Raw genomic sequence first — 487,587 nt, 5'->3', positions numbered from 1 at the left:
ATACGGCAGCCGAGAGAGTTACTTATAAGGCAAGGGGGTGCCCCAAACAATTCCGGAGAGTTTGGTCCAAATGGCGTCATTATCACGGGCTGGATGGGGGGATGTGAGGGGTGTATATGCGGGGTTTAGGCCACCACACAGAGACAACTTTACAATGCTATTACTGATGAGATGACAAGATGAACTCGAAGGGAGACATGGGGCGCTGGACATTTGAGACTCTGAACGGTGAAAGAGTCTACTGGCTTTGCGGGGGGGGGATTTGGAAGTGTAACTGCTGCTATTTCCATGACTGGCTTGTTTATGTTAAGTTCTTTCGCGTATTGTTTAACTGGTTTATTTGGGGGAGGGAAGGGATAAAAAAAAGAAAAGCAGATACTCTGAACGCTCATTGGATGCTCACCCTTGTTTATAAGTTTGTACTTCCAGCGCATCAATGATATTTGCCGCCCGATCGTCGGGTTGTGGGCTAAAAGGCCGTGTGTTGCTCTACTTACTGTACGGTGCACTATTACTGGTGAATCATTGGACTACTGATTGATTATTGGTATCTTTCTGTGTGTCTGCAATAAAAAAAAAAAAAAGATTAGCGATTACATCTCTGCCTCTCGCTGGTGTATGGAAACATGTTCTATGGTACCCTTTGCTGAGAACACCTGCACATCCTTCTCCATGAGATGAAAGTGGTATGAATTCAGTGGACGACTGAGGGGTGTGCGAAATAGAAGGCAGTACCCTTCCCACTGGCCGAGAGAGTGTTGGAAAGCCTGGCCACTTCCTCCTCTGTTACGGGTATCTCTGCAGTGTCAAAAATATCAGAAGTCGCAGATAACACTCTGTGCTGCATCTTGTAGTGCCCTTATCTTCTCTCCCTCCTGTATCTGTGAGTATTCTAGCCGCAGAAGGCAAGGCAGGTGTCGCAGGACAACTTTCAGTGCTCTGGGAAGAGTCAGAGATGGACTTAAATTTCCTAGGAGAAAAACAAGCTGCAAAATCCAGACAACAATATATGGCAGGAGTATGCAGAGCATGTATATCTACAGTCCTACATAATATATATACATATATATATATATATATATATATATAAACTATAAAGAGATATGACTGAAACAAATAATATATAATAGAGGATATAACTTTAAAAAGGAATAAACAAAAATAATATTGTAATAATATAAAAATATATAAAAATCAAACATAAAATAAGGTAGCTAGTTTAGTGTTCTAGTTATAAATGTGTGCATGTATAGAAATAATTATGTAAATAGAAACAGATTTACATACAAAAAATGTATTAAAAGATGTTCAGGGAAGGTTGAAAGGCATGAAAAGATGTTTTGGACAAAATAACGCACTACATAGAAAAATAAAGATATTGTGAGATGTCTTTGAAAAGTGATTTGTGCAAAAGATGTTTTGGAAAGGAAAAGTTCACCCTGTAAGCACTTGTTTGCAGTGAGAAGTGCTGTTGATTAACATGGTTTGCATGTTCCTGCAATGTACTGTTGGGCTGAGGCATTTTTTTTTTTTTAAGAAGCGTTCACTTACTGGATGTTGAGTAACTCCCTCCTTTAGTCCACAATGGCCATGGACACCAACTCCGCCTTAAATAGTTTTTCACTCAGTGGGTAAAGGTTGAAACTGAGATGAAGTGTAGAGTGAGAGTAACTAAACGTGTCCTATGCATTGTTAATTGATTTATACGGAGTAAAAAAAGCATCTGCTAGCTTCAGGGAGGGAGGTAGGTGCATGTGAACCTCTAGCACTACACGCTACGAACTGATGCTTACAGGGTAACATTTTCCGTTCATAGCATGCACATGCTTTACATACACGGTAAAACACTTTCCTCCTAGCGGTGGCTAGTGGTCAGATGATGCAGATGTTTGAAGCAAAGTCCTTAATACAGTTTGGCCAATCATACCTTGTTGACAAGCTAGTAGGTCTGCTCTGCATAGTAATTCTTTGTCAACATGTTGGGCGTTTACTAAATAGCTGCTTTGCCGATATCAGCTAATGGGATGTTGTCTAAGACAGCCATTCTGGCTCACTTTTTAAGTGCAGTGAGCACTGAAGATGCAGGGAGTACACTTTTATCATTGGCGTGTCAAGTTTGAATGCATTGGTGATGCCTGCTTTAGAAATAGTGGTACAAAAAACAATGGTCCTAGAACCTAATTCACAGAGTCGGCTAATCAAATAACATAGTTAATTATAATTCATTAATGTAAATCGGAGCAGTGAGCAGATATATTTGGGACACGCTCCTTAAACCTATGTCAATTGTTTAAGCATCAAATGGACAAAGGGAAAACAAGCAACAAACCAAAAACTGTATTCACCAAGTAATTTAATGTACTTATGTAATTTAATGTACCTAATATTCAAATAATACAGACGGACGAAGGTTGCTCCAAGGGGGAACGTGCATGTAGGAGGGGTGCTCAGTGTGAAAATTCAGTGGCATAGAAGGAAATAGGAATTTCGTATTCTTTTTTAACAATATGAACGGTTGTCAATCACCGTCATGTACGGCCTAGCTACACATATGATACAAATCATTCAAGTTATTTACACAAGTACAGAATTGAATTCCAATTTCGCACGATGAGGAACACATAAGAAAAGTAAGTCTAGGCCTATCCAAGGGCGTCGACGTTTCGATCCGACTTAGGGCACATACCATGGTTAATAGGGTATATTCATCCGATAATTTGATCGGGCACTCAGTATTATTTGAAGTGTAGAAATGGTGAAGAAACACCGTCGAAATCCGTGTGTTAATCACGGTGAAAATGATCGGTGATCTGGAGATAGCAAGAATCAGTCAACCATTCAGTCTCCTTGTACGTGTAGAGTGCGGGCGGCCCCGTCAGTTAATTAAGGGCCCTAAATTATCTGATGATTATACCCTATTAACCATGGTATGACGTATAGAATTTGCTTGGCTCCCCATCATGCAATTCGCGGAGGGTGACTCAGCCACCTTCTCCCAGGTTGCCCTTCAGTTCCCTGTCCTGAAGAAGATCCGCACAGCCGAGCCCTCCAACCTCCTTTGTGCCCTAAGTCGGATCAAAACGTCAACGCCCTTGGATAGGCCTAGACTTACCTTTCTTATGTACTCCTTATCGTGCGAAATTGGAATTCAATTCTGTACTTGTGTAAATAACTTAAATGATTTGCATCATATGTGTAGCTAGGCCGTACATGACAGTGATTGACAACAGTTCACATTGTTAAAAAAGAATACGAAGTTCCCATTTCCTTTTATACCACTGAATTTCCTTCTTTTTCACTTACCAACACTGAGCACCCCTCCTACATGCACGTTCCCCCCTGGAGCAACCTTCATCCGTCTGTATTATTTGAATATTACTTGATCTTTCACCAGAAAATAAGTACATTAAATTACTTGGTGAATACAGTTTTTGGTTTGTTGCTTGTTTTCCCTTTGTCCATTTGATGCTTAAACAATTGACTTACGTTTAAGGAGCTTGTCCCAAATATATCTGCTCACGGCTCAGATGTACATTATCGAATTATAATTAACTATGGTATTTGATTAGCTGACTCTGTGAATTAGGTTCTAGGACCATTGTTTTTTGTACCACTATGTGCCCAGGTCCAGGACTAACCTTGGGTCAACCCCATTTTCTTTTAAATGGCCTGCTTTAGAAATAGGGTAATCTTTGTAGGGTTAGAAAAAGTAACTACATTTTGGTTAACCTTAAGGAAAAGCTTAGTACTATCAATATTGTACGAGTACCGGTTTAACATCTGAAGTGTGAAAGGCTCTTTCCTTTACAGAATCAGGTGGTGAAAAGACTATGGCCAACTCAATAGTCTGGTTAACGTGAAAAGATCAGACAACTAAAAGGTAAATGAATTGGATTTGGAACCAAGGACTACCTTGTCGAATAGTAAGAGTTGTAACTCACTGATCTGCTGGGCAACACTATAGCTACAAGAAAGGCCTCTTTGCAGGAAAGGAATTAGCCAGTTACTTGTCTGCAATTATAGTTTTGCAGCTTGAAACTCTCATCGATTCACATGCTTTGCACAATCCTGACATCTACTGGTTGGTTTTGGAAATTATCATAGTGTTCTCAAAGTTTCTTCAATTCGTGTTTGAGGTCGACATGTCCCTATGACATCGCCCATAATCCCACAATGCCCGTGTATGTGACCACCATTTTAGATTCTTTTTTTAATTCCTCTTTCCACAAAGCTACTGCTAGGGGGAGGCGAGAAGGGTCGCAAGTGAATCTAGAAGAGTTTCAACTGCAAAACCATAATTAAAAGTAAGTTAACTAGTTTCTTTTGCAGCATGAAATCTCTTCCAGATTCATATGCTTTCTGGGGGTTAGCAGGAGTGGAAGCTAAAATAATCCTTAGAACCTCCTGTCTCATCTCGACCTCTTTGCGTGAATGCAAGTCCACGCAGTAATGTTTAGTTAACATATGCTGCAAGGACCAAGTTGGGGCTTTGCATATCCCCTGAATGGAGAGATTTGCTGTAAAGGCCATCGTAGCCCCTTTTTTTCCTAGTTAGTGGTGCCTTTGGTTTGTAAAGTTAAGGTTTGCTTGCTAGCGAATAGCATAGCTGGATAGTTTGTACAATCCATCTTGCAACAGTATTTTTAGAGACCACTGTCCCCAAGAATTGGACTGAATGGCTCACAAAGAACTGTTGTGTTTTCCTGATGCCGTGTGTGGCTTGCAAGCAGTTTATGATTCCTCTCCTAGCATCTAAGGTGGGTAGGCTTCTTTCTGGTGCATTTATAGCTTTTTTGGAAGAAAGCTAGTATAGTGATAGTCTGACATGAGAAAAAGAGAAATAACTTTAGGTAAGAACTTAGTGTGTCCTCATAATCACCCTGTCATTGTGTATGACTAAGTAAAGCTCCTGTAGTGTTAGGGCCTCAATCTCACTTATTCTCCTTTGAGACAATATAGAAACCAAAAATTTTGATTTTTAGCATAGGGTGTCTGAGCGTGGCTTTATGCTTTGGCTCGAAAGGTGCCTTCATCAACCCTGCCAACACAAACACGAGGAGGGGGAACATATATTGCCGGAAAGTCTTTTTACCCCTTACATAAACTTTTTGATCTATTACACTGAAAATATTTTCTGTATGTGTAGGCCCTTTAAGTATTCTGAAATGGCTGAAAAATGTATTCTTATCAAGGCATATAAGAGTTTGCATTTTTTATAGATAAATCAAATACTGGACTTTAACAGTGCCCTAATGGATCATATCTTCCAATTGTTTAGATTTACACCAGGTAACATATCTTTTCCATTTCAGTCACAACACTTCCTGGTAGACAGTCTACAAGCCTTCCTGATAATTCGTAGAGTCCCCTTCGGTAGATGCAGGTGTTCAAAATCTAATTCAAGAACCATGCTGTCAATTGCCTCTCCCCTGGGTTTGGATGGAATACCCTTCCCTGCTACATGGTTAGGGTGTGTTTGTTTATTGGGAGCCCCATTTGCTGTTGTTTCAACAGTTGTTAGTTGTGAGAACCATGGTTGGTGAGGCCAATGCAGTGCTATGAGGATCACTGTCATGTTTGATATATTTTACCTTCTCTAGAATCGCTGGGATCAGTAGTATTGGTGGAAAAGCGCAAGCAAAGATCCTGCATAAACAGGACATTCGCCAGTGGACCTGAATGGTAGTGTGTGGATGCAAAGCACTACAATTTTTTGTTTTCTTCTCTTATGAAGAGCTGTAGGTCTGGTGCTCCCCATACACTGAAAATGTTGCCCACTATAGACTGTTTTACCTCCCATTCGCGAGTGAGGTTGGTCTGATTATGCCTCCTGCTTGAACATTTTCTATTTCGGGGAAATCCTTCGCTAGGAATAATATCTGGTCTGCTACGGCCCATTTTCAAATGTTCTAGGCTAACTAGTAAAGTAGGTGGGATAATCCCACCTCACTTGTTGATTTACAAAATTGCTGTGGTATGATCTTTCAACCAATAAATTACCTTCCACACTGTCCGACATGATGACATCTGAGACAGGAGAATTTGAGCACGAATGGCCTGCACTCTCTCTGCTGTAGGGTAAGCCATTACCAATTGCTTGTTTAGGTCTGCTACCAGGAATGTTTTCTTTGTTTGTGGGTTCATGGACTATTTTTCCCAATTAACTGTAAATACCAGCATGTACAGAAGGGACCTTACCATTGTGACAATCTCCTAGCAAATTTTTAGGGTGTCTGCTTTGACCAGCCAATCGTCTAGATATGGGTAGACATGTATGCCTGTCCTCCGGAAGTGTGCCGCTACCACTGCCACTGTCTTGGTGAAGAGTCTTGGTGCAGAATTTATCCCGAAGGATAGGGCCTTGAATTAGTAATGTTCCCCTTCCAGTACAAGTCTGAGGCATTTTCTGTGTGCTATGTGAATGGGTATATGGAAGTAGGTAGGCATCTTTGGGATCTATAGTTACAAAGTAGTCCTGTTCATTTAGCAGAGGGATTACTCCTGGCAATGTATAATTTGAAATCTTTGTGCTTTATATAGCTATTTTACGAAGCACATAGTGAAGTCTTTCTTTGGTACAGTGAAATAAATTGAGTACAAAACTTTGTTTCTCTCCCTTGTGGTACTTTTTCCAACAGCATTATTTGCTAGGAGCTCCTGGACACCTCTGCGTAGGATTTGAAGCTGTTCCTTTTTGCAATGTTGATAATTTGGTTGCTTTGTTGGTAGTTTCTGTATGTAGTCTATACAATATCCGAAATGAACGATATTTACAACCCACTTGTCTGTGGAAACGGCGTCCCAGTTTTGTTTTAAGGAAGTCCTTTATTTGACCCCTTACAGGTGCAGTGTGACTGGTGGGGAGGGATGATCGAAGCAGAGGCAGAGCTACAGGAGTTTCAAGCCCCTTGATTTCCCTCTGCCTCAAAAGTTCTGCCGGATTGAAGATTGCACCTCAGGCTTATAATTGGAGATGCACAGGCATGCGCGTCTTCTCCCGACTGTCACCATAGCTGGCTGCCATTGAAGGTTGACTTTAGGCATGAATTTGCAATGTTTCCCCCCATAATAATGCTCTACTATAGAATTCTTCATGGGGATGTGACATAAGGTCTTTCATAGCCTCCCAGTATTGGTGAGCATGTATATTTAAAAAGGCACTGGGATTGGCAATTGACCACTGCAGATCTCTCCATCTTCCTTCTTACTGTACCCATTCTTTTACTTTCTTCATCTGGTTGTTGTCCCAAGGTTGCTGGAGACATAGCTCTTTTCCTTGCTATGGAGACAATCAGCAAGTCTGATTCTACAGGTCCCTCTATAAATGTAGGATCTTAAGTTAAAGCTCTGTAGTTTGACTCTCCCTCTATAAAATTTAGGGTCCTGTGTGGAGGCTTTGTATTTTTTCTCTGTGTAACTGGCTTGGATGTTGTTGGTTTCGCGAAAACGTCCTTACCTGGCTGTATAATGCTAAGGAGCATGGGGAAATATTGGTCCCTCTTATAGGTGTGTAAGGGTAGATGTGCCACGAGGAGAAAACATGTCTCCTCCTGTTCTACCCCAAAGGCCTCAGCTGCCTTTTTTTACCACCAGTTAGTATGTAGAGATATCACTGGGACAGAGGGCCCTGAAGAATAAGATTCTACCTCCTCTAAAGGAGAGTGTCTCAACATCTTCCCATTTTGATTTGATTTGGAAATGTATAAATCGCACAATTGCCCTAAAGCGTCTAGGTGATGCGTGGTGAGGTGCCAGAAACAAAATGGAAAAAATTAGTTAGTGAACATGCAAGTTTTTTGTGCTTTTCTGAAGGAAAGCAACGTTGGGCTATTCTTTATATCAGTCGGGAGTCTGTTCCACAATTTCACTGTCCCCAGAACAAAGCTTCTTCCACCCCAATGCCCCTTGTTGAATCTGGGGGTTTGTAGAAGTGTGCTCTGCCATGATCTTAGATTTCTTGCTGGAGAGTACCAGGTAAAGTGCTGTTTCAGGTACTGAGGACCATTTGTGTGCAATGCCTTGAAAGCAAGGCATAAGGATTTAAATTCTATCCTTTTTTCCACTGTCCAGCAGCATTCTGGCAGCTGCGTTCTGCACACGTTGTAGTTTAAGCAGATGCTGTTTTTGCACGCCCATATAAAGGGTATTATCATAATCGAGTCTGACCAGGGCTAAAACTGTCCCAAGAGTTTTTAAACGGACTTTGGTGGAATGAAAGACCAAACTTTTCTAATTGTCTTTAGAATATGAAAGACCGTAGATGAAAGCTTGTTAATCTGAGGTTGAAAAGTCAGGTTATCATCAAAGATGATACCCAGATTCTTCAGCTTCTTGACTGGGACCATAAAATCACCCAGATCGGCTGGCCACCAACTATGCGACCAAAAGGATGTGTCAGAACCCAGCAGGAGTACCTTAGTTTTTCCCCTGTTCAGTTTTAGGCAGTTCGAGCTCATCCACTGATTCACACAGGACATACATCTGTTAAAGCGGTCAGCTGCTTCCTCCAAATTACTAGAGATGGACACCACTAACTGAGAATCGTCCACGTGGGAAATCACGGAGAAGCCAAAATGCCTAATTATATCATCCAAGGGGGTCACGTATATGTTGAATAATGTGGGGCCCAATGAAGAGCCCTGGGGTACCCCACATGGAAGCATTAACTGCTCTGATAAGGATGTTCCAGAGCTGAACATATTGTTCAATTAGGATTTAATCACTTTAAGGGCAGAATCCTTAACCCCTGCCCCTGAAAGCCTTCTGATCAGTATATCATGATTTACGGTGTCAAAAGCTGCAGATAAATCCAATAGGATCAGAGCGGCCTTGGAACCAGTGTCCAGGATTGCTCTGTGCTCTTCTGCTGCCATGAATTAGGCTATTTCCGTGCTATGCCCTTTCCGGAAACCATATTGCGAGGGCTCTAGCACATCCGTTGATTATATGAAGGCTGTTAATTGGATGTTTAGAATTTTTCCAGGACCATAGCAGGGTACAGTATCCTGGAGCTTGGTCTGTAGCTGCTGGTTTCGCTAGGATCCAAATGAGGTTTCTTTAAGAGAGGTAGAATTAAAACTGTCTTTCAAGAATCCGGAAAGATACCAGAGCTGGTGATCTTTTTGAAAATTATACCGAGTTGATCGCTGAGAGGTCAGGTGCCAGCTGAAATATTTTTGGGCGGACAAGGGTCTGAAGGTATTCCGCACCTTGATGTTCTTACCACATGGGATATCTGTAATATGTTTGGTGGATCAAAGGACACCAATAAATTGTCGGATGTAGGGAGTATATCAGCTGATATATTACAAATATAATCGGTGACCTTGTCGGTAAGGGATCTGTACACGGTCTCGTCCTTATCCTTGAAGAACTGTGCTAGTGAGTTACAAAATTCCTCGCTACTGTCCACGTTGGTTATTTCTGGTATTTTAACTAGCCTTTTTGATGTTACAACGAGTACTTTGCTAGAGTTACTAGCCTACAGATTTTTTCTGAGAAATAATCGCTTTTTTTGCAATCATCATTTTCTTGTAGTCTGTCATATAATGTGTTATCTGCTGCTCTGAATGCCTCTTCCACTGTTTCTCTGACTTTCTACAAAGTTGTTTCTGTATTCTCAGTGCGCCACAGAACCATGCTTCAGACTTTTTTTTGCCTGGTTGAGAAGGTTTTTTCTGGAGCTAATGTGTCTGCTACTGCTTTGATCCAGCCAGTAACTCTCCTCAGTTGTTGAATCAGGCTTTGAGTTTCACAAAGCTGATTGCAGTAACTGAGGGCAATGTTCCTCCAATCGCGCCCTTTTAGTGCTCTGTGCGGATTATCGGAACAAGGTAAATGATGTGTGGTGGTTACTGTAAACAATATGGCTTCATGGTCTGACCAAGTGATAGGCAGAACCTCTAGAATTTTCAAACCAGGATTAGATGTAAAAATGTTGTCAAATGTTTGTCCAGCGTCGTGTGTGGAGCGCTTGACAACCTGGCTTAAGGAGAAACTAGCCATCATATCCACTTAAGAGTTGTTGTGTTATGATCCTCTAAATTTTCTAAGTGGTAGTTAAAATCTCCCAAGATTGCCAAGTCCACTGTATCAATACTAGATTCGATAACAGGGCTGATGACTTCTGAAAAACTGTTTTTTGGGCCAGGGGTGTGAAAAGCAATAGTCCTTTGAAAGTATACTTAGGTGAATCTGAAAGATAGCAGTTCACTATCTAGGTTACTTTCTGTGGGGGAACCCTTTATTGTCAAAGTATCTTTGATGATGATGATTTCTAGCCCCCGCCCGTTTGTCTTGTGGAGAAGTGTGGCTCAGGGGTTAGAGGCGGCAGACCCGGAAGCTGAGATCGGCCCTGGACCGGAGTTCAATTCCCCGCCTCGACGGGGCTTGGGCTCAATAATTCCACGGACTCGATAATTCTCGCTCCGGTGCCTACTCGACTCACGGGTTCACACTCTGCGACTCTGGGCAATAGCTTGCTTAATCTCCACAACGGCCCCTCGCGGCGGGATGCCTGGCTTTCACCTTGTGGATACCCTGCCGGGGTTATCTCACAGGGGAATACCAGGACGGGTTCCCTAAGCAAGTGCTTAGATACCTGCGGTGTGGGTGATTTGCGCTATATAAATACATGTACATTTACATTCTTGTCGATCACTTCTGATAATCGTAAAACCTGTAGGAATTGCCAAAGCCAGATTGGAGTCGGAAGTACTATCCGCCCAGGTTAGGTGATGAAAGCCATGTCTGTCTTGTGAGAAATCATAATTTCTGTGAATTCTAGATTATGTTTAATGAGAGGCCTTGCGTTGAGGAGCATACCCAAGAAAGTCTTGGGTGTGGGTGTCTGTCGGGGACTTTCCTGATTGACACTAGTACAGGCTCTTGTTTTTGTAAACCGCAAATTGAATACGCAATGATTGCATGCTTTGGGCTCGCCTGGTAAGTCCAACAGAAGGCACTTGTGGAGCTTGTCTGACCTGTTAAGGCTCATTAGTGTGCTCCATGAGTATGTAGCAGTAGGCCCCTTACTTGGGAAGGAACGACAGGGGTTGTGGCCCTGGGCCCGGTCGGACGGGTGCAGACAGGCTTGCCTTTGGCACACCTTCATGCCATAACATATCCCTCCATCTTTTTATTATCGGGGTCGGCTCCAAAGACTTTCCTCCTCTTCACCTACCTTCATGTCCTGACCCTCTTCTGTGATTTCTTCCTGTTCCTTTGCTAGATTACTGTATGCGTCTCTTACGGCCTGTTGGTCGAGATTGTTTGAAGGGACTTATGGATTCCTCTAATACCCCCTTTTTCCTCATAGGATTCTCTATTTCAGTCTCCAAAGTCCTTTTCTTTTTCTCAACATAAGGAGGATTAGGCTTCTCCTGCGCCTTTCCCTTCGAGGGTGCCTCTCCCTCCTTTCCTTTTGCTGCTTGATTTTCCTTGTAAACCGAGGCACTGCCTTTCAACGTGTTTTGCCTTTCTGGTAGCATGCAAAGTGCTCTAATCTCCTTCGACTGCTACTTTCCTCATGTTGATGGCTTTGCCATACCTAAATGAGGCAGTGCTCAAAGAACCAGGCTGCGGCGTCCTGGGCTTATGTTTGATTGTTTTGTCTTTCGATGGATCAGATTGTTTTGGGTCATGTGGCACGGTGTGCTTGGGGTCTTTACACTAAGTTTTTACCATTTCAAAAATCTTGTGTGGTGCCTTGGTGTTCCACGTGGGCCTCCTGCGCCTCTTACTTGTCATTGGAGAAACCCAGTTCCTCCATCTATGGAGCATTTGCTTTCTTTATTTGAGAGTAGGAAGTCTCATGTTGACCGGGCAGAGGCCCTCCTCCTAGCGTTATGAACCACAAAGGAGACCAAGGAGTCTGGAGAGACTTTCACTTAGAGAAGGTCAAAGGGATAAGCACTACTTTTTCACAAGGGAATGGGACAACTTTGACTGGATATTTAATAGGGTCAGGGTGTACTAGTGCATACCCTTGAGCAGGTGCAAGAACTGCACACTACATTCAATCTTTAAGAGGATCTCCACCAGAAAGTCGTCTTCGTCCTCTTGTACGTGCATGGCGACTTCTTGATGGTGAATTGCTCTGAGTGAAGGCACAGTGTGCCATAACATCGTCTGGCAGGGATGGGTTGGCTACGTAGGGCTCCAGATTCAGGCCTTTGAGGGATGGAGGTGGGGAGGACTCACACAACTCCTCCAAGTCTCTTGCATCAGTGGTGAAGTATGGGGTCTCCCTCCACTTTAGGGCTTGCCTGGGTCCAAAAGAGAAGAGAATGGTGTGGTCTTTCCAGGGGATTCAGGTGAAGGTGATGGCAAGACTGAACCTGGTGGTGGAGAGTATGACTGAGGTGCTGGAGTAGGTGGTGAATGCTTTGGTATAAATGTTTGTGGACGAGGGCTTGTAGCCTTGTCCTAATTTCCCTTAGCCACTGCGTGTTAAGATGCTTGAAACGCAAGCTCCTGTTCAAGGGTGAGCCTCCATTTTTTTTTTATCAAAGCTAATGTGCTGGATGGATTTGGTGAATGTGGTTTAGCCAAAATCATGCCTATTTTGGGATAGATGAAAAGAAACTTCAAGTTCTGCCAGTTTCATGAGGATGGGAGCTTCTGAGGTCAAAGTCGAAGGTGTCCTCAGCATCGACTTGGTGTCCTGTTTCAGAGGCACACTCTACGCCAAATTTAGCTCCAACGGTGGAGGCTTTGTGCCGCTGACCAATGGTGCCTCAGGCTCTGAAGCCTTACCTCAATGCCAGCCGGAGCCAGAAGGCAGTGGTCTACCAGAGGCTGATGCCTTTTCCTGTCTTGCTCGGAGCTCAGTGTCCGGCTGACCGAAGTGGTGCTATGCCTCGTATAAGGTTTTTTAACTGGGCAGGGCTAAGGGGCAAAGAATCTATGATAATGGCTCATGGATATGCTTGTCGTCTCCTCTTTCACACCAAGCAGATCCTACTCACTGATAATGTCTGGGATAACAATCCCACTGCATTTTTCAGATCCAGACGGACCCCAAAACCACCCTCAGAGGCACCCTGATCTACCGACCCCTGGGACCACGCACACAATTCAGCGAGGACATCGCCGACTTCATCAGCCCGCATGCCCTCCCCTGCGCCGACTACATCCTCCTGGGGGACATCAACTTCCACCTGGAGAACAACAACGACCGCAACACCATCACCCTGCTCGACAACCTCGCCAACCTCGGCCTCAAGCAGCTGGTGTCCACCCCCACCCACCTCGCCGGACACACACTCGACGCCGTTTTCTCATCCAGCAAAGACATCACCTTCAGCCACACCACTGGACTCCACTGGACGGACCACAGCTGCGTCCACTTCACCTTCAAAAGAACGACGATCCACCACCACCAGCAACAGGTTGCTCGAAGAAGCTGGAACAAGATCACAGCCGACCAGCTCGCCGCTTCCCTGAGCCAGCACCCTCCCACCAGCTCAGCGAACCCCAGTCAGGCCGCCGACAACCTCACAAAGTGGATCAGCAACTGCGCGGACGAACTCGCCCCACTGAGGACCCCGCCCAGCAGACCCGGCAGCAAAAAGGCCCCATGGTTCACCGACGAACTCATGAGCTCCAAGAAGAACTGCCGAGCCCTCGAGAAAGCCTGCAGAAGGGAACCAACTCCGGACAACATGACCACCCTCAAGCTCGCCACCCGGAAGCACCATCAACTGATCCGCGCCACCAAGAAAACTGCATTCAAGGACCGGCTGGACAACAACGCACACAACTGCAAGGAACTCTTCAACATCGTAAAAGAGCTCTCCAACCCCAACGCCGGAAACAACGACATCACCCCATCGCAAGACCTCTGCAACTCCCTCGCCTCCTACTTCCACAACAAGATCGCGGACATACACAACAGCTTCAGCACTCAACCGACGAACGCCACGACCGACCCACCGCCCCCCACCACCACCCTCCGCACCTGGACTCCGATCAGCACCGAAGACACCGTCCGCATGATGAACTCCATCCACTCCGGATCTCCGACCGACCCCTGCCCTCACCACGTCTTCAACAAGGCCGACGCTGTCATCGCACCCCACCTGCGGGACATCATCAACACCTCCTTCGACACCGCCACCTTCCCGGAGAGCTGGAAGCACGCCGAACTCAGCGCCCTACTCAAGAAACCTACAGCGGACCCCACCGAACTCAAGAACTACCGCCCCATCTCGCTCCTCCCGTTTCCAGCCAAAGTCATCGAGAAGTCCGTCAACAAACAGCTGGCCGCCTTCCTCGAGACGAATGGATCCCTCGACCCCTCACAGTCTGGCTTCCGAGCCAACCACAGCACCGAGACCGCCCTCATCGCTGCCACCGATGACATCCGAACCCTGATGGACAACGGCGAAACAGCGGCCCTCATCCTCCTAGACCTCTCCGCGGCATTCGACACTGTCTGCCACAGCACCCTAGTGCAGCGCCTCAGCAACGTCGGAATCCAGGAGAAGGCACTGGAATGGATCATCTCCTTCATCGACGGAAGAACACAGAGAGTCCGCCTACCACCGTACAAGTCAGAGGCCACCGAAGTCATCTGCGGCGTCCCTCAAGGATCCTCACTGAGCCCCACCCTCTTCAACGTCTACATGAGCCCCCTCGCGGCCATCGCACGCCAGCACAACCTCAACATCATCTCCTACGCTGACGACACCCAGCTGATTCTCTCCCTCACCAACGACCCCGCCACCGCCAGAGCCAACCTTCACGAAGGGATGAAAGACGTAGCCGAGTGGATGACAACCAGCCGCCTGAAACTGAACTCAGACAAGACGGAAGTCCTCATCCTGGGCTCCTCGCCCTCCGCCTGGGACGACTCCTGGTGGCCCCCCGCCCTGGGCACCGCACCCAAACCAACAGACCACGCACGCAACCTGGGCTTCATCCTGGACTCCTCCCTCTCCATGACCAGACAAGTCAAGTCAACGCCGTCTCCGCGTCCTGCTTTAACATCCTGCGCATGCTACGGAAGATCTTCCGGTGGATCCCCACTGAGACCAGGAAGACGGTCACCCAGGCCCTCGTCACCAGCCGACTGGACTACGGCAACGCCCTCTACGCTGGAACCACCGCCAAGCTCCAGAAGAGACTCCAGCGGATCCAGAACGCCTCAGCCAGACTCATCCTCGACATCCCCCGACGCAGCCACATCTCCGGACATCTAAGAGACCTGCACTGGCTCCCCGTCAACAAGAGAATCACCTTCCGTCTCCTCACCCACGCACACAAAGCCCTACACGACCAAGGCCCGAGCTACCTCAACAACAGCCTCAACTTCTACGCTCCCAAACGCCACCTCCGATCGACCAACCACGCCCTCGCCGCCGTCCCCCGCATCCGAAGACAGACAACAGGAGGAAGGTCCTTCTCCTACCTGGCCGCCAAGACCTGGAACTCCCTCCCGTCCGACCTGCGCCTGACCCAAGACCACCTCTCCTTCAGGAAGAAGCTCAAGACCTGGCTGTTCGAGCAGTAGCAGCACCCCCTCCCCCCCCAAGCGCCTTGAGACCCTCCGGGTAAGTAGTGCGCTCTATAAATGTCTGTGATTGATTGATTGATTTTCAGTGTGCCCAGTGCCTTTCCATCTACTGCGTTAATGTCTTCTTGCAATGTACAGTGAGGCATGAGTTACAATTCGGCTCCCCGTCATCAGGGTAGAGGAAGAGACTGCAGACACAGTGATGGCCGACACAGGGATTCTGGTCAATACACGATGGGTAGAATTGGAAAGGTGTGCATTTCATCTGGCAACATTGTCTGAGAAAGTCCTCCGTGGTTGAAGAGGGCAGACACATTGATGGCAGGGTGCCATCAATCCGGTTATCAAGGTGATCAGTCTCAGATAGAAAAAGTGATTAAAATCTCGAGAAACAGGCATGGTGATTGTTCCCGGTTGCCAGAGCCAAAGGGTAATAGCTGGGCCCGAAGTCATCATGAGAAACATGTTGGCCTCTGAGCCATAACTAAACATGTACAAACCCAATAGCCGAAAAAAAACTATCTAAAGGCAGTTGGTGCCTATGTGCATTGTGGACTAAGGGAGGAATCACTCTGCTGTGCAACATGTTTAAAAATATATATAATGTTATTCTGATTGGTAGTCATGAGTGTTTTGGCATACATTAGATTCAAAAGTGTATATGTTAGACAACCTGGGCTGTGTTACAAAGATCAATGAAAACAATTAATAGCACAACTTCACTACAGCGGAAATGCCAATAAAAAATGGTGTACTAAGGTAAAAGTGGAAACAATCTGCACCCTCCAATTCTACACTGCAGTCACTACATCCTTGATGTTTGTTTACATGCACTGCTTCTTCAGCCATATTTGTGAAATTGAAATATTCTGCAGGCTTTTGTGGTTTTGAAGGGTCTGTTAGTTCGTAGTCGTTGAAAAAGTGTGCCAAATTGAGCTGACCCATGGAATCCAAGATTTATTTGAGTTCCGAGCTTCCAAATTCGCCATTATTTCTCTCGTATTAGTAGTCCCTTTTCTCCCATTTTTTCTTTTTTGGGGCGTGGAAATGTAGGTATTTCTGTGCCCAGTGATCTGGCCACTATTTCCTTGCTGTAATACTTCTAAATCTGCTCAATGTAAGAAATTGGGTTTTTAGTTAAGGGGGTGACTACCCACCTTAAGTAACAAACACAGTCCTTTTCGGGGTGAACCAGTGAAGTCACTAAATTATCCTGAGGTTAATCCCCCGGTTGCTACGGCACAGAGAAGACAGGCTTAAGTTAGAGGCAATTTGTAAAGTATTTATGCAGGGCCTAAACAGTAAAAAAATCCCAAACCAATTCAGAAAAATAGAGAATAGTTTTGTAAAGAAAATGCACTGAAACGGCAAAAATACCATAAGGGGAACCATAGATATGATTTGTTAGATTTGTAAGTATAGTTTTGTTATATGAGGGGTGAAGCTCATCGGGTTCACGTAAACTGGGCAGGACCCTAGTTAGTGATCCAAGAGCAGGACAACCTATCAGGGGCTGCACCCCAAAAATGCACCAGACGGAAAGAGATAATTGTGAAAAAGACCGATTGTGCCAAAAGTTTATAGTTGAATTTTCGGCATAAATGTCCAAATATCCAAATGTCATATGTATTTTTCTGTATTTATTGTGACCATCGGAGTTCAGGCCTGATAATTTCACAGCTAACATTTGTTTCACCCATATGGGTGGCATGGCTAGAGATTTTATCACAATAACAATTCCAATCGTCACCCTGTAGTAATTCTTATAAGACTCTGCAAAATAGGGGAAGTGGAAGATAGTCTCTGCGGTCAGACCGGTTCTCCTATTTTGCCGAGTCTTACGAGAAATACCACAGGATGCGGATTGGGATTGTTATTGTGATACTTGCTTTGAAAAATCCTTAGGCATGCTAGCCATATGGGCGAAACATGTGTTTAATGATCCTTTGTTATCAGGCTTGAACTCTGATGATCACAATAAATTCCGAAAAACACATGACTTTTGGATATTTGGACATTTATTCCAAAAATCATACTATAAACTTTTGGCACAACCGGTCTTTTTCACAGTTATATGTTTAAGTAAAAAAAGTGGAGTTCCAAAGTGGGGAATGCAAGCAAGTTGTAGCAGATGAAGGACTAGACAAGTGTTGGAAAGCGGTATGACAAGGTTTTGGTGAAACCGTTGGTTTTTGGAAGGAAAGATTTTAATCTAGCAGCCAGGGAAGGTCCCTCACCGGTTGGATACTTTTTGATGCTTCCCCCCGCCCCCGATCATGATTTCTTCATTGTCACCGTTTTATAGCTCTTATTTCCTGAGTGGGCAGGGCTGAAGATGAAGAGGGCTCCATAAGGCCAGATAAAGTTCCAACTGAATTGGATTTGCTGCTGCAGAAAAGCTCAGACCAGGAAAAATCTGAATTACAAGCCCTGCGGCTTGATAGGTTTTGTCCCAGTCCCCCAGAGGTCTTTGGAGCCAAAAAGTGTCCAAGTCACAGGTTTTTTAGTGGTGCTAGGAAAAGTCCACCCAGACCCAGTCAAGGGTTTCAGCACCTCATGATTAGCACCTAGGAAGTCGGGTCTCACACCAGCAGAGGTCACCAGCAGAGTCCAAGTCGGGTCCAGTTGGAACTGGTCAGCTGGAAATCTTCAGGAATGGACTCCTGTCGCTTGCTGTGTCCTTGTAATATCAAAAAGAGATTAGTCTTATGACCTTTTGAGTTCACTTCTTTGTTACGGGTACAAAAGAGAGAAGGGTCTCTGCTGGATTCTTCTCAGGTCTCAGACAACAGCTTCAGTCCTCTTCTGAACTTCCAGAAGTTCTGTGGTGTTCTAAGAGGGTACTGGGGGTGACCCCATTTATGTCTGGCAGCAGCTTGTGGGTGGGAGAACTCTTGGCCCCTCCCTACTCTTGTGCATAGCCTGTGTGGTGTAATTGTTTAAAAGGTCTGCAAAAGTAACAGAGAGCAGGAGAAGTGTATCATGCCAGCATGTTCCCAAAATAATTTAGGGCACTGTGAAGAATGTTGATGGTTGCTAGCCATGAGCTATATAAAGTTTCTCACTCCTCCCTGTGACTCATTTATCAAGTTACAGCTAGCATTTTGAACATCAAAAAACAAGACTGACTTCTCCAACTTTACCATACTTAATGGGAGTCTGACATTTTGTGGTTTCCTTAAACAGCAAACACAAAATATGGGTTTATGATGGGACATCCCAGATCTAGGGGCCCTTGAGCGACTATCAAAACATTCATGCATAGTGTTTATCATATTGTATATACAAGTATCACCTGAGATGCAGAAACTATCTGGGTACTTGAAATATTGAGTCAAAAAGTGCATCTCATATCTCACGAGTCATGAACAAGAATTAACAAAAAAAATGTTCTTGAAGTTCCATGCAAATGAGATTAATTCATTATTAGTAGATGTTATCTGACTAGATCTAACGAACATTTCATGCCACAGCTTTCCATGCCAGATACTTTGTATCAATGCCAAATAGAGGTGTGCAAGCTAGTGCGGAAACCTGGGACTAATGAATGCATGGACCGCTCTTATTTATTGAGCTTGGCTTCAAAAACCTGTAGGAGTGGCTATTCGCATTGGTTTATCTAGGGTGCTTGGCTTCGAAAGCTGGAGAAGCGGCAATTAATGATTCAAGGAGAACAACATGAAAATGAAAACTCATTTTATTGGTACCGTACATGACTCAAATGGCACAGACTATGCAAATGAAAAAAATCCTTTGAGTAACTCCAATGTTGGCAGAGTCTACAAGGTGATTGGATGGGGGTGGGGTCTACACGTCACCATTTCACACAGAGAAAGAGACCAAGATTATTTAAAAAGAAATATGATTAAAATCGTACCTTCAAATAACAAAAATATATACATGTACATATATATATTGTACAGGCCCAGGGGTTCTCTGAAACACCTGTGTTGCCCAGGAACAATAAAAAAGTGAAAGGTGTCTGACCCTCTTAGAGGCCACAGAGCATTTGGTTGCAACACGTTAAAGTCCCAGTACCGGCTTATCAACATGAAAATGGCACACGTATCTGGTGACCATAGCTGCTCCCCGCCCCATCCACTCCCTGTGCCTTTTTATTTTAAACTTGCATGAGCCCCAGAGGGTGGAAGGGAATAACAATTCTTTCATTTATTTCCCCCAAACATCTAAGGATGCATTGCTTCTAACGATAACACAATAGGACCAGCATGACACACTGCTTCTACCGGGCGTATATTCACAAGCGGGGGGCTACACACCCCAAGAGGAACAGGATTAGGGGGTGTGGGAAGAGAACAAGCACAAAAGCTTACATTTAGGGACAGAAGAGAAAAGTACTTATAAAATGTGTTTCTGTGTCTCGCTTGAAGGATTAAAAAGCAACTTTGCAAAGTCTCTCCTTGGTTTGAAGCTTTCAGATCTGTATAAAACAAGACCCACCCCCCAGAGATACAGAATAAGCCAGTACAAAATCAGGACAGTGACCTCATTTTTTTAACTTACTTTTTTAATAATAATAATAATAATATTTAAAAACAAGAACAATAATGTCAAAGGAGGTACTGGGAAGCTGGGACCGCAACAAACCGAAGGGCCACTGTGAGAAAAGGAGATGGGTATTCCTGCCTTGCAAGGCTATCAATGTGCAGCAGAGAGCAGCTAAAAAGGGGGCGTGCCTGATGGGTGGATGTGTGGAGTGAGGTGGAGAGGGACAAACTTCTAAAAACATGGTACAAAAGAAGTTGGAACACTAAAGATAACTTCACATTAACACGGTTAATCTTGACCAATTCTGTTTTTAAAACGCTTCTTTACAAGAAATTCATACCATTTGGTTCATAAAGTGAAAAAAAGCATTGATACATGTTTTTTCTGGGTGATTTCATAAAATATCCTATGAAATGTTAAGTTGTCGCCAGAAGGCTCCGACCGCTATGGCGTATTTTGTACGGAAACGGATGTGTACATCAAATTAATGTTTCGCTTTAGAGGGAGCGGGGGATTCGGAAAGTTTAGTCCCCAATGATACCCCTGTGTCCCAAGGACTACTAGACAGAAAAACTACACTCCGTTATTTCTGCTGTTACAAATCTAACATACATGGCATATTTAGACATGCATGTACATCAAATTTAGGTCTCAGGAATTTGAAGAGAGGAATTTATACTCGTTTGACACGAAAACAGGACTGTATCGACGGGAATACTATTACCTTTCTCTATTCCTTGAGACAGTGGTAATGTGTCTTCTAACAGGCTCACAGGGATACCACTACAAGATGGTATTTAAGAGGCAGTCCCTCAATGAGCCGCCTCACATCTACTAGTTACTGGACATTTCCAAATAGTGGTCAGTATAAAATAAAATCCACTTACACAGGAATAAACACATGTTTGTAGACAAAGAGACAAACAAAAGAAATGTTTTGTAGGGGAAAGATTTCTTCCTCTCTCTAGCTCTGCTTCAAACACTGGAAACACCGAAATGTAAGGAACGACAAACGGTTCACCGAAAAATAATAATTAAGACAAACTTTATTAGTTTGCAAACATGGACCTGCAGGGCGCTAATCTGGGTAGAGGAGACACTTCTGGAGGGGGCAGTTTTGTGCAAGGATAATCTGGAGGATTCCCAATAGTGCCTCCACTGTGACACTGGTTAACAAGCTCCCGCCACACAAAAATTCGCTCTTTCTCGGTTTCTTTGACAAGCCTTGCAGTTGGCTAAAGACAGCCTAATCTCCAAGCTCACCTGCAGTCCTGAATCCCACAGTACCTCTCACCTTCCTCTATCAGGTTTGCAGTTTTATTTGCAGTTGGTTTGTTTTAATTTACAGGTAGATACGTTACAACTTTTCAGAGTCTCCCCCCCACCCTATTTCTTTCCCCAATCTCAACGACAACTTCTCCTACATGGCCTTATTTTTACTGCGACGCCTGTGAAGTTGGGTTCTCGGACTTGCTCTCTTGGCTTGAGGGTGGTTTGCTGTTCCATGGGCTGTTGGCACCCAGGGCGGGTGAATTGTTGAAGCTGTCTTCGTCGTCAATGCCATTGGCAGCATCAAACTGTGTGTTCTCCAGTCGTGTGATCAGCCTCTCATCTTCATCCCCAAATTCACCTCCCATGAGGGTTGGTTCTCCCACCACCATTACATCCTGAAAGGGAAGAGGTCCCGAAACATAATCAAGGCAAAGGTGTGTCCGTCCTTAACTTCTCACAGTACAGATTACTAGCCCATAAGCCTGTCACTTATTTGCTTTTACAGTATGTGATGTAATCAACATATATATGCATGCAGAGCTGCTGAGTTACTCAACTCTGCCACCAGACCAAGGGCAAATATGGGCCCCAACTTAAAGGGTACAGTCTAGCCAGTGGATTAACCAGCTCACATTAAGTAGGTAAACAGGTAGTTGTAATACTAATCTGCGATTTCTTTTGATACCATCACAATATTACAACTAATCTCAGAACACATTTGTGAAAAAACATTTCTCGACTACACATCTGGCATGTAATAAAATGATTAACTCCAATATTGAAAATGACTTGCTATATGTGTAGCGATGCCTTTGGTCTATTGTGTCTGCAAAGTGCAAACAAGGGCAACAGTAGGTGTATAAAATGCCACAAGCAATTTCATGTAAGACACAAATTCCAAACATGGAGTAAAGGCCTGGAATAAGAACCCTCTTCATTGCTCATATATCAAGTTATATCACAACGGATCAAAGCCTGATTTTTCATGAAATATAACCCAAGGCACAGACTATGAAGGCAGCCATACTTTCTGTAGTCTAGCAGAGCCGGCTTTATAGAATCTACTTTCCTACTTCACCCAAACCAGACATGGCGTATGTTGGGTTAATAAAACCTGCTGCCCACCAATGCAATGCCTGTGCGGATAGTGGCCCGCGTTGGACTACGTTGGAGTAAGGAGCACATTTAATTCATTAGAGCTTAGGAATGTTGGGATCCCCACTGAGGACAATGGAGGGGCTCCAGGATTAAAGTGGGTGGCATAAGCAGAGCGCCAATATTCCAATGTTTATCTTTCTCTTTTTCCCTCTTTAATTTAGAACATTCTACCCTTAGTGGGTGGGACGTTCTAAAAGCATTTTAGCCCTCCTGTCTCAGGCTATACTGGTTGCTAAAGTCCCTCGCCTTGGTTATAGGCCCAAGACACAACACTGGTTCAGGGCTTTTAACAATCAGTACAGCCCTTGGAAGCAGGCTATAATGAATTACCATTTTTCAAATAGCAGTCTGCTCAGACAGGCAACGTTCGGAGAATGTATTAGCTGGTAGTGAGGAGGATCTACAAAGAGGAGGAAGCAGACTTTCCTAGGCCCTATTCCTCGATGTAATAAAAAAAGCTTCAGAACACTGCGGCCAAACAGTCCTCAATGGTGTGTTTTGAAAGAATTATTTTGTTGATATGCATGTCATGTCAGTGATTATACGAGGCAGGAAGTGTGTTCTGAGCCATGGAGCCTTTCAAAGGTGGTCCTTTCAGAAAGTGAGAGGACACGGACTCCAGTTGGACCGACAGTAAGAGGTAGACCCAAGAATGTTCAAGTGGAAGGCGACCAAAGACTGAGAGACCTTACACGACTGGATGCCCGAGGATGTGACACTTGCACATTTTTGGGATGTAGGCTGAGGATACTCAATAGTCCGATGAAATGGCTTCTACGCATGCTTTATGCAGGATGCGAGAGCCAAGAGATAAAGCATCTCCAAAAATTACTCTTGCACAAAGCACTATATTGCCCATTTGGAACTAGGTATAAGAGCAAGGGGTGGTGGCTAAGGCCTATCCCTGAGTTGTCCAGTAAGAAATGGTGATTAAAAAGAAACAAAGACAGGAGTGCGCTCTATAGGTCTCAGAGACACAAGGAAAGAGCTACTCTTAGCAAACTTGCTTGGTTCATCAGAACTGGGATACCAAAGTGTACACTGCAGCAAAGTGTAGGGTCCAACAACCAGAACCCACACACATGGGTTGCAAACAAGCTGCACTGAAAATTAAAAAATAAAGATGTAGCCTTGATTTACAGTATTAAAGCCATGAGAAGCCCTCAAGACAAAAAGGCTCAACAGAAAAGAGAACCAGTGCGAATCATAGTGCAACATCCGTGCAGAAGCATACCAGTAAGGCCAATGATCATGTAATGAGTAGTTTTACAAAATCGCAATGGGGTCGTGCTTAATAGCTTCCACTAATGAGACTGTGTTGCGGCTTAAGCCGTAACTTGAATTTGAAATCATAGCAGTGAATGCAAATTATTCTGTGCCCGGCAGGTCTACATTTTAATATGAATTCAAGGGTAAAAATATCCATAAAGGAAAGTGTACATCAGCCGAAAACTCACATAATTGATGAGTTTCTAGGATACAGACCAGGTCAACAGCCTTTACCACACATGGCCTTTACCACGCAGTTTTTTTTTATCATGCAGGTAAGTAAAGGGTATAGGTTTTGTACCTTTACCAAGCAGACTGAACAGGTAATGGTTGTTAGGGGACTCGTTTGTAGCAATATTGTGTGTTATATTAGCTTAAATACAAAAATTAATTGTTGTCCAACTCAAATGGCCAGCCACCAAATTAAGCCATAAATAATACAAGGTTATTTTAAACACAATAGAGAGGCAGCTTCGGATAAAAACTTGAGTAACGGCAAAATGCTATTAGATCATGAATAGATGAACCAAGAGGTAATTTTCTTTGTTTTTGCGATTCTTTCTTCAAACATCTTCTGGTTGAGGGAAATAATTTCCCGTGCAGCCAACACGTTTCGTCCAGTTAGGATTTTTTGTAAATTTCTTAAATAATGAAATGTGACGTGGAACATCATTTTAACAGCTTGTCTCATATTGCATATATATAGATGAAATGTAAGAAATAGTGTTACAATGAGTAAGTAATGTAAGTTATGTTTGTATATGTTCGCAGCCCTGAAGAAGCCCGTACCTGGGCGAAATGCATTGGCTGTACGGAAATTTTTCTCAACTAGAAGACATTCAAATAAAGAATTGCAAAAACTAAGAAAATTACCTCTCAATTCTTCTATTCGTGGGGAGAAGATAAAGCCTTACGGCTAGAGCGGTCGACCTGGAAGCTGGGGAACCGGGTTCGAGTCTTGGCACTGACGCTCAACATCTTGTGATTCTGGGCAAATCACTCAATCTCCCCGTGTCTAACAAAAATTAATGTGTCCTCATGTAACAAAACTGGTGCTCATGCTCTGATTCCCGATGTCTCGGGTCTAGTTTGCGCTATATCAAACTAAAAAAATAGCATTTTGCCCTTGCTCAAGTTTTTATTCGAAGTGGTCTGTACTGTGTTTCCAAAAAATACCTTCACCAAACATACTTTACCATGTAAGTATTTTTTTTTTATATATATAATTCTAAATTTTGTTTTATTAAACAAGGGGGTAAGGTGCAGATAGAGGTAAAGGGAGGTAAGGGTGATATTCAGTTTTACGGGTGAGTAGTGGTAAAAAGAAGTAAGGGTACGTTTAGGCTTTAGGGATGGAATGGGGTAAAGGAAGGTAAGGGAAATTTTTAGACTTAAGGGGAGGGTAGCGGTAAGGGTAAATGTAGCATTATGGGGTGGGTAGCAGTAAAGGGAGGTGTGGGTAGAGCTACAATTCGGGGGGAAAAGGGAGGTTAGGAGTAAAAAAATAAAGGGGTTTCCCACAAAAATGAAAAACTCAAATATATAAATAATAATATATATATATGTGTATATAAAACCCTAAAAATGTGTGGTAACCTCCCACGATGTAATGCAACCCGTGTAAAAGTGGTAAAGCCATGCGTTGTAATGTCTGCTGTTCCTTTTAAATAGCAATAATCGATTATTATGCAGATTCTGAATCTACATATTAAACGTATTCCGATAGCAGGTGGGATGTCTGGAAGGTAGAGAAAGCCCTCCTAGCCTACGTAAACTTGCGACCATGTGACGTGAGGCACTGGAGTGGAGAATCACAAGTGAAGAGTACGAGTTAAAAATACAAAAAAAGATTCACGGCACCAGTAAGTATGTGGGGAATGCCTTATGGCATACAAAAATGCAGTGAAGTTTGAAAGCGAGTTTCATCGTTTTGATAATGGAAGATGTGGTTTTCAGAAAGATCACAATTTTGCGAACGAGTTACTTCAGATTTGTAAGCTTTTTCAACGTGTGTGCTTGGACTATCCACCAGATGGCGGCAGAAGCAAACCTGTGACCTCTTTGGGAAAACGAATGGCACGGGTTGAGCAGCTGACAAACATGGGACAATCCCATGTTTGAACCACGAGGGGAGTCAAGATTCAGACAGTTAACGTCGGGAACTTAAAAGGGAAATATAGCAGCAGGGGACATAAATAAGAAATGTATTTCTTAAACCTTATACAGCAACAAATGTCATGTGTGTTGCTGCGTTGATCCAACATAGCAAAATTAAAGACGAGGACGGCCAGCAGCGTTTCAATGTATACATTTACAAGAAAGTGAGTAACTATATGCCGGTATCTTGTTTTGGGTTTATTTCAGGAAAAATCAGGCAAGCGTTAGTTACTTCACATGACAGAGAACCGAACAAACCGATGACGTGAGAAAAAAACAAGCAAAATTCCACATACACTCAAAAAAATATTAAATGCTTCAAAAGGCAGTTCTGTGTAAGCTGCAGGATGAGCTGGGGAGTGCTGCTGGGAGAAGAAGTAAAGGTCTCCCCGCCCTAGCTCGGCCTGCCAGCCGGATGCACCAGGCAGAGGCCTCCCTAGTAAAACTATCTGAGGACGCCTCGCCTCCGACGGTGCACCGCTCCTGTCCCGGGTTTCTGTTTCATTGCACAGTGCACTGTGCGAGTTGCAGGCCTGCTTCATTTCCTTGCTTTTCTCTGAACTAACAAACTTGAGTGAAAACAATGATTTGCAAAAGTAAGGACCAGGCCGGGGGCACCACATCCTTGCAGTTCTTAATTTGTAAAATAAATAAAAAAAGTGCCAGGGCCCTAGTCAGGACGCCACTACAGGTTGCACCACCAATTGACCCTGCAAGAGTTGCCAATGACAGTGTCATCATAGCTAACTACCACACTCATACAAGTGTGACAATTCAAACTTTAAATAAACATTAAAAATGACTAATGCATGCCGCCCATGCTATTCTTATAGCTTTGGGTGTGAGGTATTCGTGATTTTAATGTATACTTAATTATTAAACAACTGAACTGTTGTTTTCCTCACAAATTTATACAAAAAGCGCCACCATGTGGAAGACTGTTATGAGAGCCGGTGTGGACTATAAAGCTCCGGTATTCAGCACTGGAAACCACCAGCTCAAATTGAGCAGTGCATTCTTGATTAAATGCCCTCATCTGGTGACCCTGCCCTCTGTGGCCTGCTTTTTGTCTGGATAAGAGTCAGGCAGTACAAACTTGCATATGCTGAGCCCCTGCCTACCTCGCACTATAAGTTTGCATGTGTCGGGACAACGAGGGGGGTGTAAAAAGTATCAAACTTGGATGCTTACAGGTACCTGACTGGAGAGGGCAAAGGTACTGGCGGGGCTTTTCTTCTTGCTGTTGCTGTTGTTGGTGTTCCCCCCTCCAGAGCTCATGGTGCTGCCCCCAGACATCTTCCTTTTCCTGCGTTTGCTGGGCGCCTGTCGTGCCGGCTCCGCTGTGGAGAAGAGAGAAAGATTATGCTCTACCAGCTTAGCAAAATGGAGACACTTTGGCTGTCTCAGCACAACAGCCAAGCACTGAATGGGACCCTGGCACACCCAAGCACCCTCTCACCCCCTAGAGGTGCCTCCAGAGCAGGTTTGAGGCTCCCTGGCAGCGCAGTACTGGGGGGTTTACACTGCCGATCCCCATGTGGTGCTTGATCTGTGGATAAAAGGAGGACTTCAGTTTCCAGGGGTGCCCACCTTACCGGGCGCCATCAGCAGCACCCAACATGCGCAAAAGCATCAACACAAACCTTTGAAGCTAAGTCGCAGAATTTATTATATTAGTCGGTAAGACTGAAAGCCTGAAAATCGCTAACACTCGAAAAAACACACCAAGAAACAGCCCTGTAACCATCTACAAAAGACGACTACTCTCAAATGGCACACTGGTTAGGCAGGCCTTGATTTCTTAGTAAAGACGAGCAACAACTGTTGATAACAAAGTGGTGATTAGATGTGGGGATAACATATAAACAGATAAAGCATCCAAAAGTCAACATACCAATGAATGGTAAAAAGAACACCCGAGTGCAACTCAAGAAAAAAATGTCATAAAAATTGCAGTGAAAGTCTCGAACCTAATCCCAGCTGAAGTGGTGGAGACAAAACCAAATTAACTAATTGAACTATGGTCGAGGCAGAATCAATGGAATTACATTGATAAAGTCAGGGCAAATCTGTAGCAGTTAGGGGCTACAATAGCTGGTCATGTTTTAATATCAGAATGTGATATGCCTAAAAAGCATAATGGTTCTGATCCCAACATGCTTGTTACAATCTTCTGACCCGTCAACAGGAGAAGCGCTGGACACATTTTAAAGTGAATATTTCCAGAAGTAACGCTTTGGAAATCTTAATATACAACAATTATTAGTAAGTAAAAAAAATAAAAAAAAACGAACAATTTTATGCCATCGTTTCACAATTCCGTCCCTTGAGTAATGGAAAAACTAAAACTCACTAGCACGGTTTGCAAGCAGGGGGTGGGGCACAGCAGCCATTTTGGAGTGACGTATCCTACACCATCCATGAAATCGAGGTTACAAAAGGAAGGCGGGGCATAACAGCCTATTAAAAGGCGCAAAATGTTCACCAAGGCCTTCCCACATGTACTGTGTGGGGGATTAGATTGAGTAGAGAGAAGGTAAGAGATGTCCAGCAAACTGAAAGGAGGAATACAGGGGCCACTACAGGGCGCCAGACCTGGAATTCGTACAGGTGACTGGGCGGTTGAATAAAAGCAAAAGTCAGAGTTATTGGGGTCTGCAGGCATGACAATATACAGAAGGCCACTTCCTGTGCATCTTGTCCCCGACCAAAGAAAAAGAGGGATTTCAGAAGATGTCTTTTGGAATAAATGCGAATATATAGATTTATGTTCCCGTTGCTCATCCCACCACAATGATGCGTACATTCCTCACAACATCCTTACAGCCACTAACACAAAGATTTTAACTGGTAAAAAAAAATGAATAAATGCTTCTAAAGGCTGGACATGTACCCACCTGGTGGTGCCACCATTCGCTGCCATTTCTGGAATAAGCATGTCTTCAGGCAGTCACGTGGGCTTAAACTGTAGGTCTTATGCCGGGACATGAGCTCCTGCATGGGTTCTAGGATTACACAGAGCTGAAAAACAAGAGTTGGGAAGAGTAGGAGTGAATAAAAAGATTGACAGCCCAAGTGTTGTAAACTCAGTCCATCTCCCTCCCCAGCGCAACCATTCAAACTGTAGCGCTCGCATCCATGTAGGCAACTGGAATGCAATGACCACTAAATGCCAATGATGCACTGGAAAGGTGTAATTAATTTTGCATATGTGCTTCAATATATACTTGCAGACAATTAAAAATATATATATATATTTGCTATAAAATGTCAAAACAGTTAATGTGTTGACTAGAGAAACTATACTAGAAAGGCTCGCAGGAGCAGAGATCACATTTTTATTAGAGTTAAAAACTCATCACATACTGTATATTGATATTGCACAACCATCTAAGCATACAACTTGGGAATTTTATATGAAGATTAATTTCCATTCACATTTAACATTAGTCGGATGTAGTTTAATTGATTAAGGCCTATCTACACAAGGACAAGGCCTTTCATTCGAACTGCCAGGTTTGTTATGCACAAGTTTCAGGTTGAGAGTATAGTTGTTTTTTAATATATATATTTTTTTAAATATTTTTATTGGAATAACAGGAGAGTGCAGTTGTTAAACTTATTGCCAGCTCTCCTCCCTCTGATCAAGGGCCCTCCATTGCTGATTGACCAAACTGTAAGGCTCATGATCTGCATCGTCTGCTGTGTCGTATATCCGCCTCCACTGGGCCGGCCTGTCCTCATTTCTGTAAACAGTGCAAAGAAAGTCACACTGTGTTATCTTCCAACCTGTCAAATTATCTTTTCTTGGACGATCACCTTACCCTATGTTTGCTCTTTATACAAGATAACACAAAACTTGGTTTCTACTGCCAAAGCTTTAACCTTTTACTTTTCACACGTTTTAGTTGTGCGTATCCAATAAGCACTCTATTGTGTGAGTGAGGAGATCGAAGCCAATCACATCAATCCACCTTTGCAGATCCAGGGATATGCATTTAACTGCAAACACATAAATGTAGAAGTTGATGTGTTCTCTGAAACTGAGCATGGGAGAACAAATAGACAATGAACAGGAAAATTGATAAAGTGGTCTCTTGAGTTGTAAGAACAAAGATCTGATTATCACCGGATCCGGGAGAAGAAAATTCATTCATTAAAGGCTTGAAGAAAAACAGTGGGGTTAGCCTTGCTTAGGTCACCAACAATGCGCCCATCTGAAAGATGAACGTCTGTGGGCCATACACAGTAGCCACCTAATTGATACCACCAAGCAAAGGTCTTGGAGTAGTTATGCAGCTCTCTAGTTTCCATAACTGTCAAAACTAGGACCTCTATGAAACCGATCAAACCCATGATTATGAGCCATAAAAACTCTCTCATCCTGACATTTACGTGTATACTGCTAAACGTTTATACTCTTCGGGTCAGTCTGCAAGTTTATAACTGTTGGACCTGATGCCATCACATGCTCAGCATAAAGAAGGGCAAGCAACTTGAGCACTACACTGGATTAATTTACATTATTGTTGATTACTTTCAATTAGCTGCATTTTCTCTCCTCCTAATATACACAATTTCTTTTATTCAATAATACTAATTCAATTACTATAATCAACTTAGTTAGAACGTGTATTTCAACCAAGTACCTGGAACAATTTTGCCAGACAAGTGATTATTAGCATGACTCCTATACTGCAGACGTAGATTTAATCGGAGTGCCGTCTTGCTAGGAATCTGTGTAAAATGATGCAGCAAAATACCTTGACTATGCCGCTTCCACAGCACCCACAGGCAATGAAAAGACGTCAGCATAATGTGCTAAATGAGATTTCCAGAAAACTGATTGCGGTGCATGCTCACTGGCCCAACAGACGCTCTAGTTAATGTGCTATACCCCCGTGGACCACTTACCCGGAGGTAGTTAAGTGTGGAGTTTGAAAGTCCACATCTTGTGATGTTCTTCGACAACTGATCCAGCATCTGGGGATCCTGGGACTGCAATGGACAAGGAACACAACTTAAATATGAATGTACAATATGTGCTCAAAGATTCAGTTCTGTGACCTGTTGAATGCATTTTTCCTTTTTTATAACCCCATTATGGTGTGGTGATCAAGTGTAATGAACAAGAAGCTGTAAAAAACACATCCTGAAGTGCATCAAGCTGTATATACTTGTATTTATATTACTCAAGCACATAAAGGGCAAAAATCTGGATACAAAAGAATATAATCAGTCACGAAGAAATGGAATTCCAATAAAGAAAAGACTCAGATTAACTCACCATAGAACAAAACCAGAGTCATTTTATATATAACGTCTCTCTGTCTCTCTCTCTAGATCAGAACACTCTCTTTCACGAGAAGCATGACACAATATTAAGCCAAGACAATAAAACCAGATATAGTCAGACATCAGAGCAGGGATTAAACCGGGAGAATTACAAAGCAGACTTCATTAACTATGGGTACAATCACTGAACTGAATCACGAACACCTCACTCTAGAACAGTCAAGATCCCTGGGATTAACCTGCAACCATCTGGAATACAAAGCAAAAGAATCGCAACAGGACCCTACATGTAATCCTCTACAACCCGGTTAGCAACTCCATACAGGATTGCCAAGGAAGTACAACCCATTCGGGCAACAAGATGAACCACTGAGATATATGCCCCTCTTTGCATTTTGACGGATGTATGACATTACAACGCATGCTTTTACATCGCATGCTTTTACATCGCAGGTTTTACAACGCATGCTGTTACAATGCATAGTGTTGAGGGGTGCTGGATAGTGAATAGTTTAATTTACTATTCCAACTCCAGTCCCCGTGGATAGTAGGGAAGGTGTTGGATAGTAAATTAAATCTATTGCCTATCCTAGAGCGCCCCCAGCGCAATGCGTTGTAATGGCATGCGTTGTAAGACTTGCGATGTAAAGGCATGCGTTGTAAAAGTTGCGTTGAAAAGGATGTTGCCCCATTTTGACAACCACCCATATTCAAAACACGATAAGAAGCAAATTAAACGCTTAAGGAAATGTGCCATGCAAAAGCATGTGGTGTCTTACCAGCCAGTACATTTACAGGTCTGATACAATCAAACCAGCGTACCTGGGGAACACACACCAAAATCAAGGCGGTTTCACCTTTACACCTGTAACAATGTGGTCTAATAAACATGTGTATAAAATGTTCACAGGAGGCGATTATGCTTTAGAAAAAAGGGTAATAAACGTCACTGCAGAATAACAAGACCAGATAATCGCAGCTCCAAGGATGCACTTTTTTGGGAACCAACCACATCTTTCGAAATCTAAAAACTGCAATACTCAAAAAGAACTTCATAGAAGAAAGGGAAAGGACAACTTCTGAACATAACTGTATGCAATAGATCCATATACTGAGAGTTGGTCTTAACAGGTACTGCAGCTTTAGGACAAACTCAAATGAAACTTTCACTCTTCCCCTCCTAACGCACAGGTTGCAAAAAACCGGACCCAAACCCCACACTCACATCTGAGCCACTCGCACAACATTAGAGTTACGCCTCCAGACCCTCAAATTTACAAATGCATTGATCCAACAGTAACTAGGTCCACCCAAGCCCGGCCCACCTTCCAGAATTAACAACTTAAAATGCAACAGAACCCAGCTCCTCTGCACGTTAGCATATGTACAACATGCCAGCATGTATACAAATGTGCAGAGTGGAATATTCTATATATTAAGATTGTTGAGTGTTGGGTTCAAGGTTCATGAGGCGCACAGTTTTGAGTGGGTAATAATGGCTCTATCCTCTCTCAAAAATGACACTAATTAGAAAGTTACTCAACAAGGATCTGTATGTATGGTTAATTCCATGCTGCTTCGACATGCATAGCAGTTACAAACAAAGTTCGATCAGAACTTGGACACAAGGGATTTAAAAAAATGAAAAAAGAACACACACAGCTAAACCTCAGGACTATTTGAAGAGCTGTTTTCCTCTGAAGGCCATTGTAACAAGAAACTTGGGACACTCATATCAACTATACCATTCTTTGGTAATACAAGTCAACTTAAACTTTGCACAATAGTAGTAAATGTATGTTTAATTATAAACCTGCTATAGGTATCGTGCTATTGGGTCACCTTTAGATTCACAGGAGCAGCATATATCCATATGAATTCATACATCTTATGTTCCAAAATTATGGCAACATGATATACACGTGCATTATTTCAGCTCATTTCATTACCAGTGACCTTGTATTTAACTATTGTGTACAGGGCGGGATTTCAAATGCATTCAAATTATTTCCGAATTTAGCTAAAACGGCTTCACAAATCATAGCTATACAACCATATCTATATATAGTATGCAGATCTATGTACATGAAGGGGCGGTAAAAACATACATCAACTACCCTGTAAGTATGGTCTACCCATTATAAGTGCTCGTTTCCCTCCTAAGGCTTCTTTTCTTCTAACAATCCTCCACAGATTTAACCTTCCGTGGAGGTGGCGAGGAGGTCGACTGAGGAGGATTAGAGCCCAGCCACAAAAAATTGCCTCTCAGAAAAGCAAGAGGAAGATAGGCTACCTCCAGAACACTCACATGCATAGCAAGGATGCTACGTGGGATGAGCTCTCGATGCTGCCGGATACTGAAGTGCCACGTTTTTATCCTCATCATGTCATCAAACATGAACTCCAGGTAAAGACGGCCTTCCACACACACCTGCAAAAACCACAAGTCCCAATGAAAGAAGAGAATTAGAGAAAAGAACAACTGTGTTGTCTCAAACGGTTTTGCTAGAGTAAACACCATTAAATGGCTGGTCATTGCTTAAAATGAAACATGTTATGCATCTGAAAACCACAGTGTTTATGAATGTGGTATATTTTATAAATGGCATACTTACCCGTTATAATTTTGAACTTTTTCTTGATTCACATGCTGTGCATTATCCCACCATATAGTGGTAGGGATTTGAATAGCTTTGGAATTACTTGAAATTAAACATGTGTGTGTTGATAGTGATTACATGACATTTAACTAAACTGGTCACTGGAGACTCCATACCGCCAACGGTTAGCCATTTCGCTGAGCACATTTATGTACCGCGGATTCTATATCCTTATCTATATAGTCCATTTAAGTCCAGAATTAGATACTCAATTATAGCAACTTGGTAATGAGCACAAAAACAAATTATTTGTGAAAAAAATGATTTTCACAAAATTACCATGCATTCCTTTCCCAGCCATTTCAGCTCTATTACAGGTAACACATGATGCAGTGTTGCGATTTACGTAACAGACGACTTATTAGAAACCATGGATGGAAAAATTGACAAGCAATGCAAATTTACAAAGGAGGCTAAATGCAAAGGAGGCTATTTTCAGTAATATAACCCATATTCAGAAAAATAAAATGAGAAATAATGGATAATCCTTTTAGCAAGCAGGCCAGCAGCACCTCAACAGGACTCCGAGATCAGCGCTCACTTGCGCACTCAAGTTGTTCGGGGGATTCATGCAGATGTACGGAGGAATACAAATAACGTGATGGGTGGAATGCTGGAATTAATCTCAAGGCTGCATCCCAGGTCATCGTTATTTTGCCCACCATGCCACCCCAAACAGGAACAGGCCACATGCAAATCAGCTTTGGTCATACTTCAAAAGCAGCAGTCTGGCCAGAATTGTCAAGGCTAGCAACCTTCTGAACCAGAACGTTGGCTACCCGTGAAAGGTTTGGCCTGTTTAGGCCTCATCCATAAGGTGGTTCCGATGAAGTCAAGTATTCTATCCATCACTTTGTTGTAGTTGATGCCTCAAGGGCAACGGGTATGCACAGAAGTAGGTCTAGTGCTCACTGTGCCGTAGGGATCAAGCTGCACCCCTACTGAACAACAAACCAATCTACGGTTACTTGCATTTGCTTCTGGAAGGGGTAGTACAAGATTGATCGCAACCATGATGACCTAAAGTCAGTACTGATTTACATACGGTGAGCCTCTGTCTAGAGTGACATGGTGGGTGAAACACAATGAAGTGAAATGCTGCCCATGATCTCCAGTGGCTGAGAGTAATTCAAGCATTCCACCCGCCACCTAGTCATGGACTGTCGTTCGTTCAGATACAGACCAGTCTCCAAAACACAAATCACAGCAAGACTTCCTATGATCAGAGATCCAGGCATGGAAGTGGAATTGAACTTCTTACTCAACTGCACGAAGGTTCCATGGACCGTAATGATTTTACTTGAAGATGCTATAAAATAAGATCTTCTGCAGGACAATTAGAGTGCCACATATCCATCAGATTACAAGAAGCATCATACTGGCATATGGCAAGAACCAATCTGAAATAAGGGTTCCTATAATGATGCTTTTATGCAAAAGCTAGATGAACAATGGAAGGCCAATTCAGGGCGAACGTTGATAATTATACTATGATTGGTCCATGTTGCATGCGTTTACATGCCACAATTAACCGAGTTTGGAAGAAAGACACCGCTTTGAGAACCCACATCGAGATGAACCTTCATAGCCTCTAGATTACCACAATCCTTACTTGAGAGGGAATAGCTGGGTATAATGTGATCAAAAGACACGTGGAATTAGTTAGAAACAAGAAGCTATTCCTCCGGGTCTGGCTTCTCGTCCACTTGAACACACTGCATTCTAGAGACTTGCAATTCAGCATCTTAAAATGTCATTAAGTAGTCATCCCTAATTGACAAAGCTGAACGGGCATGTAAAAAGGACAGTCTTGATATCCAAATTAAGGAATCTTTTACACTCCTAGTAAAAACAAACCTTTGGGGTTAAGAAAAAACTGAATATTACTTTTCTTTTTAAATGACAGCCTAAAACTCCACCAAGCAATAAGGTCTGTTGTTAATGTGGCATTAGCTACCACAGGCACAAGATATTCAAAAATAAATGTTTACGCTATAATTAAACTACTTCTGGGAATCCAGTTTCCAGACACACCATAGCAAGGCATTTTCATTCAGAGATATGGTAAGAGCATCATCACGTGGAAGTCCCATCTTCATTCTCCTTTAAAGGTGAAACAGGAATTAAGAAGAAAGAGATTCATCATAAGGAGAGAAACATACCTTCAAACTAATGGAAACTGTATGCGTATGGATGTTCTTCAATGGAATAACCGTATACAAGAACTTGGTATAGAAGGAGCTAGAAAATGGCAAGACCAAAAGACTCAGGAACCTACATGTTTTTGAGGACATGCTTTAATAAAGTACATCAAAAGGAAATGTTCTCCCTCTTTTTCTGAGGAACACAATAGAGAGGGATGAGTAGGGTCAAGCTCAAAATCTTAAAGAATGAAACAAACAGACTGGGCTTCTTTTCATCAAATCTTTGACCTCTGGCTACACACCATATTAGTTATGGGTTGACCAACAATTCCCCTGGGTAGGTTCCAAAGATATGTCTCCGAGCCACAGATTTCATGTTTTTGAGCACAAAACTACAAGACAGTTGATATTAAGGATTTCATGGCACCCTTTAAGATGGATGTCAACTGAGCATATTCTACCTTGAGAACAAACTGTATGGAAAAAGTACCCAAGACAAAGATGGGTGTGAGATATTCAATGTCACAATTCAAAAGTACTACTTTTTTAGTATCATGCATCTAGTTCATACTTGAATCAAAACTCTGATTAAATGTGGCGAAAGCAAGATCATTCCTAGAGTGGTCCTGGACTTTGGAGTTACTGGCACTTTGCCCTGCACTGGCAACCATAAAACCAGGCCAGTAGAGAATATGCCTGCTCACATTAAGAAGTTTGTTTTGCCTAGGAGCACCTAATCTTGGCAAAACTGCTTCTGGTGGCATAGGCCAAGAAAAATGTGGAGGGTGCAAAATGAATTTCTTGCTAGCACTACTTGGAAATAAGTTTCTGGTCTCCTGTTTTCTGGTCACCATCAGTTGAACAACTCTTTTCTAGCAATGGGCCAGATATGAACCTAACTGGAAATAAGGACAAAATGGCATAATCCCAAACGCTGTGTATCTAAAAAGAACAAGAGAATGTTATTTTATTCATCATTGCTTTTTAAAGGACATCAAAATGGAATTCAGTGTGCCAAATTCAGGATGGAGAGAAGTGGCAACCCCAATTCAAAGCACCCATGTGAAGGCTGCATACAAATTTAGTCTTCACCATGGCATATTCCTACTGGTTGACAATTAAGCAGATCTAGGCTAAACTTAGAAAATATGCATGTACATCATTAAAACCATTTAGCAAAGAAATAAGAAGATCAAACCTACCAAACTCACCACAACAAGAGAGAAGTTTTCATCAGCTCTAGAAATTGTATGACTATACACATCTCCTCGCATTAATTTGATCAGAAGTGATGTCAACAAATGGCATGATCATGGTAAATGTCTGGTGAAACAACAAGGTGTTTCCAGGCTCATAAGGGAACCTGCCAGAGTGCAATCAGTACTCCAAGACGCTCAACTCATTAAAGTATGTGACACAGGCTCTGACTCCATACCTACTGCCCCTGACCCTCCTCTGAATGCTCATCTATTTTAGGGGTGCATTATATCCAATACCAGCAGGTTCCAGAGTTTGGCAGGCAGCAGTAAAATAATTGATGCCGAGTCTCAAAGGATAGTGGGGCCCAAGAGGAAATTAAAAACTGAAAGGAGGCTATTCTGGAAGCAAACGTGAGAAAGAACAATTGACTTAAAGGTTTGTCTCATAAAATCTGTCTCCCTCTACCTTTGCCAGCTACAGAATAGGTCAGTAGGCCTCTGATTTTCTAGAGCCATTTTACTGAATGTCTTGGTTTTCTTTGATAATAAAAGGCTAACATAAACCATCGACTTCTGTGAAAAGGCTGCACGCTCTCTGATCAATAAGAGGCAGCTATCCGCGTATCTCTAACAGGAAACTGACGTGTGAAAGATTTTCTGTCAAGGGGAATGGTAACCGTTGCAGAGTCCATGGGAGGCTGTGTTTACACTCTCAAAGTAAGATGGAATTGCTAATGTATCCTGGCATTAAAATACCTGTATCTTGCTGCAAGTTAGTGGTTCCGTTAAGGTTCTGTTTTCAGAGCTGTCCGCACAGAGGTCTCCATAATGAGAATCCAAACGTACGTCATGGAGGTACACTCCACCCCACTATACTGCTTGACAACAAATCTCTCTCCAGCACTTACAATGACTATTTGTGAAGTTTAGCAAATGATACAAATGGAAAGTATTACTTACCCCGTAACCATCTGTTCGTAGCTAATAAATATATTTCAACCAATGGACCTGTAACCGTTTTGCCTGACAAGTGATAATTAGCCTGAATCCTTACCTGCAGACCAAACTTTAAATCCGAGGATCATCTTGCTTGGATTCTGTGTGCTAGACGATGCACCGACATACCTTAACTATGTTGCCAATGTGAGCTCTTGATAGTCACACTACTGTAAGATGGCCTGCCTGTAGAATACCCATATACATCTTAAAGATGCCAATATCACTTGCTTAACAAGACTTCTAGAGAACTAATTAAAGTGCATGCTCATTGGTCCACATCCTCTGCATACTCTTGTAATCTAGTGTTACGCCTGTTTTTTTGCAATTTATTTCCCTTCAAAGAAATTTGAGTCATAAGACCTGCCATAACTCCTCTCTTTTTCCACAAAACATCAGCAAACAGTCGGTACTTCGGATTGTTTTCCACTCAGTGGCCTAGTAGTGTAAGTCAAGTGTTGTGTTGAAGACAGAGTGTGCTGTGAATAATTAAGAAAAAGTAGAAGATGTAAGAAACATATGGGATCATAGCTAGCTTACAGGGTGGCAGGAGGGCACATGTGAATCTTCAGGGCTACACACTACGAATAGATGTTTACAAGTTAACATTCTCCATTCCTAGCATATGTGGCTTTAGATGCACATGCGCTTCGCAGACTCTAAAGCCGTCCCTCCTCAAAGCAGTGGTTAGCTAGCAAATGATGCAGATGTCTGGAAAAAGCGTGTGGTGCTGGCCAAGTAGCAGCCTGCCTTACAGCTATCCATAGGAGGGATATTCAATTAAAAAGGCTAATGGGCTTTCTTTTTTCATGAAGACTGTGCAAACATAGCAGGTCTAAATATATTAAACTAAACACCAAGCAATGCCAGCCTTGAAAATAGCATACCTTTTTTATCGGGGTAGCAAAGGACAGAAACACTACATTGGTCTTTCTGAGTGGTTTAGTTCAGTCAATAAAATACACGAGTGGTCCTTTAATGTTCAGACTATGAATTGTCTTTATAGCTACAGACTCCGGCTGCGTGGGGAAAAAAACACAGGTTGATGTGAAAAGAGGAGACAAGCTTGGGTCGAAATTCTGGATTAATATGAAGAACTACCCAATCTTTATTTTCCCGAATGAATGTTTCTTATACTATATATTGTAAGAGATTGGAGCTCACAGATGCATCCAAGTGATGTGATTGCTCTTAAAAAGGCCACCATCCATGACAAGGATTGTAAAATCACATGAGTTAGAGGTTCAAACCCAAAAGTCATGTGAGGTTCTACACGGGTGCAGGTGTCGTAGGAGGGAATACTTTTTTTTAAATCTTCCATGAAAGATTTAGTTATAAAGATCCTGGAAAAATGGAAGAATTTTGTCTGTTTTGGAGCTAACCTGAAACTCCAAAAGCAGTATCCTTTCTACAAAGTGGGGGACCCACTGATCTGATGTAACACTTTCCTATTGAGGCTGGACGTGCTCAATTTGTCCCCTGACCAGCATGGGGTGATTACTTTTCTCCCAATCACTATTCTGTGGCAGAGGAGCCCCTCGCTGAGCTACCCCTACCTATCACCCACCAGTTTCCTCTGTAGGCCACCCCAGGTTGCTGAGTGTCTTAAAAGGTATTGTTGTTGGATACTGCTGATAAGGAGGCCTCTGTCTCGAGCCACTTGCTTGTTACTTACCCCGGTGCACTGTCTGTGAAAAGCAGACTTTGGAGGCGAAGACTGCAGGGCGCCTACTGACTTCGCAATGCCGATCACCTCCTTGATTTTCTCATGCTTCTGATCATAGGTAATCTCTCCATAAAAAGGTACATTAAAGGGGTACTAATGCAACCCTGGCCTAAACCCGACACCCTAATAAAGGCATGCCTACGAAAAAGGATGCTAGTGGTTCTCTCTCTAGCTATTGTGCCTGCGGCATCAAGGGTATTGCTAACTGTGTTGCCCTCTGTGACCAACTCTTGTCCCCTTTAGCAGTGAGCCTCAGGAAGATGCTTTATGAGCTCCTATATTTCTCTCAGACCTGGAGGAAGGCAAAGAGTCTGCAATTCGCCAGTGTGTGGCGGTCCCAAATACCAATCTTACAGAATTGTTTTTTTTTTTTATTTTATTTAGGAGGGGTGGGTATATCCAGTAAGTCCAATATATATGTGAATATAAGCCAGATCTTGTGGAGGCAGGCTTATATTTTTTTCCATACGGAGCGTCACCAACCTAGTCTTAAGAGGGTCCTTAATTGTTTTCCAGTAGATTTGCGTCCTGCCCTTGAGCATGAGCAGGTAACTAACCAGGTGGAGGGGAGTGTGAGGGCAAAGGAAGGGGTGGGGAGGAGATGTGGTGGGTAGTGGTGGGAAGGATGGAGGGCTAGTAGCCACACATCTGACCCTCCTTTGGAATGTGGAGGGGTCCCGGAGTCTGTAGAGAGGTTGAAGGTCTGGTAGGTGCCTTGCCAATGTCCGGTTGAATAAGGAACTTCTTTTGCTACTCATCCAGAAAATCAGCCAGACTTTCAAATATTGATCCCCTGAGGTGCCTGACCTAAGTGTCCAAATGAGCCTTGGTGCCCTTAGGTGTTGGCTCTTCGGCATCATTCCAGCTCTGAGTGGGGTTCATCGACCGCATTGAATTGGGATAGTGCTGGCTTCAGCTCAGAGTGAGGCTGCAGCTTCAGTACAGAGTGAAGCTTTTAGGTTGTTGGATGACCAACAGACGAAGCAGGATGGGAATCGGTGCTCTTGGGAGGAGCCTTGTTCGAAGTCAAACCGACCTCTGGAGTCTAGGGCGTGCCAGCTGAAGGTGTGGTCCCTGAAGGTTAATATCTTTGTTGGCTGGGCTCTGAACTCGATGCTTGACTCATGCAGGAGCTGTGCCATGCCTATGTCATTCGTTTCTTAAGAGCTTGAGACTAGTCTTGGTGCCCAGCAGATGCACGTGGCATGACCCTATTCTTCGGTCCTGGAAGGGGCTCCGGCTGTTATGCTGGCTCAAGCAATAAGAGTCTTCCTCCTTGTGAAGGCCTTTGATGGGGATTCTTGTGCCTGGCCCAGAGGAATGTAAAAAGGGCCTCAGCTCTGGGTATTTCTCAATACCCCAAAATGTTGGGAGAAGCAGATAACTCTTTGCGTTGATTCTTGTAATGCGCCATCTCTCTCTCTCTCTCTCCTATGATTGAGAGTATTTATGCAACGGACGGCAAGTCAGGCATCTTTGGACAAATCTCTGTGCTCCAGGGAGAGGCAGAGGTATAAGACCTTGGGGTGGGCAGGATATCTAATGCTGTCCTCGGTGCATTTTCAAGGAAAACCTCGATTGATTTTGAAGCAAAGAGTCAAGTCCAAGGAGCAGTGTAGTATTTCTATCTCCAAAGGTCAATACAGAAAACATTTCTTGGTGCAATATCGTGGTTTTCACCACTTGGGTGGAAGAAGTGCTGCATAACACGAAACAGAATTGATAAAGAAATGAATCCAGTCTGTATAATGCTTGGACTTCGTAAAATTGTCCCAAACATCTGTGCCAATGAGCGAAAAAACCCATCTGAGATGGAGCCTGTAAGATGATACCTTCTTGAACAAGGGAGGAGTCTTGTAACCCAAACATTTGTGTTGTAAACTTCCGGGTCGAACACTAGACGGCAGAGGAATGCAGAGCTTGTGTATCTGCAGCCAATGTTTCTTTTAAACAACACATCTGGTATACAAGCTTTTGAGATTTAATGACCGCAGGAGGATCTGTGTATACATAACTCGAGGTTCTGTGTACACAAACGATGTAAAAACATATATGGGGCACAAGGAAAGTAATGTGCCTGTCCCTCGACTCCAGAGTTCCCATTATTAAAATACATAAGAACAAACCACTCCATTCATATTAACAGACATGTGTTTCAAAAATAAAAGCAATCTAAAGTGTCTAAAGGCTTAGCATTTTTTTTCTTTTAAATGAAGCTCAATTTGTTTAATATTTGAAACAAAAAAACACGCAGGAGTTGAGAAATAACTCCTAATGCTTTGAGAGGACATTCCACCAGAAGTACTACTAGGGAGTTCTGTGGCACAGTTCAAAGAGACATTGGGAGAAAATCATATTTAGCAAATAACGTTTATACTCCTATTTAGCAAAAGACAGTACTGTAGAAAAATCAACTACCCAATCTTGCTAGCATATGCACCACACAGTATGAATGGGGTGAACTGGTTTAAAGGTGATCGTATAAAAGAGTATAAAGTTGGTGGCCAAAATACACAATTGAGCAAGCAAGTTTCTTTCATAAATATTTCCGAAGGCAGAAAGACTAATAAAACTGAAAATACTTTCAACCCCGAACAAGGACACAGCCAAAAGCCATGTCCCTGCCACGGAACCTAGACCAGTGAAACACATTCCTCCACAGACATGGAGACTAAAGGCAGTGGAGAACCCGAAGAGGTTTCCAATCAGCACTGTGGCTTACGACTGGCAGCGCCCCTATGCTTGATGGGGAAATGCACCCTGTTCCAAGTGGTGCACTCAGCCAATGAGATCAGATGAGGAGGAGCATGCAGCAGAAAAGTTAAGCAGCAGCAAACTATGGGTTGAGCACAAGAGTCCATGCTGGCGATTGGGAGAGTACAGAAGGGTGGAGTACAGGAAGCACGTCATGTGGACCAATGCACGCTTGGATGGTCGCCAAGCCTCCCCTGCCTGCATGGGGATAATCCAGAAGGAACTGGTTTGGCCAGCTTATTTGTATTAGGACCAGAGAATAAAACAGTAACTGCAGTTTTTTCCTTCGGTTACCAGTCGTATTAAAATGGAGTAGTGCGTTTGAGCACAAAGTGGGGATTCGGGCTACCCGAGGTCACAAGATGTTCCCATTAAGGCAGCAATGGAAGGAGACTATACTAAGGGCTAGGACAACACTTACTAGAATGAGAGACGGTCTACATTATTCTGCCCAGCATAAGCCTCTGCAGTGATGGGGGAGTGTAAAACTGAAGAATCTGTTTTCTTGGAAGAATATCTAAAGTGTAAAATGTGTATTTTCAAAGACCGGCCCTGTTTCTACGTGCTCAATAAATGGTGCGCTTTTTGGTTCATTGCTGGTATGCTTAGTATTGTCACCAACACGTGAGTGGTTTGCCTAACAGAACCGATTTGCAGGAGAAAAAAGCATTTTCAGGTGTGCTTCACTGACATCACAGGAAGCAGGCTAACATCTCAACACTCCATTCAATAACAGCTAAAGCTGGGATAGAACTAATCCCAGCTTGCTGGCATGCTTTTTTACCTTATCATGTGCACAATCTGTACAAAAATTTACAAATACATTGCACTCCAAAAGAGTGCACACCAACAACTGTTTCTAGCAATCCTGTGTAAATATCAATCATGGATTCTGTTCTCTGTTTGGCGTACCTGGGTGAACATGGGTTTGCCGTGCTGTGTGACCATGGTACACTGATCACAGTCTAGTGAGACAAAGTTATTGTGGAATGACTCCTTCGGATGCTTCAAGACATAGTACAGCTCTGTGGCTCCTCCTTCGAAGATACTGCGGAAGTAGCGGGGAATAAGCGTCCGCCCAATTGCTGTGGTGGGAGAAAAATTGCAAACAGTGAAGGCTTTTATAAGTGGCCCTTACGAAATTCTAATCAGTAAACTGCTTTAAAAGGAAACAGAATCAAAAGATACATGCGGAATATACAAAATGTTCCCCCAGGGCAAAGGTTTATTGCGTGCACTTACTGTATCTCTTTGGTCCATCTTCCAGACAAAACGTAATGGTCAGCATAGCATCATCCTCAAAAAACTCTGTAGTAAACGCATCCCACCACAAATTGTCACACTCCTGGAACAGAAAAGGTGTTTGTGTTTTAACAAAAAACTGAATTGCACCAAAACACAGTGAACATTTGATTAGATGGAAAACAGCAAGGTGCAGGAGGAAGAGGTTCTTTAGTGGCTGGGTGGCAGTTTATGGAACTAGGAACCCGGAATATGCTCCAAGCTGCCCCACTTGACCCCACTGTGCCACCTTGGGCAATTCGGGACAAAAGGGGGTGGTGATGGACGGAGCATCTGAATCAATCAAACATTCACACCCAGTCAAAATATCTGGGTTTAATCCATCACCGTTCTTTAACCCACTCTGCCACCCCAGTTCAGACATGGCTATATACAAATCAGTCTGACCCTGTGCCTCATGGGAATAGTCCAGCCCGAACTGCCAAGCCATGTCTTTCCTGGACCGGAAACAAGCTTCCGAGGACCGGTTTCTGGCATTCCAGCCGTCTTCAGATGCTCAGTCCATCACCACCCACTTTTGTACCGCCTTTGGCCGCCATAAGTGTGGCAGAGTATGCTCAGACGTGAGTCCCTTGCTCACTTTGCCACTGGATTAAAGCAAGCCGGGCTGAAGACGGCTTGAACCAACACAAGTCTAAGTTGCTTTTCCCATTTCATTTGAGAAAATTAAACCTCTAGTGGATGATTCCAGATCTTTCACTGTTGCACTCTCTTTAGAAAGTCCTTCAAAAAGTTTCTTCCGTCTGTATTTAGGGCAATGCTCAATGGTTTTCATAAATTTCCAAATGTACATATAAATCTTGAATTCTTAATGCAACCATTAAATGCAATGTTGGATTAAAGACGGACTAAGAAGTCTGACATTATCCAAAACCTGGACATAAATGTACTGGGACAGTAAAAAACATCAAGAGGATTTAAGGAAAGAGCTTCATTGTGCAGTGCATAATGAACAGACATGGTCTCATGGAGCAGACCAGATTCTTTTTTTTTGTTCTTTCGGAGAAAACATTATGTATAATAAGGTGTAGAAACCTAGGCCTGCACTCATTTATAGCAATAGAAGAAGACCAAAGGAAACACCTTGATGTCAAGCAATCTCTGTTCATGGACCGAGAATATTTGTCCTTTCAGAGTATTTAAAATGTCTCAACTGGCTACTTTTACCACTGGTCACTAATCTATCCTTTATTTATAGGGTTTCTATGCTGAAATGTTCTGCCTTTCTTTTCAGTTTCCTCCACCCACGTCGATTTTAATAGGGCACTAACGAACTGCCCAAATTAATGGAAAGGAACCCAGGCATTGACAAGCTAAAAATGAAACATGTTTGCAGAATCAACAATGGGATCTTTGCAGAGATTCCTACTCATAACAATTGGTGCTAGTCAAAATTGCTTAGAGTGGAATAAAACAAAGATCGATGAAAAGTACCAGCTTCAATTTGACAACCATGTGAAGGGCCACTTAACTTGTCCGGTTGTCAACACCTACGAAAACGTACTAAGTTGCCTGTTTAGCAAATAATTGCAAATTAATAAACTGAAAAAAGAATAACAAAATCCATCCATGAGGTGACCGAATGGAGTTTGGGCAATTAAAATGAGTCTCTGATACAAATAAAGCCACAAAGAAGAATGTATCTGGAGAGGTAGGATTGGGCTCACAGCATCGGAAATAACTGAAAGACATGATGTTGCCCAGGTTTCGCCAGAGAGGCGCAGGTTGGTAAACATCTCAATCTCATTTTGAAAGTCTACATTTGGCAAGAACTTGTTTCATTGAGTGCAACTGCAGCAGAGAGAGGACTTTGACCCACATTTATCACTGTACGTTTAGGTTAGGACTTTGAGACATAAAGAAGTTGAAATCTCAGGCATTTGCCAAAAAAAAGGTTTGAGAACTGTAAAATAAAATGAATTTGTCCTTTAGAGTATGTGTCAATTTACTACTGTGTTCATGGATCTGCCAAAATGACTTCTCCGAACCTTTTGTAATTTCCTACACTGATATTAACAAAATGACCAAGACTTGTTCAGAAGGAAAGGTTGAGCCTGGAGTAACCAACTCACTAAACTCAGAGCGCTATTAGGAAGCGTAGACTGCAGGAGCAATCTGTTTATGTGACCAATAATTTGCCAATCCTCCGAGGGATAATGTGGATTGCTTAGGTCACAGCTGAAAGTTTGGAAGGTCCCCAAAGTATATTTCTAGAGTCAAAGTGACAGAAAAACAGAGGCCCAGTGTCAAGCAATAATTATATGCATCCTTAAAACTATGCAAGTGCCATGTAGATAAATAGAATTGGTCTCTAAAGAGAAACTTCTCCAAAGGCAATAAGAAAAAAATCCACAGAAGACCATGCAAATTCCTGATAGTGGTACAACCAATTAGATTGTTGAATTCAAGTGACCTAAACTGCATCCCATGCAGTGCCTTTATTTCGCTGCTGCATACTGCTCTTAATGCTTAGTCATGCAGATATTAAAACCCTTCATACTGGACTATGTAATAAATTATGCAACAGTAGTTGAAAAAAAATGTATGGCAAATATAACCACTTGAACTAAAAATAAAGATGGCAGTGCCCCACTAATAAAAATACAAAGTTTCTTGTAAGCCATACTTCATTCTCGGAGACTCCTTTCTTATACTAATGAACATTGCACAACGTATTGTGCTTGCAAGCAATAGAAGTGTACCCACAGCGTCTCCATGATCGACAGAAGAATGCTACAAATAGTTACCATAAGTGTACAGATCCTATAGGATATAAGGACTATGAAGTAAACCTGTTATGAATAGAATACAATTGTAAAGGTTTTACTTCTAACCAAGTTAACGTGCAACTACTTTAACTTTTCATAATGGATCTGCCAATTTCTTGGTACCACTTTCTTTGATCTGGAGAGCGCAGGGCACGATAATAGAATGGTAGTGACATGAAGCGCGTGATTAGAGAAATGCTCTGCAGAGTCAGTGTTTGCAAGTGCATGTTACACACACACAAAAGGGACAAAGTACGCATGCAAAAAAAATGTTTGACTGATATTCCTGGATATATTTTGAAGAATAAACCCCAAACTCGATAATATGATCTCCACCATTCAACTAATATTAAAAAGTACATTTTACTTTACATTTCAGTGAGAGCATTTATGTTCTTTATTTTTTAAGTATTTCTGACATTTCTGCTGGTAGTGCAAGTAGCACGCAGCAATCTGACCTAAGTGTTAATTCAATACATCTGCAGCACACAATGGATCCTGGAGCCCTCAAATGAAACTGTGCAGACAAATGACCTACCTCTGTCCAGTTCTGCAGACGCTTGTTCAACTCAAATATTCTGTAGTCCGTCTGATTCCCATACGGTGTGTGCCGCCTACAAAGCGAAGAAATATGGACCAAAGATAACTATGCAGAAGACATACACTTGGCCTCTCACTGAAGTGGCAGCACATTTTACAAGGCATTTTTTGTTTTCATTAGATGTATTTATAGCAATTACATAACGCTTCCAATGTAAGTAATTTAAGTATAACATAGTAACATTTATGATAAACCATAACAAAACAATTCTTTATAGCAACAATGCAGATTTAAAATAAAAATTAGACAAGTCATGGATAACATTAGTACCCAGGTGGTTTTAAGCATAAGTTTTTTTCCTCAATCAGAATCGGAGCGGGTGCAGGGAGAACATTAACCAGAGAAGAATTCCAGGGTTTTGGTACAGAGGATGATGCAGAGAGGACGCATGGGTGCGTTATTGACCAGCTAGAAGACCGAAGAGAGATAGTGAGAAGATTGTGAAGTGGCTGTCCGGGAGCAAGTCTAAATAATAAAACTGAAATGTAAAGGAAACACAGCAGATCCGCATGTAGCCTCTAAAGACTATGGTCAATGGCTGAATAACGCCTTTGACCTGTTAGCACCTGTTAAAACTTGCGGCCCAATCGCATAAAACCTTCTGCCCCTTGGTTCTCGAAACCCCTAAGATTAGAAAGACAGAGATGCCGTAATTTAGAGAGACGTTGGCGCACTAAATACGACAACAACGACAGAGACACTTATAAACAAGCTCTGTCAAGTTACAGGAAGCTTATAACTATAGAAAAATGTAAATTCTATAGTAAACAAATAGAGTCATCCCAAAACTGGAGCAAGCAATTGTATCAAGTGGTCTCAAAACTTGCCAATCCACCTGCATTTGTCACTACTGAGACTTCCCAAACCTTCTGTAACAACGTCGCGGACTTCTTTATGGCAAAAGTTAGACATTTTTAACAATTTCTCCAATAAAACGGTCACTGAGCCATCCGGCCTGAATAATGGTGTTATATTCCCCAACTCCACTCTGGAGGAATTTAGTCCACTATCTCAACTCTATATAGGAGAACTCATGAACACTGTCAAATCAGGATCACCTCAGGATCCGTGCCCACCAACAGTTCTTAAATCTGTATCCAACTCGATAGCTCCAGTGCTTACTAACATCTGTAATTCCATGTTTCAAACGGGGGATTATCCTTCAATCTGGAAAAAAGCCATTGTAAAACCTTTATTAAAAAAAAAAAACCTCAATCCATCAGAGCCCAAAAGTTATCGGCCCATTGCCTCTCTCCCGTATCCATCTAAAATATTTGAAAAGGCAATGAACATCCAGCTGGCCAATTACATCGACAAGAATGACATACTGGACAACACCCAGTTTGGGTTCAGGAAAGGCCACGGGACAAAGACTGCTCTGATAAAGGCGGCAGAGGAGGTCAGAATGATCATGGATCAAGGTGGCGCGGCGGTCCTGATATTATTAGACCTGTCTGCAGCTTTCGACATGGTCGATCATACCATCCTGATCGACCGTGTCGCTGCCATAGGCATTCAGGGCAAAGCCAAGGCACTTCTGGCCTCGTTCCTTGCTGACACAGAGCAGTCAGTGAAGATGGGGAGTTTTTACTCGCCTGTTTTCTCTCTGCCTTGTGGAGTCCCCCAGGGATCCTCACTAAATCCAACACTTTTTAAAATCTACGTGTCGGACTTGGCGAGGGTCATTAAATCATATGGAATTGGGTTGACTTCATACGCCGATGACACCCAGTTGGTCCTGGCGATACATAAAAATGGAGGAGCAGTGGCTGCGAATTTCCAGGAGGGTATGAGAGCTATCAGTCTGTGGATGGATCAGAACTGCTTAAAGTTAAATTCGGACAAGACGGAAGTCATGATATTTGGTGAACTGACCCCGTCTTGGTCCCCAGTATGGTGGCCTTCCGATTTGGGCATCCCGCCAACACCAGTTCCCAAGGTTAGAAACTCGGGGGTTCTATTTGACAACAAGTTAGCATTTACCAGTCATGCTAACGCAGTAGTCTCAGCCTCTTTCTACACGCTGAGAATGGTGAAGAAACTGTTACCGTTTCTCCCTTCTACGGCGGGTAAAACCCTTATGTCCGCTTTGGTTTTGTCCAAAGTGGACTATTTTAATGGACTGCGGCTGAACGCCCAAGAGCAAGTTTTTAACAAACTACAGCTGGTTCAAAACGCAGCTGCAAGAATTCTGACCAGTACCCCTAAGTTTTCTTCCATACCACCTGTTATTCATCAACTTCACTGGTTGCCGTGAGAAGTCGCACGAATTTCAAGGCCTTGTGTATGACATACAAAGCTATGAACGACATAGGACCAGAGTTCTTAAAAACGGCCTTGTGTGTATATACGCCAAACCGAACATTACGGTCCTCCTCATCCCAGCTTCTCCAAATTCCACGGACAAAATAAGCTACGTGGGGAGATAGACGTTTTGTAGTTGCAGCGTCCAAATTATGGAACTCACTACCTGATCACATCAAACTCAGCCCTTCCTTGTTAATATTTAGGAAACAGGTGAAAAAGTTGGCTTTTCAATCAGTAACACTGACAAGGATCCTCTCTGCAATTGTAGGTATCAGCGCCGAGACACCAATCGGTATTTGTGCGCTATATAAGTTTTATAAATAAATAAATAAATAAATAAATAAGGAGGATTTAATTGTGAACAATAGAAGGAGTGGTGTGACAGCAATAACCAAGACCAATTGTTTTAGGTACAAGTTGAGGAACGAAAAGAAAGAAGAGCCTAATTGAAACACCAATACATAAGGAGCAGTCGATGAATCAAGATACAACAAGAATCTGAAATAGGAGTTTCACAAAAGGAAAGGGGAGTAGAAATTGAAGGTAATGCGGTACACAGGACCACGCTTATTGGAAAGAAGGGCAAAGGATTAATGGAAATCCTAAACTGGTGCGCCAACAGCATAAAAACCTACAAGAAAGTCAAGTTGCCAGTCTAAAGGAAAGTGGACTAACAAGGATTCAGAAATATTAAAATATAAATGGTAAAGGTTAATGGTGAGCACACTTGAGAAACAGAGATGGCTCAATTTTATGGTTGACACCTGGACTTTTTTTAACCAGAATAACCAGTGTTGTACTATCCAGGACAGTAAAAAAAATTAGGGAAATCACCTAAAGCTGGTGTTTTTCCCTTTATCAATAAGTATGTAAAACAGCCAATGTAAGAATAAGTCACTTTAAAACGTGTTCTAGGAGTGCATAAATGACTATACTATCGACAGATCAAGTCAACCATGACAGAAAATCCTTATTACAAAATTAATTCAGGCTTTATTTAAATAAACAGATAAACAGCATTTTCTGTTAATATGAAGTGCTGATTACCTGGAGCGTTCTACAAAGAATCTATATTTCATGACAGAAACTTAAATAAATCGTAAGACTGTAAAAAGGAATTTTAATAAGTGACCCTTTCTAAAACTTGGGAAATTAGATCTGCGCTGGCTAGCGCAGATAGAAAAGTATGGATGTCAGCATGCCTGGGTAACGCCTATATAGGTGCCCAAATGTCACCTTTGGTGCGGACTAAGCGAGCGATGCCACGAGGATCTGCAGCTAGAAGTGTATCAGATCTTGAGATTGCATGGGGATGAGGATTCCACAATGAACGGAGGAAGAAAAAGTGACCACTTGCAATCCAAAAGGAGATTGCCGAAGGGCAATTTCAGCCCAAATATATGAAAAGTACCCCTAACTAATCTCAACCAAAGAGTACTCAAAATAGTGGTCTGGTGCCGTCTCGGGCAGCCGTTGCTCAAATGTAATGGACATGCCTACTCCCATAGGAGTGCCAGTTTGGGGAGGCAGATGTAGAAATGCATAGGACACGTTGCAGCTAAGTGTCTGATCATCAGTCTACTCCTTGGAACCCAGAAGAGCGATGGCACCCTGGGCAGTGGGCCAGAAATTGGACTGGTTAGCATGCCCTCAAGGAAGGACGCTAAAGAAGTGAGGGGTACAGATACAGAAAGAAGACAAGGGGGGCATACCGGTGGGCAGAGGACAATTAGAAGGCGAACATTTTGCTATGGTGAAGTGTGTATGGAAAATGGAAGTAGAAGAAAGGAGAAAATGCTGATGGAGTGACTGCAAGGGGATAAAAAGCTGATATTTAAAGAGGATATACACTATGATTCAGAATCAAAGGACGAAATACATAAAAGATTAAACTTTCTGGAGAATAGACAATTATCCATACATTTGAGTCCTAGTGGAGGTGCAGATCAGTACCCCTTGAGTTCAATGTCTGACAATTCAGTCACTTGAAAAGCAGTGCAAACATAATTGAACCTTAATCGGTCGGAGTCAGGATAAAGGATAATTCAAGATGTCCATGAAGAGGGTGACAAAATCTGGGGCAAAAACAGTCCCTTTGGAAGTGCCATTCATTTACAGCAGGGGACTTCCGCCTTTTGGGTAATGACAGCTTGTTAAGATCTCTGAAAAACACCATGAGCTACTAATATTATTAGGGTTATAGCCACATTAGACAGGATTATATTGGTGGTAACACTATGCTGGTTTACTGGCAGAGATCACCACAGGGCTTCGGGCAGGATTGCCAACATCAATATAAACAAGGCGTTGTCAATGTAAAATGTCTTTACATGGAAAATGCATCAAAGCCACCAAAGTAAGAATATTAGTAAAACAAAATGTCCCTAGTGCCACAAGATTTATCAATGAAATATCAATTTATATACATTTTTTAAATACAACCATTTTTCTCCAAACATCAGCTGATGAGTTCTGAAAATCTATACAATTTTTCACAAACACACACTTTTCACTCTTAGTATACATACTTTAATCAAGCAAAAGCTTCTAATTTAGCAGGCTGGGCTGCATACACCAGAGCTACTTACGGGTCTCTGAAGAGCTACCTGTAACTCGAGAGCTACTTATTGGACGAGCCAGATTTAGAGAAAGAAGTTATTCTCAAACTTAAAAGATTTTTTTCATTTATGCAAGTTTGAATAATTCAGTACCAAAAGATTTAGGTACCTGTTGAGGTCTGGATTAGGCATTAAAAAAAAGATTGTGCGTAACTGTTAAACCATAAGATTGGGATACATTAGTGTAAAGGAGCTCAATGTGAAATGTAGCGAGCAAGCAGTCCGTCCACATGTGAGAGTGATGTCTTTTCAATCAAAATGATGAAGCGCGTGTTATCACAAATGTAATAAGGATAAACAATGGTCCAGAACCTATTTCTTTCTAATCTGATTCAATCAGTATATGTTCATGCAATTTAAATGTTTATGGGTGTTCCTACAGAATCCGCTCCAACACATATATGGACTCCGTTACTTCACATAAACAAGAAATATCACTACAACAACAGTATATCAAATCAGAGTACAATATTTAATTCATTGTCTCTACTCAAGTAATTGATGATCTACATAATGTTTTCAATGTTTTTTAGAGTAAAAAGGTTGCCCAGAAGAGCGTGCCCAAAAAAGTGATCAAAGTGTGTACAGTGAGTAAAGAAAGAAGGGAAATTCAGGATAATGAATAGACAAAAATATTCACATTTGAATTCTATAATCACGGTCTCACAATTTTCCTTGTCAAAGCAACCTGGCCCACAAAGTAATACTCAATAACAACTGATGTCAGTATAATCTAAACACAGACAGCCATGTCAAATGTGTGCACTTTTTTATATATTGCAAATGTGGATCCAAGGTGGGAAAGATATAGTCGACGTTTCGACTCTACTTATGGTCATCCGGTAAGTTAGACCTGGACCGTGCGAGTCTTCCTCAGGAAAAGTGGTAGGGCAACCAAGGGTTAAGGATGACCCTATGAAGAATAAAAGGGGGGGGGGATTACCCTGGTGTAGTGATATATAGTAAAGCAATTAAAAACCCATAAGGGCAGTGTGCTTACCCAAGGGTGTAAGGCCAAACACAGTGTATCTTCGAATCAGCCGAGTGGGATTAACTCCTGCAAAACATAATAATGCAGAATATGGACCACTAGTACTATTGAGCCATGTGTACCTAACAGTCACATGGGTCTGTCCATTAAATTACCTTTTTACAAGGTGATTCAATCATCCATCAAAGTTTCATCCAGAGTCCTATGTCGAAAGTGCTTCCAAACAGCCGTGTCAAGGACTCAACTTCATTCCCTGTACCACTGGATCAGGAAACTGTTTTCAAAAAAGGAATTTATATAAGGAATTGACCAGTCAGGCATTATTTTTAAAGGCTCAACACTTAGAGGTCACAGTGCTTAGGGCATTTACCTTAAATCGATAAATTAATTCTGAAAACGCTCCTGTCGCACACAGATCAGGAAGCTGTGTAAAAAAACAAGAAATAATGCCTCAGTAAAACCTGGTTCACGTAGTCACCCGCCTACCGACTCACACGATAGCGCCAGCCTTCGAAAAACGAACGGGGTGTCTTACCGTGCTGCCGTAGTTGCAGACTTCCACACTCCCAAGTTCGCTAGAGTTTCCGAAAGTTACCGCGTTTCGGAGGGTGTCACCTGACGCCTATGCTGGGTATCTCTATGGTTTGATGGTGAACATAGACGAAAGACTAGACTGATATTAAATAATTGTCTGACGTCTTGGAGAATTTATAAAAACGGGAGTCAAATAAGGATCATACCCAATTCAAAAAATTTGTCCCCACGAACAAAGACCGTAATTTAATTTTGGCCGCAATACTGGAATCGCGGGCGCCATCTTGAAATGGGACAATCCCGGACATTAAACAAAGGTGCCTGGAAGAACGTAATTGTTCAAAGCAACCTCACACATAGATCCATTTTCATTTAACATTAATTGTCACAATACATTTTTCAAAACCTTGGTTAAGTTGTCATTCTATGGTAATGAAATCGCGGGCGCCATCTTGTAATGGGACAATTCGGGACATTACACAGAGGTGCATAGGAGAACAAGAATGTTAAACGTTAATCCATTTATGTCACAGTACATTTTGGGTGAATTGTCATTCTTTAGTAATGTGATACTGAATTCTTCTATGTTATATATTACATGTCAGAGTGATAATATGCAATAGATAACCATTTGTGCAACCTACAATATAGTAGACTATTTACATATATTCAAAGGAGTAGTTGTAACCATATTACAGTGTCCTAATCAAATTATGAAGGGGGTATCGAACAGCACAATTAAGCCATGGTTGTCAATCCTGTTGTTAAGGGAACAATACAGTTTAGACATTAATACATACATGATTATCAACCAGATTCATTGTGCACTCCGGGACTATGACTGAAAAATGATGTCATACAGCCCAACCAGGTGTTTTAAATCCCCAAGAGTGACACTTGTCCGTTAATTTCCTCTAATTCGTTCAACCCAGTGTTCACTGTATCCAGGCAATATATCCATTTACATTCCCTTCGGTTAAGGATATTGTGGTAGTCTCCCCCTCGTGGGTTTGCCGAAACTTTCTCTACAACCCACCACTTCAAGCTGTTTTCAGAGTGTTCGAACCTAGTGAAATGATCCACCAGAGGTGCTCCTACGGTTCCACAGCGTATACGACTCATATGCTGCAGGATCCGGCATTTGGCCTTCTGTATGGTCTGCCCTATGTACAAATAACCACAGGGGCAAAGGATGGCATATATTGCCACTGAGGTGTTAAAGTTGCTGTGGTCCTTCAAGTTGTATGTACGATCTTTATAGGTAAGCGTGGTACCTTCTGTTGTCAAAGGGCAGGCCTTACAATTGCCACATTTCGTATGACCAACTACTGCCGGGAGGCCCCAAAGGGTTGTCTGATTCACTGACTGCTTCACAGGTAATAGGGATTTTACCACATGCTCCCTGATATTTCTACCCTTGCGGAATGCATGTAGTGGAGGTGCCATCCCCCCTAGTTCTTTACTGATTAAGTGCCAATGTCTATTTATGCACTTCTTTATCGCATTGCTTTGAGTGTTAAATGTTGTAACACATACCAGTCTATTCTCAGTGGTTTTGGGTTTCACATATAACAGGTGTTCTTGATGGTTATGCCAGGCACGCTTGCATGCCTTTTTCAATAGTCTTAGTGGGTAGCCTCGTTCACCTAACCTGGCTATCAGAAGAGAGGACTCTTCAAAATAATCCTCCTTCTTAAAGCAGTTCCTCCGCAACCTCAGGAATTGTCCAAAAGGCAAATTATCCCTGAGATTGCGGGGATGATGACTCGTATATCTCAACAATGTGTTTCTCTCACTACTTTTCCTGTATAGACTAGTGTACAGGAGTCCTGCTTCGGTTTTAATTTGTACATCCAAGAAATTGATTGAGGTGGTGTCAAAGTCTATCATAAATTTTATATCGTTTGAGCAACCATTGAGCCATTCATGGAATTCGTCCGGTCTCATCTCCTTCCCAGATGAGGACGTCATCAATATACCTAGCCCATAGTAAAATGTTATTCCGGTATGGGTTAAGCTGGTTCAGGATATATGTGCTCTCATATTCACTCAAAGATAATTGCTATGTTTGGGGCAAAACTTGCCCCCATAGCCACCCCCTTTGTTTGGATATAATATTTACCCTGAAACATAAAGAAATTCTTTGACATAGCAATTGAGAGCAATTCGACAATAAACTCAGTCGGAACTCTATGTGGGCCAACTCTTCTGTTCAGAACACATTCAATACATTCTAGCGCTGCTTGTTGGGGGATGTTCGTGTACAATGCCGTAATATCCATTGTCGATAATAAACAATTATTACAGTCATATGGCCGTCCTTCGACCAACTGGATGGTGTGCATTGTATCCCTTATGTATGCGGGTCTGGAGATGGCAATGGGTTTTAAAAACACATCCACATACTTGCACAGTGGTTCCAACAGTGACCCGCATCCCGATATAATCGGCCTGCCGGGGGGTGCCTCCAAGTTTTTATGGACCTTTGGGAGGGTATAAATGGTCGGCATTCGCGGATGCTAGTTGTTAAGAAACTGATGTTCAAGTTTCGTAATAACCCATCCTCCAAGGCTTTTTTAGTCAATTCGGAGATGGACTCTCATCTCTTTGGTAGGATCTTTCTTGAGTAGAATGTAATTACCTTCTACTGCCAATTGGGAGAGTATTTCAGTTTTATATTTATCAAGGCTTTGAACCACTATAGCCCCGCCCTTATCTGCGGGCTTTATTACGATGGCATTGTTACTTTTTAAGGAATGTAGGGCACCCTTCTCCTGTCGACTTATATTATAAGGGGCATACTGCCGTCTAGTTAGTACATTTTCCACATCACGTGAGACCACTTGTTCATACGCCATAATTTTATGATCCATCAAATGGGTCGGAGGGCTAAACTTAGAGGGGGGTCTTAGTCCACTACCTGAAAATATAGGATTGTAAGGGTCTTTCAGAAAATAATGTTTCAAACGAATTTTTCTGAAAAACTGCTGTAGTTCAATTGTTAAATTAAAATTGTTAGGTACAGACGTCGGCACAAAAGATAAACTTTTTGCAAGGACATCCTGTTCAGTGGGCGACAGCTGATAATCCGAAATATTAATTACAGGGTTCTCCGGCTCATGCACTACCACCTGTAGTGCTGGCGCCTCGTCTGGATGTCGCCATGGGAGTCCTGCTGGAAGCATGTTTGCTTCTTCCCTCTCCCTGTACCTCTGTTCCACGGCACAGATCGACCCCCCCCCTGGGTCTCCCCCAGGGGCGTCCTCTCCGAGGCGGTCCCCACCATTGCAAACACAAACACAACCAAACACAGTGTATCTTCGAATCAGCCAAGTGGGATTAACTCCTGCAAATCATAATAATGTAGAATATGGACCACTAGTACTATTGAGCCAAGTGTACCTAACAGTCACATGGGTCTGTCCATTAAATTACCTTTTTACAAGGCGATTCAATCATCCATCAAAGTTTCATCCAGAGTCCTATGTCGAATTGTACGAGTGATTCGAAGATACACTGTGTTTGGCCTTACACCCTTGGGTAAGCACACTGCCCTTATGGGTTTTTAATTGCTTTACTATATATCACTCCAACAGGGTAATCCCCCCCCCCCTTTTATTCTTCATAGGGTCATCCTTAACCCTTGGTTGCCCCACCACTTGACTCGCACGGTCCAGGTCTAACTTACCGGATGACCATAAGTCGAGTCGAAACATCGACTATATCTTTCCCACCTTGGATCCACATTTGCAATATATAAAAAAGTGCACACATTTGACATGGCTGTCTGGGTTTAGTTTATACTGACATCAGTTGTTATTGAGTATTACTTTGTGGGCCAGGTTGTTTTGACACGGAAAATTGTGAGACCGTGATTATAGAATTCAAATGTGAATATTTTTGTCTATTCATTATCCTGAATTTCCCTTCTTTCTTTACTCACTGTACACACTTTTGATTACTTCTTTTGTGCACGCTCTTCTTGACAACCTTTTTACTCTAAAAAACATTGAAAACATTATGTAGATCATCAATTACTTGAGTAGAGACAATGAATTAAATAGTGTACTCTGATTTGATATACTGTTGTTGTAGTGATATTTCTTCTTTGTGTGAAGTAACTGAGTCCATATATGTGTTGGAGCGGATTCTGTAGGAACGCCCATGAACATTTAAATTGCATGAACATATACTTATTGAATCAGATTAGAAAGAAATAGGTTCTGGACCATTGTTTATCCTTATTGCATTATACCCATGTCCGTATCCTTCTGGGTTGCCCCATTTCATTAATGGTTACCTTGGTGCAGCATGTCTGCGAGGGTTGTATTTGTGAAAAATTTGTGTGATGTTTACTGTTATTGTAATCATTGTGGAAAAGACCTGTAATGTGTATGTTTGTTGTTTGTTTCAAGTGTCTGATTGTTGGATTTATCGGACTATGTCTGATAAAGGGACTTTGTCATATAGCGACGACTATATAGACAAACTCCTATCGGAGGAAGGAGGTGGTACATTTACTACCAGTAATGCCATGACCAGCGATCTATCTTTAAATGGGAAGATATCCAAGCTAGAGAGACTAGAAAAGAAGCTAATTCGAACACGGCTGCATGGTCATACCCTAGCCAAATACCTCAGTTCAAATGTGATTCCGATTGGGTTGCAGGTGCGTAACAAGCCAGCGATCTTTTTGGAAAACCAAAATTTAAAGAAAACGTCAGTTTCGTGTCCAACACATGTTCAAGACATTGGATGGTGTTGGGCATTGAAACTGCAGTGGAGGAGGTAGAAAGATTAAAAAGAGAGATAGCTGAATTAAGGAAAGAGATCATTGATGACAAGGCCTTGGTGAATGCCAAAGAGGCTTTAGAGAGACTTGAAAAGACTATCAAGGAGTTTGATATATACACTCAAAGTACAGAATTGGCGAAAGTGGCCGAAGACATAAAAACATACGATAAAAAAACAACGTATCCCTACTTACAGGAGGGTTACTCGGCCCAAAACTATCCAAAACAGCAACCTTTTTTAGGCGAGGACCAATGGTGGGGCCCGCCTGGGAGAGGACGCCCCTGGGGGAGACCCGGGGGGTGGGTCGATCTGTGCCGTGGAACAGAGGTACAGGGAGAGGGAAGAAGCAAACACGCTTCCAGCAGGACTCCGATGGCGACATCCAGACGAGGCGCCAGCACTACAGGTGGTAGTGCATGAGCGGGAGAACCCTGTAATTGATATTTCGGATTATCAGCTGTCGCCCACTGAACAGGATGTCCTTACAAAAGGTTTATTTTTTGTACCGACGTCTGTACCTAACAATTTTAATTTAACAATTGAACTACAGCAGTTTTTCAGAAAAATTCGTTTGAAACATTTTCTGAAAGTCCCTTACAATCCTATATTTTCAGGTAGTGGACTAAGACCCCCCTCTAAGTTTAGCCCTCCGACCCATTTGATGCATCATAACATTATGGCGTATGAACAAGTGGTCTCACGTGATTTGGAAAATGTACTAACTAGACGGCAGTATGTCCCTTATAATATAAGTCGACAGGAGAAGGCTGCCCTACATTCCTTAAAAAGTAACAATGCCTTCGTTATAAAGCCCGCCGATAAGGGCGGGGCTATAGTGGTTCAAAGCCTTGATAAATATAAAACTGAAATACTCTCCCAATTGGCAGTAGAAGGTAATTACATTCTGCTCAAAAAAGATCCTACCAAAGAGATGAGAGTCCATCTCAAAATTGACTAAAAAAGCCTTGGAGGATGGGGTAATTACGAAACTTGAACATCAGTTTCTTAACAACAAGCATCCGCGAATGCCGACCATTTATACCCGCCCAAAGGTCCATAAAAACTTGGAGGCACCCACCAGCAGGCCGATTATATCCGGATGCGGGTCACTGTTGGAACCACTATAAAAGTATGTGGATGTGTTTTTAAAACCCATTGCCATCTCCACACCCACATACATAAGGGGTACAATGCACACCATCCAGTTGGTCAAAGGACGGCCATGTGACTGATAATTGTTTATTATCGACAATGGATATTACGGCATTGTACACGAACATCCCCCAACAAGCAGCGCTAGTATAATGTGTTCTGAACAGAAGAGTTGGCCCACAGAGTTCCGACTGAGTTTATTGTCGAATTGCTCTCCATTACTATGTCAAAGAATTTCTTTATGTTTCAGGGTAAATATTACGTCCAAACAAAGGGGGTGGCTATGGGGACAACTTTTGCCCCAAAATTAGCCATTATCTTTATGAGTGAATATGAGAGCACATACATCCTGAACCAGCTTAACCCATACCGGAATAACATCTTACTATGGGCTAGGTATATTGATGACGTCCTTCTCATCTGGGAAGGAGAGGAGACAGGACTCACGGAATTCCATGAATGGCTCAATGGTTGCTCAAACGATATAAAATTTACGATAGACTTTGACACCACCTCAATCAATTTCTTGGATGTGCAAATTAAAACAGAAGCAGGACTCCTGTACACTAGTCTATACAGGAAAAGTAGTGAGAGAAACGCATTGTTGAGATATAAGAGTGATCATTCCCGCAATCTCAGGGATAATTTGCCTTTTGGACAATTCCTGAGGTTGCGGAGGAACTGCTTTAAGAAGGAGGATTATTTTGAAGAGTCCTGTCTTCTGATAGCCAGGTTAGGTGAACGAGGCTACCCACTAAGACTATTGAAAAAGGCACGTAAGCGTGCCTGGCATAACCATTGAGAACACCTGTTAGATGTGAAACCCAAAACAACTGAGAATAGACTGGTATGTGTTACAATATTTTACACTCAAAGCAATGCCATAAAGAAGTGCATAAATAGACATTGGCACTTAATCAGCAAAGAACTAGGGGGGATGGCACCTCCACTACATGCATTCCGCAAGGGTAGAAATATCAGGGAGCATGTGGTAAAATCCACATTACCTGTGAAGCAGTCAGTGAATCAGACAACCCTCTGGGGCCTCCCGGCGGTAGTTGGTCATACAAAATGTGGCAATTGTAAGGCCTGCCCTTTGACAACAGAAGGTACCACGTTTACCTATAAAGATCGTACATACAACTTGAAGGACCACAGCAACTAACACCTCAGGGGCAATATAGGCCATCCTTTGCCCCTGTGGTTATTTATACATAGGGCAGACCATACAGAAGGTCAAATGCCGGATCCTGCAGCATATGAGTCGTATACGCTGTGGAACCGTGGGAGCACCTCTGGTGGATCATTTCACTAGGTTCGAACACTCTGAAAACAGCTTGAAGTGGTGGGTTGTAGAGAAAGTTTCGGCAAACCCACGAGGGGGAGACTTCCACAATATCCTTAACAGAAGGGAATGTAAATGGATATATGCTCTGGATACAGTGAACACTGGGTTGAATGAATTGGAGTAAATTAACAGACAAGTGTCACTCTTGGGGATTTAAAACTCCTGGTTGGGCTGTATGACATCATTTTTCAGTCATAGACCCGGAGTGCACAATGAATCTGGTTGATAATCATGTATGTATTAATGTCTTAACTGTATTGTTCCCTTAGCAGGATTGACAACCATGGCTTAATTGTGCTGTTCGATTCCCCCTTCGTAATTTTATTAGGACACTGTAATATGGTTACAACTACTCCTATGAATATATGTAAACAGTCTACTATATTGTAGGTTGCACAAATGGTTATCTATTGCAGATTATCACTCTGACATGTAATATATAACATAGAAGAATTGAGTATCACATTACTAAAGAATGACAATTCACCCAAAATGTACTGTGACATAAATGGATTAACGTTTAACATTCTTGTTCTCCTATGCACCTCTGTATAATGTCCCGAATTGTCCCAATACAAGATGGCGCCCGCGATTTCATTACCATAGAATGACAACTTAACTAAGGTTTTGAAAAATGCATTGTGACAATTAATGTTAAATGAAAATGGATCTATGTTGGAGGTTGCTTTGAACAATTTCGTTCTTCCAGGCACCTTTGTTTAATTTCCGGGATTGTCCCATTTCAAGATGGCGCCCGCGATTCCAGTATAGCGGCCAAAGTTCTATGGCAGGACCGGAGGCTTCGGATTATGCCTTACTTCCTTCGCTTTATTGCCAACACAGCAGCAAGAAAAAACCACAAACAACTACATTTCCCATGAACATCAGGGAAAGAAAAAGACATAATAGCAGTCCTTTGTCGCTCTCTGCACTCCGGCAACTCCCATCATGCTCCGCAGCTGCTCCCTCCTCCTCTTTCTTCACTGCTCAGCAGCAAGTTAAGTAGTGTTTTTGCTTCTCTCTGATTTCTGGGACTGTGTGGGTAGCGTTTTGGGTTCCAAGGCAAGCGCTGACCTTCTTTCCATTCTCAGAGTCCCTTGACGGTCGCGGGACACTTTTAGCGCTCCTCACGCGATCTGGCCCTAGTGTGGTGTGCGCTTTCCACTGCTAGGGGGCCAGTCCTGTTGTGCTCTGTGTGCCCGTGGGACGTTTGGTGAGCGTTCGGTGTGAGCTCCAGTGCCCCTGCCCCCCGGCTTGACACCCTGCGGGGTTGTAATTTAGGTTTTACCCAGTTTGAACGCCCGAGAAGGGTTGTATTGTTCTGTGTGGTGAACACCCTGCGGGGTCGTAATTGGCGCCAGTGTGCTGGTGCGAGGAACGCTTAGCCGGGTGGGCGCCCTGTGATCTAAAGGGCCGTAGCGTTCCTTGGGCTCTGTCCCGTGAATTGTGCGCCTTGGTGCCACCCTCATTGTCTGGGCTCCCTCCCAGCTTACATTGGGCGGCCGTTAGGGCCCGACTTTATTGGCTCTACTGCTGATCCGCCTTTGCCAGAACTAGATTCGATTATGGAAGGGAATCAAGAACAGTATACGGACGGTGACCCCCTCAGCTACGCACCGTGGGATGACGATTTCTATCAGGCCGTAGATGACTCCATTTATCGGGCGGTGGACCAGGCCATGGTGCCCTTGGAGCAACGTCTCACGGCGCGCCTGGATGAAGCCTACTCTAAGTTGGCGGCTCTGATTCCCGCTCCGGGCTCAGTCCCAGATCCCGCATCCTCTCCCACTCCTCTCCCCCCCCCCCCCCAAGAAGCCCTGCACGGAGGGGGTCAACGCAGAAGCTTTCGCTCGTGTCAAGAACGCTTTGAAAGCGCTCGAAGAGTCCCAACCCGACCCCAGGCCCGCGGAGGTTCCTCACCCCCCGACCTAGGGACGATGACGATTCGCCGGATACGGATGAGGAGGCTTGTTCATCGAGGTCCTGGCTCCAGTCACAGTCTGCTTCCTCGGAGGGACCTTCAGATATGTTGGACCCAGACGACATCGTCCACCCGCAGTCCTCGGACTGGGTCCCGGGTGACAAGGTGGCCAAATACGTGGCCGGTCTCTTGCGCAAGCCTGTGGAGAAGGACGCGCGCAACCGCCTGCGATCGGAATGCCCGAGGCCTACCCTGGAGGGCAAGGTGGCTAGGACGCCCGGTATCGATCCGAAAATGGCGACGTTCCTAGCGAAGTTCGTGCGGGATCCCCGCAAGGGGATCGACAGGTCCTGCCGCACTTGCCAGGACAAGTTGCTGGACGCGTTGGGCCCTCTAACTAAAATACTGGACATGGCAGAGGAGGCCAAGGTCACAAGCGATCAGATTTCCCCGGAGGTCCTGTCCAACTGGGCCCAACGGGCCATCGTCTTCCTGGGGAATGCGAATTGTGCCCTCTCAATGGAGAGGAGGAGGAGGTCCCTGCTAATCAAGATCGACTCTAAGTTGGGTGACCTCGCTTCGTCAGAGGCCGGACCTGTGGCTCAAGGGGGTTTGTTCGGGGACCCTTTCATTAAGGAGCTCGGAAAGTTCATCGCAACCTTCACCTCTTTGAACAGGGCGCAGTCCAATATCAAGAAAGTGTTTGCCCCTCGGGTTTTTGAGGGGGGCGGGACGTGGCAGGGGCCGCTCGTTTGCCCGCGGCAACCCCTCTGATCGGGGTCAAGGCTCCGGCCACTGGCGCGCCCAAGACAATGCCCGTTTTAACAACTTCAACCCCACCCGGGCCAGCAGTTTCGAGGCCGCGGAGGAGGCCAGAGGAGAAAGCAACAGAGTGTTTGTAGAGACGAGTGTACTGCCTTCAGCGAGTTTGCAGGTTGGGGGCGTTTGCCGCAGTTTTTTGCCGAATGGGCATCCCTGACCCGTGACGCTTGGGTACTGCAGACGGTCCAGGGCTTCCAGTTGGAGTTTCATGGCCGTCCTCACCAGCCTCAGCGTCCCCGTCCCATTACCTTTTCGCAGCGCGACGCAGAGTTAGTGCGCGACGAGGTGTCCGCCCTCCTCCAAAAAGGGGCGATTTGTTGCACGCAAGAGCACCCAGGGGGTTTTATCAGCAATCTGTTTTTGGTCAACAAGGTCGATGGGGGCCGTCGCCCAGTCATCAACTTGAAAGAATTCAACGAATGGCTGGTCTACCGCCATTTCAAGATGGAGGGAATCCATCTTCTGAGGGACGTTCAGACCATCAGATTGGATGGTGAGGCTCGACTTGAAAAACGCCTATTTGACGGTGCCCGTTTTTCCTCCTCACCGTCGTTTCCTTCAGTTCGCATGGGCAGGTCAGGTTTACGAGTTTACCACGCTACCTTTCGGGCTCTCCTCTGCGCCGTGGTGCTTCACAAAAGTGTTGCACCCGGTCGTCGAGGCCTTGCGAGCTCGGGGTATTCGGATGATCGTTTATCTGGACGACATGCTCTTCATGGACCAGTGTCCAGAACGCCTCTCGTCCCAGCTTCAGATGTCGGTCAACCTTCTCCAGAGTCTGGGTTTTGTTATCAACGAGAAGAAGTCGCTTCTGGTTCCCACCCAGTGTGCCACCTTTTTGGGGTTCACGGTCAATTCAGTGGACGCCACACTGAGCCTTCCCGCTCGGAAGATGGCGAGGATCAGGCACGAGTTGCGTCAGACGTTGGCGAAGTCTCACACCTCGTTGCGCCATTTGGCGCGGTGGTGGGTCTCCACTCCTCGTCGATTCAAGCCATCTTCCCAGGTCCCCTTCATTATCGGGCTATGCAACGCCTGAAGGCGTATCACCTCCGGAAGGGTGTGACCTACTCACAAATGATTCAGTTGTCGGAGGAAGTGCGGGACGAGATGCGGTGGTGGCTTATGCACATGGAGGCCTGGAATGGCCGTGCGATCTTCGGCTCCGCTCCGGACATAGTTATCGAGTCCGACGCCAGTCGCTCTGGCTGGGGTGCCAGGTGCGGAGAATTTTCCACAGGGGGAGCCTGGTCGGCGCTCGAGCAGTCATTGCATATCAACTGTTTGGAGTTACTAGCAGGCATCTTTTGCGGTCCAGTGCTGGATGAAGGACAGAGTTCTGTCTTGTGTCCTACTTCGGATGGACAACATATCGGCGGTCTGTTATATCAACCACCTGGGAGGCACCAGGTCCAAGTTCCTAGCGGACCTTGCCAAGGATTTTTGGAACTTTTGCCTAGACCGTCAGGTGTCGGTCACAGCGGAATACTTGCCGGGTCGACAGAACGAAGTGGCTGATTGGCACTCCCGGCACCTGCTAGACGCCAGTGTGTGGAAGTTGGATCCTCTGGTGTTCTCTTGGCTAGCGGACAGGTGGGGCCCCTTTTCGGTGGACCTGTTCGCATCGCGACTGGACTACCAGCTTCCAAGGTACTTCAGTTGGCGACCGGACCCTCTGGCAGAGGCGACGGATGCTTTCCTTCAGGATTGGTCGAAGGAGCAGGGGTATGTGTTTCCCCCGTTTTCAATGATAACGCGTGTATCGGCGTTGCTCCGCCGTCAGTTGGCGGAGGTGGTTCTGATCACCCCTTGGTGGAGGTCTCAAGTGTGGTTTCTGGTTCTTCTGGAACTTTCCTGGGATTCTCCAATCCTACTCCCCCACTCTCCACATGTTCTGCTCAGTCCGGAAGGGCTTCCCCACAGGTTAGTACAGGAGGGGTCTCTGCGTCTGATGGCTTGGCGGATCTCCGGCGTCGCTGGACGCTCCCGGGCCTTTCGGGAACGGCAGAAGACTTACTCTCCAAAGCATGGGCCGATAGCAAGACCAGGAGATACCGGTCTGCTTGGCATTGATGGCGTCGCTGGTGTATGCGATGGGGTCTTGATCCCATGGGGGCAGATGTAGTGCAAGTGTTGAACTTTTTGGCGGGATTAGCGGAGGACGGCTTGGCCTACCGGTCAGTGAATACCTTCCGTTCAGCTATCCCGGCCGGTCATGACCTGGTTCAGGGTTCCCCAGTTGAAGAACATCCCTTGGTGTGTCGGCTTTTGAGAGGGATTCGCCTCTCGTTACCTCCGGAGCCACGTTATTCCGTCCTTTGGGAAGTGAACAGGGTTCTGAACCTGTTTTTATCCTGCCAGCCGAATCGGTTTTTGTCTCGTAAAGAGCTCACGGCTAAACTGGCTATGCTTCTGTTTTTGGTATCTTGCAGGCGAGTCTCGGATGTGCGAGCATTAGACATCACTGCTAGAGTTTTCTCCCCTGACGGGGTGTCTTTTACTGTCAGCAGGCGGACCAAATCCCTTTCGAGAGTGATCTCGTACCCGGCCTTTCAGGACTCCCCTAAACTGTGTGTGGTGCAGTGCCTCCGTGCTTATGAGAGCTTGACTGAAGATACTCGTCCTCCGGGCGAGAGACAATTACTTATTGCCCTACGTAAACCGTACAAGGCAGTCTCTTCCCCGACTATCGCCAGGTGGGAGGCGTTGGGAGATGCAGGAGGCGGGGATTGATACCAAACAGTTTGGTGCCCATTCAGCGAGAGGGGCGATGGCCTCTAAAGCATTTGCCCTTGGGGCTCGATTGGAGGATCTGATGAGGGCTGCCGATTGGTCCTCAGATTCCACTTTCAAGAGGTTTTATTTTAAGCCAGTGTTGGATGTTGCCCGGTTGGTGGTCGACAAGCTTTGAACTGGCATAATCCGAAGGCTCCGGTCCTGCCAAAGAATGAGAATTTGCCTAGCCTTGGTGCTGGTAAGTTCCAATTCTATTAAGGACTCGGAGGCGAGGATTATACCCACCAGTGACTTCAGGGAAGTGGACCCTCTCCGTACGGAATGTAAGTAATGCATTTTAAAGTTGTTTTTCGTTATACTGCTTGTACCTGCAAATCTCTTGGCATGTAATTTACACTTGTTAGTGGCTGCTCGATGTCTGATACTACTGTATTTTGCAGGGAATGACAGTAATAAACAAGAATCGTGAGTTGAATGGAGCATGAGCTTCGCGCGAAGAAGGAGGAGGGAGCAGCTGCGGAGCATGATGGGAGTTGCCGGAGTGCGGAGAGCGACAAAGGACTGCCATTATGTCTCTTTTTCTTTCCCTGATGTTCATGGGAAATGTAGTTGTTTGTGGTTTTTTCTTGCTGCTGTATTGGCAATAAAGCGAAGGAAGTAAGGCATAATCCTCGCCTACGAGGCCTTAATAGAATTGGAACTTACCAGCACCAAGGCTAGGCAAATTCTCATTATATTACGGTCTTTGTTCGTGGGGACACATTTTTTGAATTAGGTATGATCCTTATTTGACTCCCGTTTTTATAAATTCACCAACGAGACGTCAGACAATTATTTAATATCAGTCTTATGAATAGTCTTTCGTCTATGTTCACCATCAAACCATAGAGATACCCAGCATAGGCGTCAGGTGACACCCTCCGAAACGCGGTAACTTTTGGAAACTCTAGCGAACTTGGGAGTGTGGAAGTCTGCAACTATGGCAGCATGGTAAGACACCCCGTTCGTTTTTCGAAGGCTGGCGCTATCGTGTGAGCCGGTAGGCCGGTGACTACGTGAACCCAGTTTTAATGAGGCATTATTTCTTGTTTTTTTACACAGCTTCCTGATCTGTGTGCGACAGGAGCGTTTTCAGAATTAATTTATCGATTTAAGGTAAATGCCCTAAGCACTGTGACCTCCAAGTGTTGAGCCTTTAAAAATAATGCCTGACTGGTCAATTCCTTATATAAATTCCTTTTTTGAAAACAGTTTCCTGATCCAGTGGTACAGGGAATGAAGTTGAGTCCTTGACACGGCTGTTTGGAAGCACTTTCGACATAGGGCTCTGGATGAAACTTTGATGGATGATTGAATCACCTTGTAAAAAGGTAATTTAATGGACAGACCCATGTGACTGTTCGGTACACATGGCTGAATAGTACTAGTGGTCCATATTCTGCATTATTATGTTTTGCAGGAGTTAATCCCACTCGGCTGATTCGAAGATACACTGGGTTTGGCCTTACACCCTTGGGCAAGCACACTGCCCTTATGGGTTTTTAAATGCTTTACTATATATCAAACAGGGTAACCCCCCCCCTTTTTATTCTTCATAGCGTCATCCTTAACCCTTGGTTGCCCCACCACTTGTCTTGAGGAAGACTCGCACAGTCTTACCGGATGACCATAAGTCGAGTCGAAACGTCGACGATATCTTTCCCACCTTGGATCCACATTTGCAATATATAAAAAAAGTGCACACATTTGACATGGCTGTCTGTGTTTAGTTTATACTGACATCAGTTGTTATTGAGTATTACTTTGTGGGCCAGGTTGTTTTGACACGGAAAATTGTGAGACCATGATTATAGAATTCAAATGTGAATATTTGTGTCTATTCATTATCCTGAATTTCCCTTCTTTCTTTACTCACTGTACACACTTTTGATCACTTCTTTTGTGCACGCTCTTCTGGGCAACCTTTTTACTCACATTGAAAACATTATGTAGATCATCAATTACTTGAATAGAGACAATGAATTAAATATTGTACTCTGATTTGATATACTGTTGTTGTAGTGATATTTCTTGTTTGTGTGAAGTAACTGAGTCCATAGATGTGTTGGAGCGGATTCTGTAGGAACGCCCATGAACATTTAAATTGCATGAACATATACTGATTGAATCAGATTAGAAAGAAATAGGTTCTGGACCATTGTTTATCCTTATTGCATTATACCCAGGTCCGTATCCTTCTGGGTTGCCCCATTCATTAATGGTTATCACAAATGTAGATTGCCCACAGTTTTCCATCTTCTCAACGGAAAACCTTAAATCATCCACTATCCTGGCTCCCGCTATTCCATTCAGACAACACGTTCAAGTCTGAAAGAGTACATTGATGATATTTTCCTCATTTGGCAAAGGACCCTCCATACACTGACAATATTTCTACAGTGGTTGAACCAAAATTGTAACCGTAAAACAGATTTTTTAAGGGAAGCAGAAAAATTATTACAAAAACTCCTATCACAAGGTTATCACAGATGCTTGCTCGAACACTGGCCTAGGGATACACCGCTCAAGTCACAAAATTACCACCAAATTATTGTGTGTGTGACCGACTACCTTTTCCCCTGTTCTGAATTTGTTTAAAAATATATTAAAAGGCACTGGAAAGTGTTGGTATGATGGGACTTTGCTTTGTACCCACCCATGTTTTCACAATTCGAGAAATCACCTTGTATGGCCTGCGATTTTACCGGATAATACACCATCCAGTGGGACTGAATACGGGGGTATCCCACCAACCATTGGTCATTTTAGGCATGGCCAATGCAATGTGCCTCTTTGCGCCGAGTCCTAAGTATTTGCGCACAGGAACATCAGGGTGCACTAAAAAAAATCTCCAACTGAAGCAACAAGATTATTGGGCTAATTTGATTGGAACTGGCTCCCCAAGGAAATTATGCTTACATCGTTTTTCAAGTGACTGGATTGTCAGACATTGAACACCAGGAGTACTGATCTGCACCTCCGGGAGGACTGAGATTTATGGATAATTGATAATTATTAAGGAAATTGAATGGTTTATGCATTTGATTATTATGTCCTTTGTTGATTCTGACAGGTTTTCCTAATCATGGTATATATCAACTTGGAATATCAGCTTTTGTCCCTTTTGAGTCAATTTATAGGTATTGTCTCCTCTTTTCCTTTACTCTACTTCTCTATAGCAATATGGTCGCTTTCTTACTTTCCTCTGCCCACCAGTAAGTTTCCCTTATCCTCTTTCTATATGCTTCCCTTCCTTCCTCAGGAACACACTAGCATGTCTAATTTCTGGCACACAGCTCAGGGAGTCACCGCTTGCCCAGGTCTCCTAGGCAGACTTCTAATCGGGCATTTAGCTGAAACTTGCTCCATGCATCTCTACATCTGCCTCCCCTACACAGCACTACTCTGGGAATAGGAGTGCTTGTTGTTCGTTGGAACAACCACAGCCCCGAGAGAGCGCTGAACCACTATCTTGAATCCTCCAAGGTTGAGATTAGTTGGAGGTCATATTTTTCCAAGTAGGCTGCAATTTCCCTGCAATTATCTATGTCCTTTTGTATTTGCAATGGCTCACTTTTTTGTATTCCTCTCATTGTGGAGTCTTCATATCTTTGCAATTACAAGTTCACAACTCCGGAGGTGATCCATGCTTACGTCACATTCTATCCTGCCAATTCCCTTTTAACACATATTCCATATACTTTTTTCTTTTTCCGTATCTGGGAGCCTATACCATTTGCAAATATTTCTACGATTTCCTCTCTACCTTGTACTGTTCCTTTACTTTCTACTGAGGACAGGCTCCTCTTGTTTATCTTTGTGGGTTTAGCGCTAGTCTACAGCTCCATGAGTCTCCAGCTCCATAACTCTCCAAGTTCTAATGATGATCCCGGTATCTCCCCAAGGTATTGAAGTGTTGACCTCATTTAAGAACCTTATTTGCACTGTTCATTGAAAATCAATAGGCCATTGTGTTATTGTTTTTGGATACGCACTTTGACCACTATTATCACATAAGTGTTTCAAGAATAATAGAGTGGCGAACACGTTTTGCCACCTGTACCAAGGGCGCCGATGTTTTCCAAGACTACCTTTTGTTACAAGTAAATAACCATTTGGTGTGAAAGTTTGTTGAGATTATATGTATATGACCACTGTTTGATATACAACGATTACCCAAGGTCCCAGACTACTCTCGTGTTCCACAAAGATGCAGAAATGATATCCCTAAAATATGAATTCTGGAGACAATGCTATGAATTTCACAAACACTTGAGTATTGATAACAGTAATAATATGTAAAATGACATGCAGACACAAACCATTCATGTATTAAAACTCATACAGATTTTGCTCCCGGCAGAAACTCTGAGTACTAATTATTCTACAGAGACCTGCATTTTTAGTCTGGAAGTTCCTGCTTTATCGATGACCGTATGCCGTATTTGCTGATGCGCTAACATGCACTGCTGGTTGTGCATGTTGGCGCATCTGCAAATTCCTTCTCTGTTGCAATACATACGACAAGACATCATTGCTACTGGTCGTATATGATGAAATTAGCAACCTCAAACAATTAACAGGCGGTCTCTTCTGCAGTGCTGGAGGGAAAACAACAAACACTGAAACTGGAATGCAGGGCACCAGCGTATAGGGCATTGGTCAATGGGCTGTTAAGGGATATTCATAACCGAGTTAAGTTCTTACCCTATCCCAGGCTCCAGATACGTCGGAGGGTACATTGGAGTGGGTCTGAAGGAAACAAACCAATAAAGTTAATGTCACTAAAGCGCACTGGCATCAAAACAAGTACCACATGCAAAGGGATAACCTGTTGTACGTGGCAAGCCATCAAAAAAATCCATCCTTTGAACAATTTCATGAACTTGCAAAGTAGGAATTTACCTCCCCCGGGTCCCTCCCCCGCAAGGGATGTGTTCCAGACTCTGAGCTGCATTTACGGAAATACTTAATTTGGTCAACCTCGGTTCCATTTTCTGCCATGCAGTGGATCCGGTTGGCACAGACTCTGCGAGTCCAGCCAGCCGGTGACTAAGAGACATTAAGCAATGCAAGTCTGTGCCAACAGGGACATGCGGTTATTATTTAATAAACTTGAGCATGTATTGTGATGACAACCAAAATAACAGTTCAAAGTTACTGAAGTTTTTTATGAGCTTTAACTCCCAGGGCTGCCGGGAAGCTTACTTCTGTGATTTAATGCTGTCTTCCATCAGCAGGAAACCCTCGGGCCCTGAACAGCCTTACAAAGGCCCAATTGTAATGCAGTGTACGGAGGTAAGAACCTCCCACAATGAAGCACACGTGTGCCCAGGTCTTCGACAAAGATGCAGAGCTTCAACCAAGTAAGGTGAAGTTGGCATACTCCCCTCAACTGAGAACCAGGAAGTCTGAAAACAAGCAAGGATGTAGATTTCGGGAATCGGCTTGTGTACAAAAGTGTGACTCCACCATATTTGATCAATCCTATGCAGGACATATGTATATAAAATTATCAGTTGCATTAACTGCATACACACTGCTAGAGGAGGGAGGGATAGCCAAACAGTAATAGATCAAAGGAGGGAGGGACAGCGAGCAGGAGACACAAGAATCTCCCAAAGCTGGCAAAGAATGGTTTAGTTAACACGCTGGGAGCTATAAATCAAGTTGAGAAAAATATAGCATTCAAGGTAATGCCCACTGAAAACAAAACACGGGCCAATGAACTCTGCCAAACTGCGTGAGTGAGGGAGCTGGCTACTGCTTGCATTCTTCAAAGTATGGACACATTTATGCAGCGATTTTAAAAAAAACAAGCACTGGCAAAGCCAATTGGCCTAGTCTTTGGAACCTATTGGCTGTGCTATTGGTTTTTAGTGATATCGTACAGCATCCCACATAAAGTGCAGCATAGCTAAAGAAAAATGAAAAAAAGCCTAGGACACAGGCACTGCTTTTTCTTTTAGTTTACCGATCTTAGTTGGAAAAAAAATATGGGAGAACTTTTTTTTTCATTAAAGTGCGTAAATTGATGCAACAAGTGGGGCACAGGAGGAGCAAGCACCACGCTGGGCACGGGAGGAGCAAGCACCACGCGGGGCACGGGAGGAGCAAGCAACACGCGGGGCACGGGAGGAGCAAGCAACACGCGGGGCACGGGAGGAGCAAGCAACACGCGGGGCACGGGAGGAGCAAGCAACGCGCAAGGGACGGGAGGAGCAAGCAACACGCAAGGGACGGGAGGAGCAAGCAACACGCAAGGGACGGGAGGAGCAAGCAACACGCAAGGGACGGGAGGAGCAAGCAACACGCAAGGGACGGGAGGAGCAAGCAACACGCAAGGGACGGGAGGAGCAAGCAACACGCAAGGGACGGGAGGAGCAAGCAACACGCAAGGGACGTGAGGAGCAAGCAACACGCAAGGGACGTGAGGAGCAAGCAACACGCAAGGGACGTGAGGAGCAAGCAACACTCTGGACCCGGAGGAGCAAGCAATACACGGGGCACCGGAGGAGCAAGCAACACGCGGGGCACCGGAGGAGCAAGCAACACGCGGGGCACCGGAGGAGCAAGCAACACGCGGGGCACAGAAGGAGCAAGCAACACGCGGGGGACAGAAGGAGCAAGCAACACGCAGGGAACCAAAGGAACAAGCAACACGCGGGGAACCAAAGGAGCAAGCAACACGCGGAGAACCAAAGGAGCAAGCAACACGTGGGGCACCGAAGGAGCAAGCAATATGCAGGGCACCGAAGGAGGATTCAACACAGGGAGGCATGGGTGGGCAAAGCAATAAGAAGGCCCAGGAGGAAAACAAAAAAGGGGGAACGAGAGGGCAAAACAAGATGGGGCACAGGAGGGCAAAACAATTAAGGGTTCAGGTGGGGAAGGAAAAAAGTAGTTCCCTAAAAGTGAGCAGTGGAAGGTCCCAAATAAATTGCCAATGCTCCAGGGGAGGAGCAAACACAGCAGGGAGGAGCAAACACAGCATGGAGAAGGCAAGCCCTATAATAAGCAGGCTAATGAGAGCGATAGTAAATCCAACCCAAAGTATGCAGAGGGTGGGCTGCATGCCCCTCTATGTTCATGGTAAGCAAATATGAATTATTTCACAACCAGATGGCCGTGCTTTCTTGGTAGTCCTGACTTTAAAAACATGCGGAATTGGGGCCCCGTGCCTGATATTAACAAGTATTTCATTGCAACACTGCATTTTATTTTTCTGAATTCTATATGTTGTGTGAGAACTGTACACTGTGCTTAGTACCCTTTTAAATAACTTTATGGACCACACAAGTTCTGGTGATTTTAAGGAACTTCAGTCACATTTTTGGAAAAGATTTTATTTCATCTGGTTTAAATCACTCCCCAAACCATTTCCTTATTATTAATGTCATGTCTGCAACCAATCACACAATATTAAATCTTTAATAAGTTCACAGATGGAATTATTTAACTAGTTTGAAGGTGCTAGTTCATTTTCTTTGCTCTGAATCCAGAGCACTAGGAAAACTTTCTGCTTCAACAGCAGTAATGATTTCTAAGGGACAAATTAATAAAATCACATCAGAATTTATAAAAGGAGTATAAACTACTCGAATGCAAAAGGAAAAAGGTAGCAATATATAAATTGGTGAGTGGAAGCAAATGTTATTGAAATGGGGGATTTTGTCCCTTAATAGAAAATAGTTATTAGCAAATAACATACACATCAGCATATAAACAGTGGACTATTAGACAAACAGGGCTGTAGCCAACCAGATTTGATGACTAGGTAGAATGCTGAAGAAAAAAAAAAAGGATATTACATTAGGAACAAAATGAAAAAAAAATGGTCCGCCGGCAAAATTTGAGAGTTATTACCATTGGTATCACTCGCTCGGGTGGCTACCTTGTCTCACCGCAGATTACTTACAACTTTAAAAATCCCCCCAGGTGTCAGTACCTGCTCCCACACGCTAAAAGATGACACCATAGGACTCTGTGGTGGCTTCATCCTACCTTCAGAAGTGACAGCACGTAGCCTTACACAGGCGCCACCCTTGAACATTGACCGTTTACAACAAATCATTCTGCACCCTTAGAAGCTCAGACAGACCGAAAATCGTGACACTGCAGAATCTAGCCTAGAACCTTATCAACAAACACCAGGAAATCCACTACACAGAACGAGGAAGGAGGGCGGCCAGTGAGGAATCTAAAGGTTAAAGTATCCACCAGAAAGAGCGTTACACAAAATGTAAATAACTTGTTCTTAGTTGGATTCTTCTAAACGCAGATTCCTCACCTTTTGAATCGTTAACAAAGAACTACCCTCTCAAAAGGTGGTGCTTCGGAGGTGCACACTTTACACTAATAAGCCCTGCAAGATTGAGTAAGCAAAATGGCCCTCTCTGTGGACACAAGAATTGGTGCAGGAGTCTCTGGTCAAGGTTCTGGATGAATGCTCGAGTATCACCTTGGCATATGTCCAGGACAGGAGCACCTCCAGCTAAGGCTGTAGTTGAAACTTTAGCTTTGGTGGAACAAGGCAAAAGGTCCTCAGGGGCTCCTGTCTGGCAAAGGTGTACCCACATCTTTATAGAGAGAACTATCCACCTGACAAGGTTAGTTTCTGGACAGTTTTTCCCTTCTTTACATGGCGAATCAATCAAAGACTTGGTTGTCCACCAGGCGCTCCCAACTATCTTCTGTGTAGAAAGTAACGACTATCTTGGGGTCCAGCCGAGGAAACCTCTCCTCCTTAGAGGAATACAGCAGAAAAATTAAAGTAGGAAGCATGATGGACTTCCCCATTTGTAAGGGACCCCGCAAATCAGAAGTACCAGCTTGTCTAGGAAAAAAGGTAGTTGTACCGACTGTGCCAGCATTTTCACTGGTGCAGCATCAGATGTGATTGTAATGAGGAAACCAGTTTTAGGGGGTGGGTAACCTCAAAGACCAACTGTGCATACATAGGCTTAAACAATGTGCACATTAGGAAAGTAAAAACTAAATTAAGGTCCCAAACTGCAAAATAAAATGCACAGGAAAAAGCATACGTCAGCCCAGCAACAAATGATGGGCGGAATGCTGAGTAAATCAAACATTCACCCCAGTCAAGAGATCTGGATTAAATCCATCGTTCTTTTGCTCACTACACCACCCCAGTTTCGACCCAGCCACATGCAGATCACCTGCTCCTCATGAGAACAGTCCATCCTGAACTGCCAAGCTCGGTCCTCACTGGGCCACAAACAAGCGTCCTGGGAACGGTTTTGGGGTTTCACCCCTCATTAGCCCAGCTAGCTTGAATCCATAGCACAGCAAGAACAGGGTACACATCTGGACATACCCCTCCCACTTGACTCGGGGTGAATGCTTGATTCATTCAGCATTCTGTCTGTCACTTGTTGCCACAGCACTTTTCACCCCAAGTGGGATGGGCATGCCAAGAAGTGGGTCCCTTGCTCGTTTTCTTTTGCCCCTTTGGCCAGTAATAACTGGCAATCTTTGGCTAGAGTGGAGGCATGTTCTACTGAAGTTTGAGCAAAAACCAAGTCAAATACACTCCAAGATCCATTGGTCTGAGGTAACTGCATGCCAGCTGAGCAGACAAAAGTGTATTCAGCGCCCTACCAACCACATAGGTCTTTGGAGGGGGAAATTGGAGCGTCTTGGCAGCAGTTGCGGCTGCTGAAGAGGAACTGGAGAATTGCCCTTGATGGCGGCCATGGCTTCAACAATCGCCAATTAGCGGAAAAGGGCTATGCAAGCTGATCAACCAGATGAGAGGGCCATCTCTGGTGGTAAGCTAGATGAAGTGCGTAAACTGCTGGTATTCTTGGTGGTACTGAGAAGCTGTTTATTGCAAGCCCAAGCAGCAGGCCATAGCAGAGCTATCTTTGAAATTCTCCAATGCTGTATCTGTATTGACCACAGTCTGGAACCGTTCAATGGCATAGCCATAAGGAGTGCTTGCACGTCTCAGGAAAAGCCAATGGTGTCCATCCAACAATGAGGGAGAATCACTGCACTCATGTAAATGGCATGGCCAGTATAGTCTTTGGTGCCCAGACTAGCCCACAAGACATACCTGTCTGCCTCCAGACCATGGTGGATCATCTGAGCGAAGCTATTTTTTGGGACTCCTTAGGGAGGGTGGGTAAGATCTTAATTGCCATACCCCAGAGGGCACAAGTGTATCTCCCCAACAAGTAAACAACATTCAGAGACCTCAACACCTAACTAGCAGAAAAGAAAACTCTATTAAGTACATGTACTTAAATGATCTGTCTCGCTGGACAGAATTGAAAGCATGCAGGTTCACCTTGCAAAGCTCTCTGGCATGTAGTGCTGTGTCTAAAATGTCAGATCCCACCAGAGCATGTCTAAAGTGCCTGGCAATAGGGTGACTTAATGGCGGTATCAAATATGGTTTAGACCATTCCACCATCAACGCCTCAGTCAGGACTTTATTGAAAGGCAAAAAAGGCTCTGAAGTTGAAGGGTGTGGGTATCAGGTCTCTGTAAGCAAATGGGCTTTGCGTCCCGCAGAAAGCAATTTTAATTCCATCACCTCTGCAGCTCTAAAGACCATCACAGCAAGAGAGTCACTTTTCTGTAGGGGCTCCAACAGGAATCCACTTCCATCACAGGTGAAATATCAAGGCCATTAACGTTAAAGGTATTCTGCGATCTGAATCGCGACCTATGTATTTGTAGTAAAATCGGGGGGAGGCCTATTCTGCAGATCATTTAAGCTCTTAGGTGAAATAGCAGTCGAAAGAGCAGGCACTTACAAACCTACTAACAATGTGGCAGTCACTTGCATGGAGTTTTTACACACTGTACTATTCCATATTTAAGGAATTATAGAAGACCTAAGAAAGCATAGACGCTACATATTGTGGCATTGTTTCATGGAGCCAGGGGCACCAAGTATAATACAAGTGTTAGTCGTCCAAGTAGTTATAGGTGACCGGTACAGATAGGCACTGTAGGTGTATTGTATTATTATAATACAATTTTACCACTGCACAATTTTTCAGGACAAGAGTAAAGTACACTTACTTAAGAAAAAGCAAATTTGATAGAATATATTGTAGCTATTGGAGATCCACATGTCACGAGCAGGAGTTCTGACTCCGTACTAAAAATTCTAGTGGGGAGGACACGTGTCCCAACGCCTCAGGCGTGTGCACTTTACTCTGACCAAGTAGGGAAGCGTTGCTCAAAGGGGAACAACATGAAATAGGATTGTCAAGTGTGCTAGAGAATCCCTCTAAAAGGTGCCTTGGTTGGTGCAGAGGCGTGGACCTGAAGCGCACTCGCCCACCTGGAGCCACTGCACCTGCCGAAGGGATCTTGAGAATCATTCTTTAATCTAAAGGCAGAAACCGGTCTGCAAGCTTTATTTAGTACCTAATGTATACAAAACATAAAAGGCCCAGCAAACCGCTAGAGGCATTGCTGGCCTATTAAAACTTTCGAGTTTACCAGGAATTCAACTTGGAAGTGATATACAAGCTCACACAATGCATGGTGTGCACTTAGCACTGAGCTGACCTGGTTCTCAGAGCGAGTGCGTCTTCACTGCGAACGATGCCCTCATTTGGAGACAGATCGTAAGGGAGCCAGGGTGACATCTCAGTAACGAGATCTGATGGGTGACGGTTCATATCAATTTGTTTGCCACATTTAATTTGTGGATCCTTCTTCCAGCTTGAACGACCAGTGGCGGGGAAAGCGTGGCATATTCAGTCAGAAGACCTACTTACCTTAAAATGAACATGGACATGTGTTTAAAGAAGCACAAAAGAGCTATGAATGGAGGAGGCAGTAGATTACCTGGTTTGCCAATCGACAGAGCCAATCTGAGATGACTTTAGTGTCAGGTTCTTCATAACCGCTGCTTAAAAACTTAAAACAGTTTCAAACTAATTTGTAACCAGCATCCCGGAACAGTTTCCTAAACTGCTTTGGAAATAGTACAAAGAAACATTCTGACATGAAAGATTTTCCTTTTTAGTGGTGATCCCGGATATGCCTTTAGTAAAAAATCTACCCTCCTACAGATGACCCCAGATTGGTCCACTGCTTCTTATGAGCAGCTGGCCCGGCATTGCACTCGCCAATGAGACCTGCTATTTCGCAATGAAAAATGACTCTTCAGTTGTAAAGGAAAGTTAACAGATCAAGAGGCGGGAAAAAGGAGAGGGTTTGGTCAAACCACAGCGAATAGGGAAAACAATTGGTCCGAACATTTAACGGAGACAGTAACATTGCTAATGAAGCAATGATCTAAAAATATATATTTTAATTTTGGTGGGTAAATTTATACTGACACCAAGGATGGTTCTGGGTTCTACAAGTTTCTACAGAATCTAGGTTAACACCGAAATACTGCAGCCATGATAATCAGCCAGGCACGTTTCCTCTATTCCCGGCGAACACTTCTATACATTACATTTTTGAGTTAGCATCTCTTTTCTGATGGCATTGCATCCCAAATATACAACATAAATAATTTTCAGTCGAAATGTACCAAAAGAATCAAGGGACTCCGAACAAAAATAAAAACCACAGAGACTTGTGCATAGTGCACCAAGTATATATGTATGTCTAGGGCGCATAAAAGTAGGAAAGTGCTGTTGTGAAATAACTAATGAATGCAACGTTACTTAGGATTTATTTTAGGGTGGAACGTAATTTAAGTCAAGTTAATACATGGTTAGCTATGGGCACCCTTCTTCATGCCAACTTTCAGAAGTAGAAACAATCTGGGATTCGTTCTTTACAACTGGGTGTTAAAGGGTACGGTATTACTCTATACAAAACAGATGTATTCAGACCACTCCCCAACCTAAATCTTCCTCTACAAATGAAACACTTGTAGACTGCTTGTTATAGAGCAGTCCTTGGCATAGGTTTGGTTGAAACACGTGGTGCCTCTCAACTTGGTCAAAGCCCACCCTCTGACTGAGCACCTCCAAGCAAGCTCTTTCTGGAACACAGTTACCTTTTGGAGAAGGAATTACCCAGCCCTAACTGGCTCTTGAGAGGCAGACCCCGAGGCGTAACCACACACAAACTCATTTAACCATATGTGAAGCTCCACACAGGTGGGCGACCTTAAGCAAAATCAAGTCCCACTTAGGCAATTTATTTACTCTTTGGGGAGCTGTGCGAGTGCCGTAAGGCGCCAAATTCCATTTGTAGGTTGCCTACGAAGTCTTCTGCCCTCTCTTTTACGGAGTCGTCCATTCCTATAAGCACCAATGGACCCTTCAGAAGTGGTTTATCCTCAGCTGTTCCTTAGCCGGGGCTAGAGGCGGGATTGCTCTTGTCCGCTCGGAGCAGCACATATGGGCCATCTTTAAACTTCATCCTCACTGACAAAATAAGATGTTGCTGGCTGACAGGACACAGTAGGTGCAGACTCTTATAATGGGACCTGTAAACCGGGAAATCCTAAATGTGGAGCTCTTGGTTTGGCAGCTCTCCCAGACACTTGACGCTATTCCCTTCCGATCGGACATCCAACACACTAAGGTTTGAGTAGCTACTTGGTGCTAGCATGGCCAGAAGAACTGCCAGCCCAAAAGGCTGCTGGAATATTCCGTATGTGACTCAAGATTTAACAAGGCGCAACAAAGCAACCTAAACTAGATCAAATAAACCCACCCCCGAAGTAACCACTTAATTTTTCCTGTTCCGCAGTAAATCAACAGTATGATCACATGGTTCAGTAAATAACCAACACAATATGAAAATGAACATCTACCAAGCAGTCAGTACAGAGACAGGAAGAGTACAGCTTGGAAATATTAAGATATTAATCCTGAACACACCCATAAAGTACGAACATAAAATGTTAACGATCAGACGTATGCTTTAGGAATTGCACATAAAGTTTTATATACATGCTTTGATATAAAAGCATGGTTATTATCATTCTCAGCAGCAGTCTTAAATAAATGTCATGCACACAGATGGGATATGAATATGAGTGGCAAGTGGAGAAGAAACACTACTTTTCATACAAAGATAGCATTTCTTCTCCAACCAATGCTTCCGACTGTGGAACACCTAAACAGGATCTCCATGGTATCTATGCCATACAGGAGGATTCGGATTTCAATGGTGCAGCGCTCAGGTGACTTCATCCCGCTATAAGCAGGCCTAATCTGGATGTTCAATACTTGAAACAGACAGTAGTGCGGGGAGGGCTACCAGTTACCATCTACTTTGGTTGTCCCTAACACCACTACAGCTCTACTAAAATAGCCACGCATGCTGTCCCCCAGTTAATAAAAAGCAAGACAAGCTTTGCCCCTTGACAGGCATAGTGAAGGGCCATCACCCAGTGCCCCATGCTATCTTGGACTACACTCAAAACACTTTGCACCGTTCAAAAGACTGGCATTGCGTAAAATTAGACAACCTCACAGAGAAAATGTTGATCTTAGGCTTTACCAATATCAACAGGATCCAAACACCATCCACACTGGAAATAAAAGCAAACAAGCATTTCTGACACGCCTGCCCCACACAAGGCCCCAGACTACTGAAAGAACTTCCCATGTGATCGAACTCAACTTCCACTCCTACAATTGAGGGAAAAACTGAAAACTTACTTTGTCCAGAGTTAAACAAGAATCGGACAATCATAAGCAACTGATCGAATCCATGTTTCCTACATCCATTCCTTTTCTGAATGGACTTGGGGCAGAACGCAGAATAAAATAGACACAAGGATGCTTCGAGATGGGACCATGCGAACAGGAGATTGATGTACATTTGGTGAAAGACGAGGGTGCAGGGGAGATAGAAGTAGGTTCTCGACTTAATCTGTAGAGATACTGAAACTTTAGAAGTCAACGGTACTTAAAGCAGTACTTTGAATTTATATAGGGACAACCTATATAAAGTGATTATATGGAGTCAACGTAACCCCTAGAAAGGAGACATGTAAAGAGGCAACCAATTAAAGGATAGATTCATGGTACGTGAAGAGTATATGGTACATAGCTTCAAACTGTGGGGTGCGCCGCTTCCATGCAGGGAGCAGATTAGTTCAAACAAAAGGGATAGGGTCCGGAACTTGTGTGCTATTAGTAGCACATTTAGGAGGTTGCAACATTTCATTTGGACCTGCCTGGCTGTGTAAGCCTTTTACACGCTTGTCGATATATAAGACATAAAATATACATCAAAGCTTACCACAATCTCTGAAAAATGGATTTACATAAAAGAAAAAAAGCTAGTAATTATACCAGAGAAACAAGAGAATAGCCAATATGCTGCATTCAGTCGCCATTCGCCTACTAATATGCATCCTATCATGCACAATAATGTTGCTCTTAATCACCTTATTATAGGACACAATACAAACTCAAGTTGTTTTTTTAACAATAAATAAGATTTTCCAACTCCATGGCATTCAGGTCCTAAACATTAATCCCTCCAAGGAGTCTAGCTTATTCCACACAGATCATACAGTTTACCAGAAGTGCATACCCCCCATATCCCCCTCAACCACTTTTTAGGGACTGGGGTTGGCGGCATACACGTTTAGCAAGGATCGCAGAAATGTATGAATGAAGTTGCAGGAATCGCTTACTAGTATTTGAACCTTTTTTCTGCAGGTGCACGTAGTGCGGTGTGCAATGCACTTTAATATTGTTACTATAGACTTGCAGCTCAGTACCAAGTACAAATGTTTATCTATGCTCTTGTATGTGCACTGTGAGTCAGGCACTCTAAGAGCTGGGCGTTTATTGAAGGGCCTGCATCTAACTACACTGTAGGTCTATAGATTTCTATCATGCTTCTGGCGAGGTCTGGTGTGTACTTCGATACCTCTGTGTTGCTAAAGAGGATAAAAACACTAAGACTTAGGGGTGCTAGACAGAGGAAATCCAGATTTCAGCCACAATATGTAGCGGGTCAGATTCAGTCTTGGACATCCTAAATAAACTGACGACAACCAATGATGGAAGAAAAAGTGCCAATCTTCGGTCATAGTTTATACTCTCATTCCTTAGCAACAGGATGAATATTTCTGCCTACAGATGGGGAGGAGGTGAGCAAGTTCAGTGAAGCGCTTAAGAAAACAGAAGGTTGAGCGAACCAAAAGGCCCTGGACGTTTAAACTTAGAGTAAACCTGTGTAATTCCATGTAGGCTAGGCGGTACATACTCAGTTTCAACCATTCCTTAATTGGAGGCCAGTGGTGTCTCTCCGGGATAGGTGTGAGCGGAATATGGCTTCCCAGAACAACTACTAGTCAGGAGGCATAATAGACTGGGGAGCATTGCTGTTGTGTTTTTGGGAGTGTTAAAGTGAAATAGCCAAAGACATTCCAACGTATAAGCAGAGGCTTACAAAAGCCACAACTGATCACAGACCCACTGCTAAGGCTTGACTTTATGTTTTATGTACAATACAGTATCACTGGTTCAATGTGTGATCTATCAGACGGTGAGCGATGGATGCTACAACGGTAAGATGCTTGGGAATAAGCAGGACTTAGGGGAGTTTGAGCCATTGATCAATTTTTTAAGAAAAAAGAATGCTGCCCTCACTGCGAGGTTCTGAATAAGTTAGAGAAAACCTGGACGTCCAGTAATTACCGCAAAGGCACAGGAAAGGGATAAATGGAGGGGTTGTGTGTCCTTAGTTTCCAAAAACTGTAAAAATCAATTCGGTAAATGTTGAGGGAAAATGGTAATTTTGCACTTCTTAACCTATTAACGCCAAAACTCAGAAAATCTCTGCAGCAACGTTAAACTAAATACCAAATAGATTAATGTTAAAATCGACCACCAAATCAAACTTACCCCACATCTCGATCGAGCATGGTACCCGGGTGGAAGGGGGGGAAGGCGTTGCCGTTGGGGGGCTCCTTTGGAGAGTACAGTTTGAATGACTTGGAGGAACAGCCTGAAGAAAGGAGACAGTAAAAAAGAATGGTTAAAAAATGGATTCCTTTTAATGTAGTCCACTGATAGGTGGGGCAATAAAGTAGGAAGAGATACACCCAAAGCCATCTTCCCACTTACATCAGAGTTGAATACAATTCTACTCCTAGACCTTGGACAAGGGGGGGGGCAGACAATGTATAACAATGCAAAGCCCTCACTTCATACAAGGTGCAAAAAACAGCAAGACCCTTTAATAAAGGAATAAGGGACACCCAGTGTGGGTGACTAGCAGTGCAAATGTGATGCGGAAGACCAGAAATCCATCAAAAAGAGGTGTTGTGCGAACAGATCACAACTGTAAATATTGGCGATTAAAAACAGTTTAAAGCATTACAATGCACATATCACACAAAATAAAGGCAGCCTGTAATGTAAGGCTGATTGGGATTCTTCACCCAGCAGCTAAAAGGGATACTGTTTTCTACCCCATTTCAAAGAGTCACAGGTTTTAAAAATTCAAAAGAAGAAGTGAGTGATAGAATGAACTCGTCAAACCACTCAATTTCTATAATACCACCCACTCAGTGTGCATTGGCCCATTAATCCATCTTCTGGTCCTGTTTGCATAAGGATAATCATCTAATCAAATCAAGGAGTATTTCAACTTGCCGTCGTAGAACCCCTCCAAGAGACTCATCCCTGCATTTAAAGTCATTCAATCCTACTAGATATGGTCCACCCTGTTGTGAATGATTCTTCGTAGCCCACACCACTGGAACTATTGAATTGTACAGTGGGGAGATATTCTGTGCACTTATGTCTCTAAGACATAATACACCATCTGCTGTAAAATTGAATGTCAACAAAAAAAACATTTCAGCTCAAACGGATTAAAAGTCTGTATAAACACTACACAAGTCATGCAGGTCAACTCTAAGCACTTGAGTGACTGCTCACTTTGTGCCTGCTGATTGCTGCATTCAGACCTTCAAGAGAGGATGGTTTCACCAAACAGAATCAGTTTGCCAACTGATTGAATGGATAAAGGTTTTTGTCTACAGCGGTTATCAAAATCCTTACAAATGCAAACGCAGCTCAAGAAGTGTGGAAATGACAATTTTTTCTGTGGCATGGAAATGTTATGCTTATATTGCAGTGTCCTATAGCAACATCTAGTTTAAGGAGGCAGACTCAGTTTAAAAGAATCCCAAGCTTTTCTATCTCTTGTTCAGGTTTGATCTTGTGAACCTTAATGTAAAATCAGCGAGACACGTGCATAGGGTACAGTACTGATCTACAGGGTGGTTTCTTATTACTAAGATGTGGTTCAGGTGCCCTATACTGTGGAACCCTAAACACTCATGAAACGTCGCTCCTAACGAATATAGGTTTTAAAAGGAAACTGGGTTGCCAAGATTAAAAGAGGTTCCACTTTTAATATTAAAAGAATCATGTAGAAAAACAATGAATTCCTGCCAACTGAAATATTTCTATTTTACTCCAACAATTGTGTGCTTCCGTACAAGACAAATTCACTCATTGATTATGAATAACATTTATGTTAAAATGCTAGAAAGGGTAGAGAACAAAGCCAAAGAATATTCAGCATGTTTTGCCTATCATTGCATTATTTCTTCATAACTTGCCTTCTCTTGACACATAATTTAGCTAACCCTCTCTTAATCTGGTCCTCCATTGTTCTGCATTCCAGTCACCCATGACCTACATCTCACTCGCATCCTGTTTACCTCAGCATCCTTCGATGATATAATCTACTAACCTCAGAAGCCCCTGACAGGCCTAGTCTCGAGATAAAAAATAAAATACCAAAAGACACCGGGAATCGGATTTAAGGAAGATTGGAGGAGAGGTGCTGAACGTTAAAATCTGCCGCTTTGGGTAGCCACCCTGGAGTGAGTGCCTGACCACCAGAACTTCATGCTGCTGTGAAATTAATTCAATTGTGAAACTTAAGTGATGTAGATACAGCGGAAGCAGCATTTGAGAAGATCAAAGGATGGTTGGGAATGAAAGGGACCACGCAGTTCGTAATCCATGCCATAAAAACTAAAACATCACTGAGAAACGCTATGTGGTCAGCAAACACAAGCCCCGTTACAGCGTGCTCAGCTTCTGAACCCCGCAATCACTCTGAACATTACTTATAAGCACTTGAATAACCACTCTAAACCTGAAATCAACCCCTTTCTTGTTTCAAAGACCTACGATAGGTGCCATCATGATCTTTGTCTTTTTAGACAATAAAACTATTTGTTTTATTGTTGTAAGTTCAGGCCAGATGCACCAATTGCTCTACCAGTCAAATAGAAACATCAGAACAAGTGGTGAAACTGCAAATAGGTCAGCCTTTACTGTACCGAAGCATGTAACACATATTTTTAACAAATGCTGTTTACACGCACTGCATGCAGAAACACTGCATATCCATTCAAAGTCCACCCTATTGACTTTGTCAATGCTGGAAACAGAAAATACCAATAAATTGTTGCTTTATGTGCATACATCATATAGCTAAAAACGCAAACAGTGTGACGATTGTGTGCAATTTTCGAATGTACTCCCTAATGCACTCCAATGGAAGTACTTCTTATTATGATACACTAAACAGCCAACAGCATGATGGGACAGGGTAACACTTCTATGGGATGAGCCAAAGCTCACCCATAGTGTTGGTAACATTGTCGGGCAGACACCTGTGCCGTCAAGCCAGACTAGAAAAGACTCAAAAAGGGCAGTGTCCAAAGACGAGAAAATTAAATGAATTTCATAATTACCATATTCAAAATATTTTACGTATCAAACTATTACTACAGGTATCAAAATATAAACACAATCTTACGATAAAACAATTAAAAGAGCACATTAAAGTAATTTTTCATATTATATAGTGCATTGCGTTTAGTTCCTGGGGGTGACCTGACTCAATACTGGCCAAAAAAACATAAGATCCTGTGAAAAAAGGCTCTCCAATGAATATAATGCTGGATCTTCCTAGTGCCGTGATTAAGTATTTCAAAATTGTTGATGGAGGGCAAAAGAACATCTAAAACATTTCCATATATAATGTAAGACCATCACAGAGACATTATATTTCATATTAGCCAAAAATGCACCACCCCAAATTTCGACTTTCATTGGTAAAAGAAAGCATTTGAATACGATAGGATTAAAGTAGTGAAGTTAAAAGTAAAACTCTTTTATTGATCAGCTTAATATAAACTGTATTCAGCACATATAAAAATACAGTAAATGAAAACCACCAATAATAAAGTACCGGAGGGGGAAAGCGGGGCGGGGCGAGGCGAGGGACAGGTGGTCTTATCACAAAAGAAAGTAAAAAGGCATTAGTTGAGACTTTCCAACTCTTGATAGATCGCAAAACAATCTAACACCTCACCTGTGCCTGGCACACATCAAAATCTATCCGTCCAAACAGTACAGTACTTGCCGGGCGTCCAGCAGATGCCTCACATTTACAGGCAGTGACTTGGCAAGTGAAAAAATTAACTCCGAAACTTTATCTTTTTACTTTCTGGTGTACACATACTTCAAAGTGACATTTCCACTACAGCAAATTAAATATATTTAAAGTGCCACTAAACTCTGTGTAGTGAGGAGGTCCACGCAGGTGGGTTGTAATTCAGTAAGATTTATTCAAGCAGTTAACAGGTAGTAAGGTTCGGGACATCAGATAGAAATGTTGTAAATTAGAGCCCCACCAGGAGCTGCCTGTCAGCTGCTCAGCCATGACCAACTGTCACTTCACCTCTCTGAGTCCCAACATTCCGAGGCATCATCAGACTCCAACATTCTAATGCGTCAGAGCACAGGCACTGGCTGAGCAGGGGAGGTAAAACACCTTACAATATATATGCAGGATACTACACTCTGCTCTGTGCAAACTTCAAAATACACATTCATTTATGTAGGTGCACTTCCCTCCTTTACTTTGGGGGTTTTAGAGATGCATGCATTTCTCCCCAGTCTTGCTAACCCGCACTAGTGCTTGACTTGGACATGTGCAGGGTTGACCACTGGATGGTGTGGTACGTCTCGTTAGTTTCAAGACCCGGCGCACATTAATGTGAACCATTCTGGAGGGACTCCCTGGCTTATGGGCTACATTATGTGTTTGTGTGGATGGCTTAGGGGCTACAGCAGATGCCCTTGAACTGCCCTCTGTATAGAAATGACACACCCACAGGAAGGGCTGACAACACAAGCCAACAGAGAGGGGTGACATGATATAGTGCCTGCTGTAGACGTAGCTGCCTCTTGGTGTTATGCGTCCAGGAGGACGTAAGAGCAAGGAGGTACCTGAAGCACTGCAAATACAATTTCAGAGCTTTCTGAAAAATCTAAAGTTTTTCATGATTTCCTCTTATAAAGATTCTAGAGAGCTGCACCGATAACGCAATAACTGCTCCCCAGTCCCCAACAGTTCTTAGTCTAACAAGAGGTGTTGAAGGAAATGCATGGTTCCTTGATCTGGCAGGTCTTCATGCAGCATAGAAATTTAGTTAAATGTTTAACTCATGGTGGTGGTGTCGTGTGCTGTTTCTCATCAAGATGGGGCTGAGCGAAAAGACTCGTGTATGTAATACAATAAAAAAACACCCTGACAGTGCCGAACCCAAACAATGAACCAGGGAAAGCTCAAGAGTTTGGTACAGCATATACCACTGTATACCGGTCAGCTGTAACATCCCCAGGGGCTGCCGCACAGACCCATAGTGGTTAGCAGCAGAGTTCCCCCCTCGAAACATGTGTTTGACTTTTAATATCTCATTTCATTGAGATTTTTCAATACAACCAACCAGAGTCTGTCTACGAAGCCAACTTGTGCAGAGAAAGTTCAGAAAACAAATGACAGATGAGACAAGTGTTAAAGATAAACAAAAATTCCAATAGAGGTGGAGGACACAGCAGGGCAGCTTGCAAAGCGGGAACACCATCAGACCAGGCCAAGCACAATACTCGGGTTATAATGATCCAGTGGTTCTTAAACTTTTGCCTTCTGTGGACCCTCACTGAATCAACAGGAACCCGGGGACCCCCGGTGGGGACTGTTAAGATTTGAACTTCAAAACAAACAAAATATAGAAACAAGCATACACCAAATACATGCTCAAATACTGAAATATTTTGTTTAATTCAAAATCTAAAGGAGAAGTTTTATAACTTTAAATTCTGCTTCCTTATTTGCATTTACGTAATACATTTTAGTGTATTCATTTGATTATTATTTAGGTTTGTAAAATAGTTGTGGGAGCCCCCCTCTCTCCCTCCCTCACACTCAAGTAGGCCTCATTGACCACCAGGCGTCCTTGTACCACAGGTTCAGAACCTCTGATCTAGGGGCATGTCGCCATGTCTGTCTGCATTATTCGCTAATAATCCGCCATTCCAGCTAGAATGAATCTCCCTCCTTCAATGACAATGAGATCATCATTCCCATGAGTGGCCACTGACAGTGTCTTCAGGGGGGATGGTCTGCATCAGACTTTTGAGCACACATCCAATTCTGAGCGTTAATAGAGTTAATGGAATTCACGCAGAGGAAAGCTACCCCCACTGATGGCATCTATTAAAGGAGGATCTCCAGACAGACACCAGTGACGTGTTAAGTGTGTAAACTTCTACTATATTTATTTTGGCAGTAGTTGTAAATAACCCCAGGATCCAAATGACCAATCCAACTTCAACTTATGGCATAGTTAACCCCTTCGCTGCGGGGGTTATTCCCCCACTGTGCTGGGGGGACGCGCACAGCGCCCGCATGCTCATGACGAGTTGAGCTAGTCATGAGCTACGGCGCTCCTGTGCTCATGACGAGCTCAGCTCGTCACAGGTGCATTGGCTCCGTGGAACGTTCAGCACAGCGGGGGAATTCTCCCCGGACCTGAGCGTTCCACGGGCCATGACGAGTTGAGCTCGTCATGAGCACCGGAGCGACGTGGCTCATGACGAACTCAGCTCATCATGAGCATGCAAAAGGTAAATGCCACCAAGATTTTAATTCCGAATTCATTCCAAAATGAACTTGACTCAGGGCAAGACAAAGCCAACTCCAAAAAACGTCATCATGTGCTTCATTATGCATATTAGTAGGCTGGAACTCTGCCTGAAGTAGATAGTAAGATTCCATTCGTTCAAAGCTACTGTTCCTGGATACTTTGACACACATGCTGTTATGTTTACCAATACTTCACCGGTAAAGTACACTGTGATACTAATCGCCCAAGTATGTTTCGGTGCGGAGTGCCAGAGACATCCGGCAGTATCCCAGATTTTAGATCATTTCATTCCCATTACTAGGTGTCAACAGGGAAGGGAATGTAAATGTCTAATAACCTCAAGTTCAGCAGTCCATTATTCCAGGTTAACTCAGCACTAGGGCTGGACTTAACCTAAAGAGGCAGCTACAATTAGAAAACACAGAAATATGTGATACCTATTGCACCTGTTGCCCCAGATCAGTAGAAAAAAACAAAACTAGTGAGGCATGTATGGGGTTAACCTGGAAGGAACGCACATGCACAGCCAGCCATGCTACTGAAAATCTGGTAAGACTGCTGCTAATGTCCTCAAGGGGGCACTAGTGACACACCCTCCAAGTAAAAGAGTGTGTGAGTGTGTGTGAGTGTGCATGTGTGAGAGAGTGTGTGTGTATGTGAGAGAGAGAGAGAGTGTGTGAGTGTGTATGTGTGAGAGAGTGTGTGTATGTATGTGTGGGAGTGTGTTTGAGTGAGTGTGTGAGTGAGAGTATGTGTGTGCGTGAGTGAGAGTGCGAGTGAGTGTGTGTGAGAGAGTGCAAGTGTGTGTGTGTGAGAGAGTGCGAGGGTGTGATTGAGAGAGAGTGCGAGGGTGTGAGTGAGAGAGAGTGCGAGTGCGAGGGTGTGAGTGAGAGAGAGTGCGAGGGTGTGAGTGAGAGAGAGTGCGAGGGTGTGAGTGAGAGAGTGTGTGAGTGAGAGTGTGTGTGAGTGAGTGTGTGTGAGTGAGAGTGTGTGTGAGTGAGAGTGTGTGTGAGTGAGAGTGTGTGTGAGTGAGAGTGTGTGTGAGTGAGAGTGTGTGTGAGAGAGTGAGTGTGAGTGAGTGAGAGTGAGTGTGAGAGAGTGTGTGAGAGAGTGTGTGAGTGAGTGTGAGTGAGAGAGTATGTGAGTGAGAGAGTGTGAGTGAGAGAGTGTGAGTGAGAGAGTGTGAGTGAGAGAGTGTGTGTGTGTGTGAGAGAGAGAGAGAGAGAGAGTGTGAGTGTGAGTGTGTGTGTGTGTGCGCGCTGATGCTCTCGGTGTATTTTATATAGTATCTTTTCTCTTACATTTGCTCTCCCGTTACCCTTACATGTTAAGAGTTCTAGCTCATACCAGACCAGCATTCTATGCACTACTGCATGTTGTGCTGGAACTGATATTTTTAGATCTAGCCTTTGACAGTGCAGCTGTCAAAATGACCTACTGTTAACAGTACACATGGTGTAAATGTTTGGGTTAGCCCCTTTCAAAGATTGGCTTTCTACGACAAACCCCAACACTGGATGAATCTTTCACTTACTGCCGTTGGCTGTTCGCGTGAAGCCTTCCACCTGCACTACTGCGTTTGCATTGCCCTGCATGGGAGACTACTTTACAGGTATAGTCCTTCTCCTTTTGAATCTTCTGTCTCTGCCCCTTGCGCCTCATTTTCATGTCCTACTCAGACCTATTGACTTCATAAATACCTGTTAAACTTAGGTTTGTTGCATCACAAAAAGGAGTAGCGAAAACTAAAGGTGCTTCTAGTTAAAATATGTACTACATAAGAAAATTTGGGAATCAGCCGGTTGAGCAGACGGGGAAACAGGATTTGCATGCAAACTGCTAACAGTATATTTAAATATAGTTCGCATAGGATTATAGTTTCAAATTAAATCCATGGCTTATAATAAAAAAAAATTAAAAAGCACAGGGCTTACTTAGATTTAATCTTGCAGTTGTAGAGAAAACCCAAATTTGACTTTAGAATTTGTGAGCTTGGTTGGACTTGCATGAAGTTGGGGATCACATGATCAAGTAAAACAAGCATTTCTTACGACTCAACGCAGAGAAAGTCCCCGTTTCAAAGTATGCAGAAGTTAAACAAGTGTAAGGTTACAAGAGACACAGTAATTTGGTAGTTTGTCCAATTGTCATTAACTGATTGGAACCAGGACAAGATTTAATAGAATCTATGAATATATATTAAGAATATATATTAACCTATGAAATGGAAACCCCGGACTGGTGTATTGAATTCTTGTTGACATGAAGCCATCAGACAAACTTATGTGCAAGCAGTAACCAAGAGGGATGTTTGAATCACCAACTTTTAAAAGTCTCCCCAAAGAAGTTCAGATGAACCTAAGTGTAGGAAGCTGGCTCTTTATGATGTATCAAAATGAGATCTCATGCAAAGAATCCAGGTATTCCCTTATGAGTGGAAAGGGGCTTCCTCTAGCAATCCCGAGGTGCTCTTCTAGGTAGTAGTTTGGTCGAGCATCCTTAGGCTGATCAGCGAGGAGTGTCAATAAATGATGCACACAATGTGCTTATTGCGTCAAGGTACCGCCTCCGCATCCTTCGTTTATTGTATATTTGTTTTTCATGCTAATGTTTTTTCTGAAGCCTCGCTCCAACAGGCAGAGATTAGGTGTTGGGCACTCCCAGACTCGCAGTCTAAGGAGATGTAGAGTGTTATTTCTTGGCCCCCATTTTACGCCCGCATTTTAAATTTATGAGGGGCTGAGCACCTAGTTTTCATGATGCACGCTTTTTTTTTTTACTGAACTCGGAGCGGGAGCCCATTCCAAGATGGAATGAAATTCCAAAATCTTGCGTTTACCACCACAAAATTTTGGGTTGCTTAAAATCCAGCCAGCAAGCAGAAAGTCGTTGGTTTCAGTATTTGCCAATTGGAAAGAAACAAGGTTTTGGTCATTATGGAGGAGATTCAGGAGACTACTACAGGACCAGCTGAAGAGGGTCCCTCACAGCCATCCTTACAGGAAATTATTGAGATGGCAGTGGAGGCAGCATTCAGAGCTAGAGAGAATCCTTCCGCCTCTAAATTTCCCAGGATGCAGGAGCTCGAAGGTCCGGTGTGGAATGTGGCGGATATGGAGGAAGAGCACAAAAAGGGGTGTTTTGATCAGGGAGCTGCACTCTCCGAGGTGCTACAGCACTTGCGCACCAAATTAAACTTCCCTGGTGTTGATTTGACAGCTGAGGAAGCAGACATTTTGGCGAAATATTTAAAATCTGAGCATGAGCCAGCCCCTTTAAATGCAGCAATTAATAGAGTGTTACAACATGAGTGGAGACACAATGATAAGCCTACTGAGAGATTTTCTGAGGAATTTACTGCTTCTGTCAAAGTGGATAACCTTATGACAGGATTGTTTACCCAGCGTAATGTGATTTCAGAGGTTGCCTCTCCAGCGGATTCCGTGGATAAAACGGTGGATATTGCAATCAAATGGTCATATGTAGCATCTCATTTTGCAGTGAGGGCCAATGCATATTCAATTTATTCTGATGGCTTCAAGTTGTTTAACAATTGGAGAGCACGGTGTAAAAAAAAAAACTGCAGAAAATAAAAGGTTGATTGCTCCAGTTAAGACATTTGCTAAGGGTAGAGACTTTCCATATGAAAGGGCATTCCCTTTTTCTTCAGCTAAGAGTGCTTCCCAGCCCTTTTGAGGTAGGGTCGTGGCCAGGGGGATAACTCGGATATAAATCCTGGTTCCATCTCCCAGTGCCTCAGGAGCACATGCCCAAGTGTTCTCTGGAACAATTCCATATAAATGGATTAGGTTTTTCTTCAAAGAGGAGTAATTAAATCAATTAGCCAAATAACGTACACTTAAAATGTAATGTAAGACATGCATGATTTCGGTACAAGCCCGATCACGTTTTACAGATCGAAACTTATTTTGGAACGCTTGGGGTATTCACATCACTTGAATCATTTGGGTGAGTTTTTTGTAGTTTTATATAGCACGGTCTCAACCCGAAGGGATTGGCGCCCTTTACATGAGCACCAGATGCATTACACAATGTGTTTGCTCCATGAAAGGGCCAACAGAAAAAGCAACGCATGAACTTTGTCTGCACTTGCTACTGCGGGGTAAGATGAGTGGGTGGAGGCGAGGGCACAGAAAACACAAACACATGGCATCTCCGCGCCCCCCCCCCCCCAGTCTGGTCTGCAGGCGAACAAGGAAACAGAGATACGCCATCTGTTACCAAGGAAAGATCTGGATAGCTAAATGTGGTCAGGCCACAACAGGATCGCCCACAGCCACCACACAGACGAGCACCGGCAGTCTATGGTTGTGGTGTTCCTCAGCCCACGCTGTACACTGGGTATTCTATACTTAGCAAAAGCTGATAAAGCAAACACTGACTGTATGGGATTGGTTTGTTTTTCATTTATACTGTACCTAGTTTCATTACTATCCGGTCTTCAAGCCTACCAGGCTGTCATCTTCTGCACAGCTGCTGGAGCCTTGAAAGGCCCCACTGTTTTAAGGTTGAACTAAAATTCACAGGCACCCTCAGAAAACGGAGGCACTAAAAAACTCCACATATAAACTTCACTCTGCACAAAGCCATCAAGTTTTCCCACTCAATGTCTGGATTGGTGCCTAAGATCCAGAACAACATGTCTTGTACATCAGGGAAGGTTCTTGGTTTTAAATCCACTGCCCTTGGACTCAATGGGCAGAGCACGTGACCTCTAGAAGTAAGAAAGAGAACAAAGAAAGTGCCTGCCTGCTCTGGTAGGATTGACCGTGTGCGTAACCAAGAGTGCACGAGAAGAGGAGTCGAGCATGTGAGAGGCTCAAGAAAAGATACTCCAGGCAAAGGGCAAAACGTGCAAACTGTCTCGAGATCTGTTTATTCATTGGCACCCTGTGGAGGAAGTCCAGCTGGGATTTAGCAGCAATGTGCTGAGGTACGTTAAGTAACCAGACAGCACCTGAAATTTGCACAATCTGAAGGTAACAAATCTGATATTAGGGAAGTCAGACAAGAGTGAATACCTATAACCCAACTAGAATGAAATGACAGCCTGGATCACTAACCTTCTCCCTTCAATACTGAGGTAAGGAATCATTTGAGTTCTTTAAAAGGGTGTAACTAGTGCCAGTGATCTTGTTAATATGCGGGCAGAAGTAAGATCAGCCTTTATAGTAACACCAACATTGCCGGTCATCGGAGCAGGAGATTGAAGTGAGCCGGTGAACTCCAAAAGGAGGCCCAGGTCTAAGGATAATTCCTCAGAACCAACACCTCTGTTGGTCATCACTCATGTGACTGAAGCTTAATAGGAATGTCAGAGATGATGCCCTTTGTTGTGTTAGCAATTAAATATAAATAGTGCAGTTAAAAAAGTAAATTTAAAAGGGCAATTTGAAACAAATAAAGAGACTAAATAGGCGGAGCTAAAAAGTTCCACAAAGTGCATAATAATTCTCTATGAATCAATGTCCAGTTAAACTTTTAAAAAGAAAAAGGTGAATTGACACATAAACCATTAAACATAAAATTATAAATGTGCACAATTAAAACTAGAGTCCCTCCTCTAGGGGACTCGCATAATAAAAAGTGAGCAAATCGTGTACTCTAAAGAAGAATAAGAAGCATATTCAAAGTATACAATAACAACAACCATAAGGCAATTAAAACACATCTCATGTAGTCAGAACTAAAAAGGGACATCTTTACTAAACTCCTTCCTTTTGTATATGAGAAGGTTCACACTGTGTAACTCTTTTCTATGGTGTTTGGCAAGGAGTTTACAATATAAAACCATGACCCTATCGTTTTGGAATCTATTTCTGTATGCTTAAAGGCAGTCACAAGACCTATTGGAAAACATGGGGCTTTTCACAATCAAAGAGTTGAAGTCACCAGGCTTATTAACCCAAACACTGCTTTTTCAGTAAAATGGGAAAGTTCTTTAATGCACACACCAATACATGCTATACTCAAAGTACAACTATTTACAAAATATCAAGTGGTATTATAAATTGGAAGCACCTTCTGTACTGCCCTTGCAGAATAACAAGGGTGTAAATAGTGCATGATGAAGAAATTACAAAGGGGCAACTAACCCTGTAAATGTAGTTTCCTTTCATTATCTGTGAGATACTAAGTGATATTTTGCACATCAACTGGCTCCAATCGTAAAGAACAGCAACTGTCCTCTATTGGAAAACGTGAGGCTTTTCACAATACAAAAATGTGAATACTGCAGGCTTTGTATAGTCATTCCCAATGTAAAATGGCAGTCCTAGTACCTGTCTCATCAGATTTACAAACCAATATACTAAGCTTATTGGCTTTAACAATAACATTAACATGACCATGTAATCTCTGCCTAGAGACACTTCGCAAAATATAGTCCGAAGCGAAGTACACATTGTCCAGATCATAAAGACGTATTCTGGAAGACCAAGCATTTACTGAGTCCATACCTAAACATGGCCCTCTGCACTAGACTCTTCCTAGTGCATCTGTTGGAGTTCACAATGTAAAACCCCTTCCTATTGCATTTGTCAGAGCTCAAAATAAAACCTATCCCTACTGCATTTATCAGAGGGTTTGCAAAGTAAATTACATGGACGGAGTTCACAATAGAAAACCACATCCTATGTTTTCTGACAAACCTTTCAATGTAAAACCTATTCCTGTAATAGTTGTTAGACCTCACAATGTGAATCTCCTTAGTCTATTGGCCATCAGTTACACCAATGCAAAGCCCCCTCCTACTGTATTTGACCTACGATCTGTATTAGAAAACACTGGTCTACAGGTACCAACACAGTAATAACAATCCTCCAAAAAAGGCCTAGCGTCTTTAACATACGCTTTTCACACCAATTCAGGCCTGCTGTCTTGGTTGTAACTTTTCATAATAAGCAGATCAGACTGAAAAGCATCTGACATAAGTTTTCCTAATGAGCCAGTCAGGCCAACAATCCTGATCATTTGCTTGTTACCACAACCAACTCAGTCCTTCTGTCTTGAGTATAAAAAATTCAATGCAAGCACTCTTTCAGTGGAGGCACACAACTTGCTGAGAACACCCTCTGCTGAGTACACCTTCTGCCATACACCGTCTGCGCCAGATGACAGCTGAGTTAGTGCAGCAGATGGCCCTTCCACTAGCACCTTCACATCCCTTGTGTGTCAAAGCTCGGAAAGCAAATAAATAACCCTTAAAGTCTGCTCTTCAGCCATACCCTGTTAAACAATATCCCTGTTGCTGTTCTTTTACAGACAAGCTAGAAGGGATGGGAAGCAACACAGTGTAGAGGCAGGGGCTTGAGGAGGTGAAGCAGCAGACGAGCAAGAGCATTCGAAAAAAACATGCACTTTTATTGAGTGTTGAATGAAAAAGAAAAAAAAGTAATTCCCTAAATGTAGGTAGTGGAAGTATACAAGTAAGCCAATCAAAAGGATCATAAAGATGCTATGCTTCAGGGGTGGAACAACGCAAGTTAAGGAATGCAAAAAATTGAATAAGCAAGCAGGCAAATGAGAGTGACAAAGCCCTGATGATAAGCAATGAGCAGGCTGTAAACTCACTTAAAGATCACAATAGATCTTTCGCAACCTGAAAGCTTATGCTGTCTAGTTGGGGACCTCTCATCTACCTCCACTTGATAGGAAATATGAGGATTATCAATTGTATTTCACTGCAGCAAAAAACGATTTAGCAGCATCAGAATGCCAGCAGTCCTATCACCAACCAGCAAGATGTAGAACAGGCTGTTCTGCTACTCTGTGTGAAACATTTCTGAAGCATTTTTTGGTCAAGTATGGTGAGATAACAGTAGGTTTAATGATTACACTGGCCTGGTCATTTTTAGGTCGAGCCTGGCCAGTGCATGCGCTGCTATGCAAGGCATGCTGTATTGGGGTAGGGACTTGAAGCTCCGCCCATGTCCCGCCTATCTTTTCAATTGGCTTCTGTTACCGTTGTTGCTTTTCATTCCTGAATAGGCTTATTAGTCTATCCTTGGTACTGTCTTGTCTGCAATTGTAACCTCCCATAACAGCTGGATCTTTTACTTATCTTGTTACACGTTCCGCTTTATCTTGGCTGTGAGCACTATTTTGTTCAATGATTTTCCCCATGTCCCCCACTACATTGCAGCATGCCGCCACCTTTATTTAATTACTAATGACGGTCCGCTTTAACTATTGCGGTCGTGTTTCTTTCTTTCTTTTAGCAGCGTGGTCCATTTTAAGTATAGCGGCCGCACCTATTTATTTATGTAATTTTTTTGTTTAGTACCGCCCAGGCAGCTATTAAAGTGAAAGCACGGCATGGGACGCTTTTACAAAAAAAAAAAAGGCATTTGTCTGTCAACTTGACAAACAGATTTTTTTTGGGGTCAAAGCCCCATGCCGCCGTTTCACTTTAATGAAATGACAGCATGGGGGCTTTGATGAAGAAAAAGCATTTGTTTGTCAAGTTGACAGACAAATGCCTTTTTTTTTGTAAAAGCGTCCCATGCCGTGCTTTCACTTTAATAGCTGCTCCGCACCTTTCTTAAGACGTGGCTTGTCTAAAGAAAGGGGCGCGGCCTCCATTAATATGAAAGTTCAGCATGGAGCGCTTTGACTCAAAAAATATTTGCAATGCAATAGGTTTCGAATTCGCAAGAGTTTAAGCTATTGGCATTGTATATGCCAATGGCTCACGCTCTCGTAAATGCGAGACCTATTGCATTGCAAATGCTTGTTTTATTTAGTACTGCTGCATTCAGCTCTGAAGTTCATTAATTTATCTGGATGTGCCTAATTTTCTCCAGATTCTCATTAATGCTGTCTTATACCAATTTATTTTACTCTTCCACGTCTTCTTTTAACTATTCATTCATGAAGTTCACCCATTAGCTATTTCATGCAATTAATGGAGTGATCCTGTTTGTTTTTAAGAATCTTCTTAAAATGCTCCACTCTTAATCTAAGTTGGTATGGAAGGTCCTTCTATCCTGGTTCAAATCGGAAGTGATCTATTCATGGAACAGATCTCGAGTATCCCTCTCATAGTGATAGTTCATACTTTATTGGAAAGTGGTGCAACCATAACTAAATTAAAGTTGATTGCACAGCGATCTGGATCATCTAAAAATTGCATATTCATATTAGGGCGCTCAATATTCTAAGATAGTAACCAAGTAGAATGTGGTCCTTTTCGTTTGTAGGGATGTGCTTCAATTACACACCATTGAAGGGTTTTAGGGTGCTAGTAGAGCAGAAAGAATTTACAGCATGGAAGATTCAAACAGCTCCTACCCAAGTTCAAATTAAGGGACATAGTTCCTTTCATTTATCAATTACGAACTGCATTACAATATTACTGATAACAACCACTCCACAGTAGGACATGACCACGGGCGTGGTTCATCTTTCACCTAGCTATCCTACAACTTGCACCTAGCCAACAGCTGCTGGAAGTGTACTCTTCTTGGCTGACGGAATTCAATAGTTTCATTTAGCACTTACAAAATGCTGCTAAAATCCAAAATATTATTTTCCAATCTAGTTCCAAAAGGCACAGCAGATCCTCACCCTTAAAAATGAGATATTGCTAAACTTTTTACATGTATAGCACATGTGCCTGCCACAGTGTCGTGTATTTGTGATTCATGGTTATAGGGAGTGGTCTACTAAGAGCCCAGAGTGTCAGCGCGGAGGGTGAATGCCAGGTTTGTCCTGTATCGCTGTTGTATATGCAGGCCACATTTGGTCTGTCTGACAAATGTGGGCGCACATGTTTTTCCTTTTTTTATTACTGTGGGTGCATGCTTTGTTTGCCATGCCTTACCATTGGGGGGGGGGGGGGGGCAAATGATAAACTAGTCTAGTTTCTAGGCTGTGGATGCATGTCATGTTAGTGCAAGTCTCAGTGGCGCCTTGCCAGTTAGTAATTGCATTGCTTCCTACAAAATGGGCACAGTAGGAGAAAAGGCTGGAATCACCAATATTAAATGGTACAACCATGAGCCAGATCACAGATATACGTTTACCGACCCAAGGATGAGAACCTATAGTTCTACAAAGATAATTAAGTCTGTATACGTGCCTGCGCCAGTTATATTAGTAGCTTTAATATGGAAGACCCCAAATATCTGGACTGGACTGTACCAAACCAATGCACTTAAAACAGGGGAAAAGCATCAAGTTCACTTTCTGGGACATTCTTAGGCTACAGCAGTGACCTCCCTCGAGCTCTTCGGCAGTGTGCTAGCCCAGCTTATCGTAAGCAAGAGCCGGCCTTTCTGAGCTCAGCATTAAATATTGAGGAGGCCTAGCTGCATAACAGTTTTGGATTAGATAACGTAGTACTCCAATAGTGCCCTTTTCTGTACTCTCGCATGCCTTTGTGGACTGGTCCTAAAACACAAAACATGGGGAAATTCATGTACAAATAAAAAAAGATAGTGCCCTCTCTCAGTTGGCGTTTCTGGGATGATTCACAAAGACATGTAAGAATACGCAAGAGTATTACTGTACTACTTCTCATACTCCTAAATGTTTTAGTCAGTCACTGGGCTGTTGAGAATTGACCGGAGACTGCTTGCCACCAATCAAGTAAATAAACTATAAAGTTAGTGCCTACCACTCAGAGGACAGAAATAATTGCATACACACCCACTTTACATTCAATGCAATTGGTGCTTTGTCCACTATAAGTGGCCACATTCTCCAAGATGTAAGAGCGGTGTCAAGACTGCAGTAATGCGGATATATTACAAACCATATATTACAAACCAAACCACGCTAAGTGCTTCCGCAACAGTCTTGATTTGGCATTTGACCATTTACTTTAATTATTTGTTTACATAAGCTTGCCTATTAATTGTGTACGTTTCGTTATTAACTTTTGTTCCCAAATGTAATAACAACTGTTCAAGGAAGAAGACAGGCTTTGAAACGTTCCATTCGAGGTGTGATGACTTCCTGAAATCATTCTTGCCGATACTCATTCAGTTACATTCACCCTGCCAAAAAAGTAACTTGCGCCACACTTGCTGGTTTCCTTTACGCCAAAACTAAATTTGTATTCTTTCTGTTTTTCCCTTTGGGTACCACGGCCTGTGTCGGGCACTGCTCTGTCTCAAAGGCAAAAACTTTCCAAAGGACACCAAACCCCACCTCTCTTCCCCTGCTCTCCCATTGGCAAACAGCGTAAAGCACTGCGGTTTGTCCAACAGGGATGGTGGTATAAATATTTTATAGTGTACATGATAGCGAGCATTATGACTGAGGTTACTCGGCTATCATCTCCAAGCGTGCGCCTGCACTTCTTACTTTAAAGCTCTTGTGTGGTTTTTATTAACATGTAGGTAAAGCTTTCTTCCTCTAAAGGAAACCTGCATTCAATCTAGAGAGTGTGTTATGCAAGCAGCAAATGTATAGTGTATATCTACCATTATTAAGGCCTTGCATTGCTGAGGACCAACAAGTACACAAATCAGAACTCGTCAATGTACACAAATTGTATGAAGATGGACATCCTCTGGAAAAAATGCACTTACAAGTTGAGCTCAGTGTCTGCAGACTGCTACGGTTAACACAAACCCTTAAAATCAAACCAGCCAAAATGAGTATTAGTGCAGCACTGTTGAAACGGGAAAATTCTGTTTATTATTAGACATTGCGAAGGCTAGGCAACAGTGTGCATTAAGGGGAGCATGGTAGCCGCTGGACAAGTATGTGCCTCACTGTGGTAATGAAGCTGTGTGTGTATAAAGCGAAGATTACAGGGACGTTATAGTTAAAATCAGCGTTTACTCGGCAAAATCAGAAAAATTCGTCAACTTATGCCCCTGCAATGCACAGCTTAGGTCCTCAGATATTACATCACTCATGACATGGACAGTGACATCACTCATGACATGTCAAATGACATCCTCCACAAAACCACTCACACACCTACTCACACCCCCATACAACCTCTTGTACGCCCACTCAAACACCCGTACAACTGACATACCCATACACAGACCTATAACAGTACTCACACACCCACTCACTCCTCCATAGAGCCACTCACACACCCACTCACTCCTCCATAGAGCCACTCACACACCCACTCACTCGTACAACCACCACTCATACAACTATTCATTCACTCACCCATACAGCCACTCATAAAACAAGTTATTCAGATTGATAAAAGGAAAAAATGACCGCCTCATTTTGTATGCAGGCACCTACAAAATAACAATGCTGCATCAATGCGCTTTATAATATGAAAAAAGAGAAATAGCTGCACTGCTGTACATCAGGTTTAAATATTATGGCAAAGCCCTCAAGAATGCAGTTTACGCATAATAGCTAAATTGGCACTCATAATTAAGCAATATTAGCGTTTATTGCTCTGCTCTCATCATCACCCCCATTAACTCAGCGACCGCGCCCACCCGCGAGGGTCCATATTCCAGGTGATTAGCAATCTCCATTATGAATCCAGTATTCAAAGCCTTCACCTAGCAAGGTTACTCCTTAGGTATGTCACGGTGCTGTTCGTCAATGTGAAGCAGGTTATTTTTCTCCCAAACAAGAAAATGTCCGCTTCTGCGGCCCTTACAAAAGCTCCCCTTGCTTTAATGCAGCATTTTAGATGCACGTCTGATGAGAAGCCATTGTACTTCCAAGTAAAAAGCTGTACTTTTTGTAATGGAGAATATTCCTTTCTTAAGTCGCAGAAATTACTACTGTGCAGAGCGCCATGTTTCCGAGGCACTTGTAGATTAGAGTGCACTTCCTTTTTTTCATACTGACTGGAATAATTAAACACCCTAAACGTGAAAATGGCTTTAAGGATCAGTTTGACATGATTTTACTCTGGTATATTGTTGCAGGAGTCTGAGAGGAGAGCAAGCTTAAAGGAACTTGCAGCTACAAAATCATTGCGCACACTAAAGGTAGTGCTGGTTTAGAGAATGCCCCCATTCCCCTTGCAATTTATCTATGCCGGTAACACCAAAGGATACCAGATCCAGACAGGTTTGGACAGCAGATCGCAAGAACGGACTGCATCTGCAGGGAATGCCCTCGCCATCTTTATACAACACTTACTCATTGGGTCGCCTGTCGACAAACACCCTCCACAGTGCCTGTGCTTCATTGTCAAACCCACAAAAACAGACCAGCTATGATCCAAAGTGGTACTGTGTGCTTTATGAATACGTATTGGCAATGTCAATAGGCTTTGCCTTAAGGACCTATTGGCTTTGCCCATGTTTTTTGGCACTGCGGTGTGACATCGGCAAAAAAAGGCATGCTGATGCAGCCACTCTGATGGTCGCATCATTTCCGAGGCATTCACATGTGTGACATATGTTCACTCATGCATCATCATGCTTCAAGCACTGAGATAATGACATGAGATCCATTTTTAGGTCTTGCATAAGCAGCGCTGTCTCTTCGAGCCTAGGATATAGGCTTCATAAAAAGCCCATCTTTTTCATTGATTCCTATTGCCCTTCATAAATGCTGGCTTTTCATTGGTGAATACACTTAGTAGTCCTTACTTTTGGAATTTTGTATCCTCCCACGAGGACTGGCCCTCTTACATGTGTTCTTACTGTTAAGGTTATGTATACTTAGAGATCACTCCTTATGTAGGTGGCATGCCTCTTTGCACCCTAACTGTTCTGTTTACTTGTGCAGTGAAACTTCTGTAGCATAGTTTGCTTGCAGTTGCTTTATCTCTGGTGCCTCCCCCCCTCCCACAACACTGCTTCAGTTGTTTCATATACCTTAAACTCCTCGTGCCTCTCCGTCACCCCTCCCAAAACACAGCTTAATCCCCCACCACCCCTCTGAGGCCACCGCTTGTTTTTTTATCACGTTACAAACACTTTTATTTATATAGCACACCTCAACTAGGGCTCGGGAAATTAAACAATCCGCCATTATCACAGGATGTTGAGCCCTTTTCACCTTCAAGCTCCTCACCCACGCACACAAGGCACTCTACAACACCGGACCAACATACCTCGACAGACGACTCACCTTCTACACCCCGAACCGCCAGCTCCGCTCTGCCGACCTCACCCACGCCACCGCCCCCCGCATCTGAATAGTGACCACCGGCGGCAGATCGTTCACTCAACTCACCGCCAAAACCTGGAACCCCCTCCCCATCCTCCTACGGCAGACCCAGGACCTACTAAGCTTCAGGAGGCTACTCAAGACCTGGCTATTCGAGCAGTAGCAGCACCCTTTACCTACCTACCACCCCCCCCCCGCGCCTTGAGACCCTCACAGGTGAGTAGTGTGCTTTACAAATGTTGTGATTGATTGAGCCCAACAGCAGACTCAAACCAGGATCCTCAGCTCAGGAGTCAGCTCTCACCGCTGCCCAATATCCTTTTCCTAGTCATGTTGCAGAGTGCAGTACCATAAGTGGCTAAAAGAGGTCCCAATGCACACCTAGTGACAGCCTGTGGTACTGCACCCTCAACACTGCGTGTATTAATGTGGAGTGGAACTGTCATTTTCACTCCCAGCACTACAGCATCACTGCAGGTTTGGAACAAACACCAAACACAGTTATTTTATTAAGGTGGGGAGGGCATATCTATTGCATAGGCTAAAAATACCGGCATTTATAATTCCAATTGCTCCAACTTCAACAAATGAGACCTATTGCATTTCCAATGCTTGTTTATTTACCTATTGAAGATGGTAGGCGAAACTTGGATTGGTACATAAAAAAAAACCGAACAATTTTCATGGCATGAAAGCGCACTCAGCACTGAGGGATGATAAGAGTAACCACAGGGTGGGGAGCAGTGTTTGGCGGGAAGCAGCACAGGGTGGAGCAAGTTAGAAAACATATGCACTCTCAAGGAGTGCAGAAAGAAAAAGAGTTCCCTGAATGGGAGCAGTGAAAGGATACAACACTGCCAATCAAAAGGATGGTAAAGAAGCTGAGCTGTAGGGATGAGACAAATACAAAAAGAGGAAAAAAAGTCACCAAACAAAAAGCAAGGAAATGAGGGACAAGAACTTCAACCAAAGGTATGCAATGGGTGGACCCTAACAACCAGGTTTCACATAGGTATGCAACACCTAAAAACACCGTACACGTGTGTTGCATTAGACACTCCATGTCAAGGCATAAGGGTACAGTCATTTCAAGTAGTTGATGGATTCAATTATACTGATTCATAACAGTCTGATACTATCTTTGCAGTTGTTAAATTAAGTTGAGTCCCTCATGGTACATTGAGTCCCTTATGGAATTAGAGAGGAGCAAAGGTATGTACGGTCTAGAAGACTCAGTGGGCTGCGGGTGGCAACACAGACCTGAAGGTGCTTAGCGGCATGCTCTGCTGAATGCTTGTTCAAACGATGTGCTTCTTTCGGAGGAAGTGTGCATTGGGGTAGGCCAGCTTGTGCATGTCTGGTTGAAGGGAGCCAGTTGAGCCATTGGAATCCACTTTGAGAAATGGTCCTGTTCTCCCCTCACATGTTCTGATGATGTGAAAGATAGAAAGATAGACAAGCTTTGTAGAAGTGAACATTTCTAACGACTTGGTGTCTAATCCTATGGGACAATGAACGTCACTAGACTGGGAGAGATGTTGCAAGAAGACGTAAAGTTTAGAAAAACCCAAAATAAACAGTCGAGTAAGGGTTAAAACGGTAGGCACAGAAACCATGGCACGACCGTCTTTATGGTCTCGTGCGCCACCAGAGGGCTCCGCTTGATTCATTTGACCCTAGCTCAGGAGGGGTGCATTACATTCTCTGCTGATGTGCATATGTTCAGGAGCTAAGGGGCCTTAACATACATTTGTGGATTAGGCACATTTAAGCCGTTAAGTGGTGTAGAGCGCTTTCTTCAAAGTATCATGTAACTAAAACTCTTTAGTACTTTTTAAGGCAGGGTGTTTAATATTTCAGGTGCTCAAGAGAACATAAACCCCCTTCCATGCTAGCCTTAGATGAACAAAAATGGAGGGGTGAGAAATATGCCAGCCTGAGTATGGCCAACGGGACCTTGACCTGCTGGAATCACGCGAGACCGTGAGGATGCTGCACCCCTACAGTCCATCTATAGTCTGGGTACTCCACTGTGCCATTTACAGGGGCCACAGAGCGGATGCATTTATTTAATAGTGTGCTTCCTGAATCAAATGGATTCACCTCTGCGTGCTTGTGCATCCTAACGGTGCGGGAAGGGGAGGGCCACAACCAGTCGCAAAAACAGGCAAGCCAGGTTGTAATAAGGACAATGTGTGTTTTCATGTGACATTAGCTCCAGCCGATAGGGGGCAGCGTGAGCCAACACCACCAGCTGGTATAGCGAACAATTGGTTCTGTTGGGTGGTACAATAGCTGTGTTAATGAGTATTTAATATCAAAGCAACCAGATCAATCAAATTGCTATCAATTAATTGCAACAAAAAAAATTAGGATGACAAATGGTAAGAACACACCAAAGAAGGAATATCTGCAAAAAGTCGTTTTTTAACTCCTTTGTTATTTACATGAAAGTTGAATCTGGCCGTCAAAATGCATAAACGTATTGCAGCGTAACCAAGGTGGCTTTTGGGAAGTTAAGTGAAGAAAGGGTGACAAGTGAAGTCATTGGTGAATAGGCACAAGACAAACATAAGATACATGCATTTACAAGGTACAATAATCTTGTCCTATGTATGCAATTATTTAAAATGAATCCTAATCCCAATGATAGTTTGAAAGTTAGGGTCAAGGAGACTGTATGGACTCCTTCAGCCTAACTTTCAAACTAGGTTCTGAGGGACACAGGGTCACCCCATTAACTCGAATGGGACACCACCAGCTGGTATCACAGAAAACTGAACAAATCTACCAAGCAGACAAGCATTGTGCCTCTTACGACCGGTTAGATGTATTCATTTCTAGGATGTGCTCTAACCTGGAGTTTGTTCTCCACATGAAACCAAGAGAAAAACATTGACAACAGAGGACTGTAGACACTCATTGTACTGGAGGAGGTGTGTGCTGCTGGTCTTTCAGCAGTGGCAGGTTAGCAAGTGCATTTATAGTGCTTCATAAACTCTTACGAAAGGAGCTCCCTGTAGACCACCTGGGCAGAGCATGCCATCGTTTTGAATTTAAAGAAGAAAAAGTCTGATGAGCAAGAATAGATTTGGTGCCTTTTGGGGATTTAAAACTCAATGCAGTGTTTATTTCTTGAAAAATGAGAGCCTTCTGTTATGGCGATGGGTAGGCGAGTAAATTGAGATGCATTTGGATTATAAGCCCCTTGGAAATGGGTTTTTTCACGCTGTGCCATCTGTTGAGCCATCCCGTGCCCCCCTCTCTTCACGCACCTCCACAGGTATTGCTTACCTTACGGTTGCTTATTACAGGGCCATGGAGCGTGCACAGGAGTTGTACTGAGAAGTAGATGCCATGATGAGCAGCGGATCCTTCTGTGCGCGTCGAGAATCGAAGTGGGTGATGACCTCAATTTTATCGGGCTACTTCTTGCTGATCACCAGAAACAAGTTTCTCCTCTGGTTCTTTAGCCAAAAGCACAAGCAGAAGGACACATCTAGGCCAACACTTGATATAGCCAGTCTATGCGCTGTAATGGTCAGCGATGTGGTGGGAGGAGCATTGCAGTGCTTTACGCAAAATCGATTTATGCGCTTACTTAAGGGTGGGGGTGGAAGAGTCGCAGAAGAGAAGAGATGGTCCAAGGCTCTAGTGAGTACTGAAGCGCCTTGACGCAAGGGATTTGGTGAGTGGCCTTCGTCCGGGAGACATTAGCCAAATGGCGCACTTTAAACTCCCCTCCCATTCACAGTTCAGCTGATGATTCGCCTTTATATTGTGCAAAAATCTTGTTCCTGCCAAATTGCGCTCTCCCAACATTTCCTATATTTCTCCGTCCGACAATCATTTATCGGACGTCCTGAGTAGAAAAGAATGCGGTGCGAAGCATACTGAATGAAGCGCGATAGAAATCGAATGGAGGTAATATAATGTGCAAGTACTCCTCGCCTCATGTAAGGTGTATGATAATCAAAATAGCCTGTGTGTAGTGTATGCAAATAAAAGAACACTGAAGCGAAATGATCGTTTGAAAACTCCCTGTGCAATAGTATAATATTACAACTTTCAGAGAATCTGTAGGATTTCTCTCTGGGACTGGTTGCTGCTCTTCTGAAACGAAGCACTACACTGCACTGCACTGCACTGCTAAACCGTGTGGTAGCTTAAGTACCTTCAACCAAGGATTATTATTATTATATATGGAATTTGTTAAGCGCACGGCTACCCCCGCCGGGTGTGTCCCGGCGCTGTGGACAGAAACGGTAGTGACCAAGGAAGTTAGTAGCTGGAGAACAGATATATTGTCAGTTTGGACCTAAATTGGGGTTCTCATTCAATCAGTCTGAGGTTAAGCGGCAGGGAGTTCCATAGCCTAGCAGTAACCACCGCAAAAGCTCTGCCTCCTCTTCTAGAGCGATGGAACCGGGGAGGGAGAAAGAGACTAAGGTGGTTAGATCTGAGGCCACGAACTGATTGGACCTGCTTCAGTCTGTTCCTGAGATAGCCTGGTCCATTCCCATTCAGTGCTCTAAAGGCCAGGACCAGGGCTTTAAACTGGATACGATGTGATATCTGAAGCCAGTGCAAGTTCTTTACGTATGGGGAAATGGAGTGGCGGTAGGGGACGTGGCATATCAATCTTGCCCCCGCGCTCTGGACAATCTGCAATCGATGGCGTAGATATGCAGGAGCCCCTGCATAGAGACTATTAGAGTAGTCCAAATGTGAAGTGATGAGGCCGTGCACGACGGTCCTCATCGACTCCCTGGACAGATAGGGGGAGATCTTTTTAATCATTTTTAATTTGCCAAAGCAGGCAGAGGTAACCTTTTGGATTTGGGTTTTACATGACAATTCATTGTCAATATAAAACACAAGGTTCCGGGCAGAATTGGTAGGGATGGGAGGTGGGTTCAATTCAGACGGCCACCATGTGGAAGACAGCAGTGGGATTTCAGATTGAAGAATAGCACCTCGGTTTTATCGGTGTTCAATTTGAGTGTATTAGATGTTATCCATGAAACAATGGTGAGGCAGGATTTAAAATTTGCAAGCCCATTGTCAGAGTGGTCTCTAAATAAAAAAAATCAGCTGAGTATCATCAGCGTAAGAGACCACTGACTCCACAGGCCTCAACAACCCTCGCCAACGGTGACGGGTAAACATTAAAAAAGAGAGGGCTGAGGGCCGACCCCTGAGGGACTCCACAACTAAGGGGCTTCCTATCCTTTGACAGGTAGGGTCGACACCACACCTGTTGCGTTCTTCCAGACAGGAATTGTTTTATCCATGCTAGTGGTGTACCCCGTATCCCCATGTCATGGAGTCTGTCTAGTAGGATGAAGTGAGAGACGGTGTTGAAAGCCGCGGACAGATCAAGGAGCACCAACACCTCGTCTCTGTCCACGCTCTCTCTTATAGTCTCTGTTACTTCCAGGAGGGCCGTCTCTGTGCTATATCCGGATCTAAATCCGGATTGTGTATCATGCAAGAGATTGTTAGATTCCAGGTAGTCGGCCAGCTGTTCCTGTACTGCTTTTTCCAAAATTTTGGCAGGTTCGGGAGGAGTGATATAGGCCGGTTATTGCTAAATACCGCAGGATCAGCGTCCGTTTTCTTTAATATTGGGATCAACATTGCCTGTTTCCATTCCGACGGGAATTGGCCAGAGGAAAGGGAGGTGTTCCAGATAGAGATTAGAGGGGCAGTGATGACTGGGCGCGGCAGGTTTCTGGACCAGGGTCAGCGGACTCGATAATTCTCTCGCCTCGGTGCCCACTCTGATCAGCGATCACACTCGGCAACTCTGGGCATTAGCTTGCCTCATCTTCACTAACGGCCCCACCAGACCGCCGGGGATGCCTGGTCTCACCCTGGAGATACCCATTAAGGGACCATCTCTCAGGGAAGCCAGGAAGGGTTTCGCAGCGATCGAAGCGCCTTGGGACCCTCCGGGTAAGTAGTGCGCTATATAAATGCCTATACATACATACATACATACATACATACATACTGGTTCCAAAGTCGTAAATACTTGAGCCGGAACGGGGTCAAGGGGAGAGCCAGATTTACATTTTTGCATTATATGTAGGGCAGAGTCCCTTATGATGGGTTTGAAGGCCTCAAAAACGGTTACACTAGCCGGTAGGGGGGGTGGACTGATGAGACCTCACCATTCCTCCTCGTCGGTGTGAAGGAGGAGAAAATATCAACGATTTTATGATGAAAGATATGCGAGAGACCATCACAGAGTTCTTGATTCGGTTTGGAGAGACGGGTGAGGGCTGGTGGTTTTGTGAGTCCTTCACAATTTGATAAAGGGTTTTGGCCGAATTATCTGCAGAGTTAATTTTGTTGGCGAAATATTTTTTCATTGTGGCCGGTTTTAATTTATGAAACTTTAACGCAGTTCTATATGTATTTTTAGCGAGAGGATCATAAGTGCGTCGCCAGAGAAGCTCAAGTTTTTTACATTTACTTCTTTCTGTACGTAGGTCTGGGGAGAACCATGGCGCAGAGGGTTTCAATCGGGGAGAAGAGAGGGGGCAATAAGGGGGCGATCGCATCAATCGCTGTAGTGAGAATGGTATTACATTTTTTCACATCAGCATCTAAATCCTCTGACGGATGCCAATCCTCGTTAGAAAGTGCTGGTTCAAGTGCGTTACATGTGACTTTGTACCATTTTCTTCCTGAATTCGGTATTACACTGTTCAAGGTCAGTGGGGGGAGGGGTGGGGGGGGGGGAGATAGTCAGATTGAAAGGAGTGAGCGAGTGGTCGGACCACGCCAGGGGAAGTGGTGACAAAGTAGAAAGAGCCGGCAGGTTCGTAAAAACCTGATCTAAGGTGTGGCCTGCCGTGTGGGTGGGACCATGAACTCTCATCCTGCAGAGTTTCAGAAGTGCACATTTTAAATTAAAAGTTTAAGACTTAGCGACTCTGGGAAAGCAGCATAAGACTATGTAGAACCCAGCTGAATAGGATAAAGTTTGTAGAGGTAATAAACAACAGAACGTAATCATGTTTGATACCCGAAGGACTTCAGTAAACCTTTGGAAGCGGTCTATAAGGAATAGACTCGATTGAGACACTATTCATTACTACTGTCGCACACGTGCTTTGTGCACTTACGCCCATGTGTTATCCAAGTGCACAAAAAGCATCTGAAATGACAGACTGCAAGGCTGGGCAGCATGATGGCAACAGTATAAAGAAACGAGGAGCGCCATACACAGTCTCATCAGAAAAGAAACTGGGCCGATTCAGAAAAGCATTAGCGACCACGCGAAGCATACTACAGGAATAGTTCCACTTCCTCAGAAGGAACTCTGAATTGGCCCCAAAACATCAAACTGCCTATTAGTAAGAATGCAAAGAGGTCCCGGTACCTTCTGTTTATGCCAACTGCAATTGCACATTCCATTAAAGATCACATTTTAGGGGTTTGGGGCCAATTTACACGAACATGCAAGAAGGGAATAAGAGTTTGAACGTAGTACTACTTTAGTATTCGAAAATACCTTTGTCAAAGGCCCAGTCTTGTAGTCCGGACCCATCTCCCTGGATGGATTAAGGGACTTGATATGAGTAAGTACTTAGTTCGTGTACACTAGTGAAAAGCTTGAAATTCTAGTATTCCACACAAAAATTTCAGGTGGAGTTATGATTAAGCCATATATATGGCAGACCCAGCGGAAATCCCAGGATGTGTTGCACGGCAAATACTTATCTTTTACTTAAAATAGAAGCTTAAGCCAACTTTTTGGGCATCTGTATCCACTATGATACAAGTTGTGTTGCAGTAATATATTGTAAATAAAATATGGAAATAGTAACCCCGCCTTTACGTATAATGAATGAAAACGTATAAAAATCGAAGTAATTCTTTGTTGGTGAATAAAAAAGTAAATGCACAGGATACAAGAAATAGAAGCCCCTCTGAATTAAAGATTTAAAAAAAAAAAATTAGTAGCAGATTTGTTAAATAACTGTTTGATCGCTGAACTGTGCCGACCTCTCAGCGTTCTTTAGCTCTTCTACTGCATTTCTTGCAGTTTTATTTCTGTATAAATCAAAGCAAATCAAAATAAGCTTTATTCGATATTACCAAAGAATATCATATAAGCATACAGTAACAAAAAAAATAATACAGTACATTTAGAAAATTTCATTGAAATAAAAAGGTAAAGGAAAAGATGATCATCATTTAAAAAGAAAAATCAAAAGAACCAGTGTCAACTTACATAAAAGATTAAAAAGGTTTAAAAAAGTCTAAAAAGAGGAGTAAATTTAGGTAGGACCTTGCAAAGTTCAACATCACTCCATGATAGCCAAGTCCAGTCTAATCCAAAAAACAGTAGGAGAGGGTCCCGAACATAATTAGTTCCCTTCCACCCCCGGGTTGAGATGGTGAAAATGGGGGTTAGAATTAGTTATTACCACTCCCAGTATTTCCCAAAAAGATCATGATGTAGACCGATCATGTAGGGTATGATTTCAAAAAAGGGGGAAAACCAGGGATTGAGGGATAGAAGTCATATAAGTCCCATATAGATATTGGGCCGTCTGTCTCTTGTGGCGGCCAGGTTTTCAAGTAAGGGACAATGTTTGTGTCTCTGAATCTCACGAGTACCAGGTCCCCAGGAAGATCCTTATGAAGAGAACCCAGCCAGTCCACCCTCCTGACGCTCCTTATTGCTCCATATAGGTGACGAGGCAGTGGCCTATTTTTTGACAGCCAGAATTTGGTTTTGTTAAGTAAGTCATGTTGGCTCTCAATTTTTCCAGGTGGAAGAGCAGGGACGCCAGCAAGTATGCACACGAATGGGGCCGCTTCTGGTGGTAGATGGATTGATTTAATCTTATCGTGAACTGCTCTAGGTGTGGTCAACTGGGGAAAGGAGACACTTGGAGAGTGTTTGGTTACTTTTTGCCCCACTGTACTAGGGCCAGTTAATTGTGTTTGGCAGCTTTTATCCCGTTTAAGGCCTTCGTAAGTAGGAGGTGACTTTGGACGGTTGAATGTGTCACAGTGTTTGTCAGCCAACAAATTTGACTTGATTGCTGACTCCAATCCAGTAAGCCTATCCCCTAAGATGTTAATTTTGTCCAACAACGGGGCTATCAGAGAGCTAAGCAATTTTTCAATGAGCGGTAGTATATGCGGGTGTATAGGAGGGCTTAAGGGATCTTGGGCCTCAGCAGTCGATGGAATCGTGGGGGAATTAACAATGCGTGAACCTGGAGGCGGTGTTTGAGTCCTTTTCACCGATGAAACCTGGGGGGGTGCGATATGAGGACTACAAGTTTTGTTGAATAATGTGGGCTGCTCCGAAAGAGTAGACTTAACTGATGGTATGATGTCGCTTTTGGGCGAAAGGGGGGTTTCTGATGGTGCATAGGTGGTTTGACATAAGAGGTTTAGCTTGTCTAACCAAGAAAACTTTTGCCCAGTTCCTGCTACGCTAGCTGGGTGATCAACTTTAGAAGTCATGATAATCAGCGAATACCAACAGATGCATGAGAAATAGTCTTTACCTTCGTGATGTAGTATCAGGTGTAAAAGCCAAGGGGGGTGGCCCGCCCCGTCCTCCTCAGGTCCTCTGAGGGCCACAGAGGGCCTGCCCTTTGCCCGGGCTTCGCCCGGCGCCGATCCGCGCGCGGTCCCGCGACGCGGGTGCTGGTGTCCCTTTTCAAGCGCCTCCTGGCGCAGGCTTCCCGTCCGGCGGCGTGTCCCGCCGCTAGGGCGTCTGGGTAGTGTAGTTTTTCAAAGAAATGCCCCCCTCGCACTGCGGCCGCTGGTCTGTGTGTGCGGCGGCGGAGGGGAGCGCTGGAGCTGCGTGGGACCTGGGTGTTGGGCAAGGTAAGCCCCCAAGTGCGTCTGGACCCCCCGCTCCCCGTGTCCCTTTTCAAGCGCCTCCTGGCGCGGGCTTCCCGTCCGGCGGCGTGTCCCGCCGCTAGGGCGTCTGGGTAGTGTAGATTTTCAAAGAAATGCCCCCCTCGCACTGCGGCCGCTGGTCTGTGTGTGCGGCGGCGGAGGGGAGCGCTGGAGCTGCGTGGGACCTGGGTGTTGGGCAAGGTAAGCCCCCAAGTGCGTCTGTATATACTTCTTCCGGAACCCATATCCAGCCACAACCACCTGACACACCGGTGTGGCCCTTCCTCCCCACCTGTCCGCTCCTTCTCTTAGTCCAGTTTACAAAACTGTTTGCATGCGCACTTACTAACAAAATTTGTGCGCAAGTAAATCTACTCCAAAGTGAGAGTAGTGGGTGTCTGGGGAGGAAATGCCCTTAAAGTTTGTGAATACCCATAAATGTACTTACTCATGTGCAGGACAGGATTAAGTCTCTTTCCGTGGTGCGAATGGGAACGAAATACCCTTCAAATCAAATCGGTGGAGTTTAGGGCAAGGGGGTTTTTCCTAACAGGTGGTCATTTTCCCTGTGCAGTGAAAAATGCATTTTCACAATTGTACACAGCGTGCAAAACTGCACGTGGAAATTCCCTGGATGTACACCAGTGGGACTTTATAAAATGTTCCAGAAGTGCTCAAAACCTTCTACTGTCACTGGTTTCCAGTAGTACTCAAAATATCGAACATTCAGAATCAGAACCCACCTTCTACAATAACCATCAGCGATAAGCGATAGATCTGTGATATCCAAAAATATGTAAAATATTTCCATATTTTCTCTATTTTAAAATGCTCTTTTTTTTATCCAAAATGTGTTCATGCTGCGAAGCTAATTTTGAACAAGCACTACCAAAGCCAATAGGTCTCAACTTTAAATGACTGAAATATCAAAAAAAAGATGAAAGAAGGAGGGGGGCAGTGGTTCTGGGCGGAACAAACGAAAATAGAGAGGAAAGCCATCAAACCAAGCAGATAACAGAGAAATAACTGAGCATCCAACCTTGAGCAAAGGGCTGACTCAAAGCCCACACTTAAATACATAATGTGCATTGGAAACTGTAGATCTGTAATAAACAGCATACAACGCTGCCTGCAGCTGATGCTTAAACATGCTTTTTGCTGATTTTACTTTGAATGCACCCCAGCACACGTCCTACTGTGTGGGCAAGAGAGGGGGTGAAGAACAGTGATACTTGCTCAGAATTCTGTGAAGCTGCTGATGGGTTACTGTTTGTGGTTTTATGTATTTTACCTCCTATCTATTCACTGGATTACTTCATGCCACTGTCAACTGAAACAAAGTCTAAGAGTCTTTGCAACTATTAGCTGAGCCATGCTCAGAGATGATTTATTTCCCCCAGCGGATTAATCGGGTACTTTTATCACCTCATATGAAAGCCATGGTCTTGAACCATAGTTATTACATATATACCTACCTCAAGGTTAGTCCTGAATGAGAGTGGGGCAGGTGTGTAACGTCGTGACAGTCTAGGAATTGAAAAGTCACTTGTATATGGTCTGATAAAGTAACTAAGGAAGTTTAGTCCTTTGTCGGAGTTGTAATAGCTCAAAGTTAAATTCTCAGTAAGTTAAACACTTACTGCATAGGCACTGATTTCGTGAGTAACAACACTCTTTATACTAACTGACGGCCTTTCCTTAAGATTGCTTTTGTCTACTACTTACTCCATAGGTGGTATAAGTTCAAAGTTCAAAAAGTACTTTATTCGGTTAAAAGACAATAACCATAAAAGCAACAACATGAAATTACAGTTTACACAGGGATAGTTAAAAGAAAGCAATTATAATTCATCAAGACCAATTGTTTTCCGTAATTTAAAAACATGTTTAAAAAAGGCTAAAACTACTGCAACAGTTAAAACAGTGTCCATTCTCTGAAATTCTAAAAATGCTGGGCGACATCTATTTAAGTTCATTTCTTTGAGGATTGGGATAATAAATTTCCTACGTGGTAGAATATAACATTTACAAAAAAATAAAACATGGATGTCAGATTGGGACGAAAATTCATCACACGAGCACATCGGCAAATCACGCAACCATGAATTCATCTCTGGGAAGGACAAAAGTCTAAAAACCATATTCAATTTAAAACGGGTCAAGTGAAATCGATCATAATTAATCATCGGCAGAGTTAAATACGGCTGTAATTTATCACCAGTTAATAACAAAAGATGCGAGGCAACTGTCTTTTTCTTCAATTCCTCTCGCCTTCTTTTCTCTTCGAGGTATTCCATACACAATTTTTCAACAATTTTCTGGATATATTAACCATTGTGAGTAGATCATCATAATAATGTTGGCAATTGATTTCTATAAGAAAACATTTAACATAATCTAGCCATTTAAATCCACTCACATTTTCCAATTTTAAGACATCCTGCAACATAGCCCGGTTCACGGCATACTCATTTATTGTCCATACCCTATGCCACAAGAGGATAGGTTGTATTCTGATTATTTCTGATATATGGGGTTGTCCAAGTTCAGTATGACAGATATAAGTCGCAACAATTTGTGGGACTGTCAGAATATCGCTCATGAACTTATTTTCGGCTATTTGGATTGAATTTATGTTGGAATAACCCCAGAGCCCCGAGCCATACAAAGCTACTGATGTACACGTGGCATTATATATAGTTAGGATTTCTCTTATTGGTTTCTTACTCAACTTTTTTATAAAATTCTTTAAGGCTCTTGCCTTTACAGCACTTGTCCAGGACCCAGATTCATGGAACAAAATACCAAGGTAGGGGAAAGTGGAGGTATTTTCCAAGGGAACTTCATTTATAAACATTCTTCTCATTTGCTTCCCAATTCTTGTACCACAGTTCATGGAGAAGGCTTTGATACCGTTAATTTTTAAATCTAAACTCATCATGAACTTATCAAAAGATGTTATCAAATTCTGTAAGGCCAAGGGAGTCCGGGCCATCAGGACTGCATAGGTGGTATATGTGGTGCAGAAGTGACTCCAAGTAGGGGGGTACAGGACAGTGTGAGTAGGGAGAAGCAGATACAGGGATTGGGTGGACGAGGCAGCGCAGTGCTTCAAATGAGACTGGTTTACCTGCCGATATGTGTTGAATACAGATGTTCAGGTGGCTGTGCTCAACAGATGTACATGTACAGATGTTCAGGTTATACATTTAGTTAATCTTCGTTATCCTCATATTCTGTGTTGAATTCTTTGGGCTTTGATTAGTTGGGCAGTCTCTCTTTAGAAGACTCATCTCCCTATTAACTGGTGCACTTTGATTTTTATTACAGGTGTTTTGTGATGCAATATGGTGCCTTCAATAAGAAAATGAAGGCAGTACTTGCTTGTAATAGTTTATTGCAAGCAAACTGTCTTGTCACAGCTCCACAGCTGAATGATAGAGGCACCGAAGGCTCAACTAAATGTGCCTCTACGACGCAGCCCAAACCATGAATGAGACATTCCCTTGCCAGGCATGTCTTTACCACGCAATTCCGTGATAAAGGCATGAATGGCAAGGGTGTATGTGCTGCTAAGTTCGCAACTACTCCAACCCCAAGCTCTAAATTACAAACCCTCTACCTACCCCCCTGCCCTAAATTACAAACCCTACCTGCCCCTCCACCCTGAGGCCTAAAAACACAACCATTCCTTAAATACTCCCCCAAACCCAGCCTTAAAGCTACCCCAACACCCTCCCCGAGCCCTTAAAACTTGCCACCACCCGCCGATTGTATAGTATGGAGGAACGTGCGCTGCATCAGTCAGCTGAGCGTGTGCTTTGATTTGTTTGCTGGGGTGAACTGTGTTTTTAAACTTCGCTACAATCACCTTTTAACATTGAAATACTTGCACTATTGCAACTTACCTGCACCCTAACCCTCACTGCTCCCCAGTCCACCACGGGTACTTATCCCGGTTGTGTGGAGGGAGTACCGGCCACAACCTCATTTAATTCCCCTCTTCCGGGTTGGAGACCGGAGAGGGCGGAGCCCCGCACTCGTACTTAAATCGATGCTATGCCTTGCGCGTAGCGGACGCGCCGGCGGCGTGCCAAAGGCAAGCCCATCTGCACTTGATCGAGCCCTTCTGGGCCCAGGGGCTATACATTATGCCAGTTTTTTTAACGTATTCCTCACCAGAACTAAAGCTACTGCAAGGAGCTGCGGACATTAGTCCTCGTACTAAGGACAAATTAAACTCACTTGGGATTAACTCTCAGGGGAACCACTCTCCTGCTAATCCTTTAAAAGCTACTGACCAAAAGTCTCCCTTAAACTGCAATGGCTCAACAGCTCCATCTAGTCCTTCACGTCAAGTGCAAAAAGGACATTCAGTATGTTACTTCGATACACACTTTATGGCAAAACAACAGCACAAGATATTCTACCTGCTGGATAATGTCAAGCCAGACATCCTCCTCCTCCTCTCTGAAACATGGCTAACTAAGGAATCGGGCCCTGACATTCTCGCGGCACTCCGCAATAACTACCACATTCTTCAGGCAGATCGACATGCAGGGAAGGCTGGAGGAGGGGTGGAAGCCATAATCAAGCAGAAACCCAAATTCACCTCCTTGGCCTCTTTAGGCATCTCTCTAGTCGATAGCCTCACTAAAATTTGAGTCGCATAACTTCTGATTAATCAGCGTTTTACTCTACAGACCCCCATCTCATATGCCTACATTCCCCCAGTTGGTGGCTGACAGGATAGCCGCATTAGTGGTTAATAACTCTTGAGTCTTAATCGCGGGGGATATCAACTATTGGCCCAATGATGCACATGAAAGCCCCTGCTCTCTCGAATTCACAGAACTTTTAATGGGAATGAACTGTATTCAACATATAAAGGTCGCCACTCATGCTAAAGGGCATACTTTAGACCAGGTCTGGACCGCCACTTTGGATATTTCCACCTACAACTGGCCCCATGTACATGCTTGGACCACCATCTGGTCACCTTTTTCGTCCCCTCTGTCCGTCCCGACACCACCCCTCCTTTAGGCAAATTTTTAGCCAGAAACTGGAGCCGAGTGGATATGGAGGACTTTTGTTCCTCGTTAATTGCCTCGGCCCCTTCTGCCTTGGAGGAGTCCCCTCATTTTCAAGCAGCAAATATCAACACCTGGTTGGATGGGGCCAGAGATAGCACAGCATCCTTGAAGAAAGTCAAAATAAATAGGTCCCATGATGCACAACGCTGGTTCTCAACAGAGTGAAAGGCAAAGAAACTAACCTTGAGGCAAGGGGAACGCAAGTGGCGACGCAATTACTGCCCTAATCTTAGTCATTTTTATGTCTCTTTTTAAAGATTATAAAACATTGATTCTTCAGACCAAGGCGGAGTACTTCTCGTCCAAAATACTAAACTCAGTTAATAAAGCCAAGGAAATCTTTGATAGTGGACAAACTTTCTAAATTAGACCGAGTGATTGCAAAACCGACTCCTTCTCAATCTCTATGCGAGTCACTCAATCACTTTTTTTATTGAGAAAATTGTTACTATTAAAGTATCCCTAAACTTATTGACCCTCTGCCTTACTTATGTTGCGACACAAACACTGCTTCTTTGGATCACTTTCCCCTTGTTACTAAAGAAGCTTTCTTCGGCCTACTCAAGAAAGTCAGTTCTGGTTCCCCTCTGGACAGCTGTCTCCCTCATATTCTCCAGGAAGTTTTTCTACGCTGCCTGGATCCTCTTTTATCGCTCATTAACAACTCCCTCATCCAAGGGACAGTCCCAGATCTATTTAAGATTGCTGAAGTTATTCCTATCCTCAAAAAACCTAGCTTCGATCCGCAGGTACCTGGCAACTACCGCCCCATCTCTTTGCTACCTTACCTGAGCAAGGTCATGGAAGCCCATGTTGCTAATAGCCTCAGCTCCTTTGTAGAACAGACCCACTATCTGGACCCTCACAGAGCAGGGTTTCGAGCTGAACACTCCACTGAAACCGTTGTCCTGGCAATATTGGACAAGTTAAGAAAGGGGGTGGACCAGGGCACCACCTAGGCCCTGGTGCTCCTTGACTGGTTAGCTGCTTTTGACACGGTCGACAATCAGCTTTTGGTCAACCTTGCAGGCAGTGCTGGTCTCCAGGGTCGGCCACTGAAATGGATCGCCTCCTTTCTGAGTAATCCCTCCCAATCTGTTCACCTTGCTGGCTTCAGGGCAGATCAAATGAAACTGACCTGTGGGGGTCCCACAGGACTCCTCCCTCTCACCTCTACTCTTTAACCTGTATATTCTTCCCCTAATTTTAGCCTTGCGTAAGAGAAAGGTCGTCGTGTACAACTATGCCGACGACTTCCAGCTGATCTTTAACATCAGCTTCATCTATCACAAACTTTCAATCCATAAAGAACTTCATCAGTGATTAGCATTCATCCAACCAACTTAAACTAAACCCAGATAAAACAGAGTTGATTTTCACTGGTGGCTTGGTTAACCCAAGGAATTCCAGCTTTTGGCCCCTATCTATCGGGAGCCCCCCAGCCCCGGTCTCGTCAGTAAAAAGCCTGGGAATTATGATCAGCAATGATCATACCATGAAGGCCTAGGTCAGCTCAGTGGTCTCAGCATGCTTTTTCCATCTTCGCAGAATCCGAAAATTTGGCAGATTCCTCTGCACCGAAGCCCTGACCCAAGTGGTTCTCGCCCTGGTTATTCCACATATTGATTACTCCAATTCCCTGTACGTTGGTATACCTGCATACCAAGTACATCACCTGCAACGGGTCCAGAACCAGGCAGCCAGACTCCTTCTTGGACAGCCAAAGCACTCCCAAGTGAAACCTCTGTTGAAAAGGCTTCATTTGCTTACCATACCCCAACGATGTCTGCTTAAGCGGAGCAGTACCATCCACAAAGCCCTGTCAGGACGTGGTCCCGCCTTTATTGCTCTAAACATTCAGCGGTATCTCCCCTCTCGTGATATACGCTCCTCTAATAAGAACTTGCTGGTCTTCCATTCTTTTAAACAGATGTAACATGGTGGCCTTAGATACACGTTCCTGGCCCCCCAATTTCGGAACGCCCTCCCTCTCCATTTGCGCATGGCGGACTCCTACACTCAATTTAGGCAATCACTCAAAACTTTGCTCTTCTCCCACGTTTCCAATTGACACCCACTTACTGTCTGGTATTGCTACCGGTCTGCCCGTAGCGCCAAGAAACCGTTTGGTGAACGTGTGCTCTAGAAATTAATTTTAACATAACATAACATAATGTTATCCTTATGGAAGCCTATTTAAATCACTTTTTTATTGCAGGTACATTGGTCTCTTATAATGGGTTGAATCGTTGGTCTCTTATAATGGGTTGAATCGTTGGTCTCTTATATTAGGTTGAATCGTTCATTAGCTCAACCGAAAAACCAAAACCTGCACACTGGTATCATGAAAACAAGCTAAGAAACACAAATGTATACACAGGCATCAAAACATCATCAGCATCAACATCAGATCAACAGTCCTATGTCACTTTTTATCACCTTCAAGATATGAATGTAGGCATTTGCTTATTCACAGCACTATTAATCTTTTGATTGTGTTACTCTTGGACTCTGAAGATCTATATATAGTCAAATTTATTTTTGAAAGTAGTTAATCAGCAAGCAATTTTTGCCAAAGGCTATGATATAATTTTGATATTTTTGAAAAGTGCCATTTTGTGGGGAAATGAAAAATTCATTCTGTATCAGGAGGATGGCAGATCTGTGAAGTGCTGAAAGCAGAAGGTCCGAACCGACCCGGGCACATACAGGGCAGCCTGGCACACCAACAGAACTAAGTCATACGGGGAATCACCCAGAACAAGGGAAAATAACATGGGCGGAATAAGCCGATCATCTCATGGATAGTCCTGATGAACATAGGCACTGAACAGACCCATACAGCGGAACCAAGTCGCATTGGGATGCGTCACTCTCCACACTGAGAAATTTTAACATGTTGCAAGGAGTGCACGGTTGAAGGGAGGACTGTCGGCCAAGGCCTAAATCTGCACTGGGAATCCGCGGACTCAAACAGTGACAGAACCAGGCCTCACTGGGACAGAGCCACCCTGCACATTGACCTTCTGTTATCATCTGAGAAGCATAAAGCACAAGTGCTAGGAAAGGAGAATAATAAAAACTGAAATGTGTAATTTTACTACAGAAATCTAAGGATGACAGTAACTCGTTTATAATATGAGGGTCAACCCTACCACTACTAAACTCAATACTTTTTTTAGAAAAGATGAAAAGGCAGTGCAGGCTCGTTTCCCAAAGAAAGTTTCTAGAAGGGTTCAAGTTTACTCAGGTCAACTATCCACACCAAACATATTTGACTCCCTTGAGGTTACACCGCTGTAAGTCAGAGTTTTCCAATTGCTGCCCCAGATGAGGAGAAGCGCAATTTTAACATGATATTGGCGCGCAACACACAAGAAGGTCATGTGGTACTGTTACCACAACACTAGTTGAGGTAGGCCAAACCTACTATACAATATGTGTGGTGGGCGATACGCCCAGGCCCAAGTAAGCTAAAACAGAACAATATTGTAGACCTAGCTTTCTTGATAGCCAAAAGTCAGATCTCTGATTGCTGGAGGTGGAGGGATGCATGGTGGAAGCAAGGCTCTTGGTGGAGGCTATAATAAACCTGCATGGTTCCTTGGCTCAGGGAACAAGGCAGCTCGTGCACGGGATGCGCTAGCGTTACAATTCTTCAAAGGGGGTCTGCAACATGAACTCAACATGACAGACAAGATATAAGGAAGTACTCCACAGGGTGGTCATATTGCACTTGGTTGCACATATTGCATCCAGGGAAAAAATTGTAGAACATGCTTTGGGGCAGCATGTTAACTAGATTACCCATCTTTGAAACGTCTGGAGACATAAACTGCTCTTAAACAGATGCACGGGACAGTGTCGGCTTCTTCGAAAAATGCATCTTTTTTTTGTAAAGCACACACAAAAAAAGAGGGGGCCTCATCTACTCAGCTCTGCCACCAGCTTACGATTATATTTTCTTTTTCACAAACATGGACAAAAACAGAATGAGTCTTGGAAAAACAATACGAGAACGATTATTGGAATCACTTTTCAGAGTTCATCATCATATCAGCCACAACCATCTGGTGATAAAAGGGGAAAGGTTTCCTCCAGCCTGCTCACTAACTCAACAGAGCCTATTGTGACCCAAATACGTTAAAACCACTTCCTGCGGACGTCCCAAATCAGAAATAGCAGCGGCTAATCACGGTGCAAGACAGGCTGCTGCCCGGCTTCGCATCAAATGTATCCTGCATAATCAAGGCATGTTTATGCACGCGCAGAGCCTGGGCTCTCCTAGCACACAAACACAGGCACCTAAAGATGACAGATCCATGGCAAGAAAATACATTTTTTTAGTTTCTGAAACGTGAGGCCATATTTGCAAAAACATAACTATATTACGAAACCAGCTTTAGTCTATAACCTGATTTGTTTATTTTTTTTTTAAACGATTTGGAGTGTAAATCTACAAAATAGTAAAACCATTTGAATATTTCAGGCTGAAAGGGGTTGGGGGATTAGCACAGTTCTGGGGATTTCCCTTAAAATGCATAAGTTATTAAATGTTCCCTGCAATGTTTAAGAGTTTATCATGGCTAGATGATAAAAAGTAGAGCTGTCCTAATACTAAGATTAAACTTGCAAGCGTACTTTTGAAAAAGTAAAAACATTTGCCGTATATATTGTCTCCCGTACTGGTAATGCGAATGTCCAAGGGCAGAATTGTCAACTACGGCCAGTCATAAAGCAATGTTTCCTTAATTTCCAAATAAAATGCGAAATTCTGTTTTTTTTTTGCCAGATTCAAATAAATACTTCTATTTGGAAGGCAATACTACTGCTTTATTGCTCACCGCTTTTGGCTGGATAAGTTATTAAATGCACACCACCATACGTCCAGTGAGGATCCATAACAAGTCGCAGCACATGGAGAAAGTTACCTCTCATTCAGATTCCTTTGAATAAAGACCTAAAAATTTGTATTTAATATGTTGCCGGCTCCGAACTGGAAAATAAAATTAAGAGTGTACAACACCCAGCCACCTCCCCTCGCTCATCTTGCAGACCCTTATAAGAAACTGCAGTTATTCCAGAGTCGAAATTGCCAACGTCATATGTCCCTGTCCTAACGAAGAAAACTGGCTTTAGGTGCCGCCTCCTGTCATTCCAGTTCTACCAATCCCTCTCACCACTACCAGTTAGAGCACTAATTACTGCAGCAATTTCCTCACTCACTCTCTCCTTCTTGAGGTGGTTAAAAAAGAAACAAACAAACAAAAATCTTTATTTATATGCGGTCATAGAAACGGTGGTCCACTGACGCTTGAGGATCACCACCTTTGTGACTGCATCCAATTAGACAGTTGCAATTTTTGACCTACCTAATGAATATCAATTAATTAGGTAGGTTGAATTATGACCCACTCCAATTCAGAACTTTGCAAACTGACTTTTTTTAGTACATAGGTTGAGTCTCAGAAATTCAATGCGGATTGCAGAAACACTGGAAGGCAAATTGCTACCAGTATGAGGCCCCAAGTACATGCTAGAGGTCGTCGCCAACAATGTCACAACAAAAATGTTTATTAAGGATAATACTAAATTAAAACTCATGTGATCCGCTGCAAAAGCAATTACAAAATCTAAAATCTGAAAAACACTGCTGCTGGGCATTGTAATACAGAAAAAAACACTGTGGTGCAACATTACTTTTAAATAAGTATTATAGCTACTCTAAATAGATAAATATTTCACAGCAATTGAATACTGCCTTCTAAATTTACATTCAAATCATTTCGAAGAAGACAGAAACCAGTAGTCTACTTTCTATGAAAATATTACCTGATCTTGAACAGATAAAACAAAAAACTGTGGTCCTGTGCAAGGTGAGCACTAAACTCTACACCCGAGCTGCCTATCAACAAAACAAACAAGCAGTCGCAAAGAGAATAGATCTGGATCGCATTTGGCGTACTAACCAAAAAATAAAAAGAGAGAAGATAGGAGGATGAAAGTTCTGAGTGGTATTGGCGCTTACAAAGTATAGGCAAAACTTGGGTCACTATTTTAGTTGTTGGGTGCCTAGGTATGGGTCATCATCCTTGCCCACAAATGATCAGTAGATCCAAATTGTATATTCAGTCCTATCACACCAACTTTGAATATTCACAAGAAACAATGTCACAATTTAGATTCACAAAGTCAATACAGATCAAGATTATATATATGGTTTGTTTAATCCTTAAGGCTTTCTCCAAGTCCAGCCAACACGTGTTTCGTCGAATGGGCAGGTACCCACGACTTCATCAGGGCTGGGAAAGAAAATTCAATACAAACAAATATTGCAGTTTCGAGATACCTTGTCTAGTGGTCACATTTTGTACATGTAGTTGATTTTTGATATTTAGTTTACATGCCATGCAAGTGAGAATATTTTTTATCTTTTAAAACCACTTAGCATTTACCATATTGTAGAGATAGATAACTGTGTTTATCTCTTATTATAACAGGTGACATTTCTTGCTAGGAAAAAGAGGTGGGAAAAGATTTCTCCCATAGAAAGGATGAAACTTGCCTCCTTTATGAGGCAAGAGAGTGCCCCACAGTTCGTGAAGTCACAAGATACACCGGTAGCACCAGATTTCCCGATATCCGAAAAATAAAAACTCCGGCTGTGGTGAAAAACATAAAACTATTGTTTTCTGCATATAATGCATCTGCGAGATACAGGAAGCGAATGTGTGAGGATTCAATGCACTTTACAAATGCAATATAGAGCATCAAGTAATGCAATTCAAGCACTCCATTGAGCAAAAAAAGGATATGGTAAGCAGTAAACAGCATGGGGTGTGGGGGGTACTTCTCCTTTAGGTGGAGCCAAAGCCCACTCTATGCATTTTTGCAGCACAGGTTAACAATAAGTAACAGACAACTGTGCTATTAAGTCACACCTCAAATTTAAAACATGATAAAGATCATTTTTGCTTGGGAAGCTCTCTCAGAGATGCTCCTTAATGGAGTAGGATATTAGTTTTAAAGGAAAATGGTTGTAATGTGCAAAGCTGAAAACTGCACACAAAGTTGCTAAATGTGTGCTTTCTCACTGCAAAACCTATTTAGTGAACATTTTCAGAAGATAATTTTTATTACAAATATCTGAATAATTTTACTTTTTCTCTTACCAGCTTGGTTGGTTTTGACCACTTCTTTTGCCTTCTCTATAGAAGATGGTTATAAACATAATTACCATCTAGTTCCAGATTCTCAACACTTGTGTCTTTTATTGCCAAAGCCACCATCTTAAACCCTTTGCCAAATAAAGTTTAAGGTAGTTATTGTGCGAGATACTCTTATCACGGGGCACCTCCTGAAGCCACTGCCCTAAAAAGGTAATAAGCAAGCCAACCCCAATATTGATGGACCAAACAACCAACCTAGCATCACAGCACACAAGTTCGCAAACAAAGTCACTAGCAGCATGTTTGATAACAGACTTAAAATAAAAAGTGGTGCATAAAACCAGCAACTTCATATTATTGCCACTTCCAGAGCAACCTCGGAGTGATTATTCATTCCAACGCAAAATCATTGATGCTCCAATTTCATGGCGGAATAATTCTGCAGCAAAACTGTCTGATTCAAAGTCAAGATGTCGCTAACAAACTTAGGCTCAGAGCACAGAATCCTCCAAATATAACTGGATTCCTGAAGACATGTTGGAGGTCTTACATTCCCATCATACACACGTCAAACATCTGCCAGAGATATGACCTCAAGAGCTGCAGGCCCAAACTAAGTGTAGGTGAGAGATGGTGGGCCAAATGAAGTGGGAGCACAGAACACTCATGAAAAAGAGGAAAAAGTAGTCAAACAGATCGAAGAACTGGAAATCGTGATGCTAGTAGCGGATACCAACTTCTAACCAAGGAACCTAGGAGTTGTTGGCAAAGAACAAGCAAACACCATCACAGAGGATGCAGGAGGCCTTTTGAAAAATACAATATGACCAGAGAAGCAACAATAGAAGCAAGGGAGACACCAGGTGTTAGCACGTAGGTAAGCAGCATATAGTTTTATTTATTTTATTTAAGGTGATTTCCAAAATAAGTTCAGTAATTTTGTTTCTGAAATATTTGGCCAATCAACTAGTTTTACCTTAAGAAAAGGATAGCTGGGCTACAATATATTTATTTTTTTCCATTGCAAATAAGATCCTGCTAAAGGCATATGGCCCGTAGGCAGATATTTATTTCATTAGGAAAATATATTAAAGGAGTATATTAAATTATATGCAGACCGCCAAGTCTTCGGACGTGGTCACATTTTCGCACAGCAACACATAAGACCCTGACTCAGTTATGTAAAATCAGGTATATGTACATATCAAATGTAACAAAAAGTTATTTTTGAAGAAAAAAAAATTGTACGCATTCCCCACATTAAAAAAATACTTACATTGGATACATAATCCGAATTTTAGGTTTTCAACCTTTTAATCGGGGTTCCAAAGGTTTATCCAGATTTCTTTAATGGATACCTAAAAGAAGCACTCGCTGAAAATGGTTTGGCCCAACCCAACAAAAGAAAAAAAGCATTTATAAAAGCATTTGTAAACTTCTAATATTAAAAAAAAAAAACAATGAGATTCTATCAACTAGAGGTCCCTCTTTCAAGTAACCATACATTTTGTAATTCTCTAATTATAGTTACAGTGAGGTAGTGGCACGGGTTTTCAAGCTGTAACATTGTTAAATGGATGGCTGCTGCAAGGGGACATTTTAGACACATGAAAACGAAATAAAACAAAAACAGTTGTGGCATGATGTAAACGCATGTAAGAATCAATGTTGGGGTAAATAAAAAAAAAGAAAAATCGCATTGGCAAACCCACCACATTGGGCATTAGCAAGCTGTGCACTGGTTACAGAAATAAAAAAAAGAGAAAAATAAAATGTACTGCCACCTATAAAGTATTGTCCATGTGCTTAAAAAAAACATATTATATTTCGGAAAAATAACCACGGCATATAATTTAGTAGAACAGTACATGTGCGTCCTACTGGGAAGGTCTAGCCTTAAAACATGAATACAAATCCCGTTTAGTTTTAATGCACATCACAGCTAAATATATCCTTGCGCACTGAACAGAAATGTAACACAGGGGTGTATTTAATGAAAAAAATATTTGAATAAATCTGTCACCGGTTTCAAAAAAGATGTTTACTACCAAAACGATAACAGCGGGTACAGCATGTAACAGCAGCTGAGCTTGTACAACACCTATAGAACAGACGTGTGCGCCGTCCAACGCCTTCAATATTCATAGCTCCAGATTGAATATGCATGTAAACCGGCAGCGCTTCTACTAGTGGGACACGGAGCTGAGCAACTGGGGCAATGGAAAGGCAATCTGTTTGAATTATACAAGATTCAGGTAATGTAGGACTTGAAGAGAACACTGTTCTGACACAGCATTGTTAGGGTGGAGGATATGATGCCATCTTGGGCATAGCCAGTGTGTTACCAATCATCAACATATTTTTCTTAATTCGATCCACACTATTCTGCAAATTGTGATAATTATCACATATTCACACTGGTAGCACTGGGCACAAATTGACAAGCGTCTGATGAGAAAGCTGTGTGTCCAACACACCACTTTAAGCAGATACATCCTGCTGTTAGGAAGGCACTGGGCATATGGCTGCATTGCATTTCACATGACTGGTTACAGCAGCAAAATCGCTTATTACATTGGGTTTTCCTTCACTGATTTAACATCTTCTGCAGGTTTGTTAATATTGTCAACTTTCTACTTGGGTACTTTCCTACATCAGTGTCCCTTAAGGTTGAACCATCTTCCCTCTCCCCTTTAATGTGTATGTATGCACTCTACTGGGCTTCACCATTCATTCAACTTTACCTAGAAGAACTTTGCAGGAAAACCCCTATATCACCATAAACCCGAAGCACCATTACTCCACTTGCTTGCCTCAAACCCACATCACCTGTGAAAAGTGGTCAAAGTACCTCCTCACCACCATCTATCTGGTTGTGTAATCAGACATCTACCAACCGCCTACCTGGGGAAAAAAAACCTAGGAGTGATGCTGGACTTCAGTCTGTCCCTGGTGCCACAAATAATCAAGTAAACCAAGGTGTCTTTTACACCATGCAAACACTAAGCTGCATCATGGGCTCCATCACAGGGTTTAGGCCACCATCTCCTTGGTCCTATCATGTCGCGCCTAAGCCAGTCGGGTGTCCCATGGCATCCTTCTCTACATCCTGCAGATATCCAGAATGACAGTCACACTTCAACTAATACATGGCACAGTTCTCCAGCCTTATATGCAGGGCACTGGAATTGTGCAGCAGTGGCGATTTTCATATTGTTGTAGATTTGCCACATTTGGCCACATAATTCATCAACGGCCGCATAATCTGCAGATTACAAAAAAAATGTTTCAAGCTCAAACGCTTCAAAAGTTGGTAAAAACACAACAGCATGCGTTTCTGTGCACTGGAAGGCCCTTTGCAATGGTTGACTGGTCACCTTTCTGTAGCTTATTGCTCTATTTGGGTGTTAAACTGGTACTTATGAGGTACAACTAATGCCTAGACAGTGTTAACAAGCTTAAATAAGCCAAAATAATTAAGTAATACTATGGCAAAATGTGCCACATAATTTGCTTAACCCTGCCACATAATTTGACCCTCCCGAACTCATAATTCCATTGGCCTTGTTTATATGCTCTTCTCTGGCTAGCAATGGCCAGGCTCAGCTCAATCTACATCAATCACTGGAACATCTACAGAGTCCGAACTACCTTCACACAAATAAACAACAATAATATTTCCAAAGTTGGGGTCTCAGACTTAGAATGGCCGCCTTTTTAGCCATCCCTTCCTTCAAAAATAAGAGTTTGTGTCGCTTCAATTCTAGATGTAGCTTAAAAAAACGTTGTATTAGGAAAGTTATAAAGGCTGCTTTGCTTAAACTGTATCACAACCAGGTATACATAGAGAACAGGAAGGTACAACCAGCACTCAAGTGGACAAAAGGCTGAGGCTGTTGTAAAAACCCAATGGACCACAGAAATCGAATCTGGCAATAGAAAAAAAACATATGTAGAAAGTTTGCATGAAGTCAAAACGCAAACAGTTGAAAAAGTTTAGAACAGTAACCAAAACTGATCTCTGCTACCATTTATTTAAAGTGTTAAACTCATGAAAGCAAACCCTCTTGTGAATTGTTTGATCCCTCCAGCACTTAAATCATCAAAACCCTTGCTCTTTCATCATCATGTGTCCTCTCATGACTTACATCACTTCAACTAAATCCACCAGTCACTGCCATCCATCTACTTTAAAAAAAAATGTAAACTTACTTCCGACTCATGCAACCGAGCCAATCACCACACTCACTCTCATGTTTCATAGAGTGTCATCCCTCAAAACCCACAACCCAAATAATCCTTTAATGCTGCACTCCACTGAAACAGCACTTTCCCGCTGAGTGGTCTTCTGCAGCCGGTACACTGAATGGAAATGCATCATTTCTATGGTGTGCATTTTGTGCTCCTCACAGGCGGTCAATGGACAACACTGAAAACAAAGTCTTTCAAAGTAGTGATACTCTCTTGCACTGCTCAGCACTTCTCACACAAGCAAGATGGACACTTTTTCTGTGGAAACCATGTCTAATGACAAGCGTTACTGCATTTTAGGCCATGAAAAAAAATATTTCTTCAAAATTAAATGTGCCAATTTAAAAACATGAACTACAGTCAATTCTAGGAAAATAAATTACTACGAGACAGCAGACTAGCAGTAAGTAACACATCACGTTAACCTGGCTCTCTGTGGCGCACTGGACGAGAAATAAAAGCCACGGCCAAGGCCGATATGTCAGACTCGGTCTTCCCATCGCTTTAGGGGATTCATAGTGAAAGAACAGTGGCTGCTCCATCATTATCGGAGTTGGAAAGCAGAACAGTCTCAGCTTTTGGAATGCAGAAAAACCTTAATAACAGACCTACCTATTAGGACAGTATATGGGAGGCACAGGCAGTTAGTTAGGTGGTTTCCATTAAAACAAACGTTTGGCATTCGATAATGAGCTAGAGGGTTTGTAACAGAGCCAAGAAGGAAACAGTTTAAAAAAGACTACTTTTAATATTAACTGCCAAGGATTGGTCACATGCTTACACCCACATCACCCTGGGCCCCAGGGCCAGGCAATCTCCAGAGCACATCTCACTGCAAAAATTAATAAATTTAACAGACAAATCCGCACACTGCGCGCAGGATTTTCAAATATAAAAAGAGACAGGAGTGATTAACATTGAAAAAGAGGGCACATTATACCTCTATGCTGCAGCACTGCCTTCAACCAGGGCCTCCTTCATTCAAAGGTGAGTGCAAACTGTATGTAGCGCCTCAAGCTGTAGGTACCAGCTCTGAGAGCAGACACTGCCCCCACCCAAAGGCACTCGTGGAGGATGGAGATTCGAGGGGACTATGCCAGGAATCCCCGGCATGCAGGCTGAATGCAGAATACTCTGAATGTGACGAATTATCTGAAAGTCTATCCTGAAAGTGCCTTTATTACTATAATTACAAATTCACTTCAGGCGAAGTGCCATCCTCCACTCGAGCACTATCACACGTGCGAGAAGTACAGGAAGCGCACAAAGGGTGAGCAGAGTAAAGCAGGACCCTCCTGAAATGTCACGGTGGACTTTCGGGGGTGGTCCATCAAAGCACGCCCATCGGCAAGGGAATATCTCACAGCATCGTCGGCAGCACTGACACAGAGATGCAACAAGACAGACATGAAAAGGATACAAAATAATCAAAGGGACACAGTAACTGTCAGAAAAGGTAACTTTTTATTCAGAAAGAGAGCGAAGTAGGGATTCCGAAAGCAACAGAAGAAATGTTTTGGAGCCATGAGTTCATGGGGGTGGTGTTGGTGCCATTAAACAGAAAGGGAAAAAAACAACATTCTAGCAATAGAGTGCAAACATTTGGGAGAAGGAAATACAGAAAAAATAGATAACACGAAACAACCAGAAACAACCAGGTTCGGTTTCGCACCCGACATCACTTTCAGTGCTTCAAGTCTGTTAAGGTTATATACAGTGGCGGCTGGTGACATTTGAAAGAGGTGGGGCGTAAATGCTGGGTATAAGTGTTATGTCGCAAGCGTGCGAAGTGCAGAAGCCCAACCAACAGAAAGGGTGTTTTGGGTTCTTCCCCAGAGAAAAGTTTGAAGAAAACAGTGGCAAATAGTACATTTTAAAGCAAATTTGAGAATGGAAGAAAGTTTATATAGCAATTGTGAACGTGTGGTTGTAAAATATTTAAACATATCAGAACTGACCCATATCTTACTGCATTAAAAACATTCAACAGTTTCTGTAGTGAGCCACTTGTACAAGTGGACATTAGTACACCAGAACTCGAACTGTCACACATAAGCAACCTGAAGACTTGGCAGCTGTAAACAAACACTTTGACTGTCAGATCACCAATTAGCAATTAAAAAGCTTAAAAGCTCACAAAAAGAAACTTAATTGTTCCAAATGTGAATGTCACCTCAGACCAGCTTTCACCTTTCCCCTCTTTAATTTCACTCTAGTCTACACACTCCAGCAGGCGGCATTGACCAGGGACGGACACATCCAGCTCACAATTTATGACTTCCCAACAATAAAACCAGCAATTTACAGAGTTTTTGATTGTGACAATCAAGGGTTCACTGATTTGGACAAATGCCAAGCCCCTTCCCAAGCATTCATATAATAAAATCTCTTAGCTTCCCAAGACTCTGCAGCCTTCAATATTTATGCTGTCTGTACGCCATATGCAGAGCTCTTTTATGCCATGCAGAAGATAGATGGTGCAGTCCTGTTACATACACACAATCCAGGCACCTAGAAACATTGTTCCAGCTTCGAGAGATTACTATTGAATTCCAGTGACATCTACACTCCTTCGAAATTGTTATGAAAAATGTGAGATAAAGACGTTGCCAGCTCAAGCACATTTTGTCTGTGAGACTTTTAATTATCCTAATGAATAGGGTGAGGCCGAGACTTAAACAGCGCTCACTGATTTTGTTTATTTTTTTCACAAATCTCCAGTTCGCCTCGTGTGTTACATGTATATTTTCACTGTATGGAGCTATAATCTGTACATAAATATGTATACATGTAGCACACGACTCAATGTGAAACGGAAGCTCAAGAAATAGCACTAAGTGCTGGACACCTTTTGTAGAAAGATGTGCAAGGTCACAGTTCTCTTGAAACCATGTCAAGCAGAGCAGAAGTTCCCAATTGCAATGAGTTGATGAATAAGAGGTACACTTTGTGTTAGAAGGCTCGAAATCATTACTGAAGGAACTGTCTCCCACAGGCTTTCAGAGCTGGCAGCTCACCCCTAGTTTTCAGGACTCAATCTGCTTCCAGAACTATTCTCCCAAATCACAATACACACTTGCAGTATCATTCATTCTGAATTTTGGCGCAGTTCAATCTCGGAGTTCAGCAACTCTTTCTCATCTTGGGAGTAAACAAGGAAGTCAACGCCACAGGCGAAAGTGCAGCACGTGTGTAGGTTTGGGGTCCGAGTCTCTGCTTTCTAAGGTTGCTGGTGCGACAGGTAACAGTCCAGTGGGAGAAATCATGACATGAGTCAGGCCTATTCTTCTGAACGGCTGGTGAGGCTGGGACAGAGTCAGTCACAGGCCACACAGAGCTTGGACATCATTAATATGCCTTGTCTTCAGTCCTTTTATAGGCTCCCGCCTTTGGGACTATCCTACTGGGCATGTAATCCAATCTTCGTAGGAGGAAGCAGAAAGGGGTTTCCTGCAGACTGCTGTTGGCTCTAATAGATCCTGTAATTCTGGGCAAATCGCTTAGCCTCGTGGTGCTTACAAACAACCTCTGAGCTTGTGTAATGTAGCAAGAGCGCACATGTAACACCCACCATACATTCACCATTGTTTGATTAGTCAGTGAAAGATGTGTTTGCATTGCACAAAAATACATCGTTTGAATAAACGTTTCGTTTAATTTATGAAGGGCAAAGAATAGATATGCAATTGTTGAACTCTGAACGGAAGTAAAATATTTGGCGATGTACTGTGTCTGCCCTCCTACCCACCCTGACATCAATCAATGTGGCAAGGCCTTACGGCTGAACGGACCTACATAAGTAAAAAAAAAATGCCCGCCTGAGCCTTACTTTGTGAACTGCCGGAACGTAACGTTGAATACGAGTCTGATTGACTGCCTCCGGCCCTGGCCTCGGCTCTAAATCCAAGCAGTCTGAACTTCTGCAGTGACACAGACAGCAGTAGTGAAATCGCTTCCATCACTTTAATTGATGAAGACTTGTGCGCGGGAAGTAGACTCAGAGTCTGCGCAGACTTCACCTGCCACAGCCACACCCATTCCCAAGTCGTCACAGGGTGGGTTCACTCCCACCACGCCCTGTGACCAGTTGGAAAAGGGAGGGGTAACAAGCTCTCCAGTCTCCACTCTCTGATTGACGTGGAGAGTTTGCGATACCGGGCTTAAAATTAAAACGCCCGGGGCTAACTCTACCTTCACGCCATCAGGGGGTGGAGACTGGGCCTTGAAGCTCAGTCTTTGCCGAGCTGATGACCTCACAGACTTCAGGGCTGTGAGGTTTTCAGCCGGCAAACGCTTAAGCTTCAGAGACGGAGCAAGCAAGCAGTCAAGCAGAGTCACGTGACAGGGGTCACTGCACAACGCAGCGCCGCGGTGTCAGTAAATGAGGCAGACAGTGCCCGGTGTTCCAAATACAACAAGTATGTACAGTATACATTACCAAATACCAAAGAGGGAATTTTTTTAATTAAAATAAAATGTATGTGGGCATTGCTGTAATATTGTAGAATGTAACGGGGGCGGAGCCCCGACGCCCTCGGTGAGAAACCGCCCCTGGTTATATAGGATAACATGCAAAACCCACCTGACATGCTCAGGGCCGATGTACAAAGGTATTTACAGTCACAACAAGCCCTGAGATTCGCAATATCGGAGATTGAGACAGAACATTTTTTTTTTTTTACAATCTTCAAAAGCCCTGTGATGTGTTCAAACTCACAAAAGATATTTTGCAACTCTTTCCTAATCACAATACGAGGGTGTGTTAACGGAAGCACCCACACATACTCGCGTGTCGCAATGTGATTTTTCAGTGGTTTCAGACCAAAACCCATTAATAAATTACAACACCCAAGATGCGGTGGTAACTGATTTGCAAAGGGGGAGCCTTTCCCCTTAAGAAAGCGTCCCCAATTTTTCAAAAGAAAGAAGTACTGGCAAAGCCAATGGGTCTGGCCCTGGCTGCAAGCCTTTTGGTTTTGTCATTGCTCGTTTTGTTTTGTCACGGTTTTGTAAAAGATTGGGGGAGGAGCTAGGCGACAATATAAAAAGAAACCACTGGCTAAAAGCAAAACTCGATTTTTAGATCTCAAATAGCTCACATTGCTTTAAATGTTCCTGGCACTGAAGGGATCCACTGTGTGTGGGTGTGCGCCTCGTGAAAGTGCAGGATTCCACCAAGCTCAGTGACTAGTTAATGGCTGAAGAGGGCTGACCCACTTCAAAATGCAATATGTAATAGTGCGAAGAAGAACATGTGAAGGAAACAGCCATAGACCAGTGGATAAAGGCTTAACGAAAGCCCATACAAATATACATATAATTTTAATTTAAAAAAATAGGTATTGGCAAATGCCAGACGTAAAAAAAAACACTTTTTGAATTTGGGAGAAGGCAAAAGGGGACTGCAAGAGCACTCTGCTAGTTCAATTCGGACCACGATGGAGCCTTTTCTAAAAACATTCAAATCAGCTGAGACACAGAGCATTGCAATATGCCTTTACTCCAATTTGCAAAAGGAGTCAACTCCCTTGTACACATTATTCCAGGAACGGGTAGGGTAACTCTGCATTCAAAAGCAATGCTCTGAAAGAATAGTTAAAAGAAAACCTCCAAATTGTGAAAACACACATGCAATTCTATGATGAAAACTCTAGGGCAGTGTTCCCCAAACTGTAGGTCGTGACCCCGGTTTTGGTAGGTCGGTAAAGTACAAGCAATAAATAAAGATGCATTTAAATTCTGCATTTATCTTGGCACATTTGCTGTACTTCAAAGACAAGAGGTCTAATGTCAAGCTATGTCTTCTGACTTGGGTATTTTAATTTTTTGCATGTAGATTGCGGTTTCCAAACTCCTCCTTTTGCAGCCAGAGAGACAAAAGTAACGTGAAGTATGTGGAAACCTTGCTGGAGTACAAGCAGTGTGAAAGAAAAGGCTGACGAATTATACTTTTTTGTAATACACAACAAAACAAATACTTGTAAATGAACAGTAAACATTCAGGAGTTAGGAAAAGAAAAATGAAGCACATTTCTTGTGGAATTCAAAAGTTTGATGAAAACAAAGATTTTAATAGGATCGACACAAATCAAGACACTTTACATTGTGATGCACAAATGATAAACATTCACTCTAATCAAAGTTCCACACCATCAATTGTGTGCCATATAGTTTTATCAGTAAAAGTATACACCTGTGCACATTTAGTGGCCATCTCACTGGAAAATGTGTGCTCTGTAAATGAAAGCGAGCTACCACATGATGCTTGGTTACATCAAAAAGTCTCCCCTCATGTCCATTTAAGCTAGGTGGGTCGCAAAAGTTTGTTGTTCTAAAAATTAGATCGGTTCTAAAAAGTTTGGCAAGCACTGCTCTAGGGTTTTCCTAACTGTTGCTAATTATGCAACCAATTTTGTTGCATGAATGCTTCTTGAAGGTGGGTCCAGTATTTAGTCAAGCAAGGCACGGGTGTAACCCTACAAGAGGCTAGCTGGCCTCCAATGCAATGATGCCCAACTACAACAAGACACACATTTGGTGTTTGAGTGAAGACGGAACATAAACAAGTTTTCATGACACAAATATGTCTTTGCTTAACCCCTTCCATGCTGCCCCGATTTCGCGGCAGTGCGGCACTTCCGCAAAACGGGCGGGGCCGCGTCGGATATTGGCCGACGGCAGCACTGGGGAGGTAGTGCTGCCGTCGGCAAATGGCCGACGGCAGCATGGAAGGGGTTAACATGCTAATGGATGCAGGTTTAGCACATTACAGCGAGACACAAGAGGGTGGGAAGGACCAGCAGGAGCTTAGAGAGATACTTGCAAAATAGTCCTTCTTGTAGTTCAATGCAAGCACTTGAGTGGCGGTGGAAGGATACGGCCACACAGCCTACAGCTCTGAGTGAGAGATGAATACTACACTGGGCTGAGGCAAGACATAATTGACAAAGTTACAACAGAACAACTCAAAGGAGCTGGGAAAAGAAATCCAGCTGTTTAAAGGGACTGACTTTAAGCAAACTCAGCAATAGCTCAGTTTGACAGTTGTACTGTCAAAACCCAGACAGAATGACCAGATACACAATCATTGCCATTGAATTTGTGAGCGTTTAAGCTATTGCCACTATAAAGGACAATGCCTTTTATTTATGTGTTTTTAAAAAGGGCCACATATAAAAATCTTGGTTATTTTTAATGAAGAGATCTAATTCTCGCAAATACGAGACCACTTTAATGGTGGCCACGCCCCTTTTTTAGACTCTGCTCCCATATTCAGGTTACGGTACGGTGAGCAGTGTCTAAACAAAGGGGAGCGGCCGGCAGCACTACCTTCCCAGTGCTGCCGTCAGCCAATGGCCGACGCTGCCCCGCCCGTTTTGCGGAAGTGCCGCACTGCGGGAAAATCGGGGCCGCAGGAAAGGGGTTAAAGTGAAAAAAAAGTCATTTCAAAAGGTTCTGTAGCGCGGCCGCTAAAGTGAAAGCGGTCCGTGCTGGTAATTAAATAATTAAATACGGACGGCCGCTAGAGTTAAAGCGGACCGCGCCGTAATTTGAATTAATACAATACTATTAAAATAAAAGCGGGCAGGTGCTGTGATGTCGTGGGTGGAATAGGGAAGAGCATTAAAGAAAATAGTTTCTCACCAACTTTTAAAGCATACCGTGTAACAACTGAAGTAAAAGGGCCAGTCCTCATGGGAGATTACAAATATAGACAAGGAGGGACTAACATGCCTATTCATGAATAAGAAGCCAGCAGTAACGAAGGGCAATGACACAAGCCAATGACCAATATGGGCGGAACTTCAAGTGCATACTCCAATACAGCATGCCGCAGCGCATGCGGCTCCCAGGCTCGACCTAAAAAATTAACTCCACATGCATCCTTCGATCTCAAAGACCTACAGCCACACCCATCAAAACTAAAAGTAACTATACAGGTCACCGATGACTAAGACAAACCTACTGGAAGCATGTATGGAACCATATATGCAATACTAATGGCACACCCCTTACAAAACGAATCACACCCCGAACGGAATTGTCATACCTGCAGTTGGAAGATACCCGAAAGACCCATTCCTAGGAGGACATAACAGTGAGCTATGTAAATCACTCACAACATAACCACCACTCTGCCAACGTCTTAGTCAAGAACAAGGTCTAGTACAATGACTACCCAATTCCTTTATAAAGAGCAGCACGTCTCTGTAGCCTAAATAACCAGTAAAACATTTTTCCCACCAGTACAGGTACAGAGCTGTAGTTCTTTTTAGAGGGATGTGAACTTGTAATCAAGCAAATTGTTGTCAATGAAGTGGCCCCGATGCTCCATGCTGGCTGCGAGGGGCGAAGGAACCAAATGGTGAATGACTGTTGTATAGAGCAATGGATAAGAGTGCTGACCCAAACCCCTCCATGTGTGTATGTATCATAAATATATATATTATTTTATGATGTTGGGAATGGAGCTACAAACGCATTTATTAAGCTCTAATGGACCCAGTAGACCTTACATCTTTCCATGATTATATCTGAACCTCAGGTCACCGTAGAACTGTTGGACATGAAATTCTTATAATCCTGCTCTTCCTCTATCCTCACTCTGTCACATTTCTCTCCCTGCAGCTCCTCTTCCCCTCAGCCAATACCCTTTTCCCCTCTCATCCATTAATAAAAAACCCTCAACTCTCCCTCTCCCCTAACCTAGAACCTGCCTATGTTCATCATTGTTGCACGTATTACTACTACAAACTATCAGTTCTATGTAAGAACTTGTGTTGCATTTATTGTTACCTTCTAAAGTGCATCTATACCTTTGGTGACCATAAAGTATAGAAGTCGGCTAAATAGGCCTGGGCATGAAATGTATCTCCGCTCGCTGAGTTTGCAGAGTTTTTCCAACTTTGCGCTCCACGTAGCGTGTGGAATTCCCCAAAACTCCACTCCGCGGAGCAAAGTTTTATTCCTCACTTGCGATCGCCAATGTTAAGTTGGTGAGTGAGAAAATTCTTACTCCATACCTCCTCCCGGCGAGATTTCTCCACACGGATTCCGCTACTGCTCACACTGAGAAAGCTGCTGCTCGAGTAGAACATCTACTCGCGCGGCAGAAAGAAGCAGTGCTCTATTGCGCTGCGCAAGGTGCCGTTAGCGCTGATTTTCCAGCACAGGGCAAACATCTGGCGCTAAAAATCAGCAAGAACAGCACAAACTAACGCACTCCACGTAGGCCACCTAAATAAATAAAAAAAAGATAGATCCGACCTAAAGAGGTGCGCCTCTTATTCCATGCATTCAGCAATGGGGTAAAGCTAATCTTCAGTTTTGAGCTCACTTTTTGGTCACAGTGTAGGGCCTCTGGAGGCATCATCACCTTGTAGTACAGTGTTACATATTACATAAGTATTTTGTAGGAATTTCCTTAGGAGGCACTTTAAGATTAAATAGGACAGGCTTTAATAAGATTTTAACAAATTGTATTCTGTTAATTTTACATTTTCTTTGAGTCCCGTCTTTCGGTTTGATACATGGAGAGCACTGATGAGTAATAATGAATTTTCAGGAATAGCGACTTCAATATATTTAAGAACAACTCGTTCTTTCAGCCAACATTTTAAACATGGGTGGAGATTATTTGGCCACAGTCGCTCAACTTCGGCTATTAGCACCATCTAGCCTAAATTCTCAACTCTTTAACGTCTGAATGAAACAAACAGGTGACATGCGACCAGTTTCACTGTGCAAAGATTTTGAAGATGGGATGCTGGCCATGAAAAGCGGTTTAGTGCAACTGAACACTGCAAGCAAAAAACAATATTTTGTTGCACATTATGCAGAAGATGGAGTTGAATAATAATAATAATAATAATAATCCACATTTGTAAAGCGCACAATCACCCGTAAGGGTCTCTAGGTGCTGGGGGCCGTTGGGAAGATTAAGCAAGCTATTGCCCAGAGGCAAGAGTGGCACATTCCTAATTATTGAACCTTGCCTACAGGTAAACATAGTATGTGTCTTTTTAGAGTGAGAAAGTACCAGTCACTAACCCACAACAGTTCACATAGGGGATGTTTCATGGGTGCAGTTGCATGCAGAGGCAAATTATCATTAAGACTAAAGGAGTTACCCAGTATCCCGCAGAACCTGGGACATTTAGTGGTATGTAACAATTGGTTCTGTAGGGAGTTTAATATTTCTTCTACAAGAATTATTCAGTGTTCCGAAATCCTAGGGATATGACAAATCAATTGTACAGGTATTAAAATATTACCTAATGAAAAACCATGATACCAAAGAGATATGAATTTAAGACAAGGGTATATTTAGCATATATCATTAAACACTGCAAATATTGACATTTCAAGGGTAAGCACAGGACAGTTGCATAATATATATTATATATATATATATATATATATATATATATATATATATATATATACACATATATATACACACACACACAAATACATACACACTTAACATAAGTGTATCAGGACTGTGATGCATAAAATAGGAGAGACATTCAAAAAAGTTAACATACAAAACATAAATGAATCAATTCGGTGTCCATAGAAAACATATATATGCTAGAGCAGATCTCCTATTCTGCTTGGATATGTAGTCTACTCGACATAAGTAAGGAGCAACTCTAGTTGATATACCTCGTTTTAAATTCATATCTCGTTGGTGTCATGGTTTTTCATTAGGTAATATTTGAATACCTGTACGATTGATTTGTCATATATCTAGGATTTCAGGGTACTGAATAATTCTTGTAAAAGAAATATTACACTCCCTTCAGAGCCAAATTATCAGCCAGGTTAGAGGCTCCTCAAACAGATGACTGACCGGCTTGACCCATGCTTCTTTCACTACTGCACAAGGAAAAATTGATCTTAATGATAACCATATTGTTTAGGCCCACAGCATGAGTTCAGGGACAGTTCTGAATCATAAAGATGAAGAGTTCACCTAATATTGCTTATATGAGATGGCAATTTCAAGGCTGTGTGTTTCAATTAAGTTCTACAGGAGCACATCCCTATCTAGTAATGGAGAAATATTTATTTTGTTTGTAAGTGGATGGAGGTTCAATATGCATTTGCCACCAGAGGTGTAAATCTTCCGCTTAGACATTGCCCAAATTCCTTTTTCGGCTCACCGGTTACGTACCCATTTCTGATCCGTCTTGTTCAAGTTAAGTTGATAAAATGATAGAGGCAAAGTGCCAGAAACAAAGTATCTTAAGTAGAAATTGATATGGGAATACGTGCTACAAACCCCAGCTGGTTAATGGCAAAAAGATTCATTACCCATTAGTCCATCTTTCATTTTCCAGTGCTCGCGTTCATGGACTCACCCCAAATGCAATGATTGGGCTTGAAAGGGGTGGTTTTAGTGCAAATATCCAGTTAGCAGTAAGGTATCTTCAACCCCTTGACAATACGGACCAAACTTTAATTTTGCAGTTATACTGACTTTCTCAATAGAAGGTCCGGGCAGTGAAATTCAAAGATGTCACAAAGAAAATTTCTTCACAACAGCTTAAAAGGTGCCTCATTGTCCTAAACGTTCGAGTACTATCAGCATTCGCTTACAAATCCAAATGAAACACTTCATATACCTTATCCACTCGCCATGGTACGAGGGCATGCTACTGGCAGAAGATAGGATAGGCCACAACTAATAATTCCACTGTTAATTACGACAAACATTAGAAGGATTATGTCTGAGGCTTACCCAAATCGCACCACAATGTGAGGTATGACTGGTAGGTTAAACTTCTAGATGCAGGATGCTAGGCAGGTTTGGTCATGAATGACATGACATTGCGTATTATTGATAATAATAAAAAAGTTCCTATCCTGTGCATAAGTCCCTCTTTGGAATCCACAACAGCCTCAGCGAACACCGGTGTGATCACAGACCATCCCAGCTTCGAGAACTGAGAAACATTGATCCTTGAAAGTAAAAATTCTGTTACAGATAACATCACTACTGTTCCAACTGCACGGCAGCCCACCATATACCCACTCCTCCCCAATACCTATATCTCTTACTTTGGGTAGTACACCACTGATGAGATTCTAGATACCAAAGCAGCAGACCTATTCTAATCCATGGACATAGGCTGGATAAGCCAAGACAAACTCCCCAACAGTGGGCGAAAGATGGAATCTTTACAGTTGGTGGTAACCTTCAGCCTGCTCTTCCGATTACCCAGCCCGTTTTCAGCCCCCAACGACTATTGTCACCCAAAACCTATGAACTAAAACTGACAAGAACCTATGCTTCAAAGCTTAACTCAAGAGGTTCATAAAATTATGCAAATACACAATCCTATGCTGAGAAGCCACATGCCAGAACTACCTTACCGTCTTAAACCCTCATGGGTCTGGGTAGTCATTCTCGCCAGGACCGACATTGTTAAATCACTATCTCGGTCTGTCCCACTCCTTGATCAAAAAGTTCCAGGCCTCAGAAGCAACAACCAGGCTCATTCAACTGTAAGGCCAATGACAGCACATAGTCCACATAGACTTAACCTAGGTATTGGATAACACACAAACCTCAAATCCCTCTGTATTACCCAAAAAGCCCATCATGAGAAAGTCCTTCATATCAGAGGCCCGGGATCATGTAGCACGCCAAACAGGAAACTCAGACCAACAAAATGACCTGCTGTGGCAAGTGAAGCGGCCGCAGCTTATCCGCACCAGCCCGCATGTTGGGGGAACCGTCTACCCTCATGCCTAGAACATCAGCTTGAACTTATCAGGTTAAAAATTAATCACAAAGAGTTAAAGGACTATTACTATATTATCACAAACTCCCTGTTTCTTTTGATGTCTTATTGATTGTTAGGGCAAACTTCGCTAATACATGGATGTTAAACTTTGTTCAATGGCTAGTAAAACTGGAGTTGCATATAAACTTACAGCCTGAAAATATTGATCAAACAATGCCACATATTTGCACAACATAATCATGTTATAGGGTTTACAATTGAAAAGACTTGGAGCATTGGGCAGACAGTTTTAAGAATGGTTAAATTATCTTCTGAGTCCTTCTCACCTCTACTAGTTTTTCTTGGTTCCCTCTCATCAGAACTTCCCCGTCCCTCCAACCATTACCCTTTACTTGACCTATTCCTGGCTATAGCTTTTCATATCATTACCTCTAATTGGAAACAAGCTGAGAATGTTACCTATCAATCCTGGTGGAATGCAATTTGTTTTAATCATCGTTTAGACACTAATTATGTATCTCCCATCTCCTTGGCTATTAAACGTGACCTACTTTGGCTCCCTTTGGTAACATATCTCTCTCCTACCACTTCAGTTCCTACTTCTCCTGCTCCGGACACAGTTGAAGTCCGCAAACCCCCATGACTTCCTCCGTCATTGTTTATTCCTACTAATATTTGATTATTGTTATTATTGTATTCATATATATTGTATTTTTGCCTTATGTATTCCCGCCTATATGATATGCTCACGCTTTTCATGCTTGTAATGCCTATTTTTATGAAGTTTTTACTTTAATGTTTACTTCTACCACCTGCTTATTGTAATTCTTCTCTTTCCTTCCCCTTCCCTTCCTTTCCCCTTTATTTCTCAATAAATCAAACTTAAAAAAAAAAATTATCTTCTGAGACAGTAAAATGACCATTAGGAATTGTGGACGAAGACTTACGCTTTCCAAGATTTCCCAAAGGATGAGAAATTCTCCAATGAGATATATAATCCCCTGACCTGTGGGCCCACCAAGTTATAACTATGATGGGACAGTAACTTTCGTTGGCACATACACATCTGTTCTGTTGTATGCAACTGTAAAACAAACATGCAAAGGTTTCATAAAAAGATATATAACAATGTCAAACTGGGAAGAGAGACTAAACACAGCAAGAAAGTCAATGTTTTTGTTCAGTTCTTAATCATAACTTCAAAGAAATTGAGGCAATGTCCATGCTTTTTCTTGCCTCATGCCCGTTTCATTCAGAACCGACTTGAGGATAACACGAACAGCGATGGATGCAGTTAAGATGCAGAAATATTTCTACGTTTGGGCTTAATCTCCAAGTCACTTTTCGAGCATGTAAAGTGCGTACTCGTGTGCCCTTGAGAACTGGACCCCAAACATTTAAAACCGGAGTAAAACGGAAGCATTACGTGAGTATTCATATAAAACTAGTGCCAACAGGAAGGAGTGTGCCTCTTTGCTATTATACTAATGTGACATTGGGTGTTGGGGCTCATTCCAAAGACATGCAAGAGTACATAAAAGACTACTCCTGGACTACTACTACAAGCACTCAAATGCTTATGTGCCTCGGCACCAGTGTCTTTTATAACTCAGTCCCTAGAAAGAGGCATGGATTGACAGAAAGACTGAAAAATGCAGATGGTGTTAAAAACTCATGGCTAATACTGGAAGATGGTGAGCACTGAAGCATGCCACAAGCACATCACCTTTCCAACATACTCCACGAGTTGGTTTCCATCAAACGAACAGTCGCATAGCAACGAAAAAGAAGCCTACGACTGGAAAACAGTAGTGTCTGTTGTACCTGAAACTATCTCGCTCAAGCCACTCAAACTGGGTCAGAAACGTCAAAAGAAGGCTAAGGTAGCAGCATTCAGCATCCTCTACTAGTTCCAATAGTGACACCAGATTCATCTCAACACCGGAAGTGAATACAAGTCAGGGGGAAGTGCTGTCACTGCTGCGCTACGGTGTTATCGGGCAGTATCAAAACGTGTTCATCTCACACCATGCTGATACTTTTCTGTTTTAAAACACCGGGGGCGGCATCGCAGCAATTACGAAACATAAGCTAGTCGCGTGCTGTTGCAAACGCAGTTTAAAACACAGAAACTGTACACAAACCATACCGTAGGTCCTTAGAAAATACACTTCACAGAAACAGCACGAATTGCACAGCATGCCAGCCACTGGGAGATTTAAAAAAATGTAATGCATGCAAACAGAAGTAGTAACCCCCTTTGGCGTTGCACGATACATATCTACAAATGTCTATCAAGTCACACTGGTAGCTGCTTCTCGAGCGCCTGTCCACCAGCAACCTGAAAGTTGCCTGGCCATGTTTACAACCGAGGCGCGTGCTTCCTGCCGCCACAGCTGAGCAACTCTCATTCAAAGCAACAGAAAAAGAAGGGAAGTTCAGCGGATCAGTTTATTATTTCACTTCAGATCCCGTTTCCGGGTTTTTAATGCTCCGAGACAACAACAGTGTCCCGTCATACACAAAACTCTTCTCCCCCCTTATCAGGAGCTGCCAACCCGGCGCTCCAGTGCTATCAGAAACGCACACTCACCCAACAAAAATACCACTAGCATCTGAACCAAGCAAGAACGAACTCCTCTCTTGTTTAACGTGGACTCTGGCCTCCTGCACACAAAAAGCACATGCAATTTCACAGCATCCCTTCAAAACCCAGCCTCACGCTCCTTCCAGTTGCAAAGGGGACAATATTCACAGCAGAAATACAGGTTCGGTTGTATGGATAAAATAGATACATAAACACAAAGGCACTCACCTGAGGGGAAAAAAAGTATCTAGATCTTGAATCTGTAGGAGCGCTCAAAAAATAAAAATTAAAACATGTCTGGCTTTTTCAGTCCCACACACAAAAAAAGTACAAAAACCCCAAAGTAAATTGAGAGATATACTGCTGCTTTTAGACTACAAAGGCAGAAGCAGTGGCCTGCAAGACTACCAGAGAAGCAGACCTGCGAGGAGGTTTCAGACGAGGCCTAGCGGGGCTCTGCCGCCCGAGGAGGGGGCCGGGGGGCAGTGCACGGTGCGGGGAGCCCTCTCTTTGTTTGCAGGGCTCTCCCTCGGCTCTGAACAATGGCTGCTCACAGCTCTCTTCCTGTGGCTGCCTCAGCGCCGGCTCGGGCGGCTGCTACTGTTCTGTGCAGGCCCTCTGTGGGGGCACGGAGGCCTCGCATACACACACACTGTCTCAGGGAAGGGGAGAAAAAAAAAAGAAGCCGCCTTCCAGAGCAAGCCCGTCCCCTTCCCCCTCCCCCACCGAGCCGACAGAAGGAGGAGGAGGGGAGAGAGCAAAGGGAAGAAGGGAGGGGACTGAAGCCGCATAGGGCCACGGAGAAGACACAAAAGGCAGAGGGAGGGACTCCCTCTCCTCCCTTCAGTTGTTGGGCTTTACAAAAAAAACTACAAAAGAAACGTGCTTTAGAATTAATCCCACATTCTGCTGGCAAAGGGGGTTCTGCGTGAAAATACAGCTGTGTGATCCGCTGCTGGGGACGGTCTGTGCATTTATCAGCGTCCGCTGCACTACTGATGTACAACTACAATATTTTATGCAAGGCACCTGCATTACTGGTCAGAAAACAATAATATTCCCAGGCCTCTTCACAAAGGGTGTCTTTCTGCTCATCAGTATAAGGATGGTTGCCGCCTTCTTTCAAAATCTACGCAGTGGTACCCATAAAAGCGCACACATACAGCACGTGCAAATTATGTTTTTTTTCTACATTTGGTTTGTCTCACATATAAGCATAACATTGTTTATAATAAATACACGTAACGTTTCGTTTTCTGGACATAGTTCGAAATCATACCGTCGTTATTTCATATTCCTCAGAATCCCAGGCATCTGTATATTCATAAACAGAAGAGAAGGGAGGGGGTTGGATTACCCGAACGTATACAGTACAGAAATGGGAGGGCACTGTATAGCCGGCGAGCAGTTCATATAGCTGGAAGTCGCAGTATAAGAAGGTGGGGGAGGGGCGTCCCAGCAGCAACATACGGATAGGTTTCTTTACAGAAAGTGATTAAAAAATGTAGCACTAGATTCCGACTGAAACACAAGTGTGCGTGTATTTTTTTGACAGAGAAAATAATTAGTGTTAACAGATAAAAAAATCTATATATAACATGGACTGTTGCATTTGGAATAAAGGAATCTTACTTTGAAGAATATTCACGGAGTCAGCGCCTTCTTTTGATTGAAAGTTTGGACTGGTTTGGATATATCTATCTATCTATCTATCTATCTATCTATATATATATATATATATATATATATATATATATATATATATATATATATATATATAATGACCGCATCACAGGCAGTCAGTATAAACGCCCAGCAGATCCACCCAGTTGCCAGAGAGGAGCTGTCCACACGTGCACTGGTTCCAGAGAGCCCGGGGTGTCAAGCCGTGAGTGACTGACTCTTGGCAACACTAGAGTGGGCCTCTTACAATTCCCCGACTTAGAGAGTTGGTACTTGGGAAAACTATGGAAGAAACAGAATGACTTTAGGTTAATGGAAGGCAAAAAGAGGATAAGGGAAGCATATTTGCCAAGAGGCAGGTTTTCTGGTCCTCTGTTTTGTCCAGGCCCAAACAGGGTTAGTCGCCAGGACAGGGGGGTGACCAGAATTTGAAAACCTAAAACCGTTGCGAAAACAGAAAAAAGGACTAACACTTTACTTCAATATAGGAACACAGAGAAGAGGCACTAAGTGAGTAAATTAAATGCAACTTTTAAACCTAGTATCATGCAGGTTAATTACATTGGCTACTGATAAGATGGCTAACACGTCCTGCAGTGGAAGACATAAAAATATACCCCCCCTCTGTTTTCAGTGGATCCTCTCTGGGTACACTTTGAGCCAGGTTTATCACAGAAGAGCAAGGAACTTGTTTAGATGGATGTGAACAACTTGCATAGGCTTTTAGCAGTTACTCAAAGTGAATAAAGCCAATGGAGAAAAGGGTGTGAGAATCTGAGTGGCTGTTGCAGTGCATCCCCCAAACCTTTTGCCTGGTTTCGGATGTATATTCAACTGGAAGTGCACAGGGTCCCTGCCAATCAGGTCTCCTGTGCTAGAGCTCTTTCCCTAAACTGTACCTTTTGTTTAACAACTGGCATAACTTCAGTACCCCTTGTAAGCCCTAGCAAATGGTATCCCTGGTACCTAGGGATTTGGCACTGAAGAGGGGCCCGAAAGGCATCAGCATGAATTGTACCACCCTAAGGTCCCTTCACTAAGGCCATGCTCACTGCCATCGCAAACTGCGTGCCTTGGTGCAAACAAAACTGAAGAGTCAACATGAAACATATCCCTGTACCATGCCCACAAACACTGCATGGAATATAGGTAAAACACCCCTTTGGAAGGCCTTATAGCCCTAAGGCAGGGAGAACTATATCTCCTGTGAGAACATACCTGCAAGAGCAGATATGCCCCTGAAATATCCATTTAGGGAAGCCATAAAGAGGACATGGGCTGGACACTCGTCGTTACGAGTTCCCCAGCTCCATGATGGCTGCACTGTACTATGGGATATTTGGTACCAAACATCTCGTCTTAATAAACCTGCACTGATTCCAGTGAAGAATGTATTGAAAATTGCACACAGAGGACCCCTTACAGAGGTATCCTGAAACCTACTAACCCTTAATGTGGTCACCGACTGGTCTAAGCCAACCTGTCGCCAGCAGAGTTCTGACCTCATGGGGTGAGCGCCAGCGCGCTCAGAGGTCCAGAACAAAGCCTGTTATGGGTGGAGGTGTTCACACCTTTCACCGGTCAGGAAGAGCCATCTGTGGCGGGAAGCTTCAAAAGCCTTGCCACCTTTGAAATGTGACCCAGGCTCTCCTTATAGAAGGCGAGGTCCCCCCTCATGTCCTCACCCCTTTAGGAGGGAAGACAGGATGGAAAACGTAGGAAGAATATAAGGTTGTGCCTCACGCTGCTAACTCCACCCCTCAGATGCTGGAGGCGAGGTGAAGCACATTTTTCAATGCCCACTATCTTGAAGATGGAGGGACTTCTCCAATCATGGTTAGGGCTATGTCGCCCTCCCACTGGAGGTGGGCATAACAGATAACAAAGGGTGTAAAATGAAATAGAATGGCTCCCTTGTGACCTATATTACTTCTTTGTAGGCTTGTAAAAGCTCTACGGACTAACCACCACTAAACTTATTGCATTTGAGAAAACATGGACATGCTTATCTTTGTATTATTTAAAAAAAGAATCTTATTTCATTGTATATAGATAAAACAATTTTTTAACAAACACATGTTGATCATTAATGCCAAATGTGCAATTCTTACACATTGTAATACATCAAATGTTTGTCTTTGTTTGAAAACAACAAATTGGCAACTGTACGATCATTTAAAGGCATGTGAGATACATATCTAAAATTATACCCCCAGCCACCAACAACACAGGACCACTCTCTCCTTTCACATGAAGCACACTGTCACATTCACCTCTCATACATAACCATCTCAACCTAGAACTACATACACAGGTGGTAACAGTGAGAAAACTTCAAACAATTGCTAATGTAGTGTTGTAAGTTGGGATTCCCCCCCCACCACCTCACCAACTTGTGAGAACTTCCATTTTTCTCTAGAATTCTCCCCCACTACCACCTTTTCTGGCATCCTAGCCTATCGCCCACCTGGCGCGCTTAACAATTTAATTACTAAAATAACAGACCTTGCTGCAAGTCTCGTGTTGTCCTCGTCCAATTTCACTCTGTTGGGGGATCTTAACCTACATCTAGATGATCCTCACAACACTACAGCTAATAATCTTCGCTCCAACTTACAAGCCTTGGATCTACATCAAAAGGGCTTTCACGCAACCCATAATAGGGGTCATCTTCTTGACCACATCTATAGCAATATAGACGCCCTTGTGGTGGATCCCCCTACACCACTACCCTGGACCGACCACTTTTTGATACCTTTCACGTGGCGCACAAACCCCCCTCTCTCGACTCTCCATCCTGCTAGACATCGAGGTAGGAAGTGGTCCTCAATCCCCCTCCCTGCATGGGAAGACGCCCTTGCTAGAGACCCACCTAGGAAGGTAACGAATCCCAACACAGCCACCAACAATTTCGATGGCTGGATCTCTAGCACACTCGATCTGGTCCTCCCCATACAATCTAGTAACTCCATAAAAAGACCCAAACCCATGGTACACACCTGCCCTTAAGACCATGAAATTAGCTTGCCGAAAAATCGAGAGAGCCTGGAGACAGGACTACTCCCAACTCAGGAAAACCGAATATAGAGCTGCCATTAAGCTCTATAAACAGGAGATAAAGGTGGCACAAGCTTCTTTTTACGGTGGCAAAATTAACGCAGCCGCTAATGCCCCAAGGGAAATTTTTAAAATTGTCAAATCCCTTATTTCACCCCCTGCTGAGTGTCCCTCTGCTGAGGGCGCCCAAAATCGTTGTAACGATTTGGCCATTTTCTTTTCCCAAAAAACCGAGGCCATATACTCCTCTTTCAGGGACGCTAATAATGATACGAAACCCCTCGTATCTACAACTTCCGATTCCTCTGTCCTTTGTACGCTTGATACAATCCCACTTTTGGACATTCCTGCCTTGGATAAACTCATCCCCAAAATTACCTCTGGTTCCCCCAACGATCCAGCACCCCCTCAGACCCTCACTAAGGTCACGGACATTATTCGCACGGTCATATTGGACGTTCTCAACACATCCATCACCTCTAAATCCGTACCACCTTCATGGAAGTGCGCGATGGTGAGGGCTCTGTTGAAGAAGCCCAACCTTGACCAGAACAGCTTGGCGAACTACCGTCCTATCTCCTTACTCCCCTGGCTGAGCAAACTGCTAGAGAGGCACGTAAATAACACCTTGATGAACTATTTGGAGTCTAATAGTCTTCTGCAGGCCTCTCAGACAGGGTTCCGTCCTCTGCATGGGACTGAAACCGCTCTCTTAGCTGTGACGGAAGAGGCAAGAGCTGTGCTGGACCGGGGTGGAAAAGTCACCATCATTCTTTTAGATCTCAGCGCCGCGTTCGACACGGTGAACCATGTCACGCTATTACAATGACTGGCGGACATGGGCGTGTCGGGCGCGGCCCTGGAATGGCTGACATCCTTCCTGGCTGACCGTTTCTTCCAGGTCTTTGAGGGCGAGGCGGTGTCTCCTAAACACCCACTCAGGTGTGGGGTCCCCCAGGGCTCCTCCCTGAGCCCTACCCTGTTTAATGCCTACATGGAACCCCTAGACAGGATAGTCCATCCCTTCGGTGTGCGTATCGTCACCTACGCGGACGATACCCAACTGGTGGTCTCTCTAGACCACTCTGAGGGATCGTCCTACACCTTAGGCCCCTGTCTGGAGGCTGTTGCCAGATGGATGCAATCTTCCTGCTTAAAACTTAACGGGGAGAAGACAGACGTCATCCTATTGGGCAATCCTTCTCCCTCTGTTCTTGCATCCATCTGGCCACCATGTTTGGGCCTGCCCCCCGTTCCCAAGTCTCAAATAAAAAGCCTCGGGATCTGGTTCGATAAAGCTTTGGACTTTTCAGTCCAAGCCACAAAGACCGCCGCCACCTGCTTTGGGCTTATGAGGATGTTGCGGAAGGTGCTCCCTCTGCTCCCATTCCAGGCAAGGAGGATCCTGGTCCATGCCCTTATACTCTCCCGCCTGGATTACGGGAATGCCCTCTACATGGGAGCTCCGACCTTTGCCACCCAGAAGCTCCAAGTCACACAAAATAGTGCGGCCCGCCTACTCTATAACCTCCCTCGCTGGCAGTCAGCGAGGAATGCCCTAAGGGAGCTTCACTGGCTCCCTATAGTGGCAAGAGTACAATTTAAGGCTATGTGTATCCTACACAAAGCCTTTCATCGCACAGGTCCCGCCATTCTGCATCCCTTGGCTACTCCCTACGTCCCGTCCCGTTCCCTCCGCTCCTGCACCCTCCGGCTGGCCACTTCCGCCAGAGTCAGGAAAGCTCGATGGGGAGGCCGCTATTTTTCCCATACTGCGGCCAAACTCTGGAACACCCTCCCTCTATCCCTTCGAGGCAACAGTAACCACATGTCTTTCAGGAAAGCCTTGAAAACACACTTGTATGCCAAATTCTGCTGACCTGCCCTGAGCCCGCGCTAAGCAAATTCAGTCACAAGCGCTACGAGGCCTCCGGGTAGTTTAGCGCTATACAAGTGCAATTTTCAATTCAATTCAATTCAATTCAATTCGATTCCAGATCAACAGGTTGACGTACGTTTCAGGGGTTTGAGTGATTTCGAGCCACCCTCCTCAGGACCAGCCATTTATATAATTTGAGTTATGTGGATATTGCTGGTGGTATCTCTAATAACTCAGTATTTTCGCATTTTAGGCAGGTCCGTCCAAACAAGAGAGGAGTTCAAGCAATATCCCAAGGCCTTAGTGCAAGGTTTTTACCCTTCAAGGCTTAGGTAATGCCACTGGCATACATTTGGTCAAAACCGGGCTTTTAGTTGAGGCATCATGTCCACAGAGTGAGGGATATAGTTTGTTCGGTTCAGTGACCTCGTTACATCTATATCCACGCCCAAGTTGCAACACATCTACGGATGGATGTGTCTCCGGGGAAAAAGAGGTTGTAGACACCTCAGGTAAGATGCCAAGTATCCTCTACCTGTCACTCTCTTACAAACGCCCCTAAATTTAATATTTAGGTGGCATCTCCAGACCCTGAACTTAGATTCCATGGACACTAGAGGAAGACAAACGAAGAACCGCTGTTAGACCGAGAACTGCAGACTTCGTGGTGGAATTTGAGTACAAACTCCTGCATGCTGCCATAGAACTCGACAATCACCATCCTCCAGCTTGTCCCATCACTGTGTGGCCTCCACAAATCCCGGAGGGTCACCACCACTACGCAAATTGCCAAAGAACTCCCTCGAGATGTAGATAATCTCTCTGCAGCCACAAGTCTCCAAAAACAGCAAAGTCCAGTCCAGCGTCGTCCAGCTTCCCAGCCGGCCAACGTCTCCAAGGGCCATCCGAAGGTACACTAGCTTTGGAGTGTCAGCTCAGCCTCTCCTCCAAGTCTTGAGGCCCCAGGACCCACCACAGCTGCAAGAAACCAACACCTGGGGTACCGGACCCCTTGCTGCAAAAACCTACAAAACGAAGTCCAGGCAGACTCCACCTTTACAGCGAGGCAGTACCAGATGAGGGAAATTCAGGGCACCAGAGACGCACTTTAGCAGGGACCCAGCAGCTTCAGAATCATCGCTCCAAGGTGCCAGCCCCTGACCACGAGGATCATCTTTGCGCGCCTTTGCCCAGCTGCACGTCTTCACTACATCCAGCCTGCCCGGCCATCTTCAAACCAGCTGTGCTCCTTGGCCCTAGAGCGCTTGCGAGCTCTACTCTCCCTTGAAAGCCTTCGGACGTGTCTGGAAGTCCCCCTTTGCTTTTTCAGGTGGCACCTGGTCTTTAAAGTGAGCTAACTACAGAGACAAATTTTGCCTTGTTTCTTGAGAATTCTGGGAAGCTCCTGAGAACTTGACCCTGGCACTTTGGACCTTGGCCCTGAACCTATCGATTTTTAAAAGGGTAAACACACAATAACTGTATTGCATTGCTTTTTCCTTCCATATGAAATGTACTGTGAGTACATGAGCACAAACTGTGATTATTGCATTTTCCTGTAATTTATCATATTGCAAAAAGTATTTTTCTTGTACCGAAGATCTTGATCTAAATATTTATATAAAAAGAAGTACTATTTTTCTAATTTGGTCTTGACTTCGTTCCTTGAGTGTATGTAATCATTTTTTGCCATGGTGTGTACAATAAATGCTTACACTACCCTTTCATAAGCCTAAGTGCTTGCCCACACTACCATAAAACAGAGTGTTAGTATTATCTGCTTTTGCCAATGTAAACCAATAAGGGTCTCTTCAACCTCCATGCACTGTGTGGTGCACATTATAGAAAGGTGGGTGTCCTACAAGGGGCCTGACACATTGCCCCATGCTTCAAGTTGTGGTAGGCAGAAGCAAAATGTGTATGACAATTTAACAGACTTAAGGATGACGCCTGCTTACCTAAAGTCCCTCTTTGTATGACTATTATTTATGAAATTAAAAAAACAAAACCATTGTTAGGGGAGACAGTTAAACCTCTCTCAAAGACCAGGCCTAAATCATTGCAACCCTGATAGGCAGCGTGAGCCACAAATCAGGTCCACAGACTGCGATCAGTCCTCCTCTTAGTCACCTTCATGGGAAATGGGAAGGCTTACGTGGCCACAATGTTCTTGATGGACGACTATGTTACTAAAATCACAGTCGCCTGTTATTGAGTAAGTGAAGGCACCAAGAGAGACAACCCATTTCTATGTAATTATAAAAAACTGGCCATTTGTTATCATAGTTCAGAAAAGGATACCACCATTTGCTTTTGTACCACAGAAGCATTTTTCTTCAGCAGCAGCATCCAAGACTTGTAAGGCAAGTCTAAATCTGTTGCCAGTGCGATGAGGAGAGATGAAGACCAAGCTCTCCAGCTGGTGCAAAGCATGATATTTCAAAGTTTTAGTTTAATTAATGGCTGTAAAGAGTATTTGGAAACCTGTTTTTCACAACAGAGTATATTAAGAGTTGGGCAAAATTGCATTCACTCCTGAAAATTAACACCTTGCCTGCGGCACTGATTCTCCCCTCGGTACTGAACATTCCATTCGCGGGTGTGGTCATGACGGAACCGTTCCGTCATGAGCATCGAAGGCGTTAATAGCATTTACCACCGCGGCATAAATGGTCGTAAATGTCTAAGTAAACCAGTGTATGGGCAGCAAAGAGGGGGAAACAGGAGCAAATTCCACCTTCGGCCCAATTTTCAATTTCAAGCTGGAAGTAAAACCACAAGGAGCACCTAGCACAAACATATTTCGTGCCAGTGCACCTGAACTTACAGGTGGGGTCTAAATGACCCTGCTAGAGAGGTCAGATTCTGCTGCCCGCTACTGCAATGCTTGGAGATGTCCAGCGTTTGGGACGGTCCGTGTTGTCCTTATGGCAGTCAGGGCCGGCTCTAGGGCGGGGCGACTGCACCGGGTGCTGATGTGTTTGGAAGTATTTTATGGTTTTAAAATCACCTGCTGCTGCATAGCTGGCCTCTGACAATTTTCATACAACAATTAAAATGTCAAGATAACTCCGGTGATTAATGTTCTTCCTGGAGAGAGAAGGAGCTTTGTCTAGTAGAAGCTTTAACTCCTTTTATGGTAGCACAGAGGGTTAATATCCCTGCTGCAAAGAATACGTACCATGCAGATCACAAAGTGCATATAGTTTAAATAGGTCAGTGCTTTTGTCCGAGAGATCCTTTTGTTACTAGCAGTGTCTATGTTACAATCCTAAAATGGAACAGTGAACTAATAACTGTCATCAAAGAGCTGCATGCAAACAGCAATGTATACATTAAAGCATTAATTTTTTGTCCTCCCTCTTTCATTATTCTAATGTTTCAAAAAGGATTAATTTCGGTTAAAATAAAATCCTTATTATTAAATGTAACCCCCAACCATGGGATTATGTTTTAAATTCCTTGTCTGTGCTTCTCTATTCCAAGCTCTCTTAATCTATACTGTCTACCAGTATGGATGTCATGTGACTCACCTTGTGGTCTTCTGGCTTATGTAACACTTCCTATACACTGATTTACACACATATGCACATATGATTGATTGTCTCCGTGTAATGTGTGTGTGAAATAAAGTGCTCTAACACCCTACACTGGTATAGGTGGCGCTATTTAACGAATCAAAAATATCTGAGAGAGAGAGTGCTTATGGAGACTTGAGGGGGCACTGTTAAAGGGTGGTAGTGAGGGAGTCCCTGGGGGCGCCAACAAACATTGTCGCACAGGGCACCACCAGCCCTAAATCCGGCCCTGATGGCAGTTACTGCACCTCTTGACAAGGAGAGATTTGAGTGGTCCTTCAATGAAAAATAAAGCTCTTTCCACTCCTCTAGCCTGAAGCCTACTAACTTAATTTGATGACAAATTGGCTAATAGACTCTTAAGGCAGGGCCGGCTCTAGGCATGTGCAAGCTGTGCACCTGCACAGGGCCACCAAATCCCAGGGGCCACCACGCCAATATATATCCTTAATATATTAATCCTCTGAGGATGGATACATATTTGCGTGGTGGCCCCTGGCAGGGATTTGGCGGCCTCCGGCTCTGTTCCACTACTAAACACCCTGACCCCCTCCCCTCTTTACTGGCCTGCGCGCTCCGCCCCGCCCAGACCACCTCTTCCGGGCCCCCTACCTACGCTCCTTGCCCAGGGCCACCATGAGCCTAGAGCCGGCCCTGCTTAAGGCGAGTAGTACTTTTCTGGTTTACTGAATAAAATGAAAGAAGACATTGAACTTGTTACAAGAATTGCAACTTGGAACTAGAATAGAAACTCAGCAATCAGCACCTAGTAATATCTTGGACTTTATCCCAGAAAGGGGGGTCATTCGTGCAACGGAGCCTCCTTCACACAGAGCAGCCACGGTAAACATTCTAGTGAGCACAATCGTCATTGGCTGTTAATATGAAGGGGAACATATAGTAACATTCTTACACTATGGATATGGTACATACCCACCACAAGACAATTTTGGAGAAATTTGCACCAAACGTTGCCTTTAATAGCACAATTTGTCAAATGTGTGTATGGTCTAATTACTGTTGGCAAATCCAAAATGGCTACCCTCCTCATCAATTATTCATAGGGTGCCAGGAACATCTGCTAGCCGTGGCTGAATGCAGACATTTTCTCTGGTCCCAGGTATGTGTGCTCCAATTCTTTCTTTTTATCAGGGGAAATAGACACACATCTGAGAGAACAAATGCATTTATCTGAGTGTCCTTCTACAATGTACAATTTATTACAATGTTAAACTACTGTACAGTGAAGAATTCCTCCAAATATGATCTGTTATTCTGTTCAGAAACTATACACACAGCATATGTGACTATACTCAAAGCCGGAAGTCCTGGTTATGGGAAGGAAATCCTATAACGTTCATAGTTTAACAAGGAAGTGAATGCAATAGTTAGTCATTACAGCGTGTACTTAATGAGGCTTGCTGAACCGGCTTTGGAAAAGTTGGCAGCTTTTTCTAAGTTATGATTAATTAAAATGACTCGTTGGAATCACATGGCACTGGCTTTGGGTTTTAAAAGCTGCAGAAGGTTTTGTCTGTGAAATTACAACAGACTCAAATTCCCCTTGCTCAGACCAGTCTCATAGAGTCGGGTGTGACAAACGGGTTAATGCATTTCCCATGTACAGAAAGGGTATTTGTTCTGATCAATGTCCATTTACATGTTATGTTTTATGCAGTTTGGAAGTCTGGGGCATTGATACCAAGCTCACAGAACAAGATGGATCTCACTTTACTGTCCTACTCTTCAATGTCATTCATTTAATATGTTAGCTATATACATACATATTTACATTTGCATTCCATGCTTTCGGTATTCTACCCACAAAAGACAAACCTTTGCAATGTGCATGCCCAAGGAAATCAAGGTGACCTTGACACTTCCTATATGACTAGACAACTGGGACAGGCAAACACACAAAATGGTGGACTGGATTGCGGACCAAAGCGTCTGATATTAATTTAAGCAATCTACTCATCACTTTCTGGTTTCCCTAGGGACAACTGGGACATGACACAAACATCCCTCCAGTGGTGCATTACTAAAGGAGAGCAACCTCCTAACCTCAGAGAAACATGTGATATCATACGGTTTTAAATGAAATGGCACCTGGAGTGGTGACTTCTTTTCACTTCATTGTTTGCAACAAGGGAAAATAGTATATTTTTTTAATAAAAAGACAACCCGATGTTTGGGTACAAAATGTGTCGATTCCTTCCAAATTACAAGCTAATAATTTGAGACTAAAGTAGTGAATTCCACATTCAAGTACATACCTGATATCTGAAACCTGAACCTATGAGATGTGTGTGACCACAACAAAATTAGTGAATTTCCACGTGCAACTTCTGACTGAAACCGGAGTCTGTAAGATTTGTGTAACCTAATATCACTGTATGAACCTCGGAGATCCATCTAAGCTGCATGACAGCTGTTCTGTTTAAGTCCTGGGAATTTAAATTCTCTAAGATTTCATTTTTCAATGCTGTCCATTACAGGGATATTGTCATTTATGCTTTAGAATAATAAAATGGCCTTACCCTCCTCAGCAGATTGCTGAACTTCACAGTTAAAGACCATTTCCCATGTTGCTGGACACCTCATTCACTATCAGCACAAGTTCATTCACATCCGCAACACCCTCTAGGACCTTAACCGGCTTTTGCTTCCAGCATTGTTCAAGTTCAAACAATTCTGCATCACCTACAGGTCCATACACTTCAACATACTGGACTAGTATGAGAGAAAAGACAAATTGCAGCTTTGATGATGGGAGGGATTTGAAATTGATGCTGGTGGCACGGACCTTCAGGCAATGCAAGGGCAACCAGTGTCAAGTGTTAGAAAGGCAGGCAGGCAGTCAGTCATTTGGGTTGGAATAGCATCAGAGGAAGATAAAAAATTGTGAAAATGTGGATCTCATCACTAAAGACTTGGTAGAAGTAACCGAATGAGCAAATAATGACACTGAGGAATGCATGAACAATGAGAAAAGGAGTGGTCAAGTAAAAACCTGTTGAAATATGCGCATTGGTTGTGAAGTGGGTGGGAAAATGGACAGTGCAGGGTCAGGCACCAGGTGCCAACACAGACTAGAACCAGTGATTAATAAACTTTGCATAAATAATGAGTAATGACGGATCAACCTGGTCCAAGGCAGAAAAAAAATCAAGAGTCATGCCAATCCAGGCATGATGACTGGGGTGGGCTGAGTCTATGAAGTTAGGGATGACATCAAGAGGCATTGCTTTGAGGCTTTGAATGCTCTATTGGACGTAACTGCAAAGATAGTTGGATGCGAAGTACGCCGAGAGACTATTGACAATAAGACACACAGAAGCTACGGGGAGAAAGGTGAGGAGGAGTTGGGCTGGTTGCTGGAGGGTGGCGGAGTTGCTTTTCAGGATGACCTACCTATAGAGAGTACGGCTACACATTCAGTGTCCTCATGGTACAGGCAGGAACCATTCCCAGAACAGGATCAGAGCAGCTAAACAGGTGAGTTTTTAGCATTTTGCAAAAAATCTCTTCATTTTACGTGTTCCTGAGATAGAACAGAAGACATTCCAGGCATGAGCAACCAGGACCGCAAACGAAGACCCAGCTCTTCTCATCAGCTTAAAATGAGTAACCACCAGCAGCCAGGCATTGCAAGAACGCAAAGCCCGGGTTAGACAATATTGAAGAAACCTAGCCATAAGTTACTGTGGACTTGTGCAATGGAATGCTCGGTGGGCTAAAACCAAAGCTTTAAACCTGCAAAAATGACGCTTTTTCAAATGCAAAGAAATGGAAGTCCATGTAGAATGCTTAAATAAAAGAAGGACTGCCATGCGCTTCACAACTTTCATACACTGAATCAGATGGTCTGGGAGACCCAAATAAAGGGCATTTGAATAATCTAGTCGGGAGATGACCAAAGCCTGTACAACTGATCTCTGTGCTTTCCAAGGGAGAAAAGCAAGAAACTTTTTAAACACTTTCTATCCAAATAAAAGACCTTACCACAGAGGAGACCTGAGCCTTGAAGGAGAAGTAAGAATCAAGCTGAACACCCAAGTTTCTGGCAACCTCTGTAGGAGATGGGGAGACGGAGACTCACGTGGCCAACTCCCTATCCACCCTAGCACCGGTTTGGGACCAAAATAATAGCACTTCTGTTTTTTCTGGGTTGTACTGTAAATTATTTACTCTCATCCATCTCATAAGGTCCCCCATACAGGCCGATAAAACCTCCTTAGCAGAAGCCGACTCACCGTCATAGGAGAGCAGGAGCCGAGTATTCTCCACGTAGGAGATGATTTTAATCCCAAAGGATTCCACTAATAAGGCAAGCAGGGTCATATGAATATTAAACAAGGTCGGACTCAGTGCAGACCCTTGAGGGATATCTCATTTGAGTGTCTTGAGTCAGAGGTATAAGGGTTCATCCAGACAGCCTGCTCTCTAAGGTTCAAAAACAAGCCAAACCAATTCCAAAATGATCATCCTACCCCGAGAGCAGAGAGGAGTTGCAACAGTATATCATTTATTTATTTATCATTGCGTTTTGTACAGCGCAACTTGACCCGAAGGCATCAAAGCGCTTCACAGAGTTAGCACAGCAGCAGTTACAAGAGCTACATCAGTGCAAACAACAGTACCTAGTATTAGTATAACAAGGAGTACACGATCGACAGCAGGATATGTGTACAATAGCAGCAATTACATGAGATTACATCAAAAGCAAACAGCAGTACTTAGTAACAATATAAAAGCCGTATATGATAGACAGCGGGTATGTGTGCGGTATAGCAGCAGTCACACGAGTGACAGAGAGTTCATAGGGATACATAGTAACCAGATAAAAAGAGGTATACTTATAGGACACTCGGATATGCAAACAATATAGATCTGAGGTAGTTATGGAGCGTGTTGCAGAGGTGTGGAGAGTGGAGTCACAGTTTTTCCAAGGTAAGGATATTCCCGTTTAGGAGTAGGGTGCGGTGAGGAAGAACCAGGCCAATCGGATTGTTTAGGGGCTGGGGTTTAGGAATTTAATGAGTAGAAGTTTACGTTTCTTCTTGAAATGAGGACATGAGTGATTGGCACATGTGTCCTGAGGTAACATTCCCGGAGAAGGGAGAGAGTGTCAAATGCTGCCGAAAGCCATGTTCCAAAGTAAACCAAATCGAATCTGCGGTTTCCAACAACTCGGTTTCGGTACTACGATGAGAATGAAAGCCAGATGAGGAGTCTAGAACAGCTTAAATGTCTTCAAAAAATCCTGCAGGTTAGGTGTTAACAATCCCTTCGAAAATATTTGATGTTAAAGGTAGGAGAGAAAGAATTCAAAATTTAGATAGAACTGCCCTTTCTGCTGAAAGTTTTTTTCAAAAGGGGACTACATTTACCCGCTTCCAAATTTTAGGAACTTGGTCTGACCGCAGTGAAGTATGAAACAAATTAACAAATACCGGATTGATAGTCAACAACCTGTCTCAAAATATGTTGGGGACAGGGGTCAAAAAGGAAGCCAAATTTACAATAACAAAAAACAACATTTAGCTCCTCCTGATTAATTTGCTAGAATCGTAAACATTTACACTCTGGTGGAAGTGTCTGTACAACAGGAGACAGCTGAGAACAACCCTACGATAGGACATTCAACTGAATTTGAGCAATTTTGCCGTAAAAAAAATCTCCAAGCCTAGAGTATTGCAACCAAAAATATTGTGGGACAAAATAATGTGTGAAGAACATCAAGGAGAAAAATAGCATGAAGGTACGTTTGTATAAGTAAGTAAAGTATACTATATATAACTTCACATATATGTAACTTGAATATATATATATATATATATATATATATACTCTCCACTGAAGAAGAGCAGACGCTCAACTTGGGACTGTCATTTTGCCCAGAAGCTGAGTTTAATTATGTTCAAACTCACATCGACATCTTCAAGTTTGCCAGGCTTTTGAAACTTAAAAAACATTTTTCTATGAACCCGAACTCGAGGAGTGGAGTTTTGAACCCTAGTAACAGAGAGAGCTCATTTGGAGAATTGAATGTACAGGATATGGACCTCATGTTAGACTTTTATCCTTCTGTCGGAACAGATGGAAATGATGCGAATGATGTGAATTTTGAGGAACAGGGACCATTTGAACCTTTGGAACTTATGAGCCATGCGGATGAAGTGGCAAGAACCGAAGGATTGACCATCAATGCCAGCGACCCGACTGGTTTTCGCCCAAGATCCCGTTACATTCCTTATACTGCACGTGACAACATTGACATTTTCAATGATTTGGTAGTAAATGATTTTAAAAACCTGGAAAAGTGTACTAGTGTGTGCAATAAAAAATTTAGCAAGCAAGAAAAAGCCCAGGCAACCCTTATTGAGAAAATCAAGCAGACTGAGAATTGTATTGTTCGAAATGCTGATAAGGGCGGGAATGTAGTCCTCTGGGATAGGCAGAAATATATATCTGAAGCCTACAAACAGCTAAATAATAGAGCTTGCTATGTGAGAATTAAACAAGAAATCATGTTTAATAGCCATGCACAGTATAACTCAGACCTAGAAAACTGGTATAGCCAGTCTTTGATCACCCATGATGAGTTTAAATTCCTGAAGATATCTAACCCAGTCACCCTGGTGTTTTATTTGCTCCCGAAGGTGCATAAGGATGTACGCAACCCCCCTGGTAGGCCGATTATCTCAGCCATAGGTAGTGGGTTGGAAAATACCTCTAAATTCATTGATTCATTTCTCAATCCTCTGGCTTCACAACTGCCTTCATACATTCTTGATACAGGGGACTTCTTGAAATCCATCTATGATATACCCTGGGAGGAGGATTTGATTTTGGTAACAATCGATGTTACCACACTGTACACAAGCATTAAACATAGCGATGGATTGAATGCCATCAGACACTTTTTAGGAACAAGACCAATCAAATTGTGGGCTCATACGCAAATGTTGTTGTCAATGGTTTCAACCTGCTTAAAGAATAATTTTTTCATTTTTAATAATGAACTGTTCCATCAAACCTGTGGTACTGCGATGGGCACCTGCTTCGCCCCCAGCTATGCGAATTTGCATATGGGCTGGTGGGAGGAGCAGGTGATCCGGAAGCAGTACCAAACTGAATGGGAAAACAACATCCTCCATTGGAGTCGTTTTATTGATGACTTGTTTGTTGTCTGGAAAGGCTCTATGTTAGACCTAAACCTCTTTCTGGCGAAAATACAACAGAATAGCTTGAATCTAAAGTTCACGAGTACCGCTAGCACTGAATCTGTCAATTTTTTAGACCTCACTGTTTACATAAAAGATTGTAAAGTACAAACTAAGATATATAGGAAAGAGGCCTCTGGAAACACTGTGCTACATGCCAGTAGCTTCCATCCGACATGTCTAGTGAACAGTATCCCCTACGGGGAGGGTCTTAGAGTCCTGATAAATTGTAGTGACCCAGAAGACAGAGAATATGCCCTAAGTGATTTACAACAACGCTTTAAGCAGAGAGGGTACAGTGATAATTGTCTGAAGTCATCTTTTAATAAAATCAGACAGAAGACCAGAGAGGGAGTCCTTTTCAAAGACAAGAAGATGAAAAAACAGGAAGGGAATGAATGCAGGGTAATCACAAACTACAACAAATTGCATGGATCTGTGAGGAAGATATTAAGCAGGCATTGGCATGTCATTAAAAATGACCCAATTATTGGTCCTGCTCTAACCATCAGACCTCTGATTACTTTTCGAAAGGCAAGATCCTTTAAACAGATACTAGTCAAAACCACACTGACCAAGGTAAAAAAGAAAAAAACAAAAAGTAAAATGAGCGATTGGTTGTCCAGAAAGGATGGGTTCCTAAAATGTAGTAAACGTAAGGCCTGTGAACATGGGAAAAATACCAGTACATACAAACCAGACCTCTCAAACAGAATGAAAAAAATCAAAGGACAATTTGACTGTAAAACGGAGTTTTCGATATACGTTTTATGCTGTGGATGTAATCTACAGTATGTTGGTAGTACAATCAAACCCGTTCATCAGCGGGTACTACAACATTTGAGGGCGATTAAACATGCAGACAGGTCATATCCAGTCGCCCGACACTTCGAAAAATTCCATGATAAAAATGTGAGCTGTCTATCCTATTATGTAATTGATTCAGTGCCCTTGAATGAAAGAGGGGGGGGATAGGGTGAAAAAACTACGCAAACTGGAGTTGTGGTACATAGTTGAATTAAATACAAAAAGCCCGTATGGATTGAACATTGAAGAAGATCTATACACTCACCTATGAATTGTTTATGATCTTGACGTCATTTTTTGTGGTTTATTCAACTTCCTGCATAACAAAGTTCATTTTCTCTAGGAGAAAAGTTGTAGAAATATATGTAACTGTTTTTAGATATGTATTTTCACAGATATTAAATAGAACTGATTGGGTTTGCCCACTGGGGCTTTATTTCTTGATAAAATCTTTTGATTCTTCAATGTACATTTTGAGTACTAGTAGGGCCATATTGGTTTTGGATGTCAATTACTGAATATAATTGCCAGTATAGTGGTTTTTGGTGAATCAAAAAAGCCCACTCGGGCTGAATAAGTTTTCCAAGAAACTGTGACAAGGTCCTTAATTGGGATAGAGGATTGAGCAAATAAGCATGAATCATTTATTGTTTCTTGCCCATTCTTTCACTGTTTTTACCACTTTAAACTAGAGGCTTTATTTATGTTTATTGCATTTTGAAACATTCATCTAAATGGCCCGTAAAGAAATATTACTTTAATACTGTGCACGAAGAGAATCTATGTAAATAACTTTTCCAGTTCTATGATTTTGTTAGTCACGTGATGCATCACGTGAGTATCGAGCACTTTAAATGTATGTATGTGTTTAAGCAAACTTTATCGTGACCAAGCCTGCTGGGTCAGGCGAAACGCGTCGACAGCGACTAAGAAAATAAAGAAAAGGTTTTTCCACCACGTTGTGTCGTCTCCTTCGAAAAACTGGTCGAGGTTTTGAGCGCTTTATATATATATATATATATATATATATATATATATATATATATATATATATATATATATATATATATATATATATATATATATATATCCATGAGAGCTATTGGCTTTGACATGTCTTTAGCCATGTTGTACACCAGTGTAGTTGCTGTTCAGTGGCGTGGAGTGTTGTAGAGTGAAGTGTCGTAGAGTGGAGTAGAATTTCGTAGAGTAGAGTTTCGTAGAATGGAGTGTAGTAGAGAAGAGTGGCGTAGAGTGTCACAGAGTGTCTTAGACTGTAGTATCATGGATTGGAGAGACGTGGAGATGAATGTTGTAGAGTAGTGTCATATAGTAGAATGTTGTAGAGTAGTGTCATATAGTAGAGTGTCATAGACTGGCGTCGAGTGGAGTGGTGTAGAATAAATTGGAGTGGCATACAGTAGAGTGGATTAGAGTATCAAAAGTCTAAAGATGGGCAGTTGTCTTCAAAGAAGAGTGCTGTAGGATATAAAGAGAGAATGGGACTGCTACTGCTGACCCTCTTTGTGGGCAAGTGATATTAATGGGGTCAATATGCTTTCTAATTTCCGATGATTAAAACAACCAACATCATTGCAGGGCATCAGTCCCCAGTGTGTGTCACAGAAAGGATGGACACTTTCACGTGCCTTCAGCTCCAGCACAACTGGTGCGGTACGTCTCAGCATGAATGTTACTGCAGCTGTGCCAAATACGTGTTGTCAGGTGCCAGAGTGTGTGTGCATCAGAATATGTATCTTTACTGTCCAAATATTCCCGTTTTCATGTTTGAAAAGAGCATCCACAATAATTGGTATGTGTGCGTCACTGTGTAAACAAATCTGCTACATAACTTAGACTCTTCAAACTCCTGGCCGATGTACATCAGGAGAAAAACATGCTGGCAGACTATTTTTTTTCCGATGTGACAAAGACAGCATATACGCAGTGCTTCAAATAGGCCGGTACTGCCCGGTAAGGAGTACCAGCACCTTTTTATTTTTAGAGGGAGAGTACCGGCACTTTTCACGAGCAACGTAATACTTTTAATTGGAGAGTACCAGCACTTCTCAGAAACAAGCTACAGAGTACCTGCACTTCTATTTTTCCATTTCAAGCACTGCATATACACAGGAACAACATAAAGAAGCACAAACAGGCGAGTGTGGAGGGGGATAAAGAAACATGTACAATGGAAACAATACCTGAATCACTGTGCAATCAGCAGAGGGACACAAATTAGGGTGAATACATCTGTGCTTGGTCCGCAATCTACAGAAGATAAGGAAGTGACACCAAGGCACATACTGGCCAATTAGGATACAGCAGAGTGACAATTAATGCAATGATTGCTAACCAATTGGCAGGCTGCAATATTGTGCACAATAGTAGTGTATCGCAAGCTAGAGCACTTGCGCTAGCACATGCTACTCATGCAGGCTCGACCCTAAAAATGTGAATGACAATAAAAGGCCAGTGGTTTAGAAGGGCTGACTGAAAGCCCCTAAAAGTAAACATATTTTGTGAACAAAAATATATATATATATATATATATATATATATATATATATATATATATATATATATATATATATATATATATATATATATATATATATATATATATATATATATTTTTTTTTTTTTTACTAAAATCAAAAGGTCTTGGCTAATGACATACCTAAAAATAGTTGGAGAAATGTTCCCTCACATCCAAATACCTCAATAGAAATGCCTTTCTGTAATCGTATTCTGTGAAGACTAGAAGTTTAGAATTTCTGTAGACCTTGATTTTAATCTGGGCTTCATATCTGACCGAATATCATGTGATTCTGTGCACATTACTGGACCAATCAAATGCTCCCATCCCTTCACATCACAGTCTAGTTTCTAGCATTCACAGTGCATTTTAGGAGACAGTTCAAGGCCTCTCAAGGCCGACAAATACCTGCCATTGACTCCCTTTTGAGCACTATGATTGGTTATGTGGGTGATATACAAAGCACATCTATTTACAGTTTAAATGTTAGATGTTTATATAGGGTATTGTTAGGTACATAGAATCGACTTTTCAAAGTAACCCTTCAAGAGCTGACGCATCAAGAGCTCTAAGATGAACGAATAGCAAAAAGCAGACACCCAAGATCATACAATTTTCAGTGGAATCCCTGGTGTTAAGGTTTTTCCATCTTGAATAAAAACATCATTTGATGGGAGAAAGAGCGGTCATGGACAGGAATATTCCAATAAGGAAGAACGAGGCACAGAGCTCTTATTAAGAAAAAAACTCTGATTTAGGAAATCTCACTGGATAACATTTGTGTACAGATGTTTGTCACAATAGCACTGCGGACTCCATTTTATATTGGACAACTGGCCTGCAATAGTGCCTAAAAAAAGTGATCAAAAGAAACAGACGACATCTCCAAGTAAAAAACAAAAAACAAATTGTCCACGCTTCGGACGCCCGTTTCAGGCAACACTGGGCATCTGAAAGGCCACTGGGCTTTCCATAAAAATATGTCCTCTCTTTTCAGAACTTCAACCCTCTCCTTAAGAACCTGCTCCTTGCGCTGAGCAGTCCGTTGTCATGGTTCACGTGACAGTTGTGTACTGCAGCCTGCCACTTACGCTCACTGACTCCCTGACTCGAAGCACCCCGACTATCACAATATTAGTTCAGTTGCCTTACAACGGAGGCACAAAGGAGGACAGACACGCCTGTCCATTTATTTTCGACTTTCTATTTGTTGCTGCTTCACAATCCCGTTTTTGCTGATCATGAATTTATAAGACTAAATTCGGATCACTTATGTACACATCGCCTGTATTGTAATTTTAGTTTCCTCTACAAATATGGTCAGGAAAGTACTTGTAGCAAACATGTCTGTTACGCTACTGCAGTCAACGTATGGGTGACTTTGTCTCTTCTCATTCTTTCTGGAACTCCGAGCTTAATAAAACAGCAAAGAAATAACTTTGTTACGGTGCGTGGAATGGTTCGTTGTAACTTGTAACATCTTTTGAAAATTAAATGAAGGGCGGTATAATGTCGTTTCCTTAAACTAGCTCATTGCTAAATTGTCCACTAGATGGCGCCCTAATGCTTCCTCTTGCAGCATTTTCCCGCTCGTTTCGTCGTAAACTGACGTGAGGAGGATGACAATGTCGAGACAAACAGCACAGGTTCCATCTCATTGGATGAGGCATCAGTGTATCTCGCACAGTCCCTTGGTGCATCAAACGAATAAGCATTGGCAAAGCCAATAGGTTCCCCCTATGCGAGATCTATTGACTTTGTCAAGATGGTTTTAAATGTTGCACAGCTGTGCGAGTTGCTGTGCTACATAGCTTAAAGTAAAAAAAAAAAGCAATAGGTTGTGGCCGTACCGCGTTTTTTCTTCTTCTTCAAGCTATGCACGTACAAACAAGTTAAAATCGTTATTTTCCCTATATTTAGTATGCAGTTTATATCCTTGAACAAATGCCTATTGTAGTTACCAGCGTGTCAAAGTGTAGCTAGCAAGAGCACTGCGCACGGAGAGGCTGTGGCATTACAACCATAGCTGCTCCCTTTGGAGCTGGGTGCCGGCTCAACATCCTGTGATTCTGGGTAGATCATTTTGGGCCTGATAAAACAAGCCATACTGGGTTGGGAAAGTGCATGCAGTGACAGGAAGGAGTTGGTAGGAGGGACAGGCTAGCACCGAGCAGGGAAGGGGCATGCAGCGACGGATGTGAGGCGATGGTAGGAACGGGCAAGCACAAACAGAATGAACGTAATCCCCCATGCCTGTAAAAATGAATGTGTCCTCATGTAATGTAACTAGCACTCATGTAAAGCGGGCCAATTCCTTCCAGTCGGCTTCGCACTTTGTAAAACAAGCTATATAGCGACGGGGTGGGGTAGGCGCATACAGTGGGGGAACAGCCATGACAACGTGAGGATTACCCCGCAATGCCATTACAACGCAGGGATTACAACGAAAGTCGTTACAACGACATTCTCTGAAGGGCGCTGTTGGATAGGGAATAGTTTAATTTTCTATCCAACACCTTCCCTAATGTCAACGTGGGCTGGAGTTGGAATAGAAAATTAAACTATTCCACTATCCAGCGCCCTCCAGCGAAAGTCGTTGTAACGACTTTCGTTGTAATCCCTGCGTTGTAATGGCATGCGAGGTAAAAGCCCGCATTGTAATGCCATACAACCCTCACAGTGACGGGAGCACAGTGGTGGGAGGGACAGGCCAGCAACGAACGGGAAGGGGCATGCAGGGAGGGGGAATGCAGCGGTGGAAGTGAGTTGGTGATAGGGACAGGGACAGGGAAGCAATGAACAGAATGCAGATGGTGGAAAGTAAACAATTAAAATAAGTTACAAGTGCTCAGCCAGTGGAAGGACTCTGACTGCTGCAAGCAGCAATTGGTCCATGCTCCACAGCAAGGATGAAGCTAGAGGCAAGAGGAGGCGCTGACCAACAGGAAGAAAGGAATGAGGGTGACGTGAAAGCCAACCAAAGGTAAATAAAGGTAAGTAACGGGCAGGTTCTAAGCCCCTTTTAAGATTTTTTTTGTTACAAGAGATTTCACAAGCATGGCGCAAGTGTCATGTAGGAGAAACCTAAAAAAGAAGAATGCAGCGTAACAGCATTGCATCTTTCTGGTGAGATAATAGCCTGACAAGGCATGGGTAAGGTTAAGTATTGTTTTTGAACAGCTCTGCAGGTTCCTTAATGGTATTTCTTATGACCTCAGCCCACTTAGCTGGTTACTGCATTAGACTGTTCTTTAGAGGATATTTTGTTTAACGTTTATAGCCCTGAGCAGACTGGGATGGATTTTGTCAATATAATCCCATATCTGATTGCCAATGTGAGAGTTCATGAAGTGATCATAGTATAGCTTGAAGGGAACCGCAGTGATGGACTAAATTAAAGTCCTCCATTGGCCAGCAGCATATGGCAGATCTCGTGAGCTATTCCATGCCTGTTCAGTTTGTTATGGGTGGTCTACTGCTGTGGACTGGCACAGTTCTGGATAACAAAATTAGGATTTGGATAAATGCACAGCGATATGTTAACTTACAAAGTTCAACAGTTAGTCGTTTTTTTTGGTGCACCGTAAGGTGGCGTCGAGGGTCCTGCGACGTCAAGATACACAACACAGATGTGGCACTAGAGAATCTCTAGTGTCATCCCTTAACGGGCACACAAGTATTTGTCTTCCCACACAAAGAAGACTTTCAATCCAGTGTTTCAATTGTTCATGAAATTTATTTTTATAGAAGAATTTGTCATCATCATTTCATATTGTTCATTCAATATCATTCTTGTGTTTTTGTAAATCAGACATTGTCATAATAAGGCATCCAATGCATTTCGGGCATTATATAGCATGCCCTTCATCAGGGAAATAGACACTGCAAAACAAGGAATAATAAAATCATATCATCAAAGGTTCTGTGTGAGTCTTCTTAACATCAGTCATAACATAAGCAATGCAGGGTCTGCTAAATATATGCATTTAAATCAGTATGAGCTGTGTGTGAATTCGAGAGTTTAGTGATGTGGTTAGTTTTAGTGGAAAAGCAGAAAAAACAGAAAGACTCTTCTCAAAGAAAAAATGTTCTAACTCACATGGCTGGGTCTCTAACAATACTTGAGTTCTGCAAAACAAAAATAAGGCAATGTTATAAAAACAGCCTCAACTAGTGGGGCAGTTCATAAGGCAAAAAAATCTACTGACAACCAGGCTGGTGGTCTGTAAAGTCCCTACCAACTAACCTTGCTCAAGAATAGGTGCGTGATTGCGTCCTTCTCTCCTCGTACTCCGCGATGGCTCAATGAAAATGCCACTCGCGTTCACCTATTTAACCTGGATCCTGGTCATGTGACAAGTCACATGGCATGGTCATGGAAGAAAGACTCAAAATCGAAGGTAGCAAACCAGAGAGTGATATCTAAGTAATACCTGAGTCACTGAGCATTATCTAAATACTGATGGGTGGCCTGGAGAGCCGGTTGCGAAAAAATGCTAGAAAATGTAAAAAAAGATATATATAAGCACGATTGAAAAAAATGGGTTAAAAAAATTGGGTTTAAAAAATAAAAAGAAATACCGGGAATCGAACTGGTCACTACTGGGATGGTAGCTAAGCTGTTCTCTGGTTAGTGCTATTATGGAATATGAAGAAATGGAAAAGAATATGAGAAGGTGTAAGTGTCAGATGTGTATATGAACTCACATAGTATACACAAGGAACAGTCAGGGGAGCAATTGATTATAGGTAACATGCAAATTCTATTCTTTCATTTAACCCCAATGGTTTCTGGGAGGATAAATTATGTATCCAATAGTTCTCTCTCTGCAGAAGGTATTTAGAATTGTCTCTGCCTTCTACTTTCTGGACCGTTTCAAGGATGATGTATTTGATCTGGGAGATGTTATGATGTTCTTCAACAAAATGGGAGGATAATGCAGATTTCATATTTTTCAAACGAATGTTGGACTTGTGTTCGGTTAAACGTACTTTGATTCGGCGTTCCGTCTTACCAACATAGATTTTGCCACAAGGACATCTGATTCCGTAGATGACATTACTCGATTCACAAGTGGCATTTACCTTTAGTTTGATCGGGTAACCTTTTGAAGGATGACACAATGTGTTGCCACGGATTATGTTATTGCAACTTCCACAATTAAGGCAAGGTTTCGTACCAGAGAATTTCGTTGCAGGTGTAAAGGTTGTGGTTGTTTTATGTTGAAGGATTTCTCCAAGATTCTTAGATCTAGTGTAAGCAAAGATAGGAGGTTGAATAAACGACTGTTTGAAATCTGGTTCAAGATTCAGGATGGACCAATGTCTTAGAATGGTTTGTTTATATTGCCTGCTAGATGTGGAATATCTGGATATCACCACTGTACGTGTTTGTTCAGATTTAGTTTTGATGGTTAGGAGTTTCTCTCTATCCAGTGTTTCAACCTTTTTCTTTGATTCCTCTAGTAGAGATTCAGGGTAACCTCTATCCAAGAATTTCTTTTTGACTTCTCTTAGTTTGACACCTAATGCATTTTCATCTGAGGTAATTCTCTTTACTCTTGCCATTTGTGAAAACGGCAGGTTGTTAATCAAGTTGGGTTGATGAAAACTCGAGTATATCAACATGTTGTTCCTGTCCGTTGGTTTGGTGTAAACATCTGTTTTAAAGCCTGCTGGAGTTCTAGTGACTTTAACATCCAAGAAATTTACTGAGGTTTCTGATGTGGTCCATGTCAGTTGGATTCGTGCGTCCAGATTGTTGAATTTAGTGAGTTCCGTTATTAGTTTCTCCTCAGTGTTAGACCAAAGAATGAAAAGGTCATCAATGTATCTGATCATTGTTTTGAGATTGCAAGACCATTCTGTGTTCAAAAAGATGTGTTGATTTTCATACCACTGCATGAATATGTTGGCATACGAGGGTGCTGCCGAATTGCCCATAGCCATGCCTGTTAATTGTTGGTACCAAGCTTCATTGACCTTGAAATAGCTGTGATATAGAATAAAACACATCAGCTCCATGAGGAAAGTTTGAAATTGTTGATCAAGATCTGTGTTTAAAAGAGCAGACTCTATTGCCTCTAAACCCATGTCATGGGGTATGCTGGTGTATAAACTGCAAACATCTGCAGTGCACATAATTAATTTTTCTGATGGGTCCAGCTTGATTTGTTGAAGTATTTGCAGAAACTGAGATGTATCTCTAACATAAGTTTGCATCGATTGAACTGTCGGCTGTAGATACCTGTCAATGAGTTGGCCTATCGGTTCATGTAAGCTCCCTCTCGTCGATACTATAGGTCGCATCGGGGGGTCATAGGTATTCTTGTGTATTTTTGGTGTCATCCGCAATGTGGGACTCTTGGGATTGAGTGTAACCAAGAAGTTCTTTGTCCGGTCTGAAATGATACCTTGTTTGTGTGCGCCGTCAATGATATTTTTTAGCACTTTGGAGTACTCCAGTGTAGGGTTGTGATCCAATTTGCAATACGTGTTTGTATCATTGATATGTTCTGTCACTTTGTTGTTATACATATCCATGTTCATTATGACGATCGCACCGCCTTTATCAGCTTTCGTAAACATAATTTTGTTATTAGAAGCCAATTTCTGCAAGGTATCAAGATCCTTTTGTGTGGTGTTCCTGTTTTTGGGTTTATGATGTTTGAGCTTGCGGAGGTCTTGTTTCACCAAGTTTTCAAATAGGTCTAGCGTCTTGTGGCTAGTTGGAGCTTGAAAAGTACTGTGGGGTCTTAGGCCTAACAGTTGGTCTTTCTCGATGCTCGGTCGGTCCGGTATTGTGTTGTCAAAAAAATGTCTGAGTCTAAGTTTCCGCATCAGTTTAAAAAAACTGACTTCAAGTTCCAGACTATTTGTAGTAGTAGTTGGGACAAATGATGTTCCTTTTTGCAATAGGCTTAACTCATACGGGCTCAAAGTTTGGTCACTGATGTTGATTACTAATTGTTCTGAGGCTGAGTCTTTTTGAGTTTCTTCTCTTTCTCCTTCTCCTTGGCTATGGCTGACGTGCTCCGTGTCGTTGGCGCATCCCTTTCTTTGTCTTTTTCCTGTTCCTTTTCCTGACCCTCTCCTGGGTCTCCTTTTTGGGCTTGGCCCTGGTCTAAAAAAGGACTAGTGTCTGTGGTTTTGCTGGTAGTGGGTTGGTCAGTAGTTGTTTGCTCCTGAGGTACTGGGGTCGATTGAGGTTTCCGTGGTCTTTGACTGGTATCACTATCTGAGGAAGATGTCGTAGTATTTGAATTATAAGGACGATTTTTGCGTTTTTGTGCATAAACCTCCGCCCAAGTGTATACTTCTCCTAAGCGGTAGTCCAGTGTGTCTCTTTTAAATTTCCGGATTTTCCGTTCATTAATTTCTTTGGAATGTCGATCTATTTGACTTTTGATATCCTCTAAGGTGGTTTTTAATTCATCTTCCGTCAGCATCTTGGATAATTCAGACTGTGTTTCCTCAATTTCCATACTTAATTCTTCCAGAATGGAGGACAATTCTTGTATGATCAGGAGAATCAAGTCTAAAGAGCATTTGTTCAATATTTCATACCAGCGCTCCTGGAATTTTTTGGAGTGTTTACAAAGGGATGGTTTTAGTGCAATTCTTAGCCCCCTGGGTATGCGTGAATTCCGGTGATATTTTATGAGAGTACTAGCGTGAAGTTGCTGATTAGTTTTCCTTTTTAGTAGATAGATTAGTTGTCTTATGTTTTGCTCTTTTGACCGGCTCGTGGTTTCCTGTGTGAGTTCATCCCTGATTAGGGAGTAAATTTGATCAACATCCTTTGATTCAAACGCAAAAGTGGAGGCTCTGGCCTCAGTAGTTTTCGAGATGTCCTCGTAGTTACTCATGTTTCAAGTTGTACTGATTTTTGGTGCGTGCTATTAATCCTTGGGACACTAAAGTAATACAAAATTAGGATTTGGATAAATGCACAGCGATATGTTAACTTGCAAAGTTCAACAGTTAGTCGTTTTTTTTGGTGCACCGTAAGGTGGCGTCGAGGGTCCTGCGACGTCAAGATACACAACACAGATGTGGCACTAGAGAATCTCTAGTGTCATCCCTTAACGGGCACACAAGTATTTGTCTTCCCACACAAAGAAGACTTTCAATCCAGTGTTTCAATTGTTCATGAAATTTATTTTTATAGAAGAATTTGTCATCATCATTTCATATTGTTCATTCAATATCATTCTTGTGTTTTTGTAAATCAGACATTGTCATAATAAGGCATCCAATGCATTTCGGGCATTATATAGCATGCCCTTCATCAGGGAAATAGACACTGCAAAACAAGGAATAATAAAATCATATCATCAAAGGTTCTGTGTGAGTCTTCTTAACATCAGTCATAACATAAGCAATGCAGGGTCTGCTAAATATATGCATTTAAATCAGTATGAGCTGTGTGTGAATTCGAGAGTTTAGTGATGTGGTTAGTTTTAGTGGAAAAGCAGAAAAAACAGAAAGACTCTTCTCAAAGAAAAAATGTTCTAACTCACATGGCTGGGTCTCTAACAATACTTGAGTTCTGCAAAACAAAAATAAGGCAATGTTATAAAAACAGCCTCAACTAGTGGGGCAGTTCATAAGGCAAAAAAATCTACTGACAACCAGGCTGGTGGTCTGTAAAGTCCCTACCAACTAACCTTGCTCAAGAATAGGTGCGTGATTGCGTCCTTCTCTCCTCGTACTCCGCGATGGCTCAATGAAAATGCCACTCGCGTTCACCTATTTAACCTGGATCCTGGTCATGTGATATTGAACAAATGCTCTTTAGACTTGATTCTCCTGATCATACAAGAATTGTCCTCCATTCTGGAAGAATGAAGTATGGAAATTGAGGAAACACAGTCTGAATTATCCAAGATGCTGACGGAAGATGAATTAAAAACCACCTTAGAGGATATCAAAAGTCAAATAGATCGACATTCCAAAGAAATTAATGAACGGAAAATCCGGAAATTTAAAAGAGACACACTGGACTACCGCTTAGGAGAAGTATACACTTGGGCGGAGGTTTATGCACAAAAACGCAAAAATCGTCCTTATAATTCAAATACTACGACATCTTCCTCAGATAGTGATACCAGTCAAAGACCACGGAAACCTCAATCGACCCCAGTACCTCAGGAGCAAACAACTACTGACCAACCCACTACCAGCAAAACCACAGACACTAGTCCTTTTTTAGACCAGGGCCAAGCCCAAAAAGGAGACCCAGGAGAGGGTCAGGAAAAGGAACAGGAAAAAGACAAAGAAAGGGATGCGCCAACGACACGGAGCACGTCAGCCATAGCCAAGGAGAAGGAGAAAGAGAAGAAACTCAAAAAGACTCAGCCTCAGAACAATTAGTAATCAACATCAGTGACCAAACTTTGAGCCCGTATGAGTTAAGCCTATTGCAAAAAGGAACATCATTTGTCCCAACTACTACTACAAATAGTCTGGAACTTGAAGTCAGTTTTTTTTAAACTGATGCGGAAACTTAGACTCAGACATTTTTTTGACAACACAATACCGGACCGACCGAGCATCGAGAAAGACCAACTGTTAGGCCTAAGACCCCACAGTACTTTTCAAGCTCCAACTAGCCACAAGACGCTAGACCTATTTGAAAACTTGGTGAAACAAGACCTCCGCAAGCTCAAACATCATAAACCCAAAAACAGGAACACCACACAAAAGGATCTTGATACCTTGCAGAAATTGGCTTCTAATAACAAAATTATGTTTACGAAAGCTGATAAAGGCGGTGCGATCGTCATAATGAACATGGATATGTATAACAACAAAGTGACAGAACATATCAATGATACAAACACGTATTGCAAATTGGATCACAACCCTACACTGGAGTACTCCAAAGTGCTAAAAAATATCATTGACGGCGCACACAAACAAGGTATCATTTCAGACCGGACAAAGAACTTCTTGGTTACACTCAATCCCAAGAGTCCCACATTGCGGATGACACCAAAAATACACAAGAATACCTATGACCCCCCGATGCGACCTATAGTATCGACGAGAGGGAGCTTACATGAACCGATAGGCCAACTCATTGACAGGTATCTACAGCCGACAGTTCAATCGATGCAAACTTATGTTAGAGATACATCTCAGTTTCTGCAAATACTTCAACAAATCAAGCTGGACCCATCAGAAAAATTAATTATGTGCACTGCAGATGTTTGCAGTTTATACACCAGCATACCCCATGACATGGGTTTAGAGGCAATAGAGTCTGCTCTTTTAAACACAGATCTTGATCAACAATTTCAAACTTTCCTCATGGAGCTGATGTGTTTTATTCTATATCACAGCTATTTCAAGGTCAATGAAGCTTGGTACCAACAATTAACAGGCATGGCTATGGGCAATTCGGCAGCACCCTCGTATGCCAACATATTCATGCAGTGGTATGAAAATCAACACATCTTTTTGAACACAGAATGGTCTCGCAATCTCAAAACAATGATCAGATACATTGATGACCTTTTCATTCTTTGGTCTAACACTGAGGAGAAACTAATAACGGAACTCACTAAATTCAACAATCTGGACGCACGAATCCAACTGACATGGACCACATCAGAAACCTCAGTAAATTTCTTGGATGTTAAAGTCACTAGAACTCCAGCAGGCTTTAAAACAGATGTTTACACCAAACCAACGGACAGGAACAACATGTTGATATACTCGAGTTTTCATCAACCCAACTTGATTAACAACCTGCCGTTTTCACAAATGGCAAGAGTAAAGAGAATTACCTCAGATGAAAATGCATTAGGTGTCAAACTAAGAGAAGTCAAAAAGAAATTCTTGGATAGAGGTTACCCTGAATCTCTACTAGAGGAATCAAAGAAAAAGGTTGAAACACTGGATAGAGAGAAACTCCTAACCATCAAAACTAAATCTGAACAAACACGTACAGTGGTGGTATCCAGATATTCCACATCTAGCAGGCAATATAAACAAACCATTCTAAGACATTGGTCCATCCTGAATCTTGAACCAGATTTCAAACAGTCGTTTATTCAACCTCCTATCTTTGCTTACACTAGATCTAAGAATCTTGGAGAAATCCTTCAACATAAAACAACCACAACCTTTACACCTGCAACGAAATTCTCTGGTACGAAACCTTGCCTTAATTGTGGAAGTTGCAATAACATAATCCGTGGCAACACATTGTGTCATCCTTCAAAAGGTTACCCGATCAAACTAAAGGTAAATGCCACTTGTGAATCGAGTAATGTCATCTACGGAATCAGATGTCCTTGTGGCAAAATCTATGTTGGTAAGACGGAACGCCGAATCAAAGTACGTTTAACCGAACACAAGTCCAACATTCGTTTGAAAAATATGAAATCTGCATTATCCTCCCATTTTGTTGAAGAACATCATAACATCTCCCAGATCAAATACATCATCCTTGAAACGGTCCAGAAAGTAGAAGGCAGAGACAATTCTAAATACCTTCTGCAGAGAGAGAACTATTGGATACATAATTTATCCTCCCAGAAACCATTGGGGTTAAATGAAAGAATAGAATTTGCATGTTACCTATAATCAATTGCTCCCCTGACTGTTCCTTGTGTATACTATGTGAGTTCATATACACATCTGACACTTACACCTTCTCATATTCTTTTCCATTTCTTCATATTCCATAATAGCACTAACCAGAGAACAGCTTAGCTACCATCCCAGTAGTGACCAGTTCGATTCCCGGTATTTCTTTTTATTTTTTAAACCCAATTTTTTTAACCCATTTTTTTCAATCGTGCTTATATATATCTTTTTTTACATTTTCTAGCATTTTTTCGCAACCGGCTCTCCAGGCCACCCATCAGTATTTAGATAATGCTCAGTGACTCAGGTATTACTTAGATATCACTCTCTGGTTTGCTACCTTCGATTTTGAGTCTTTCTTCCATGACCATGCCATGTGACTTGTCACATGACCAGGATCCAGGTTAAATAGGTGAACGCGAGTGGCATTTTCATTGAGCCATCGCGGAGTACGAGGAGAGAAGGACGCAATCACGCACCTATTCTTGAGCAAGGTTAGTTGGTAGGGACTTTACAGACCACCAGCCTGGTTGTCAGTAGATTTTTTTGCCTTATGAACTGCCCCACTAGTTGAGGCTGTTTTTATAACATTGCCTTATTTTTGTTTTGCAGAACTCAAGTATTGTTAGAGACCCAGCCATGTGAGTTAGAACATTTTTTCTTTGAGAAGAGTCTTTCTGTTTTTTCTGCTTTTCCACTAAAACTAACCACATCACTAAACTCTCGAATTCACACACAGCTCATACTGATTTAAATGCATATATTTAGCAGACCCTGCATTGCTTATGTTATGACTGATGTTAAGAAGACTCACACAGAACCTTTGATGATATGATTTTATTATTCCTTGTTTTGCAGTGTCTATTTCCCTGATGAAGGGCATGCTATATAATGCCCGAAATGCATTGGATGCCTTATTATGACAATGTCTGATTTACAAAAACACAAGAATGATATTGAATGAACAATATGAAATGATGATGACAAATTCTTCTATAAAAATAAATTTCATGAACAATTGAAACACTGGATTGAAAGTCTTCTTTGTGTGGGAAGACAAATACTTGTGTGCCCGTTAAGGGATGACACTAGAGATTCTCTAGTGCCACATCTGTGTTACAGTTCTGGATAACGACATGATTCATAGCAGTTTTGTCTTGTATGAATGCGAGAGTGACAAGCAGTATAATGGAGTTATTATGCAGTCTGTATGGTCTACAATCGACTGCCCAACCAAAGAGTGTTATGGTAGTAGTAGTAGTAGTAGTAGGGGTAGTGTTGGCCAGGGGATATCTGTGGCAAAGCAATTACATGTAGTGTTCATTAAACACAGGTCCACTGGAATTACGGGACAGAGGAGGGCAAATTATGAGGCAGGGTTGAGTAAATCTTGTGGCAAAAGAAGGCAAACTATACGGCGTAATGAGGCACATTTTATGATAGTGCTATGCCATTATGTTGACAGTTTTACACTTGCTAACACTGTCTCAATATTGGCTGTACAATATTTGTTCCAGTTCAACACTCAAATATAGCAATAAGCTACTAGAAAGGTGACCAGTCAAGCTCTGAAAAGGGTCTCCCACTGCGCAGCAACACGTGTCACGACTCTTTAGTAACTTTTTAACCGTTTGAGCTGTAAACTATTTTTTTTGTTAAAATCTGCAGATTATGCAGCAGATGGTGGGTCATGTGGCAAATGTAATAAATCGCTGCGGACTCACAATCCCATAATTCCAGTGGCACTGATTAAACATGATGAAGCAATCAAGCGCTTTCCACCGGGGAGCACTCTGCTCCAGCACACTTGATTAGTGCTGTTTTCAATGGTTATTTTGGGATATTGGTATTATCCTTGTGCTCTTAAATGAACCATTCCAAACATGGACTCCAGTTTCTCTGTGATAGATTACATTAATATGAGTTGGGTGTAATCGTTAGTGGGAATGGAAATGGTAAATGAACTAGCTAACATTGCTTTTGTTTTCTATTAGTTCCTGCTCACTTTTACACCTGCTGCAAACTTATAACAGTCCATGCTTCTACAGCTCTAACACCTTCTGGCCAGCCATGGCCAATGCAGGTAAGAGCGGTGGGGCTGGGTGGGAGGGATTTCGACAAGACGACGAGGGAAAATTAAATATTTATTTAATTTTCCCTCATGGCAGCCTGTCGAAATCTTCCCCCAACCCCCAATCGGCCCCACCGCTCTTACCTGCACAGGTTGCAGCTGCTTCTGGCGTATCGCATGCTTAAAATCACATTTTCTCCTCTTGCCTATGGTCATCAATTTAAAAATCTTTGTAGGCTCCGTCAGGTCTCAAACCTGTGACCTGTAAGTAACACCGAAATACCCCTTACAAATGCTTAACACACCGAGCTACATTTCAGTTTTCAAACAGTGTGTTGCCTTAGGAAACCTTCGTTAGCTCTCTGAATACTCAAATATGAGCTCAAATCTCTTAAATGTAGCCATTGATCACGTGGCACATGGCATAGATTAAAATATTAATAATTCATTGTAGCAGTTGCTATCATTGTGCTGTACCACATTCACTTGTTTAACAGGTCTGCCGGGATAAATAGAAGAGAGGATCTATATCAAAGAAGATCTTAGCCAGGTCGAATGAAGGTGTCCAAGGGTATTCTCACAAAAACACCCAATCCACCAAGAGAATATACACACACACCTTCGCATCAGACAAACTAGCGCCAACTGTCCATACCTTTGATGCAAGTGCAGTCTAAAAAAGGAATCAGGGAATCCCTCTACGTCACATTTGTGATGTGCCAGATACGACACTTCTCCTACTTTACAAAATGTAAGGCAACTATGTTCAAAGCATCAAAAGAACAACAATATGAATATAAAATGAAATATAGAAAAAGTTACATTGTGCAAAAACAAAGAGAAAACCAGTAGCCCAGCAAGAAAAATGGTGCTAGGACACACGCCGTTCAGGTGGTATGGTGCAGGCAGAGCTGTGTATCAACACCAATTACACGGCAGTGACCTCTTTACATAATCCTTGAAATAGGGAAAATCCCAACCTACCTCACAGTTCTCATCTTTACACTTGTATTGCCTCCCACATTCATCCTCAGCTGTAAGCAGTTGCAGCTGGCAGGGAATCGGGGGTGGTGAGGTGGGGGAGGTGGGGGAGGGTGAGACAAAAAAATAAAACACAACTTTTGCTGGCCACCCTCTATCCTCGGCTTCAGTCCTTTCCCACACCGCCTTCTCCTAAGCTTTGGGAAAAGCAGGAAGCACACAAGCTCCCTCCGTTAAGTCATTCACCGCATTGCAGCGTTGTTATTGGTCTGAGCGCCGTGGTTCAGCGCTCAGACGGGGAATGGGAGCCGGGCATGTTCCTCACCAGGCAGTGTAATGCAGCCTGGTGGGGAACATGCAAAGTGCACGTGACTGTTTGGCCGGCTAAAGAGGGCCAGCCAAACAGTCATGCACACTTAGGGAGTGCAAACCACTCCTTCCCCAGTGACCCCAGCCACCCCACCCTAACCTATCCCCATAGTGAAAAATAAAATGATAATAACAGGGTTATTATCACTTTATTTTTCCTTTCTCCCGCTCCTGCTCTCCATCTTAGCGGAGAAGCCGCCCCTGGTTGTAAGCTATGTGACCTATGGCGCACCAACGGTACGCTTCCCTTGAACTTTAACTCATCTCTCATTTTCCTATTGATAAAATCAAGTTAGTGTCCTGCTATAGCTCCATTTTCACCTCACACACCTTTTCTCTACCTTCGTTGTCTTTGATGATTTCATCCATGCATGCTATACAGTGTTCTATCTGTTTAGCTGTGATCAAAATGCCACTCAAAGACGGTTTATCCCTCTGACATAACACACTTTGCTAATGTTGCAGCCCACCATGAACTGATCTCTTATGCAACCTTCCAGATTGCCCCAAACGTACAAGTTCTCATGAAAACACCCCATCCACCAAGAACATAAACCCACACATTCTCAACTCCACCAGCTTCAACTGCCCACATCTCTGATGAATGTGCACTCTGACAAGGAATCGGAGAATCCCTCTACAATTAAGCCATGAGGTGCCAGATACCAGAATACCTCAATTGGAAATTCCATTGAGTAATTGTCAATAGTTTCCAGTGGACTATGGACATTGCCTGAACTGCTAGTGGGAAAATAAATACCAGCAGCATCTTGGACTTGGGTCTAATGCAAAACATGTCTCCCTTTCCTGCTCAGCCTGGAGTGTGTATGATGTCACCCAGGCGGGCAACACCCATTGGGCTCACGGGGCTTCAGCCCCCCCCCCCCCCCCCCCGTCGTGTGTGTCAGCCCGGGCTGACACATCTTTGCGGGCTGGCGACGATCGATTTGCAGGCGCACCTGAGTACTTAACAGGTCTTTAAAAGACCATTAAGACCATTTACTTGTGGGCTTTTATTAGGTTTTCATCCCTTCTTACAGCCACTTGGTCTATGGTTGTTTGAATTAGCTCCCTCCCGAAATATTTTCCAGCCCCCCCACCCCCCGAAATATGGCTCTAGTTGCCCGCCTGATGTCACCGAACACTGTGACATCAGTGTGTGGACAATGGCAGATGGTGAGAGATGACAGGGAGACTGAGAAGAGAAGATGCTGCTGCTGGTAGGGCAACTCTTTCTTTCAATAATAGAATAATAAGCCTGATTGAACCCCTTCATTTGTTTTACCAGTCTGATCCTGCATCCTTTCTGCAAGCAACACTGCTCAATTCAACACAGCGAAGAGTGGGCATTCTTCTGTGAGTTTGGCTGGAAAGAAGAGGCACTAGGAGATGGAAGACATTGGAAGTATGTAGGAAAATAAAGAATGTGCAACCCTGACAGTACCATCAGCTTATGGGTCCCAGTCACTTATGGAAGGATTTGTCACATATTAGGGGAGTGATCCTGTTACACCTGCAGGCGCTGTCAAGGAGCTGGTCTTTTCTGTGAGAGACAGCGGGATCGTTTAGTGAAAGCTGCAGGTCTCTGCAGCTGCGGTAACAAGGTATAGTACCCGGCACCGACTAATGTGCAACATCACAGTACTGGCATCAAGGGCTTACCAGGGAGCAGAATTGCAGTGCTGGGGATCTATGCTAGTACATTGTTTTACTTATATTGGTTAATTTATATTATATAATGTGAGCAAGACCAACGCTGTGGTTGAAAAGTGTCGTTTTTTGCCATAATAAACACCAATTTCTGGATCAGTGGGCTCGTGAATACTCTTTTGTGGATATTCCTTGTGTGTGTGTAATATATATATATATATATATATTATACACGCACACAAACGCACACACACATACATATAGACAGGAACGTTTGTCAGCTGCCATGAAATGCACAAATTATTAATAGTTATGGCTTAGAAATAAGCATTCTATAGGTTTCATGGCCTTATTTCCCCCTGCATATTGGATGACCTTTCGTCTGTTACAATAATAAGAAAGTGGCTTAGGAGGGATGATGAGTTACTGTTTACCTACTATACCATCATTTCTAGGTCACTTGTCCTGCCAAGAATAGCTTTGCACGCAATGTGACATCACACAGTCAACAAATGTAAAATGACAGAGGAAGGAGCCAGGGTAAATAAAATGGCAGCTTGGGTTTAATTTGTTTATTGATTTAGTAAACGTGCCATCCAACGAAAAAAAACAGAACCCAGTACTGCGCTATTTACTTAACCCTGCAGCAGCCACAACCACCAAAAATAAGCATCACCGTGTGCCATATTTTGTTTAGTTATCTTTAAGAGACTATTCACAGGATGTCCACTTTGAGGTTGTTTGTGCAGCACCAACGCAGTCACAGAGACAACTATGTGTTGTATATCCATCAAAACCGGGAAATTATAATGGAACAGAAATATGTTTTTAGCATGAGCCTCACTATGCAAACTTGTAAAGGCAGATTCATTGGCACTCAGCTCATGCTCCCAAATTCTCCCAAAGACAGATGAAGTCCAATAAAGTGGTTTCCATCTCGAAAATGCACCAACTGGACTGAGCAAGCCAGAGTGAGGCAGAGAGCAGCTAACGGCCCACTGGCCTACAGCACGAGACCGGTCCATCTCTGACTCTGGTCTCCCCACAGTCCTTTCTGCTCAACCTCCATCTCGCGACAGGCAAAGAACTGGCTCTTGTCCCAGAAACTCTTGTTGTATCTTATGCAAATAGAGTGGTTTACCCAGGAACACTGTGCATTTCGTCAAGTGTTTCTGCTTTGGTTTCAAGACTCATGGCAGTCAGGGAAAGGAAACACACATTCTAACACTGTGCACACAAGGCTGAGGTGATGGGTGGAGAGCGATTGGAAGCCCCCTGCTTCTGTCAACCCTCGCCCTTAGTTTAAACAAAAACACTGTAATCATCCACTATATCCAAGTAGATTAAAACGCAGGAAATGGGTATCAGACAGATGCCAGAAAAAAAGAGAGTAAGCTAAAGTTAAACGCCAGCTGGTAGTGAGTTATTGTCTAGATAAAATAGTCAACCAATCAATGAAATAACCTTTATTCAGTCGAAAGGACCATAAAAGCACAAGATAAAACAAGTTACAAACAGATCACACACAATAAAATCACAAAGATAAAATTACTCAGTTACACACCATCAATTGTCTTTACGTCGCGTTGTGACTGTCACGCTGCATACTTTTCCCTTAAACCCCTCGCCTGTGTGATAAAATTCAATACTGCAAAACAGATTTTAGGAGACTGACAGCGTGGTAAAAACAGTAAACCTTCTTGATGAGTTTTAAAACATTTCAGTATTAAAATTGGGCATAAAAACCAGGTTCTAAAAGAGAAGTACAAAGTGCAGAATAACAAAGTGCTTGGTCGACTGTATGGACATTGACTCACATGGGCAGCGGGTTAATAAAGCAAATCATGTCCCAGTAATGGTTAAAGCCACCAGAAAGTGAATCATATCTTTTCAGAGGCAGGTTAAAAAAAATCTGCGTTCTGGTGCCTTTATCCATAATAGATAAGGCTCCATTCCTTCACAAGTCGACAATGTGATATACTTGTGGATATTTACCATGGTCAGAGTTTTCTCAATTTTTTCTGGTCTCTATGGGCATGGTATGTGTCCTTTACCAGACCTTTCGTGCGTGAGTCAATCTTACTAGTATTCTCAAAAACACAGGTTCATCCTAAATCATGAAGTGTGTTTTTTATATACTTGATCCAAGGGATGTCTAACATGTTTGTCTGTTTCAAACAATCCTCTGAGATTCCCCAAGTGAAGCTTAGCTCCAGGGTGGACCAGATTTTAATGAAATTAAATTAAATGATGCATTTGTAAAGCGCAAACAATTACCCCTAAGGGTGTCTAGGCGCTGGGAGCCGTCGGAAAGATTAAGTGATCTATTGCCCGGATTCACATGGTGCTTGGCTAACCTGCTGCTGGTGCCGGGGATCGAACCGTGAGCCCCTGTGTTCCGGAGTCAGCTGCCCTGGTCGATGCGCCACACCTCTTCCACAACATTCCACAACAAAATAGGTGCCAAGCCTACCTTATCTTCTATAAAATCAAGGCCCATTTCTTTACGAATAATAAAACTTGATGTGGAACTGGGAATTCCCAAGAGCCTTGCTAAAACTTGCTTTCTGCTACCTGGAGGGTCTTTACAGTTGTATGTCCCCCAGACTCCAGCACAGTATATACCAACCGACAAGCATTTACTCATGTGTAGCATTATCAGTTCTTTTGGGGGATGTGTCCTAATTTCTTTGCGAATCTAAACAGGGATTCGCTGGCCCCTCCAACGACTGTGATTTTTGAAGAATCAGACGGTCCCACTTCAAATTGGAGCTAAATAGAATGCCCAAATCCGTTTTTTTCTTTATTGGTGTAAAGCCACACGCAAAAAATTGGGAGTGGGTGGTCTTTGGCCCGCATGTTAAAAAGTAAGATTTACCATTGTTTACCTTAAGCTTTAACCCGTGCATAAAACTATGAAACCCATCCAAAAGAGCTTGCACACCATTTGTGGTGTGGGCCAGGAGGACAGCATTGTCCACATATAAAAAAACGGGACTGGGCATGAACCAATTTTTGGGACTTTTGGCGTACATTCTAATAATAAAAAGGAGTAAAGGACATTATTATAACTAAGGGCGCTAGGATGCAGCCTTGTTTCACCCAAGGGGTAACTTGGATGAGGGGAGTCTGGTCGCCTGACTGGGAGTAGAGTACTCTCATATTTCGGTCTTGGGGAAGACTTTTTAACATATGCAATAGGGATGAATCAACTCCCGCAAGTCGAATGGTGTCCTACAAATTATTTACATCCACTAAGTCAAAGGCACAGGAGAGGTCAATAAAGGCCATGTATATGGCTCCTTTCCTGGCCTGGACATATTTACCCAATTTTACCAGGTGAAACCCAAATTGTGCTTTGGTAAAAAAAAAAAAAAAAAAAAAAAGGAGTTTACACTCACCCAAGCTTCTCAGCTTCTTACTAGATAAAATAGTAAACCTGGAACCAAAATAAGTTTCAGCACGAATGTGTCCTCCTTTCTGTGGAAGACAAGAAGTGGTATTGGAGGGCGGAAGTTTTCCCTTACTTGCTTATTGGGCAATTCTAATGAATTATTTTACAGCCTTCAGAAGGCGGCTTGGCAGAACTTCTAGTGAGATTGAGCAACTCTTTCTACTTGAAGTATAAAAGTTTGCTTGAAGTCTCTCCATAAGCAGTCATGCTTTAATCAGCACTTGTACTTTTCAGCAGTTGTAGTTGGAAGCTATGGGCGGAGGAGGAGGCTTTAGAAAGCTACTCTTGGAAACATTCTCCTGTGCCCAGGGCAAGCGAAACTGCATTTTCATATTTGAACCACAATCAACTTTCAATATGAGCCATGTCAAAAGTACGCGGTAACAACAATAAGGCATTGAGTTCGATGAATGACACAATGAGCCCCAGGTCAGCGGGCATAATTGAGCAGAGTGCATACAAGGAGTGACATGAATTGCGTTTCAGGATGCACGTAGGATAACTTCATTTTGTACAGTGAGTCAGTACAGAAGGACTGAGACACAATGGTCTCTACATTGGTTTTGTTTCACTTTGATTTAACACAAATTGTTTACCCCGAATTGTTTCCAAGTAGGTCACTTTTTTCATTAGTTAGGTGGGCTTGCCTTCTTGCCACATCCTCTGCCACCGTCTGCTCCCTAACACATAATGGCTGCTGTGCGGTGCACAAACAGTATCCCCATTCCTCCTGTTGGATGGGTGGGGTCAGACAGCGCTACACCACACTGTGTAGGAGAGGGATGCCAGCTCTGGGTGAACCAGTCCGTCTGCACACCGCGAGTCGGGCAAGGGTTTATCCAGGCTAGGCAGCCACGGCCCGTGTAGGGCGTTCCACCGGGCGGTGACGTGGGGTGGGAGAAGGGCAGGGTAGGGGGGTGTAAAACGCAGGAAACTGATGATTTCAGGTAAGTAACGGAAAAAAAAAGAATTTTGTTGCGTTCGCTGCAAAATTCGTCTGTTTTCCACATTTTACACCCCCCACCCTGCCCCTCCCCCACCCCACGTCACCGCCCGGTGGAACGCCCTGCACGGGCCGTGGCTGAGGCTAGGCGGTTGGGCCTGCTCCTGACAAGTGTCGAGGACAAAGGGTAAAGGGGGCTCGGACTTGGTCCAGGCTGGATAAGTTCACTAGGTGATACAAACCACATTAAAATAAGGTGGAACGAGCTTTCCAAAGGCTGCACAATGTCCATGGGTCCTGTCTCCTCACTTTCTCACCTGGCCATCTTTCAGTAAGTGGGAGGAAATAAGTAAGGATGCCGACAGCGCTCAGACGCCAGCCAGAAGAGTCCAGGAGGTTGTTGTAAGCCTGTTCTCCTTCAGAGCATCAACCCGTCCCTCTGATGCAGCTAACGAGAGGAGGAAGGAGTCTCTAGGCTCAATGCTGAGAAGGGTTTGGCAACACTATGCCCCTGTTCTGCCCTAAAACCAACCGGAAAAGTAGTTAAAATGTACCTTGTAATGGCAGCACAAGCTGCTTGTGAACTGCAAAACTGTTGCTGCTTTTCCGGTCCCAGGTTACCATCTACACTTAGAAGCATTTGACCCCAGGGTAATGGTTTTCATCCTCAAGTAGAAGTGAAAAATCACAGGCACTCATGTTTTCAAATTTGTGGGGGTTTAGTAAGCCTGACGGTACTCTGTTTCATCACAGAGACCTGGTCTCACACCTGACTATCATATGCTATTCTCTGTCTGGCATGGACATAATGCCAGTTTGTCCACTTTTCTGCAGCATTTAGGACGTTTCTGCAGTTTGGTTGTGGCCTCTCCTAAGAAGGCTGTTAAATAAAGAATTGTTGAATCAGGCCATCCATTGCGGAACAACATTACGGGGTGCCACTATCAAGGAATGCTGCGTAACAGAACTGCGTCATATTATGGCTGGGCTCACACTGCCTTTGACTTGCACTTACAGTTTCTCTTCCTTCTCCAGTCTCTCCATCCTGTCTTCAACATTCACCAAGTATGCTATCTACATCACCATCCCACTACTGGCCACACAGAGGCCACCCCCTGCATACAAAACCCACCCTGTCCCCCATTTACTGTCTCATTGGCTGTAAACTGCACTCTGGGATGTCCCAGCCACACCAATATGATGCCCGAAACCCAGAGTACACGATTCAGAACTAAGCACCCTGATGGGGCTTTGAAGCAAAATATAAAGTGCTAAACAGAACATCAAAATAGACATGTAGGCATCAAAAGGCACAGCACCAATGGAAACCAACTCAAATATAATAAATACTACTCTTAGAACTGATCAGACAAATAATGTCAAAGAAGACCAAGTTTCAGTAGAGGAGCACACTATTTTCACTTTCCATTGGGTTACATTCCAATACATACGTTTAATAATGAGAAATTTACAAACAAATTCATTCAAACACGCTCAACCCAGCACGTGTTTCAAAACATCGCTTTGTGAAAAGTGAAAATGGTTGAGTCTCCAGAAATCCAAGAGGCATAAATGTGACACATTGCGACTGTAGTTCTAATAAGTTAAATATGAATGTATTTATTTATTTTACAGTATTTATCTGATGAACGCACGGTTCATTGAAACAATAAAATATACCTGGTCGTAGCACCAGTGGAAATTTCAAATAAAGGGGGTTGTGGTAGAAATGTACATCTTCAGATAACCACTATTGTCTCACATTTCTAACAATAAGTTGCATTCCAAGGTTCCTCTAGTCTCATCTCAACTAAAAATCTAATTGAAAAGTTGATTTACTTTGCAGAGAATGAGAGCAGCACTGAGACTATTTTAAGCTTTCTTGAGAAGGCAAGCTTTCCAGGTCTGCTCCTCCCTGTGGGTGTACAGGCCTTGCCACATATTTCTTTCTTCATGCAGCTTCTCGAGTTGTGCAGCTTTGCTACAGATCTGTGGCTTGAAATGACAGTGGGCAGATCTCCAGCAGAGGCTGTAGGGTACTGTTTCAAAGCCGCCAGGCCGCCCAACAAGCCTCATGGTGATTGGCTGTGTTACTGGCTCTGTACTGTCAATCACACTTTTAGTGGATGTGCAGAGCCAGCATTGCCTCGAGCAGTGTAAGCCGGCCACCTTTGGTGTAATGTTAATAGTGGTGGTAATTCTGGAGTACTGTGGGCATACACAGCATGATGGTGTCTACCCCTTCTATCATGCTGGTCATGGCTTAAGTGTGGTAATTATTTGTCAAGTTTGGGCATCCATGGCAAGAGATGGTAACATATAGACTTATGCCATGTCATTCTATATGATCCCATGTTCAAAATCACTAACTGATCCTTGAGCTCTTAATATGTATTGAAAAAGATGAAAAGCCGGGGTTCCAAGACAAAAGCAATGCTTTTTATGAAAGCCAAAAGCTGTTGTGCTGATGGATTTTTTCTTTTCTTCACTAGAACTAAAGGTTTAAATTAATTGTGTGCATTTCCATAAACTTACAAGCTGAAATTTGTAGACAAAATGATTGCATGGGCCGGATTAAAGATTTTATTAACTGTAGAAGTGAGGACATATGCTATGAAAATTGCAGGCCACATGCAGTGTGTTTTCAGAATTGACAGTAATTGCCACAGATTTTTAGAATGTGTTAGTAAAATTGAGCTAGTAAAAAATATTTCCCGGTATGGCTCAACCTCCAACAGCCCAGGGGTGTGGCTGGCTTGCTTGACACACCACAAATGTTTTGAAATATTTCACCTAGGCCACTTTAGAAGTAACTTCTTTTTAGGAAATCTGCTTGTCTTTATTTATTTCCAATATATTCTTGGTGGTAATTATGAAGGGATAAGGACATCGCCAAGGAAAATTCCTAAAAGAAAGTTAGATCCCTTAGTTCACTTTGTGGTGGGTATTTCTGACCCAAGACTTTCAAGTCTCATCAGCTGGCAGCGGAGCCTTTGCTTCGGTGACTGAAGACAGTAAGGGGATCATTTATTGGACCTCATCTAGAAGAATGTTTCAGTACAGTAGGCCCACAAGAACCCAACAGACTTCATCTAAACTGGTCATTGTCTTGCCTGCAAGAGAGGCAATTGCATGCTGAAGTGTATGGGAAAGCTGCAATGGAAATGCTCTCTTGCGTTATGGTACGTGGTATTCTGGGTTTACCTTCTTTTCAGGACTTTCATGTGAGGCAGATATTTAAAAGACACTTAACTGAGGCACAAAGATAGACTGATGTGTTAATTACCACACAGTTTGGTCAAGACGTGAAGTCTGATAGAAAACTCTCGACTTCCGCTTTCACATCTGACAACTGAGAAGTAAGATGAAGGATTCCCAGAGATTTCAACGGCTTCACTCCGTTGCCTTGATTAACCTGAATTCTCATGTCACCGCCAACTGCATTTTGAACACTGCAAATTTGGCCACGTCTTACAATGATCACAACACTCTTCTGATCCCACCAAGGTCTCAGAACAAAGATTTAGGAAACCTTGCACAGGCCACACCACATCCTCATCAGTTATTTTGTCCACTCTCATTCCAACCTTTAATTCTCTTGGATCCTGACAGAATGTTTGAACGGACGCGAAGCTTTGGTTATAGATCAGTGATTTCCCTTAAAAGAATAAATTTGTTGTGTTTCAGTGCTGTCATGTTTGCTACCCGCGCAGATGCATTCCGACTACAATCCTAATTTAAATAATTAATACATTTTTCCTCCCATAATCTCGATGAAATGTATTTCTAACCCGAGACAGTGTTCATTTACACCACTGAATAAGTAGAATGAGCAAAATATAACTTTATGAACTCCAACTTTATTCAGACAAGTAGTTTACATTAAGCAAAACTATGGCACGTCTCAAACCTTTACGCCAACAAGAAACACTTTGTTCCACCTGCAAGCAGGAGACTATACAAACAGTAGTAGTCTTTTAAGGGGATAATATGAAGAGCACATTAGGAGGGTCTGGCAGACAAGTAATGGTAAGTTGACAGCAACCACCACATTATGGATCTGTGGATGTAAGATTGCACATTAAAATACTGCCCTGGAATGGACAACAGCTGTAGATGCCTCGCTGTTCCAAATGCACTCCAACCCAGTCGCGACTACACGGCTTGCAGCTGATAGAGTAGTTACTGCAATGTTATGACAGGCAGATGCCCCCAGGGCATGCTTCTCCTGTCAGGGTCTTCCTTAGATCACATACTGCTGCCTATTAGCAGAAGAGATCCTAAAATAGCCATGCTGAACATCTTATCAATAATGTATCACTCTTGTTTCCTCTTTGCCAAATGCTGTGTGTGTATGTTCGCCTTTAGCGCTGGATATTCAGCGGTGTACCACGAAGCACACAGTTGGGGATGTCCGATCATTCTCTCAAGGCTCTTTCCTTAGGTTTTGTAAAGAGCCAGGTTATAAGCCAATGTTTGAAATTCACTTCACGTAGCTCTTAGACATTCTATATGCTGTCTGCCATATTCGCTTTTTTATACGTAGCTGGTCAGCTCTAATATCCACCAAGCCTCTTTTACGTCTGTTACTAATTCAGTGATTTTTATCCTGAGGTCCGGAGATTCATAGGGGTCTACCCCACCTACTCAGGGACCCTGCGCAACTTTACAGGATTACGTAACATTAGTAGATTAATAAAGTAAATATACATAAAAAGCAGAATTGGAAAATTAAATTTTGAACATGCTCTGTATGTGTGACGTAATTCGATATCGGAAGCTAAAAATTAAGTTGGTATTCTTATCTTGATTTGTGGAATCAACTCAAGTACATGTAACTGAATCTAGTAAGGACGATTGGTGGCCTCAACTGAAGCAGCACTGGTATTCTCCGATAAAAAGAGAGCATGCACTATGAGGAAAAAAGACAAAGTGACATGCTAGTGTCAAGCATATTGCTTCACATTTAGAAATAAAACCACATTTTGAAAACATCCAACCTTCCACTTATTTTTCAAATTTTAATAGTTGTACATTTTCTGTTAGTGAATTAAATGTAATATTTCATAGTTTATGTATTTGTTTGATGTATACTTGTTTCTGTATTTTGATGTATTATTTTGACTCTCAAACTGTAGAATTTGTTTAGGCGGGGATTCCCGGCTTCCAGTAGTGATTCAATGGGGACTCACAAGCACCAAAAGGTTAAGAACTGCTGGCTTAGTTCATTTCAATCGTATCTATTCTGACTTTGGCAGTTAATAGCTGCCAATAACATCCTCAAGACATCCTCATCGTTTCATCTTTGCCAGCTATGTCAACCTCATAGATGCCGCTGTGAAGCCATTCTGTGCCAATGGATACTCAACAGTACTTTGGCAGTCTGTCTGTGACTGCACATATATTTTTTAAATGAACGTGTCCAGAAGGTTTTATAAGAGACTGCTCGAGAGGATTGTTGCTTCAATATTAGCAGAGGTTTGGGAATGCGCTTGCAGATCCTAGCACGTTTACATATAATACTTGACAACCACCCTGTGGCTATGTGTCTAAGCAGACTATATAATAGAGGGTATGAATGCTGCAGAAAAAGAAGGACGTTGCCTTTCACTTATGTATAGATCACATAAATGTTGCTTCGTTTACACTGGCTAGTGGTGGAGGGACACTGTACTTCTCCCTGATTGGCTGGTGATGTTGAGTATGCTTTGATGTGGTTGGTGTAGTACAACCAATGAATTATATGCAGTATGCACAAGAAAAGTTTTCCAGATGCCCCTGTGATAACTAAGATATCGAATCTTTCGCACAAATGTTATTGTTAGGTAGTTGTTGGAGCAAGCTGAGGGGTGTATGTTTGGGTAGGATATTGGAAATGGAGGAAAAGGACTGGATAAAATGCTAATTTGGTATTTTCATACGATTTCATACTCATTACGAATCGATTGGTAAGACTTATAAAGAAAGGAAGGAAGCAAAGAACTTTTGAATGCCTCTTAGCCTAAGAGAAAGGAGAGGAGTGACCTAAAGTAAAATAGGTGAAAAATAGTAGGAAGGTTACTGGAAAAAAACAAATCTTATCACTCAGCTTCTGGGAAAAAGAGCTCTTTGCACATGTAAACCCTGTTACGATGACATTATGACGCTTTGGTAAGCGCTAAAATGTCACCATGACCCCGTAATGTTTGGCTTTCAGAGGACCTTGGCACAGACATTTAGGACTTTAAACCTTCATTGAGACGTAGCAAACCCCTACAGAGGGGGAGGTAGAGCCTTCTAAACACAGGTAGTAGAACCGTGCAACACACTTCCCTTGGCCCAACACACTAACCCACCACGGTGGACCACCTGACCTTTAGGAGGAAGCTGAAAAACCCTTGTTCCCTGTAGACACTGTGTTGTCATTGAGTGAGTTGTGATATCATAGAAGACCTAACATGCAGTAACTTCCCCAAATATTTAAAGATTTATATATATATTTGTTCTTCAGGATTGTGGAACTCTATTTAAATATCATTGTCTTAATCAAGTGAGTTTTAAGCTCGACCTCATCTCTATATTACTTCAGTTCTTCTGTAGCTCATAGGTTACGGTTGAACCCCTCCGGGTGCTGTGGTAGCCTGGTTTGCACATACGGTCCCAGAGCCCATCAGATACTAATCTACAGCTGCAGTAAACAAAATGTGGGCTTGCTCGCGCGTTCTAGTCAATATTTTGCTGCTCATAAAATGTTCAATTTTTTTACATGAAGGAAAATTAAAGAGGCACTTGTTTTCAGAAATCTACCTAACTGCATCAATGATGTGTTTACTCACTCTGAACTGCTTGACAAACCACACAACCCGCATACAGACAAACAGTAATCAAGATCTCTTCATGTTCTGCGCCCACGTTTATTGAAGGCTAAAATAATTTGTGGCTCAGCCAAACTCGCTGTTAAAAATGGCAGCTTTACACCTGCCAATGTCTCTTGCATTGATTCTAAGCTTCCTGTGCACTAATGTCTGATGTTAAAGCATTCTGTCCCAAATGTTGGGACAGCAATGCCTTCTTCAGTACCATGAATAAACACAAATGTCAAATCTACTATACTCTTTAGTATTTTGAGGTAGGTGCGTGAATTGGCCTTGGCTATTTCACATTAATGGAGACAATGGTACCAGGCTTTGTGGCTTCTGTTGACTAAAATCCCTCTCACCCAATGTTTGGGAGGTTACTACTATTATTAGAATGGAGACCCACCAAACACTCTTTCTTCATAAGATCTGCTGGGTGTCTCCTTGAGATTCATCCCCTTCTTGCAAAATGTTCTCACCACACAAAAAGACATCTTTCCTAGGGGCACACAAACTATTCTTCAAGATAGTCTTTCTATCATTTCCATCGTACCCCTTTGTTGTTGTATATGTCACAACCCTTATGAATTCCCTTTTCCCTGTTGAGAGCAGTGAACCCCAGTTACCTAGCCCTGTCCAGACTTTAGCTAGTTTTCTGACAGGTACCGGAGAACTCCAAAAATTGGATGCATTTTGGCTTCTATAAATACATACACATTAATATTGGGGCTTATAAAATGCAAATCTAGTGGGCAAGCAATTGAGCACTAAATATCGTGGCACCAGGAATAATTCTGGGGTGAGTGCAGTGAGATGGGGGTTCTCGTTTGGTAGGCCAGAGTGGTTCTGCGAAGCTTGGCAACTTCTGTAGACTTTGGATGAGGCACTCCTTGAAGAGATGTGCTTAAGCTCCTTTCTTAAATGTGGGACTGGAGGACCGAGCTGTGCGAGTTGCTGTACCACAGACGCCGTTGTTCCACAAACTTCGTGCTTAACGTGTGAAGTTTTATATCCTTGTATTTATTTTCTTGCATTTCTTGAAAGCGGAAAGTTCTTTGGAACAGATGTACTGAAGAGAACGAGATGCGTTTCAAAAAAGAAAATGAAACATTTACGTTTCATTTTATAAGAACAGGCAGAACCACTGCCTGCTCTTAAAAAATATTGGCTTACATTCTCAAAGGGTTTAGGGATCCCAAGAGGAATTGTTTCCATTTGCTAATGTTACCATTATAAGTTTGTAGTCGTTCAAAGATTAATGTTTTGCGACTGGAATGTGGTCTCAAAACATTAATACATACCATTCCGATTTGGAATTTGGAAGTGACACCACTTTCAAATACCGAAAAGGTATTTGGTTGCAAACTTGTTACTGAACCGCAATGCACCCTTTTTACATTGAAAAAAGGTTTTTGTAGTCGTAAATGCTCCATTCTAAGATTGGGACATTAGCGACCTCTAAATGGTTTTGTACACCTGCCCATTAGTCCCGGAGGTCTAACAAAGACTGACATTTACCTATGGAGTGCTTGTTGCGAGTTATTTTGAAGGTATATGAAGATTACATGACGTTGTGGGATAACTTTTTATGTTTCCAGTATTTTCACAACTTTCCAGCCTGTTGTGCTCTTAAAGAGCACCTATGAATCAAGTGGGGCATTTACAATAATGGAGCTAGAATTTTTTAATTTGAGAAGGTCTCAGTTTCCTTAAATAAAAAGGATTGGATTAGGTGGCCCTAAGTACCAGGATAAATCATTTTAAAGTTTATTTATTTATTGGGCTTATTGAGCGCGACAGATACCCAAAAAGGGCTTCCTGGCGCTCAGCAGAGTTTTGAACCGGAGAGACAAGAAAGGGTTGCAGAAGGAGGACCAAAGGTGGTCACTGGTTGAAGAGCCAGGTCTTGATGGCTTTGCGAAAGTGAGGGTACCTATTTTCCAGACGAAGCAGTTGGGGAAGGGAATTCCAGAGCCTTGGGCCTAGGAGGGAGAAAGATCTGCCTTCCATCCTTACCCGATGTACTTTAGGAACAGTAAAGAGGCCTTGAGTGGAAGATCTCAGGCATCGGGCAGGCATGTAGGTGTGCACAAGGGTCTGGAGATATTTGGGAGCTTTTCCCCACTTTATCCTGTGTATGAGGCTGAGAGTCTTGAATTTGACCCTGTTGTCGATTTTTAGCCAGTGGATTGCCTTTAAATGGCTGGACATGCGATCTCTCCTGTTGCATTTACAGAGCAGCCTCGCTGCCGCGTTCTGTACCAGTTGGAGGCGCCTCATGACTGCCTGAGATGCCCCCAAGTCTGTGGCCCAAGGCAAAAAGGCATTCAACCAGTCTGAGAAATGCAAAAGGGTAGCCTAATTTGTGACCGTGAATTACAAGAATAAACTTGTGTGAAGAAGGAAGGGCTCTGTTGTTAACTCTCTGCCTTTTCTTATCCACTTAAATAATATCAGATGTGAGTATCAAAAACATTCTTGACTACATGGGCAAGACGGCTCAGCAGGTTAATGCTTGCCTCTGTCATCTGCAATCATCACAAGACTGAAACCAGGCTTGACAGATTCAGCCCTCTATTCTTCTAAGGTTGGTAAACGGAGTAACATCAAATTGGGTTATAGTTGACATTTGTTATTTACAGTGCTTAGAATGACAGAAGTGTGGTTCGGTGTGCCCAACAAGAAATAAGTTCTTGTAAATCAAAGTTATTACGTCAATAGGAAACAACACCTTTCTGGAGGGGTCTCATTGATGTGTTGTTGGCATGTCCAATCCATTTATTATATAAGACTCTCACATTTCATGCAAGTTTAAATTTGTATGGAAACATTACCTAGATCCAATGTGGACAGAAAAACACTTGAATCTGTAACTATTTGGGACCTTGTGGAATAGTGATCTAGCAGGAGCAGAAGAGGTCACAGGGTCTCGGGTCAGGTGATGTTTTATCCCTTTAGCAGCTGGATATGGATGTGAGCTAACACATGGAAAGGACACTCATGGCCAACAACAATTGCCATATGCACTCCATTAGCCTCTGTGAATTCTGTAGCATTAATGGCATAGTCTGTGCTTGTTTAGACACAGTTTGGTTAGTTACCAGTGATGCTGTATATTCAGCTTTCTCCAGATCATAACAGTCAGCAGAATTCAACATAGTCTCCCACCGCACACTCTCCGCCAGACTACACGACGGCGGAATTCAAGGAACCGCCCTCGACTGGATCCGCGTGTGTCATCGGCAGAAGCCAAAGAATCAGACTGACACCCTTCCTCTCCGAGCCCACGGAAATCAACTGCGAAGTACCGTAGGGATCATCGCTCAGCCCAAACCTTTTCAACATCTGCATGGCCCCCCTCGCCACCATCGTCAGACAGCACGGCCTCAGCATAGTATCATACGCTGACGACACCCAGCTCATCTTCTCCCTCACTATGGACCCCACCACCACCAGGCTCAACTTCCAGGAAGGAATGCAGGACGTTGCATCCTGGATGAGCAACAGCTGCCTGAAGCTCAACTCAGAGAAGACAGACGTCCTTGCACTCAGAACCACCCCCTTAGCATGGAACAACACCTGGTGACCCACCACCCTCGGCAGCCCTCCGACCTCCATGGACCACGCCAGAAACATCAGCATCATACTCGACTCCTCTCTCTCCTTGAACAAGCAGGTCAACGCCATCGCCTCCAGCTGCTTCAACACCATGGGCATCCTCCGAAAAGACCTTCAAATGGATCTCCCCCCCCCCCCCCCCAAGTAAAGTAAGACAGTCACCCACACACTAATAACCAGCAGACTGGACTACGGAAACGCCCTCTACAACAGCATCAACAAGTCCCTACTCCGCAAACTCCAGACGATACAGGACACCAGTGCCAGACTCATCCTTGACACCCCCAACACGAGAACATCAGCCAACACCTACGGAACCTCCACTGACTCCCCGTCGAGAAAAGTCACTATCAAGTTACTCACCCAAGCCTAAAATTGGATCCACAACACAGGACCAATACCTTCCCCGTATCTAAAAGAAACCTCCATTCCACCAACCTTGCCCTCGTCAAACTCCGTTCATCCACAGAGCCAGAATAGGGGGAAGAGCCTTCTCCTACATTGCAGCCAAGACCTGGAACAAACTCCCGATCAACATCAGACGCGCCCCCTCCCTGAACACCTTCAGGAAGGCTCTCAAGACCTGGCTCTTCGACAGAACGTGGAGTGGCTGATCCCCCCCCCAGTGCCTTGAGACCATCATGGGTGAGTAGTGCACTTACAATTCCCTGATTGATTGATTGATTAAACACAACTAGCCTCAATGAGGCAGGGATTTTCTTTCAGAATGGATGTCTTGTGTTATAAAGAGAGATGACACTAAGAAAATTGTAGAGCCTTTATCCCCAACACATAAACAAGGAGGAAAACCAGGGGCAAATAAAGCTCGGCACACGCGCCTCAAGATATAAACTATCATTCACGAGGTGTGCTGTTCCTAACAGAAGAAGCAAGATTAGTTCGGAAATCCAAAGAGAAGGAGATAGCTCCTATAGGAAGCAAGGGCCCTCACACACCCTGAGGGGTATCATGCTTCATCAAGGGCAGCTCCTCATTGGGCAGGTGCCGCAATGTCCAATGGGCCCCACAGGGGGGTCTTTGCCAGAGATCTTTTACCTGTGGTTTCAACCACAGCTGAAGTGAGTGTGTGTGGGAACTGTGGTGTATGCACAATATTGAGTAGAGTGGAGTGGATAAAGTTAAAAATAACTATAGGAACTCGCTGTATTCAAATCTGTGATGCCTGCATAGAGAGATTGTTAATGGTCTTGTCAAGCGTTATGAGTCAGGATAATGATCAACATGTTTCATGCTTTGTGTGTCATAAAGATGGGGGCAATTTGTCAGGACCTAGATACCCTATTTGTTACTCATAGAGGGTTGGTATGTATATAAGTGTAAACAATTATATCCATGCCCACACCAAAATACACCAACTGCCTCAAGGTTCCACCTAAATAGGGACCGTAATAGCAGGTGGAGGGGCCGGAGATGCGGAGTCACGAGACGCTCGTTGGCATCACTGCCAACTCCTCAATGGTGGCCGGTCTCCATGGCTGACCAAACATCTGTAAATCTGGAGTGCTGCCACTGCCCCCTGACTACAGCCCTTGCAAATTAAGCACTGCATGAGACCCTGGTACTAACTGACTGTGGCTCACTTCTCAATATTCTTCACCAAACTACTCAAAGAATGTGTTGCACCCAGTGGTTAATAGAGTTCATAATCAGTTTGATGGCCTAAATATTCAGAAAACACTTGTGAGATAAGCATGCTGCAACTGCATGACAAGAGTGCCTCTTAGAATCTAAATTCCAGAAAGAGGTCTTAAGATCAAGGATCTAGAAAAAAAGCCCTATATTTGTTATACGTTTCCTTAGATCCTAAAATGTCTATTCAACATGACATCACACTGATAGTCCAGTTACTGTGCCTTCATTCCATGTTTTCCATCAATACGTCAAAGCATTAAAAATTTTAAAATAATTTTTGCACAATAGAGGGAGATGCATTCTACGAAATGAGCCTTCTGTGTATCCTATTTATGTACAATAGTGTCAAAGTCCACCATGACTGTTTCAGCGGCGGCTCCTCTGCTAAGGTGGAGAAGCGTTGCTCCACAGGGAAAATAGAATGATAATTAAACCATGTTATTTTAAGCTTAGTGGCTCTGAGGGTGCAGTGCGGGTCAGGCAGGGTTTGACCGCTCAAAGAGCACGGGAAGGAATGGTAGGCACTTTCTAAGTGAGCATGACTCTTTGGCTGGTCATCTTGGGCTGGCCAAACCGGCATGCGCACTTAGCAAGTTCACCAACTGCTGTATTGCACAGCCTGTGTGGAGAACATGCACAGCCGCCCAGCCCCGGTCTGAGGGTCAAACCATGGCACTCAGACCAATCACGATGCTGCTGTCATGCTGGGGACGGCAGCGTTGTGATTGGCTGGGGAGTATGGAAGCATGGGTGCTTCCTGTTTCCTGTGTCGTGGACAGAAGGATGGAGGCGAGGCGGCTGCTTGGAAGGTCATTTAAATTTTCCTTTTTTTTTCCTCCTCATCTTTTTTTTAACTGCCCCGTCTCACCATTACTGCCCCATAGCAGCCGCTATTGGACTGTATGCATCTGCAAAAGATTATAGAACGCAGGGAAAAACATGTTTGCCGAGAATTAACAATAAGAAAGCCAATGAAGGGCTTGAATTTTCTGCATGTAGTTTATGCTATCACCATTCTCCCAAGCGATATCTGTGAGAGTGTCTGGGGGCAGTAGAACGGTTCTCTTGAAGGGCAACGAAACAACATATTTACGGATAGACCTATGCAGTTTCATTTCTAGGACATGAGGCTTGTCATTATTCTCTTGCCACACTCTCGCATTACACACTTATTACCCCATCACACAAAACACAAAACACAAACCACGAGAACGTTCTCCACGTTGAGGTGCCTTCAAGAGGAGGGGCAGAATTAAGCGCTGACCTAGACTTGCCTGTGACCTCCGCGATGAGGACAAGATGAAATAGACAAATGCAAAGTATGAAAAAGTAATGAACACTTCTTAATTAAGGGGGTGTAAAATTTGCATAATTTACTTTTGTGCAATTATGTGAAATTTCAGGAAAATGACAGGAAACGATGTGAAGTGCAAATCTGTTAGTTTGCACTTTTTTTGAGCATGAAGTGCTTCCCTCTGTGCAAAACTGACGTGATGACACACTTTCCGCTAAACAACAGCACAAAACACAAGGGCTGTTAATAGTTGTTTGTGCTCCATCCTTTTGAGGGGTTACAGTGCTCCTGTTATAGGATTTTTTACCAGAGTGACCCACAATTATGCCATGTGATGCAATGCCGTAATTTTTCAGAATTTCGCTTAAAAGTCGTAACGTGAAATGCTGGATATTACGCAAGTTACACCAGCGTTATTCCAATATCACCCAAATTTATTCTGAAGGTGTCCCAAATGTATAGCGATCAGTAATGAACTTGGAAGTAGAACATTTTACAATCTCCGGCCTCAAGTAATGCAATCCGTTTTCTCTTTGAATTAGTTTAATTTTCAAGGCTGTGGAAACTCACTTGTGTGCTCTCTGGAAAACTCCCCTGGCTAAAAAAAACACGAACCAATGCAAATGAATGATACATTGTTTTCAGATGCCATTTTTAAAAGTAACAATCTTACTCTTCTGTTCAAAATTTAGGATTTGGTTCACAAAGCAATTCAGATCATGAAGAGTGGATTTCCTGCTGCCTGGTATCCACAACACATACCTTCTAGCTATATATTTATTTACTCCAAAACAATAGAGGAAGTATAGAGGAATTGATAGAATCACCCTCCTTATAGATCCAGTTAAACAAAAAGATTCTATCAAAATGTGCAAGTGATAATTTTTAATTCTTGGTTTATTGACATTTTTAAGTGTAGTGTTAAGCTCTTCCTCGGATTGGTGAGACGAAGGCACTATGTGCTTTTAAAATACCCCTCACACACTAAGAATCCCTTAGTGTCATGCTTCATCATTGGGGTCTTCCCGTCCCTCTACGGGGCGGGGCGTGCTGCGACCTACGGATTACGCGGGAGCACTATTTTTGTGATGAAAGACTACACTTCACTGACAACACCCACACTGCACTAACACATAGTCTTTCATCATGAAAATAGTGCTCCCGCGTAATCCGTAGGTCGCAGCACGCCCCGCCCCATAGAGGGACGGGAAGACCCCAATGATGAAGCATGACACTAAGGGATTCTTAGTGTGTGAGGGGTATTTTAAAAGCACATAGTGCCTTCGTCTCACCAATCTGAGGAAGAGCTTAACACTACACTTAAAAATTTCAATAAACCAAGAATAAAAAATTATCACTTGCATATATTTATTTACTACTGCAAAATTGCAAGTCACAAGTGCATTCAATTAATTAGTAGCAACCCCAAACCTTTGGGCTGTTCAAAGCATAGTTTGCCTTGTGAGTTTGTTACCGTTCACAAACTCCTCTATGACCCTTTCCCACCCAAGAAACGGCCAGAGATGTGCTTAAAAAAGGGCTGGAATAAATCGCCTTTCAGGATGGGAAGGGGAACAGACCATCCCCAAACTTCGTGGGATGGTTGGGAAAGGGCAACCACACAACAGGGCTGCCTTTTCCCATTGCAGAATTGCACTTTGTGTACTAACCCACGGAACAGCAATGTATACGAATGCCACAATGCTCTCAGTAGTATGCAAAGAAACCTGTGAATGGTGCTGCTTTCCAAGCGTAAAATTGTGAATATTTGTGAATTGCAAAAAGTAGTAAATCTCCACTTTTTTTTATAGAAGTACTAGTACAAGTGCAGGTTTAGTACTTTTTGAGTGAATCAGGCCTACATTATTTAAGCTTCTGTGTGAAGGGCAGCCTTCTGGCCTTACAGTGCCTCCCAGAGAGTGAGCTCCTGTGACATTGTGTTCCAACTGCATTTTTGATCAGTTGGTAGAACTGAAGCCTGGGCAGAAATGGGTTCTATGAGTAGGACTGCACATGATGCTTTGTCACCTTTACTGGGAAAAGCTAGGGTTGTGCATGCAATTGTGTCCTCCTTAGAGAAAATTACAGATAACCTCTTATACATGTTTAGGGCTCGCAAGCTATGCGAGCGAAAATCCCTTTTACTAGGGTTTCGAAAATGGATCTTGAAATTCCACATAGCTTGTGCATGTGCATTTCAAGGTACATTTTGATTGGGTTTTGCATGCGTGCTGTTTTATAACAGAACACGCAATAGGCCATAGGCAGTCGCGTAGCTCCGCCTATGGCCTATTGGTGTCTGTTACGAGCACCAAAGCCCATTTGTCTTCAATTATGGCGGCCAGACTCGGCCGCCATAATTGAAGACATATGCTCGCAGTGACGCGCGCGGTACCACTCACAAACTTTTTTTTTTTTGGATCCATTTCACGGCTAAAGCAACTAAACGCTGATGTCTTGTTTTTAATTGTTTCCAGCCTCTGTTTGCGAGTTTGTTTGCAGGGATCCTGTATTTGTGTTGTAACAGCAATGAATTGATGTTTCGCCCTTCAAGCACAAATGAAAAAGCTTTGCAAAAATGCATTCCATGTACTGACTTGAAATGCATTTTTACGGCAGAACGTAAGCAGCCATTTCATAGAGACACATGAAAGGTTCATAACAAGTGAACCCAGTGCAATCTTTCACTCCTGACCTGTTGAATCCACGCCTCTAAACTCGCCGAGCAAGCAACCCTCCCAGAGGCGGAGACGGAGCAGCTCTCGAGTTATTATTCACCAGGGCCGGACTGGGAACCACAACCGGCCCTGGCAAGGTGCTTGGCCGGCCCCCCCTCCCCACTCGGAGGGGTTGGAGGTGCCGCCGAGCTTTTTGTTGGGGCCGGTTTTCGGCCGATTTTGGTATAGGGCCGATTTTGCAGCTATGCTGCAAAAACGGCCCTGCAACAAAAACGGCCCCCATGGGCCCAAAACCGGACCCTACCCGTGCGGCGTACCGGGGGATTGCCTGGTGCCCGCTTTGGCCAGTCCGGCCCTGTTATTCACTGGTACAAAAGCGCCTAGCCCTCTGATTGCCACTTCACCCCTTTCATTCTTATACACTAATAATTATTATGAGCCACCTCCAGCTAGCAATTAAAGGACACCAAAATCTTGAATTCCATGCTTTTCTAAGTAAATGAATAAACATGCAGGCAGTCGGAGTGGAAATTTTATGTAATAAATGTTGAGACGCTGAAGATGAGTAAATGTTATATCATCCACGGCCAGTCTCTGTGTACCGTTGCCTGCAGCTGCAACGAAACACTGCTTTGACTAAAGAACACTGATCGGGCTAATAATACTGGTGTCATGTTTGTGATCTCACAAAACAGTAGGACAGTGGGGAGGAAAATGGCATTCTATAAACTCAGAGCTCTTCTCAGTTTAGTGTGAGAGGGAAGTGGGCGACGAGGAAGCTTTACTTCAAATTTTGTTGTTTAGCTCTTCATACCCCACATCTGACGATTCTAGGTGCTCTTAATTGAAGGTGTAATTACCCTCTTCTTTATACTAATATGATAAGTATGAACATGTGAACATGAGTAGCACGGGGTCGGGGAACATAATTCCTGGATTCGACCCCTTCCACGTTAGACTATCCTAATTGTCACCAGCAAGCGCTCAACTTCCTAAGCCATGCACACATTTGCAACAAAAAACACAAGCATGCTTGTTTGCCTTGTCCTTCCCTGTCTCTCTCACCCCTCATCCCATCACTCCAGTCTTCTCCTAATTGTCGCTCTCAAGGCTGCCTCCCCTTCAAGCTGTGCCTCGAGGCTCATCCTCTTCTCGTTATACTTTGATGTAAGCAGTTCCATTTGCTTGCGTGCATTATGTGTGTACGTGAAATGGTGTGTGTGCGTGCAATAGTGTGTGTGTGTGTGTGTGCAATAGTGTGTGTGTGAGTGCAATAGTGTATGTGTGAGTGCAATAGTGTATGTGTGTTGGACCCGGTGTGTCCGGTGAGAGTGTGTGTGTTTCTAGCAGGTATCCTAAGGCCTGCTGATAAGACTCTCCCAGCCATTTGCAGGGCTTCATGACAGCCACTGTCTAATGAATCACAGATGCTGCCTCAGGGCTGCTTGTTCTCAAAGTGAGTCTGGCATTCTTAGTACTCAGACTGAGAATAATAAAACATTTCCGTCGCCTGTGCCCATTACCTTCCACAGAGCTCTCAGTTCACCCAAACCCCAGGAGGGCTCGGTACACCTAAGCATCATTCTAAAGGGGCACAGTGCGAGAAATACTCCCCAGGTCTCCGTGCACAAAATATCTTTAGGAATACTGACCGGTCCACTGACCTCTGCACACCAAAGCATCTCTAGTTTTTTTTACAATTAACTGGTTTGTCTAAGAAGCTTACACGCATACTTTCGACCCTTCCCTGCAGCTCAACACACAATCTTCCCCTGTTCCACAGCCTCTCCTCCCTCCTCCGCTTCTCCCCCTAATGCACACAGCTCACACCACTTTGCCACACCTCACAGACCCCCTCTTCCCTGCAGCTCAACACACAATCTGCCCCTGCTCCACAGCCTCTTGTCCCTCCTCCGCTGCTCCCCCCTAACGCACACACAGCTCATAACTACACACATTTAAAAGGCGTCCTGCACGCACGCACTCCTGGTCTATTTCTTACAATTAACTTGTTTGGCTAAGAGGCTTACACTCATACTTTCGACCCTTCCCTGTAGCTCAACACACAATCTGCCCCTCCTCCACAGCCTCTAGTCTCTCCTCCGGTGCTCCCCCCCTAACGCACACACAGCTCACACCACTTCGCCACACCTCACAGACCCCCTTCCATGCAGCTCGACACACAATCTGCCTCTGCTCCACAGCCTCTTGACCCTCCTCCGCTGCTCCCCCTAATGCACACACAGCTCACACCTCTTCGCCAAACATCACCGACCCCCTTACACACAGCTAACACCACTTGGCCACACCTTACAGACCCCCTTCCCTGCAGCTCAACACACAATCTGCCCATGCGCCACATCACTCGGGGGCACCACCACATCACCCAGGGGCACCACCACATCACTCGGGAACACCACCACAGCACTCGGAACACCACCACAGCACTCGGGAACACCACCACAGCACTCGGGGACACCACCACATCACATTGGGACACCACCACATCACTCAGGAACACCACCACATCACTCAGGAACACCACCACATCACTCAGGAACACCACCACATCACTCAGGGACACCACCACATCACTCAGGGAATCACTCAGGAACACCACCACATCACTCAGGAACACCACCACATCACTCAGGAACACCACCACATCACTCAGGGACACCACCACATCACTCAGGGACACCACCACATCACTCAGGGACACCACCACATCACATTGGGACACCACCAAAGTTTTATATAGCGCTGGCTAGACCCGGAGGTATCAGAGCTCTTTACATGAGCATCAGATCATAGTTACAGGTTACATCGTTACAAATGTTACACAATTCTTAGAGCATGGCAATATAGTTACTTGTAAGGTCGAGTCAAACAATAAGCACAAATACGTAAGGGGAAAAGAAGGCAAGGTGAGAGATTCAGGGGAGGGGGGTTGGAGTAGGGGAAGTAGACAGATAATGAAGGCAGGAAAGAGGAGGGGAGGGTGAGAGAGACAGCATGGGGAGAGGAGGGGAAGGGTGACGGGGACACAAACCGGTAGACGAGTCAAGGCAACGTCCAAAGTCCAGTAAGCTGTGATCCCAGGGGAAGTGGTATCCCTTCCCGATCTCTATTGTGAGAGGCTCCCTTTATGCAGTCGACTCTCTCAGAGGGGTCTCTGAGACTCCAAGGCCTACATACTGGATCCTTTCCCAAAAAGGGAAGAGGGAGTGCTTTGGCAAGGGGTGCCATACCATACCTCAAGTGTGAGTGGCTCCCTTGGCGCAGTGGACTCACTCAGCGGGTTCGCTGAGACTCCAGAGTATAAATATTGGATCTTTCCCCAGCAAGGGGAGAAGGAGTGCTTAGTCAAAGGGCACAGAGGACAGGGGGGTAGGCAGAGTAGCAGGCAAGGGGAGAGATTCAGGGAAGAGAGGATAGGAGCTAGGGAAGAGACAATAAGGAGAGACAAAAAGAAGTCTGCCTAAAGACTGACTGGGTAGGTGACGACCAAGGAGGGAATCCACAGCCCATCTCCCCTATAGCTAAACCAAGTAGCTCCATCGGGCATCAGACAAAATAGTTCAGTCTCAAAACATTGAGAGAGGAGGAAGGGAGAGACATAAATAGAGGGAGGATGCAGTAAAAGACGACAGGAGAGACGAAAGGAAGTGAAACAATGTGGTTCAACAATTTGCCAGAAGAAGATCAACAAGTAAACATTAAATCAAACAATCAGCAATACAATTAGGGGAGGAGAGAAAGGGGTGAGAAAGTAGTGGGGTGTAGGGGAGGAGGGAAAGTGAGGATAAGGGAAGAGACAACCGTAGAGACGAAAGGAAGTCTGCCTAAGACTGACTGGGTAGGTGACGACCAAGGAGGGAATCCACAGCCCATCTCCCCTATAGCTAAACCAGGTAGCTCCATCGGGCATCAGACAAAATAGTTTGGTCTCAATACATTGAGAGGAGGGAGGGAGAGACATAAATAGAGGGAGGATGCGGGAGGAGACGACAGGAGAGACGAAAGGAAGTGCAACAATGTGGTTCAACAATATAACAGAAAAAGAACAACAAGTAGACATTATATCAAACAATCAGCAATACAATTAGGGGAGGAGAGAAAGGGGAGAGAAAGTAGTGGAGTGTAGGGGAGGAGGGAAAGTGAGTATAAGGGAAGAGACAACCGTAGAGACGAAAGGAAGTCTGTCTAAGACTGACTGGGTAGGTGACGATCAAGGAGGGAATCCACAGCCCATCTCCCCTATAGCTAAACCAGGTAGCTCCATCGGGCATCAGACAAAATAGAGCAGTCTCAAGTGGAGAGGGAAGAGGTTCACAGAAAAACCGGGTGGGGACAAAGGGCAAGGGCATGTGAGGGTAGAGGACAGAAGCTGGAAAGAGTAGGAGCAGAGAGGAGGGAGGGTTGGGGGAAGGGGGAGGGGGAAGGTAAGGTCAGGAGAGACACAGGCGCATTAGCCCGAAGTCCGGCTGGGTAGGTGATAGTCATAGGAGGGGGCACCAAAGTCAATCTCCCCCAGAGCTCGGCGAGTCAGCAGGCCCTGGTTCGTTCTTGTTCTTCTTTAGTTGGGTCCGCTTTTCCCTTTCAGCCATTTTGGTGTCTCTGGCATGTGATTGAGGGTAGAGTACCTGGATTACTTTCCCCCAGAGTGATTTTGAGTGCGGATGTGCTCTATTGTCTTTGCTGACTAGCATTGGGGTTGGCCCTGCACCTCTCCGGCGGTCTTTGTGGGCTTCTCCTGTGGCTTTTTGGCAGCTTGGTGGTTCTCCGTGGTGTTGTGGTGGTGTTGCGTCACTGTGTCGGCGTGCTGTCGGCGTGCTGGGTATCCTCAACCGAATTCCGTCTCCACTGCACCACTTGTTTGTGCACCCGGGGTATATGAAATGCCACCAGGTGTTCGTGAGACCTTTGCCTCCCACGTGTGCTAATTGCCTTCCCACTTTGTCAGTCCTGCAGCAGTGTGCGTGAGCAGGGTCTCACGGCCTTCCTGCGCTGCGTGTCATACATCGCAATGCCCTCCACATTAAGCAGGGACACCACCACATCACATTGGGACCCCACCACATCACTCAGGGACACCACCATATCACTCAGGGACACCACCACATCACTCGGGGATACCACTCAGGGACACCACCTCATCACTCAGGGACACCGCCACATCACTCAGGGACACTGCCACATCACTCTGGGACACCACCACATCACTCGGGGACACCCCCACATCACTCGGGGACACTACCACATCACTCAGGGACACCATATCTAGAGGGAAGCACATTCTTGTTAATTTTAGTTCTTTATTGTATTTTATACTGTATTATTCTTAAATTTGTGATGAAATGTGGGATGGTCTATGAATACAACTAAAGGGATACGATCCCCAATAGCCACAGTTGGTTCATGCAACAATCAGTAAATGAAAAAAAAAATTCTTTCTGTTTACTATTGATACATCGGGAGGGTGGCAATGGGGCCTCAGATGCATTATACCATGTGGTGTGAGAGAACAAATATAACATTGACCGTATCTCATTTTAGGTTTTTGCATGAAAACCTTCAACATAAGAAAGAGTGCACAAAATTGAGGTCTTGATAAAGATGGACTAATAAGACAAAAAAACATCGAAACGCGTTGACGCTACATTTTGATACACAATCCTGTCTCTAGCACTGGGGCAAGAAGGCTAATTGTAGAATGTTAAGACCAATTTATCTGTCTAGCTGTTAGGGTTTCACTCTTGAAGTTTTCATGCCTATAGAGATTGACTTTTTAATGTGTTTATAAAAAATATTTTTACATTGTTTTGGTGTTATGAACTGTATGAATTTATGTGTTTTTTAATTATAATATTTTGTATACAAACGAACAATAAATATATGTGATATTTCTTTGATATTTCTTGTGTATATGTTGCTTTCCCTATTACATATGGTCCAATGGAAGTAGGTGTGGATATGAAGTGCATATGTGTATGCGTTGTGTGAACATTGAGATCTATCTCAAATAGGATTTATCCCAAGGGATTTTTTTCTTTCACTTTACTCTTAATGTCACAGGAACTCCAATCCCAAATCCCAGGAATCTCCTTCTCATGATCCCACTGACCTCCTTTCGCTGCCCTCTTCACTATTATGCACTCTTCTACAGTCTCTCTGCTGCAACCTTCCATCGAATCTCTTTCTCCTACTGCTCCCAATACTACCTTAACTGCTCTTCTCTTCACTTCTAATACCTTCCTTCTTATGTTCGTCAACCACCCGCTCCTCAGATTGCCCCGTCTTCGCCTTGATCTCGGAGCCAATCCTTCTCCTTCCCTCCCCAGGTTATGTTTCTCCTTTGTGTCGCCCCGGTGCTTACCTTCTTAGGCTCGCCGCCACCGGTCAATCTTGCCTGCAGCTTCTCCACCGTTTCCAGCACCCCCACGGCCGCCATCTTTTACTCTGGCAGGGCCGTAACAGGGAGTGACTTCCAATGATCCCACCCCATATCGCTATGGCCAAGGTCGCCATCTTTCTTATGGGCATGCGATTATGACCCAGAAGTAGAAGTGTCAACTGACCCTGTTTGTTTTGGGCATTTACCAAGGGATGACTATTTCCGACACCGGAAAAGCCGCCATTTTATCCGCAGCAAAAAATTTGAAGTTCAAACGCCTGCGCGGCTGATTCTGGCATTAACAGAGACATTTATGTTCTTTAATGTAAACAATGGTAACAGCTACATGTCTGAAGCCATGATCATCTCTATATGTTGTGATGTTTACAGTCGGACTGAAGACTACTACTTGCCACTTGAACAACAAGCCCTCGAGCGCTCGCCATTTGTCAATAAGCCCCGTCCTTTTCAGATTGTTGTTTACATCCTAGAAAACACGCCCCCCAATCAAAAACATGCCCCCCAGTCGGAAAAGGATGGGGCTTAGAGACAAATGGTTCTTCTTTCGATCTAAGCCCCGTCCTTTTGAGATTGGGGGGCGTGTTTTTTAGTTTTGTTCTACTAGTGACGTTGTCAGTCAAAAACACGCCCCCAATCCGAAAAAGACGGGGCTTAGAGCGAGAGAATGACGTCACTGAGACCTCTTCTCTAATGGCTGACCGCCGTTTAGGAAGCCAGCCAATGGAGAAGAGGGGCGGGGTTTACCCTCGCTACTCAGAGTCATTAAATCTCGCCAGCGAGACTGCGCATGTGCAGAGCGTTCGCTAGCCGAGACCTAAAAAGGACACCATAACAGTACTGAAGGTTTTCCCACTCTGGGGTCTGATGTGATGCACCAGGAAAGCCACATTGATCCTCTTATTTCTGGTGACTTTCTTACAAAGGGATGGAACTGAAGAGATCAATTATTAAGGCAAGGCCCCCACGGTGACGCTTTAGGATGAGAGGGAGGCCTAGATCAAGAAAAACTCTTAAACAATCTTGGAACTAAGATATCAATGACCAAAAAATGAAGTGTTATACTCACACAATGCCTTAATCCCGAACCACACAATGTTCAAAGTACAGAAGGCTAGATTAAGTCCCACAGACATTGCAGAATAGCTGGTAAAAGATATGAGACTGGAGGCACTAAATGCAGTGAACACCATTTGTGAAAAGACGCCAAAGGTAAGGAATATGACTTCAGAGTGGCTTCCCACTTTGAACAGCTTCTGCTACATGAAGTTAAAGACTCTTCTTTCAAATGCTTAGGCTTTCAACTTCCATGGCAACAAACAAGAGTCTGAGGAAGGGAAAGAGTAGAAGGCTTGAGACAAGACAGGGGAAAGGGAAGAATCAGGTGAAGAACAGCTGGAACCTACATCCACCATTAACAGGACATTAATTTGGAATTCATTTTACACATAATATTTCACATATTGAGGACTTTCTGGCGCCTGTGGCTTTCCCTACTATCACACCTGCGGAGGCAGATGCACTGGGGGAGATATCATGCTCCAGGAGAGCTGTGCAGCTATAAAGGCCATGACCCAAAACAAAAACACCTTGCACGGATGGGTTCCCTGTCTAATTCTATTCCACCAATGTGGAGGACCTGGCCCCGAAATTAGTGAACCTCTATAAAGTAGCTAGAGATGCCAACATACTGCCACCCACAACACCAAAGGCCCTGATCGTCCTCCTGCTGAAACCAGCTAAGTTGGCCCACGACAAGAAGGCCTACTGGCCATTGTCATTGCTGAACATCGATTACAAAATTCTGAGTAGGATCCTAGCTGCTCAACTGCTTCATCATATGCCTACCCTCATAGATTTTGTGATCAGGCAAGATTCATCCGAGGGCGCAATGCAGAACTTAATATTTATAAGTTCCTTACATTCTTTGGGGTGGATACATATGACATGGAGGCCACAGTGATTTTCTCTGTGGACATCGAGAAGCCTTTTGAGAGCCTAGAATGGGCCTTCCTCTACAGTGTGACTCTGCATTTCATTTACATTTCAGGCTGGGGCAGGGATTTGTGGCCTGGACCAAATTACTATGTGCAGACCCCTTGGCAAGGATACGGACCGGTTGCATCCTCTCAGAAAGCTATAGGGTGGAGCGGGGCACTCAACAAGGCTACCCTCTATCGCCTTTGTTCTTTGATCAGGCAATGGAGCAATTGGCTTGTTAAGTCAGCACAGGGAACAATTATCGAAGTACAAAGGTGGGGACCCAGACACACCACATTGTGTTATGTGCAGATCACTTTTTGCTTTTCTTACTTGATGCAGAGGGTTTTTTGCCAGGAGCTTAAGGCCTTCTAGTGCGATTTGGCTCCCTCTCTGAGTTACGAGTTTACTGGTGGAAATCCTGCTTATTTCCCATGCTGGTGTCCAAGACCCCTCCGGAGGGATTGGGGTTGCTGCAGAAGGAGCCCCGTTAACTGCCCTACCTTGGGGAACAGATTATCACAATCCTGCGGATAAATTGGAGGGAAATATGGGAAAGGCCATTCAAGCGCTCCTATCCAGCATTGAATTCTGGAAAACACTACTCCTGTCAGTAGCGAGCCGCCTGGCATAGCTAAAAATTATAGCCCTCCCATGCCTGTTAAATTTCTTTGTAGTGTTGCTGGTCTGGATCCCTCTGACAATTATCTGTGATATTGACACGCTTATTACGAGCTTTACATGGGGCTCGGGTCACAGGAGAGTGACTCTATCACACTTCAGAGACCATCAACAGAAGGTTGGTTGGTGGTTCCCGACTTTGAGACCTACTATCTTGTGGTGAAGCTCTAATGCCTGACACAGTGGTTGGTGGGCAGACCCACCACTGGTAGGGAGAGGAGCCCCTTGTCCCTGGCCTTCACAAACTGGCTAGAACGCTGCTTAGGGTTCACGGTCCTAATGCGGGTGACACTTCGAAATTCCATGAGCTGCGTCAATGTTGGGCTAGAAGTCTACAGAAGATTCAGATGCAATGACTGTATTCCTCCGACATCCTGATGACATTCCTGGCAGAGCTTTCACATAAAGGCAGGTGGAGAGAGTTAATGGAATGGATTGTTGTATAGGGAACGAACATCTGGGTCCTCTTTGAGGCAGAAATGCTCCTCCCATTCGAGGAGTTCTGCCTGCAGCATGACCTGCATTAGGGCCATTTCCTCCTTCAACGAACAAGTAACAATGGCTATTTACAGACATGGAAGATGGTTTTGGCGGACCTGCCTCACGCTCAAGGCTTTCAATACTTGGTCACCTCATCATGCCATTACTACTTTATATAAAAGACTACAGGGAGACATGATGCTGCCCTTAGGCACCCTTAGAGCCTCCTGGGAAGAAGACATTGGGTTATCCTTGTCCGAAGAAAACTGGGGAACTATTTTAGAACAAATATTCAAGGTATTTAGAAATACCAGTTTTAAAGTTACTAATTTCTATGTATTGCACAGAGCGTGTCTCACCCTCAAAAGGATTAATATGTACAGTGGAAGCAGCGAGGTGCCCAAGATGCGGAGAGGTAGGAGCTGAACTTTTGCACATGTTCTTGGAATGCCCGAATTTAGAGGATTACTGGGAGAATGTTACGAGAGTACTGACTAAAAAGACTGAGACAAAGGTCTCATGTACCTCTGGATCCGGCCTTTTAAGCAGATTCCTGCACACTGGCAAAACTAAGGCTACGAGCAGGTTCCAGGATCTGGCTGCCATCCATAGTAAGCACCTATGAAGGTTCTGGGAGCATCACCCTTCCTCGGAGCAATTTCTTTGGCACTAACCACCACTGAAACTGCAATCTGAGTCTCCATGGACCGAGAGGCTGGAGAAGAGTTCTTTGGTAGATGCCACAGAAGAAGTTGAAGATTAAGTTTCACCCATTGAACCATGAAAACAAAAGCTGTAATGTGTCCCTGAATCTCAATTCAGTTCTGTGCCATAGCTTCCTGCTTGGACAGCAAGGTAGCCAGAAAAAGGGGAAGACAGGCTCCTCTTGTCTCTGGCAGAAATTCCTTTCCCAAGATTACCTTACTCCAATGAAGTTCATGGTTCTTGATGGTTTGAGTTGACTTTTTAGAAGATTCAGCAGAAATTCATGAGGACTCAGAGATGATTTTGTTATATCCAGCAATTGAAGGACCTGGTCTTCCGATGGAGCATCGATCAGCAAGTTGTCTAGGTACAGAAAAATGCATAGACTCTGGAGATGTAGATGAAAAAGAGTGTGAACCACCACCTTCCAAAAGACTCTCAGTGCTGAACACAGTCCAAATCGAAGAATCTTCAAATGACAAAGCAGAACTTGGATACAAAACCTCAAGAACTGCTGGTGCCCTTTTGCATTCAGTATGTATAAATAGACACCCCTCAAGTCTATTTTAATCCATAATGATGTGCTGGAATCAAATGGTATAAATCTATGAAGGGTCTCCATTTTAAACAGGATGCCTGTCAAATGTCTGTTCACTCAGTTGAGGTCTGTCAGAATCAGAACCCCCCCCGCCCCCCGTCACTTTGTGAACCAGGTGGACAATCGAATAGATGCACATTTTGTGTTTGGGATAGGAACGACAGCATTCTTCTTCAATAATGCACATTTCTTCTTCATTTGCCCTACACTTAGGTTGGTATTTTAGTCATTTGATAGGTATGAGTACTGAATTCTGCGGAGGGGAAACAAATTCTATCCTGTATCCCTCAGAACAATGTCCTGTCCAGGACCCACACACATGAGGATGATCTTTGCCATTCTTTTAGAAAGTAGTGAATTTGACCACCCACCTGAAATCCCTTGCCACTGTATTAATGAGATTTGGCACAGTCAGAAACAAATCTTTCTGGAAACTGGTTCTGTTTTTTTTCTCTCTCTGTGAAAATTTCCCAGGTAAGTATTTCCCCTGGAACTTGGAAGAATGGTCAGAAGATTACGGTCTTCTTGAAGGCTGTATGAAATGGACTTCTGCTTAAAATAACCTGTGAACTTACTTTGCTGCTCCCTGAAAGAGTAGAAAAGGTTATTTTCCTTAAATATAGAATGTGGCTTATCTATCAATTCAAGTCTGAAAAGATGAGTTCCCGCAAAAGGCATCATAAGGGCTTCAGATTTTTGAACAGTATCAGTGTTACTCTTTTTTTAGAACAAATTTAAATGAGCGAGCATTGATTTACTATTAAAGCTGAGCCCCGTACTGCTACAAACTAAATGTCCAAAATTAATTCTACTTTATTTTCCATCCCTTCTGGATGTTCTACACATCATTCCCTTCTTGAACTGCTTTGAAAAGTGACCAAAAGCCTGTAATCAGGACTATCCTGTGTTTGTCAACTAAATACTGGCACAGGGTGCTTAGTGTGATCCTGATAAGACATTTTTCAGGGCAGAATTTCCCCTTTTCCCGGGTGCACCCATCAGAATATTTTCTCTTGCCACGAAGGCCTGGCTACTACAGAATGAACATGCATTATGCCCAACAGTTTGCTATCTATATCTTCTAATGGACAGAGGTGTGTCATGAATCCCGGCAAACGCATCCTGTCAGGGTCCTTCCATTCATGCAAGACCATATCCATACCATGTTGAAGAACGGGAACTCCTATGCTGGTAGTCTTCTGGAAACGCTGCAGAAGAGTCTTCTGATATTCCTGGATTTTCTGCTTTAAAGAAACCTCCATTCTCTCTCATATAGGCTAGAAGACTGGAAATTACATCCTTTGAAATATATTCCCTATTTGAATGTTGCTGCTTCATCGCTGTCCTCAGATCCAGGTACCATCGTCCCCTCTTTCTAAGCAGATCACTTCTTTCTGTAATTGCGGGGCTTAAACAGCTCCAGGGGACTGCCAAAGAAGCTCTCTGACTCTCAGTACATATATGAAAAGAGACGCAGGAGCGGTGTATGCCCTCCAAGATCCAAGCATGAGAAAAGAAACTTTCCATACAGAGAAAAGCGAGTGGACACTGCATAAACATAAGTAAATTTCAACCTGAGCTATGAAACACTTACCAGTTTGGGAACTGCATTGCTCCAGGCTAGGAACCAAATCCCCATTTCCCATGCTTCCTGTTTTCCTGCAAGCCTGACAGGTGAGAAACTAGGAATAACTGTCAGAGGTCTGAACCTGGCAGAGACTTCATCACTTGGACATAATTAGCTCAATTGAGACGAGAAACAAAGAGGAGGATTGCTGGGAATGGTTGCCTTATTATGGCACCCAGCTGAGGGTGGATAGGGTTTGTAAATCAGCACTTCTATTTGTTTCCTCTCTCAAAAGGTGGAATTTGCCTCACAAGTAATGACTGAGACGAGGGCGAGGGACAAAGAAGTAATAGCATTATTGTTTATAGTGCTTTAAAACTTGCAGCTCTGGGCAGCAAGCTCTAGGCAAGAACATTGTTATTAGTTATGTTATTATTTTTATTATTAATATTGTAGGGCCCACTAGTAGAAAATAATGTAATATGTTAAAGCCCTAATTAGACAGAGCTCGAAATTATTATTGAACCATCATTTTGCCTGGGCCCTCAAACCATATTGCCATAATAAACAAAAAGTTTTTTTTTTTTTTTTTTATCAAGTTCAAATCCGTGATCGCATGTGTTCTGAGGTCTTGGTGTACATCCCATCACGCACTAGAGCTCTGGACATATTGGTTAAATTATCGCCTAGGAGTGTTTGGTGTTTCTTTGCTGTACAACTCCGTGTGTTTTATAGCGCGTTATTAGTGGGGCCGCCATGGCCCTCCCGCCCTCCACCGGCGGAGAGAGGCGGAGGAGGCAGAGACTGCCATCTGCTATCTGAAAAAGATCTCGCGCAGAAGAGAGATTAAGGATGGCCCCAGGATAAACCTGCTTGAGGACGAGGAGGGGGCGGGCGATGGACGAAGGCACAGAGGAAACACGTGCGTGTGACGAGGCGGATCATTATCCATAAAGATTTGAGGAGGCGGAACTACCTCACCAAACCTACGTCAGCTGAAGCTTCGCTCTTCTGTTATTGTGCGCGCGGCTGGGGAAGAAAGACAACAAAGGGCGCGCGGCACTGCGTGGAAGGAAACGGCGTTTCTTCAGTAGAAAGGGACCTCAACTTTGTCGGTTGTGGCTGAAGTATGAATGTTTTACCGTACTACACGGATAGTGTTCTGCATTTAGTGAGCAGCTGAGCACCCACCAACACTAAAAGGTCTCACCTCTGGCAGATGATCTTTTTACACGAACACATTTTGCGTTAAAGTTTTTTTTCCCTGCTGCTACTTTGCAATTTAGAAGGGCAATTAAGGTTTAGTACATATGTTTCCCAAACGAAGAGTAGCCAGCGCTGGCAGAGAAAAAATAATTACCATTATTTGTGATGTCAGGCAACCTCTGATTCTGCTATCACATAACAGAATTTAAGAGATAGAACATATACCTCTTAAATTAATTTGACATATCTGCTGTGAAGTTTGTCCATCACCAGCACTACACAGCCAAATATCGCCAAATGAACAGGCATGGAATAACTGAAGAGCTCTGTCACAAATTGCTGAACAAGTCCATTAACTGCAGGTCCCAAATATCTATACACTCTGACCACTTCTTTACATCTCACAGAGACACTCAGCTATGGGATGATAATCTGCTTCTCTCTCATTCTGGCCATGACAGCTCAGGACGAAAACAATGCACAGAGTCTCAGATTGGACAGCAGTAACCATCTATGAAGACTATAGCATAGTAAATGCTATAAAGGCACATGCAGAGCTGTTCAAAGCTACCAGCTTGCTGAACAAAATAAAGCTGCTCGTCTGGCTCTCACATCCACCACATTGCTAAATGCAGCCTCTTGTGAAACAAAAGTTGAAGGGTTCCCCCTGCAAAGTACATTGTGGGGTACCCGTTCCAGGTTTAATCGGGAGCTCTCAGGCCAGAGAACTGTGCCGAGGGGTCCTCTGCAGCTCCTGGGCCCCCACCATGCTGCGGGGGTCTGTATTATGCCACTGCATGCAGCGTCCCATAGAATCATAACCACTGCTCAGTGGTCCCCATGCAGGACATGGAAACACTTCCCACATAGGATCAAAACCAAGACAATATCCCTTCAACCACAGTGTAGCTTGCTACCCATGTAGGCATGTGCACCTGCGCCCTACATTGGGGTAGTATCCAAATGCTACAACACAATACATATTACACTGTACATAGCGGTGTAAAGGTGGGAAATGAAACAACAAACAATATTAGTGAACAAGACACACTGCCTTAAATCCAGGGCCACTGGAATTATGAGATTCTGCAGCCACAGCAATTTTTGAATAGTTTCGAATTTGCTGAATTTGCCAAATAATCCATCATTTGCTGCATAATCTGCAGATTTTCACAGTAAAAAATGTTTCTAGCTCATATGGATAAAAAGTAAAAAAAAAAAAAGGAAATATGGAAAGTCTGGTTCCTGCTCACGGAAGAATTTTCACATGGCGTGAAAGGTCATCTTTCAGTTGTTTATTGATGTATTCGGGACTTAAATTGGTTCTGATAAGGTGAACTCTTTTCCCAGACACTGTGCCAGGTGTAACAAGGACAAAATAATGAAGTAATACTATCACAAAATGTTCTCCATTAAGTTGCATAATTTGGCTTTTCTTGCCACATAATTTGGTCCTCCTCTACCGCATAATTATAGTGGCTATGCTTGTATCTCACTATATAACAAACAGTTATTGACTATCCAATCAAACGGAATAGTGTGGAAAATATCTGCACTTGGTTAGGTTATTGTCCCTCATTTTATTTTATGCGTTCCCGCATGGCCATTTCTATGCGTATGCAACAGGTGAGTCGAACAACATGGGTGTCAAAAAGAGGTAGAGACAAAGAAGTGTCACACCCCGGATACCAAACTACCTTGCAACTGGTGCGTCTCTGCCATCCTCCTTCCATCAGCCCATCTCTCTCTCTCTCTCTCTCCCTTCCTTTCGGCCATTCATATTTACCTCCGACTTTTGGTCCTTACCAGCAATTTATAAGCCTGAATCCCAGCATTCAGGCTCTCATTACTCCATGGTTGATAAAATTGGGCACCCTTAAATTGGACAGTAGTATCACCCGTTTTCAGTGCTCTGAAGTGGTAAGCTGTAGGCAGCAAGCCCCTGTGTAAAATAAGGTACCATCATCTTCGGCTCCTGAACCCATCTGGTCATCCTGTCAGGTTATTCCACCTCCCCACTTAGTTTTTCTCACCTTTCTATCTCTCATTCCACCTGCCTTCTCACCTTTCTATCTCTCATTCCACCTGCCTCCTTTATCTTCCCCATCCAATTCCTTTTTTACATCCCTTCTCTCTGATTTTCTTCTAAGCTATTTCTGGACACCCTTACATTTCTAGAGTCATAGTTGGTACTTAATTTGCAACAAAATAGGTGCCATGACCCTCATCAGGAGGCCACTTCTGATTGCACAGCCCATTGTCCTCTGTCAGCACCAAGTACAGGTACAACACAACTACTAACCATCCCACTACTACAAGTATGACAATTCTGACTATTCACGGCCCATAAAGCTATAAGAATGGCTTTGGCAGCAGGTATTAGTCATTTTTAATGTACATTGACTTAATAAACAACTGTGGTTGGGCTCCTCTCTAAATTAGGCAAACAGCGCCACCATGTGGCAGACTGTCATAAGTACAGGTGTTGACAATTAAGGGTTGGTGCCGAGCACAGGACACCACCAGCTTAATTTATGCACTGCCCGTAGTCCCAGTGGACCAGTGTATGGCAGACGCCCTACTCACATCCTTTTGCTCTCTGCAGCCCTTATTCCCTGCCTCTCAGAGCTCACCTGACCCTCACAGCACAGGATACCCAAAAGTGAAACCAGTCAGCCCCCGACTAGCTCTTGCCCATGCTCTTTTCATCTAAAGCTTATTTTCGAGGTTTGATCTTAATGGCTCCTGGCTCTATTACTAATGATGAATAATGTATTTTGAATATTGTTCTCCATACCACACTTCTGCTGTTTATATTTGCTGTAATTAACAGATGTTATTACTACCATGGTACTCATTACTCAATTTATTAGCAAAGTACACGGAGAGCGTGTAGGTGGAACATGTGCACAGTTATTCCTCTTTCAGAACCCTGGTTCCAAAATGGAGCCTCATGTACTTGAAGGAGACAGTGGGTGGAGAATACGCAGCATGACTGACTGTGGGCATAGTGATGACCCATTCTCTGGAAACCCAGGACAGCTGGTTTAATGGCATACCCAACCACGGCCAACCATGCCCTAATGTCTTACAGCTGGTAGTCAAGAAGAAAATAATTCTGAATGTAACGTAGGGTAAGGGAAGGTACTTTGCACAATCCTCTCCATGGTTCTGAGATATGACCGGCTGAGCATGCGTACTATTGTCACATTCTGCAGGTTCCCCAGACCAGCTCTCCCTTAAGCCTATCTGTGAAGCTTCATCCGAGGGAAGAGGAAGAGATGCGCATGACCATGCAGAACATGTATGGTAATGTACGTGCGTTGGTAACCCTTTCTCTGGAAAGGGCAACAAAAATGATTTGGAGCGAATGCCACACATATTGAGTTTGTCTCTCCCAGGTATGACTAGGAAACCATCACTGCACTCACACAGAGGGGCTATTATTACTGCCACGTGCATATTGATGGAAAAGCTAGAAACATTTTCTGCAGCCAGAACAGAGAAGGCCTTTTGGAGACAACAATAACTGTCAAAAAGTAAAATGATGTTAAAAACAGAAGAAATCTGTGGTGTGGAATTGAGAGTTTGAGTGTCAGGCTGTAAACGGAGCTGGCCTTCTTGATATTCAAACCTGCCCTCTTCAAGTTACAGATAGGTTTGCATTAGGGGTACTAGGAGTCTGAGGTATCCCACAAGGTGTAAAGGAAAAGTCGTGACTACTGTTGTTTAACCTGCAGCTTGCATAAATGTTCTTGGAATGGGCACAGAACCGCTGACCAAGCCCACCAGCCAGCGAATAACAGTAGGGAGGATATATGTACAGATATTGTATGGCAAGACCAAGTGCTCATATTATACTATTCTTTTATTGTTTGATTTTTTTTATCAGACAGATTAATAATGTAATAATAAACTTTCCAGCATTCCCGGGAACTTGAACTGTGAAAGAAACTGCACTTCATAGATCCATTAAAAGAAACCCAACATAAGGTTCGTAATCCAGATATGCCTTCCACGAGTGCTCTTTTCTTGCAGTCAAGTACCATTATCATTTTTCCTTTCCTGCTTCACAATAGGTCACATGATATGACATAACATAACGTGTATTTGTAAACCGCAAGTTCACCCAGAAGGCAACAACATCGGCTCTGAATAACAGATATTTGTTGCTATCCAACTCAATTGTACTCATTTTATCAATCTCAGTAGGATGAAAGGCTGAGTGCACCCACTGGGATTTGAACCTGTGACCATTGAGGTCAAACACGGGCCCCTACAATAGACGCATTTGTCCACTGAACCTCCAGACCTAGCTAGGTAGGTTTTGATTGAACAATTAGTTGTTCCTAATAGAAACTTCATGATCCTCAGTTAGTGATCCATTGTTTTACTTTCAGTCCACGCCTGCTCTGGGCTCTGTTGGGGACAATGTTGCAGGTTAACAGTTAAAATCTTTGTCCTTTCCTTGCTGGCTCTGGCCAGTGTGGTGCTCACGTGAAGTACTGATTTCCTAAATATGCACTGTTGCTACTATTCTGCTTGCCCTGAGCTTTTTAATGGTCTTGCTGCCACAGGATAGGCGCTAGTACACCCTTGGTTGTGTTGCTTGTGTTAATGATGCAGCACATACAGTACTTGGTGGCTTGTGTTGCACTCCAGAGCATTACCCAGGCACTGGAGTGAGACACCATTACACGCTGGCTGGATGCAAAGTGACATGCCTTCGATATCACACAAAGGAGCGTGTCTACCATTTAATATGTGGATTTTACTTAACTTACTACTTCTTTGTATATTTCTTAGTATTCGCTTATTATCTTCAGCATAATTTCCAGACCATCTGGGGCTGGTAGCGGTCCCTTCTTCAAAGGGGACGGACCCCTAGTTTCGGGGTTAACCTCTATGACTTCATAGACGCTTTGCTTGCAATCAAGATTTCACTAACTCCCCCTATGACCACCAGGACCTCACTAATAACAATCCACAACCTCTCTGCAGCACTCAGCACAATCAGCCACACAGATTGTCACACGTCTTGACTCCTTAAGCATTACTGATGATGATCTGTGTTGCTCATCGCGCACGCTGCCAATCTCACTGCCAGTTGGCTTCCCCAAGGATTTGTCGTAGTCCTTTTTCCACTCCCTATGTACACAGCCTTCCTAAGTGTTATCACCTCCTCTTCTGGATTCTCCATCACCACTGCACTGCTGCTACGCAAATATTCCAATCCTCTTCCTTCACTATACAGTGTGAAACAAAAATGTCAGACTGCCTCACAGCTTTCTGGCGGTAGAGTGCTATCAGATGCCCTACATCGATCCCCTAACTGAGAATTTTCTTCCCTGCCTTTCCATCCATGCAATCTGGCTTGCATGTCTCTCCACCAGATGCACTGCTTCGGCCCTCCCTCTCAGCCAGGAAACCTGGCAGAGTTTTTCACTCCATTATGAGATTCTAGCCCTTTATCTCCTCCTCTACTGAAGTTTTCAGGCTCCAACTACTTGAATTCAGAAAGATCAGGCAGCCATTCCCTCTTTTATGAGATGAAATCACTATCAAACACCATTTTGAGGAGCAATGCTTCAGTACATCAAGAGCACACTTCAGAACCCTACTCCAGAAGCAGCAAGAAGGCTGGTTCTCAGCCATGCACAGTATCCAACAGAAGCAGAAGCAAAGCTACAGTCTACATAGCAAGTCCTCATCTTACCACCATCAACTGCATGTACCACATGTCCTGATGCCCTTTGGTTGGCCTACAACACCTACTAACCATACAAAAGCTATTCTAGGCTTCTTCTAGGTTTCAGTATTTAGAGTTGCCTTTTCTCTTCCAAGGGATTTCCTTTTCTTGTTAGATCTGATCCTTCGAGAGACCAGGCCGAGACTCCAGTCGGACATCCAAAGGCTTGAAGCCTGATCAGCTAGTCATTGCTGCAACTAATCCCTCAGGAGTCTACCTGCCTTTACAATCAATAAGTCTCCTCACTTGAGAATTTGAACATATACACCCTTGTAAAGAGAATCAAATTATATTTTCTTGCTTTGGAACAATCCCCATCCTCACAGTGATGCATCATCATATTGGCTGTACACAGAAATTAAGTTAATGTTCTCGTTTATGGTTTTATTACCGTGATACGCCCAGTGGGTAGAAGTGCTTCCAAACAAATAAATACAAACACAAAATGGATAAGTATGAATGCGGCTTTCGAGGAATGCTGTCACACCATTGTCATTGTTGCCATTTTGCTTGAGGATAAAGGCAAAACCTGTGGATGATGCTGTTGGGCTTCGTTGAAAAAAAGTACTTTCAACAAAATAATTGCCAATAGATTCAACCTCTTACATTTCAAATCTAACTTTTCCCGTAGGGTATCACATTTTTACTTTATTGTATTTTTTACAGATATAGAAATTGATTTTTACAGGGTAGCAAAAACGCGCTTTAAAACTGACACGTTTATTTTAACACTAGTGTACCCCCAAAGAAAAGCAGATCCACATTTTCTTAACAAGCTGGTGCTTCTGAAAGAGCAGCATGGCTCGGGCAGCATGGGTAGCATGACATGCCCCTGTGACGGCTACAGCGGTGTCCAAGCCCACCTGTTGGAGACATTTCTTCAATTGACAATGCCTGGAGTACTACTCTTTTGCCAATGGATCTATTACTTCAGGTTTGTACTACACCCTTTCGAGCAATGCAAGATTTTGGATCCTTTGATCCCATGTTCCAGCACTGGCCCTTTAAAGGTAAGGTGGGTATCCAACAGCAACAATTTCCTTAGCTAGCGTCTGTTACAGAAAGGGCATGCCACATGCAATTCTTATGGCAAAAAGGGCAATATGTGACCAGGAGAAGAAAGCCCTGGTGGTTAAAGAAGGTTCCTGGAGTATAAACAGGGTTCACAGAAAGTACAGAGTTCAGACACTTTCACCTGACTGTATGCACTTTCACAAATTCAAATTTACCAAAAAAAATCTCCAGTGATTTCATTGTACTATATTATTATTTACAAAAATCTAGGTACACAATCCCATTCACAAAGTCCTTGGCTTTCCATTACGGCGCCTCAGTAACAATCAACATTAAAATGAGGATGTGAGCTCTTTAACGGCGAAGAAAGTGATTACTTGGTTAAACTCCAGATGAAATGAATATATGAATCCCAAATTGCGTCAACTTATAGTATTGATTACAAAGTAATCAGTGGCAATTTACATGAGATCTGATTTGAATGCGAGGAATAGGATGAATTTTCTGTTATAAAACTGATTAACCTTGCTGGAACAAAAAGAAAGACATCCAAATAAATATTTCCACCTCGTATTCAGCGGAGATAACGGAAGAATTGTGTATTTTGTTCAGTGGCTGTGATTGTACACTGCAAAGATTCATGTACCCAAAAGTGCATGAAAGAGTAAGATAAAGGGGCTCACTTAACATTTATTTTCACTGCATGCAGTCTTCGTTGCTGCTGTTACAGGAAGCCTTGATGGTCGAGTAATCGAATAGGTGCATGTAGGCAGGGCTTCATGTTTCTAGTCAGCGCCTTTTACAAATCTTTTTTTCAAGTGATTGAAGAATCCATGTATTAACACCTTCAGCGCGGCGCGAATTCTCGCGCTGTGCTGAAGGTTCTAGGAAACGGGCGTGGCCGTGACGGAACGGTTCCGTCATAAGCACAGCCCAACCAGCGCTCGTGACGGAACCGTTCCGTCACAAGCATCGAAGGGGTTAAGCCTGTGTCCCAAATAGATGAGGGCATGCAGGTAAACTAATAGGGCGGGCTGAGCCAAGCCATGGGTCTTGCTTGGCTCTAAGAGTCAATGCACAAGCTGAGCAATGAACATGGTTTGCATGCATGTTGTGCAACAATATAATGTAAAATATTACACAATCTCTGCAAATTTTCTCTGCAAATTTTAAAAACATAATGTTGTATTTCATCCACTGCACCTTGGTACCTTCCGCCAACACATAATTCTATAACATGCGGAGGTGTTTCACTTTAGAACATCCGATTATATCACCTGCATAGACCGACATTTATTAAACGTTTTTAGAAATATTCATGGCTTGCCCTCAAATGACAATGCCATTCTGAATTATGAGGCTAGTTAATAGTCATGTAAACCCTAAACTGGCCCATGAAACAATGCATTTTATTAAATCAAATATAACCGATTCTTATAAAACGCACATACTGAACTCAAGTATTTAAAATGCGCTCATATGTGATAATAAAAAAAAGGGGCTCTGTAATATAAAATATTTTCCTAGGATTACACAATTTGGAAAAGCAGGAAAGACAGTATTAATTCCAGGTTATCTGGTTTCACAATTTGAAATTCAGTCCCCAGATGGGTGTCTCACTCTCTCCCGTTTACAAAGGTCATGGTTTTATTTTTAAATCTTGGCTCATGGCAACAAAGAAATAGACTCGGAAGCACCAGACCCTACTAGAAAGTAAAGAATGCATTTACTTGGGGAGTGCCACGCCCCAAACACCCCTGCACAAACCCCACGAAACTATGCCCCGGGCATGCACTTTTTCAAAAGTATAACATGCTACTGCTTATTATTAACGTTTTAGCAACTGTTACATTTCTCAACACACTATTTACTTCCATCTAATGTTTTTAAAGTTTTTCTAAGTTTTATCGTACTAGGTAAGTTTTAACTTACTTAACCATCATTTTAGAACTGCCTTCAATCCTTGAAACAAAAGCTGACATCAGATGAGGGCAGGAAGTACACCCTTACATTTGTTACAACAGTGTAGGCGCAAAATTCTGAAAAAGCCTTTTCTTGTATATGAAAGTAAAAGCTAAAGTAGTCTTTTATTCTGTGCCTCTGATGATGTCCAGGATCTACAGAGGGCAGTTCCTGTCCTCTGCCAACATCGCTGCAAGGGTCAAATGCTGAGAGGCGTTCACAAAACTGGAGCATGGTTTAAAAAAACCGCTTATATATAAAGAAAAAAATTAGATGAAGGGGTGCTTTGATTGTGAAATGCATAAAAAGCCAATTTCTCGGACTACTGTACCCTGCATTAGATTACACCAAACAAAAAAGGGTAACATTATGTTATCACGCATTCGATCACAATTACGTATTGTTCCTTTCCTTACATAACAAAACGACATTTTTGGTTGCAATACCAGACACTGATTTTTACAGGAGATTGCAACGTCTGCCTTGCAATAGGGAACAGAAAACTGCATGGAATATTTTAATCACACTATAAGAAATGAGATTACTCCAATTACTTATTGTGCCTCATATAACGGATTATGTTACAGTTTATAGGATCACATAGGATCTGGGATCAAATCTGAGATGTTCTGAGCACTAATAAGCTCATGGATACATAAATCTTTCACCTAGAAAGCTTTCACAATGTGAGTACCAAGCACTGCCATTGGTGCTTGAAATATAAGTCTGGTACTTGTGATAAACAACTGGACTCTTAGGTCAGAGATGTATCTTGAGGGGAGGTACTACTCTTTGGGAGAGAGACCTCTTTCTGGAATGCGTCCTGGTGGCCGGCAGAGTTGGGCAACCTTCCAAAGCCTGTGCAGAAGGCAAAAAACCTGGGAGTCTTGATTGACATGAAACTGTGTTTTTCTGCTCAAATTAATGCAATAATGTCGGGAGGTTTTTTCATGTTGCGTGTACTCCAAAAAGTCTTCCCGTACATTCCCTTAGACCTGCAAAAAAAGGTGATGATGGCCCACATCACATCCAAAATGGTCTATTACAACTCCCTTTATCTAGGGGCTTCCAAATATCTGCTAAAAGTATTGCAGTCTCTGCAGAACGCTGTAGCACGGACACTTCTGAAAATTCCTAAATTCGAGCCTGTATCCCACTTATTGCATGATCTACACTGTGGAGAAGAGGGTGTCTTTCAAGGCACTGTGCCTTATGCACAAGGCGCTTTACAAGACTGGCCGGTCGCCTTTTCAAGAACGGTTAACTTAGTACGTGCCCAGCAGGAACCTTAGATCTAGCTCTTCATTTATGGTTACGGTCCCAAGAGTCAAATGAGCCCACTGGGGAGGCAGAACGCTAGCCTATCAGGGGGGAACTATGGAACTCTCTCCCCCTGGCTCTCTGCGCAGCCAGGGCTGCAGGTTTTTAGGAAGCAGCTGAAGACTTGACTTTTTCCACAGTAAATCAGTGATGTCCCCTGGTTCTTTCTTCTCCACCTCCCCCCACCTACGACTTCCTCTTTCCGGACTGAATCTGTTTAGTGCTAAGACACCCTCGGGTAATGTGGGCTATATAAAATCATCTCATTCATATTTAGGGTGGGACAACCTCCAAATAAATACATTCTGGCGTTTTTAGTTAGGTCATCGGGGGCACAATCGGATGTGATGGTTCCTGTGTCAGTTTTCAACACACACACCCCTCCTCCCACATAGGGACTTTACTCCACTGGACCATGTTTTGGGCATTGGATCACGCGGCTGGTCTGTTACACACAGATCAAAGCAGCAGGCGTTCAACCTCTTAAACTCTCTCATTGACACCAGTTCCCTTAAAATTCAAGCATCAAAGGACTCAATGACTAAAGCCCACTAGCACAACACCTTTCCCCTTCAACCCCACTGGAGGGAACTACCATTGATTAAAGGGAGAGCCTCGCCAGGGTGAAATATGTAGGTGTGGGCGGCGTTGGACATCAGCATAGCTACAGTTTCTGAACTGCCCTGCAGTAACCCCACAGGAAATAACTAAGATTCCCCTGGCAAGGCGTTGCAATCACTGCAGATGCAAAAGTAGTTCCGGTGAATCCTGCAGGCCTGTGAATCCTACAGTACCAGGGCAATCCTAAGAGTTACCTTCCCTTTGCTTCATTAGGTAGTTCCTGCTAAAGCAGATTCCACTGACTGCGCATGTGGAAGAAAACATCTTGGGGATCCCCGAGATCTCCCTTTGTTTACCATGGAGCTGTGAAGGTGCGCTTGTGATGGAGGTGGTCTCCTCCTGGCGGGAGTCAGAGAATCCATGAGTATTCTCGTCAGCCTGGAGAGGGACACAGAGAAATACCCCTTAAAGCCTCTGCCTGCCCATCACATTGTATTGTTTCGTTGGATACACTTCAATTATACTGTAAAAGACGCAGTATACTCAAGACACAGGAAGATAGTTGTTCTTTAGAGCATAACATGTAGAGGAATTATTTCTCAGGTGTTTCATTAACCATAACTTGTACCCTCCTTCTAATAGAGATCTTATTTCAGTGAATAAACAATGCTTTAAATGGCTAATTGCCAATTTAACTATAAACTTACTGTTTAAAGGCATTCATTCTACCTCACTGATGACACAGAGATTTCAGGAAACCATTAACAAAAAAACTATAGGTTTAAAAAACACAATTCTTTCAGATTTTGCAACTACAAAATGCACTTATGTGCTTTGTTTCATATAATGTTCATGGACCGGCAACTTGGCTGTCTCAAGGTTGATGTGCTTTCCCGGTGTGGGGAATGGTGCAGCCATTTCTAGGACATTCCTCGGGGACATTAGTTACATAAGTCACTGTCAGGCTGGTGTTGTACTAAGACTGTTTTAGGCAGATACCTTGAGGTACCATCTACATAAGAGGCAACCATATTGCATTTGAGGGTCTAAATTGGCTTTGCAGCTGAGGGGGGCGGCCAAATGGCAAACTGGCATGTAGAAGGGGGTTCCAAACCTTCTTGCACCAGACCTGGCCACATTATTGAAGTGGCTGAGAATGGCATATAAAAGTTCACCGCAAAAATGTGCTAGTTCATGGGGAGTCCAAATGGCTTCCAGTAACCACAAAACTACCTGGCACCGAGACACTACTATTGGCCATCTGCAGAAACCTCTATTTCGACACATGAGAGCTCATTCAGTTTACATTCCTCATACATAGAACATGGGCCTCACTACCTTTACTTTTATTTAAGTGTGGATACAAATGAATGCAATGCCACACAATTGGCACATTGTGAGCTACACAGGTGCCAGTTAACAATAATAAACCTACCCTTTACTGGCTTTCAGAAGGGGACTACTTTGACAGTTGTACCCAGCTTGGATTACAGAAAGATGCTGCGTTAATTTCTTTATCCTAGATTGTATTACAGTATGTTGCTTCCTATATTTTATCACCCATTGAACTGCACAATACTCAATGTGCATTTCAATACAGAAGATGGCTGCTGTTATATTGCCCTGCATTTGATGGCAGAACACATACTTCAGTCTTTACTCATTTACAGTAGTAAATGATTGTTCTACGATGCTGTGTACCACATTAAACTACATCAATAAAGTTAATGTTACCGTTTATTTTTTAAAGTTGATTGCTTTACCCGAGTTTATTTCTCCATGCGATTTTATATAGCGTGGACATTACCAAGAGGTGTCAGAGCGCTTTGCAACAGACCGAAGAATGTTACATGACCCTTCATGTTTTATAGAGAAGCAAATAGCATCACCCTGCATTTTACTGATTGGTTAAGTAGTCGGAGTAGCCTTTTGGATTGACTGGATTACAGGAAGTAATTTAGGTTGTTTTATATGCGTTACCTTGCATCAGATTACAAAATTAGGACAGCCTTGACTATAATACGCAGCATCCATTTACAGGTGAAGCTGAGACTAACTGATTTACTCGAATTGGATAACATACTTTTTTTTGTTACATCTCTTCATTACACCACAGAAGGATGTTCGGCTAACACCCTTCAAATATTCAAAATATGTACCCGTCATATTATAGGATTGCCGCATTTTAGCTTTTTAAGTGAGTAGTGGCGCTGGTTGTGGATGCCCGCGGCCCGAGTTTGTGGGCTCAAAGATGAAATGCGCTTAGAAACAGCTGAAGATGCGCTCCCAGCATCAAGTGCCATTGCTGTGAGGGCAGAAGAGAGAACCCAATCAGTGAAGCCTGCCTGAGCGTGGTGATATCTGCACAACACCCCCTGCACAGTACTGTCTGTAAACACTTGCTGCCGCGGATTTAGTAAAGTCGGGGAAATCGCAGTATTACATATCATAGAGTGTAACAGTAAAGAAAAGCAGTGGGTTCCACTTACTATGCAAAACTACTATGTAAACAACGGGGGAGACAGAAAACAGTACTATGGCTCATTGCAAATCAAACCCGACCTTCTCCTGACTGTCTGAGGAACTCCACAGCAGGGGCTCGCTGCCTCAGCTGCTGTCGGGGGAGCAAGGGCCTCCCATCCCAACACGACTGCACTAAAACACGCGGAGCCGTGATAGACTGCACATGGCTGTGATCCTTTAGCTGAAGAACACATGAAACGCACTGCCACTCCTCACCTGCCTTGCCATTGTAATACCAAGGCAATAGCATCCCCTAGTGGCAACAAAGAGAACTAACCACACCAAATGTAAAGTCTGCTTGAGTGCGCGATGGGAAAAAAGGCGGAGCTGCACAAGCATGTTATCTAATGCAGGGCTCCCGTGGCGCTATCGCATTCACCACAAAAAAAGGTCAGGGCGCACCAGTGTACAATGCGCTAGTTCCTGTAGCCTCGTAATAAGCCCCTAAATCCGCGTCCTAAGTGGTTTAGAGCCGTTTACATAGTGCTATGCTGACATTCATAAGGTTGGCGCTATATAAATAGCATATACTTGTATACATTCAGAAGAAAACAGACCCCTTCAACCTTGAAAGTAGTGGTTTATCGCAGTGGCAGCCCCAGAAAGAATTCTCTCCACTTTGGGGATTTTTGACTATTGTACTCTACGATTTTGTAAAGCTTGGACAGGCCGTTATTGATCACATTACATCGATCTGTGTTATTCCGCCACCGCAGTACAGATTACTAAACACTCATGTCTGCTTAACATCCGACATTTACCTCCCTTCTGGGAAAGGCAGTTGCTTCTTTGCCGTAGATTCTTTCTTACTTGAAGACTTCAGAAGAACTGTGATATATATATATTATATATATACCCGCACTTTATTAGGCGTAACCGTCCCGACATCTTTTGGCTGTCCAAACAAACAATCTAATTCTTACATATACCCTGCAAGCTATCAACTTATATAGTACAGTACATTTGACATGTACTTTTAATTTACTTATGAATAGACACTCTGTCCCTGGGCCATATGAGAATTCACCTTAATACTCTGGGTACCAATATTTCATCTACTATAAACACCTTTTTTGGGGGTGTGGGGGGATTTGGAAAAGTGAAGAGGGATAGATAATTGCTCTTATTTCGTGTATAAAACACATTTCCCGGTCAGGCACGGTGCACTTTAAGACTTATTGCCGCCCTAGGATTTCTGGGCAGCTTAAATTAGTGAGTTAATGCTTACATATGCCCAGCATTTTATAATCTATTGAGAACCATGCACTTTGAATATACCTCAAAATATATCCGGGAACAGATACTTTGCCCTTTATGAAATGACAACTTGAGAATCTACCAACCTCTTTTACATATAAGAGGACAACGTTTTGAGTCTGTTCTCGCTTAGCACTATGCACTTAAACATCAATCTTACATGCTCAAATACCAAGATGTCTGGCTTTGACAGTGTTAACACAGTCTCTTTTCTACTGTCTTACGTCCTCGGTCTACCACACGTGTTTTATCACTCCATTAACCCCTCTCAATCACCAAAAGTCCGGACATTTTAAATAAAATTGTGTGTCTTTGTTTAGTCCCTTCTGTTGGACCTGATTTGTGATGAAACAAATGCTAAACTTTCCGGACAACCTATTATATAAAATTCTGGGGTACACTGTCGACCTCTCTAGTTCACCAACAGTCCAGACATAATACTGAATGTGTTTTTTGTCTCAACACCTTCTGTGGGACCTGATTTGTGATGAATCAAATATCAAATTTCCCTAATAACATAATATATGCTTTTCTGTGGTACTTTACCAGAATTGTGGAAACATTTGACCAATATATAATTTGCATATTGTAAAGATAATGCCCCAATAATGTTTCAAAAAGAGTTTAAACATATGGATTAGGGCTGCTTTGCAACTTTTTGCTTACACTGTGACTGTCATTAACCAGAACAAATAATCTGTGTTCCTTTAAAATGTTGGGTTTAATGGTTGTGGAAGGGACTGCTCAGTCCCTACTTATAGACACTCTGTCCAGCGCACTCTATGACCCAGATGAAGGCCCTAGGCCGAAACGCGTTGGTCTTCCCCACTTGATGCACATGCACTGTGTCAAGATTAAGAAACTTCAAAAAAAGAAAAAGCGTTTCTAAAAAGAATTACGGACCAGTTTGCTTCTCTGATCTGCTTGGTGCAGTCTTCATGTGCCCTCAATGAAAGGCATGTGATACCAAGGAGGGTTAATGTGGGACACGAGTGTCCAGATATATAAATATTTCTGATAAAGTAATGCGGTCCTTGACTTACTATGTATTACCTCCTCAGTTTCAAACTCTAAACATATCCTAAAAAGGGTTACGCCAGTTTGTTGGCCCAGTAAAACATATGAATACTTACCGATGCACAACTGTAAACACTTGCACACTAAACCTAGAATCTAGAAATGTGTAGAATCTAGAAATGGTTACATTTTCTATTGAATGATAGTGTGGTTATTCCTGCCATCAAAGTGATGATATTTTCCAAATTTCAAAGGGTAGAATGAAGAGCCGACAATATGGGGCATCTCGCACCTTAAGAAACATGAGCTACTTATTTGCACACACTGTCTATATATGCTCCTGACTGATGATCACAAAATTCACTGTATGGCATTACACGACAGTAGAAATCTCAGCACCATCACAATCTAAGTTATCGATGGAGCCAAGCCCAGAACAATCTATACTTCCATAAGAGCAGGGCATTAAGTTGGATGAAAAAAGTGTGGGTGATCTCTAAAAGGGGTGTGGCCTCTGTAGTTATAGGCGTGGCTTCAACAAGTAATCTACATTTCTGTGATTCTGACTGTGTGCCACCTAAACGGTAATTAGATTCATCTCTGTGATTTCTGTTATTTCATATATATATATATAATATCACAGCAAATTACATACACCTAAAACCAGCTTGGACTGTTGGCTTTGTCAGTTGTTGTCCGTGTACACTCTGAGAAGCCAAGGATTGTATGACCATGATTTCAGAACACTATTTTGACCCACTGACTGGCACTGTGGGAAACTGGTACTGCCTGGAGCCTGAACAACAGAGCTCTCCATCCTAGCCATTACAAACACCTGGAGACGACTCCGTTCCAAGCATGCACTATACATGAGTAATATACTGATCTAAAAAAAGACAAAATCCTGAGAATAGCCAACACACTAATAGAGTGCAAGATTCAATAAGACGTAAAATATAAAACAGTATCTAAATCACGAACATGATTTACCTGAACATTTATTACATTGTGCAGAAATTGTCATTGTTTTCCCTGTAAAAGGAAAGAATATAATATAATATAGGGCCCAATAGAAACTCGTTTCATGTCTGTTCCAAAATACTACCAATTCCGAGACCCAGATGGACCTGGCTCACTTAAAGCCCTGCATCTGAGGCAAATCAAAACCCAGAAACAATTCAATATGATCACCACATAAGAATCCAAGCACTAAAACACCCACAAAATCACAATCTACAAGCAGCAGCGGAAAAAGATAGTTCCAGTAGTGAGAAACAAAGACGTTCTAATAAAGTTAGCCTGTAAGTTTCTCTAAATTGCGCCATTGAGGAAACTGAGCCCAGTGACAATGAAGTAACAAGGGTGCGAGTTGGGACCTGCCCCAAGGAAGTAAAATGACCAACCTCTGGTTAGGCAGTACAAAAAAATATAATAAATCAGGGTTCCGGGGGCCTTTGAGGCATGTGGACTCTGGTATCACTGCACTGCCTGTAACATTGATAGCAACACCCCTGTCCTGTGATGCAGATACATTAAGTCTCCCAAATAATTATGCCAACCTTCTATCATTGTTAAGTTATCCTTGGACACACGTGCAAACAATAATGCAAATAATGCAACAGAAAGAATGAGGACCGCACTTACAACAGTATATTAAGGGCCTCATTACAAGTGTGGTGGAACTCTGAGTTGCGAACGTAGCACCTCCAAGTCCAGCGCACTCCTAATGAGCCCCTCTGTAGGGAATTCTGCCAGCAGAGTTTTACCAAACAACACTCCCTGATATGCTGTGAAAAGATGATTGCAAAATGGAGACCCATCCACTACAGCGAGTACCAGAGAACTGAAGGTTTGCTTGAAGATAACATTGAAAGACTCCTTTATCTTATTGATTGATAGACTGATAAAGTATTCAAAAGCAGTCAGGAGTAAGTTACACATAAATGATAGGAATACATGCAGAGGGGCCTGCTGTTACTTGTAGGAGAGGCACTTTATGCTGTATAGTACGGTGGCACAGACACCATAGTGGTGTACCTCAAATATAATCCTTACAATATGGGATAAAGGACTGTGTCGTACTTTAGAAGAATACTACAAGTTGAATACTGCAAGTCACAGTGAAGTTCAGTTCCCATAGAGAGGAATGAGGCGGAAAGCCAAGTTTCTTTATAATTTCATAGAAGTGTGAGGTGTCTTGCAATAAACATCCTTTTATTTATTGCATAGTCTTTTATTCCTTAGACTACATGGTCACGCCATAACCTTTCCCACTAACCTCTTAAATCTCCTGTGTCTTGCTCTTTCATATGAAAGAGATAGCATTGTTGTGGACCTGAAGAATAAACGGGGAATCTGTAGTGCGGAATTAAACACGCTAAAAAGCAGTTTATTCGTCTGTTGCAGACAGATATTAAAATCAATTTAAGGTTTAGCAGGTTTTAAAACTCCTGTCGCTCAGAATGTATAGAGAGATACTGTCTTTCCTGTAACGACTCAAGCGCAAAAAAATAACATTTTGCCATAAACTGCTCTATTCTGATGATCGCTGTTCATTTTAGAACAACAGACCAGCATTAAGAAAAGCCAGGCCTTGTCTTGTTTAAACCACAGATAGAACGATGCTCTTTGACCAGCCTTTAACCTTGCCTTCTGGCTCCTGCTGCAGGCATTACAACTTTACAACTCAACTATACGTTGTTACAGTTATGCAGCTACTCGTTTCCTTATTGCAGGTGACTAGAGGCGGCAGGATCTCAAGTAGCGTAATTCTATTCAATGGGCAGCATTGTATTTTGATGTCGTAGATCTTTAACAGAAGCTTCGCGTGTGTTCTCCCAATATGCACCACTAGATGGCACTCCAAGAAGACTTATGACCATTTCAGCATTAATTGGCAGGGAGAGGGTGGGACGAACCCAGGAAGCAGGAAGGAGCCCTCATGTAGGTCGAGCAGTCCTGCAGCTTCGCAGACATCTAATTGCGTAGAAGATGTTGCAATAATAAGCGGTGCCAGGAAAAGGGCGCTGTTTTGCTTTGTGTTTACTGCTCTGCACATCAGAAATGCGCACTTCAGACGCCTGCTCGAGCTTGGCAACCCTGCTCGCTTATCTAGAGGGCGTTCTCAACACAGGTTTTCTTTTTAAAATGACGCGTAGCAGACGGCCTCTGGGCTGGCATTCTTTTCTCTCCCGCGGATGGTAACAGCTACCGCGAACTCACACCGCAAAGGTCTGCGCGGAGCCTTAGCTTCTCAGCGTCCAACCACGTTACGCGGTGACGTCACTATGATTAATGTAGCGTCTGCTCGCGGAGACGCCCAATAACACGAGTTATTAACTCTCACCTGATGTTTGGGCGCGAGCCAAGGGAGATGGTGCATCAGAAGGGTATGAGTAAGAGATTGCAGCCAGTGGCAGCGTCTGCAGGCTCGAAATAGCATACAAATGTACTTGCATTTTCGTTTTCTTTCGAGGAATTAAAACGTCAGTTGTGGTAGACCCCAGACAAGGGCTTCCAACGGTATGTAGCCTCCGTGTTATGACAGGTTGGACGTTCCACGCTCAGCATTCTAAAATGATCTGGTAATGATTGATAAGTTTACCGAATATAAGCATTAACAAGCTGACGAAATAAGCGAACTGCAACCCTCAAAAACCCAGGGCTGGCTGGTGACGCTCGGTGGAATATTATTTTTGGGACCTGGAATAATCCAAATTGTCACACTTTTAAGAGTGTGATGTTTCGGAGTAGTGTTGTTACTATAGTTGATAGCATGGCGGGGCAATGTGTGGTGCAAGGTGCAGTGGCCTCCTAAAAGAGCCCTGATACTTTTTTTGTTTTGCTTTACAAATCAACTACCAGTCAGAACTACCACTAGTCAAACCATGACCTCTGTCCAGCAGGACATTAATCACCAGAATTATCTCAACATTTTTTATTGCTGCCGGAAAACTGCCTGACACACGATGAACTCTGCAGCAGGTGCTTTTAAACCCATAAGTAATTTCTAAGCTGGGACCCCTTTCCCCTCTACTGCAGTTCAGCACCATGTGCAGCTGCACCGGTTGCGCCGCTGTAGAGTCAGCCCTGTGTACACACAGATTTTTGTAGGCAAAGTAGCTGTCACACCTCACGTTGTGCTTCTCGTGAAGGTCAGGCTCCCAGGATTTGGGCTTGCTGGAGGGATGATCGAAATACAGTGCTTAATTCAAGCCGGTGGATTCAGGTGCTCCGCACCGCCACTTAAATGTTTTTTGGTGCTCAGCACCAGCACTTAAATGTCAACACTGCACTTGTTACAGTCTGCCACATGTTGGCACTGCTCATCTAATTTAGAGATGAGCATAACAATGGGTGTTTATGAATGCAATACTTATTAAAAATTACTAATACCTGTCTCCCCAGCCATTCCGTTAGCTTTGGAGACTTGAAATAATCTAAACTGTCACACTTTTAGTAGCCTCCTGGTCAGAGGTCTGGCACTTATTATTTGACAAATTAAGCATTGCCGTAATATGGCTGCAGTGCGTATCTCTGAGCCACTGACAGCCAGCCTTCTAGGAGGAACCCGCCCATACTGCTTTTGGTAGGGTAATGCTACCTGTATCATATATGCCAACATTTGAAACAAGTAAGAGGGAGGCTTCAATTTTCCCAATGATATACACTGGAGCAAAGGCAATTTCAGGCGGGAGACAGCTACAATTAGTGCATTTTTGGCTTAAAAGATCATGAGTTTCCCGCCTGAATCGGGTCTGTTGGCAAGTATGCTATATAATTGGATTGTACTACTGAGCAGAAGTGCAAGGTCCACCAGGGTTGCATATTACTCTGCCAGTCACCCTTCTCTTACTTGCAGGAGTCCAGGCAGCATGTCTTGAGAATGCCCTTTGCTCACTACCAGAGGAGCAACTAGAGTCAAATTTTGGGGGCGAGGGGGCTAAGAAAATATTTCGGGGGGGGGGGCTGATTCTTCAAACAAAAGGCAAGGTGGAGCTGCAGGGGCTCTAAGCAAGGAAGGGCATCAAAGCCTCATTAACAAGTAAAAGGTCTTTAAAAGACCTGTGAAGTACTCTGGTGCTGCTGTGTGTGTGTGCCCGGGAATTTTCTCATCCCGGGCTGCCACACACGACGGGGGGGGAGTGGGGGCTAAGGCCCTTTGAGTCCAATGGGGTTGCGCGCCTGCTCACTACCATACTCTCACGTGGTTCCTGAGGTGACGGCAATACTGTGGGTACTTCTCGGGCCCAGGAGCCCTCATACAGGGCATCTCGCCTCATGGGCTGGATGAGCTACAGAGAGACAGATTGGACAGATAATCATGGTGCTCCTTGCCTATCTCAGTGGCTCTTGCATACAGCTGCAACCAGCTTAAACTCAGCTCCTCAGTCCAAAGGTATTCGCAGCCTCAGCCAGTTATGAGGAATACCACACTGATGCTCAGTGCTCACTTCTGTATAGCCTTGCAAAAGTTTTAAATGTCCCTGGTATGTCCTTTACCTTTACTAAATAGTGTGAATTCATGACTAGAGTTTAGTGGGCTACTGATCTCTTGATTGCAAGGAGAGAGAACCCCACAACATATTCCCATACTGAGCTATAAATACAAAGATGATACAGCAACACAGACTAAGAGCCCCATTCTAAGTCGCACAGCAATCTGCGACGGTGATACCGGGGTCGAAGATACTGGTTTCAGATGGATACTAGGTTCCATGAATCAGGAAAAAAAAGCTGGATCCTCTTCTATCATGTTGGGAAACTCATTACATTTTACATGGGAGCTAAAGCAGACGATTAAACTCTAATGGAACACCTAAAACCGCTCCTCAAGACCCCAGGCTGAAGACAATGAAAATGGCACGGAAGGTGAACCATTAGCGATCACTTTTATTGGATATGTGTGAGGAGTACCCATTCTGACACCAACCGGCTGCTTTTTAGAGCTTTCCTTTCATGGAGGAGTGGGAAGCTTTTCTCATCTACCACTAACATTAACACCCAGAGTCTTTCATTAATAGTCATCATACTTTTCTAAGGCCGATCATTAAATCTACAATATAATTTCAAATTAATACTCAAATACATTTATCACAAATCATAAAAAAATGTGAGTTAGTAGAAAGCCAACACAAGTGTAAGGTCTGGATTCATTACTCAAATCAGAACTTAACCAGCATTATATTCGTGGAATGAGCTGCAAAGTTTATTTTTTGTAAAAACAGACCTTGGAGCTCACATTTGGTTTGACAATACAATTCGGCAAATTATCCTTTTCCCCTGTGAACTTGGTAAATATTTGAAATCACTGTATGCAAATACACAGAAGAAAAAAAAGAAACTAGGGAGAGAAGAAAAAAACATTTGAAATCACTACAAAATACATAGAGGAAAAAAAGATGAGCAAGAGAGAAAAAAGTGGCATTAAATCCAGTTGTTGAAATGAGACAAGGTAAGAGTATGTAAGCAATGCTACAACAGCGAGGTCAGAAAAAGGACACTCAGTGACTGCAGCAAAATAGTGTCCCGATCTCATCTAGGACAAACATCTCTCCTCAGTCCTCTTCTGATGACAACTTTGCCCCTAAACACAACATGGATGGTTTGTGGTTCTTCTAGCCTTTTGGGCCACCAAAAGCTTCACCTTTCACCCATAACCTGATTGCTCATGCTAAAATGTAAAGAAGTAGCTGAGTGAAAGCTCCAAACATTTTCCAGCTTTTATTTACCAGTGACGTCCAGAGCTTGTACAACCATTGCTGTTGTACTCCGTTCATCAAGCTTCAATTGGGTTACCCTGTATTCCTCAGAACATAGGTATCGTTAAGTATATAGAAGCACTTGGTTCGGTTTGAACAAAAGCACACTTGGGGGCAGATGTACAACCATTTTTGCAAGCGCAAACCGGTTTGCGAACCCGTTTGCGCATGCAAAAACAGCATGGGAAATGTACAACCCCTATTTTGCAAATTACAATTTTTGCAACTCACAAAATAGGGTTTTGCGACACGCTATTAGGAAGGGGTGTTCCCTTCTTAATAGCGAGCGCAACCCTATGTAAGAATGTTTTATGCCCGCAATTGCGGGCACAAAACGCTTGCAAATTACCACCCTGTACAAGAGGGTGGTAATGGGTCGCAAAAGGAAAGGGGTCCCCAGGGGACCCCCTCCTCTTTTCAAACGCAGGGGACATTGTTTTAAGGGCAAAAATGAAACGAAAACGTTTATTTTTTTTCATTTTTTTAATGCATCCCGTTTTCCTTAAAGGAAAACAGGCTGCATTGAAGAAAAAACTGCTTTATTTAAAAGCAGTCTCAGACAGGTGGTCTGCTGAGCCCAGCAAAAGACTCGCAATTTGCGAGGCGCTATTTTGGCTGTCGTACATCTGGCCCTAAATATATAGTGGATTAGTTACAATAAGGAATCAATCGCTTTAGAAAAAGTAAACACTGAATATACAGTTGATTAGTAACAATATCAACAAGGCTTCAATCTCTTTAGAAAGAAAAGGACTTAAAAATATAAAAATGCAAACAAAATAAATGAAAGAACAACACACATGGGTCTATCTACAATGTAGCAAAAGGGGTGTGGTCCACGAAAGGAGACCAAGTCCACATTAGTTTTCACTGTTTGTTTGTTGATGCTAACACACTCAAGAAAACTCTGGACCTCTTGAGTTTTCAAAAAACAAAGTCTTTAGAGGGGATGATGAGTGTGTGCAGTGTTACATTTTAAAGTCCTTAGGCTCAATCCTTTTTTAAATTGAAGAAGATCAAAGTGGCCAATTCTTTGTAGAAAAATAGTTCTTTCACCATAAATTCCGATTTCCAAACAGCTCGTCTCTCCCGTTGTTTCAGCGCGGAAACAACGGGAGAGACGAGCTGTTTGGAGATACACGCCGGGGATTCGATCCCTTAATACGTTAACAAATCGGAATTTATGGTGAAACTTAACATGCACAGATTGCGGCAATATGCAAAATTGTAAATAGCCTTGAGAAAGCCCTGGCGCGATTCGCCACAGGGGCGAAACACGTGTCGGCTGTCCACGTTTGTATCATCATTAATAAAGAACTATTTTTCTACAAAGAATTGGCCACTTTGATCTTCTTCAATTTAAAAAAGGATTGAGCCTAAGGACTTTAAAATGTAACACTGCACACACTCATCATCCCCTCTAAAGTCTATCTACAATGTGTTTGCGATATTGAAAGCTATTTTTGCTTGTAATAATTCAAATACTTTACTGAGGGGGCTGCTTCATAGGCTCAAAGTTAAAAGTGCCTGTGCAGTGCATCAAGAAAACAATGTAACTAAATAAACAAAACAAATAAAACGGATTTGGCTTCACAGTGTGTATGTAGCAGAGTATCCACACCACTGTCGTTGGCCTGTCTACAATAATCGTTTTTTTGAGTCTCATAGGACAGAGAAGGCAGAAGATTATCTCCCTTTATCTGCCCCCAGGACTGTGTTTTTCATACAGGCAAATTAACCCGATATTCGACGTTTCAAGACTCTAAAGTCGTGTTTAGTATGAAACATCTGCGTGGGTCTTCTTAATGCCTGGGTTTGAAGCAACCTGGACTCTAGTGGTGCCTTGAAACAAGTATTTGTTGGATCAAATGGAGCTTCTTATAAAGGGCCCATAGAGAACTTCATTCAATTATCATAAGTCAATGGGTAGAGAGCCCATTTTGGGGAGAGTCATCTGTGCAGAATGAATTTCATTGTCTACGGAGCGGTGTCTGCTGAAATGTGGTCAAACGATCCAGTTTCTTCTTTTGTCTGTCTCTTTTGGGTCCGAGCAGTTGTGGCTGACTGGCAGCTCGCTATGAGTTGTTCTCTGTTCAACATCACTCGCGGGAGAGCATTACTGTCAGAGTCACTAGGATTCTTTTATGCCTCAGGTAAAGGAGGATTTTTATTTTTTATCTTGTTCGCAGTGATGCCTCACATCAGTAGAACAGGAGGATGCGTTCAACACGCTTAGCATTTCACACTTACCATCAGGCTGGGTTTTTTGGGTAGCAGGATGATGTGCTTGCTTTGTCAATACATCTCTGAATATCAATCGTTATTTATTTGGATGTTTTAAAAAGAGTTGTAGTTGTGGCCCGCAAAGCATGAGACGCGTTCACTTCCCTCTCCACTGGCTCGCTGTCAATAAATGCATTATGCTCCATAGACTCTGTGTTTTCTGTCTCATTGTCTACCAACAGGGGCCTGTCTACATCTAAGCCAGAATGGTACCCTGTATTCCCAACAGACCTTTTTGTTCTTGCTGTGCAGCCTTGGATACTGTTCCACTATTTAAAAGAACCAAGTCATGCAGCCTACCTTTTTTGTCAGTATCACAAAACAATGGAACTTGTTGCCTCCTCATTTAAGGTCCCAATGGGTTATCTGTCCTTCAGGAAACCACTCAAGACCTGGCTTTGTAGCTTATAGCCACTATTTATGCTGTCTGCCTTACCTAGCGCCAGGACACTCACGGGGAAGCAGATTGCCCTTTACAAAAATGTTAGCATTAAAATTTAACTGTACAGCCTCCATTTCTCTTACAGTCACTTGGCTAGGTGTGCTGGCTTCTGGTCAGTAGTGTCATTCTGTTGGAAATATGCCTTTCTGTGTGGTCACCCTGGGCTTTTTAGCTTCTGCTGGTCCCAATATGTGTGCTGGTTTTAGAACTCTGTGCACTTTAGCCCTCCTAAGCAAAAGTAGTGCATGTGCTTCCCTTTTAAAGATGGTCAAATTGGCTTATTCCTAATTGGTATATTCAGCTTACCTATAAGTCCTTAGTATATGGTAAAAGATGTACCCAAGGCCTGGAAGTTAAATACCACTATTGGACTGCAGCAGCTATTATGCCATCCACAGTAACAGTGCAAACATGACTTCAAGCCTATCCTGTGTAGCCTGACTGCAGCACTGCAGAAACTGCAATTGGACAGGTCACAAAAAACTTTGAGAGTTTAAAGCTTCAGTTTTAAATATTAATAAGTTATCCCTATGTAGGCATCGGAGCCCACAAGGCAGGGTGCATGGTATATTAAAGTATGACATGCAGACATTTAATGTTAACATGTCCTTACGAACACGTCAATAGATTCTTTTTCCGGTTAGTGAAATTTATGCTATTGATGTTATCATTTTGGTCCACATGACAATGCCTTTAAAGTTGCCTTTGAGCGCCACTGAGCCAGGACTTTACACTCTTGTGGATAAACATATCATCCCATAAGGCATAAACAAAAAGTGCAATTGCATTCCACAAACTTAGAGCAAGCACCATGAAAGCGCTGCTTGAAATGCCACTTCTGAAAATGACTAAAGCTTTTCATAAGCATATCTTTTTGGATGTCAGTTATTAAATACATCAATGTGAAATGAAAAGCTATTCCAGGGATTGAGCTCAGAGCAATAAATAGGAGCCTAAAAGTTACTTTATTAGCCAATGGATGATGGTGGAGGGCTGGAGCTGGAATAACACGTTCTGCTAATTCCATGAAGCAAATTTTGTAAATGAAGTATTACATTGGCCCTAGACAAACCTATATATTGTTGCCATAGTCATTCCTAGATGAAAAACTCCCATGCATCATCATATCAATCCAGTGACTAAAAGTAGTAAAATGCCTTAGTCTATCTCCACGATGAGAGATACACTTGCAGATGCAGCACGTTGCAGAGGCAATGAATAGATACCGTTCAAGGATTTTTTAAGAGTGCAGACAGATTACTCTGGGGAAGGGGAGCAGAGATTGTTTGTCAATACTTTCGAGTGGTTACTGAAAAAAAAACAATTTCTATTATGGCTGGCCTCATTTTGAGAAGGCTTGAGTACACTCAGGTATCAAAATACTGGAGACAAGTGAAACAAAGACATCGTCGAGCCCAGGGCCTATCCTTCTGCACCGCACACAAAATATATTGCCACTTGTGTGGAAAAAAACCCAACTGACTGAAGTAGAGGTGCCAGGAGACAAAGATGCAGACTAAAGAGGCACTCACAAACAGGAGAGACCTTGGAGCTAGCAAATTTCAGATGTCATGGTGGAGGTGCAAAAGTCAAGAGCGACAAATTGACATCTGTCATCTAAAGAATAGGTAGGGCCAGTGCTTAATTTGAGCTGGTAGTTTCCGGGGCTCGACACCAGCACTTAATTGCCAACACCGCATTTGTGACAGTATGCCACATGGTGGTGCTGTCTGGATAATTTAGAGATGAGCACAACAATTAATTAATAATAATTCAATATACATTAAAAATTGAATGTATGATGCTACTACGTGATCATGTTGATCGCGGTATGTTATAACGCAGGCTTTACAACGCAAGTCGTTTCAATGACTTGCGCTGGAGGGCGCTGGACTTAGGGATAGTACGATTTACTATTCCAACACCAGTCTACGTACAGTAGGGAAGGTGTTGGAATAGTAAATCGTACTATTCCTTAGCTTACAGTGCCATCCAGTGCAAGTCGTTGAAATGACTTTCGTTGTAAAGTCCGTTTTATATACCTACTGTGGTGAAACACCCGCGTAGTAAAGGTCATCTCTCTTAAAAAATACTATTACCTGCCACACAAGCTATTCTTATAACTTTAGGGGTCTGAAATAATCCAAATGGTCACACTTCTAGGAGTGTGATGGCTAGTAGTTGTTTTCTTACTTTCATTGGCAACATGTTAGGGGCAATCTGTGGTGAAAGCTGCAGTGGCCTCCTGGCAAGAGTCCCTCGCATTTTTTTTTTCTTACAAATTAAGCAATGGTAGTGCATTTGAGGACATCTCGCTGACCTGCTTGATGTAGCCAGCACTGGATGATGCCATGATAAATGGTGTGGAATGATCTAATCAGCTTCAACAACACAAGGGCACTGGTGTCCCTGCAAGCATCACATCGGACACTAGAGACAACACAACTGACATTCTGCACCTCACCGGCCATATACGATTTAAAAAGGCCCTTTAGAGCGGTTTGCTAACTACCTGCTCCATGAGCAAAGCCAGGGACGGCGGGTATGATTGCTGGCGGAAATAACCTGGGTCAAGGAGATGCTTTTTAAGAAATGATGGTCAACGTTATGTAGTTCCATAGTTCGAGGGTCTGTGGTTCGTAGATTCTGCACCCGTTCAATAAAGGTCGTCGGAGATAGACGATTTTGGTATCAGCGGACCGCAAATCCCGAGTGCGGTGTGTACGAGTGTTTTCGTCATAATCGATCAATGAGAACACTACGTATTCAGGGATTTCGTTTGAACCCTCGGGTTCCATTTTGTGTGCGGCAGCCATTTTGTGTGGTTGCCCTCACATAGGTCGACGACTATGGCCGAACGAGTCCTTGGGACACGTACACCTTAGCTGACTTTTGCGTGACCTGGCCAAACTGACTCCCTTGCCCGAGGCTGACCTCGCTGAGCCAGTTCCTTGTTAAGCAGCTGGTCAGATAAAGATCAAAGAGCAAGACATTGCTGAGTTTATGGTACACGCACAAACACCCTTCTATCTTGCTTCTCATCTGCTTCTGTTCCTTCCTTTATGGCTTAATCACTGATTTGGGTTGAGGTTTTATGATGGGTTTGTGCGGCCTGATCGAACAGGAATATTGGAATGTGCTTGGTCATTTTTGGTGGGCTGGACAACGGAAAGTGGGATTGTCGTCATGCGATACTTTTGAAATGTCATGTTTCCATTGGTCAGTTTGTATGTAATTGGTGCTAGCCAGGAATGTGATATTTGGCATAAAAGACCATGCTCCGCTCCTTGAATTTGTGCAGTCTCTAGCGAACCACCCGTGTGGTGCTTCATAGACCTCTGCTCCTGGTTGAAGCCAATAAACTTTGGTCTTTGATGTCATCAAGAAGTGTCCCGTGTCTCTGTTTGCCGAGGCAGGGGAATCCTAAGACATTGGGTGTTATCCCTGGCGCCGCTGGGTTCTAAAACCCGGTTCTTCAGTTGCTAGTGCAACGTATTGCACTCTGGTATCAGGTGGGGCAGCTTAGCAGTTATGCAAACATATTCTCTCTCCTCAGTGTTTGCCTTCCAACTGCATCTTTTTGTACCTATTCTACTAATAATGATTCTTTAAGCAGGCATAGGAATCGAAGTTGATATTATCAATGTTGCTTTTGTCATTTAAATTTAGCCCTCACACACTTCTGACTTCTGATATACTGGCACTTGTGATGCACCACACGTATAACTATGTATGTAACCCACCCATATTTGTCAATATTTGGGAACACTCAGGAGCTTGCTGTAGAGAAAGGAAAATTCAATCTGGCCGTGTAGACCCTCATTGCAGAAGTCATGGGACTCCTGATGTGTTAATGCTACGCATGGAAATTCGGATATCGAGGTGTGCAGTATTACCACACTATTCAGAAAATTCCATTATGGAATGTCTAACACCATGAAAATAAGCCTTTCCTTACAGATCCTTGCATGTCTGGCTATTGTTCTTGATCATATTTTGCCAGGTTTTTCCTTGAGAAAAAAAAAATATATATATATATATATATATCCATACTAATATAATAAAGAGAGAGCCCAAACCTTTGAGGCGGGTAATCTCAGGAACCACAGCACCATTCACAACACCCAATACAGCGTTGGAAAGGGCAGTTGCAGCAGAAGGACATAGGCTATGCAGACGCCCACCATATACATTTAAAAGGTAAAAGAACCGTGCCAGCAAAGTAGTCCCTTGTGGGCGTGTCTGTATTGTGCTGTGGGCGTGTGCTGGGGGCGTGACAAATGCTGAGGGTGTGTGGTACGTTCCGCCCGTCATGCCTCATATCGTGTGCTAATCCCGCCCTGCTCCCTTTAAATACCCCGCACCCCATAATCATAACCCACCCATACTCCTTAAAATACCCCAACACCCTTAAACACTAACCCATCTTAATCCTATAAATATAACCGGTTCCCCAAAACCCAAACCTATCCCTAAACACTAAAAATACCCCTGTACCCCAAAACCCAAACCTAGCCCTGAACTCTATAAATACCCCTGTACCTCAAAACCCAAACCTACCCCTGAACCCTAAAACTACCCCTGTACCCCAAAACCCAAATCTAGCCTTGAACCCTAAAAATACCACTGTACCCCAAAACCTAAACCTATCCCTGAACCCTAAAAATACCCCTGTACCTCAAAACGCATACTTATCCCTAAAAATACCCCTGTACCCCATAACCCAAAACTATATCTGAACCCTTAATATTCCAAAACACCCCAAAACATATTTCAGTACCCCAAAACATATACCCCTATACCCATACTTACCTTATCCAAACATAATAAAACATGCTTTTACCATTCATACATTTACAACAAATTTCTTTGTAAATGTATGCGTGGTAAAAGCATATAAAATGTAATGCCATGCGTTATAATGGCATTGCATAGTCATGGTACTTTCGTAATGAAAGTATGCGGAGTGATGGTATGCGGAAAGAAAGTTGCGGAATAATGGGTGTTTACCCTCCCCCGGTAAGTACATTGGTGGCACGGCGGCCCACATCTCCAGCAACATACTCATATTTTTTCACCACCCATTTGAAAAATGCACAGGTCTCTCTCATTGATGGCCAGCACCGACATACACTTTTAAACACACCTCCCGCCACAAGTTCTAGAATTGCGAACTTTAGAGCTGGGGAGCTACGTTCGAATCTCGGCATCAACTCAACATCCTGTGATTCCAGGCAAATCGCTTTGTCTCCCCGTGCCTACCACAAATGAATGTGTTCTTCTGTAATGTAAATTGTGCTTATGCCATGTTGTCGAGTTCGCGCTATATAATATTGCAAGAAAAAATAAAGTAGGGAAACTCGAGTTCACACACTACTGAAAGCGCACTCTTAAGTGCATCAGCAGTGCACTGTGAATCGGAGCGTTTCACATGCCTGTCACAGATAAAAAATGCTATCAAAACGAAATCCTACAAAACAATATACTACTGGCCGGCAGCAATTCATACCCGGACAACGTCGGGATGGGCTGCTAGTGTGTATAATTATATATATATATATATATATATATATATATATATATATATATATATATATATAACAAATCCTGTAGTAGACGCCACGTCTTTAATCAAGCGTAGGAGCCAAACAGGACACAGACCCAAAATTCGTACTGCTTATTCTTTTATTTTGCCAAGATGTCTGAGACTCGTTTCGCGGCGCGAACGCCGCTTGTTCACTCGACTATATATATACACAAAGGTTACATGAACAAATGAATGTTACAGTTAGGTGAAAATGTCAGTTAAAACATACTGTTATCAATGAACAAGACCACTGAAATTCACCAGTTATAGTTATCTGATGTAAGTATAACTCAGGCCCTAAAATAAATATAACTTGCACACCCACATTGCACAGTGTTATCATCAATTATATCATTTCAGATATTGCATTGATGTTATCAATGGTGTAACAGACCATGTCATGAGTGATGTAATATGTGAGGTCATAACACTGCATGGCGAGTGCTCGAGTTATAGTTACTTTACGGCCCAATTCCCTATGGGCACCCAAACCCATCTTCCACAGAGTTTTTTTCTTGAAATTGGAGGGAGTTTTCATCCGGACGGCCTCACGAGACTCATTTGTTCACGTGTAGTGAGAGATATTGCGCAGGACCCATTTTATTAAGGTGCCAGTTTACGTTTATGTTGTGTATATTGAGAATTCACAGAAAGGAGAGATATTTAAGCCCACGAAGAAGGGCCAAGGGGCCCGAAATGCATTGGACATGAAAACGAAATGGCTGTACTGTATTGTTTTTAATTGCTGTGTCTATAACAGATTAAAAGATATTATCATTATGAAACATTGATGTTGTAATGTTGAATACTGTTTGAGTTCAGATATGGTTTATCATTGCATTTTCATACCGTGTTTTGAAACAGGGTCATAAACTAGTCTTATAGGATTACAGTTAGCAGCAGCAAAATGCTATAGTGCACAGAGGTCAAGTTTAAGTACTTGAAGTATGTTGGTTAATAGTAATAGTGTGCCAAATTTGGTGCAGATTACGGGAGTCTCAAACTCACATTTTTGTTGCTAGTAAAACGGGATTTCCCACAAGGAATCTTTCTACACAAATATTTTAAGAAAATGCTGAATAGATTTTTACCAAAGTTTTATGGCATTGTTGTCTTTTGGTAATTTGGTGCCTTTTCTTCGTTAGGTCAAACTCTGTTCAGTAGTTTTGTAGATATAAGACAAAAAGTAATGGTATAGTTTGGATTTGAACAGCTTCTTTATAAAATCAAACATTTTGCAAACTTTTCGGAAGGTCAGCCGACAGTAGTGAAATGGGAACACTTAAGAAAGCTGCAAACTTAGATTGAATTTGCTAACCCCAGACAGTCTATACTTAACACCCAGCGACAAGCTTCATGCACAGATCTGGTACACTTACTCTGCAGGAAAATCACTCAACACTCAATCAGCGATGCTCGAACAATTTTCAGAGTGATGTTGCAGCCATCAATGTTACATCACTGAAATCATTGGGATTGTAAAAAATCCAAGCGTCACACAACCAAGTATAGCAAATGAGCTATGCCAGTTCATCAAGTGAGTGGTAAGGTTGTGGTATATAGCCGTTCATGAATTTTAGAGCATACTGCCACAAATATGGTACTACAAAATAGTGTGGTAGTGCACTATCATTTACAGACAGCACATTTTCCCTTGAAATGGCAAAATGTTTGCACTAATGTGCAGTTTTACTGTTTAAATTATATAGTGCACAAAAATAAATGTGTGAAAATCAGGTTTCAGAAAATATTTATCATTTGCTTTTCACCAAGTAAAGTGTCTTGATTTGTTTTGATACTATTAAAACCTTTGTTTCCATCAGCTGTTTAAGGTCTTTAAAGAAATTTCCTCTTGGGACATCCGCTGCAGCGCCCATGTGGGCTCTGAGGAGTCTTGCAATCGAGTCTCTGAACATTTTGCTGATAAGGTGAAGAGGATTTATTCTTCTTTTCCCGATTTGGCTCGTAAAGGGTAAAAGAGCGGAAAAGGAATCGGTGGATGTGTCTGAAAGGCAGTGTCTCTATGAATTCACTGTGCCCCCTCAGGACATTTTTAAAAAGATTGCCATTAGCATCAAGTCGGGTTCGACCAGGGACCCGGCCACCCCCAGGGTGCTTAGAGGAAGCATTGACGCACTCAAGCCTTTTATGAGACACCTTTTAGAATGGTCTTTTATCTCAGGAGTGGTTCCGGGAATGTGGAAGGAGGCCGTGGTACTTCCTTTACAGAAGAAGCCTCATATTAGCGTTGATCAACTTGACAACTTGCGCCCCATTTCCCTGCTCCCGTTTTTTGCAAAGGTTGCGGAAAAGATCGTGAATACACAGCAAACTGCACATATTTGTTCCAATAACCTTCTTCATCCTTCCCAGTCTGGTTTTCGGGCTTTTCACTCCACTGAATCTGCCCTGCTGTACTCTACCGAGACCATCCGGAAGTATGTGGACGAAGGACAAACAGCGGCCTTAATTCTTTTAGATCTAAGTGCCGCGTTCTACACTGTTGCCCATCATACTTCATGATCTAGAGAGTGGGGGTGTAGCTGGCGGAGCACTAACGTGCTGAACATAGTTTTTCAGTCAGGCAGGGCAGCTATTACTCTAGAAACATCAAGCTTACCCAGGGGGTGCCTCAGGGTTCTATATTGAGCCCAACACTGTTCAATCTCTATGTCGCCCCCTGGCTAAAATCTCGGATACATTTGAGATTAATGCCCTGTCCTATGCTGATGACACCCAGCTGGTGGTCTCTCTAACTCAAGCCCGGGTCAGAGCTGCCTCCAACTTTGTATCCTGCCTTCAAGAACTGGCTGAATGGATGGCACATAACTGCCTACGGTTGAATGGCAGCAAGACCAAGGTGTTGGTGATAGGGAAGGCTCCATCAGTATGGACCTCGGCATGGTGGCCCCAGTCATTGAGTCCGACTACAACACCTTGTGAACAAGCTAAAAACCTTGGGGTTTGGGTGGATAACAAGCTGTCTTTTGATAACTATTCCAGGCGAGTGGCAGGTACCTGTTTTGGCATTTTAAGGAGTCTACGAAAAACCCTGGATGCCCTCCCCACTGTATCTAGAAAAATTCTTCTTCATGCATTGATAACCTCTCGCCTAGATTATGGCAATCTTCTGTATCTAGGTGCAACTGCCAGATGTCTGCAGCGTTTGCAGTGCATCCAGAATGCAGCAGCAAGATTAGTTCTCATGCTCCCGAAGCAGGCCTCAGCTACTGGTGTGCTGGCCTTGCTACACTGGTTTCCCATTAGGGAGAGAGTTAAGTTCAAGGCTTTGTGTGTGAGCCATAGGATTCTACAAGGAAAGGGGCCCACATACCTGCACAATTTTCTAACTCTTTAAGTACCAACTAGACTGTTAAGGTGCAGCAGGATAGGTAAGGTGTTTGTTCCCAGAATCAAGAGAGCCCGGATGGGTGGGCACTCATTTTGTTACATTGCTGCCCACTTGTGGAACACGCTCCCTCAGGCACTCCGGCTGGAGTGCTCTGAGTCGGTCTTTCGGAAAGGTCTGAAGACGCATCTATTTCCTGCTTTTTAAATTGTTTTGTTGGTTTGAGCGATTGTTTCTTTCTGCTACCGTAGCTCGGGAACACACTGGCCTCAGTGTAACCAGGCACTTTACAAATGTAACTATTATTATTATTAATATCATCACACTTCACAATTACAAAAACGTGCTTCATTTGTAAGTTCCTAACCGCTATGTTTTGAAAGATTTGTACAGTTCATTTACAAGTATTTAAATGGTGTTGATTGTTAGAAATAAAACTGACATCCCACAGCATTTCCTTTCACACTCCATGTTCCCCAGCAATATTGTCATATAGATCACTTCACAAATGTATCTAACTTTGCTGTCAGAGAAAGTAAAGCAAACAGCAGTTTACATATTTAAAGAATAAATAGCAATTTGTCAGACGACTAGCATGATATGAGACCTCTGCTTTGAACACAGCAAATTTGACAAAAGCATTATTTGGTCATTGCGATTTCCAATACTATCTCTCTTGTATACTGTTCAGGTTCCATAGCATGGCCATCCCTGGAGTAAATCACTTCGTTTGAACTTTCTTCCGAAACTGACTGGCAACTTTATCTGTGTCATTTTAAGTTGGTGTCTATGTAGTACATGTATTCCTGTGAATGTTTCATGGTGATCATGTGAGATGAACGAAGAGATGCCAAGGCAGAAATTTAAAAGGCTGCTGCAAGAACAAAGCCATCAGAGAATTACAAAAATCTGAAAAGCTTAATGGAAGGGAGTGGGTGCAAGGACAGAGAAGTTAAGCCTCCATGACATGTAATTTTCTATTTCTTTATTATTAGAAAAAGAGAAGATGGCCTGAAAGATCCCACGTTGATTTAAGAATCAATCGTTTCCTGAAGAAAGCGGGGGCAGGTACATGGATGGGTCTCTGGACCACGCTCAAGATTGAAGGGTATTCAGTCATTACTGTATTGTTTAAAAGACTATGGTCTAAATAAACAAAGTTTTCTCTGTCTCTCTCGCAGTCCTTATTGGGAAGCTCGTTGAGGAAAGTTAGCTGTGGGCTAGTATGGCTAAATGACATGAACTCATCACTGATTCTGAAGGATTTCCATGTGATGCAGTAGGATATTGAGAAAACCCAGGTGGAGTGCATTAACATAACCCATATGGGATCCTCCGACAACAGAGATGATAAGCCGTTTTCCATGGTCAGTGAGTAAAGCTGTGATTTTCATTAAGAGTCGGAGGTAAAAAGTAGAAGAAATAATCAGAGCTAAAAATTTAAGAATAGCTCTAAGCTTGGAATCAAAGCAAAACCATATGTTATGGACTGGCCCAATGTGAGATGCATAGGGCCCCATCTGCTGAGGGCAGGAAGTGTCACTCCTTCGGTCAGCCCTTGTCCCCAGCATAATGACCTCAGTTTTGTCCGAGCCATGGAGTCAGTAGCATTCAACAGGAAACATAGGTTCATGATAACAGGCAAGGTGCTGCTAGGAGAAGGAATAGAATATCAGGAGACTATGGCTATCTGATCAGGCCAAACACAAGGGACTGATATAAGTACTCTTCCAGAATAGCAAGAAGTAAAAGGGAAGTCTAAAATATCTGACGGGGCTTGTCGGTTTGTTAACTCCTTCGGTGCTGATGGCGAGCCCAGCTCGTCTTGAGTCACAATGGAGCTGTGCTCATGACGAGCTGGGCTCGTCATAACAGCTCCGTGCCGCCCAAGCGCGATTGATTCACCGCCTGTGCGGGCAAATTAATCAGTGAGCGGGGCCGTGACGAGCCCAGCTTGTCATGAGCACAGCTCCACTGTGGCTCATGATGAGCTGGGCTCGTCACGAGCACCGCGGCGCCGTGCTCACCCCCGCGGCCCCCTGCGCCATAGGAGAATTCCCCCCGCAGCGAAGGGGTTAAGAATTTAATAAAATGATCTGTTTTCACTAGGCCAACACATCCCAACATGTAGAAAGCTTTAGGCTGGTCCGTTGAATTCCCCAATCAAAATCAAGTGATCAAAGACCAGTAGGTATTAATATATTAAAGAACCAACTGAATAAAAAAAACGTAGGTCCAGCCCAGAGATGAGCACACTGGCAGGAACAAAAGATACGCATTAAGGAAAGATTGACAATGTACCCAAAATGACTTCACAGGAGTCTGAATATTTAGTTGAATCATCTTCACAGCGATGGCATTTTTGAAGATAAAAGTTGTGCACCTCCTTTGTCAGTGTGAGGATTTCTGAGTAGAATCCCTTGCGGCATCATTCTGTCAGAATGTGAACATATCAAACACTCTGAACCAGTAAAACGCAGATGGCCCAATTGTAGCATATTTATGATCCTCATGCATGTAACCGATACCCATCAATCATACACACACCCATCACCAACCTACTGATGATTCTGCCACACAGCCTCTACACATGGTTTCCATCACACACAACCACTGTGTTATGCTTCAGCTCTCCCACAGCAATACAAGTGTATCAACTCTGCCATACCTGCAAACAACACACATGGTCACACCAACGAAAAACCTCATGCACATGTGCCGCACCGTGATTCCTACGGCTAGGACAGCAAATTGGAACAGTAATAGCCGCAACATGCTAGTTTATTACAATGAAAATGGCAAAGAAGTTTTATCCTTGGCTGATTTTGCTATCTGAGTGGCCATTTTCGTGGCCTTAGTTCCTCCGTTGATTGTACAGGCTCGGAAGACAATGATTCATGCCCTCATTACTTCCTAACTCGATTATGCCAATTCTCTCTACTTGGGTCTTCCGGTACACCAGCTGAGGAGACTTTAGCTAGTTCAGAATGTGGCTGCATGGCTTTTATTAAAAGTCCCCAGATTGGCACACATTTGTCAACACCCTGAGGAGCTTCTTCGGCTGCCGATCAAAGAGAGGATACTGTTTTAATGACTCACATTGGCTCATATAGCCTTTTATCTGGTTGGCCCTCTTTATTTGGCCAAAAGACCTACTCCATATTACTGTGTAAGAACCCTCTGCTCCTCTGGCGCTGTGCTGGCAGTGATGCCATGAATCAAGAGGAAAAGATGGGGTGACACTTTTCTCCTTTCTTTCTGCCTCGGCCTTTAATGCCCTCCCCTTGAACTTATGGGCAATGAAGGATGAACACTGTTTCAGATGCAATCTTAACCCCTTCGCTGCGGGGTAATTCCCCCATGGTGCGGGGGGTCCAGGCGCCGCTTTGCTCGTGACGAGCTCAGCTCGTCCTGACTCACTGTGGAGCTGTGCTCATGACGAGCTCAGCTCGTCACAACCCCCCCCACTGATTAATTCTCCCGCACAGGCGGGGAATTAACCACGCGTTGGAGGCCGCGGCCGTTATGACGAGCTCAGCTCGTCATGAGCACAGCTCCACTGTGACTCATGACAAGCTCAGCTGGTCATGAGCATGGAAGGAGTTAAAACCTGGTAGTTTCAATCAGCTTATCAGTAGGTTGGCTCTTGTATTTGTTGTCAACTATTCTGCCTAGTGGCGGGACACTCCTTGAGTAGCCAAGCGCTTTACAAATTCTTTGATTGATTGATTAAATTGGTGGAAAGATGGTAGGGGATTCCTACACTGATCAGGCAATCTGTGTTCTAGCAAGGTAATGCTGTGAAAGTCATGAAATCATGCTAAAACATGTTAAACGGGTACAGTACAGCAGTGGCATAGCAAAACTTAAAGGCCCCCCCCTGCTAAGTGAAGAGAGCAGATCCGGACTGGGAACCAAAGCCGGCCTTGGCAAAGTGCTCGGCGCCCCCCCCCCCCCCCAAGGAGACTGGAGGTGCCGCAAAAACGGCCCTGTAACAAAATTGGCCGCCAGGGGCCCAAAACCGGCCCCCACCCATGTGGCGCACCCGGGGATTGCCGGGTGCCTGCTACGGCCAGTCCGGGCCTGGCAGAGAGGCCCCCCACACTCTGGACCTGGTCAGGAGCTCTCAGGCCAGGGGCCCACAACCCGTGCAGAGGGGGTCCCCATGGAGCTCAGGGGACCCCCACACCACAGGGGCTATTATTATGCCACTGCACTATAGGGCCAGCTCTTCACAACAGACATAGAAAGAGATGCTGTATGGTACATGCTTTTGCTGAGTATGGTAAGATACGTACTATGAGGGGAGAGCTAACCTCAGTTTTCTTCGATATCTTGGATAAACCTTTTCCCCATGAACATCACCTCGAGCTACTTAAAATATAATCTGTAATACATCAGACATAATCAACGACCACCACTTTCAGGCTTACTAGCTGTAACCACTTTGTGGCATCAGGCATTGCTACCTGCAGTTATTTCAAACACGCGTTGTCCATATGCAATGCTTTACATGAGTGAAGACGTACCCGCTAGAGCTGTAATGCCTCCTGGGACCAAGGAAACAACTTCAGTAATAAGTCTCACATAAGTAGCATTAATTATCGCTCAACTAGCAGCTTTAAGTCTATTTTGGAAGTGCAACCATTCAAAAGGTTTTCAGTTCTGAAAAGACACACGTTTTACTCTCAAATACGGATTTTTCAATTTTGTAAACAAGCTTAATTTAACAATACATTCGCTTTTATATCAGTGGCTGGGCTGCACGTAGGGGGGCTGTAAACTAGTAGCTGGAGAGCTACATGCGCCGTAAGAGCTGCTCGTTTTATGACTCGTTCAACGATCAGAGCAGTGGTATTACAGAGCAGTAAATGCTGATGATTTTCTGGGTTAAAGATGCGTTGAAGTGAGTTCTTTGAAGGGAAAAGCAAATTAATCAGCGTTCCTGCCAATAACGTTGTACGTCTCAGGGAATAGTTTAGAAAAACATGAACTGGATTTGTATTTCTTTAAATGTGTGCTAGGCTTGGAAGAAGAAATGTGTGATTTTCCAAATGTTGTGATCCTCAAACACAATCTCACTGATGATACACAAAGATGCCTTACAGATGTGTAGGCTGTCACTACAGGTTCAACAGAGCAGCAGCTGCGCCCATGACTCCCCCAAGGGACACAGTCGGGTATGGCATCCGGAGCCGCTACCATGTCATGCACCAACGCTTGTAGATCTCAAGGGGGCGCTGCCAGCACCGCGCTCCTTGCATCACTATTGCGCGCCTCTCCCTTTGGAATTGAATAACCATAATCAGCGCAGGGATTTTCTTCATTTTTATTCTACAGCACAGGGTTTTTACATGGAATTAGACACACACTCTAATTGTATGGGCATCATTTATTTATTCAATTTTTTTTCGACAGTGCACTATGAGTGTTAACATGTTATACAACATAGACTCTTAATGTCGGAGCACAATTACACAGATCAGAAGACCAGAGATATTTTATCGCTCAGCCTATGCAATGAAATGCTGGGAACACTGGAGGTAGAACCAAGGAAAGAGGCGGCAGGGCAATGACAGGGTCCTGTCCCCTGCAGGCAAGTGTTTTAGGCAAGCAGCAGGAATCATTTGGGATAGTTGTAATAAGATCTTCTTTCATCATTACCTGATGCATAATTTACAAATAGCAATCATGGAGTCGCGGGAACTTCAGGACAACCATTTATTCCATTTACTAAAAGGTGCATGCTTAGAAATATACAGTGACTGCTTTGATGCCTGGATCTGCACATCTTTGCTTTGTCAGTTCTATAAGAGGTATCACGCCGCTTGCTCAGAGAGGCTCTTGTGTAGCCTCTTCTTGGAGTCCAGCACTGCCTTCCAGAAACACAAACTGCAGATAGATTATCCCACCTTGTTTTCTGAAGGTATCAGGTCCACTAGATAACCACAGAGCAACAGACCACTCACAGCTGGCCCAGCCCACCAGAATTGCTTATTGGCAAACTAGGACCAACATTGACTCGACTGCCGATCATGGAATTAAAAGATAGATCAAACAAGGTAAAAGGCCAACCACTGGATAAAGCACACACTGGAACCTAGAACCAGACACGCTACAAATTTACTGAAAGGAAACCGGCATAGCACAGTACAAGAACTTTTAATAACGAAAGGAAATCAGGGTCTTCTGTGTGGCACACCATTCCACTTATGAGTAAGCCCATGCTTTTTTGACTAGAACAGAACATCAATGTGTGCATTTCACTCCAGTGCTGCATGCCATTGCACGAGGCGGGAATGGTGGAACACTCACTTTCGTGGTGGAGGATGCGAGGGTGTGGGACCAACCTACTAATTAATTTGAACATCCTACAGACTAATTTAGAGTGTTCCTGAAAAACGTGACACTTCCGAAGTGAAGAAGAAGCAGGATAATATTCTACAGTTGTGTTGACTGGTACATAGCACCAAGAGGCATTAGAAACGTCTTGCCTACTTGATGAATATACTTGGAATAACAACGTTGACCTGAATGTGATGTTCTGAAGGAAGCCTGATGTGAGCACCCTGAACAAGCAAAACAAGATAACCTCCAAGACTGCCAGATAGTGGATTGTGTAATTTATAAAAAAAATAACTTCTTTGCCTTGGGCAGAATGATGGTGGGTGGATAGCGGGGTATGAGCAGGTAGTGTCAGTGGTCTTGGAATTCTTAAGTTCCGCACTCACCCAGCCGAGACATACACATGAGAAAAAGCCTACTGTGAGCTCCTACTTACATTGGCAGCCATTGGCACACATGGCTGGCCTGGGCAGATATCCAGAAACCGGCACAAGAGGTGGGCACAACAACTAAACAGGAAGAGTCCCAATGAGAGAAAAAGGAAACTGGCCCTGACGCTGTACCCTTAGCCAGCAGAAGGATGCTTTAGGAGGAGAAGGCAACATTCGATAATTAAAGTTCTCTTTAACAACCATTATTGGCTGGTCTCTATCATGAAATGGGGAAGGTGATAAAGAGGGTTCAGAGAAGAGTTGCTGCCTGCTGATGCACTCCTCAGGTCTAATTAACTCTTCAGCCGATGCCTCGGCCTGAGATGTCCCGCAGAGTGACAGTCTTGTTCATACAGAGGTGTGCCATACAACCTTCCTCATTTGCAAATCAGGAAGAGACTTCTTTCACCTTCTGAATCATTGGAACATTCATCTAGTCCAATATATTTAATAAAAGGTTCAGGTTAGACTACCATTCATATTTGTCAGGTTGAGAGCTCTGGCCCTTCACTCCAACCAGACAGACGGCGGTGGATGACATCTTTGCTGCTGGGGACGACCAATGAGATAACTCCTAGGTCCCTATGAGCAGCTCCAAGGAAGTAAACTAAACCAGAAGGGGAAATGCCCTCTTCCCCTGGGAGGGAAAAGTATCCCAAGGGGAAATATTTTGCCTTTTTATCGCCACGTGGCTGACCATAAGGAACTGAAGAATAGTTCAGACAGAAAAAGGAAATATTTGGGGTCACTATGGTGCTACTTTTAACCCAAGCTGGAGTACTTTTATGATTTTTATCCAACTTGAATTTGGAGCTGTTATTATGGGAACCTTTGGTTTCAAGAGTAGATATTTACATCAAGAACAGAATGTCAAATGACTTTTTACAACGATTTAACACATTGTATTATCATGTAAACAGTCATCAATAGTTTGAGAATCTTTTCAAATCAAGATATTTGTTCTTTATAATTATATAGTTAAGTGTGGAATAAATAGGAAAAAGTACAAGGGAGTATGGAGATACAGAAGAGAAGAGAAAGGTCATGTGGTAAGGAAAGATCTGAGGGGGTAAACCATGATAGTAACAAAATTGAAACAGTTTCCTGCTGTGTCTATCGTGTGCTTCTCTTCTCCCCATATTCCCTATTGCTGTATCTCTCGCCCGTGTGCTTCTCTCCCAACCCCTGTGCTCGTGTTTCTCTGTCTCGCCTGTGTGCTTCTCTGCTCCCATTCTCTGTTATTGTTCCTTGCCAGTGTGCGTCTCCCCTTGCCCCTATGTTGCTCTATCTCATTTACTTGCCCGCTCGTCCGCAATGTTACTTCAACATCCAGTGGCTTGTTGCAACTCCCACACGCCCGGCTGCTTCACCTCCCACCCACCATCCTTCATCAACCTGCTGTCCCTCTGAGTTGCTTGCCCGACCTTTTCCTCTGCTTAAAGATTTAAAAAATGCTTTTGTTCAATTTTTGATTCTTCATTTACTGATCCATCTCGGTTCAGTGAAGAAAAACGGAGCCTGCATCATTTTGTAGGTTTGCTCACCTACAAAATGACACGCCATCAGCGCTTAATTTTGTTTTCTTTAGCCATACTCCAGAGCATCGGCAATGCTTTACAGCATTACCAAAAACTACTGCGTCGCAAAAAATCATTGGCAAAGCCAATAGGTCCCAAAGGCGAGAGGCATTGGCTTTACCAATGCTTATTTTTGTAGCCAGCGTGCATGAGGTATTGCAAAATCTATTATCAGGTATTTTTAGCAATAGTAAGAGACTGTAGAAGTGCCAAAGGGCTGGTGAAAGACAGATGTGGAGTTATATTCAAATGAGGGTAAACAGGCGACCATGGAAGCTCTATCTAGCGTACTTGACTTAATTAGCTAGCAAAATACTGGGACAAATACATGAATCCTATTCAGGCACCTGGAAGAAGACCAAAGTGGCAAACTCCAAATCAAGGAAAGTGCAATTACACTGGACTGGAGGGATGCAGATGACCTGCTCCACTGTCCTGCTGTGCAGCAGAAACGGTTTAATTGACTGGATGTGGTCACTGTGGTGTGGATCAATGAGGAGCTAAGTGACCGCAGTCAGGGTATTGGAGAATGGTGCAGATTCAGACTGGAGGAAGTTACAAGGAGCACACATCAAGGGGCAGGTCTGCGGCCTCTATTATTTACCTTAAGTTATAATAATCTAGGAAGGGAGTCAAACGCATTTCTGTACAGAGTGCAGATGACAGAGAATCAAGGGATGAACAAAATACTACAGATTCTAAACAAAAGAAGAACAACATGGTGGACGAGGGGCTTATATGGCACTAAAGGGTTCGATTTTCTTTGTGTTCATACAAGGTTCTACTCTTTAGAACTTTAAAGTGTTTCTGCTCAGAGAATCAGAGTAGTAAATAAAAGGTTAATGCCTAATGCTAGCCTCCTGTTTTGCCATGAAACCAGGGAATGCACAAAACACTACACAAACAGAACAAGTACACATACTGACCCTTAAGCAGCAGGATGGGTGAGTAATATAAATGCTAATTGCCGACACATGCTAGGACATGAGTTCAAAATCTGCCAAGGCCCACTCAACCATCATTCTGCCAAGTGATATTTTAACAATTAGCAAATATTTTTGCACATTGTCACAACATGGGCAATAAATGACAGCTATACGAAATATATCGCAGGAACCTTATTTTTATAGGTTGATGTGATATTAGATGCAGTTAGTAAGGCAGCTTTCCACAACCCAGGGATCTAGCCTGTTTTTAATATTATATTGCACGCACCTATCACCATGGCATGCCCCCACTGGGCCAGCTTTAGCGCTGCTGGTGCCTGTTGCGACAATCACTTTTGGCACGCCCCATGACCGCCTCCTCAGATCCTCTCACTACCACCGGGCAAAAGCACCCCTCCTCTCTCCAATCATATGATATTGCTAAACTCAGCACCCCCCTGAGATAGGCACCCCCTCCACAGGTCAGCGCCATGTGCGGACGCACCGGTCGCACTGCCCAAAAGCCGGCCCTGCCCCCACCTTCGATATTCTTTCAAATGTATATTGTGGGGTGCTCCGTTTGACTTCTTAATTTTCCATATTTTAACCACTGGATCAATCAACATGAATATTTGTGGGGTGGCCTCTATTCCTCTGTAGGTGATAGAAGCTGCTCACAGATCTCAATACCAACATAATAAGCAACACCTTTCCAAACCACGCATTGATTTTAGATTCAATAATCGTCATTATCCTACCCAGATTGTTCTTTTTTTAGCCTTCAGCTCTTATACTTATTTTTGCACACCTTGTCTCCAACCATATACTAGAGTAGTTTTGCTCAAATGCGAAGAATGTTTCAGTCTCTACATTAAGGCGACTTGTGCTCCCTTTTGACTGTGTAGTTCTGAGTTTGCTGTTCAACATAAGTATCATCTCCTCATGAATTTCTTCCCCATAATTCCCTCCGGCCCTACTGTATCACCAACTTACCCCGCACATCCATACACCATTCCATCAGCATTCATAACTGGTCTCTAAATTGTCTATCCAGCCAGTGACCTGTGAGACACGGAACAGATTTGTCCACCCCGCTGTTTCCACTCTACTGTACACTCAGGGTGAGGACCTCAAAAACTAAGGCATTTTGCTATATGAAATCATCTATGGTAATATAAACAAAGAAATGGTCCTAAGAGTACCACTTAAATGAAAGTGCAATATCACGCACTAGACAGGAACATTAGGCTGGAACAAATTAATGCACCCTACAGTTAAAGGCCCTACAGGTCTGCCACTCTAACTGACCCGTGATGTTCCCGCCCTTTTTATCAATACATAGTTCATGAAGTAGAGGACTGGTAATATACTATACTTCCTCTGCATTAGTTCATCTTCTGAATGAAAGTGCATCTGGCATTGAAGTGCTCTGTGAGTGCGACATTCATGTGGAAATTTTAAGTGATACAAAATAGGGAGAATAAGTAACCAATGCTGGTTCGCCTGGAAGAGGGTGCCATATTTATCGTACCATATCTCTTCTGACACAAAGAAATAGGAATGCATCTGGTGTGACAAATAGAACACAGTTGAAATTATAGCCTGCAAAAGGCGCACATCATGAGGATTTTGGTGCATGGTGCACCAAGATATTTATGGCTCTTTATTTACCAGGTAAAAATGCAAAGGGGGGGGGGGGTTAGCACAGTATCTTATTTGTAATTCTTGTCATGCCAGAAGTTTCTGCAGATCACAATTTTCAACACACCACACGATGTAATCGCCCACTCTCTTAATCAGCAAATGTATGTATTACTAAAACATTCACTAGCCATGGCATCATTAACCAGTGGCCTCGTGGTACAGATATTTCAGTGACCTCAAGCAAGCGTCATGGCTAGATGTACTAGCAACAGATTGCTTGAGTTGACTCTGTCGCTAGGCAGAGACCTCTTTTCAGTTTAGGTACAGAGGTGAAGTAAGTGGATGTAAACCTGAACACGCTCAAGATTCAGCGTTGTGGAAAAATATGTCCCAAAGTTTTAAAAGTCTAAAAGCATGGCTACCCGATGTGCTACGGCATTCACTGTGGAGCCGAATGGCAAAACGAATCTGTGCATTCAGTAGATAACTCTCCTGGCATATGCATGCGGATCCCAGGATAGAATAAATACCTCCTGTTTCTTGTGCTACCCAACCCTCCCTAAGCTTAGATCCTGCTTGTAATGTTCCATATTTTGACAGGGATGCAACTGTGCTCTGGGTTTGCGAATCGTGCCACTCGGGCTCTCGCTTAAACAGTATTTCGGTCATTCTCAAAGGTCCTGTGCCTCAGATTGTCATCTGGGGCCTCAGATTTGAGCTTGAGAACGAAGGAGTCAGTGGATATGAAGTTGTCAGTCAACGCCTGCAGGTCATGGGCTCTGGGAGTTGTCTTTCAAAAGAATTCATTCATTTCATAGCTGCGGGCACTTCACCCTGCCACACTTGACATGCTACAGCTACTGCAGCATCCAAGGGGAAGCCAGACGTCAGATTCAATGTTTCCGACACCTGAGCGCCTAACATCCTCACCTCGATGCAGTGTTGACATCTGATGATGCTAAAAGTAACACCGTTCTTCCTTGCTTAAAAGCGAACCACAAATGTCTATTTTAACTCTGCCAAGGAATCCTGCCTCTCTTGAGTACAAGTTTTCACTTTTTAAGAATACAATTCCCCTGTCCTTCCACCATTATCGTTTCTTCATTCAAAGTTAGAGAGTTTTCCGCGACTTGTCTCTCAGGACTTGCGGATGTTTGCTTCAGAGCCTAGTCGCTGGTTTCATGTTTGTGTGTTGAAATGCTTAGGTTACAGTGCACATTGAGCAACGTCTACTCAGGTGGCACTATCTGATGCCCACTGAGCAGCAATTAAATTGGCATCAATGTGCCCAGCTGGTAAGAGCAGAGATGCCAGGTGTTCCCGATGACATGTGTCACTTTACATGGAGTGCGATAGGTAAACAAACTCCTCTGTGATGGTCAGATGTGGTGTCATTGTACTTGTTTGCTAGATATGTAACTTGTCATACTCCGCCTCCGTCACCATACAGGAAATCAATCACTGAAGGTAAGAAGAGCATTGCAATGTGGATTTAATGCCACACATTCACTCTGACTCCATAAAGCCGAACCCCCTTTGACCCATCTTTCATTCATTAACATCCTTGTAATTGACACCTCCAATGGCTTTAAAGAGCAACAACTGGTTGAACAATCAGTGACTGATCGCGACCTGTGCTTGCAGGTAAGAGGAGCCCTTGGGTAACCGGTGCTTGAGGTATGCTGTAGGTAAGCCCAAGAATAAGATGGGTTTTAAGAACTATAGGAAAAACAAGAGACGAGTTATTTCTGATGAGTGAAACATCAATACAATGTCTTTGACAGCCTTCTAAAGTAGCGTCTTGATATAAATACTTATGCTCCAATTTTAAGTCCTGAGATTAGGGTAGGGTAGCATTTTTTAGTGACGTTAGGCTCTTTTCCCCCCTTCCTTGATCCCTTCATCAAAACACCTAAACCAGGATGTTCCCATGGCCATCTTCTGCACTAAGATTTTCAGCTACAATACATTGGCAACGTTTTTCGTGTAGGCGTGTCATATACAAACTTGTCTCACCACAATCGAGATAGATGAGGGGATTCTGTCTACCTGGAGAAATTATGCTTTTTCAGTCCAGCAGAACAATCTGGTGGCGTCCACTGAGAGATCTACACATTACCAGATCATAACATGAAATCTACCAGGACTTGCCAATGCCTAGTCTGCAATCATGTACAGACTGACCCACGCGAACAGTTCCATTAACAAACTCCAAGTGCTCCGGCCTGCAACACAGTCTGCGTTTGAGGAAAACAAATACCCTCAAGTCTAAACGTGGAATCACTTCTAGACCTCAGAAGACTTTGAAGCATGTTGTGAGCCATCTTTTCAGAGTGTCCCATCCTTCGTCCACTGCTGGTAAGGGACACTATTTCAACACCACACAAATAGCCCTCCTGTCCCAGGCCCAGGGCGTGGCCTGGTCAGTAAGATTGGGGTGAAGGGGGCATATAGGGGAGGGAGCAGCTTCAGATTTTCCAACAATTGCGCTTGCATATAATGTTAAAATACGTTATTCAACAAGCTGGACACATGAGAGGGGCCTAAGGGACAGTGAAAGGGAGAATAATGCGGATGGGTAGATGTACAAAGTGAGAGAAAACACAATATTTTGTAAAATAACTAACATTTTTGGGGACTTTCAAGACCAGAGGGAGAGCTTGTGTGTGTGTTATTGTCTGTGTGTAAGCAACATTCCCTGGTGAAATCCGAAAGACCTCACCACACCCGACTGAAAGTACCGGTAGGCAACTATTATCAGAAAATAAATGAATTAGGGGGTGTACCACCCCAACCCCCCCCTGAAGATACTCCCCTGCCCAGGCCACAGGAGAAGTCCACTTTGAACCACTCGACTAAGGTTGGCAGATGTAAAACCAAACTCACACTGAGGAACCTCACTCCTGAAATCAAATTGCCCATAGAAACGAGCACAAGCTTGGTTACCCAATGACTGAGATGAATCCGATGCAACAACTACGCCATCCATATAATTCTTCCGCCAGATTGAATTAGAAGTCCAAGAAGCTTTGCACTCTGTAGAACAATGAGTAGAGGAACATATGGTCACACCCAAGTCACTTGGACTATCCACTAGTGGGTCCAGACTCTTAAAGGGTACGCTGGTGACCAGGCATTCTGCAGACGATACTCAATGTATAGGGGAGGGATGGCACTGCCAATATTTTAATACCTACTGTGTAGCAACGATCAATATATATCTGTCTAAAAACTTAAGACTCCAATAAATTCAAAAACAAAAAAAATAATGCAAAAAAACAATTTAAAGGTCCCTTTCTGGTGAAGGGATTTGAGTGGTGGTCAGATCACAGTCTGCCATCTAGTTCCTTGGTTCCGCGGTATCCCACCTCTCCCAGGATTTCAGTCAACAAAACATTTCACAAATTCACCTTAACATTGGGAAGGGGAAACACACCTTTGTGCAGAAGACGTATACTGTCCTATACAGTACATTTCCCCCGGTTAGCGACTCATTCATAAATCATAAATTCATCCATACTTTGGGAGCCACCAAATCACTGTCAAGTTCTCTACATGCATATTAAGGACCATGAAGGTTTACCCTACCCACTGTGGTCACCTATTCAAACAAGCATAGCGGCAATCATTGCACTGGCTGCCTGTGAGGGAGCGGGCTTTATTTAAATTAGGCTGCCTCACCTTCCAGGCCAGGATTGGTACTGCCCCTGAGTTCATATGCTCAGCCATCAAACCTTACCTGCCGGGCAGAGAACTCCACTCTACCCACATGGCACTCCTGGCCACACCCCGCTTTAAGAAAAAGAAAGCAGGCGGGGCGAAATTCGCGGCCCTTGCACCTGTCTTCTGGAACTCCCTCCCTATGACTTAGATCCTCAACCTCATATTTGGAGTTCCGGAAGAACCTAAAAACCTTCCTTTTTTCCAGAGCTTTTGCCGCCTAGCCTGTCTTTTTTGTTGCTGCTGTTGGTCGCAGTCCTCAAAGCGCCATGAAACCGCTGGGTATAAGCGCGCTCAATAAATGTTTTTAAATTCAAATTCAAATTCAGGGCTGTCTTAATACTAAGCTTGGCGGCACACCCATACACATCTTGATAGAGGAACGAGCCCCTTCTTGCCACACCTACCTCCGTTGTCAGAGTCATACTTTTGCACGCCATCATGTATGTGTTGAGCCCTTATACAGCAATCATTACTAAAATAATCTTCATTATGAACCTTTCATCTCCAGGGAACTGAGACATTACTACAAGCATCATCTAGACAGAAAACAAGGGAGATTTCAGGAGCTCCTGAATATTTGACAATAGAGTTGCCACATTTTTAAATCGTCCCAAGATTACTGAGCTGTATTTAATTCCATTTGACTGCAGTCTCTGCAACACATCACACAGAGGGTTCAGGTCTGCGTGTATGGCCACACAGAGTGAGACCAGAGTAAAAAGAGGCTCACCTTAGGCTGGCTCTCTGATCATACGACCGGTCATGGTACTCCTTCGAACAATACACACTATCATAGAACAAAATCATCTTCTGCTAGTTAGTTAGCCAAGTTATTGACATTTTATTAGGTTAACTTGGCCTTTTCTCATGCAAAAAACTCTTTTGCCATGATCACTCAATCCAAGAAACTCAATGACAGCTGTCCTTCTTGCCACTTTTTCTAGGCCTGATGTTATATGTTGATTGCCTTTTTTCCTACTACCCACAGTTATAATATTTTTCCAGATGTTGCATTTCATCTTCAACATACTAGCCAGTCCTAAAACTATGGAGGTCAGTGTTTTGAGCCAGTCTTTGCTGCACACAAGAACACAATGCAGAATATTACAAATGCAAATAGGTTTCTATGCTATAAAGATCAATATGTTTTAAATGGCAACCTCAACCTTTGAAAACTCAAAATTAAAATAACAGTACCTGTGAGCACTGTTATACTTGCATGGTTTCCCTTAACATTTTGCCTTCAGACCGCCTGTTTTTGCTGACTTCATTTTGCTATCCATTGGATTCTTTTAAGCTGTGCTAAAGTGCTTGTGCTCATCCCCTTAAACATGGTAACATTGGATTAGCCACAATTGCATCTTTAAGTTACTCATACGTCCCCAATAGTGTGCAGTACCTGTGCCCAGCGCCTGTAAATTAAATGCTAATTGTGGGTCTGCAGCCCTGATTGCACCATCCACTTAAGTAGCCCTGTAAACAATTCTAAGGCCTGCTGTTGCAAGGCCTGTGTGTGTAGTTGTAAACTGCCATGGCAACCTAGCAAGTTAAACCTTCCTTCTTAATTCATAAAAGTCACCCTTAAGGTAAGTACTGGACAGTCCACAGCCAGCGTGTAGTGTACTTAAAAAGTTGGATATGTACTTTTAAGTTTTGCATGTCCTGGTATTAAAAAACTCTCCAATTCGTTTTTCAATTATGCATGGCCTATATCTCCCATAGGATAACATTTGGAGTGCCTTATGGCATTTTATATGTGTAATGGGAAGATATAACTGAGCTAAGTTAAGTTTGGTGTCTTTGGAATCACAATTTATAATCCAAACTTATGGTGAAGTCGGATTTTAAATTGCTATTCTGAAAATGCCACTTTTAGAAAGTTGGCATTTTCTCCTTAGCCATTTAATGCCTTCAGCCTGGGTCTGATCAAGTCTGGGTGTAGTTGGCAGTTGGGCTTTGTGTATTGCACCTAGACAGCCACACACAATTGGAGCCTAGGTATGACTTGATGGGCCATCCTCACAGGATGGGAGGGAGAAACTTGGCACAGCTTCACTTACACTTGAATAGGCTGTGGCCGGTCCATACACAGAGGGCAGCATACCACCCTGCAGTGAGTCTGGAGCCAGGACAGGAAGGGAGGACATCTGTGCACTTCAAATGCATCTCTTTGAAGCCTCCTTCACTTCAAAAGCACCACTGAGTATAAGTGCAGGGTCTCAGACACTGCCACTTCAGTACAATTCTGAACATGTGGATACTCTGCCAGGAAGGACTGCTATGCTTCTGAAAGGGCTGCAGCTCTGCTGGACTGCTACTTTTCTGGACACATGCTTTGCTGATGTGCTGCCTGCCCTCTTGCCTGGAGGAGAAGTGCTAGACCTGCATCTCTTGAACCCAGAACCTAGAGTGACTCCAAGGGCTAGTTGGCTGGCCTCCTGATCTGAAGCCTCAGGGACATAACAGGCTTCCAACAACTCTGCACCCGGACTCTGCCTCTTTGAGTCTACTCTACCTAGTGGTATCACCCCAGTCCTGGACCCTTGGAGGAAGGCCTATGGTGCTTATCAACAGAATTGATGCATCTTCCTTGCTGAGCAGCCCATACTCGAGCCGAACTGATGCATCTTCTCTGCTGAGCAGTGCATCCTCGAACAGAACCAAGGCATCGCTGCTGCTGCATGGATTGGATCCGGCGGATAAGGTCCGCATCGAACATCTATGACCCAGGTCCTCACATCCCTCGTGAACAGCAGCTCAACGACAATGCCAGCCTCCAAATCGCAGCCTCCCAGCTCCATGGTACCAACACATCACCAAGATGACTGCCACATCCCCGAAACCCGGATTTCGCATTACAAGCCCCATCGAAGGGATCCTTAATGCTGATGCAGCAGGACCGCTCATCCCATCTTGGAATTGACCCAGTGCTTCAATGCGCAACCCTTCTTAGCCTCAGATCCACACAAATCTTCACAACCAGGATTTATGGTACTTTGTTCAGTGGGCCTAACCTGGTCCCTGTAGACGACCCGTGCTCCATCGCAGTCTGCCTGAACATTTTACTTTGTCCCGGTCTGGCGCAACCAGATATCCCTTGTTGGCGCTTTGTTGTTTTTGGCACTATTTTACCATAAAACTTTGAATCAATATCTCCGGTTTACTCAATTGGAGTTTTGCCGTTTTGGTCTTGTTTTATTTATTAAAATATACACTCTTTTTCTAAACCTGGTGTGGGATCTTTTTGTGAGGTGTTTTCACTGTTTTACTGTGTTGCACAAATACTTTACATATTGCTTTCAAGTTAAGCCTGACTGCTCCGTGCCAAGCTACCAGAGGGTGAGCATAGGTTAATTTGGGCTATGTTTGTGCCTTACCCTGATTAGGATTGTGGTTGCTGCTAGACCGGGGCTCACCCCCCAGTCAACCAGTAACCCAATAACGGTCCCAAACTACAAATATTTAAATATTAAATGTTTAGTACATACGAATTATAGAATGACTGTTGTGTTCAAATCAACTTTACATTTACCAATTACATTTTCCCGATCTACATTTTGTGAGAGAAAAAAGAGAGATAGAGAGCAAAACATAAAACACAAACCAACTAGCAGCAAGACAGCTTTTGGAGCATTATCTGTCCCTTAATTTCATGAGGACTGTGAGATGAGGGAACATGCCATATATATGTGCGTTGTGGTCTACTGCCATATGTAAGTGTTAGTTATATGGTAGCCTGTATCTAATTTTTGGGAATTTGAAACCCTGATCATTGGATGCTTTGTCCCCCTTACTGGCTGTAGTGGGTCAAAGAGAAGCCTATAAAAAGGATAGGTTTGATCCACCGCTCCATTGTAGTCTGCACAAATGCTAGTGTTCATGTTGTGATGGAGGCAAGTGGTGGGAGCTAGGCCCAAAGGGCCAATTAAGGAGCAATTGCCTTAGATAGATAACCATTACTGAAGACTCCTGCAGGAGCAGAAGCACTGATGAATCCCTGGTGTGTTTGTTGTTGCAGCACTTGAGAGACCACACCTCTCCTGTAGATCTTTGTTGAAGAAACAAAGCAAGCCCAGCCCCTTTAGGTGTGGCTAGAAAAAGCCATAGCTCACTTTCATCTGCAAGAGACCGAAAATAATTCTGCTGCTCAGTGAATCATTAGGCTTTTCTTGGGTCCAGTGAATCATGTCTTTGCATTTGATTGAATGGATCTGGGCGTTGTGTACGCAACCACTCACAGAATAAAGCCCAGTCCAGTGCAGTTGCCATATTGGTGTTAGAGATTTATAGAAATGCAGCAGGCAGTGTACGATTTGTCTATCTATATGCCTGTTCTAAAACATGATTGGTGCAAATGAAAGGGAACACCAGGACCCCCAGTCTGCAGGGCTCCCACCAACTAATGCTCTGCCAATACCACCAACACTGCCACTATATACCAACGCATAGCCACCCCTAATCAAAATATTCCTGCCCCATAACAATGCACGCCTACCCCACTCCAATGTACTACAAGCCACCCACTCCGCCACTCTCACCTTTGCACAGCCAGAGGCATCCAGTACATCTCACTTTTTCACCCCACTGACTCCGTCACACCACTTTCTCACACTATTAGTCCTCCACTGCAACATCACACCCCGCTAGCAAAGTACCATTTTTTAACTGTTACCTTCACACAAGAGCACTGTCACCATCTGGCACCACCATACCACTCAGAGCATGGACGTTCAACCAAGGTACAGCAGTACCTCTCCACAGCTCTTGCCATCATCCGAGCCCGGATGTATGACGTTACCACGCATACCATTACCACGCATACCGTTACAACGCGGTATTTACAACGCATACCACTACAACGCATAGCGCTTTGAGGTGCTGGATAGTGGTAAGTATAATTTTATATTCCAACTCCAGTCCCCGTGGATACCTGGGAAGGTGTTGGATATAAAATTAAACTTATTCCCTATCCTAGAGCGCCCCCCAGCGCAATGCGTTGTAATGGTATGCGTTGTAATGCCTGCGTTGTAAGTGTAGTGCGTGGTAAAAAATGCGTGGTAACAGTTGTACACCTCCGAGCACCATAGTACCACCCAAATGCACAAAGCTAACCCCACAGAGCAGTCACTCTGCCTTCCTTCAGCTCTGCATAAAGCTGATCTTCCTGCACAACAAACACATGCTCCGAAGACAACATGATAGCCAAACCAGGCACATCAATCCCCCATTTTAAAAGTTAATGTATTCGCACATGAACAATCTGGAAGGCAAACTACATCTCATTGCCACTGGGTGGGGGGTGCCCCTGTAACCGAGAGGGCTCGTGTGCCTCAGATTGCCTGGGCTGCTGTATGTTCCCAGCCTGGCTCAGCCATGCTCTAGTGCCAGTGCTCTTCTAGGCTCTCTTCAAAGTCTAATGAACTCCCTGGGGGCTTCTAGACAGGGGATTGGGCCCTATGTTCCTGCTAATTCTGACCCCAGACTTGCAGTCTGGCTCAAAAGGGATATTACCACATCGTTATGATGACAATAATATATGGGATAATGTACCCCTGTTGTATAGTATAAGGCAATTGCAAGACACTGAGAAGTTCCCGGGCCATATGGAGGAACGTGGCCGAAGCAGAGTTCCTTTATAAGGTCATGCAACATCAAGGTGACTTGCAATTTGCTTTTATTGCACAGAAGAGAGAATTTTATTGCATGGTCATACCATCAACCTGCCCACAAACTGCTTAAATCCTTTGTGTCTTGCTCTTTCATGCTCATTGCCAATCAGAAGAATAAAAGGCATAATCAGTACTGCAAAATTAAACACACTGAAAAGCAGTTCGCAATATTTTACAAAGCCATATTAGAATTAGATTAATGTAAGTAAGGTTATAAAATGCTGTGGCCCAGATTGTGTAGGAACATGCACATTCTCTCTTTCCTGTAATTGTCAGTAGAGTGGGAAAACAAATGTGTTGCAAAAAACATCTCGTTTTTGCTGGTCACATCAGGGCTCGAGTCGGGGTACCACGCGGGTGGACGGCGTCCCCTACTTATTTTACCGGGTGGATGCCATCCCCCCTGCCAAACAGCTGGACTTCACTCTTTGGCCTCTCTGCGGTTAGCACGGTTAACACATTTCTGTTTCATTACCTTGGGAGAAGCCCCGCTCGCTGTAAGTATTGCAGAGTGTACACTGTTCTTAGTAGATACTTTTTAGTACTCTGTGTGGTGTATGTCTCATGAGAGTTTCACTGTCTACAGTCAGTCGCGACCGGCATGACTCAAAGGTGGGGGGCAGGGGTCGCAGGGGGGAGGTTTAATTAAAAATAAAAAATGTACCTTCGCCGGTCTGGTCCTGTGTCGTCTGTCCTATGTTGCCCACTACAACAGGAAGCAGGCAGGTTCCCTCCCCTCCCTTGAGCCAATCACTACGCTGCAATGGCAGCATTATGATTGGCTGGGATGCTGACTGCACAGGGGTCTATAGAGAGGCGATTTTCGCCATGTAGGCTGCATGCAGCCTACATGGAGAAAATGGAGAGTGCGCATGACTGGTTTGGTCTGCCCCAGAGGGCCGATCAAACAGTCAGGGCCCACAGCATTGGGCTAGCCACTCCTTCCCTGCCCTTGAGCTGGCCCATCCACCCCCCCATCCCCAACCAAACCCTTCTGCTTTCTCGCAGCAGAAACATAAAATGTTATTTATTATACCATTTTATGTTTCTGCTTCTCGCACTGCGAGAAAGCAGTGGGGCAACGCTCTGCCGCCCACATGGAGGAGCCGCCCCGGTCTACAGTGTGGTATAGAGTAAACTCTCTCCATAGAGTAAACACAGATTCCAGTACCCACTTTCCTGCTTATATCAACTTCATTTCTCAGTGTAGGTTCAGTGACAGTGAGAGGTTTGATACAGATAAAAGCTGTCTGTAGTAGGGCATTGATTTTAGAACAGTTTGATTATCTTGAGGAACTTCGCTTTCTCTGAACATTTGTATGCATATTGAACAACATTATGCAATAAGAGTTTCTTATATATCTGTGTTTGATAGTTAATGTGAACTGGGCTACCTGTCAAGTGCATGGTACAGGATCAATGTTGCACATAACACATGCCTGCTACACCTATGGGAGTTCTGTCTGTGATGGCATTAATGATGCTTCATGATTTTTCGAGCTGCTTTGTACTTACTTTCAGGCCTGTAATGCTATACTAGCTCATCGAGTAATGTCTACAAAAAAATGCTTGGATGATGTAAGCAGTGATTGAACAATTATGTAATTTGAGATATCATCAGGGATGTCATAAATGATGTCCTATAACGGTGTTTCTATAGTTTGATACTGTCCCACTTGTATGTATTTTTGACAATTGTTTATATACATTATTGTCCAATTGAACAAACAAATCTAGACACCATTGTATTTCTACATTGACACAGATCTACTCGCTTTTTGTTGTGAGGGACCACTGTTTGTGCATAATAACCAATATATCAACAATTCATTCACCTCCATCAAGGATTTCAGACAGTTTTTCAACTTGAAATTGTAAAGAAAACACACTTGCTTTGCCTTGCCCAAGAACAAGAAGTTATGATGATTTGCCCTTTACAGAAGAGGACCTTCAGCTAGTGCACCTGCTTTGTTTATATTTGTAAGTGCTTTCCTTTAAGGTTTAATTCCTGTGAAATGAACATCAAGGCCAGAATGTAAACTTGCCTGTATATTTTCCCCAAGAAAAGCCAGCAGTTTTGTCCTAAATGTCTACCGAACTGGAGTACTTTTTACTGGTAACTTAACAAGTGCTACCTTGTTGGGTGAATGTCTAGTGGATATTCTACACTACACCTGCATAAATGACCACAAGGTTATGACTCCAGCAACCTTGGATATGTGTACTTTTGGCAATGTGATTTGTTCCTTGAGCGTCTTCATATAGAAATTAGTGACAAAAGTAATCCTCGTAGAGAGAAGACGACAAGACTACTGAAAAAAAAAAGAGTCAAATCTCCACCGAACAAGGGTACTCCCTCTTTATTATATGAAGTAAGTGCTTCTTTGTTTGGTGGAGATGTCCTCATATTCCTCTGCATCAAGAAAGTGCCCTCAAAATCAGCGGGAAATGGGTTTGGGTCACTCGGTAAGTTGAGCTATCAATCAGCATCTAAAATGGGGGAACACTGTTTTTATATTAATGGGGGACATTGGCCCCGAGCCCCCTTCCCAAACCTATTATGGCCTCTGACCTACCTTTAGTATAGGTGGATGTCCCAGTGTCCACCTTGGGCATCTACAGACACCACGTTGGGGGTCGCAGGGCCCCCACAGCCCCAGTCGGCCCCCGCATGGCACAGGAACATTGCTCTTGACTGGAAGGAGCAGATATTTATGCTGCTCTCTCGGGGCAGGAGCATTATCTTGTTTTGTTTCCCTGCCTGTAATAGTGCAATTTTAAAGCTCCTGCCTGCTGGGAGCAGACTTTGTCTGCTCCTGTTTGGCAGAAAATTTGAGACGGGAGCAGAAACAGGTTTCCCTGCCCGCGCCACGGCAGGCAGGGAAACTATTGTGTCCCAAGGGTGGGCTCCCCAGGACACAGCATTTAAGCCGGCTACAGGTATGGGGTCCTTGGAGCCATTAAAGGCTAAGGGCGGGGTACCGTGAGGCTCCCCTCCCTTTAGTTTGTCAGTCCTGGGCCTTTTTATGGCTCAGAAAAGGGGGGCCACATTGAGCCCCAGGGGATAGGATCCCTAGAGAGGAATAGGGCGCGGGAGGGGAGCCATATGCCCCCATGCCGGGCCCTGGGGTCGAATATAGCTCGAAGATGGAGCTGGGTGCCCCTTTCTGCTTATAAAACAGAATGGGCCCTGTGGGATGGGATCCTAGGTCCAAAAACAGCTTAGAGAGAACCGGCACCCCCCCCCCCCTTAAATAATCTAAACGATCCCGGGATGGTGTCTTCGTCCCTGGGTCCCAAAATGGCTGTAATAATGCTGCTTTTCTTTTACATCCACGACCTGGATCAAAATCCACAGCTTAATTTGAGCCGGTGGTTGCAGGTAGGGCCCACCAGCACTCATTTTTGGGGACCAGCATTTATTTTTCCAGAGCAAGAGAGAAACAACCCATAACAGCTAACAAGGGAACAAGGGGGAAGAGAACAAAGGAAAAGCAGGGACCAAGGGAGAAAGCAGGGATGGAAAAGAACATCCAAGAGTGCGATAGAGCAGCAGGAAGGGTCTTCTGGCGGATTAAAGAGGCTTCAGGTGGAAGGAATCAAGATTACACATTAGTATTCAGGACCTCGACCTTAGATAGCACTGGCAATGGTCTTTTGAGCAAAACATTATGACCCAGCACTTATTCTTTTACAACTTAAGCACTGAAAAAAACCTTTATCCATCGAGAACACCACAATGCTGCTCCAATTTAGGAAAGAGTTGAAGATTCCCTTTTATTAAGGATACTAAATCATAATGCATTAACCATTCACAACACAGTTACATCTCCAATTGCATTTTCTTTGTAGTAAAAACTCAGCTGTATTTGTGGTGCATTTGGGCCACCTGCACCTCTGGGGCCCGTGCCTCTGCATCTATTCATGGCTCAGCCCTAAGCAAAAGCTCCCTACTCATGGCTGTGGAGTAAAAGACGGCCATAAGAGGGGGACAGTGAGCCCCTCACACCTTCGGGCCCTGGTGTTACTTGGTGGTGTAACACAAAATGATGGACCTCCCCTGCAGAATGCAATGTGGGCGGGCCGGACTGGCCGTAGTGGGCACTGGGCATTTCCCAGGTGGGCCAACAGGGCGGGGGGGTTTTGGTCCCCTGGGGGGCCGTTTTTGTTACAGGACCGCTTTTGCAGCGTAGCTGCAATATCGGCCCCTGTAACAAAATAGGCCGAAACCGGCCCTGGCAAAAAGCTTGGCTGCACCCCCACCCCCCCCCCCCCCCCCCCCCACCCGGAGGGGGGTGTGGGGGTGGTGGTGGGGGGGGGGGGTGACCAAGCACTTCACCAGGGCTGATTTTGGTTCCCGGTCCGGCCCTGGATGTGGGGCCCCTGAGTCTCGCATATTTCACAGATATTCATTGGTCCTGGGCTGGATGGGGCCCCCTGAAGGTTTTGGGGACCCCTGAAAATTTGGCAGCCCCCCTGTGAGGCAGTTGTTGCAAGGGCCTTTGTTAAGCCCCAGGTGTCACTTCTCCTCCTCTTTAATGATATAGTCTTGCATCAGCATATACAACGTGTGCGTTCTTAGATAAACAACAACAAAAATCAGCCCATAAATGTATTCTGTATTCTTTTACCCTGGCACGTGACGTTCGCGCTCATGCACTTCCCCTCCCGGTAGCTTGCTTCCGTTTCCTCGCAGCGCCTCGACGTACAGTGCCTGTTCTCGGCTTCTCGGAGCACCTCCGAAGCCCCGGAGGTGTCACGCAGAACACAAAGGGAACCATTGTAACGAGTCACAATTCTGGGAAGCGCAGGTCACTTGGATGAAAATGTCACTCCGTGCACAGGCCTCGCTCCTGCTCTGCATTCTAATTGCACTGCAGAAGAAGCATAATTCATAATAATAAAAAAGAAAAAAAAAGCGCTGCTGGGAATGACCTCTCCAGTACCCGGCTCAGAATGTCGCCAAGCATTTTTACATACCAGACACAAAAGGAGAAAAGAGCGCCTTGGACAGGCTGTTTAGTGTCATTTACAGTAAAGGCAGCTGAAAAAGACTTTTGCCCCCAAAAAAGATGAATATAAAAAGCAAAGACGTCGAATATTCGAAATGGTGAGAGGAGCCAATCGATAATTTAGGAGGGGTGGGCTGCAAGTCTAACTGAACAGTACTAGGCATTCGAGTGCACAATGATGGCAGCATAGCTCAGCCAGTTGAACGTTCGTCATTGCAGAATTTGAATACCAGCAAGACTGACCCAGCCATATATCCTTATGAGACCTGTAACTGGTGTCCCATTAAATAGGCGATATTGACATCTTTTATCTATTAAGGACGTGAGAGCGGGGAATCAAGAGCTATAAAACAACACTCTTTATTCATTATGTTGTCCTTGGACAGACACAGCCCTAGCTGACAAACTAGTAATTACACGGAGGTTGGTGGTGAAGGCGGTGTCATGGATAGTCCTGGACTCACTGTAGTGCTGCGTAGACTTCTGGGCCCCCGCTGCTACCAATTTACTCATTACTAGTGTAGTTATGAATCATCTGGCCACCCCAAGTATCCTCCAGTCACATCTTTCTGCCAAACCTCCCTAGATTCTAGCCCCACATTTTTGAGAAGCTAGCCCGGATGGCTCGATGGACTAATGCATCCACATCAAGGATCTGTATTTGAGCTCAAGGTCAAAAGTTGAAATCCTGGCAGGTCCACTCAGACTTTCATCCTTCTGTGCCCCATTAGGTTGTGCAACCCAAAATTCATCTGCTATCTATCAATAGCGCCAGGAGACTCCTCAGGGGTGAGATTTGCTCTACAAATACATTTGTTATGTTATATTGTCTCTCGACCCACTTTGTTGCAGGAAGCATCAAACACTGAAGCACTCATCAATGAGGAAGCTCCCACTTCACAATTTACATTCACCACTTGCAACTAAATGGATGTTCGAATGCTGATCAAAATGAAAAATTTATATTTGTATGAGCTTCCGAGCAAAGAATAGGCAGAGACTGATTATATAAAAACAACACCATGCTAGAATTCTGTGAGATGCGAGCTCTGAAAGGCAAGGGTAAACCTGAAAAACCTTTCCAAAAGTGTTTTCTCTGTCCAGTCATTTTGCTTTCTTTTTAGGTCTTTCCTAGGCAGCACATGTGCCGTCTCTTCAGGACATGCTGTATCTACTCTGTGGGCTTTCACCAGGGCAATCAGTTTCCATTTATTCAACTTTGTGCCTTTCAAAACTTCTTTTATTTCTGTGGTGAATTGATGACATTTGTTCCTCCTTTCCATGTGTTGTTCTCACCCAAGGTGACTGGCTTTCCAGGGCCATTGCGTGGAAAGATGTGGTACAGGACAAAAGAGGACCGAAACACTTCAATGTTTACTTCTGCCTTCTGTGACATAGTTCGGGTGAATTTACAGGGTCATCAGTACTTGTGCACTGCCATCACTGTTGGGGCATATGTGCTTTTAGTGTTTCTTGTTTGTTTTTACCCCTTGCATGCTTGTGACGGCTGGGAACCGTCACGGTGGCCGTGTGCGGAGGACGGCCCCCAACCGTCCAAATCCTGCCCACTAATTAGAATACCCGCACAGCGCGAAAATTTGCACCGCACGCAAGGGGTTAACAGGCTTTAACATGCTCTATCCTCATTTCAACCTTTTTTGAGCTTTTTGTGGGCTGGGCTTGTTTTCAATTTCTTTTGGTAGGCCATGCACGTTTTTGGGCTTCTTTTCAAGTGGGGAGTGTGCCTGTTCTTGGGTTCTGACCTGGCAACACGAGTGGCAAGGTGAGAGACAGTTGGGGTGCCGGTGCCTTTAAAGTGAGCACAGACTGTCCATGGGATGACGCGCCAGCCCCCTTCGCCAGCTGCCCTGCTGTCCCCTTGCAGAGCCTGCATGTGCTGCACTCCCTGCTATTGTCCTTAGTGTGGCTGCAGCCTGTGCCCTGTAAGGAACTGTAATCTGAGTGGGGGAGAAAGTAATCGAGTCAGAATAGCTGAGAATATTTTTCTTTTATTCTTAGTCACACGTTGTTGGTTATACCCGCTGCTTTCCTCCCATATTCCCTTGCTGTTGCTTATTTTATTTTACAGTTCTCTTCTGTCCCTCGTCTGCTTCCCCCAAGGGCCCAACAACCCCCTGCCCCAAAGCTCTGTGTTGCTATCCTTTACGTTTCCCCAAGTTGTGTGCTTGCTCTCTCGTCTGCTTTTCCACTTAACCCAGCACCCTTCTGAGCTCCTTTCTTTTGCCTCATGTGCTCCCCCATCCCTGAAATTCTACAGACCGATGCCGTGCTCTGTGTTGCACTTAATACCCCATTGTGGGAAGTAATTTCTCCTTGACGTCTGACGTGTACACTCTGTAGTCACTTTTGACTTCTATGCTTAAAAACACACAAAAAAGGGTACGTCATTTTAGTAACTTTATCTTACACATTGTCAAAGGTATACTTTATCTATGCATGTCCCATCCGTACATTATTTGCGGTTACTTTTCAGTGACTGGGTGGGGCCGATGTACCTGCTGAGCTAATACAAAAATAAATAAGCACATGCTTACTGGGAATGTGGTTTATTTATTTCTGGAGTGTCTCAAATATGGAGTAGAAAATACACAAAGTCTATGAGTTTACTTTGGAGCAAAGCCTGTTCTTCCTATAACCCTGGTTTCCTTTTTTGTAGCAGTTTTATATAGCGCTTATAACGAAGAAGTTTTTTTTTCAGTTTTATATAGTGCTTACAATGAAGAAGGCTAGAACGGGTTAATTGTGCATACATTGCAGAAGCAAGAATACATTGCTCAATTGTATTTGAAGAAGCAGCAAATTATCCGAGCGCTTTACACAAACAACAGCCACATTACGCATGGTGGCATGCATGAGGAGATTCAGTGATTTTTGCCCAGAATCACAGTATGTTGAGCTGACACTCAGACTCAAACTTGGTTCCCGAGGTTCAAAGTCGGCAACTCTGGGTGTAACGCCACATCCTCTCGCCTTCCTCCCTCTGGAGACCCCACCCATTGTCCCAGGTCTAACAATATAGACAGAGATAGAGCCTCATATGCCACACTTCCTTTGACACAATGTTTGAAAGATGGTCGCTCTTGGCCTCAGTGAAGTGTGTGCCGACGCATTTCGACTTTCATAGCGGGACTGTTAGGATTTTCCGGAAGGTCTTACTCAGGGCTGGGGAAACTTGTCTAGGACACAAATTCATGTCATCCTGGTTCTTGAACATTTATTAGAGGAACCAGTTATGGCAGAGATCTGTCAGTGGTGCAGATTCTATCTCTTCATCCCCTTTAGTTAGAACATACACGCAGCAGCCTGCCCCAGGCAGTAACTAGCACTCGACTGGTCTCTATGAAGACATCGGTGCTTGAGAAACCTCATTCCATCTATCTTAGGACTCATTAATTGCCCGCTTTAGTGTCCACCTCAATCCTGACTAAAGTGCTGATAGTCATATTCACCCTGCTGACAGGTTGCATGTGGGCAGAAAGCACAGGTTGGAATGACTGTCTCTTTTCTCCTTTCACTCAAAGCAATCTCCTCAACTGGCAGTCCTCAAAGTTAGTGCAGGAGTGTATCCTGCAGGTCTGAATAAATAAGGGACTAAATCCAACCGTAGGGACTGTGACAAGAGATCAAACCCGATTTCACTTTGTCGACAACTTGTTACATTTACATGCATTGCAGAGGGTTGAGAGAGGAAGCTTCCTGCCAGGTCCCTTCATACAAACGAAGGAGCACGAGGATTTCCATGAGAAAGAATCATGGGAAGCTCATGTTAGGTTTTCAGCCAGGAAGGCTCTTCAAGATTTAAACAGGCAGAAAATATAATTGGAGTACTTTTTGAAATGTGCAATTAGCTTGCCCTTTATGGTACCACAAAATGCTCAAAATTATGGAGATGCTCTTGAGGGGCCTTCTGTGATTGAAATTCCACCCTGACTTCTAATAAAAAGCCCCTGCACTTGATCTTTAAGAGTCTCTCAAACTAAGAATGCCCCAACTTCAGCATCAACTCTTCCCAATATATTTGTAGCAGCCTGGTTGTCTTCCTCAATGAAGGTTAAAGGTGCTTGGGACAATGTCCACATGAAAACCTGCGCCTCATTTTAATGTTCTGTCAGACCCAGGCTTTTCTGATGCAAGAGAACCATGTCACGAGTCTCTTCAACCTGGCTCTACATGATTATCCTATACTAGCAGCCTGTCCTGACGTTGTCCGGGTATGAAATAGAATGTGTGCAATGTGTGTAATAGGCACGGGAAATTTATTTTAAAATCTCGCGGTAGACAACATTTTTAGCATGAAGTGTCACAATAGTTAGGCATGTGTGTGCAGATACTGTGTGTACCTCGGAGTAAGAAGTATTAGCAGATGTCTCTAGTGTGTATGTACTCCACTTCTGTAGGTAAGCATGTGTGAAAGTGCATTCAGTTGTAAATTTTGTGTCCCCGCAGGCACGCTGAATCGCATCATCCCCCGCTTGAGGCCCGGCTCCAGTTTTGTTTGATGTTGTGCTAGTGGTGTAAAGTCGTTGATGCAGAGAGTTGAGTGGGTGACAGCGCGCGCTGGAGACGCTGCGCGTGTGGGAAAGTGCAGTCAGTTCAAAGGTTAGTGTCCCAGCAGGCGCGCTTACTCGCGTCATCCGCCACCTGAACCCGGCTCCAGCCCTGGTTGATGTTGTGCGCCTGGTGTCAATTCGTTTACGCAGAGAGTTGAGTGTGTGACAGCGCGCAGGAGATGCTTAGTGTCCCCGCAGGCACGGTCCTTTAAGCAGAGAGCTGACTGGCTGACAGCGTGCAGGATACAGTGCAGTTATTGTCCCCGCAGGCACGATCAGTCGCGTCTACCCCTGTCTAAGCCCCGGCAATTGCCGCGCCCATTGGCCACCCCCCTTGCTCCCACGCAATTGCCGCACCCATTGGCCTTGGCCACGCCCCCGGCCCAACGCACACGTTTGTTTTCCACACACCCTCAAGGCACCTTTTTTTGGGGTGATGTGCTGCGCGATTGTTGCCGTTTGTCGCGCCCATTGGCCACACCCCTTGGTGCTGCACAATTGCAATTGCCGTGCCCATTGGCCTTGTTCACGCCCCCAGCACACGCCCCCAGCACAACGCACACATTTAAGGAACACTTTTTTTTGTCGTCATGCCGCGCCCCACCCACGCCCACAAGGGACTACTTTGCCGGTAAGGTTCTTTTACGTTTCTAATGTATATGGTGGGCAGCTGTATAGCCTATGTCCATCTGCTGAAACTGTCTTTTCCAATGCTGTATTGGGTGTTGTGATTGGTGCTGTGGTTCCTGGGATTACCCGCCTCAAAGGTTTGGGCTCTCTCTTTATTATATTAGTATAGATTGCTCCGAACAGAGTGCCAGACTCTGTAGGGGTTTGGGGTCCACCCTATGTGTTACTCTTTCTAGTGTGGGAGAATATTTTCCCCCAGTTTCAAACTGGATAGCACTACACTACAACCCATGCATTCGTGGCTACATAAAAGTTTGATTTGACAAACCAAACATGCCCCATCCAAAAACTATCATTACTGGCCTAGACACAGTGAACCTACATCAGATCGTCCACAAACCCACACATCGCTGGACACATCCTAGCTATCATTTTTTGCAATCCAGAACTAGTTACCTTTCAAATGATTACTCCAGTCACATTGTCAGACCACCATTTGCTAGCTTTCCAGCATAAAACACCACAAAGCAACCAACTAAAATCACCTTATTTGTATCCACTTATCAATCGTTGACCAAACTCAATTTTGAATACTTAAAAACACAACTAAACAGCCAACACAGATATAGACAACAAATTCTGTTCAAAAACGATATGAGTGGGTACAGGAAGCTTTTGATATCCTAATCATTTCAGAGCAAAATAGGACAGAAAAACAGCCACCTTGGACAAATACAGAACTAAAAGAGATAAAACAACGAATTAGAAAGCTGCAACGCAACTGGCTCAAAAGAAACAGCGATCAAGACAAAAGTCACCTGCAGAAATTTAACAGAATATAAAAGTCAACAATCAAAAAAGCTAAAAAAATAACTAAAATAAAAAAGGTACTATTCAGACAGATTCAAAATGCTAAATGTGCAAATATCCAATTTTATAAAATTCAAAAAGAATTTCTTAAACCTAAAATGCACAGAAGGAACTTATCCCAATACTCCAAAATTCACTGACAAACTGGCAAATCCTTACACAACCAAAGCAGACACATTGGACTCCTATATAAAACAAAGGAAAGCCACCAGCACCAACCCATATACAAAAATCTCCTCCATGAGTAAACTGTCCCAACCTTTTCTTTCCTTCAAACAAATATTGCAAAGTGAATGTATGGATCTGGTCCAAGCAACCAGGCCAGCAAGTTGCCCTTCTAATCTTTGTCAACCAGAAATATTCAAGAAAATTCTTTTAACTACCTCAGTGGACTTGTCTGTAAGAAGAATCGTCAATAATTCTTTCGCTGCGGGATTCTTTCTTGAAAAATGAAAAAAAGGCATATACACGTCCATTATTACAGAAAAGAAACCTAGACCCATATGACCCGACCGCTACAGACCAATTACAAATGGGTCTTTCCTAGGCAAACTGATAGAAAGAGCAACACTGAACCAGATTTCAAAATTCATTGAAGATAACTTCCTTCTTTCAGACTACCAAACAGGATCCCGTCCAGGAAGAGGCACAGACTATGCCCTCATCCGATCTTAAAAACATAGTAGACAGCGACAGGGTCACTGGACTACTTCTTTTGGACCGCTCAGCTGCTTTTGACACGGTTGATCATGACACTCTAATACAAAGTCTCTACAAAGACGGCAATGATCAGACTGCTCGCGACAGGATCAAACCCTACCTTCAAAACAGAACTAATGTCATTTATACTCCCCCTTTCTCATCCAAATCGTACTTCACAAAAGGAGGGGTCCCTCAAGGCTCTATCATCTAACCCATGCTTTTCAACATCTACATGAAGTCCTTACTGGCAATGATCAGTGCATTTCAGCTAATATGCTATAGCTATGCAGATAACACACAAATAATCCTTAAACTGGAAAGTCCAAAAGACATTGGAAACTCCTAAATCTTCAGTTGCCTCAAAGCTGTTGATCGGTGAATGAAATGGAGCCATCTCAAATTGAATGCCTCCAAAATGGAAATAATAACATGTGGCATTTATTTATCTATCATAATATGTAAATAGTATCATAAATATTTAATCTACAATTGCTTCACTATTGAAATATTGCAAATATATTTTTTAATTAAAGAAATACACAAATAATTCAGCTTAAAGTACAGCAACACTTGACAGTCTGAGTTTATTAAATGTTATGTTATATGGTTTTATATAGCGCTCAGCTGCCCCAGCCAAGACTTAAATCTTTATATATTGCCTTCCTTTTGCATGTATAACTTCTATGTACTGATGTATCTATATATGTATAATTTTACTCTTACTGTAAAGAAAAAAAACATTTGAGTCTCTCCAATGCACTACCCTATACCCCTCTCAATATATCCTCTACCTCCACTCTGTAACTCATCCCGAACTACATGCTACTTCTATGATCTCCCAAATAACCATTTCTAGACTCTTCCCCCTCTATTCCTCCTTGGATCACAAAAAACCTCATTTTACTACTATGATCTCCCTAACAACCCCTTCTAAATCCGTCCCTAATGTATCCCTCCTTAGACTCATCCCAAAACTCATTTTACTACTATGATCTCTCTAACCCATTCATAGAGACTCTTCCCTCCTCCAGCTCTCCTTTACCCATCCTAAACCTCATCTCACTACTATGATCTCCCAATAAACATTTTCTAGACTATTCACTTTTCTATCCCTCCATTGTCCTTTTCAATTCAACTAACAGACTCACATGTCCACCACTCTTAATAACTCATATTTCCCTATACTAATTCACCACCAGTCATTTTTGGGTTCTGGAGTAGCCTGCTACTCGCTGAAAAGTGCTTCAATGCCTTGTCAGGTGTAGTAAGTGCTAAAGAAATACAATTACAATTCCCAATCTATTTAACTAATAACATCAACTGATTCAAGTGGTTGGGTGCAAGCCTTTACCTTAACCACACTGGAGGGTTGCCTGCTGGCTCCCCTTGACAAATCTGTCTAGTAGGTCATAACTTAACCCTATAATTAACTGGGATATTGCCCCACCTCTGCATCTTGTGCTTTGTACTGGGAGCAGCAATCATCTACATGCACTATGCAAGAGGCAAAGGGATAGTTCACCCCAATTGCTTGCCGCATAACCATGGCTACCATAAAGGGGATATGTACCCCACCACACAAATTTTGGGTAACAATTTAATTGGCCCTTTGGAAAATGAAGCTGTTCCCAGGTTTGGTTGCATGCATGTTCACTTTTGACAAAGACACTCCGCACATCTGCTATTCTCAATGAGAGAATAGCAGGATACTACAGATAGGGCCAGAGACAAAATGCATTGTTGCATTTCTTTAATAGCTCAGAACTAATGGCCAGATGAACAAAGAATTTCTGTGTGCTCAAAAGTTTGGAGTGTGCAACCATAAAAATGTTTTGTGCATTGTACACAGCCTATTTTACGATTCTGTAACAGGTTACAGAATTGCTAAATGGGCTTTGAGGGGGATAAAAAAAATTGTCATTTAGAAGGGGCATGTCCCTTTAAAATAACAATTTGTTATGGTCTGAATCAATGTTTTGTGACCGAAAACTGGTTGCAAAACATTGAACTTTTACTGTCTTCCAACAGGATGTGGTAACTCCTTCACAAAAGGGAAGTGATCCCCTTGGAATCCTTCAGTCACTATTCATGAATGTAAAAAAAATATTTGTTGGGGGTAGGCAGTGGTCCCATCCCCCTTCTGTTTAAAAAGGCTTCCTTGAGCCACTGGGCTGACGAGCTCTTGGAGATGCACCTGTGCGCCAGGGAGAGGTACAGAGACCTGAGAGGATTGTGACAGCTTTCTCAGCAAACCCCAGAGAATTTCGTTTTATCTCTACTGATAAAGGATATAACCCAGAAACACATGTGTCTAGACATGTACAGCACTAACCTGCACCAACTTTGGTGGAACACTCCAGCAAAATACCAAGTAAGCATGCACTACAAACTGCATTTACCATAAGGCTAAGGGGCAAACTGTTTCCGGGAGGTCAGCAGTGTGCTCCCACACCTTCTTGTTAAAAAAAATTATTGTTGGGGGTAGGCAGTGGTCAAGGAGGCCAATGTCTACTCTCCAACAAACCTTTAAAAAGTTTTAGAAAACTTTTTTTAAACACGGACCCCTTTCCAATAAACAAAACCCCCAAAAACTGGCTGTGTTTAAAGAAAGTGATTTAAAAACCATTCACAGACTCTAGCAGGCCACTAACCCTGTGCTGACCATCTAATCGTAGTGTGTCGCAATTGCAATCTACTTCATGAGTATTGATGAGGGTAGGTCGGATTGTGACCTACTGCAATTCTGAATTTTTTTAACTGACCTATTTGTGCATACATCGAGTCGCAAAATTCCACACGATCAGTGTGTTGTACATCTGGCCCTAAATCCCCAGATTTAAACAAGCAAATAAAGAACTATGCAGTTGACGCCTTCTAAGAAGAAGGGGGGGGGGGCATTGTCCTCTGTGCTGAAACCCTGCCTTGCCTAGCCAGAACTTGTGATCCTGGTTGCCTGTGCAGGCGTGAGGCAACATCATCATGCACAACCTGATTGACAAAACACTCTAGGCACGAGGTTGACATATAACCCTGCGGGAAGCAACTCGCAAGGTAGCACGTAGTGCGCCACTGCACCCAGGCTTGTGTGTGTGTGATCATGCTAGCAGCGCACCTGTATGAAGGCCCATTGCCTCTCTAAGCCCCTGCAACCTAACCCGAGCAGTATCTGAGGGAAAAGTGATGAAGGCAATCTCGCCTGCACCCCTGCAAACATTATCAGGGTCCGGGAGACACTGCACAGCAGCACTTTGCGACCATGATCTACTGGCACTTCACTCCCACATAGCACGAGCATTCCCACTGCCAAAGGCAGACCCAACCCAACAATGCTGAATGCGTATCTCCCCACAGACACGGACCCAGCAGGTCAGACTTTGCAGACAGGGTCATGTTAAGGAAATTGGGGGCCCCGGGCAACACCTATTTTGGGGTCCCAGCTTAGAAAAACTTGAATTTGAGTGCAGGGGCGACACCTCTGCTAAGGCAGAAGAGCGTCACCCCACTGCTCTCAGAGTGGTCAAAAGAGGAAAAAAAATGATAATAACATGGTTATTATAATTCAATTTTTCATAGCTGCGGGGCAGTGTTCAGGTGGGACAAGGTTGGTGTCACAGGGGGAGGAGTGGTGGGCACTGTAAGGGCCCATGAGGGTTTGGGCAGCCATCTTGTGCCGGCCAAACAGTCATGCGCACTTTGCATGTTCTCCATCGGTCTGTAATACATAGCCTGGGGGAGAACATGAACAGGCTCCCAGTCCCCTCTGAGTGCTGAACTATGGCGCTCAGACCAATCACAGCGATGCATTGCAGCATTGTGATTGGCTTAGGGGAGCCTGTATGCTTCCTGTTTCCGGGACTCACCAGGAAGAGAAGCAACAACAGGAGAGACAGCGGCCGCGAAAAGGTAAGTGGTTTTTTAAATACATTTTTTTACAAACTCCTCTCCTCTCCTCCCACCACCCCATTCCCTTGCAGCCGCCACTGTTGGAGTGCTGATTTTCTTGTAATTCAAGCCAGTGCAATGCCAAATAATATTGAATTATATGTTCACCTTTCAAAAACGGGGTCATACAAAAACAGCCAAATTATGACTTGCTTGAGGGCCCTGTGCAGAAAGTCAGAACCACAGGTAGAAGTAGCCATAGAGAGGTTAAGATGGAGAAATTGACAAAAGTGAGATGGAGAGAGAGATAGGTCACCACTCTGATCAGCGATCACACTCGGCAACTCTGGGCATTAGCTTGCCTCATCCTCACTAACGGCCCCACCAGACCGCCGGGGATGCCTGGTCTCACCCTGGAGATACCCATTAAGGGACCATCTCTCAGGGAAGCCAGGAAGGGTTTCGCAGCGGTCGAAGCGCCTTGGGACCCTCCGGGTAAGTAGTGCGCTATATAAATGCCTATACATTTACATTTACATTTACATTTACTTTCCCAGGCGACACCTGGAAGGTTGGTGTTGAAGGGCAATTGCCGACTTTGTCCATAAAACGTCTGTGTTTACAGAGATCCTGACCACCTTCATGAATTTTCAAACATGCATCAGTGACTCCATGCACAAGTGATCATGAGAGCTGATGTGACTGCTGCCTTGATTTCTCACGTTTGCTCACCCAACTGAGCACAGACGGTGGGAGAAATGTGATCACCAAGAAAACACAATTTATGATAAATGTCAAAAAACGTAATGAACATATTTGCTTACTAGTAATAATGTTCTCGTCTCTTTTGATCAAAATAATAATATTCCCGGGACAATGTAAGCCCTATGCGAGATAAGTGTTATGTCCGATCTAAACGTTGTGCACCAACACCCTCCTCCAAGAGAAAGTCTTGGCTGTTAGGCCCTCATATGTCAGATACCACAATAAAAACGTTAAAGCTCCCTTCGACTGTGCACATCTATATCACCACCAGGACACTCCACCCTTGCACTGAATGGACATATCACATTAAGTCTGAGTGCAACATAAATGTGCAAATTCATTGTGAAATATTATGTTGTCTTGCACTATAAACAGTAGTGCAAATACATTTCTTTTCCAAATGTAATCAGAATTTGAACCGAGGCAAATCATAGAGCAAGGATTTTGCATTACTGCTGCCTTAGAAAGAGTGAATGAAGCTAACTAAAATTGCTCTATTTTGAACCGTTCCAGGCTGGCATAGGTCTCAGAACAAATCGGTGTTGTTCCTTTCTCACTAGCTCAGAAACAAACACAGTGCAGCATCCAACGGGCACTCATGTAAAATCTGTATGTAATATATAGAGTCATCAGAATAAAAGCAGCAAATGAGGTGCAGTAGTCATTTTTTTTCTCACTGTTCGCTCAAGTGGAAACAGTGCTGTCATTTCACCAAAATCATAGGGCTAGCAGATGTCTCCTCACATGGCCTTTGGAAGTCGACATGGAAGACCAATGAAACTGGGATTATGGTTTATGTGACAACTGTGGTAAATCCATAATTATGAGTAAAACCAAGAGGCAAGAGGATGCTACACTAGGCTGCACAGAGGGCCCCACCCAAGGAGGTGACGGCCAGGAACCCAAACCCTGCATAGAGAGGCAGCTTCTGCACCCCCTCAAGGCAGAGTTCTGCATCAATCTTGCCCAAAAATGTGCCCAACTTCGGAGTACGTGGACACCCAGATCCATGGAGGGGCAGGGGCGTAACACTGGCCCCTGCGGTGGGTTGCGGGAGGATTTGGCAGCCCTTCAGGGAGGCCCCATTCAGCCCAAGGCCAATCTGTGAGATATGGGATACCCAGGGGCCCCTTCATCACATTCTGCAGGGGCACCCCATCATTTTGGGTTATGCCACTGTGGAGAGAAAAATCTGCCAGTCCAGGCTCAGCCGCTGGATAGCACTGTAGCATTTTATACAGGCTCAGCACACACCTGAGGTAGTCCCCCCCCCCCCTCTTTGTCAGCTCTCAGAAATGTTCACCTTCTTCCTGGAAGAGTGTTGTGGGCCAATCAGAGGGATAAACAGCCCCAGCACCTTTGCAGGCTCTCTGTACTCCTACTGCATAATTCAACAGAACCATATGCTCTTTGGTGCATCTTTCACGAAACATTCCTCGTGACTTCCAGGCCCACGCAGACGGCAGCAACGCCACCTGCACGACCAAAAGCCACCAAACCGGTTACCAACCGCAACAGGAAGTCAAACAACACTTCTCATCTTCCAAGTGGCAACAAACGCAGTTAACACAGAAAACATTGGCAACATTCCTGTAAAAAAAAGGCAACACTACTGTGTAGTGAATAAAAAGTATGTATATTCAAAATGGCAAAACCACTTTCTGAAAAATATCTCAGAAAGTTTGTCACTTCTGAGGCACAAAAAGTATACGTTTATAGTTAGTTCACTTTTGCTACATTTTTAGTGTGTTCATGTAATATATTTGTCAAAGTAGAAACTGTTGCAATTGAAAATATAGCTATGAATGTTGCACACGTTTTTTAATTTGGGAGCAGAGGTATTTATAATGAACCACTACAATAATACTGTCAGATATGCCAGGTCATTTTCATGCATACATTTTCAGGTCAAGAGGTAAACTAACATGGAAGAACAGTGACTGCTTGTTCAAAGGAGGAAGTCTCACTTCTGCAACAGGATCTTCTGGCTAGTATACCGACAGTGGCACTCAAACTGCTCTATTGGTTATTTTTCAAAAATAAAAAACATCCCCACCCCTCAAATTGTTTGAGAAAGAACATGGTGGAGTGACACTAGGTGAAGGTGGAGTGAGGGGTAATATTACAAAATAAATGCCTTCACTCGCTGTCTCGACTAAGCATCCAAACTGCCCCAGTGCCAGATCTATCGATGAGTTTATTTTGTAGGAAACACTGGTGACAACCGAAGTTCTATTGAACAAGGACAAGCATGGTGGAGGTGAGCAGTCTAGAAGAGCTAGGCAAAGCAGACCAGGGTTAAAGCAGCACTACAAGGGCTTCAACCCACATTTACAATAAAGCGTCTGCAACCAGGGAAGTCCTCCGTTTTATCTATTGTTTTGTAGAGCACCGGCTTGTGAAGGAGCTACCAAAGAGAGGAGCAGGTGAATCAAACTACCACTTGCTCTTCAGCATGCACCGAGATACATGGTTGGGGTAGAACAGGAGACTCCTGGGGGTTAGGTCAGGCCCATCTTTATCAGTAACAGCTCTCGATCCATGGAGTTGCTTCGCTATTTCCACAGAGGAAATAGTTCCAGTCATTTCGGCGGAGGACAGGATATCCTCCATGAGCAGGAAGATTGTGAGCGTTCTCCTCAACGACGCCAGCCTTCGGAGGTTGCTCAGGTCAGGCTTGTGGGAGTTCCAAAGTTGTACTTCCCACATCCACATCTATCTCGCTCCCTGATTCACCCGTTTGAATCTGGGTTTAGTAATCCGGATTGCCCTGCTGGATCTCAAGTTGCATCCGCATATAGGATGGAAATGGGAAATAAGGCCTGGACCTATTGTGGACATTTGCCCTTACATGCCCTTGAAGCAGTGCAAAGTAACTTCAAAGCTATCCTCTGTGGGATCTGAGAGCAGGTTTCAGATTATCCAATTATTTATGTTAAAACAGAGCCCGGCTGCGTGATTCTGCAACATCTGTAGTTTTGCAGTCGCTTTCTCTGGAGCTCCTACATACAAAATGTCTCAGTTATGTCTTGGTGACACCAGTGAGCTGGTTAATTCAGTGGGATAGCTTAAATCCTGCCGAGGCATTCGTCTTCTTAGGAGCATTTGGTAGAAGTTACTGTTCTTGACCAGTTCTGTGATTTGCCAGGGAATTCATGGTTTTCATCAAACCATATGTGAAAGTTGTTAACTGCTCCATTCAGTGGTGGGAAGGTTCCTAGTTCAGTAGAACAAATAAATCTTGTCAATTGAAGGAGAATCCAACTCTGAGGATTTCAGTACAGATGGGTGCAGGCAAAGGTGGTTCTCATTCATCCACATGTGTACCCAACATGAAGTGAGTTTGCTCTTGACTTTCCAGCCGATGTGAACCTGGAAATAATCAGCATACATTTGGAGTAGGACATGATACTGAGGGATAGCTGCTGTCACAGGTAGCATGTAAAGGTTGGACAAGAGAGCTGTAACATCATTCCCTGTAGTTCCCTGCATATAGTATGTTTTACTGATGACTATGCAAAACAAAATCTGATTTGTTAGTGCAATTCGATAAGCCCACCCATGGACAGCGATTGCATAAATACTGGCTCGCTTTTACAAGTGGTCCAATAATATGTTGTGGTCAGATGTGTTGTAACCTGCCAACAGTGCAGGCAGAATTAGTGTTTGTTTGGCCCTTATCAAGAGAGGTGATCATGCCTTCTCTAATGATAGAAAGTGCGGTTTTAATCCTTCTTCCTGGTCTAAACCTGGATTGTTTTTGATGTAAAATGTTGCTCTCTGGAGTTGCCTATTTGCTGAGGGACTTAAAGTAAGATGCTATAGGTTTTGCTCAATGTTTGTTAACCAAGTTAGTTTATACAATAGATTTGCTTTATAGTATTACAAGCTGAACTAAAGATGGCATGCAACAAGCTTGCAGGAAACAATCAGCAGTCACCCATTCTGGGGTCACCTGGCAAAGGGTAACTTGGTCTTTCCAAAAAACTTCAACTGGACATTCGATTCCAAATCCCACCTTACATTTCATGAATATAGCATTAAAACTGTGAAACTTTTCTTCTAAGTGCTAAGGTGGAACAAGGGTGTCAAGAGTGCTAAGCGAGGAGAGGTCACACACGATCAGGAACAGCACTCTTTATTTTATCATGCAGCTACGTTATGTTATATTATCGCCATTCGCAGGACTATATTCTGTCATTTGTAAGGTCTTCAGTCTGATGACATTTCAACTGGTTCTGAAGTAATTGAGTCTGATTGAGCTTGTGATACTCTTTTAATGATATTTTGTTCTGGTTCCATTCTTTGACAGGTGGCTTTGTACTAGTAACAGAGTTGTGGTGTGTGATGTTAGAGTTTAAGGGTTCAGACTACAGAGTTTCTTTCATTGCTTGCAAATCTTCTGGGTCAGTAGTTGAGCTCATTTCCCGGGGGAGAGGTGATTTAGTTCTAAAATCCACTCTACACCCAGAATCTCCACTCATACAATAGTTAAATATATGACATAGCTGGGCCTTGTTGATTGTATGAAAAAATGTGAAATGTAGTGTGTTCTATTGGTGCAGGAATGGCACATATCATGAGGTATATGTGCTGCTGTAAAAACAGGATGATGGCCAACCTTCTAATATACAGGTGCTGTCTTGGGCATAAATGAAGAGTTCTGTTGGGTGTTTATTTACGTTTCTTAGCTATTAGTGCTGTGTTGGAAAATGTAAAAGTGGTATGTACAGAGTCAGCGGCATGTGATTCTGAGACCACAACATTTTCCACATGGGCATTACTGCATTTGCCACTTTAACCATCTGCTATATTACTTGATGACTTTAACAACAAAAACTTTTCTATAACAAGTATGTGTTGATGCACAACGGCAGACCATTTGCAAAGGCATTGCATATAAAAGATAGGATATGTTTACATAAGACTTACACGTCATGGAAGTGAGAGATCCCTAAAGTCTTTTTTCACAGTTGTAAGGCCTACCTCTGCCATTGAATAACACTGGGCTACCTTATTACATGTAATAAGTGGTAACTATAGTTTGGAGCAGAAAGAAAAATACTGTTCAGTCTCAAATTAAATGTATTTTAAATTCCTCTTAAATGGTGAAGATAGATTAGAAGGCTAATGCTTATGCAGCTGAAATATGTGTCTAATTTGCAGGTCACAGGTTCGGTTTATAGTAAATTGACCTACCCGGCGCAACGATGGTGATACGAATAAAAACAATGGAACCTTATCAAATCAAAATTTCAAAAGAGCACTCTAAACTGGGACTATCCCAAGCCCCGCCCCCACTCTAGGGCAGTCTTGCTTACGGAACCCGTGGACTTGAATCTGCCAGTGGACCCCCGAGCCTCTCTTTGCAGAGGAGGCACGAGTGGATGGCTGGAAAGCCTGCCCACCAACTTGAGTGACAGTTTAAAGACCTTCTCTGACAACTAGGCCCGGAGATCAGGCAATTACCGCTGCCGGGCTCTTGGAGGGTTTCAAGGCAGCTTCTTGACATCATACGGGCAACACTCAGCAGCTTGAGTCCTCTTGGCGCTCTAAAAGCCGGAACAGCTGGGTGTAAACACAGACACGAGGTGGAAAAAAACTGAAGCAAATGCCTGTCACAGTGCCCTTTTGAAATCCTCTTCCTCGCTGTGAAGGGAGCACATGTCCTCCACGGGAACGTGGACTTCTTTTGACAGTCCCTACTCGGTTCTCTCGTTTTAATTGGCGACGCTCTTCGGGAGAGGGGCAGATTAAAGCTTCATTTTTTTGATTTTCTGAACCCACATGTTTATTTTTATTGCTTGCTAGCGCGCCTGCCTTGTTTTGCATTCTGTGGTGGATAATTCCCCTGCTGGGAAATGTTGTACTGTTTTCGTTAAACATCTACCTCCCCGCTCGAACGTGTGCCTTGAATGCTGAAATATCGATAGATGGCGACGAGGCTAAGCGTGAGGAGCAAACTATCGTCCGTCCCCCCCGCCCCCCCCCCCCCCCCCCCCACCCCCCTGTAAAGATGACTACACCCCCCAGGGTGGCCTTCCCGCAGTTTCTCGGGTGCACTGGGTTGGGAAACGGCTTACTGTAAGTACGACATGCCAGTAGACCAGACCCCCGATGTTTGAAGCCAAAAATAGCTTACATTTGGCTATCTCCCGTCTTAAATCGCCTCAAACTTCAATAGAAGGCTATGGTGGAAATACATTCACCCGGTTGTTGTTTTTTTTTTTAGAATCTCCCGCTTTCCTCTTCTAAAATGCTGGTGGTATGCGCACACTTTAATCTAGCGACAAAATTAGAAATCACGGATTGGAGTTTGTCTTCGCTCCTCTCAGTCTGAGAGCGCATGACTCACTCTGCTGATGCTGCAAAAGACACCCGGCCAGGGCACGTCGGGGAGCTGGTCTCGACCTGCCAAGAGAAGAAAGGATTCGGGAAAAGGACAAGTGCTGAACTGCAGCTAAACATGGCCCAGCCCTGTAGGGATGGTTCGCAAGAATGCTTGATCGGAAATGAAAGGTGTTTCTGAGGTTGTCATGGAAACCGCGGTGTCTGGCATTTTCCATGACTTTCTGTGATTCTTCAAGCGGGGCGCAAAGGGGAAAGACATTGGCGAAGGAGCACGGGCAAACCTTAATCGATAAATAACAGATTAAAGAAACGCAGACTCGGACAGAAGAGAAGGCTAATCCGGGCCCACTCTGACTGCCAGCCAGCTAACCATATACCCTATTAGCTTAATTTTTTGCTACACCAGTTGTTCTCATTTTGTGAGGTCATGAATTACAGGTGTTACTGTTTACCAAACCAATGGTGTGATTGAAGAAGGAACGACCGAGTTACCTCTGCTAGACCTTGATGGCTTTGACACCAATTTGCTTGGTCATCATTTTACTACTTTTTCTGCAGCATGTGGTTTGTAACGAGAAAAATGATGGAATGGAATGCTACCCGGCGCAACGATGGTGATTGTTCTTATTTCACGAAGTCCATCTGGCACATTCTTGGTTCTTTTTAGTGAGAGATTCCAACGTTGGCGCCCAGACTTGGCCTCATAAAATGCACACTGCATCTCACTGGTGATGAGGTCCAGCAAGATGGAACCCAGGCAGGGGTTTCTTGTGCTCTCATTCACTGGGTATATATGGTCGAGTATTGCAGACTAGAGTGTCCTTTGAGTGGCGCCAATTGTTCATTTGCAATTGTGGTCCCCATTCTCCCTCGCCTGCATTGCCAGCCGATAGCAAGATCCAAGACTTTTCTAATTAGAGCTAGACAGACCAACACAAAGATGGAAACATTCAAAGTGATTCGCTAACAGTTTGGGGGCGTGCCTGGATCTTATGCTGCTGATAGGTCAAGCAAAATTTGAGTGATGGACAAAGGCCTTGTGGGATATGTGCCGGCTTTAGGTCAGTGCGACCGATGAGTCCACACTGGGTGCTGACCTACAGAGGGGGCGCTGACCTCAGGGAGGGGCACTGTGTTTAGCAATAACTTATAATTGGAGAGATGGAGAGCACTTTTGCCTGATGCTAGTTAGAGAATCTAAGAAGGCAGTTATGAGGTGTGGGGCCGGCAAAACTGATGTTCGCACTGGGCGCCACCAGCGCTAAAGCCGGTCCTGTGTGTGATAATGCCTTTTCACTTGGGGGGTATAGAGCCAGTGAGTTTTTTGAAGGATTGGCCTGTTGATAAAGATTATGTCCAATGCCCTTTAACCCAGTTACAGCGTACACTAGAACTCTTTTACACAGATAAAGACGAAACAAGATACTGCCTGCCTACAAAATAATCGGTGGGAGGTGTATGAAGAATCGTTGGATGGAGTACAAGAATTCCAAAATGGGAGTGGTTATTCATTCATTGCGGACCACACAGGATTCCTTTTTTTATTGGAATTGTCTTGACAATCCCGAGTATCGTGAGAAGGAATACAATATATCATTGTAGAAAGCAACATGAAACATTAATACCAGAAAGTAATCAACGGTGCATATGAAGCAGTAGGCATGGTATACTCAGGAAGGTTAGCAGGAGAAAATTGAATAACTAAGTTGTGCTGTTGCTCATTAGAGTATACAAAATATAAAATGTAAAACATTCAAAAATAAAAAAAAGACCCGGTTTGGCAGGGAGCATCCTAAAAGTCAATTTATTTCTGTATTGCCAGTAGCTGCTATCTGGAAATTAGGGGACCCCTGTGGTATCCCATAGGTCACACTGGAGAGGTCTCTGTATTTATTGATGTGCCTTCTTCATCCATAACATGCCACACTCACTATTTGAACCAGCCTGTTAGAATATCCATCATCATTTATTTATTTAAAGAGTTTTATATAGCGCTGGCTTGACCCGGAGGTATCAGAGCGCTTTACATGAGAATCAATGTAACAGAAAAAGTTCAACAATTACACAATAACTCCCCCCCCCCCAAAAAAAAAGAGGCAATACAATTAGGAGAGAAAGGGGAGAGAGAGGTAGTGGAGGTGGCAGGGGAGGTGAGAAAGGGAGGATAGGGAAAGAGACATAATGGAGAGACGAAAAGAGATCGGTCTAAGGACCGACAGGGTAAGGTGAAGACCAAGGAGAGAATCCACGGCCCATCGCACCTACAGCTAAACCAGGTAGCTCCATCAAGCATCAGATGAAAAAAAGGTTCAGTCTCGAGACATTGAGAGAAGGGAGAAGGAGAGACATAAAAAGAGGGAGGATGCGGGAGGAGACAGCAGGAGGGACCAAAAGAAGTGCAACAATGTGGTTTAACAGTATAACAGAAAAATATCAACAATTATACCTTACAACGAACAGTCAACAATACATTAGGAGAGAAGAGAAAGGAGAGAGAAAAGAAGTGGGGGGTAGGTGAGGTGAGAAAGTGAGGATAAGGGAAGAGACAACCGTAGAGACGAGAGGAAGTCTGTCTAAAGACCGACTGGGTAGATGACGACCAAGGAGGGAATCCACGGTCCGTCTCCCCTATAGCTAAACCAGGTAGCTCCATCGGGCATCAGACAATTAACTTTTTACCCCACATATTTAAGGTTCCTGGGAAGCAGGTGATGGGATGGATGCCCCCAAGCATGATTTTAAAGTGTACGCAGTCACTGGCAAAACCTCACTTTTAACCCAGTACACCTTGTACTCAAAGAAGAATCTGTCCATCATCATCTTCAGCTCAGGGATAGAGGAGACTAGTAATGCCCGCATAAGCAGGATATTATCACACACACGATGTTTCGATTACGATATCTCTAATTCCAGTGCTTGTCAGATGGAGTTGCCAATGACTCCAGTGTCGAGCAGAATAGGGCACAGCTTCTAAAGAGCGGCATTTTCTCATCCAGCTCGTCTTTTATTTGCCACAGTAGGTGAAGGAAGGTGCGCAGGTTATTTCTAGACAAGATGCATAGGACAAATCTAGTGTGTGCCTCATGAATAAGCCAGAGGATGATGCTTCAAAGTCTATCAGCAAAGACTTAAACACTTGCCTGGAGAACAGCATAGGCAGCATGGTTTAAAAGTTATCAAATCTATACTAAATGATTGTATTATAAACTCTTTTTTTATTAACAAACATACATTTACCCAGCTCATACCAAACATATAATACATATATCCAGAAGAGAAAACAATAATGAAAATATAAGTATAATCATGGTGTATCCAATACATATTGCATGAGTATAGAAGATGTCACAATATGCCAAACAGCCAACACGTGTTTCATCTTATCCAAGACTTCCTCAGGCCTTCTAAAAATATCAAAACCTAGGTTACTGAGTATATCCCAAATAAAAAGGTCATACAGCAAAGTACCAGTTTATGACAAATGAAAAACGAAGGCTTAAAATTAGCTGCATCAATATGATGTTTAGTGGCAATTCTCCAATAGGCGTATGATACATCGCGCTAGTAAGTGCAATATTGTCAAGATACCCCCTGATAAGGGACAAATGTCCAGATGTCACAATCCACACCGGGAAGCGTTCAAAATGAATCAAAAGTACTTCAGCAAAGACCTTCACCTGGCACTTTAGGTCGGTGTTTATTAGAGAGATTGGGTTTTAAATTGCAAACTGAAGAGCTAATATCCCCCGTTGGGGGATGAGTGGAACAGAGACCTTGGTAAATTCTGGTCTAAGCAACCTAGTAGATTCTGCCTCTAGGACTGTTTTGTGAACAGTCGTTTTAGGAATTTTTTTGTTCTCCTGGCAAGGCGTATTTGGGCTCATGTTTAGCAATTGTATTGAATTTTGTTACCCATTTTCTGAGAATTCAAGTGCAGACAATCCCAGAGAATATGGAATCATATGTTACATTTACAGAAAAGCGGTCACATAAAAACTGCCAAATGAGGTCTTGGACACGGGGCCAATTTCCTTAAGATGACTCTGGGTGGAAAGAGATAAAGTCTGATGTAGAGGTAGAATGAGACAGAAACAGGTTGAGCTGGAGAGATAAAAGGTGATCGAAAGAAAAAATACTTTCCCAGGCTGCCCCTTGAAAGGTGGGGCACTGGGCAATTGCCCTCTTTATCCAGTCCTTAAACGCCTCTGTTTGTGAACTAGGAAAAGGAAGCAAGTTCACAAAACCTTCCTTAAGGTTCAATGAAGAAGCCACCTCCCCCAGCAGCCATATCCTTACTGACAGCACTGCTGCATTGGATACAGAAATTGTGATTTTCATGGGGATGTTGACTGGAGTTCCAGCCCTCAGTGCACGTATTGCAGTTAGGTAATGTTTTTGCAGATCAACATGAATGATCGAACTGAACTGACTTATCTCAATTCCCAATTTAGTGTTTTTCCGGCAACTCCCCCCTTCCTCCTCCCCAGGGCACAGCAATTACTATAATGTAAGGATCCAGAAATTCTGCTTAATGGGAGCCACAATGAACATTGTAAATAAGTTCCCACCCAGGGTCATCCAAGAAGCTAGGTAAGTGGCAAGTGAGAGGCCCTGCGGGTTAGTGCACCACCCATTGTTTCCTTATTAATCCCAGGAGGGCGACTCGTCTATAACGGTAACACTGATTTTACAGCCTGAGGCTCAAACTAGCATGAATATATATACATACATACATATATATATATATATATATATATATATATATATATATATATATATATATATTTTATCATCTTACTCAAAGTGTATTTAGCTGTATCTGTTAAAGGGGTTTCTACTAAGACAGTAAACAACTTCAACACGAGACACCTTCGGGTAATGTTCGCGCTATATAAAATCGCTTTAAATAAAGGTAAATAAAAAAAACACCCCTGTGAAACACCCCTGCACTGTTTACGCTCCGCACGGCGGAAGTGCGAGGAGAGACGGCGGGCCGTGGAGCCGCTGCTCCGTTTGTTTGCTCAGCCTGCATTTCCAAACGGAGCAGGAGTTAATTCTTAACTGGCTCCCAGTGCTGTCACGTGCCAAGGGCATGTGAGCTGGAGACGGAGGGCTGCGGAGCTCAGCCCGGGAATTCAGGGGCCGCCGGGCAGGCGGAGGGAGGCTCCGGGGTGGGCACACAGGTCCACGCGCATCAACACTCACCGCATCAGGGGGGCAACTACACCGACCTTTGAGGGGGCGGCGGGGCTATGGGTTTCAGTGGTGAGGGGCAGCGATGGGCACAGTATAAGTCACAATTATTAGTTGGGGCTCCCTTCCCTGTTTAATGGTGCACATTCATATATTTTTTCTAAATTAGTTCACTAGTACAGGGTGTAAGATACGTTTAAGATATTGGGGATATTCCCCACCAGATGTTTTAGAAAATAGGTGGCCAGAGCTGGGGCGTATCTCCAGGGGGGGGTGTTTGGGATGCCCCCTCCCCCGCCCCCCCCCCCCCAATAAACTGATTCTGGTGTGTGTGATATAGCACGGAAACACATCTCTACCAAACTTTACAAACCTTGTTCACATCCACCTCCCCTTCCCCGTCACACAAAACAAGCCAAGACTAAACAAAGGACTGGATGGCTCTTATGTGGTGCAGGAAAGCTTTTTAAATGTAAGACTATTTACACCCATTTTACATTTTAGTGGCGGTGATAGTTGGGAAATCTCTCATCCACGCCCCCCAAAATCTAACTGCCTAAGCAACGCCCCTCGGCCGGCTGTGCAGTTTAAGCACATTTCTTCTTACATTCTTTTCGTACTCTGTTTACCCGCACACAGCACCTTTACAATATTCACAGGACAGGGTGTCAGTACATGAGCCGGCTCTCTCAGGATGCTTATGTCCAGACTCTGTAACATATAGAATGATGACATTGCACGGTATTCAATGGAATCTGGAGCTTAAGGTTACTCCAAGTTCCTGCTGCCGTAAACTATTCTTAAAGTTGGCACTCCAAAGGCATACCATCAACTTTTAAAAGACCCATGACCGACAGCAGCCCCACCCCTGGCAGCAGTGCTAAGCCAACAGGAAGTACACTGTGGCATCGGCCCAGGAACCGCAGCAGACCATCCCCTGGCATCAGCGTTAATCCAGCAGAAAATAGTATGTGGAACCAACCCAGGAGCAACTGATGGCTCCACTGAATTATTTATATAGCACTTGCCTTGCGAGCTTATGAAGTGTACCAATTTTTATGGGATTTCCAGGGCTTTAATTGGGATGAAAAAAGTAGGGGGGTGGTCTTTAACGGGGCATGTTCAATGTAATTAAGGGCGTGATTTAAACATGTAAACAAGATTTCTGTGATTCCATAGTGTGTCACCTGACTGGTATTGTAGTTCCACTTTCTGTTACTGCATCCAGATATTTAAGACACCTGAAATACATCTAAAACCATCCACAAATGCTGGCTTTGGCGGTGGTTGCTAGCTGTTTAATATAAACAAGTAAAAGGAATGATTTTGCTGTAATTAATATAAAAAAATCATTCCTGAAATTATGAAATTAAACATTAATGAGGCCTGCGGAAGGGGTAATGGAGTGTCTCAGTCACTCCTGTTATGTTCACTCTATGTTAAACACCCACTCCCTTTTCTCTCCACATCTCGTCCATCTGCATATCTTACACCTCTTCTCTTTCCTTTTCAGTACTGTCTCTTCACTCTCTCCTGAATACACTTCCTCACCTCTCCTTCACTTCACCACCCTTCAAACACACAACGCACTCATTCACCTATAAGCACTTCATTTTCTTTCACTTTTCCCTTGTCAATATTTTGATGACTGTGTACCTCCTTCAGACATTTACAAAGAATCATAATTGCAACTGGGATACATGACCACTGCTCTGTGCACTCTGCAGAGGTCAAGGATTAAATGGCCACATGTATATCAATTCTGAACACCTTTTTGATCCACTAACAGGCACTTGAAAAACTCGCACTGCCTTCAGCCTCAGCTCCAGAGATCTGAAAAGTAGACGCTTATAAATACATGAAGGCGAGTTTAAAGTAGGCAATATACAACAATAATAAGCTACCAAAAATACAGTAACACAACATCTTGTAAGTGTAACTAGTGTTAACACTCTTATGGAATGCAAGATGAAGTAAAACAGGGGAAATATATTCGGGAACTAAACTGCTGACATAGATTACCTGAACATTGTTTACATTGATTGTTCAGAAACTGGATCACTGTTTTTGCTAGTAAAGTAAGGAACAAGAGTATAGGGCCCAACTGGAACCAATTTCAATGTCCATTTTTAGGTTTTGCCTGCACTGTGCTTGCGCTGTGCTTGAGAAATCTATTGTTTTGAATATAAACTTAGACAGGACTTACTTCCTGCCTCCTCTCTTACCCGGCTGCTCATTGGTTCCTGTCTGTGTCACTTACCTTTCCTCCATTTCTATTGGCTGTAGCTTATTTTCCTGCATTTACCAATGATTGTTCTCTGCCTTTCTTATCAGTTTCAGCCGATATGAAATACGTTAATACACTTTGGTGGAACTATATTTTAATAAAGTTTTGCCTTTTACTCTTGCATCATATTTATATAACAATGTATCACCCGGAGAGATTAAATGATTTGCATAGAATCACAGGATGTTGGTGGTGCTACAGAGACTCGAACTGGTATCCCCAGCTCTCGAGTCAGCAGCTCTGGCCACTGTGCCACACCCTCTCCACTCCTGACTCATGTGCACAAAAAGGCAAACACTTTCACACACAAAACAGGAAAACACACACACAAAAGACGAACACACACACACAACACCAAAACCCAGAATGTCTCCCAAACACACACACAAAACACTGTCAACAGCGCGGACACACTGACATTCAGTGTCATAGTCACAGACCCACACAATAAAGAGAATTCCACAAAGAAACAAAACAAGGTCTTCACACAAAAACAAAAAAAAACATAAATACAAGAGAAATAGTCACCACTTACAACACGAACTCCAGAAATATGCAAAGAAACGCAATAAAGACAAGGCACTACAAACAGTGACGAGACCGTCCCTCCGCTTCATTAAAAACATGCAGAGAACTAATGTAAAGCACTGCGAGGCAGGCCCGTGTGCTCGTGGTGCAGTCTCAGATGTATTTTTAGATGCCGGTTTGGCACAGCCGTCACAGCCCTTCATAACCGGAAGAAACAGCCCCTGACTGGACTTGCGGAACGAACTGTGCTGCAGAACAAACGTGTGCTTGTACAGGCACGGGGCTTCCCTGCACAGGTCTGTTGTTTTGCTGAGTTATTCAATTTATCGAATACTACTGAGAAGCAACCCTGGTTTAATAAGCAGTCAGTTACAGCACAGTTTAATGATGACAATAAAAAGGGTGTCAGCTGCAACGATTGCTGTCCCGGCGCTTCCCATCACAGTGCTATGAAGCCAATAAATACGTGGGAAAAGCACATTTCTCCAGTGTCTTTATTTATAGCTTTTCTATGGAAGCACTTTAACCCTCGGCCTGCCACGTGCAGCCTCTTGGCCACTTTCAACAAGTGATTCAGCATGGAGCAAGGCACACATGTCATGCTCCGGGACAGTGCAGGACACATGCACACAGCAGAGTAGACAGTCATGGAGGATTGCGAGCAGGGCTTTAAGTGGGCCGGGTCTCACTGGGTCCGAGCACCGGCAGTTATTTTAAAGGGGGCTTCGAAACAGGTCTCTATAGGGCTCTGTTTTGTGCCCTGGCACAGGCGTCTGTTTTTTCATGGACTGCAGTGACCGCAGGCACATCCATGTACGCTGCTCACACTGCTAAATTCTCACTAGTGGAGAAGTTAGGGCATGACGTCATGCCAGGTGAGCGTTGTAGGGGATGAGAAATACTTTAAAAAGAGTAATTTTCTCTCTGGATTTCCCTTCTCTTTTTGAAACTCGGGATCAGCAACATCGTAGTGGTGTCACCAGGGCTTTAACCCCTTAAGTGCGGGGAACGTTCAGCGGTCGTCGCGTGCACTACCTCGCCAGTGCTGCGCACGTCCGCTGAACGTTCCAATCTCATTCGCTCAATGGAACGTTCCGCACTAGCGTGGAATTTTCGGCGCAGGCAACGGGTTAAGTGGAAGCTTTTTCATTATTAAATACAACATGCCAGAGTTGCTGCAACTAATACCCATTCACATAGCCAATAGTCCTAACTTGCTGTAGGAATGATGTTACTTGTTGTATCATATATCTGGATGCAATGACAGAAACAGCAAAATACAAGTTGGGCAGCACACTATGCTAAGCACAGATTTTTAGCTTATGTTTTTAAGACACACCCTTAATTACATTAGCCACGCCCCTTTGAGACACCCCCCCCTCCCCCAGTTTTTTCATCCCACTTAAAACCCTGATTGCGAGCACCGTGCATGGGGCAGTGAGGGACGTAGGCACAGGGCAGTGTGGGATGCAGGCTTGGGGTACTGCAGGACGCAGGCATTGGAAATTGAGGGACATAAGGATGATGCACTGAGAGGAGCAGGCACGGAGCACTGTAGAACACAGGTTTAGGGCAGTGCGGGTGATGCACTTTTAGTACTGAAAGACCCACTCATGGTGCAGTGGGAAACATGCTCAGGCTAAAAAAAAGTACTTCCATTGAACACATCCTTTTACAATCAAAAATGATTTTTCATCTCAATTTCTATTTCTTCGGGCTCACCCAGTCACAAAATATGTCCCCCAATTCTTACGCAACTAAGAGCTCTAGGCAAATCACTGAACTCGGAGATGTTTTGGTGGAAAATTACAACTTCTTCACCTTATAATTAGAATCAGGCCTGGGCGTAGTTCGCAGAGCTTTGCTACCGGAACTCAGCGAAGTTACAAAAAACTCTGCAAAGTTCCGTGAGGGGCGTTGAGAAGTGCGAACTGCAGTTTGTGTTTGGTATTCCTGCCGCTCTGGTAGAAATTCTACCCGAGCGGCATCTTGCGCTTGCAAACTTAACGTTCCAGATCGCGAACTCACGGATCGCGAGCAGGGAAAAAACTCTGCTGCACATCGAGAAGCGGAGTTTTATGCACTCCCCGAGCTCTGCGTAGTGCGGAGTGCAGAAAACCGCAAACCATGAGCAGAGCGAAGTTCACTGCCCAGGCCTAGTTACTATTTCTATCTTGCAGTTTTTTACTAATGAGTCATACTTTCTTTTGAACTCCAGACAAACCCAATTTGGTTGGCCAGCAGGGCCCTAGTTACTTTTCTTCAAGCAGAGGACAGGCTAATGTTAAGTAGCACACTTTTGGGTCTTTCTTAAATCTTTGGCGCCATTTAAGTAGCAGAGCTCCACATAGCTCCAGAGGAGAATGGCACAGGGGTTGGGAGCTAAGAAACCTGGAAGCAACTTCGGTATCAAACTTCCTGACCGGATGACCTATGTATCACCAGAAAGTTCGATGAGGATTGAACAGTTTCTTAGATAACAAACCTGCAAGAAGAACGTTGGCATCAGTTTTCCTTTATTTTGAAAAGAAGCCATAATAACAGAAAATAAAATGCAATGGCAAAGCTAGTAGGTTTCACCTTTATGCTTTGCCAACACAAACGTATTAGCTTTTCCAATGCCTTTTTTCCCGATGCCATTCAGCATCAGCAACAAACAAAAATGGTTATTGCCGATGCTGAACAGTATTTGCAAATAAAAAAAAAGTGCAATGGTGCATATGCGCACCTGTCACCACGCATGCATGCCTGATGGGCGGGCGAGCCCAGCATCATCAATCATGTGTCATGATAAAGTTGCCACTTTGTTTTTTGTTTACCATTCCAAAATGGTACACTTATTTTGGAACAAAAAACAAGAAAAAACATTAAAAATTCATTTTTTTCCTAGAACGGTGCAGCCCAGCAAAAAACTGCTGGGCCCAAAAAAAGTTTTTAAAAAATGAGACCGGGAAAGGAGCAACAGTAGAGTGGATGTAATAAGCGGTGGGACCAGTAGGGGGCAGTAACAGAGGAGATGGGATGGTGAAATGAAAACATACATTTAAAACTAGTGAAAACCCTGAGTGGAATGGGGCAAGGGTGGGAGAAGCAACAGCCTAGCTGGGGAGGTAGGAGTAACAGGGAGGCAGTGAGGGGTGCTGAGCAGTGAAGGGACAGGAGAGCCAACAGATGAGCTGGGTGGGGAAGCACAGACCGGGCATGGCGTGGGAGCTTCAGTGGTGAAACAGCCCACAAGGGAGAAAGCAATACAACTCGTGTCCTTGTATTGAGTGCTGATAGAAATTAAGAAAAGTAGGTCTTTAAAGTAAGCAGTAGAAAAATAAAAGTCATCTAATCAAAATGATGGAAAAGAAACTATGATGGAGCAGAGAGATAAACAAGAAGATGAAGGAAAGCCTTAGACTAATAAGGAAACAAATGAGATTAACAAGAAAGCCAATAAATGGCGAGCCTTGTGAGAAGATGTGGCATAACAGCCAGAGCTGCCGGCTGTGGAACTGGGAAGTCAGGGTCCAGCATCAGTGTTGGCTCTACGTCCTAGGATGCTGGACAAATCACTTAATCTGCTCTTGCTTAAAAAACTCAAAATATGAATGTGTCACTGGTGCTCATGTTAAGACTCCAATACCTTTTGGTGGGTTTTACGCTATATAAAACTGCAAAAAAACCAAAACATGGAAGTATTGGTATTGTGATTATTCGATCTTTGACAACACAAGGCTGTTTAAAGTTGGGATCTAAAATAAGATGTATGGCTTGAATATATAAATCTTTCTTAATTAGTGACAGGTCCACAGGAAGTACACAAATTGAGGACTTTGGGAGAGTGACTGTAAAAAAGAAAAGTCTTGCTAATCTCACATTTCATCTGGAAGAATATTTCACTCACAAAGTGAAAATTCAATTGTATGCCAAACTATTGCGGAGTTCAGAAATGTGACCTCAAATAGGCAAATTCCAATGAGCCTTTGGAAAACAAACAACAACTAGCTTGGCACTATACCGGTGGGGCCAACCACAGCCACAATGGAAGTAATCGTAGTAATTACATCCCAAATAGCTCATATATGTAGAGGCCGCCAACACCAGCCCTGATGGACAGGAGGTTCAAGTCATAGTACTTGAAGTTCAATCTAGCAGATTCTAAGGATTTGTTACAATGCACGCGAGTACTGATCACCACAGAGAACATAACATTGCAAAAATAAAACACAATGTTCACTCAATGGCAAGTTAAGTGGTATATATTTCAATTAAAGTTCTAAGGAGCAGTAACATTTGCAACAAATCAATACTTAAACTTACTTTATTAGTGTGCTCCAGGATCTGTAACATTTGCAAAGCAAACAAAGCACACCCTATGCCATTTTATGTCATCTCCACAGAACTTTTTTCTTCGTTTATGGTTGTGCCAGGGCGGCTGAGGGCAGTTAGGAAGTAGGGCACGTGGAGGCTGGGCTGTGTGGTAAAAACGTAAATGCAACATCCCCTGCCAGGATAATTATTGTTTTTGGAATTGTATTTATATAGTGCTTATGAACCCTGGGAGTCATTGAAACACTTTTCGCTACTCCAGAACTCAAAATGGCTTAGGGGTAAATTAGTAGAGGGAAATATAAGTTAATTTCAGCACTGGGCAAGTGAGTCTGTTAGTTGGAATGCATAGGATAAAGAAAGGATAGAGGAGGGAAGAGTCTAGAAAGTGTTATTTGGGACATTATAGTAGTAAAACGAGTTTTGGGATGAGTCAAAGAAGGCATAGAAGAGGGAAGAGTCTAGAAAAGGTTATTCGGGAGATCATAGTAGTACAATGACATCTGTGATGCGTCAGAAACGGTTTTGTGCTTCTTCTGCCGGACGGTGCTAAAGAAGACAATAATTAGGGGATGGAAGACACTTGTTGGTTTGCCTGGAAGGTGTATTCAGGAGGCAGTAAGCCTCTACCCTCCTGCAAGTTCTTCCACTACATGAGGCAAATAGGTGTTCACTGCTTATTTCCAAAACAAAGTTTTTGGAAATGGCCTTCATCGGGTACAGCACCAACATTTTTCAAAACAGTGTTGAATAACATCGTTTTACTCATTTCGATATTATCGACTCTCGATTTTCATGTAGATCAGGTGCGTAGTGGATTAGAGCACCTGGTAAGAACACAGGAGAGTTACTTATATGAGAATAAACCATAGGAAGATAGTCTTCTCAAAAGAAAGCTTTGTGCTAAATAGACTGTATATTGAGCAGTGAACACACTGTATTTTCAAGGTGATCTGATGTAGGTTCACTAGTAGATACATCCACGCATTTGAAATGCCTATTTGTTCAGGAGAAATCTGGGGATGCATTTGGAATAAAAGATTAACGTAGCCTTCTATGTCAGCACTTGAACTTCTTTATTTGGAGTGCAGTAACAAGTGCCATAGTCCTAGCAAAAAGCCAGTCATGTCAAGTTATGCTACACTGGAATGCTATGCAATAATCTAAGACCTTTCCAAACTTGAATCAAGTTCCTCACACACATAGTGGACAACTTCCTAAAAATCTCGGATCAGAACGAGTCCTGCCTTCTAATCCCCCTAAGCTGATCTTCCTCGTTTGATACGGTTAAACAAGAAAGTCTCCTAGACTTACTTGAATGAAGGATGAGGATCTCCGGGTCCAATCTAATTTGGTTCACTTAATTTCTCCACAACAAAACTCAAAGAATTAGTGTTAACTAGTCCCTGTCTAATGCCATACCGTTCACATTAGGGCCCCACAAAGGTCTTTTCCCTCACCGACGCTCTTCAACCTTTTCATGGAGGTTCTCGCCGAAATCTTGAATGCCTCCAAAACGCATTATCACATGTATGCTGATGACACCCAATTGTACCTAAAAATCAGATATTAGGTCCCTCAACAGATGGTATTAGGTCCCTCACATAACACTTCTTAATACTCAAAACTGGCTAACCCCCCAACCACCTAAAACATAATACCATAAAAACTGAATTCCTCCTATTTGTGCCATCCAACCACTCACCAGAGATTGATCTATGGATGAATCAGGCAACCGCTCTTAACTGCACACCACGCATTATAGACTCCAAAAGATCCCAGGAAATAACAATTGGCAAGAACCTGAACATGCAGGAACACATCAGCACCACCATCAAAGGCGCAAATTATCAACTGAACATTTTTAGAAAATTAAAACCCTTCCTCCCTCAGGACGACTTTAAATCAGCAGTCCAGGCCCTAGTCACCCCCAGATTGTACTATGGAAGTGCAACACTTTGTGGTCTGCCTAGATTCAAGCTGGCGCTGCTAAGGGCCACTCTCAATGCTGCACCCAAACTCAGAGGATCAAAAAGAAACAGTCACATTGCTCCAGATCTTAAAGCCCTAAACTGGCTCATATATGAGGCAAGGATACAGCTAAAAATTGCTTGCATGACCCATAAAGCACTACATTACAACACCCCAAGCTACTTGGCACAGAAACTAGAATTAGCCGGTGGATGCAGATCTTCCAGAAGCAACAGCACCCTGTTACTGAAACCACATAAATTCCATAAGAAGAAAACCTTCAAAAGAGCTTCTTCAGGTATTGCCCCGAAAATATGGAACTCCCTTACACCTGAAATCAGACTGAATCCCTCAACTGCATCTTTCAAAAAAGAAGTTAAATAACTACATATGAATCAATTCCTGCCCTAGGTCATATAATGTTGGCTCAAGATCTACACTCATGACTACTAGACTGCAGGACCATATACACTGTTTCGTCGACCTGGCCTACACAAGAATCAGGCTGTGCCATTTTGTGGTTGTCTGGCCAAGTAAGGGAGAACAGCTTGATGGATAACAATGATCCAGTAGAGTAATGCATCCACTGCAGGTGTCTGTGTTTAAACTCACAATTGCAGATTTGAATCCCAGTAGGTACACTCAAACTCCGTCTGCTCAAGGTCGATAGAGTATGTACCACTGTGGTAGATAAGAGTACACATCTGTTATTCAGACCCAGGATATCAATGGGTCAACGTGCCCTTTACAAATGCATGTAATCAAGTCTTTTCTAGAAAGAACTGGAGTTGGCCCACCTACTTGTGACTGCATATGTGCCAAGTATGCAATAGTCCGTATCCACTAGTGCAGGGACCACCTAACCAGCCACCCTTAGAAAAGCTGGGAATTCCTCTAAACTGATGTTCAATCTCTCCTTCCTTCTTGACATTTTAACTGTGTGCTTTTTTATCTGCACACCAGGCCTTCAAATCTTTGAAAAGAGCCCATTCCCTTTTAGAGGAAGCTTTCCTTGCAATACACATTTTTAGTCAGACAAAATCAGATATGAAAATTAGTTTATGAATCAAGCAGTTCTTCCGTCTTGTTTGGGGTTAAAATCGTGTCATTCTATGTTTAAATAGCACATTATTCTGGGTCCAACCAGAGAACTTTAGTCATGAGACTAGTTTTCTAACCCAATGTAATGTATCAACGTAAAATGTAGAAGTCGGAGTAGGCTCTTTTTAAAGCTCTGCAACATATAATGTTCTCTGTCTTTTCCACATTTTAGAAGGAGCTCATCTGTGCACGCGCTCTGTGCGGTTTCATTACAGCATCATAATAAAACGGGTCCACGTGCCAGATCACGCTCATTCGGTGTCCTAGATAGCCATAGTAAGAGTTGCAAACGCATAAAACAAAAAAATATAACGATTTGGGCTGAATCAAAAGTAGTTATTACTGGAAGACAGTCTTTCCTCTCCTTGATGTTCCTCTCCAACAAAGCTTCACGTGGAGTATTCAGGGCTCGCTTACAGGCTTGCTCGATAACTCTCATGGGATATTCCCTCTCATTCAGTTTCGTCACTAACTCTCCGAATGTTCCATAAATGTACCAGTCGAGGAGCAATTGCGCCGACGGCGCAAAAACTGGGCCACCGGGAGATTATCCCGAAGGGCTCTAGGGTGAAACGAAGGGTAGAGGAGAAGGGAAGGAGGCTGTTGACGTGTAGTCAGACAGGTACGTGGTGTATGAGTGAAAGGCAGACGCGGACAAGAGGAACTGCCGGGAATGCCACGTGTTTGTGTTATCAGATGGATAGCATATGTAGAACGCTTTTGAGGACTGGTCACTATACTAAATGACAAATACAGCGGCTCTTGTTTAATACAAGTGGTGTAACATCCTGAGACACTCACACGAGTGCACACTTCGTGTTGAGGGTGAGCGGTTCGGAAGACAAAGCAATAAAAGTAAAATAACTCATGACGTTTTTTATGTTTTTTATATATTCTCGCAGGGGTCTAGATCTTGGATAGTCTTCCAGAGGACATGCGATCAAAGGACACAGTGTTCATATTGGAGACGGTTGCAGGTACGCTGTGGCTCCGCAACCGCCAGGTAAAGAGTATGTACAGTAATTGCAGTAAATTGTGTGCTTTAATAATATTGGATTTCATTATGCCTTTGGGAGAAGGCAGATGGATACTCACAACTGGCTCTATCTTATTTCTTGATACCATCACAGGTTTTAGGCGCATCTTAAGGGAAGATTGAGAATTTGATCCCCTATTAGCCTTGATGAGTTGCGAGATGGAGTAGCAATTAAACATGTTGGCAACATTGAATTGATTATGGTTTGATGGGAACCATTTTTAATTGGGAAGGTTTGCAGCTTCGAATAAAATTGGCTGGCCAGTAAGCCTTACCGGTTTTTAAAGGTGAGAATTATGTTCACTGATTCTCACAGGGGTTCAATGAGCACTTATAGCGAATAGTAAGCACGGTTGTTTTACTTACTACCACTTTTTCACTACATTTATGTTATGGTTCTTTAAAAGGAGAGCATACACTTTTCTTTCTTTTTTTTCCAAACAAAAAGGAGAGAGAGTGGCCGATGATGATAAGTGGGTAAGTTGGCGAGTACCAGTCAGCAACCCCTTTGGTGTTTCTACCGTAAGGTACTCTCTCTCTCCTCCTTCACATTTTTTCCATTTGTGGGAGGTGGAACCTAGCCTTGATGGTTGTTTTTAAAAGTAGATATAGATACACTGTGACAAATCAGAGTAGTGTAAGTAATCACACTCAAGGGAATTGAGAAAGTTATTGAAAACCTTTGTATTGTCATTCATGTTAGGATTAGGGGTAATTGAGGTGAGACCTTTGTTGTTTATAATGTCTCAGTCAATGAACAGTAAAACTAAATAATAGTGTGGGGTTATCAACATACTGCAAATCTTCTGTTTTGAGGAATGTGCCACCAGGGTAAACATCCTCCATTGTGCTTAGCCCCGCCTCTTTGAGTAGGCACATGGAATTAGCTTTCTGAGTTACAGATAGCGCCATATGATGTTCTAGTGGCATTGCCGGTGCATAAAGAGGTAGTCTATTAGCAAGTTTGCCTATTGCCTGCCAAGCCGCTATGGTGGTGCCTATCGTATTGATTTCTGATTTAGGACTATTCCTCCTTGTGTGAGTGATAATGGCATGCAGAGGGACTGGAGAGGTGTCACCGTACTCAACCGCTACGTGTGGTATGAAATCATGTCCGTGAAACCAATAATATGCGTATTGTGCCTGCGCGCTCAAATATACATATGGATCCAGTGCACCAAAACCCCCCCTGTCGTAATCTAAAGTGATAGTCGCCCACACTACCCACACCTGCTTGCCTCCCCAAATCAATGTAATCAGTGAAGACCGCAATGTGGCAAAAAAAACCTGCATTAGCTTTATGGGGATATTAGAGAACAGATAAAGAAAGTGGGGCAATCCCACCATTTTTCAAGAGCGATGCGGTCCGCAAGTGACAGTGGTAGTGCTATCCGGGTGTCTACTTGTTGATTAAGCTTCACACATGCTAGCCCATGTTTTTCGCGCACTACCACTACCGGGTCACAGTGAACCCATATTCCCAGGTATTTAACCGGGTCTGCTGACCATACTATCGGATATTCCAGGGGTAGCGCAGTAGTAATTGCTGTCAGGGAACTATGATCGACATCCCAATTAATATTCAGACCAGAAACAAGCCCAAATCGAATGTACTCCCTCAGTACTTGCGAGAGGCAACAAGCAGGTTCACGTACCAAAAGCACCATATCATCAGCGTAGAGCGAGACACAAACCGGACGGTGATTAAAATTTAAAGCTGTTTCCCTATGTTTTTGGCACATTATGCACACCAGGGGCTCAATAGCGATGGCAAAAGACAGGGAGATCGAGGGCATCCCTGCCTTGTGCCACGCCTTATACGGAACGCTTCAGATGTCAGTCCGCCCACCTGAACTCTGGTTGACAGATTAGTATACAGCGTCCTCACCCACCCAAGGAAGACCGGTGGAAATCCCATACGCCTCAGAATATTGAACATATAACTCCATTCGATGGAGTCGAATGCTTTGGCCGCATCTAGCATAACCGCCGCTGCATGTAGATTGGGGGCAAGGACGTGCATCATTGCAAAGATGGTGCGTAGGTTGTGAGATGTAGATCGCTCCGGGATAAAACCTGACTGATCCGGCAGAACCAGATTCGGCCTGAGTGGCTGGAGTTTTGTGGCCAAAATCTTAGCGAGTATTTTAGCATCGATATTGATCAGAGACAGCAGCCTATAGGAATCACAGGCATCGGGAGCCTTGTCTTTCTTTAGGAGGGTAATTATTAGTGCCTGCCTAAGGGACGGAGGCAGAGCGCCCCTTCATGTACCTCAGCATACACTTCCAATAGAAATGGAGCAATGAGATCTGCATAAGCTTTATAAAATTCTACTGTTAGCCCGTCTGAGCCCGGGGCTTTTGCATTGAGTAGGGCATTAATCGCAGCTTTTATGTCCGTTTCATCGATGGGTTGACTCAGTTATTACCGGTGGCCATCCGAGAGCCATGCACAGGCAATGCCCTCCAGATATTCATCAATCGCGGTGTCTGAGTCCGTCCCACCCGACGCATACATACCAGCATAAAAATCTCTGAATTACTCTACTATGTCTAAGGGGGTATAATGCTCCATACTGGCAGAATCTGTTATTTTGTCAATGTGTGAGTGTTCTTCTCTCATCCTAATTTTTTTAACCAAGGTACGGCTCGGCCTGCCCCCCTCTCTGAATTTTCAAGCTACATGTATGCGTGAAATATATTGCAGTTCAGTCTCCACTGCCGTGTCATAATCCTGAAGTAATGTATGAATACGCGATAGTATATCTGGGGTGGGACCTTCTACATACTCCCTCTCTAGGGTTTGCGTGTTCAGTCTCTATTCTGGTGAGCAGTGTTCTAAGATCTTTCAGAATACCCGCCAAGGTGCCTATACATACTCCCCTAATTGTCACCTTAAAAACCTCCCACAGAGTACCAGCGCTGTCCACCATGCCCTTGTTTTCAGAAAAGTAATTCTCGATTGCCATGCGGATTTTGTCAGTATACAGTGGATCTAGCAACGCCTCTGAACGGAAGCGCCATGTAAATGGCCTATGTGTCTCAGTGGGAATATGTAGTTCCAAGGCAACTGGATTATGATAAGAGAGCGTGCGCAGGTGGTTGGCCACTTCAGACACCCACTCCGACTTGCCCTCACTTAGGAGCCAGTAATTCAGCCTAGACCAGCTTTGTGTGCAGGTGTAGCATGTGTACCCTCTTTAACTGTACTATTACGTAATCGCCCAACATCCACCAGTCCGAGCTCCAATCTAGCTTAGTTAATACTACGCGCTGCATTAGGCGTGTGTGTACTCTGTGGGTTAGATTTATCTAAGGAGGAATCCAGATACGTGTTAAAGTCTCCAACCCACAATGTGACTGTTTCAGGCCATTGTCACAAAGTGCTATACATTCGCTGAAACACCTCTGGCTCATCTGCTATGGGGCCGTACATTTTTACAAGAGTGATTAACGTGTTTCCCAATTTACCTAGAACCATCGCACATCAGCCTGCGTCATCAATATGAGTCCTGTGTGGTGTGAATGGGATGCCCCTTTTGATCAATATTATGACCCCCCTGGCATAAGACGAGTAGGAAGAAGCCAATCTAAACACCGCCCACTTGAGGGCCATCTTAGTTTCAGTGACTTTGCTCAGGTGTGTTTCTTGTAGAAATGCAATTTGGGCGCAATGCCGATTAAGATATGCAAATACAGGTCTAATTTTCTTGGGGGAGTTTTGCCCTCTTATATTCCATGTGATAAATCTGTAGCTGTCACCCAATACCCTCCGTGGTATAACAATTTACAACTGAGATGACCCAGCGTATCTCCCACCCGACAGAACTCACCGGTCCATAAACACATTCCATAATCCTGGTGTCCGAGTAATCACAAGGATCAGTCGTTTCAACACAATATTCCTCACAGTGGCTAGCAGCAGATGCATGAACTCCCCCTTCCCACCCTCCTCCCACTACAACCTCCCAATTAGGTCGAGAATAAACACCCACCCACATCTCAAATCTATCCCAAGAACTTTATAAGTACTAAAATCAACTAGGGGGAATCACCCTCTGGTGGGGGGAGTGGGGGAGGGGGGGGGGGGGGGGGAGTACCAGCAACAAACACCTTCCAGCCGGTAGGTGTTTGTTGCCAGGTACCAGTTACAATGAAACTTCCTAACTCTGCAGCTCCTGTAATTCGTTACATGCTAGAGAGTATCATCCCTTCTGCATAACATTAACATTTGTGACAGTACACCTACGGCATAGCACTGCGGCCCAGTCCCCAAACTTTCTCTAAAGGCACAAGCGATCATGTGTAGTATTACCGACTCACAGTTGGACTAAAACCAAACATTATGCAGCAATTAGATCAAACTTTTAATCAGCATCACTCTGAGACGGTGATGTCGATACGCTCCTGGAGGTGGTTTTGGACACTTTGTTAGGACAAATATGTTTTGTAAATTTCAGAGCCGACTTTGAGTCCGTAAAGAAATGAGTTTGACCATCATGAGAAATTCTTAATTTGGCAGGGTACATCATGGCATAGGGAATTGAGGCAGATTGCAGCAACATCTTTGCAGGCATGAACTCCTTGTGCGCCGCCTGCGCTGCGGGGGTATAGTCAGGGTAAAAGGAGAGATTGTTACCCGGGTGATTATTTGGACTCTTGGTCCTCGCCTCTCGGAGGATCGCGTCCCTATCTTCATGATTGAGTAAGCGTGCTATGATTGGGTGAGGTGGCGCACCTGGTTCCGAATGGTGTGCCCTCTCAACAATCATGACGGAGGAAAGCACAGGCCCGAACAGTTCCTGCAGCAGACCTTCTATAAATGGCTCAATTTTTAAGATTGCTTTCGACTCCGGAAGTCCAATTATGCAAAGATTATTGCGCCTGGAACGCGCTTCCAACTCTTTGTTTTTTTTCCTAATATTCTCCAACAATTTCTCCATGTTTAGAATCTGGGTTCTGCAGTGGAGTCATGAGTATCCAACAGCCTGTTCTCCAACACATCCAGCCTGATCTCGTGTTTATCTACCTTTTGCTTGACTGCGTCTAGGCTGGAAGTGAGGTTGTCAATTTTGCTATCAATGGTTTTTAATCCCGGGCGCATCTCCAATAAAATTGATTTCAAATCTTCGTCCAAGTCGTCTGCCTGCTCTGCAGGGCCTTGGACGGCCCCAGTCTTGCTGAGCGGGTCTGCTGTGCGTGTGTTGCGTTTGCTTTCGACCGGGATCTTGGGCTGTTTGGGGTCCGCTTTGCCCATGATCATTTATCAACAGCAAACCCAAAAATTTTATGGAGTAAAGCACAATGTGATAGAGTAATCTGGACTACAGATGGGATGACCAATATATGACTCAATGACACCAGATCCAGTCAATTATCAGTATCTAGCAGACAAGGAGGAGCACACAGCATCAGCCGTCCGGACGAAGAAATTCTGATGCTCAGGCAGCCCACATAATATACAATTCGATATGAGCAGCTGAGAGAGTTCTTCGTGCCAAATCACACTCCAGTAATGAGCAGCTGGTAGCTATCTTTAATAAGTAGCCCAAATGTGATGCTCTGGTGTCCGTGAGACGCCGCCTGCATGCGTCGATTCAGGGCTCGGCTAGTACCATGGCCTGCAGCAGGCCCAATGTATGGCTGACAAGGGGTCCCGGTTGCCTCGTGGTGCTCGGGGGAAGGGACACCTAGAGGATCCAGGCGGCACCACGACTGCCTCAGAGCACTGCATGCTGATGGGGAGTCAAGGAACCCACCCGATCCTCCTCTTGCCTCACTTCACTCCGCGCACAAAGTGCAGACTCGAGTTCTCCCATGGGAGGAAGCCGGTTAAGCACAGAACCCACGCCTAGGCCACAATAAACCGCGGCGTGAGGCCTGGGTCCTGTACGTCACTAACATCCAGGGAAGACCTGGTCCGCACAGCGGGTTAGTGCCCAGAACAAGAGCGTCCCGGCCCTCTACGCTCTCACCTCGGTGTCGTTCTGGTCTCCTTCTGCTCCGGGTGGGACATCCGCTGCAGCAGCAGTCCTCACCAGCCGCTTCACAGCTTTCTCATTGGTGCCCTGCAGGTCCCGGTCCGGAAACTCGCCAAAGGCCCAGTTGACGTCACTCCTCTCCTTCACAATTAGTCGGTATGTCTTGTATTCACCTCCAGCAGCGCTGATTGTGATCTTCTAGCACAGCAAGTGCACATAAGCACCGCTCCCAGGCAGATGGCAATATAAATGTCGCTCAGCCTCTCAGCATATTCAGCGGCTTCAGATTACTCTGTAGCGTCACTAGTGCGAGCGGCCATTTTCCCTCCGCGCGCTCCGCCCCGCTCTCATCCTCATTCCGGACAAATATCTCATGTTCAGGGGACGAGGACCGCGGCCACCAGCCCCAGGCACTGCCAGCAGTCAGTGCCCTCGATCTTGCGAGTTTCTAGGAAGATCAAGGATGGTATTTGCCGAATGATTAGACCTGGTCAGCGGAGCTCCCTTAGCACGCAGCCATCTCGCAACGTGCCATAGCCACGCCCCCGAGCTCCATGTCATACTTGTGAAGGCGGAACCAGATGTTGCAATATTTCAACAATATGTTAACACCTTGCTGGTTCACTACAATGAGACCGTTTCTTGTCATACGTTCTTTTGTCTAATGCATAGTGCCATGAACCTACAGTGAACAAGCACTATAAAAAAAAACGACATCTAGCCAGGTTACGTGTCCACATGTCAGCATACACTCTACAAGGATCCCAAATTACATGTGTTATTCTAGCATCAAACATAGTATTTGCTTCAGGAACCTTGTTATTGTAATCTCAATGTAAAGTATACACAGTCCCCCTTATGGTAAAGGATGAAGCAGATGAGGAAGGAGAAGGAGAAGGAGATGCAATACGCGGCCAGGGATGGACTGGGTGCTACCAGCAATCTGCCTAATGGAGCCTGATGCTCAGTTTCAAAACTAATACCATAGCTACCTTACGAAGGGTCTTCATTCGTATATAATGAAAAAAACAATGTTGTTCCTGCGTTTAAAGATATGTATATCATGGCCATGCCAATTCAAGTGTTTAACACTGTCCCCAAACAACAGCAAAGCTTGCTCTTGAAGGCAATTTTTCATAAATAAATGTTTGAATTTCTATTGACATTAACATGTGCACGTGAAAAAATTATTTAGTATATGTTATTCACGTTTTGATTAACTATTGCTAATGTAGACCTGCATCGTAAAATGGTGAACGTCTGGTATCCCATCTTGTTTTATGTCACATGTCTTTCATTTGTCCAGGAGAAGCTGACTCCACACTTAAAACGTGATTGTGTCCCTGCTCTTGTTCTTTTGTGAAATGTTTTCTTTTGGGTGATACGTGTAGAATGTGCTAACACGCTGTTTAAATGCATCAGCAGATACAGGTTGGTCCAGTTTATGTCATTTTCTTGCAGGTAACTGAGCCTAGGGACGTTTAGAGAAGACTCATTGAGTAGTGAGAAAATAATGAGCTTGGTTATCTACTTGTGCCTTAACCCGATTAGTCTGGTATTTGGGCACTATGTGTAGGCGTATCAAATGTTAGAATTGAGTGATTTTAAGCTAATGCGATGTAGGTGATTATTCAAATCCCTCATTTCTGATTTTCTAGCTGAACCTTTCCCCAACTCAGCAGAGTAGGGTGCTCTCTTTATGGGAGAAATTATTTTAATTATCGTTATTTTTTAGACTTTATCACAGTTAGTCTTTGCTCAGTGGCGTAGCTAACCGTACTTGCACCTGTGGAAGCCCCTAAGTTTGGCGAGTGAAGGTAAGAGCTAGGGGCTGTAGCAGCCAACGACTGAATTGTTCCGGTGAGTGGGTGTGGAGGCCGACAGGTGACTTTTTTCTCAGGGCCGGTGGGACAGTGGTAGTCGACAGACATGCCTTCGCTGAAAAAAGTGCCACCTGAGGAAGACCCCCTGCCCACCAGCTGCGCCACTTTCTTTGCTTTCATGATTTTTTTAAATGCTTTGAACTATACATTGACTAATGTATTAATGTATTGATTATTGATGTATAACTAGCTTGATGATTTGAATTTGTAACCTTGCTAATTATTTAATACACCTTTATAGTTTGAACATAAACACTCTCGGTCTTCTTTGTGTTGCCTTATGTGCTTCATGTTTTTGGAATGTATTGATTTTGAGGACTACTCTCAGTTGTGAATTAAGATTCATTGGAGAGTCAAAGAAAATTCACCAAGCCATTGAAAGGAAAGTCCTCCCATACATCACATTAATCAAATAGCTTCTCACCATGAAATTCCTAAGAACCTAATATTGACATGTACTTGAATGTATGGGGATTTTTACAGTGGAAACACAGCTACAAAACAAAGTAGTTTTGTACACAAATGAGAGCACCAGAAGAAACAGAGAGAGGAGTGGTTGCGATGCAGGCAGGCAACCGTATAGTGGGCACCTGCTATGGCATTCTAAGGAAATTGCGAAAAATCTTCAAATGGCTCGCAATCGAAACTCAGAAGCCACTTGTTCAGGGCCTAAAAATGAGTCGAGTAGGCTATGGCAATGCCGTATTGGCTTCCATCAATAAATAACTTTATACTAAATTAGAGACCCTACAAAACACTGCAGCCAGACTTATTCTGGACCTACCCTTAAGATCATCATCCTGTGCCAACCTAAAAGCCCTACACTGGCTCCTAATCCGGCTGAGAGGCCAATTTAAGATTCTTTGCCTCACACACAAAAGTATTTATCACAAAGACTCAGGGTATCTAGGCAACAAACTGCGAAAATACCAGCCAACTAGAACTTTGAGATCTAGTTCTAAACTTCTGTTAACCCCTCTACGGACACGCACTGCGAGACACGGTGGTCGATCTTTTTCCTATCTTGCCCCTCATCTCTGGAATAAGCTACCCCCACACATTTCGTCCATTCCAGACCATTTGTGCTTTCGTAAAGAACTAAAAACTTGTCTGTTCCCTAATTAATGCGATATAAGATTCTGGTGAGTCGATCTGTCTGGAAGCGCCTTATTTATTTATTTTTAAGGTTTTATATAGCGCGAACAAGATCCTTGCAGATATCAGAGCGCTTTACAGAAACAGGAGGTGGGGTAGACAAACTCTTGGAGACATTATAATATTCGGTAGTGAGAGGGTTGCAAGGTAGGGTAGCAATCGCATAAGAGTATACACACTAATATCAATCAGGAAACAAAAAATAGGAGCCGTGCAGTGTCTTTGCTCCAGTGGCGATCGAATAAGATTTTAGCACCCTAGCGGGTGTTAGTAGAGCAATCAGGTCATAGTATAAACCCTAGTAAACAAACTGGAAACCAATAATATAGAGTCCGTGCAATGGCTTTGATCCAGTAGCAATCAAACAAGAGTATAACACAGATAAACACTCAGGTAGCCAATAATATAGGGGCCGTGTAATGTCAATGTTCCAGTAACAATAGTGTTCAGGTAAACTTAGCCATAAGGATGGCTTTTACCTCTTTCTTGAAGAGAACAGTGGAGGGGATTAGCCTAGTTTCTGGCGGGAGTGCATTCCAGATCCTAGGTGCCATTCCTGAGAAGGAGCGTTTGTATGTTTTTTCCTTCCGGAATCTACGAGGTTTCAGGAGGAGGTTTTTTGTGCTTCTGTTGTATCTTGAGCCTCCTGATACAGTCAGCTTGTTAGTGAGGTAGTTGGGTGACTTGTGGTGAACGGCAGAGTGTGTCATACAGGCAATTTTCAGCTGAACTCTGGCTTCAAAAGGCAGCCAGTTCAGGGCTTTTAAGTCAGGGGATATATGCGAGTGTTTTCTTGAGCCAGTGAGGAGTCTCGCGGCTGCGTTCAGCGAGGCTCTTAGTGGTGCCGTTGTTGTTAGGGGCAGCCCGCTGAGAGCCACAATTCCATAGTCTATGCGAGGAATGACTAGGGCTTGTACAGCAGTTTGGAAGTCCTTGGGTGGTAGGAAGGGTTTGAGTTCTCAGAGTGTTGATTTGGAAGTTGGCTCCTTTAGTTGCTTTGCTAATATGCTGCTGCATGTTGAGATTGGAGTCAAGTGTGATGCCAAGGGATTTCGCAGAGTCCACGATGGTGGGTTGGACATTGAGTGCGGTTAGATGAGTGAGCCAGGTTTGGGCGATGGCCTTTTTCGCCGGAGGTGAGATCAGAAGGAACTCAGTTTTCAGCGCATTTAGTTTGAGGTGATTATCGGCCAGCCATGCTTGGGTGTTTCTTAGTGTGGCGTTCAAAAGCTTGATGTCTTCCGGTGATTGTAGCTTGAGGTAGAGTTGAGTGTCATCGGCGTACATATGGAAGTGTACATTTGATGCTTGAAGCAGGGTAGTGAGTGGCTCCTTGACGAGGTTGAACAATGTGGGGGATAGGGAGGAACCTTGAGGGACGCCAAGTGTTACGGGCACAGGTGAGGACAGTGCGTTGTTGATCTTGAACTTCTGAGACCGGTTGTGTAGAAAGGACGTGAACCATTTGAGAACAGTCCCGGATATGCCCATTCTGGTATTTAAGAGCTCCAGTAGATTCTCGTGTTTGACCGTATCGAATGCTGAGGTGAGATCAAGAAGGATGAGGAGGCAGGACTCATTGTGATCAAGGATTTGGAGGGCATCATCAATTATGTGTGTCATAGCCGTTTCTGTGCTATGTTTTGCTCTGAATCCTGATTGGTGAGGGTTGAGGAGGTCAAACTGATCAATGTGTTTTGTCAATTGGAGTTGAACGCATTTTTCTAGCAATTTGGCCAGAGTGGGGATATTGGTGATGGGGCGGTAATTGTTTAGGTCGGCCGGGTCAGCTGTGGGTTTCTTGAGTATAGGCGTGACTTGCCCTATCTTGAGGGAGTCTGGGATGAGTCCTTGTTGAAGGGAACCGTTGATGATTTTAGTCCAGAGTGAGAGGAGCAGGGGGGTGAGGGCTTTAACAGCATTGGCAGGTAGTGGGTCTGTGAGGTGATTAGCGGGCTTCAAGGTGCCGAGCAATTTGTGAATTGATTCTTCAGAATAGGTGTCGAAGTACGTCCATGAAGCGTTGTTTTTAGGTTGAGTGTTAGTTATGCAGATGGAGCAGGAGTATAGACTTACATCCTTGAGGAGATCACATCTTATATTGTCGGTCTTTTGCTTGAAGAAAGTAGAAAAGTCCTCACAGCTTGGAATATCATTTGCTGAGATGTTAGGTTGTGGAGGTTGAGTTTTGGTTTGGATTTTGACTAACTCGAACAGTTTTCTTGGTCGGTTTTTTGCTTGGTCCAGCTGTTGGCTAAAGAAGACTGATTTCGAGCGTTTGATTTTTCTGAAGTAGGCGTTTCTCTTATTCTTAAGCGTTTTAAGGTGCAGTGCTGAGGGGTCAGATCTCCATGTGCGCTCTGCCATGCGCATAGCACGTCTGTCTTCATTGAGTCTACCATCATACCATGGGTTCGAGTTTTTGGTGGAGACTCTTTTCAGTTGCAGGGGGGCGGCTTCATTGATTATTGAGGTCATAGTGTCTAGGTAGAGGTCGGTCAGAGAATGAACATCAGACACGCCCGCCGGGGGAAGCAGGAGACTGCCTGTGTGGGCAGGCAAGGAGTTTGGGTTAAGATTCTTCATGTCCCTCTTCCAGATCTTGATTTTGGTAGGTTGAGCCGGGTTCAGTTTGACCTTTTCGTTGATGAAGAAGGTGATAATGTGGTGGTCTGACCAGTCACAGGGTTGGATTGCCTCCAGCTGGGTAGAGTCTTCTTTGGCGATGATAAGGTCGAGGATAGAGCCTTTTTCATGTGTCGGACGGTTGCAGATTTGGGTGAGGTCAAGTGCGTTGAGGAAAGTTTTAAGGCTATTCACCACAGCGTCTTTCTGGTCGTTCCAGTGGAGGTTGAAATCTCCCAAGTAGATTTGAGTGATCTGTCGACCGGCGTTGGTGGTTATCATGTCCATGAGTTGTTGGGAGAAGGTGAGGTTATCCCCAGGTGGGTGGTAGATGACATGTAGGGAACATACAGGTTTGCCCTCGCTAGTAATATCGAGGCAGATGAGTTTGCAGGAGGTGAGGGACCTTTAGTAACAGCGAGGTTGCTCCTATAGATGCATGCAATTCCCCCGCCCGTCTTGCCATTTCTGTCCAGTCTAATAATGTGATAGTTGGGGGGGACTAGTATGTCCATTATAAGTGTGGAGGCTTCAGTTAGCCACGTTTCCGTCAGGATGGCTAGATCGAGGTCCATTGATAAGATGAGATCCGCGATGTCGGAGGAGTGTCTCGGGGCCGATCTGCAGTTGAGCAGGATACACTTTAGTCTGGGGGTGAGGGGAGTGGACGAGTGTTCTAGGGAGAGGGGGACTTTTCTGAGGTTACTGGGGACGGAGCTTCTGTTGCTCAGTGTGGGGGGCCTGAGGGGATTTGTGAGGATTTTGGGTATGGGAAGGTGTGTGGTGGGTGGGTGTTTAATGGGACCTGGGCCGTATGAACGGAGTAGAGGGTATAAGTCTCGCTCAGAGAGGGGGTTTAGGGTGCGCCGGGGGCGATCAGTGGCCTTGCGATCAGGGATAGAGGGCCAACGCGGGGAGCGATGAGTGAAAAGGTTTGAGGGGCGGGTGGTGTACTTGTTGGGCGTGGAAGTGGTGGCTTGAGACCTAACGGTGACACGCTGCGCTATACAAGACTTTCTGACTTTGAATTTGACTTTGAGGCAGGACATAGGGGGAATTCCACTTGGTCAATCACCCGAAGGTTAAAAATGGATGAGATGCTGCTTGAAAAGTAGTTTTGTCAGTTTCTTCCTGAAGAGCAGAAGCAGGACTTAAAAAGGTTGATGGATGTGGGTGTAGGAAGAGCGACACGTACCCTAGAAGCAAACAAAGCAAAGGCTTGGAGTCCTGTCTTCTCTTTCCAACGTTTTTATCATCAAATGTGGCGGGGTTCCTGATGCAAGTTTTATGTAGCCCACCCAAGATCTTCATCTTGCTGGACAGACTTGATGGAGGGCATGACTTTGCCACGTTGTATCTGATGCAACAGACAATTACATTGATGCAAGCTGCTAGATGGAACCAGTGGTTTACTTTGAGGGAGTGTGAGATTCTGTCAAACTTTGAGTTTTTAGATCTAGCCAGCAGTAGCATGTGGGATGATCTTTATGCAATTCTGGGATGCAGACAGACACAGTGACGCTCATTGCTCTGTAGATCTAGATGCTTATCCTCGTCACTCACCTCGTGGATTTTGGAATCACTCAATCGAGATCTATCATGTGTGCCTATCAACCGTGTCCCCCTTCTTACACCTTCACCTTGCCAGTAACCTTCCAATTTCCTTATAGTTCTTTTTGCTATCATCCCTCCAATTTCAACTCTTTAAGAGCCTTAATAACACTTTAGGATGGAAGCCTATGTGGGGTCAAACATGTTTAATATCAAACATGAGGTCTCTTTACAAGATACGTGGCACGTGGGGTTTGGCACAACTGGTTTTGACACGGCTTCTTCCGACTTGGTGATCTAGTCTAGCACATACCTAGTTTCCCATGACTACAATTCCCTTGAATCAATATTTGTACTTTTTATTTATCCAGCATTTTATACTATGATATTGGCATAGCATAGTACACATTCTGCCGCAGGTATGGCCTCGTGGCGCTTTCAGCAATCCTGTAACTTCTCACAAGGTTCTAAGTTTACCAACGCAGGCCAACATCTGATTCAGCTTGTGATGACATGTTCCAGGTATTGTGATCTGATGTAATTCTTTGTTAGGTGACTATGCATTAATCATTCGTCTAAGGGTTATGATTTTGGCCTTTAAGAGTTAATGCTGGGGGCGCTGCTTTGCTTACTTATTGTGAGCCGCACCCTTGCAAAGGCTGCTTTAAAGAGTTCTTCTGCAAACACGCTTTATTTACAGTTACTTTATTAGTCTATGTGTATAAATATTATAAGTGTGTCTGTTTTAAGACAAAACAGAATGCACAAATGAGACAAAAATAAAAACACCAAAAGAGAAGTGCCTAAATGAAGGCGTTTGACACTTAGTACTAACTATGACATGCGCTTCAGCGCCCAACGTAAGAGTAGAGAGTGTTATATCAATGTTGCAATACAATACAACCAGAACAAGTGAGAGTAGTTGATTGTTTAGAAACAAATTCTTATTTGTGGATAAAGTGAGCTAGCAAAGTGCCCGATTTCTTTGTATATGTACCCCTTCCATAAATTGGGCTCAAACATTATTTGCCAAGAAGGGTTCTAAATGGTTTGCTTTTCTGCACACAAGCAAATAGTTTAACAGGTCAGCAAAAGTAGCGATGGGTGCAGCTTCCAATTGTCATCCTAGGCATAGGTCTCTACTGGGAAGCAAATAAGCATGGGCACCTTATTTGCATGTAATCCATCAATCAACCAACCAATCAATCAGACGTATATCTTTAAACACATCCTCCTTCGAAATTCTACGAAGTGGGAAAGGTTGATAGTTCCAAGCCGAGGCGGCCAAATAGCTGAAAGATAGCCCTCCACAATTGGAAGGCCTGAACTTAGGGATTCTCAATAACAACTTCCAATTATTTTAAGGATCTTATTGGTTGATAATGAACAAGTCTGTTAATCAATAAACTACTGGAGGTCTTAAAGAAGGCTTGATGGACAATAACAAGAGCTTTAAAGAAGATCCTGGTTCGAACTGGCAGTCAGTACACTTTTTTGAGACAGTAGGCAAACAGGTGTCTGTAAGAAATTTTTAAAATTAGCCATGTAGCCGCATTCTGTATTATCTGCAACCACTCAGTAATATATTTAGAAAGCCCCAAATATAGGGCATTGGCATAGTTGAGCCTAGATATTATTGCATGTGCAATTGTTTTCTTAGTTATGATAGGGGGGAACTTGAGAGTTTTACTTAAGGCCCAGATCAAGGAGAAGCAAGTACCTGCTACAGACAGAATCTGGGTGGTGAAAAGACACCCGCTTATTAAATTTAACCCCAAGATTTCTGGCTACAGTTGTTGGCTCAGGTGAAAGACCCATCTCCACCCACCACCAATCTTTGGACCAGTTTTACATCATCTGACCAAACAATAGCACCTTCGTTTTATCGGTTATCAGGCAGGAGCCTGAACCTCCTAGGTCCCTTGCTGGACAGTAACAATAGATTCAAAACCTACGACATGCTCACCAACGCCTGGGTCTGACTAGACTTCACTCAGAGATGAGAATGTTCGTGGCATCTTAGGGAGAAAGTGCATTAACTATCATGCAATGAGGGGAGACAGTAAAAAGCTAGCTTCCCTCACCTTATTTATTTTATTTATTTTTTAGGCTTTATTTAGTGCAAACTTAGCCCAAGGGCATCAGAGTGCTTTACAAGGGGTGCATATATATTGATTATCGGAGATATAAAACAATAGGATCCACACAGGAGATATAATACATGTAGAAAGCATACAGTAGTATGCAATATATCTCATCTCAGTGGTAAAATAAACAATTGGAGAAGATTGTCAATGCAGTGAGGCATGGGCCATGGAATCATAGGTCTGGATTAAACAGTTTGCTTCAAGTTTGGGATGAGTAGCTGATTTGATTTAAGAGGAGGGTTTAGGTATTTGTTGAGAAGAGATAGTTTGAGGTTTTTCCTGAAGTGTAGGTAAGATTGGTTGTCATGTCGTTTTTTGGGAAGGGGATTCCAAAATCTGGGAGAATTCCCTGAGAAGGAGTAAGTGAGAAATGTATTAGTCTTGAATTTGGGTGGCATCAAGAGAAGATTGCTAGAGCTTTGAACTGGTCATTTTTGGCATGCTTTTGATGGTTTGTTGGCAAGGTAGGTTGATTTCTCGGAGTAGAGGGGCGTGTGGGTTATGCAAGCTGTTCAGAATATACTTCTTGCTTCAGTTGGCAGCCAATTGAGTTTCTTAAGTGTGGGAGTGATCCGGTCATATCGTTTCACTCAAGAGAGAAGTCTGGCTGCTGCGTTGAGTGTGGACTTCATTTGTAATATGTGGATTTTTGGGGTGCCGGTGATCGTTGTGTTGCCGTTGTCCAGTTTGGAGAGGACATGGGATTGTGTTTTACGGTCTTCAGGTCTTCAAGAGGGGATAAATAGTTTACATTTTTTAGGGTTTTTTAGCATCTAGAAGGTGCGTTTTGTTGAGGCATTGATGTGTTTCTTCATGCTCAGGTTTTTGTCGAGAGTGATCCCAAGAGATTTCACAGAATTGCAGATGGATAGTTTACAGTTTAGTGCAGTTAGGTTGTCAAACCTGGTATGGATAGGGTAAAGGTTAGATGAGGAGAAGTTCAGTTTTGTTGGGGTTGAGCTTTGGGTGGTTGTTGGTTAGCCAGGTTTGTATCCCAGAGAGAGAGTTGCTTAGGTGATGGATGTCTTTAAGTGATGAGATTTTGATGTAGATTTGGGTGTCATCAGAGTAGAAATGGTAATCTGTCCTGGCTTGTTTTAAGATCAATGCAAGGGGTTCTATGTAGAGGCTGAACGAGGTAGGATAGGATTGAGCTTTGGAGCACTCCTTGTTTGACTAGTGCTGCTGGTGATGTGCAATAATTTATTTTGATTAGGTGTGATCTTTAGCTCAGGAATGATGCGAACCATTACAGGACAGTACCACTGATGGCAGCACATTGTGAAAGGGTTTTTAGAAGAATGTTGTGGTTGACAGTATCAAAGGCCGAGCAGAGTATCAGGAGACAGGTGTCACCATCGTCGAGGGATCTATGAAGATAATCTGTGATGTTCATGACTGCAGCTTTTCCTGAATCTTGATTGGAAGGTGTCATGTAACTTGAATTCTTCGATGTGGTTGTTTAGCTGGGAGAGCAGGCATTTTTCCATGGTTTAGGCGAGGAGACTGATGTTTGTTATAGGATTGTTGTGATTAAGGTCATTGGGGTGGCCATCTGGCTTTATGAGAACGGGGCTGATTTGCCCGACTTTAAGAGATGTCAGCATGAAGCCACTAGATAGGGAGGAGTTGATGATTTTAGTCCAAGTTGGTGAGACAATATAATAGACTTTTTTAGACAAGACAGGAGGGGAGATGGTCAGACAGATGGGAAGTTGGCTTCAAGCATGGTAGTATTTAGAGCAATTAATTTTCCTTGATGTTATTACACTTACACCATGTTGCGTTGTTTTTTAGGTGTAAGTGATTGGTGATGGTGTTCTGGTTCTCTGAGCGGGTAGATTGGGGGGGCTAGCTTCAGTTGAGGTAAATAGAGGGTGAGAGGGTCCAGTGAGAGTTCAATGTTCTTTATTTTATCTGAGGATACTTCTTGGCTTTTTTTAATTTTGAAAGGAGCAATGGTGTCGAGGAGTTCTGTCATCTTTGTGTTGTAGTGAGAGGTGAGGTCAAAGGCGGTGGTAAGTAAAAGAGGGGGGAAAATTTGGGAGCCAATTTGAGATTCTACCTCTGATTGCTGGATTTGGTGTATGTTCTTCATCCAGTGCTTCGAACGATCGGTTTTGTTGGTGGTTTTGGGCTAGTTGAGTTTGAGATCAAAAAGAATTAAGTGTTGGTCGGTCCAGTCAATGGGAATGATGGAGTTGAGGCATATGCCATTATGCTTGGTGAGGTCTATGTTGAGGATAGAGCCTTTATTGTGGGTTTGTTTTTTGCAGTGTTAAGTAAGACCTTTTGATTAAAGGAGGGTGGATAGGGCTTGCACTGTTAAGTTGTTGGCGTCATTCAAGTTCAAGTTTAGGTCTGCTAGTAGAATGTCTATGGAATCCTTCATGGAATAGATTTCAGCCTAAACAGACTACCCAAGCACAGATACACCTGCTCTCTTTGTCTGCCGGAAGACTTGAAAATTCTTGGACATGGATAGGTTCAACAATTAAAGGCTTAAAAGTAGTTCTTAACATTTTGAAGCCACTGAGTCATTCACAGATAGCACCACTGGCTATCTTTGAATTACACAGAGCATCGTGTTTTCTCCAAGGTCAAACCCACAAACTATAAATGCCCAGAACCAAGCAATACAGTGGATATTGAAGAAGTATACACTTTACTTGAACTAAGAGAAACACAAGCATATCTCAGCAACAGGTATGCTAGGCCCAACAATATAATAAAGCAAAATAATGAAATGCTTAGATTGGTACCTGTACAGCCCGAGAATGTTACGAGATAATTCTGAGGCAGGAGCTGGTAACAAGTCCGGCCTTCGTCCATACCACCATGAGGAAGAAATGTGCGCTTCTGAAGTGCTGGTGACTGTAAGAAGGTTAGGAGATTATAACTAACTCTTTGGCTGAGGGTGGAAGAATTGAATTAACTTACAAAGGGCATTTGTCTCTAGCCAGTAGGATTACCAGAAAGTAGAAGGACCAGCTACACAAGCAGGAAAAGGCAGTTATACAGAAAAAGTTGCAGGACTAGGTGCATAGAAGGTGTGTGGCTGCTCCTATCGAGATGAAGTCCAAACACTGGGCAAGGCCCCTGAATTACTTGCTCTGATTTAGGATCCATGTCCAGGGCACTTGACGGAGATGTGTGAACGTACAGAGTCAATGAGGACAGGTGTACTGGTACAGTTGCACTTCAAGGGTGTATGAAGCGCCAGTTTTGCACGAGGCTTTATCTTCTGAACAAGAAGGGCCCTGGCATGGTACAGCTGCCTTAGGAGCTACTACTTTGTACAGTAATAATGGTCATATCACTTAAGAGTAATTGGGTGAGGAAGCGACAGAAAGACACACATTTATGAAAGGGTATTCTGCAATGGTGAGAGATTCCATTGCACCAAAAAATCCCTCATGCACCCTTTGCTTTCATTATTCTCCTTTAATCTTGTGACTACTGAGTAGCTATTCCTCTGGAGAAGATAGAGTAGAGATTAGACCAAAAGAAGATTTGAGAACAACATCTGGCGCTGCCATTAAAACACAGACACACACACACACACACACACACACACACACACCCAGGCACAGATTCTCTCTTAGGTTTCAAAAGGCAACATGCTTAGCATGTTACAAAAACTCAACAGATCATCAGACCCTTCTGTATTGGAGAAAAGGATCAATTGAGAGTGTAATCTAGGAATCAGTGACATAAAATGTTACATTACATTTTTTTATCAAGAGTGACACTTTTATAGTATAAATTAGGAGTATGAACTAACCGTAAATGATCTCTTTTTTGCAAATTCAACTCAGATGAGGGCTGACTCATAGTTAACTGTCTAGGCTATACTGGCATGGGTTTCTCTAGGCCCAATCCAAATTTGGATGTGCAGCCTGTTGAGTTGTTTGTAAATTAGAGCATGTAGACGAGTGAGTTCTATCCCTAGGACCAACAGGGCCGTACTTCGCCAGATAGCTGGAATGTTATCAGGAAGCATAGACCTTCTAGTGAGAAGTAAGCCCAAGCTCCTGGTCAAATTTGCTCACCATACTTATGGGGAGATTAGATGGTAAATTGGTGGCTATATGCACAGATGCTGTACTCCAGGCATGGGCTTTACATATACAAATCAATGTAAGATTTTTTGTTAGTTAGGACTACGGTACTTAAAGTGTCACCGCTTGAAGTGAACTAAAACTCCCAGGATGCATGAGATTGTCAAATGAAAGCCTAGGGCTGGAAACATGGTGTCCTGTGGACCTGTAGCAATCTCCAACCAATAACGTGTGCTGAGCACCACAGACAGTAGCAGGCGCTCTAACTGATGTAAAAGTACTCTTCTAAATTAAGGCTTCTTCTTTAAAAATAGCCCCAAATTTTTCTTTAAAAGTGTTTAGGACTGCATATTTAATCCTTTATTTTTGCTTCTTTAAAGTATACAAAACGTGTCATAATTCGAATTCTATTGCCATTCCTTTCAAGTTCAGGTGAGCTAATCCTCTCATTCTTTGCTCTTACCCCCTGTAAGTTAAATTTTGATTATTTTTAAAGAGAAATGGGCCTTTGATCCAGGATGCTGGTTAGATTTGCTCAGAGGAGACACTGGCTGGACAGAAGTAGGCAACAAGAGGCAGTTTTCCTTACTTACTCGTGCTCAATTAATGTGAATCAAGACTAGTCCGCTCACATCAACATAACATAATGTAAAGCACAGGTTCACCCAGAAGGGTATCTTGGCGTTGATTAACAGATGTTTATTGTTACCGAACTCAATAGTACTCATTTTATTAATCTCAGAAGGATGAAAGGCTGAGTGAACCCGCCGGCATTAGAACCTGTGCAGTGGCATAGCAAGGGGATCTGGGGAGGTGGTCCGCCACAGGCGGCATGAGTTTTGGGGGTGGCGGCCTCCTCCCCAAACCCCGCTCTTACCTGCGCCTGTCAGTGGGCAGACGGAATTGCCAGAAACGCCCCCTCTGCCCACCCTTTCAGACATACGAGCCTCCACAGGCCTGCCGAAGGTCTAGCTACGCCCTGAACCTGTGACCATGAGTCAATCACAGGCCCCTACAGTGGACGGATTAATCCACTAAGCCACCAGACCCAGCTCAATGCTGGAGGATTGATTCAAAATAACCTGGAGTCCTCTGGCAACACCTCATGGATGTAGGGTTAAGACTTCTATTGGCACCACTCTAGCCATTTTGAGGGAACTCGGACACTCATGGTCCACAGAAGCATCTCCCGAAAGATGACATGTGGAAAATGGATTCATATTCCTGGTCCATACATCCCTTAAGAACAAAAACTGGGAATACTGATGAACAGCTAAAGCTCCATTTTCACTGTTCAAAATATGTTATTACATTTTGCAGAGAATAAAACACCTATATAGGTACATGATATGTAGTTCAGTGTTTCCCAAACTGTAGGCCAGTCATGGGACAATTTTTGGATGGATTGTGAGAGCCCAATCAATAAATAATGATGACTTAAAATGATGTAGTTATCTTGTCATCTTTGCTGTGCTTCGAAGTCATAGCTCAAATATCAGGTCAATGTCTTCTGACAAATTGCTGCTTTTATTTTATTTTTTTAACATGGGGAGTTTTTGCAATACACAGCAAAATATAAATATCTGTAAATGAAATGAAAGCATTCAGCAGAAAGGAAAGGAAAAATTAAGCAAACGTTTTGTAATTCTGAAGTTTGATGGAAGAAAATATTTTAATATGATCAAAACGAATCAAGACACTTTGCTTGGTGATGCACAAAGGATAAATATTTGAAACCCGATTTCCACATGTTCTCATTGGTGCGCAGTCTAGGTTTATCTGTAAAACTTTATGTCTGTGCAAATGTAATGACCATTTCAACAGAAAAATTGCTATCTGTAAATAACAATGCGCTGCCGTACGATGCTTCAGTTACATTAAAAATGCCACATCATGTCCATTAAAGCTAAAAGGGCCACAAAAGTTTGTGTTATAAAAAAGGTTTGGGAAGCACTGATCTAGTTGAGGTAGAAATGGTACAATTTATTATAATTAATAATAGCTAAAGCCATGCCTTACAAATAAACTACATTTTTAAGTCAACATAAATAAATAATTACTTTTAGCCAATGTAGAGAACCAACAGACTTTGTTGCTCATATAGAGCAGGCATGTAAAGGGGGACACTAAATCACAGGCAATGCCACAGTTCATACATTGCTTTACTATACTGGTGAGCTGCGGTATTATTTCTAATTTAGAGGTTTCTGTGCGTGCACAGACTTGGCACCAGATATTTGCTGCCAGTCACCTTGGTTTTACCCTGCTGCAATGTGGGATTACCAGAGCGGCAATTCTGTGTAGTCACATCACTCAGAATATACTAAATTGCGTGAAATATGCTATCATAACATGGTCACACATTTCCCTAGGTAACATTTCCCTCTAAATATGATGGTATGGATGGCTACTTCCTGACGTGTTTTTTTCCCAGCGTTCTGTCGCTTTTCAAAACTTCACAGTTCGACCTCCATTTAATGCACAGACATAGGGATCAGTGAATGACCAGTTTCCAGCCATGACCCTCCTAGATATTATCCATATTGGTTCTTTTGAGACTAAACAAAGTTTGACCAGCATTTCAATGTCATCGGATGGCACAGTTGAGTGTAGTCTTTGCACCACATGTGAACATGCGCAAAAGTAAGGTATTTCCAAATCACAGCTGAATTTGCACACCACACGTACATAAAATTGCATGCAGCTGAGCCGCGTGCCCAGGCTGCAGGGACCTGCGCCATACATCATAGCACGCCTCCAGCAGAATGACCCATGCTTGACCACAGCCATGAAGGGATCCCGAGATGGAATGTCTTGCTAATGAACTCGCACCATTTCCGATTTCCGCGCTGATGACACATTTCCGGCACAATGATGGAGCACAGGAAACAGCGTGAACTGCATGTAATTGAAAACCTGACGTCCCAGGAATGGAAGGGGCTATGGGAATGTGTTAGATGAGGGAGCAGCCCTCTGACCATTAACTAATCAAACAAGGGATTGGGAGGGGTGCCAGAGCTCGCACTCTCCTTCCTTTCATCAAAAGATGAGGCCCATTTCTTCAAACATCAACACGTGGAGCCTAATCGCTTTCGTGAACAGGGAGATGGTGTCTGGTTTTTAGTGCCTGTTTGGTTGTGGATTGCGCATTGTTTCTTTAATTGCCGCAGTATTTTCAGGTAGTTCACTTTAGTTCAGGTAAGTTCTTGCAGAAGGGAATCAGAGATTCCGGTCAGTGGCGTAGCAAGGTCAGGTGGTACCCGGTGAGGAAAATGTGTCACCCCCTCAGTGATGACACTGGTCACCCCCGGCTTGAAAAAATGGCAAAAATATGTGTTTAAAACACATTTTTTTGCCATTTTGTCACCCCCTCAGTGATGGCACCCGGGGCAGCCTGCACCCACCGCACCCCACTTAATATGCCACAGATTCCCGTGCACTGGGGAGGAACACCCCACATATTTTACTTTCATAAGCACATTTTTAGAAATTATGAATCTTAACATATATAGAGTTAGGAAAGGGTCTGGTCCAGTGTTCATACCAAAAATATATATTAAGCTTAGCTACAGTGCCCCAGAGATTTATTACTGTGCACAATTAATTGGGGTGGCTCACTGGTTAGAGACGACAGACCCGAGAGCAGAGGACGGCCCGAGAGCAGAGGACTGCCCGGGACCAGGGTTCAATTCCCGACGCGGCAGGGTCGTGGACCAGGGTCAGCGGACTCGATAATTCTCATCCCGGTGCCTACTCTAACCAGGGATCACACTCGGCAACTCTGGGCATTAGCTTGCCTCATCCCCTCAACGGCCCCCCACATACGCCGGGTATGCATGGTTTTACCTTGGAGATACCCAGTAGGGACCATCTCACAGGGAAAGCCAGGACGGGTTCCCCAGCGGTCTACTGCGCAGAGATACTCCTTCGGGAGTCGATTCGAGCGCATTACAAACCCACAATTATGTGTGTGCTCGTTTGCCATCAAACGCATTGTAAAAACACTGGATGCACAGAAGATAAATATTTGTGCCACAGAACATGTAGTGTCTATGCAATGCAACCACTTCTTTCTCCTTATAGTTTATTAAATCTGACACCGGAGAGGGTTGTGTACAATGCAGATACTGAAGTCATGCATTTTGAGGTTCTCTTCAATGCAATAATCAAGAAAAAGGAGGGGGTGGGAAATAAAATTATTGCCTAGGATCACACAATTTGGTAAAAGGGGGAAGCCGGGATTCATCCCAGGTTGTCTGGTTTCACAATGTGAACATCAGCCACTAGGTGTATATGCTCTCACCCCAAACTCCCCCTTCTTGACTGCCAAGGTGCTAGCATTAATGCGTCCACCTTCAGATTATAAAACAAACTTTGTAGGCCCTGGGAACTGGTTTGTGAATAATCAAGTAATAGAGGTACGTACACACTTCCCTCTGTCACAGCTGGATTTAAAGATCATAAGGCAAAGCACCAACAGAGTGCAATGCTAGATCACCTTAATCTGATGTTGAAGACAACACGAACTATAAGGGCAGTAGCCACAACAATAGACAACTTAAAGCAAATTGCCTGGATTGAGCATAATAGCACTCCTCTGCAATGAACCTTCCAGTTTAACAACAGCAATTTGCCTTTAGGCGATCAACTCCGTGATCAGTAGTATGTTAATGGCAAAATGAATGCATTATTTGCCATTTGCATGGGCTTTGCCATGAGGTTTCAATATTTCCTGAAGATTTTAAGGCCTTTCATTCTCATTTAAGTGGAGTCTCTTGGATTTTTAAAATGTCTTTCAGGACAAGCAGTTATTAAGAGGACTAGATAAGAACATTCTGACCCAATTTCAAATTTTGAGTACCTACAGTTCATGTCCTTTCACAGTCAGAACTGCCCAACAATCTACTTTTATCCTGTTGACTTTGAGGCAATTAGGTTTACAATATCTCTCCAACTAGTCTCCAATGAATATTGTAGAGCATAAGAGCAAGTAGGCCATTCCTCAAACCCACCAGGTCATATCTGTAGAAGAACTGGTGTGTTAATAACACCAGCCTTGGTGGGAAATTATTAGCTTTTTGACATCCTGCTTGCAAATCCACCAAATAATTATCGTAAAGCAGTGTTGCCAGAAGGTTACCCTGTCTGGTACCACTAACTATTTATTATCTACAATCTTCACAAGAATAATCAAAGGGCGAGAAATAGTCCATTCAAAATACAACAATTGGAATCCTGTAGAACATTTCGATCAATGGAATTAAAATTAGATTTCAGGTCAATTAACCCACAAGAGCTGGAAATAGTGCTTTGTCTTTCTCTAAAGCATGTCTGTGCAAATCGAAGAATGGTATTTACTACAACCCATTCTGGTAAACCCTCAAATAGGTTCTTTCAAGATCTTTTCCGTGACAGCTCAGCATAGAGATCAGTCAACAGATTCTCACAAGAATTTTGAGTCCTTTCCTTGTGAACTGGCACTCCCATTAAGTGACAGATTCATGTCACACTTGCATATTGGGCCACTTTTCAAATAACCCACGCACAAAACGTAACCTACCAGTACATTCCACTGAAGATAGCTGCAGACATTATGTTACCTGTCCAAATACAATTTTTAGTAGCACCGGTCCAGTGCGCAAGCAGATTTTCCCATAGTTGGCTTAAAGGAATCTGCATGGTCTCGTGTAGAAGTCAATATCCGGCACTTTGTTCACCCTAAGTTGCCAGGGTATGCCCAGACGTGGGTCCCTTGCTCACTTTCCCACTGGATTCAAGCTAGCCTGGCTGATGAGGGGTGTTAACCCGAAGCTGGGCCCAGGATGCTTGTTTCCGGTCCTGGAAAGACCTGGCTTGGCAATTCGGGCTGGACTGTTCCCATGAGGAATAGGGTCAAGACTGATTTGCATATGGCTGCATCTGAACTGGGGTGGCGGAGTGAGCTAAAGAACGCGGATGGATTCAACCCAGATCTGTGACTGGGGGTGAGTGCCAGAAAAGTTTCAGTGCTCCATCCATCATCTCCTTGTGTTTGCAATATCTTGCTCCAGCCATGCTTTCCACAGACAGCGGCCATGAGGTTTCCAGCACAGCTCTTTCCGCTGCAACCATCGTGATGTCACAAGCAGATTATGGTTTGGGACGAGGATAAGTATGCAGCATTGCATGAGAGATGTAAGTGAACAGCGCTAAACAAACATCTGCCGGTATCCTTAGCAACACACTAGAGAGAAATCCGAATGCACTGAAAATCTATTAAACCTTAAACCAATTCCAGCTTCACAATGCCCACATTTCCAACCAAATGTTGTCGTATGCTTTAGGCCTCAGAGGAGACAGGCCAAACAAGTGCGTCAGTGTTACTTTGCAATGCTTTTGGAAAATCTCTTACAGAATGGTCTATTAAAAAAAATACACATAGCAGTGGAGAGATGTGTCATTCGCTTGACGACGCTGGCGCTTTAAATTTTTGGCCTGCCTTGGAAAGAAGGTCATGTGACTTTCTGCTTGAGGAAGCAGCAGCACTGGCAGTTTCCAGTGGGAGATGGAGGAGGGGAGGGAAAGGAAGAGGTGGGGGAAGGGGCTGCTTAATGGGAGCAGCACTGAGCAGAGAGAGAGAGGAGAGGAAAAAAAAGCCCGGTGCTCGTCACGGGCAGGGAGGGGCGCGGGATCATGATAGTGTTACTGAACATCAGGAGCGCAGCGTCTGACTCGGGCCTCTGGGCTGAGAAACGACAGAAGGAAACCTCTCCTCAGAATCAGATTGGGGCCAGTTGCCCTCCTGCCTCCTAAGTGACTGGCACGCGCTGCTCCTCGCCCCTCCATGAAGTGAGGCAGAAGGTCTGCACCCAGCAGCAAAGCCCAGGCTGAGGGCGGCGGGAGACCCCCGCAACTCATTCAGTCTGAGGTCACTGCCTCCCCGCCAGACCAGCATCTGTCACTCTTTCTCGGGCAAGAGCAGCCAACTTACAAGCGCAGGAGAAGAGAAATGGGGAAACTGGACAGAACTTTGGTGGTGTGACCCCTAAAGTGTACCTGTAACAATCTGCCTAATGCAAGGAACCAGTGCACGCGAGCTGGGTTCTCACTAGTGTACGAAGACGTGAGATGAGAGAGTTGGGGGCGATCCTAACACCTGCTTTTTTAAGTTCAATAAAAAACGAACGCATGCATCAAAAATGTCTAAAGAACAAGATCTTAAACGTTTTAACTGAGAATCGGACGTTCCCAATCGTAGCACTCAACTAAAATCAGTTAAGCACTTGAGTGTCCAAGGGTGAAACTGTTTAATGGCGCGAGGCCTTGAGGTATGGTCATATAAGCTGTGTGCACAACCTACTGGCACAAGTTTGACTCCAACTTCGTCATCTAGAATCCATCCAATATAGCGCTTCTCCACTAGCAAGCTCTCAAAGTATGCGTGATGGCAAGTCAAGGCCCAGCTCAGTGGGCAAAAGACCAACTCATGCAGTAAAATGTGTAGGTGTCATGGTTCACACTTATCTGCCACTAGATGGCCAAGTACCTGCTGTTTCCAAGACCTGCACTTTTCATTTGAAATTCTGTGTCCAATATTTTCCTATTTACTAGAGTCTCACAAGATCATTGTGTTTAAAGCATTTATCCATCCCTGCATTGATTATTGTAGTGACTTTTAATTGGGGATGGCCGAAAGCGTTCTGAGTAGAATTCAATCTATTCTAAAGGAGGCAGTTGATCAATTTTTAAACTTCGAAGTTTTTGTTCAACCTCTATCAGATAGAAATCTTTACACCAATTCCTGTTCATAGGAAAATTATTATGCTGGCTGATAAAATAGTACTAGCTTGACCTCTGACAACAGCCCTAAAAGATTGAGACCAGCTAGGACTAGACCACCTATCTCAGATAAAGTTCCCATTCTGTTCTCTCCAGCAAGAATTTGTGATCAGCTATCCAGAAAGGATTGTATAAGTCTAGTAAAACTAATACTGTCCAAGGAGGACATCCACACTCTCAAAAACACCCTAACATTAAAATAAAAATGGCTGACCCACAATCACCTCAAACTCAATCACCTTAAAGCTGAATTTTTACTAATCGGTCCACCTACCTCCACCACTAACATTAAAGAATGGCTCCCTCTTCGATCTGCCTTGAACTGCTCCCAACACATTGTCGACTGCCAAATCCCAATGCATCACCCTAGACATAGACCTCTCCATGTAAAAACACATCAGCGCGAGTACTAGAAGAACCAACCTCCAGTTGCATATTCTTAGGAAATGTAAACCTTTCCTCCCCGTGGCGGACCTCAAAATTGCGACTCAGGCACTTGTTCTTTCAAAGCTGGACTATGGTAGTGCTATCCTTGTGGGCTAACCAAAAACCTTCACTTGTTTCTCTTAAGGCCACTCGTAATGCAGCAGCCAGGCTCTCCACAGGATCAAGAAAATTTGATCACATCACACCTGACCTACGATCTCTTAATTGGTTACCACTCGAGGCCAGGATACATTTTAAAATTGCTTGCATGACTCACAAAGCACTGCTCCACAACACCCCCATCCTACCCGTCCCAGTAACTGACCCTTTTGGATTGGAACAGATGCTCCGGAGGTATGAGCTCGTTACTGCTCAAGCCACAGAAATTGAAGAAAAAGAAAACCTACTTATGTTCCTTCTTTGGAATGGCCCCTAACATCTGGAACCCTCTCCCAGCTTAGATCAGATGCAACCCATCCACATCCTTCTTCAAGAAAGAAGTAAAAAACATTCCTGTCCAACAAATTCCTCTCTCATTGAGGACCTGGCAACGCCCCCGCTCCCAGTTTGATCCCGCCTTCAAGTTTGTCTGCTTCCTCCTCACTCAGTAACATGCTGCAAGTCTTGGTCCTATGTTTTACTTCACCCCACCCAACACCCCCCCTGTTACTCTACTCATCGCTACCTTGGGAAACTATCTGCTTCTTGTCTCCCCACCCTGCATCCCCCTTACATAACTACTTCAGCACTCTTATGTACACTGTTAATTAAACTCTTCTGTGATGTATTGTTGATTTGTACGGCTATTTACACTGTTTATATAACTTTTATTCCGCTGCTATTCCGTTTATGTATCCCACTAGCTCTGGAATGGATGGAATCTTTCCTGTGGGACCGCAGTTTTCAGGTAGCACAGGAACCTCATCTGTCGAAGAGCATCAGGCTGAAACAGGGAGTGCCTCAGGGATCTACCCTTAGTCCGACGCTATTCGATCTTTATGTCACTCCTGTGGCAGAGATTGCGGGGAAGTTCGGCATCGAAGTCATGTCTTACGCCGATGACACGCAATTGGTTGTATCCCTTGTGCAGGATGACGATAAGGCAGCCTGCAACTTCAACTCATGCATGCGGGAACTAGCAATATGGATGGCCAACAACTGCCTCAAACTGAACGGGAGCAAGACGGAGGTGCTGGTGGTTGGTAAAGTTCCCTCTGTCTGGACATCCGCTTGGTGGCCACAGAACCTGGGCCCTACCCCTGTGCCTAGTGAAAAGGTCAAGAACCTAGGGGTGTGGCTTGACCCCAAGCTCTCGTTTGAGCACCATACAAGGCAGGTGGCAGGCACATGCTTTGGAGTCTTGCGTGGTCTCCGTAAGACATTGGACCTGCTGCCCACTACAGCTAGGAAAACCATGGTCCATGCCTTGGTAACCTCTAGGCTGGACTATGGAAATGTCCTTTACCTGGGTGCTAATGTCAACTGCATACAGAGGCTGCAGTGTATCCAAAACGCAGCGGCCCGCATGGTTCTGATGCTACCCAAGAGAGCCTCCTCCAGAAGGGCCCTGGTTGCCCGGCATTGGCTGCCAATCAAGGAGCGAATCCTGTTCAAGGCTCAGTGTGTAAGCCATAGGATTCTACACACGAATGGGCCCACCTACCTACATAACCTTCTGACCTTGTATACCCCCTCACACCAACTGAGATCTAGCGGAATTGGGCAGGTCAAGATCCCCGCGATCAGGAGGGCAAAAATGGGCAGCCGCTCCTTCTGTTTCCTGGCGGCTCAACAGTGGAACAAACTCCCAGGGTACCTTCGGCAAGAGGCCTCGGAGACAGGTTCCGTAGGCACTTGAAAACTTTCCGATTCCCCAATTAAGACCTTCCTATGCCCCACTGACTAGCTTATGGGTGGCAGGGTCTGAACAGGGGGGGGGCGCGTCGGCAACTTGCCTCTTGGCTGTCGGTACCTCAGCGCTTGGCACACTAGCCTAGTGTAACCAGGCGCTTTACAAACTTGCATATTATTATTACTACACATTGTTTACTAAATATTCTTATTTTGCTCTCAGTGTACCCTGTATGAATGATATTGTTCTACTTTGTAAAGCACCAAGCTACCTTGCTAGTTAGTGCTGAGATGCCATATGCTTTCAACTCCTCGAGTGAATCTATGCAGCTACTCTCCCTCCCAGGGCAACTCCCTTTCATATCTGCTTCAGTACTTTCTGTGTTCTTGTATTCCTATTGGCTTTTGGACACATTTTTCTTATACAATTGTTGTGTTTTATTATTGTATTTTTTTTATTCACACTTTATGTGATGTGCTGCTATTTTGTTACAAATCCCACTGGACTAAGTTTGCTTTTTTTTTTTTACTCCGGTTATGTTTGCGATCTACAAAACTCAAATAAATACTGCCAACCACTGCTCATCAGTTGCTTCTCTTTTTTTGCTCTCTGTGCCAGCATCAATCCGGATTGGTTGGCTTCCAGCAATGCATCCAATACCAGGTATTTCTATAGCAAAGTCTGGAGGCGGCCTTCTAGCACCACTTCAACAATGAATGGATTGCAATACCAGCCTAATCCATTCCAAGTGAGGCAGTGTCAGATCAAGCTTTTTAAAGAGGCATCGGACCACTGCATGCTTTAAGGGGAACAGCGTTTTGACTTCCTGAAGATAAGGGTTCCTTATTCTGCAAATTATATTTTGTTTGTATTCCAACATTCAGGCTTGGCACAAGTCCTAGATCAAGTCAGAGCATCCTTTCACCTCAAGCGGTAATGCGATTAACATTCTTTATTCTGAAGACAAGTTCCTAAACTAAGCACCTCCATCCAATTCCAATAAGCATCAATTGTTGCAACTGACTCGGACTACACTTCTTTACACAAGGACTTGTTTGCAACAATTTTTTATGGTGTGGCCTCGACTGACAAGGAACAAAAATACACAATGGTTCTGTCTTGTGCCTTCAGGAGACTACTCAAGACCTGGCTCTTCGAGCAGTAGCAGCCCCCCCCCCCCCCCCAGCGCCTTGAGACCCTCACAGGTAAGTAGTGCGCTTTACAAATTTCATGATTAATTGATTGATTGCTTGATTGCTGCAGCAGTTGTCTCTTTAGTGCAAACCTTTGGTAAAGGAAATATTCATCAGTGAGTTCAGTAACTGGAGACTCATCTACCCCACACTTTATACAACAGGATAACTAACACAAGTCCAGCCAAAGGGAGACTGGTGAACCCTCAAGGTTGCCCGCGTATGTCCATTGTTTTCAACATATATATCGAGCTGCTACATGATCTTCTGGATAGTCGCAGCCTGGGATTTCACAGCTGTGCTGACAACTCCCAGCTGTTTATCCCTGTCAGTGGGAAGCAAGAACAAGACACATTGCTTAATTAACACTTTAACACCATCAAAGAATGAATGAACCACAACTGTCTGGATCTGAATGCTAGCAATAGACCTGCATTCAGGTTTTGCGGTCCTTAAGGTCTATTTGGCTAAAATATTAACAATTGTGAGTTTAATCAACTTGTAAAAGAGATGTTACCTCTCACTAAGGCAGCAAACTACTAGGAGTCTATTTCTATAAGAAACTTACTATGAAAAAAACGACTAAATCAGCTAAAAATATCATTTCTTCTTAAAGGACATGAAAACACTGTGCCCTTAAATGAAAGAGCAAGAATGGGCACCATGTGGAGAGCTATTGGGTAACCTCGCATCATTTTTAGTAATGAAATACTTGTTGGTGCCCCTCGAAATCTCATTGGCTGTACTTCGAGGATTCAAAACCCTGCAGCCGGATCAGTGGCTGGTTTGATCAGATATCACCCACACGTGAAGACTTCACTGGCTCAATAGCATCGAGATATTGCTTTAATGTTAACTGGATGTATTCATTTCGGCCACTGAGAAAGTTCTGTACATGAGCGTTACAGGATACATTTCTACTGGCCCACTCTTTTGTATCAACTTCAGAAATGTAAGCAGAAATCCCCCTTCTGCAAAAAAGGACACTTTTTAGGCACTGCTTCTTATAGTGATTTAAGTGGGAAATTTCAAAACATGACTAAATGACATGATGACTGACCACCTTACCCCCTTATTGTGGCTGCGAGCCTCTGCATACTGGACAGTTTATGCAATATAAGTGCAGAGGCAATCCTTTCACGGGATATGATCAACCTTTTTGAATGCTAACTTTTCACACATTGCCTTTCATATGAACATGAAATCTTAATACTTCCTCCTTGATTAAAAAAAAAGGGAGATGAGCTTTTCTTATGGGATCAGAGCCTCACTTTTTAAAGTGGTTCAGTCATCCATTTGAATTTTAAAAAACATAGTCCCTCTGTCATTTAGGAGACTAGCACGGAATATGGAACTTCTAGACTATAGGTACTTGAAAACATTTTCCAGGGGGCCAAAAAGTTTGGCCTGTCGTGTGACCAAGAACCGCATTGATGATAGCAGGGTGGCAGGTGTTTTCCGGGTACAATAGCAACCCAGGCCACCCAGAGGGTGAACATAACAACTGACTTACCCCTTAGTTCACAATTTACAATGTCGCCTGAGTTGGGGGAAGCATGAATGCTTCTAAATCCATGTTTGCAAACTATCACTTAAAAATACTTCAGTGCTCTGATATACTAGAGTCAAATGTTTCTGCATGATAAAGAAATGCACTTTTTTGGATATTTGTAGAGACTTTCACATTGTTTTTATGTTTGTTGCAAGATGTTGTTATAAAAAAAAAAGGTGTTCCTAAAGTTAAGTTGTGCAAGACACCTTCACATCTTTTACTTTAGTTAATAATTTAGTTTAGTAAATAAACGCTTGTCCCTTTAATTAACACCTTTCGGAATATTAGTGCTCCCTAAAGCAAACAGCAGCCCAATGCTGCTGTTCACCTGGGAAAAGGCCGTTCCTTTGAGTATCACTGTAGCCAAACATTCATTTACTCCCTCAGAATGTTATTGTATCACTGTCCTTACTTCTGCAAACCTTGTTTTGACTTCTTTTTCTGTGAACTGTGTGTCTGCGCGAGTGCACACTTGAAACAAAGTAACCATGATAAAAAAAGATCTCTATAAACTGACCTGCACTTTTTTCTTTAGAGTCTATCTACAAGTTTGTGGCCTTAAATAGATATAAATGTATTTTTAATAACATTTTCTCCACGCAGGTGTTGAAGAGGAAACTGAGAAGTTTTAACCAGATTTGCCGACACGCCCCGTGGCACTTCACTTCATCATGTTAAGCAGCTTCTAAATTGTTTAGTATTGTTGTTTTTGCAGATTTATATAGCACGAACTCAGCTTAAGAGCATTGGATCGCATTACATGGTCGCCAGTTACATTACACAAGGTCAGGTTCATTTGTAAGTGTTTTTTTAGATTAGAGGGAGATTACGTGATGTGCCCAGAATCACGGGGTGTTGAGCCAACGCCGGGATTCGAACCTGTTCCCAAGTCGGCAGTTCTGGCTTTACAAGCATCAGGTGTGTGCAGGTGGTCAGAGTCCAGCTGCAGTTTGTGGTTTCAGTGAGGCGCGCGGGAGGCGCGTGCTGGTCTTGATGCATTCTCTTTCCTGATGGGTTCACCTTTGTAGCACCTGGACTCGGCCCAGTTATGTTTGTAACCATTCACCAGTGCGCGTACAGCATGTTGTTGACAATTCCGGTGAACACACTGAAACCGTGCCAGGTGATTCTAAGGCCATTCTAAGTATTGAGCAATGATTATTTGGGGATTTACAAGGAAAATTTAAAGAGAGCTGGACTTCACCTGTTACTAAATCATTTAGAATTTTTGCTGTTGTGGCCGTTTGGCGGTTACACAGACACCAGGAATTCAGCGGGCGATAGAAGTCTGCCAGACCCACAAGAATGCCCATTTCTCAGTTAACTCTTGACACCACAGACCCTACCTTGTAGCTTATTCTGTAGAAACGTATGCTGCCCTCTATATGCCCCTGAACGTCATAAATTCATAAACTGTTCTATTCCCCCCCCCCCCCCCCCCCCCCCCCCAATGGAGGCAATTCCAAGCATTCTGTGTATAGTCTGTGAATTCACATGTTTTATTATCTTGAAGAGTGTCCATGACTCTCATATCCCCTACAGTTGTGTGTGCAAGATTACATTTCGAAGACTCTTCTCTCAGAAATAGTGCTTTAAACCAACCATCTATTTTAATTGTAACCTCAATCTCCCCTTCTGGAGATGTGGGTCTCAAACAAGACTCACTCCTTCAGACCTTGCCTTACTGGCGATAGTGGTAACTGTGTCCACATTCCCCCAAGTAGTTCTCTGTGTCCCTCTTCACTCCAACATCCCTTTACACTCCTTGTGGACTTTCACATTGTGAATTCGAGTTTATAATTACTGTTTTAAAAAAGCAGCTTTTCTGAAGTCTTTTACACCCCACCTCCCATCCTTTACTATTATTCAAACCCCTGCTATGCCGTGAATGGGCACTGTAAACATATTATGTTTAATAAACAAAGCCAGCAGCTGAGTAATGTCTTGTGGAGCTGGATGCCGGGATAGCCCCCTCGACTCCCCAGCTTCTGATGACAAACGGCTGTGTGTCCCCGGGTGGCGCGGCAGACAAGGCCATTTTTCTGAAGTTGAAGAGAGCAGACACATGGAATCACTCTTGGAGTGCATTTCAAACCTCCTTAGGGTTTAGAAGAAATTAATAACTTTTCCCTAGTGAGGTGACTAAGGTCGGGATGGCATTTATATGACAAAGGAGACCCCTTGGAGAGCGCACCCCCTTGCACTTGGCTTCAAGTTGGTTGTTAGGGTCTTCGTGGCAAAAGCCCTTGCAGATACTGTGCCCCTCTGAACTGTTGTACATTTTCATTCTGCAAGATCTTCATTCCCAGCCAAAGAATACATATCAGCAAAGCACTGGTGACACCCACCTCACCTTCATCTTGACAGGTGCTGGTATCCACTTTTGCAGAGAACTCCAGGGAGCCGGTACATCTCATGCCGCTGTATGATCACTGTATCTGCATGAGAGCGGGAGCTGTGATTGCTAACTAGGTTAGACCAGGGGTGAAAAGCTTTACTCTAATGTGAAGATCTACTGTGGTGGATCATAAGTGTGGCTTTCGGTGTATTCTTTATTTAAAAAGTTTAGACATTCCTATGGGTAGTCACTGTCATTTGATAGGGAGTCGGGCAACTACATTAAGACGGGCAGCTTTGAGGCTAAGCACGTTAGGCCCACGGCCTCCAATCGGCTGATGTCCACTCTCCTGGCTGCCCAGCTGGCCCCTTCCATCACTCCTACAAGGGTAGGCTGCAAACCCAGCAAACATTTAGAACAAGCAGTCTCATGTTTACACCTAACCTCTTTTCATTAATGTTTCTTGTTCCAGAGATATTTTTCCAAGTAATCCAGTGGTTATAGGTGCAGTAAAATAGAGGCTGGTGCGTTATGTGATGTAGGCAAGTGTAGCATTCAGTTCCGGAGTGCTTCAGGATTAAAGTGAGCTCAGTCAAAATCAAAACAACTTGGGAGAAAAGTGAAGAGACAGTAAGCACCACAGTGACAACCACCAGCATGCATTTGAAATAAAACTCATAACAAAACAGGAGTTAGATCATGAAAAACTGCAAATTACGAGGTAGCTGGGTTCAGATGTGGCGTCCTTTAAGGAGCTCTGGCACGACCTGCATTCAGTGTCTGGGGCACACAGAGGAGGAAAGTATACATGTCCTGGCAGTGCCCAACATGGATCGAGCTATATGACTGTGGGTGATCTCCCCACCTGCTGTGATCGGAGACTTACATAGTGGTTAGCTCTGCCGTCCCTGCTCCTCCACCCCAGCAACCCATGTGCAGCAGAGAGATTGGAGACGCTGGTTTCCATAAGCTCTGGAGATGTCGAGTTCATACAGAGAGAGATGGTGAGACTAGAGAGAAGGGGCAGCGCACAGCCTAAAGAAGCCTATGGAATTCTTGGACAAACCAGATATGGCCATAAAGACCTCCCTGAAGAGAGTTAGTGATGCCCATAATGAATTTTCCAACTTACTACAGTGTGCTGCTGCCAATACAATACACCTAAAAGCTAAAATTGAAGCAGTATGGAACAATCAGAGAGCACCTATTGTTCGTGCCACAAGCGCGCTCACCACAAAGATGCAAGTGGAAGATCTGTAAAGCTGTAAGGACTCTATGGTCATAATTTCTAATTATGAAGAGACAAAAGCAGCTGGTCAGAGTTACAAGGATATTTAAAGTCATTAAGATAATGGCGGAACTGCAATGGTCCCACAGAGAGACACGGCAGTGAAATAGAGTATTATGGGCAGCTGCACGCGAAAGCAGAATCTTTGTGGTGGATGCTAGAGCAGCCGGGCATTCTTTAGGTGTGTGGTGCTCCAGTGGTAAGGAGGGTGTGTTGGGTATCTTAGAGCTGAACCGCTCCAGCTTCTCACTCTCATCCCCGCTGTCCTTCCACGGGTAAGGAGTTTAAATCCCAGATCTACCAAAGTCGTTTTTACATGAGGGGTATATTGAAAAGCAATGCATCTTGACCGTACTGTACACAGCAGATTCCATGCTTACTTTATACATTACTTTGTCGGTTTGTTTCCAAAATAAGATCCTATTGGAAACGTAAAGTGGAAAGCGCAGACCTCTGTTTCTAAACTAGTCTCTACATTGACTTAGCGGTGCCTGCAGCCAGGAGGGAAAAGAATAAATGCAGATAGAGACATTGAACATGCGTTTTGTGGTCCTAAAACAGTATTCTTTTTGAAGATTTCAAATAAGTTAATCTGTACCATCAGATCAAGCATCAAAAGATATTTTTTTAACGATTCAAGCACACACTATATATGGCAGGATGGTTTTGCGACCTCCACTACACTTGTATAGATATGGTTAGTGAGATAGGTATGGTTAGTGAGATTGTTACCCTGAAGTAATGCGTCTCTGTGTTAGTTTCTATGTCTCTTGGTGCTGCTGGAGGCCCTAACTTGTAGACTAATAGCTTCAGTCCTTGGGTTTCCCTCTAAAGTAACCATTTAAGGGTAGGATTAACACCCTTACTTGTAAAATAGGAATAATGTGTGCTTCAACATTAAGTGTTTCCTGTCTTTGGTCCTATTGGCAACAACAGATGTAAACAGACAACAAATGAATACTACAAGCAAAGTACAGGAGCAAGAGGGAAAGGCGCAGTGCTCCGTACTGCATGTAAAACTCCTACCCTCCATGCCAGATGTTTGGAAAAGCCACTTGGTTTCATAGTAAATTAATGTATCTTACTGGATATTCTGAAATTCTGTCATGGATTTGGCATTTTTCCAAATACGCTGGGCATCACTAGTCCCTAAGCTGCTGAAGCAGCCATAAAAAGCCGAAAACTGACGCATAAGCTAAAAAAGGGTCCATAAAAAAAGCTTGGCTGAGTCTCAAAAGAGACAAGCTCAACACTGGCCACCAAATGCATTTAAGAACTAGTTTAAAAAATCTTGTCTAGCCCCAAAAGCCCTTTTTAGACTCGATCCAGACTGTTGTCTACAGGATAAATACATTTGGGAACAGAAAATCAAGATTTGATTTCCATTCCTACTTTTGAAAAACAAAGTAGAAAAAAAAACAGGAGTGTTTGGGTCTGTGTCACCTTAATCAGGGAGACCCAGTCTCCATTCTGCTACCTGGCTGTCACTGCTCATGGTGTTGACCTGACAACCCCCCCGCCCCCTCCCACCCAATCCCTCACACTGCACCTAAAGAGAAGGATCTGGTTTAGTGGTTCAGGAAGGCCTTATTCATACAAACATTTCAGGATCACCGCAGAATGTCTGTTTGAGTTCCTCTTCGGTTCACTGTATTTATTTATTTATAAAGTTATGTAATTGTGTCTTATATGGACACCTTGAAAGTCTGACGACTAAAATATTGAGGCTCAATTTCTTATGAATAGAAAAATACTTCAGAAGTTCGAAGTTGAAAAAAGCAATGTATGCCACTTAATGCTCCAACTGCTAATTCCTGTTCCTGTCCTCACTTTTGAAACTGAATGTGCACCCTATAAATTACGAGGAACTACGGCCAGTTACAGTCTGTACATGAAATGGACTGGAAGGTATGTGTAAGGATGCTAAGAGGTGTTTATCAAATGGAATTAATTTAATAAAACTGCCAGAGATCAAGAGTCAATCTAGCTTTGCAGAGGGCTTTAGGACCAGAGGGTTGCTTTAAGGGGTTGTAGGCAGGGTCACACAAGAAGGAACAGAACCATGTAAACATCATGCCTAACACCCCTCCTAGGATCACACGCAGCGCAAAGCAGAGAGGCTACAGGATGGGTCCGAAGTACACCGTAGGCACATACTCTGTAGATACACACACTAAAACAGAACCCATGCGTACTAGTGAAGGTGCGTCATGAAAGTTGAAACAGAAAGCAGAAATGAAGTAGGGGGCTTATTTTACATGGGGTAGGTATGCAAGTGCAAAAACCTCTCACATTGAAATGCAACTGGTCATTGTTGTATGTTAAGTGCAAAGACATCTCAGAGTGAAATACAACCTGGCCATTGTTGTATGTAAGTGCAAAAACATCCCACAGTGAAATACAACCTGGCCATTGTTGTATGCAAGTGCAAAAACACCCCACAGTGAAATAAAAACTGGTCATTGTTGTATGTAAGTGCACAAACCTCTCACAGTGAAATACAACAATGGCCAGGTTGTATGTAAGTGCAAAAACATCTCACAGTGGAATACATACAACAATGGCTAGATTGTAAGTGCAAAAACATTTCACAGTGAAATACAAATTGGTCATTACTGTAAAGTCAATGCAGCAAAGCACGACTTTAGATGACGTCATATGCGGTCATGACCAATGGCTCCATCCTTGTATATGTATTATAAGGCTACAAACCGAACATTAAAGAAGCTCCATCACACTTGGATATTCTGTCGGGATTTTGTCTGGCAGGAGCTAATGAGAAGCTCCTTTCTGAATGGGCACAGCTGACACACTCCAATCCCATGGCACCAGCACACGGAGCGTACAGTCAACGCCTTCTTATATCCTAATGGGAGCAAGCAGCCACGGGTGGGCTAGGCTGGCAACAGATCGAGAACTTTCTGACATCAGAGCGCGAGGCCCTGTGACTTTGCCTGCACGGCTGCGCGAGGCACGAGCTGAAAGGGAGTCGCGCGCTCCTATTGTGAGGACTGAGCAACGCATCCCTTCCTCGGGCTGGGTGAGTCATAGGAGCGCCGCAGATGGCGTGTGACCGAAGGCCACGCGCGCACTGGCCATGAAATGATGCACTGACAGCAGCGAGGAGAAGTAGGGCGAGCATGCAGCTGGCAGCAAAGGAGGCCACGGAGGAAGCCACGCAAGTGAGGGGCCTTTCTGACAGACCCCAGGGCCGCACTGTAGTCCACGATGAAACAATGTCGCACGGACTCCCAGGCTCCTTTCACTGCCAGTGCTCAGGCTCCTGCACCACCAGGAGTAGTGTTACTCCCTGTTCTGAGATAGGGCTGGTATGTTTCATGGTTGGTAATTGGCAGCATTTTTAAAATATTTTTTGGAACATGACCCATATGTCCCGTCCCTCCAAAAAATGGTCATCTTTCACTTCTAAAACAATGCATAGACCGATGGAATAAATCACAACAAATAGGTTATTGTTTGGCATATTGACTATATCCCTATAAACACCTCTTCCTGAAACTTTTGTGCGAACCGCTTATGGGAGCTCATGAGAGTAATTTTGAACTGGTTCGCGACTGGTAATGTTGTTTTCCCATTGGTCTTCAGTGAAGACACTCGTGGTATCGACCTCAAAAGGATGAAAGGCTGAGTGGAGCATACCCAAAGGTGGTGTAAAAATGCCTGGCATCAGTTCAGTGTATGCGATCAAGCCCTCGGATTTCTCTTTGAGCCTACCAGCATTCCAACACACACTTTGCAGAAGCATAGCCAGCTAAATTGACAACATTAAGTGTTTTCACAACACCACTTCACCGTTCTCCGAGCAACTTTTCTGGACTTTGAAGTTAGCCTTTGTGCCTGCATGTTTACCAAAAAATTAGGCTTTTACATGATCTTTGTGGCACGACCTCAAGTCCTCCAGCTGTGAGCCAGTCCCAGAGCATCTGGCGAGGAAGGATGCAACAGGCGTGTGGCTGGTACTAGTTTCACCCCACTTAAGACCATAGTGCCACCTGCACAGGTTTATCAAGCAAGCGAGTTGCCACCGCCTGAGACAGACTCACGGACCCCTGGCTACTGCCATTCACTGCTGCTCATCAGATTAAGTATGCTGCAGCGCCGGTTTCCATACACGTACTCTTGCCTCCAATTTTAAGTACAGTTATTGGGTGCCCTCCAACAGGAAGATGACAACTACAGGAAACTACTGCAGCTCAGAGCACTAAAGACTATCTACCATGCACAAATTGCAAGTGCAGAATGCAAGCCAGTGTTTTATGTTCTTTGTTATACAATTTCTCGAATAAAACAACCAAGATATGCATGTTTTACAAATATTAGTACTTACTAATAGTAAACAACAGGTAAATAATAGTGGTGATAAATGCTACAATAATGTTAAATGGTTAATAAATAAATTAATCAATAAAAGATCTTCCTTACCAAGGTTGTCGTTGAAAATAATGTCAGTCTTTAAACTGCTCACTAATAATTTTCATAATCTTATTTTCAAAAAGGACATTTCATGTACCAGAAATGTGTCCCATTCTCGTATAGAAGGGGTGTGCACAGAAGATATGGGTTGGGGAAAGCAGCTTGGTGCTTTAAGCAGCTACTACACGTGCAGTATATGCTGTTGCGGCAAACTAGCGTGGAGGCGCAAGAAACACAATACTATAAACAAAAAATAAAAAGAGAAAATACCTACAAGTGATGGTAGAATACAGAAAAACAACCCACACCAGGTACACAATTTACTGAAAAATCACTGCAGAATAACAGACCATGAAACTCTTCAAGTTGGGCTAATCTGCACTTTCATTAGTTCCTGGAGATGTGTCAAACCTCAAGTGAAGGACTAGGCAAATTGTTACACGACTGACCAATCACAATATTTCATCTTCAAATTGCCTTTTTTACCAACTGCTGAACCACTCACATTTCATTGCCAAATTTGGTTAATAACTTGTGCAACCAACATTCATAATTGCCTCAATCCAGGATTAGCGATTGATTTTTAAAAAGTTCCATATGGCGTAGTTAGCCCAAGAGCCGGTACCAATCACATGTTTAGCTTGAAACAATCGCAGTTTGTGGTTTCCTTGATCCAATTTACAAAACTCCAGCAACAGAGGAGGACATGCACATGATTAAGAGCAGGGTATGCAATATGGGAAAACACCAATACAACAAGTGTGAAAACACTTCTGGTACTCTTAGGATAAGTTGAATAGTAACTACTCCTGGGTAGAAACCGTCTAGAAGTAACAGTGAGAACTGCTTAATCAAAAGGTGATTGAAGCAGTTCAGCTGGGGATCTCCAACACCCCTGCTGGTTAAAGTTCTCATTGTGATCCAGAAATTATTTTTAAAGACCAGTATTGAACATTCGGTATATATATATATATATATATACACACACACATATACACCCACACACATACATATACATGCGGTCTCACTTACTTAATGGGAGAACTAACGCAAAAGGTGGTGCTGTGCAGTGATTTTCAATCTGACTTTGCATTTAGCATTAGTTTTACTTACTTTTAAAAATAAAAGGCTGGTACTAAAATACATGTCTAAACATCAGAAACGAGGTAGTAAAAGGCCACAAAAGTAATAAAAAATCAATTTTGCCTGTTACATCAAAAGTGTGAACTGAGTCTCCCAGAGTGTGTTTGTATCAAGGTCTATGCCCTCCTCTGAGCTCACAATCACGAAAGATATTTTCAGCACATATGTAGAATTACCGTGCAGACGCAAGAGCAACAATATCTCAGTAGCCTTTGCATGCGTCTTGCAGTAGCCTGCTCTATCTGCACAGATATCAAACAATTATTTATCACACCTCATACCACAACCAGAAATTCAAAGCTAAAAGTTTCAGAACGCAAAACAGAGTGAAATCAAAAGTAATTGATGCTTCAAAGAGGTGAGACACCACTTCAAGGAGGTGGGACACCAGCCTTGGGACAACCTGTCATCTTCACTTCAACACCATGGATAAGTAAGTACAGCCAACAGGAATGAATTCCAATACAGTCAGCAATACTGCTCACCAAGATAGAACCAGAGAGCGGACATCCACAGCAGCTTTTCAGGAGATGGATGTACATAATGGACATTCACAATACTTCTTTAAATGCCGGCAGCATATAGCATTTTCCTAATAATCTTATCATAGTGGGTTTAAAGTTGCCTTTCACTTCACATATTGTAACTCTTACCACAGCTCGAAAGCTTTGCATTTTTCCCCTTCTGATATTCAATGCTGAATGGTGCCACCATGGAGGTTGGTGGGTGGAATCAAATGTATTCAAAATAGGGTTTTATTGCTCACAATCAATGAAGCTAATCTACATAATGACTTTGCAGAGTTTTAGATGAGCAGAGCCTAAATTAAACAAGCATTGGCAAAGCCAGTAGTTCTTTAATGTTGCAACACATGTAAACAAACGTATTCACAAATTCTGTTTATGCACATTCCATGCACAAATGCTATTTATCACACTAAAGGGAGTCCTGTTGGCTTTGACTGTGCTGGGTAAAATGTAGTCAAAAAGATATTTTTTTCAGCATTGAAAGCATATAACAGAACAAATTAATTGTGACTAACAGTGTGCTGACTGAATATACTTTTCATATGTAAAATAGTCCCTCATTCATTCTAACAGATGCACATCCTGCAAGGTAGAACAATACAGCAAATAGACAATAGCATGTAATACTCCTCTGGGTGGAGTACCTGGTCCCGAAAAGAAGAAAGTTTAGAATGACAGCATAGAATCTTCCCCATTTATAAATGCTACACATCTTTCAACCATGTTCTTCAACCTACTCGCCATTAACTGCCTCCGGGCTGGTTTTCTTAAGTGCGCTTTTTCCCAATGGACGGACTTTTAAGCCATTAAGAAGGCTATTTCTATTTATAGGTGTCTGACTGGACACCCAACTGCCCAGCTTTGCTGTTTAACCACATATATAATATATAGGACCGAACAAAAAGGCTTAGGAAAAAAACTGTTTTGTATCACCAGTGAAGTACTGTATTGTTATCTTGGTATGTCCACTACAGCTAAGATGAAATCCACAGGTCCCCATACTACATTTTTACTTTCATTTTATTGGCACATAGTTGCCACGTTACAACAACTTCAGCCAGGCATGCCATTTTAGTTAAAAGCACTTCTGGGACTTAAGGGATATTTAAAATGCTAAATATTCCGTTGTGTCTCCCAGAATAACATCTAAAGTTGGGTGAAAAGCCAAGACAAGATAAAGGTGTCACATAAAACAGAAGGTTTATGACAGACGCGTCCACAGTTCATCCCACACAATAAATACAGCACCAGGCTCTGTAAACATGCACGAGAAAACAAGAAAAAAAAGAGCCCAATTTCTTATGGCGGCATGTTGGCTCGTTTATCTAAGTCGTGCTCTTTTCTTTGCATTCTAGGACTTGTACCTTACCTTCACTTCTATAAATTTCACACTATAAACCCAGTATGTAAGGTAAAAAACACAACTCTGGGTGAGCAATTCGCACAACGATCGATACCTCTAAACAATAGTTGCCACAGAGATGCGATGTGGTGAGCATGTCCAAACACTTTTCTAAAAATAGCAAGTCGCCGGGTTACCAACTGACTCTGCCACTGGAGACATTGATATGTCTTTCCTGCTTTATTTGTTGTTATCAAAACCCCATTATGTTTGGGACTCCAGCCCTTTTGAAGTGAACCAAAAGTACAACTTCCGGAAGACATCAGCTAGGTAAATGAACGCCCAGGACTGAACTACCCTGTTGTCATGACAGCATCTCCTTACCAGCATGATTGCTGATTCTGCAATACTCCAAATGTAGCGAAAGAGACACCACGCAGCATTTGACCCCAGTGACACCGCAGGATTGCTCCCGGTTACATTCTGAGACCCTCAAGGTACGCCCAAGGACTGGAATTTACAGAAAGTAAACACGGTGCGGTATAGAATACAATATGAATTTACACAGCGCTTTCTAACCCCGCTGAGGTGCCCCAGTCCTCGGAACCTCTTGGCATTAAGGACACTGCCAGGGGTATCAAGCTGAAATTCTACCCCTACCTGACACCCATGCATACAAGTAACTGTCAGACCTCCCGCATTTATCATGTCCATGCATGTGTAGCTTTAATCCAGGACATTCTTTTTTTCTTTGCATTCTGGGACTCGTAGTGCGGACTTCAAAATGGGATATAGAGGAATACAAACTTATGATGCACAGACGAAAAACTGTGCTGCGTCAGCTATTCGCACATTCAAATGGAGAACGTGGCTCACTAAAGTTTTACAACAAAGTATACAACAAGTGATAAAACACTGCTCCCAGGGCGAACGACCCCCATCCTGTTTTCACTGTCCCCACTGTATTTCAACGTCTCACTGCGACAACATGTTCTAAATTCATGTTTCTCAAACTTATGCACGAAGAGCACCTAGTCTCATCCAGGCAAGGTTGTTTTTTCCCTCGGCATTCTGGTATTTGCAGTCCTGTTATCTCAGCAGCCCTACAAATACCAGAATGCAAATTAGTATCCTGTGAGGACAGAGCTACTCGTGCGTGGAATCTGGAAACTGAAGCCCTGGTGTGAGGTAGCTCTGACAAGAACGCCTGACACTGAGTAACTCGGTCTAACATGTAAACAAACTCACAGACGGATGCGCTCACGGGCTGCGCAGCTCACAGCCAGCGCTGCACAACGCGGGGGCGTTTGGAAGGTTTCTGGGGGTAAAAGCCTAGCCCCACCCCTAGAAACACCCTCAGAGTGGCAGTAAGGGTGGGTACTGGAGCGGTGGTACTGCTGCTCAGCAGCGGACGCAGCATTCCTCCAAGCTGGGTCAAACGAGCAAGCGTCCCAAAATTAGGACCAGCCAATCAGAGCCTCCGATGACCCGGGGTCAAAGTCCAGAGGCACTTCTGATTGGCTGACATTTAGGGATTCTGGGTATTTTTGGTCCCCCCTAGACTTCCCCAAAAAGGATCAGCTAGAATAGCCTAGCGGTGCTGTTTTAGTACGAGAAAAAAAACACACACACAATGGAGTGACAGGAGCCCCCCCCCCCGTGCCCGCGCCGCCCCCATACCCATTCCTTAATTGATCGTAAGTTAATTGAGGTAAAAATGGGCACTTACCAGGGCATGCGCAACCCACTGACATCTTCACATGCCTGGCCAGGAGCAGAGAGGGTTCGGGGTTCCCAGCGTGCAGGGTCCTGGCATGAACTGTCCTCGCGAGCAGCCTCCGGGAGGAAAAACAAGCCTCCCCAAACGGCAGAAAGCGGGCCTCCGCGGAGGCAGGAAGAAGGAATTTTATTCTGTCTGTGTATGTGTGTGTGTGTGTATATGTGTGCGTGTCTCTCTCTCGCTCTCTCGCTGGCTCCCTCCCTCCCTGGCTCGCTCGCTAGCTCTCTCGGCTGGCAATGCTGTGGTTTATTAATATGCTAATTGCAATGCGAGTGGGAGGAGAGAAAGCTTGTCAAAGTGACCTGAGTGAGAGAGCGAAAGGAAGAGAGAGAGAGAGATTCGGCTGAGGGAATAACAAGCATGTGACGCAGATTTTTTTTTTTTTAAAAGGGAGAGAAATCTTTGACATGGTGATTGTCCTTTTGATAGGTAAGACATGTTTGTTAAGAATAAAACACAGGAAGGAAGAGGGAACGGCGGAGGGAGCCGTGTGCGCGCGCGTGTCCTGGGCTGGGGCTCGCGGCATCAGCCCGTGTTATTCGCGGTGGCTCCATACTGCTGTTCTAACAGAGGCTGACAGACGGCGCGCGGGGAAGGCAAACTACATTAGAGGAAGCATGCCTGCCACAAGCCCCCGCGCGCGCCGATGCTGGCTGCCTTTGTTTTTTTGTAGTACACAGGGAAGGCTCCCTTGATGCGCCAGCCCGTGTCCCCTGTGTTTTGTTGTCCTTAGCACACTTCAAGGGTGAAAGCCAGGTGACTGAAATCCAAACACAGACCCGTTTCCCTTCCAAAACTGTCCGCATGGAAATTCCAGTTGGGCAGTCACAAATGGAGTTCACGAGAACCGACTAGTAAGATTGATGGAGTATTCCATGCTGGCTAGGCACGTGCCGCTCCTTTAACAAATAGTTGCATTTTCTTTATCTCAATGGGATCAATAGAACTTAAGAAAGATGATAACTTTCAGCACGCAGGAGGTTGTTGATTGAAATTCTGAAAATACAAACGTGGAGCTCAACCAATATGGAGCTTCCTTGCACCTCAATCAGGTTGCTGACATATTGTTTTTTGGGCCGCACGTGCCCTCTTTTGGAAACGTTCTATTTGTATGCTTGAACTGTCACTTGACTTGGTATGTAGTTGTGTCTGTTGGTTTCCTTAGATAGTATTTTTTTTATCAGTTATATCTCCCTTATGTTTTTCTCTCTTAACCCATGTAGTCCAATGTGTAAACCCATGTACCTTAAGCGGGTTCACATTTGAAACTGGTCAACCTAAATTTCAGTCCGACCATCACTGGGAAATTTAGCTACACCTGATTGAAACAATGGGAAATATTAATTTAGCCATACTCACGCTAGTTTGACAAGTGGGTGATCGTGGAAGAAAGCCCAAGGCTATCGCTTGCACAGGTGGCACCTTTGCTCCCGATATCTGACCTTTTTGAAACAAGTGCCTTTTTAAAACTTTGGTCTATAAGTACTTTACAGACTAAGATTCCAACTTTTTTACATCTTAAAATTGTTATTAGATGCATTGATATTTTTGACAACAGTGGTCCCTAGGAAACAACAATAGGAATGGGAGAATTAATATAGACCCAGTCAGTACTATGTATGTAGAACTTGTCCAGCTGACACAGCTCTGATATTTAATATTTTTGAATCAAACAGGAACAATACAGACAAACAATTTTTGTAAGTGGGATACAAGCCTGCATCCTACTAGACCCGCAGGGACAAACAATGGGAAACACAAAAGGCTCAGGCAAGGCTGTAGGTTTGTTAAACACACAATAGTTCAATGTAACAAACAAATCGCAAGGAAACACCTTTACACATTAAATGGCAATTTAGAGCAGTGCATAGGTGTATAGAGTTTAGATCTATGCAAACAATAGATGGATCATCATCAGGGCATTTAAAATAAGCATGCCTGTGTACAATTGCCTGTAATAGGCTTTGGCAAATCCCACGTGGATAGTGGTATCCTGGAAGCTGGTACATATTGCCTGCCACCTAGGCACCCGGACAAAGAAAACCCTCTGTCTGAACTCAGGAGCACGCGGCTCGGCTCCTACCCCCATTCTGGAAATATAGGCCACTGAGCGTTCCTCTTCCCATCACGGAATGGGTCACTCTTCGTTAACACTCCGCCATCGCCTTTGACCCCCTAAGCGTTCCGGTTTACCTCAGTACACTTCTGATTTATTTCTCCTGGTCTTGATGTTTGCCATCTATGCCATCAGCTTCACATCTACCACAATCCATACAGGATTTGCCAACGCTGCTTATTACAGGCAATTGTACACAGGCATGCTTATTTTAAATGTCCTGATGATGATCCATCTATTGTTTATATGGATCAAAACGCCGTTGACACTCTATACACCTTATGCACTGCTCTAAATTGCCATTTAATGTGTAAAGGTGTTTCCTTGCGATTTCTTTTTTACATTGAAATATTGCGCGTTTAACAAACCTACAGCCTTGCTTGAGCCTTTTGTGTTTCCCATTGTTTGTCCCTCCTGGTCTAGTAGGATGCAGGCTTCTGTCCCACTTACAAAAATTGTTTGTCTGTATTGTTTCTATTTGATTAAAAAATATTAAATATCAGACCTCTGTCTGGCTGGACAAGTTCTACAAATATAGTACTTACTGGGTCTATATTCATTCTCCTGTTCATATTGTTTCTGTATGGACCACTGTTCTCATAAATAGCTTAATTCCCAAGGTCTCTGGTAGACCCTATTTGGTTTTCCTTGTCTCTTTACAATATATTAACCCCTTCCACGCGGGGCTAATTACCCGCAGTGCGGGGGGAAGGAGGGCCGCCCGCGGCTCCACGGTGCTCGTGACGAGCTGAGCTCTTCACGACTCCGCCCACTCAATGGAACGCCCCGCACAGGAGGGGAATTGTCCCTGCGTGGGCAGTTATGATGAGCTCAGCTCGTCATGAGCACAGCTCCACTGTGCCTCATGACGAGCTGAGCTAGTCATGAGCGCCAAAGTGGTTAAATGCATTGATAGCAAAATGGATTGAAGTCCTGTTTCATATTCTTTTAATGCTGGTATATATTCCTCAGGCCAGAGAAGATAAAGGTGGCTCAGTAACACATTATTTGGAACATGTATTCTAAGAAACGCACATTCATGAACTAATAAGTACAGGTCAAAAGTTAAATTCCAAGTTATTACCAAAGTACAGTATAACCAACTAGAGCAAACATGCTAGTAGTCTCATAAAAGGCATGTTACAACAACTTGACAGAAAAACAACTCTGCAAATAGTGCAAGGCTTAACCAGTGTGATTTTACTCCTTGGTTCTGGTTAAATACCTCTACTTATAAAACTAGACTTAACAAAGCTGCATGGCTTAAAACGTGCAGACACACTGAGCATAATCTGCAATATTTACCATAGTTGAATGAGGGGAGGAGCATCATACCCCACTTCTCAGTGCTTCAAGAGTTATGGCCCCTCTCCACACTGCGTGATGGTGAAAAATACCATGGTACACTCTGCACATATTGTCCGAATGTTATGTTTTAGTTTTAAAATCTCATCAAGAGGTCTATTTCTCATTTAAGGGAAGGAAGTAGGATTTTCTCATTCTACTACAACCCAAACACATTGATGCAGAAGGGAAATTCAAGTTTACATGTTATTACATTTGGTCAATACCTACAGTCCTCTTCAGGGCCTGAGTCGAGGTTAGACACAGTCTACCCACTCTTTTCAGAGGGTATACTTCATCTGCCCTGCTGCAAAGCTGGCCACTTTCAGGGGAGTACCACATTCCTTTACTACTTCCCAGCAATTCACAGAAATATGTTGAACTCGTCCCAGTGTCATTTTCTGACTCCGGGACACTTTCAGCACCGCCTTCATGTTGTCTGCCTTTGTTCCGAGCCGCAACGTGCAGGCGGGGAAGGGGCTTATCAGATTCCAGGCTAACCAATAAAAAGCGGAGTAAGGGGGCAATTAGGCCTCTTTATGTTAGAGTATCCTGGCTGTGTGCCTCAAATTTGAGGGGAAACCAAGGCTCACATCTTATCACTTCACAGGTACTTGAGAGAAATGGTTTTGACTTTGTTCAATTCCTGTATATGAGATATGCATACACTGTAAGAATGTCAGATGTGTTGGTCGCCCAGTATTTGCCCAAATTACAAATTAAAAACCACTATTTTTTTATAGTGCTTTAGCCATAAACTCATACCGATACAGGATGCCTGATCACTTTACATCACACGTACAGATTATACATTGACTATAAATCATGTGTGTACATGAATATAAAGGATGTTACATAAGAAAGTGGGGGTTACAAGGTGTATTGACCACATTCCTTCATACCTCACTCTACTATCTTAGAAGGATTACAATTTATGAACTGCAAGTAACAAAAGGATCTCTGTCTTAAAAGCAGTAACATACTTACCCATTTACATAAAATAAAAATCTGTCATCTGCGTGTTACAAAGTTTGTTTGCAGGAGACATCTTAACCCTCTATGCTACTTTGATTCAAAATTAGTACTAGGCAAAACACAGATCTCTCCAGCAAATACGTAATTCGGCAGAGTTAGTTTACCATTATTATTATTCCCTGAGATTTGGCTGGCACACAAAGATCTCTGCAGTAGGTGCCTCAACCCTTAAGGCATTTTAAAGTAAGGACATTGCAACAAATTAAGCAGAACAGATGTACTGCCATGTTTCTCTTGTTGCCAATTTCTTTGAGGCAGGGTTTAAAAAACATAATTGTATAAGTTTAGGCCAAGATTTCGCCTTGGGGTTGCATCAATATTTTGGCATAGCCCAATGCAAACTTTAATTTGTTAAATATTGTAATGCTCTCAAATGTACTCATGATAGACTTGCCAAACATATGTGAGGCCTTAAGATCTGATGTCACTTCCTGTGAGGTCGTGGGTTGTGATGCCGCTTCCTGTGTTGCCACATGCAATGTCACTTCCTGTGATGTCATGCATGGTGATCTCAAACCCATTTTGCCTAACTTAGTGAGTTCCACCACTTCTTTTTTTAGGACTTTTTGCGCTGGTCCTCTTCCTGGTGAGGAAATTGTAGGTCTTTTTTCAATTTCGCAAATGTTCTCCCCCTTACAGTGTATTGTTTTCTATAGTACTTAACAAAGTTATTTTGTTCTTTTAGACCAGCTCAAAACAGTTTTGAAAAATTTAAGAACCTCTTCTCCCCTGTGTCTGATAGATTTCCATTTTACTTGCAATGCTGTAAAATACCACAATCATGAGTAAAATAACACTTACAGAGACCCGAAAGAGCTCTAATTAGTTCATTAGTACACTAAATTTTGAAAATAATCCATCGCCTTTTCCAAGGTAGATTTATGAGATGCAACAGATACACAACTGGTCTTCCAATCACTGGTCTGAAACATCTAGGATACATATTCAAATATTTACTTTAGTTGCAGCACTGTTCTCCACATGTTGCATATCATATCTTCTCAGGCCTCTTTTTCATTCCATATTAGTATGTACGGTTGGGGGGAGGAGGAAGGTTTTGCACACACTCTTTGGCAAGGGTGTAATCCCAAATATCGATTGAACAGACAATCGTTCAAACAATAATGAGGGGAAAATATTGAAAGGTAAGTTGTATACATTTAACTCTGCATATACATACCTTGGAAATATATAGCTTCAGGTATGTAGAAGTGGAGTTAAGAATAGCAAATTTGTACCTCCCCTTGTGCATTTCCCTTTTGATAGTTTAACCATATTTTGAATTCTATATTCCCATCCCCTATCTATGTCAACATGAAACCTTGTTCCAAAGTCGGTACATGCCAGACTGACGGGTGGGTTGTGGGAAGTCTTTAGAGGCGACTGGCATGTATTGAGGGTAGTAGGGTGGGTGGTGCGAAGATAAATTTGTTATAAAATAATTATACTTAACTTCTTGGCACAACTTCCTCCTTTCTTGGGTTTTCTTGAGGCAGATTCCAACGTGGGACCTAGGAAACTGACCTAACCAATCCTGGTGCTGCTTTCATGCAGCATGAGAGAAGCACCAGGATTGGAGGGAGTGGCCTCTTTCGGACACTGGAGCCCTATGCTTTTTCTAACCCAGTTGTCTTAGACAGCTAGGTTTAAAATGCACATCTGGTTGGCCGTCGCAACACAGCCGGCATTTTCTGGTTGGCCGTCGCAACACAGTGACATTTTCACTTTAAACTTGAAGTGCCCTGCCCATCACTGCTCTCTGCTGATACCAGTCATCAGCGGCCCGCCCTGTCCTTGGGATGGGGTTATTGAAAAATAAAATAGTAATAAATTAACTTTATTGCCATTTTAGTTTTCATTTCTGGGGGCAATTTAGTTAGTGGGGCAATGCTCCTCCGCCTTAATGGAGGAGCCTTGCCTGGAAGTCTTTCTGGTGTCATGCTGTATCCTTCTGGCTATTTTCAAATGCCTTCCCGTATTTGTTGCTCACACTCATTTCAGCTGTGCTTTCTGTCCTTCCCAAGTGATCAACGATGGAATTCCTCCAAATCTATTAATAACACTAATTCTGGCCCAGAAGCCCACTGTGAATAGGTAGGACCTTGGAACCCCTCAAAACATGGTTGTGGCAACTTCAAGCAACAGTGACTTGCAGGGTTGGATTGGGATCAAAAATCGTCTCGGGCACGCTAAAAATGTGATCCACATTTGCACATTGCCTTTCCGCAAAATACTGGTTCGGGGGAGTTTTATCAAAAGAAGGGGGGGGCTCTGACAGAGGCATATTTTCTGAACTTAACTTAGATTTTAAAAACAAGGCACGGATAAGTTCATACTGGTAAAACACACCTGAAAACAAGTGAGGCCACTTTTGCTCAGGTTCCCTGCCCCTGCTCAATATGCATACATTAATGTGCCGTCCCAGCGAGAGAAAGTGAGTGACACCTTTGCCCGTTGGTAAAAGGGAGGTAATGGATGTCCATCTGCCTCCAGAAAGGCCACTCAGGCACCCACCGGTCCGCTGGTGGCATCCGAACAGCACAGACATTGCCCAAATTGTCCCACCCCATCCCCCAGCCCCCCCAAAAAAGCAGCCCACAGCTGGAACTCGGGTACCGGTCCCTTGGCCATTGCCAGAGTGCCCGTCTTACCAATCCGACCCTGGTGACTTGAGTCCTAGTCATTTAAAGTTCTTGAACTAGGCCGTGCTTGCCCATTGCTGTCCAGGTGAAGAACTAGGCCCACTTGGGTTATGAAATCTGCTCCAGTAGATGGTTAAAGGCCACCTGACCACATTAGCAAGCAAGAGCATCAGGTCTTGCTGAAGCTGTATCACAGGGTATTTTCGCCAGGCTCCCTAGCCCCTGCCCGGACCGTCCTAATTTCCATCTGGGAAACATTACAACCCTGCATTACGCGTTTAACGTTTCAGAAAGGCCTTTGGGACAACTTCTACGACTGACATATTGCAGTTGGTGGGCATGCTACACAGCCTGATATTTAATTTTTATTCCATCCCAAGGTGTCTGGTGCATCAGTTTCTCAGCTATGATCGTGTACATTGAATAGTTGTGCCCAAGTTCACCAGTGCCAGTAAATGTGGCTTAAGGGCTAGAGCGGCCGACTTTGAAGCTGGGGACCCAGGTTCGAGTCTGGCAGGAGGCTCCAACATCCTGTAATTCTGGGCAAATTACTTCATATCCCAGTGGTATATAGTATATATGTCTGTCTGTAATGCAACCTGTGTTCATCTAGAGCACTCTGATACCTTCGGGCTGAGTTCGCATTTAAAATAAAAAACACACACACAAGGTCAGAAGCTGTTGAGCAGACTGTTAAGTTAACCAGTATTTAGGAGGGGTTGGTTGCACCTGCGAAACTTTGACAACATTAAAAATGCTGCTTCAGAGGTTTTCAGAATTCCTCTAAAGAACAAGATCGTTATCGCGATGCTAGAAGATGCAGAGTAAGCAAACAGAGGAGATTGCGGCGATATACACGACACGTCATTTGGAAATGACTTGACAAGTTTTGTAGGCCGCATATTAACCTTACAGACAATGCGATGCGCTTAGAAGCAGTGCAGAGTGTAGTACTGATGAGGGGGCGACAGGAAGGTGGGAGCCTCGGATCGGCAGCCCGGGCCACGTTCTGTCACCCTGGTACCCCTTCCTGTTTCAGTTTTTGCTGTGCTCCTGCCCCGTGAACTTCTCGGTTTCTGAGGAGTGATGAAACCTGACTCCATTGACTGCGCACCCGCAGAGGAATGGGGCTGCAGCAGCAAGTGTGTGTTTCAAAACACTGCATTCTTTCACATGCCGCTCAGCCGGAATGACAAAGGGTTGGGGAGGGGGCTGAAGGGGGGAGGCTCGGCGACAACAAGCTGTACACGAGGAGAAGGCAGAGAGAAATTGCACGACGCCACTGCTACCAACCACCTCGTTCGGTTGAGCGTGTTTTCCTCTCTTCCCCCGCTTTCCCTCCACAGCATCTGCGATTCCCCAAAGGTGCCCTCGGCCCTGCAGTCACTGGAGAAGGAAGGGCTAATGAACTGCAGACTTCCCTCCCTCTCCCTCTCCCCCTCCCAACACCCGCTGTTAAACTGGGCCAGCATCATGCTTGGGAGGGCTCTGGCTGATGCTTCTGCTGGGAGGCCAATGGGAACTTTATTGGTAGCGCTCTTCCCTCTCTACTTCTCTCTTTCTCTCTCCCCCCACCCCCTCCATCCCCCAGAGAGCTATTATCAACACAGCGGAAATTGTGGCTGCTTTTTTTTTTATTTTTAAAGAATCCTCTCTAGTCTGCTCCATTAGAATACGGAGTTGGCCTTCATCATTTGCACATTCTATTAACAGGAAAAAAGCGTAGCCCCAAACCTGCAGTTTTGCAGTCAGTGAAAAAAGAACACTAATTGGAAATTTGCTAAAAAATGGTTGAGCAGGCTTGTATCTCGCGAGAGTTTCTTTAATGTGCTAGTGAGTGGATGAAGGTGTATAGGGCGCAAAGGGGCTGGTTATTGAACTGGATGGACATTCAACCTCCTCTTCTTACACACAAAACTTACTTTTGCACTGGTATTGACTCCTTGTAGTTTGTGGCTGCAAGGTACCCAGGTAAGCGTGGGCACAGCCGTTAGGCCTGGCTTGCATGTTCATTTAGTTATAAGCCAGACCTGTTGATTTTGCCAAAGCCGCAGGATGTGGGGAATTTTTATTTTAGCAGCAGCTTGGCGGCAAGAACAGGAGTACTGCTTGGTATGCTGAATTTTATCCATGGCCCAGCCGCCCAATATGGCTGTTGGGGACAACAAGAGGTCGTTTATTTTGCCTAATGAAAAACAGTAGAGGTACAGCCATATTGCATTATCATCAATGTATTTGTTTTGCTTTTACAGAACCAACGTATGTTACTGTGGAAACAAGTAGATACAAAAATTGGTTTTCGTATGCAAAACTGTATGAAATAAAGAATTGAATGCAACACCTGTGTTAATTTTGATTTTCAATTATAAAATAGTCCTGTATGTATTGCAATAGCAGAACTTCCTAAGAGATGGATGGATACACCCCTACAGCCAATAGCATGGCAGAGAAATTAAGACAGTCCTCTGGGCTAATTCAACATGTGATTGACAATGTCTGAAGCCAGTGGCTGATGGAAGGTCACCCAAGTAAGCCAGTGATTTGAAGCGGACAGACCTAGGGTGACCACTTGTAATGAAGCTAAATTCAGGGCACTGACTTTAACAATTCATGAAAAAGGGTCAACATTCAGGGCAACAATTCAGGACAAGAGGTCAGTTATATGGTCACATCTGAGGAGGTTGAGCACTAATTTAAAAGTAAGTAAATTGGCGCCAGACACAAGTACAAGTCAAAAGAGCATAGTGTACTCCAGCTTGCTGCTCAATCCACAATTACGCTCAGAACAGTGAACCTCATCCTGTAGAACAATTAACCACAAACCCAAGCCGCTGTGTGATGTTCCTAGTTTTTGCCCCGAGCTGCGCCCTCGGGGCAGCACGTTCTGACATTCAGAATTACTACTTTTCAACCACTCCTAAAAACACTTGGGGAATTTTATAACTTTCCCCAACACAATCCAGGACTGGAGTTGGAATACCAAATAAGCCACCAGGAATAAGTGGGGGAAAGTTGCTCTTTCCCCAGAGGTTCTAGTACTGGAGTTAGAATAGTAATTTTTATCTTCCAGTGTCCGCCACAACCACTGCTGACCTGAGGGTGCAGTTCAGGGTTACGCACCTTGTAAATATAATTTTCAATAAAAACTTACTGAAATAAAAAAAGAAACACGAAAGAGCCCACTGTGAAGCACTGGCCTAAGTTTTGAAGCAACAGCTCAGATAAGACATTTACAAAGCACAATTGCTCTTTTATCTGCGCTACACCCTCAAACTCAGCCCAGCTCATGTTCACATTTCACTTTTGCAGAATCCTAAAGCATGTAATTGATTTTTCCTTTTAATCATATGTATTTCTCGAAAAAAGTCCATTGCTTAAGAGCATCGTTCACTAAGTTTGATCGAAAACTCTTATAAAGGAACTGACTGCTGTGTGCTCCGGTGGTGTGGGTGATGGGATGAGTGAAGGGTTGGTGTGTTTGTATGTTTGGGAGGTGCACCAGACCTTTGCATATTGTTGACAGCCATGCTAGTCATTGCAGATAGGAGGCAATTTTTGGCTTACTGCTGGCATCCATTTTTGCCACTGAACAACAAAAGGTGAAATGGGGGTTTACACCAAGCCATGCACCAAAAGAAACATTCATCAACTATGAAGCGTGTGCATGCAAATATATCCCTGCTACAAACCATGAGTAGGCACTTACTCTCTTCTATAAAACAGAGGGTGGGAGCATACCACTTACCAAGAATGAGAAGCCTCCTTTATCAACTATTAAGAAATATTGTATGGGAGATTTATGCACTCCAACAAAAACATTTATCTTTGCCATGCATCAGGAGTGTGCATTACCTAAAAACTATGTGGAGCAGCCTGGGATTTGTCATCTGCTGTAACCAGGGAAAGTGGCATTTAGTCCCTGCTATAAAACAAGACATGGGACTCCCTGCTAAAAATAATCTGGCGCAGATGTGCTTACCACCTGCACAGTCTGAAGAGGCACAGGGATGCGTCAGACCGGGACAATGCCCTTCTTTATGGGAGATTGTTTGCAGTGTTGGGGTAGCAGGCGGCAATCTTTTTGCTAGCCCGTCCTGTGGCAAGCCTGTCTAACATGGGGGAGCTGTATGAGGACCAGGTGACAGGGAGGCCGATACGCAGGAATAAGCGCTATTCTGAGAATCATGAAGGAATAGTATGCGAACTGGTAGAAGGGAATGAAACAAACCTGAAGACCTCTACCCACATGAGATAAGTTGGATCATCCCCAACATTACACAACTAAAGTTACATGTTATACAGCCGAATTGATATACTGTGGTCACCCCTGATACAGCACAGATAATTTTAATGAATACCTATATCCAGGTGGAACAAAATTGTTTTTAAACTACATCGAATGAAGATAAGTCCATGAGAGTCAGACTAATGACTGAAGAAAACTGTACCCTCATGAGACCTCATATGCCCTAAATCCCTCAATCTCTGAGAGATTTTTTTAACTAAAAAACCCCGTCCTGAAGAAGGTGTTATCATCGACACAAGACACCGAAACGCCGCGTCGACTCTTTGGTTTTTTAATATATGTTTGAATGTATAATTGTTTTATGAATGCAAACTTAAACTGTATTGTTTTTAATAAACTGTTTTTTACACTGGTAAAGATTATAGTCTCCTAACTAATGTGGTGATTTGTAGACAGGGTTCCTATACTGACTGTTAGCCTGTATTTGTAAATTACGTGTATGTTAAGCTAAAGACTATTTTGTCCTTGACATCGTAGCTACCCTTTGAGCCTTCTGGTTGGGTTAGTCTACGCTGTAGGGTATATACCCCCACCACCTAGGGACTCTTTGTGTTTTTTGCATATCTGTTTACCCAGTCCCTCACTGGTCTTTGGGTACCTCCCTCATTGTGTTGTTGTTGTTGAAGCCTGTCTAACAGGCCACCATAAGGCTGAGTGCATTGGTTGTTGTAAAGAGACCAGCAACAGCAGTGCTATAAACAGTGGCTTGGGCACACATGGCAGGAATGGTTCCTGTTGTTACAATAGTAATAGGTGTATCTGAGGTGGCCATGGACACCATAGAGGGGATTTTACTTATCGCGTTGGAGGCATGAGTAATGGTAAGTGGCAGAGGCAATGGCAGTGCTTGCCATAGTTGTGGTACTAGTGATTTTCACTGATATGACAGTGGTGGTTGCCAAAGTAGTGCACTGGTAATAGACATTGGAGTGGTACAGGTAGTTGACATCTTGACGGCAACAGAGTTCTCATAGTGTAAGTTGTCAGGAAGTGAAAATGCCCATGAAGAAGTCTCACATATTTGTATGTTGCCATGCACATCTACACCTCATGTACTGTTGGTGCTAATGGTTAGTGGCCATCGGGAACAAGTATGTATACGTCACAAAGTTAATGAAAAGGGGTGTATGTCTCTGTGTAGGTGGATAACTTGGAGTGTGCTGATATATAGACCTTCTGATATGTCTAATATTCCAGTACACAGTTGTTCTGTAGTTGTATGTCCTGTTCCCGGTACAATAAATGTCATCTAGCCACAGTAACACTGGCAGTCTATTATGCGTGCCAATGTTGTTTTTTGTTATTGTACTGTGCAACCCACAAGTTTGTGTGGATGTCTGTTCTGATACTGAAAATTGCATGCCAGTTCACAAAGCGACTGAATATCAGTTCTCTGCCAGCTTCTAACACATTCTATCTCAGACACATTAGGAAGGCACAGCTTTCTAGTTATCCTTATGAACTTATCACAGATGTTGTGGAGTGGATTGTAGTGTGAAGGGCTTAGTTGCAAGTTGACTTGCCATTTTCAGAATCCCTGCTGTGTCATGTGCCAAGTCCTGGCATCCTAATCTTTCATTTTGGGCTCATGGTAAGTCTAGGGTAGCAGACATCTTCTCTTCCGACAGTTGCTGATACATATTGTTGGGGTGCCCCCTCACTTTAAACATTGTCTCCTGCTTGTGCCGAATGACAGTGTCCCTAGCATGACATAATGGGTCTCATGAAACATCTTGGTGCCACATAACCTCCTTGGCTAATGCATCCAGATGTGGATTAGAGAACTTGCATTTCCTGGCCTGATGGGGTTCATGATGAAGATTTATGCCTGGCTTGGATAGCAGCAGTGGACGGTAGTAGAGGGTGGGGATGGATCTTGCTTGCAGCATTGTTAGTTGGATATCTGTGCTGTTTTTCCAACTGGTGGTAAGAGGGCAGCAGTTTGGTTACTTTGTGGAAATATAGAGGTTCATTGGGCTAAAATGCGGGAAGCCACACAACCAGGCAATCACTAAACTAATTCAAACAATCAACAGCTCACACTAAAGACAAGCGTTGAATATAAATCATAAGGTAGCCTCTCCCTTTCATGACTTGAGCTATCACAGAGCTACTAAGCAAAGGCAGCCATTTCCCATCATCATACACACCCCAGACATTAAGCATGTCCTTGCCTCCTAAAGTGGACAAAAATTACAGTGGTGGAGAGATGCAACTGCGGGTGCTAAAAGAAAAACCCACAGCTCTGATGCCAGTCTGCCACATCATTGCCCAGCAAGGAAACTTGCAGTTCAAGGTGTATGAACAAATGGCAAGCCACCATTACATAGTTTAATGGCTGATGTGTACGACCCAAACTTACATAGTAAGTGCCCCTATCCCACCTCACTGAAAACTAGAGACTAAAAATAACAAGCATTTACAATGCAATGGTCTCGGCATCATTAAAGGTAGAGCTATTGGCATTGCTCATGACATTTCTTTTTTTTTTCTTTAAATCATAAATAAATACCATTGTCATTTACATTGCCAATACATAGCACTCTGCACCTGCACTCACTACTCTGCACTCTGCACTCACTACTCTGCACTCACTACTCTGCACTCTGCACTCACTACTCTGCACTGCACTCACTGCTCTGCACACTGCACTCACTGCTCTGCACACTGCACTCACTGCTCTGCACACTGCACTCACTGCTCTGCACACTGCACTCACTGCTCTGCACACTGCACTCACTGCTCTGCACACTCTGCACACGGCACTGACTACTCTGCACACTGCACTGACTACTCTGCACACTGCACTGACTACTCTGCACACTGCGCCCACTACTCTGCGCCCAGTACTCTGCGCCCAGTGGGAACGGCCCTGCCCGAGCTGCCAGGTCCTCACTGGACTGGAAACCGGCATTCTAGGACTGGTTTTGGGCTTTCAACCCTCATCAGCCAGGATAGCTCGACTCCAGTGCCACGGAGAGCACGGGACCCACGTCCGGGCATACCCATCCCACTCTGGGTGACAAATGCAAAAACATAGTTCTTTGCCCTTTGAATGTTAGGGGTCTGGCTGTGTTGGGGAGTTGAGGAGATAATGACGAGTATTCTCTTGGTAAAGGTGGTGTTGTATTGCTTTATGGAGGGTTGTTTGGAGAGACGTGTTTTTAAATTGATTGGTGCCACGGGAGGCGTTGGAAAGTTTGGGGATTTCCCTGGGGGATTTTGTACTGGTGGTTATTCGGTACTGTAGAGGTGGTAAAGGTTATATAGTACATTGTTCTGGGTGTTTTTAAGGGGTTGTAGGCTTCTGACAGGCGTGTTGTCTCACCACTTGCGATGTAGGCGTGATCATGCAGTGTTTCCTATTCTGTGAGCCTCAGTCCCTCGTGTGATGTTACCAAAGTCTGCAACTCCACCCCTGCACAGCAATGCCTATAATCACCCTGTAACATTTTTGCAGAGCGTACGGAGTCAACAGCCTCATTTCCGGCGCCATTCCGAACCTATCTGCACTTTCTACTGCTTTTTCCACCCATGTGTTTCTTTTCAAAGTAAAGTTTACCATGGAAAAACCTAGGGGGGGTCGGTGAAGCGGGGGTTGGGGTTTAGATCTCTGTACCAGCCGGAGCATATCATGGGAATGGGGCATTCCATGGGTTATTAGCACAGATGATTTACTCCTTTGTGGTGCAACCATGGAGTGGAGTACAGACTTTGCATCGTCGTGATGGATGTGGCAATCGGTGATGCCGATGGCTGGGATCGGAAGTGGGGGGGGGGGGGGGGGGGGGGCATTCAGGTTCCTGGGATCTGGACGCACAGTTTTGGGGGGCAGTTTGGTGGTCTGCATGGCTGAGGTGTCGGGTACGGGCTTTGTCGGGAACGCTCTGGAGTTTTCAGATTCTGGAATGGTCACTTGGTTTGCACAAGGGGTGTGTACATCTAGGGTGCTATTGGTGCCTAGGCGGGGTGTTTAGGTGCCCGCATCGCTAATCAGGTTGGTTTTTGGTGTTGGAGCGAAGTTCATTGTGCGGAGGTTGGAATGGGCCCACCATTGAAGGGGTGCCACAGCGGGCTGCCCGGGGCGAGGCGGCTTGGCTGCATCTCAACAGTGTTTTTAGATGAGTCATTCTGGTGGCTCCCGTGGTTGGGTCTGAGCTTTGCGAGGTCGCTCAAAACATTCTGTGCTGCAGCGGCAAAATCACTTTATTTTCGCCTTATGTGTCTTTCCGTGCTCAGATTCTCCCAAGGCGTATCGGTTGTCTGGTTTTGATAGGTGGATGCCCTGGAAGTCAGGCAAGGTCGCCTGTGACGTTGGCGGGGCCACGTCCAGACCGGAAGAGGAGGCAGGCGGAGTCAAATGCGTCTCGCGCCCGGGGCTCCTGTGAGCGGTGTGGAGCCCCGGGGCCGCGCCAGCAGGAGGTTGGGCGCCGTGTGCTGAGAGCAGAGTCCCCGACATTGGCCAGGTAAGTTCCAAAAGGCTGGGGGGGCTTGGTGCACTTGTGTGTGTGTGTGTGTGCGTGTATGCTTGTGTGTGTGTATGTATGTGTGCGACGGTGACGGCGGGGGAGGGGGGGCCTCGGTGCACTTGTGTGTGTGCGCGTGTGTGTGTATGTGTCAGGGGGGGTGTCTCTGTATGTATGTATGTGCGTGCGTGCATGGGCGCTTGTGTGTGTGTATGCGCATGCGTGTGTGGTGCTTGAGCTTCCCAGGAGACAGCGCCTGGCCACAGCGCGCGTTCCCGTTTCAAATCGGCTCCAAGGATGCGCGCGGCCGGAACTGTCTCCTGGGAAGCACACTCGCTAACAAAAGATCTCGGCGAGACGCGCTTCCGCGCGTTTTGCTGAGACCTAAAAATGATCCTGCCCATTTTATCCTTGCTACCACTTAAACCCGCTTAATACACATCCATTCAAAATGTATCAAGCTGTCTATTCCAGTTGGGAATTGTTGCAGCCTAAGTGTGGGACATTTTTTACTTCACGCTTACTCTGTTTACTAGTCTAACCTTACTGGGCCCTTTACAATTGGACAATCTACAGTACTTGCATTTACCACAGAGGCAATGATCCTCTGACAAATCTTTCTCCTCCGATAGGAGGGTTGGAAATTAGGGAAATAAAACACTACTTTATTTGTCCAATTAGGACCAATAATTGACAGCCAACCCACAAATTTGAGATCAGATTAAGGCACACCACTCTCAAGACCATGCTCTAAAAATAAAGAATAGCATCAGGAAGACCCAACCTCCTGAAGAAGTTAAGTCGAGTTAGAATTATGCAGACCAAATGCTCTGCAACTGCAACACAAAACAAAATAAGTAACACCTGATTTTCGGATAGCGCTTGATGATTTTCCCTACAATACACTTAAATAGCACACTTGAATGGAAGAACCAACAGGACTCAATAATCGACTCAGACAGGTATTTGATTAATTGGATTATTGTAATAGAGATTAAAGCTCATTGCCACAAGCATTCTCTTAAGAATTTTGGTTAAGAATATCACAGCTTGTATAATAGTGCTAAACATTTAAGCAGGCTTTATCGAAGGATTTTTATCAGAATAGGTTTGGGTTACAGATTCGACTACCATTAAGGTAGATGGAATAGTTTGTTACCTATCAGCTAAAATCCTATGAAGAAGGGCACAGGCTTCACATTTAAAGTCTATTAAGGGCAAGTCCATTATCGTAGAACAAGGAAATAAAGAAATGAAAAATTGAAATCATTAGTTATAGAAGGTTTCAGTCCATCAGCTACCACCGATAGCATCAGTAAAGCAGTCCAAAGTAAGAGAGAGTTCTCAAAAATTGATCAGCATAGCATCCTCTCACACAAGGAAAAGAAAAAGTATGGCGTTGCCCCTTCTTTGGGGTTTCTTCTTTTATAAAGTCTCTAGCAACTTCTATTGGCGCGGCATGACTAAACCATCGAAAGACTATCACATTGCCATATACACATAATGTCACCTAGGACACTTAACCCCTTCTGTGCTGATGAGGAGCCTAGGCTCTTCATGCAGCACGGTGCTCGTGTGCTGGTGACAAGCCTGGGCTCGTCATGAGCCGTGGAACGCTCACACATGGGGATAATTCCCCCGCTGTGTTGAGCGTTCCATTGCGTGGGCAGGCTCGTCACCAGCACACGAACACCGTGCTGCATGTCGAGCCTGGGCTCGTCATCAGCACCGCGGCGCCGTGCGCGGCCCCCCTCCCCCCGCACCGCGGGGGAATTAGCCCAGCGGCAAAGGGGTTAAAACAGTGAGTTGTTTTCCCATGCTGGTCATGAGAAACAAGAGATTTGGTACTCAACATAGGCCTAACATCAGTGTAAGGAGATGCCAAGTAACCATCCATAGCAAATAGCTGAATTCCTTTTCCCACAGGCTAATTCCACCTTGGACATTGAGAAACATTTAGGAATGTCAAGATTGGTACATGTACAGGACAAATAATCAACATTTCGCAAGTTGTAAACGGGGTATTGTATTAAGCCAGGGAAAAGGTTTGCACCAGAGAAAAAGCATTTTTGAAAAAGCCGTTAAGTTAGCATTACACATTTTCTTGAAATAGGTTTTAAATCAACATCAAATATAATGTAATTAAATCAATTCAAACTGTGAGTTGTATATAGTTCTCACTACTACAACTTTTCTCAACTCTCATTTAAGAGCATATTTTTCTAACTTCATGTTACGAAATGTGTTTTGTATGTTTCATAAATTATAGAAGCTCTAGTTTTACTATGCAAAGTTTCAAGCTTGTATTTCATTTCTACTCGTTTTTGCAATGACTTTTTTAACTGATGCATTCTGAAAGAAAGCATCAAAACATTAGGCAACTTCACTTAACATCAAAATTCCATCAATAAACATTAATAAGCAACATGTGCATTAGAAATGTATTAGTACAACTTGTTTGTATGTATTAGTATTGTCTTAAATGCATGTTTTCTTCATCTTATTTTAAAGTACACTTTTACAGTGCTTCTACTACACTTGTCTCAGTTTCATGTGTCAACTGTGTCTAACATGTGCAACGTGTACTTTCAGCTTTTCACCTCTTCAGTCAATAAATTTGTCATGCAGCATGATTTTTAAAATTGTGCTGCATCAGAATTGCTGAGCAAAAAGCATTGTTTAAATCTAATTTTTTTATTAGTTTTTCATATATTGATATATTACAGTTACAGGGTGTGAATGCTGTACTATTACCTAACATCAATGGCTGTTCTTTCATCAATTTTAGAAAGGAATAGCTTAGTAGGTTCTACTAAGTTTTTAATTAGTCAGCAGCCACATATTGCTGAGAGTTATTTGCAGCATGTGGGTTAGCCAACAGCTCACTGTTTTATTTTTTCCTTTGAACGGGAGGTAGGACATGTTTTACAAAAAAAATGAGCTGGGAGTGTGCAGGGGCTTGGCAAAACTGGGGAACCCATTTCTGCCCTTTCCTATTGCTTTATTCACTTCATATTTTCATCATGGAAAGTGAATGTCATGCAATTAGCCTCATAGAGAAAGGAAAACATTTAAATGTCCAGATACCAAGTCTGCGTCATCCTATCTTAAATGTCTCGGGACTGGAGGTCGGCAGCAGGCTGGACAGTGGTAACAAGTGGTGCCACAGGAGAGTCGTCTGTAATATGGAGCGTGTGCTGTTTGTTTCACTGGCTCTGTTCTGGTGTTTCTGCTCTTGCACACTCACAGTGGCCCTCCAGTGCATTCGAAACAAGACATCTGCTTGGATCTGCTTCCCGTTTAAATGTGAACCTGTCAATGAACGAGTGAAGACCCCCACTGCTAATATATACACAGCAGAGAGACATAAGTGTACATCAAAGTGTACTTTTAAAATAAACTTTGCTGAAATTATGAACAAATGCTGTCCGTTATCAAATCAATAACGGACCACATATATTAGCCTCGATTTATCAACATTCTTTGTAATTAACGGACAACTGCTCACCCTAGGCAGACCCAAAACACACTCGGTGTATACTGAACCCAAGAGTTTGGGTTCCCACACCTAAAATTGAGTGGAAGATCCTCCTATCCAAATAAAATAGTTGTGGATGAATACATCCTGTGTGGGAGACAGTCTCATCGGAATCAAGGGTCCATCAAGAAAAAAAAACGTAACCCAAACTTAGACTCTGAAACAGCTGTGAACGGTAAAATATTACCTTAGCTTAACTGTAACAGGGGAAGCGATCTGCTAGCCAATGCTCCCAAGTGTGTGCTCCTTGCTGACATGTAAAGCCTCACTCCTGTGCCTGGCAATGTAGGTGATGAATTTTCTACTTCTAGCTCAGCTCTTAAAGTTTATATTTTTGTATCAATTTGAAGGTCATTTGTACTCTCTCCTATGACTTCAGATCCTGCATTAGATTATAAGAGAGACGGTTCCAATGTAATGCTGTGGACCTATAGAAAATTCTGCCACTCCAGGATAAACGTTTGAAAGATGGCACCACCAAATGCGTGGTGGAACTGTTGTGTGACGATTTAGGCACCGAGTGAATTTTCCCGATTCATGCCCTTATATAGGTACAATTCACATTGCCCTAATATAGGCATAGAAATCATACTCATATTTAGACATAGCCCATGCAGTCCAAATACAGGCATGGCTACTCACCCGTACCAGAAAGTCACAACAATTCCTTGGAAAATTGGCTTAAGCAGTCAGGGACTGTCTGAGGGATGGTCGGAAGCAGAAGCGAGGAGGCCCTATGGGGTCAATAAACAGTGTTTTATTAAGGTTACAAACAAAATCAGGTAGGTAAGAGATGGCCTAGGTAAATCAAAAGTTCGGTAATTAGAAGGGAAGTCCGTAAATCCTCTGTTATCTGTATGGATTTTCCCAGGGTCCTAGTTGATCTTGATGGTGTTTTATCCTTGGTTATTCGTGAAACCTATTACGGGTTTCCTCCACTGGGTTGGGGTCCCGGGTTAGGCTAAAAGAAAAACAAAGTAAGCAGCGGTCAAAACCTTGTCCTTTCTAAGCCAATATACCTTCACCAAACCACGTGAGGGGGGGGGTTGGCCAATGGTCTTTATTTGGTGCCCCGACAAGAAAGTCTCTCTGCAGGCAGGCGGAAAGGGGGGGGGGTAAGTGCACATGGGTGGGGCGTGTAAACCAAAACAAGTCACTAGGTAAAGGTGAACACAATTTCTACTGACCCGTGGTTTGATACCACCTCCCGCCACCCAATTCGCCCTCCATCCCCCTCCCTGAGTCCCTTTGCCCATCACGTACCGCACTGGCCCACAACTCTCCGGAGTTGTGGCGGCGTCTGCGTCCTCCGGGACCCACCACTCCTCGGTCCACGTCTCAGGGCTTTCCTCTTCGGGATCTTGGCGTCTGACGTCCTCGTAGTTCTTCTCCAGATCTCGGGACTTCCAGGACTCTCCTTCCGATTGAGGTTCTGTGAAAACTGATCTTGCCCCGTAAGGTTATGGTTCCGTCACGATTTTGGTGATGTCGTACCGTATTTAGTGAGTTCGGCTACTATGGAGTGAATTCGTCACGTTAACTAGCAAGTTCATTACGTATTCAGAGACTTCGTCTCCAATATGGGTTCCATTTTGTTTTAGCCTCCATTTTGTATTGCCATCACGCAGGCCGACAAATGTGGTCGAACGAACGAAGCGGCCTGGCCTTCCCGTATTGGTATACATTAACAGGGTCTTTCTTGACTCCGAGGTGAATTGCAAGGATCTGATTCCTTCACCTGAAACTGACCCTGCTAAGCCAATTTCCCTGGTTTGATCGTTGTCTGAGATTGCCAATCAATGTTCAGGACATCGTTTACTTTTAGTCTCCTTACACATGCCTTATCTTGCTCGTTTTCTGTCATTGTTTCCTTTTCTATGCTCCTTTATTACATGCATTGTGCCTTTCAATTATGGGTTTGTCCGGCTTGTGGAGATTGGATTTGGGACATTCCCAATGATTAACTTTGGGTTGGGTTATTGCAAACTGAGCTTTTCATCAGTGCTAGAAGGCGACCTCAGGAGAGGGCAGGAAGTGTACCTGACCACCCTGGGGCCCACCTCCCTAGGTATGAAGACGAGCACCGGGGAGAGACTTCTCAGGGGGAGAGTCTCGAATCTAGGATCGTACACACTGCACAAGCACCACACGACACAGAGACACCACACCGTAGCTTCTTAAGAACGTTTCTTTATCTCAGAATTCAAAGGATCTTTATGATCGGCAAAGGTAGGTAGTTACAAATAGAGCAAAGGCTCAAAGAGTCTCGGTCAGGGTAGGGGTAGCGGGACAGTCTTATAGGATCAGTGTCAATCTCTGTGCGTATCCGGCGCACAGCTCTCAATCCTCGAGCCGGGGGATACGAGATGATCTTTTGGGGTCCAGCGGGACCGGGAGAGTCAGGGAGCCGCGAGTCATTCAGCAGGGCTCAAGCAAGATGTCGGAGGTCTTACGATCTTCAGGGGAGCCGCGAGTCACTCAGCAGGGCTCAGGTGTTCCAAAGTTGCAAGGGAGCCGCAAGTCACTCAGCAGGGCTCAAGCACGATGTCGGAGGTCTACGATCTTCAGGGGAGCCGCGAGTCACTCAGCAGGGCTCAGGTGGTTCCAGCAGAAGTCCTTCTCTGCCATGCGAGCCGCGACCACGTCAGCAGGGCTCTCGTCGTTCCAGAATCGAATCTCCCGATAGTCCCGGAGCATCCCCAGTTATAGGACTGCTCCTGTTTGATCTCCTGAGTTCTGGTCTGCAGGGGTCTTAGCACCTGGGGGGCCGCTTATTGGGGCTTCCTGCCACACGGCCCTTTGATCCATTCATGTTTGGTTCTGGAGGAGTCCCAGACACACAGCAGGCGTGGAGCCAGCCCTCTGGGTGGCCGGAGGGGCGATCGAAAACCACTTCTCGAGGATCGGTCAGAGGTGTGAAAGATACTGCTCCTCCCTCTCTCACTCAAGGGGGACGCTTTGTCCTCCAGCCAGGGTGGCGCCTCTCGGCCTAGGCCGCGCTGGCTCGGCGGCCATCTTAGGTGCCGGGAAGTGGGCACACAGGGACTACGGGCCGGGAAGATGGAGACATGGACTGGGAAGTCCGGGGACGGTCATGGTTGACATGGAGGGAAGGGTTGGCTACGCCGGGGGACTCAGGGGTCTGTTGTGGTGTAAAGCTCGGAAGGGTGTTGCTACGGGTCAGGGAGGACCACGCCACGAGGCCGGGTCTAACATGCGTCCCCCCCAGCTGAAAGTCGGGGTGAACTACCCATCCTCTTGGGGGTTTTCTTCGCTGAGGCGGAAGAACCTGGAGAGGCCGTCAGCGTTGGCGTGGTTGGTACCAGGGCGATGTTCTACAGTGAAATCCATCCCCTGGAGGGATATCGACCGTTGCAGCAGTTTGGGGTTCTCGCCCCGCATCAACCACCGCAATGGTCGATGATCCGTCTGGACGTGGAAATGGGTTCCGAACAAGTAGGGCCGTAACTTCTTGAGGGCCCAGACTACGGCGAACGCTTCTCGTTCGATGGTGCTCCAACTCTGCTCTCTGGGGAGTAGCCTCCGGCTAATGAAGGCTACAGGCTGGTCTAGACCTTCCTCATTCAGTTGGGATAGTACGGCCCCGATGCCATGTTCTGAAGCATCTGTCTGTACCACAAACTCTTTTGAGTAGTCAGGGGCTCGTAACACCGGGGCAGTACACATGGCTCTCTTTAGGGCGTCAAACGCCTCTTGGCAGGCAGGGGTCCAGTGCACCTTCTGGGGTTGCTTTTTGGATGTTAGCTCTGTGAGAGGACCTACGAGGCTGCCGTACCCTCGGATGAACCTCCAGTAATAACCGGTGAGGCCCAGAAAGGCTCGGACCTCTGTTTGGGTGGTGGGTGGATCCCAGGCTTGGATGGCGTCAATCTTAGGCTGCAGAGGGGCGACATGCCCACTTCCGACCTGGTGCCCCAGGTAGACCACCGATCCTTGCCCGATTTTGGCATTTGCTGGCTTTCACTGTGAGGCCTGCCTGGCGCAGGGCCATCAAAACTCTCCGGAGGTGCTCGCTCCATTCTGAACTAAAAACCGCGATATTGTCCAGATATGCGGCACTGAACTCTTCCAGCCCGGCCAGGACTCTATTCACCAGTCTCTGAAAGGTGGCCGGGGCATTTTTCATCCCGAAGGGCATCACGCGGAAGCGATAGTGCCCGTCCGGGGTGGAGAAGGCGGACCGCTCCTTGGCTCCCTCTGTGAGCGCAATTTGCCAGTATCCGCAGGTCAGGTCAAAGGTGCTGAGGAAATGAGCAGACCCGAGACGGTCAATGAGCTCATCTGCGCGGGGAATGGGGTGAGCGTCGACTCGGGTGACTGCACTGAGCCCCCGGTAGTCCACGCAGAACCTCAGTTCGGGGGCGACTCCAGGGGCAGCAGCTTTCGGGACCAGCACCTCTGGGCTGGCCCAGGGGCTGTCTGAGGGTTCGACCACCCCCAAGGACAACATCTTCGAGACCTCGGCCTGGATGCAGGACCGGACCCGATCGGGGACTCGGTAGGCTCTGTGTCGCACCGGCGGGCTGTCTCTGGTGTCCACGTCGTGGACAGACCAGTCGGTGACCTTGGGAGAGAGAACAGGTCGGAGAACTGCCCCAAGAGCTGGCGGCAGTCTTTGCGTTGCTGGGGATTGAGGGAGGAAGAGAGGTTCACTCCCTCCACAGAGCCATCTTTCTCTTTGGTGCACAGGAGGTCAGGGAGAGGCTCAGTTTCCTCTTCCGCCCCGTCATCTGTGGCCAGTAGCAGGCTCAACTCCGTCCACACGAAGTGAGGCTTGAGGCGGTTCACGTGCAGGACCCGCAGGGGGTTCCGGGGGAACTGGACGTCCACCAAGTATGTGACTTGGCTTTTCCGCTCGATCACCTTGAAGGGCCCCGTCCACTTATCCTGAAGGGCGCAAGGTTTTACTGGGGCCATGACCCATACCTGCTGGAACTTGACCAGAGTGGCATTCTGGTCATACCAGCGCTTCATTTCTTCCTGGCTCGCCTCCAGGTTGGCCTCCGCCAGTTCTTGGAACTTCCTAGTCTGGTTTCGGAGGGTCAGAATGTACCGTAACACCTCCTGAGGAGGGTCTCGGGATGCCGTCTCTCAACCTTCGCGGACCAGGCTGAGGGGCCCCTGGACAGGATGTCCGTACAGTAATTCAAACGGGCTGAACCCCAAGGATTTCTGGGGGACTTCCCGGTAGGCGAACAAGAGGCAGGGGAGCAGGACGTCCCACTTACACCGGAGGGGCTCCTCTAGGCCCATGATCATCCCCTTTAGAGTCCAGTTGAACCGCTCTACTAGGCCATTTCCTTGGGGGTGGTACGGAGTGGTGAACCGGTTTTGACACTCCACATTGCTGCCAAAGGGATGTCATGTATTGGGAGATGAAGTTTGTCCCGCGGTCGCTCACGACTTCTCAAGGAAATCCTACACGGGAAAAGATTCCCATCAGCGCCCGGCCCACCACGGGGGCCGTGATGGTGCGTAGGGGGATGGCTTCAGGGTATCGAGTGGCATGGCCCACTAGGACGAGGATGAAGCAGTGACCTTGAGAGGTCTTGGGGTCCAGCGGCCCCACTATGTCAATTCCGACCCGCTCAAAGGGGGTACTGACGACGGGGAATGGTTGGAGGGGAGCCTTGCGCTTTCCTCCGCTCTTTCCACTAGCCTGGCACGTGGGACAGGACTTGCAGTGGGCCTCTACGTTCGCTTTCATTTTGGGCCAATAGAAGTGTGTGACCAGGCGGCTATATGTCTTGTCTTGGCCCAAGTGGCCTGCTAGGGGTACATCGTGGGCCAAGCCCAGGAGGAAGTCGCGGAAGCGTAGGGGTACCACCAGCACTCGGGCTGACCCTAGCTCCGCTGACTTCTGCTCGCTGTAAAGAAGGTCATTCTCCCAGTACAGCCAGTGGGTTCCAGATTGGTCGCCCGCAGCCTGGGCTTTGGCCTGTTGCCGGGGTCCGACCAGGGAAGGACAGGTAGCTTGTTCCCTGCAGAACTACTCTCGGGAGGGACCCCCTTCGTGGCGCCACTGCGCCAATTCGGGCAAATCACCCAGCTCGGTGATCTGTGCGGGGTCGGGCGTATGGATTTGTCGTTCGCGACTTCCTCTCCTCGTGGGGAGAGGTTGGAGTTTTCGGCTGGTTCGGCCCTGTCGCCATCCCCAGGGGGGTGGCTGGCGGTTTCATCCTCGACTTCTCTGTCAGGGGGCCGTCGGGCGGCCATAGATCGAGTGGTGGCGCACACCCACTCGGGAAGACCCATCATCCCGAGGTGGGTTCGGCGCTCGACCTGCTTCCATGGAGAACTTTCCTGGTCGTTCCCCAGGAGGCAGTCCACAGGTTGGGAGGTCTGTACTGCTACTTTCAGTTTTCCAGCTACTCCTTCCCATTCAAACGGTATCAGGGCTACCTTACACAAGCTCTCAGAGTTATCTGCTGACATCACGGGGCACAGGACATTGGGGAGGATCTGGTCTTCTCGCACTAAATGGCTAAGGACACCCGTGATGCTGGCTCCGGTGTCACGGAGGGCCTCCACTCCGTGGCCATTCACTATTACTGACTGGCGGTACTTCTTGGTGTTGGGAGGCAGGGCGTTCCCGGGGACCATCTCTCTATCTCCCAGGGATACTAGGGCCATGGCAGCAGGTTCCCATTCCTCTGTGTCCTCAAACTCTTCCCCTAGAGCTACATTCGCTAACTGCCTAGGAGTGGTGGTAGGGATACGTGGGGCTATGGACACTGGGGATCACCGGCGTAGTGACCGGGCTTCTGACATCTAAAACATGTGATGGTCACTCGGTGCGGTCTACCCGGGGGACCGGCAGTAGCTGGTGGAGGTGCGGGGAAATTCGGCTGTGTGTTTCTCGGGGGGCTACGCTGGGGACCAGACTGGGCATCCCTGGGTCCTCCTTGGTTTCCCCCTCCTCTCTGGTGGGGTAGTCCTTGACTGGTGCGGGGGTAGTCTCCTACAGGGCCCCGGGAGACCCGGGTGTTCACCCAGCGATCCGCCTCGACGGCCAGCTTCCTCGGATCTGCGAGCTTGCTGTCGAGCAGATGCTGGCGTAGTTCCACAAAACAATTTGTGGACAAGTGTTCCCACAGCATGAGGTTAGTTAGTTCTTCCATGGTGGTCACTTTGCTGCCCTTGACCCATCCTTCAAATGCTCTGCTAAAAAAGTTTACGTACTCTACCCAGGTGGTGCCAGGAATCTTTTTGCAGTCCCGGAACCGCTGGCGGTACATTTCTGGGGTGAGGCCGTATCTCGTCAGGAGGGCCTCCTTCATGTGGCTGTAGTAAGTCTGCACGGAGGACGGTAGATCGAGCAGGGTGTCTCTCCCCTCGCTCAGGAATCGACCCCACAATCCGGCCCCTCAATCCTTTTGAGGGACTCGGTTGGAGGTCATGGCAACTTCGTAGGCCTTGAACCATTGCTGGATGCCGTCATTTTTGTAATACTCTTTGACCACATCCTTGGGGATGTGGACCTTCGGCTCGGCCGCGGGTATGGTCTCTCTGTTCCCCGGGGGCCGGTTCTCTTCGTTCCTCGCCTTGAGCTCGAGCTCCTTCAAGCTTCGCTCGTTCTTCTCTTCTAATTCCCCTTGTACTTTCAATTGCTCGACCACAAGTTTCTTTTCTGCCAATTTTATTTCGCCTTCGATCTTTAGTTTTGCCATCTCAAGCTCATGGTGGCGACTTCTTTCTCGATCTGCGAGCGCTTCCGGGGATAGACCCCCGTCTGGTACGATGCTTCGTACCGGGCTGCTGCTGCTTTCCGTCTGTGGGAGTCCCGGTCGGTCTGGCTGCGCCGCTGCTCCTTCTGTGCGGGGGGCTCCGGACTCCACCCAAGCTTTCAAGGCTTTCTGCATGTCTTCCTTTGTGTTGAGGCCAGTGGTAGCGATTCCCAGTTCTTTGCAGAATTCTTTTAGTTCTTTGTGCGTGTACTCCTCCAGTTGTTCTACCTGGAATGCCGTACTTGCGTTAACTTCAACAATACTCATGGTGGTTTCTTCTGTCATCTTTGCTCGGTAGTGCGTTAGTTGTGTGCTGTACGATCTCTAGATTGCGGCCCGTATCCTGTCGCTTGCCACCAATGTTAGAAGGCGACCTCAGGGGAGGGCAGGAAGTGTACCTGACCACCCTGGGGCCCACCTCCCTAGGTATGAAGACGAGCACCGGCGAGAGACTTCTCAGTGGGAGAGTCTCAAATCTAGGATCGTACACACTGCACAAGCACCACACGACACAGAGACACCACACCGTAGCTTCTTAAGAACGTTTCTTTATCTCAGAATTCAAAGGATCTTTATGATCGGCAAAGGTAGGTAGTTGCAAATAGAGCAAAGGCTCAAAGAGTCTCGGTCAGGGTAGGGGTAGCGGGACAGTCTTATAGGATCAGTGTCAATCTCGGTGCGTATCCGGCGCACAGCTCTCAATCCTCGAGCCGGGGGATATGAGATGATCTTTTGGGGTCCAGCGGGACCGGGAGAGTCAGGGAGCCGCGAGTCACTCAGCAGGGCTCAAGCAAGATGTCGGAGGTCTTACGATCCTCAGGGGAGCCGCAAGTCACTCAGCAGGGCTCAGGTGTTGCAAAGTTGCAAGGGAGCCGCTAGTCACTCAGCAGGGCTCAAGCATGATGTCTGAGGTCTACGATCTTCCGGGGAGCCGCGAGTCACTCAGCAGGGCTCAGGTGTTTCAAAGTTGCAAGGGAGCTGCGAGTCACTCAGCAGGGCTCAGGTGGTTCCAGCAGAAGTCCTTCTCTGCCATGCGAGCCGCGACCACATCAGCAGGGCTCTCGTCGTTCCAGAATCGAATCTCCCAATAGTCCCGGAGCATCCCCAGTTATAGGACTGCTCCTCTTTGATCTCCGGAGTTCTGGTCTGCAGGGGTCTTGGCACCTGGGGGGCCGCTTGTTGGGGCTTCCTGCAACGCGGCCCTTTGATCCATTCATGTCAGGTTCTGGAGGAGTCCCAGACATACAGCAGGCGTGGAGCCAGCCCTCTGGGTGGCCGGAGGGGCGATCGAAACCCACTTCTCGAGGATCGGTCGGAGGCGTGAAAGATACTGCTCCTCCCTCTCTCACTCAAGGGGGGCGCTCTGTCCTCCAGCCAGGGTGGCGCCTCTCGGCCTAGGCCACGCTGGCTCGGCAGCCATCTTAGGTGCCGGGAAGTGGGCACACAGGGCCTACGGGCCGGGAAGATGGAGACATGGACTGGGAAGTCCGGGGACGGTCATGGTTAACATGGAGGGAAGGGTTGGCTAGGCCGGGGGACTTAGGGGTCTGTTGTGGTATAAAGCTCGGAAGGGTGTTGCTACCAGTCAGGGAGGACCACGCCACGAGGCCGGGTCGAACAGTCATGTGATACTTTGTTTGAGAACGTACCTTATTGGTCAGAATTTTGCGCAATGGGTGTATGTTGTAAAGTGAATATTGTGTATAAAAGGAGATGTCTTGCTTTACAAAATTGAGCAGTCTCCTGAGAATTACTCCATGCTGTACTTCTAGGATCACTGTTACTGGCTGCAGCTAATAAATTTGGTCTTTGACGCCACCCAGAAGTATCCCGTGTCTCTGTATACCAAGACAGGTGAATCCGAAGACTTTGGGCATGCCCCTGGCGCCGCTGGGTTTAGAAACCCGGTTCTTCAACTGGGGCCCAACGTGGGGCGACTCCAGCGGTACCGGTCCAAGCCCGAAGATTGTGAGGAGCTTCGTGAGGAAATTCTGGAGGAGGGCCCCCACTTCATCGACCCCGGCATGTCAAATGTGGACTGAAGGTTTTTGCTGTGAGGCTTCCCCTTTCCGACGGCTACGAAGGACTGCTGCCCTGACTGTCGCCCTGTCTTGGACCCTCTTGTGAAGATTTTTAAAGCGAGACGTTAGATGGTCTTCTGGTGGCGTGACAGACATTTTGGTTAAGTATAAGTGGGTCGCTCCCACGACTTTGTTTTGTTTCTTGGGTTCTTTGATTTGGTTTTTGCAAATACCAAAGCCGAGGAGCTCGTATATTTGCGAGTATATAGTGTTTGATAACCCCTTGAAGTTTGAAGCTAGATTAGTGAGCTATAAGATACCTGGTCTTAGCAAACTTAGGAAATGGTTTTGTTGTAGTTGTAACAGGGATTCCAGATTGGAGGACTCGTGTCCGATACCTCCGGTTGGAACTCCGACTTATGAGCTCTATTCAAAGCATGGTGTGGGTCCCATTATGTATAATGAAGTATGGGTCCGCTATACGAAGAAAGATGGTGTCTTACGATGGGCACAACATGGTAGTTTCGAATCAGATGTTTTAGATAATTTGGAAGTTAATCTATTTAGGAAGAAAGCCTGGCAGGCGATGTTTGACTCTTTCCGCCTCTGGCGTAAGGAAGCCAAACAGCGAGAAATTAAGAAAGCTAAGAGAGATAGGAAAGAAAAGAATATATCAATAATGCAAGCTGCTAGGCAGTTTAAAGAAGACGAAGAAGATCGTGCGATTGAGGTGTCAGATAGACAACATTGCATGGCCATTAAAAAATGTTACCTGGCTTTGCCACCACTTGTTCCAAATGTGACTAAGGACCCTGAAAAGGATCCTTTGATGTTGCATTTGTTGAGATTACCACCCCCTTATGTGCAGAGTGCTACGGCACCTCCGCAACCCCCAGTTGTTCAACCCCCTGCCGTTGTTCAGTCACCCGTTCCTCCACAGTTGGTTCTCCCTCCTCAGGCGCAGCCTCCTCTAGGGCCGCCAGCTTTGCCAACGGTTCTGCCTCAGACTCCTTTGCCTTCTTCTCCTTTGCCTTTAACTTCCTTTTCTACTAATCCTATGTCTTTGTCGTCTCAAAACACTTTGTCTCCTGTCCCCATGTCGACTTCTTCTCCTTCTGCTCGACAGCGAATGACTGAGACTGTCACTAGTCTTTTGTCTCCTCTCTTTAGGCCATTGAGTATGACCCCCGTTTCTGCATGGAAACAAACGCCTAGTCAGCTCCCTAGTTCCGAGGAGCGGACAATGTTAGATCTCCTTGCTCGTAGATGGGTTTTGAATGCCTCCAGGTATAATTTACGAACGGTTATGGATGTTTTCCTACAGTGGGAGGCACCAAAACAAAGGTATGTTTTTGATGTTATGTGTATTTTCCTCCGTGAAGAATGGGAAGATAATGACTTGGGTCCACTTCCATTGGAACTACTTAATATTCAGTCTGAATTTGCTAAAGGGACGATAGTGGGTCCCGATGTTGAGGAAGCGGTAGAGATGCTTCTTGCATTTAGGTGTAGACTTCCTTCTCAGTCGTTGTTTGAGCCTGACCCTTCTGTTAGGAGAAAAGTGAAGCAGTATCCGATGAGAGAGGTTCCCCCGGTATGGAGAGAGGCAGTTATGGCTGATGCCGCTCATGGTATTGTGGCTGCACCGGCTCATTTTCAGCGAGTTTGGGTACATGTTCCTTGGAACAGAGCAGAAGTTCTGGCTCTTAAGCAGACTTTGCCTGACCCCCGTAAAAATCCAGCAGGTTATTATAAGGAGTTGTCCCAGACAGTTGATGCGTGTGTGATGAATTTAGCTGACCTAGATATGTTGTTGGGGAATGTAGTCCCTCAACCTTTGTGGGCGAAGATCCGTCACGAGGATCATGCAGTAGAGTTGGGAGATACGTGGGTGAATATTTTTGCTGCGGATGGTCGACAAGGTGGAGGGGCCAAACCTGAGCCTTTAGTTGCAAATCTACCCGGTAGGATTATTACTTTAATGAAGACTTTGATACCTCCTATGCGAGTGAATTGGGACAAGTTAGCAGCATGTAAGCAGAAGAAAGACGAGAGTGTGTCTGATTTCTTCACTAGGTTTGAGGAAACATTCATTGATCATAGTGGTCAGGACATGAGTACAGAAGGTGGTCAAAGGTTGGTTGTGGATAAGTTTGTCTATAATTTGCTCCCCAAGCTTTCTAATGAGTTGAAGGACTCTGAGAGTTCATGGGCAGTTTCTTCTTCGGCCCAGATATTGGCTACTGCACAATATTATGAGAACAGAGATAAAGATGAGAAAGATAAAGCAGAGAAGAAGACTAAAGAATTAAAGACGAAGGTTCTTTTACAGCAGGCGTATCCGCCTCGCTCTAATCAGCTCCAGTTCCAGCAACCCCCACAGCTTCAGAGATTGTTGCAGCAGCCCGAGTCTTTTCCTCAGCGAATCCCGATAGGCCCTAATCAGTGCGCTTATTGTAAGGAAGAAGGCCACTTTAAGAATAGTTGCCCGATTCTGCTACAGCGTGCGAATGGTACGTCTGGTGTGAGAGGTCATGGTGTCCAGCAAGTACCTAGAGGTAGGGAATGTGGTGTGTTCCCCCAGAATGAACGTTCCTTTCCCCCTCAGAATTCTATGAATTGTTTTGATCAACAGAATGTTCCTTCTGTCCAGTCTGCTCAATATTACACTGATGATTATTATGTTGAAAGAGAGAGGGCTGATTTTAACGATAGCTAGGACAGCCATAGACAAAGAGAGGGAGTAGTGTCAGTTCCAGTAGACCAGAGTGGACCTTATGTTGAAGTAATTAAATCAGGTGTGGCAGAACCTTTTCTTTTGGATACTTGCGCTGCAAAGAGTTCTATCATGCACTCTAAACTCCCTGGCACACCTTTGTCTGGCTTGACGAATGTTTCAGTAGGATTTTCTGGTGCCCCAGTTCGTAATCAGGTTTCTTGCCCTTTGTCTCTTTCTATTGGACCTTGTGAATTGGAAGCACCTGTTATTCTAAGGACAGGTTGTGGTGAGAATCTGTTGGGTTTGGACTTGTTGAAAAGATTGCATGCAACATTATATTGTTCTCCTTCGGGAGTACATCTTAAGTTGGGTAAGAAAGTGATTTCTCCAATGTATTTGTCTAAAGATCGGCTTCCACTGGAATTACGTTCTTTCCTTGATACTCTCTGGGCTACAGGTCCAAATGATGTTGGCCTTTTGCAGATTCCACCCTACGTTGTTACCCTCAAATCGAATGCTAAGCTACCTTGCATTCCTCAATACAGGATCTCTAGTGATGGCGAAAGAGCTCTTTTGGCGATTATCTATGATTTGGTTGAGAAAGATGTGATTGAAAAACGAGAGGTAATGTGTGTAAAAGTCCTGTTTTGCCTGTCCTTAAGCGTACTGACTTTTCCCAGCCACCTGTGTATCGGTTTGTGATCGACCTTCGAGAGATCAATAAGATTGTTGTGCCACAGTTTCCTGTTGTCCCGGACATTACTGCATTACTGACTATGATCCCTGCTTCAGCGGCTTGGTTTTCTGTTATTGATCTGAAGAATGCTTTCTTTAGTATTCCAATTGCTGAAGAGAGTAGAGATATTTTTGGCTTCTCTTTAGGAGGCCGAAGCTTCCGGTTTAAGCGCGCTACTCAAGGTTATTGTGAAAGTCCCTCCATCTATAGTCAGGCTTTGAAAACTCAGCTTGATACTTTTGTTTTGCCTTCTGGTACGACTCTTATCCAGTACGTGGATGATTTGTTGGTCGCTGCTGATGACGAAGAGATTTGTAAAGGAGTTACTCTTTCTTTGTTGTGACATTTGTCTGACCTTCATCATAAAGTGTCACCTTCGAAGTTGCAATATTGTCGCTAAGAAGTGACCTACTTAGGTCATCTCTTGTCGAAGGAGGGAAGACGATTGACTCCAGAATGTATACAAGCGATTGCGCAAATGACTGCACCATCCACACAGAGAGAAGTGCGTGCTTTCTTGGGTATCACCTCATATTGTAGACAGTGGATTCCGAATTTTTCTTTGTTAGCAAAACCTTTGTTGCGCTTACTCTTAAGGATACACCGAATCCTCTTCCTTGGTCTGACGAATGTCAGAGAAGTTTTTCTGAATTGCGTGATGCGTTGTGTTCTGCTCCAGTGTTGGGACCCCCGACTACAGTAAGCCTTTTATGCTTTACGTACACGAGAGAGAAGGTTGTGCGTTGTCAGTGTTGACACAACAATTTGGAGACAAGCAACGCCCATGTGCGTATTTTTCAGCTACTTTAGATCCAGTAGCTAAGGCGTTGCCTAGTTGTTTGAGAGCTACAGCGGCAGCGGCTGTTTCTATTCGACAGTCTGCTGGTTTGGTATTGGATAATACATTGATTGTGATGGTCCCACATGCAGTGGATACCTTATTGAATAAAACGAAGACGCAACATCTTACTAGTGCACGTTTGTCAGGTTATGAGTTGACGCTTTTGGCTAGTCACGTGCACGTAAAGCGGTGCAACACATTGAATCCAGCTACGTTGTTGCCGATTTCTGTAGAGACAGATGTTCAGGAACAGCATGATTGTTTTCTCCGGACAGAGGAGGAAACGAAGGGTAGAATTGATCTGAAAGATAGTCCTCTTTCGAATTCTGATGGTACCTTATGGGTAGATGGTTCATGCTTTAAGCTTCCGAATGGCGATACGACTGCAGCGTATGGGGTTACGACTTTGCACACGATTGTTGAAACTGCACGTATTGCACAGAATGCAGCTCAAGCAGCAGAGTTGATTGCATTGACGAGAGCGTGTGTATTGTCGAAAGGAAAGAGAGTGACTGTGTATACTGATAGCCAATATGCTTTTGGTGTTGCTCATAGTTTTGGACGTTTGTGGAGAGAGAGAGGATTTCTTACTTCCCATGGTACAAAAATTCAGCATGGACAATTGGTGAATGAACTTCTTGAGTCTCTTACTTTGCCGACACAAGTTGCGATTGTGAAATGCAGTGCACATAGGAAGATTACGGATGATGTTGGTCGTGGTAATGCTTTTGCCGATGAAGTAGCGAGAGAAACTGCGAAAAATGTGACGAGTCAAATGTATGTTGCAGGCCCTGCTAGATGGGTTCCGGAAAGTGGAATGTGTGAAGACACAATAGAGAGTGTGAAATCGATTCAGGCGGAAGCTACTGAGAAAGAATTGAGAATGTGGAGAGAGACTACGGGAATGTTGGATTCGACTGGCTGTTGGATTGAGTTGTCAGAACATCAGCAATGGTTGTTGCCCGATGCGTATGTGCTTCCAGTGGTTATGATGGCACATGGATTGGCTCACATCAGTTCGAAAGGGATATGTAAGTTGTTGGCTCCAGTATGGCAGAATGCTGGAATTCCTAAATGTGCTGAGAATCTGGTGAAAAACTGCATGATCTGTTTGATGCATAATCCTGGCATGGGAACTCCAACTCCAGCAGGTCATTTTGCTCCTCCAACGTATCCGTTTGAGGTTCTACAGTTAGACTTTATTCATATGGAGAGATGCAACAAGCTGAAATATGTCCTTGTGGTTGTTTGCGCCTTTTCAAGATGGATAGAGGCTTACCCTCTTAAGGATAATACTGCCTTATCTACAGCCAAGGTTTTGTTGAAGGAGTTTTTCCCTAGGTTTGGATTGCAGAGAATGGCATGGAGTGATAGCGGAAGTGAATTTGTGGGTTAGATTATGAAGAAAGTGTGTGCAGGTTTGGGAATAAGGCAGAAATGTCATGCTGCGAATCACCCCCAGTCAGCTGGTTTGGTTGAATGCTACAATGACACTCTTAAGCTTAAATTGGCCAAGATCCAAGCGAGCTCTGGCCTTGCATGGCTCGATGCTTTGCCATTGGCACTTTTGTCTACAAGAACGACAGTACATTCACGTGCGGGTCTTAGCCGATACGAGATTGTCTTTGGTCGTCCGGCGAATGTTTGGGGTGTGCCGAGGCCAAATAAATACAGTGATATCGAGTACCCTATGTTGGTTGATTACTTACATGATTTGACTGCTAAATTGTGTGTTCTTCACCAACAGGTACATGATACTTTGCCTTCAGCCTCTGTGGATGCAGGTCACTCGATTCAACCTGGAGACTGGATTCTGGTGAAGAATTTCCAAAGGACAAAGAATCTTGAGCCTAGGTGGACTGGTCCATACCAAGTCCTGCTAGCAACTCAAGCTGCTGTCAAGGTTTTCGGCAAGAAGAACTGGGTGCACGGCACCCACAGTAAGAAGATTCCATTTCCCCTGCCATATGACCGGTGGATTAGGGATGGTGTTGGCGATTTAGAAAGCGAAAGAGTTGTGGAGTTTGTCCCCTTTAGTGATGCGCATTTGAAATGGACTCAGTCGGATTGTGCAGATGACGAAGTTTTACAAGAAGCTGTGCCGCCGCATTTGAGACTTGATACTACGCATCCAGAGACACTTTTCCAAGATCAGACTGTGTCTGGTCAAGAACGCTATAATCTACGGCCTAAAAAGGACTAATAAAATTGAGTTTTATTTTGTGTTTCGCACTCTTTCAGACAAGAGATTTTTTTGTCTTTTTCTTTTTCGAACCACCATCCGGGTTCAGCTGCAGGGTCAAGGTATAAGTTCTTAAGGGGTGACCTGCGTATTGACAAAAGGTCTGCGGTTTTAGGGACGTCTAGGACGCCTGGACGCACACTTAAGTGAAGAAGGAAAATTGCTGTGAGCAGCACATTAGAGGATGGAGTCTTTTGTAACTGAGAGAGTTGTTGAGAAAATAGATTTTAAGATGTGATTGTGTACATTGGTCTGTAACAAATGTTTTATTATATTGTGTTCTTTTGTGTTTTTAAGTATCACATTAGCTTGTGTGGGTTGGATTGTATATGCTACACCACTGATATCTGCACCCACTTCCCAACCTATGCTTTCTTCTACTACTGTTTCTTTGCACCAATTCTATAGGTTGCCTGAACATGAACAGACAAGGAGATCTGAATTTGTTAACAACTCATTTATACAGCTGTTGCATCAGCATCAGTTGGTAGTCAATACTACAAATAGTTGGGTATGTGGTCTTATGCCGCATACGACAGATAGAGGTATGCCATATCTGGTTTTGCCTTTTTCTTTCAATGGGTCTGTATGGGCTTTTAAGACTATGTTCATCTACGCGAATGAGGTATATCATTTGCGTTCCATGAGAGACAATCCGAGCAATAGTGCTTTGATAAAGGGAATAGTAGATATGATCCGAGATATTGATGCATACAATGCTATCCCTAAGGATGAGGCACAGGCTTATATTGGTTGGAATGTCACTGGATATAGCACTAGTTTGACAGAGAAGGAGAAACGAAAAAGGTCTCCCCCGATTTGGATCGTACCCCATCGAGGCCACTTTTGTTTACGAGGTAATGGTCGAACTCCTAGAGCTCAGCTAGGTGAGAGTGTGTGTGCTCAAATCTATGTTTATGTATCTCAGACTTCTCCTCCGTTTGTGCCAGCTAATGGTACATATTTTGTTTGTCACGATGGAGCCTACACATGGTTGCCACCTGATTTTTCAGGCACATGTTATGTGGCGTTTTTGCTTCCCCCTACATACACAGCTTCTATGGATTATCACAGAACAAGATATGTTAGAGGTGTCTTCGATCAGGAAGATACTGCACCAAAAGAGGTGGGAGACTTTTCAAGGGTTTCCTACCCTTTTGGGGTCCTATGGCCAATAGCAGACACATACGACAACTTACGAGAGTGGTTGAGGCCACCATAAATGAAACTGCAGGTGCCCTCAGTAATATTACAGCGGAGCTTCAAGCGGATCGTCTTATGACATTGCAGAATTGTATTGCGTTAGATGTCATACTTGCAGATCGAGGAGGGGTATGTAAATTGATCCAATCTAGTTGCTGTGTTTACATACCAGATACCAGATAATGCCCCTACAGTATACCAAGCCATCTCTAGATTGCATAAGGTTTCTGAGTCTATTCATGTAGACGAAGGAGACTGGTCATTGATTGGATGGTTTTGGCGACTACTGTCCAAATGGGGATGGAAAGTTCGGATTTTCCTGGGTACAGTTTTAGCTATTCTCTTCTCTTGTTGTCTTTGCATTCAGTGTGGTCCCGCCGTTTGTAGTCTTTGTGCTACTATGTGTGTGCGGAGACCTGTCTCGAGAGAAGTAGAAAGTAATAGGATGATGCTCCAACAACATCTTGATGGTTTGATGAAGATTGATATATACCTAGATTCAGATTAACGTGAGTTTAGGTTATTGCCTACGAAATGGCAAAAGGAGGGTCTGAAGTTCTGTGAAAACTGATCTTGTCCCGTAAGGTTATGGTTCCGTCACGATTTTGGTGATGTCGTACCGTATTTAGTGAGTTCGGCTAATATGGAGTGAATTCGTCATGTTAACTAGCGAGTTCATTATGTATTCAGAGACTTCGTCTCGAATATGGGTTCCATTTTGTTTGAGCCTCCATTTTGTATTTCCATCACGCAGGCGTCGAACGAACGAAGCGGCCTGGCCTTCCCGTATTGGTATACATTAACAGGGTCTTTCTTGACTCCGAGGTGAATTGCAAGGATCTGATTTCTTCACCTGAAACTGACCCTGCTAAGCCAATTTCCCTGGTTTGATCGTTGTCTGAGATTGCCAATCAATGTTCAGGACATCGTTAACTTTTAGTCTCCTTACACATGCCTTATCTTGCTCGTTATCTGTCATTGTTTCCTTTTCTATGCTCCTTTATTACATGCATTGTGCTTTTCAATAATGGGTTTGTCCGGCTTGTGGAGATTGGATTTGGGACATTCTCAATGATTAACTTTGGGTTGGGTTATTGCAAACTGAGCTTTTCATCATGTGATACTTTGTTTGAGAACGTACCTTATTGGTCAGAATTTTGCGCAATGGGTGTATGTTGTAAAGTGAATATTGTGTATAAAAGGAGATGTCTTGCTTTACAAAATTGAGCAGTCTCCTGAGAATTACTCCATGCTGTACTTCTAGGATCACTGTTACTGGCTGCAGCAAATAAATTTGGTCTTTGACGCCACCCAGAAGTATCCTGTGTCTCTGTATACCAAGACAGGTGACTCCGAAGACTTTGGGCGTGCCCCTGGCGCCGCTGGGTTTAGAAACCCGGTTCTTCACGATGATGCACTGGCTGTCTCGTCCATTTCTTTTTTCTGTCGTTCTTGACCTCCTCCTGCGGCTACTGATTGGTCGACGTTGTTTTCTGTCCCGCCTTTCAGCCCAACAGCATCTGGGGTAGTTTGGACATTCTGCGGGAGGAGGTGAGAGGCAGGTATTATCGGTGTCAGTCCCGCTGTTTCGAGCTCTTCCTTAAGGTAAGGACTCCAGTCCAGGTTTTGAGGGGTTGTATCGTCAGTAGGAAAAATGCGTCCAGTGCCTTCCTCACATTCCCCTTCCCTAACTTTCTTGTTCACAAGAATAGGCTCGGTGGGATACTTGGATAAAAAATCAGCATTTGCATGTTCCTTCCCCTTCTGGTGATAGACTGTGTATCTGAAAGGTTGAAGGGCAAGAAACCACCTCAGGATTCTTTGGTTCTGTCCTTTGTTCCTAGAAAGCCACTCAAGGGGGGCATGATCTGTATATAATAGAAACTCCCTCCCATCTAGATAATAACGGAGTGCTTCTTCAGCCCATTTAATGGCTAAGGCCTCCTTTTCGATGACAGATTACCTTGTTTCCCTAGGAAACAGCTTGCGGCTAATAAAGAGAATAGGATGTTCCTGTCCTGCCTCATCTTCTTGTGATAATACGGCACCTAAACCCTAGTTTGTAGCGTCGGTTTGTAGTATGAATGGTTACTCGTAGTTTGGATTGATAAGAACAGGTCTGGAAGTAGGGATATGTTTCAATTGTTGGAACACATTTAACTCTACAGGGGAGGGTTTTTTTTAGACACTTTTCAGTTTGACTGGTTTTCCTTATGAGATTAGTTAAGGGTGTGGCTATGTCTGAGAAACCTGGCATGAATCGTCTATAGTAACCAAGTAGGCCCAAAAAGGCCCAGAGGTCTCTTTTCGTTTTGGGGAAAGGAAATTGAGCGATTGCTGTGACTTTTTCTTCCTGGGGTTTCACGCATACTCCCCCCAAGAGGAACCCTAGGTACTTGACTGATTTAGCAGCCAAATGACTTTTGGCTGGATTTATGGTTAATCCTGCATCTCTTAAAGATATTATAACCTGAGTCAGATGGTGGATGTGTTCCTCCCAGGAATTGCTGTAAATAATAATGTCATCTAAGTATGTGGCGGCATACCTCTGATGTGGTTGGAGGATTTTATTTGTTAGCCGCTGAAATGTTGCGTGGGCACCATGTAATCTAAAAGGTAGGACTTTAAAATGATATAGTCCCTGGGGAGTGCAAAACGCGTTTTTTCCATATCCTCACACTTCAAGGGTACCTGCCAATACCCTTTACACAAATCAAGGGTACTGATGTATCAGGCTTCTCCTAGTTTTTCCACCATTTCATCGACTCTAGCGAGGTGATAGGCATCGAACTGTGGTATCTTCTTTACTCCCTAAAGTCGATACAGAAACGTATGGACCCATCTGGTTTGGGTACTAGCACCACCGATGAACACCACTCGCTTTTGGATGGCTCTATGATGTCCATCTGTAACATGTGATGGATTTCCTGGTTAATGGCTTCTCTTCGGGCTTCTGGTATATGGTAGGGTTTGAACCGAACTGATTTCCCAGGAGGGGTCTGGATCTCATGTTCCACCAAGGTGGTCCTACCGGGCGTTAGGAAAAATACTTCTTCTAAGGAGGATAGAGTTCTCCTTAGCTCTTGTTTTAGTGGTTCTGCTAGGTCTGGATCTATACTCTGTTCTGTCAGGGGTTTAGTGGGTTGTGTCATTAACCCAGGAGTAGGTCCTTCCCACTTCTTTAAAAGATTTATATGAAAAATCTGGGTGGTGTTGCCCTGGGGATCCATTTCTATCTTATAGGTAACTGGTGTAACCTTTTCTATAAACTTAAAGGGACGTAACAACAGGACCTGATCGTCTACGTTTAAGGACCTCTCCCTGGTGGTTTTGTCATATTGGTTCTTCTGAGCTATTTGTGCCTGCTCTAAATTGGTGCGCACAATCTCTCGTACTTGATTCAGATGGGACTTAAGGCCAACTACATAGTCTAGTAGAGGTTGAGAGGTATCTCTTTCTTCCTCCCACTCTTCTCTGGCCATATCCAGAAGAGTGCGTGGTGGTCTTCCATATAACAATTCAAAAGGAGAATACCCCAGGCTTTTCTGCTGGCTACACCTGATTTTAAAAAGGGCTAGAGGAAGCATATCCTCCCATTTACGAGCCTCAAGATTCAATTAATTCCTTAGGGTGGTTTTTAAGGTGCAGTTATAACATTCAACCAGCCCATCTGTGTGAGGATGGTAGGCTGCGGTACGTATCTGTCTGATGTGTAGTTGTTAAAACACCTGTTTCATGAGTCTCGAGGTAAAGGGAGTGCCTTGATCCGTCAATTTCTCTGGGAAATCCGACTCGGGCAAAAATGTTGATCATGGCTTTGGCGATCTGGGTAGTATTAGGTTGTCTCAAAGCTACAGCATATGGCCATGTCTGAACTGGGGTGATGTGGAGTGCAAAAAAACAATGGATTAGGCCCAGATCTCTGTACTGGGGTGAATATATGACATTGTTCTGCATTCTGTCCATCAACTGTTATTTTTGCATTTGTCACCCCGAGTGGGATGGGTATGCTCAGACGCGAGTCCCATGCACTCCACACTACTGGAGTCAAGCTATCCTGGCTGAAGATGGCTGATATAACAACAAATAAGCTCTCGCAACTACATGTGTGTATATCAAAACAAGGTTCAATGACCAACAGTAAAAAGGAAACGCAGACGCAGGTTCTTTGGTGTGATACTTCTTGTTACAGCAAGATGTTAACTTTTCTCCAGACTTAAGAAAGATATCAATCGCCGACACGTGTTTCGTCGTGTGCGGGTGAGTCAAACACGACTCTTCAGGGCTGGTAATACAAAACAATGTAGGAAAATTTTAATCTAGACATGTAAAGTTTGATACTGCATATGGTGACAAAAGTGCAGCCGACATGCAGTCTGACGTGCGTTTGTGTCGCACATGATAGGTGAAAATTGGTGACGGTACTTGCATACTCAGGCAAGTGATCGGTCTATGGTGCTAATGTGCACGTAGTGAGTGAGATGAAAATAAAGACCTAGGTGTGGTCATGATTCACTCGTACACAGTGGTCCTAAAATTAAGAGGGTGTCTGTCGTGATGGTGAATAAAAACGTGAGATGTACTACATCTTTACTTCTAATAAATAAGTGAGGAGGTGTTTGTGTGACCTCATGGCGTGGTAGTGACAAGGTGCCTATATAGGGTAAAGATCCAGAGAGCACAAATTCATGCAATGTCTGATGGTCTATGAATAATGGTTATTACCTTAAACTCCCAATCCACTGTGTGGTTGGAGTAAGTCTGGGTCTTTACAAGCTCAGTTTCAGGCTATATAGTGTGAGGAAAGGAAAAAGAAAAGAAAAGGGACTCATGAGGAGGCTTCTAAAGGAAGAAATGATTAAAAGACTTAAATGAAGTCTCGGGCAGCACAACAAGTTATTCCTTACCAATGGGTATTTTGTGTGTTCATACACAGACGAGGCTGGTTGACAAAGTGATCAATGGTAGTATAGGAATGGAGTTATCATATCCCATTGGTAATCTTGTAGAGATAGTGTAGCGCTATATGTAAAAAAAGGGGGGAAAGGGAGAATCATGTGTCACTATCATATAGCGCTAATCAGTCGTTTGATACAATGTTTGCTGGCTATAGAAATATTGTACAGTGCCTGCCCAGGTGCTCTAGAAGGATAGCGATTAACGATGAAATAAGGGGGGGGGGTGGTTTACCTGTATCCCGCTATGCCGTCAGGCGGGGAGCCGGGAGGGGATTCTTATTTCGTGCCGAATTGAGGAGACGAGTAAGTATCCTCTGAGGCGGTGTGCTGTCGAGTGAAAACAAGTTATGGTGAGAAAACTGTCCATAGGGACCCGCGTTAGGAGCAAGTGCACTCGATGCGTATTAAGCAAAAATGGGTTATTGGTGTGTTGCACAGCGGTATTGAAATCGCACTTACCCGCTTCAGGCAATCCCTCCTCTGTTTGTTCCCGGCGGTCGTCTCTCGTGTACGAACACGTGACCCCAGGAGAGGAGGGATTAAATGGAATTAAGTGGACATAGAAGACGTCCTAACGGCGATGCATCTACCAGCGCCATTACTAAGAGGTGAACTCTATGGGAAAAGGAGGGCGTCTATGTGTTTGGCCAAGGTCTACGTAGGAGGAGAAATGGCAATACACTAAAGTGTTTAGTGAGTTAAAAAGTCCCGCTATTTCCAGAAAAGGAAAATAACTTTTTATTCCTGTTCCGGAATAAAATTGTTAAAACGATACTGGCAACGTATGTCAGTTCCAAAAGTCCATTGTCATCTGCTCATGATTAGAAAAAACCGTAGAAAAGAAAAAGTATGGCGTCAAGCATGCAGAATCAACCCAAGTGTGGCCGGATCATTCGTACATAGGGTGCATGCTCAAGAGAAAATGTATAGATTCGTGAGAAATGTGACAAAACAAGGGGGACACATCATACCCCCATATATTTGAAAGTATATACACATGTTTGCACAAAGTCTTTCAACACAAATGCGTGGAATCTGCAAAAAAGCATCACAGATGGTTTGCAAATCATAGACATATGTCTGTGCTGATGGACTTCGTGACAAAAAACAATTTAGCCCTATGATATAATACAAAATACAAAGTTGTCTCAATACATTAAAACACAGTAGTGGAAAACATTTAACTCCTAGAGAGAGAAAACTCTCATATTTTCTTCTATTATTATCATCTTGGAATTCAGAATTGTTATATAGGAAAATTATGTTTTAACCAAATCTGTGTACAGTGTGCACCAAGGATCCCTCCGGTGAGATTCTAATCCCCCAGGAAATATTGTAGCTCAGAATCGTAGTTAAGCCCATGTTCTACGCTGCGCAAGCGCATGATCCATGTCGCCTCCCTACGTCTGAGCATCAATTCACGGTTGCCCCCTCTGATATTGGGGGGAATTAGATCGATTCCAAAAACACGTACTTTGATGTCGTCCTCATTGGGTTGACACTCTGCAATATGAAGGGCTACCGGGTATCTAGCGTCCCTCCTTTGTATAGCTCTCATATGTTCAGCTATCCTCTCCTTGAGGGCCCTGATGGTGCTCCCTACATATATCTTGCCACACTTGCATTCAATAATGTACACTACAAACTTGCTAAGGCAAGTAATGTTGTGTTTGATCTGATAGACCATTCCATCATGACTTGCAAAGTTTTTTGTGCCGTGTTTACCCCATATACACATAGAACAGAATCCACATCTGTGGAAACCAAGGCCTCGTGTAGATAGCCAGTTCTGTGCTGTGGTGTTTGCGGGAACGGTAGGGATCAGTTTATTTCTCAAGGTAAAACCTTTCCTGTAAGTGATGGAGGGTCTCTCTGATATAAATTCCTTCAGTGTGGGGTCCCCTAATAGAAGTTTCCAATGTCTGTTTAGACTCTTTCTAGTGTGTTGGTTCAATGCATTAAATTCAGTTATGAATCTGACGTGTTGGTCAGAGGATTTCATTTCAGTACGTGTTTTTAGATAATCAGGTCTTGTGATGGCTTTTGTTTTCGTCTCAGCTTTTCTGAGGGTAGTTTTTGAATAGCCTCTGTTTAGAAATCTGTTTTTCATGTTTGTGATACAGTTGTCTAGTTCACAGGCTTCACTACAGTTTCGTTTGGCCCTGAGAAATTCCCCGTAAGGGATTGATCGTATCTGATGTTCAGGATGAAAACTAGAAGCGTGTAGTACAGAATTACATGCTGTGGGTTTTCTGAAAAGTTTCGAGTGCAAATGATTGTCCTTGACATAGAATTCCAGATCTAAAAACTCAATATTGGTTTTGCTGTGATGCATGGTGAAACTGATTTCCCAAGTGTTGTGTTGAGGTGTTCAAAAAAGGAATGAAGAAGTTCCTCAGTTCCGGACCAAAGGAGAAAGCAGTCATCTATGTATCGGCCCCAGAAGACTATGGAGTCAGTGTATTGTCTCCCTTTGGTGCCCCAGATAAGGTCAGCCTCCAATGCTCCCATAAAGAGATTTGCAAAAGAGGGTGAAAATTTGGAGCCCATTGCTACTCCTTTCTTCTGTCTGTACCATTTTCGATCAAACATGAAGAAGTTATTCTCCAAGATGATCTTCATCATTTGAATCAACATGTTAGTATGTGCCCATAGTGAAGCCGGTCTATTGGAAAGAACCTTGGTAATAGCTGCAATTCCTAGGTCTAAGTTGATGCTGGTGTATAGAGACACCACGTCCATGGTGACTAGTATAGTGTCTTTCTGCCATTCAATATCCGCCATGATGTTTAATATATGCTTTGAGTCCTGTATGTATGAAGGAAGGTTTTTCACTAACGGTCCCAAAAAGAGATCTACGTATTCAGCGACTCTTTCAGTGGGACCCCCAATCCCCGACACAATTGGTCTGCCAGGTGGGAATGGTTTATCTTTGTGTACTTTGGGTAAAGTATATAGCCATGGATGTGTGGGTTTAAGAACCTTGAGATAAAGATATTCATTGTCATCTAAAAGACCTGATTGTTTCCATTGTAGCAGTTGTTCATTTATTAGCTTGGTAAGTGGACCTGTGGGGTTGTAGTTGAGTGACTCATAGCAAAGACAATCACTCAACTGGCCAAGGATCTCATTGTTGTAGTCAACTAGATCCATGACCACTACATTACCCCCTTTGTCAGCCTCCCTAATGATGATACTGGGGTTCTTGCTGAGAGTTGAAAGTGCCGAGCGTTCACCTATGGTTAGATTATCCTTGTACTTGAATTTAGTGTTAAGGTTTCTGGTATTTGTTCTGTCCAGGTCATCCAAAACACGTTTGTGAAAGTTGTCAATGTTGTTGCCTCCTGATAAAGTAGGTATCCACCTGGATTTGCTTTTCAGACCACTCGTTATGCTATAGTCTGTCTCCACATCAAGTTCTTCCAGTAACTGTTCCATTTCCAATGGACTATCTTCCCTGTCAGTTAAAGAAAGAAGCAGGTGCGTTGCTTGTACATCTTTAATAGTTAATGGTACATCGTCAAATACATTGGGAACAAGAGTAGGTTGTCTTTGTAACTGTTGTGATCCCACAAAATGTTTCTTTATTTTCAGGTTACGTGTAAACTTAAAAAGATCAATTTTAGTTTGACACAAGTCACCTGTGGCGTATGGGTTGAAATTGAGGCCTTTGCTAAGTAGGGAAATCATATCTGGTGTCAATGATATCGAGGAAAGATTAATGACTTGGACACTATCAGCAGGTGTAGCTAGTTCCTCTGTGTCCCCGATCTTAGCTTCCTGCGATATTCCTCGCTTGTTGCCGCGTTTGCCCCTATGGGGTTTGGGTCTACTGCGGCCTTTGGAGGTTGGGTTCTGTTGCCCTTCCTCACTCGCTCCACTTCTAAAAAAAAGTTTGAATTGATCGGTTGTGCATTGGCAAGAATCTCGTTCTCAATGTCACTGAGTCCAGTAGAACTCAGAGAGGTGGTGCTAGAGTGAGCGGAATTGGAAGTGTCAGGTCTACCAGGTTGGGAACTATTTTTTGGTCTGGGGATCAGTGAATCGTATTTGCGGTCAAAGGTGTAAACCCTCCCATTTTTGTAGTCCGCCTCGTCCCTCTTGATTTGGCGTGCCTTTCTATTTTTTATTTCTGTCTGGTGTTTGAGCAGAATTTCATCCAGTAGGGTGTAATTCTTCACGGTGGCCTCGGGTTTGTTTAGATCTTTAATCTCTTGTTCTATGTTAGAGATTTCTGTCTGTAGCTTAGCGGTTTTCCGGTCAGCACTTTCAATAAGGATGTCCATAAGTGTGGTAGAGTTCTGATTCAGTGAATCCTCCCACTTGACCATGAGATCTCGGTCGAGATCATCATAAGTGGGGAAGATGTGGGACCGTAAACCCCTCGGAACTATCTTGAGTCTCAAATAGTGCTTAAGAGTGGCCCCATCCCACCATCTAGAATTCTCCTGTGTTTTTAGTTTCTCTAGTTTCAGAAATTTGTCTCTAAGACCCTCAACTCGTGCAGGACCCGCTGCGGCCGATGCCTGGTGTGTGGGCATGCCTTTGGCCAGGTTTTCAAAGAGATCTGCTGCTGCTTTGTCTCTGTCCATTCTGTGCTGGACAAAAAACTGCTATGTGTGAGTCGCTAAAGTAAGATCGGTAACGTGGAGGCACCCAGTCCTAAAGCCAATCTGGAACACTGAGCATGGGGTTTTTTAGAAAATTAGGACTAAGGGGGCGCACTGCCTGGGTTGAAACGTTACAAGGTGTGTAAGGAGCAAAAGTATCGTTGTGTAGTGCGTAAAGAGCAGACGGCAAAACACCCTTAACCGTCTAAACAAGTCAAAGACAAGACAATTTAACAACAAATAAGCTCTCGCAACTACATGTGTGTATATCAAAACAAGGTTCAATGACCAACAGTAAAAAGGAAACGCAGACGCAGGTTCTTTGGTGTGATACTTCTTGTTACAGCAAGATGTTAACTTTTCTCCAGACTTAAGAAAGATATCAATCGCCGACACGTGTTTCGTCGTGTGCGGGTGAGTCAAACACGACTCTTCAGGGCTGGTAATACAAAACAATGTAGGCAAATTTTAATCTAGACATGTAAAGTTTGATACTGCATATGGTGACAAAAGTGCAGCCGACATGCAGTCTGACGTGCGTTTGTGTCGCACATGATAGGTGAAAATTGGTGACGGTACTTGCATACTCAGGCAAGTGATCGGTCTATGGTGCTAATGTGCACGTAGTGAGTGAGATGAAAATAAAGACCTAGGTGTGGTCATGATTCACTCGTACACAGTGGTCCTAAAATTAAGAGGGTGTCTGTCGTGAAGATGGCTGATAGCCAGAAACCGGTCCTAGGATGCTTGATTCCTGTCCAGGAAAGACATGGCTTGGCAGGTCGGGCTGGACTGTTCCCATGAGGCACAGGGTCAAGGCTGATTTGCATATGGCCATATCTGAACTGGGGTGGTGTGGAGTGCAAAAAAACGATGGATTTAGGCCCAGATCTCTGTACCGGGGTGAATGTATGACATTGTTCTGCATTCTGTCCATCAACTGTTATTTTTGCATTTGTCACCCTGAGTGGGATGGGTATGCTCAGACCTGAGTCCCATGCTCTCCAAACCACTGGAGTCAAGCTATCCTGGCTGAAGACGGCTGATAGCCAGAAACCGGTCCTAGGATGCTTGATTCCGGTCCAGGAAAGACATGGCTTGGCAGTTCGGGCTGGACTGTTCCCATTAGGCACAGGGTCAAGGCTGATTTGCATATGGCCATGTCTGAACTGGGGTGATGTGGAGTGCAAAAAAATGATGGATTTAGGCCCAGATCTCTGTACTGAGGTGGATGTATGACATTGTTCTGCATTCTGTCCATCAACTGTTATTTTTGCATTTGCCTTCCCGAAGGGGATGGGTATGCTCAGACGTGAGTCCCATGCTCTCTACACCACTGGAGTCAAGCTATCCTGGCTGAAGACGGCTGATAGCAAGAAACCGGTCCTAGGATGCTTGATTCCGGTCCAGGAAAGATATGGCTTGGCTGTTCTGGATGGACTGTTCTCTGAGGCACAGGGTCAAGGCTGATTTGCATATGGCCATGTCTAAACTGGGGTGGTGTGGAGTGCAAAAAACGACGGATTTAGGCCCAGATCTCTGTACTGGGGTGAATGTATGACATTGTTCTGCATTCTGTCCATCAACTGTTATTTTTGCATCTGGAAATCTGGTAGCATAATCCACTAGTACGAGTACATAACGACATCCACTACGGGAGGGTAGAAGGGGACCTATGATAGCCATTCCCACCCTTGAGAAAGGAACGTCAATGGCGTGCAATGGTCTCAGTGGTACCCGGGCGGAATAGAGTGAAAGGTCTTTTGGCATATGGTACACTCTCTACAGTACTTCCAGACCTGATGGTAATTCCCTGGCCAGTAAAACCTTTCGAGGATAGATTTCTCTGTTTTCTCCCCACTAAAGTGACCCCCTAATAAATGTCTATGGGCCAGTATAGGACTTTCTCACGGAAGGGTACTGGGACTAGAAGCTGTATGGGAAGTGTTTTCCCTCCTTTCCTATACAACAACCCTTTGGACTTGAAGAATTGGGGATCTACTTGGTGCGGGTCTTCTTGTTCCTGGGCTTGCTTCAAGCTTCTTGTAGGGTGCTATCCTCTCTTTGTGCAGAGCGAAAGTTCCGGTCGTGATCCCATAAAGTGGGGTCTGGGTTTGTCAGAAGAACAGTCTTGCCTCGTTTTTTCTCTCTTCGTCTTTGTTGTTTACTTTTTCTGTCTTTTTCATGTTCCCAACCCGAATGAGGTTCTGAAAAGAACGGGGCTTCTTCTCTCCACTCTTTCTTCTCAGTTTTGGGGTTTGTCAACAGATTGTTAATGTGAGGATAGTCGGTCCCAAGGATCATGGGTTCAGGCAAATGGGGCAGCAGACCGACTTTCATGTGTACTGGACTTTGGATGGGATGGTGTTGTATAGCGACCTCAGTTAGAGGATATAATTTACTGTCTCTGTGTATACACTGTATATTCACCATACCAGTGGTAATAGGGGTTATGTCAGGAATGACTTGGGGTCGGATAAGGGTTTGTCTACTTCCTGTATCTACTAACACTTCTCTGGGTTCCCCGTTGTCGATGGAACATCTGGGCTTCCTCATCGGGACCAGCGTATAGAACCCTTGTATAACTGACCTCCATTGGTTCCTCTTTTTGTTGGCATATTCTTGCTATATGTCCAAATGTGCCGCAATGAAAACACTGGGGTCCTAAGGGAGCGACGGGTCTAACTATGATTGGTAAGGGGTTTGGTATCATGGTTACAGTTTCGTTTTTTTTAGTATATAGGGTTGGCCGGTTTGATCTGACCGAGGTTTGACTGGGTTACTTCCAAGTGCCCTCATCTTTTCCTTTCTGCAACTCTTGGCCTCTAAAATAGGCCGCTGCGACTTCGACTGCCTTGTCTAAGGTCAAATCTGTATGTTGACGCACCCATCTTTGTATCGGGGATGAAAAGAAGCAAGAAACTGCTCAAGATAGACTTTTTCTAGGATGGCTTCTTTGGAGGTAGTTAATGGCTTTAACCACCTATCAGCAGCGTCTTTTATGTGGTAACAAAGGGCCCGCGGATTCTCCTGAGGGCCTTCTTTGATATGACGGAGACGCATTCTGTATGTCTCTTCGTCTTTGCCCATTCTTTCTAGGACACAGCGCTTAGTGTCTGGGTATGGGGTGGTTGCTAAAGGGTTTGCAGCTTGATAAGCTGCTTGTAGGTCTCCACTCAGAAGAGGCCAGAGATATTGTCCCCACCTATCTTCCGGCCACTTGGCAGCGCGGGCCATCCTCTCAAAATTATATAGGAAAAAATCGGGGTCCTCTCCTTGAACATACTTTTGTACCACCACTGAGGGTGGGGCGGTATAGCCCCGTGGTTGTCCAAGTGACTCTGCTAGTTTGACCATAGTGGCTTCTTGGGCTTGTCCCTGTCTAGTAATAGTCTTATGGAGGGCTTCACGTTCTGATTCTGCGGTTTCCAAAAATCGGGCCATTATTTTCTCTAGGCGGTCTTGTCCCTCTGCCATCTTTTTAACTAAGGCCTCCATTTCCTCCGATCCCACTTCTGACACCAAATGTCGGAGGGATGGTCGGAAACAGAAGGGAGGGGGCCATATGGGGTCAATAATGAGTATTTTTTAAAGGTTTCAAACAAAATCAGGTAGGTAAGAGATGGCCTAGGTAAATCAAAAGTTCTGTAATTAGAAGGGAAGTCCATAAATCCTCTGTTATCCGTATGGATTTTCCCAGGGTCCTAGTTGATCTTGATGGTGTTTTATCCTTGGTTGTTCGTGAAACCTATTACGGGTTTCCTCCACTGGGTTGGGGTCCCGGGTTAGGCTAAAAAAAAAAACCCAAAGAAAGCAGCAGTCAAAACCTTGTCCTTTCCAAGCCAATATACCGTCATCAAACCACGTGAGGGGGGGATGGGTGGTCAATGGCAGTCTTTATTTGGTGCCCCGACAAGAAAGTCTCACTGCAGGCAGGTGGAAAGGGGGGGCGTAGGTGCACAAAGGTGGGGTGTGTAAACCAAAACAAGTCGTTAGGTAAAGGTGAAAACAATTTCTACCGACCCGCGGTTTGATACCACTTCCCGTCACCCACTTCACCTTCCCTCCCCCTCCCTAAGTCCCTTCGCCCGTCACATACCGCACTGGGCCACAACTCTCCGGAGTTGTGGCGGCTTCTGCGTCCTCCGGGACCCACCACTCCTCGGTCCACGTCTCGGGGCTTTCCTCTTCGGGATCTCGGCGTCTGACGTCCTCGTAGATCCTCTCCAGCTCTCTGGACTTTCTGGACTCTCCTTCCGATGACGCGCTGGCTGTCTCGTCTGTTTCCTTTTTCTATTGTTCTTGACCTCCTCCTGCGGCTCCTGATTGGTCGACGTCGTTTCCTGTCCCGCCTTTCAGCCCAACTGCATCCAGGGTAGTTTGGACATTCTGCGGGAGGAGGGAAGAGGCAGGTATTATCGGTGTCAGTCCCCCTGTTTCGCGCTCTTCCTTAAGGTAAGGACTCCAGTCTAGGTTTTGAGGGGTTGTATCTTCAGTAGGAAACATGCGTCCAGTGCCTTCCTCAAAGGGACATCTGCTTGAATATTGATTTGTCCAAGATCTCATGGAGTTTTCAAAGAACTACCATTCCCTTGGGGTTCTTTAATGACGTTATTATGCCCGACTTTACGTCAAACTAGGCACCTTCAAGGTATAAATATGCCCTCACTTGCTCTAGCAAGACACGGTGGTTCGGAGCAGTTCGACTATCTACTTGCCCAATGCAGCTCGCTACAGCAAGTGCCGAAGGAAGCCGACCATCCAGCTGACGCACTGACCGAGAACCTGTCCTTTCTCTCGACGAGAATCCAGCTCCAGTGTTTCCAAGCTCCCCTTGCGGGGTGTTGGGAAATCGAGTTCCGAGACAGAGATATCAAAACTGCTTCATTCTAAACTAAGGTATGGAGCTGATTAGACCCTAAGAGAAATCTTGGATAGATTCTTGGCAAAGAAACTAAACCTATGCTACACCACATTTACTTCTTCCCGCGTACTAGACTCAGGTTAGGTACATTGGGGTAGGTGTATTTTACAAGCACCAGTTGAGTACTTTTAGCCATTGTTATTTATGTATGTATTTTTATGGCTTAGAAACTATACAATGCTCTTACAGTATTATTTCATAATACTATTCTCGCTGTACGCATTATACTTTGCAGCCTGCATTACGATTGTAGCAGTTCATTTCTTTTGCATGAGAAAGAAGACTGTTCAATAAACCTTTTATTGAAAACGCCCGTCTCTCTATTTTCTCTGCACCTTTGATGAAACGAAGCATGCACGATTGACTGAGTAAAATATCTATCTATTGTTTCCACGACTCTGAGGATACGTTTATTCTTGGGGAAACAAAGTTGTCATGTTTATGTGGTTGTCAGAAACGAATCCCTTCTTGTGAATTCAAGAAAAATTCTAGTGACCTCTGAGCTAGCTGGCACTAACAATTAAGTTTAATATAATCAATAGAGACCTAGTAGATCTAAGTCCTACGTCAAATCTATAGGATATGTTATTCCAATGCGCAGATCCTATTGGGAATATAGGAACTACACTACATGGCGCCCAACGTTTGGTAAGGCACTAATTTAACGCTAGATACTGGAGTAACTCAGTCATGCTTTTCACAGAGACCCCCCTTTCCCTTAAAATACTACAATAGACGTCTGGAGTGGATTAAAGGATAAAACATCTGCCATAACTGAGTAGGACGAAAATCCCATGTATTAGTCTTTGGTTTGTTCAACATCGAAGGATACAGTTTTCCAAAATGTTGTGCACCTTATCTTTGTTTCTTTGAAACTTGCTCTGCAAACTTTCATTAAACAATGTCGAATAACAACGGCAGTAACGCAACCGGTTGAGCTGCAGCAACTGCAACCCAACCGGGGTTAGACGTTACAGGTTTTCAACAAGACGACCCGGACACTATAATCATCCCGGAAAACTTAAGGAAAACAATCAATATAAAGCTTATAACAAATGGCCTATCATCGAGAGATGGTAGGGTAATTTTTGTGATAGAGGCACATGAATATCGTCAGGCAGTGGTATTCTATTCATGGATTATCTTCTCTGAAGCAAATCCAGTAACACTTGTGTTTCACTTCTACAAAGAAGAGGAACCTCCAATGGAATACACTCCTTTTGAGGATGTTGAAAATCAACTAACATACCAAGAGCATGCGCTCTGGTTTAAAGGCGCCCTACAAAATCAAAATCACATCACAAGGCTCAGTCCACTAGGTAGACCAGGAGCAACATGGCCTGTATTAGCCAGCTACACACCACATCCTGACATTGAAGAAATGTCAGACGCAGAACTATTAGTTCAACTAGGACAACTAATCAAAATCCATAGACAATTGGTTCAATATGTCATGCGGACTCTAACAGTCCAACCTCCTATAAGGATTCCACAACAAACCTCTTACCAGGGGAACACAAATAAAATCATACCACAGATTATACAATCAGTCATTGGTAAATTGCCTGCAAAAAGGGAACAAATTCCATTCTGGATAGCTAAAAAAATTACTCAAATCGAGGCAGTATTTTCCGATACTACCCCTCATGAGAAACACAGGATTTTAACAATCTGTTTACCTATGGGATCGCACCACGTCTGGAGGACTGTGACACTTGGGGTACAGTCTTTGCTGCAATCTACACAAAAACATGTGGTGGTCCATCTATGGCGGTAATACCAGATGTCCTGAAGCAGATTCAAAATGAATATGGGGCAGAGCCTGCTTTAAATCTGGGTATGAAACTACTGAGAGATTTTAAACAGGTCTCAGCTATAATATTAGCCAATATTTAAGGTGAGAAAGCATCCGTGGCGATCCGCCAAAAATTAAGAGAATTTGATGTAACTGAACAACCATATGAACTAGCCAGAATAACTGAAAAATCCTATGAAGAACTAGATAGAGATAGTTTGGGTGGGAAACCAGTTAAACCAAAACTGACTGAAAGTCCTGAAAAGGTCATTATTAAAAACACTCTTAATCCTCCTAAAAAGAAGTGGGAGAGTACTAAACAAATTTCTAAAGAGAAGCGTTCTCAGTCCCGAGGAAGGTCTCCTCAAAAGGAGCCCTCTGAAAAGAGGTATAACCTCAGGAACAGGGATAATTTGAAAAACCTGATAGATATCAAGATACTGCTACACGTTCCTCTCGTACCCTTCAGACTTCCTCACAGAAATCAGAAAGAAGAGGACGGTCAGAACACAAGGAAGAACGCGTGAAGTCCAAAGACGATCAACAGGTTCCAAAAAATAAGAAAACCCAATTCACCAAAAAGAAGGTAGCAGGTCTAAAAATCAGACATGCTGAGGATCTTGAGGACACAACTCAAGAACGGGGAATGGGCCAGACAATGCTGGTCAGCACAGCAGAGGTCACCCCATAGCTCACAAGATCTTGAAGGATTATCTGGAGACAGTGGACTTGAATGAGTACATGCAAGTTGAAACTGCCGATACCAGGGTTAGTGTACATCATAATGTAGGAAGGTGGATATCTGACTGTATGGTTACCCCCACTTTTTGCCTGGTGTTTTGCTGGTTTTTGACTCAGTTGGCCTGGGACCCTGCTATTCAGGGCCCCAGTCTATCTGCTTTCTCTATAAAATGGACTCCATGTACTTTAGTAACATACCATATTGGTTACTGGGTCACCCTTGTGAGCCCCTGTAAAGTGTCCCCTAGGTACCCAGGGCATAGGTGCACCCTAGGTCTACCAAGGGCTGCAGCATGTATTGTGCCACCCCTGGTTTGCCTTCTAATGTGATACCACAGGTCTGTTCACACAGCCTGGGTAAGGTGGTGTAATCACCCCTTACTTAGATATAGTATACCTATATCTATATACCTATATAGACACATATGCACCTATAAGCCACTCCTAAGGCAGACCTCGACAATCCTGGAGGTAGAGTGCTTGGTTTTATGTGAGAGGGTGCCCTAGCATGAGCTGAGCCCCTCTGCAGCTTTCGGATCCATCTCCTTATAGCTGTTCTATGATATAGCCATACCATAAACTCTTAAGTGCATTATAATCCTTGCTGTTAATGCTAACTTTGGTTTGGCTTTATCAAAACATGTCGTGTAAGGTGTCAAACACTTTGGAATACTACCCCCGCCCCGCCAGTCCTTGCGGCGGGGGTAGCATTCCACCCTTCTAGAGGGAGAAGACATGTAGTTACTGGTAAACCCGGTTAAAGTTAAACAGAGCCTCAGCATCACAAAATGGATGCTGCTGCCACAGACACAAGTCTGCCCTCCTGCTGCTGGACGAAACTCTGGCAGGGGAGGCCTGGACAATAGGTTTCCTGTCCAGGGAGGTGCTGGCACCTCCCCAGACAGGCTTGTGTGTATTGGGGCAGGGAGGGCTGCATTCAGTGAATGCTTTCCAGACACTGCCTGGGGCACACTAGGTGCTCCATTCATTTCCCAGTTCAAACCGGTTGCTGGGGCACTCTGCCCCAGCTCTGGCACGAAACTGGACAAAGGGAAAGGGGTGTAACCACCCCCTTCTCAGGTCCACCCATAGGAGGGATCTTAAAGGTAGTCCAGCCCCTAAACTTTGTATAAGTATTGGATCCCAGTCCCTAGGACTTTAGATTACCCTGGACGAAACTCTGAAACTGAAATCCTGGACCTTTGACATTCTGTTTCGACTGGAAGACGGAAGACATCTCCCTTGTGGTCAACGAGTGACCACCCTGTTCAAACAGGCACCAACAGCAACTTTGCAAGTCTGTATTTTTGAGGCTCCCGCCGGATCCAGAAGAATCTTCAACACAGGACATAGACTTCCATACATCTCTGACCCCAACCTTCGATCACAGCAAGGCTGAGACACGTGGCAGACACGAGAGACGTGGGACCGGAACTCCTGGGCATCCTGCATTTTGCAAGCTGCACTCGCTTCACAAGGTAACTTGAAGTTGTGCATTGGGGTGCTTGATGCCCCAGAACCGAGCACCATTTGCACCGAAGCTCAGAGGCCCCCACTCCACGAGTGTCCCGTGGGCCCCGCTTTTGCATTTCAGCTCAACAAATCTTCCCAGTTCCTAGTCTGTTGGCTAGTGAGCCCCTGGAAGACTCCAATTTGAATCTAACTTGCTTTCCTGGTTGCTCCAGGCTTGCTCCAGCTTCCCTGCAAAGGAGAAGTGCCACAGACCTTGCTGGTCTGTAACAAAGCCAATCTCGACATCCTGCATGGGTTGCGTTTGCCAAGGCTTGTTGGGTCCAATCTAGATACCAACACCACAGTCAACTAGATCCTTTGTGGGACAGCATGAATCCAGCTCATGGTCATCGTCGATGCCTCCCGGACCTCGTGGCTGAAGAGACAAACTTCAACTTTTCACCTGAAATCACCCGACAGCGGCTGGCAGCTTTCCATCGCCATCCTGGTCACTGGCAAGTGACCCAGACTCTTTCAGGTTCTACAGATCTTCGATCCACCCTTGGATCCACCCGGACACTTTTCCTCTGGTCGCCTGCAGCACTTCTTTGCAGCTCTCCATTGAAATCGACGACGAAACCCGTCATCAAAAGACACCTATGCTCCCGGCTTCCGTGGGTGCGGAAACACGAGTGCTCTGTGGTAGTCTTGAGGGTATTGGCCCTCCTAGTGTCTAAGTCTAAAAGGGTTTCATCATAGTCCATCCGGAAGTATCCTTAAACTGTAAAATTATAACTTGTTTGTTTCCCATAGAAAGTCAATGGTAACCCGCGGCTATGTTTAGACACTGCACGCGTCTCTCGTGGGCCTCCTGCTTCCTAACCTTTGGTTGTTTAGAGTAGCCCCAGCGATTCCACAGGCCCCAGGCCTGCTTTCTAATTCTCACTGGTTCTTATACCACTATTTTAGCATATGGTTTGTGAGGCCCCTAGGGCAAAACTTATACTGTGCAACTTATCGTATGCTAAATAAGATTCTTGTATTGTACTTTTACCTCTGACCTCATGAAGAGTGCAGAGGGGTTGTGTTCATAATATATACATATATATTTGATATATACCTTGTGTGGTGTCCTTTCATTTGGTACTCAAGGGATTATAATTGGTAAAACAACTTGCTTAATACGCTCTCTGAAGTCTTAGCCCGATGACTGCTGGTCCATGCTACCAGTAGGATAGCTTTCTATAAGGTTGACTTTACAACCACCATCAATAAGGGTCGATTAGACTGGTGCAAGGTGCCCACTAGAACTAGTGGACATCATATGCCAGGCTAACTTCTCACACATAAGTTACCTCACCAGCTTCTTGCCCGTCTCTCTTCCATTGGCATCTCTGGGCCAGTATGGGCCTGGCGGGAATCTTTTTTGGATGCTCGTACTTAGCAGGTCTGGATGCCCCCTTTTTCATCCTCGTCTAGGGAGGTTTCGACTGGGGTTCCCCAGGGCTCGACTCTGAGCCCCTTGGTCTTTAATATCCATTTGACTCCGCTGATCTCCCTGGCTGAAGAGCTGGGTGCCAAAATCATGGCTTATGCTGACGACACCCAGCTTCTATTCACTTGGAATGGCTCCGACCTGAGTACGGGGGCCACACAGAGTTGCCTTGCAGCCGTATTCACATGGCTGGCACAGGCTAAACTCAAATGAAACGAGAGGAAATCAGAGATTCGGCTGTACGGTCAATTTGCCACGCTTTTTACAGAAGCCTTGTGGCCCCTAGATTTCCCCCACCCACTTTCTGAGGGTGGTCCGGCTAAGAACTTGGGAGTTTGGTTCGGGGAAGATCTCAGGTTCTCTGAACACATTAAGAGACTAACAGGTTTCTGTTTTGACACACTTAAGTCACTGAGTAGATTCTTCCCTATGCTTCCACAGCCAGCGAAGGAAATGGTGGCACGGGCACTCATCCTGTCCCGCTTGGAATACGCCAACTCGCTTTTTATTGGCATCCCGGAATACTTGGTGAACAAACTGCAACTGATCCAGAACGCGGTGGCCAGACTCTTATTTAACATCTCTAAGAGATCCAGCATAAGGTCACATTGCATGACCTACACTGGCTGCCCGTGGCCCAGCGGGTGCAGTTTAAGGCCCTCACTCTAGCTCATAGAGCGCTGCATGACTCAGGACCCTCCTATATTAGGAAACGGGTGGCCTTTTACATCCCCCACCATTCTCTATGATCTGCCTACCACCGTCTGATGGCCATTGCCCGTTTACGCCGTTCTAGGATGGGGTCAGTCACTTTTGGTCAAGGTAGCCACTCTTTGGAACAGTCTCCCTGTTCTGCTGCACCACACTCAGGACTTTTACAGATTTAAGAAACTACTTAAAACTCATCTTTTTAATCAGGCCATTTAATTATTCTCCCCTCGTTTTTCTGCAGTTCAAATCGCGCCAGGACACTGTAGTTCCGTAGTTCGAGGGTCCGTGGTTCGGGGGTTCTGAACCCGTTCAATAAAGGTCATCGGATATAGACGATTTTGGTGTCAGCGGACCGCAAATCACGAGTGTTTTCGTCTTAATCGATCAATGAGAACACTATGTATTCAGGGATTTCGTTTGAACCTTCGGGTTCCATTTTGTGTACGGCAGCCATTTTGTGTGGTTGCCCTCACATAGGCCGATGACTATGGCCGAGCGAGTCCTTGGGCAGGTACACCTTAGCTGACTTCTGAATGACCTGGCCGAACTGACTCCCTTGCCCGAGGCAGACCTCACTGAGCCAGTTCCTTGTTAAGCAGCTGGTCAGATAAAGATCAAAGAGCAGGACATTGCTGAGTTTACAGTACACTGCACCCACCCTTCTATCTTGCTTCTCATCTGTTTCTACTCCTTCCTTTACGACATAATCACTGATTTGGGTTGAGGTTTTATGATGGGGTTGTCCGGCCTGATCGAACAGGATATTGGAATGTGCTTGGTCATTTTTGGTGGGCTGGACAACGGAAAGTGGGATTGTCGTCATGCGCTACTTTTGAAATGTCACACTGTGATTGGTTAGTTTGTATGTAATCGATGCTAGCCTGGAATGTGATTTTTGGCATAAAAGACCATGCTTCGCTCATTGAATTTGTGCAGTCTCTAGCGAACCACCTGTGTTGTGCTTTGTAGACCTCTGTTCCTGGTTGCAGCCAATAAACTTTGGTCTTTGACGTCATCAAGAAGTGTCCCGTGTCTCTGTTTGCCGAGGCAGGGGAATCCGAAGACTTCGAGCGTTTTCCCTGGCACTGATGGGTTCTCAAACCCGGTTCTTCAACACTCATGAGTAATCGAGCTTGCTACAAGTCACGTATAACATAACATAAGTTATATGAAGTAACGCTCCGGATAGAGGGGAACATAACTAGGAAAATAAGAGCACTCTTTTGGGAGAAGCTCTCTAAGGGTTATGACATTCTTCTAGCTGAAAAAGACTGGCCACCAAAGTTTGTCAGGGAAAGCCCACATGGCGAAGACATCATTATGCCAGACTTCTCCAATCATATTCCAATTCACTTAAAATACACATGGTGGTGGGGTCGCACACTACTCACACACCGGTGGTGTCGCCCCTAAGTACTCTGGTCAATGTAGTAACGTGTTCGCGATGCATCATCTTTCGATCTTCTGCTATCCTCGCTGTCTTCGCCATCCCTGGACACGTGTTTCGGGGTATCACCCCTCGTCAGCAGGGATAGGCCGTGTTCTGGGGTTGCCAATGGCTGCCAATATCTGCCAGGTATAGTACCACTCAGGCGCGTAGGTGCGGGATCCCAGGCTCGTCAGCCCACTGCTCAAGGGAGCTTTAAAGTTACAAATAGGGGTGGGGTCGCACACTACTCACACACCGGCGGTGTCGCCCCTAAGGACTCTGGCCAATGTAGTAACGTGTTCGCGATGCATCATCTTTCGATCTTCTGCTATCCTCACTGTCTTTGCCATCCCTGGACACGTGTTTCGGGGTTTCACCCCTCGTCAGCAGGGATAGGCCGTGTTCTGGGGTTGCCAATGGCTGCCAATATCTGCCAGGTATAGTACCACTCAGGCGCGTAGGTGCGGGATCCCAGGCTCGTCAGCCCACTGCTCAAGGGAGCTTTAAAGTTACAAATGGGGGTGGGGTCACACAGTACTCACACACCGGCTGAGTCGCCCCTAAGGACTCTGGTCAATGTAGTAACGTGTTCGCGAAGCATCATCTTGCGATCTTCTGCTATCCTCGCTGTCTTCGCCATCCCTGGACACGTGTTTCGGGGTATCACCCCTCGTCAGCAGGGATAGGCCGTGTTCTGGGGTTGCCGATGGCTGCCAATATCTGCCAGGTATAGTACCACTCAGGCTCGTAGGTGTGTGGTACTATACCTGGCAGATATTGGCAGCCATCGGCAACCCCAGAACACTGCCTATCCCTGCTGACGAGGGGTGAAACCCCGAAACACGTGTCCAGGGATGACAAAGACAGCGAAGATAGCAGAAGATCGAAAGATAATGCATCGCAAATACGTTACTACATTGACCAGAGTCCTTAGGGGCGACACCGCCGGTGTGTGAGTAGTGTGCGACCCCCCTCTCTTTGTAACTTTAAAGCTCCCTTGAGCACCGGGCTGACAAGCCTGGGATCCTGCACCTACGCGCCTGTGTGGTACTATGCCTGGCAGATATTGGCAGCCATCGGAATCCCCAGAACACTGCCTATCTCTGCTGACGAGGGGTGATACCCCGAAACACGTGTCCAGATATGGCGAAGACAGCGAAGATAGCAGAAGATCGAAAGATAATGCATCGCGAACACGTTACTACATTGACCAGAGACCTTAGGGGTGACACCGCCGGTGTGTGAGTAGTGTGCGACCCCCCTCTCTTTGTAACTTTAAAGCTCCCTTGAGCAGCGGGCTGACGAGCCTGGGATCCCGCACCTACGTGCCTGTGTGGTACTATACCTGGCAGATATTGGTAGCCATCGGCAACCCCAGAACACTGCCTATCCCTGCTGACGAGGGGTGATACCCCGAAACACGTGTCCAGGAATGGCGAAGACAGCGAAGATAGCAGAAGATCGAAAGATAATAAATCGCGAACACGTTACTACATTGACCAGAGGCCTTAGGGGCGACACCGCCGGTGTGTGAGTAGTGTGCAACCCCCCTCTCTTTGTAACTTTAAAGCTCCCTTGAGCAGCGGGCTGACGAGCCTGGGATCCCGCACCTACGCGCCTGTGTGGTACTATACCTGGCAGATATTGGCAGCCATCGGCAACCCCAGTACACTGCCTATCCCTGCTGACGAGGGGTGATACCCCGAAACACGTGTCCAGGGATAGCAAAGACAGCGAAGATAGCAGAAGATCGAAAGATAATGCATCGCGAACACGTTACTACATTGACCAGAGTCCTTAGGGGCGGCACCGCCGGTGTGTGAGTAGTGTGCGACCCCCCTCTCTTTGTAACTTTAAAGCTCTCTTGAGCAGCGGGCTGACGAGCCTGGGATCCCGCACCTACGCGCCTGTGTGGTACTATACCTGGCAGATATTGGCAGCTATCCGCAACCCCAGAACACTGCCTATCCCTGCTGAAGAGGGGTGATACCACGAAACACGTGTCCATTGATGGCGAAGACAGCGAAGATAGCAGAAGATCGAAAGATAATGCATCGCAAACACGTTACTACATTGACCAGAGTCCTTAGGGGCAACACCGCCGGTGTGTGAGTAGTGTGCGACCCCCCTCTCTTTGTACCTTTAAAGCTCCCTTGAGCAGCGGGTTGACGAGCCTTGGATCCCGCACCTACGCGCCTGTGTGGTACTATACCTGGCAGATATTGGCAGCCATCGGCAACCCCAGAACACTGCCTATCCCTGCTGACGAGGGGTGATACCCCGAAACACGTGTCAAGAGATGGCGAAGACAGCGAAGATAGCAGACGATCGAAAGATAATGCATCGCGAACACGTTACTACATTGACCAGAGTCCTTAGGGGCGACACCGCCGGTGTGTGAGTAGTGTGCGACCCCCCTCTCTTTGTAACTTTAAAGCTCCCTTGAGCAGCGGGCTGACGAGCCTGGGATCCCGCACCTACGCGCCTGTATGGTACTATACCTGGCAGATATTGGCAGCCATCGGCCACCCCAGAACACTGCCTATCCCTGCTGACGAGGGATGAAGATCGAAAGATAATGCATCGCGAACACGTTACTACATTGACCAGAGTCCTTAGGGGCGACACCGCCGGTGTGTGAGTAGTGTGCGACCCCCCTCTCTTTGTAACTTTAAAGCTCCCTTGAGCAGCGGGCTGACGAGCCTGGGATCCCGCACCTACGCGCCTGTGTGGTACTATACCTGGCAGATATTGGCAGCCATCGGCAACCCCAGAACACTGCCTATCCCTCCTGACGAGGGGTGATACCCCGAAACACGTGTCCAGGGATGGCGAAGACAACGAAGATAGCAGAAGATCGAAAGATAATGCATCGCGAACACGTTACTACATTGACCAGAGTCCTTAGGGGCGACACCGCCGGTGTGTGAGTAGTGTGCGACCCCCCTCTCTTTGTAACTTTAAAGCTCCCTTGAGCAGCGGGTTGACGAGCCTCGGATCCCGCACCTACGCGCCTGTGTGGTCCTATACCTGGCAGATATTGGCAGCCATCGGCAACCCCAGAACACTGCCTATCCCTGCTGACGAGGGGTGATACCCCAAAACACGTGTCCAGGGATGGCGAAGATAGCGAAGATAGCAGACGATCGAAAGATAATGCATCGCGAACACGTTACTACATTGACCAGAGTCCTTAGGGGCGACACCGCCGGTGTGTGAGTAGTGTGCGACCCCCCTCTCTTTGTAACTTTAAAGCTCCCTTGAGCAGCGGGCTGACGAGCCTGGGATCCCGCACCTACGCGCCTGTATGGTACTATACCTGGCAGATATTGGCAGCCATCGGTCACCCCAGAACACTGCCTATCCCTGCTGACGAGGGATGAAGATCGAAAGATAATGCATCGCGAACACGTTACTACATTGACCAGAGTCCTTAGGGGCGACACCGCCGGTGTGTGAGTAGTGTGCGACCCCCCTCTCTTTGTAACTTTAAAGCTCCCTTGAGCAGCGGGCTGATGAGCCTGGGATCCCGCACCTACGCGCCTGTGTGGTACTATACCTGGCAGATATTGGCAGCCATCGGCAACCCCAGAACACTGCCTATCCCTGCTGATGAGGGGTGATACCCCGAAACACGTGTCCAGGGATGGCGAAGACAACGAAGATAGCAGAAGATCGAAAGATAATGCATCGCGAACACGTTACTACATTGACCAGAGTCCTTAGGGGCGACACCGCCGGTGTGTGAGTAGTGTGCGACCCCCCTCTCTTTGTAACTTTAAAGCTCCCTTGAGCAGCGGGCTGATGAGCCTGGGATCCCGCACCTACGCGCCTGTGTGGTACTATACCTGGCAGATATTGGCATCCATCGGCAACCCCAGAACACTGCCTATCCCTGCTGACGAGGGGTGATACCCCGAAACACATGTCCAGGGATAGCGAAGACAGCGAAGATAGCAGAAGATCGAAAGATAATGCATCGCGAACATGTTACTACATTGACCAGAGTCCTTAGGGGCGACACCGCAGGTGTGTGAGTAGTGTGCGACCCCCCTGTCTTTGCAACTTTAAAGCTCCCTTGAGCAGCGGGCTGATGAGCCTGGGATCCCGCACCTACGCGTCTGTATGGTACTATACCTGGCAGATATTGGCAGCCATCGGCCACCCCAGAACACTGCCTATCCCTGCTGACGAGGGGTGAAGATCGAAAGATAATGCATCGCGAACACATTACTACATTGACCAGAGTCCTTAGGGGCGACACCGCCGGTGTGTGAGTAGTGTGCGACCCCCCTCTCTTTGTAACTTTAAAGCTCCCTTGAGCAGCGGGCTGACGAGCCTGGGATCCCGCACCTACGCGCCTGTATGGTACTATACCTGGCAGATATTGGCAGCCATCGGCCACCCCAGAACACTGCCTATCCCTGCTGACGTGGGGTGAAGATCGAAAGATTATGCATCGCAAACACGTTACTACATTGACCAGAGTCCTTAGGGGCGACACCGCCGGTGTGTGAGTAGTGTGCGACCCCCCTCTCTTTGTAAATTTAAAGCTCCCTTGAGCAGCGGGTTGACGAGCCTCGGATCCCGCACCTACGCGCCTCTGTGGTACTATACCTGGCAGATATTGGCAGCCATCGGCAACCCCAGAACACTGCCTATCCCTGCTGACGAGGGGTGATACCCCGAAACACGTGTCAAGGGATGGCGAAGACAGCGAAGATAGCAGAAGATCGAAAGATAATGCATCGCGAGCACGTTACTACATTGACCAGAGACCTTAGGGGTGACACCGCCGGTGTGTGAGTAGTGTGCGACCCCCCTCTCTTTGTAACTTTAAAGCTCCCTTGAGCAGCGGGCTGACGAGCCTGGGATCCCGCACCTACGTGCCTGTGTGGTACTATACCTGGCAGATATTGGTAGCCATCGGCAACCCCAGAACACTGCCTATCCCTGCCGACGAGGGGTGATACCCCGAAACACGTGTCCAGGAATGGCGAAGACAGCGAAGATAGCAGAAGATCGAAAGATAATAAATCGCGAACACGTTACTACATTGACCAGAGTCCTTAGGGGCGACACCGCCGGTGTGTGAGTAGTGTGCGACCCCCCTCTCTTTGTAACTTTAAAGCTCCCATGAGCAGCGGGCTGACGAGCCTGGGATCCCGCACCTACGCGCCTGTGTGGTACTATACCTGGCAGATATTGGCAGCCATCGGCAACCCCAGTACACTGCCTATCCCTGCTGACGAGGGGTGATACCCCGAAACACGTGTCCAGGGATAGCAAAGACAGCGAACATAGCAGAAGATCGAAAGATAATGCATCGCGAACACGTTACTACATTGACCAGAGTCCTTAGGGGCGACACCGCCGGTGTGTGAGTAGTGTGCGACCCCCCTCTCTTTGTAACTTTAAAGCTCCCTTGAGCAGCGGGCTGACGAGCCTGGGATCCCGCACCTACGCGCCTGTGTGGTACTATACCTGGCAGATATTGGCAGCCATCGGCAACCCCAGAACACTGCCTATCCCTGCTGACGAGGGGTGATACCACGAAACACGTGTCCATTGATGGCGAAGACAGCGAAGATAGCAGAAGATCGAAAGATAATGCATCGCAAACACGTTACTACATTGACCAGAGTCCTTAGGGGCGACACCGCCGGTGTGTGAGTAGTGTGCGACCCCCCTCTCTTTGTAACTTTAAAGCTCCCTTGAGCAGCGGGTTGACGAGCCTCGGATCCCGCACCTACGCGCCTGTGTGGTACTATACCTGGCAGATATTGGCAGCCATCGGCAACCCCAGAACACTGCCTATCCCTGCTGATGAGGGGTGATACCCCGAAACACGTGTCAAGGGATGGCGAAGACAGCGAAGATAGCAGAAGATCGAAAGATAATGCATCGCAAGCACGTTACTACATTGACCAGAGTCCTTAGGGGTGACACCGCTGGTGTGTGAGTAGTGTGCGACCCCCCTCTCTTTGTAACTTTACAGCTCCCTTGAGCAGCGGGCTGACGAGCCTGGGATCCCGCACCTACGCGCCTGTATGGTACTATACCTGGCAGATATTGGCAGCCATCGGCCACCCCAGAACACTGCCTATCCCTGCTGACGAGGGATGAAGATCGAAAGATAATGCATCGCGAACACGTTACTACATTGACCAGAGTCCTTAGGGGCGACACCGCCGGTGTGTGAGTAGTGTGCGACCCCCCTCTCTTTGTAACTTTAAAGCTCCCCTGAGCAGCGGGCTGATGAGCCTGGGATCCCGCATCTACGCGCCTGTGTGGTACTATACCTGGCAGATATTGGCATCCATCGGCAACCCCAGAACACTGCCTATCCCTGCTGACGAGGGGTGATACCCCGAAACACATGTCCAGGGATAGCGAAGACAGCGAAGATAGCAGAAGATCGAAAGATAATGCATCGCGAACATGTTACTACATTGACCAGAGTCCTTAGGGGCGACACCGCCGGTGTGTGAGTAGTGTGCGACCCCCCTGTCTTTGTAACTTTAAAGCTCCCTTGAGCAGCGGGCTGACGAGCCTGGGATCCCGCACCTACGCGCCTGTATGGTACTATACCTGGCAGATATTGGCAGCCATCGGCCACCCCAGAACACTGCCTATACCTGCTGACGAGGGGTGAAGATCGAAAGATAATGCATCGCGAACACGTTACTACATTGACCAGAGTCCTTAGGGGCGACACCGCCGGTGTGTGAGTAGTGTGCGACCCCCCTCTCTTTGAAACTTTAAAGCTCCCTTGAGCAGCGGGCTGACGAGCCTGGGATCCCGCACCTACGCGCCTGTATGGTACTATACCTGGCAGATATTGGCAGCCATCGGCCACCCCAGAACACTGCCTATCCCTGCTGACGAGGGGTGAAGATCGAAAGATAATGCATCGCGAACACGTTACTACATTGACCAGAGTCCTTAGGGGCGACACCGCCGGTGTGTGAGTAGTGTGCGACCCCCCTCTCTTTGTAACTTTAAAGCTCCCTTGAGCAGCGGGCTGACGAGCCTGGGATCCCGCACCTACGCGCCTGTGTGGTACTATACCTGGCAGATATTGGCAGCCATCGGCAACCCCAGAACACTGCCTATCCCTGCTGACGAGGGGTGATACCACGAAACACGTGTCCATTGATGGCGAAGACAGCGAAGATAGCAGAAGATCGAAAGATAATGCATCGCAAACACGTTACTACATTGACCAGAGTCCTTAGGGGCGACACCGCCGGTGTGTGAGTAGTGTGCGACCCCCCTCTCTTTGTAACTTTAAAGCTCCCTTGAGCAGCGGGTTGACGAGCCTGGGATCCCGCACGTATGCGCCTGTGTGGTCCTATACCTGGCAGATATTGGCAGCCATCGGCAACCCCAGAACACTGCCTATCCCTGCTGACGAGGGGTGATACCCCAAAACACGTGTCCAGGGATGGCGAAGATAGCGAAGATAGCAGAAGATCGAAAGATAATGCATCGCGAGCACGTTACTACATTGACCAGAGTCCTTAGGGGTGACACCGCTGGTGTGTGAGTAGTGTGCGACCCCCCTCTCTTTGTAACTTTACAGCTCCCTTGAGCAGCGGGCTGACGAGCCTGGGATCCCGCACGTATGCGCCTGTGTGGTCCTATACCTGGCAGATATTGGCAGCCATCGGCAACCCCAGAACACTGCCTATCCCTGCTGACGAGGGGTGATACCCCAAAACACGTGTCCAGGGATGGCGAAGATAGCGAAGATAGCAGACGATCGAAAGATAATGCATCGCGAACACGTTACTACATTGACCAGAGTCCTTAGGGGCGACACCGCCGGTGTGTGAGTAGTGTGCGACCCCCCTCTCTTTGTAACTTTAATGCTCCCTTGAGCAGCGGGCTGACGAGCCTGGGATCCCGCACCTACGCGCCTGTATGGTACTATACCTGGCAGATATTGGCAGCCATCGGCCACCCCAGAACACTGCCTATCCCTGCTGACGAGGGATGAAGATCGAAAGATAATGCATCGCGAACACGTTACTACATTGACCAGAGTCCTTAGGGGTGACACCGCTGGTGTGTGAGTAGTGTGCGACCCCCCTCTCTTTGTAACTTTACAGCTCCCTTGAGCAGCGGGCTGACGAGCCTGGGATCCCGCACGTATGCGCCTGTGTGGTCCTATACCTGGCAGATATTGGCAGCCATCGGCAACCCCAGAACACTGCCTATCCCTGCTGACGAGGGGTGATACCCCGAAACACGTGTCCAGGGATGGCGAAGACAACGAAGATAGCAGAAGATCGAAAGATAATGCATCGCGAACACGTTACTACATTGACCAGAGTCCTTAGGGGCGACACCGCCGGTGTGTGAGTAGTGTGCGACCCCCCTCTCTTTGTAACTTTAAAGCTCCCTTGAGCAGCGGGCTGATGAGCCTGGGATCCCGCATCTACGCGCCTGTGTGGTACTATACCTGGCAGATATTGGCATCCATCGGCAACCCCAGAACACTGCCTATCCCTGCTGACGAGGGGTGATACCCCGAAACACATGTCCAGGGATAGCGAAGACAGCGAAGATAGCAGAAGATCGAAAGATAATGCATCGCGAACATGTTACTACATTGACCAGAGTCCTTAGGGGCGACACCGCCGGTGTGTGAGTAGTGTGCGACCCCCCTGTCTTTGTAACTTTAAAGCTCCCTTGAGCAGCGGGCTGACGAGCCTGGGATCCCGCACCTACGCGCCTGTATGGTACTTTACCTGGCAGATATTGGCAGCCATCGGCCACCCCAGAACACTGCCTATACCTGCTGACGAGGGGTGAAGATCGAAAGATAATGCATCGCGAACACGTTACTACATTGACCAGAGTCCTTAGGGGCGACACCGCCGGTGTGTGAGTAGTGTGCGACCCCCCTCTCTTTGTAACTCTAAAGCTCCCTTGAGCAGCGGGCTGACGAGCCTGGGATCCCGCACCTACGCGCCTGTATGGTACTATACCTGGCAGATATTGGCAGCCATCGGCCACCCCAGAACACTGCCTATCCCTGCTGACGAGGGGTGAAGATCGAAAGATAATGCATCGCGAACACGTTACTACATTGACCAGAGTCCTTAGGGGCGACACCGCCGGTGTGTGAGTAGTGTGCGACCCCCCTCTCTTTGTAACTCTAAAGCTCCCTTGAGCAGCGGGCTGACGAGCCTGGGATCCCGCACCTACGCGCCTGTGTGGTACTATACCTGGCAGATATTGGCAGCCATCGGCAACCCCAGAACACTGCCTATCCCTGCTGACGAGGGGTGATACCACGAAACACGTGTCCATTGATGGCGAAGACAGCGAAGATAGCAGAAGATCGAAAGATAATGCATCGCAAACACGTTACTACATTGACCAGAGTCCTTAGGGGCGACACCGCCGGTGTGTGAGTAGTGTGCGACCCCCCTCTCTTTGTAACTTTAAAGCTCCCTTGAGCAGCGGGTTGACGAGCCTGGGATCCCGCACGTATGCGCCTGTGTGGTCCTATACCTGGCAGATATTGGCAGCCATCGGCAACCCCAGAACACTGCCTATCCCTGCTGACGAGGGGTGATACCCCAAAACACGTGTCCAGGGATGGCGAAGATAGCGAAGATAGCAGAAGATCGAAAGATAATGCATCGCGAGCACGTTACTACATTGACCAGAGTCCTTAGGGGTGACACCGCTGGTGTGTGAGTAGTGTGCGACCCCCCTCTCTTTGTAACTTTACAGCTCCCTTGAGCAGCGGGCTGACGAGCCTGGGATCCCGCACGTATGCGCCTGTGTGGTCCTATACCTGGCAGATATTGGCAGCCATCGGCAACCCCAGAACACTGCCTATCCCTGCTGACGAGGGGTGATACCCCAAAACACGTGTCCAGGGATGGCGAAGATAGCGAAGATAGCAGACGATCGAAAGATAATGCATCGCGAACACGTTACTACATTGACCAGAGTCCTTAGGGGCGACACCGCCGGTGTGTGAGTAGTGTGCGACCCCCCTCTCTTTGTAACTTTAATGCTCCCTTGAGCAGCGGGCTGACGAGCCTGGGATCCCGCACCTACGCGCCTGTATGGTACTATACCTGGCAGATATTGGCAGCCATCGGCCACCCCAGAACACTGCCTATCCCTGCTGACGAGGGATGAAGATCGAAAGATAATGCATCGCGAACACGTTACTACATTGACCAGAGTCCTTAGGGGTGACACCGCCGGTGTGTGAGTAGTGTGCGACCCCCCTCTCTTTGTAACTTTAAAGCTCCCTTGAGCAGCGGGCTGACGAGCCTGGGATCCCGCACCTACGCGCCTGTGTGGTACTATACCTGGCAGATATTGGCAGCCATCGGCAACCCCAGAACACTGCCTATCCCTGCTGACGAGGGGTGATACCCCGAAACACGTGTCCTGGGATGGCGAAGACAGCGAAGATAGCAGAAGATCGAAAGATAATGCATCGCGAACACGTTACTACATTGACCAGAGTCCTTAGGGGCGACACCGCCGGTGTGTGAGTAGTGTGCGACCCCCCTCTCTTTGTAACTTTAAAGCTCCCTTGAGCAGCGGGCTGATGAGCCTGGGATCCCGCACCTACGCGCCTGTGTGGTACTATACCTGGCAGATATTGGCATCCATCGGCAACCCCAGAACACTGCCTATCCGTGCTGACGAGGGGTGATACCCCGAAACACGTGTCCAGGGATAGCGAAGACAGCGAAGATAGCAGAAGATCGAAAGATAATGCATCGCGAACATGTTACTACATTGACCAGAGTCCTTAGGGGCGACACCGCCGGTGTGTGAGTAGTGTGCGACCCCCCTGTCTTTGTAACCTTAAAGCTCCCTTGAGCAGCGGGCTGACGAGCCTGGGATCCCGCACCTACGCGCCTGTATGGTACTATACCTGGCAGATATTGGCAGCCATCGGCCACCCCAGAACACTGCCTATCCCTGCTGACGAGGGGTGAAGATCGAAAGATAATGCATCGCGAACACGTTACTACATTGACCAGAGTCCTTAGGGGCGACACCGCCGGTGTGTGAGTAGTGTGCGACCCCCCTCTCTTTGTAACTTTAAAGCTCCCTTGAGCAGCGGGCTGACGAGCCTGGGATCCCGCACCTACGCGCCTGTGTGGTACTATACCTGGCAGATATTGGCAGCCATCGGCAACCCCAGAACACTGCCTATCCCTGCTGACGAGGGGTGATACCCCGAAATTCGTGTCCAGGGATAGCAAAGACAGCGAAGATAGCAGAAGATCGAAAGATAATGCATCGCGAACACGTTACTACATTGACCAGAGTCCTTAGGGGCGACACCGCCGGTTTGTGAGTAGTGTGCGACCCCCCTCTCTTTGTAACTTTAAAGCTCCCTTGAGCAGCGGGCTGACGAGCCTGGGATCCCGCACCTACGCGCCTGTGTGGTACTATACCTGGCAGATATTGGCAGCCATCGGCAACCCCAGAACACTGCCTATCCCTGCTGACGAGGGGTGATACCACGAAACACGTGTCCATTGATGGCGAAGACAGCGAAGATAGCAGAAGATCGAAAGATAATGCATCGCAAACACGTTACTACATTGACCAGAGTCCTTAGGGGCGACACCGCCGGTGTGTGAGTAGTGTGCGACCCCCCTCTCTTTGTAACTTTAAAGCTCCCTTGAGCAGCGGGTTGACGAGCCTCGGATCCCGCACCTACGCGCCTGTGTGGTACTATACCTGGCAGATATTGGCAGCCATCGGCAACCCCAGAACACTGCCTATCCCTGCTGACGAGGGGTGATACCCCGAAACACGTGTCAAGGGATGGCGAAGACAGCGAAGATAGCAGAAGATCGAAAGATAATGCATCGCGAGCACGTTACTACATTGACCAGAGTCCTTAGGGGTGACACCGCTGGTGTGTGAGTAGTGTGTGACCCCCCTCTCTTTGTAACTTTACAGCTCCCTTGAGCAGCGGGCTGACGAGCCTGGGATCCCGCACCTACGCGCCTGTATGGTACTATACCTGGCAGATATTGGCAGCCATCGGCCACCCCAGAACACTGCCTATCCCTGCTGACGAGGGATGAAGATCGAAAGATAATGCATCGCGAACACGTTACTACATTGACCAGAGTCCTTAGGGGCGACACCGCCGGTGTGTGAGTAGTGTGCGACCCCCCTCTCTTTGTAACTTTAAAGCTCCCTTGAGCAGCGGGCTGACGAGCCTGGGATCCCGCACTTACGCGCCTGTGTGGTACTATACCTGGCAGATATTGGCAGCCATCGGCAACGCCAGAACACTGCCTATCCCTGCTGACGAGGGGTGATACCCCGAAATTCGTGTCCAGGGATGGCGAAGACAACGAAGATAGCAGAAGATCGAAAGATAATGCATCGCGAACACGTTACTACATTGACCAGAGTCCTTAGGGGCGGCACCGCCGGTGTGTGAGTAGTGTGCGACCCCCCTCTCTTTGTAACTTTAAAGCTCTCTTGAGCAGCGGGCTGACGAGCCTGGGATCCCGCACCTACGCGCCTGTGTGGTACTATACCTGGCAGATATTGGCAGCTATCCGCAACCCCAGAACACTGCCTATCCCTGCTGAAGAGGGGTGATACCACGAAACACGTGTCCATTGATGGCGAAGACAGCGAAGATAGCAGAAGATCGAAAGATAATGCATCGCAAACACGTTACTACATTGACCAGAGTCCTTAGGGGCGACACCGCCGGTGTGTGAGTAGTGTGCGACCCCCCTCTCTTTGTAACTTTAAAGCTCCCTTGAGCAGCGGGCTGATGAGCCTGGGATCCCGCACCTACACGCCTGTGTGGTACTATACCTGGCAGATATTGGCATCCATCGGCAACCCCAGAACACTGCCTATCCCTGCTGACGAGGGGTGATACCCCGAAACACATGTCCAGGGATAGCGAAGACAGCGAAGATAGCAGAAGATCGAAAGATAATGCATCGCGAACATGTTACTACATTGACCAGAGTCCTTAGGGGCGACACCGCCGGTGTGTGAGTAGTGTGCGACCCCCCTGTCTTTGTAACTTTAAAGCTCCCTTGAGCAGCGGGCTGACGAGCCTGGGATCCCGCACCTACGCGCCTGTATGGTACTATACCTGGCAGATATTGGCAGCCATCGGCCACCCCAGAACACTGCCTATCCCTGCTGACGAGGGGTGAAGATCGAAAGATAATGCATCGCGAACACGTTACTACATTGACCAGAGTCCTTAGGGGCGACACCGCCGGTGTGTGAGTAGTGTGCGACCCCCCTCTCTTTGTAACTTTAAAGCTCCCTTGAGCAGCGGGCTGACGAGCCTGGGATCCCGCACCTACGCGCCTGTATGGTACTATACCTGGCAGATATTGGCAGCCATCGGCCACCCCAGAACACTGCCTATCCCTGCTGACGAGGTGTGAAGATCGAAAGATAATGCATCGCGAACACGTTACTACATTGACCAGAGTCCTTAGGGGCGACACCGCCGGTGTGCGAGTAGTGTGCGACCCCCCTCTCTTTGTAACTTTAAAGCTCCCTTGAGCAGCGGGCTGACGAGCCTGGGATCCCGCACCTACGCGCCTGTGTGGTACTATACCTGGCAGATATTGGCAGCCATCGGCAACCCCAGAACACTGCCTATCCCTGCTGACGAGGGGTGATACCACGAAACACGTGTCCATTGATGGCGAAGACAGCGAAGATAGCAGAAGATCGAAAGATAATGCATCGCAAACACGTTACTACATTGACCAGAGTCCTTAGGGGCGACACCGCCGGTGTGTGAGTAGTGTGCGACCCCCCTCTCTTTGTAACTTTAAAGCTCCCTTGAGAAGCGGGTTGACGAGCCTCGGATCCCACACCTACGCGCCTGTGTGGTACTATACCTGGCAGATATTGGCAGCCATCGGCAACCCCAGAACACTGCCTATCCCTGCTGACGAAGGGTGATACCCCGAAACACGTGTCAAGGGATGGCGAAGACAGCGAAGATAGCAGAAGATCGAAAGATAATGCATCGATAGCACGTTACTACATTGACCAGAGTCCTTAGGGGTGACACCGCTGGTGTGCGAGTAGTGTGCGACCCCCCTCTCTTTGTAACTTTACAGCTCCCTTGAGCAGCGGGCTGACGAGCCTGGGATCCCGCACGTATGCGCCTGTGTGGTCCTATACCTGGCAGATATTGGCAGCCATCGGCAACCCCAGAACACTGCCTATCCCTGCTGACGAGGGGTGATACCCCAAAACACGTGTCCAGGGATGGCGAAGATAGCGAAGATAGCAGACGATCGAAAGATAATGCATCGCGAACACTTTACTACATTGACCAGAGTCCTTAGGGGCGACACCGCCGGTGTGTGAGTAGTGTGTGACCCCCCTCTCTTTGTAACTTTAAAGCTCCCTTGAGCAGCGGGCTGACGAGCCTGGGATCCCGCACCTACCCGCCTGTATGGTACTATACCTGGCAGATATTGGCAGCCATCGGCCACCCCAGAACACTGCCTATCCCTGCTGACGAGGGATGAAGATCGAAAGATAATGCATCGCGAACACGTTACTACATTGACCAGAGTCCTTAGGGGCGACACCGCCGGTGTGTGAGTAGTGTGCGACCCCCCTCTCTTTGTAACTTTAAAGCTCCCTTGAGCAGCGGGCTGACGAGCCTGGGATCCCGCACCTACGCGCCTGTGTGGTACTATACCTGGCAGATATTGGCAGCCATCGGCAACCCCAGAACACTGCCTATCCCTGCTGACGAGGGGTGATACCCCAAAACACGTGTCCAGGGATGGCGAAGACAACGAAGATAGCAGAAGATCGAAAGATAATGCATCGCAAACACGTTACTACATTGACCAGAGTCCTTAGGGGCGACACCGCCGGTGTGTGAGTAGTGTGCGACCCCCCTCTCTTTGTAACTTTAAAGCTCCCTTGAGCAGCGGGCTGACGAGCCTGGGATCCCGCACCTACGCGCCTGCATGGTACTATACCTGGCAGATATTGGCAGCCATCGGCCACCCCAGAACACTGCCTATCCCTGCTGACGAGGTGTGAAGATCGAAAGATAATGCATCGCGAACACGTTACTACATTGACCAGAGTCCTTAGGGGCGACACCGCCGGTGTGCGAGTAGTGTGCGACCCCCCTCTCTTTGTAACTTTAAAGCTCCCTTGAGCAGCGGGCTGACGAGCCTGGGATCCCGCACCTACGCGCCTGTGTGGTACTATACCTGGCAGATATTGGCAGCCATCGGCAACCCCAGAACACTGCCTATCCCTGCTGACGAGGGGTGATACCACGAAACACGTGTCCATTGATGGCGAAGACAGCGAAGATAGCAGAAGATCGAAAGATAATGCATCGCAAACACGTTACTACATTGACCAGAGTCCTTAGGGGCGACACCGCCGGTGTGTGAGTAGTGTGCGACCCCCCTCTCTTTGTAACTTTAAAGCTCCCTTGAGAAGCGGGTTGACGAGCCTCGGATCCCGCACCTACGCGCCTGTGTGGTACTATACCTGGCAGATATTGGCAGCCATCGGCAACCCCAGAACACTGCCTATCCCTGCTGACGAGGGGTGATACCCCGAAACACGTGTCAAGGGATGGCGAAGACAGCGAAGATAGCAGAAGATCGAAAGATAATGCATCTATAGCACGTTACTACATTGACCAGAGTCCTTAGGGGTGACACCGCTGGTGTGTGAGTAGTGTGCGACCCCCCTCTCTTTGTAACTTTACAGCTCCCTTGAGCAGCGGGCTGACGAGCCTGGGATCCCGCACGTATGCGCCTGTGTGGTCCTATACCTGGCAGATATTGGCAGCCATCGGCAACCCCAGAACACTGCCTATCCCTGCTGACGAGGGGTGATACCCCAAAACACGTGTCCAGGGATGGCGAAGATAGCGAAGATAGCAGACGATCGAAAGATAATGCATCGCGAACACTTTACTACATTGACCAGAGTCCTTAGGGGCGACACCGCCGGTGTGTGAGTAGTGTGCGACCCCCCTCTCTTTGTAACTTTAAAGCTCCCTTGAGCAGCGGGCTGACGAGCCTGGGATCCCGCACCTACGCGCCTGTATGGTACTATACCTGGCAGATATTGGCAGCCATCGGCCACCCCAGAACACTGCCTATCCCTGCTGACGAGGGATGAAGATCGAAAGATAATGCATCGCGAACACGTTACTACATTGACCAGAGTCCTTAGGGGCGACACCGCCGGTGTGTGAGTAGTGTGCGACCCCCCTCTCTTTGTAACTTTAAAGCTCCCTTGAGCAGCGGGCTGACGAGCCTGGGATCCCGCACCTACGCGCCTGTGTGGTACTATACCTGGCAGATATTGGCAGCCATCGGCAACCCCAGAACACTGCCTATCCCTGCTGACGAGGGGTGATACCCCGAAACACGTGTCCAGGGATGGCGAAGACAACGAAGATAGCAGAAGATCGAAAGATAATGCATCGCAAACACGTTACTACATTGACCAGAGTCCTTAGGGGCGACACCGCCGGTGTGTGAGTAGTGTGCGACCCCCCTCTCTTTGTAACTTTAAAGCTCCCTTGAGCAGCGGGCTGATGAGCCTGGGATCCCGCACCTACGCGCCTGTGTGGTACTATACCTGGCAGATATTGGCATCCATCGGCAACCCCAGAACACTGCCTATCCGTGCTGACGAGGGGTGATACCCCGAAACACGTGTCCAGGGATAGCGAAGACAGCGAAGATAGCAGAAGATCGAAAGATAATGCATCGCGAACATGTTACTACATTGACCAGAGTCCTTAGGGGCGACACCGCCGGTGTGTGAGTAGTGTGCGACCCCCCCTCTCTTTGTCACTTAAAATACACCTATGCCAGAAAATGGGCTGTAGCCCAGGCTCCAGCATTATATAAAAATCATGTAGGCTGGGATGAGGATTCTCCTCACCATAAAATCCAATAAAAAAATCAACCAACTGCACAAAGGCAGTATCCAGTTAAGCAAGAAGCTAAAAAAACAGGTCAGGGAGATATTAGATCAACTTGAATACCAAGGGGTGATTGAAACATGCACCTCGTCAATGAACAATCCTTTCCTGTCTCCAAACCAGACAATATATATTGTCTAGTTTTGGACTACAGACATTTAAACTCTTGTTGCAAAACCTTTGCAGTACAAAATGCACACAGTGCAGCACTAATGAATAACATTGTGTCTAAAAAATATAAAACCACATTAGATATTTGTTAGACCTGACATCATTGGCCTGAGTCTCTCCTCCATTTTTTCTGTTTGCCTCCTCTGTTTACGATGTTTTTGCTGGTATATTGCTCTGGGCACTGTGCCACTGCTGATCAGTGCCGCAGTGCAAGTGCTCCCTTATGTTAAATTACTGTATTGATTGAATTCCATGTTTGGCTTATTTGGTTTACTGTCAGTCCCTAGTCTAGTGCACGAGGAGTGCCAGGGCTTGTAAATACAAATGCTGCTAGTGGGCTTGCAGCACATGTTGTGCCACCCACAAGAGCGGCCGAGTAAAATTATGTCTAAAGGTCTGCCATTGCTAGACCTTCGTGCAGTCTGGTACTGTCACGCGGACTGCGCAAGTACACCTACTTGCCAGTCCCCAAACCTTCCCTTAACTTCATGTTAGTCACCCCTATGGTAGGCCCGAGAGCAGGGTGCATTGTAAGCATAAGGTAGGACAAGCCTGACGAAGTTGGCCTGTCCTAATAGTGAATTACAGCCATACTCGTTCTTCACTATTTAAGGTTACCTGCTCTCCTTGAGTTAGAATGGGCTGCTGGGATTATTAATGGTATAATCCTAGCTGGCTCGGGGAGCATGGTACGGTGTCGAATTTGGTATCCCTGAACTCAGGGTTTGATAACGCATCCGTTTGGGTGGATGGTTTTTGGACTCTGGGTTTAAAAATAGCACTTTTAGAAGGTGGCTATTTTCTTGTCTAACTATTTCTGGTTTCTGCTGGTTTGGTGTGTGTGTGACAGGGACTGGGTGGCTCCAGAGTTCTGAATGAGTCAGTGTGGGGTGAGTGGTACATTTGCATTGAGAGTAGGGGAAGAGTAGCTCCTGATAGCCGGCCCTGCCCGATACAATGCTGGCTCCACCTCCTGCCGAGCGACGGATAGCTCTGCTCCTGCCAGTGACAATACTGGCTCCACCTCCTGCTGGGCGTCTGAGGACCCAGCCCTGCACAGTGAATAGGCCAGGTGCCTCTGCCTGGCTACACCCACAACAAACCCGGGATGAGGGGGAGTTCCCCTGCATGGACAAAGGGATCAAAGCCAAAAAGGGGTATAAGAGAAGGACCCCTGAACCAACACTTTAGATCAATTCTGACAAGGAACCCTGAACCAAGGACAAGAAGCCTGCTGATCCAAGGACTTGCCTACCCCTTCTGCCAGAGTGCTGTTTGCTGGGGGGAATCCTGCAGTCACTTCTTTATCTTTGCCAAGGAACCAGGAGAGAGGAACTGAGTGTGTACTCTCAAACTTTGCCGAGGAAATCTCCAAGGGCTGGAAGAGTGCCAGCCTCCTGTTGAAGTCACAGGGCTAAATGACTTCACCATTTGCTGAAAGTGCTTGTTGCTGGAACCTGAAAGTCCAGCACCTCTGAAGAAATCCAGCAATCCCGACGCCGACGGACGCCGCCCAATCCAGCTCGACATCATGAGTGCAGCTCCCGTGTCCCGCATCTTCGACGCCGGCCGCTGGGCCTGATCGCGCTAGTAGCGAAGCCGCTGCCGACGCCTTGACCCCGAGCCCTCTCGACGCCGTGAGCGCTGCTCACTCTTGCAACATCATCATCGACATCGACGACGACGCCGTATCCTGCTTCACCTCGTGAGCGCTGCTCCTGCCTGACATCTGTCGACGCCGCTGCAGATCGCCCAGACTCCGAGGCCTGATCGACGCCGAAGACGCGATGCCGGACATCTCGACGCCGCTGATCATCGTGTGCTTCGCTTTTCCAAGGTACTGTGTTGTGGGGGGTCCGTGTGACTCCGGGCTCGACGTAGCGCTCCTCGCGGCCGACGCCGAACCTTTGGATTAACTTTGTCTCGACGTCGTGTGACACCCGTGTGGGTTACATTGTTGCCAAGAACTGTGATCTAAAGAAGAAGAGTTGCTTTTGTTACTAAAGACTTGTGCTAAGAAGAAACTACGCTTGAACTATTATTTTTCCTTCCAAGAGTATTTATTAAGATTGTGGTATATTTTTGTCGTTATTTGGTCTTATACTAAGCCTTATATAAACATTCGTATTTTTATAATACTACTGTGTCTTGTTCATTTGTAGTGTATTCACTTTATTACTGTATGTGGTCATAAATGCTTAACGCACTGCCTCTGAGATAAGCCTGTCTGCTTTGCCAAGCTACCGAGGGGGTGAGCAGGGGTTATCTAAGTGTGTGATCCCCTTGCCCGACTAAAGGAGGTGAGTCCCTATTTGTCAGAAGTGTATACCTCTGCCAACTAAAGACAGCCAAGTCTAACAATATTTCTAACGGTTTCTTCTGTCAAAACATTGCACCTGAAAGCAGGTATTTGACCTCTTTCTCAATCATGGGGACACAGCGTCACTTCTGTTGTCTCCCCCAGGGATTCAAGAACAGTCCGGGTTATTTTCAGCTAGAGTAACAGAGTTACTACAAACGTATGATGATCAGGCATTATCTTATGTCGATGACATTTATCTAACAGACGATGACTTGGACAGGCACTTTAACAGGGTGAATACCATTATACTTGGACTTACCTCTGAAGGGTATAAATTCAACTTTAAGAAATAAAGAATTGCCCACCTCAACGTCCTTTTTCTAGGATACGAATGATCAAGTGAAGGCAAAAATCGGCAGCCAACTTTTTAGAAAAGGGTGCACTGCTCCAACCTCCAAAAACGCTGAAAAACTTACAGTCAATTCTAGGTTTGCTAAATTTTGGAACAACATACATCCTAAATTACGCAGAAAGGGTTAAACCTCTCTACGAATTAATCAAACCTGATTTCAAAACAACTAATTGGGCTCAAAAACACACAGAAATTTTGTGTTCAGTTCAAACAGACATGTTAGCAACAACACATTTACAAACACGCGTAAACGTACGCAACCTTGTAATCCGAATCATTCCAGGAAGATGCGGATTCACATACTTAACCTTTAATGAACGAGAAAAAGTACCAGTAGCTTATAAATCAAACTTGTACACACAAGCTGAAATGAAATTCACTTCTACAGAAAAAACTCTGACAGCGGTTCAAACTTCAGTAGCAAAAGAGAGAGCCCTAGCACAGGGTAAGCGCATAATGGTCGTTACTCCTGTACCTGCCTTAGAGGCAGTGACAAAAGTGAGCATTCTGAATGCAAAAGCTTTACATCCGAGATGGATACAATGGGTTAATTCTTTTGCTGCAACAGACGTCGAATAAGTTTTTGACCCTTATTTGAAAACACAAGAATTTCTACAATACGAACAAGAATGTCCTCTGCCTACTGAGATTCTGCCTCTAGAACAGTAAGAATGTATAATTTATACAGACGGATCAGCACAGTCCGCTATTGGGGGTAAACAAGCTTATAGTGCTGCTTGTGTGACGTTAAAGGTCGCTGGCGCAATCGTAAATTCCGACCCATGGTCACTAGAACTCAATCTCTAGGAGATTGTACAGCTCAGCGGGCTGAACTACAAGCATTCAAGATCGCGCTTGAAAATACTAATCGCGAATTCCCCACACTCATAGCGTGCGATTCCTGTTATTGCGTTCAATCTTACAATGAATACTTGCAGAACTGGATACAAAACGGTTTCAAAGATGCAAAAGGTGGCACAATCAAGCATAAATTGCTTTTGGAACAAGTAGTTCAGCTACAAAAAGAACTACAAAAGACTCACGTGATCCATACACTGAGTCATCAACATGATGGCATTCACGTTGCAGTAAATTAATTGGCTGATGAAGCGCTAAGCCAGCTGTGCAAACGGCTTCCGTAGCTGCAATCACTCATTCAAAAATGAAAAGAGATGACGAGATAATGCTAGATGTCAACGCGACAAGCAAAGGCAGCGGTAAAACACTCCCAAAAGGCTTTCCACTCAAATACTCATATATAACTGATGCAAATAATGTTACTTTTGCTCGAATCCCTGGAGTGGGGGATAGAGTAATTCCAAACATGGAACATAGATTAGGACTAATCTTAGCAGCACATGAAGGGCTCGCCTCTGCACACGCAGGTGTTTCCACCACGGTGCTGTTATTAAAACAAAGATACTGGTGGCCACGCATGAGGAAACAGACCAGAAATTATGTTTTGGAATGTGAAATCTGCCAAAAGATGAAAGTCTCTACAGTGAAACGTCCTGCGCAGACACCCCAGGTAATTTCAGATAAACTATTAGCTTGCTTTTACCTATACCACTGCGGTCCCTTACAGAGGGATGGCAACTATAAATATATCATGGTCGCGGTGGATTCGTGCTCAAGATTCATTTGGATATGACCTCAGCACTCGGCTGACGCTCGAACTGTTATAAAAGATTTGCGAGTCTTTATCTGCACATACGCAATCTGCATGTTACATTCTGACCAGGGTCCAGCATTCAGCTCAAAAGCTTACAAGGAGTCCCTGGCCAATCTGGGCATTGCATTGCGGTATTCTAGTCCATTCTATCTTGAGGGAAATTCGATTGTGGAGTGAAAAAAAGGGACATAAAGCAATCTATAACAGCTAGGGTATTAGGCTCGGGTGACAGGTGGGTCAAACATCTAATAAGTGTCCAACGTAGTCTTAATAAACTGCCAAGAAATTCTCTAGGGGGAATCACTCCATATGGAATACTTTTTGGTACTAGAATGATTGTCCAGGACCCTGATCGTCACACTTCAGTGGTGGAACAAAAACCTTTTGATATCAAAGAACGTTTGGCTGTTTTGCAGGACTTGAATGAAACAAGGAGAAGTCAAAGCAACACATTACAGAAGCCAAAAACCACTGAAGGGGAACCACCTGTCCCAGCAAGGCCTGCCTGGATTCCAAAGATTGGGGATCTAGTCAGAGGAAAGATCGTGTACAAGAAGGAATTTGGGTCTTCTTACAGACAACCAGTGTCCTAGCCATCCATGAATCAAGAACAGTGATACTTCTGCCCCTTGCTGGTAAAAAGGAGAAAAGGTTTGTGTCCGTCGACCTGGTAAACCACATCATGTGGCCAATCATTAGTAGTAGTACAAGTGGACTCCAAATATGTAGCAGACGACCAAATCTGGCTACTAATCAAGAGGTTCAAACTGAGAGACTCATCACCTTTGAAGGACTATGCAAGAAAGCCATAGAACTTGTGCCTCTTGAAACCCAAATAACAGTTCGTCAAGAAACGCCTGTCTACAATGAAATAGCATCTGACTATACTAATATGACAAGGGATCAAGTAGCTCCAGCGATTCCAAAAAATCCTGATGCAATACCTACAATTGACAGAACTGCCTCTGGCTATTTCATTAACTTTGATATGTTTTCCGAGGATCCCAGTGAGCCTGAAACAATGCCAAATAAAAGAACTTTTAAAGAACAAGCTACAGAACTTCTTCATCAACTTGAAGAAACATATCTGGTTTCACAATGGGTTGAACTTTGGATTGTGCTAGGTGTACTTTTTCTTCTACTTTGGCTAATTCTTGTATTAACTTTGGGACGGCTGATAAATGGAAGATATAGTAAAATGAACACAGCAAGTAAGAACATCAACTTACTCCTCAAGCCACACAAATCATCTCATCATGAACAAAGAGACTTGACATCAGTGAACATCACAGCCGTTCCTATACCTGGCGGTGTAGCTTGGGATAGAGCTGATTATGACATCTTTGGTCCTGCAGAGCTGCTGAAGATTCCACACCAATTCAAGGTTTCCTTGCGTGACTTTGTTTCACCCAGCACATTCTCTGATGATTGGGACTTTGAGACTGTTAATAATATGATGTCAGACTTAAAGATGTCTGCAAAATTTTCAAAACATGAATACTTAGAAGGTTCATGAGATTATGAACAAATGTACTGTTATAATCACTGTGGTCATCATTTCTTGCATAAATCTGCAAGCCCTAGAAATGTACTAATTTACAACGAATAGGAACATTGTCCTACACCATCAAAAGGTAGCTCAAAAACATTTTCTGACACATTTCCATACTTTTCAGGTTTTAATGTTTCAAATCCAGAATCATTTTACTTTAAAAATGTTAATAAGACAGGAATGAAAAGTATGTTGACTAATACTAAGCAAAGTTATTCTGCAGCCTTTTGTGCTCAGCTGTTTACATTAGGTTTTAACTTTTGGAAAGGCAACATTGAGACAAAAACTGCCTGGTGCACAAAAGATTGGCAGGTGCAGGGATTAGAAGCTTTATTTACAGCTTGCATCATCCCAGAACAAATAATGTTTTTGAATGACACTGTTCAACAGATATCCTGTCTTGGCTTAGCCAAGATAAAAGATTTAAACAAACCGTCCATAACTACACCTACACCTGATAACATTAACACTTCAGAGGGGGTGGTCGACGTAAAAACAAATTTTCTTAAAAACAGAACTGATCCTTATTGGAAGAAATGGTTAATCTGGCCCACAGTCACAAACAACTGTCAAAATAGATTCCTGAATAAGACACAAGGGTTCACATTCAATAGGCCAGATCCAAGATATGTCCAGAGACAACATCCAGGGATAGTAACATCCTACAGTGTGGGAAAACTGTGCCTTGAGTGGTTACAAAAGTCCACATTAACAGAGGTAAAACAACACTTATCTTTACTTAAAGATGGCGTTGATTTAAGGAACTTCTTACAGGGGCCTCCTAAACCATGTCATAATCGTTTTATGGGGGGGTGGCCACGAGGTGGTAGGGAGCAGACGTCTGAGCACAGAGCTCTGCGCTGACCCCCTCTTTTATCCTGATCAGGGACAGTTTAAGAAGCCCCCAAACTCCTGGAACAGAGGAGGAGAGGGCTTGGAGGCACCTGCACCCAGGAAGGAGAGACTGGAAGCAACGTGGATGGGTGATAACCGAGGAATGAAAAAGGAGCGGAAGTGCAGGCATAAAATGGCGACATGAGGGCACAGTGCCCCAGCTAGCCGTGAGGGCAGCTTGATCTGTGGGGACAGGCATGGACGGCAGGCGGAAAAGGTCATCATCCATGGAAGCACATGACACGCATAGCTGAGAGACACTGACGGCAACAGCCTGGTCACAGCTCGGGGGAGTGACGGCTCCGGCATTAGAAGGGACAGGAAATGGCGGCAGGAGCGACCCACTAGAACCTCCCGGCGGCAGAGGATTGAAGCCTCGAGTGGACCCGGAGGGCTGCACCGCTGCTGCAGAGACCGGGACGCCAGCTGGAGGCCTCTGGAGGTAGGCTGGACTGAACCACGGATTGACGAGGAGAGCACACAATGGTGGGTGCCCCCCCTCCTCTCTGGAGATGGAATCTACAACTCGGCAACAGAGGAGTGACACCGCGAGTGGGCCCTGGGGGCTGCACAGCTGCTGAAGAGACTGGGGCGACTGCTAGAGGTCTGAGGAGGAAGTCGGGCTGAATCGCGGATCGGAGCGGACACCCCTCCTCTCTGAAGATGGACTCTGCGGCCTCACAGAGGCTCGAGGGGACCTTACTGTCTGGACTACCCACGATTACCCCTTAGGCAGAGGGGAAGGCTGGCATTGGTGGGTCTAAAAGGAGCCACGAGCTGGACCCTATGGCGGCGTGCAAAATCGGCGATGCTTGTGGGGGGACCGGCTCGCTGCGCAGCGGAGCGGCCAGGAATCTGCAAACTGCAGAGAGCAGGGTTTGCTGACGACGGTAGCAAATCCCTGCTGGGCTGGTCAAGATCTGGAGCCATGAGGATGAAGGCATGCACATAGGCAGTCAGCAGAAGCGGAAGAGGGCTGGGACGGAGCAATGGCCTTGGGACAGAGCTGTATAGGCATACCAAGCCTCGTAGTAGAAGCCTGTAAACTAACTGTGGGGCAGAGGAAACCCTGAGGACGGTGTGGCCATGGAGGGGGGTGCCCTAGCAGCGAGAGTGGTGCAGTGGCTAAGTGGAACCAGGCGAGCATCTGGGTGTCCCCCCTCTTCTGGGGGGCCTACGGCCTGCACAACTGACCCCGGAGAACTGTGGTGAAGTGGACATTTAGCTAGTTGGTGAGGACATGAGCGGGAAGAGAAGACACGCGGCTGGAAGAGGAGGTGTCTGGAGCCACTAATGACCCCGGTGAGAGGTGAACGGGCAGTGCAATTGGAGGAACAGCAGCAAGGCTGGCAGAAGTGACAGAGGGGGCACACACAGCTGGCACAGATAAATGATCGTGCTGTGGGCTCTGCAGGAATGGGTACCGTGATGGTGACAGGCTCTAGCTGTCGCCTTCACACTGACCTTGGGTAGGTCTCTAGGCCCAATCCACAGGAACGACGAGAATTTCCTCACACTCCTAAGGCCTGCCCCTGAGTGAGAGATTTCAGAATAGCTCACACCCCCAGCCAGACCCTCGGAGATGTGGGGATAGAAACCAGGCTCGACAGTCTCCAAATCCCCCAGCAAATTCCCTCAGATAGCACAAAGCAGAGGTGAATCTACATAGGAAACAATAGAGACAGCATTAGGATAAGACCCATCCCTCCAATACCCAAACAGATTATAGGTCACTTTAAGTGCAAGCTTTATGTAGAACATACAATCTCTTACCAGCTGGACATCTCCTGATGTTAAAAAGAATATGTCTGTAGGACCGGCAGGGCCATCATCTTCAGAATTGGAGTAAAAAAGGAATATGAAAAGGGTCAATACGCAAAGAGGAAACCCTTAAAATTAATGAGGTGGAGAATTCTGTAATAACTTTCTTACAAAGTTATCTCTGCAAGACCACAGGGAGAAACGGGAAAATGCTGGAGCAGGAAGAAAGGGGGCGTGGATTCAGGGAAAAGGAAGCCAAGCACCGGCTCCTTGATTGTTCAGAATTTGTAAAGGCGGGGAGTGTTAACAAACTCCACCTCTGAGAGCACAGCAAGGGACCTAGTCAAAAGAGCGTTCCTATCGTGGCAACACGGAGGGAAGACAAAGAGAGACAGTGACTTCTAGGAGAACAACTGGCAGCTTGGCTGAACACGAACCCTGGGGGAACATGGGGAAGCCGAGAGGTAAACAGGCGGGGGCGCCAGCGGACCAGGAAGAGGATGCGACCACTATGGAAGTGCAAGAGGGCGTACAATAGCATTCAGAGGGGATGCTCCAGCAACAGGGCGATCAAATACTAAACGCCATAACAGATACTAGAGAGGCCCTACAACTGGATATTGCACATGTGACACAGGGCTTAGGACTGCTCTGAGCGGATCATGCCAAACTGACCTATAGGGTAAAACAAATGGAGACTGCCATAGAAGTCCTGGAACCGGCTCAAAAGTCAATGGCAGCACAGATGACCGACTTTCAAAATAGGCTTCTGACCCTGGAGCGGCGCGCAGAGGATGCTGAAGGGAGGAATCGCAGGAACAACATCCGGGTCGTGGGGCTACCTGAAGGGGTAGAAGGACCCAACATGGTGGATTATCTGGGGGAGTGGCTAAAAGGAACTGTTGCACCTGCAGGCCTATCGCTGTTCTTTACTCTAGAGAGAGCCCACAGGGTACCAACCAAGCCGTTGGCCCCTGGGAGACCGCCAAGGCCGGTGGTGGCCAGACTGCTTCACTACAAGGATAAGGATCTCCTGCTGAGCAAGGCCGGGACAGAGGGCCCATACACAGTAGACAACAGCAAGGTGACTTTGTTCCTGGATTACACGCTTGAGGTACAGCGCCGCAGAGTATCGTTTGAGCAGTCAAGAGGGCACTTCAAGATGAGGGTATTCAATACTCTCTGATGTTTCCGGCACGCTTGAGGATAACTGTAGACAACAAGATGTCTTTTCACAACAGCCCTGAGGAGGCTTGAGACTGGCTGGAGATGTACAGAGCAGGCATCGGAGAGGCAGGGAGTGGCGTAAGGGCAGGCGCAGAGGGGCCCGACCACGCAGACTGAGGCGCAACCGGCGGCGTCAGCCAGCAGCACAGAAACCGACAGAGACACAGACGGAGAAGGAACGAGCGGCCACTTTGCAGGCTGTCACAGTCATTTCCCTGGCGAAGTGGGGACGTCTCAGACAAGGACGGAATCGGAAGGGGGGTCCTGGGAAGAAGACAATGACCAATCAGACACTGGAAGCCAGAAACTGCCTTATGTGACGGCCGGGACGACGGATGAGTTTGTAGATGGGTGATGTAGACTTTGGAGGGACATTGAGCAGCAGAATAAGCATGAGGGTGGATATAAGGAGGGGGCCAGCTATGTGCATGGAGGGTTGGGATCCGGTTGTTGGGGGCAGGGGAGTATGTGGGGGCAGTGGAAATTGCGTGAAGGAGGTCCTACTAGTATACAGCCCCGGAAGGGGCTAGCTCAACAGTAAGGGGGTTAAGCGCCGGTTGGAAGCCTCTCAGGTGTCTGACTCTCTGAAGCTTAGGGCTTACCTCCCGTAAGTTTGTGTGGGTGTAGCTCCCTAGGGGGCTGGTGGGAGTAGTTGAGTAGTAGTTTGGATGGGTTCTAATGTTGTAGCGCCTGTTCTGGGGGGGAGATGGGGAGGGTTTGGGAGGAGGCGGAGGGGAGTTAATATCACCGGTGTGCTCTTAGATGCGGGATGTGCGCAGGGGAGGGACTGCTTGACTAATGGGGATGTTGTATGATCTGAAATGCATCTCTGGAATATTAGGGGGCTTCATACAATGCAAAGCCGCCACAAAGTGCATGCTTCCCTGGTGCGACGGGGGGTGCACGTGGCATTCCTTCAAGAAAGACATATTAATCGGTCTGAGGGCTTAGCGTTGCAGAAACGAGGGCGGGGCAATTATTTTATACAACTTAATCTGTCTTTGCCAGGGGTACCATGGTGTGCATTAGAGCGGGAGTCCCTTTTCAACCCATGCAGCAATTGATTGACACAGGGGGAAGATTTGAAGCGGTGTTGAGGTGGCTGAATGGAGTGGATGTGACGCTGTGCAGCGTGTATGCTCCTAATGTGGGCCAACCTTCCTTCTTTGAGAGCTTATCGGGGAGCCTAGCGCCCTACTTAACTAATGCGATGATAATGGAGGGGATTTTAACTTGATAGGAGATGTGGAATGGGACAGATCCCATCCCCCGCTATCTAATGCACCAGTACATAGGATCTTCAAGGCCAGAAGCACATGGCAAACTAACTGGGGGCTGGTCAACACGAGGCAAGCCCAGCACTTGGAGGAGAGGAATTATTCTTATTACTCTGGCCTTCACGACTTGCATGTGAGATTAGACGCAATACTAGGCTCCCCTGATGTTCACTCTAAGGTGATAGGTAGTGAGTATCTCGCGAGAACGATATCAGATCACAACCCGCTACTGGTGCGACTACGATGGAGCCGAGAGAGGGCGGTCATACCGACCTGGCGACTCCGACCGGAGGCACTGGAGGAACCGGTGTTTGGTGAGGAGCTGGGGGCGCAATTGATCAGTATTTTGAGAGAAACGAGGGGACGGCAACGTCGGCGGCAATTGAATGGGATGCGTATAAGGTTGGAATTAGGGGTACTTGTATTGGCATGGTGGTGGGAGTAAGTAAGACGATACTGAAAGACCTGGAGAAGGCAGAGGGTCGACTGTGGGACGCGGAGAGAGACCGACCTGGGAAGCCGGGGATGCAAGCCGAGGTGTCGGAGGCTAGAGAGGCAGTGGCGGTACAGATGGAGAGATTGTGCTTCTTTGATTATAGGAGTTACAGAGCAAGGATGCATGAAGAGGGGGACAAATCAAATTCTTTGTTGGCATGGTTGGCTAACCCGATTCCCAGGGGAGTTCCGATATCAAGCCTGAAATACCCCACGGGGGAGATGTTGAGCATTCAATCAGGGATAAACACCTTGTTCCTAGAGTATTATACTGGGCTCTACAGTAGCCAACTGATCCAGGATACCAAGGGCATCGGGGAATATCTGGATGAGGTGGCCATGCCGAGCTTGAGTAAGGAGCAGGGAGACTTGCTGGGTACTGAGATTACGGTGGGGGAGATCAGGAGTGCGATTAAGCACATGGCACATATCAAGACGCCTGGAGGGGATGGCCTACCTATAGAGTTTTACTCTAGGTACGTGGATTGTCTGGCTCCGGGCCTGCAGATGGTTTATCGGGAGGCACATAAAGCAGGGAGGCTTCCCGAGACTGCTAGAGAAGCTATTATCATCCCCCTATTGAAACCTGGAAGGGAAGCTACAGATATGAAGGCGTATCGTCCAGTCTCAATGTTGATGACCGATTACAAAATCCTGAGCAGGATCCTAGCATCCCGCCTTCTCCCATATATGTCGCAGCTAGTGCACCGAGACCAATTGGGTTTTATACCTAAGCGTGACACATCTATTAATGTGAGATGGCTACTGAGAATTTTGGAGGAATGTCGGGACCTGGAGCCGTCTGCCCTGATTCTCTGGGTGGATATAGAGAAGGCATTTGATAGCCTGGAGTGGCCGTATCTCTTTCAGGTCATGCGCATGATGGGATTGGGGAAGACTTTCGAGGGATGGACCCATGTATTATATAACTCGGCGATGGCCCGGGTGAGAAGGGGGGAGACGGTGTTGTCGCCCTACTCAGTGGGACGGGGGACGCGCCAGGGTTGTTCGCTGTCTCCTGTTCGCACTGGCGGTTGAACCACTGGCGGTGCAAGCTAGATCAGGAAGGCATTATGCTGGGCTGGAAATGCGCAGAGAAGTGCATGCTATATCGCTTTACGCAGATGACCTGCTGATGTTTTTGGCTGCCCCACATGAGGCTTTAAAGGGAGCGATAGCGCTGTTACAGAAGTTTAGGGAAGTATCGGGGTTGCGTGTGAATTGGGAGAAGGCTTGCCTATTCCCGGTGCACAGGGCGATGGGTCAGCCTGCTGGGTTGGACGGAATAAGATGGGAGCCATGCTGTCTGCCATACCTGGGGACTAACATCTACCATGAGCAGGCGGATAAATTGGAGGGCAATGTGAATAGAGCAGTGCGAGGGACCCAAGGGAGTATGGCGTTTTGGAGTACTTTGCCACTATCGGTGGCAGGGAGGGGAGCACTTCTGAAAATGGTAGCACTGCCTAGCATCTTATATTATTTCAGGATGCTGCCAATTTGGATCCCAGGCGCGGTGTTTCGGACGCTTCGTTCCAGGATAGGTGGATTTCTGTGGGGGAGTGGCAGGAGGCGAGTGGCACTGACCACGATGATGAGGCCTAGAGCAGAGGGAGGGTGGGTGGTTCCGGACTTTAAGGGTATTATTTGGCAGCTCAACTGCAATGGCTCACGCAGGCGGTGGTTTGGGAGTTTAGGGGGCCTGGTGGCCCAGAGAGCCGAAGGTTCCCGCGGCATGTACTGTCCTTTGTTGTTCTTGGTCAGCGATTGCGACTCAACTCATTGATGAGTGAGGAGAAAGAACTGAGAGCATGTTGGAATAGGAGCAGGCAGAGGGGTGGTGTCACCCACCCTTACGCACCAGAAATTCCTCTGGGCATGTGCACAGCCTTCTGAAGAACCGGGCCTTTTGGCCCGGCGGCGCAGGGCACGCCTGAAATCTTCGAGTTCACCTGCCTTGTTGCATAGAGACACGGAATACTCTGCTGGCTTAGAAAACCAAGGGGCATATTACCAACAACTAGCGATAATTTTTGTCTCTAACTTGTTTAGAGACAAAACTTATCGCCGCACATCGGCGATTTTTATCGCAGATAAATCTTGCTATTAGCAAGGTTTATCGCAAATGCGATAAAAAACGGCCGCAATGCATGAATATCGCTGAAAGGTCAGCGATATTCATGCATTACCGAGCTAATGCTCTTAGCCATGTTATCCACCTCCCATTGGATAACATGGCTAAGAACTGCTCAGGGCAGGTGTTAGCTTTTGGAGATATTCGCGCTTAGCGCGAATATCTCCAAAAGTTGGTAATAGGAGATAGCGATGTTAGGGACTGTTTTCAGTCTCTAACATCTTGGCACGCCCACTTTGCATGTCATTAGTGATAAATATCACTGACATGCAAAGCGGGGCCCAAGATGGTTGCTATCTCCTATTAGCTGTCACTAATTGGTGTTAGCGACAGCTTGGTAATAGGGAGATAATTTTATCTCTGCTTTCTTGGCTTTTAAAGCCTAAAAAGCGGAGATAAACCCCCTTGATAATATGCCCCCAAGTTTATTAGCTGCAGCTAGGCACAGTTGTCCAAGAAGGACACCAAGTAGGTTCTCAGGACACTGCCACTTTACTCCGTAGCTCACAAACTTTTATATCCAAAATACATCTGTACAAACATACACCCAATGCACAAAGTTTAAGCCAATCAGAAGAGTTTGAAAACAAGGTGTTGTGCAACCAAAATGCTCTCTGCGTACATGTTGGGTGCTATCCAGCCCCCAGAGTTAATCAATACTGGTACCCATAGTTCAGTGTTGCATTGCAGGACATGTCTGTATGCTTCAAAAGAAAGGTTGTGAAATGGGAAAACACAGGGAGAGAATAGCGAATGCCAAAAAGATAAGATAGGCAAGAGAAGAATACTAAAGGCTAACAGATAGTTGATACGGGGATTAGGTAGTCCAGACAAGGATTAGTTAGGCCGGCTGGTGTCTGAGATGGGTTTCAAGACAAGGACGGAGGGGATTTTTGACACGTTGCAGTCCAAGGGGCAGAGACACTTCGTGAATCGAGCAGCCTGTGTAAAGGCAACACAAAATGGCGGCGAATGTAAAATGGAGTCGAAATTAAAGAACATCACTTCCCGCATGGAGGAGACTGGTCACCACTGGCAGAATGGGAGGAACTGGGACTGCAGATGATCGGGGATCTATATGAGGAGGGGACCTTCTTACCATATCAGGTTCTTCGGGAGAGGTGCAATTCACCCAGGGGCGACTTCTTGCTGCACGCTGCTCTGGTGGCGGCGATCCAGACACACTGGGGGGAAGTGCTATTGCAACACAAACATTCTTGACATGCCAATATGTTGTAATGGCAGTGGGGACGGTAAAGGCAGTGACTTGCCTGTATAGGCGGCTGGTGGAGGAGGGACTGCAGCCGCTAACTCAGATGCGAGGAAAGTGGGAGGGAGACCTGGGCAAAGATATCCCTGAGGCGGTATGGGCTAAAGTAGTGGAAAGGGCATGGAAGGGTACGCGGAATGCTAGATTCCAACGTATCCATTTTTAAATTATACATAGGGCGTACTTATCTCCAGAACAGATAAATAAATATTTCAATGTGGACTCAGCATGTTGCCCTAGGTGCCACATGACTACAGCAGACTTCCGACACAAGATGTGGAGTTGTCGACAGCTTGGAACGTACTGGGAGGAGGTGGTTGAAGTCCTGGGCGGAGTGACAGATAGGCAGATTGAGCCGGACATGGGGGCATGCATGCTGCACTGGTTTCCACATACAGCGTGAACTAAGGTCACAAGCAAGTTTATTGATTTGGGGTGGCTGTTGGCTAAACGAGGACTAACTATGCAGTGGATGTCGAAACAGGGCCCTAGTGTGGCGCGATGGAGGGTGAAATTCACAAACTGGGTTGCTAGTGAGAGTGTGATCAGGTTCCGACAGGCTAGGAGAGCAGGCAGTGAAAAAGCGATGGAAACTGCGCAAGCGTGGGAAGCACTAGTGGCCTTACTGAAGCTGCCAGAGTCGGACTCAGATTCTGACTCTTCGGAGACCTCACAGGAAAATGTTGGAGTGCAGGAAACATAGATAGGTGAATCCGGACTAGGGGGGGGGGAAACGGTGCGAGATCAGGAGTTGCATGAATCAGAGCGTACCCCAAACAAAATCGGAGATCCGCACTTCCTAGCACAATGTTGATGATTGTTAATCCTTGTTTAGGGTACTTGGAGCACACTGGTGGAAGGGGCTAAGGGGGATGAAGGAGGGAGGGGTAAGCATATGCGGGGGGCTTCAAGCTTGGTTTCTATTATGTGGTAAGATGTTACTGATTGCATGTACTGATATCGGAATTGTCAGAAAAGGAGGAGGTCGGGAAGTTTACCGATACGCTGGGCGGGGTGTGCATATCAACCTGACTGAGAAAAACGACTACCCATGCACTGTACCAAGCAATGTGCCCCCACCGAAACTGTGTTTTGAATGTGGGGGGGTTTGTGTGTGTTAAAAACTCAATAAAAATATTAAAATAAAAATAAATAAATAAAAGTTGTATATACGCTGGTATATATGCCATTTATAATGAAGCTTGGAAAGCGACACAAGCAGAGACTGCAGAACGAATACGAGAAATTGATCGTATTAATTTAGAGAAATCTCTCTCTGTAGTTGACAATGGGTTAACAACTCTGTCATCCAGAATTTATTCTTTGGACAGCATAGTATCCTCTGCCATAGACATAATGGAACAGGACTTGCTCATCCTACAGCATGGACAGTCACAATTACGTTCTATAATGCTTTTAGGCTGGACGTTACTAACCCTGGGCGGGCAACTTCGCTACGCCCAGGAAGTGGGCGCAGTGTTGCCTACTTCGCCCTTTGCAAAGTAGGCGAAGCAGGCAACACTACGCCCACTTCATGGGCGTAGCGAAGTTGCCCGCCACCCGCCTCCCTCCCGCCCTCCCTAAATGCTTTAAATGAATATATAAATGAATAACAAAACCACTTACCTTGTTCACCGCGTCCCCGGGGCTCCCGCTCGTCATCGTGCCGCCGGCGCGCACGTCTTCGATACTAATGCGCATGCGCGGCCGCCTGCGCATGCACATTTCTCGTGAGAAATGCACATCCGCGGGCAGCCGGGCATGCGCATTAGTATCTAAGATGGCGGCGCCGGTGGCGCAATGACGAGCGGGAGCCCCGAGGACGCGGCGGACAAGGTAAGTGGTTTTATCATCTATACTACTATTATAAAGAGAGAACTTGCACCTTTTGGCCAGGTAAACCCGGGAACCACAGCGCCAATCTACACACCCGATACATCTATGAAAATGTCAGGGTGTGTAGAAGGACATAGGCTATATAAATTTTTAAAAAAAAGTTAATTAAAAAAATTACGTTTGTAAACAAAGTAGTCCCCTGAAAGTAGCGCCGGCCGGGACCTAGCGCTGGCCGCGATGCGACGTGCGTGATGACCGCGACGCGACATGCGTGATGACGACGAAGGAGGAGCGGCGGTGCAGTGACGAGCGGCTGTGCAGTGAGGAGCGGCGTCACAGGTAAGGAAAGGGAAAGTTCAGTGCAAGACTGTGTGATGCAGGGGGAGGCAAGAAGGAGGCAGCAGTAAAGGAAAATGTTGGAGCGCGAGTGAGTCGGGCGGGAGGGGGGCGAGAGTGAGTCGGGCGGGAAGGGGGCGGGAGTGAGTCGGGGCGGGAGGGAGTTGGTGCGGGAGGGGGTCGGGCGGGAGAGGGTGTACTGCCCCCAGCCCCTTCCTGCCCCAGGCAACGCTGGGGCGGGCTGCTAGTTCATTTATATATTCATTTAAAGCATTAGGGAGGGTGGGAGGGAGGCGGGTGGCGCGTAGTGGGGCTACGCGAAGTGCGTGGGTGGACGTAGTTTTTTGCCCACTTCGCGTAGCTTTGCGAAGCCCCACTACGCCCAGCCTTAGACGTTACAAAATCTTTGTTCTGGATATGTGCCATGGCGTCTAATCAACACCACGTCATTGTTTTCTGTATTTAACCTTACAGATAAACAAATCACTTTGGCACAAAGAGGAGCAGACAATACGGTGCTGAGCATTGAAAAACTGGAAAGATTACCATTAACTGTTTCGGAAAAACCTGCCACAGAATGGCTAATACACGGGACAATCACTCTGCCTGTCACAATTTTCCATTTTCAATATTGTTTGAAACATATACCAGCTGGCATATATGAAAGGTTGGGTAGAGAATACATCAAGTCAACCTGGGATTTACCATATGCACACAGATGTTGGAGTGGGGAAAAATAAGTATTTCTTAGTGGTACAAACTACAAAAGCGCACTAAGCGGTACATTTTTATGTCAGGGTATTAACTTACATGGAGCCTGTGACGGTTCTTCGACCAACTTATCCTGCCACCTGTAAGGTTCTCCAGCTGCAGTGATAGATCCAATTTCCTCTTTACTTTCACTTGAGCACTAAAACTTTTGCACTATCTACTGCGCCTGGCAGATTTACCCCAAACTCTCTTGGGTTTTTGTAAATATGTATATATGATTGTGAAATAAATTGCGAATTTATATTGCTACACGCAAACTCAGTGTCGTATAATCTGTTTTGGGTATCTAGGATAATACTGCAAACGCATTTGGCTTGTTTTGTCTCCTTCGTTTTCAGGATTAAGTCCTACAAAGAGTAAAAATGAATAATTCATGTACATGAGTTTGATAAATTGTGTCTAGGACCACTTTGTTTTGTACCAGCTCCAATTTTTAGGCAGCTTTCTAACGGAAGCTATATTATGTTGAATGATCACAGCTGCTGTGGCATGTTGCCAGGAATAGCCTATCTCGTAACTGTGTCAGCCAGGGTCACTTGTTGTATGCAAGTATTGTTTCCTAAAACTAAGACAGGCGGGGAGTCGCCGTTATGGCCTTCACTGAACATCTCTTCTATACAAATTGAACTTTAAGCTGAATGAAAGCCATTCTTTTACAAAAACTGTGCCACTGACCTCGTCCAAAGAGATGTATGAACTACAAGTTGCAAAGTCTTCTGCAGAGATACATGCCCTTTTATCCACAAACTGCTCTGTTCATTTCGCAGAAATGTTAGGTCATATCTTAAACATGTCTGATACCAGTGGTATTGTACATGTATTTAAGACAGTTTTTTGAGGACTGTTAGCACCTTTTGAAGCAGTCCTCGGCATATTTCCAAACTTTGTGCACTCTCTGTTCGGCGGCCTGCCTCTTATTTTGGGACTTGTAGCAGGAATACTATTCTTGTTCCTTCTACTCCAATATGGCAAGTCCAGTCACCAACGACACCCAGATTACCTTAGAGAAAACTCTCCTGGCAATGAAGTGTCGTGAGCGCATGATTCAGATTCTGGGCTTGGCTTGTTTAAGAGATCTGAATACCACGTGGTTTCTATCATTGCGACCAATCTGGTAAGATTGCATCTTACCTGTGCTACGATGCCTGCTATGTGGAGAAGAATGCATGTTGGACATCTGTCTGACGCTCCCATCAGTCCTGCCAACGGATGTTGATACTTTGCTTGGTTCGGTAACGGCCCATGCATTGTGTTGTCCCCAGCGGCTACCAATCCTGATGACGGCATTCATTGAGGTCTCACAGATGCAAACTGCTGACGGTGAGATACGTGGATCGACAGGCACACAGGTACCATCTCCATCTCCTTTGAACACTGCTAATACGGCTAATGCTGACGGCGATGCTTCACATTTTTGTGCAATCGGTCCACTTAACGCAGTGGTCCAACTTTCACCTACTGTGGTAGACAAATTCTTTACCAGCCTAGAAGATTTGATGTTTTCTCCAAACAATGAGACTAACTTTTGAAATTAGCACACAGCGTTCTATGGGACTCTGTATTCGACCTTCACTTTTCAAAACAAAACTTCTAACTTTAGAACTCTATTTTTCTACGATTTGACTTTTTTCCTAAATTGAACTTTTTTTTGGCACAGAGAAAACTGCTTAAAGTAGAACTATTCATAGTGAACAAGAATTCTTTGAAATACTTCCAAGAGACAATATTTGACCTTGTCCACAACCTAAACAGTTTATATATTCTGCCATGGAATGGTCTCAACTTTTTTTCTGTATTTAAGAGCCATTTTATAAATGTATTTTCGTAATTCATTTGGATAGCATTTCTCGTATGTCATCTATATGCTTTGAATGAAACATTGCTTTTAAATGCGTACAGCACAAATGCTCTTTTTCATGTACAACTAAAACCAATGCATTTTAATATATTTTGGGGTGGGTTTTTAACGCATCATGTTTAGATATGTTTTATGTGTTTAGAACATAGTAATGTCGTACATAATAAAGTGGAGTGGGTGTTGTGTGGCGTTTTAGGCACTGAGTGAATTTTCCCGATTCATGCCCTTATATAGGTACAATCCACATTGCCCTAATATAGGCATAGAAATCATACCCATATTTAGACGTAGCCCATGCAGTCCAAATACAGGCATGGCTACTTCCACCCGTACCAGAAAGTCACAACATTTTCTTGGAAAATCGTCTTAAGCAGTCAGGGACATCCCCTTGCTTGAATATTGATTTGTCCAAGAACTCATGAAGTTTACAAAGAACTATCATTCCCTTGGGGTTCTTTACTGATGTTATTATGCCCAACTTTATGTCAAACTAGGCACCTTCAAGGTAAAAATATGCCCTCACTTGCTCTAGCAAGACACGGTCGTTCGGAGCAGTTCAACTATCTACTTGCCCGACGCAGCTCGCTACAGTAAGTGCCGAAGGAAGTCGACCCTCCAGCTGATTCACTGACCAAGAAGCTGTCTTTTCTCTCACCGAGAATCCAGCTTCAGTGTTTCCAAGCTCCCCTTGCGGGGTGTTGGAAAATCGAGTCTCGAGACAGAGATACCAGACCTCCTTCATTCTAAATTAAGGTATGAAGCTGATTAGACCCTAGGAGAAATCTTGGATAGATTCTTGGCAAAGAAACTAAACCTATGCTACACCACACGTCTTCCCGAGTACTAGACTCAGGTTAGGTACATTGGGGTAGGCGTATTTTAGAAGCACCAGTTGAGTACTTTTAGCCATTGTTATTTATTTTTATGGCTTAGAAACCATACAATGCTCTTACAGTATTATTTCATAATACAATTCTCGCTGTACGCATTATACTTTGCAGCCTGCATTATGATTTAGCAGTTTATTTCTTTTGCATGAGAAAGAAGACTGTTCAATAAACCTTTTATTGAAAACGCCCGTCTCTCTATTTTCTCTGCACCTCTGATGAAACGAAGCATGCACGATTGACTGAGTAAAATATCTATCTATTGTTTCCACGACTCTTAGGATATGTTTATTCTTGGGGAAACAAAGTTGTCATGTTTATGTGGTTGTCAGAACCGAATCCCTTCTTGTGAATTCAAGAAAGTTTCTAGTGACCTCTGAGCTAGCTGGCACTCACAGTTAAGTTTAATATATTCAATAGAGACCTAGTAAACATAAGTCCTACGTCAAATCTATAGCATATGTTACTGCAATGCGCAGAGCCTATTGGGAATATAGGAACTACACTACAAAACTGGAGTGCAAAGTAAGTAGGGCCCTGTCCATGAAAGGTCTTATAGACCGTGCCTAAAGATTCAAAGATGACACATTGTTTAACCATCAGCCAGTGCAATTTACTGATGCCCGCTTTCACCAAATTGAATTTAGGGATTTTCAAGAGGAATGGCACAGCAGCATTTTGAAGAGTTTGTAATTTATTTAAGGAACCCTTGGGTATATCTAAATAAAGACGGTTGAAGTAAACCACTTTTGCCCAAAAAAGTGCCATGACCACAGGGTTTAAAAGATCGAAGAGCATGCATTTCTCAATTTTTTTAATCACTCTAAGAGCATAGAAGGAGGACAAGGTGACCTTATTCACTTGGATTTTATATTTTAGTTCATTAAATAATAGCACCCTGAGATTTTTAACCTTGAAGACGGGTGTTGGAAGTGTTCCTAGAACCAATGGCAGTCATGCTAGGGACCAAAAAGATGTGCTGTTCCCAAAAAGAATGATCCCGTCTTTGAGGAGTTCAGTTTCAGACAATTGCAGTCCATCCATTTACTTACTGCACTCATGCAGTTCGTAAATAGGTTACTTAAGTGGACATAATTTTTTTGAGAGTGAGACTACTATCTACGTATCATCAGCATACAATGCTAATCATAGGCCTGATGATTTTATGAGCCCAGCCAAAGGTGTTACATACAGGTTGAACAGCGTTGGACTCAATGATGATCCCTGCTGAACTCCACAAGGTAAAGAACAAGGTTCTGAAGTGAACTCCCCTAGGGACATTGATTGTCGTCGTCCTGAGAGAAAAGTAAGCATGGGCGTAAAGTCCGTTTCGTTTCCAAATTTGCGGATTTCTGGTAATTTTGCGGTCCGCGAATCCCGCGAATTTGGCCAAAAAGCTGCGAATTATTTTGCTTGGTCGTGCTTGAAAAATACAATATCGCGCGCGCGGCGTTGACTTACTGTGATTCTGAGTCCGCTGAGTTGTTTTTCTCCCGGTTTGCGTGTGCTGCGCCATTTTCGATCTTGCTGCGTGATCGCGCAAGAGTTTTTCAAACGCAATTACGTCATCGCGGCTCACAATCTTGCACAGCGAGAGTTTGACAACGCGAGTCCGCGATTACGCATTGCGAGAGTAAACAATGCCGAACACGTAGATGCAGCGCGCAGCTGACTTCCGGCGGGAGATTTGAACAGCTCGCTTTCCCGAAATTGCAAAAATTGCAATTCTGCACAAGAAATTCACCGCAGGAAGCATAAACCTTCTGAAAATGATGATTTTGACATTTGGCTGCACTTTTTGGTGCAAGGAGTCCATTTTTGGGGGAGGGGGCGGGAGGAAGGAAGTGCCCCAGAGTCTCCAACTTCCTGTTCCTGTCCAGCAGGCACCTCCCAGTGCTTTGTCCATGTCCTGGTCACTTTTGATTTGGATCTGGAGCTGGAAGGATTACTTTTTGTGGCTGCTGCTGGATATTTGTATTTGAGGACTTTTTGGACTTTGGATCACTTTTGGACTTGAGACTTTACAAGTAAGTTGGTGTTGTTTGTTTGGGGCATTGCAGTTGCTGCAACTACAGTTTTAAAACTGTTTTCACAACTTTAAAAAAATATACATTGTGGGTAGCCACAGTATCCAGTAGGCCCAGAGATAGTCATCGGTGCATGATACAACTGTTTCTGTGATTTTTTTAACTTAATTCTCATTTATGTCATGGAATTTCAGCTCACTGTTATATGTTGATTTTTATTTTTAATTTTGGGGTGCCTGTAAAGCCTCACTAGCCAGTAGGCCCAGGGGTAGTGAGTGGTGCATGGACCAATTCTTTCTGTGGGGTGTCTTGAATGTAAACATCATTGAGGGCATGGATGGCATTGGATTGTGGTGATTTTTGTGTGTTTTTCTACTTTTTGGGGTGTTGTTGGGGCCTGGTCATGTGGGTGGGGGCCATTTTGAGGCCTGGTACAGGCAGGGCCTGGCCATGTGGTGGGTGTCAAGGGGCCATTTTGAAGTCAGGCAGTGTGCTCAGGCCTGTACCCAGTTTGCCTTGCTTTCATCCATTATGCCCAGGGATACTCAGTGGTGCATGGACCAAGTCTTTCTGTGGGGTGTCTTGCATTTAAACTTCATTGAGGGCATGGATGGCATTGGATTGTGGTGATTTTTGTGTGTTTTTCGACTTTTTGGGGTGTTGTTGGGGCCTGGCCATGTGGGTGAGGGCCATTTTGAGGCCTGGTACAGGCAGGGCCTGGCCATGTGGTGGGGGTCAAGGGGCCATTGTGAAGCCAGGCAGTGTGCTCAGGCCTGTACCCAGTTTGCCTTGCTTTCCTTCATTATACCCAGGGGTACTCACTGTTGCATGGACCAAGTCTTTCTGTGGGGTGTCTTGAATTTGAACATTATTGAGGGCATGGATGGCATTGGATTGTTGTGATTTTTGTGGGTTTTTCGAGTTTTTGGGGTGTTGTTGGGGCCTGGCCATGTGGGTGGGGGCCATTTTGAGGCCTGGTGCAGGCAGGGCCTGGCCATGTGGTGGGGGTCAAGGGGCCATTTTGAAGCCAGACAGTGTGCTCAGGCCTGCACCCAGTTTGCCTTGCTTTCATCCATTATGCCCGGGGTACTCAGTGTTGCATGGACCAAGTCTTTCTGTGGGGTGTCTTAAATTTCAACATCATTGAGGCCATGGATGGCATTGGATTGTGGTGATTTTTGTGTGTTTCTTGACTTTTTGGGGTGTTTAACTGATGTTCCTCTGGCTTTCATTGCTTTTAGGTGCACAAGAGAACCACCAGTGCCAGGAAGAGTCCTGCAGCGGTGTGTGCAGCACAACATCACGTGACGTCACGTGTGGCCACAGACAAGACAACTCTGCAAATCGTGCAACTGCGGCCTGCTGTTCTGACATCTGAAGAAGATGGGCCCAAAGAAAGTTGGCCGTAGTGCATCAGCGAAAAAAGTTGCCAGTGCCACTGCCAGTAAGAAGGAGCAGAAGAAGCAAGTGGCACCACCTACCAAGGAGACTGGTGGGCCCACCGACACCTTTTTTGGTAAAAAAAAAACGATGCCTGCAGCAGCAGCGGTGTCCGGCGGGGACCAAGCTGGAAGCAGCACCTCCGCTTCATTGGGCTCAGTGCCACCACGCCAAGTTAGGTCCAAGACCATGAGTGCTGCTGAGGCAGCCACTTTACTTTCTCAATCACCATCGACCAGTGATGTTGGCTCATCACAAGAAAGTACCATCCAATCAACGCCGGGTGTAACTCAGCTGACGAGTGTTCAACAACCACAGGTGCAATGACAAGCACAGGTGCAACTAGTAAAAGTGCAAGTACATGGGCAAGGAGAGGTGCAAGTAAAGGCGCAAGTAGAGGCGCAAGGAGAGGCGCAAGTAGAGCCACAAGGAGAGGCGCAAGTAGAGGAGCAAGGAGAGGTGCATGGACAGGTGCATGGAGAGGTGCAACTAGAGGTTCATGGAGCGGCACAACTGCCTACAACGCTTGTTCCTCCAGAAATAGGGGCACATCAGGAAATTGATATTCAAGCGGGGGTATCATCTGAGAAAGCCACTCCTCCTGATGATGATCCATTGTCTTCCAGATCCCCAGCAAGAAAAAGGTCAAGGAGCGCTACTACTACTTCTACAAGTTCTTCTTCAAGCCCCCTTCATTCTGATGATCTTGATTGGACCCCACAAATGCAGTCTGAGAGTGAGGCACGACATGAGCCAACAAAGGTAGCTAAGCCTAAAAGGAAGGTTCCCGCAAGGCTTCGAGTTATGGGTGATGACGACGAACAAGAAGTGGTGTCTTCTGCTGCTGATGAACAGTCTGACGATGACCCAGTCATCACAGTCGTCACTCCAGCCTCAGCGGGCATGCAGCAGAAAGACATTTTCACCCTATCCCGAATGGCTGCTGAGCGGGATGTGGGCGGCGTGACACTGGTACCACCACCAACGCAGTTAACTACAACACCAAAATGACCTACAGCTTCCATATTGTTTAGTCAGAAGGGCCGGCAGGGACCTCCATCCAGCTCGACCTCAAGTAGTGGTGCTGTAAGTGAACAACAGAAACAAATTCAGCCACACCCATCCTCCACTTCATCTGGCATTGAAAGTCAAAGTAGCACCTCCACCACCATCAGACATTTCCAGTCCCCAGTTTGGGACTCCTTTACTGTTAGCCAAAGGGCGGAAAACATGGTTGTTTGTTCGATTTGTAAAACATTAGTTAGTCGGGGAAAGCTTGGTACCAACTATGGTACTGGAGGCCAGAGAGGTCATCTCAAAAAACACCACACTATCGAGTGGGAGGCGCACCTAAGTAAGATCGCGGAAGCAAAAAGAAAAACAAATTCAAATGTATCCATTGATATTGCATCTAATGATGACGAGGGGCTGATCATGCAGGGGGAAGTGAAGAAGCGACAGACATTTTTTCTGGTACACCCAGTACCTCTGGCAGCAGCACTGCAGTGGTATCGCCCACACCCTCTACCCCTGCAACATGTATGAGGCACACTAAGAGTCTGGGAGAGACACCAATGCGAAAAACTACATCACTGGGCCTAACTGGTTTGAAGAAGTCATCATCATCATCATGTAAAATGGTCCAGCCCAGCATTAGCAGAATGTTTTCGTCGGATGCGCCATTTGAACGCAACCACCCAACGGTACGTCTGTATAACGCAAAGCTGGCTAAAATGCTAGCGCTGGACCTTCTACCTTTTTCTTTCGTGGAAGGGGTGGGTTTTCTAGAATTTGTGGCAACAGTCTGCCCTAAATGAAAGGTTCCTAGCGGTCCTATTTTGCCAGAGTTGCGGTTCCAGCACTACATCAAGATGTGCTGAAGGTGATGGGGCAGCTTTGCAGAAGAGTGCTGTTCAAACTATTCACTTGACAACAGACATGTGGACCAGTTGCCAAGCCCTTGATTACATGTGCATCACTGCACACTGGGTCTCTTTTGCAGGGGCTAGAGACAAGACAAATGCAGGTGTTGAACCGGACACAGTTTTTTCAAGGTACTCGGAAACATGCAACATTACCCATGTTTGCCATGGAGAAAACTCATACTGCACCTAACGAGTTTGATAGGAAGGTCTCTGAATGGCTGCATCCAAGAAATTGCATGGCTGGTTATGTTTCCACAGATAATGGCAGTAATATAGGTAAGGCCATGCAGCATGGTGGCTAGTTCAGAGTGCTGTGTTTGGCGCACAGTATTAACATTGTGGTGCAATATTTCTTGAAAACAGAAAACACAGTCAGCAAGTTACTGACGATCTGCCAAAGAATCTGCACACATTTCAGCCATTTATTTAAGGCCCGGAAGGTGCTGAGGAACATTCAACATGAACGTAGACTGCCAGTCAAAGGACTCATCCAGGAGGTGGCAACACGTTGGAACTCAACCTTTTACATGCTTGAGCGTCTGTCTGAGCAGTGGGGGGTAATACATTCTTATGTCTATAAACTGGGTTCTACTATGAAAGACATGAGGCTAGAGTTGGAGAAATGGAAGCTAGTTGCACGCCTGACAGACATGCTTCCTCCTTTTGAGGTCTTCACGTGTGAAGACAGCAGGGAGGACTGGTCTTTGGGCAAAGCTATCCCATTGTTGGTCATGCTAGAGCACCAACTGAAGGCGGTGTCTTCAACGTTCCGAGATGATGCTGAAAAGCAAGACGGCTATCAGTTGGCGGAGAGGTTATTAAGCCGCCTAGTTGCCAATGAAAGGCTTAAAAACATACATACAGAACAACATTACATTTGTGCCACTATTCTGGATCCACGGTACAAAAAGGCAGTGGCCAGCAAAGCATTCATTCCTTTTGATGAAGCAGATGTTTCAAAGTACAAACATTGGCTAGCTGTGTCAGCCACTCGGTTCGAAAAAGAGCGGCAGAAAATTCAAGGAGCCGGCAGAAGTACTACTGAATCAGCAGGCCATCCGGCGCCAAGTTCTACTTCTGAATCTGTGGCCGAAGGGAGTCACTTTCCCTCACAGATGTTAATGACACCAGCAACCGTATCATCATCCTCACCTGCACCAGGCCCAGCCATAATATTGTCGGAAGCGGATTGGCTAACTAATCAAGGGTTTGCTCGTTCCAGTGCAGCAAAGGCCACAGATGGTACGCACAGTGGAGCAACCGTGGAGAACCTTGAGTCGATGGTGCAGGCCTATCTGGATGACCCAGCAGAGGTCTTTGGTAATCAGAACCCATTGCTGTATTGGTATAGGAAAAGGCCTCTATGGCCACTGATCACCAACCTGGCTCTAAATTATTTGTCTTGCCCACTCGCAAGCGTGTTTTCTGAACGTGTTTTCAGTGCTGCTGGTGCCATTGTAATTTCAAAAAGGACCCGCCTCTCGCCCAAAAATGTGGAGAGGTTAACACTGATCAAGATGAATCAGCACTTCATACCACCAGATTACAAAATATGTGAATGCACGCAGGAAGAAGAGGACACCGACTTAGATGACGGAAGTTCTTCGCTGTTAGCTGACCTACCCCCGTCTCAATTCATAGAGTTTGAGGATGAGCTCTACTTCCCTGACACCGAGGCCTGAACATGACTTCCTTTTTTTTCGTCCTTATTCACTTTTATTCCTGTGTGTCTTTCTTTGTTTTGCAACTTTTACCACAACAAAACTGTCACAACAAGTCCATCAGCAGCACTGTCTTCATCTTATTTTCCTTATTGATTTGAAGGTGCCGCAGTCTGCATTCCTGAGGCTCACAAGTTCACAACTCAATCATGTTCCTCTATCCTCCTCCTCCAGACTCCACCTATCCATTTCCCTTAAGGCAGATGGATGGATTACGAATAATAAAAAAACTTTGTTTTCATAGACGAGGCCCCTCAAGTGGGACTGAAATTACTGACTGACTACATGCTTGCTGATTGCTGACAGAGTTACTTCTGAAATTGACAGGAGAGGCTGCCTTGTGGGCCCTCACTTTCCGAAGAAGATGCGGACAAAAAATAGAACAGGTAATGAATAATTGAGAAGATGGCATGCAGTGGACAGCAATGGCTGTCTGGCTCTGAGGAAACCAATTGCTGTTTTTTTGTGTGTGCATGAAATGAATCATATGTCTTGTCTTAGTTATTATTTAATCTTTTACACAGTATCATGTCTACTACTCTTTTTTTTTTACCTTGTTTAATTCAAATTGTACTTCAAATTCAGGGGCCACTATGTTGCATTTTACAATATGCAAAATGTCCTTGGAGTGGACTCACTTGCCAATATACCATGATGATCAATTAAATAATATATCTTTTTTCTTTACAGTAACTCACTGGGATGGATGGATCCTCAGCGTCGGTTTACGGAAGAACTATGGCCAATTCGTGAGTGGCAAACAGGTAAACCAGTCTACAACAACTACTACAGCAGAGCTACATGTCTGTCTATTCGTGGTATGTAGTGGTCGAGGGCGAGGCAGTGTACTGTTGTTGTTATGTCAGGCAGAGTCCACTCCAGACAGCAGTTCATGTAAAATTGGGGCTATGGGGCTTGCTGTTTACAATTAAATATGCTTTGTAGTAAATCGCACTGTACCCTAAGCCCTAAATATGCTTTGTCTGTCTGACAAAGAGCCTAGGTATGCTACATCAGGTTGCTTCACTCAGTGGTGCCTGTGGTGCCTGCCTTGACTGTCTGCATGGCACTGCCTCAAGCTTGGGCCAAACATCCGTTACGTGTGCGAAATTTGCTGTTTTTCGGTTTTTCACAAATCGCGCGAAATTACCGAAAAATCGCACATTCTGGAGCGGAACAAATTTTTGGCCCATGCTTGCGGCAGGGCCATGCAGACGGTCAAGGCAGGCACCACTGAGTGAAGCGTCCTGATGTAGCATACCTAGGCTCTTTGACAGACAAAGCATATCTAGGGCTTAGGGTTCAGTGCGATTTACTAGGGTTTTTGGGTTTAAGTTCGTAGGGTTCCCGCTGAGTCAAGGGCTCAGGGCCAAATGTAGGCTCGTTCATAATGAAATGATGTTGGTAAGGCTTTAGGGGGGTTTGGCGTTGTTTGGTCCAGAATTGGTAGAATTTTGGACTTTTCTGGTGTTTTGCGGGCGTGTGTGTTTGGGTAAAAAGTAAGTGAAAACTAGTCGTAGACCTTCTTCTTCTTCTTCTTCTTCTTCAAAGAGCACAGTGGTTCGATTTTGTTCTGCCTTGCTGAGATTCTTGAGAATCACTGGAACAAGTGTCCAGGTAAGTTTCAAGAGGATCGAAGTATTGGAAGTGCAGAAAAAAGCAATTTTTTGTGAAGAGCGCAATTTGCCATGTTTTGAATATACCAGTATTGCATGTTTTTGGGGGGCTCTTTGGGGGTGTTCTAGATTTGTGCGGGTGGGTCGGGGGGTCTTGGAGCACTGCTGGGAAGGTCTAATTTTAATTGCAAGTGGTTTGAAGAAAATCCATGGTGGAAAAGGGGGGTTTGAGCCTAGTTGCCGACAGCGTTTTGGCACAATTTAAACTGAGGCATAGCAGTATTGCGTGTTTTTTTGAGGGCTGTTTGGTGGGGGTTCTAGGTTTTTGGGGGGGTTGGGGGTCTGGGAGCACTGCTGGGATAGTCTAATTTTGATTGCAAGTGGTTTGAAGGAAATACATGGTGGGAAAGGGGAGTTAGGGCCTAGCTGCAGAGTGCGTTTGGAGTGATTTGAACTGGTAAGCCGAACATTTTCTAAGTGTCACATTTTCCATTTTTGCTTTTGGCCTGTTTGGGGGTGTTCTACCTTTTTGCGGGTGGGTTGACGGGTCTGGGGGCATTGTTGGGAAGGTCTAATATCGGGTGCAAGTTTGGAGAAAATCCATGGTGAAAAAGTTTTTCCGTTTTTGCTCACTTGCCTGTTTTTGGGAGGCTGTTTAGGGGGCTTCTATGTTTTTGGGGGTGGGTTTTGGGGTCTGGGAGCACTGCTGGCACAATCTAATTTTGATTGCATTTGTTTTTAAGAAAATCCATGGTGGAAAAGGGGAGTTAGGGCCTAGCTGCAGAGCGCGTTTGGACTGAATTGAAGGCAGGCCCTACATTTTAGTTTTTGCATTTTTGCTTTTTGCCTGTTTGGGGGTGTTCTCCTTTTTTTGCGGGTGGGTTGACGTGTCTGGGGGCATTGCTGGGAAGGTCTAATATCGGGCGCAAGTGGTTTGGAGAAAATCCATGGTGAAAACGTTTTTCCGTTTTTGCTCACATGCCTGTTTTTGGGGGGCTGTTTGGGGGGGTTCTAGGTTTTTGGGGGGTCTGGGAGCACTGCTGGGATAGTCTAATTTTGATTGCAAGTGGTTTGAAGGAAATCCATGGTGGGAAAGGGGAGTTAGGGCCTAGCTGCAGAGTGCGTTTGGAGTGATTTGGACTGGTAGGCCGAAAATGTTCTAAGTGTCACATTTTCCATTTTTGCTTTTGGCCTGTTTGGGGGTGTTCTACCTTTTTGCGGGTGGGTTGATGGGTCTGGGGGCATTGCAGGGAAGGTCTAATATCGGGCGCAAGTGGTTTGGAGAAAATCCATGGTGAAAAAGGGGCGTAGGGCCTAGGGTTAGGGTTCTAAAATCACAGTTTACACTTTACACCTAGCTTGGGGGAAGAGATCCGCAAATTTCGCCCACACTTATTTATCATTGAAAAGGAGACTCAGAGTACACACTTTCGAAATGATGCTTGTATGTTTTGTAATACTGTCGACTTTGAAACTGAAAGTGTTATTTTTGCACTACACAGCGTACCTTATATTTTTTTGTCTGTGGTGTTTTAATATCAGTTCCTGTTTTCCATCAACAATTACAGGCCGGCTTTTACCCTGTGCAATGGCAAAAAGGATGACCTCAGGCTTAGTGACCCGCAATTCAGCATCCGCCAGGCAGGCAGTGGACAAGGTGTCTTCTGGTCCCTAACATTGATCGGCGGAGGGTCAGGTGGAATGGAGGAGTACAGCGAAAAAGAGGAATGGCTGGATGCATACAACTTCCCAAATTCAACAGGACAACTACAACAACATACAGTTACAGTATCCATCTTCATTTCTACTTATCTTTTAAGTAATGTTATTGCTGTGAACTTCTGTGAGTGTGACTCTGTGCATTTGTTTGCTCTCTGCTTCAATTCATCCCTCCAGCCATTGTATACTTTTTTCTTTGCTATTTTGTAAACTAATTTAATGTGCTAAGTGATTCTTCTTTTTGAGGGCAGATAGGCAAGTGAAATTGCATAATTACTGCAGCCCTGTACCGTCACATTGTTTCTTCATAGTTAGTACATTGTAGAAAGTACTACTTACTTTACAGTAACCTATCCATTTAGCAAACAACTTCATGCATGCAGTAGTGCATGCACTTCCTTTATGTCCCTTAAAAGATTTATGGATAGCTACGTATCCAAAGATTTGTTTATCTTCATTTGTTGTTTTTCCATGCTGTGTTTTTTTTCCTCTCTCCACAAAACTTTCCCCACAAACCCCATTCCCATCCAAGTTTCAAACCCTAATCGTCTTCCCACGGGCTGTGTGTTTTTCATTGAGGTGTGAGTAAATTACAACAATAATTCCACACACTTGCTTGGGGGGATAAGGTCAAAGCAACAGAAAATCAATTTCAAGGCTGGTGAAGGAATCCGAGGAGATATTCTTACTCAGCTTTACACAGACCCAGGACTATTTGAAAATCAAGTCTGATTTTCATGGGCGCCATCAACTGTATTGATCATCAAGAACATCCTCCTCCTACACGTGGCGAATGATTACGCTGCTGTGTCCTTCAACTTCAGTACTATTTCTTGTAGTAGCCAAAGCCAAACGCCACGCAACTAGTATACTTTGGAAACTTTAGCATTTGTTAGGCTAAATTATGGCACTGTTCTTGTGTACTATGCTATCTATCGTACTGTTGTAATGATCCGCTCAGGCCACTCAAGGTTTCATTTTCTTTTTTTTCATATGCTGCTACTGCCACTGTGTACCACCACTACTACCACCACAACGATACCATTTCATCCGCCCAGGATTGCTAACCTTCATCGCCAGTTGCCATGCAGCCAGCCCTGTGCCTAGCCCTAGGCCTATTCTCAAACCCGAATCACAGGTAAGATAAGCGTTTGGGGGGAAGAAGAATATTGGAGTAGGAGGAGAGAGGAGAGACTGACGGTAGTACTACTAAAGTAGTAGGACAATTGAATTCACTAACTCTGTGAGTGGCACTTACTTTTGTAAACATTTGGGCGATTACTTAGACAATTTGAATCAAGCAGCCAGTTAAGTTTCAGGAAAACAAACGAACAGTTAACCCCCCGCCTCCCCCGCAAAACAGTAAAAACGCGTATGCAATGTTTAAGTTGAAAGTAAATAATTATTTCAATCCATAACAAAAATAAACTAATCCGCAAGACCAGACCCACCCCCCTCCCTAACCCCAAAGAATGTCTGTGAAAAAGTCCCCGAAGTCCAAGAAAAAACCCAACTCCCAATTCCCACCCCCCAAAAGTCTTTTAAAAAGGGGCAAGGGACAGTCTCTCCTCCTCTACTGCCGCCGGCGGTGTCATTTGGCCAGGTGGGCCCGTTGCTCCCCGCAGAGGTTCTTCTTAAGCAGGCTCTTCATTCTCTCCATCTCCTGCTCAAGGTTGCACACCCTGAGGGTTAGGCGGTGGATGAGGGCCTTGCACCTGCTGTGGGGGGTAGCTGATTTTTTGGCTGCTTGGCGGTGGCGGGTGGCTGCGGTACCACGGCTCCGTACCGCTGGAGGCTTGCTCTGACTGGCTGACCCAGGGAGCGTGGAGGAGGATGCAGCTTTTGCGGTGGATGTTGTGGTGGTCTGCGACTGCGTGTCCTCCTCCTGGGCCACCAGCCGCCGATATTCTGCGACAATCGCCTCCAGCTTCCTTTGCCCGGCCCGTTTAGCCAGCTCCTTTCATGTCAGTTTGGAAGGAGCATCTATATGAAGAAAGAAAGACATACTGTAACCAATGCTCTTTAAGATTAACACAAAATAATTCAGCAGAAAGTTATGTCACAGTAGAACTAGCAACTTGCAAGCACAGTACATAACATTTGTGGCCTGTATCTATCTAACCTCCCACTTCGTCAGCCTCTGCTCTAACATTAGTTGGAGTTTCAGAAATCAATTCTACGAGCACTTTATGGACTCACTACAGTAGAGTTAACTATGACAGTACACTAGTCTTATTCTTCTTCTTCTCTCTTGTTTAGCGAAATTGGTACGTAAACTTCTGGAAGCCGGCATAATGTCAGCACAGTCAACTTGCACCCAAGAAAAACAGATGCAAGCCATGATGACACAGACTTGCGTTACTGTACCAATCCAGTACATGCAGGTGGTGAAGCTCTTACTTTTCTATTACGAGTGGCACTGACAATACTCTGTTACAAAGGCTACTGCTTAATTAATTTAACTTTCACCCTACAGTGCCAGTGACTACTAGAAAAGGAAAATGAAGAAGATAAATAATATGATTATCTATCCCTTCACAGGATATTTGCTTACATATGGGATGACTTTAGGTGCTTTGTTTCTTATTGAGTGAACACTGATAGGCCACATATGAATGACATAGTCTTACTAAAATTATTAACAGAGGTAGTGAGTGGCCCCCGTAATTGCCGGATATATGCTGTGCTTGCAATACAAACTACTGCTACTGTTCATGGTAGTATTCGGAAAAATTACAACTTCTTTTCCTTGCCTTTGCTACACTGGAACGGACGTGCGGTGTTACATGCTCTTCAAAGTAACACTTACTTCATCCAGTGACCGTCTACATACACATATGCTATCTATGAGTCAGATAGTACCATGATCCAGGAATCAATCCATTCAAAGTAAATGTCAATCATTCTTCTTAATGTCTCAACTGGACAAACCTTAGTTTTTCTCATGGAAAAACAACATTTTCATTTTATTTTGGAAACCGCAAGCCATGCATCCGTGCTTGACTTGCATTTGAATTTGAACCAAAGGATATATTGCGCACACATTCAGTTTCTGTTTCACCCAACCAGGCAGTCCTCTTCCCTTTCTCCTTCCACCCATCCTTGCTTCATCCTTCAACCGGCCATGCATCATATTCCCAGCCACCTCGGGCAGCATTCAAAAACACGAATCATTCTTTGCCAGTCATCATTACTTTTAACTCGCTCGTGCTTCCACCCTTACTTACACCCTTCTTTCCCTTTTTGTTCATCCCATCCATCAAGTTCATCTCTGATCTGACTTGGCTTCTCGATAAAACTTTCACAGCTGAGTTGAAGTCAATTTAGAGGAGGCTACTACCTGGTTGATAAAAACTTAGTTCTAAATTTGTAGGTATTCTTAACAGTAAAGTATACTTGTACTGTACAACATATACACCTGTGCAGAGAGCACACTCTGCAGTCTGCAAGCTCAATAAGTAAGGAATATATTAGCTTATCACTGCCCGCCATTCCCGTGGCATCCCCCACAGCAGTTCCCGCTGGCTGTTGCACCGCCTCCGCTCCAGGAGTGCCCACCTCTGCGCTGGCCCCGGCACCGGTGGATGGCTGTGCCGATGTTCCACCTAGAAAATACATTTCAGATTCTTAGATGCCATATACACCACTCCCTAGTATTTTGTCTAGGAATGAAAAATTTTTACTACGACTACACAAACAAATTTAATAATTTGTGACTCTCTAGTCTAAACTACAAATTGCCCTTTTTTCAGGGAAGGGTGTTTTTTAGTTATGCTTAGCCGTAACATGTCTTGCTGCACTTTTTGGCACAACTGATGAATGCTTGCTTTTTAACACACACCATTTTTCTCATAACAGACAGAAGCTTCCCTTCTAAGAACAAGAGCAAGATCAGACCATCATCACTTGGACGGAGTCAGCAACGATTCAGTACCACAAAGAAGACTTGAAGTTCCAACCAGGTGAGTGCTCACCCACAATTAATGTGTGAAAGTCACTAATCACTTTTCAATTTTCAATCCACCGTTTATGTTGTATGATGAACTTGATTTTAATAAATGTTGCAAGCATGAGTCCGTGGCTCTGAGAGGTCGGGACTCTGACTCCGTAGTCTTATGTCCTGGGTTGTATAATCATTGGGGATCAATCATCAATGAAGTTGACACACTAGCTAGTCAGTAAGGAGATTGGGGGTTCAAATTCTGTTATGACTGAGGTATGTGGAAAGTCTAACTGCGCCTATTATAATTGATAAACAATGCACTATTTCGTGTCCATAGTTATGTTTTTGCAGAATAGTCCCTGCAACAGTAGTAGTATGGATTGTCCTCCTATCCAATCAAAAAGTAAACTAGTATCTTATTCTTTCTTGGTGGCCATTGACATTTTATTGTTTGGAATTGTCAAAGCATAAACATTTAGAAGACTTCAAAAGACATTAAGGACAACCCAGAGGACTGCACTCAGTGCATAGAGCTATTGCTGAATAGAATGGGAGTTTTGTTTAACACCTTTTGCCAACTGTGCAAGCTTAGTTAGCTACACAGACAGACTAATAATAATCTAGTAGTACCACAGGGAGTCAGAGTAGAGGCAGGATAAGAATTTAGAAACAGTCTACAAGAAGATCAAAGACGATTTAGAAAAAATCAAATGAGGAACGTTAGGAAAAAATAGGTGCTGTAAAAGATAGGGAAGTATAATTATTAATATTAACATTAAAACTTACAGGGGCTAGCAGAGGAGCCCTTGCCAGCTCAATCCTGGCCTTTCTGATCTTGTCCCTTCTCCGCCGGCACCGCTACCTCCTCCTGTGTCCCTTTGCCCCTAGGGGGTGCTGATGTACAACATGAAAGAAAGACACAAACATGGATGATTGTTGTCAACCAAATCAAACATTTCAAAAAAACAATAACAAATTATTTCGGGGAAATAGACAACAATTGCACTACATTTATTGACCTATCTTATGTGGTCTACTAGGATATTAGTATTGCTGGATTCGCGGTCCGTCTACTTGGAAAGTAATGTAACTCACTAAACCAACTACAAAAAGGTTCAACTAGGACTGGCAGACAGCACTCCGCTGCACGCGAAGTGACAGACACAGTCCATCGTGATTGCAGACCAGTGAGAACACCTGCGCAGGAACGCCTCCTAAAAGTGGCAGAGTGAAATCTACAAGATTTCCCTCAGTCACTTTTAGGCCAATGCTGCGTCAAAACACTGCGCCTGCTTGAAGCAGACGTATGGCTTGACGAAGCATTGGGGAGATAGGCCACCCCAGAGCATTGCTGGAGCTGCGTCGTGCTTGTGACGCAACTCCAGCAATGCGCCACCTTTACGGCACAGATGCGTGACGCATCTGTGTCGTTTTTGCCCCATGGTGCGCCGCATTGTAAATGCGGCGCACCATGGGTGGTGGAGGCGTGGCGCACAATTACTGGCGCATCCCTGCTAATTTGCAGGGATGCGCCAGTAATTGTAAATCTGCCCCTTAGTGTCTAGCATTACGCAGTTCTGTAAAGTACACTCATACATAATCACTCAGGCCAATGAAATGAGCACAAAATCGAAAACAAGTAACCATAATAGCACCGCCACTGAGCAGGCGAGCAGTGCACCTGCAATGCAATCACAGAAGATTTTGAAACATAATTTACCTACAATGTAATCGGCAGCATTATTGCTCTTCGGAAAAAACAAACATTTGCAATATGATAACATAGAGCAGGAGAAAACAGAGTAGTGATTAAATAGCTGCTACTACTCACCAAGCCCAGGGATCTCGACACCTAGTAGGTCGAGCAGGTCGTGTTCACGGTCCAGGATGTTGGACTACCGGTGCGTGGCCTGGCTGTAGGTGCGCCGGACCTGAGACTGCCGACACATGGCCCGGCACACCTTCCCCCACAGCTGCCGACGCTCCCAGAGCCCGTACCCGCCAGCGATCCTGCCGCCTGCCGCCTGCCGCCTGCCGCGATGGTCTTGGGGAAGCGGCGTTGGACATAAAAAATCAGTGCGGCCACCTCCTCCGCGCTAAAGATCTCCCGGGCTACGACTTGCTCCCCCCTCAATCGTCCCCATGGGAGCCGGGTCCGGGGTGCGGGACCCTTTTCCTTGTCCTTCCTGGCTCCCTTTGCCATGGTCCTGGACAGGAATGGAAATAATAAATAGGAAAGAGAATAGGGAAAAAGTAAATAAAAGAAGAGGTAAAAAAAGTAGTTTTAAAGTAACCAAAAGTAGAAAAAAACACAAAATATAGATCTAGACAAATAGGGAGATAGATAATGAGCAAAAAAGAGCAAAAAAAAGTTCAAAGAAACAAAGGATTGCAAAGATTAAAAGAGGATAGAAAAGCCAGGCCCAGAACCATAGCAATGAATGAAAAACAAGATGGCCACGCCCATTGAGGACCGCATGGGTAAGTTTGCGCGATATTTCCCCCGCGAGCATGCAAAAACACGCGCAAACTTGTAATAGCACGCCGCACAAAACACGAGATTGCCAATAGCGCCCGGAAACGGAAATAAGCAACGTGCACAAGATGGCCGCACCCATGTACGACCGCATGGGTAGCTTTGCGGTCAGTGCGCTGCAAGCGGCCCGCGAATACGCAAAAAAACCCACGAACACGCAAAAAAGTTCAGCAAATTCGCGAATTTTGCGTATCGCGAATTCGCTTTCGCACAAATTTGCGGACAGCAAATTCAAAAATTTCACCCATACTTAGAGAAAAGACTGCAGTAGGGCTAGCACCTGGCTATCTATCCCGAGGCTATGAATACAGTCAACCAAAAGTCTTGTCTGTGTTTGGACAGCTTTATGCTCATTAGGGTACTAGGGGATCCCCTTGCACCCACTGTGTGATTCACAGACTAATTCATTTTCTTTTTTTGCAAAATCCAAATTGTCATATGAGCAGATTTACTTTAAGAGACATATAAGAAATTCCTGAGGAAATCAAAACAAATATTTTACCATATTTATTGATGCACTGTTTGACATTGCTAACATTTCCAAATATCTGCCAGTTTATATCTGATGCAACATTCTACAGTAACATGTAACCTCCTACAAACCATCAAAATAAAAAAAGACTGGTTGATAAGGTAATGCTGCTGTGTAAAACTTTCATGAACATTTTAGTCAGACAATGAGAGGTGGGAGGAAGTGACTGGCTAGATGAAGACAGAAGAGATGACAACGGGTTAACTTGCTGCAACTGAGCTTCCTTAACACCTGCTAGACCTGGCATCTTTTGGCGTGTTTCCCCTGCCTTTTTGCTTTCTGACTTCCTGTTTTTGATGGTATGCTGGATTTCGTTTTTTTCTGGTATGTTCTCTCTGCACATTTTACCACTGCTGAGCAGTGCTAAAGTGCAAGTGCTCCCTCTGAAAACGGTGTTACTGATTGTTATCCATGATTGGCATATTTGATTTACTAATAACTCCCTATTAAAGTTAACTGTGTGTACCCAGGGCCTATAAGTCAAATTCTGCTAGTGGACGTGCAACACTGATTGTGCCACCTACACAAGTAGCCTTTCAAATGTGTCTCAGATATTCCACTGCAGTGTCTGTGTGAGCAGTTTTAAACTGCCATGTCGACCTGGCAAGTGCACATCAGGCCTAACCCTTTCTTTTTTTATATTTAAGTCACCTTCTAAGATAGGCCTAAGGCAGCAATATGGTCAGGGTGCAGTGTATTTAAAAGGTAGGACTTGTAGTAGTGTGTTTTCACATATCCTGATAGTGAAATACTGTGCATTTAGTTTTTCACTATTGAAAGGCTATCTCTTCCTTAGGTGAACATGGCGTCTGCCTTGAAACATCTTTCAAGTGCTTATTCCCATTAGAATATGATAGAATGTTGAAGTTTGGGATCTCTAAACTCACATTTTAAAAATACATATTTTAGTGAAAATGGTTTTTAAATTGCGTGTTTGAATATGCCACTTTTAGAAAGTGGGCATTTTCTTGCTTAACCGTTCTGTGCCTGCTTATGTAATCCTCGTCTGCGTAGCTGACAGCTGTGACCTCCTGCATACACTCTAGACAGTCACACAGAGGGAGCTTAGGTGTGGCCTGCATATCCTGATGACTCATCTGCAGGCTGATGGGTCTTCGTGGGCTAAGAGTAGTGAGAGGAGTTGCCACTGACACATGGATAGAGCTGGAACTGTCCTGCACAAATACGTCTGCACCTCCTGGAGAGTGTCTGGGACAGAGCAGGAAATAACTGGATCTTGTGAACAAGAATGACTTTCTGTGAAGTATGCCTCCTTCAAAGGCCAGAACTAGTATAAATATTGGGACCCTGACCCCAGAACTTTAGAACTCTTTTGGACTAAGTAACTTGCCAAGAAGAAGAGTTGGAGAAGCTGTCAGGGGAATCTACCACTTTGCTGTGTGCTCTGCTGTGTTGGCCTGCAGTGTCTGCTTCTAGCTAGGCCAGTGAAAGGACTGGACTGAACTTTCTGCAACATATTGCCCGAATTTCTCCAAGGGTTTGAAGTAGAGCTTACCTCCAGTTCGAAGTCTCTGGAACATCAAAGACGTCAGGTTCATCTGCTAACAACACTGGGAACTGGGTGTTTTGTGCTGCAACAGAAGAAACACAACTATGATGCCACTAACGACGCCACTGCTGACTCCGTGACCTGAAGGCACTGCCCGGAGCATTGCCCCACATTCACAACATACCCCCGGTCTCACCGACGCTGCTAGCCGATGTCATCATTGAGCCCCTGCTTGCACTGTGACCTGTGGGCACTGCACCTTGCATCTCCTCACTTCACATTGCAGCCCCTGTATCACCGATGATGCCACAACTTCATCACCCATGCCGCTGCCTGCACTGTGACCTGTGGACACAGCTCGGGTAGAACACGAAGCATCACTCCCCTTCAAACCACAGCCCTGTACTCACCAATGCTGCCACACCCTGCTGACATCGACATCAGGCCACGCTGCCTGCACCGTGGCCTGTCCACACCGCTCATGAGTTCACAAAGCATCGCCGAGTGCCACAGCACAGCCCTGGTCTACTGACATCAGCACCATCCACTCCATCCTCGTCAACTGACGCCGCCGCTTGCACCGCAATATGTGGGCACTGCACAAAGCATCTACCCGCTTTGCATTGCAACCGTGGGACTACTGACCACAGTGCTTCAGCAATGATGACGACACTGCCTGCACTGTGAACTGTGGACACCGCACGTTGCATCGCCCTGCTTCGCATGGCAGCCCTGGTCTCCCTGACAAAGCCAGATGCCCTCACTGAGCCGCTGATTGCACCATTACCGGTGGGCACCACACATCACATCGTCCCACTTCACATCACAGTCCCGACGCCATAGACGTGAGAGCTCCTGACATCAACCTCACTGAGTTCGATCCCCAACATGTGTGACTTCAAGGGCCTGACAACTCTTGTGCCAGCCTATGGAACTGATGCCTGCTGACGCTGTTGACCCCACCTCTTCGGATCTCATTGCAAGGTCCCTGACGCCCTACATTTTCAAAGGTACTGTTTGCTGGACACTGTAGCTGGCCCGCAACCTTGCGGTTGGTCTGAACTGTTGGATTTGTTGTCCACGACGCCGTGATAATTCTGGACGGAGCTATAGACTTCAGGGAACTGTCTTTTAATTTGATACTTGCAATATTCATATCTTTGTTACTGTATGTTGGATGTTTATCGTTTTGGTCTTGTTTTACACCGATAAATATTGGCTATTTTTCTAAAACTGGTGTGGTGTCCTTTTGTAGTGTTTTCAATATATTACTGTGTGTTTTGTGCAAACGCTTAACACATTGCCTCTGAGATTAGCCTGACTGCTTGTGCCAGACTACCAAGGGGGTGAGCAGGGGTTATTTTAGAAGCGTAGCTCCCTTATCCTAAAGACAAGGAAGGGTCCTTACTTGGACAGAGTACACACCTGCCAACTAGAGACGACCATTTCAAACAACGCCCATGACTCAACTATTCATGGAGAGGGGTGAACTCAAGTCTACAATGGACCATTCATTGTCTTCTTGGTAGCTGGAGAAGCAAAATGTAAAAGAGTTAAAATAATAAAAATGTGCATGGAAAGGGGAGTCCAGAAACAAATGTTTTTGTTGGTAAAAGCACCTGATGACGTGCTTTCACTTTAATGGTGGCCTTTCTTTAGATGCGCCTTGCTGTAACCTGAATACGTGAGCAGCGTCTAAAGAAAGGGGCGCGGTCACTAAGAAAGTGGTCTTGCATTTGAGAAAGTTTGAGCTATCTCATCTAATGTCTCTTCCAAAGAGTGGATGTTGTTTCCTAGGTCAGTGATGTTTTATTCACCTCCAAGGTTTGCTTCAGTTTATCTTTAATCTCACCAATCTCAGCTTTGATGTTGTGAGAGAATTCTTTCATAAAGCTTTTGCTGGCTCATTATCTTCATCTGTACTGTGCATGTCTACAATTAATGTGCAGCCCTGCGCAAGATACAACCTACTAAACTAGTGCCCAGCCAGGTCGGTATTTACCCAAATAAACACATCTTTTCGTAGGGAGCTACTAAAATTCACATATCCATTGAATAATCAAACAATTTTCAAATTCTACGATTTGATTCTTATTTTTTATTACGATATCATGCTAATAGTATTTTTGATACAGATTATTATTTCTAACACTAGTTTAAAGTCTTTTTAATGTTCACATGGTATGTAATCTGCCGCTACCGTGACTCAACATCACATTCAGCCAACACGTGTTTTGTGGCAAAGCAGGCTGCTTCTTCAGGGCTGAAAATTAGAATAGTTTCCATTGAACACAAATTTCGAAATTAGCAAATTTACTGTAATCATACTGGAACTAGATGGCCACATCACTATTATCCATGTAGCAGCATTAAACCAGCAGAAGGGAAGTAGGGACTAGATGTCAGCTGTATGACCGCACTCTATATATTTTTGTTCCTTTCCTTCCCAAAAATAGAGGTACAACTTCCGTAGTTTATTAATTTCCTACTTTCTAAATTTCTATTCAATGGAAACACAATTTTCAGTATAACCCACTAGTGTTGCTGTAAATAATTTTGCTTTGGGATTGCAGTGCATGTTGTAATTAATTATGTTTTGCATGATTAATGAACCAATTTTGTTGTAACGTTAATAAGGTGAAACAAACAATGCTATGAGCAATTGGGATAAGCTGTAACTTTAAGAAGTTGTGGATGAGTTTTTGAGAGATTAATAACTGTTCATATTTCAGCCCCGAGGAAGCGGCCTGCATTACCGCAAACACTTGTTGGCTGAATGTGAGGGTGCTACGGTAGCTGCAGATTACATATCATGTAACCAGGGCTTTAAGTGGGATGAAAAAACTGGGGGGTCTCTCAAAGGGGCGTGGCCAGTGTAATTAGCTACGTGGCTTTAAATCACTTACGCAAAAAATATGTGCTTAGCATAGTGTGCCGCCCGACTTGTATTTTGCTGTTTCCGCCAATGCATCTAGATATTTGATACAAGTAACATCATACCTACCAATATTGGCTTTGTCAATGGTTATTAATTGCAGAAGATAAATAAGCTGCAACTATAACTTGTATATAATATTGACAAAGCTTCCAATTAAATCCTTGGTGACCCTACCCCAATGTTGCTGCTCCTGAGTTTCAGAAAGAGAAGGGAAATCCAGAAAGAAAATGACTCTTAAAGGATTTCCCTTCCCCCACAACGCTCCCCTGTCATGACGTCATGCTGTAACTTCTCTACTACTGAGAAGTGAGCAGTGTGAGCAGCGCACATCCATGTGCCTGGTGCTGTCTCGAAACGGGTCTCTATCGGGCTTTGTTTTGAGCCATGGCACTTTTTTCCGGACTGCAGTGACAGCAAACAGCGGTCATTGCAGTCCGGGGAAAAAAATGGGCTGCCTGTGTCAGGGCTCAAAACAGAGCCCGATAGAGACCCGTTTCGAGGCCCCCTGAAAAAAACTGCCGGTGCTCAGACCCCTTGAGACCCGGCCCACTTAAAGCCCTGCATGTAACCATTAAAAAGACTACAAATTGGTGTTAGAAATAATAATCATGTATCACAAATGCCATTATCATGATATCATAATAATAAATAAGAAACAAATCGATGAATATGAAAATAGTTTTATAGTGATTTGTTTTCCATATGCTTTCGGTGTTTACTATACTTGGGCAGACTAATTATACGCTTGTATTCTAAGTAGTAACAAAGGTGTTGTATTTTGCCCCATGTTAGTGAGGAGTTCCTGTCTCTGGCTTACAGGACCGAAAACATACAGTGGTGGCTCATCTACCAAAATGGTTTTAGAAATCCTAGTTTTTTGGCCACTGGCCCATCTGTAGCAAGGGAAAGATCTAGGGCTTCTGCGCTGCATGTGGTGTCTAGGCCAGAGCCTGTGGCTAATGTTGTTTGCTGGTGCCCCTGTCCTCCTTTAGTGGTCTGATATTGTTCATAGGAGGTCGCTCAACCCTTCTGTAAGATTTTGGGACATAGCTATCATTCTATGGGTCACTCCACGTGTGTGGCCTCCTTGGCACTTATCAATGGGGGTACCAGATTGGTCACCACTTCTCCAAAGCACTTACGGATTGTGGCCTGCCCTGTGTTCGAGCCTCTTCAGGGAAAGGTGTTTCCTTGCTGCCCTGAGGCTTAATATGAAAGATATTGTGGTTTGCCCAGGGAAGTATATTTTGCTTTCAGTTCCCGTTGTTTTAACTTGAACTGTTGGCTTCATGTTTTTCTTGCAGGGAAAAATATCACTGGTTCGGCCCATGACTCAGCCCGGATCAACACGAAGGGGCCACCAGGGTGAAGGCCTCAGCTGCCAGCCTATACCTGCTTCTAGATAGGGTGGCCACACCTCACGCAGGTCCCTTGCAGCAGCACCAGTTCATGGAGAATCTCTTCTGTTGGGTGCAGTCCTCTCTGGGGCTTGGCCGATAACAAGGTCTCAGACTGTTCAGTGACCTGTCATTTTATTTGCCATGGATACTGCTTAATATGTGCTTATTTGCCAGCAAGGATACATTTTAATCTACTGTTGCACGTTCAGAGTCCCTCACAGCCTCCCCACACGTAGCTCATAGCAGGGTGTGGCCAGAAGAGTGTAGGACTAGTTTGGGATGATGCGTTTTTCCTTGCTGTAGATTATAATTACATGCAGGGCCGGCTTTAGAGCAGTGCAACTGGTGCGGCCCACTGGGCGCTGACCTGTGGAGGGGGCGCTGACCTTGGGGGAGAGTGCTGTGTTTAACAATAACTTTTTATTGGAGAGCTGAGGGGCAGGTGTGCCGGTGGTAGTGAGAGAATTCAAAGATGTGGTCATGGGATGTGGGGGTGCCAAAAATGATTGCGCTAAAGTCGGCCCTGATTACATGTCTTCCGCCATTTTGTGCTCGGCTCGGTGTTTCCCCAAACAAAAATATATAATTTTCTTCTGTGCTTTGGAATGTGTAGTTGAAGGCTCATATTGGCATTGGAGGTTAAAAACTAGAGTTTGTTTCTCAATGTGGTTTAAATGCCCTCCCCCACGGTGCTGACCACCTGGCTGGATTTATACCATCGTGACTGGTATTGTAATGTCCCTGCCATACAGACATTTGAAAATTCACCCAAAGCTGGTGTTTTTTTCCCTTATTAGTACATATTTTAAACAGTAAATGCTAGAAGAAAACAGATGTCCTAATGACCACTGATTGAAAATGAAATTAAAGAAAGAAAGGCCATGTTAATAATGAACATAGACAACTTCATATAGTTCTACTTAAGAATCATGTCAGAGCCTTTTCAGAATCTTAAAACATGAACAGATGGCTGGTGTTTTTCTCTGGGAAGGGTGGAAAACCTATTCTGGCTCCAAAATCTAAATGCTGGAAAATAAATAAGTTGCCACTCTCAACCGGGTATTAGCAAAGATGACTGGCCTGTGGTCCAAGGAATGCCGACTATACACTGCTGGTTGTAAAGCGAACTACCCTTGTGAGTAACAGAGATGAAAGAACCTGTTAGTGGAAAACGTTAAGAAGCAATGGGGAATTTGCTTGGTGATCAAGAAACCATTTTGGCTAATTTAACGAGAGAAGTTCAGTCTGGAGATAAGATTGTAAGTAAAGGATGATGACGGATGGCAGCACAATGTGGCAAGCTACCTTCTCAAGACAATGTGCTTTGATGAATATAAGTGCTTTGGGCCTAGCTCCTTGCATGAAGGCAAGATCAGCTAAAGGAAAGAAAACAAGTTGCAGACCCATAGACTCTGCTGTTTCTCAAATCATGTCCCAGTCCACCAAAGACATGAGCTGCATATTACTGCATAACTAGAGTTATGGTTTGATACTGCATTTCCGATAGTGGAGGCTAAATTGAAAGGTCTTGCTGCCAGAGTCACACAACCCCAATCCAAGCTACATTTGGCATGTGAAAAAAACAAACAACAATTTTGGACGTTACCGTGGAAAATGTGGCTGATGCCACAGAGCGTTTTGGTGAATTCAACAATGTGTGGTTGTAGCTGCCCATCTGCTGTAATTTGAAAAGGACAAAAAACTGGTGGGTTGAGAGAAAATATTAAAAAGCTTACACCCGGTACTATGCCTCTAGACTTAATACATGTAAAAAAAAAGAGTGCTGTAGACTCAGTTTCAATGTGGAGGTGACTATTAGCTGATTACCTTCTTAACTGTGGGCTGTGCCTGGACCTGTCTTCTCACTCAAACCCTTCTGCCTGAGGCTGCAGCCTTTCCAAGGTCCTTACAGCTGCATTGAGAATCCACCATGCTCCGATTTCCTGGCCCTGCATCCTGATGCTTTGTTAATATACATTTTCACAGATTACATCGTGGTTCAGCCCTGATGGTAATCCCTAAAGTTTATTAGGGATTATTAACGCGTCAGCATTTTCCTTTTTTGTCCATGAGGGACCCTAATTAAAAGTGGGCTCTGGAGAGGGTTTTGTAGATACATATATATCCCGCAGAGACTTATATGACTCCTTCCCCCATGGATAGCTTCTCTCCAAAAAGAAGGCAAGTACAGGGCACTTTGAGAGAAGATAATGTTTGACCAATATAGACTGGTGTAATTGTTTTTAATGACATGAATGTATGTTTTCACATTGTTGTTTCTACTTACTATATTACAAGTATTGTTTATTTGTGTTTTTGGAACTGCACTGGTAAATTATGTGTGTATCTTTTAAATGCCATATTGAAAATGTAAAAGGTTGCATAAAATGTTATGAATAAGGCAAAGTGACTAAGCAGGATACAGTGACTAATTGCATTGCTTCTCAGTCTGCTGAAATAAATAGCAGCCTCAGAAACTGGTGGCCTGGTTAACCTTTTTTCCTCAAACTTTATCACGTCCTACCTGGCCCCTGAGATGGACGTAACCCCCTTTTTTGATAACCTTGTTAATATAAAAATCACACCAGTCTGTGTGGACCTGGAGTCACTCTCAGCATAAGGCAAAGCAAGTCTTACTGCTCTGGAGTATTGTCTGCAGCCAAGCATGGCCGCCTTGCCTAAATCCTGTACTTTGTGATTGCTCACAGTCAGATTCAGTGCAAATTCCTCTTTCTGAGATCTCACCTGGGCACTTCCCATTAAAATGTAGTCTGTTGTTGCTACTTTCAGCACCTCCACAGCTTTTGGTGCCCTTTGAGTGGTTGGTTCAGCTACTGCTTTTTGTGGTGGTTTATCTTATGCATTAGCCCTCTATAACCACTGCAAATTTCAGATGGCACTGAGTCCTATGTTGGCCATCTTGGCCCGGTCTGAAAAGCAAAATTCATTGGATAAGCTTTACTGATAAGCGAGTAGTATTTGTTCCTTACTATATCTCACCACTGAACCCAAATTGTGAACAGGTCTGCTCCTTGAATATGGAACTAGATCTGAGAATGGCTTAAAAGTCCCATAGCATTAAATGCGTAACACCCAAAAAAGCTTAGATTTCCTTGGTTGGTTGCAGAAACCTCCTAACGTCATCCCCAAGTGACACATCATACATTTGTTTGAGCAAGTAGATTCTCTTAAGAAGACATGGGGTACAGTGCATACTGCTAATACAATTCAAATATAATCAAAATACCAACTCAAGAAATTAATAAAAAAGGAATTAATTAAATGAACGAAAGTACCTGTGAAAACGAGGGCATAGACTGTTGGCAGATGAAAAGGCTTAATGACTCTAAGACTTTGTTTGTAGAAGAGCTAGCACTTTGGTTGGAGTGCTATAAATTCTGGGGTAAATACGTATTATCCACACGACTGGGTGAGGGTGAGCTTCTTTTTCTATTGGTACAGCTAGGTTATTGAATTTTTTCACAAGGCTTTTCTTGGCATGGCATAGTCAGTATTAACTTTAGAGCTGGAGCACTGTCAGCCTGTATATCCAGTCTGTCACCCCTGGATCACTGAACTCAGCTGCCGGAAACATCAGGCAGCACAACAAACACCTACTTTAGAAATACTTTCAGTGTAAATGCAAATAAAAAACTTACATGCGAGCAAAGGACACTGATGAGCACAGAATATGCAAGAAGAATAGGAATCAAGAGGCAAATGCTTGTCGGATGAAGCGAGTCTTCTGCTGTTTGCAAGAAAATCTGATGTTGGATTCATTGCAGCGGTGCAGCGTTATAGAGGTCCAGAGGGATATGCTTGGGATGCAGAAGCCTGGCCCTAAACTGTTTCAGCCTTGAGAATGTAGAAACAGTGACAGCATGAAAGCCCACTCTTCAGGACTCTGGACTTTGACGAATGCTGTTGAGTTGGCAGAAGGGGACGAGTATTTCACATCTTTGGAGCAACTATGGGCAGCGTCATCAATGAGTCCATGGAGCTTCATGTCAAAAAGACATCACTTTTGTCCTGGGAATGGTTTCCCTTATAATTGTCGAGAGCCAGACTTAGTAGTTTGTCCTTTACCTTTTCCTGAGAGACTCTGAAGAAACTATTTCTGTGTCCAAGGTATAGCAATTTACAGAGAAATGTCCTCTGTAAAGTAGTGCCTGGCAGTACCAAGAGAGAGAAGCTACAAGGCCTGAAAACCTCGAAGCTGTTGGGTCCCAATTGTAGGACAATTCGTGTAAGGGCAGCCCTGGATCTGGTAATACTGAAGCAGGAGGGAATAGTCCAACAGCAAGTGCAAGCTGGAATAGTTGGGACATATTTATACACTGAGCACAGAATCTTTATGTATCGCTAGTACACGAAAAGTATGAGGAAGAGAATGATGTTTGAGCAGAAACCACATGACATGAGTTATTAAGGGCCAGATGCATCAAAAGGTTTTGTCCATTCTGTGTCTATGAGAAAATGTGTTCATGATATGGCCCTTAGATTCTACGTTGTATCACATTTCTAGCATCCTTGCCAGATGTGAAACGCCTACAAGATAAGAATACCTGTATGCATCAGCCATGACTAGCCCAAACTGTAGTATGCCCAACCATAAAAGACAGTATGCATTATTCCTAATATGAATCCTGTAAAACATATCAAGAACTGTAGTACATATGTTTTATGTCTTTTTCTTCTGGCCCTCCAACTTGCACAGATGTAAGGACTTCGCCTACATGGAAGTCTCGTTGCCTGTTTTAGATCTCGGCGGACGGGTTACTCCGGCACAACTGTGACCGATTTCCCATTCTGCCGAAATATAAATTCCATCAGATATACGGGGATTTATATTTCGGCAGGCAGGTTACTCCATCACCGTTGTGATGGAGTAATCCTCCCACCAAGATCTAAATCAGGCCCTCGGTCTTTATTTAAAAAAACTATTTCCCAAAGATCGATTCACTAAACATTACAGAATTGTTTGTTTCCTAAAACTAACCCCAATGCATAGGATTTTGTGTAGTAGTAGTCCTTAAAAATAGCACCCTATGTCTTTATTTTGTTTAGTTTTTTTGCTTCCATAAGTTGTAGCTTAGGAAACCTAGCTCAACTAAAACACCTCAGGTTAAACACAACATCACCTTGATATTGAAAGACAGATGGTCAAAAGAATAGCTAGTGACATTCTCTAATGAGGGGTTCTTACAACTGGTGGGAGGTGTGAAATAATGGCAAATAAAGAGGTAAGCAATCCCTGACTCAGAGAGAGAGAGAGAGCACTGATGAATTGTACTCGAATGAATAGGGGAAACCCTCTAATTAGACCAGTTGAGAGAGAGGGTGAGCATTTAAAGTTGCAATGCCTAAATAAAATGATGATTTGTAGTTTTTAATTGACCTTTAATAATCTCCATTAAATGCTCCAATGTATTTTAATTGAAAACATTTTTTTAAATCTGATCTGCCACTATGCCAACACATGTTGCGCAGCACCACAGTAATTGATTTCTTCACAGAATTCTCAAGAAGTTCATGCTCCACCCACTTTCAACTGCCGGTTGCGCTTGGGAGGGAGGGGTGAGGGGGGGTGAGCCGACACCAGACAAAATTGAGAGTGTGTAAAAGGCCGCTTTTATTGAAACAGGTGCATATTCACAATAATACAACCCTGGCAAAACGCCTCACAAAACTAGACCTCACTAATTAAAATATTTCCTTACAACCCCAAACGTCAGGCCCGCCCCTAATACGTCACAAGCCCCGCCCCCACCCAATACAACATCATTACAATTCAAACAATACAAAAACCAGCATAATCATTTAAACGTCATCCCAACCCAAAACATTACGTTACATTCCAAAAATTGCCCACCAACAACTTACGTTACCCAAACCGTTTAACCACCCCACGAAACAACTATTTAAACTTTTCCATCCATCACCCAATTTACCAAAAACCCAACAACCTTCATGAACCGTCTGACAAAGAATCCCCAATTTCCGCCACCCAGAAAAGAGGGGGGGAAGGAATACCCTCCTCTCTTTCTGCCCCCCAAAAGGAACCAACAGAGACCAACTGCCTCAACCCAGGAAGTTCTGAATCTTCAAACACCGTGAAAGCATCTCCCGCAATTCTAATAAGTACAAATCCATTCCGATACGAGACAGATGAACACCATCCCCACGGAAAAATTCCACAGTGTCATAACGGATGTCCTTATGGGACACCCGCCCAAAGCCCAGATCTCTACAAAAACGGGAAACCTCCAAGTTCAACTTCCTGCGCGCCTTATCAATTGCCCTAGGCTTCAGCGCACCCCTCCAAGTCCTCCTAGGGACCAATTCTGTCCATAACACATGGCAGCCCGACCACTGTTGACGAATGAGAGAAAGATCCTTCTTCATGGCTCTCAAGAGAACCACCCCCTTCACCCCACAGAGATCATTTCCCCCGAGATGTAAGAGCAAAACGTCTGGACAAATGCCCCCCACCAACCAGGAATTCATGCCGGAATGAGCTCCCTCCAAATCATACCCCCTTTTCCCTTCCATACAACGTTAAACAAACGAGAATTAAAACCAAGTGTGGGACCAAAATAACTCTTTATAGCTTGGGCTTCCGCACGTCTAACGAAGGAATGTCCCACAATCCAAATCGTCATGACCGAGGCACGGGGGCCAGCCACCGAACCTGAAAAAGAAAAGCAGCATCAAATTCGAGAAAGATTAGCATCCGCAGGCGCCGGAGCATGAACATTCCGCACATAGCGCCTAAAACAGTTGGAGGACCAACGGCCTAAAGACATAATGTCCTGCTGCGACCAACCCCTATTGTGGGCCTCAGTTGCCGCCCCAATCCTAAATGAATGAGTACCGTACTGTCGTTCATCCAGGCCCAACAAACGCAGCGCTTTACGTAACACCATGCGCAGCTGGTACTCAGTCACCCTGGAACCATCCTGATGCTGAAAAACGGGGCCCTCAATGGCGGCCCCCGAGCGTTCTCTCAAGGTCCTGGCCCACCTAAAAGGACACGTCTCAGAGGGAGAAGGTGCCTTCAGCCAAACGCCCCTCCCCCTGCTCTGTTGGTCCGTTTTTGCCCGAGCCAGCCAAATGTGCAGTCCTGAGTCGAGAAAGCGAACATCCCCCCACCCCACCCCAAAACCAAGTTTAGAGCCCAACAACTCAGAAACTCTGAAAGCACCAAAAAACATCCAAACCATGAGGGTGGAAAAAAGACACGCCTCAAACTCGTCAACACAAACTGAGGGCAAAACCTGTAAAACTCGTGCTAATGTCTGCCAAGACAAAGGTTGGCGAACCATCTGTTCCCGACCCCTCTCCCTAGACCAACCCTCCAACATACGCCGACCCACCTCCCCCGCTGAAGGAGAATAACCCCACAGTAACTTGCCCATGAATGCAATGCCAGCCAATTTCCCAGCAATGGTCACGCGTGTCATACCCCTGTCCATCAAGAGCAGAATAAACTGAACAACATCTTCACATCGTCTCCAACCCGGAGCACGCCAAACGGCCCCAGATTCCAGAAACTCCTTCCAGGCTAACTCATACGTCGCCCTAGTAGAAACAGCCAGCGAACCTACCACCAACTGCAAAACCCTGTCTCGCCTACAGTCCACAGACGTTCTGGCATGGGGGTCGGCATCCTGTCCGCCTCCGAGGCTAGCCCATGGAATCTCTCCCACTGTGAACGAGACAAAGCATCTGCAATGTCATTGTCCACCCCAGGAATGTGTAAGGCCTTAAAACTGATGTATACTTCAAGCACCCCAACACAAAGACTCTCAAGAGCTTCAGAATTTGAGCATCCCTGGCCGACTGCCGATTGATAATGTCCACCACAGCTTTATTATCAATTCGAAACAGCACTTTTTTGTGAGCAAACTCATGGCCCCACAAAGTCAGAGCAACCACTACGGGGAATAACTCAAGGAAAGCAATACTCCTGCCTCCATCCTTCCATGCAGCAGGCCACTGTTCAGCACACCATCTGCCCTGCCAGTAGAGACCGAAACCATCACTGCCTGCAGCATCTGAAAAGATTTGAACGTCCCAAACCCAATCCTCTTCTCTGTACAGGGGGATGCCATTGAATGAGTGTAAAAATGAAACCCACATCCTCAAGTCCTCCTTAACACCCGCTGACAGTCGGACGTGATGGTGAGGTAAAAACTGACCAGATAGCGCCCTACCCAGACGCCTGAAAAAGGTTCTCACTGCCCTGACCACCCTACAAGCAAAGTTAAGATGGCCTAATAGCACTTGGACTTCCTTGACTGTTACCTTCGTCTTACGCAACATAGCATGTAAAAGGTCTATCATCTTTGCCTTTTTATCCTCTGGTAAACGTGCCTCCATGACATTAGAATCAATCTCGATACCTAAAAAAGACATGGTCGCGCAGGAGCCCATTGTCTTTTCCGGTGCCAACGGCACACCCACAAACTCCATTAGAGTCTGGAAGGTTCTCAAAGCATTCTGGCAAGCCAAGGAATTGGGAGCACCCACAAAAAAGAAATCATCCAGGTAGTGGGTCACAAGCTGGTGTCCTGAAGTATTGGTGAAAAACCATTGAAGAAAGGTGCTGAAAGTCTCAAATAATGCACAGGACATGGAACAGCCCATTAGTAAGGCTTTATCAACATACCACTTCCCATGAAATTGAATACCCAACAGCTCCCAATCTTCAGGGTGTACTGGCAACAAACGAAATGCAGATTTTATATCACACTTAGCCATTGCCGCACCAGTGCCTGCAGATACAACCAAGGCCATAGCCACATCCACTGAAGAATAAGATACTGAGGCAGCCTCGCCGTCAATGAAATCATTAACCGACGAGCCCTCCGGCCATGACAAATGTTGAATCAACCGAAACTGCCCAGGCTCTTTCTTAGGGACCACACCAATGGGAGACACGATAAGGTTATCCAAGGGCCAATCATCAAATGGTCCCGCCATCCTTCCTTCACACACCTCTTTGTCCAATTTGTCCTGTACCACAGTGGGGTGTTCATTGGCCGACAACAGGTTTTTTGACCACCGCCGCACCCGCGGCCCATTGTAACCAAGACGAAAACCTTTTTGAAAACCATCCAACAGTAATTTAACGGCCTCGGCATCCTCATAACCCCTTAAGGCCACTGCCAAGTGAAAATGATTAACTGGCGTACGAGCCTTTGGGCCCAGCCCCAGAATTGTTCTTCCCCCCTCTGTTAGGCTGAGGTTGCTGGGCAGGACCCGGGGAATTCCCTGACTGTTGTGACCATTGCCTGCCCCCGGAGACACGGGGGCCCCAACACCTTGCAAGAGGGTGTGTTCTACCACATTGGGAGCACACGTGCTTAAACTTACAATACTCCCTGGGGCAATAACCTCTGTTAAAATCCCAACATGTCCCATCTGCAGGGAGGGCTGATGCTGTCGAACCCACCCCTCCCCGGGTGGGCTTCCCCTGAAAGGGCCGAGAAGGTAAGGGATATCCACTGGCTGTAAAAATCGTCTTCCCACCAGCAGAAGCCCCCATCGTGTGTTGCCACAAATCATTATCCCGCTCCCCCCATTTTGCCTCAGGATCCCAAGCCATCCGGGCTCGAAATTCTTCGTCATACTGGGACCAGGCATACCCACTACCCGTAATCTGTGCCTTTCTGATCACATCCATATATTTAAACAGCGCCACACAGCGCTCCGGGAACTTCTCACAGTACACGCTGGCATATATAAGAAATGCCGCAGTCCAATTTTCTATGGTCAAAGGCACCTTGGGGCGCTTGGCCAACTCGTACTCCTCCTCCTTAGACCCTTCCTTGGATCGAACCTCCCTATGTAAGAGCTTTAACAGTTCCACATATTCCCCTTTCCAGATCCTCTCCTTAGTAGATAGCATTAAATGGGCGCCCAAAGGTTTTGTGACACCCATGTAAGGCAATTTCTTTATTTTAAGTTCCTTACTGTGTGGGGGGTCTTTACCTACCTCCATGGGCTCAGTAACAGTGCCAGAATCCACCTTAGAACCCGCACCCCCATCAGTGGTACCCACTCCCTGATCTTTAACGTAACGAACCTTGTGGAGCTTTAGGTCCACACTCTCAGAAGGAGGCTCCCCCCCGTACCCACAGACACCATCTTTGGTTTTGCTTGCGGCCCAGTAAGCTCACCTGGATTCAACAACGGAGGCTGGGCCTGCCTCACTCTCCATGCCAACTGTTCCACATTTTCACCCGTCCGAGGAACCCTCACCGCGGGGCCGCTCCCTCGATGAGGTCTTGATACTGTAGTTTCCGAATGTACCACCACCGGTGTCTGCAAAACATCAGCAGAAGCGTGAAAAAGCCCCCCCCCCTTGTACCCCCAGCACGTATCTCGCCCTCCTCAGGGCTCTCATCATCATAATCTAAAACCAAGGATTCCTCCAACCTCGGAGGGGCCAACACCTTCAACGGGCTTTTGAAACCAACTTGGGCCTTACCAGCCCGTACCGACACCTGAGGCGGGGGAGCCGACTGAACCCGTCTGTACTCCCCCGAACGTTGACCAGTTTTATACACATTAACCAACGATGAATCCCTTTTTTGATGAGATGAAACATTTGGGGCCAGCGAGGACGCGCCAGTCCTGCTTATGCCAACCCCGCCGATATCCAGAGATCCTGACACTGGGGCCAGCGAGGACGCGCCGAGTCTGCTTCTGCCGACCCCGCCGAAACCTGTGGAAAGAGAAGTTGAGGCCAGCGAGGACGCGCCTGACCTGCTTTTGCTGGCCGCGCCGAGATTTTGAAACAAAGACGTTGGGGCCAACGAGGTCGCGCCCGACCTGCTTAAGTTGACCACGACGGGGTCCCTCGCCGGTACGGGGTATGCCGCGCCAGGCTCCACCCTCCCTTCTCCTCGGTGTAACTGGGCCGCGCTCCACCCTACCAAGTCTGCCGTTCCCTGACGTTCGTCAACCTGTAAAGAGAAAGGCCGAACTGATGTGCCGGGACCTCTAGCACCAAAACGACCCAACCTATCAACCCCAGTAGCCACACAAAGATTAGAATCCTGCAACTGCAAACTGCCAGAATCTCGGGAGACGGCCATGTCAGACTGAACAGGTAACCCCCGCTGAAGGGGCGGCTGCACATCCTCGCCCCCACTACTCCAGTCCAACATTTCCTGAACAATCTTAGACGCCGGACCCGAAACCAATCCCACATGACCCCCCTGTTGAGTAGCAGGCCGAAGCTGCTCCAACCTCCTGACGGATCTGTCCCCAACAGGCAAACCCGGAAAACTCAAAGTACCCCCAAAACCACTCAACATATCAGTCCCCTTAGTAGAGGGGGCCCTGCCTGCATCCCGTACCCCTTCAGCCCAAGAAGGAAAAACATCCAGACCTTCCCAAGACCTGACACCCACCTGCCTACCACCATCCTCTTGTAGAGAAGAAAACCCTCCAACCGACCCAGAAACCTCCTGCTGTACCCCCAACGAACCCCGCTCAGGCTCCTGCCCCCGCAGACCTACCCTCCTCTCCATCTGCGCCCACTCCCCTTCCCCCACCGAACCACTGAGTACCGACAAAACCTCCCCCCGGGTAGAGGCAGGGGGGGAAAACAACAAGGGGCTATAAGGCACAAAAGCAGACCCAGAAAACAACTGCCCCGACTGTACCTCACCTCCGGAGACAACTCGAACAGGAACCGCATCCCCAGAAACGCGGGTCGGAGTAGAGACAATATCGCCCCCGGCCCCCGCTCCTACTTCCACTTGCACCACCTGTTCAACAACACTCTGACCCCCCACACCAGTCAAATCAACAAACTGAGAAACATGCCCAGTAACCGGCAAACCGCCGTCACCGCCAGCACGAGGCGCGATGATGTCGGCGCGCGCATGCGCACCAACCGCCGGCCCGCCAATTAACGGCTCCACGTCAGGAAAAACAGAGGCAGAAGCGGAACGTTTCCTGCCTCCACGCTTTCCACCCCGCT

The 487,587-nt window shown here is 44.6% G+C and overlaps 1 protein-coding gene across 12 annotated transcripts; it reads right to left on the bottom strand.

The window, feature by feature from the left end:
- Positions 1-19,196: 19,196 nt before the first annotated feature.
- Positions 19,197-355,594, bottom strand: LDB1 (LIM domain binding 1). 12 transcript variants are annotated; one of them, XM_086922638.1, is made up of 11 exons: positions 355,309-355,594; positions 83,416-83,518; positions 71,297-71,341; positions 47,265-47,340; positions 43,899-44,001; positions 43,569-43,741; positions 33,486-33,608; positions 30,797-30,880; positions 28,780-28,903; positions 27,074-27,222; positions 19,197-21,693 (listed from the first exon to the last, which is right to left on the bottom strand). In XM_086922638.1, exons 1-11 carry the CDS (start codon positions 355,331-355,333, stop codon positions 21,463-21,465), a joined length of 1,236 nt encoding a protein of 411 aa, XP_086778764.1. In that variant the 5' UTR covers positions 355,334-355,594; the 3' UTR covers positions 19,197-21,462. The 12 variants fall into 12 exon arrangements, with proteins under 12 accessions (XP_086778764.1, XP_086778765.1, XP_086778774.1 ...); XM_086922639.1 differs by having other exon boundaries at positions 27,080-27,222; positions 355,309-355,587; XM_086922648.1 differs by having other exon boundaries at positions 33,471-33,608; positions 355,309-355,572.
- Between the last annotated feature and the right edge of the window lie 131,993 nt (positions 355,595-487,587).

This window comes from Lissotriton vulgaris, chromosome 5, assembly GCF_964263255.1.
Source record: "Lissotriton vulgaris chromosome 5, aLisVul1.2, whole genome shotgun sequence".
NCBI lineage: Eukaryota > Metazoa > Chordata > Amphibia > Caudata > Salamandridae > Lissotriton > Lissotriton vulgaris.
The sequence above is the reverse complement of the archived record's forward strand: the minus strand, read 5'-3'. Positions and strand labels throughout refer to the sequence as shown.

Coding starts and splice junctions, on each gene's coding strand:
- LDB1 (XM_086922648.1), bottom strand. CDS start 355,333: ATGTCAGTGGGTTGCGCATGCCCTG. Junction 83,519..355,308: donor AGTGGGTTGCGCATGCCCTG/GTAAGTGCCCAT, acceptor TCCTTTCTTCAG/GCTGTTCCTCCAAGTCATTC. Junction 44,002..47,264: donor GTCTGCAGAACTGGACAGAG/GTAGGTCATTTG, acceptor TTTCTGTTCCAG/GAGTGTGACAATTTGTGGTG.